General features: G+C 39.3%; 1 protein-coding gene across 8 annotated transcripts; it reads right to left on the minus strand.

The window, feature by feature from the left end:
• Positions 1–143,226: 143,226 nt before the first annotated feature.
• FGF13 (fibroblast growth factor 13) lies at positions 143,227–424,332 on the minus strand. Of its 8 annotated transcripts, none has more exons than XM_075187305.1 (7): positions 424,149–424,332; positions 399,725–399,909; positions 261,988–262,155; positions 194,830–194,940; positions 192,008–192,111; positions 150,425–150,623; positions 143,227–144,846 (listed from the first exon to the last, which is right to left on the minus strand). In XM_075187305.1, exons 2-7 carry the CDS (start codon positions 399,771–399,773, stop codon positions 144,710–144,712), a joined length of 768 nt encoding a protein of 255 aa, XP_075043406.1. In that variant the 5' UTR covers positions 399,774–399,909; positions 424,149–424,332; the 3' UTR covers positions 143,227–144,709. The 8 variants fall into 8 exon arrangements, with proteins under 8 accessions (XP_075043406.1, XP_075043405.1, XP_075043410.1 ...); XM_075187304.1 differs by lacking the exon at positions 424,149–424,332 and adding an exon at positions 400,325–400,470; XM_075187309.1 differs by lacking the exons at positions 261,988–262,155; positions 424,149–424,332 and adding an exon at positions 400,325–400,469.
• Positions 424,333–564,656: the final 140,324 nt, after the last annotated feature.

Here is a 564,656-nt window from a genome sequence, read left to right on the forward strand (position 1 = left end):
CCTTGGCGTGCTTTGTGTGGCCACCAATGTCGAGTCCAGAAGGGCGTAGTCACGCTGACGCCTGATTTAGCATCGCCCAATGTTTAGGTATTATTCCTTGGTCAAGTTTTATTGCCATCTTGGCATTGCACGATTTGGTTTAATGATTGGTTGTTAGCTGACTGTGTTTGCTCTCCCCGTCACCATTCATAATCTTGCAATTAGTAATTTGTTATTAATAAAACTGCGACCTTTTTGCCAAAAGTTAATACATGTCCTTGTGGTTATTTGGTTTTACATAAGGTTACACTTATAACATACACAGGTTAATTAAGGTGCGTGAAAGGAAAGACATTAACCAGATGCATTTTAATGGTCTCAGGTAAATTTTATTTACATTTTTGCTCTTAATATGTTTTTTACTTGGCCTTTACCAATCACCAATGTTCCAAATATAATAGAGGAGAGGATTGGATAGAGGAGCATGAGTGTGAGATACACAAACACTAATTTAGGGTTTGTTACCTCACAATGTGTATGAAAGTATCTACTCAAGCATATTTGCCTGGTACCCACTTCATTATAAATTATATATATATATATATATATATATATATATATATATATATATATATATATATATATATATATATATATATATATATATATATATATATATATATATATATATATATATACATACACACACACATCATCTTTTTTAGAACACCTGTCACATGGGAAGAGTTCCACTGATTGTCCTTGTCCTTGTCACCAGAGAGTTAAATTTATCTTAGAAGAGAATGGAATCCGTTCTTCTGTGGAGCATACGAGACTGGAGTGGCTCTACATGGTAGAAGTGAAGTAACCCAGGCTTATTGATTTCATGAGCACGCTTTGAAATATATATTTGGTACGCATATATACACACCTTGGTTTCTGGGACTACACTCCCTTAAAATACTACACAATAGGCGCCATTCCCCTCTGTTTTGTTTTGTAGATTTTAAGGGTGGTAAAAGCAATATGGCACAGTGTGAAGGGGGATTAAAGCAGCATGGCACAGTGTGAAGGGGGATAAAATTAGCATGGCACAGTGAAGGGGGCAAAAGCAGGATGGCACAGTGTGAAGGGTGATAAAAGCAACATGGCACAGTGTAATGAAGAGGGGCATTACTGTGGCATAATATGAACTGGGGGCATTACTGTGGCATAATTTGAATTGGGGGCACTACTGTGTTGCATAACATGACTCATTACTATTATTATCTTGATGTTAGCAGCATAAAATAAGAAATATTTTAATATTTTTTTCATTAATATTTTAAAACTATTTCTTATAACATAATCTAGTTTTCTGTACCTCTTTTATTGTTATTAATTGAGTATTAAATGCATGAAATATTACTCTAACTTTAAGTATATCTTTTTGTATATTTAAAACTGTCATTAGGGCAGAGACCCGGTTGTTAATTTATTAGAATCCCACCACTGGCTATAGGTAATCGTTAATACCAGAGGCAGGTATATATAACCTGCATGCGATTATCAAGTTACTGATGATTGGTTAATACAAGTTTAGCTCTACTCTTGCAACACTGGGGGATCCCGTTTCATCCCCGTGTCAGACACACAGCTGGGAGGGATAGCTGGTTTCCCATGGCTACCCACCACTATGTGACTTGCTAATTATGGAAGCCCGATAGCTACTTGTAGTGCAATCTAAAAATGCTGCACACTACAGGTAGCTCGTACATGTTAATCGGTGGTGCACAGATTATTACACATTCATAGGTTCATGAATGACCATTCTAGTATCCATTGTTGGGTTACTGACTCTCCACTGGCTGATCTGACCACAAGTACGGCAAGTAGTTGGCAGACCACATGGATGCTTCACAACTAGCGAATAGCCAATGGAGGCAATTTTAGGAGATCCAAGGACTTTATCTGCCGGACATGAAACACAATGACACCCGCTCATTTAGGATTGGGGCAGTACTGCTGCAGCTTTAGATGGGTCTTCCATCGCAATGTTACAGCACTTACGGTGAAGGAAATCCATTGCCTCCTGAACATATATCAGGACTACTGGATTTTTATAGCCAATTTGCTTGGTTTTTGGCCCTATGGGGGTGAACTTTGGTTCATGCCAACGGGTCTACTCTCACTTTATTCTAGTTTAATGTGCTTCTCAAGCAGTCCTTTCAGTTTGTGGGTATAGACCCTCTATGCACCAATTCCTTTCGGATTGGGGCAGCTACTGCTTCCGCAGAAGATGGCTCTTCCATCGCAGCAATTAATTCGCTAGGGCGATGGAAGTCAGAGGTCTATAAATCTTACATTAGGCTTAGGAGCTAGGGATGACATCCAGTTTCCCCTTCACCTAACACTGCATCCTTCGGTAACCTAGGGCTTTGCTGCTCATTGCTTTTAGTGGGAGCATAAAGGGATTTTCTCCCATTTTTTCCCTGGACAAAGGCCTGAATAGCTGCGTACCTCTGGGATTTTATGGTTTTTTTTTTTACCTTTTTTTTTACCTTCATATTCCTTACTCCCACTGGGCGGTGCCAATTAGGGCCTGTACGGCTATGGCCGAGCCTTGCTCTGTTCTTGATATGCACTGCCAGAAGAGCTGGATTTGAGTAATAGGCCATGCCTCTGTGTACTGGGCATCCAGACACCATTTTGCTCATGACTGGCCTCCTTTTCCCCACCCTCTGCAAATGAAAAGGTTGGGGAAAGGGGGTTGGACTGGGAGTCCCTTACCTCCCTTTTAGTGGCCAAGATGCCAGAGATGGTCCCCCAGACATACAAATATTTACCTGGGAAAAACAACTTGGATAAAGGGAAGTTGTTTGATTTGTTAATCTCCATTAGGGAGGATCTACGTGTGATTCGAGCATGATGGCTGGCTGTACAGTTGTGCTGGTTGAATTTAATCCCCCAGCTTTCCTGGGGGGCCAGCTTTCCTGCCCCTATTATGAGGACTCTCTTTAAGGAATCGGTCTGCTCGGAATATCTTCAGGTCTTTCAGGGGAATAGTCATCGCCCACCCTTTAATTACGGTGGATCACATACAGTTATATAGGAATGATGGGGTTTATCTTACGGAAGAATGTATTTGTTTCTCTTTGGTGCAGCTTTCCTGGTGCCTGGGATGGGTAGTTAGGTAACTTGGCGGTGGGCTGTTCATCCGTTAAAGGACTTCAGCTTTGGCAGGAAAGTTTTTGCAGTCAGCAACTAATTCATACCGTGCTAGTGCTGATTGGCTGCAAGTCACTGCCCACTTCAAAGCAACCTGGCACTTGGTCCTCTAGTGTGGGGGACCCCTTGACCTGCTTTATGTGGACATGTCCTTGTGAGCCCAGAAGGGGTGTAGTCACTATGATTTGAGATTTAGCAGCGGCCAGTTGTAAAGGACTATGTCCTGGGACCAATGGGTAGTGCCTGTTGGCCAAACACTGTTTGTTTTTGCTATTCGTTGTTAGCTGACTCACAATTTGCTTTCACTGCCACCATTTCTTCTTTAAACCAATAGACTGTGAACGGTCGCCAATATTTAAAATGTTGTCTGTATCTTTATTTACTTATGGATTAGAGTGTTAAGTCTTAAACGGTAAGAGAGATTTTGTACAATGAAGAAGAGGCATCAACAGTTTATGGATTGTACTGTAGTGAAAGTAAAAATAGATAAACAATTTTACCTAAATAGGGGAGAAAAAGGTTTACAAAAAATCTAACAGTAAATATACATACAAAATATATTATGAGCCATGCACAGATCAATCTGTATAAAAGAAAACATATTTGGTATAAGCGGAAGAAGAAAGTCAGGGTATATTTCAAATGTTAAATTAAATGTGGGAAACTAGATAAGGGAAGAATCAGAGAATTGTTTGGGATATTTTGTTTAATTCTTTCCTGTCGCTACCAATATAATGACCAGTAGTGGAAAAAAATGCTTAATAAATCACGTTACCAAAAGAATTCCCTGTTATGCATAAACTAACAATATAGAATATGCTTGAGTGGAGTAAAAATATTATTTTCAATTAAACTGATGCAATGCAAAAATGTGATAAATGGTTTGGCCAGCTGAGATTCCTATTCGGTACAAACCACAGGGGTTGAAATGGTTAAACTCAATAAAAAACACTTATTGTATTTGTATGAAAAATGCCAAGTATTTTGCCTATTTGTATTTGTTTTTCACACCTAACAGCTACTTTGGCACACAAATGGAAAAGCAGGAAAATTAATTATTTATAGAGGAAGCTATGCTGCTTAGACCCTTTATGCCATATTACAAGTTTGCACATGATTCCTTTCGAAGGATGCTGTTCAGGTACCAGTTATATAGTGTTCAGCTGTTTAATAAAACATATCTGTTTTTGTAGATCCTGCTTTTAATATAGCGATTTAGTTGTACCTTGTGTATACTGTCAAACTGCTTAACTTGAGAACATTTTATTCATACTGAACTTGACATTACAGTTGTTTGTTATATTTTGTTCTTTATTTCTTCTGAATATTTCCAGAAAGCAGACAAAGTTATAAGAAAAAAATCAGCCTCTTATCGTTACCTGCCAGCAATTTAACACTAAGTGCATTTACTAAAACTAATATCATATTCATACATATCATATTCATACATATCATATTCATACATATCATATTCATACATATCATATTCATACATATCATATTCATACATATCATATTCATACATATCATATTCATACATATCATATTCATACATATCATATTCATACATGTCAATGAATACACCATAATAAAAAATACTTTTTATATGATCCTTTCCATGGTAAATAAGAGGCACCACATTAATGATTGGCAGTCTATGTTCAGATGTAATAATAGTAGTTTATTTTCTCTCATTTTTCTCAATATATTATTATAATATTCAAATGTAGAGCCAAAATATTGTACAGTAATGTATTATCAGATGTTTATTCACATCAGTTACTTACAATTCAATTTCCCTACCACAAGCACTAAGATGTCCACACAATGGGCCTGATTCATCAAGGAATGCAATGTGAACGCACATTGCGTTCTTTTAAATTGGATGGAAACTGCACCCAGCTAGACCCATATTCAAGTGGATCAGGAAGCATTTCTAGTTGAATATGGGACTAAGTATGCTCTGCCTATATTGACGTATACAGACAGACACAACACAATGCAGGACACACATATTGCAGAGGTATATATAAAGTCCCATCAGAACACACAGATAAATAAAATCATTAAAGACACCTGTGTGAAGATACCGGATTTTCTGTCCCAATTCTACCCACTTCACGCTAGATGGCCACTCACGGGTGCATTCCCAAGCCAGGTAAGCCTACCCAGTACCTTCTAAGGTTCTTATTCACTCAGGCAAATGCAGTTAGAGAGTAAAACAATACATTTATTGTAACAAAAACAATTGATAGATTATTATATACACACAGTAAATAAATTAATTAGGAGTGCAAAATACAGTCAAATATGGCTAATATGTAGGGTTATCAACAGATATATACCATGGTTATAGATTTGGATAATGTTTTGCTGAGTGTGTGCAGCGGAGCAGACACATTCCAAATTCAGGTAGTAAACTCACCCTCACACACTAACTGGCTACTCTTACTCTGTGAAGAGAGTAAAGGCCAAATATGTAGGTGAGGTCCGCCTGTGAATGAATCAACCAAGAACCGCTGTTGAACGCTGGAGGTATGTGCACTTCGCGGCTTCAGAAGCTTGCTGCGAGGTCGCACTGGGTAAAAAACTGTGTCCTTCCTGGACCAAAAATGATAAGTCATTACCAACGCGTTTTATCCGCTACAGGACTTCATCCTTAATAAAGGTTAAGGGCAAGAATAGCCAGTTAGTGTGCGAGGGTGAGTTTACTACCTGAATTTGGAACCTGTCTGCTCCGCTGCACACACTCTGCAAAAGATATAAACATTATCCAAATCTTTAACCATGGTATATATCTGTTAATAACCCTACATATTAGCCACATTTGACTGTATTTTGCGCTCACAAGTATATCTAGACTATCACTAAAATAAGAGCAGCAAATACAGGTTTTCTGATTGGAGAGCACTCCCCTTGATATCTGTTTACACAGTAAATAAATGCCAGGCAAGTTTACCACATTATCTGTCCCTTACCCCACTAGCTTAAGGAGTTAGTCACCTGGCTGTCCGGACTTAACGACCTGTGAATCTGCCAATGTATTTCACTGGTAGAGGACGGCAACTCTGAAAACCAGCCACGCTGCAGCTTCCAGTTCCAGAATGAATATCCTCCCTCCTTGGAGTGGCTCCTTATATCTAGGGTCTAATTTCCACAGTGTTTAACCCTGGGAAACCCCTAGGTCTTTCCTCCTCAACCATTGCTGGGTGCTGTAGAGGATTAGAGGGGGCGTGGAGATTGCTGTACTTCCACAGAAGGTCCCCTGCTGGGCTTTAGACAAAATGTCTGAACTAGTAATGTTGAGACCAATGGATACTATTTGGACTTCCCCCTCACCTGTATCCTGCAACCCGATCCCTAACCATAACCCCCCCCCTGGCTTCACTTTAAGGACAATGAATAAAAACCTCACTGCCACATCATCAATATACAATACACAATATACATATTTAAAATGAGCTACAATGTCCCCTTATCCACATGTAATTAGACACTGCAGTTGTAGTCTGTTGAGTTGGGGAACAATAGCAAGGGCTATAGAAAGTACTTGCTATCATCCATGTTATGTGAGAAACGAGGAACAGGATAGCTACAGTATTAACAAACCCATTTCGTCACAACCTGTTAATAAGATAGTAATTGATAAAAAAAATACTTTAAAAAAAAGGTCTTTACTTTTTTTGTCAATAACTACATATATCAAGAAATTATTAATGCATATTTACAGCTGCTCTTCATTGCAAACACATTTCCTGAAATGCATATGCGACACTATCACTCGGCACTTACACCTACCCTGTAGCTGGTGCAAGTGATACAACTGAAAATCACATACCTGAGAGATGCTCTGACCTTGAATGGGACAAATGTGAGTAAGCTCCACCCTGGCACGCCATTACTGTACGTTGCCTATGTACATATGCCCCTTACCTTCCACATTCCACCCTTGAAATTGTAGGTTGTCAGAAGTGTCCTTTGCACTCAAAGATGAATTGGATGCACTTGCACTCATATGTGAATAGTCCATTTCTGAGTATGCGCAGAGCAATTTTATGCAAAATACAGCACATGTTGGCATTTACGTTCCTTAATGAATCAGGCCCTATAGGTAAACTATAGCCTAATACACAAACTACTGATCCACTAAATCTTCAGTAGTGAGATTTAATCACTAACATAACTGTTCCCACTACCTGTCACAAGCCGTGGTCGGAAGCCCTGCACTGTAGCGCCGCGTCCCGGCAACAGGGGACAGCCGGGCGCGTGCGCTAAGTCTGTTAATAGCCTGGAGGCTATTAAGCTTTAATTGGGTTTCAGCTGGGACCTGTAAGTAATATCAGAGCTAGGCTCTGATTGGCTGGCTGAAGTATTTAGGGCAGTGAGGTCTGCAGCCTCAGTGCCGGTTATAGCTTCTGTTGCCATCATCATCATCATCATCATCATCATCATCATCATTTATTTATATAGCGCCACTAATTCCGCAGCGCTGTACAGAGAACTCATTCACATCAGTCCCTGCCCCATTGGAGCTCACAGTCTAAATTCCCTACTATAGACACACACTCACACACACAGACAGAGAGGGAGAAACTAGGGTCAATTTTTTTTATTTATTTATTTTATTTTTATTTTTTTATTGCAGCCAATTAACCTACCAGTATGTTTTTGGAGTGTGGGAGGAAACCGGAGCACCCGGAGGAAACCCACGCAAACACAGGGAGAACATACAAACTCCACACAGATAAGGCCATGGTCGGGAATTGAACTCATGACCCCAATGCTGTGAGGCAGACGTGCTAACCACTACGCCAGTGTGCTGACCTGCTCCCTGCCTTGTTCTGTCCTTTGGATATCGTGTTGGATTGCTCGTGTATGACCCCTTGCCTGGATTTGGACCTTGCTCGTGTTTCTCGTGACCCTGACCTTCTTGCCTGTATCTGGACCTAGCTACCGTGCCTGTGACCCTTGACCCCGACTTGTGTATTGGATTCCCTGTCTGCTGCCGGCCCTCGACCCTTGCCTGGACTTTACTCCGCTTTCCTGGGTTCTCCCTAGTCGGTACGCACTTCACGACCCTCTGCTAGTCTGCGGCCAAGTCTGTCCCCACCACTAGGGGCTCCAGTGAACACCTGACTGGCAAAGCAGACTCCGGGTTGTGCTGTACCGGCTAGAGGGGTTCCTAACACTACCACTGGAAACATCTGTAATGCATGATGGCAGGCAAGGGCACAAGGGGGAAAGTCTGGGATCAGGAGGCTAGTGCCTCTTCCAAGATGGCGCCAGACGGCCACAACAGTGGTGGCAAAGTCAACAAGGTGGCGCATATGTGCCCACACCGGGAGACGTCAGGATCAGGTAGGAGCCAGAGTCTATGAAGACCTAAGCAAGGAACAGGGAGGGAAGAGGTGGTCCCGGGTCCCCGGTAAGTGATGGGGCAGGGAGCGCAACAAGTGCCACGAACCGGCATTGAAGCAGCCCAGTACTGGGAATAGAAGACTGCCCTCCAGAAAGACAGAGTTAGAGAAGAGGGGGGTGTACGGCAAGTGTCGAGTCCTGACCCAAGTAAGGGGAATAAAAGTCCTAATTTACTAAGGGCAGCAAGGAGCACCCCACTTGATTGAATTGACAGAACCGAGAAAAGGAAACCGCCCCAAACTGATGAAAACCTTTGAGAGGGGTAGTTACAGAGGGCTAGTGACAATGGGAAATCAAAGGCCCACATTATGCAAGAGAGCCCCATAGAGAGGAATATTGGGCTGCTGAGGGGGATCCCCCTCAGCAGCCCCCTCTTGACATTGGACAAGAGGGGTAGAGTCCCCAGCTACAAAGGCAGTAAGGATGGCAAAGCCTTTGGATGTGCTGCCTGGAGGAGTGTGCCTGTAAGAGTAAGGTGTGAAGTTACATACTGTGACCCTGGATAGGCGTGAATGGCGTCTGCTACAACGGAACATTTGTATGGCAACAGGCAGGGAAAAAGCCTCTTATATAGTCCCGAGAGTGTCAGCACCCGGGGAGAGAGTCAGGGCCATCTTTTCCAATAGGCACAATGGGCAGGTGCCTATGGGGCCCTACGGGCAAGGGGGCCCCATAGGCAAGACCCTTAATAAGAATTAATAATCTTGCAAAAAAAAAATCCTGCAAAAGAAAAACTTCAACGGTCACTGAGCGAGTACATTTAAAAAATGCAGTGCACCGGGGCCCCTAGATAGATAGATAGATAGATATGAATATTCATGCCAAGCATTATTTTCCATTGTCAGAAGAATTACACTGGCTCATCACTTGCATTTTCATGTTTTGGAACTCAAAGCACCTCCGGTTGTCACTCAGTTTGTTCTTGAACCTGGAGAAACTCTCTGTTTGACAGCACACAAAGTTACTGGTGCATATTTGAAGAAAGTCAACTCAATGGGAGAAAATTCTGGCTTGAAATCTTCAAAGATTGCTACCAGCCCAGAAACAAATGTCAGTTTTCTTGCAGAGTGCTGTCAGTGGCATGAACCACATTGTGGATGTAGCAAGAATTCCTGTCTCTATGGTAAATGTATTTTACTGCATGCTTACTACTTCCTGAACCTACCTGAAACACACACTGTGTGATGAATGCAGCTAACTTCACCACAGGTAAAATGCCTTTTACCCTTTTAAGTATGGTATTAGTCTCAATCTTGTTATTAGATAACACTTTGGGAATTAACAACACTTTGGGGTCAAAGCTAGTCTAAGAGGCCAGATAATGCACAGTTGCAAGCCTGGAACCTGCTTTTTTGTCTAGCCAGGTCTCCGTGATACATGTTAGATCTAATTATACAATAAGGTCCACAACTGTAGCAGTCTTGTTTTTTATAGATCTGGTATTAAAGAGGACAGTTCTGACGGGCCTGAGAAAGTATACTATATGTCTAGTGAGGAGGTCATGCAGGGAGAACTCAAAGTTCTCTTCCTATGAACTCTAGACCATCTGTTAGACACTGTGAAGATACTGGGTTTATCTAGCCCAATTATACCTACTTCACACTGGCTGGCCACCCAGAGTTGTCTTACTATGCCAGGAAAGCCTACCCAGTACCATCTAGGGTTCTTATAGTCACTTAGGCAAAGCAGTTAGAAAAGTACAACAGTACATTTATAGTAATAGCAACAATCACTAGAATACTTTATACAAACAGTAAATAAATGCCAAGCAGGTTAACCAGATTATCTGACCCTTAAATTACAGTCACCCGGATGTCCTGATTTGCTGTCCTGTCCGCTTGACCTAACAATCTCTCCTCTACCAGCATGGTAGAAGTCAAGCCCTTGTTCTCCCTGTCCGATCAGGTCCACCAACATGACCCACAGAGTTCTTCTGAGCTGCAGATGTACCAGCAGGATGCTCAGTCCAACAGAAGCCTAGAAATCAACGCTGGAGTTCCTCCCAGGATCAAAAGCAAAAACAGAAAACAAACATCCTTGGCTTCCATTCTTTCCTCTATACCCTGAAGATTTCCCATGCTCCAGGGGCTGGGTAAGGGGTGTTTTAGATAGAAGGATCCTCGTAGAGTGGCTTTCTGTAAAAAGGGCTGTCCCTTCTAAACCTAATACATCCCATAGTCCCCTGCCAGGCTAACACCAAAAAGTCTGTCTGAATACAGCCTGAGACAATGGGGACGTACTCAGGTTAATTAAGGGACAAGGCCAAGAATGATTAAATGACACTCACAGTATTAACCCCTTACAAGCTTTTTCAGCCATTACTAGCTTCCAGCTGATCAATACTTCCTGTAGAGAAAGGGGGGGGGAGAATGAATGCAGCTACAGCCCACTTGCCTATATCCTGTAATTGAACTCCACTCGATCCTTACCCATAACCCACCTGGCTTCAATTTAGGAACAAAGCATAACAGCAACACTGCAATAAAAACCAACACATTTGTACAATGGGCAAGATAGAATGAAAAAGTCTTCTATATAGTCATGGCTACAATATTCCCTTTTCTCTATGTAATGAGACACTGCACTTGCACTCTAGCAACAGGGCTATAAAATGTACATGTTGCTATACTCCACATTTTGTGAGAAACAAGGGACAGGCTGGTTAAGGTGATATCAAGCTTGTTTCATCACACACACCACTTTCTCCTCTTTAGAAAGATTCTGATTTATGTACACTGTTTCTATGTCCAGTTTATTTTATTCTTTCCCTAGGCATATATTTTGATCCTGAGATGTTTGAGCAAACCAGAGTGAATGGTCTATGCTGTTACTATCTAAAAGTCATATAAATGAATCCGCAACAAAGCATGCTTAGGGAGAGGTATAAGAATCCATTCCAACAGACATTCCTCAAGAGCCAAACTGTAAGGTTAGTATGTCTAGTGGGAATCTGCTGGACTCCTCTGGGTTTAAATGTACAATATCCTTCTGCCAGGAATGCATAAAGTGGGAATATTGTGTAACACCCCCTCACTCCACAGATATGCTCTGCTCACGTTACCCACTTCTGCTCTAGATGGCGCAGTGACTCCACCCAAGTCTTCTGTACATCACACTGTGGGAACATAGAATAAAGATAGTTTGTCTTAAAAGGAAACAACTTGGGAGACCCCCTTGAAACCACATAGACCCCTCAGGAATAACAACATGTTAAGTATGATTAGAAAATAGATTCCAATCTAGCAAGTTTTTAACAGATGTAAAGTACAAAATGTAATATACAGCTTAATCTCCAATACAACTCTCAATCATGGTTATAATGAAACCTGTCACTCACCTGACTACTGTGAGACACATCTCACTAAGCAGAATATATATTCCTACTGTCCTATTACTCACCATGCACTAGTCAACACACCACACCCAACTTTAGTAGAACAAGACCAGAGACTAAAGAAAAGAGCAATGGATAAATAATATAGCAATTATCCATGATCTAGGTAGACTAGAGGAATGGTCAAGAGAGTGGCAACTACAGTTTAATGCCAAAAAATGCAAAATCATGCACTTGGCTTTCAAAAACCCAAAGACTAGATATAGTATTAATGGCACTATAATGGAGACTAATGAGGAGGAAGGGGATCTAGGAATAACTATTTCCGGTGACTTAAAGGCAGTTAAGCAATATATCAAAGCAATGAGAAAGGCAAGCCAGATGATTGGTTGCATAGGGAGAGGAATCAGTAGCAAAAATAAATAAATAATTATGTCACTGTATAGGTCATTGGTACGGCCTCAGAAAAGGGAATGGGGGGACAAGATAAAAACTTTCAAATATATCAAAGATTTTAATAAGGTACAGGAGGGAAACATTCTTCAAAGGAAGCAAAATATTAGAACACGAGGACATGCACTGACACTGGAGGGAAAGTAGGTTCAGAGGACAATTGAGGGAAAACTACTTCCCAGAAAGGGTAGTGGATAAGTGGAATAGCCTACCATCAGAAGTGGTTGAGGCTAATACAGTAGAGCAATTAAAACATACTTGGGATAGTCATAAGGATATCTTTACAAAGATTAAAGAATTAAATAGGGTTTGATGCTACCATAAGTTCTTATCTGCCATCAAATTCTATGTTTCTATGGTTATATGTTTTTATGACAATATTAGAATAGACTTGAATTAAATTTATTGATTTAGCACAATCCTAAAGGGAAAATATAATTACTCACTGGAACAACATAAGGGGCTGAGTGACCATCACAGCTCTGTCACTGATCTCAACAACACCCCACTTACATTTGCACCAATCCTCTCACTCTGTCTATCTAATGCAAATAATACATTCACAATTATAAATGTTGGGTACAGTTGGTCGACTTGTTGAATAACCTGGGTTATTTGAATGTCTATAATGTATATCTATGCAATGGATAAACTTCAACAATCGTCCATAAAAGGAATAACAGCTGGATAGCATGTTGGAGAATGAAGGTTGTATTTCACTAAAAACTACTGTCAGGGGCAATTCAATTATTATTTAATATAAAATGTAACATGGGGCATTTCTTTTCCTGAGCACACAACACTTTTGTTAAATAAATGTTTTATGGCAATTTATGGAATTTTTTTTTGTAGTACAAAAATAATGATATCCTCCCAAACTATCTCTTACACTAAAGCAATTAAGGAATGGTATTTAAACATGTTATTTCTCCTCATGCACAAACTTAGTTGCCAATAAATTAAATTACTTCTACTTCCCTTCCTACACAAGCACTTAGTTGCAATTAACTAAATTGTAAAGTCCATCTTCTTTCCTCCGGCACAGCTCTTTGCAGTAAGCAAATACAACATTTCACACACATTTATTTGCTGGCCTCAAAGGCTATCTTATATTGCAGTCCTCCTGGGCTCTGTAGCTCTTCCAATTTCCCTGGACTCTCTCTCTCATGGCCTGGTGCTTTCTTTTAGTTGATTTCCATGTAATTCAGATCTCTCCATTCCCTCCAAGGTGGTCTCTTCTCTCACCAACAACCTGGTCAACCCTAAGATGCACCTCTCGGGTCATCTCAGAGGGAATCCTCAGTGTCACATAACAGCCAAATGACTACGCTCCCAAGTCTTTAAAACCATGACACCCAGCCACACCCAAAGAGGTTACACTCGCTGGTAGTGTCAACACACCCTTAGAGGCACTGCGCTTCTATCTACTTCCCTTCCGGTGACACCAGAGGACATGACCACATGTTGCAACAACAGGGGGTAAATGTATCAAGCTGAAAAACCAATCAGATTCTAGCTATCATTTATTTAGTACATTCTACAAAATGATATCTAGAATCTGATTGGTTGCTATAGGCAACATCTCCACTATTCAAACCCGCCGGAAAACTCTCAGCTTGATACATTTACACCCAGATGTTGAAAATTTGGTGTGCTGAAATGTGTATTTGCACAATAAAATAAAAGTGGGTTGCACTTATGCCTGGAGATTTTTAAGTTCAACAAACCACAGCTCAAGAATAGGAGATGAGATGTTCAGGAGGTGAGACCACCATTCAACTCTGTGAATGAGATAAAACACTGACACACCGTCTAGTAATGTATGTGAGACAACAGAAAAAAATACAATAAACAGGTAATGCAAACATTGGAAGAATGATTTCAAAATATATTGGACTTTGAAAGAAATAACTGAAGACACTTATATAATAGTTCTATAAAAGTACTATCTTAGCCTAAGGGTGATGTCACATTGACATTTGGAACACGAGCACTTTTCCAGCTAGAACAGCTCCAGCATTAAAGCGATCAATTGCTCATGTGGAGACAGGTTGAAGTGAAGGGGGATCGCTCATCTCCAGTCACACAGGAGCCATTAAGGTAAGAATATGTGGTACACAACGTTTCCAGAGCTTAATTGCTGCAGTGTGATAGAGGAGAAATGTTCCCCCTTCCACCTGTCAGTTAACATGTTCTTCTCTTACGTTGATTTCATGAAACACCCATGTCATTTATTGTTCAAAATGAATAAGCTCTTCAGATGCAGATAATACAAAGAAAATATTGGTTAACGCCTAACAAGCCATCTCTGAAAATGTGGGATAATTAAACAAGTAGATTGTGAATAAGCTTCCATAACTATGTGCCATCCGCTAATCATGCTGCTTATTCCACATCCTTTTGTATTTTGAGATATATGTGACCACAATTGTATGCATGACAGCATACAGTAACTAATTTTCAGGCTGCCATGCATTTTTGTTATGAGTAATTCATGCTGTTGCCATGGTAAATCTATTGTGCACAAGAGCAAAGCTTTTTCCTCCCATAACATCTAGCACATTGAACTGTTAATTACTACCGGTCACGATTCACATGCTCCATATCAAAGGCACATAGATGACCAGAATACAAATAGAAAAATGGTTCCTTTGCAGAGAAAACCAACACAAAACAACAATACTCTATACAATCCTATTTTTAGCCAAAGAATCCTTTTTGTCTTGGATAACTGATAATGAAAGGTAGTGACATGTAGCTCAGTCTTACATGAAATTGCTAGGTAAAATTGGTATTGAATGAATAATATGCTTGGGATATTACTTATGTTATAAATATATACAAAGTATATTATTTATTCAGTAATAATTGTCTCAGAATTAGTTTTTGGGTCTTTTGATTATTAGATAGGAAATAAATTCTATAGTGAACCTGCTCTTTTGGGAACGCCATCGTAACTACAGTTGGGGTCAGAGCTAGACAAAAAAGTTGAGCACAAGTTCAATCTTTTGGGAAATAGAGTATGTGAATAACTGTGTGATACATAGAAATGAATAGACTAAGAGAGACTAACCTCTTTTCAAATCCATTGACGTTGGCAAGCTTGTGGGGGACTCACTACCGCCATCGCACTGAAGATGAAAGGAGCCGATGCAGGGCCATCTTAACAACATAATGGGCCCCCGGGCAAAGCAGTGCACCGGGGCCCATATATATATATATATATATATATATATATATATATATGTATAGAGATACAGATATAGATATATAGAGATAGATATAGATAGATGTACTTGCTCAGTGACCCTTGAAGGTTTTTTTTGCAGGTTTTTTCTTTTGCAGGATTATTTATTCTAATTAAAAGCCATGCCTATGGGGCCCCCTTGCCCGTGGGGCCCCCGGGCACCTGCCCATCGTGCCCAATGGAAAAGATGGCCCTGAGCCGATGGGAAGGTAAGCACCATAGACCATCTCAAGAAAGTATAAGTAGCAAACCTTTAGACATAGCTACACTTGCAAATAGACCCCCATGAAAGTGGAGATTTCTGCTAACACTTAAAACTCTCCATAAATATACTACAAACATAAATACTAAAAAAAGGAACAAATACGTTTTGCAAATTAAATTAATTTAAAAAGAATCAGGATATTGTTCTTTTTACTTGTACCTAACATAAGTCTGTAAAAAATGATTTGTCAAAAAAAACTGATAACATTGCCAATATTGAAAATATTTTAACATTTTAGCAACTCTGCTAGTGAGTAGACTGGGGGAGAAAATGTATATAAATTGGATACTGTTGCAGTCAAGCTATAGCAAATTACAGATACATACAAGTGACAGTCATTTCTACCTTTATTTAAAAGATATAGGGGTCTATTTATGAACCTTCTTATTTTCTAATCATCAATTATCACATTGATAAGAAATTAATCAGTAATTTAACAAAATTGTTCATCTCCGATAGGAGCCTGTTCTGGTGAAGAGTTTATAGTAAAGTGGTCGCAATCACGATGTGTACTGTATTGCTATTAATAATCCCATATAAGTATGTTGTTTTTTATTCTATCTGAGGATTCCCTCTCATACTGATGTCATTGCCTCTCCAGGGCTAGTGACACAGTATGGTGGTTTCTTCTCCCTCTGTATGGTGAGGACGGAGATAAGCCCCTGCCACTGTAGATGGGTGCAGAAATAAAAATGTAATTACAAAAGTTACACTTGATCAGGCCTAGCCAACCTGCGGCCCTCCAGGTGTTGTGAAGTACTAGCCCCAGTATGCTTTGCCAGTAGATAACCAGCTGAGAGCTAGCAAAGCATTCTGGGACTTGGAGTTTCACAACACTTGGATAGCCACAGGTTGGCCAGGCTGGAGCTAGAAAAACACCCTATGATATAATACTTAAACAATCTCTACCAGTTAGCAGTGAGGCCGACATTGCAAATGAGGTGGGAAAGGTTAATATGTTAATAACCTATTTAATCCATGTGTACCCACACTTTGAAGACTACACTGATTAGTTAATTTAAATAACAGTCTTCCAGGAAATGATGCTACAAGAATACAATTAGTGATGTAATGTAATTCTACAGGTGGTTTTACGCGTGATGTAAAAATAAATGTTACTGGTTTCTTCTGAATTATGTATATGGGTGAAACAATTGTTGACAGCAGTGGCGCAACCAGGGCCTGATTAAGGGTTCCAGCCGCCCCAGGCTAACACACCGGTTGCCACACACCACAAACCCCCCCCCCCTCGTTATTAGCACTCCCTGGGCAGCCGTTCACTCTAACTTTTACTTACCTGCCCGTGATCTCCTTTTCTGTTCCTCTTCGGTGTCCGACGGTGACTGTTTCAGTGCGGGCGCGGTCTGTCTGATTAGTGTGGTCACGTGAGATGTTAACATCTCACGTGACCACACTGAACAGAGCACTGCGCCCGCACTGACGGCAGCTGACAGCTTCTGATTAGCTGCCGTCTGCCGTCTTCTGCCTACTGTAGCTGAGCCTGTCACTGACTGTGTATGGAGTCATAGGTGGACTCCATACACATGGGCGGACCCTATAAGGTAGGACGCTGGGGCGCTGGGCCGGGGGGGGGTGTTTGGCTTGAATCGGGAAAAGAAAAAAGGATTTTTTTCATGTACCCAGCGCTGCTGCGTAACCCCAACCCCCCACCCCCCGGCCCAGCGCCCCAGGCTGCAGCCTGGACAGCCTGTTGGCTGATCAGACCCTGGGCGCAACTACCACTGGTGCGGAAGGTGCCTTGCACTGGGGCCCATGGAAATAATGGAGCCTGCTGCATGGCAGATGCAGAGGGTTGGGGGCCCCGGTTCCCTTCTCCCCGCCTACCTGCACCGGAGTCCACAGTGCGCTAGATCTGCCTCTGGTTGACAGGTTAGAATATATTTCTTTTTTCTATATCAAACCTTCTGTATTTTATGTTATTCTCATCCCATCTGGGCAAAATTGCATCTATTTTAGGAAACTACTTTCTATGAAACCCATTACAAGTTTTCTCTGGATCTGTCACAGATCTTTTTATATCAGGCTTTTCAAAGTATAGTAATCCATGACAGGGAATTTATACATTCTTGGCAGGAAAGTAACTTAGGCTGTTTATCAAAGCCTATGTACTTTGTAGGAAAGAACAAAGTGCAGTGTTAAATCTACTGGGAAAACATAATTGCTGGAATCTCTATTTTGTTCAAAACCTTAACTGCTTTAATGCATTTTTTTTTTTTTCGTGGTGCAATCTTGTGACCCAAGCACCTATATTTTGTACTAGAACATTGCGATATGTACTCTTCAAAAAAACAAGATCCTCTATATATTTTTCTATTACATCGTTCTTTATACCTAATCTTCTTAATTAATGCTGTGCATTGTCAGTGCATTAATTCCAATATATAGTCTTCCTTATAATTTTAGTTTAGTTTCTGGCCTGTGTTCTAAGATAGTGGTAATAAAGACTTTGGGTACTACATTGAAATAATTGATTAGTTTACAGTTATAGGGCCTGAGTGATTAAGGAGAGTAAGGCAAAGGAGTACATTTTCTCTTGGATAAACCATGTTATAATGAAAGGGGTGTAAATTAGTTCATTACTTTGTATGTAAGGAAAATACTGGCTGCTTTTTCATGTAGCACACAAACAATTGATAGCTTTATTTTTACACTGAAATTTAAAGTTAATCTAGGACATACCCTACCCCATATATAAATCTGTCCCCACATTTTAAATTTACCTCCCCCTCCAATGCTACATGATTTTTCCAAGGTGCAAAGTTACACCTTTTTTTTTTTTGCTTTGCTCTCCTTAATGGCCCATAGTGTTTCTGCTTCTGCACATGTTGTTGTAATTTACAAACATCAACCAGTTTTGCAGCTGTTTTTCACCTGAAAACTGCATCTTAGTAAATTTTTCATCTATGCTTCACTCACTTTCAACCTATTTAGAAGCATCAATGTTTTGCTATCATACATTCCAACTGTCCCTATTTAGGCGGGTCATCTCGATCCATAGGCCACAAAAGGGGCTGGACTTAACTAAAAGATGGATGGCGTTTTATCCACATTTGCATATTAGTGAGTGGAGTTTGTCCAGAAAAGGACAGGGTTATTTTTAGAGATGCTCAGGTTTGGGTTCCTGAGAACCGAACATACCCGAACTTAGCATATCCGAGTTACTTTCGCGCTTTTTCAGAATCGAAAACGAGGCAAAACGTCATCGGATCTTTAATCTCTAGAGTTTTGGATTCTATATGTACCGCCCTCCACTGCGATCCAGCGCCATTTCACAGAGGGACACAGAAGGAGTAGCACAGTCTGTAGAGCAGTTGGGCAGCAACATAGGTAGAATAGAAAGAGGAGGGGTAGCAGTGATTTTCAAAGGCTACAGCGACATTCAGAAGAGCTCCATTGCTCCATTGCTAATTGTCATTGCTAAAATACAAATACTAGGGCTGGCAGGCTTTTCTTCTGACTTTGCAGTCAAATTGTACGGTGTTATGTAGGTTAAACACAAAGAGAAGAGCTTCATTGCTAATTGCCATTGCTGAAATACAAATACTAGGCCTTGCAGGCTTTTCTTCTGAATTTGCAGTCAAAGTATACAATGTTATCAAAATGGATTCACAGCAGTACACAGAGCAGGAGCACCAAGCAGCTGCTGCCACCAGTCATGATGATAGTAATACCTCTACGTCATCTGGTAAAGCCTATGTAAAAGTGCATAGTGCAAGTCAGGGAAACAAGAATGTAAAAAACACCTTTTACCTTGGTCAAGAAAAAGGCCTGTAATCCAGGCAAGGTTATCTGCAGAAAATAATAAAATTGCCAACATGCCATTGTACACACGCAGTGGCAAAGAAAGAATGAGGCATTCGCCTTTCTCTATGAGTGCGAGTTCTGCAACTGTCACTGAGGCATCTTCTTGTAAGGTCAGTCATGACCAAGCAAGACCTTGCCATTCGGACTCCATAGGGGGTGTCCAAATACTTTTACGTGTAAAAGCCGAGCTGGAAGAAAACAGTAAGGCATTAGAGGAAAATGTATGTTCAAATTCAGAAATGACACAAATCCCTGAGGAGAGTCTATCCACAAGTGCTATGTGTAATCGTGACCATTCTGATACCCATAAAGAAGGCCCCTTTCAGCATTTCTGCAGATGTGTGCCTGAACAGCCCAAGTGTAGCCGCTGATACACCAATTGAGGATGCCACTTTGGAATTGGACTTCTATAATGGTGGATTCCAGCGATGATGAATTAATAATGTGTGAAGATGATGTACACACTGATGAGGGTGTGGATGAGCCTGAAGATGATGACAACAACATCTTGCCACAGTAGAGTTCATTAACAGCACTTTTACCGTAGGTGCCTTAAGCCCATTGTTTGCTTGTTTTGTGGGGGCTCAAACAAACCAAGCACTTCAGCCACAAGGAGTGGCACTTTTGTGGCTGAAGTGCTTGGTTTGTTAAAGTGTGCATGTCCTTTTTAAGATCCAACATGAGAGTGGGTGGGACGGCCCAAGGACAATTCCATCTTGCACCACTTTTCTTTTCTGCCACTGCTGTGTGCCAATGTGTCCTAGATGTGCTAGGAACTGCCCTGTGTTTGTGTCATTGCTCTGTCGCTTAGCATCCAGCCAGGACGCTGCAGTATTTGTCCGAAAGTGTGTGAAAATAATATTGTGTCCTGTGAGGTGGTCAAAATTGACTGCAAATGACTTGAAATTAGTATTATTGAGGTTAATAATAATGTAGGAACAAAAAAAAGAGCAAAATGATGTGATTTTAGCATATTTTAGGAATTTTTCGAAAAAATACAGATCCATAACCAAAGTCAAAACCAAAACACACAAGGGCGGTTTTGCCATAACCAAAACCAAGACACGAAGCTAATCCAGATCCAAAACCAAAACCAAAACCAGTTCATGGGCGTCAGTGAGCATCTCTAGTTATTTTGTCCCATTTTGTGATTCTAAATGTTGGGAGGTATGTAACACTGACTTCAATAAATTTTTCATGCAAAAATCTTGCCTGCTAAGATCAGGTGCAACCCAATACTTTCCAATGAGCAAAGGACTATAACTTAAATTAGGGCTTAATGCCAATGGAAATTGACACTGGAAACAACTGGCACCATTGTCAGACCCGTTTACATGCGTTGAGTTAAAAATATCAGTAAATGTACCCATACTAACGCCAGTGGCTATGAGGCTTAAATCAGGAAAGAACTGTCACTGAAGTCAATCAATCTATTGGTAATGCAACAAGGAAATCTGTTTATATTCTCATGGTTGTTTATTCTTTACTTTTTTAATTATTAATTTAACTAAAAAAATTGACAGCTTTTTGTTTGGTAATATAATTTATAGTGTCTTGTAAAATCTAATTCTCTCATTTAACTAAATAACAAATTATGCACTGACATTTTGTTTGTGATATTACAATTTCAAAGCGCTGGAACTCAGTATTTTGTTTTTTAGCTTAAGAAAAAAAATTAGCATTTTGCATTTATATTGCATTCCCACGATAGAATATTTTGTAGAACCACTTTTTCAGCAATAAATGCTTTAAATCTTTGCGGGTAAATATGTACCAGCTTTGCACACTTTTCTGGAATGATTTGATCCCAATCTTCCAGGTAGTCTTGCTCCAGTGTTTAATTTGGCCTTCTGTTTGTGTTTATTGTCCTGCTAGAAGATGAACTGTCACCCCAGCAGCAGCCCACCTTTTTTTTTTTTTTAAGCAAACTCGAATAGTTTCCCTTGCAGTATTTTCTTGTAGTTTGTGCCATCCATACTTCATTATATTTTAAAAAGATGCCCAATCCCTGCTGATGAAAAGACAGTGTTGACAGTGTTGTGTTTGCAATGCCAGGACCTAATTATCCAATAAGCTGACTAAGCTGCAGTCATAAACTGAAATTAATTTTAAAATATCAGAGAACAACTTTTCTCCCCAAAAAAACATACAAGAAAAATATAGTAAAATATTAATATTGACATATTTCCATGTGAAAGACAGAAGACAATGGGCCTGATTCATTAAGGAAAGTAAACACAAGAATGAGTAAATGAGTAAACTTTGCACCTTGGCAAAACCATGTTGCATTGGAGGTGGTGGCAAATTTAAAATGTGAGGACAGATTCATAGTTGGGGAAGGACATATCCTCGATCATTTTAAATTTCAGTGTAAAAATAAAGCTATCAAGTTTTTGTATGAAAAAACAGTCAGTATTTAACTTATGTGCAAAATAATAAATCAATTTGCACCCCTTGCATTGTAACATGGTTTTGTCCAGGAGAAAACGTACTAATTTTTTTTGCCTTACTTTCCTTAATGAATCAGGCCCAATGAGTCATCCCAAATGTAAAGCTCTATAGAATTTGCTGCTGCTGCTGATCCTCAGTTAGGAGCTTGAGGATAAGCAAGTAGGAGAGACAAGAATGGAGACAGGCGCAGATTCAATAGCCCCTCCTTCCATCCTCCCGCCTTCAGCCTCAGTAGCACTCTTTATCGCCTCCGTTCGAAGGCACGGTTAGTAGGGCGCTATGAGCACATTAGGCTAGGGCGGCCTGAAGCCCTAGTCAGGCCCTGTGCACTACACATGGTGCATTGAACTTTGGCCAAATAAGCTCTAATTTAGACAACAAAGCCAGGTGAATTGTAAAAGTCTATTTATGCAGAGCTTTGCTAAGGATCTAATACCCCATTCATACTGCACCAAAATCCCGGGTTTTTGCTGGGGCGAGCTCAAACGACCCGGGTCTTGGTGCAGTATGAATGGTACAAGTCAAAAATCCCGGGTCTAAAAACCCGGGTCTTCAACCCGGGATTTATCGAGGGGTAATTCCCGGGTCGGACCTGGGTTGTCTGCACTATGAATGGTGCAACCCGGGTTTTTTTGAACCCGGGTTGCACAGAAAACAAGCTGATTGGCTGTCTGCCTGTCTCTGGAGGATGATGTCATCGGTGGGAGCCCGTGGAAGATTCGAGAAGGAGTTTAGGAGAAATGGTGGATGGTGGAGTGCAGATCAAGCTGAAGCAGAATCGGAGTTTGTTGGAGAAAATTGCTTTTACAATCACCACCCACTTTTGCATCATCTTTATGCGTCAAAAAACCAGTCACCTTTCAATGACATCACCATTTTTCAGCCAATGAAAACTGCTCTGGTGATGACTCCCTCAAATTGCCAGGGCACAGACTTGTGCAGTATGAATGGGGTCAACCCGGGAAATTCCCGGGTCCGAGGTGAAGTATGAATGGTGTTTCTGAGCTGGGACGCTCCGAGCCCCGGCAAAAACCCGGCTTGAAAAACCCGGGATATTGCCGGGGCGGCAGTATGAAAGCGGTATTAATGTATTTTATTGGTTATGCAGAAATGACTCCCCATGAATTTTAAATATTCAAAAAAAGTTGGACAGTGAATAAGAATTGATAACAGGAAATACACAAGTTTTCTCCAATTTCAAATAGACCCCTATGTCTACTTTTCTAAATAGTATTTTTTTTTTTAAAGAATTGACCCTGCTGGTCATCATTTCTATAAAACAAAAACTAATAGAGTATGCAATGGTTACTCCTCCCTCACTATTTGCAACAGGTTTCCACAGAACCTACCTCCAACTGCACTGTCTAGAAAATGATGTGGTGAGTCATTTATACCTACTACTACTATATTAAGTGGTTTATTTGATCTCTGTGCAGATTATGGTCCCTTTTTTGTTCAATCTTAATACATAAACCCATAAGATCATAATGTTTTTCCTGAATGCTGAGCGCAACTGTTTTGTCAGGATTTCCTCTCAATGCATTGCCCTTAATAAATGATCCGGTATGACTTCTCTTGTCATTGCCTCAGTAAATATATTATGGCAGATGTTTGCAGGTCATTTTTACCAGTAAAGAACATTATTTGAAAGTCAGAGATTATTGAAAGTCTGTCACACAGAGTTCAAGACACAAAACCCCACAAGGGTTGTTGACTGCATGATTTCTACAGGGTCACCAGGTGTAATTGGGTTATTCATCTCATATGTAACATAATAATCATATTGGCTACAGACAAAGATTCAAGTAATATGACTGTGCAGGCCATTTATCTTATGTAAAGTCAACAGATATACAATAGATATCTAAACATATATATATATATATATATATATAGATATATATAGATATATATATATATATATATATATATATATATATATATATAGATATATATAGATATATATATATATATAGATATATATAGATATATATATATAGATATATATATATAGATATATATATAGATATATATAGATAGATAGATATACACATATATATATATATATATATATATATATATATATATGGCATAATTATATTATACATGTATATATGTTTATAAGAGGTTATATAGCAGGATATATATATATATATATTAGAGATGAGCGCACTCGGTTTTCTGAAATCCGAGCCCACCCGAACGTTGCCGATCCGAGTCGGATCCGAGACAGATCCGGGTATTGGCGCCAAATTCAAATCTGAAACTGAGGCTCTGACTCATAATCCCGTTGTCGGATCTCGCGATACTCGGATCCTATAAATTCCCCGCTAGTCGCCGCCATCTTCACTCGGGCATTGATCAGGGTAGAGGGAGGATGTGTTAGGTGGTCCTCTGTCCTGGTAGATCTCGTGCTGTGCTGTTTAGTTCTGTGCTGTGCTGTGCTGTGCTGTGCTGTGCTGTGCTGTGCTGTGCTGTGTTCTGCAGTATCAGTCCAGTGGTGCTGTGTGCTGTGCTCTGTCCTTCTGAGGTCAGTGGTGCTGCTGGGTCCTGTGCTGTGTCCTGTTCAGTCCAGTGGTGCTGTGTCCTGTGCTCTGTGCTTCTAAGGGCATAGTTATTTCCCCAATATTCCCCTGTGTTTAAAAAAATAAAAAAAAGTTATTTAAAAAAATACCAAAAACTAATTTTTTTTTTTTTAATTACCACAAAATTTGCACAACCAATCCTGCAGTATAAGCCCATTGGTACTGCAATATTACCAAGTTCACACATTCAGCAGTAAAAGTCCAGTGGTACTGCAATATTACAAAGTTCACACATTCTGCAGTATCAGTCCAGTGGTGCTGTGTCCTGTGCTCTGTCCTGCTGAGTTCCGTAGTGCTGCTGGGTCCTGTGCCGTGTCCTGTTCAGTCCAGTGGTGCTGTGTCCTGTGCTCTGTGCTTCTAAGGGCATAGTTATTTCCCCATTATTCCCAAGTTTTTAAAAAATAAAAAAAAAGTAAAAAAAAATAAAAAATAAAAAATTAAAAAAAAAATATATAATTATAACCAAATTTGCAAAACCAATCCAGCAGTATAAGTCCATTGGTACTGCAATATTACCAAGTTCACACATTCTGCAGTATCTTGTGCTACATATAATGGAGACCAAAAATTTGGAGGATAAAGTAGGGAAAGATCAAGACCCACTTCCTCCTAATGCTGAAGCTGCTGCCACTAGTCATGACATAGACGATTAAATGCCATCAACGTCGTCTTCCAAGCCCGATGCCCAATCTCGTAGTACCGGGCATGTAAAATCCAAAAAGCCCAAGTTAAGAAAAAGTAGCAAAAAGAGAAACTTAAAATCATCTGAGGAGAAACGTAAAGTTGCCAATATGCCATTTACGACACGGAGTGGCAAGGAACGGCTTAGGCCCTGGCCCGTGTTCATGACTAGTGGTTCAGCTTCACCCACGGATCTTAGCCCTCCTCCTCCTCCCCCCCCTACAAAAAATTGAAGAGAGTTATGCTGTCAGCAACAAAACAGCAAACAACTCTGCCTTCTAAAGAGAATTTATCACAAATCCACAAGGCGAGTCCAAGGATGTTGGTGGTTGTCAAGCCTGACCTTCCCATCACTGTACGGGAAGAGGTGGCTCGGGAGGAGGCTATTGATGATGTAGCTGGCGCTGTGGAGGAACTTGATGATGAGGATGGTGATGTGGTTATTGTAAATGAGGCACCAGGGGGGGAAACAGCTGATGTCCATGGGATGAAAAAGCCCATCGTCATGCCTGGTCAGAAGACCAAAAAATGCACCTCTTCGGTCTGGAGTTATTTTTATCCAAATCCAGACAACCAATGTATGGCCATATGTAGCTTATGTAAAGCTCAAATAAGCAGGGGTAAGGATCTTGCCCACCTAGGAACATCCTCCCTTATACGTCACCTGAATAACCTTCATAGTTCAGTGGTTAGTTCAGGAACTGGGGCTAGGACCCTCATCGGTACAGGGACACCTAAATCCCGTGGTCCAGTTGGATACACACCAGCAACACCCTCCTCGTCAACTTCCTCCACAATCTCCATCAGATTCAGTCCTGCAGCCCAAGTCAGCAGCCAGACTGAGTCCTCCTCAATACGGGATTCATCCGAGGAATCCTGCAGCGGTACGCCTACTACTGCCACTGCTGCTGTTGCTGCTGTTAGTCGGTCATCTTCCCAGAGGGGAAGTCGTAAGACCGCTAAGTCTTTCACAAAACAATTGACCGTCCAACAGTCGTTTGCCATGACCACAAAATACGATAGTAGTCACCCTATTGCAAAGCGTATAACTGCGGCTGTAACTGCAATGTTGGTGTTAGACGTGCGCCCGGTGTCCGCCATCAGTGGAGTGGGATTTAGAGGGTTGATGGAGGTATTGTGTCCCCGGTACCAAATCCCGTCGAGATTCCACTTCACTAGGCAGGCGATACCAAAAATGTACAGAGAAGTACGATCAAGTGTCCTCAGTGCTCTTAAAAATGCGGTTGTACCCACTGTCCACTTAACCACGGACATGTGGACAAGTGGTTCTGGGCAAACGAAGGACTATATGACTGTGACAGCCCACTGGGTAGATGCATCCCCTTCCGCAGCAACAGCAACAGCTGCATCAGTAGCAGCAACTACAAAATGGCTGCTCGTGCAAAGGCAGGCAACATTGTGTATTACAGGCTTTAATAAGAGGCACAACGCTGACAACATATTAGAGAAAATGAGGGAAATTATCTCCCAGTGGCTTACCCCACTTAGACTCTCATGGGGATTTGTGGTGTCAGACAATGCCAGTAACATTGTGCGGGCATTAAATATGGGCAATTTCCAGCACGTCCCATGTTTTGCCCACACCATTAATTTGGTGGTGCAGCATTACCTCAAGAGTGACAGGGGTGTGCAGGAGATGCTTGCGGTGGCCCGCAAAATTGCTGGACACTTTCGGCATTCAGCCAGTGCCTACCGCAGACTAGAGGCACATCAAAAAAGCTTGAACCTGCCCTGCCATCACCTCAAACAAGAGGTTGTGACGCGCTGGAACTCCACCCTCTATATGCTGCAGAGGATGGAGGAGCAGCAAAAGGCCATTCAGGCCTACACAGCCACCTACGACATAGGCAAAGGAGTGGGGATGCGCCTCAGTCAAGCACAGTGGAGACTGATTTCCGTGTTGTGCAAGGTTCTGCAGCCATTTGAACTTGCCACACGAGAAGTAAGTTCCGACACTGCCAGCTTGAGTCAGGTCATTCCCCTGATCAGGCTGTTGCAGAAGCAGCTGGAGAAAGTGAGGGAGGAGCTGGTAAGCCATTGCGATTACACCAAGCATGTAGCTCTTGTGGATGTAGCCCTTCGTACGCTTTGCCAGGATCCGAGGGTGGTCACTCTTTTAAAGTCAGAGGAATACATTCTGGCCACCGTGCTCGATCCTCGGTTTAAAGCGTATCTTGTGTCTCTGTTTCCGGCGGACACAAGTCTACAGCGGTGCAAAGACCTGCTGGTCAGGAGATTGTCCTCTGAAGAGGACCGTGACATGCCAACAGCTCCACCCTCATTTTCTTCCACATCTATGGCTGCGAGGAAAAAGCTCAGTTTTCCCAAAAAAGACACTGGCGGGGATGCTGATAACATCTGGTCCGGACTGAAGGACCTGCCAACCATTGCAGACATGTCTACTCTCGCTGCATTGGATGCTGTCACAATAGAAAAAATTGTGGATGATTACTTTGCTGACACCATCCAAGTAGACATGTCAGACAGTCCATATTGTTACTGGCAGGAAAAAAAAGCAGTTTGGAAGCCCCTGTACAAACTGGCTCTATTTTACCTGAGTTGTCCCCCCTCCAGTGTGTACTCGGAAAGAGTTTTTAGTGCAGCGGGGAACCTGGTTAGTGAGCGGCGAAGGAGGTTGCTTCCTCACAACGTTGAAAAAATGATGTTTATAAAAATGAATAATCAATTCCTCAATGAAGTACAGCACTGCCCTCCAGATACTACAGAGGGACCTGTGGTTGTGGAGTCCAGCGGGGACGAATTGATAATGTGTGATGAGGAGGAAGTACACACTGTAGGGGGAGAGGAATCAGAGGTTGAGGATGAGGATGACATCTTGCCTCAGTAGAGCCCGTTTAGTCTGTACAGGGAGAGATGAATAGCTTTTTTGGTGTGGGGGCCCAAACAAACCAATCATTTCAGCCAAAGTTGCTTGGTAGGCCCTGTCGCTGAAATGATTGGTTTGTTAAAGTGTGCATGTCCTATTTCAACAACATAACGGTGGGTGTGAGGGCCCAAGGACAATTCCATCTTGGAACTTTTTTTTTTGCATTATATGACCAATCAACAGTCGTTTGCCATGTTCAAAAAGTAAAACCAAATTTAAACAAATTCAAGAAATTAAACCAAAAGTAAAATGCCCTGTCATAATTTAAAACAAGAGGTATTGACGTGCTCTAAAACTACTGTATTGTTGTTTATATTTTATAAACACTACACTTGAAAGCTTGAGTCTTTCAATAAAAAAGTAACTGTCCATTGCACGAATATTTGCAACAGGGACAATTTTAGGGTTAAGAAAGTCAACTAATAACACTTCGACGCTGTCTGTCTTTATAAACACTACACTTGGAAGTTGGAGGAGGTATTGTGGCCCCGGCACCAAATTTACTACCGGGGCCACTCCACTGTGCAGTCCATATTTAGGTGTATCAGATATTAAACAACGGTGACAGTTGATGCCCAATTTTTTAATTATATTGTGGCCTCGGTACCAAATTGTGTACCGGGGCCACCACACTACGCAGTCAAGATAGATAGATGCGTATCATAGATAAAGTACATTCAGTGGTGTGGGGCAAATTGAAAAATATTCAAAATGCACTGACATTATCAAAAACAAGAGGTTGTCACACGCTAAAACTCCAACATGTATATGATGGAGAGGATGGAGGAGCAGCCGTATGTGTAGTGTAATGCAGATCTGTTGAAGGTTTTTTATATATTTTATTGTGGTGCCCAGTGCCCACTCCTCTACGCAGTCCAGGTACATTTATTGGTGCGAATCATAAAAGTTCAGGGTTTTTAATATATATTGTGGTGACCCACTCCTCTACACAGTCCAGGTACATTTATTGGTGCGAATCATAAAAGTTCAGGGATTTTAATATATATTGTGGTGACCCACTCCTCTACGCAGTCCAGGTACATTTATTGGTGCGAATCATACAAGTTGATGGTTTTCTTATTATATATATTGTGGTGACCCACTCCTCTACGCAGTCCAGAAAGATACCTCGTTGCAACGTTTTGGACTTATAACTATATTGTGAGGTGTTCAGAATACACTGTAAATTAGTGGAAATGCTTGGTATTGAATGTTATTGAGGTTACTAATAGCATAGGAGTGAAAATAAGCCCAAAAACTTGATTTTTAAACTTTTTATGTTTTTTCCAAAAAAAATCCGAATCCAAAACCTTAAATCCGAACCGAGACCTTTCGTCAAGTGTTTTGCGAGACAAATCCGAACCCCAAAAATAATGAAAATCCGGATCCAAAACACAAAACACGAGACCTCAAAAGTCGCCGGTGCACATCCCTAATATATATATATATATATATATATATATATATATATATATATATATATATATATATATATATATATATATATATATATATATATATACACATATATATGTACACATATATATATATAGTTTTTCTGCTATATAACCTTCTCACACCTTTAATAAAATGCTTTTCTTGTGTAGGCCTTGGGTGTCCCTAAGGGGCATTTACTACTTGACATTTTGTTTGAAGATAATGACATCCATAAAGTGATTTTTTTTTTTTATCTGAAACATTGTTATGTTCAATCTTTCCTGCCCTTCCTTGCTCTACAGTTCTTATAAATAAATTGTGATTCAAATTTTTTTCCCCTCAACAAATACAGAAAAAACAACATTTAATAGCATACAGTGACTTGACACAGTTTACATTACTTAAACAATGCAATGACAGCTGCATCTAATCTACTGAACAATGCATAAGGTACATGTACCCAATCTGCATTTTCATGATCCATCTGAGCAGCCACTTATATTTAGCACTGTTTGTATTATAACATGAAATCTATACTCTCATAAAAATGTCAACTCAATCTCAACTAAAAATCCCGACTACTATCATATATGGACCACCACTGAATTTAAACATATTATTTTATTATCCGTGTTCTTTTGTTGTGCAAAAGTGTATAAGATTTTTTTTTCAATATCTCCCCACCCCTGTTAGTACGCCAATAGTTTTTGGCAACTGTCTCCTACCCTTCCCTACCTACAGTTACCTATCATCAATGACCATTTCCATGAGGAGAAGCTAAAAAGAAGAAAAAAACCATGAACATCACATATGGCATTCAGATATAAATTTTATATTATCAGTCCTCTTAGGCTAGGCAGTGTATTCATTTGATTATTGGGTTAATCGGACGATAAACGACTGACCCGATATTACAGTAGTGTGTACCCTGGAGCGATAAGCGATTATTGTTCCAAAGCACGTGAAATCGTTGATCGAGATTTTCAAACTGTTTTGGAAATCTAGTTCTATGATGGAATAATGTCGTTCAGATTCTGCAGTGTGTATGCACTCTGCAGATTTGGTATGACAATTTAGCTTTTAACCTCACATTTGATAGCTGATGTACGGGAGTCTGGAGGTGCTGCGAGGGTTCCTGAGTTTCTGAATGATGGAGGAGGATGAAGTTGCATCACTGACACACTGCACTTTACCATAACAGCACGTAACATTAAAAACGAAAAAAAAATCTTTATTTTGGCAGATTGCTATTGCACATGCGCACATTTTGGTTGCCTAGGAAACGAGGACACGCGGCCATGTGATGATGGAAGAATGGAACAGGGAATGTTGTACAGGTCCTGGGATCCCATCAATAACCTGAAGATCCAGTGAGGCAGATGTCTGGTGCTGGTCAATAGCGCTCTTTATGGAGCTCGCTGGGTTACATTTATATGTTTCTGCAGGGTACTGCTGCAAATGGTGATGCGATATCATATTGTTTGAAATTTTCTGCAGGGTGTACCTAGCCTTACCAATAGGAGCCTGATTAAGTCCCCATAGGACCTATTAAGTCCCCCCCCCCCCTTCTCCCCTCCGGTTCTGAAAAAAACCAAAAGCACACTCAGAGTAATCTGGGCCCCTCAATACCCACATGGCCCTAGGCTGGAGCTTTGGTTATCTAAGGAATGACCCGGCTATGGGTGTACTGACAATATTGGACATCCCACCATTGTAATATAACAGGACCCAACAATATGCCTTCTTATCAGTTACATTACCAGATAAAGATCAGGACTGCGGGCCTGATTCATTTAGGATCTTAACTTGAGAAACTTCTTATTTCAGTCTCCTGGACAAAACCATGTTACAATGCAAGGGGTGCAAATTAGTATTCTGTTTTGCACATAAGTTAAATACTGCCTGTTATTTCATGTAGCACACAAATATCAACTTTAAATTTCATTGTACAAATAAGCTATCAAGTATTTGTGTGCTACATAAAAAAACAGGCAGTATTTAACTTATGTGCAAAACAGAATACTAATTTGCATCCCTTGCATTGTAACATGCTTTTGTCCAGGATACTGAAATAAGAAGTTTCTTAAGTTAAGATCCTTAATGAATCAGGCCCTGCATTCTTAAAGCACATTGGAAACTCCAGGCACTCCTTTCTATTTATTGCCTATGTGCATGTGAGCAGCAGGGGATATATACTTGGTTTTTTTTCCACCTTCTTTAAGATACTGTTCATAGTGTGGAGGTTCATGCCACAAAAGAATCAGAGAACAAGCATCTGACCCTAAGAACTCTTATCTACAGTGATTTATTTTCTATTTATTTATATGGGTTAAAGAAGTTTATAAAGTAGAGGGACATTATTCATCTTTTATTAACTATGACATCCAAAAAAATAATTAAACACAAAGGAGTGAAAACAGAAGAGGATGATTTATATATAATACAAGTTTACTACTGTATATTTCATTCCCCTGATGGATTAAGATACATGAGATATACAGTATACTCCTTCTGGTACAAATGGAACTCTCCAATTAATAAGCCCAGGTGCACGAGAATAGGCTGGCTGTAGTTTTACATATAACTATATCAATACAGTAGTTATCAATATATCAATCAATATGTGAGATCTTCATGATAGTCTAAGAGAAAACATGTCCAAAGTAATTTAGAAAGTGAGGCTAACACTAAGAGGACGATATTCTTCTATGATGGGGTGAACGTACAATAAGGTTGGGCACCTCACCAGCAACTTGACCAAAATTAGAAGTTAACCAGCTACCTGTGTTTATGATGTTACTGCTGAGGTTTACTGTGTTAACCAATGGTATGCATGCTAGATTTGGGCAGCAAGAAAATCTAAACAGATGTTAGAAAGCGCTAGACCAGTGATGGCTAACCGGTGACACTCCAGGTGTTGTGAAACTACAAGCCCCAGCATGCTTTGCCAGTAGATAACTAGCTGATAGCTGGCAGAGCATGCTGGGACTTGTAGTTTCGCAAAACATCTGGAGTGTCACAGGTTAGCCATCACTGCGCTAGACCTATCACGGAGGTTAGTTTTTGCAAAGAACCAAAGCTGAACCATGATTGAGCTCATTGTGCATATCCGAGGAAAATTGGGGAGAGCAAACAAATATAATTTAAATTTAGCAATGAGATAATCAATGATCTTTGCTAGGTTTATCTGGCAAAGGATGTAAACTTTACATATCTACCATGCAATTATTTTATTTATTTAAATTTTTTTATGACAGGGCTACGATTCAGTTTTATATAATAAAGTAGATGAGAAGGAAAATTATACCTGCTGTTCTTTAGAAGATTTTTAATTGAAATAAAAGATGCGTTTTTCGCTCTCAGAGGCAACAATGCTCTCCACTGAGTCCCTTGAGTAAAGATATGTGCTGATGAATTGCTGAGACTTGTAGTCCCACATGCTGTGATCTTTCCTGCATGAATTATTTGTATTATAACTGATTACTTTATTTAAATATCAGGCCTGAACCTTTGCTAGTATCTTAAATATTAATTAGAGACGTGAGACATTAAGATCCCCATTTCCCCCCAAAAAACTCTCCCAAATGCATACATATTTAATAGTTGGGATAACAATTCAGGATTTATACTACTTTTTTCAGAATTTATACTACTCTATTCAGGATTCATACTCCTCTGCTGTTAACCCATCAGTGGTCAGTGATTTAGTAGTGGGAAATTGCAATATAGCTTGTTCTATTTCTTCTACTGCAATATCTGATTCTAATAGATCAGTGTGTTCCAAGCACAGAGAGTATTTAAATTGGAAGACTGAGACTAATTTAGTTTAGAGATCTGCGTAAAATTCAGCAAAACATTCATTAACATATCTGGGATTTGTTAATAACTCACCTACATAACTATGAACTGCAGGGATAATATCGGAGGGGCTCTGGTTCTATAATCATGTTGAAACACATTTTGGGAATTTTAAAATAGCGTTTTGGGGACAATTCCAGGGAAAAATGTTTTGCCTCCAGTGACCTCATATGTGTTGCATTAGATAAGGATATTATCTATAGCTTCTCCATTGCCTTGACCTGCTTGTGTAGCTCCCTTTCCTCTGCATTAGCAGCATTACAATGCACAGACTTGCTAGTTATCATGTTACCCCAGGAGCAGGCTTTAAGGACATCCCAGACCACAAGCTGATTAGATGTCCCACTATTTAATTCAACACAGTTAAGAGTATCATCCATATGATTTTCAGAGGTTTGTGGATTTCTAAGCCAATTTGGATTCAGTTTACATATTCTCTCAGTGATATCGCTTCACAAGAACATTTTAAGAATTAAAAGTGAATGGTCTGAGACACCTCCATATACATATTCCACCGAGTGAAATAAGTATAGAAAACATATAGGGGGGAATTCAATTAGCCATGAAGTGTCTCCAGAAAGTCCGTGAGACACTTTGCAGCGGAGATTTGACAGAAATATTCACAAATTTTTCCTTGCTCCTCGTACCCTCCCCATTGCGGTCTGAGGGAAAGTGAGCGAAGATTTCTAACGTAATTGGCGGCAATCTGTGTAACGCGATGTCCATGTGCCACATCGCCGGCAATTGAATTGCCTACACCCAGCCCCCCCGTCCCCGTAGAGGTACAAGCCATATCTAATCATGATAGGTATCCAAAGGGGGCGGAGTGACATGAATACGTTTTTTGAAGAAGCTGTAAATCTCCATCATGTCTACTTTTGCCAGTGTGGACCTAATAAACATATATATATATATTCATTAAAATTTCCTTCACCTGTATTGTACATTCCATAATAACATATGTTCCCCAGGGTTGAGAGAAATGTGTTCGACCAATAAAGAGAGACTCCCCTAGCATATACAATCCAGGGTTTTTTTCAGTGCCACCAATTTTTTTTAATATGTTTCCTCTATTAAATTGATTTCAGAGCATGGAATTGTATTCTGAACACTTAGGGGTATATTTACTAAACTGCGGGTTTGAATAAGTGGAGATGTTGACTATAGCAACCAATCAGATTCTAGCTTTCATTTTGTAGAATGTACTAAATAAATAAAACCTAGAATCTGATTGGTTGTTATAGGCAACATCTCCACTTTTTCAAACTTGCAGTTTAGTAACTATACCCCTTTAGCCCTGTTTGATCTTTTTGTTTGAGCAAGGGTCTTCAGACCCCCTTTGCCATAATGCTAGGGAGATATCTTTTGCCAAGGGTTTTCCGGAGCTTCCCACATGGCACCAAATCGTCTGCCTCCCCACAAAAGGGGACACCTCAGAGGGTTCAGGGAAGTGGGAGCTACTAGGGCCACACCACCTCCCCATGATCTTTGGGGGTCGGACCCATAAGGGCTGCCGTACCTGCTCCAATCCATGAAAAAAAAACATAAAAATAAGTACAGTGACAAACGGTGAGAAATATAAATAGTGCCGTGCACTATTGTTTATTGCCGTTAATACAGCTTAGAGCAGAAAAGGAGCTTACCTGAGCACTGATATGTTTAAAAATATGCATCATCTGAAGAGGGCTTCTAGCTTTTTGGTCCACTCACAATCTTCACTAAGCGAGGCTTCCCTCCCATTATTAGCTGTCATTAAAACATGTATTCTTTAATCCCATATTATCTATGGGGGATTTGTTAATGACCATTCTGGAAAGTTTATTCATAAATAGCCATTAAAGATGGCAGAGCCTGACACTTCTCTATTAAAATGGGAATCCTGGGACATCAAATCACACCGTGCATTATACAGTTTATGGAAAATTGGTGGAAGCCTGAATTAAATAGCAACCTGTACTAATAGGTCCAGGCAAACAGGATGTAATTAGTAGCTGACTTGACAGATACTATTAGATCTCCTTATAAATAAATGCTTTCAATAGGAGATATCCAATGGGGTTTCTTGTGACTCCTGAAGGTCCATCCAGTGTTACAAAAAATTCTAACACATTTTATTAAATTCTGTTTCTTTCTGTTATAAATATAAAAAATATTTAAGAAAATTATACATATTTGGCATTCCTCTACTTGTGAAACTGTTTAACTAAAGTTTATGGTAGATGTTTGAAAACATTTTCTGTAGGCAATGCTTGTCCAGCTAGATGCCTCCACCCCAGAACCATGCTTGTCCCTCCCTGGTGGGATTGAGGTGAATGGGAAGTAGGTTTTTGTTAGCATTAATTTTCAGCTTTTGCGCTATATTACAATGATCTAATAATCTGTACATAAACACACATAGTGCAGTATTTTGGTGAGTCAAAAACAGGCCTTTATTAGACAGGCAACTTTGTGGTGTTATAAGAATAAACTATATTCCAATAATCTGCAACCACATCTACTGCAGTAATTCTTTCAGTGAATCAATATTTATGAATACTCATTAGAAATTAGTGACATCAGTGTGAGGTGTGAGGCACTTTGTGGCTCATGTCTCCTTGATGTGAATAGTCTCCTGTGAATTGATGGTTCTATTTTCCATTCAGCCCACACAATATATGCTTTTACTTTGTCTAACCAATAGGGACACTATAATTAAAGCTTGAGCTCTGCAGTTTGGACCATGTCTGAAAAAGTGTTACTCCATGTGAAACCATGTCCTTTTTGACCATTGAAATTTGTTACAGTTCCACCAAAATCTGAAGCATTGGGGGGAACAAAAATAAGGGGCCGCACGGTGGCTTATTGGTTAGCACTTCTACCTCACAGTATTGTGGTCATGAGTTAGATTCCCAACCTGGGCTTTATCTGTGTGGAGTTTATATGTTCTCCTCGTGTTTGTCTGGGTTTCCTCCTGGTGCTCCAGTTTCCTCCCACACTCCGAAAAAATCTAGTAGGTTAATTGGCTGCTATCAAATTAACCCTAATCTCTGTCTGTGTGTGTATGTTAAGGAATTTAGACTGGAAGCTCCAATGGGGCAGGGACTGATGTGAATGAGTTCTCTGTATAGTGCTGCGGAATTAGTAGCGCTATATAAATAGATTTTGATGATAATGATGAATTATGCTCTATGAATATCATAACGGTGGTCTTGAAACTATGCATAGGCATGTACACAGTTAATTCAAGTACTTTATATCTGTATCACAATTATAGTTCAATGCAACCAGTACATATACTAAATTGTGAAATTAAACACACATTACCAGGGTAGAAAAGCTGCATTGACCTGTGTGTCAAGATGCTTTTTCTATCATCGCAAACAAGCATTTCATACTTTATCTCAAAGAAGTCAGTGAGGCTTGTCAGACACAGCCTGATTCTGCATCAGAATACACAATGGTAAGAATCAAGACAATTGTTCATATCAGAATGTGGGGACCTCCATTCAATTGAAAATGCAATCCATATGGATTTCTCCAGGGTAATATCTAACTCTCTCACATTGTGCAAGCAGCAGACTGTAAAATTGCTAAATTCTGTTTCTAATTTAGATGAAGTTTGATTAAAATACAGCCTTTTAAATAAAATTGCCTCCAAAAGTATATAATAGCCCATTTCTTTTCTACTTTCTATCCATTTATAGGTTAAAAGCTGTGAACGTATTAAAAATATTGTATATTGGGAGAATATGATAAATACAGCTTACAGCAGCTTCATCAGAACTAATTCTGATAAGCCTGGACATGGGAGAATATAAAGCTGAAGGTTTTTATGTAAACATATACCTCCTATACCTTAGGTAAAATATTAAGGAGTAGATTTACTAAACTGCGGGTTTGAAAAAGTGGAGATGTTGCCTATAGCAACCAATCAGATTCTAGCTGTGATTTTGTAGAATGTACTAAATAAATGATAAATAGAATCTGATTAGTTGCTATAGGCAACATCTCCACTTTTTAAACTCTTTCTGTGAAACCCTCATTGGTCATTCCCTCCAACAATAGTCCACACAAAACATTGTTTTTTGTTTGTGAATTTTGACATCTAACAGTATATTATACCCGTCTAATTTTGTAAGCTGCAGTAACGTTCTCCCTTGTATGGAAATGTGTACATAGTAAATGTAGCTCAATCAAAGGGATTAAAGAGCAGTTTGCTAAAGGGAGCTGCTTGATTTTGTTTATGCTACCAAGCAAAACAGCCAAAATAAATATAATCTAATTAGCATTACTGTAAATATTGTCAGACTAGTAGGAATTACAAAAAAAAGTTATCTGGTTGGAAAAGTTCCTTTAATAATGCACAGTCATGCAAAAAGTTTTAATAAGCTGGATGACATTTCTGTACACAATGATTTCATAATCTGCAGTGAAGTGAAAGTTCTGTGAAATAGAAAAAAAACCATGATGACCATGGGATTTCCCTGGATGGTTATTGATTCAATGTAAAATAAACTAGTGCCAAACTGTGGATACAGCTGTAGTAGCCATAGCATAGACACAATAGTGTAAATACCCTAACTCTCACTGTCATCTCCAAGCTTCAGCTGAAGCTTTTCATTTACATCATGGCTAATCACTTTGGGGCTAACAACGTACATGTGAGTTACCATATTTCTCCATGTATAAGACGCACCTTTTTTCAAAAAATTTATGGTCTAAAAACGGGGTGCGTCTTATACAGGGGCAGCTGGGGATCCAGAGGGCTGGGGTGCGATTGGCAGGTCCTTTCCGCTAAAGTGTGCTGAGTGGCTTGCTGCCGGCGGCTGCACACTATGTGCCGGTCCGTTTGGCAGATACAGACAGGGAGAGTGTACTGGCCGGCTGCTCTGATCACAATCAGAGCAGCCGGCCAGCACACTCTCCCTGCCAGTATCTGCGGAACGGACCTGCAGGGAAAGTGTGCTGGCTGGCTGCTCACTCGGAATCATCAATCAATACACCAGGGGAGGGAGAGATGGTTCCAGTGGTGCAGAGGGTTGGCTGTCTTACCGGACTATAAAGGTACCGATTTTCCATACCTTCTCTGTCTCTTCCCTCCGGCAACCTGCGCCAACTGATTGCAATCAGAGCAGCCGGTCAGCATACTCTCCCTGCCTGTCTCTGCTAAACGGAGCTGCAGGGAGAGTGTGCTGGCCGGCTGCTGCACTATCTCAGCGCACTTCAGTTGAACAGAACAAAACTTTTTAATAGCAAATATATATTTTTTTTAAAATTTCGGAGAAAAAATGAAGGTGCGTCTTATACAATGGAGCGTCCTATACTTGGGGAAATACGGTATTTCAGATTCTTGTAAGAACCGTTCTATCTTACTTAAGATTTATAAATAGAGAATAAAAGTGAGTTGATCATTTATATCTATATGTTAAAAAGCCTCTAGCATTTTACCCTTGCATAAACCTATATTCAAACAGGGATTGTTAGTCTTACAGAACAGGGTAACTGGCCAGACCATAAACAACTTTGAAACTAAAAAAAAAAATAATTTAAATCAATTACCTAAACAATAGCCAAATAGACAATTAATCAAGCTCTGAGTTCTGGTTATGCCATTAATATCTTATTCTTTTTAGCTTATACATTGCCCAATTAGCATTCAGAGCATGACACAAGACAGTACTAGGCAAGAGACCACCTATGGAATGTTTCATTCTGGTTGGAGCTCATCAATGTAGGATGGCATAACTAAAAGTCAACAGCCCAGAAATAGAGAGGCTTACCTATAGATCTTTTTAGCAAGTTCTATGAAGCCGCTTTACTCTTTAAAATGCATTTCACATATACAAAGGGACAGAAGAGCTGAGTGAGTTGACCTTCTCCCTTACAGCCGTCTCAAAAGTAGTATTTTGTATTTTGTTTCTTGAAAATAATTTAAAATGACATATAATTGGGCTGCTTGGATTCATGAAGTGTAAAAGTTGAAGATGAACTATTAGTCATGACTACACTAGTGGAATGTCTACCATTAACCTGTCACTTTATGTAGCGAATACCAGAACTACTAACACTACACGTTCCAATCAAGTGTCATATGAGATTAGTTTCATTCCTCCAAAGATCTGACTTTTAAAAATAAAAACTGGAATAGAAAATCTTTGTTGGAAATGAAGATTAAATCCTTCGAAGGTAATTCCATTGTTCTACCAGCCAGCAAAGAATCTTTGACACATGGTTAAAAATGACATTTGTTAAGGTCTGTGTATCTTACCATTCCAGTGCATTGCTCTGCTCTTCCAGCTGCAAATATTTTGACAATTTAAAAACAGATTATGAGTAGCAAAATAGTAGGCAGCCACCTAAGTAATTGATTAAAACGTCCATGCACTTCATGTCTGAATAGGTTAAGTAGATGTTGCGCTAAAAGGAAATGCAACAGTCTGCTTGGATTATATCTGAAATCTAGAGAGGTCTTAGTTTTCAGACACATAAATATTATATTTACATGGGCAGAGACTTTTTCACACTGTCAAAACTCTTTTGTTTCCAAAACAGTTGTTGAGTCTTTGAATAATCTTAACATTTGCAAGGAATACGAATGATACTGAACACAGCTCAGCAATTTTTTTTAAAGTTTACAATCAACTGAGGACATTTGAAGCAATTGAGCATTTGTAATTCTATGTAGTGGGCAAAGTTAGTGTGGCACAATCTGGAACATGCACCTAATCTTGGTTGGCACAGCATTTCTCCGTTAGTCTCGGTAAGTCTTGCTGAATCGGAATTTGCATTACCTAAATCATTCCAAACATATATTACTCTATGAGATCAACAATGAGTCCCATAATTGTTCTTAGATGTTGGGCTACCCGACACAGTTCCCTGAATTATTTATATTTCAAATGACAAATATGCAGCATATGTAAAAGTTTCAGAAGCTTACAAGAGCTGGAGATAATTAACATGAGACAGTTCTTTGAGGGAGAGAAAACATTAGCTTGAGTTCAACTGCACAACAAATGTAACTCGAATGTCAATCAACTCCAATTCTGTCAATTGTGAATGTATCATTGCTATAAAACTTGTTGGTTAAGCAACATATTAGTAAATACATGAATTAAATAAACAGGTTTAGCAGAACCAGGAGAAGGAGAGTTCTATTTACATTGCGTAGAAATGTCATTATTCCAAATATTACGTCTGACTAATCAAAACGAGACATAGAGAACTATGTAACCTGTCCTGCTGGCGGAGGTTGGCAAACTTGGCACTGAAGACACAATTCTCATGTTGTTCCTCTGAAGCAGAACAAGTTTTCTTGGATAACCTGCCACGGCAATTAACTATTCAGCATATCCCTTGTCCTGACTCAGGACTTTTATTTCTCATGTATACCACTTTCCCAAACTGTAGTTACATAATTATCTGGTTAAGAGTCAGATGTTCCCATTTTTTTAAGTTTATCAGGATATATTCTCTAAAGCAAGTAATTCAATCAGGAAGACGTTTGAAGAACATCGGCATAGTGCTATGATCAATTGAAGAGCTTTTGATTTTATTTTCAATAGAAATAATTTGTCAAGATAGAATGTATGTCAAAGCATAAAATGTTAAGCCACTGTTTATCAGGAAATATCAACCTTACTTTCATCTTTGAAGCCATTGAGGCAAAGAGCTAAATCATGTGTGCTTTACAGAGTCATGTCACGTACGTTGAGATTCACCAGTTGTGAAGCATTTTGTTGCGTCCCAAAGGCTTTCATGAGTCGTATGGGAAGGAACAGCTGAGTCACCAACCTCTCATTTTAGCTGAGCAAAGATATTGATTAGACAAGGTGCCCTTCTACGTGGTTTCTTAGTGATTTGCTTAAATCCAAGTGTTTGATCTGGTTCACTTTTTTCTTATGCATCAAAGGAATGTCATTAAACTTGAAAACATTTATGATTTTCAACCCTAAGTAAATGGGCCAGAGAAAATTAATGTATATACAAAGGGAGCCACTTTCTTTAAGGGGTTCAGACCAATAAAGTGCCTGATGCGGAGCAGTAGTAGGCAGCAGATATATTGCAATGTAAGCACCCATCTTTTTATGTGTAGGCAGGTGTAGCCAGTGTGTGTGTGTGTATATATGTATATATTGCCATTTTCACCTGTCCATCTGTCCTATCCAGACATGCTGCTGTGACCATTGTCCTGTCATGGAGAGATCTTTTATACCTAGCTAGATTGCATGAATCCTCTACCAGCCTGTAAGACTACTCTTTTATGGAATGACAGATGTCATAGTGTAGTCCCTTTTATTCCTTATGTTTCCTAAATTCAATGTATACATCAAAAAAGTGTTGTGCATAATTCATACTAATCTAGACATCTGTATTTATTTATAATGAGTGAACATTGGCCCCTTACATACATCAAACTTAAATAATTATCTTATAGAGAATATCTAGTAGATAATCACTACCCTTAATATATATAATACTGTAATATTGTATATGTAACTGTGTGTAAATTTGTGTTCTGTTTATTGAATATACAATATTGAAACTAGTACATTCCCAAGGAAAGATATCTTACTTTACAGATTTCATCACTATAAATTATCTTGGGAACAAAAGAAACAACCCAGGTCGTAAAACCATTTAGCCACTCACCGAAATTCCTTGGGTGAACTTATTTGAAGGGTGGCTATCGACAGAAAGAAATGTATTTAAAAAACGTGAAAATCTATTATCCATTGTCAATTCTTTGGGAGTCAATTTTATTTTGAAGATATGTTTAATTTTCCAAACTCTCCTATGTGCAGCTACTTTTCAATATGTTTATTTCCTGTTTCTGTTGTTAAAAATTTTCATTTTAAAGAAACTTGTTTGCATTTTAATACTGTATCTCATATTATTAATATTATTTTTCTTGTATCACTTAAACATTTTTTTTGTCAGATTAAATTTTATGTAATACCGTTATGTCTTTATGGTCTTAGCATTTTCATGCCCTAGTTAATTTTGATTATTTATAACCAACACATAACTTAAACATCTGTATTGTTTAGTTAAAGAATTCTCAAATTAAGTTGTAATGGTATTTCAAGTTAAAGGGGAACTGAAATCTTCCTATAAGAGTATCATCTCTTGGTGCTGGCAGTTTTTGAACAAAGATAGTGAGTGTGAGCATTTTGGGGATGTTAATAATTTTTAGACGAGCCAGGTGGTTTTGTTTTGACTAACCCTTTGCAGTACACATATCATTGCGACACTTGTGAACAGAAGGAAAGGTGCATGTTATAGTAAAAAACACATATATGATGAGAGTTTGCAAACTATTTAGTAAACTATATTTAGTACATCGACACAGCACAAGAAAGGCACTCATGTTTGTAAATTTTTCTCAAGCCTTGGTGCAGGAACTCCAAAAATATGGATGTATGAAATAATATAATTAGGAGGCACTCACAGGACTTTCCCAAATGGTAAGTTCCTTATTCCATAAAAAGAGAAGTCAATGTTTTGGCTTCGCACAGCCCTTTTTCACGATGCATGTGGCAACAGTTTGGGGAAGGCCCTTTTCTATTCCAACATGACAGTGCACAAAGCAAGGACTACAATGGCATGGTTTGATGAGTTTGGTCTTGACTGGCTTGCAAAGAGCCCTGACCTCAACCCCATCGAACACCTTTGGGACGAACTGGAACGGAGATTGCGAGCCAGGCCTTCTTGTCCAACATCAGTGCCTGACCTCATAATGCTCTACAGAATGAATGGGCACAAATTCCCACAGAAACCCTCCAACAACTTGTGGAAAGTCTTCCATGAAGAGTAGAAGCTGTTATCACTGCAAAAGGGGGATCAACTCCATAGTTAAGTATATGTATTTGAATACAATGTAGTTACAGTCCCTGTTGGTGTAATGGTCAAGCATCCGAATACTTTTCCTCCCGGTACAGCTGAGGAATTGCGGATTCGAGATGGAATTTGGTAGCTTGGGCACACAATCTTATGTAATCTGCTAAAACCTGATGCATTGATTAATATTGGATGCACATACAATGCTAACATACCTGTCAGGGCCGGACTGGGACTAAAAATCAGTTCTGGCATTTAAAGCACACAGGCCCACGTGTTGTGGGCTCCATGACCTATATTGTTGCACACTGATGCTAGCGCAGTGCGCGTTGCTGGTGCAGTACAACATGATGTAGTATGAGTGTGTGTGTGGGGGGGGGGGGTATTTATTTCTCCTAATGATCCTGAACATTACATTGTTAGCACCCCAATTACATCAATAAATACTATGACAATACATTATTAGTACCCAAATTACAGCAATAACTAACCCCCCACACACACTCATACTACATCGATATCTACCCACATTACAGCAACCAGCATTACCCCCCCACATTACAGCAACCAGCATCACCCCCACATTACAGCAACCGGCATCACCCCCACATTACAGCAACCAGCATCACCCCCCACATTACAGCATCCAGCATAACCCCCCACATTACAGCGTCCAGCATGACCCCCCACATTACAGCATCCAGCATGACCCCCCACATTACAGCAACCGGCATCACCCCCACATTACAGCATCCGGCATCACCTCCCACATTATAGCAATACCCTCTCCTACTTATTAGCAATACTAAGCCCCAAACACACTACACCATTGCCACCCCATACTACAGCAATACCACCAATTATACAGGCGCCACTGTAGGAAACCAATGTTTTGCTTATTTCAAATCTCCCACAAAATAGCAACAATGAACAGAATACCTACACACATATAGGTAACAGGTACCCTTTTCCCTCAATTAAATAGTAATGGCAGAATAAAACTCTAACATATATCTAAAAAAAAACATAACTATTGAATGATCATTTGAACCCACACGGCCGCATTAAAAGTATTTCCATCTACAGCAAAATGTCAGAGAAAAATTTTTTTTTTACTACAGTACCTGGATATGCATCTTTTCTATTCATTTTAAATAACACAGTATATAAATTAAGGGGGGTAGAGGAGGTGGGTGAGAGATAATTGGATGTGATCCATCAGTTTGATTAGATAGGAAACATCTAGATTATTTACCTGGGGACGTCTAACCCCTTGACTCACAGGCAGGGCTGACAAGAGGAATTTTGGGCCCTGATACAGCAACTTCTTTGGGCTCCCATCATATTCAACAATGAAAGACTTGCCTTTGGCAGAAGTTCATATGATGCCACACCGTAGTGTGCCCAGTTCATATTATGCCACATCGTAGTGCCCCATGGACATATTATGCCCTATAGTATTACCCTCAATTCATATTTGGTCATGTAGAAGCGCCCAAAAATCATATTATGGTATAGTAGTGCCCCCAAAACATATACCATACAGTAGTGCCCCCAAATCATATTATGTGACAACAGTGCCTCCAAATCATATTATACCACAATAGTGCCCCCAAATAACATTATGCCATAGTAGTGCCCCCAAATCATTAGTAGTGCCCAGACAAAAACTCATTCACAAATAAAAATTGGTACAGCATATCAGATACTGAGTGTGAGTCCCAAGACCAGCTTAATACATAATTTACAATGCAAACAAAAATAGATATATTGACACAATCACAGATAAAATTTATGACAAGCAATGTTTTTTTCTCTTAATTAAAAATCTCTGTACAGATAAATATGCAATAAACATTTAAGCGCAATAATGAGCAATACATAGTGTTAAACATTATTGGATACATTGTAGTGTCCCCAGTTCAAGAAAGGATGGTTAAAAACACATTGCACACGAGAAAATATATGAACTTACCTGATTATGGCATCCTGTTTTCAGTACTCCTACTGGGCGCTGGGCAAGGAGGGATCAGCAGCTGTCAGCTCACACAGGAAGTTAGGAGCAGGAACAGAGGGCAGTGGTCGAAGCAGAAATTTAGAAGTGGGGGTATGTAAAATATAAGTGAATGGAGTATGAAGGCTTGATTTTTATTTTTTTTTAACACTTGTCCACTCTGTGCATTCCCATTCTTCATTATTACTTGTGTTTTATGATGGCTGCATCCCTGACATTCCCAATCTTAAGATGTCTCTCCCTTTACACTTTCTTTTACCTATGTCCCTGCACCATCTTCTCCTTTGATCCTCTCACTTAACCCCCTGCACCACCTACTCCCCTGGCTCTCTCACAAGTCTTCCATCTCCACCTTCTCCCCTGGCGCTCTCACACATCTTCCTGCGCCGTCTACCCCCCTGGCACTCACACGTCTTCCTGCACCCTCTACCCCCTGGCTCTCTCACCCCTCTTCCTGCACCCTCTACCCCCCTAGCTCTCTCACCCCTCTTCCTGCACCCTCTATCTCCCTGGCTCTCTCACCCCTCTTCCTGCACCCCCTACGTCCCTGGCTCTCTCACACATCTTCCTGCACCGTCTACCCCCCTGGCACTCACACGTCTTCCTGCACCCTCTACCCCCCCCCGGCTATCTCACCCTCTTCCTACACCTCCTACCACCCTGGTTCTGTCATCCACTCTCCCAGCACCCCCTTCCCCTTTGGCTCTCTTACCCCCTCTCCCAGCACCCCCTTCCCCTTTGGCTCTCTTACCCTCTCTCCCAGCACCCCCTTCTCCTTTGGCTCTCTCACCCCCTCTGCCAGCACCCCCTTCCCTTATGGCTCTCTCACCCCTTCTCCCAGCACCCCTTCCCCTTTGGCTCTCTCACCCCCTCTCCTAGCACCCCCTTCCCCTTTGGCTCTCTCACCCCCTCTCCCAGCACCTCCTGGCTCTCTCACCCCCTCTCCCAGCACCCCGTGGCTCTCTCACCCCCTCTCCCAGCACCCCCTGGCTCTCTCACCCCCTCTCCCAGCACCCCCTGGCTCTCTCACCCCCTCTCACAGCACCCCTTCCCCTTTGGCTCTCTCGCCCTTCTAACAGCACCCCTTCCCCTTTGGCTCTCTCACCCCTCTCACAGCACCCCTTCCCCTTTGGCTATCTCACCCCCTCTCACTTCCCCTTTGGCTCTCTGACCCCCTCTCACTTCTCCTTTGGCTCTCTCACCCCCTTTCCCAGCACTCCCTACCCCTTGGCCCTCTCACACTCTTGACCCCCCCCCGCAAAAATTGCGGCACCCCTGCGACCCCCCCACAAAATCGTGGCACCCCCACGACCTTCCCCTGAAAATCGCGGCACCCCCGCAACCCCCCACGCAAAAATCACTGCACCCTTGCGACCCCCCCTTCAGTAAAAAAGAAAACAGGAAACTCACAGCATACAGCATAACGGTGGAGGGAGCTGAGGAGCGCGCAACAGTGGTGGCTGGTTCCCGGGGAGGAACCAGCCACCACAAAGACAGGAGGAGTCGGGCCGGCCCATCCAGCCATCGGTCCTTCTGGCATTTGACAGAAGGGCCAGATGGCCAGTCCGGCCCTGATCCCTGTCATGGCTTTAGTGAACTACTGTGCAACATGATGCTGGCTGTCATATGTGGTTCCTCTTGCAAACACTTGCTTCACAGACAAATGTTGTTTAAAACTATGATCACTCTTCCTGGTTCCCTTCTGTATAGAAGTTTCACACTCAGCAGCAGTAGCAGCCCTGGTGCTCAAGGATGCCTCTTGGGAATCATGAATTGCATTCTGGGAGTAAGTTTGCATTTGAAAATTGGATGCTGGACTATGCACTAATAATGAGGAGGATGACGAAGACGGTGTCGACGGTGAAGATTACATGAAGTGTCTATCCATTCTGCTGCTAGCTGATGCTGGACTGCTTGTTACTAAACATGATTTTCCACCTTTTATAAACTACTTGAATGAACTCGCTGAAAATGTAGCAACAGGGAGGAGGTCCCTAGATGAGCAACATCCCTATCTCTACTTATTGTGGCATCACAAAGGCTACAGATGCCTTGACAAATGCTGTCAAACTTGGGATAAAAATATTACCACGTGAAAAAGGTGGATTTTTGGTCTTTTGCCCAGGCATGATAATCATTATACCCCTCATTTTCTTGTTCAAGTACAACACATTGGAATATTTTTAGATCCCCAATAATCCCCTTTATCCTGTTGCACATTAGCAAGTTCCAAAGTAGCATCCTCAATTTCTATGTCTGAATCATCATCATCATTACTACTCATCCTCACATTTCCACATGGTTGTGAATTTTTGGAAGGGAGCTGCGCTATAATTACAGTGTCAGAATCTTAAATGTAGCACTCATGGACACCCTTAAACTCGGCTCAGGATTCTGTGAATGCCCAATTTGTTCTTCAGCCTCATTGTTCTTTTCAGACACTGATGTGGCTGTTTTAGTGGTGACAGACCTACACTCAGAGTGAGAAGGTGGTGTATGGGAAGGTAAGGAAGATGCAGGACTATGTTGGCCAATCTGTTTTGCTATGGGCACTCTACTACGTGTGCCAGCAGTAGCAGGACCCCGACTAGCAAAATGTGGTCATGGTCTGAGACTCTTCTTGCCACTGCGGAAAATGTATGAAATGTTAGCAATTTTTATATTTTTAGACAAATCCCCACATTCATCAGCAACTTGTCACTTAATACCTCAAGAGCTGATGTTTTCTTTGAGACTGACAAACTTATGGATTTGAAGCACCCTTTCTTACACTTTCTTCCCACCTTTTTTTATATTAAAGATTGAAAAGATATCACTACTGACAGTACTAGTACTGGGATGCTCCTGACCTACTGTAGGTAGGTCAGGAGCATCCCAGTACTAGTACCTTCTGTAGTTTGGCATTCAGCTGACTGTCTGCAGACACGGTTACACATTTCTACAGCAGTTCACCTTGTTTAAAGATATACAGGTGGAGGACATCTTTGTGACAAAGTAAAGTATATATTTAAAAGTAAAAAGTATATATATACTTACATATTTTTAGGTGGTTTATATAGTTTTTTCCACAGCTAACAGCAGCTGACAGGGTGTGTAAAGATCAGGTGGGAGCAAAAAATAAACGTAATGTGCGTTTTTGTAAAAAAAAAATTCTCATACACCAGGGATACACACATCGTATTCAACAAAGGATCGGATGTAATAATACATCTTTTGATGAATACGAGTCTAGGTGTGCCGTGGATCATTGGTGATGTGTACAATAAAACCACCTTTATTCAAGAAAGAAGGCGATGTGTCTGTCATCTGCTGGGTGTCAGTGTCACAGCATTTTAACAAATAGAAGAAAAAATGTTTTATTCAAAGAATAAAGCATGTTTTTATGATTTTATTTTATTCATACTGAGATGGTGATAACAGGACAAGGATTGGTTCTGTACTCGGTGTACTCGTACCACCGCAGTCCTTGATAATAGTAGGGAAAAGCTTCATAGCCATCGAAAAAAATCCTGTGCAAGTTACAGCAGATTATTTCACATACTTACACTGTTCCGTGACACACAGCTATAAGCGATTGCTCTTGTAACTGTATAAAACTGTATAAGCATGGCGACAGGAGAGGAAACTTCCAAGCTCTGTGTATCACTGCTGTGTGTATCACTGCTGTGTGTATCACTGCTATCTGTAGATCACTGCTGTGTGTATCACTGCTATCTGTGGATCACTGCTGTGTGTATCACTGCTATCTGTGGATCACTGCTGTGTGTATCACTGCTATCTGTGGATCACTGCTGTGTGGATCACTGCTGTCTGTGGATCAGGAGATTTAGAGGCTGTGCTTTTCTCTGGCAGTGCTCTTGAGTTGCACTCCATGTGGAACGCAAATGAGAAATCACTCCTATGGACTCGTAATATATGTGTGCATTTGTTGGGGTGCTATGGGCCTGGCACCCAAATCATTTGAGAAACTAGCAAGGCCCTTGTATTCATTTTACTCTCTTATCCAGTCACCTTTCCTCTCCAAGCAATGTTGTATGTATGTTTTTTATATGTATGTCTTTTGTGTGTATGGTTTTGGGCCGTGGGATTTCTCCCATTATCCATACATATTGGTAAGCTAATTGGCATCTGCCTAAACTGATCCTGGTATATGTATATTTGTGTGGTTATGTCAAGTTAACTACAAACAAAAGTTTCTGTTATAGGTTTATTGCGGCAGGTTTTTCTTTGTTCTGAAAGCATTTGGAATTGTCCCTCTAAAAACTCTGCCCCTGACAGGCATACCTACGTTGTAGTGTAATTTTGCACCCAAACCTTTACTTTTACATTCAGGTCACATAGTTGCGGTCTACTTTGAATGAGCCATAAGCAGTGCTTTTTTTCCCATTGAACGCTGGGAACGGCGTTCCGGCACCTTTTTTTTAACTTTTTTTTTTTCTCTGCGGTGCTGCTACAGTGCAGCACCGCATCTGTGTGTGTGTGTGTGTCCTGCTTCCGTCGGCCGGAAGCAGGGCAGCGGGAGGAGCAGCGATCGAACTAAGAAGAGTGAAAAGAAGTATGCAAAGAAGGTAAGTAATACTGACTACAGAAAGCGGGAAGGGGCTAAAGTAGAAGAGGACTACAGAAAAACAAAGGGCGAGCAGAAAGAAGGCTACAGAATAGAGGGGGAGCAGAAAGAAGGCTACAGAATAGAGGGGGAGCAGAAAGAGGGCTACAGAATAGAGGGGGAGCAGAAAGAAGGCTACAGAATAGAGGGGGAGCAGAAAGAAGGCTACAGAATAAAGAGGGAGCAGAAAGAAGGCTACAGAATAGAGGGGGAGCAGAAAGAAGGCTACAGAATAAAGGGGGAGCAGAAAGAGGGCTACAGAATAAAGGGGGAGCAGAAAGAGGGCTACAGAATTAAAGGGGGAGCAGAAAGAGGGCTACAGAATAAAGAAGGGGAGCAGAAAGAGGGCTACAGAAAAAAGAGGGAGGTGGAAAGAGAGGGCCACAAAAAAACCAGGGTGCAGAATAGGGGTGAGAATAGCTAGCGGCCATATGTGAGAAAAGTTGGTAGGCAGCCGCAGCAGGGGACATGTCAGTGTGTAACAGGTGAGTGATGTCCAGTTGTTATGTTTGTTTTATTAAATTAACATTTGGGGCCTCCCCTCTAGATATCCTGCGTTTACTCCATCAGTCATCTGGACTGCAGCCTTGCCAGCCAACCAGGAGGAGGTAGGAGTTGTTATTTTTATTTTACAATTGTCAAGTGTGTGAGGGGCAAGGAAGGGAGTAAATTTATGTATATATATATATATATATATATATATATATATATATATATATATATATATATATATATAATTTTTTATTTTTTTTCATAAAAGATTAATAAGACGTGAGTTCCGGCACCTTTTTTTTTTTACAAAAAAATCACTGGTCATAAGTATTTATGTTGGCCCGGGCATCTCCTTTAATCTTTCATGCACCATGACTTTATGAAAACCTGTAAGTGCCAATGTTTTAATGCCATAAAATTACGCTTTCTAATTCTGTAGAGAGGGATCAAACCACCTTCAACAGTATCCTGGTAGTTTAACCATAAAGATGGCAGAGTGCAAAGCATATCCCGTCAGTTTGCTGGGGATCCCCCAGCAGTGTGCTCGGGGATCTCTCTGTGTGTTTGTTTCTTTCAGGATAACCCCACCCTTTCAAGCACCTGCTATAGCCTATAGATTGATTGAGCAACTTCCACTTCTTTATAATATCAAAGAAGAAAAATATTTTTTCCTTATTTGATATTTTAAAAACAGCAATGTAGTTTATGTAGAGATAACAAATACACTTTAGACTATCAGTTTTGAGTGTGTTCATTTGTGAATCAAAGGCAATAAACTAAGAAAAAGCGTTCTTTATATTATTATTGTTCTTATTTTGAACATTTATGCCTTTTGCTGGTGATAACTTCAGCTGTGTATTTCATTACCATTCTCAAACGATGATCATCACTTCCTGAATCACTTCACCACTTTTCAGTAACATATTAGTAAAATGCAGGAATGCATAATTGATGAGTGCATTTCTCAACTCCAAATTTGTTCCTGTACACCATCCCATTAGATGCGTACTGTAAGTCCTATTAGCTCATGTTAATAATTAACTAGTACACATCTCATGCCTCTTGCTCTACTCTGCATCAATAATTGCATCCACAAAATAAAGACGTGACAGTGATAATAGATTCATTACAATAAAAATTAAACCAGATGGAACACAGTTCATTAATAGGATAGTTGCAATTCAGCCTACCAAAGCACTGACAATATTCACCAGACCATGTCTAACCGTCCTTGCCAGCTTGAGCCTTTCTTACTAACAAAACTTTACTGTATAAGAGGGTAATATCCACTTTATTCTGCAAATATTCCCAAAATATTTAGCTCACATGTATCATTTCAGTTTTATTTTGATCTGACAAAAGTTTTTCAAATGTTCTCCATAATATTGGATGGTACATTGTAAATAAATCTTCCGCTAATACAGATCATGCAGTCATTTGTATCCTTCATATGGGGCTAATAACACAGAAAACAGAGCATTATCATCATCATCATCATCACCATTTATTTATATAGCGCCACTAATTCCGCAGCACTGTACAGAGAACTCATTCACATCAGTCCCTGCCCCATTGGAGCTTACAGTCTAAATTCCCTAACATACAGAGAGAGAGAGAGATAGACTAGGGTCAATTTTTGTGTTAGCAGCCAATTGACCTACCAGTATATTTTTGAAGTGTGGGAGGGAACCGGAGCACCCGGAGGAAATCCACGCAAATACAGGGAGAACATACAAACTCCTCACAGATAAGGCCATGGTTGGGAAATGAACTCATAACCACAGTGCTGTAAGGCAAAAGTGCTAACCACTAAGCCACCGTGCTGCCCCACGGTGTCTTAGTGGCCTACACATGGCCTGTACATGTAGGAAGTAGTGGTAGAGGATACATGAGTATTAAGGGAGAAAAATGTGTTCTGCATTAGCTGATCTCTACCTACTGTCTATGAGGATTAGGGAGATTTGGTATTCCCAGACCGCTCGACATTGATGAATGGAACACACTAGATGCTGTCCTTCAAAAATCAGATAGAGCAGAGAGGGGACTTTAGAAAGAATTGCACCCTGTACACAATAATGAAACTACTGTGGGTGCAGGGAGTATGACTCCTGCGGGGGGCTCAGGGGGGCGGAAACTGGCATTGCATTACCTGACTTAAAAAAACACATTGATAAAATGGTAACATTAAGTAAAATAATAAAATGTACACTGCAATGTAATGATGTTACAGCATCAGTAAAATGCTTGTAGTAACCTGACTAGGGCTGATGTAACTGGCATTTTCCATGTTAAAGAGCTGTGTAGGTGCATAGGGTAGAATGAATTGATATAGTTAAGCAGTTCACAATCCCATTGATGAGAGTGATAAAGGTCGCCCTGGGGTCTAATTGTCAGTGGGGGTAACTGAGATAAGTGCCACAATGACATTTCAGTTAAATCAAGAAAGGGCAGTTAAAGAAATCAGTAAAGGGCAGATACATGCAATTCACTGACAAATATATACAGTTGCTAAAATACTTGCTTTACAATAAAAAACTTAGAAAGAGTATTTTGTGTGTATATGTAGAGATAAATATATAGAAGAAAGGATTTGGTGCATGACATAAGTTTAGACAGAAGCAGTTCTTGTACTAATACAGGAAGTCAGAACTTATCCTAAGATGTAAAGAAATATTTAGGTTTCTTTCAGCTCATCAGGATAGGCAGTGCTATACATGCCAACATTTGCTGTTCCAAACTGTCATAGATCTTTCTTAAGACATACGCACCAGGGGCCTGATTCATTAAGGATCTTAACTTGAGAAACTTCTTATTTCAGTCTCCTGGACAAAACCATGTTACAATGCAAGGGGTGCAAATTAGTATTCTGTTTTGCACATAAGTTAAATACCGACTGTTTTTTTCATGTAGCACACAAATACTTGATAGCTTATTTGTACACTGAAATTTAAAGTTGATGTTCGTGTGCTACATGAAAAAGTAGCCAGTATTTAACTTATGTGCAAAACAGAATTCTAATTTGCACCCCTTGCATTGTAACATGGTTTTGTCCAGGAGACTTAAATAAGAAGTTTCTTAAGTTAAGATCCTTAATGAATCAGGCCCCACATTTCCATAAGCTGGCTTTTAAAGCTATGAGCACCAAGCACCATTATTTAATTGTCATAACAACAGGGGAATACCAGTAACAAAGCTGTGATCAGTGAATCCGAGTAGAGAACCTGCAATAAAAGTTAATAGCTAAAAAATATTAAGCATCAAACTAATAAATATTCCTAATGTATAGTCAGAATCTAAATAAAAAAAACAAAGGTAATTATAGATGAACGCACAGATTTGTCTTCAGATACTGTAAACCAATGTATCTGCAGCAAAGAGAGGGATGTTAAAATGTATCATTCAGATACTTTATGTTCTATTCGTATGATACCGCTAGATGAGTGGACTAGAATTTGGACACAATAACATTCTATGTGACCAGTTAATGTGCTCTGAGACAATGGAGCATATTAAGATCCAGTAGTGCCAGACCCAGGGGCCTTCTTTATAGAGGATCAATGTATTATCATCATAATCAGCATTGTTTAATTATGGATATTGTTTGGACATATTTTCTTCCAATATCCTCACCAATATTTCAACATTTATTTTATTACAGGGACACTCTATAACATAAATAATGTTTCTGCTCTCACATATGAGTCGGAAATTAATCTTGTATTGTTGTCCAGTATGTGGAGTAAGAAACAGTGGACTAGTAAGGAAAAACTGTTGACACAATAAGAACATAAGAACTATTTTGGTCCAAGACAGCCATTCATACACACTGGTGGTTTAAGTATCATATCTGGATGCATAAAAAGGACACTATTTCTATAACTATGGTTTTCTGAACTAACTACTATTATCCTGCTGAGGATCATCTTTTAAGTATCATATCTGGATGCATAAAAAGGACACTATTTCTATAACTATGGTTTTCTGAACTAACTACTATTATCCTGCTGAGGATCATCTTTTCAGGCTGCTTGCTTCATATAAACACTGACAAAGAATTAAGCTAGCACATACACCGATCAGACACAACATTAAAACCACTGACAAGTGAAGTGAATAACATTGAATGTCTCATTACAATGGCATCTGTCTTGTACTGGGATATATTAGGCAGCGAGTAAACCGTCAGTTCTTGAAGTTGATGTGTTAGAAGCAGGACAAGTGAGCAATAGCAAGGATCTGAGAGACTTTGACAAGGGATAGAAAACTGGGTCAGAGCATCTCCAAAAATGTCAGGTCTTGGAGTGTTTCTGTACTTCTTTGCTAAGTTCCACATCTCTCTCAGGCTTCTGTCTAAGGTTCGGTGTTGAGCCATGAGAAGAATTTTTGTGCAGACGCACTGGGATGCAGGTTCATCCTCTCTATCCATAATGTGACATTCACTACTTAAGACTTTCTTTGCTTTAAATCTCTGAGATTTCTCAAAGTATGCTGTGGTTAGTAAATACAAAAAGCAACCAGAGGAAGGACAACCGGTGAACCGGCAACAGGGTCATGGGCACCCAAGGATCATTGATGCACGTGGGGAGCAAAGGCTAGCCTGTCTGATCCAATCACACAGAGGAGCTACATCTAGCACAAATTGCTGAAAAAGTTAATGAAAAGTGAATAAATATAATATAAAAACCAGCAAATTATAAAAAAAGAAAAATATGTACAAGTAAATGAACAAAAATGTGTGTTTAAAAATGCTGGATGCACTTCAATCGTCTCCTGTATTTATAGAGGATAGTATTTCGACTTTATGTTCAAAATAGTAAAGTTAAGCTCTATCTTTAGGGAGAAAACTTTCCTTATATACAATTGTCACCTTTCCTTCAAGATTTTCAATTAGATTCTGTGGTTAGAATACCTCAGCAGTCATTTCTAGTATGATACAAGCATGCCTAAATAGTTACTATGTTGCCATAGTGTGCTAGTTTCATTAAATGTGTGTAATAGTATTCCTATTAGATCACTACCCAGGAATTGATATGATCTGTTCTGTTGTATTATCATCATCATCAACATTTATTTATATAGCGCCAGCAAATTCCGTAGCACTTTAAAATTGGGAACAAACATTTATAATACATACAGACAGAGAGGCAAGAGGGCCCTGCTCACAAGCTTACAATCTATGAGACAATAGGAGTTTGATACACAGGGGCATGTGCTACATCACATCATATTGCACAGGGATGCAAAGTTAAAAAGTATTCAGTGGGTTGTATGATCAGTCACACAGCAATGTTGGTCAGAGGGTTGTTGTCTTGTGTTAGCTGTGTAGAGGGTGGTAATAGGGTAACCTACGGAGATTAAGTTGCTGATTAAGGAATATTATAAGCTTGTCTGAAGAGATGAGTTTTCAAAGAACGCTTGAAGGTTTGAAGACTAGAGGAAAGGCTTACTGTGCGAGGGAGGGAATTCCACAAAGTGGGTGCAGCCCGTAAAAAGTCCTGTAACCGGGAATGGGAGGATGTGATGAGAGTGGAAGAGAGACGCAGATCTAGTGCAGAACGGAGGTGTCGGGTTGGGAGATATTTTGAGACAAGTGAGGAGATGTATGTCGGTGCAATTTTGTTGACAGCCTTGTATGTTAGTAGAAGAGTTTTAAATGGGATTTATTGAAATACAGACAGCCAATGTAGAGACTGACAGAGTGGCTCAGCAGAGGAAGAATGGTTTGCAAGGAAAATCAATCTAGCAGCTGCGTGCAAAATAGATTGTAGGGGTTCAAGTCTGATTTTGGGAAGACCAGTAAGGAGGGAATTGCAATAGTCGATGAGGGAGATGAAGAGTGCATGGATTAAGGTTTTTGCACTGTGTTGTGTGAGATATGTGCGTATTCTGGAAATGTTCTTTAGATGTATGTAACATGATTTAGATATAGAGTTGATGTGAGGAATAAATGATAGTTGTGAGTCAAGGCTTACCCTGAGGCAACAAGCTTGCGGGGTGGGATTTATGGTCATGTTATCAACAGAAAAAGAAATGTCAGGCAGGAAGCTTCTGTTTTAAGCTTCTGTTTTTCGGTGGGAATAGTATTAATTCAGTTTTAGAAAGATTGAGTTTGAGTTGGCGAGAAGACATCAAGATGAAATCGCAGAAAGACAGTCAGTAACGCGAGACAACACAGATGGTGAGAGATCAGGAGAGGATAGAAAAATGTATGTATCATCCTCATAGAGAGGAAATCCAAAGGAGCTTATTAGTTTTCCAAGAGAAGTGTGTAGATAGAAAATAGCAGAGGACCTAGGACTGAGCCTTGTGGTACTCCAACTGATAAATGAAGCGGAGCAGAGGTGGATCCAGAGATATTAACACTGAAAGAGCGATTAGATAGGTAGGATGAGAACCAGGATAGGATAGTGCCCTCAAGACCTAGGGATTGTAGCGTTTGTATGAGGAGAAAGTGGTCAACAGTGTCAAATGCAGCAGAGAGATCCAGGAGAATTAGAAGAGAGTATTGGCCTTCAGTTTTTGCTGTGATTAAATCATTGACAACCTTGGTCAGTGCAGTCTCTTTGGAATGTTGAAAGCGAAAGCCTGACTGAAGAGGATGCAGTAGGTTGTTTGCTGTTAGAAAGTATGTCAGGCAAGTTTAGGCTATTCTATCGAGAAGCTTGGAGGGGCAGGGGATGAGGCAGTATTTGAGATAGGGTTTGGGTCAGAATTTTGTTTTTTTAAAATAGGAGTAATCACTGCATGCTTGAATAGTGATGGAAAAATACCAGCAGAGAGAGATAGATTAAAGATTTTAGTTAGAGGTGGAATAAGCACAGGAGACAGGGATCTACCAATTTGTGAGGGAATGGGATCAAGAGGACAGGAGGTAGAGTAGGAAGATGAGAAGAGAGCAGAAACTTCCTCTTCATTTGTGGGATCAAATGTAGAGAGAGTGTCAGAGGGTGCTACAAAGGAATTGAGCTGATTGCTTGTCAAGGGAGATGATACCATTATAAGTCTGATCTTATCAATTTTTTCCTTGAAATAGGAAGCAAGATCCTGGGCACTGATGGTAGTCGTAGGGTTTGGGGTGGGATGATTGAGAAGCGGTTTAAATGTGTTAAAAATGTGTTTGGGGTCAGAAGCCTGGGCATAGATGAGAGAATGGAAGTATGTTTGATTTGCAGTATCCAGAGAATTTCTATAGGAGTGGTAGATACCAGTATATGTGTTGAAATCATTAGAGGTGCAAGAATTACGCCAGTGACATTCTGCTTTACGAGAGAGTTTTTGTAGAGTTCGTGTTACTTTAGTGTGCCACGGTTGGCAACGAAGTCTACTCGGAGTTTGTAGTGTCGCTGGAGCCACTTGATCAATGGCAGTTGCTAGTGTTTGGTGAAAATGGGGTACTGCCCGATCAGGGGAGGAGAATGTAGAAATTGGGGAGAGATCTCCTCAGTAAGGAGCTTACTGCACGCCGTAGAAACAGTACACGGAGTGATCGAAGAATGCCTGCTGCAGCCTGCAATAAAGAAAGAACAGATCTGGACCACAAGGAATAGGAGCTAAGCACTCAGGGTCGGTTGGGGGGTACAGGAGGAACGGAGCAGAGCTATTATATTATGCTGTATTATATATATATGGGGGGGTTCACATTAGCCTTAGCGGGGTGGTTCTCACAGTACCCTTAGTCCGGGTGCCTCCATTCCCTTAATCCGGCCCTGGGTGCTGCACACATTAACTGTTGCGAGCCTGTTATGGTAAGTTGCAATAATACTGACTCGTTGCACTATAAACTAGAGATGGGCGGGCTCGGTTCCCCGAGATCCGAATCCTACCGAATTTAGCCTATCCGAGTACCGAGCCGAGCACGCTCGGTACTCTCCCGCCCGTTCGGATTCGAAATTGAGGCAAAACATCAATGTGACGTATTCATTTTTCTGAGCACGGTTCTCGCGAGATTTGAAAAGCAAAAATACTAGCCTCCACAGCAATCCATCGCCATTTGACAGAGGGAGAAAGCAGGGTTAGGTCACAGGCTATATCAGCGCAGGGACAGAGCAGTAATTGGACACATTATTGTTTCTATTCAATACCATTCTAATCTTAATACCAGTTGTTACAGCAGTAAGAGGAGAAGAGAGGAGGGTTTTTGTTCAGTTTCTGGCACTCCAAGTGCTTTTGGGGTGTCCCCCATTCTTTTGCATAAATTTTTCTGGCTGTCAAAAGACCTATTTGGCAGCAGTGTCAAAAAAATATATTTAGCACTCCCAAGTGCTTTTGGGGTGTCCCCCATTCTTTTGCATACATTTTTCTGGCTGTCAAAAGTCCTATTTGGCAGCAGTGTCAAAAAAATATATTTAGCACTCCCAAGTGCTTTTGGGGTGTCCCCCATTCTTTTGCATACATTTTTCTGGCTGTCAAAAGTCCTATTTGGCAGCAGTGTCAAAAAAATATATTTAGCACTCCCAAGTGCTTTTGGGGTGTCCCCCATTCTCTTGCATTAATTTTTCTGGCTGTCAAAAGTCCTGTTTGTAGCACTGCAAGTGCTTTGGGCTCAGAATGGATTCTAAGCAGTCCACATATGAGCAGAATGAGCAACCAGGTTCTGTCACCAGTCCTGATGGTAGTGTTCCCAGTACGTCATCTGGGAAAGGCGATGTCAAACTACAGTCTTGTGAAATCAGTCAAAAAAACACACATCAAAAATTTTTTTTACCGTGTTGAAGCGAAAAAGAAGTGTAACTGAGGAAAAGTTAAGTGCCGATAAAAAAAAAATTGACAACATGCCATTCTACACACGCAGTGGCAAAGAGAGAATGAGGCCTTCACCTTTCTCTATTAGTGGCAGATCAAAAAATGCTACCGAGCCTACAAGTGGTGCACAACTACTGTTATGCGTCAAAGCCGAGCTGCAAGATAACAGTAAGGCATTAGAGGATAATGTTTGCTCTGAATCACAAATGACACCAATCCCTGTGGAGAGTCCATCCAACAGTGGTATGTCTAATCGTGAGCATTCTGTTAGTGTACCCATAAAAAGGGACCCTTTCAGCAATTCTGCTGATGTGTGCCTTAACAGCCCGAGTGTAGCCGGTGATACACCAATTGAGGATGAGGGGGAGATTTGTGTAGGCGACGAGGGCACTAATGATGATGTTGATGATTATGATGCAGACAGATACCAAATTGCCTTTCTCAATTTCTATTTATATTCTAGACTCTATAACGGCTGAATAGTTTTCTATTTTACTCCTAGTGGATAATGGGTCTGATGCAGACAGATACCAAATTACCTTGGTCCATTTCTTTTTATATACTAATTATACAGTCTATGCAGGCTGCTTTTTTTCTATTTAACTACAAGTGGAGGGGGTGGGGGGGGGGGCTATAGAGACTGAAACCAAACTGCCTTTGTCCATTTCTTTATATATTTAACTATAAGTGTAGGGTGTTATATACACCAAAAGACGATGGCTGCATTGCCACTAGGCTAAGATGAAGAGGAAGACAACCAGGTTTGTGTGCAGAATTAAGGACGGTCTACCAGGGATTAAACTGTTTTCTTCCTAATTTATTCGTTTTAGAATTACCTTACTTATCCAAGAAACAGGTGGAGCACTAAATTAGGTTATTTTATGCCCAAAAACATTGATTTTTAAACAAAATTGCCAAACAAAACCAAACAAAACCAAAAACAAAACAGGCAAGGGTGGTTTGGCAAAACCAAAACCAAAACCAAAACACAACGTTAATCCAGATCCAAAACCAAAACACGGGGGTCAGTGAGCATCTCTACTATAAACACATCTCTTGGTGTGTTACTATGTGGATAATATTATATGAGTTTAACATCTTCATTATACTTGCTGGAATCCAATCCCAGCGGACTGCTGTAATTACTGAGGTGTCGATAAATGACAGTTTCCTTTTCAAAGAAATGTCTGCAGCTATCATGAACTATGTTCAATTCCGTACCTACGTTCCAACTAAGTCTATAATATCTGACTTCTTTCCAATTTACTGTAATTTTTCAGTTAGATTAATATGTTCAAGTACATTGTCTGAAACCAATGAACAAAATATATGGTGATATTCCAAAGTTCCTCTATTTGGTTTATTGAATAATGTTGATATTTCAGCTTAGTTATTATCTTAGTGAGAGGGGAACTGATACAAAAGTCTGTGTATATAAATGTTTCAACAAATATTTTATCTCAGGAAATAGTTGTAGAGATACTGAGCCTGAATTATTAAGGCATGCAAAGCAACAAAGAGGAGTAAATATGCACCTTGACAAAACCATGTTGCATTGAAGAAAGAGGCAAATTTAAAATGTGGTGTCAGATTTATACTTGGGGTAGGGTCTTAGATCAATGTAAGAATAAAACTATCAATTATTTTTGTCCTACATGAAAAAGGAGACAGTATTCTACTTACGTTCAAAATAATAAACTAATTTGCATCCATTGCATTGTAACAGGGTTTGTCCTGGAGCAGATTTACTCCTTGTTTTTGCTTTGCTTGCCTTAGTGAATCAGACCCACTGACTGATTTTGTAACCAATATGCTTTTTGTGAGCTAATGGATTTAGCCATTCCAAAATCTACAGGAAGTTTATCTCCTCAAATGTGCATGTAAGGGGTGGGGTAGGAGTTTGCAAACACGATTATACCGACATTACTTACAGTGGCAGTAAAATTACAAATGCTGTAATTCTGAGCTTGAGTCGATTCCAACTTGATGTAAAACTGACTGAGAAGAATTCTGGCATTAGAACATAGCGTCAGTGAGATTCACGTCACTTTGAATCACGATTGTTACACTTATGCTATGAAGGGGCAATGTGAGGACCCGGCAGGTGTGTAATGTGTTTTAGGAAGTGCTGGACAGTAGTCACCTGCTGGGTCTTCACATTGACTCCAGCTCGGAATTACAGCATTTGGAATTTTACTGTCGCTGTAAGAAGTGTCAGTATAAACGTGTTAGCAGTAATGACCACCACTGCATGTAAGTATGTCACTCATTCCAATATAGACAACCTGACTTTGCCACTGGACTTACTTATATATCACCAATGTGCTGTCAGCGAGCGATTATTCCCCTCAGCAATTATTCATCAGTTATTCTCTCCTAAGCTGCTATTTTCTTCATAAGACCCTGGTCACCAGTTACATGTCTCTCCTGAACCATTTACTTCACACTTACTTCCCCACATCCAATCAGCAGGGCTGCCATCAGAAACTGTGGGGCCCAGTACTAATTAATATGGTGGGGCTCCCCCTCCCCGGGTTCAGTACTAATAATCTGGCAGGGCCCCCATTCCCCACACATGTGCCCCCCTCCCCATACATGTGCACCCCTCCATTTTCACCATACATGCTCCCCCTATCCCTCATCACAGTACATTCCCCCCCACTCCCTCATCACAGTAAATGTCCCCCTCTCCCCTCCCCGCAATCACAGTAAATGTCCCTCTCCCCTCCCCGCAAGCACAGTTAAGGTCCCCTTCTCCCTCTCGCCCCCCATCCACAATTAAGGTCCCCCTCCCTCCCCCACAGTTAATTTTTCCCTCTTCTTCCCATTCACAGTTAAGGTTCCCTTCTCCCTCTCGCCCTCCCTCCACAATTAAGGTCCCCCTCTCCCTCCCCCCTCCACAGTTAAGGACCCCTCTTCCTCCCCCCTCCACAGTTAAGGTTCCCCTCTTCCCCCTCCCTCCCTCCACAGATCAGGTTCCTCGGGCTCTCCCACTTCCCCCCTCCACAGTTATGGCCCCCCAGGCTCTCCCTCTCCCCCCTCCCTCCACTGTTAATGTCCCCTAGGCTCTCCTTCCCCTCCCTTCACAGTTATGGCCCCCTAGGCTCTCCCCTCCCCCTTCCCTCTATAGTTAAGGTCCCCCAGGCTCTCCTCCCCCTCCACAATAAAGGTCCCCCAGGCTCTCCCTCCCTAAAAAAAAAAGAGAATAGCTAATTAACTTACCTTCTCCTTCTATCAGAGTCTGGGAGGCAGAGCTGCAGCATCGCAAAGAAGAAGGAAAGAAAAAAAAAAGACAGCACGGTCGGTGACTGCGGGGCCTGGACAGTCCAGGGAGTCTGGACAGACGGAGAGGTCTGTCCGGGCCCCCTTGTCTGTCCGGGCCCCTCGCAGCAGTACGGCCCTACCCCCCTGATAGAAGCCCTGCCAATCAGCACTTCACTCATCTCTTGCCCCCTCAACTCTTCTGACCACCATAATTTCCCTCACTGACCAACTATCACACCCACTCACTAGAACCTTCCCCAGACTGACTAACACAACATTCTAAAATAGCTCATGAGTTGTCAATCATTGCAGCCCAGATTGTTTTGTGCCATTGCCATTATTGGCGATGTATTACGATACTCCAAAGTGTACCCAGCATAGCAGGGTGTCACACATATGTAGTACATTTGTGGGTGTGTAGTTAAGGGTCCATACAATTTTTTAAACATTTTATTAAGTTGAATCATTAAGGGCTTTCTATAGTTGGAGCCTAAGGTAATTGCCTCACTTGTTTTATCCTTTAGTCGGCCATGTAAACAAGGGACAAACTCACACCTCAGGTTGTTGTTTAAATTACACTTAAATAAACTATACAATTTCATAATAGTAAATATAAAAGCAAATACTCTGATGTTGTCCTATTTTATATAGGTATTGTTTGTTAGGGCTAGTTCAACTTTTAACCGCCCTGATAGCAACTTGCCAGACATTTTTCAGACTAATTAAAGTTGAAGGACAGTAGTGTTTTTTTTACCAAAATTAAGACACCTTTAACAGATATTAAATAGATAAGTTATGTATGGGAAACTATTTGTAAGTTAATGAAACCTTTGTGTGAAACTGAGACATTTTTTCTGTTACCATGAGGATCATTATCAGACATTGTCTAAATGAGATTATTTGCAAGCTATTATATTTTGTCTAAACTAATTTTTTCACATACAATTCCAGCAATGAATAGATTGCTTTCCAGATCAGCAAGGAGATCCATGAAATAAAGAAATGTGCCACAGATAATCAGCAGCAAATATCAGCACGGCGGCTGAAGTCACTAAATTGGATGAGTCAGAGCGAAGCCCGGGGATGTACTGATTAACAGACCGCTGCATAAAGTGCCTGCCATTTTCACACAGCAGCTAGACAGAGGTAATCAATGATCACATGTTTTGAACAGAGCAGAACATTCTAACAATGGAATAATCTCCCTCCTCTTTTTATTCTGTTAATAGGCTTGACTTACAATAAAATGTTCAATTTAATTTCAATGACTTATTCAAGTAAAATATATTAAAGGACGAGCTGAAATGTAACGTGCTTTAAGAAGAAAAAGACAATCTTCAGTTATAACAGAGGTGCCATTAAATTATTTTTGCCTTTGTGAAGCTGATTTTATCTAATAAAAATGCTGCGTTATTAAAGATAAATTGGAATATGAAATGACCATGCTTTTTAACTCATATATGACACCAGCATTATCTCTAAAAAAACATAGTAGTCAACATTCTGGAAATATAAATGTTCCTGTTGCAGACCCTTCTTTTTCTTGGGCTCTCTGGCTCTGTCCCAGCATGGTTTTCCCCCTCTTCCGCCCTCCCTGTAGGAGTTCCTCAGGGCTCTGTTCTTGGTGCTCTACTTTTATCGCTGTACACTACCTCCCTGGGTGATCTCATCACTTCCTTCAGTCTCCAGTATCACCTTTACGCCAATAACACTTAACTCAACCTCTCTTCTCCTGATCCCCTCCCCCCCTCCTCTATCATGTATCCGACTGCCTTTCTGCCATGGATGTCCTCACATTTTCTCAAAATTAACATTGCTAAAACCAAACTAATTGTCTTTAATCCTTCTAGATCTTCATCCCACCTTGATCTCTCTATCACTGTTAACAACACCATCATCTCATCTGTTCCCCAACTCCACTGCCTGAGCATCACCCTCCGCTTCTCCTCCTCTCTTGTTCTCCACATCCAATCTTTTGCCCAATTCTGTCGCTTTCAATTACGCAACATCACCTGCATTGGCCTCAGGATACCATCAAAACCATTATCCATGCCCTCATCATTTCCCGTTTTGACTACTGTAACCATCACCACACTGTCCTCCCCCTCTCCCACCTCACTCCTCCCCTTCATTCTATAAGTGGCTGCAAAACTATTTTCCTTTCACGCTGCTTTTCTTCTGCCTCCCCTCTCTATCTTGCCTTATACTGGCTCCCCTTCCCCTACAGCATTCTTTATAAACTCCTCACACTCACCTGCAAGTTTTCTCACACTCCACTGCCCCGTACATCTCCAACCTCCTCTGATTCACACTCCCTCCTGGTCCCTGCAATTGGCCAATGACTGTAGCCTTTCTTCCACTCTGATCACCTCATCCCACTCCAGAATCCAAGATTTCTCCCGGGCTGCCCCCTCCAGTGGAACGACCTCCTATGCTCTATCCGACTGTCCCCCTAGTCTGTGCACCTTCAAACAGGCTTTTAAAATTAATCTCTTCCTCACAGACTACCAGCCATCCACCTAACCATCTCCCCATGCTTGATCTCCTCACCTCTCTCTTCCCCTATCCCTTTACTCGCTCCTCTTATGCTCGATCCACTGACTTCCCATTGTGTCTGTTCTCTGTTTGCCCTCCCTTTAGGATACAAGCTCTTATGAGCAGGGCCCTTTTCCCTCCTTTCTCTATTCCTATTCTTCTGCTCTGACGTCACTGTACTGGCTATGCTTGCAGCATTTGGAGTCTTGGTATTACTCATTTTGTGTTCTGTACTGTTTTACCCTGCAAGGTCTACTGTTTGTACTTTGTACAGCGCTGTGGAAGTCTGGTGGAGCCTTATAAATAAAGGATAGTAGTAATAATAATAATAATAATAATAATAATAATAATAATAAAATGTACTGGAATTAGATAAACATAAAGTAAATCTGTCAGTAAGACAAAAAAGACAAATCTGTAAAATTCTGACATTCTATAGACCAATAATATATAGATGTAGCAAACGAATGTTGACTGGAGGGATTTCACCCCTTTGTGTCTAGTCCATATTTAACTTTTTGAGATATATCAATTTTAATGGTGATCATTCAATTCCTTAGTCTATCCACATGAGTTTTAAATAGTTTTACTATTCAAGGACAGATGGGGCTTTTATTTTGTAGAATATCTTATATTATGAACATTAACTAATGGAAGTAGGCAAAAATAGTAAAAAATACAGTTTTCCATGTTTGCTCCCCTAGTGTCAGGTGTGGTGGCTCAGGCTTCAGGTACTGTTCCAGTCACTCCATTACTAGAGATGCATTTCAGGGGCTTGGCGGCTAGTTTTGAAGTGCAATCACATGCCCAGTCTGACTGTGGGTGCTCACCTCCTATGTTACATTGTTGTTGGCTGCCTGTACCTACATTACTGCAGGAAGCTGTGATTCACTGCCTGTCATAGGTATGATGTATCTGGTTTGCTTGTACTCCTGTTCATTTTTATTAGTATTGCTGGTTTGTTTAGGATCTGCTCTCTGACTGCCCAGATGTCTGCTTGAATAATAGACACTTATTATTCTGTTATTTGCCAACTGTCCTGTCCTCTGCCTGGACTCTATTATATTATTTGCCACCTGTCACAGCTTCTGATTGGATACTGGACCTGGTTCTGTTTGTCGTCTGCCCTGACCTCTTCCTGTACCTTATTTTGCTATTTCTTTTGGCCATTGTTTTACTTGCAAAATTGCTCAGTCTGCACAGTGCTCAGTGCATGTTTTACTCCCTACAATATTGTATCAGTTATTGCCATAGTGTTTCCAAACATTTCTGTGCCAGCACCATCAAAAGTATACCTTTCTACTAGTGGGTGCACAAGAACTATGGGCAACTGAGTATCCATCAGCATATTCAGCTGTATTGGGAATGGGGCTCCTAAAGGTGAAGGCATGCTTACCCTATTTATAAAAGTTAATTCTAGGAGTCAAGGGCTTGGCATCACACCATTTGTGTGCAATAAATTCTCAAAAATGTTGAGGGTGGGTGTAATGTTTTTACACTTTATATATATTTTTTTGCACTGTATTATTTTATATTTTAACTTTTTTGCACATTTTACTTCATTTTTTTTTTTTTTACCTTTGTTTTGTACTGTCAGCCCTCAGAGGTTATCATGACTCACTGGACCTCTGATATATTGCTATTTAGAGGCTAAGGATACATAGATCATATCTTTCCTGTCCTGTTGTGGCCAGCTCCTCTTGGAGAGAGTCCAAGTGACATAATTGAAATTCCATTAAACTCCAAAGCAGAAGTAGTGTCTCTGCATTAGGAATCTCAGTGTGGGACTGAGCACTGGGTTTTACATAAATTGTGACCGGGAATCGTATCCAACTGTATTCTGTCACAACGCTGGAACTAGAGGCTATCATTGTTTTAAATGCACCTATGCATATTGTTAATCATCATAAATATTAAGGACTCATGTGGCACTTTAAATTCAATAAGGTAGTTTGTTTAAACATTTAAAGTGGACCTGTCACCGTGAATTATCTTAATGAAAATTAGTGAAACAACTTAATCATGCTAAAGGTCTACTAGAGACTTAGGTTTCCGTTTCTTATCTACCTTTATTCATACTTGTCTACTTTTGAAGGCAGCTGTCCGGGAGGGGGTCCGTCGAGGGCGGCGTGGCCACGCGTGGTGCGCCATTAGGCTCCACCCCTTGTCAATTTTAGGCAATTTTAGCCAATCGCAGCAGGGGGCGGGGCCCCAATGGCACATTTAGCCCTGCACCCACCATCTTCAACAACGGCGACAGCTGGATCCTGGATTTTTGCCTGCTCTCTCGGGAGGTGGGAGAACTCCCAAAAATTCCGGAGTCTCCCGGACATTCCGGGAGAGTAAGCAACTATGCCTTTTTTTATTCTACACTGCTCCCACTGCAGTATTTTGGGACACTTATTACCAACACACAATGGAGGCAGCGATTTTGTGCACTGACTCAGCATTTATGATGTTGCAGACATAGGGACAATAGGGACAAGTGCCTCATGAATATTCATCATGGGTTGCCCCAATGATGTCATTGTTTTCTAATGAGATGCATGACTGCATTTATTAGTTCAGTACACAAAGTAGCAATGTAAGCTTATCTTCATATATAGGTATAATTTCTTTTAAATAACTGTTTTACATTCAACTGTACAATCCTTTCAACCAGTGATACAGGTAGGGTGAGTTATGTATTGGTAGTGCAGGCAGTATGGTTAGACAGTTTACTAGGACTAGCACATTAGTTTTCTTTACTCATTTTTCTGAAATGCTCCTAACATAGATTGCCCTAAACACTGACGTTTTGAGGACATGGCTAAAATTGTAATTGCAATAGGTAGTGAAATAACTAATCACAAGTCATGTGCAAAATATTTATGTCACATATAGAAACAAAACTTGATACGTCGGACTGAGTTGCATAATGTCTTTAGTATATGATTAAATTAAATAATTACCGGTAAGAGCAAATGATTTAAATCTAACTAAGCATAATTTTGCTTTAAACATGGATAATACAGGACAAATGTACTTTACATTTTCATGACAAATTGTCAGTCCTGTTAGAGCTGCTTGTTATCTTTGTAATAATGATTAGAAACTGATCTAATCTACCAGATTGTTTGTTTTCAATGTGTTTTCCACGATTACAGTCCTTTTCCAATGAATGTCTCATAAGTGTGATTTCATAGATATGTCTCATCCATAATAAAAATAACTTTGTTAAAAGTCAATGACAAATGTCTAATATTTCTCTGGTTTATTTTCTTTGTGTGTATAATTAAAATATGAAATAAACAATAGACTTGTGACATTTTGAGATGATCGGCTGAGCGCAGATTTGGCCTATATTACAGTGCAGAGATCATATAATTTCCGGGGATTTCTGATAGTAGTGACACAGAAATGATTTGTCTGAACACATAGTTATAACGGGCAATAATATATTTCTCCAATACATGTTTCCATGTGATGTTTTGTGAAGATAGGGCCACACAACTTTTGGTGACACAGTCATTGAGTTCCTCAGCTATTTAAATATATACAGAGATGACTGGTCAAGTGCAACTTTATACTAGATTGCAATTCAGAAACCACTGCCCTTGTGAATGAGGGAAATTGCTTGTCTTTATAGGTGATAGCTGACAGAGAGATTGATTGGCTTTGTTTAATGCTACACCTTCATTTAGCAGTGCATGGTCACTCTGTATAGCACCTATGGAAGTAACAAGACCATGAGAACTGTGAAATAGTAGATTCCACTACAAAGTTTCTGGAAAAGCCATGAATATCCTTCACAGGCTTGGACTGGCCCACTGGCAGTGTTGACCAGCCCACCGGGATACCCAGGAAATCCTTGGTGTTCCCACTGCCTGAAGCTCTGCACCAGGGATGTCAGGTCAGGTTGTATGCCTTACCAGGTTGGTCCTATAATGGACTACCAGGGCAAGTCTGAAAAAAGGAGAAATTTTCTTCCTCTTCCATCTTTCTGCAGGAGGGGACGGTGCCACACAACCCATGCCCAGAAGCTGCTTCATAATGTGGGTGGTCAGTGCATAGTGCCATCATTAGGAGGAGTCTCTAGTGCTCTGCTTCTATGCACAGATCAGAGCCATTTTCCACCAGACATTACAGCAGGTAGGAACTATTTAGTATCTAGTAATTCTCAAAAAAGATAGCTATAATCTGATTAGTTGCTATGGGCAACTCCTCCACGTATCATTTTTAGAAGGCTTTACAAATCCCTTTACATATCCCTTTACATATTACATATGTAAGTATTACATGTCCCTTTGTGTTATAGGACAAGACAATTAAATGAGCTTCAAAGTGTGGAGATTGACAAATAGGCCAACTGCTAAAATGCACAAACAAGCTAGAATGTAGAGAAGATCAGTTATTAGTCTATGCTTTCAATGAGACCCCTTTTTCCATTCTGCTGCACGTTTTCCACCTTTTTTTTTGTCATACAACTACCAGTGTAATGTAATTATTGAACAGTACAAATATGACATGAATAATACGCCCTTTATTTGATGAGGCTCCAACTAGGAGATTTTACAAGACAAATGGGAACATTGTAATTAATGAAGGAGATGGTCCGAAAGTGATAGAAGGCAAGACTTTGAAGTTACTTTTTTGTTTTGTTTTTTACTTTTTCTTCTGCACATTTCCATCGCGACCAGCAATCCCACAATCAGTTTCTAAACACAAAAGGTGTTTCAGGCGCTGCAGTGAAGATAAAAGTATTTCATTTGAATCCTGTTAGATTGTTCCAACTATTGTTGAAAACTATTTTATTCTGTTGTGCTTAATTATAAAAACAGCAAACTTATAAATTATACATGAGAAAGAGTTTGCACTACATTGATGCGACCCAGCTTATTTTATTCTGTTTTATCGAAACATAAAGTCAATATGCTTTTGACTTTTTTTTATATCCTGTAGTTAATTAGAGATTACAATTCACATGGAAGTGACTGCCAACACAAATATTACATAATACATAATAAATATCACTTGGTACTTAAAGGGTAAGGAGCTTCTCCTCTTTAGTTTGAACTTAGAAAAAAAATGTTTTCTTTCCAATTTACATTTATGGTATGTAGATAAATAATAGATAATCTGCATAATAATTAAAAATAAACATGTTTCTAAATTATAAATGCATTTCTTTTAAGCGACGTTGGACCATAACTAAATATCTAGAGCTAGTTAATGTTTCTTTGGGTTTGTGCAAATACAAGTTTTATGTTTGTGTACTCTGTATTGTTGCCATTATATGATGTCATATACTGCTCATGCAGAACGACCATGGATCCATATACTGTATGATATGCACATAGTTGTTCAAATGAGCATTATTTACAATAGCAACAATAGGCCATAATGCTGCAATGTTTTAAACCTTAGAATAAACCTATAAAACTTGCAAATTGGTTCTATGATGTCCTGTGGCTCTAATGGGAAACATTGTTTTATTCCATACTTGTCAACTCTCCCGGAATGTCCAGGAGACGCCCAAAATCCAGGTAGGTCTCCCAGACTCCCGGGACAGCAGGCAATTCTCTCACATCCTGCCCACTTCCAAGTGAAATGGGCACGGTAGGAGCCTTAATAACACAATTTGTGGCGAATCGAGTCATTTTGGCCCCGCCCTCCATGACAAAATGGCATTTTTATATATAAATTTTATATATGAAAACAGTAATAAATTCTGTTCACAAATACACATACATATGCAAATGCTACGTAATGCAACTACATTCTAAAACTATTCATTGAGTTTATATATAATTTGAAATGTATCCATAGGAGCAGTTAGCATAATTTACACATGTAACAATAATCGGAAAGTCTGCAGTCCAATAGCATATAGGGAGAAAATGTAATATCTGTACAAGGATATTAATGACATCGCAATCTAGCAGAACCACAGGTTCGCACATGGGATAGTGTAACAAAGAAGAAAATCGTCTTACTATCAGATAGCAACAAATCTTTAATGGCTGAAACCTCTGCGTGTCGGAAATGTCTCTCCCCACTAACCACTGCTTGCATCCAAGCAGTCCTTGATGAAAGGTTCCAATGGAATGGACAAGGTTCTCTTTGTATTGGTATCAGAGATATTGTGCTGTCAGGGCTTGGTTTTAAAATGTTTATGCAAACTCCCAAGATAGTAGTGCAGACAACCATATATCGGCATCATTCAGTAGTAATTGAAACTTGCTCCTTATGTGTTTGAAGAATGGATAACTCGGTGTAGATAGTATCGGTAGTAAATGTGACACCACATGTAATAATATTCCCCTTACGCGTTTCCCCATGTAAAATGACTGCATCAGAGATGTGTGTAGGTGGAAAAAGAAGGGGCACATTTAAACTAACTCCATCCAATCAAAGAACAGAAATAGATTAACCCTCTTTAAATAACATGATAATTAAACACAGTTGCAATTTTTTTTAAACCGTATTCTCTTATAATTTAAAACAGTACATAAAAGAAGAAAAACAAATATACTTTTTGATGCAAAATTAGATAATCTGTACAAATGTAATCCATAAAATTATATCATAAAGATATAAATATAATCCAAGCAAATACATAAAAGATTTAAATGCTTATCCTTGCTCACAGTAAGTCAGTAAAAAACATATACTAACATACAAGTAAAGCCAATAGACCTGCGGCATGTTATTGACAAAGCAATGGAGGACCTATTTTTTTAAATTAATTAATTAAAATCCAATGTTTCATTAAGTCCATCAGGATACATTGTACCAATATTTTAAATCCAACACGTTTCTCTCATACAGAGTTTTTTCAAACAGTCTGCCCCCCTGAGACAAGTTACTCTGTTCAATTCCCATGACTAATAATTCTGCAGGATTAAATAGATGGTAAAATAGTAAATAGAGAAATGCTTGGCGATGAAGTGCATTTGAGATTTTTTTTATTATGTTACGACAATGCTATAAAAATTAAGTGGACAAATGGTTTGTCCAGCATATTGTAAAGAGCAAGGACATTGCAGAACATACGCAATGTAATTTGTATTGCAGTTTATAATTTCTTCTTTTGTATGTCTCTTTGTTCTTGTATGATTTGAATTCAGTATGCCTCTGTGTCCTATGTGGACATGTCATACAGGAAATTCTGCCACAGCGAAAAACAACCAGGTGATTGTCATTGTGACTACTTATTCCCTTACTTTAGGGGGGATATTTGAATTTTTTTCTGGATTTTCTATCAAACTTCAGACTAGATGGTCCTAAACGTTTTTAGATTTTTAAAAAAACCAACACTGTCTTCTTCAGGTAATATATGTTTGGTAATGGGATCTAATTTTAACACAGATTGATATTTATTGTCAATTGTCTTAATATTATATGATTTATTCTTATATTTGGAAATAAATGGTGTTATGTTGCCTGTTTCTTTACTGTCTTTTCTAGTTTATTCTTTTTCTCTTAAAAGAGAATCTCTAATGAGTTTACAGTCTTGTTTAAAAGAGGATTCCAATAAGTGATCGGATTATACATATTCCCTAAAATGTTGCATCAAATGTCTAGCTTGAAGTTCAAGCATTTGTTGATCAAAACAATTATGTCTCAATATTTGTAGTTGTCCCTTAGAGATATTTTTAAGCCAAGAACAATAATGATTACTCTTGAAGTTTAAAGAATTTTTACAATCCATTGTTTTTTGTAAAGTACAAGTATGAATTTTGTTATCTCTAACTGTGAGGGTGATATCAAGATAATTTAAAGAACACATGCTATAAGTGTGAGTGAAAGTAAAATTAAAAGTGTTTTTATTTAAGTGGCAAATAAACTTATTAATAAAATCAGTATTTCTATCCCACATATAAAGAATTTATAATCAACATAGCTCCTAGAGAGCACCAGGTTCGCCCCAAAGTTGCCACACCAAATGTAGCGATCCTCAAAATAGAGATTTGCATAAATAAGAGCGAAGCAGGTGCCCATCGCTGTGCTGAAAATCTGTAAATAATATGTGCCATCAAAAATAAAATAATTGAGAATAAAAGAAATAGAATTAAAGATAAGGGGCCTGATTCATTAAGGTACTTAAATTAAGAAGTTTCTTATTTAAGTCTCCTGGACAAAACCATGTTATAATGCAAGGGGTAAAAATTAGTTTTCTGCTTTGCACATAAGTTAAATACTGACTGTTTTTTCATGTAGCACACAAATACTTGATAGCTTATTTGAAAACTGAAATTTAAAGTTGATATTTGTCAGAGGAGTCAGAGGAAAGAGGAGTGAGTAGCGGGACAGGGGATGAGAGGAGAGGAGATGAGGAGTAAGGGTGGTATGCGTTGAGGAACAGATGAGTTTTAAGTGCTCGTTTGAAGGTGCACAAATTAGGGGACAGTCGGATGAACTGTCAGTCGGATGAACTGTTAAACTAATATACAAATACAAATTTAATCATGATTTTCTTTCTCATCATATATATGAAACTATTCAGCAAGACGGAATAGAGAAGCATTTTCAGACAAAAGCATACATAGATTTGTAGCCTTGCAGCTTTTCTTTTCAGACCTTTAATGAAAGCACACCTCACTTAGCTTTGTTTCTATTGAAATCCCTCAGTCTTGATTGGATACATTTTGTATCAATAGTGTGGCTACATTTTATACTTTTTATTGTCTTATATTTAAGACAATATTTAAGCTCTAATGAGTTAATGTTTATTTTTAGGACTTTTTTGTTTGTTTTAGACAACGCTTTTTCATGAAACATCTTTCTGATTAAATGATTATCCAAGGGTCACATTAAAACTAGTGTATTTGTGTTTGAGGTTTAATACACTTGTTTCATAGTCAGTAAAAAGTAAAAGAAATTTGTGTTAGCGTTTATGTTGACATGAATCTTGCCCTGATGACGTTCCATCTTGGCATCTCGTTTCAACCAATAAAAGAAAAATTATTTATTTGTTCACCAAGGCATTTGTCTGAGCTTAGTGTCCATTTTGTAAAAGTGACTTTTGTTACATTGTGCTTTGAATTTAGTACACTATCTCTGGTGCACTTGTTTCTTTGCTTCCTTTCTTTATATGTTCATTGGACTCAAAGATCTTCTGTCAATGTCCTTGTGTCCATTGGTACCAGAAACAGTGTGTCCAAACTGCCTTCCCTACTATTATTGCTATATCCTACTAGAAATGCATAGTATAGTATAGTATTTTATTTCATTATTTAATTTAAACAGTATCACCCTATGTTGCTTTGTTTTATTTTTAAGCCTTCATATTATGCGGCTTTAATGTACTAAACCAGTGGTGAGCAACAGCAATCTGTTTCCGATCTTCTTCATTCTAAGTCTGAATGGGATCAGCTGGATTCTGTATCAAGTGACCTCCTCTGTACACTGTAGGAAGATCACACAACACAAACAATCAGAGGAAGACTTAGTGCCGAATGCACTGCACTATCTGCTCTCTGTCCATCCTCTGTAGGCACCAGATGTACAAGTCAGTGTGGCGGAGGTGTGAATGGCTTGTAAAGGAGATGTGAGGGGCATGTGGGGAGGTCTAAATAGTATGTGAAGGGCAGGTGGGGAATTATGGGTGGCATGTGAGGGACATGAAGTGAGGTCACAATGGCACGTGTGAGTTCTGAATGGCCTAAGTGGCTTGTGAGGGGAATCTGGAGAGGGCTAAGTGCCGTGTGGGTTGGCCTGAGTGGCATGTGGGGGAATTTTGGAGCAGGTTGGCATGTGGGTGCATTTTGGGATGAGTGATGTGGGGGTGCAGAAGTTGCTGGGCTGTTTTTTCTTATTCTCGATGTTGGAGGAACACACGTCTCCTTTGAAGTATATTGAATTGCCCATCACTGTACTAAATAAATTAAGAGCTTTGCAGTGGAATGTCAGGGGAACTCTGTATACTATATTATTAATGCATTCATCACAAAACAAAATATCTACAGTGAAGATTAACTATCCAGCTATGGGTTATCCTGCTTACGGACATGGTAAATGCAAAAAGAGGGACATTTATGAAAATCAGTGAAAGCACTGGTGACTATAGGGCCCAGAGGTGAAGGGGTCTTTCAATGCAAGAGCAGAGCAGAGGCCTCTTCTGAGAAGAAATGGTGGTGTTGCCCACAACAACCAATCAGTTTATATTTTCCTAGAGCATTGTAAAGAATGCGAACATCTGATTTGCTGCTTTTTTTCAAGTGCACCTGTTTCCATAAATACATTTGCAATATTTCTTTTTAGAATATCTCGGACAGAGACCCTATGGAAGCCACTTAAAACTATCATTTAGAAAAAACAACTTAAGCCATCTAATTTTCCCTCCACTAATTAAAATCCAGTATATCATGGATTTGGATTGGTGGAGGGAAAAAGTAGATGATTCATGTATATTAAAAAAATATATGATTCATGTACAGTAACAAACTCATTTTTCTATTTAATTTTTTACTTTTGTTAAAAATAAAGTTTACTCTTAAGGCACTAACTAGCAGCACATTTTAAAAAAAAAATCCTTTTTTTTTGTTCCAATACAATTAGAATTAGAAGTATAAATATTTCACACATATGGTTTTGTTTTATTAAACGTTTTCCAACCTTAATATTTTTGCTGGGAACTGAATACTCAGAAATGGCTGTTTATAACTAAATACACATTTAATTTCCTGTTTAATATTATATATTTATTATCTATGCCTATAAGGTCAATATATCATGCAGTCCTGCAGACAGAAAACTTTAATTCAGGCACATTGAACATAGACACCCACACCTACCGGTATGTCATGGAGCAGCGGGAGGAAGCAAAAGTGAATTGGTAGAACATACAAATGCCATGCAGATAATGCCCTGCTCGGATACAAACCCACGGTGCTGTCAGAAACCACTGTAATTGTACCACCCACACTAAACACATATTAGTAGTGTTAATGTTTTACCTACACATCAGGCTATGACTTCAATTATTTTGTTTAGCAATATCCTCATTAACTTGGCTTCGCTGCTTTACAGATGTGTTCATCATACCCAATAAACACGTTAAACTTTCAAAACGTCAAAGTCTTTTGCAAATGCATGTTAAAAGATAGTACATTATTGTCTTCAGATCAGTATAGTTCCTGCTCCCAATATGTGCTGTAGTCTGTTTTGGAGACACTTTTAAAATCTCGGCCTTATTATTTCTAAACACAATATTGTATATGTTTCCAGTAGGATCTGTTTCTTACATCATGCTTTACCATGTACAACTCTTGTTTTATCCAAGTCTTACATAACATGGTCTCTGAAGTCCTTGTGACGTGGTTACAACAAGCTTAGCCCTTCATTTATGCCAAAAATGTTGCTCTGCAAACCCAGAGTGTATATGCTTCTGATAATACTAGGCTAAATCCTTGTAGCCAGTTAAACCCATTGCTTTGCGTCCTGAGACTCATTAAAAACACATAACACTAGAGCATTCTGAAACTGTGTCCATCTGAATTGCTTTTATCATTTAATGTTTTATCTACTCAAAAGTGATTTAGTAGATTATTAATATTTTTTTAAAAAAAAAAAAAGATAATTTAACTGTACTCATTTCTAATGTGTGTATTTTTTTAGGTCAGAACATAGATATTCTCTCTCTTCCCATATGGTCATTACCCAAGAGGGAAGCTGTTCACGGTTTCATGGTTACCTCCAGTTCTTTAAACATTTATATTTTGTTGAAGCATAGCTAACCATATGCTGCTTCATATGTTGTTAGATTTTTAGTTCATTATTGATATCAAATTTGCTGAGTGCTTAATATCTAAATATCATACAGTAATTTGGAAACTGTGTTTGTATATCTTTGTTGCATTCACTGTGACAACAGTACAATTCCATGGCGCAAGTTTTCCCATATAACCTGAGCAATGTATAAAAATTCTCATTGCATTAAAAGGTTTCTGACCTTAATTGTGACTAGCACAAGGAACTGTATATACCAGTGGTTTCCAAACTTTCTCAGTTCGAGGCACCCTTAGGGTCACCAAAATTTTTCCAAGGCACCCCTAAGCCAACATAATTACCGGGCATCCGTTTTTGGGACAAGTAGTTGGGTCAAAATGATGTAAGATGTATTTAGACCCCTCACACCATCACATTGTGCCTCTTCATCATATCACTGCACCCCTTCGCCATCTCACACTGTGTCCCCCTTTTTGCCAGCTCACACTGTGTCCCCCTCCCCTCCTTCAGCGTCTCTCTCTCTCTGTCCCTCTCCCCTCCTTCAGCGTCTCTCTCTCTCTGTGTCCCCCTCCCCTCCTTCAGCATCTCTCTGTGTGTCCCCCTTCCCTCCTTCAGCGTCTCTCACTCTGTGCCCCCCTCCCCTCCTTCAGCATCTCTCTCTCTGTGTCCCCCTCCCCTCCTTCAGCATCTCTCCCTCTGTGCTCCCCCTCCACTCCTTCAGCGTCTCTCTCTCTCTGTGCCCCTCTCCCCTCCTTCAGCGTCTCTCTCTCTCTCTGCGCCCCCTTCACTCTCTGTTCCTTTACTTACCTTCTTTCCTCATTTTCTGCTATCTTCTGTGCTGATGTCCTCTCTGCTACTGCTCCTCACTGACACTGTCGGACATGATGATGTCCCACCCGGCAGTCAGTGAGAACAGTGAGGAGGAGGATCCAGCACAGGATAGGTAAGTTCATTTTTTATTTAATTTTTTTCGAGGGCAATCGCGGCACAAGTTTATGGTCACACAGCAGCACTCAGGTACGGGAGGTAGTACATGGAGTAGGGATAGGCCAGAGGTCTGTGGACTGGACAGAGATGGTAATGTCCGACTGGCCTGACAGAGCACAGGTGGAGACGTCTGGTAAAAGCTGGGTCAGGGCCACAGGCAAAGGTTCAGAGTCCAGGTACAGGCAGAAGGTAAGGGTCACAGGCAAAGGTTCAGAGTCCGGGTACAAGCAGAATAGGCAATGGCCATACACGAGAAAGCAATCCAAGATTTGAAACACCAACACAGCACAGAAGCAGGTAGCAGAATGGAACAGAACGCTATAACCGGCAGTGAGGCTCAGGCCTCACTGCCTTAAATAGTACTAAGAGCCAATCAGAGCAAAGCCCTGAAAGTATCCCCCAGGAATTGCCTAAGTAATTAGAAGCATGGCCAATGGAGATGCAGTGCCTAGCTGCATAATTAGACATAGCTTCAAGGAAACCTAATCAGCAATAGATGGCTGAGTTTAAACAGCCATGCGCGCACATGCGCCCGACTGTTTGACAGCTGGCCGGGCGCAGCGGCAGGGAGCAGCGAGGCAGCCGGAAGTGACGATCTGGTCATCATGGAGACTGCCGGGATGCCGGAGACCAGGGACAGTGAGTCGTTGTGGTGCCCGCGGCCGCCGCGGATCCTGACAATTACTCATCTGTTCTTTTCCCCAACCAGGCCCTTTCAGTGGTTTATAGAGGCCTGGGGAAACCCACATTAAAAAGCCATCCCCACCCACTTTTCTTAAAAATCAAACAAAAAAATCCACTATATATGGGTTTTAATGTTTCACTTTATTAAAATGTACAAATACTGTAAACATATTCTGAAGTACTGGAATATTGGCGATATCAAATTAGAAGTGGTTTTCTAGCTTTTTAGTTTTCTGCAGATCCAGCAATCAATTTTGAAAAATGCAACTTTCGTGTCACATCACAGTTGATATTGAGCATGGCCAGCCCATTCAATCGCTCTTGCCCCATAGTTGAGCGATGATAGTGTTTTACGTTCTTCAGCACACTGAACGTTCATTCACCAGAAGCAATAGATGCTGGCAAACCGAGGAAAACATGCAAAGAAACACCACAGAAAGTCCTAGTTCTAGGATTTCCGTAAGAAGTTCCTTTGGCTTGCTTTCCAAGTAAAAGGTTGTACTATAAATTTGCTTCAAGAAAATTAGTTTGTCACTGAAATTTTGGGCAATATCTTTCTTGTATTGTAGCTGAAAGTTTTCAGCTGTGGAACAAAGGTCTTCATTACTCATTTTGTTGAAATCCCCTAAAAACTTAAACAAGTTATAAATGACTTCCCATGAAGTAAATCGACGATGAAGACCAGAGAGGATAGAGTCTACAACTACATACAAAACATAGACCCTACATTGCTTTTCAGCATTGGATTGAGTAGGTAAGTGGCGACTGTTGGAGAACTTGGTTGGAATTTCGAAAAAAAAAATTTGCTACAATTTTGCACTTTATGATGATCTCATCCCCTTTATTGCGCATCCAATATACAGGCCCGGGTTAGGCACTTGCCTAGGGCGCCGGGCTCTGGAGGGCGCCTGGAGGGCTCCACAGAATTCTAAAATACTTTAAAACTGTGCGGCGACCGCTGACCATACCTGTCACGGCCGCCGCACAGCATTCAGATGGACGGGGAGGGGGGGGGGAAGAGGCTATTTTGTCACTGCCGCCGCCTCTCTGCTCCGTCTCCTCCCCTCCACTTACTAGTGTCATCGAGTGGAGGGGAGGAGACGGAGCAGAGAGGCGGCGGTGGTGAGACAAGGTAAGGAGAGGAGGGAGGAGGGAGGCGATTTTTGCGGGGGGGGGGGCAGCGATTTTTGCGGGGGGGGGGGGGGGGGGCGCCACTTTTTTAAAAATGCCTAGGGCGCCGTGGACCCTAGCACCGGCCCTGCCAATGTAGCATTGTGTGCTTCAATAAGGAGGGTAGTTTGGTCAATCATTGTAAGTAGTATCCACAAAAATGGCATTAAAACAAATTAGAATTTCGACAAGTACAACTTAATGGACTGAATTTCTGATCAAGTTTGTGCAGTGAGATTGAGAATTTCAATCTCTGATAAAGCCGTTTCCATAGAATGCAAATGATGGGCAACTGGTTTAACAGAATCAATGCACGCAGACCATCTAGTTGTGGTTATATTATGAAGTGAAGCAGGGACATGCTCTTTCAGAATTTTCCCACCTATGTGGAGAATAACTGCAGATATTGTACATTTGCTGCAAAGTTCCAAAGTAAGTAATTGTCTCCTTACAGGATTCAGCGCAGTCAACACCCACAAGGTTTAGTGTGTGGTTTCCACAGCTGGAGAAAATACAGTATGAGTCCAGTCTCCTAATTATTAACAACCTATTTCCTTGCAAAGTTGTGAGTCATTTACCCTGACAAATCTCAAGGACAAATGTCGTTCTCATGTGTCTGTGTAGATAGATGCATCACCCACAGAGTTGGCAATAAGTGTATACGCCGCTACACGTTGTGCCAATTTACATAACATGTTTAGGCGCTAGGTTTGAACTTTCATTACCTTATTATTTATTATTTTATTTATTGGAATTTGCAAAATTAGCATATGGATAAATAATAAAACAAAAACAATAAGTCATAAAATCTTAAGGCCAATCAGGGAAATTTCTCCCCTAGCCCCTCCCCCCCTTTGGTAGGGCTTGCCCCCAACTATTAAGGAATTATTTACAGTTATTATGGTTTTATATGTCCCAGTATGCACTAGCAGCCATAGAACAACAAACAACAGCATGCCCATCCAGTGAATGGTAGCCAGTGTATGCTGGGACATATAGTTCCACAACAGCAAAAAAATAGTAATATAAAGATTAATTGAATAACACCCCCCCAAACCCTTGTTCACCACGATATTGTAAGATAAAAATTATCTTTTATTATCTTGTAACTATATTTTATTGGATGTTTTGCAAAATATGGCAAAGGGGTGGAAACAGAATAAAGATGGAAGGGGTATAGAGGATAAAGGGTGAAGGACCCAGAACATGATCAAAGAGATTCCATAACCAGTCAAGAAGTGCCAAATAAATGCACTCACATGTATAATATGAACATAGCGCGATTATAATAGAATGGTAAATTATTCTGTCTTTGTAATCAAATTGAAAATTCTTATGTTTTTAACCTAGTATGGTAAAAAAAAAAACTATAAAAGTCAACACTATTGCTTGCTACACACCCGGCCACTGAATGACCGTGTGTAAGATTTTTCTATTCTTTTCTTTAAATAATAAATGAGATGAGCAGGTTTCCAAAATATAATATTTCTATTTTTTTTTAAACAAATATTATGCATAGATACAGCTATACTGGTCGAAGCAGACATACGCCAGGGTCTCAAATGCCAATTGACATCTATACTTGATTAAGTCATTCTGTTATAGAAAATGTTTCTCATCATTACTTTAAAACACACCTTCCCAGCTTACATCACTGCTGGCACTCTAAGGGCTAGATTTACTAAACGGCGGGTTTGAAAAAGTGGAGATGTTGCCTATAGCAACCAATCAGATTCTAGGTTTCATTTTGTAGAATGCACTAAATAAATGACATCTAGAATCTGATTGGTTGCTATAGGCAACATCTCTACTTTTTCAAACCCGCAGTTTAGTAAATATACCCCTAAGTCTCTATCATTGCCTTAAATATTACTTGTACTTGCCAAACCAAACCTTTTGACACAGGTCATAGCTGTCATTTCATCATTAAAGTGACATGTTTTTGGAGGGGTCTTTTGGAAGGGTCTTCTTGACCTTATTTGGAGCAAATATGTCTTTTGTCCTTATATTGTGAAATGAAGATCATGTGACCATTATATAACTTGTTGTTCTGTATTGTGCAATATGTAAGAGAAAAGCCAGTACTTTTCCTCTTAAAAGCACAAGCACGTAAACTTAGATTAGTTCTGTATTAGTAATATAGTAACACCTAAAGTGTGGCGATCAGATTCAGGCAAAAATAATTCATTTCATGCATGCAAAAATAGGAATTGTTACACTCGTCCTAGAAAAAAAAAGTCCTTTTTTGGGGCCACTATAGTGTGAAAAGGCGAAAAATACAATAGTGTGAAGCTAAACGGTATTACATTTTCACGTGTGAAACATCAACATGCGTGCGAACGGAGAATTGAATTGACCCCAATAGGTGCAAGCTCACTACCCACAGGCTGAAAGATGATCCGGTAAATGCGTGCGGTGGAAATATTAAAATATGTATTTAAAAAGTTGCACGAAAGGTCCATTCCACTACCAACCCACTTTATTCCTTTAATCATTTTTGTTTTGTCCTAATATACTTCTCACTTTAGCTTCCTTTATGGCATAAATGAATAAATAAATTAATAATGAGAGTCAAAGGACTATTACCTGTCATTTTTACTACTGTGGTCAAACTGCACCTTCAAATGCACTAAACAGAAATACAAATGTAGGCACATGAAATCACAAAACCGTTCAGTTTTACACTTTTGTTTATCATTGTCCCTCTTAGTGCAGGCTATGAGCCGGTTATGTCATATTTTGGTCCTTTCTGGACTTTGCAGGGTCACAATGGCAGCTTACAATGTCCCCAATTATATCACACATATCCCTTGCCACTAGGCAATGCCCCAAGCTACTGTACTGTGTAAAGATTAACCCACTCAATAAGACAGAGTTCTATAAGACGATAAAGGGATTACAGTGGAGAGAAGTACCTCTGGTTCCTAGAAAATTACATAACACATTTTGTATTCATCCCAAAATGTTTACATTACACTAATATGAAGGAAAAAAAAAACCAGAGGATTAAAGTTACTTTAAGATACTTAATAATATCCTCATCACCATCCAACAACCTAAAACCTCACCCTTACATATACAGATTTGTATAGTTCAGAATTAGCTTTATGATTCTAGTGCTATTTGCTAATTTATTGTTGACATTCTATAGAATATTTTCCAATGCACAGGGTCTCTGTACTGTGAACGATACAGCACATAAAAATTTTGCTTCATGGTAATGATATCCAGTGCAAAAATCATGTTGGTTTCTTGTAATGAAATGCAGCTGCAGGCAGCTTTCTGTCCTCTTTTTCAATAGCTAAGAATTGCATAATTTCCACCTCACAGACAGTGAGGATAAATTAAACAGAAATGTCAGGCACTTATAATGTCTGAAGGTTTAAAGCTGATGGGAAAATCTAATTCTAGATGTGCCATTTAGATCGTTTATACCAGTTTTGTCCAGCTTCTCTAATATGGATCTTATTTTCTAACCTTGGGCCTGATTCATTAAGGATCTTAACTCGAGAAACTTCTTATTTCAGTCTCCTGGACAAAACCATGTTACAATGCAAGGGGTGCAAATTAGTATTCTGTTTTGCACATAAGTTAAATACTGACTGTTTTTTCATGTAGCACACAAATACTTGATAGCTTATTTGTACACTGAAATTTAAAGTTGATATTTGTGTGCTACATGAAAAAACAGTCAGTATTTAACTTATGTGCAAAACAAAATACTAATTTGCACCCCTTGCATTGTAACATGGTTTTGTCCAGGAGACTGAAATAAGAAGTTTCTTAAGTTAAGATCCTTAATGAATCAGGCCCCTTATCCCTAAAACTTGATTAGCCATGATGTTTTCAACAACCATCCAGAGGAAAGATGGCCTCTCTGTTACCAATCAGATAGCCATGTTATATTTAATTGTTTATTAGAATCCATGTTTATCCTATTTCTAATCCCAGGGCCATACTTTTTTAGGAATCGGTGTCTCCTTTATTTACCTCTTTTTCTTTCCCCTCTGAATCTATAGAATAGCAGAAGACAGCTGGGTTTCAATTACTAAACTGAGGTGTCCTATGACATTCTATTACTTTAAATCCCCAATTTTCCAGCAATTGCATTGATACAGAATCTACAAGTTCAGTTGTTCTTGGCTCCAACAATGAAATAATCAGCTGTCAAGGCATCAAGTGGAAGTCCAATGACGGCAATGCACACTGTAGCATGGGCTTGTGTGGTCATGAAGTTTGATCCACATTACCTAATACAATGCTTATTCTTATCCTAATAAAAGCAGAGTGGGGTTCTCCTCTGAACATGCACAGCTAGCAGTAGCCTTGGGAGATGATGACGGGGCAACCCAGGGTTGCAGGGAAGAAGGACTAGCACTGCAGTGCCCCCCCTCACCAGGGCTGCCTTAATGCATGAGCACACTGGGCAGTTGCCTGGGGACTCAACGAGCATAGGGGCTCCATAGGCTTGCTAACCTTTTAGTATATTATTGCCGAAATTGCACTCAGTGTTCATGCGCATAACGGTAACCATCTGTGAAGGAGAACATTCATTTTCAAGACTGAAACTGATACAAAATCAGCTTCTCTGCACAATGGGGAATGGAAAATGACATCCTGACGACCATTGACTGCAAGTCAATTATCAAGCAATTCTCTGCAAAGAAATTTTGAAAATGTTTGTGTTCATAGTAATCTCGTACTGTGCCATCTCCGTCAAACGTTTGTGTGGATTAATCTCTGCTATACAGCATGTTTTTCAATGTTTAAACACCGATTTTGTTGGCGGTATCAATAAATATAAGCTTAATTATATCGATAATTTACATTTTTATTCCTGTGAGTGGTTGTGTAGGTAGGGCCCCAGTGTACTGCTTTGCCTGGGGGCCTATAATGCTGTTAAGACCGCCCTGCCCCTTACCTCCATGCAACTTGGTGGCACCATACTTTGGTAGGTACTAACCACTGCGTACCGGGAACACACCACAAGACCTGCAATTTTGGAGATGCTCTGAGCCAGTCATCTAACAATTTGGCCCTTGTCAAATTTGTCAGATCCATTTGCTTGCCCATTTTTCCTGCTTCCAACACATCAACTTCAAGAACTGACTGTTCACTTGCTGCTTAATATATCCCACCCTTTTACATTGTAACAAGCTAATCAATGCTATTCTGGTCAGTTGTTTTAATGTTGTGTTTGATTGTGTATATGTGATAATGTAACCTTACTGTAAATTCTAATATTACAAGCTACCAAAAAGTTCTGTGAACATAGGAAAACATGAGGCACAGTGGGCTTTTATTAAGGTCACAGAACTCAGCTGTGACTTGTAATATCCATAATAATTTATAGTAGTCGGTGTATTATTCCTTATAATAAATACATTTTCCTAATTAACACTGAAGTGATGGCATCAAAGCTGACTAATTATGATCATATCACTATTGTTGTTTATTGTGGCATCATAAAAAGCAGCAGTATATTCAAGGACAAGGGAATAGCATTCACGGTCAGTCCAGATGCACAAAGCAGGTAGTCAGGTGAAACCCAAGTCATACACAGCATTAGCAGGAACAAAAGCACTCTTGACAGTGGTGCTCCAATGCCATTAACAAGTTCAGGTTTTGGGTCCTAAGGAGTCATGCTTGATTTGCGTCTGCGCTTATTTCTGCGTATTGTGATATCTAAAACATTTGGGGTGCTAACAAAACTCAGCAGTGTTTTAGGTACTGAACATCCCTTTTTAGAAACAGACTGACATAAACATCTGATGGCACAGTCAACTCAGGACCCTCTGCAAGCTTAGATATCTCAGGAACCTATTCAAGCACAGTTATTATGGGAACCTCTTGAGACACAAATGATTTGGATCTTCTAGAGGCACAATCATCTCAGGGCACTGTGGAGGCACGACCGTCTTGGGACCCTCTGGCATTGCTGGATCAGGTTCATAGACTCTAAACAAGAAATTATAGGAATTGGTAGCTGTCCCAGCATGAGCTCTACTGGGACAGTGTCCTCCGTCCCAGAGACAAGAGTGAGAGATATCTGACCCTTAGTCCCTTACAAATAAATTACATATTAAATATAATAGTCCAGCAGGAAGTGGCAGCCAGACTATATAGAGTCCTTAATTGTTGTACCAGCTACTGAGGTGTTGAAAGAAATTTAACTCATGACCTGCTGGAATGCACATCATTGTAACTGCTACAGGAAGGATCACAGCATCCTGACACATGCCTAGTTTACACGTTCTAACTACTATTCTATATAATCTTTTAATTTTTATTACATTAAAAATTACAGAGCATAATGTGTAAGCAGATAATACTGTGAAATTGGTCATTAAGTTAACAAATTACATTATTAGAAATATATTCCAAGGCGAATTTGTATAACTAGGTTATATCCTTGGAATCAGGGACATCTGACAAATATGCACAAAAAATCAGTAATTAATTAATTGACCTGGTGTAGGAGAGATATTCAAAGCAAAAACAGTTGGGCTATGTTACACAACCCAGTAATAACACCCATTCAGATATGTTCAATAGTAATGGCATTTGCTTTAGACTGTCATTGATTTCCTCTGAGCCTTCTCAAGGAATAGCAAAATTAAAATAAATATATACTATTTGTAATGACAAGTGAGGCTATAAGCCGAACGCACTTAAACGCATATGTTTGTGCATGAATCATTCACTTACCTGTTAGGGGTTAAGTCTCCTGACATCTTCTGGCCAATAGTATTCACAGGGGAGGGGCCCTGACTGGCCCATATATTCTTCCCCCAGTGGTTGCTGGGCCTCTTTTTGCTGCACAATTCCTGTGGAGCAGAGATATCTGCATCAGGCTCAGCGTTATTGATTGGTTTATTTATCCGTATTTGTCTTTGCTTTTCCCTTTCTTGTACTTCCTCTGATTTATTCTTTGCTTCAGTTTTCCTCTGTTATCTTTATCTCTCTTTTCTTTCTATTTTCCCCTGTTCTTTACCGTTCCTTGCCTTTTCTTTCCCCCTTCTCCCCTCTTTCATTTACACTTGTTCATTTCCAGTCCCCCCCACCCCCGATATCCTCCCCCTGGCCCCAAAGCCTCGCCCCAAACATAATACTGCCCCCCCATCCAGGTTACAGGATGACCAAAGTCCCTCATCCAGGAGCCAAATTCCCGCCATGCCCCCCCTCCCCCACAGAACTGTCGGTTGCTGGAGCAAGTCTGCGGCTATCTTCACTCCTGCCAGCTCCAGGCTACAACGGCCACGCTCTGGTCTTGGCGTCTACTGCATACCCACCGGCCATTGTGCACCGCATGCGTGCTCCGGAGCAAATCCAGCAGAAAAGGTGCAAATTTGCACCTGGACAAACCATGTTGCGATGCAAGATATAAAATACAATTTTTCTTTTTATTTTTATGTAGGGAAAATACCTGTGGCACACAAATACTAGCCAGCTTTAATTTAACAATGCACTTTAGAGCTCAGCTGTGAGACTCTTCCTCCCAAAAGTAAATCTATGCGCGTATTTAAATTGTGCAGTTCAACATGGTTTTGCCGAAGTGTAAAATTACACCTTCTTGCTGAATCGACTTTTAACTATAAATCAGGCCCAAAGGGTATGGCACATCACTAGTTCACTGATGTGCACTATACACACATGATACTCTCGGTTTAGAAGCATAGCCACTAATGTACAACCCAACATACTTCCACCAGTGCACCATGCAGAGCTATTTGACTCTTGTCTCAAATAAAAGTGATATATATCTTTAGTGTTGATTGTAATTGTCTTAGAGGTTCTCATACGCTATTAAAGGGCACAGATTTTCTCTTGCTTCGAAAACTGTTATTGATCCCCAACTACATGGACTCCCATAGCTATTGCCACTCTTGACTTAGGGCTTTTATAATTCATTAAATCAAAGCAATGTCCCCTTAGCGCACAGTGTATACACTTATTACTAAATAAATGTCTTTTATTGCTCAAAATTCAAACGTTTGATATGACAATAAGAACAAATTGCAGTATAGGTTGCAACCTTGCAAACACAAAGTATCACTGATTACATAAATACATTTGCAATAAGGTGTACATGGATAAATAAAATGTAAAACAAGTTACAGTGGGCTAGGCTTGTAGCCTTCACACACCCATATGTAACTGCATAATAAGAGTTCAGTATAAGTCCCAATGGTGAACCCTCTTAGGCACCAGGGATCAATGTCCCAATGGTAAAAATGATAAGATGTAGCTCCCAACGGAGTCCAGGGTTACACGGGTGCTAGAGGGTATAAGGCAATTCCAGCGGGTCTCAATGGTATGTTTAGTCCAAAACCGTAGGCCCAAATATCGGTATTGATAGTCCAAAGACTATTAACTCATATGAGCAGTCTAGCTACTATCTCGATAAATGCTGCGGGCTTCCGATAACATCCACTAAAATCATAGCCGGGAGATAAGTCCAAAGGTCCAGCCAGTGGGTCAGGATGCTATGGACACTCACTTACCCTATCCAGGGCTGATGTGCTCTTCCCGGAGGCTGCCTTGTTGAGTGTAGCTGCAGCTGGGATCCTCTATGTGTGCCACAGTCGCGGCCGCGGCTGGGTCAGTTCTGCGCATGCGGCGGTGTGTAAGGAAACGGTCCTCAGTAAGTTCTTATGTAAAGAACAAGTGGTGGTCTGAGGTCCAGTGTCCATCCAACGCGTTTCGCTTCAATGCTTCATCAGGGAAAATGGATGGATCCTTAGGGAAAGAGTTCTTTCTTAAATACGCCCAGGATGGGATTGAGTGGCGTGATTGGTTGTTAGAGGGCCTATCTCCAATTGGCTCAGGGCTATGATGGATTGATAGACAGGCCTATAGGCTTCATAGGCAGGGTTTCTGTGCTTTTTGTATTGACGATAATGTTACTAAAAATACAAGCAGGTGATACAGATATGTTACATTGAAGTATAGTACAATAAGGGTTCAATATAGGTAACAATATAGGTTAACTCTGAGAACAAGGTATCAGAATTCATAAAAACTGGTTAAGCTCAAAGTCTATGTTGAGACCTTTGGGTGCTAGTGTTTGCAGACTGTAGATAAACTTGGACTCCTCTTGTGATATGAGTCTGATGTAATCCCCACCCCTCCATGGTTTGTCTACTTTTTTGATGCCCATAAATTTTAGCAGAGAGGGGTCTTGGGAGTGCTGTTTGCGGAAGTGTTCAGATACGCTATGTTGTTCTATACCATTTCTGATGTTCCTTTGGTGTTCACTTATGCGTATATGCAATTTTCTGATTGTCCTTCCAACATACTGGAGGCCACAGGGGCACTGTAATAAGTAAATCACCCCTGTGGTATCACAGGTGATTTTGCTACACACATTGTGTTGGTCACCAGTACTGTGGGATATAAAAGTGACAGTTGGTTTAGTGTTATGCATATGGATTGTTTTACATGCTTTGCATCTATTGCAATGATAAAATCCTCTACCCCTTTCTCCTAGCCAGGTTTCTGGTGTGGGGTGATTGTTGGGGGGGATAGTACTACTCACTAATTGCTGTTTAAGGTTTTTGGCCTTAGTATAGATGAATTTGGGTCTTTCAGGAAGTATATTTTTCAGTTTTTCATCCCCTAGCAGTATGTTCCAATGTTTAATGATAATTCGTTCTACTTGTTTAGAATTTTGATTGAATTGGGAGATGAATGGGACTAGATCAGAGGTAGTGTTGTTGTTGTTGTTTGTCTTCTCCTTTCGTGTTTCTAGGAGTATGTCTCTGTTGGTGTTCCTGATTGTGTGTTCGGCCTCTTCTATAATCCTCGGGTTGTAATCTCTTTCTAGGAAGCGGTCTCTTAAGATAGTGGCTTGTTTGTCGAATTGATCTACCTTCGAGCAGTTCCGTCTAAGCCTTGTGAATTGGCCCTTAGGTATATTTTGTATCCAGTTCTTGTGATGGCTGCTGCTGGACGGAATGTAAGAGTTAGAGTCTACTGTTTTGAAGAAGGTTCTGGTTTCAATGTTTTCCTCATCTATGTAGATTTCTAAATCTAAAAATGGAACCATACGGTCACTGATATTGGCCGTGAATATGAGGTTTAGGCTATTATGGTTGATGTAATTCAAAAACAGGTCTAAATCGCTTCTATTGCCTGTCCAAATGAAAAAGACGTCATCAATAAATCTTAGCCAGGTCAGGATGTGGTGGGAGAAAGGGTTGTTGTTCCAGATATTGAGGTTTTCCCATTCTGCTACGAACAGGTTCGCGTAGCTGGGCGCGAACTTAGCGCCCATTGCTGTCCCGCGAACCTGTCTGTAGTGCTTTCCCTCCGACCAAAAATAGTTATGGTTGAGTATGAAAATAATCCCTTCCAGGATAAAGTTAATTTGCTCAATGGGAATTTGGCTCTCTCTAGTGAGTATGTTCCTCACATGTGTACATCCTGTATTGTGTTCGATTATAGTATATAGAGAGGTGACGTCGCAAGTAACTAGAAAGTACCCAGTCTTCCAGTTGATGTTCTTTAGTACCTCAAGTATGTGGCCCGTGTCTCTTAGGTAACTCTTTTGTCTGGTGACTACTGGCTGAAGGAAGATGTCTATATACTGGGATAGGTTGGTGGTGAGAGATTGTATTCCTGAGACAATGGGTCTCCCTGGTGGGTGGTCTAAGGTTTTATGGATTTTTGGTACTTGGTATATTACTGGTAACCTCGGGAATTTGATGTATAGATAGTCTAGTTCAGATTTACTTAGTATGCCTTTCTCAAAGGCTGGCTTGAGGAGGCTCATCAGTTCCTTTTGGTACAGTGTGGTGGGGTCACTCGTAAGTAATTCATATGTATTTCTATCATTGAGTTGTCTGTTAAGTTCTTCTAAGTAATCTTTTTTATTTAGAACTGTGATGCCACCGCCTTTGTCAGCTGGTTTGATGATTATTTCCGGGTTGTCTCTTAGTTCTTTCAGAGCTCTTTTCTCCTTACTGTTCATATTAGATTTGTGTTTAGGTCGACTGGATGTAGAGATAAGGTCAAGGTCCTTTTCTACCATTTTTTGGAAGGTGTTTATAAAAGATCCTTTAAGGTAGCTAGGATAGAATTTGGATTTTTCCTTTAGATTAGTTCTTATATAGACAGAATCGTTTTCTTGTGTCTTCTCTACAGGCAGGTGGCTTGTTTCTGAATTTGATGAAATAAAGTATTTCTTTAAGGTTAATTTGCGTACAAATTGATGTAAATTGATGTAGGTATCAAATTTATTGAGGGTTTTATTTGGTGCAAATTTCAGGCCTTTCTTTAATACATCCATCTGTGGTTTAGTTAGCTCGACGTCACTAAGGTTAAAAATGCCTGTATGAGTGTTGTCTATTTTCTTATCTTGGGTCTGGCCCCGCCTAGATCTTCCTCCTCTCCTTCCTCTAGGGGTTTTGGTCTTTTCCGTGTGTTTGTAAGAGGGGAATTTCTGCCTCCATTTAGTTGGTGTGAGTTTGGTGGAGAGAGTCTCGGTGGTAGGGGGTATGGTTGAGAGGAAGCTCTCTGTGCTAACTCTAAAAAAAGATTAATATTCTCTTCAGTGTCAAATTCTACATTGGGCAGTGAGCCAGTATTTGGTTCAAGTTGTCCCAATTTTTCCAAAAGGCCGGACTGTTGGTCCCTGACCTCTTTTTGGTAGGTTGTTTTACCTTTATTGAAGACTTCCTGGGCTATGTCAGAAGATTCTTTTTTCTTTTTTAATGGTGTCCTGACTTGCCACCCTATATTTCTGGGGTTCAAGGGTTTGTATATTCTTTTGAAAGGTTCCTTTGTTGGAATGTTCTTGATGAGGGGGCGTTTCTGAAGGTCTTTTTTAGAAGGAGTGTACTTGGAGTTGTTAGGTTTGTGGGGATAATTCCTAGTGGGTGTTGAATATCTATTATTGCTGTGTGTATTTCGCCTACTGGGTCTTAAATTTTGGCCAGGTGGTTTAGACTCCACGGAGTCATAGTCTCTAATGTCCCTGAGGAATTTCTTTTCTTTATTCCTGATAATGTCCTCTTCAATACCCTTGATCTTGTTAATGGTAAGGTTCTCTAGTTTGTGGTAATCTTCCAGGTGTTTGATAGGTTCAAACTTCACCTGGATAAGATTAATTTCTTCCTCAATTTTTTGCAATGAGTTCTCCCTATCTGCTATGATCAACTTCATTAATGTGACAGAGCAGAGATCTAGAGTGTCGTTCCATAATGTCATAAATTAATTGTTGTCTTGATTAAATGTAGGGGGTTTTTTGATTCGTAGTCCCCTAGGGATAATTTTCCTTTCTATATACTTCGAGAGGGTGGTGGCCTCCCACCATTGTTTTTGTTCCTGTATGAGGAGGTGTTCGAGTCTTAGAAAATTTTCACAGAAAGTGTTTTCAATTGTCTGTGGTTCAAGAATCTTATCTTTTTCACTAGAGAAAATGCCCTCTAGACGTGGTAATCTTCCTTCTCTCAGAAGGGAGATCATGCTGTATTGTGTAGTAAAATGTGGTAGGGTGCAGCTCAAACCGTGGAACTTAATGAGCTATTGAGGAAGAGGGGTTGTGGTGAGCGCTCCCTACTGAGGCGTAGTGTAGGCAGCCTGGGGGATAAGATAAGGGAAGTTCCAACCCTTAAGGTATAGACAGTAAATCAAAGCAATGTCCCCTTAGCGCACAGTGTATACACTTATTACTAAATAAATGTCTTTTATTGCTCAAAATTACAACGTTTGATATGACAATAAGAACAAATTGCAGTATAGGTTGCAACCTTGCAAACACAAAGTATCACTGATTACATAAATACATTTGCAATAAGGTGTACATGGATAAATAAAATGTAAAACAAGTTACAGTGGGCTAGGCTAGTAGCCTTCACACACCCATATGTAACTGCATAATAAGAGTTCAGTATAAGTCCCAATGGTGAACCCTCTTAGGCACCAGGGATCAATGTCCCAATGGTAAAAACGATAAGATGTAGCTCCCAACGGAGTCCAGGGTTACACGGGTGCTAGAGGGTATAAGGCAATTCCAGCGGGTCTCAATGGTATGTTTAGTCCAAAACCGTAGGCCCAAATATCGGTATTGATAGTCCAAAGACTATTAACTCATATGAGCAGTCTAGTTACTATCTCGATAAATGCTGCGGGCTTCCGACAACATCCACTAAAATCATAGCGGGGAGATAAGTCCAAAGGTCCAGCCAGTGGGTCAGGATGCTATGGACACTCACTTACCCTATCCAGGGCTGATGTGCTCTTCCCGGAGGCTGCCTTGTTGAGTGTAGCTGCAGCTGGGATCCTCTATGTGTGCCACAGTCGCGGCCGCGGCTGGGTCAGTTCTTTTATAATTCATACAGTTTGCAAAATATTAGTGGCCAAAAGCCTGGTAAATTCCTACCATTAAAGTCATTGCTGTAAATGAATCAAATCAATTGCATCAGGAAAAATCTGGCACTTTCCTCTATATGCCCGTTGTTACCAAACAACATGAAATGAAGTCAATGTTAAATATACTGTATTTAAGTTAGAAAAAAAATGTTATACAAGTCTAACTTTTCACACTTCCAAATGAGATACAAAATATGACAAAAACATAACCAGAAGTACATGCTATGTCTATAAGTTAATAGAGTCCCTGCAGAGCTTATTAATAAACTGCTGGCACAATATTTGCCTATGGCTGAACTCCTTAGAGAGCAACACCTAGAGGGAGCTGGAAGGACCTTGTTTCCAGAATTTGTGACTCATGATAAAGACACATGTGTTACAACTCCAAGGAGTCTCCTGTTGTTTGTGGTACAAGTGTTATATAACTTTATTGGAGATACATTATATTTTTGCATCAATATTGTATAAATAGCAAGCGTGGTTGTTATTCTAGCCAGGGAACAAGGAAACTGTTAAAGCGTTTAATCAGTGTTGCTCTCTACTGGATATTTATTTTTACTATTATTTATAATTATTATATTATTAATTATTATTATTATTATTATTATTATTATTATTATTATTATTATTATAATGACTAATAAAATGTGTGGTCGGTTTGGTTACATGGTCTAAGTAAAATGTTCTCTTTAAGGCAATTTCTGCCCAAGGCATTGCGTGTAAATAATTGTTAACGATTTTAAGGAAGAGATTTAAATTTCACAGTTTAGCTGAGCCAGCGTGCAGTGGCCTATCGACTGCCTTAGACTGATACATTACAAATGTTACAATTCCCAAATGGTCCCAGTCTTTGTGACTAAAGATCATTAAAAGGTCTACTCTATAAATAAGTGGAACACTTTTTACTCTTGAAAAGCCCTCTCACCTCTTATTCATCAACAAACCCATACAAAAAGTTCCCACCCAACATTAGCCGCAGTTCCCTTCCTTCCTCATCAGAACTGGACATCTGGTCATATACATTTTTCTACGGATGTAAAAGGTAAAATATCTGGCTCCAAGTAAGCTTGGTAAGGAGGGAGACTTGCATGGGACACTTGAGAGCAGTAATAATTAGGATTGTAGAGGAAAAAGATTTATATAGCTCTTTTATTGCATGTCGTTTTAAAATATTTATTCTTGGGGCATATTGTGGGACCGAAGGTCCAACAAGGTCAGAAATGAACGCTGGATTTAAGAGCAAATACAACTTTACAGCTGTTACATAGCGGCTGGTTACAAGGTGAATATGTTTAGGAAACATATATACAGGGGAGGGCTGTCAAATTTGAGCCCGGGGGGAAAGACCCAACTTAGCAGCCTATTAGGAACATTTTAAAGGAAAAAAATGCAGGTGGCCCAGTGACCCAGCCCAAGGTAGCCCACTATGGGACCGGACCGGGGGGTAGATACACCCCCTGGCCCACAGGCCAGCCTGTCCCTGCATATACATTAGTAATGAATGCAGGGGCGGGCTGGCAAATTTCAGCCCGGGTGGCGCACAGGTGGCCGCATCCCATGACACGCGATGCGGCCGCCTGTGCGCCGCTGGTAATATGCACCGCTTGCATCCATGGGGGGGGGCGGCCAGCCCAAGCAGCGGTTAGACTGAGATGCCCCCCGGCCCAGCCCACCCCTGAATGAATGCCAATTTTTATGGTTAGAAACTGAGCCATTTACTGAATAGCAGCAGAGTGCCCATCCCAAACAATCATTATTTATCCCTTTATGTACAAATGAGAAACCCTTTAAGCTATCTCTCTGCCCTTATAGGTACTACATCATTAACTAAAACTAGCTTAACAACCACGGGGACGAGTTGAAATAGTTGAATCTGACAGTCCAGAGACAAGTAAGCATCGGACATTTTATGTTGTTAAACTAGGTGTTGGAGTTATAAGTACGGGGTAAACATACCCAAACCAACTAGAGCTTACCTTTTCCCCAATAACTCTATTCACACTAATGCACCCTCATAACTGTCCCAATCTCCACTCTGATCCACATCTGCTCCTATTGTTTCAGCTGTGACCTCTTCCACTTAGAATGTAAGCTCTCTAATGAGCAGGGTCCTCCACACCCTTTGTTTTCATGTCTGCATTTATTTTGTCTACCTTGAATGTCCCTGTTTTATGTATGTATTGTTTACCCCACTGTACAGCGCTGCGGAGCCTTACAAATCTACAGTAATAATATTATTAGCCAGCTTTGGTCTTAAAGATGAAATTCCCTCCCCCATATATAAATAGTGGGGATTTCTCACCTGGCACCTCCTTTCTAATGTGAAGCCCACTCCCTGCTGTGTCATATTCTAATGTATACTAATAACATTATAAAATCCCACAATTACTGCAATGAGGCCTTCAAGTTTTGTGTCAGATGGGGGAAGTCCACTAATTAGGAAATGTCCTTTAAGATGAGTATGTGGTTCAGAAATCTGACTCCAAGACCTAATTTGTAGCTGAAAAATATAAAAAAAATAAGAAACATTTAAATGCTGCTTTTAACATTATTTTTCTTACAACCACAGAAAGCCAACCAATATATGTGCATTTATTTGCTATTATTTTACACTTACAATATTTCAAGGCACAAATGATTAAATGATCTTGTGTTAGATTCTGAAAACTGCACATCATTTGTCTTTTGAAAACAATGCGATGCAGCTACCCAGTGATGCGGAATAAGATGGACATCAGGTGTTCATTTTCTAAGATGTCATTTGAAGGTTGCAGGTACTTCATCATACTCATAGCCTAATATCTGATATGGTTCAGTGAATTCTTTCACAGTTGGTACTGTATGCCCCCCCACCCCCAACATAATTGCATGAGGAATCAACGCTGCAGATTCCTAAAGCTTGTATATAGCGAAATCTAGAGCTCTATTTTTTTTATCTTCTACATTATGGAGGTTATTAACCGTCAAAAAGTAAATGTACATTAACACATAGCAACTAGTCAGCAAATAGCTGTCATTAATCTACTGCAAAATGGACAAAACAAAGCAAATGTCTGACCGGTTACCATGGGTATGCTCTGGTATGCACTAGTTAATAAATAAACCTTCTTGGGCCAGTACTATTATTAAGCAAACCAAGGTGGTTGCCTAGGGTGCCATCGTTTAGGGAAGGACAAAAAAACATAATGAGTGACATAATGTCACCTATTCAGTGTTTCTAATGTCCCCACAGTGCCCCCACACTGGAAGCGGGATGTTGACATGTAGGGACAGCAGCCAGCAGCTGTATACCTGTGAAGCTGGAGGATGCCACTTCTCAATGTCAGTGATTGGCTGGGAGTGTGGCGCTGGGCGATGATGTCACAGGTCAGCACCACACTCCCATTTTGTCTAGAGCATTGGATGCCATCCACCGTTCTTCCCTCCCGCCTCCCCCACTGAATGAGTATAACAATGTCATACATACCAATTCAGTTAGTAGGGGGGGGGGGGGGGGGTCCAACGGTGGGGTATATAGTTTAAAGAACATTTCTGGTGGTTTTTATGCATTATTTTTTTATGCAGCAGCAGCAGCTTACTTTGCAGCACATTACAATTGGCAACAAACAGCAATAAAACAAGACTGCATTATTAAACAGATAGAGAGGTAAGAGGTAATAGGATACTGCAAATGAATGCACTTTGGTTACCTAGTGTCACAGTTCCACACGAGGTATCAAGCTAATGAAGCGAATCCTAGGGATCGTACAGTTTAGCACTACTTTAGCAGGGCGCAGAGTCTAACGAGGAGACGGTGTTCACCAGGAACCGCCACAAAGCAGTATGGTCTTAGCTGCGTCTGCCTCGCAGGTCGCGGCCCCCACTAAGAGTACTGAACGGAAGCCCTTGGAAGGCTAGAGGAGAAGGAACTATAGGAGGAGTAGTCAGCGGTGCTGATAGCTAGATAGGCACATAGGAACAGTAGATGGAGCGTGAGCTCTGCAGTCAACAGAATACAGGTACAGCGGATGGAGCATCAGCTCTGCAGTCTAGCCGGTTACCACACAGAAATGGAGTGGAGAGAATCAGCCAAGAGCAACGATAGATGGTAAGCTCTGCGGACAATAGTATATGAATAAATTACAGCAGGTGGAGCGTCAGCTCTGCAGATAATGGTATAGGAATACAGCAGGTGGAGCATCAGCTCTGCAGGCAGTGGTATGGGAATACAGCAGGTGGAGCGTCAGCTCTGCAGATAATGGTATAGGAATACAGCAGGTGGAGCGTCAGCTCTTCAGACAGTGGTATGAAAATACAGCAGGTGAAGCGTCAGCTCTGCAGATAATGGTATAGGAATACAGCAGGTGGAGCGTCAGCTCTGCAGACAATGGTATAGGAATACAGCAGGTGGAGCGTCAGCTCTGCAGACAATGGTATAGGAATACAGCAGGTGGAGCGTCAGCTCTGCAGACAATGGTATAGGAATACAGCAGGTGGAGCGTCAGCTCTGCAGGCAGTGGTATGGGAATACAGCAGGTGAAGCGTCAGCTCTGCAGATAATGGTATAGGAATACAGCAGGTGGAGCGTCAGCTCTGCAGACAATGGTATAGGAATACAGCAGGTGGAGCGTCAGCTCTGCAGATAATAGTAACAAACAGGACACACAGGGAAGCCACGTCTATCACCAGAGGTTGACTCAAAGAGCAGACACCGGAGGTAATGAGGAGGTGCCCTTTAAAAATGAGCACCACAACAGTCCACCAAGGGGAGAGAAGGAGAGGTTTTATTATAGCCGGCGGGTCTGCGCATGCGTGATGGGATCCAAGATTGCGGCGCCCAGGACGGAGAGGACCACCGGAGGCAGTTAAGTCTGCCGGGTATCGGGTGCGCTGCCCAATCACTCAGCGTGTGACACCTAGTTAGGCAGACTCAGGTCCATCAAGTTTAACCTTTTATAAATTTCCACTGTGTTGATCCAGAGAACAGCAATGCAAAACAAAACTCCCAGAGTGGCAAATGCCAATTTAGCCTAACAGGGGGAAAAGCATCCTGTTTGCACCAAGAATGAGATTGGTAAAGGACAGGCTCTTGTGACGTCAATCATCTTTACCAGATATTAATAAAATAATGTGAACAAGGTGTTTGTTAGGTTTTGCATACTGCTATTTCAAAATATTACACGTACGGCCATTTTGATTATAGATGAGAGAATCAATTAGTCAGCAGTTGATATTCCTTAGAATTTCTTAAATTCAGATAGAATGGATGAATTCATAAATTTAGATGAGATCCAGTGAATAGACACCAGTAGAATCTGACCAATTTCAATAAAGTTTATGAAAATGAGCCAATAACAACATACAGCCAATCCGACCCTCATTGTTCCATCTTCTTTAACAGAAAATAAAATTACTTTTAGTTCCTATAAAGTGAACCTTGATGGCCCCACACAGCTCTACCATTTGATTAATTTCACAGCCACAAAGTACTGTTTCCACTGCTCTGTCTTTTCAGTGTAAACATTTCTCAGAGTTGTCTCCTGAAGGGCTACAGCAGTGATGTGTAACCTGATATACGTCAAGGGTCGCATGTGCAGCCCTCTAACCTTCAAAAGGGCCTCACATTACCCGTGATTTGAAGAATGAAAAAAGGCCAGAAACAATCTTGGCACATCCACATGGCTCATTCCAAAATGCCCCGCATGCCATTCTCTGTCTCCAAATTGCCCCCACATGCCCTCAGACCCCCACTTGTTATAAAATGCCCTCACATGCCCACAGAACCCCACTTGCCACACAATGCCCCCATATGTACTCAGAACCCCACAAACCCTCAGCTCACACATGTACATCAAACGTCCCTCATATGCCCCTCAGCCTTCCCCACATGCCCCCAACATGTCACTTAGTCCTTCCCATATGCTCCTCAAACCTCCACATGTGCCCCACAGACCACCACATATGCCCCTCAGACATCCTCACTTGCCCATCAGACCTAATCTCATATGCCCCTCAAACATCATCACTCGCCTATCAAACCTAATCTCATATGCCCCTCAGACGTCCTCATTTGCCCATCAGACCTTATCTCGAATGCCCCTCAGACTTACACCTCCCTCACTTATATTTTTTTAACTGTTACAGCTGGAGGCTGCAGAAGAGGGCTGGAGAGCACACTGCACTCCCTCCTCAGTCTCCGGTATGCTGTGTGACCTCCCTGTGTTGTGCAGAGTGCGCCCCTGGTATAGAACACTATATTATGCTTGCAACAGAAAATTATGTACTCCTCTTTTTTGGCGCAATAATGCGGTAAACCTTTTTAGGTAGATTTTAGCGAAAATTAACATTTTGGAAATTTCCTTGTTAAACAAATGCCAGAATAACGAGGGAAAGGTTCAATATAGTGTATTATACTGTTCTTCAAACAGCACATTTTTGTTCATTTAATATGGCAACAAGGCTGGTTGAAGGAAATGTAAAATACTGTATAGAAAATCTGATTTGAAGTTGCCAGTGCTCTTAACTCTATTCTGTCACACATTACCAGGGCCCTCTTAAGAACATCTTGGGCCCCCCGGGCACAGCAGTGCACCGGGGCCCCTATATATACCAAAAAAATTGATTATATATATATATATGGGCCCTGCAGTCCAGGGGGGCCCGTCGGAGGCAGCAAAAAAAAAAAAAAACCTGAAGAAAAAGAAGACAATACTTACCTTGCGGACAGCTGGCGATCCGGCTCCCTCCATGGTCTCCTCCTCCGTCGCGCTCCGCAATGGATGTCGGGCGGGCGTGATGACATCACGCCCGACATGCACCCCGGGCACCTGCCCATTGTGCCCAATGGGAAAGACGGCCCTGCACATTACATGTATGTTGTGCTTTTCAAAATATAGCAATATAACGTATTACAATGGGATATGAACACTGTTAGAAACATATCATTTTGCATGTAAAAGAATATCCAAAATAGGCCTGCTGCCAAATATTAAATTATATTTTTTAATTGTTACTGTCTTTTCTCCAAGTTCACAAAACCCCTTTATCACTGTGAAGACATACTGTACGTGTTTGTGCTTTGTATGCATGACAGAGGAAAAAAAAAAAAAAAAACACCTATAAACAATGTGACAGTTAGTCAGGGTGGAGATTTATTGGATATGACTCAAACACATAAATTCATGAGCTGGATAGCCAGTGACAGCAGTGGAAACATTGATTTCCTATCACCATTATCAAATATTGATATAGAAGCTTCTTGATAATGTGATGACAATGTGGCAGGTGACAGCAGCAGAGGACAAGATGGTAGTTTCAAATTCTATTTAAGTAGAAGAGACAAGAAGGGACTCATGAAGTATTAGAGGGCAGTGATAATGATTGGCCACTTCAAGGAAAAGGATGAAGCTTTACTGTCGTCCCATACTCAATGGCAGCCATTATAGCCCTGTGATAAGCAAGATCATTGTACCACAAAAAGCAGGATAATGCACTTAGTCAACCCAATCTCATACTTGCCAACTCTCACGGAATGTCCGGGAGACTCCCAAATTCCGGGTAGTTCTCCTGGACTTCCGGTAGAGCTGGAAATTCTCCTGCATCCTGCACATAGTGAGTGGTCAATCACCTTATTTTGGCCCCATCACCGCAATGATGAAATCATCATTTTGTTGTGGGGGGCAGGGGCAAAATGACAGGATTTGCCACGCCCGCAAAACTTCCACCCTCCCACCACGTCCCCATCTAGGATCTCCCAGAGTCCACCAACAGAAAGTTGGCAAGTATGCATAATCATTGCATCACTGGTAATGAAGAAATAACATATACCAGCGAGTTATCGGCATCAAGTTCAAAAACACATACAGAGTGATACCTTAAGAAAAATAAAGTACATTTAAATAACCCTTAACTTAGTAGGGATCTGAGATCTATCTAATAAAGCTTGGTTTGTAAATCATAAAACTCACTACAGACATATAATATATTTGCAATTTTAAAAAAAGTGACATTAGAGCAACAGAAGCTCCCAAACTCCCTAGCACCCATTCGGCACACCAGATAGGATGAAAGCTGTCTCAGAGGGTGAGTAAAAGGTGACTATCAGTCAGGAAATCCTGTTAGACCTGTTCAATCATTGAGTCAATTTCCAAATGACTTGATAGTGAAGCCACGTGTGCTTCCTTTTGGGACCCAAATATAGCAAAAAAATAATAATTAGGAATCCATCCTTACTTTATCCAAGTGATCAGAAATCTTCATTCAAGTGATAAAACCAGTTCCAAATGGCATCTTTTTAGGTGATTATCATCGACCTAGGCCGATTTCTCTGTCACTTGGTTTTATTTGGTTGGCATTTAACACTCCATGATTAAAACTGGTTCATTTAAGTAACCAGGGGCAGTAGAACCTTGAATATAGAGTTGTATTTGAACTATATACAAATACATTTGCAAGGATGGATTATAATATCTAATTATATAAGAAAAAGTTGGCACAATTTTCCAGGAATGTTTTACATGTATACTGCATGCATTTTCTTTGCAAACAGCAGCAAAGTTTTTTTTATTTTTTTTACAAAAAAATGACAGTGTTGGAGCAAGCCCCTCTTTCACACAGCTCTTGTTGCCAGGGCAACCACTTCCCTTGTCTAAATGTGTTAAGAAGATCTAACTCATTTGAATTCTGACTTTCTATCGTCAGAATAGTCCCATCTTAACTGACATTGCATTGTGGCAAATAAAATAAGAAAAAACATCATCTGTATAATATAAGCTAACAATAATACATTGTTAATCAAAGGAAATACAGATTTTATTCATGTTTATTTATTATATTGCCAAAGGCTAACTTAAAAACACAACTTACATTTTCAGTTTGTCCTTGGATTTAAGCAACGCAATGATAAGAAGAATGCAGCCTACAGAGATAATTACTTACAGGACCCTAAGGTATATTTTCGACTGTACTTAAGCAGGAGCTGAGGTAGGAGACAGAAAAAAGAACCAAAAGATTTCCCGAAAGACCATTCAAAAACAGGTTTTATATGTAATTATTAACGTGAAATAGATCACAAACTCCTTGGACGGCAGTGAGATCAGAAATGGATTACAAATTATTAGCTATCAATACAGGTATGCCTCTAGTTTGGGTCAATGTTGTAAGGAGCAATATGGGCATTTGCACTGAACCTACAATTAATAGGGTTCCCATAATTTTAGATTAAAAATTGAGATACCTTTGTTTGCTGATGATTACTCGGGCAGTAAATTCCAACCCAACATTTTGTTTTGGGTCACAAATAAGGTTAAACAGAATAACATATTTTACTGATCCTGTTAAATGTATTCATTGAAAGTTATTGAGAATCATTGAATTATGGGAAATTAATCATTTTGAGTTAATGAACAGAGAAGGAAATCTGTCCTATTAGTACTGTGCCTTGTGTGATACCCAACCATGATTATTTCCTATGGAGCAATGAAGTCTAAATATCAGTGGCCCTAAAGGATCTTATATGACTGTCTCAACTTGTCCTAGAAAATCAAAAAGCAGAATCCTTGTTTTAAAAAGTGAATATGATCCCTCAATCAATAGTTAAGAATACTAACCTCATCCTTAAACTAGAGATGTTCAATGACCCCATATTTTGGTTTTGGATTTGGTTTTGGATCTGGATTAAGTTCGTGTTTTGGTCTTGGTTTTGGCAAAACCACCCTTACGTGTTTGTGTTTTGGTTTTGGATCTGTATTTTTTAGATAAATAGCTAAAATATGCTAAAATCACATAATTTTTGCTTTTGTTTACACCTTACACAACACGGAAAGTACTCTACACTGCGCTTGAGTAAAATACATCTCCCTCCTTTCCCAATGTCATGGCTTGTGGAGTAAGCGTGGATGGCTTTTCGCTGTTCCTTCACCCTCAGAAACATATACAGGGTGGAATTCCACCTTGTTACCACCTCTTGCTTCAGTTGGTGGTAGGGCAAATTAAATTGCTCTTGTAGCTGCTGGAATCTCCTACATGCTGTTGCCGAATGCCGGAAATATCCAAATATTTTATGGGCCACAGACAGCATCTCCTGCCCGTCCCTGTCATTTTTTAAAAAGCTCTGCACCACCAAGTTTATTGTGTGAGCAAAACAGGGAATGTCATGGAATTCACCCAGCTGTAATGCTCTCACAATATTGGTGTCATTATCAAAAATGACATTTCCTGAGGAGAGTCCAAGTGGGATAAGCCATGTTGCAATGACATCCCTTAGTTTTTTAAATAGATTGTCAGCTGTATGCCTCTTGGTGAAGCCGGTGACACACAGAGAAGCCTGCCCCCGAAAAATGTGACATACTTGTGTACATACTGCTGCTGTTCCTGCTGGTGAAGGTGAATCACCAATCCAGTGGGCTGTCATAGTCATATAATCTTTAGTTTGCCTAGTTCTGCTCTCCACATATCTGTGGTTAAGTGTACAGTGGGTAGAATGGCATTTTGTAGCCCAATAATTACATTTTTACGATCCTTCTTGTAGAGGTGAGGAATAACTTTTCTAGTAGAATGGTATAGTGATGGAATTTGGTAACAGGGACAGAAGACCTCAAGTAACTGTCTAAAACCAGCTGCATTAGTAGTAGATATTGGATGCAGATCTAATACTAGCATAGTCGCCATAGCGTCTGTGATCTGCTTTGCGAATGGGTGACAGCTTTCATACTTGCTACCTCCTGCAAAGGATTCTTTAACAGTCAATTGTTGTAAACTACTAGTAGTCTTCTTCTTGGACTGCTTCTGGGATGAAGATCCACCCTCAGCAGCAGCAGCAGTGGGACTAATGCTCAAGAATTCTTCAGAGGAATCCTGGATAGTGGAGTCATCTCGCCTTAGCAACTTGGATGCAGGACTAACGGACTAACTCTGACCGCAGCTGAGGATATTGATGAGGAAGGTGTAGATTGCAGGTGTTGGGATCTAGCTGAGAGAAGAGACCTAGCTGATGTTGGACTGCTTGTTGCTATTTTTTTAGCATGTTTCAGATTTTCCCAACAGCTTGCCATGAACTCGCTTTAAATGGCGTAACATGGATGAGGTTCCTAGATGGTTAAGGTCCCTACCTCTACTGACTGTGGCTTTACAAATGCTAAAAATGGCTAGACAACTATTAGCAGGACTTGGGTAAAAATAATTCCACACATAAGAGGTAGATTTTGTGGTCTTATGCCCAGGCAAGACAATGGCCTTCTTCTTGTCATGTGCAAGAACTGCTTCCACTAGTGCAGGACTTACACAAACAACATCATCCTCATCAATATCCTCATTAGCGCCGTCGTCAGCTACACAAATATCCCCCTCATCCTGTTGCAATTCCAAAGTGGCATCCTAAATTTGTGTATCACCGGCTACTCTTGGGCTGCTCATCCACTGCAGAAAAGCTGAAAGGAGGCTTCTTTATGGGTACAGTATCAGAAAGGTCAGTCTTACTCATAGCACTCTCCTTAGGGATTTGTGTGATTTCTGAATCTGAACATAAATTTTCTTCTAATGCAGTACTGTATTCTTCCAGCTCGGCTTTTACATGTAAAAGTATTTGGGCACCACTTTTTTAGTCAGAATGACAATACAATACAAGAAGATGCCTCAGTGACAGTTGCAGAACTAGCACTCATAGAGAAAGGTGAAGGCCTGATTCTTTCCTTGCCACTGCGTGTGTATAATGGCATGTTGGCAATTTTATTTTTTTCTGCAGTTCACTTTGCCTGGATTACAGGTCTTTTTTTCTTTCCCTAGGTAAAAGGTATTTTTTTTACATTTTTGTTTCCCTAACTTAAAAACACTATGCACTTTAAAATAGGCTTTAGCAGATGTTGTAGAGGGATTACTATCATCATGACTGGTGCCAGCACCTGTTTGGTGGTCCTGCTCTTCTGTGTACTGCTGTGAATCCATTTTGACAACACAGTACAATGTGACTGCAGATTTTGAAGAACACTGACAGCCCTATAATTTCTATTTCAGCAATGACAATTAGCAATGGACCTCTTCTGTTGCTGTGTGAGCTATAATTCAGGTCACTGGAGACTTTTAAGAAAACAACTACAAAATATGACATCATGGCACCAATTGAAGCAAGAAGGTATAAAACCATTTACTGTTGGTTATACCTTATGATGTTACTAAAGGTTTTCAGTGGTGTTAATGTGGATGTTAAACCACAACACTTTTGTAACTTAAACAGGTTACTGTTTATTTAAAGATGATAACAGATGAATGCAGTTACTCACAGTTGCTTGTAGTACAGCAGTATTCAGCAGTAACAACAGTTGCAGCAATCAGGTAATACAGATATATACAGTGCACACTTGTATTGTAGATATACAGTTGGTGATGCAGGCAGGTTTGCTATACTGCACAGCCGTGCAGTTTATTGTGGTGGCACATACTCTCCTAATATAGTCAGAGTAGCCTCCGGTCACTGTTATAAGGGTTGTTTGGGTTTTATATAACTGGTGGAACTCAGCTACTAATGCTGCAACTGTCCCCTTCACTGTCTCAATGGAAGTAAAGGCGCAATGCTGAACTTCCAGTTATCGGAACCCACGCATGCGCAGTAGCGCATCGCGGACATTCTCAGGCAGCCCCACTTCCTCCTAGACCACCGGGGAACTACAGCGGTTGCCATAGTACCCCAAAATTGGAGAAGGAACGAAAGTGCTGCTATTACCAACATTTGCATCATTACAAAAATCTCCACCCACAAAAGGAAATCTTTCTGCACTTCCCAGTAAAATAAGACACATAAGTGTCCCTACTCTGTACTTTACTACGAATTCCTTTTTTCCATCTAACACCTACCCTCTGTCTTTTCAAATTTCTGCTCCGCCATAAACATTGCCGTCTTGCTTCCAAAAATCTATTCACCTCAGCATAATCTAGACAGTTGGGACCTAATTCCCTAAGGCACGTAAAATGAACGCATTGTACGTTTTAAAAAAATGCACATAAATTGGGCATACGCACGTCCGTATTCAGCAAGGAGCGGATGTGAAGATATTTCTGGTGATGAATACGGGTCTAGGTGCGCTCTGCTCTAATAGATAAGAAACTGCAGGATACGCCCAATACATATGTGGAATATAAAGTCACAAAAGAACGCATTAAAAAAAACAAAAAACATTCAATTAATATCACCTGCTTATAATGTAGTCAATAATGACAAAACATTAAAAATGAGGTTTTTTTTTATTTTTTCCCCATATAATACCTATATTAGCATATTATCAAGATTTACTGTACATAAAATGCATTTTTACAGTTGCACATGATTGCAAGCACATGTTCCAGCTTGCATACGCAACCGTCATTGCAAGTAATCGGCACGTACACCAGACCTGTAGCTGGTGCAAGTCATATGAATAAGACATAACTTTGACATGCCCAAAGCTTGAATTGAGCGCTGCTGCGTGCGCTCAAAATTGGCGCGCAGTTACTGTACATTGACTACGTGCATACGCCCCTTCCCCTGCCCGCTCTGCCGCTGTCATCGTTTGCTGTAGTAAGGGTCAATTACACTCAAAGTTTAATTGGACATTGCTGCGTTCTCTGGTGTATGGTTTGTTTCTGGGCATGCACACAGCGCTTTTATGTGGCAGGTATCGGCATTTACATTCAGGCCCTTGAGACCCACAGAGTCCAAAGCTGATTTTATGCTTTGTAAATTACTTCTAGTGGATTTAGCCATTTTGTGGTCTATAAATTCTCTAGGATACAGTACCTCAAGAATGTCTGGCATACTCCCAGTGATGTCACCAATTCCTAGAAAATTACTAGGCTCCCTCGCACAATAAGACTCTTCTCTGGTCTACAAACTTTCAAGCGTTCTCTGAAAACCTACCTATTCAGACAAGATTATAATATTCCTCAACCACCCTCTTAACCTCACTACCTTTAGCCTGTTACTGCCTGTTACACAATTTCACACAAGACAACTACCCCCTGACCAACATTGTTGTGTGACAGGATCATTTAGCTTATGAGTCACTTTTACCTTTGCAGCCTGGCTGGGCCAAGATGCAAAATGTAGACTTAACCTCATGTGTCAAACTCCCATTGTCCCATAGATTGTAAGCTTGCGAGCAGGGCCTTCTCACCTCTTTGTCTGTTTTACCCAGTTTGTTTATTAGTTTATTATGTTTGTCTGCAATTGTAAAGCGCTACGGAATATGTTGGCGCTATATAAATAAATGATGATGATGATGATGATGATAGGCTGTTTATTGGTTCAGCCAACAGAATAAATGCCTCCACTATGGCTAGGTGACCGGTCCAATATAATTGTTTTCAATATTTATTTCTTCTCCAAATATTAACGTAGTTTGTAATTTACATTTCATTATGTCTTTTAATATACTGCTTGCTTCACCCTTAATTATATTTCATATAACTCTTGTCAGTAACGGAACAATCAGACTGCCTTTGTTTCACGTGCCAAATTTTATAATTACTTCTTCTTAAATTTATTGGTTTACATCAACAGAGTTATGCACCTTGTACTGTACCTTACTTGTGGTGCACTTGCAGTTCCATGGGACAAAGGATTTTTATTAAAATGACATAAATAATAGAGTTATTGAGTTATTTAAATTTGTGGTTGTTTTATGTGGCTTACAAACCTGCATCATGCCATAAAATCGGGAATGCCTTCATACATGGACAATCTACCCCTGACAGCTCAATAAAATATATTTTTCTGTAAACCAAATCCACATTTTGGCTGATTCTGTGCATTTGGATTAGTGCACCTAATGAACAATGTTCACCTTTTCACAAATATCAACTTTAAATTTCAGTGTACATATAAGCTATCAAGTATTGTGTGCTACATGAAAAAAACAGTCAGTATTTAACTTATGTGCAAAACAGAATAGTAATTTGCACCCCTTGCATTGTAACATGGTTTTGTCCAGGAGACTGAAATAAGAAGTTTCTCAAGTTAAGATCCTTAATGAATCAGGCCCTCTATTTTTATGAGAGAGAGGAGAGGATGGAAGAGAGGATGAGAAAGAGGAGTGTTGAGGAGAGAATTGGAGAAAGATAGTGTGGAGAGAAGAACTAGGAGAGTGGAGAAACACAGAGATACTGTGCTGTAATATAGAGGAACACAGTACCAACACTTCTTTCTTTTATTCTCCCAGTTATACATGTTTGTGTTACACTTTTTTATAGGAGTTCCACTTCTTAAATGAAACCATTGTAGGTATTAGCCTGGAGGGCATGGCAAGCCATTACTCATCCCATGCAATGGAACCCTCAGTTTACACCTATGCCCAGGAAGCTAGGTATGACTGAATTCTTACATACTGTCATCTCTGTCAGAAATATTTCTATCAAAGAGTCTGAATTTTCTGAGTATTTCCGACTGACAATCTCATAAAACTGCGATGTAAATAATGAGCCTCAGTAGCATTGTAAGGAATGAAATGCAATACAGTAACTGCTGGCTTTTCTTGCAGCACATGTAAACCTAAGAGCCTTGCAGACAGCAAGTCATTTTACTGCTTCACAATGATCTGCATCTCCTGCTCCAACATTCTCATCAAGACAGATTTACAATGCATTAATCTCCTTTGCAGGCTGTGTGTAATTACAGGCATTAGGAAGCAGAGGAGCAGCAGACAGAAAGTGCGATATTAGAGGAGCCCCATCTATGGTTTAACCTTTTCGGCTGTGACACTGTGGAGCCAGCTTTTCAAAATGAATGGATGTGCTAACACAACTACCACCTCACAATAAATGAATATGAGGGGCACGCAGGAACATTTCTGGTAACAGATAAAAAACACTGATTAGTCTTATTAAAAGACATTTTTTCAGTGTATAAATATTTATTTATTTTTTTAGAGGTTTTGCAATTTTTTGGTAGAAATTTTTTAATTAGTGGAAACAAAATGGCACATCTGGATAGCCAGACACATATGCGTATATCAGCAGGGACAAAGTGGTAGGTCATCCCTTACCACTTCAGGACAGTATTACTGGGGAATCTGCGCATAATCAGCTGCCTCTGCCAAGATTTTTTGGATAAATTGTGCTGATCAGAGATTCCTATTGCAGAGTTAAAAAATCATCCTACTCAACGCATTTTGATAAACAGGCCGAGAAGATGACATAGCATTAGCCCATTAGGATCCTGGCAAATACCATTATCGGTTTTAAAAATGTGGAACAGGAAAGATAAGTTACAGTCAAGTATTCTACACAAATGTCACATTTTACTAAGGTTAGTGTTTTACTTTATGGATGATCTGGAATACAAAATATTGCAGGATTTCTGAAAACTGTGATGCATTGATTAAAAGGGGGTAGGATTGGATCCACACTTTTACAACTAAGGTGAATTTCATGCAAAACTATTTGCCCAACATACTGTATAGCCAAAGTCGCATACACATGAACCCCTGTGGCGGTGGCAGTGTACCTGTCAGTGAGAGAACCCATAATGATCATTGTTGAACTGTCTTAAACTAGGCTCACTCTGCCTCTCCAATGCCAACTCTCCTTGATGTCCCTTTAGACCAATCAGTAAGTGGCATGCATGGGGTAACGCTTGAGAGTCAAAGCTCTTTTCAGGCTGACTAGGAAAGGATTAGCATGTGAAAGTCAGGCCAGAAAGCCTATATCTCTGACTCATCACAGCTCTCAGAGTTACTTATGGTCTAGAGAAATGAAGCTCCATCTTTCTATATGGCATCCCAAGTGTCAGTGTGCCATTGTTAAGGAGTGGTCCAAACCGCAGCATTTACTATAGGGCGGTTTGAGGCTGCGATTTAAAATGGCTGGCGATGTGTGGCGGATTTAAAACAGCTAAACCTCTGGTGGTTTGGTTAAAACGCTATCTAAGCCGCCATGCAAAAGACAGGACAGATTTAATACCTGCTTCTAAATGGGTTGATAACTCACACGTGCTATTTGAGCTATTTTGCCATTCATAACATAAGAGGAAGCACTACTGACATTTAAATTATTTGTCAAATCAATATTTATTGATTAAGAGGCAAAATTATTTGAAAATTAACTTATGAGGCAAATTTTAATTTTTATTATATTAAGAGGACAATATTATTGAAATATGGTATTATTCGGGCACTATGTAATGCCAAATTGTGCAACATAAATAATTATATCCACCATTAACAATCAGTTAATATTATTATATATTCACATTTCCCCATAATATAATGCTATAATAGTGTCCTCTTAAAAAAATATTGCCCAATAAATTATAAATTTATTTTGTACATAAATGAATAAGTAATGATTTCCCCTAATATTTAAATGTTAATGGTGCTTCCTCTTATGTTCTGAATGGCAAAATAGCTCAAACAGCAGCAGTTTGAGCAATCTCGCCAATCATAACCACCTCTTTAATTTTGGCCGTTTGGATGGTGGTTTTGCAAACCCCAGCTTAGTAAATCTAGTGGTTTGTATGTTCATCATTGTTAAAATCGGGATTACGATTTGTAAAGTGGTGGTATTGAAAAATGTAAAATGGGGCCATTTTAATGGCGGTTTGGGCTTTAGTAAAACTAGCCCCAAGTGTCTGTGTATTGTTGTTTCGGGTGCATAAAAAGAGGTAGCTTCCAATATAATGTATTACATATCTGAAAAGCAGGGGATGTTGTGCATTTCTAGGCTAGAGAACTGGGAGCAGGGTTGCACAAGAGGCAAGTGTGGCTCTGAAGAGACAGCTCACCGGCCATTTAAGCAATTAGTACACTGGACATTATAAATCCCTCTCCTCTGTCAACAACAGTCCATTCTGTCAATCAAATATTTTTGATGAAATAGCCAATTCAGAAAATTGCTTGGATTTCATAGCATACATGTTGTATTCTCTTGAGAAATTTATGACCATCTTTAGCTGACATACTCTGCCACTTTGTCAGAAAAACACTTCCCCTTTTACTAAATTATAAACATATAATTATTAACAAATTAACCATCTGTAACATGGAATGTTGCTTTATTTTATCTAAAGAGAATGATATAACATGAATCCACTGCAGAACAGGCTGCACTTGTCAAAACGACTCTCCCTAGAAATTGATGTTCACAAGAAATAGCAAGCGCTTTATCATGGCATCAACAATCTGACATTTTCAACTATCAGGCCAAATTATGTGCACAGCTGCAATGGTAGGCTTATATCTGAAGATTTCAGAATGTTATTCCTTTAAAACACCCTATAAGACTTAATTAAAAATAGATTGGCTCCAGCAGAGCCTCAAATGATGCAGGTTTGGAAAGCTAGGTGGATGCCTGCTGTTACAGGAAATAGTGGTTTTACAAAACTGGTTCTGTCCTGCTGTCTGTAATCAACAACACTCAAATGGCAGATGAAAGTTAGTTGCTTCTAGCTTTTCATGATGTGGTATCTCTCAGCGGTGCAAGACTAGTTATAGGGCAACGCAGACAGAGCACATGTGCTGAACCAGCAGCTTCAGAGCAGATCCAGAAGACGATGCACATGTAATCCAAGTTAGGATTACCAAATCAGCAGCTTTTACTAGGGCAGCATATGCATACATGTGAACAGAGATTAATGACGAATACAGTCTTCAAGTTCAGCTTTTCCATAGAATTCCATTCTATAATGTATTTGTAAATTAGCATTTTCCAGATTTTATAGACCTGGGAGGGAGTCAATACTTTCGGCTGTGCAGTTGGATTTGGACTAGGAACACTTAAGGCCAGTTTCTGATGGTGCAACGTGCAAAATTTCACACCCAAATACAGAGCAGTGTTGAACGTTTTGCATATCTATATATATATATATATATATATATATATATATATTTATATATATATATATATATATATATATATATATACACATATATTATTTACAAGGAAGCCATGCCGCATGAATATTTTACATATGTCTTGATTTACATGGTTGAAGTGTAAGTATATCTAGTAAAAGCTGTGAGCTTATTTTTCTTTACCTGGTACGGTGATACATTTATTTTATATTTTAAGGTGGATGTTGCTGTCCCCGGCTTGGACAGGTAGATAGATACGGGTCTCTGAACACCAATATACTGGGAGCAATGTAAGAAGTACAATAAAAGGTGCTAACCAAGTGTCCATCTTTGGGCCCCAAGTTCCCTGTCTTTCTCTTTTCAAAATGTCATTGTTTTTACCTAATGTATAGATCTGTATGAATAAACTTCTCCATCAGCTGCCAAATGTGCCTGTCTGCTTCCTGTATTTATGATTGCATACTCTATAATAGAAGAGTGTCCCAAAATAACAGTTAATAAACAAGTGTTTTTCACTACATCAATCTTACCCATCACCTGCAAACCTTGCAGCATATACCTACATCTGAAGGTTAATGATTTATTAGGTGTAGCACTAAACGTTTTTTTCAACATGTTTAATGGTGTTGTCCAAGGGTGCTAAGAAACAGGAAATAGTGAAGGTCATGTACAAACCACAAGCGATGCACACAGCAAAACCTCTTAGTATTGCACTCATGCATGTGGGTGGTCTGCGAAGCACATTCCTTACAGTATAAACTTTACATCAAAGCCCAACCTCCTATCGCTTTAGTACCACCCATTTCATTATACTATTCTATACAATTCTATAAGATTCAAAAAGATTTATTTATGGCTTTGCCAGGGTAGTCTCTATCATTGGTTTGCCAGCCCGTGGATACAGTCATGTCCAAAAGTTTTGAGAATGACACAAGTATTGGTTTTCACAAAACTTGCTGCTTCAGTGTTTTTAGACCTTTTTGTTTGATGTTGCTATGGTATACTGAAGTAAAATTACAAGCATTTCATGAGTGTCAAAGGCTTTTTTTGACCATTATATTAAGTTTATGCAAAGATTCAATATTTGCAGTGTTGACCCTTCTTTTTGAAGGCCTCTGCAATTCTCCCTGGCATGCTGTCAATCAACTTCTGGGCCACATGCTGACTGATGGCCGCCCATTCTTGTCTAATCAATGCTTGGAGTTTGTCAGAATTTGTGGGTTTTTGTTTGTCCAACTGCCTCTTGAGGATTGACCACAAATTCTCAATGGGATTAAGGTCTGGGGAGCTTCATGGCCATGGACCCAAAATGTCAATGTTTTCATCCCTGAGCCACTTAATTATCAATTTTGACTTGTGGCAAGGTGCTCCATCATACTGGAAAAGGCATTGTTTGTCACCAAACTGTTCTTGGATGGTTGAGACAAGTTGCTCTTGATACCATTCGTTATTCATGGTTGTGTTCTTAGGCAAAATTGTGAATGAGCCCACTCCCTTGGATGAGAAGCAACCCCATACCTGAATGGTCTCAGGATGCTTTACTGTTGGCATGACAGAGGACTGATGGTAGCGCTCACCTTTCCTTCTCCGGACAAGCGTTTTTCCAGAGACCCCAAACAATCTGAAAGGGGATTCATCAGAGAAAATTACTTTACCTCAGTCCTCAACAGTCCAATCCCTGTATATTTTGCAGAATATCAGTCTGTCCCTGATGTTTTTCCTGAACAGAAGTGGCTTCTTTGCTTGACACCAGGCCATCCTTACTAGCCACGATATCCTTGTCTGTGAAGTTCCTTTTGTGCAAAGCAATGATGACTGCAAGCGTTTCCTTGCAGATAACCATGATTAACAGAGGAAGAACAATGATTTCAAGCACCACCCTCCTTTTAAAGCTTCCAGTCTGTTATTCTAACTCAATTAGCATGACAGAGTGATCTCCAGCCTTATCCTCACCTACACTCACCAGTGTTAATGAAAAAATCACTGACTTCACGTCAGCTGGTCCTTTTTGTAGCAGGGCTGAAATGCAGTGGAAATGTTGTTTTTGGGATAAAGTTCATTGTCATGGCAAAGAGGGACTTTGAAATTAATTGCAATTCATCTGATCACTCTTCATGACATTCTGGAGTATATGCAAATTGCTATCATATACACTGAGGCAGCAGACTTTGTGAAAAATAATATTTGTGTCATTCTCAAAACCTTTGGTCATGACTGTACACAAGGGAAGGTAAAGACCAGATTTGAACCCTCATGAGTACATTTTTTTAAATTGAAGTAAAAAGATGCAGAATAATATAAAGCATTTGTACCACGTGCTTTGGAGCATTTTTTTCTCAGGTGCAAACTTTAGCTCCAGTTGCTCCTAACGCAAAGCGGTCCATAAACAATACTTAACTTTATAGATTAGAAAAATATAACTCAGATTAAAAAAAGAAGTGAAATTAAAAAACCTATGACATATTAATGACATATACTGGGAGGACATTAAACATGATTTTGTTCTGTATGTTTTATTCATACAGATATTTAAACAGAAGTACATTAAATATGCAATTTTCCGCGAATAAATATACATGTTAATGCTTCTATTCTGGTACTGTCACTCTCAGCCAGAGCTAGGTTCCCCTAAGCATGGGAGAGACTATCACCAGCGAGAACCATTGACACTGGTGTGGTTATAAAAGTCAAAAGGGCGTTTAAGTAGGCCCTTAATTTTTTCAACAAATTGAAATCATGTTACATTGATACACATTCTGTTAGGCAACACAATATTTCCCCCTTTTAAACTTCTTAGGAAATATTTGCAATTGGCACAATAGTAGACATTAAAACATGCAAAAATGTGTGGTAAATAAGAAAGGATGATTTTGCTGCTTTCATGTAATTTGAACTATTTTTGCACTTGTTTATGTTTGTAAAGATGGTGGTTTTATTATCAAAGATGGAGAGATTCCAGGTATAGTTGACAGTGGACAGACCCAGGTGGGCTGTAGGCATTGCACCTATTTTGCACCTGGCAAAGTAGTGGCTCTGAAAGCCTCATATTTAGGGGATGCACAGTTGTAACCAGACCAGACCAGACCAGTGACAGAACTATGAAAAGGGGGACTAAGTGAAAAAATCTATTTTGTTCCCCACTGTCCCCTTATCCCAATTCTAAAATTACACAAACAAGCAGAACGCTAATAGTACCTAATTTCCCTGTTATTGTGCTCTCTGTGTCTCTCTCTGTCCCAGGGTGAGCACTGGGAATACTCTCTGAAGCAACAGTGGGTGCTACGCGAACGGCCTTGTAGATCAATGGCAGCCCTAGGGCCCATGCAGACTTCTGAGCATTCACCTGCTGCTTCCTGCTCTATTGTCAGATTTGTTTGTTATAGTTTGTAACATTTGTCTCTTTCTTTGATTAAATGTATTTTTTAACTTGTTACCGAGATTAAGGGCAATGTGAGGCCCTTTTGAAGGTCAGAGGGCTGCACCATGTGTTTCAGGTTGTCCACGATAGATCAATAGGATGCCACAAGCTCTCTATTCTTATTGGTTCATGCAGTCATCTCCATTCCCTGACTTTTGGCCAACCTATGTTGCCATTTTGTGTTAGGGAAGTCAACTAGTTTGTGGGGACACCATTGCTAGTACCTTTAATCCCGTGAAAAAAAGCAATATATACATGGGGCTTTAGTAGGTCCCCTCCAGCTTCATCCCCTGCTAGTATGGTAGTTATGCCTTTTATTTTGGCGCCCTTGGGGTGTAGTTTGGGCATAGCATAGATCCATAGCAGCTAAAGGATAATGAAATTGGACACCAAGGTAACAGACAAATAATAACTAACAATGTAACTTAAGAAAAGAGAGTCATTAAAAGATACTGACGAAAAACACAATAATAAACTAAAATGTGTTTTGTTTGACATATGCAAATTCCTGTAAATGCAATATGTGCCCTTACGGTTTTATCTCGCTGCTTGATTAGCGATGTTACCATATAAGGATATTTACATTTGAAATCTGTTTAAATTATTTTTTTATGTATTTGTTTAAATATTTATTCTATCCCCTAGTCAGTCCCCTAAAATGTGTATGTAAATATACATACATAAGTACATATATACTTGTAATGACATGTATGGGTCTATATTCTACAGTATAAGTCTTTTCGATGTATGTGGATATTTAATTTAATTTTGGTAGGTTTCTTTAATAAAATGTGTGTTTGTATGAAAACTATGTTATATATGATATGTACTTCTAGCCCAGTGCTCCAGTTCTTTGATGTACATTTTCCTGTGGTCATCTCTGCTGATGCTTCCCAGCATGGTCTTGGGGTCTTGGTGCTGTCTGTTTGCAGACCCTTCAGTTTTACGTCCAGAGCCCTTACAGACACGATAGGCTCAGATTGAAAAGGAACTGAATGCCCTTGTCTTTGCCTGTCAAAAGTTCCATGAGTTCATCTATGGACGTCCAGTGGTGGTTGAAACAGATCACCAACCACTGATCACTATCCTCCGCAGACCTATGCACACTGCTTCGGCACATATCCAATGGTTCATGCTCAAGCTCCAAAAGGTACCATCTTGATGTGGTGTACAAGCGTGGAAAGGACCTCCATGTAGCTGATGCTTTATCACGTGCTCACCTTCCAGACTCAGGTGTCCCTGATGCTGACAATAACGTGGATGTTATGGAGTTTGATGTCCTCTTCTCCTGACACATGGAAGAACTGTATGATGTTACACTCAGGGATGCCCTTTGCCAATGGTTGTTGCATGTCATCCTGCATGGTTGGCTGTTTTCCTCCAGGGAATTGCCTCGTGACCTTAAGTCATACTTTGCTTTCCGGGATGAGTTAACTATCTCAGAGGGCATCCTCTTGCGTGGTCAGCGGTTTGTAATCCCATATGCTCTACAAGGAATTTATGCACAGCAGGCCCATCAGAGTCACCCCAGACGGGAGGTCACTTTGCAACGGGCTAAGGTTGTATCATATTGGCCCCATCATGCCAAAGAACTGCTCACTCTCCATGAGGTTCCTGACCTCCCTTGGTCCATCGTTGCTGCAGTTCTTTTTTGTGTGGAGGAGAAAAAGAGTACCTTGTGTTAGTTGACTCATATTCCGGTTGGTTCGAGATAGACTATCTTCGTAAACTGACGAGTGCCACAGTCATTAAGTCATTAACAAAATGAAAAGACAATTCTCTACCCATGGCATAACACACAAGCTGCTCACTGACAACACCATGTAATTAATGAGTGATGAGTTCCAGTCCTTCACCAATGTATAGGACATCTCACATGTCACTGGCAGTCCACGCTCTCCACATCTAATGGACTAGCAGAAAGGGCAGTACGTTCTGCAAAGCACCTGTTAGACAAATGCTACTGAGTTGTTTCAGTTGTATTTATGGCGCTCCTTAATTTGAGAAATACTCCAAGGGATGAGCTCACTTCTCCTTCTCATCGCCTTCTGTCCAGACGCACTCGCACTATCATTCCTACCACCAAAGCCAAGCTTATACCAACCATTGAGTCCAATGTGCAAAGTGCTCTGGAGAAGTCCAGGTAACGACTCAAAGCCAATCACAACAAAATCTCTCATCAGCTGAGACCGTTGTCCCTGGGGCAGACCGTCCGCATTCAGACCCCAGTCTGGTTTGACAGAGTCGGGACTATGCAAGGATCCTCCAACAGGCCAAAGAGTTACATGGTGCAATCTAATGGTGCATTATGAGTGCAACAGGCATCAAGTCTTAGGGGTGTGTGAGCCAGCACCCCCACTCCACGGAATATCGCCTGAGGGTGTCAAATCACCTATCAATGTGGACAATGGGTCCTCTGGAGAAGCATCTATTGCAGTGCAGGATGGTCCAATACCCTTGAGCAATAGTAACCCCTGTTCAACACAGGACACATCACTAACTCCTTTCTTCAGCACGAGGTCTCATAGAATCTCCAGGCCGAATACTAAATTCCAGGACTTTGTTATGTAACTTTCGGTATTACTAACCAAAACTAACTATCCCTTGCAGCTGTGCCACATAACAATACCATATAAAAGCTGATGCATTCTGTGAAGGTATCCACATTCCATGATAGATAAACCAAAAGGTACAATGAATGAGCTGTCTGACACAGAGATTGGATTCTCAAGTGATGCAAGAGCAGATACTCACTATCCCTCGCGGACCAAAGTCGTATTGTAAACCTACACTGGTAATATATCATTTTAGTCATTTGTGACACATAAATCGGTGTTCTATTCCTATAGATATAAATTGAGGGCATGAGATGCCTAGTGTACACCCTGACTCATGCGTCATTACTATATGCTTTGTCAAGGAAAAACCAATGTCGACATTGCTGGACATATAAACTTGTCTCAGCCAATCATCATATAACTTGATAATCACACGTAGGTTATAGGTGCACCTGCCTCTTGTATTAACTATGTCCTACAGCTTCCATTCTGTTAATAAAATGATGTTTAAATGTACGTACAACCTTATTTGGATGTAGCCATATAAGGTAGGTGTTGGCAATGAAATCGGCAAGAGATTAAATAATGAAATCGTAAATGTCCGCACATATTTTAGTGTTGATTGTATGAATATATTTTTATATTTTGTTTTAGTTATATGTATTAAAAGGTGAAATACTCATTTTGACTGGAGAGGCCAGCCAAGCCTCCCCTGTGTAGGAAACATTGTTCCAATGGTAGAATTCACTGTGACTCTACTTGTTCTCATCAAGGCCAACAAGATTTCCACCTCCGTAAACCCAAGAGGTAAGCTGGGATGGCCACTGAGCTTAACTTGAAAGCGTCCATCATAGGGGCACCATGCTAATTCCTCCTCATAGATAAACATGTCACTTCTCATATGGAGATAACGAAACATGCCCTAGCCTGCCGTGGGTCTATATGTAGGCCACTGCGAAAACATAAAAATTTGCCACCCTTCATTAGTGATGCAATGGCCTACTTAACCATGTCACTATCCTGTTCCTCAAGCTGTGCAGCTGCTCTCTAAGTTTGGTTTTGCCGTTCGCTAGCCAGCTAGGTTAGTGTGTAACAGCCTCATCAGTTTCTGAGGACCCCGACAGAATCTGAAGTGAAGTCACTGGCATTAACTATGATAGGTGATGTGTTGTGTATAGAAAATGCATTGTCATATTCACTGGAGACACACTGTCTGTGCTGCTTCCAGAGAGTCTTCCTACTCCTGTACTTTGTGTTGCAAGGCGTCATTTCTCAGCTACTGTGACACCCGATCAGCAGTGAAGCTCTCTTACGTTGCAGCGGAATACACTGTACTAAAGTTGAAATCTAGTTAGTACTTGACAATGCAGTCTCCCAGAAGCTGGGAGGGCCTCATAGTAGAGACCGGGAGAACTGGTGACACATGGGGGCAGGTCATCATTTGGAAAAAAAAAGGGATGGAGGCCACAATGTCCCAGGGCCTCAGTTTGCTAATGGTACCTAACTGCCTTAACCCCAGAACAGAGGGGTGGAAGGGGAAACCCTGGCTCTGTGGGAGAGTGCGGCTCTCTTAATGGCCCCTGTGTAGATTCTACAGTACTGTTCTAAGATAGAAAGTCTTCTTGCTTTTCAAGAAGTGGCTACTCATGGCTCCTCTTCTCTGGAAGGTAGTGTTGCAGCATCATTTCCCCATGTCCGTCTGTGACACTTCTATGAGAAGGATGGAAATAAAAACACTGAGCGCTTGAGCCATTAAGAAGAGCAAGGCAAAAAAAAAAGGAGTACATTTGATCCTGGACTAACCATGTTGCAATGCAAAGGGTGCAAATTACTTTATTGTTTTGCACGTAAGTGAAATACTGGCTGCTTTTTCATGTAGCACACACGTACTTGACAGCTTTATTTTTACACTGAAATTTAAAGTTGATGTAGGACATGCCCTATCCCAACTATAAATCCGTCCCCACATTTTAAATTTACATCTCCCTCCAATGCAACATGGTTTTGCTAAGGTGCAAAGTTACTCCTTATTTTTGCTTTGCCCTCCTTAATGACTCAGGCCCTGAGGTTTTTTTGCGCACTATAAATCCTATTTCTATAACACCAGCGGAACTGTAGGTAGATGGTGCTGACAGAATCATTAAGCCTGGGGCCCTGTCTGGTGGTCAAGATATATAAAGAAAATACAAATTTATGTTGTTTAGGGGGGTGAAGTCAAACGTTAGAGAAGCTTTCCTGGTCCCCTGTTCTTCAATGGAGTTCCTGTCAACCTCTGTATATAGCAAGGTTCAGCTACTGATATACAGCCAAGACTACTGATCATGTCCAGCGCTACTCGGGTTCTTACCTTAGCAGGTGAGATCCATCACAGCAGATCCTTGAAGCTAGTGTGTTGAATCTCTGTTTTTATGGAAAGACCCAAACAATGTCAAAGCTAGTCAGCAGAGAGCCCCGATATATATTTGTATCCTGCCTGAGCCAATGGTGAAGATCCCCCACCAAAGTACTACTAATGGGAAGAAAAGGAATATAGTGCAAGAGTTAAAGTGGAAAACTCTGTTAAGCTTTTTCTACAGTTCTAAGTGAAAATAGTATTGACATCAGTAATCATGAACGTCAAAGTAATTTATTTATTAGAAGGCAAATCTTATTAGGAGCCATTCTTGCATTGAAAAATAAAATAGGACAAGCTTATATTAAATTATGTGATTGAATCATATTGCATTTCTTTGAATAAAAACAAATGTATTCATTTAAAATAATTATAAAAAGAATTCCATCTGCAACAAACAAGGTGAACATAAAAAAAATATATATTTTATACAAGGCGACAGCCAAAACCAATTAGAAGGGGCAGTTATAGCATCCTAATGACCTATAATCACAGCTGCACTACTGCACTCAGCAAGCAAATTACCCATCAGGTAAAATTACACACATTGCACAACATAACACTTTACTCCTCACTACAAGAGCACTAGTCTGAAGGCTAATTATATTCATTTTTATGTAATAACTTCAGCTATTGGAAAGCATATTGTCATATATTACTTGATATAATAGTACTGATCCAGTGGGCAGCTTTCATAAGTCAATTAGAGCCAATTTAAGTAGGGGTAATTTCAGGCAGCATGTCCTGCTGGGGGAAGGGACTAACGGCTAGATTTACTAAGCTGCGGGTTTGAAAAAGTGGGGATGTTGCCTATAGCAACCAATCAGATTCTAGCTGTCATTTTGTAGAAGGTACTAAATAAATGAAAGTGGGAATCTGATTGGTTGCTATAGGCAACATCCCCACTTTTTCAAACCCGCAGCTTAGTAAATCTAGCCCTAAGACTTTTCTAACCACTACTCCCACTGCATAAATCAAGAAGGAGGGGATAAAGAGGAATAGGGATGGATGGGAGAATAACAGAGGTTATGAAATGAGTTGGAGAGGGAAATAGAAGGGTAATGAATGTGATGGATAATGATTGAGGAATGACTAAGGGACCTATTTACAAATGCAAGCACTCCCTGTTAAGTGATCCAGAGAACCTTTTCCTGCTATGTTCTCCCAATAGGGTAGAACGGCCAATGCCTTCTTCAAGAGCTCTACTCTTGCACACAAGCCCACTATATTCATAAAATATTTCTAGATTATGCATTTATGCTGCTCCTGTAGAAAATATGGACAAACGTAGTAATGACCATGGCTAGCCACTGTTAAAGCATTAATTGAATGTCCTCAGCTAAAGAAACTCTTAGGGAAAAAAAGTTTGAAAGGTTCATTAATAAAAAAAAAATGAAAAGCTTGCGCTGTGATAATATTATCAGATTAATTTCAGTCCTGAAATCTCTGGTCGTCCAAAAGACCAGACAATTACTTTTAGTACCAACCAAAGTAGGTTGTACTACAATTTACAAATGTCATATTACAATTGGCTGAGAAAGTACATAGGCGTATCTTGATCCTTTTGGCTCCCCTGTATGCAACAGAGACTCTGGAGAAGTTTGTGCAAGTCTTTGTTCATCATCTCTGATTAGAAACATCTGTTCTTTGAATTAACTCCTTTATTCCTGTTCATATCCCTCTCATCAGCTCACACGCAAGGATCCAATAATATAACATATGACATAATAAACCACATCAAATATAAATGATATACTAAAATAAGATGTAAATGTTTTCATGCTAAAATAGATTGACTTTATCCAAATAAAATATCTTTGACACCACCCATTGTGCTGTGTCCATTCACAAGAGCTATCGTTGACTGGTTACAATAATATACTTTTCAAAGCTGTTAAATGATAATTCTCACATATTGCTTTTTGGTTATCTTTCATGTGCTTAACTAACTGGCTCAAAGTAACTACCGGAAGAACCATGGATAGCGTTGGTTTTGCTAATTTTACTTGTTTTAAACTGTATGATTCACTTAAATAAAACAATATTTACTTTTACTTTCACTGGGCTACCAAAAGAAAACCCTAACAGTCCCAGTTTAAAAATTAGAAACTTAGTATACAGCTAACAATTGCTTCTCGGTTGAACAAATTCAATGGAAAAACTGTGAAATATAGTCTGATAATGAACATATAAATTACTCCCGGTAGTGAATGGGTTAAATGCTTTGATCTTTTCTCCATAACCTGTACTACTTTTTTTTTTTTTAATTTTAGCTATATTGGTCTCTTGTTATTTCCAGAACTGTTAGTATAAAATTCAAAATTGCAACAATTCAAGCTTTATACATATGCATAAAGTCCAGGTTACTCATCACCTGACTTGTGAATATACAGGTGAACAGCTTCCATTAACCACACTTAAAGTGGTAGGAAACTACCAGTGGTATCGCAATAATTTTTGCATTGTGGCCGGTGATCTCAGATACTGCAGGGCAAACCTGGCTGCAGAGGTCATCCCAGACTAGGTTTTCCATGTCATGTGATCAGATTCTAGCCTCATGAATGGGCTGTATCATGAGGATTGTTGCAATATCTTACAAACAGTATAGCAGCATGAATCTCATTTGCATATGTAACAAATATAAAGCATACAATCCTTAAATATTTTAGGGTATCTTCACCTAATTAAAAAGATCTTGTCCTTACGTGTGTTTTGAAAATTACATGACAACTACAGTAACAAAACAGAAAACCACTCAACCATGTAGATCAATGCAGCTAACTGTGAACATAAGGGATTTAGGCAATCAAGTGATTCAGCTGTTGCAACATCTGTAGAATGGAGAGGTTTGACATTGAAAGGTAATGTAGTGTATAAGCTACATTTATGAAGAGCTTGTATAGCTTGTCAGGTCTTTATAAGGATTATCAAGAATGTCACTGGTACTAGTTCTAAAGAGCCATATGCATTGCATATAGACCATAATGTCATTATGGTTTGGACCAGAAAAATAATTATTTTAATCTAGCAACCGCTGGAGTGAAACTTTAAGTTTATAGTTCATTCATTTTGACAGTAATTTTTCATTTCTTAATGTATGTGACACTAAGTGGCAATATTTCATTTTAGGAAAACAACGGCATCACATAATGTTCTGGCTGCATCTCCCACTGTCTTAGGTCCTTCATAAAAGGGAGGATTTCTAGAAATAAGCAAAATGTGTGCTACAATGTTATCAGTAAAATCTTTTCTGTCTCCAGCTGGAGAAAATAAATTATATAAATTTATATAAATAAAAATATATTGCAAATATACTTTTTAGTGTAAAGGTAGGTTGGAGATTGGGCTGAGATCTTCTAGACATTAACACGTATCTTCACGATGATCCTTTAGAATTCTTGAAATTCCTGGGGAACTCTTGCGCATTAAGATAATTCTTATAGGTTTTTTGACAAGTTTTTGTCTCCTGAAACTGATCATAAGACGGGGTCAGCAAATTTGAGAATCCTAAAATCTTCTGAAGACATTCAGAGTCCTGAAACGCTGTGAACCCCCCCTCCAGCCCAAAAAGCAAACAAACAAACAAACAAACACTTACCTGCTCCACATGTTCCGGCTCCCGATCACTGCTGCCTGGATGTTGACAGTGTCAGTCAACATCCAGGCAGGCGGCTCTGCTCACTGCGGTCATGTGACAATAGTTGGGGAATTCCAATTCCTCTCTCCTATATAAGAATGGCTCTGACATTTAGCCGGGGTCAGAGCAATAGATTTTCTGCCTGTGTCTGACTCATGTTAGTGTTGCCTCAGTGCATTTACTTGTCTCCCTGTGAATGACTTCTGGCTTGCCTGACTCTGTCCCTGGACTCTCCATTGTACCACGCTGCTCCTGTGTACCAGACCTCTGCTAACCTATTCAGACCATGGCTCTGGATTCTCCAATGTACCACGTTGTTACTGTGTACCAGACCTCTGCTAATCCATTCCGACTACAGCTCAGAATTCTCCCTTTTCACACTCCCTTTTCTCCACCACACTGTTACTTACCTTTAGTGTGTATTTATTCTGCTCCGCAACTCAGGGGTAAATGTATCATACTCTGGTTTCTTCAACTCGCGGGAGTTCGGCGAGATGACAGCTAAAATTTAAAGCGGCGCTGCCTTGTAAAGGGAAACTTGCCTTTACAAGGCAGCGCCCCTTTAAATTTTAGCTGTCATCTCGCCGAACTCCCGCGAGTTGAAGAAACCGGAGTTTGATACATTTACCCCCCAGTGTCCTGCCGCGGCTTTCCATCGTTCATCTATAACGTCAGTGGGCTAATCTTAGGCCCGTGACCTGCAAACCCCGGGCATCAAAATCCATTCCACCTTGCTTGGTTCTTGGTGATGACTGTGGGTGTTAGTATGATATGTGATATGACTGATTGTTGGCACATATTGTGTATATTAGAGATGGGCAAAACTAGTCAGTCAGTTATACAAATTCAGCAAGTCGGGAAATTGGTTAATATTCATCTAAAATTTGTAGAATAATTTAACACCCGCTAGAAAATCTGGCCAATCACAGTGCATGAAACCTAAATAAGCCATCAACAGCCTGGTTATTAAACAGAGTGGACGTGTGTGAAGAAGTTCACCTCCACAATTTATGTATAATCTCCCCCCAAAAATGGAAATTTATGTCCTAATTTCTCCAGTAATCTGTAAAAAATATTATACACATACCCCTGGTGGACTCAAGAACTCCTTGTTTTTGATGTGTAGTCAGATTGCTGATTCGGGTACTCAACATACTGCTCTGTGGCACAGGTTTTATTGCAGTATATTAATCTACTCAGCCACAGAGGAAAAACTTAAAGCTTTACCTTAAATTTACCTTGGCAAACTGTACTTCCTGTAAAGGACCCAGTGCATAAACATCTGGTAAGTACATAGCAGGCTACTGATCTGCCCATTAGAGGGCAGCACAAATGTACTCCTTGGTACTAGGCCTACTCTTCTACTTCCATTCCTAAGGGAGCCTAAAGCCATCTAACCTTACATCTCCAAGCAGCATAAGAACATTCTTGAGATTAGCAGGTTATATACCTCCTCCTGTTTGGCATAGTTCAGGTTCTCTTGTAACTGTACCAGTGCACCAGAGGGGCAGCTGCGCCACATGGGGCCAGACCCATCGCTGACTCCTATTGGATTGGGCAGCTTCCACTATATATTTATTGTTACTATTCCAGTAGCTTTATAACCTCTGCTGCAAATGTTATTGTTTTTGTCTTTCACATAAAAAGATTTTAGATAAGTAAGCGACAAGAGGAACAATAGAACCAGTAAAAGTCAACACAAGAAACTAGAGAAAGCAACAACATATGAAGACAAACTAGAACAAAGTAAACATTACAAAGAAGATGAGGAGATAGGAAGTAGAGAGGGCCAAACTTATGAGAATTAAAATTAATCATCATCACCATTTATTTATATGCAGCACTAATTCCGCAGCGCTGTACAGAGGGAGAGAGGAAGAGACAGACTAAGGTCCATTTGATAGCAGCCAATTAACCTACTAGCATGTTATTGAAGTGTGGGAGGAAACCCACGCAAACACAGGGAGAACATACAAACTCCTCACAAAGAAGGCCATGGTCAGGAATTGTCCTCATGACCCCAGTGCTGTAAGGAAGAAGTGCTAACCACTTAGCCACCATGCTGCACACGGTGGCTAAGTGGTTAGAGTAGAAAATCAAGACGATAGAGGTAGAGTGAAAGGGGCAGGTTGAGGGAATTGTTTTAGTATGGGGTCAGGTGGGCAAGTGTGAAAAGGTGAGGTTAGAGGGAGTGTTTGAGATCCTTATAAGGACTTATGATCCTGTCTATAATAACAGTGGTGCTTAACTGCTTTCTACCTCTATAACACACAGTGGCAGTGACAAGTTGCAATATCTCAATACTACACTTACATTTTGTGAATTTTTTAGCCTAATCTACTATTTCAACAGTCTAAACAGGCCCTTTGCATCGTGAAAATGCATCTGCTATTACTGGTATTTATACAAAATAACCATGTGAGAGTTTCTTAATGATCTCAATGTCATAATTACCAAGCATATTTGGAGACTCCAGCTATCATTTAAAGGAGACACTTCTCTTTTTTTTTTCCATATATTGATGCATCCCGGTTCATTGCAATTTTCAAGATGTGTAAGAGGAAGAAATCAGAAGCCTTCCAAGTACATTCTCAGGTGAAATCACTGAATAGTCTGAAATATAGATGGCTTCTGGCTTAAGATCCAAGGTGGCAAAATATTGAGGCTAGGATGAATTTTGTGGAGACCGAGGTCATTCAGTTTCAACAAGCATTTGAGAAGACTATGGGGTTCTTTTAGCAACTTAAATATAAACAGGAGGACAGAGAAAACAGATAGATGGAATAATATCTGCACCAAACATATTTCTGAATCCACTGACTCTTCCCAACTTGAACTTTTCTTAAAGCAATTATTTGCACACTTTGTCCCTGGTCTCTTCCTGACCAGTTTGTCATGGACAGGGCACACAAAGCCTTAAATACAAGAACCTCATCTTTCAACTCCAATTTGGGATTTGGTTTTCACACTATTATTTTACAGTTAAAGAGAGACTTCTTATGGAGTTGAGGAACATGGAAAAAGGCTCCTTCAAAGAGTTTCAGCTTTCAGTCTTTTAAGACTTGGCACCAAGAACTTTAAAAAAGATATATGATTTGGGAAACATTACTAGGAATTTGAGACAGCATGAGATAAGATACATATTGGACTCTCATCTTAGCAGGATAAGTTCCCACAAGGGCATACAACTTACAGCAATCAGCCCAGGTAAAGCTCTTAATCTTTTATCCAAGTTGAATCTCTTCTTGCCAATGTCACCATCTTCTTCACAGATGCCTTTAGACCCTGATTTTCGTGTCATTTTCTGTGCATAAGCTTTAATGTATTTCAAATGAAAGGAACACAAAAGTAGGAAATAGATTTAAAAGTCCAACAATAATTTAGAGAGGAGCTTCTGTATGCTGAAACTGTAGATATACACTTTTCCCTTTAAATGCAAACGTTAATGGCAGAGTAAGTGGATCCCCTAGAACAGGGACAGGCGCCACTATTAGGTGAACCCAGATTGTTGCCTAGGGCACCAATGGTTAGGAGGTACCTAAAACACTGAATGAGTCACTTAATATCACTCATCCAATGATTTTAATGCCTCCAAAATGCCTCCCATGCAGCACCAGCCACAGACATGAATAAGCAGCTGCAGCTTCTTATCTGTGAAGTTTACATCTAATTGTAGTGAGATAAATAACACAATCCTTCATAAACAGTACAGTAATCTTTTGGACAAAAACACTGCCCAAAAGCGAGACACAAAAATTAGAAAAATCCTCTTACTCACCATCCAGTTTACATTGAGCTGTAGTGGAAATGACACAACTTTCCATTCAGTAACGTATCAGACAGAATCACTGCCAGATAGAGCTATGCTGTATACATTTTATAAACATCTCCCAGCACATTGTAAAATGTACTGAAGTTGGGGAATAAGTTAGCAGATCAAATCCTTTCATTTACAGTACAAAAACAAATAAAATAAAAAAGTATAAATAAAAGTATGACAAGGCTATAGGCAGGGGCGGGCTGGCCCGGGGGGCAGCGCTGAGTCAGACCACTATTAGGGCCGGGGGGTAGGCCGGCCGGCCACCCCCCGGATGCAATATACACCATGTTCAGGGGCGCACAGAGGATTGCCGGGGGGGGGGTGTTCTCCCCGCCGACCCACAAAAAAAAAAATTCGAGAGAGAGCTGCTGCGTTTCGCCAGTGCTGTCCTATACAGCAGCCGCGGAGCTGTCTAAGAAGCGTCTGCAGCGGTGACAGCGCCGCGGCTGCTGTATAGGACAGTGGCCACTTAGTTAGCGCAGGGGGGGTTTCTAGAGACTCAGAAACCCCCCCTGCGTGCGCCACTGATGTTCCCCGGATCTGATGACATGAGATGCGGCCGCGTCAGCGCACTGGCGGCCGCATCACATGACAGGCGATGCGGCCGCATCATTGATGACGCGGCCTCATCCCCTATCATGTGATGCGGCTGCCTGTGTGCCCCCCGGGCTTCCCTCTCCCAACCAACACCTGGCAATAGGAGAATGAGAAACATCACCCCTCTTGCTATGCAGTTTGTGCTATAGAAAGAACAACAAATTATTAAACAGGAGAGTGCTGGTTATAGTGAATTTTACATTTGATATTTATTATAAACCTTGAAAAAAAAAAAATCACACATATAACATATATATAGTAAGCCCACTAATTGTGGTAAGCAGATAAATGAAAATCACATTCCAAAAATGTACTTTCCAGTTTCATCAAGCTCAATAGTGCTCATAAGTTACTCATATTTAAATTGGCCAATCCTTTGGATACATCAGTCCTTGTAATGAGATTTATTTACTCCAAGGTTTCAAACTTAGCTTTTTAGAGATCCAAATATATACAATCTTAGTGAAACCAAGAAGTGTTGGATCTGATGGTTTTCTGAGAACATTTCTATATGTACAGTCAATAATCGGTGTTGGTATATTCACAATCCCACAAATATTCAGATAGTAACCAATTCAATTCATGTTAAGCAACAAGCAAAAGCCATATGGAAAGTTCTAATTACTGTCAAAAGATGAATGGATTGCTGTACCTTACATCCAAAAAGAAGTTTCACTTTGTATATATAAGGCTGGAACTCTTGCAAACATGTTATTCCCACAAGATCAGATATAAATAATATTCTGCATTGAGCTGAGGATGTTTAGCCAAACTTGTATACATTAATGCCACTGACGCATTTCTCCACCTTAGGGGCGGTTTCATCAGAGGTTTTTCTGTAAGGTTTATAATAAATATCAAATGTAAAATTCACTGTAACCAGTGCTCTCCTGTTTAATCATTTGCTGTTCTTGATCAAATAACAGGTACAGTACCTGGTAGTGTTTAAGCAGTGGTTAAGTGAAGCATCCTATTTTACTCATTAGCGCCTATTCAAAAGCTCATCTCCCGTGCAGTAAGGTGGAGCGCATACTATGTATTGCTACGGAGATGCATAAACACATTACAGTGACAGTTGCAGAATATGTCAATAAAAGCATGCATTAACATAAATATAATAATCATAAGAGACAGACATCTCTTATTTGTCTGTACTTCTATCACAGACTCCTACACACCATTCAAATTAGTGTCAGTGGCATTTTTTTTTCCATTCCTATTAGCAAAGGCTGCTGGATTTGTCTTGCAGAGATCTTACCATTTTGTGTTAGTACTTCAGCTATTTCCATCGGTTCAATGGGGCATAAAAGACAGTGCAAAGACATAATTTAACAAGGCGTACTCGAGTAATAGAATATACACTTCCAGTACAATTTAATACAGTACAGCCATACCACTTCAATGTTAAAAAGTATACCATTGTACATTAATTACTGTAGGAAAATGTACTGCTCCATATACCATTTGTAAGTGTTTGTTACTCTTCCTTGCCATTCCATTAACATGATAATACAATCCCTTTCTCAAGAGAGAGATCCTTATATTCAGTCATTTGTATAGCATGGCTGGAACAGTCATTTCATTATCAGACATTTTCAGATTCATAGCACCAGCTTCTTTTCTGTTTTCTTGGCCACGGACAACGACATTGTTATTTACAATACTATGGTGTCCACCTATTCAGCTTCGTCCTTTAAATTTTCCCAATACAGGAGCTACAAATCAGCAACAAATAAGGTGCCTAACATCATCACTGTTATCCAACAGCATAAGGGGATAAAACAATGCAACCAAATCAGGCTCAGAAACTGCAACAATGAACAGAGGCATAATTGACAGACTGACCCATCACAGTGAAGCACTTATTGACCTACTGAATATCTCTATTTCTACAACGTGAAGTTCTATGGAGCAAGAAAGCAAGGTGCATAAAGGACAAATCATTAACACTTAATGGTACAGGCACTGATATGTCTTCTAGTTAAGGAAAAAACACTGGGTCATTTTATTAACTGATTACCCTTTTCCTATTCTCTTGAATATTTGGATAAATATTATTTTAAAATATTTTTATAGGGAGACGCCAACATCAAAACCATGGAAGGGCAGTATCAGCACAAACAGAAAGAAGGTTTTAGCCATGTTGCATTCTATGGGCAAATAGGTTATATGTATAATCTTCATTAATATTTGCTTATAATTAATGAATCCATACTGCAAATTATTAATAGCAAAAATCTATATAATTGGGATAAAGAGAAATAAGTTTGTAAGATAAAATAAATGTGTTATGATGTGATGGCGTCTTCATAATATATGACTTTTTCTTAATATTGTTATTTTAAATATCAGGCTCTGTCTGTATTCATTAATCACTTTATAATGCCCTATATAAAATAATATATGGATATAAATAGCCATTTATTCATTAGTTATGTAATTTCACTTTCCCATATAGAGGTTACATTTATTCTCACTTCAAATTAATGTGTCTCTGCTTCCTATCATTATGACGTTAGGTGCATTTTCATAATATACAATTAATTCCCCATATAATATAGTATGTTATGAGAAGATTACTACATTTCAATTCCTTTTCATAATGTACAACAGTGTTTCTGACCAATTCAAGCATCAAGTAATCATCTCGTAATAGGTTTAAAATCCCTTTTTGATGTATCTTCCTTATAACATTAAATTATACATATTCTCGTGGCCTCCTCAGTTAGCGATATTAATATAATCTCTATGGTGTTCTTCTAGGGTTGGTAATATATTATCTGGATATTCTGCCCCTTGATGGCCCCACCTAATAATATCTGGTACCTAGAGATCAAATTCCATTTACCTGAGGACCATGGAACAGCAAAACTGTCTGTAACAAGCTTGCTCCTATACATGACTGTCACAAACACGCTCCCAGCTGCCGTGACTTTGGGGTGTTCGCTGTATGAGGTCACACACGATTTAAGCCCGCAGTCTCTCTCACCTATCACACAGGTTCTAGACCTACGGAATCGCTCTCACACCCCCAGACACTTCAAGGTACAGCCACCACCTATTGGATACGGGCAATAGGACCCCAATATACTGTCCCACACTGGCACACAGGCTTCTAGTTATCCACAAACTAGCAAGACTCACACCAGCACACACAGGGTTAACTCTTCACACCTCCAGACTGTTACACAAATGTACATATAAGCACACACAGCTTGTTAATCAAATGTATCAATAAATCACACACTGGCATTCCAATGGTTAACCTGGTCGAGCGATCTCTTCTAAAAAGGCTAATGGATTCTTTAGAGTATCAAGGACGCAACTTATTAAATTTTATATACAAAAGTTACAGGGCATACAGATAACAAAAATAATGAATAAAGATTTGACATACAAATAAAAAATTGCAAACAGTTATAAAACAAATGGGATGAAAGTACAGAGCATTACTTACAAATAGAAATCTGTATGCCTGGGGCAGGCAGGAAAGATGGACAGTCCTTCAATTAGATTGATTCCCCAAGAAGCTGACACTTTGTCCCTCCAGACACAGGTTTTTAAGCCAACTCAAATGGGACGGCATTTACAGGGGCAGCGTGAATGCTAATGCGGGGGCGGAAATGTCCCCTGGGTGTTACCTCAGGTTTGGTCAAACTATTCCTAAGTTTTGACCTGTTGGTAATTCTTCACAGATATATCTCAGAGAAATAACACCCCCCTCAATAAACCGGTCATAATCTCCCGCACGTTTAAATACCAAACATAATGGAATTACAACAATATCCAATCTCATCCTGAAATACATGTGCCTATGGCTGTTCCCTGTGTAGTTGGTATCTATCTTTCAAGACACTTGTGTGGTTTTTGCCCCTCAGTACAGAGTGGCATCCAGATTTCCCAAAATATGAAAAATGAATTAATTTCCTTTCAAGTTCACATTTCTATATACCTATTGAAAGGAAGTCCATTAGCGAGGGAAATACATGATGTCTGTGATCTGCATATCTAAAGCTGGTCTCTTCACACAGGGTTTACCTAACTCAATTATCTCCTTTCCACACACAAATAGTCTAGATCTCACCCCGGGAGTCCTTTGAACTGCCCCCAGGTGACACTTCTATCTGTTCACACTGGGGTGTGCAAAGCCATCCAATAAATTTACAACAGACTCTCTGACTACAAACCTTACACGTTAACTTATCAATGGATTCATTTGATATCACCTATTTACACTGCAGTTATGAATTATCCCTTTTAAAGAACTGCAAGCTCTCTACGTTCACGACAATGACCTTTTCATTTCTCATTTCTACAACCTCCTTGCTCTCACTGAAACCTGGACGTCATCTTCTGACACTGTCTCTCCTGCTGCTTTTTCCTTTGGGGGTCTGTACTTTACACACTCCCCACTGATGGCCACCATATTAATGGCATTGAAAAACTATTATCTCCTAACTGTACATTCAGCATTGTTCCCCTGTGCCCACCCTCTCCTTATCTTCCCTCAAGGCTCACACCATATATCCCTTCTCCCCATTCTACCTCCATGTTGCAGTAATTTCCACCTCTCAGGCCCCACCTTCCACTTTCTCAACAATTTTGATGCCTGGCTCTCCCACTTACTTTCCTCCAATATACCCACCCTCATCTTTGGGGACTTCAACATCCCCTTTAATAACCCCAATGGAACTTCTGCCTCCAAACTTCTTTCCATCAACACAGCTCATGGCCTCACCCAGTGGACATCTTCTCCCTCACACAGTGATGGACTCTCCCTTGACTTTTGTTCTCTCCCTCTTTCTGACTGCAGCCTGTCCCTAACTCCCTTTCCCAAAACCCTGTGGACACTGTGCGGTCTAGACCCCTCCTGCATTTTTGTCACTCTTGAACCACTCACCCCTCGCTTCCATGCCTTGGCCTGCCCTGACATAGGCGTCTCCTTTTAGAACTCCATTATCTCTGCAGCCCTGAATGAAATCGCCTCTGCCACCAGTTTTTGCCACCAGTTCCAAACTTGGCACTCCAGGCTCACTTGCCACTTTCAAAAGTGCTGATCGCCTCTGGAGAAAGTCTGACTTTAAAGCTGCCTTTATTCGATTCAAATTAATCCTGTCTTCCTATTAGGCTGCCCTCTCTCTTGCTAAAAAGTCCTACTTCAAAACCTTTCTCTCCTCCCAGTTAAACAACTCTCATCACCTTTTTTCCAACATTAACTCACTTCTCTGTCCCAACCATCTCCCTTCCACCCTCCGTCACCACCCACAACTTTGCTTCCTATCCCATGGAGAAAATCAACCCCTTCTGTCACAACATCTCCTCCTTATGGCTCTCCCTTCCCCACCCTCCCGTGGGACACTGTCCAACTTCCCTCCTGTCATGGACTCATATGTTCTTTCTTTCCTCTCCTCCTCAATCAGTTCCCTCGACTCAGCTCCCTCCCAACTCGTCCACTCTCTATTTTCTGACAATTGCAGTCACTTAGTCCATGTTTTAAACCTTTCCCTCTACTTCATCTTGTCTTCAAACATGTGCTCATCATTCCCATTAGCAAGAAACTCCCAACCCTGCCTCTCTTTCCAGCTACAGCACCATATTCTTACTCCCATTTCTTTCCAAACATCTCAAACCACTAGTTTACAACTATTTAACACACTTTGCCACTGTTCGCTCTCTCCTTGACCCACTACAATCAGGCTTCCATACTCTCAACTCGACCAAGGTGACTAATAATCTACTGTTGGCTCAGTCGAAGGGCCACTTCTCCCTGCTCTTGTTTCTTGACCTCTCTGTCGCTTTTGACACAGCTGACCATCCTCTTCTCCTTGGCCATTATGGCACCATCCTTTCCTCGTTTAGCTATACCTTTCTGATCATTCCTTCAATATCACTTCACAAGAATCCATGTGTGTTATTAGGACCATAATCAAAGATTATTTTTTTTAATTTTTCTATAGTACCATTAATACTATAGTGGGTAACAACTCTAATGGACAGGTAAAAGAACATACAGAAGATACAGTTTTATAGTCTATGGGGAATACCCATGACAGTGTGGGAAATACCCATAGACTATAAATAGACCTCGCAGCTGTATTCATTAGCATCGGTCTGTTTGTTCACTGTACAAGCAGAAGTTGCGTCGTTTGTAAATTGGGTTTCTTATTTTATTCACGCATGTTCCGGATTTGGATTTACAAATATGGGGGCCCTTATTGCCTGAAGATAGGAAGATTGCAATCAACTAGGGGGTCTTGATGACTAGAAGAAGAGAAGATATTTACAAACATGAACATTTTGGATCTATAATTATTTGGGACATTTTCAAACATGGACATTTGGAATTGCAAATTATTTGGGACATGGTTTTTAAGCACATTTGGATTAAAATCTGCTGACAAAAGAGGAAGAATTCAGATCGGTAAGTATAGGGCTGCAATATTTACTTAAGCAGGCTGTCCATTCCAATGCTGGAGCCATCTCCACACTGCCTGCACAGGGTTTCTAAAATGTCCAGGTTGTAAGATGGAAAAAGGCTGGAGAATGTGGCTTTGTTTCCTTTCCAGGCTCTCTTCATTCCCATACCCTACTAGTAGCAGTCAGGACAGGATCCGCCCCAGGACAATCTGCACACTCCAGGTATTCTTCAAACACCTATTTTTTCCAATGATTTAATTGGCTTCAGTCAGAGATACTTTCTGGGGAGAAGAAGTACAAGGCTGTATTTTATTGGAGGCAGAGGAAACTTTTAAAAGAAAAACTTTCCACTAGGACATTTTTTGGCCATTACTATGAACATTTCTTGTTTGGATATTTTTATATGCTAGTATAGGAACTGTACTGAATCCTGTACTTACATGGAGGTGCATTGGGATTGTGGTGCATTTATTAGACTCTGGACATAATCGTGGCTCATGTACAGTTAGACAAATTTGCACCCTAAACCTATGCAGGAAATGATGCACACATGAAATAGCACATTCACGGTGCGTCTAGTCTTATATCACTATTTTCTTCAGGTGTATAGCTGGAGGAACAAGGGTGTATAGTTACTCTCTACAATAGAGTAGAGAAAGCTGAGAGTTGCGTCTTGACAATTTTAGTACTAAATGTTACTTTCACCTAATCTATTTGTACATAACATGATTTCTCAAGAGAATAGTGTCAATCATTATTAATGAATGCAGAAGTCAAATTCCCCATATATTTTGAATTCAATTACAAAAACAAATGCAAAACACAAGTAAAATGAAATTAAAATATCTGTTTGCACCTTTAAAAATTAAATGGGAATCTTCTTTCCTGACACTCTCCAAATGGAAATATCAATTAAATAATGCAAAACAGCTGCCACACTTATGAGTGAAGAATCAGTGGGAGGGGACACAATTCAATCAACCAATCAGAAACAGCTAGCGCTGTTTATTGCCATCAACAGCGTCGCATCTTGCAGCAGCAACCTGTTATAAATCACAGTCTGTTTTTTTCTGTAGTAGTTGAAGCAGGAAACAAAATTAGGTGAAATAATAATAAAGTTTCTTATGATTAACTCACATGATGGTAGTATTGCAGAACCGTTAGGCTGTAGCAAAACATAGTTCACATTAAACAGTGCCGTTTATAGAATAAAAGCAATAATAGCCACAATAACCTAGAAACCAAAATCTCTGAGGTGCAGGTAAACTCAACTTGAACTCATAAAATGGAGTAGGAGGCTTACATGATAAAAAGCTGGAAGGTCCAATGATGAAATAGTCCAGTCAAATATAAAGCAGCCAGAATCAGGAATCTGATGAGATGCAGGAAAACAAAATAGCTGGTGGGACACAGGAATAAAGGCTGGTTCAGAACACTCTGTACATAGGCGCAGACAAGTAATGAACATAGCCAGGGGCAGGAATATAAAGCAGGGCGTCAGGTGCACGTGATCAGGTGTGGGAGGAGATGAACCACTAACAGGTCAAAATTCCACAGGTGAGGTACATAAAGTCCAGAACAGCAGCCCCTCTGGTGACACAGAGGAACCGCATGTCACACATGTTCAGGACACAGCCCGCCTGCACCTGAAAGAGATACGCCTCCTGACAGATGTATTAGTGTCTGCGTCCAGGTCTACTTGAGTTGAAATTACATGAAAACACCTTTACTGTACTTGGCTTTGGCTTGCTGCCCCTTTCCCCAATTTGAATCTCCAAGCGCAAAGAGACATAAGTGTATGATGTGCCAAAATCTGCACATGGTGCAGTAAGAAGATGCATGTTTTACATTAACCTCTTCATGATTGTGACTTCACCCTTGGATTTTTCTGCGACATTTCTTGTTTAATAAATTTGCACTAGGAGTTTGCTATTTTTACTGCACAGTACAGTTGCACATCTGTGGATGGACTTTTTATTTGGGGTATATTTACTAAACTGCGAGTTTAAAAAAGTGGAGATGTTGCCTATAACAACTAATCAGATTCTAACTGTCATTTTGTAGAATGTACTAAATAAATGATAACTAGAGGACCTGATTGGTTGCTATAGGCAACATCTCCACTTTTTCAAACCCGCAGTTTAGTAAATATACCCCTTAGTCTTTACCCATAACCTCCTCCCAACACACCTGTTCATTAGTATGTGTGTCACAAACAGCACTCACCTGAGTCTGCGTGATGCATATGTGACACAGGGTTAACCAAACAACAACCACCTGGTCTGTCTAAAATGATTAAATCCTTCCCTATCTATGCCACACACTAGCTTTGCGATACTAATTACCACCACCAAGGTTTTTTCGGACAAGAGCTGACACTATTATTTAGGAAGCCTTTGGTTCTCCCTAGCATTAATCTAACACAATTTACTTTAATCAGAGCTCACATAAACCACAAGGTTTGCACAGTTTCAATTAGGTAGCGTCTGGACCAAACTGTCGCGTGAATTCGTAAGAACACAGAGACTAGAACTTATTAAGTGTAATTTAATATGGAAAATACATCCACAATGCTTAAGATAAAAAGTTAATAAAAGACATACAAATATAGTGCAATTGTTTCTTATAAAATAAAAAGGATAAAACACAGAATTGATACCTCACTTAGAATCAAGTTTCTGGTGCTGGGAGAAGCAGAAAAAATGGAACCTCTTCAATCAAATGACTCCCTCAGAGTGAACCACGAGTTACATTTTCAATACAGTTTTAAAACCAAGCTACAGGGCCCACAGCCCCCCTTCCTGTGACCTTATTCAGCTTGAATCTGTCATTACCATACAACCCTGTCTCTGCAGTCGGCATGTCTGGGGCCTCCCAAACAGGTGTTAGATTTCATTGTCTTGCAAGAGATATCCTCAAAGGCTTTCACATTTGCGTCCTGCCATAAATGGTATAAGGTGCTACCCTTATCTACCAGCCCCCTCTGGGTAGTTTACCATACACAAAACCCATTGATCTAACAGCTTCTAAGAGAACCATGTCACACTATTTCTAGGAAGTAATTCACAAACATATATTTGCAGATTTATGCCTAAATATTAGCTTGCACATGACACCTCCCCGTTCTAGAGGGTGGCATATTTTAAAACTGAATTCCTTTTGTCTATACAGTATTACATATAGGCTATATTAGCCCATGGCCTCATTGAGCCAGACCACATGCTGAACGGTACCTAAAAGTCTATTCACGTGTCACAAATAGCCTAGATCTCACCCCGAGAGTCCTTTCAACTGCCCCCAGGTGACACTTATATCTGTTCACACTGGGGTGTGCAAAGCCATCAAACGCATTTACATCCGACTCTGCGTCTTTAACTGTTACACTAACTTATCAATGGATTCATTTGATACAACCTATTTACACTGCAGTTATGAATTATCCCTTATAAATAACTGCAAGCTCTCTATGTTCACGACAATGTGTATTAAAACATTCAATTATAATAGCAGTGGCAGGGTGTCTGGGTTACAGCTATCCTCACCATAGATGAGAATGTGTGACCAAAACACCTCCATATTCATGAATATGTGAATTTCATTAATGGTAACTTATTGCCTGAGTAGAACTATTCTTATACGGATGATGGTGGCATTTTAGTATTTTGCATGGTCTTACTGATCTTCAGCACTGACTCCAACAGACTCTCCCCGTCTCTGGATCTCAATTCACATTGTGTAGGAATTAATTAAAAGGAAAGGAAGATATGCTTTAGCTTTTAGAACTTCCAGTGACAAATGCATACTAATATTTTGGTAAGTATATATGTATTTAAAATTATACTAAATTTAATGTTCGCATATTTTTGTCACTAGCAGTTATAAAAGTAGATAAATGTATTTTATTCCTCAGCCCAAGCTGAAGTGGCATCAATGTTTCTGCCTTTCCAGCCCTGGGGACTATATGACATAGATAGCCTTATTAGGATGGTCTGCTGAGCTGGACACACTGTCAGATGGGCACAATTGTACATACACAATGCATTCTGAATCATATTAGAAGAATTATGCAACCTGCATTAGAAGAGGATTTGAGACTCATTGGTTTTGCACTGTGCTGCAGACAAAATTTAAAAAAACATCCGAAAACCATAAACAATAAATAAGATTATCCGGAAGATCCATTAAAATGGTCATTTGCTGAGAGCCAACTCTCAGGTATAAAAATCTGCTCTGTTTTGCTGCACATGCTCAGTAAAACAACTTGGAATTTTGAGTGTAGCATAAGTTATTTACAGTAAAGGTGTGCACACAAAAGTGTGGCATGCCCCCTCAGGATGTGCCCTATTCTGAGTAGGCTGTACCTCCAGACACGCTTGTCAGGAGGCATATATATGACATTGATCATTAGCACAAAAAGGTTTAAATAAATAAATAAAACCCAGTACCCACTTCCCACACTTTTAAATAGAAAAATAGAAACCAGCACCATGACTCATAGCCTAGGCTGGTTACCGCTGATATGGCGACAAACCAGCACCGGGCTATACCATGCTGGGCTGGTCAAACTATAACAGAGAGACTTGTAGCATGGGGTCCCCCTGTGACAGTGGGAACGAGCTCCAGCCTGGTCAGTATGGGGCTGAAATCCCTGGGGGCTTTAGGCCTGCAAAAATATGTGAGCACTCCCCACTGAAATCCAGCCCTGAACAGCAAAGGGGCTCAACCCAACATACTCATTGGCCATTGGAGGCTATGGTCATGTGTTAAAGGTAAAATAACATTAGTTTACTATGTTGATCTACAAACTACAAGTCCCAGGGAGCTCTGACAGCATTTAACTGCTTGGGTAGCTAGCGAATGTACAACTACAAGTGCCAGCATGCCCGTGGCAGACAGTGACTTCTGGTGCTTGGAGAACTACAAATGTCATCAAGTCCTGGCAGCCAGGTACCTGTAATTCCACAGAGAAAGCTAATAGTAAAGAAACTGACACTTTTTGAAAGAAAATACTTTATTAGATATAAACACTCACAAAATCCTTCATTTCCATTTTGGCTTCTTCTTGTCTTTTGTCCTGAAGTCATTTAAGAGAAATCCAATGAGGGAGAATCCTTGTGAAACAATGAAGGAATTTCCCCTGGCATAGCCACAACACAAATGAATGAATGTCCACAGGTAGCCGAAAACTGCTCTGAATGGCTACTCGTGTGTAGACACCAAGTGAATTATGAACAAACTGCACTGTATCACTGAATTTCACTGATATATTACTACAACCAGTTCATTCATAGCCCTCCTAAAGGAGCCAATCAGAGCAATTCTCTCACTCTCATTCCAATCAGAGGAAAGTTTTTCTAATTGGATACGCTCAGACAGGCCCTTTCTCATTCCTTCACATCACGGCTCCCAGCCTGTAGGTCTGTCTCCCTGTTATAGTGTGGCCAGCGCAAGGAGTCCCATCACATTACTGGCTGGTACTGGTTTCAGTTTTGAGGGGGAAGGGGAGTCCTGTCGGACTTTTCTAAATTATAACTTATTTATTCTTCAATTTCTATTCTATAATAATTTATTTCTTTTTTTAATACACCTTAGCACTAGTTATGGGGAGAATCTGCTAAAGGTCAATTTTCCTACATTTTTTAAAATGATCAAAACTACCTTAACTCTCTATTCTATTTAACTATCTTACAAATTGATGCAAAGTTTTAGCAATTTCCATCTATTTAGAAGATTCCACTAGCAATGTTTTCACAGTCTCAGAGATTTCTCATTTATTTCAAATGCCCATTTATTTCAATGGCTTTGCCCTCACGTAGACACCCAAACATGGGAACAGCTTTAGTATATAAAAAAATCTGGGCGGGTAGCCCCTCAATCCTCAAACAGCCATGGTGGCAGACAGCTGGTTTGATTTCCACTAACACGGGGAGACCATAAGTTTGGGGTCCCTCTGCTCATGGTCTTCCTTCCCAGGCTGCCTGCTGCTGGGCCTGGTTAATGATTTTGGGGGTACACTGACTAATTATTTATTTCAACATTTCTGAACCTTACAGGGTCAATCCAGAAACAAACAAATTGTGGACGTCCTCCTTGTTGTCCACAGAAATGGACAATTATTCATTTTCAGTATGTTATCTATCCTATTACTGTCCACAGCTGTCATCTTTAGAACACGGTCTAGGCTGGAGCTTTATTGTAACACTGTTTCAGCACATAAGCTCTAAGTAACAGGTTCAAAATCATTAAAATACCAGTAGTACAATGCAGCTTAAGGATGGATTAAGAGAGAAGATTAGTTGGATACAGTTTAGTTCCCAACACATTTCAGTCCTTTGTTGATGTTGTTTGTTTTTGTCTTTCAATGCAAAACAAATGTTGACAATTGAATAAAACCCAATTGTATAAATAAATGAATGAATGCAATTTACACTAGTATGAATGGATGATGTACTTTCTGGGCTCTCTATGATGTAGTCGGATAATATCTTCAGATGCTCAGGAAGCCATAGTAGGTTCAGTTGCAAGGAGCATACATTATATATGCCATTAATAAAACACTTGCAAGATTTTGACATTTGCCTCAAATATTTTTGACAAACAGGTTATAAATATGGGATATGTGATGTCATCTTGCTGCAGTGCTGTTTCTATGTTGTCTGGAGGCATGGTTATCCTATATTCAAATTGGTGACGACAAGACAAGAGGATATTTATATCCCAGGGGTTATCTTATCAGTGAAACTCTACAATCACACTATTTTCAATGAGGAATTCAATGGAGTAGTTAGTTTAATATAATCTGAACTTCAGGATATCTGAATGAGAGATATCACTTTAGAATATGCAATAGCAATAGCTTCATCTGTATTTGTTTTTGGAATATAAAAATATTGGTAGAGATCTAGCACTCTATAGTAGAACTGTTAGTCCAGATTATGTCTTCCTTCAGTAGGGTTGAAACTGGAAACAGAAAATGGTCTAACATAGACTGAAATGTTGTTCTCCATTGGTGGAGTATACTTTTGCAACTATCATGACTTGCAGAGCGCTCAACAAAATATAAAAAAATTAGTCTTCAATGGAAACAGAATTTTATTAATATTATTAGTGAACAAAGATGATGTGGACCAAACAGGGCCAGTGGAAATGCTCCCATCCCTTGTGCACTGTGTCTTACAGTTTCTTGAGAGGGGGCGGGTGTCACTGCTGCAGTTGTCTGTTGTTCTTTGGTGTCAGTGATAGGCTATGACATTAAATTGTGCACCAAATAGTTGGTGCTTTAAATATACATGCAATATATATATATATATATATATATATATATATATATATATATTGCTCATATTGTCATAAAAGAAGATGGCACCACTTGTGGAGGAGCAGACGTTTTCACCAACCACTGGGAGTGAGGACATTCCTTGCATAGTATGGAGTGGATTCACTGTGTCTAGTTTTGCTGGCTGTGAAAGAACATTTAATTTATGGAGGTAGATTATTCAAACAAGATATTTGGAGGCAGGTACATTTTTAGGGTTGTTCCCTGTGGCGTAAAGGAGTGCAGAGCTATTTCCACTCTACAGAAGCACTATTTTTGTACCAGCTCTGAGCTGCCAGAGATTGGGTCTCTCTTGATACTTCAAATAATCCGGGACAGATGGACACAAAAAAAAACCATGTAGTGTGTAACACTCAAACAAAGGGATTGGTTGATACAATCCACTCACCAATATTAGGTGTTTAGGAGCAATAAAATTATGATTCAGTGTTCATCTCAACAATAAATATTTAGAGAAAAATGCACTTATATCTGATTAAATGTCAATCCCCATTATAACATATTTCCTGATGGTGGAATCATTTACTAAATGCAGAAATCCTAATTTAGATGAACAGGTGCAAACTCAAAAGTATTCTGTGCTGATCACTGAGGGCCTAATGCTGAGTTAGGAGCCAAGCAAAGAAAAGGAATAACTTTGCACCTGGGCAAAACAATGTTACTTTGGAGGAGGAGTTAAATTTAAAATATGGGGACAGATTTATAATGGGATAAGGCATGACCTAGATCAACTTTAAATTTCAGTGTCATAAAAAAGTTATCAAGTATTTGTGCTTAACATGAAAAAGCAGGCAGTATTTTCCTTGTCTGCAAAAAAAAAAATTAATTTGCACCTCTTACATTGTAACATGGGTTGTCCAGGAGCAAAATTACTCTTTTTTTTTTGCATTGCTCCTAACTCAGCATCAGGCCCTGAGTGTGGATGTCTAGGTACCCAGCAACTCCAAATAGGATTTTAATTTGAATTTTTCCCCCCTTCGTAAATGAGACCCAAAGTAACTAATGGTTTTGGTGACTGACTATATAGGCGGGGCCACATGTACAAATAGTAAGATCGCTGATTTTGAAATCTAGACTCTCTTGGGCAAATTGAGGTAAACAGCACCACGAAAAGGGATATCAAGATGTACCATTCCCAAATATCAATATTTGGGTTTATTTAGCCTTTAGATGCTTGATTTTAATTATAAATAACAAAGAAAAGACCAACATATTTAGCTGAAGGAAACATATTTATTTTACAAGTGCACAATCTGCTTCAACGTAAACAGGGTCCTATTAAAAATAAAATATATGATAGTCAAATTTAACAGAAAATATTATGACTGAACATGTAAACAGTAATAATGCATAGCCTGCTTTAAAATCAGAATACTGTATTAACAATGGGTATTTGGGAAAAAAAACTATCAAATTAATATATGGTATTGTTAAAATGATAACCATTTAATAAAATGGATGTAGTCAGTGCATTTTGTGTATACAACAAATCAACAACGTGTACAAGATTGAAAACCTCCTGTCCTTAGTATAATATTACTGGAGAGAAAAAGAAAAATCAACATTATCTAATGCACGAAACTAAACATATCATGCACCTTGATTGCAATCCTCTCTCTGACCATGCAACGGATATGATTACCTACTTGGAAAACGTGATATATCTTAACCATTTTGATTAAATAGCAGGGCCAGGTACCTGTTGTGCAGACACAGCCTGTCCAAAATGTCTCCTTGTCTACGATACTTAGATACATTGAAAAAAGGACGTTTACAAATAAGACATTTGCTATAAAAATTGTCTCCTTAATTCCACCGTTTATTTTTTTTGTTAGAAAAAAAGCCACAACATTGAAATAACATCGTACACAAAAATGGAATTAAGAGAAAATGACGTAGGTGGATGATAAAATCCATAATGGTATATATTACTGCCTCTGGTTGACAATACATTTCTGTGTCTACATTAATGGGTTAACACTACAACCAGGATACTACAAAGATACTGTTGATAAAAAATAAAATAAAATATTTTAACATGTTATAAGTTACAGGAACACTGTTTACATGAGTCTGAGGTACCACCTCAGATCTGACCTGATTTTGGCAAGGAGACCCAGCTTTGAGGAAACGGATGACCTCACAAAGCTGTATCTGTTGAAAATCAAAGTGTTGCACTTCTCCAAATGAATAATACATGTAATCAAGCTTATATATAAAACTGTAAGCCAATAAACAACAGATTTTACATTTTGTATGCTTGCCCCCTATAAAACATATAAGCAGTAAAATTTTCTTTAAAGAGCAAAAGTGGTCTTTTTATTTTTTTTCTTGGTTGGAAGCAAAATTCTTATCAGCATTAAGTTCTGTGAAATGTTCTCGTTTCATTCCTTTTCCCACAAAGCATAGGTGAGATAAACAGAGAGCAGGGTTATGTCCTCTCCTTGGTTTATTCCACAGTATGTTTTGCTGACTATCCCCGTGCCTTCTGAGACGCAAAAAGCACATTCTAAAATGATGGAATCCATTGAAAACCCAGAGATCTAATGGCTGACGTGAGTGACCGATGCAAGTTCAGTGCTTGTCCTGAAAAAAATCGAATATTTGGATGAAAGACTGCTAGTAAGAATTCAACAGCATCCAGAGGTAAGGTTCCATTACTGTGTGTACCGTAGCCTTGTCTTGCCTGCAGCTGGCTACGTTGACTCATGTTGACTCATAGATTTACCACCATTTAATACCCCTGAAACACTTCTACTTTTGGTTGGTGTGCCACTTCCAGATCTGGAAAATTCTGTGAGATCATGAAGAGAAGGTTCTTTGTACATGGCCACTGAGAAGAAAAGAAAAACAACATTGATATTTTGTTTTCTCTTGTAAAACAACTAACATCATTTGAAGGATTATGTGTCATGAAGGTATTATGGAGTGCTGTGTATAAACTGCTTCATATGTAGGATTATGTATCAAAGGAGTGTTATTTCAGTTTTTTGGCTGAGCTGTTGGACATTGGAACTTTTTTGGACAGAAAATAAAAAACAACATATATGCAAATAATGGCTTGTATGGACTGTCCGGAAAGGGGTAGTTGACTGCTGATTTGCCTTAATATATAATGCATGCGTGTGGCCAAAAATTTCTATCACCTGGATTAGTCCTAAACAATAGCCTTCGACTGAAGATATAACTTAGTGATTATAATTTCAAAACACTATCATGGTGCGTTTACACATCCAAAGTGATATCTTCTTAATAAATAGCAAATTTGAGCTGAATTGAAGTTCTGCAAAGAAGAATGTGCCTTTACCACCACGTTACCACCTGTCAGAATCCTGTGTTCCTCTCTGCAGCATTCACCTTGGTATGCATTCCAGCATGTCTGGGGTTAATGGTCCTTCATCACACTTAAACCTGGTTTTGTAATAAAGGATTATATATGATCTGGCTAAGATGTACTCTCATGGGCAGATCATTCTGCTCAGCCTTCCTAGAGAGAGGTTCCTCCATCGTCTACCATGATTCCGATGGATTCTCTGGTCTTGTCCCTGACTTCTCTGACTTCTACCAGGCTCTGCTGCCTACCCTGGATATTGCATCATTGGACTTTATTTTGAATTTCTCATTATATTTTCAGCAATTAGCTGTTATAGTCCTTTTTGCTTGTTTTGCACATCTTTTTGACACGCTTAATAAATATGTTTTTTATTACATTTTTTTGACCTCACATAATGATCTGGACCTAGAAAGAGTCAGCAAGGAGATGCTAATCTAACAGGCACAGAACACCTATCACAGCTGATCTGTCTGATTATAGCAAGCAACTCTTGCAGCAATGCAATAATCTTTTTGCTGCATATCCTTAAAACTTCAATTCTGGTGAAATCTTAATTTATCATATAATTATGTGGTGTTCTTGTGATGATTTATTGTGGTCTAGTCCTATTATGGTTCTCACTTACAAGATTTGATTGTCTTTACACAGGCTCAATGTGATAAATTTAACCCCGGAGATGCTATTTTTCTTTTCAGGCAACTATCCTTGCAGAATCCAAACAGCAGAATAATTTTTATTCTGAATGTGACCTTGCACAACTTGTGCATTTCCTGCAGCGGTGTACTCAGATTTTTTTCAGCTATCCCCCATGACTTTACATCTGTGGATTACTATGTGTCTCATATAATTATACATCTTAGAGGCCACGCCCAGCACAGGGTAACCCTTATTGTGGAACTGGAAAGCCCATTGCTTAAGGATTTGGTAGCATTTACTCAAGTTTTGATTCAAAGATTTTAACCCAATACCTCTGACCTTGTGCCACATGCAGCAACAGTTTCAGACCCAGGTTATAATCAGACTGCCTTCCCATCTAAGGGAAAGAAACATAAGAGACTTTCCAATTCCTGCTCACAAAAATCAGTGACTAAATCACATCAGTCTATTTCCATCTGCTGTCTGTGTTTCCACTCCTACAATGCTGATTGCCTCCCTGCTTTTGACTTCACATTTACCAGCAGCTACAGTCCCTGACCCAAATCGTAATCAGCCAGTCTACCCATCATAGAGAAAGAGAAATAACAACCTTTCTAGTCCCTACTCGCAAGCATCAGTGTCTTATTCACTACAAACTATTTCCATGCCACAGACGGCTGTCTCTGTTTCTGTTCTTGCAGTGCTGATTACTTTACCACTATTGGCTTCACATTCAGAATGTATTGTCTACTGTTCACACAATGTAGTGGCTGCCTCCTGCTCTGAGCGTCCAGTGGCTGCCTCCTGTTCTGAGGGTCCAGTGGCTGCCTCCTGTTCTGAGGGTCCAGTGGCTGCCTCCTGTTCTGAGGGTCCAGTGGCTGCCTCCTGTTCTGAGGGTCCAGTGGCTGCCTCCTGTTCTGAGGGTCCAGTGGCTGCCTCCTGTTCTGAGGGTCCAGTGGCTGCCTCCTGTTCTGAGGGTCCAGTGGCTGCCTCCAATACTGAGGGTCCAGTGGCTGCCTCCAATACTGAGGGTCCAGTGGCTGCCTCCAATACTGAGGGTCCAGTGGCTGCCTCCTGTTCTGAGGGTCCAGTGGCTGCCTCCTGTTCTGAGGGTCCAGTGGCTGCCTTCTATACTGAGGGTCCAATGGCTGCCTTCTATACTGAGAGTCCAGTGGCTGCCTCCTATACTGAGGGTCCAGTGGCTGCCTCCTGTTCTGAGGGTCCAGTCGCTGCCTCCTGTTCTGAAGGTCGTCGCTGCCTCCGGCAGGGGTCTCTGAGTTGACTGACCAGTCAGAGTTGTCTGAGAAGGCTTCCCAGCCAAGAGATATGCGCCTTGGCCTCCAGGCCTAATGTCAAACCTTAAAGTCTGAGGAGAACCCTGCTGCCCTGGCCTACAGGACTGAGGATTCAAGGACGTTTTACTATCTGCAAGGTCCAAAGTCTCAAACATGACTGCCTTATCTGCAGTTACAGTCGCTGCCTTGCCTGAGGTTCCATTTGCTTGCCAAGGTCTAAGAGATGACTGACTGTTCTAGGTTCCTGTCACTGCCTTGCCCGAGGTTTCAGAGATGAATGTACTGCCACAGGTTCTAGTCACTGTCTTGTCTGAGATCTCAGAAATGGCTGCCTTGCCTGAAGTACCAGTTCCTACCTTGCCCAAGGTTAAAGTCACTGCCTTGCCTGACGTCCCAGAGATGATAGCCTGTTCTGGGGTCCCAGAGGTGACAGCCTGGTTCGAGGTTTGAGAGATATCAGCTATATGTTCTGATGTCTCAGAGATTAACGCGGTTTCGAGGTCCCAGCTATAACCATCTATTCCAAGGTTCAGCCTGTTCCGAGGTCAGCCCGTTCGGAGGTCCCAGAAATATCAGCTTGTTCCAATGTCCCAGAAATGTCAGTCTGTTCCAAAGTCCAATAAATGTCAGTCTATTCCAATGTCTACGAAATGTCAGTCTGTTCTAAGGTCTTAGGGCTAGATTTAGTAAGCTGCGGGTTTGAAAAAGTGGGGATGTTGCCTATGGCAACCAATCAGATTCTAGCGGTCATTTTGTAGAAGGTACTAAATAAATGAAAGCTAGAATCTGATTGGTTGCTATACGCAACATCTTCACTTTTTCAAACCCGCAGCTTAGTAAATCTAGCCCTTAGAGTTGTCAGCCTTGTGTTCTGAGGTCCCAGAGATGACAAACTAATTTTCTGAAGTTCCAGAGATGATAACTTTGTGTCCTGATGTCTCCAAGACAACTGCTTTGCTGAAATCTCTGTGGTGACTAATTTGTCCAAGATTTCTGTGACTATTGCTTTGTTTAAGGTCTCTGTAACTACTACTTTGCTCGAGGTCTTTGTGACTATGTCTTTGCTCGAGATGCTTGTGTGGCCCAGGGTTTTGGTTATTGTCCTGCCTGGGGTCTCCAAACGAGGCTGCCTCACACACAATTGGTTTGCCTTAGGTCTCCAAAATTATTCTTTTTCCCAAGACGTTATGCCCATGTCCCTGAGGTGACTGCCTGGGATCATGAGCATCCAGTTCTGCAATTTCTAGTCTAGCGGTATCCACAATTTTGCCACTGATATCTGCTACCCAGCTACCTGTTTTTGACTCAAGTCTTCATGTATGTTGTCTTTTTTTTGGGATGGATCTATGAGGAGTCTGAAATTTGAGGTGCAAAAAGTGCCTTTGTATGTTAGCATATTGGATAAATATAATTTTATTTAGGGAAACAATTTAAAAAAAATGCACTTCTCCATGATTCTTCCCAAAGCTAGTTCTACATCATTAATCCAACTCCAAGATATACCCCAAACCTTAAGTTGCTTGTTCTCTTTAGTATAAAGATACCAAATACTGCCAGTGTACAAGGTCTGATACAGATATATGGCCCAGAGGTAAAAGTATATAGTTTAGTTCTTTAAAGGTATATTATACCTGCACACAAATACAAGGCAAGATGACACCAGGGGGTAAATGTATTATAGTCAATTGGACTATAATATATTTACCCCCAGGATTCTGTAGCAATCCGAATGTGGAAATCTGCAAACCCTGGCTTATTCCAACTACACTCCCGACAGAAATATATCATTTACTGGCAAAAATATGACTTTCAGGGCTCCATAAATGTAGCACTGGCTCAATGTATAATAATGGTGTCCAAGAGCAATTAAAATAGGAAAGTGAACTCCCAAAATTTTGATAGTGTGTGCCAATGTGGTAAAACAGTTATATAAAGGGGAAAGACATCATCTGACAGCCTACGGTATCAAAAAACTATGCTCGGTACTGTATAAGATGTGAGAGAGCTCACAGAGCAGTGTACCTACAATGAGACAACTGTATGAAGCAACAAATTTGTAGGAACATGTCTGTAGCTAAACTTCCCAACACTTAACCTTGGCAGCTTTAATTGTCAGATTGTTTATTCCACCCTATGATGGTGATCTTATTGCCTCATTCTCAATTCCTTACTTAGCTAAATAATTCATCACAGCCCAAAAATTGGCAGTTTTTTCATCTTGGCTGACCTAAATAGATCTCTATTTGACTAGGTTTCCACATGAAGGAGTAAATTTACTAAACTGCAGGTTTGAAAAGTGGAGATGTTGCCTAAAGCCACCAATCAGATTCTAGCTGTTATGTTGTAGAATGTACTAAATAAATGATAACTAGAATCTGATTGGTTGCTATAGGCAATATTTCCACTTTTTCAAACCTGCAGTTTAATAAATATACTCCTAAGACTTCAATCTATGTTACAAATGTTCAATCCTCTACTAGCATACTAGCTTTTCACTGCTTTCCAACATTAGAATTAATGATAAAATGCTAAGAACACAAATGTGAGTTTTTTGAAACCATGACTATATCTACCTTCAGTATTATAACATACTCTACTAGTTAATGTTACAGTAGTTGTTGATTACAACACATGTCATTTGCACAGTGTTCAGCTTTCCAGTTTCTATGTGTTTGGTGAAAACTCTTCAGGTGTGTTGTAGTTAGGCTATCACTTGGCAGACTTGTAAAATAACCCTGTTCATGAATGTTGAAAATTTCAGGAACAATCATCATCCTCTCAGAATCTTTTTGGTACTGACAGTGTGCTGCATTAGTGTGATGACTTTCCAATGCTTTTAATTTGATTTTTCTCTATTAGTCTCTCACCTACTTATTGGAGCTACCTAGGCATATTATGCAAGTTGCCTGGAATATCTAGTTCAGACCTGCCCAACCTGCGGCCCTCCAGGTGTTGTGAAACTACAAGCCCCAGCATGCTTTGCCAGTAGACAACCAGTTGATAGCTGGAAGGGCATGCTGGCACTTGTAGTTTCACAACACCTGGAGGGCCGCAGGTTGGACAGGCCTGATCTAGTTTGTCATATTTAACCATTTACCATTTAAATGTAATATGATAAAATAAAACAGGTCATGTAAGTACTCTACCTTTTAGAGGTTTTGGCAGGAAGTGAGCTGCAGGTTTGTTTTTCTTTACATGATTTCCTTTCATAATTTCACCCTCTTTGTTGAGACCCAAAAACCAACTCCTTCCCGATTGCTGCTGTCTGTAGATCATTGAAGAATATGTCACATAATAATTTTCAAACACTGACTCTTTGAATTTGCATTCAGGTGTAAAATGTTCCTGAAAAGAAAGGATAAGTCTTGAATAATTCATTTATTTAAGAATAATGCACATAGCTTTAATAATGAACAGCAGGAAGACAATGAAGATTATCACTCTATTTTTAAAAGAAGAATAATCATTAAGGAAGATTAAATCGGAGGCATTATACATTATTCATCTGTAACAGTTAATTTAAAGCAGTGTTGGAGCTCTTGTCCTGCTTTCATGGAACTGTTAATGCTCAAGGAACAGCAGCACCCAATTACACATTTATAGGGGATGAAGAGATAGCAACTTGGGATGAGTTTGTGGTTATGCTGCACTGCACGATAATCACAGCTGTACTTATCTCCTCTCCTAAAGCCCCATACACAATATCTACAGTCACTGTAGAGTAATTGTAGCACCAAATTAAACTCTGAACTGTGAAAACAAGTGCAGGCTGATGGCAATTTCCCACTTGTCCCCTTTACCAACTTGCCCCTGGCTCTCATGATATGGACCCATTTGAATTACATAACATATGATGAATGAAAATAATAGTAGCTATTAAAAAAAGCAACAGAGCAGCTTGACTTTAAGCAGGGATGGGAATCCCACAGTACGTTAGCCTATATTTTTCTTGGGAAGCATGTTCAAAATGAAGTCACATCTCAGACATGACAAGAGCTGATGGTCAGCAGACTAGTCCAATTTCCTAGCACTATAGTAACACTTCCACAGACTATGCCAAAGTCATCAGTATTTAAGAATTAGGGGTGCCGAATGGTGACGTAGCTAAATACACCTAAAATGGTGAATTGGCAAAAACCGTGGCCTTGTACCAAACAGAGATAAAATGGGAGTTTATCTGAATTGTAGAGATTCTCCAACACCAAGTACACACTCATAGTTACCTCAAAAAAACAGTATATCAGATATTGTGTAGTATGTAGATATTAATCGGTGGTAATCGTTTTAAAGATGCTGAGAATTCCGACAGCCTTCAGTCCTACAGAAAAAAAACGATTTCTGAAAAAACCTAAACAACTGCTAATACTGTATCCAACACCTAACCTGCGGGGTCCAGACATCGCCGCTTTAAATTAACTTTGATCTAAGTCGCACTGACGTCAAGTTGAACTGCTGGAGAGCTGTGTCTTTGGAATGAGTTCCTGTCAACATGCCGGTGCCATCGGGAATCTGGAGCTTCGGTTTTCAGGTAAGTCTGCTAATATTGTATTCGTTTTTTCCAGAAATCTGATTTTTGTTGTAGGAGTGAAGGCTGTCGGAATTCTCAGCATCGATAAAACGTACCCAAGACATTTTTATAGGGGACATTATTGTATAACAGATAATAGCCTTGTGCCCTATATAAAAAGTCAAGCCGGCTTTTCTGGAAGTCTTCCCAGCTTAATTTAGGATACAGTAAAAGGCAACAGATCCCATAAAACCTCCAAAGAAGATATATAAATAGGGTAGTACTGTGAAAAAATGATTTAAGAATTATTTATACTGCACATACATTCTAAAAAAAGGAAACAGAGCTTAGCTGGCTCCATAAATGAATCCTCAATAGATGTAGATGAAGTTCAAGTGTTCCTCCTGCCAGACAGGAACACCAGGGAGGGTAGATAACACTCTAAAGAATAAGTCCAGAATCAGCTCCAAAAAAGATGGGAACAGCTAGTTACGATGGAAAACTTAACATTGGAGGATCAAATTCAGATAAGCTCGCATTTTATTACCATTTGGCATGAGGTCGCTCAGAGTTATTGTTGATACCTGTGATAAGATGTACTTATATCATTGATGGCCCCTTATTCTTTATTCACAGCTTCACCTCAACAGGAAAGCAAAAGGTTTATTTAAGGATGGCTGCCAGCAGTGGAGGGCTGGCAAATTTTAGCACGGAGCAAGGCACGACTCAACAGCCCATTTTAAAGAAAATAAAATGCAAGTGGCCCAGTGACCCAGACCAAGGTAGCCAATATGGGACCGTCCCGGTGGGGGGGGGGGGGGGGTAGGGTTGCGGCAGATGCCCCCCTGACCCCCAGCCCAGCCTGCCCCTGGCCGCCAGCCTTCCATGTTATTAAGGGAGTGACTTTGTTAGTAAACAAATTATTGCAATTGTATTCACTGTTAGTATTTTTGTTTGTTATAATTTATGTCTGATATATGGTATATTAAGCTATTTATTTTATACTTATTACCACCTACTTCTCTTTTGTACTTATGTTCCAAGATCATTTCTATTTTATAATGAGTTTAGTTGATATTCTTGTGCGTACCTGCATATAACCTTTAGTAATGACTTCACTCTTTCTATCTTCCCTGTGTGGTGTTCCAGCCATACCTTTCTACCATAACACAGACTTCTCGATGCTTGTCGCCCGGGATAAAACACAAAGCTGCTCACTATTTATAAGTATTCAATACAGAGAGCAGAACAGTGTTATATCCCAGGGCAATGAAAATACTCTGCCTGATTATATAAATAAGCCAAAAGTATAAAGCCATGTATTTAATAAAAGCTGCAGGCAGACATGTACAAGTCAATGAACTAAAGGAAGCGTTATTCAATAAACACCTCTCTAAACAAAATAAAATCGCAATTCTCAACTACAATATTGGAAGCAAAATGAAACAAATGTTGGCATGGCTACATTGTAATCAGACTTCCAGAATTCTTTTTTGTTTACAAAAAAGACACTCTATCTATTTAATACAAAACAGACACTCTCTATCTCTTTCTTTCTTTTAGATATTAAGGGGCATATTTAATTGTTGAATATGCCAACGGCGTTAAAACTATTACCGGTATTACGTTAATAGGAAGCTGGATTTCAGCTCGCAGCTCCCTGAGCCGCGAGCTAAATTCCAGTGAGAAATGTACTGTAATACCGGTATTTATGCACACTATTACCGTAATGATGGTAATAGTGCACGCACCACGAGATTTTTGCTTATAACGCCAACAATTGAATATGCCCCTAAGTATTGGAGATTTTAGTTTAGACTTACAGTGATTTTCAACATGCTCAAGCAAACGAGTTGCATTATGTGGACAGAGGGAAATGCAAACATTGAAATTACAGTTTATTAACACCTCTCACTCAACAAATTAGTCCATTTTTACTTCATGCTTATCTAGTTAATTCCCCTTTTTGGCTCATTTAAATAAACTAGAATGTGCAAAGCTAGTGTCACCCACCACTCACCATAAATCTATTATAGTTTACAAACTTCATAGACACTAAGGGGGGTATTCAATTGTTGCTCCGGGCGCCGCCGGAACGAGCGCGTTAAAACTATTACCGTTTATACGGTAATATTGCGCGTAATTACCGTTCATACGGTAATTTACTCGCTCAATTTCAGCTCGCTGCTCAGGGAGCTGCGAGCTGAAATTGAGCGAGTAATTACTGTATAAACGGTAATAGTTTTAATGTACTCGTTCCGGCGGCGCCCGGAGCAACAATTGAATTCCCCCCTTATTCAATTGTCAGTGAGTTGGGTTTTTTTTGACCGCGTTAAGTAATTTTAATGCTGTTTTTTTTATCATTTTCGAGCGGGTTAACTTTACCCACGATTCAGTTTTTTTTTCATGAAACGGTCCTCTCGCGCTCCAGTAGAAGGTCTTTTGAAAGTATAGGGTGTGCGAGAGGCAGCCGCGTTAAAAGCTATTCAATTGTTTTTAACGCGGCGCGTTAAACAGGCAAATATGCTGTTTTATCTCGCACCTCTTTGGGGTGTGTTGAAAATAATAAACCTCTGCAAAGTATTTGAAATCATGTAATAATGTGAAAAAAAAGTTAAACTTATGTTTATCACTGATGCCTAACATGTAAAAGTTGATTTTCTTGTAAAAAAATAATGAAATAAAATAAACATAAAAAAAAAAATAATAAAATCACAAATTAAATATACTTGTACATGTTTTTGGTACAAATCTGAATGTAGTAATTGGTTTTGACATGGTATAGATAATTTTATGGTAAAAAAATAGTTAAATTAAAAAAAATGCTAAAGAAAGTACTGTAATGTAGATATTATCAATGTGTAATGCAATCTAATGTATGCAAAACCTTTTCTTGTGTTATACATGACCGCGTTAAAACTCCCCTTCACTCCCCTAAAAACTCGCAAACACAATGTTTTACCGCGCGGGGGCAGCGTTCCCTCTTTTTCAATTGATTTGCATGAGTTTTCGCTCTGCGCTAACTAAAAACAGTCAGTATTGCAGTTAGAAACCCGCAGGATTTTTTTTTTTTTTTTAACGCTGCGGGGAAAAAAACCAACAACTTTCGGACAATTGAATAACCTCCTAAGTGGTCACAAATACCCAGATTATTAAACTCACTCTGTGTTGCTTTGCTATATTTTAGTATAGAACTAGTAAAAAAAAAATGTGGGGTTAATTCATAAACAGACAGCCCAAAGCCAAAATCAAACATTTGTAGTGGTGTCCCTTACAATAACAAATAATATTCTCGATGTAGTCCTGAATCAATTTAGGTTAGTAATATGAAGGGGAACTTATTGTCAATTTTCTTTAATGGCATGAACTAGTTAAAATTAATAGAAAATAAAGGTACTGAAATTCAGTCAATAATAATGACAGTACTGTATACGCAGGCTCAGAGATGCTTACATCACAAAGGGTTATCTGAGAGAAAACCCTGTCTGCTGATCTACCACAACTAACATTGTATGAGGGAAGCTTATTTTATTTTTATTTTTATAGTAGGTTACTGGGAAGAATAAAGTAAATCCATCATTTTTTTACAGTAATATTCAGCTAAATATGCTTCTGGGCAAAATTAAGATATCTCACGAGAAACCAGCAGCCAAAACTGCGTGGGATGAAACAGAAAACACACGAAGACACTTTTGAATATTTATTTTGACGCTGTGGTTCATGACAGGAAACATGTTTGAGGCTGAAGCTTTTGAAAGCTCTGCTATAGTATTGCGCTAATGACTCCAAGTGAACATTTAATCAGACATTGCACAAATCTCCTCCGTGTGGTTTACATTAACGCTAGCAGGAAACTCTTTTTCTGTAAGAAATCTACCAGCGGCTATTGTAAATGTTTTCATGCTAAGCACAACATGAAGGGAGTACTTATTGTAAGACAATTAGTCATTTAAAAATCTGCTATAGACATAAATAAACTGACTGAGCACATTTTAAAAACTGATTTGTTTCAATTCAGTTTTCTTCAGCGAGTCCCGCTTTTTTCTTCAGATTTTGCATACGGTATTGGTACAGAAAAAGGTTTTGTAAACATTTTAAACTGGTTTGAAATTTAATCCAATTTCATGGATTCTATGGACAAGAAAACATCTATATAATCATCAATAGACTCTGATTTGAATTTCCACTTCAAGGTTCGACTCTCCAAGGGTTAAAATTATAACCATTTCATAAAAATGTATTTTACAAATTTTTCAATTGACCTGCAAACACTACTGGGTCTGATTCAGTAAGGAACGAAAAGCAAAACAAAATGAGTAACTTTGCACCTTGGCAAAACCATGTTGCATTGGAGGGGGAAGTAAATTTAAAATGTGGGGACAGATTTATAGTTGGGGTTGGGCATGTCCTAGATCAGCTTTAAATTTCAGTGTACAAATAAAGCTATCAAGTATTTGTGTGCTGCATAAAAAAACAGCCAGTATTTAACTTATGTGCAAAATAATAAACTAATATGCACCCCTTGCATTGTAACACGGTTTTGTCCAGGAGAAAACTTAGTACTTTTTTTTGCCTTACTTTCCTTAAAGAATTAGACCCTAAGGGCTAGATTTACTAAGCTGCGGGTTTGAAAAAAATGGGGATGTTGCCTATAGCAACCAATCAGATTCTAGCTGTCATTTTGTAGAAAGCACTAAATAAATAAAATCTAGAATCTGATTGGTTGCTATGGGCAACATCCCCACTTTTTCAAACCCGCAGCTTAGTAAATCTAGTCCCTGGTGTTCAAAGTTCTCCGTTTGAGGTTTGCAATTAAATATCGTTAAAATGTCTCGATTTCAACTAAAACATTTTCGAGTTGGTTAGTACATGTGGTCAGACCGGCTTAAATATGGTCAAATCTATTTGACATTCCTGAATTTATCTAAATTGACAATAAAAAATGGGGAGGGAGTGTTTAATTAGGTATAAATATATTATTATTATTATTATTATTAATTATTATTATTATTTTATTATACAGCATTTACTAAGCAATGCCAATCATGTAGCACTATATAATTTTTAAGAAGTGCAGAGACGTTACGAATGATAAACAAACTGGTACAACAGGATGAAGAGGACCCTGCACATGAGAGCTTAAAATCTATAAGGAAAAAGGGAGAATACATAAGAAATAAAGTAGGTGAGTAGAACTGTGTAAGGAGAATGGAGAATCAGGTTATGCTTTTCTGAAACGATTTGTTTGTATTAGCCATGTATTAGAAGCTGGGGGATAGTCGAATGGACGTTGGAGAAGAAAAGTCCCACTAGAAAATTTTTGTTAGTGTGTGTGTGTGTGTCTGCGTGTGTTTGTGTCTGTGTGTGTGTGTGTGTGTGTGTGTGTTTGTGTCTGTGTGTGTACATGCAAAGTTATCAAAATATAAGTGGTGCAACAAGTATTGGGGTGAGCACAGTGTATTTTATTTAACTTCTTTCATTTTAATTGTGAGGTTAAAACCGTGAGAGTGTAGGTCAGTGAATCATTCTCAGTTACCAACTGCCATGCAAAATAATTACCAAGAGAATGACTAGCAGATGGCACGGTAAGCCCAGTGATCTAGAAAAAAAACACTTTATCTTGCTAAAAAATGCCCCATTTCAATCAGTACGCATCCCACTCATGAATTTCATGCTTTCCTGATTTTCTATTCTTCAATTTCATTCTATATGTCCTTAAACCCTCTAGTCGATTACTTCCTGCCATACCACTGAATGACTTATTAATATATAAAAACGGAAAAACAAATGCACTACTTCCCACATAGAAATCCTAAATATAGCTCTCAGTATACTGCAAGATCTATCAGAATGCAGAATGCTCTGGCTTCACGGTTCAGCCATGCTCAAGCAAGCAAGAGGACAGACTGTCAAGTGTGGATCCACTTAGATGAACATTTGAAATCTTTGAAAGGAAAGGTATTTGACATTTCTCTCATCGAAATAGCCACTCTCTCCGTGGACAGCTAAGGTCAGCTGGTCTGATAACACATATAATTAAAATATGATGGTCAATTTGTAATCGGCACGATAGAACTGTATTTTTTTAGCAGGAATATTAAGCTCTTTAAAGTTGTACAATTTTACTGTCATTATAAGGGTATGTTTTCTCAGGAGCTCAACATCTCACTGCCTGTGGTGTATTGGTGGACAAGCTGTGTTTACCAGGACAGTGAATTCATCTTCAACGCTTCTTCAAATAGTGATCAATAAAAGTGCTGCAACTACTCTCTTGCCAGTTTTAACAAATGGTGGACAAACCATAGATATTGTTTATTTTATTATTGAATTAGTTTGAGTACAGTTACACTTCTTGCAACAGTAATTTATTGATCACTATTTGTCCAAGGGTTAATACTGCTATTATCCATAAAACAAAAAAGGTTTGGCTATGCAATCACCCATTAGTATATACCCAAGAAGTGTCATGTCAAGTCAAGTGATAATGAGTATAGCTATTGCTATATACTGGGCTTCTCCATAAACTCAATAAACTTAAGTGGTAACTTCAATTTTCACTATCATGTGGCAACAGTTTCCTGAAACCCTCCACATTTTAGATACCACATATATGGATGGTGTTGTAGATATTTATTTATTTTAATGAAAAATATTTTTTTGAAAGAGACTTATACCCCTTTCACACCAAGGCATGGACCCAGCTAGTATGTTGGTGTGAATAGGTCAACCCGGGTTCTTCCCGTGTTGGAGCCGGATATGCTGCAGTATGAAAGGTGTTCCCGGAGTATTCTGCCCGGTTTCTGGTAAAAGCAGCTCATTGGTGGATCGGAGTCGCTCTCTGATGGCGCTATCTACATCCTGTAGAATGGCTGGATGGTTTATTGGCAGGACGCCGAAGGGAGAGAGCTACTGGCTGTCTGAGGGTAGAGGAGATCAAAAAGCAAATTACTGCTACAGTGAAAGATGCAACTATTCATTTGAACATTGCAAAGATACTGACCGACCAGGGGATCAAGAGCTCACAGCAGCAAGTTGTCAACAAACCCGTCGCCTCTCCTCCACTCTGATCACCTCTTCCTACTCCAGAATCCAAGACTTCTCCCGAGCTGCTCCCCTCCACTGTAACGACCTCCCTCGCTCCATTCATCTCTCACCCAGTCTGTGCTCCTTCAAACGGGCACTCAAAACTCACCTGTTCCTCAAAGCCTACCAACAATCCACTTAACCCTTACCTTGTTGCACCTTCGCAAACCTCCTTCTCTCGTTCTCCCCTCTCTCCACCAGCCCCGCCTTTCTCTCCCTTACTTTAATGGCTCCCTCCTGTGCCTGTTTGTCCACCCTCCCTTAGGATGTGAGCTAGTACGAGCAGGGCCCCTCTCCCCTCCTGTCTCCATACCTGTTCTTCTGCTCCATCTTCACTCATATGTCTGCCCGGAGTTCTGAAGTCTTGGTACTTTGTGTTTTTTGCTCTGTACTATGTCACCCTGTATGGTCTCCTGTTTGTATTATGTACGGCGCTGCGGAAACCTTGTGGCGCCTAACAAATAAATGATACTAATAATAATAATAATAATAATAATAATAAATAATATAATAATAATAATAAAAAATATATTATAATATATTATATAAATATAATAATAATAAATAATAATAATAAATAAATGATAATGATAATAATAATAATAACAGACTCAAGTTCCCCAGGAAGCAATACAGCAAAGTGCATGACCACAACAAAAAGAAAAGTGCCAATGGTCGTATGGAGTGGCCATATTATGATTTGTGCAACGTTGTATTTGGCAACTCAGCCCTATCCAACCCCATTCACCTTTCTTCTTAAAGCTGTGCTAACAGTAATGCAACCCCTGAAAGCAGCCGCGCTGGCTCGCCCTCGTCACAGATTGTTGCTGCAAAGATGGCAGACAATAGTGAATATGATTCATCTATCATTGATAACCTACGGAGTAGTATAGGAGAAGCAGCAGACCAGACTGATTCACAGCCTTTGAGTTCAAACAGTAAGTTAACTCCCTTTGGGTCCTATCTATTAACAATTGCTTCACTGCTGCACTTATTTGAGATACGTTTTCCACTGGATATTTTAAATCATAATGAAAATATCCACATTATATAGTAGGTGTTCCTTATCAGCATTAGCAGCTGTCCCTGCAAGTTACATCCCCCGCATTCTGAAGGGCTGGAATTTTCAGTTTTTATAGTCTACTCTATACTGTTCCACCAAGGAAAAAAAAAGAACACAAAGATGGAAAAAGCCCCTAAAGCAATGTCTACTATATTGGTGGAGCAGCTGAGAGAGATGGATTTGGTTATGCAGGCACAAGAAGATGCCCATCTGACGAGGTTCTTGGAGCATGTCATTTGCATCCAGAAACATCAGGAATCCACAATATTACAGGTCCATACTGCACAGTAGTTGCTGATATCTCTCGTTGGCCATGATTACAGCAATGCAGTCACTGCCACTGATTTATCTATAAGAGCCTCTGCTTTGTCATCGATAATAGATTGTTGTCCCCTTTTAATGACTCGACTTGATCATACAGGGCAGACACTGGCACAGTGTGAAAGGCGGCTACCCGGGCAGCACGGTGGCTTAGTGGTTAGCACTTCTGTCTCACAGCACTGGGGTCATGAGTTCAATTCCCGACCATGGCCTTATCTGTGTGGAGTTTGTATGTTCTCCCCGTGTTTGCGTGGGTTTCCTCCGGGTGCTCCGGTTTCCTCCCACACTCCAAAAACATACTAGTAGGTTAATTGTCCGTTATCAAAATTGACCCTAGTCTCTCTCTCTCTGTCTGTGTGTGTGTCTGTGTGTCTGTTTGTGTGTGTGTTAGGGAATTTAGACTGTAAGCTCCAATGGGGTAGGGACTGATGTGAATGAGTTCTCTGTACAGCGCTGCGGAATCAGTGGCGCTATATAAATAAATGGTGATGATGATGATGATATACCTGGGACAAAAGTGCGGTGTGAAGAGATGCAACATACTTTGAAACTGTGTTCATTATCCTGTGTGTGACCCAGGATTTTCGTGAGAAAGGGGTATTACCACAAGATGCTTATTGTACAAGCTTATACAGATTGTGGCGAGTGACTCTCGGATTGGTTGTGCTTGTGTCATGGCAGTTTTAATGGAGGCCTATGTCTTATTTTGGGATTCAGCTAAATGACTGAAATTAGCTAAATGCCAAATTCAAAATGGATTATGCAGTATTATAGGGTCAGTCATCTAGAATTGTGAGTTATATTAATACTAACTAATATTGTTTTTCACCAATCTTTGTCACATGAATACACATTTACTGCAGATCTATTTTGTATTTAGTATTCCACCCAGAATTCAACCAGCAAATACCACAATTACACTGCAGAGAAGAATGCATTGGCACCATTGTCCTCCCAGCTATATATAATAAATTCAGCAATATCTGGAATTCAGAATTTACAAATACCTTGCAGAATGGTCACATTTTGACAGACAAAACAATGAAGACATTGAAGACTGTGGAATGTGCTATTGCGCTGCGATTTCCAATTCGTGGGAGATTTTGCTGCAAATTCACTCATCTCTATTTGAGATCAAATAAAATGCAGCTTTAACCAGATGTTTTGCAGATGAATATGATCCTCTAGCAGCCATGGAGAGACAAACATGACGTGTTAACTGCAACTAAATACAAATGTCACAAGAAGAACACAGCCGCAGAGATTAAGCATTTGATTTTCACCTAGCGCTTCTCAGCTATAGATTACCCATTTGTGTTCTCATCCCCTGATAAATGAAATGTGCTTTACTTGGAATATCCTGAATCACAACGGCAAAGACTGCAAAGACAGCAGAATTCTACAACCAATTTATTATCTAAGACTTTAGTCCCCAACACTCCACATAGAACTATTTTTAATTTTCCGTAGCGACATACAAATTTGCTTAAGAAATATGTGTTCACGGTCTATGGTTTAAAAAATGGTTCCATACAGAAAAAAAAAAAATGAATAGCAAAGTTTTAACAAATGATCCAATATAACATACCTTTACTGCTAAGCTGCAGGGGCAAACACAGGATTTCTAGAGGGGGTTTCCATGCAGAGCTGCCAGAGTTTATGTAAGGGGCATGGCTATCATTTGACAGGCTGCTCTTCAACTCTTCCCATCCCCTTCAAGTACATGGGCAATGATAGCCAACTGTCTTCATTCTGGTGGGGCAATCCCAATGTTTGTGTGACTGTCCTGCTGAATCAGGATTTTTTCCAACAGCAAGGATAGTTGGTATGCATGTCCTGCTTCACACTGTATTGCTAGATAAGAGCAAGCTACAGCACTACAGATAGATGCAAGCAGCTCACTCTTAATAAACAGTACAGTGTGAAGCAGGAGCATACGTCCCCCCAATTAACCCCAACATGCCCTGACATTAAACAAATGGTACTCACATTTAATACATATACCTGTTTCCCCCCAAACAGCCCCAATATTATATAAATATAATCCCCATTTAATAATTAAACCTATTTTCCTAAAAATTGCCTTAATATTAAATAATTGGTACTCACAATTAATAAATAACCAACCTTCTCCCTAAACTCATCAGAACGGATCTGTAGATCCGCAACAGTAAAGAGGCTGATCCCCAGGGAGACTCCAGCCTCTCAATGAGCCCTGGATAAAGGAGCGGGTTTTCCAGGCAACAGGAAACCTCCATTAAATGAGCGGCTGATCTACACAATTTATTTATTTTGATGTATTCTCTTAAATGGATATTACAAACAATATTGATTATTTTAAGAAAAGGGAAATCAGTTTCATGGCAAAAAATAAAATGCACCATTAAGCCCAAAAAGCAGTATTTCCCTCCTGTACAGTCTTTTACACAGTTGCACCTGTATTTGTGCAGCAAGATACAATCTTTTGCAAAGGAGCTGATTTGTGTTTTGGTTGATAGGTGGATTCATACATTCATTATCCAAAGTTAAAATGTAAATGAGATTATGTATGTGACATATAGGATAGAACAAAAAGGTGTTCTCAGCTTTGTTTTAAAAATATATTAATATTTTTAAATACAAGAACACGACACAATGTTTTTTTCAGTAAAAAATAAAAAATTGGGATATATTAGGACAAGTTTATGAACAACCAACACAATACCTATTTTGGCCAGGACTACGGTCCTTGTACGGTAAGCCACACACCTTTTTGGTGCTAACAAATGGACATGTTGGCAAGTATACATATAGAATGCTCAACTGTACAGCTGCTGCAAATAGTACTTAGGTGGTTGTGTACTGTAACAGCTTATTGAACCTCTCTAGCCAATGCAAGCAATCACATAGAACTTACCTCCCAACTGTCCCAATTTAGGCGGGATAATGTCTCGACCGAGACAGCTTTGTCCCACTTGGGCCAAAATCTTGGGAGGTAAATGCATTCACTGATACTCTGCATAGTACAGCAGCGGAGAACGTGTACTGCTACACCTACTGCGCACAGCGATTAATATTATTAGCCTTTATTTGTTAGGCGCCACAAGAGTTCCACAGCACAAACAGTAGACAATACAGGGTAAAACATTACTGAACAGTAAACAAAAAATACTAACACTTCAGAAGCTCCAAGCAGGCTAATGCAATAAAGACGGAGCAGAAGAGCAGTTAAGGACACAGGAGGGAAGAGGGCCCTGCTCATATGAGCTTACATCCTAAGGGAGACGTATAAGGGAGAGAAGAGGGGGTTAAGGGGCAGCTCAGAACTGCCCCGCGGGTGTGGCCACAAACCTGTTAGGATGTGAATTATAGAATTATTTGTAATGAATTGCAGTAGGGAATGAACTTTTCCTAATGAACACAGAGCAGACATTAGAACTTACCCATTATAAGTGATGACATCGGAAGTCACTGTTTATACAATTGTAATTTACAGGAGTGCCTTATAAATATACCATCATAGGTCAATAATGTATTTCACCATGTTTTGCGGTTTTCATTAACAATATTCTATATAATGTCAGCAATAAAAAGTTTGTACATTTTTTGTGTTCTTTAGTAATATTTTCCAAATTGAATTTAATTGGAAAAATGTACTCCTACTGTAACATATAACAATAAGTTATTGAGGAGTTCTGCGTTCACAAATAGAGGTTTTACAAAGGTCAGGGAACACAAAGATAATTTCTGATTTCTTGTATATTTTACAGTAAAGGGTTAATTATTCCAAATATTACATATAAATTCACAGTTTAAATAAAAGTTCTTATTCCACAAAGAACTTCCCAGTGTGTGCCTATGGGCAGTGTATGAAAGAAGCGTAATTTTTGCAACATATATATATATATATTTATATACACATATACATACAGTCGATGAAGTGGAGGTGCATAAGGTGGTACCGCCACTTCTCCTACTACATTGCTTGTTTTTATTGTAAAACTATCAAATTCCATCAACTTACATTTCCATTACATTTTTCATTCATATATATATATATATATATATATATATACACACACAAGTTAACCGGTGCATGATACTCATGCATTCTAGTCAAATCAAGCTACTTAAGGTGTTAAAAAGGTTCTTGTCATGCATTTGGGCCATAGCCCAGGCCTCCTCAGGGGGAGAGCGTTACTTCCCGACGTAAGCGCCCTTTTTTAACGTAGTTTTGTCCACATGTCACCACCTCATCATACTTCTCCATCACCTCATCCTTCATTTTCATCGCCACATCTATCCAGATGTCTATCCAGACACAGGGATCTCTCTCAGCGGTCCTGAGTATCACACTCCTCTCACTCTGTCACCCCCGGCAACCACCAACCACTCCCCACTGTCACCCCCGGCAACCACCAACCACTCCCAACTGTCACTTCTCCTTCAAGAAATATATATATATTTTTTTTGAATCTTTATAAACACTTTTAACAATTAACAAATTAAATTAACAAATTAAAAACATCTTAGTATACCAAATTTCAGCCCTTTCTGATTTTTTTTTTTCCACACACACTAAGAATTTAGTAGGTCAGTGTATAACTCCGTCCAGCAGGTGGCGCTGCAGCTTGGTTTTATTTTTTCCACACACACACACACACACACACACACACAGACAGACTAACACACGAGCACACGCCACTAAGCATTTATATTATATATATATATATATATATATATATATACACACACACATATACATACATACATATGTACATAGATACATATTTATATATATATATATATATATATATATATATATATATATATATATATAGTCTGTTCAGAGGTCTAGGCATCAGCTAATATTTTCTATAGGCAGCAATACTAATATTTTCTGTAGGCCGCAATACTAAGCTGAAAACTATATTAATTTTTTCATAGTCTTAAAATATCACAGCTGGACCATACATCTCATTTAACCTTCTGGAGAGAGACAGTGCAGAGAAGAGAAGGGTTGGGAGAGTGGGGAGTTGTGAGGGGGCCGGTGTCATATATACGCCCATGGGTGAAGCTAGACATGCACTAGGGTGGAGCGGGACACATTTATTTTTAAAAAGTATGCAAGTATGGGCGCAGATCTTTATCCCTAATGTGCACTAATCACCTAGTGCAGGCAGCCAATTTGTAGACTGAACCAAATCCCTGACGCAGCCTATCAATTCACTAGAAACTAGTGATATAATTGAGGTGTATGCTTGATCATGACATCAAGACAGAACATTCCTTTAAGTTGTTGATTTTCATTTGATGAAAGGGCTCATTTATACCATCCTATTAGTTTTTCCTGGATGAGATTCAACATTTGGCAGGACATATTATTTTTACTTTAAAAATAGCACCATAGGAAGTGATTCATTAAGTTGTATGTACTATAGTAGGTAGGGATCACTTGGTGATCAGTTGTAGCGATGTCTCACTTTCCCATGTTGCTGTGTGGATGGTACTGTTGTGCACGTTTCAGTAACCTCAATGATGCTTTAGAGAATAAAGTAGAATGTGCAAAGGAAAAAACATAATTTGGCAGATCAAATATGTTGTCTATCTAATTCAGTGGTCAGGGAACAGGGGTAAATTACCCCAAATGGGGTAAAAATGAAATTCCTGGGGGTAATGCTGCCGATTCTCATGCTGCCAGTTGTATTGTAGACCCCTTTAAATGTGAAATTGCTGTTGTACCAGAAGAGCCTCAAGGGTTGGCAGAATCACTTCTTGAGCTTCGATGGAATAATGAAGAACATATTGCATTTGAAAACAAAGCAGATGTGTCATATATAAATAAATGGTGATGATGATGATGTCAACAGCTGCAAAGGCATTCAAAATTGCACATGAGGAGGCAGTCAAAAAGTTGCTGCATTTTGCAACAATCTACCTTTGCGAACAAGGATTTTCTACTCTAACGAACATAAAAATAAAGCAGAGAAATCGATTGGACGCTGAAGACTGTATCCAAATTGCTCTGACATCAAAATGCCACGATATTGATACTCTCGTATCAAAAATGAAGCAACATAATTTCTCCAAAACCTGAAGTTTTGAAGTTGAAGCTTTCAAAGAAATTTTGAATAGATTCAATAAAATTTTGAATTCCAATAATTAATAATATATGACATCCTTCCTTTCAAATCAAGTGGGTAACGTTGGCGTATCTAAATATATTTGGGGGTAAAAGGTAAAAAAGTTCCCTGACCCCTGATCTAATTGGATACATTAGTTTCCTTGGTCCTGAAAATAGGTAGAGTTGACCGAGCATTGGCAAGTGGGGACATTCCAAGCAAAATGCAAAGTATTCACAATAATATGCCTCATTCTGAACATGAATGGAAAAACGAGACTTCATTGTATGGGAAAAGATATTCTAATGAACTTCAAGTCAACTGTGCATTTACAGAGTAATTCCCAATTTAATAGATCAGACAGTGCCTTTTTGTTTGTACAAAACCTGCATTTTTACACTACCTAGGAGTTAGTTGTAATTAAGCCTTGGCCACTACTTTCAATTGGATGGCTTTTGTACCTTCTATTTAAATTTTATAGAAGACATGCATTAATATATGCAGCAAAACCATGTAGAGTTGTTGAGATAGATGCAACCCAAGAGTTTATTGTTTCTGGTGATTTACATAGATGCAGTATTTAAGGAGAAAAATTGAAACTTTTTTCTTATTTAGGTCTCAGGTAAAACAAAAATGTTGTGCAAAACGTCTAAATAGAAGGATAGTGCAAATGTGGAATAAGGCATGGCCTCATGTATTTGCATATTAGGAAAAAAAATGCATAAAATAAAATTGCACATCTGCATTTTCAGCCTAGTAGATGACTCACAGTGAACCAGTTTTAAAAGAACAAACTCAGGAATGTCTTATGGACCCCATTTAATGTAAACCTGGTGCAAAACTATTTGTACCTTATTCAGGGCCAGCACTACCAACGAAAACACTTAACAAATGTGGCTCCACAAAAAGTAAGAAGTCGGGAAAAATGGGGGTGCTTCCACCTAGGGCCGCTGCTGGGATCTGCAGTGCCCTGAGCTGGTACATCTGCTGTGTAGTGGTTCCACCGATCCACTTGACGCCTGCGCTTGGTCTGATACATGCGGGTAAATTTTTCAAGCTGCGGGTTTGAAAAAGTGGAGATCAGGGCTGGATCAGGTGGACTGGCCATCGGGCACTTCTGGCACATGCCAGAAGGGCCGATGACTGAGGGGGCTGTGGCTGTGTTTTACTGACTGTGGGGGGCTGTGGCTGTGTTTTACTGACTGGGGGGGGGCTGTGGCTGTGTTTTACTGACTGGGGGGGCTGTGGCTGTATTTTACTGACTGGGGGCAGTGGCTGTATTTTACTGACTGGGGGGGCTGTGGCTGTGTTTTACTGACTGGGGGGGGCTGTGGCTGTGTTTTACTGACTGAGGGGGGCTGTGGCTGTGTTTTACTGACTGGGGGGGCTGTGGCTGTATTTTACTGACTGGGGGGCAGTGGCTGTATTTTACTGACTGGGGGGGCTGTGGCTGTGTTTTACTGACTGGGGGGGCTGTGGCTGTGTTTTACTGACTGGGGGGGCTGTGGCTGTGTTTTACTGACTGGGGGGGCTGTGAATCTGATGATAGTTGTAAAAAACGGCTGTGTGTTTACACTGCCTAGAAGTTAGTGTTTTCTAAAGAAAAATACACATAGGGGTTTATGAGCATTGTTTGTAGATTCCCATTCAGGTGAATGGAGTGGCAGTTCAGGAGCATTTGAGAAGCAGATATGCTCAAAATGAGTCTGGAGGTAGCTTTATGTGCAAGATTTGCAATAAAATAAGCCATAAACTGGCTGTATACTATCTAGATCAATACCTGTCATACATGTATAAAGAACCTCCCAACTAATGTAATTTGTTGCAGAGATTCATGTTATGTGTCCCCCTAGGCCAACTTCTCCTGCACCAGCAGATAAACCCCACATGGCTGTACCGCTAAGTAATTTCAATCCCCACTGCATCCATAATTGAATCCATGGTTAAATGTTTAAAAAATGTTAATATACAAAATTGATATTAAAATAAAAATAATATCATTTGTAAATTAGGATAGTGCCATTTGTGAGCCCTAGGTCTGGGCCAATGTGGCCTTCCCAAAAATTCAGCCCTGGCGGTACAAATGTATTACAAAATGTTATGAGATAAATGTGCTGGGCAGTGTAATAGAGTGTTATGTAAGTATAAATACTTATAACTTTTCCCTTGCAGGTCCCAGACTGTGTGGTTTCAGTAGCACATTGGGTGACCAGTGGTCAATAGCTGGATATCAGGGGTGATGTGGCAGAAAGAGACAGGGGGGGGGGGGGGGGGGGGGAGTAGATTAGTTGAAGAATGTTGGCTGAGAAGTAAACATGAGAAGCAGCGAGGGCATACTGGGCGACTCACAAAACATTAGGGCTCCCAAGAGGGTCTGACAAATTCCTGATGCCCAATCAGACATAAAAGGGATAATTGGCACCCAGCGTGATGGCACGATCTGTGTCTTCACGCTTTGCTCACCGCGCGGTGCTGTGCTGGGTAAGGCATTATGCTGCAAGTTGAGTCTTTAAGTCCCACCTGTCACCAAATTCACAGATGTCTCCTCTGCATCATCTGGATGGGAGCTCTGAAGTCATAAACTATGAGGTACAGATCAAGAGGCCGAAGGGGATTAGAAGGCAAAGCACAGTGGATGAAAATAACAGCAGCACAGAGCGACACAGAAACCCGTCAGATATAGTGAGGGGAGTACACAAGCAGTAGAGAAACAGTATTAATAGAGAAAGAAAAGTGAGAGCAGCTAATGATGGGCAGGAACAGAAAAGAAGTCATTGGCCAGGAGCAGGACCATCTGGTTACAGAGAAACCCAAAAACTTCAGCAAGCAAAAGAAAGGAAAAGAACAGTAGGACAAAAAATACAACAAAGAAAAGTACAAAGTGGAAGAATTGAGACAATGCATTGGTTCTGCCTGACCGTCAAATGTGGTATGAAGTTAAAGCATTCATAACTTACTTTCCAGAATTGTTTATTAATTATATCTATTCTATTCTGTTCATAAAAGATGACCCTCTTTGTAATCTTTGTGTGTGGTATTCTTCTCCCGAGTGAAGGTTTTGAGCTCCTTGCATACAAGATGCCCACAAGGGATGTGATGAGAGTGTCTACTTGTGCTATACTGTTTGCACTATTGCTGCTCTCACTAAAGAACAAGAAATCAGTGCAATCCTCTAAAAAACATAACAGCCTACTGTAATGATCGTCAGGGAATTACTGATTAGTAACCGAGGGTGAAAGGAATACCAGGATGAATAGGTTGGGGATACCACAGAGAGGTGTTAGCACTTATGGGCATAGTAACCAGTGAGGTACAGCAACAAAATAGTCAAACAGTCATGGGTCAGAGACACAGACACAACACACAATATCAGACAAGACAGAGGCAGGAATACATGGATGTGGAAGGGCCGGTCACCAAACCCACTCCTGGAGAACTGAGTTCCCACTTTCAAATTCTCTCTTGGGCCTATAGAAGTCACCTTTCCCCTCAGGATTGTCCCCAGGTACCAGGATGGCCCTAGGACATGGAAAAGCATGAGGGACAACAGAATTATAGCAAAGCAAACTAGGGTGCGTATTCAATTGTTAGCGGTAACGCTGATAAACGAGCGCTCAAAAAATCTTAGCGTTAATACGGTAATTACTCGCGGAATTTCAGCTCACAGCCCCCTGAGCGGCGAACTGAAATTCCGCGAGTAAACTACGGTATTAACGCTTTTCGCGCGCAATATTACCGTATAAATGGTAATATTTTTTGAGCACTCGTTTTTCAGCGTTAGCGCTGACAATTGAATACCCCCCTAAGGATGCCACAACCAGGGCCAGAGAAACAACAGATGGATAATACAATAACACAACTAGGCAGATACTAGGGATGTGCACCGGCCACTTTTGGTGTCTCGTGTTTTGGATTCGGATTTGCTTGAGGTTTTGGGTTTGGATTTGTTTCGCAAAACACCTGACGAAAGGTTTTGGTTCGGATTTAAGGTTTTGGATTCGGATTTATTTTGAAAAAAACATAAAAAGTGTTAGAATCAAGTTTTTTGGTTTATTTTCACTCCTACGCTATTATTAACCTCAATAACAATCATTTCCACTAATTCCCAGTCTATTCTGCAGAATCAGTGAACTTTGTAATATTGCAGTACCAATGGACTTATACTGCAGGATTGTTTTTGGATATTTTTTTTTCATTTCTTTTTTTTATAATTATTTTTTTTTTCATTTTTCGTGCTGTGCTGTGCTGTACTGTGTCCTTCTAAGGGCATTGTTATTTCCCCAGCACAGCACAGCACGAGATATAGCAGGACAGAGGACCACCTAACACAACCTCCCTCTACCCTGATCAATGCCCGAGTGAAGATGGCGGCGGCTAGCGGGGAATTTATAGGATCCGATTATCGCGAGATCCGACAGCGGGATTATGACTCAGAGCCTCGGTTTCAGTTTTGCAACTGGCGGGAATACCCGGATCTGTTTCGGATCGGCAACGTTCAGGTGGGCTCGGATTTCAGATATCCGAGCCCGCTCATCTCTAGCAGATACAGGTAAAAAAGAGAAAGAGGAAACATAAAACACAGACTAATACAGAGACCGAAAGTGTGGGACACAAAGTAAGCGTGGACACAAAGAACAACCATAAAATAGTCCAGGAAACCACCAGTGTATTAACATGACTTCTATACTCTGGGCTTGTTAAGGCAGACACAGAATTGTGAGACAATACACAAACAAGAGTCCATGAAGAGTGATATAGCTCAGCATTTACTCCAAGAGCTTTAAATGCCTGGATCCTTGGCTCAAGACCAAACAGAACCATATACCTACTGTACAGTTAACTGTACTGTGGATTTCCCCGTACATATTATGTCATCCCCCATGGTGCAGTAAATACATTAATGATGAGGCTTGACTCTGCCTCCTGCCACTTCAAAGGCTTCCTTTGAAAATACTTAATATGAAAAAAATGCAACTGGATTTCCCTCCTATTATCGAACTGAAAGCAGTGAGTGAAGAAACAGCGCCATGAAACATGACATGCATTTAAATGAGGAACAGGCACAAACTATGATACATGAGGCTATTTAAAAAAAACACTGATATGATTCTAGGAAAGAGGATGAACATAACTTTGGCACTGTCTATGCAAGGAATACATTACTAAGCAGTCAAATAGCAGGAAGAAATGGAATATATACTAGCACCAAAAAAAATCCATGAAAATGAAAACAAACGGTTGAGAGGTGCAAATGACACATTAGTCCGAATGAATGTAAATCTATCGCACAAACTCGCTGTGCTGAGCCTTTACAGTCTTGGCGACACTTGGATTAAACAACTCAAAGTAATGTGATAAATTAGACTGGGATTCTATGGCTTCCTTTAGAATGAACATGGAGAATTTATCTCTACAAGCCAACCCTTAACTTGTAGTGTATTACATTCTGGGGACAATCCTATTTGTAATCCACATCACAACACTAAGGCATCAATGAGGCAAAAATGAATCTGTGAGCAGATGGCAGTAATCCATATAAATCATAAAAGGGACTGTCCTCTTTTAGACAACACACTTCCAATACATAGTGCTCCCTATTATTTGACTCATCCCTCCGATGCCCCCAATGCTATCTGATTGCCCTCCCTGATACCCGGAAATGGAACAGAGTGCTTGGATCATGATGTACTCTTCCCTCTCCTAATGGTTCTAGGGCAGCATATATGCAGTGAAGTGGTTGAACAACTGCACCAACTGTTCAATTAGCTGATGTTTTCACTATACGCTTCATCATCAACAAAGCATTGGTAAGAAAAACATATGTATGTGCATGCAATGTTGAAATTATGAACCAGGCAGACATACCCACCAGTACTTATAGTAACAGACAAGTATGGATGGGCAGAAGACGCTGTGATAACAGTGTTTTCTATGTAATATAACCAAACACATATACCGTATTTCCCCATGTATAAGACGCACCTTTTTCCCAAAAATTTTGGGTCTAAAACCTGGGTGCGTCTTATACAGGGGTAGCGGGGATGCAGGGGGGTGGGGGGGACAGCATTACAGTGGCAGCTGGGGGGAGCGAGGGGGAGATGGGGCAATGTTACAGTGGCAGCCGGGATCCAGGAGGAGGGCGAAAGCGGTATGCACGCATCCAGGAGGAGGGGGACAGAGGTACAGTGGCAGCCAGGATCCAGGAGGAGGGCGAAAGCGGTATGCACGCATCCAGGAGGAGGGGGACAGAGGCACAGTGGCAGCGGGGATCCAGAAGGAGGGGGACAGCGGTATGCACGCATCCAGGAGGTGGGGGACAGAGGTACAGTGGCAGCCAGGATCCAGAAGGAGGGGGACAGCGGTATGCACGCATCCAGGAGGAGGGGGACAGAGGCACAGTGGCAGCCAGGATCCAGAAGGAGGGGGACAGCGGTATGCACGCATCCAGGAGGAGGGGGACAGAGGCACAGTGGCAGCGGGGATCCAGAAGGAGGGGGACAGCGGTATGCACGCATCCAGGAGGTGGGGGACAGAGGTACAGTGGCAGCGGGGATCCAGAAGGAGGGGGACAGCGGTATGCACGCATCCAGGAGGTGGGGGACAGAGGCACAGTGGCAGCGGGGATCCAGAAGGAGGGGGACAGCGGTATGCACGCATCCAGGAGGAGGGGGACAGAGGCACAGTGGCAGCGGGGATCCAGAAGGAGGGGGACAGCGGTATGCACGCATCCAGGAGGAGGGGGACAGAGGCACAGTGGCAGCGGGGATCCAGAAGGAGGGGGACAGCGGTATGCACGCATCCAGGAGGTGGGGGACAGAGGTACAGTGGCAGCGGGGGGGGGGGGGGGCATTTGCAGGGAGAGTGTGCTTCCCGGCTGTTCTGATTGTGATCAGAGCAGCCGGCCATTACACTCTCCCTGCCTTTTTTGACAGCTACCATAATATTTTTTTTTTACATTTCGGGACCAAAATTAAGGTGCGTCTTATACATGGGGAAATACGGTATATTAGAATTATTTTTCATTCATTTTTGTAACGAGAGAGTAGAATTGCCATTTTTAATGAACATTGGGTTGTCTATTTAACGTCTAAATAAATTTATTCTAAAATACATTGTCTCACGGTGCTGAAATTTTGTACTCATTAGATAAATGGATTTCATAAACTGTATTTGCCAAATGCAACATCTTGTCCAATTATGCTATTAAATCCACATACTAAGGTACTCAATAATTTTTGGAGTTTTGTCATATTGTTGAACCAGCTGCGGCAGGCACCAGTTCAGCTTTCAGCAAAAATAATTGTTGGTTATTCTTTTTTGATGCAACACAATTAGTATTTGGCAGAGGATGTAGATTGTATTAATTTACTGGTGACATTCGATTTGCACTTGCATTGTCTGAATTACAAAATAAATCAGAATACCATAATCTTTGAACATAGACTAAATAAATCTGTCCATTGGGATTTTATTAGTCTTGGTATATCTCCAGTTCTGCGATATGTTCTGGGATCTAATAGGGGAGCCGAGCAGGGCATAGAAACATGGACAGCCATCGTTCTGTAATGCAAAGCTGAGCACTGCTACAGTGTCCAGATGGAGAGATGGGATAAGAGAGAGTCTGAGCAGGATCTATGAATGACAAGGAGATTGGAGCAGAAAGCAGGTAGCTTTTCTAAGAGGGAGGATAGAGAAAGACTGATGAAGAACTGAGACATGCAGTAAATATCTCCGAAAATCTCTGTTTCCCCATTGCAAACAGACACGCTAATATGAACAGATACAGCTTATGTGTCATTTCTAACAGTAAAAAAGAGCAACAATTATGTACATTTTAACATATTTATTAAATGTTCTTTACTAGCGGCAAGTAAATTGTGAATGTTGCATTTTTTTTATAACATCCTACTTTAGACATAACTTTGGGTCTTGTTAAAATATTTGGAGTTTGTTAAAGGAGTTATGAGTATTTCTGAAGATAGACATTCATATCCATCTTCTACCATAACAACTGCTGCCTGTTTCTTGCCACTGTCAAATTCTTTAGAATATACTCTTACATAACACTGAATTATTTATCTCAGTGTTACACTGGTTATGGAGAGCAACGGGATAAATAACTGACAGTCTGACAGTTCCATCACTGGCGATATGTCATTACTGCCACCTAACAAACACCAGCATACTCGGACAATGGTTACTTTAAGTCTATAGTGGAAAAATATCATGAGAATAGTTACTAAAGTCCAACTGATCACCAAATTGTATTTCACACTTGTTCCCATATCTTACGAAAATCTGTCATTTGTGTTTCCTGTTTAAATGCATAATGTAATTTTCCATCACTTGAAATCTGTTGTCTCTGATTATATAGTGTTCAGGTATCTTGTTCTGTTTAAATCCCTATGTTGGCCATCCAACCCCTGTTTGTATTTTCAACTGCTAAATGAAGTTTAACCCCCTGATCTGTCAGCATTGTCAGATTAAGCATGGGGCCCTAGGCAACATACTGGTTTGGCCCCCTTGTCTCCTCCAGGGCCGGATTAAGGGAATGGAGGCCCCTGGGCTAAGGGGGCCTCCATTCCCCCATGAGGTCCCCCCCCCCCCACTGATCCGAGCTGCCCGCGCACCCCCCCGGCACTTACCTCCTTGCCCAGCGCGCTGTATGCTCTTTACTGAGGAGATCTCGTGAGAGTGAGACTCACGGGATCTCCTCAGTAAGGAGACTACAGCTTGCCGGGGAAGGACCGCAGTGAAAGTCCTCACTGTAAGTCCGCACTGATCGCGCCGGGGGCGCCCCCGCCCCTGACCGATCAATACTGCTGCTGAGCACTTTCAAGGGCCCCCTGGATGCCATAGGCCCCTGGGCTGTAGCCCAATTAGCCCTATGGTTAATCCGGCCCTGGTCTCCTCCAGTTGTAAACAAAAACCCCAATAAAAATGGATTAGGTTAATCAGGGTCCATGGGTACCCACTGGGCTCTAGGCGGGAGCCTAGGTTGCCTATTGGCTGATCTGTCTATGGCTGTCAGAAGTATATTTATAGATATTAAGGTGGCCAAATAGCAGATGTCCACACTGCTGACCATCAATATTTGCTGAACTTTGATACACTTTATTCTACTGACTTCTACCTGTCTTCCTAAACTGTACATAATAAATACAGAATTCATACATTTTTATACCTTCAGTCTGTGCTTTTTAGCCATGTTATGATCAGAGCTGTTTATGAAATACAACGCAGAGTTGCTCTCTGGATACAATGGTGTCCAATGTAAAGAGCACAGCAGAGCTACTTTGTTTCCAGAGCAACAAAAACAAACAAATCCGCCGAATAACATAAAAACGTGAGAAAAAAAGCACAGATGGCTGCCAAGATGATAAACCAATGTATTAAGTCAAAGTTGCAAGAGGGACTGTACAAGTCAATAAATTATAATTATATGATGATATCTGTTGCAAATTAGTCTAAAGCTGAAAAAGTTGAATTTATTTTCCAAAAGGAATTAACGGAAAGTTTGAATTTTTGTTCTGTAAATATAGATACTTTGTTACCGTCACTAAATATGTCTACTACACACAATGCTCTATTTTATTTAGGGCTTTTATAACACACTTGCTGTAAATGAATTCTATTAAATGAGATTGCAGGAATGATGCATATAGTGCGAGTGTTGTAACCTCCAGTAAACAATAAGACATTTACTTAATTTAGTTTAAACCTCCCTAACCTGGCAAAAATGAATTGGTTGCTATAGTCAAACGCTCATTAGCTTAGCAGTATTAATTAATAAACCTCTGCATATATGTTGTGCAGACAGGCAGTGTCTCATAGTTAGGGAAAATTAGGATTTTCTGCTTTCATGAGGAGAAATATGTTCCACTAATTCTGTCTTAGATCATGTGCACACTGACCTTCTCTGTAATTGAAAACTGTGATGGATGACAATTACAGGTTTACATTAGAAGCAGTAAATCTAATCATTAGATTTTGTGTGTCATATATTAAAGGTATATTAAAGGTGAAGTTAACTGAGTATTTATTTCACGGATTTCTGGCTAGCAAAGAATATAAAAAGAAAAGACAGCTGGGAAAAGGAATTTAAATCAGTTGTTTAATTAATGTGAGTTAAATATTAAAGTTTCAAGTTTCATCCAAGCAATCCTGTACTACGGATTAAGGATGTATACATACACAATATATATATATATACTTATATACACACACACACAATGAGAGTTAGCAAGTCTCAAGCTTAACAATGGAATTGGCCACCTCTTTTAGATAATTCCCCTAAATATAACCTATAAATCCCCTCTATAGTAGAGCTTGGACAGAGGATTGTGCAGCACGTCACACTGCTGTAAGACTCAGTCTTTCCATTCCTCTTAAACAGATCCCCAGTGAGTCCTGTTGTGGGTGTTTGGACTGATTTGCAATAGCTGGGAGTTGCAGCAGGGAAATTAGCTGATCTGTGATGTGATTTGGCACCCTGCTTAATAGAACTGATTTAACACTGTTCCCTTTAATCAGAAAAATGTGAAAATTATATTGTTAATAACAAACCTGATGGGGAAAAACATATTGCAATGGGTTGCACTAAACAGCATAGTCACATGATCGTGCTAATAAAAACTGGGATGCATCGGATGCATAGGATGAATGTATTACGATGTCCAGGGATCCAAACATGTTATGATATATATATATATATATATATATATATATATATATATATATATATATATATATACACAGCACTCCTTACCAGCAGTGTCCCTGAATGTTTTATTTACATGGTATTAACTGTTTGTGGTGGCATTTGGCGGTGAAATGATATGAAGCACATAAAAAAAGAAATATTGCATGATTAAAAATATAAATGAATGTGGATTTATTATCTAGCACCACAGAGTCTGATCCAAATGAGAATGAGCAGCAGAACTCTGCAGGGTACATATCTGAATTTTCAGGCTTGGGTAGGCGGAGGACACAAAGGCAAATGATGCAATTACACAAATTGTATGCAGTTCTCAGTCCTTAGCAATCGCATATTGTGCTTCATGGAACAAAGGCTAGATAATCTCTTCTCCTGCAAACATCTTACCTCATTATCTTTATTTTATAAATTTTTTCTGAGCTTTAAGATATTTATAACTAGCATTTAACGTTAAGGTCTACATTTGGAGGACATATTTTAGTCTTAAGTATAGATGAGGCTAGGATAAGATGGTTCCCCCTAGAGGTCACGGTCTTCCTCTACGCCCCGCTGTCACCATCGTATCTTTTATACCCTGAGAAGTAATAACAATAAATAAAAAGCCAGATGTACTATTTAGAGGTTTTGTTAATCGTGAATAGCTAACCATATGGAGCTATTTAATTGATCATTTAGAGTTGGATGCAATTTACACTTACAACGCAAGTCTCATACTAAGATACGCGTGACTTGGAATAGTACACAAAATGCATACAATAGGCACCAGTGGGGATATTACATTGGGGGGAATGCAGCTGTCACAGATATAGGCTTCACGCAAAATGTTGTAGGGCTCACCTCTCCCCCGACTATCCAAGATTAACAAGAGAACTCATACTCAGCAAATAAGAGCTACGGAACCCAAAACAGTACCTTTCACTGCAATCTAGAAGAAGTTCAAAAACTATATAAACTGTCGCCCAGTTCGCTGCTGAATAGATTATTATGCAGCTAGTGGTTCTCCCACTATACTGCGCAATACATCTCCAACCTCCTCTCCATTCACACTCACTCCCATTCCCTGCGATCGGCCAATGACCATCGCCTCTCCTCCACTCTAATCACCTCATCCCACTCAAGAATCCAAGACTACTCCCATGCAGCCCCCCTCCACTGGAAATATTATTTTAATTAAATCTTACAACCTTATATAAACTTTCTTTATATAAACTTTTTTTATGCACTCAAAGCATAAAACATAAATATATATTAGGGAAAAATGCCCCTTAAAAGTCCAGCTTAAGTCCATAATAAATAATCAATAAAACATAACATAAAACAGAAAGGGTGCCTATACCAAATAAACAACAGAAATCAAATCATAACAACATATCAAATCTATACAATCCCTTATACCAAACATGTTCAGGTCAAGCAAAGAAGAAGTAACCAAGACATATGCAAAGCCATATTTGAAAAATTACATTTGACTCAGAAAATCTAGGGGGGGGGTAAAAAGATAGAAATCCTTAGACAGAGAAAGCCACCGGACTGTGACCCCATTACAGAGGCCTCAGACCCTACCAGAGTCTGACCCAGTTTGCATTGTTCATCCAGCGCTCCTCCATATCCCTTAACTTCCACACCTCATGGAGAATGTCACCCACCACCACTTCACAGGGATGGACCTTTTGTCTGATGGAAACACCTATCCTTGAAAGCACCATAGACTTTTTCAGGGTAAATGAGCCCCGAAAGGCAAGGGGTGCCCAAAGTCCTGGAAACTCTCCTGTAAATTTCTATGTTAAAGGGGCACTCAAGCAAGAAGTGGTCCATGGTCTCCTCCTTTTTGACACTCCTCCCGTGGACAACCACGATCATCAGCACTTCTATACCTAAGGTTCCCCCTCATAGAGTCCCCCATATAAGGAGGGCCAGACAATGTCCAAAAACTTAAGAGGAACTGTCCCAGAATAAACCAAGGAAAGACCCTCCGAACACACATCACATGGGCAGTCCCTCAGTGACAGCTGAACCTAGAAGAGAGAATGCAGGATTCTCCTATCCAAATCCCTTCTAGAGAAGTTCCTAACTTCCCACTTCCAGGCCCCAATGCCTTGTCACTTTTAATCCCAGAGACACATAGGTCGGAAGATACCCATGACGGACCCGGAAGGTCCTCACCCTGCCACCTTCCATCCAAACATTAACAAAGGGATGCATCCAGACCCTAAAGTCACCTACCCATTGAGGAGGAGTCTCAAGAAAGAGACTACTGAGGTGCAACTTTAAAAAAGTTGTTAGAAAGAACAGCACTGGGTTAACCATACCCAGGCCACCATCCCTCCTCGATCTGTAGGTCAATGTTCGCTTGATCAGGTTCAGCCTATTGCCCCAAAGTAAAAGGAAGAAAACTGCATAAACCCTAGACCATAAAGACTGTGGCAAAAGGCATACATAGCTAATGTACAGAAACTCCGGGATCAGGTAGGTCTTCACAAGGTCTACTCTTTCCCTAAGATAAAGCTTCCTCCAGTTTTATCTCCCAGTTTTTCTTGACATAATCACCAGGTCCGAATTGAATTCCTAAAATTTTGATCTTGCTTCTGGCCAGGGGAAGGCTGTCCGGAAGATCGAACTGACAACCTTCATCTCCCATCCAGAAAACTTCACTCTTTTCCTGGTTTACTTTCGAGCCATTTGCCTCTGCAGGGGTTGGATGCAGACAGTTGCTACCTCTATTGCTTCCACAGGACTCGACAAGACGACAGTGACATCATCCACGTAGGCCACCACCTTCAAAGGACACTTCGGACCCAACAGCACCCCTCCTATGGAGCCGCCTTCAATCCTTCGAATGAAAGGATCTTTTGTAAACACGTACAAGAGGTTTGTTTTTTTTGCCCCCCTCCACTGGAACGACCTCCCTTGCTTTATCCGACTGTCCCCTAATTTGTACACCTTCAAACGGGCACTTAAAACTCATCCGTTCCGCAAAGCCTAGAAGTCATCCACCTAACCTTCTCTTCATGCTTGACCTCCTCACCTCTCCTTCCCTGACACGCTTCTTGCTCCTCTTGCGATTGATCCCCTTGTGCCTCCTGTCTGCTTACCCTCCCTATAGGATGTAAGCTCTTACGAGCAGGGCCCTCTTCCCTCCTGTCTCTCTACCTATTCTTCTCCTCCAACTCCACTGTGCAAGCCAAGTTTCAAGCTATTGAAGTACTGGTATTCTTTGTTTACTGTTCTGTACTGTTTTACCCTGTTTGGTTCACTGTCTGTTTTCTGTACGGCGCTGAGGAAATCTTGTAGTGCCTTATAAATAAAGATTATTATTAATAATAATAATAATAATAATAATAATAATAATAATAATAATAATAATAGTAATCTTAGAGCCTCACCAGACCACAGCAAAACTAAATTAACTGACATAGCTATAGTTCATAACTGCCTATATTTTGGATCTCCCCCTCCTGCAGATGTCGCAGGAGAGGACCAAAGGACAAGTGTGGTGGGCATGGTTATGAGATTTGTTTAATTGCACAGCGGGGGTGGGCCTTGATTACATGATTCACCCTACACACTTCCTAAGTAATTTGTGAGTGATCTGGGAGAATGTTCTACTTTCCAGGGAGTCCACAAGAACTCCACGACATTCAGGAGTCCCACAGACATTCTGGGAGACTAGGCAAGTACGCTATAGTTACAGACTAGGGATAAGTGAACCCACAGCAATTATATGTATAAATGGGTTGGTTACTTCTCTAGGTTTTTTTGTGACTTGAGGGTATGAACTAGTACCGTAACCAAAATATGCTATTTCACGTACAATATTTTGTTTTGATAAAAATTATGTCTCATAATTTTACGATGCAGGATATATAAATTGATTGTTAATTTGCGGCTTACTACTGGGTAACTACATGAGAAACTTTCTTTCATGCCTTCAAATTGTTTGGGTTTGCAATTCAGACAATTTCATACAAGATCTGAAACTGCAAGGAATGTTTAATCCTTCTCTACTTTGAAGCAAGAACCAGTATAAATAACACGTTCTTGCTTTGTTGTATCTTTGGCAGTAGTGTATTTTGTCTGAGTTTTGAAGTATAATCAAATATACATATCAAGCAGTTTACAAGGACAAAGGTGTAAAGTCCTTTATACATTAATGAAAACTTTCTTTCATATTAACGAATTGGCACATTAATGTATCTTCAGGCTCAAAAAAATGAGAGGGTTTGTTTCCACACTTGGGGCTGAAGTTAATCTCCAAGTGTCTGCAATAGTAAACATTTTCTAGAATAATTAATGTTTAATGAGCCACACTTATAGTTTAAATAAACCTGATTAAGAACTTAAAGGGCCTTAAGCAAGATACTGGTTTGAGATGACTGACCCCTCTGTTAGTCAAAAAACACATAAAAACAGGTTAGAGTAATCTTGGCCCATCCATTCCCACTGGGCTCTAGAAGCCCAGTGGTTTGTTTGCTCAGGTTACCAAATTGGCCTAGAATACAGTACAGATTGCGTAACAACAATCGGTTGCTCTTCCTATAATAATATCAGACGATAAACATTCACTTTATAGGAAACTTACCTAACATAACAAGTGCCATTGCAGTTTGCACCCTATAAGTATTGCTGGGCTTGGCGTTGAAACAACATTTTAGCACCACTGGGGGTAAATGTATTACACTTGCCCTGTAAAGACATTGCCATTTTAAATTTGCCCTGCAAAGTCACTGAATATGCAAAAACCACAGTTTAATACATTTACCACCTGGAGTCAAGGACGAGTATAGAACTGTTATTATTATTATCATTTATTATTATTATTATTATTATTATTAATTTTTATTTATAGGGCGCCACAAGGTATCCGTAGCACCGTACAAGGACAAACAGTATCACAGTACAGGGTGAGACAGCACTGTACAGTTAACAAGAAGCACAGTAGCTCAAAATACAGCTAGAGAGGGTGGGGGAAACGTATAGGCTGCATACACTGGAAAACTGAGCCCAACAGGGAGAGCGCAGATGACAGGTGAGAGCCACAGAGGGGTAAAGAGAGTAGCGAGAGGGGTCGAAGGTCAGAAGGTCCTCAAGGAGGAGGCTGAGTAGCTGGAGAGCAGAGTGGTGGAGATCAGGAGGAGAGGTGGCCCTGCTCAAAGGAGCGTATAATCTAAGGGGAGGGGTGGACAGACAGAGAGACACAAGGGTGAGAGGAAGAAAGGGGGAGAACGGAGGCTGAGTCAGGGAAGGGGGAAGGGGGAGGAGAATGGCAATGTGTGTAGTTATGTGGAAGATGTTTATTTATATAGTGCTAATCATATTATGCAGTGCTGTACAGAAAATATATTAGTTTACAGTATAAATTCCCTGTTATGGTGGCGTGGGAGTGGCATAGTTGTCTGTAGCAAGGTTATAGTGGGACCTAGGCTGCATATAGTGGGCATGGTGCTGATATACATTAGTTCTGTGATGCTAGCCACTGTACTGTATATGGAGGTTTATTTTGCAAATGTGGATGGCATGAGATTGTTATACAGAACATTGCCTGCGATGTGCCGATGAACTTCATTGCGATATTCGCCTGTACACATTTCTAGGCACTGGTACCCCAACATTGCAAATTTTCCTGCGCATCCGCATGAGGTTGCATTGACCGTGCTGGAGGCACTCCATGGCACATTGCGCAAAACTGAATTCCCCTAAGACTAAATGAGGTGGATATTAGACTTTATATAATATACATGGGTGTATATAATATGCTAGACAGGTGGGTCTACCCTGCGTAGTATATCACTTGCCATATCGCGCATGCTACTTATGACATATGACATACTGTACCATGGCCATAGGAACATACAGTGAATAACAAAACTAACACTTCAAATAATAAACCATAGTCTTATATAAAATATATAAAATTGGATTTCTCGAATACATTTAAGCTAGCAACAGATACTGACATTTTTTAAAACTACAATTATTTTAAAGCTTTTGGAAATATGTAAAAGTGGATGCCCTAGGTAATGAGGGAAGACCGAGTGGGTGTAAATTGGAACATTGATATATCTGTCATTCTGGCTCCTGATGTACCTAAAAGCTGTTCTGCTCCTGGCATCCTGTTATCATCTGGGGATATAAAAATAAGTATATAGCCTATTTCTAAATTAGAAGCCTGAGCTTCTGGCAGCCCTATTTCATTAAATAAAGGGTTGTGTAAAGGGGTTTCATTGTCTGCTTAATATATGTATGTATGTATGTATGTATGTATGTATGTATGTATGTATGTATGTATGTATATATATATATATATATATATATATATATACGAATGGGTTACTCTATTCTGGGGTGTTTTCTTTTATTCAAATGCTTTTTATTAAGATTCTTCTCCCTATAAACATGTTTATATGTTACAAGATTTTCCGTGCTAAGTAAAATATAGGTACACTTATTTCTGGCAGATGGTTATTCAATAACAGGTGCTTATAGGAAGCATGTATGCTCTCTTTTCACAATCATTGTGTCATTAGGTGGCAGTAGTTTTGCAATAAACCTCATCCAATCAATGTGGCATATACTATTTTCTCTACTACTGTAAAATGCCTGTACACATAGTAATAATGTTCTCAGTTTAAAAATAACTTCTATTCAGATATAGCCATGTACAGGATAGGGTATACATTTTTTTTTTCAGTGCATAAAATAGGAATTATGTAGATATATTCAGTGGCTGAACTACAGAGGGTGCAGCCGTTACGGAATCATTAGGTGATGGGGGCCCTGCATTGCCTGGTGATCCCCAATCTAAGGTGCCCGCACCTCCAGAAAGAGGAAGCCTCTCCTGAGCATGTGCTATATATATATATATATATATATATATATATATATATATATATATATATTTATTTATTTATTTAGATAGATAGGTATAGAGAGATAAATTCGAGCAAATCAGGTTGCACTCTACAATTCTATTATTATTATAAATCCGACTATATATATATATATATATATATATATATATATATATATATGTGGGTGTTTCCAACTGAAGTATATCTTAGTGGCTAAAGAAACGAGCTGTCAATGAGAAGTGATCTGAATTTCTGGAGCCATAAGGACTGGACATCAAGGATTCTATATAGGATGTCGGGAATCTAATTACAGATAAGCTGTTTATTATTCGTTTTTTGGTACGAGGCCAATTCACTTGTTTGTCACACTGAGAAGACTAATTGTTGGTCATTTAATACACTATGCGTGGCGCTTCTCTTCTTTTGTCTTTTAGATATATATATATATATATATATATATATATATATATATATATATATATATATATATATATAAATTGTCAATTTACATATTGTTTATCTATTTTAATGATATGGACTATTTATCCTTTAATAGCTAACGGATATTTACTAGAATGCAGATCCATGTTGGTGATTCATCGAATGCTTTGTAACTGCTCATGTGACCTCTGTGGTGACATCATCTTGTAAACACACTCACTATTGTTAAAAGTTTATAAACCAGCTTGCATCCTTTCAACACACTCTCTCTTAGAAATCATGAAAGACCAGGTTGTAACCATTCTGTATGCTGTGAACTTTACAACTGCTGTAACTTAATATTTAACAAGTAAACAGTTTTCTGCTACAACGTCTACCAGTTAGAATGGACAATAGTAATTTATTTTGAATATGAATTTATCAGTTGTGCGGCCTAGAAATGCACTTTACTGCCCCTGGATATATTTGTCTGGAATTTATCTGTAAGGCTAGTGTGACTTTGGGGGCATCTACTCATTTGTAAGATACATGCTGTATCAGAGTGTATCTAACACCAGACACATGTCATCTGCAGACAACCGGTCCCCATTGGTGAGTCATATATTTAACATCATCAGGTTTGCACAAGTCAGTTCAAACCCGATGCTGATAAGTGTGTGACAAGACAGTGAGAGCCGGGAACATGCAGAGTGTATATAATCAATGATTAGACATAGGATGGATGTTATATTTTCCAGCTGATTTGGAAATGTAGTTGTCACCACGATGCTCTACCAGTCAAGCCTACGCAAAAAGATTGGTGTGAGACAAACATACATCATACATCCCAGGCGCAATCTCAAATACAAAGAGATAAACATTCCTTTTCTTGGATTTCGGGAACCAGAGATGGCATAATGTAGTAATCAGAGAGAAGTGTTATTAAAATGGAGAAAAAGTGATATTTCTCCTTTTACAAAATGATTGACGGATGTCAATCAATTTTAATAACAGTGAAAATGATGTATTCCCTTATTACATGTAGAAAAGCACAAGATAAACTATTCACCTTAATAAAATTATAACATCTTCAACACATCCATGAATAAACTATTTCAATATCATGTGTTAATCTTAATGGACATAATTCAACAAGTTCAAATCTAATGCTTCACCAACAATACATGTTAATCATCGAATAATGGATGGAACGTTAAGGCAGATCCGTATGTATAAAATGTGTTAGAGGACAATGCTTGATTTCAGTTCCATTGTATAAAACAAAGCATACAAATTGAAATGGAATACATTATGTGAGTCCAAAAAAGCGTGTAAATCCTCAAAAAGCCTCACTATACACACGCTAAGTAATCTTTCGTAAGAATTTGCACTGTGTAAAATAGCAATAAAATATGAACATTACCAAAGAGTGCACACTTTAAATGCTGTTTGAAATAAACCTGTCTCCCCATTTTGATTAGTTTCATGCATTTTATAAGGATACTGGAAAGAGATGAAAACTTGGTATAGTATGTGACTATGCCAGAACAGGGACACCAATTATCAAAACCCGTTAGAGCATTCTGTGTGTCTGGGAAGTGGATAAATATAGTGCAGAAATTATCTTAATACTAAAGTATATATATATATATAGACATTATAGACATATAGTGGTCGAAGTGAAAATTTAGAAGTGGAGGTATGAAAAATGTGACGGCACTGTAGGTGAATGAATGGAATTTGGGAGTGTAACAATGAAGGCAGCAGGAGCGGCAGTATGGCATACCACCGTATACACTAAATAGACAGCTTTCAAAAATGCTTATAATATACACAGCATTCATATTTACAGATCTGTCAAGCCTACCGAAGGCTCAGGAGTCTCCTGTCATTCAACCCTGTCTTAGAGTCTCAAGATATTTACCCCCAATCTCACTGATTTCATGAGATCCATAGACAGGAGGTTAAAATTATCCCACCATCACTTCGATAGTTGGTAGAGAGGAAACACAAGGTGGCAAATCCCTCTATTTACTCTACTAAAGAGGTAGCTGTATTGGAAAGCTGCCAAAACAACTAGACAGGTACGTGCACTTTTAATGGTGCATGATTTGCGTGGGAGAGAGAGAGAGAGAGAGAGAAGGGGAGAGAGAGAGAGGGAGATGGAGAGAGTGGGAGATGGAGAAAGAAGGAGAGGAGGTGAGAGAGAGAAAGATTTAGGGAGAGCGAGGGAGAGGAAGAGGGGGAGCGAGGGAGAGGAAGAGGGGGAGAGAGGGAGAGAGAGGGAGGGGAGAGGGGGAGAGGGGGAGAGGGGGAGTGAGAAGGGAGAGAGAGGGAGAGGCAGAGGGAGAGGGAGAGAGAGAGATGGAGAGGGAGACTGAGGGAGAGAGCGAGAGGGGGGAGAGGGAGAAAGAGGGAGAGAGCGAGAGGGGGGAGAGGAAGAGAGAGAGAGACAGAGAGACAGAGGGAGAGGGGGAGAGGGGGAGAGAGGGAGAGACAAAGGGACAGGGGGAGAGAGTGAGAGGGAGAGAGGGGAGATGGGAGAGGGAGATCGGGAGAAAGAGAGAGAGGGAGAGATACTCAAGTGCTGAAGAACACACATCCATTTGCCAAATATTATTGTATAAATAATATTAAAAACAGAATAATTCAAAGCTAAATTTACAGGACACCTCTTTTTTCACTGTGTTTTCCCTTTTTAACAACTTTGTTACTGAGTGGCTGCTAAAGTGTTTTTCCTCTACATTGCTTTATAGATCTATAATATACATTAATCTTTCAATGTCACATCAGCACAGTATTGAGGCTCAGCAACCCATAGCAAATGTACATCACATTCTCCATGCATGTCTGTGCTATAATTGGGTTATGCTGAGAGACAGAGAGAGGTCACCATCCGTATTAAATGTGAGAGCTTTTTGGAAGATGGACGTCTTCATAAATGAACCATGAACACACAAAGTATACAGGTAAGGGGAGAGTCCCTGGCTGAAAGGGTCTTTTTTCAAGCACAAAGTGCGCTAGAATACATAATAAGTATTTCATTACATAAATTATAAAAATTAAAAAAAGTACTAAAATAGCCAAATAAGAAAAAAAATGATAATAATAAAAGTTACAAAACACATTCTGAAATGTCATTTTCACAGAAAATCCTGTTCACTGTGCCTGTCTCATGGGGGAATGAAGAACTGTGAATTCTTTTCTGTCACCGAACTGCAGATGGGGAATTCTGTTTCTTACAAGTAATTACCTTTCTATGCAGGCGAATGTGAATTGAGAAATTCATTCAATGGGTACACAAGATGAAATAGCTTTGTTGCAGAGCTGCAGCTTGTCGGCTCATCTCTGTAAAGTCTTTATACCCCACAAAATCCAATAATTGGGGTGTATATTAAATTAAGGGACTTGGTACAGCAGCATTATAATTCAGTCTTGTTTTAAAAATACAGCAGCTAACTTATAATGATAGAAATATGGACATAAATTAACTAGCTCCTTACTTTACAACATTTAATTTTTTTTATTTACACAACAATTACCCAGCAAAGTCATGTGACGTCTGCACTTGTGCAGAAATACAGATACTTTATAAATAATAATAATAAATAAGAAACTACACATTTCTTAGCAATAAACAGACATATTTTCAAACATCATGTTCCACAGAAATTCTAAACCATACCTGCCAACTCTCCTGGAATGTCCGGGAGACTCACAAAATCCGAGTAGGACTCCCGGGAGAGCAGGCAAGTATCCCGTCATTTTGTGCCCCCGCAATAAAAATGGTGGGTTTTTTTGTCGTGGGGGGCGGAGTCAAAATGACACAATTTACCGCACCCCGCCCCGGAACTCCCGGAATTAACTATGCAAAAGTAGGCAAGTATGACTAAAACTCATTTACCAAACAGACAGACATGAAAATCTTTGTTGCTTTTGCAAATGCGCTTATTTGGCCACTAAGTTCAGGACTTGATAACCTGTGGCTCTCCAGGTGTTGTGAAACTACAAGTCCCAGCATGCTTTGCCAGCCGAAAACTGGAGGGGTATTGTGGGACCATATTTATATACATACATGCCTACTTTTAGGCACTGAAGTCCGGGAGATCCCAGACAGGAGGCGTGACTAGAGGGTGGCAGGGGGCGGGGCGCGGTGAATTGCGTAATTTTTGCCCCGAACCCTCGTTGAAAAATTATGTTTTTCGCCACGAATCGCATTATTTTGGCCAGGTATTTGCTGGATGCAGGAGAATTGCCTGCTCTCCCGGGAGTCCGGGAGACCGACCCGAGTTTCGGGAGTCTCCCGGACGTTCCGGGAGAGTTGGCGAGTATGTTTATATATATATATAGGCACCATCAGAGGCATTACTAACTAGCTGTGGGTCCTGATGCTGGGAAGCATGAAGAAGGGATCCGGGGCCCACAGCTCGCTAGTTCCAAGTGTAGCGGGCCCCATAATCTCCATGTGTGCCTGTGCACGTAACCTGCTGCACCAATGGTAGCTCCGCCACAGGGCACCATAAATATAGGCACAAATGGATGTAAATGTAATATTCTAAAATACTGATAACATAGCAGCTAAGGATGGTGTTTTGTGTGCAATAAAATTAGAGTGTATAAATTCTATAGTTTTTAAAAAATAAAATAAAAATATATAATGGCTCAAGCAAAAATAGAAACAAAAAAAAATCAACATTTGAAAACAGTATGTATGAGTCATCGGTTACAAGAGTGAAATGGGAGCCGAGAAGCTTGTAATAAGCTGTCACAGTTTGTGGGAAAGTCATAGCACAAGTATTGATTGAGCTAGCTTACTCTTAAATGTCGGCCAGGTTGCAGGACAGAGATTACTGTCAAATGCTACATCTAATGAGTGACATATAAAGATACATTTTGCAAGAGGATGTTTGTGCATTTTAAGAAATCATCCAATGGTACAATAACTGCATAAATGGACTAACTTAATGGGATATCCACCTACTATAATATTCTGGATACATTTGTGCATCTACATATAGGCATGTCCATGCTGACCAACAATGTTTATTTAATACATTTTGTTTCTGTATTTTTATTTTCAGGACAGATATGAGTTTCTTTTGGTACCATCGTCTAGTAAATACATTATTAAAAAGTTTTTTTAATAAAAAAATACTTTTTCCTGTTTCTCCAATAGTTACTTACACAAATTTATCTCATCCCACAACACATTCTTTATATGAATTCTACTATTTACAGATATATTATTATTGGGGGATCTGTCTCTGTTTTGAGCCATAATAAAGTGTATGTGTTAAGTGCATGTGTGTCTTTTTACCTTTTTATTCTTGAATTTATTCTGTGTGTATCTCTTTATTTATTTTTAAAACTTTTGATAGGAAAATTGTGTGTTAACAAGCAACGCCATAAGCTTGAATGTTACCAACATCCAAGCTTATGTTAGAGCCTATAAATATATGGTCTAACTGTAGGTGTGCTGTGAGAGAGATTATGTGGATCCTACTAGACCTACAGCCTATCTGTAGTGGTGACCACTTCAACATGGTCTCTTACAGTCAACAGAGTCCCGCCTTTGATGTCTTGTGCACAGCTATCCCAGAGAGAGTGCTGTATTCATGTGTGCAGGAATTGGTCAGGTGTACTGAAGGTCATATGGTTGTGACCTAAATATAAGTCAGGTATCTCTTTGTTCATTTAAGTTCCAAAACAACCTGGGGGCCGTTCTAAGTATTGGACAGCCATTGCTGTAAAGCAGTAGCCGCGCCACACCTAGTTAACTCTCAAGCAGTGAAAGCAGAGGAGTCATTTTTGTTCATCTACTGAGAGTGAAATCTACAAAATGTCCAAACTATGGTAAAAAAAAGTCACCCTACTGCATAATTATGGATTATTACATCATCTAGAAAGTGACATTTGCTATTTAAGACATTAACTTGGAGTGCAGTATAATTTTTTTTATAATATCTACAAAAAATATTGCAGACAGAACTCAATCATTAAAAATGTGGAATGGAGTGCTGAAAACGTATGCCATGCTCATCTGTTGTGGTGACCGATATTTTCAATCTTGGCACATAAAGTCAATAGAGTTTATTGCAGGATACTGTATTACATTGGGCAACCCCCCACATACAATCGTGCTTGTTGTGGAACAATAACACTAGCTTTGTTTGAGAAATTGTGAAAGTGGTCCCCCCCCATGAACAATCCAAGTCAAATGACAAATGAAAGCTTCAAACAATTTAAATACCCATTCTGTTTTTAACAAGAAGATATTTACGGAGCACATTATAGAGTATACACTCTATGCATATATATAGTAAGACACATCATTTTACACATTCTTATGGCTCTGCTTTGTGCCATTTTGTTCTTCTCCTGTTGGGAATTCTCATTGCCAAACTTTATGAAACTGTGATTCCTCAACCCTTCCATTGCAGACGTTCCTTAACCATTTTTTTTTTTACTTTTTATTTTTTAACAGCAGAGAAACAATATAGGTCACAAAATCCATTAGACATAGACATGGCAAGTTATACAGAACATTGAATATTAGAACTCAAACAAAAACATAAAGATTTTGGGATCCTATGGACAGCCTTTGGACAAGTGAAAACACAAAACGGTAACATGGGATGACGTGAGATGATGAGACCAGGTAATATTGGGAACAAGTGATAAAAAATAGCTGCTGGGTTTTTGTAATTTTTTAAAGGGTTGTTAGGCATGGGGAGGGAATTAAGGAGGGGGGGTGATCCATAGTTAGGAAGAGGTGAAGAGAACACACAGGTGGGTGGTAAATAATGGAGAGAGGGGAGGCAAAGGGGGGAGGAGAGGGGTAGTAATCATAGCAACTCTGTGAACCCATTAGGGTGGACCACACACAAACAGCAGATGAGCCATAAGAGCCAAGTAACAAGATAACTGACAGGGGAAATTAAGGAGTTATGATGTGCCTGGGGTGCTGCCATCGTTATTTAAATACTAGGGATCCCACACTTTAGTAACTGTATCATGGAGAAGGCTTGTGGTAGATTCCATAGAGGCTGTGTGCCAAATTCTGCTAATAACTACATTTCTGGAAGGTTGTAAAGCCAGTCTCTGGCCATTTGTCCTTAACGTTTTATTTCAGCGTTCTATTATAAAATCTCAGATGTCCAAGTAATAAGCTATAGAACCTATACTACATTACTTTCCTCTTTGTTTTCATAAGCAGGGACATTTATTTGTCACAGAAAGGCGATATATATATATAAAACAGTGGTTGATGTGGACTTGGTACTAGAAAGAGCAGGGGTAGTCCACTTCCAATTTAACTGCAAGAGAAGCTGATCCATCTATATTCCCTCCTACACACTTGTTACATTCTTACTGCAATGGAACAATCAATGCCTCACTTAATACCCTACCCCTCTACACATTAGAACTAATATACAACAGGTACAAGCATTTCTACAGAGGTATCATTGTTAGTAAATCAGGTGACAATGACCTGGGTCGCTTTGATCCTTTTACTAGTAGCAATCTTTTGCACAGATCTGTACTGCAAGCACAAACACATCCTTACAAGTCCCAATAACAAGATATATTCAACAGTATGAATGTATTTTAATTCATGCATGCACCATTTATAATATATGCATTTCACCAATACATGAGTACTTACTGATGTGTACAAGTAACCTTCACTGTTCATTGCCAGGTATAATTTAGTTTGAACACCTTGAATTGCCACCACTCGTAGGCCAACTGGTATGAGGTTAAACAAAGCTGAAACAAATACAAATGAAAACAAACTGAGTATAGTTATATCAGCATACTACAAGTGCTTAAGTATTTTTCAAGCATTGCAGCCAGCTTCCTAATGCAGCCTCTTAAAAACATCAAGTAGCAGTAAGTGGCTCACTATTTCATAGGGACTGTAATTTATCACCGCACGTGTGATGCACGTCTTCTGTTAATGTAAAGAACTACTGTACTACTGCCACATGAAATAAGCAGTTATAATCTAGAAGAGACTAATGCTACATTAATATAATGATAACAATAATAACAACTAATACGAAAAACAAGATTTGTGTAATTATTTCACTGCTCTGTGATTAATTCATAGCCACTTCTTACTATCAGGCATTCATTTGTATTCATTCAAATTGCAACTTGTGTTAGTAAAACTGAATGACTAATCATTTCGATGTTGCATTTAAAAAAAAACAAAAAACATTACACGCTTCTTGTTTCTAATGTCAAGATCTGTTTTTGCCAACAATAGTCTTATTGCATTAAAGTCTCCATTTTTTAATTGCAGTTTACAGTTATTTAATAAAATATAAGTTATACAAATGTTATTTTTTATTATGCTTTATAAGAAAAAATATTAAGGTGCATTTTTGGGATCTCACAGGAATATTGTACAGGTTGTTTATACATCTACTTTCTGTTTCTTGTAAACAAAGTAAAAAAGACAAATACAATCATACAAGACAAATGTATTGGAACGAGCAAGGAAAACATTATATATAAATATATACACATAATAAAGTTGGATTTTCAATTTGTAGTTGCAGATACGTAATAGAATTAATATGTTTTTGAATTGCAGATGCTGTCTTTTTTACCAAGTATATTGCAGTTCTTAACAATACAAAAGCTCACACAGGTATACAATAAAGATAACACATAAAAGTACTATTTGCTTGATATATTAAAAAACAAACAAACATAAAAAATCCCCTAGCTTATATTTTATCTATGAGCAAGCGGCTCTAAGTGTTTATTTTTGTATATTTCAGTTTAAATTGCATTTTGGAAGTTAATCAAAGCAAGCTCAGAGTGCAGGCTGCTAAAATGAATTAAAGGTTTGCAGAATAATGTGAAGGCGTACTGGAAAGTTATCTGCTAATGTCTTCTACACAGTGCAATTACTTGGGTTAAACCAATTTAAGAGAGGTTAACGGTGATGCAAAAGTAATTTCTAAGAATTAACAAAGCTGGAGCACAGCAGGACCTATGCAATATCCTAACAAAGGACTGGTGGCAACTTAATAGTGTCAACATTTCTTTTTAGGGTATATGACACACAAAAGGATAGATTTAGAATTGCCTGCAAATACATTTGCACTGTGTTGTGCTTTGTGTAAAATGTGCTACACTGCTTATGGGTACAACTTGCATCAGTCTTTTGAGCTTTTACGTATCTAACACTTGCGATCCTATGCGATTCAAGAGGCGGACCAGAGTCGTGCAGTACAGTAAAGGCACGAAGATGCAAGTTAAGATAAATCTCAAAGAGGTGTGTTTATTTTAGGTTACACAAATTCTTGAAATATATTAGTTGCCAAATGTAAATTCTGCTCCTAAACAAAACAGGTGCAATATTTGAGCTATATGATTGCTGCATATTTGCTTCAGACACACCTATATACTTGACTTACGTTTGCATGTATCTTAAGGTGCTTGTAACGCAAAATAGAGATGTACACATATTTGCGCATATAAGCAACACTTTCCAAATCATCTGCTAGATCTTGGGTCAGCACGGTGGCTCAGTGGTTACCACATCTGCCTCATAGGGCTGGGGTCATGAGTTTGATTCCCGAACAGTGTGTCTGTGTGTGTTAGGATATATATATATATATATATATGTATATACACATACACAAAGTATATAGAACATATGAAGAAAAAAATACCCCTGCGTAAAAAGCCCTAAGACAGAATTTTGACTCCTGGGATACTAGTAAAGCAGAAATGATGTCAGCCTCTGTGCACAATATCACATTAATAAGTCAAGAGTTATATTAAAAAAAAAAGTTTCAGGAAAAAGTAATGGCTGCTTTTGCACCGATCCTAAATTCTTTCACATGACAGCAATTTGGTGGCATCTGCCTTTCATATCTGCTTTTATGTGTCTAAAAATAACAGCTTTCATACGGTCTCTGAGAATGGAACTTTCCAGAAGAAGTGATAACACTGTTACGTGTGAGTGTGTATTGCTTTTCTCCAACACACTCTTTCCTGATAGGGAGGCGTTGGAGACGATTAGTTTGAAATTAACCAGCTTCCTGCTATCAGAGAAGGCTCATTGGTATACAATGGCTCATCTGGGAAGGATAAGGGTTAAATTAGTAACGGGGTACAACTGAAGTAGGGACTGGTCTATTATTGGTAGGGTGTGTGGGTGAATATATGTTCTTTGATGAAATGTAATGCAATCTAGAGAACATCTCTAGATCTCCATGGAAATAACATTTCATTCTCCTAGTTGTCAACAACCTCGTCCCCCTCCTCAGCTTGTTTTTGTACTATTAGCATCTAAAGTATAACACACTTTATTGACTGTATAATTGCAGTCTAGACGTCATCTGCTCTAGATAACCATGCCCTGCATTTCAGAGAGCTGTGCGCCTGCCCACTATCAAGCACAGGGGTAAAAGAGCAAAAGGAACATAGAAAATATGTTCAGTTAAAAACAGGTCAAGAACTTACTGTAACTGCTTTCCTCTTCCTTTGTTCCATCAATTGTGCCATCGGCTTGGAGCTGCAAGTGGTAGCCTTGCCTGCTATACAGTTTAGTGATTATACCTTTGAGTTGAGGTTCTGTAAGAAGGCAGAAAGCACAAAGTAGATTAGAACCATCTCTTAAACATGATAGAATTCAATAACCTTCTGAATCAGTCCTGGACAATTGCATCAATCACTCATCACCTCCATTCATTTTCAGAGACTGAAGCATACCGTATTACAAGTATTTATTTATTTTTAAATTGTTTTCTTCCAAGACGGTTGCATTGGTAGCCGTCTTCATATTGCAATTTTGCTAAATTATTATCTGTGCTCGATGTTGTCAATTCATTCACTCAGGCAAAAGGAAAAATAAACATGAACAATAGCAGGAGGGAAATCCCATATCTGCGTAAGAAACCGCTGCTCAGAGGAAAACTGTGAATGTGAAATAATATGTTTACAGCCAGGGGGAATGCCTGGTGATTATTTTCAAAGAAATTGCAACGGATACCAATTTGTGCAGTCTCAGCTATTCATGCTATACAAAGAAGGACCTGCTGAATGACACAATTATATGGCAATATTCAGATCACCTCCAATGACACTTGGACTATAATTTGTCGGCATTGCAACAATATTTGAGTACATAATGCTAAGTGAAAGTCATGACTGCACATTTTATACATGGAATACATGTATATGTGTTTTGGATTGATATGATCATAGCAAGCTATATATATATATATATATATATATATATATATATATATATATATATATATATATATATATATATATATATATATATATATATATATATATACACACACACAGACATATATATATATATATATATATATATATATATATATATGCAACACTAAGATTTTACCTATGGCATCACCAAACCACTTCAGCTATAAATTCAGGATACTTTGCATAGCAAATGTGAGTAGTAAATACGGCATAAAGATAACTTCTGCAATCTTTCATTCAATAGGGAACGTCATGGTAAGGTTGTCTGTAGAACACGCATGACATAGGTTCCAATCTCTATCTCACGATCAAGATTATTATTAAAAGACAAATAAAATGTCCAATGGAATAGAATGTTCCCTTCCAGAATGTCCCAGCAAACCTCCAATCAGATACAAGATACTATGCCCTGTACATTAACTTATTACAATGTTGTTTTGCCTTTAGGTTCTTGTATACAATTTAGCGGTACACTTTAGTGAAATCAAACAGGTAATTTACTGAAGCCCATTCTAATAATCTGGTAATCACTGAAACATATAACTTATGCACTATTTGATGAGGCATGACTGATACATGACGAAGGTTGATGTTAGACCATAAGAAGCTATCAAACCTGGTCGTCGTCTTCTCCTCTTTTTAGAGCTGAACAGTTTGACCCGAGAGAAGACATTGAGTTTATTTTTCTCGCAGGTCCCTTTGCCTTTGCTGGGGCTGCTAACACATTTACATGCGTTGGACTTCTCCCTCTCCCGAGCTTGTCTCTTCTGCCTAATAAGCGAGCTGGCAATAGCGGCAGCCATAGCTAATGTTTAACAACAACAACAAAAAAATCTGGTCTGTCTATTCAGGCAAAAAAATAGGGATCAGACACGGTGACAATTTTTTTCCGGAGACTGAAAAAGTTCACATTGGTAACAATGATCCTTCTGTGATAAGTTCCTTTTGAAGAATGAATATTGTCACATAATTCAGATCCATTGGTAAAAATATACCCTAACTCACTTCTTCCCTTTTATAATTATTGCCAACTTTTTCAATCCCTGAGACTTCTTTGAACCATCAGCCTCAGCTTCAGAGGGTGTAGTTAGTCTCCCTTCTTTATCCGGTGGATTATTTTGTCCAGAGTTTTAAAACCTAAATATTGACCAATATTGCAGTATGGGCTTGACCTCGATGAGACAATGGTCTGTTCTTTCCACTTCCATTCTGGCATCATTGATACAGCTCACGTCTGTTTTCTCCAGCTCATGCATCCTTCTTCCCTTAGACACACTAGTTACATTCCAGATAAAAATGAGCCTTTTCTCTATTCCAAGAAATCTGTGTACAATGCAGCAGCAGCAGCTGCCTCAGTCTACAGGCACTGAAGCCACTTGTAACTGTGTGTGTGTGAGAGAGAGAGAGAGAGCGAGAGAGAGAGAGGGAGAGATGCAGATGGTCTGATCCCCTCCTTTTTTCAATGAAATACAGAATAGCTCTGACCAATCTCCTATTCTATGTCATCTGCAAACATCTGGTTACTTTTACTCAGCGCAACAAAAGCATTCACAGCTCAGTTGTTCCATTTGTTGATTAAAGTCATGTATGAATTGTACACTGCCAGCTTCCCCATCTATGCAGAGCTTTGACATGTCAGGTCAGGATGAGCTGTGTCATGATGAAGGTAACCTGCTCTCAAGAGACACCTCCCGGAGAGAGAAAGGTAATTTGAATTAATTGGCAAATGACTCTTTCATTGCCAGGGCATGTTAAAGATGCAAAATGAATAACTGGATTTGGGAAAGAAGACAATGCATTATTGGTCTTTGCTGAGGGCACTGGATTGGCTGTTATTGGATGTATCCTGATTGGTCTGTGTAATTTTCCTGCCTAGTTCTTCCTCAAAAGAGAATATTAACTATGCTTGCAAATACCATTTTCCAGTTGAAATCTGTCCGTCAGAGTGAATCTCTAGATATCTGTTTGGTATACAAGGTACCTTGTTCATGATATTGAAATAAATGGATATACACTTTACAAACAATTTTAGATGATTTATGAGTTGTAACCAAATAATATTCTTTAAATATTACTTCAATCCCACTGTTTTCATTATTGTGATTGTCCTGTTCTGTACTTGATAATTATTTTGTAAGAAGTACTGGACCTGCCATCTTATATCAGTTATGTATAAACAGGCAGGAACAACACAAACTACTAGTTGTGCCAAGACTACAGTAATAAAAATATATATATATATAAAAAAAAACAAATGATTGGTCTAAGCACAGTAACATAGTAACATAGTAACATAGTTGATGAGGTTGAAAAAAGACACCAGTCCATCAAGTTCAACCTATTTTGGATCTCCTGCGATCCTGCACTTATATTTGAAATTAATCCAGAGTAGGCAACCGCCCATCTGTTTCAATTTTGAAAATCCCCCCAGACTCAATATTGCAATCCAATTTTACCCTATATCCACTACTATCCTTTATTTTAAATTAACGGTCGTATCCCTGGATACACCTGTCCGCTAAAAATTTCTCTAACCCTTTCTTAAACATATCTATTGAATCTGCCAGCACAACCTTCCCTGGCAATGAATTCCATATCTTGACTGCCCTTACTGTAAAGAACCCCTTCCTTTGCTGGTTGTGAAATTTCCTCTCCTCTAACCTTAGGGGATGACCACGTGTCCTGTGTATGGTCCTTGGGGTAAAAAGTTCCCATGAAAGCTCTCTGTATTGACCCCTAATGTATTTGTACATAGTAATCATATCTCCCCTTAGACGCCTCTTTTCTAAAGTAAACAAGCAATTGATAACAAAATTAATAGCTGTATAAACACCCAAGTGTGCACAAGACAACTTGACTTTCAGAAATGTATTGTGTGGTACAATTTTACGTTTTGTAGTACAACTCCAATTTTCCATTTTGTCAGTGCAGCCTGTATAATCTGTATTATTTGTTATTCATTTTTTGAAATAAAATGGTCAACTAAAAATGCCTCCAAATGTTCCTCCTTTAAAAGCATTACAAGCAATGGTATTATATTGTACCAATATATTTTTACATGTTATATACTTGTAAATATTGTATTACTCAAAGATCTAATTTGTGTTTTATTTTTTTCAAAGAAAGAACCAAAGGACTAAGTGTCTATATTATACCCAGAAATGGGCCTTTAATTTGGTCTATCCACCCAGATCTCTTATTTTCTTGTGAATACTGGGGGTGCACTCTTCATACCAACCAATCACAAAGAAAAATAAGTATGTTATCCAGGGGTACACTAGGATGTATACATCCTGGTGTGCCATTGTTCTTGGTTGTGTTTTATTGTTGTCAGAGTGAAACATAAAACAAATATGTGTGCAAATATGACACACCTGTCCACATATGGCGCAAATAACACCATTCTACTAAATTGCCACTAATGGACTGTAGAGCCAACCAATATAGATCTTCTTGTGTTCCTTAGTGGAATTTAGTGGAACTCTTCCTTCTCAATATGCTCAGGTTTGATGAGTGTTCCACTTGACATCATTGTCAGGTACATAGGTAACTCATACAGTGATAAATGTTTTATGTTGGTATCCAGAGCTTATTCACCAAACTAATACTCTGATACTCTACTACTCATTGGGACGGCTCCTTTGTGTGGCCATCTACAGGGGGGGAATTCGGAGAGCATGGTCAGAGGTGGAGCTCGGGGGAGTGAGGGCGTGCAGGCATGATTATAATATAATCACCATACAGCCTGTTGAGCCACTTCCTCCCTTCCTTTCCTGTCACCTTGGCTCCATTTAGTTATATTTACTTGTTGAAGTTGGCAGTATATGGTGGTATGCCATACCGCCACTTCTCCTTCTGCATTGATTGTAAAACTATCAAATTCCCTTCACTTACATTTCCATACTGCCACTTCAAAATTTCTACCTTGACCACTGGTTATATGTAATACATAAATATTCTATATGGTAGAGCAGATTGAAACTCTATATGGTTAGCATGCAAACGGCAGATGGAGATAGCTGCACTTTAGATTAGCACTGTGCTTAACCTCCCTTATAATTATCCTCCCACAAATATAAAACATTTTAAAATTTGTGAAGGCTGCGGGTAACTATATGGTTGTGCCAAGGAGAGACATCACACCAAGGACAAGGTTGTTTAGCGGATCTGCTAAATACCTTCTCAGTTCAGCTGCTGGCCCAGCGACTATAACTGTCTTTGCTGCTGCCATCTCTGTTGTTCCTTGGTGATCTCTGCTGCCACCAATCATGGGGAACAACTGTCCTGGCTCTTTATCTAGCAGTGAACATGACAATAAAGAAAAACGCCAGAATACAGTTACTCCAGACAGATAACCACAAGAGAGCACATGCTGCATGAAAGCATAAGTCTTCACTAGAACCAGCAGAAGGCGGCCACTCAGTTATGATAAATGGGAAAGGACAGTTATTGTTACTGTTTTAAGCTTTCTACAGTGACTGGTTATGTTTTGTGTCTCCACCTTCCACTGTGTCTCCTCGTTCCCACCATGCTACACCACAGGTAGCTGCACAGAAATGCCAGTTGCCAATGCTTGCCTTATATTTGGAGCCACATGCAACTTTACCAACCAACAACTACAGTTGTTATTCAGCTACCTTATGTATCCCACATTGCCCACACCTCTTAGATTGTAAGCTCATTTAGGCACAACACCTTCAGCTTCTAGTTCATGTCATTGTATGTAATTTGCGTGCCGTGATCTCACCAATGTACAGCACTGCACAATATGTTAGTGCTTTACAAATCAGATAATTATAATGTATGTGCTGAACTATTAAGCTATATATGATGGCCACAGGAAAGGTGGATCTGATGACTGACGCCTTCACTTCTTTGATATATCACAAATTATAAGTATTCTCTTTTTTCTTTACACTGCATATATTCTTGTCTACATTACCATGCATGGATTAAATTGTGATATAATGTTCATGTTGGCAGGTCTTTTCCTATATCACCGTTATCTTTCCAAATTGCACTCATTATCAATTTAGCCTTTAAAAGCAATATCATTTAGTGTCTAAGGCAACAGAGGGTGATCTAATGATTTAGTGTTTACAGTTTCAAAAAACGAATGATAATTGGTGTAATAATGTGAAAATAGCACTTACAATAGATTCAATTATCAAAATGTTGTAGTCGCTACAACATTGAATACAGTAAAATTGACATGCCTCTAAAAAAATATTACATTTCTGTTTATTATAGCTACACTATTATTGAAGTCATACAACTGTATAAAATAAAATTGACAAGGAGCAAATGCTCAGTGCTGTAGAGAATTATATTTGATTGGTTGTGAGCAATTGCTATTAAAAATTGCTATTAACTTCAGTTAAACTGAAGCCTAGTAGGTAGTTAGTTATCAGTTTCATATACCATATTCCACGTTGTCTCAAAATTTTTTACATAATCTCCCAAATTTTGTCTTTCATTATTCTTGTAAGCAATCTTCAGAAAACCATGGGGCAGCACGGTGGCTCAGTGGTTAGCATTTCTGCCTCACAGCACTCTGGGCATGAGTTCAATTCCCGACCATGGCCTTATCTGTGAGGAGTTTGTATATTCTCCCCATGTTTGCGTGGGTTTCCTCCGGGGGCTCCGGTTTCCTCCCACATTTCAAAAACATACTGGTAGGTTGATTGGCTGCTATTAAATTGCCCTTAGTCTCTCTTGGTCTGTGTGGGTATGTTCGGGTATTTAGATTGTAAGCTCCAACGAGGCAGGGACTGATGTGAATAAGTTCTCTGTGCAGCGCTGCAGAATTAGTGGTGCTATATAAGTAAATAGATGATGATGATGATCTGATCATTTTCAAGCATTCTGTAATTCTGGTTGACCACTCTCTGGATGTTAGTGAAGTCACTGCCAAGCATTCTAACAGGTCTGTGTGTGATCCAGTTGATCTGCCTGGGAGCCCAATGAAAGTGGCTATATTGGAAATGGATTCTAATATTTGATACTTGAGCCAAGCAAGATGATGACCTGTGTAGCCAGATTCAGACATTCCCCCAACGGTGGGTCATTAACAATGTTATGTGGTATTTCAGGAGTCACATGTGGCCCTTCTACTGTGCTCAACTTCCAAAATGATGCATCTAAAAGGTAATATGAGACCCAATTGAGAGAACAGTGTTCACCTGAAAAAAATATAATGTAGCCTACCAGTAATGTACTCAACTGAAGGATTATTTAACAATCTGCTAAAATGCACCCAAGGCTAGTTAATTGGCCTTTAATATTTTCTAAATCATGCTTACAATTATTAATTAACAAGCCATGGAAATATTCCAAATGTGCTCAATGCATGACAAGTTAGAAGTGCTCCATTAAAGGCATGTAAACTGTGATCTACCAAGAACGATGGTGGTAGCAGCAGTGGTGGGGTAGTACAGTAGAGCGAGCTATATTAAAGATTTAATATGGGTTCCATAACATCTTTTTATTGTTGCAATATTTCTTCATTATAATTTACCTTTGCTGGGTATACCTGGATACCTCGCCCTACAAGCTTTATGCAATTGTCCGAACCTGAGCAGTTACCTCTTATTTGCTGGCTTATAGGTTATAAGTTACTATTAGGCTTTCACACTTTCTATACGCAACTTATGTGCCAGCTACTGTACAATTGTCAGTTGATTTTTTTTCTTTAGAATTCAATTGATACTTTCTTGGAAATGTAGGTCATTTTATTTGGTAAATGATACATCTAATATATTGATTCTCCACTTAGAGTTATTGGTTTTCATACCTTGGCTCAAACAGTTGACTTGGATTTTAGAAATGACTCTGGATTCTCATGACGCGGCAATAGGCAAATTGTAGCAATTACTTAACCGGTTAATATCATAATGGCACTGTGTTATTTACTCATAAAGAGGCCATTTTCATTTCCTGTCATGGCAGCATTACCACATTCTACTGTATTGATCAGATATGTTTGAGTACTTTCTTGAAGTGCAGAATACTTTTTATAATGCAAATAAACCACATTTCAAATGACAAAGATAATGGTTTGGCTTAGCAGGCTCGATAATGTTTAAGAGACAGTAGTGTAAAAATATATATAGTGACCTAATACAGATATGCATTCATAAATATAGAGCTATGTAGTATGACGTTCTTACATGCTCACATACTATGTAATGCTTTGTAGTTTGAAGTAATCACATGTTCACATACTATGTAGAGATATGTAGTATGGAATATTCACATACTATGTAGAGTTATGTAGTATGGAGTACTTACATGCTCACATACTATGTAGTGCTATGTAGTATGGAGTACTTACATGCTCACATACTATGTAGAGTTATGTAGTATGGAGTACTCATTCACTTACATACTATGTAGTGCTATGTAGTATGGAGTGCTCACACACATATACTATGGAGTTGGTGGGGTTAATGTGTTGCAATCCAATGCATCGTCCTAACTATGGGAGCTGCTGGTCCACTGCTCTAGTCTCATTGAGTATGGCTCTACTATTAGTATATATATATATATATATATATATATATATATATATATATATATGTAACAAACCATAAATGATTTAATTATAATATATATATATATATATATATATACACACATACACAGTACTCACAGCGCTGGGGTCCTGAGTTCAACTCCTGACCATGGCCTTATCTGTGTGGAGTTTGTATGTTCTCCCCGTGTTTGCGTGGGTTTCCTCCGGGTGCTCCGGTTTCCTCCCACACTCCAAAAACATACTAGTAGGTTAATTGGCTGCTAACAAAACTGACCCTAGTTTCTCTCTCTGTCTCTGTGTGTGTTAGGGAATTTAGACTGTAAGCTCCAATGGGGCAGGGACTGATGTGAATGAGTTCTCTGTACAGCGCTGCGGAATCGGTGGCGCTATATAAATAAATGATGATGATATACAAACATGATCTGTTGTACCTTTACTATTTACTAATTATAATTAAATTATTTATAGTTTGCTACACTTAATTAGATTTAAGCTTTCTAATTCTTCTTAATTTCTCATTACTTTTTAAATTCTTTCAGGTTTTCCAAACAAATAGTCGCCGTAAACAATATAGACAACTCAATAAAATAATGATCTTAAAAAAAAGATCACAGAGATCTGATATGTTTGAAAATACAGTAAACAGGAAAAGACTAGCAGCAAAACGTATGTATTCTTCACTAGTCCGTTTACTAGAAACTGGGACTATACACGGATAGAATATATACCAAATGCGATCACTTGCCTTTGCATTGAACCCCCCCCAGTTCCATTAGAATTACACCAGTACCACTGCCAACCCACCAACCACTCTAAAGTTAATGCTGACAATGGACTGGCGAGATTAGTATGGCATGATCTTGAGCATCTCCCACAGTTCATAGGATGCCAGGTAGTGCCATTTGACCAGTTAAATTGTGTCTCTACTTTAGCAGCAAATATGGTAGAAGCATTTTGTATACTGCTGCTACTAGAGCCAGCCTATCTGTATACTGGCATTTAGCTTCCTGTGCTGATCTTTTGCAGCCCAGGTAAAGTGCATGTTATATTCTCATGTTTTTCCCAATCTATCTATGCTCTGATTGAAATGCCAGAAGCAAAACGCGATTTAAAAGTGTGTGCGTGCTAGTGCTGAAAGTCAAGGAACTAAGTGAAAAAATAAATCATGTGTACAATAATGGTTCCTGCTTCTGGCTTGATCTTATCACTTTTGTATAGCTCTTTTATAGTCAATGGATGAACACAAGTCAGAACCTTGCTAGAAGGCTATATATATATATATATATATATATATATATATATATACATACATATATATATATATATATATATATATATACACATACATACATATATATATATATATATATATATATATATATATATATATATATATACATACATATATATATACATATATATGCACATAAACACACATATATATATATATATATATATATATATATATATATATATATATATATATATATACATATACATATACATATACACACACACTACTGGCACACCTGAGCTTGAAGACATTTTTTCCGGCGCACCGATAGAAAAAGGTTGCCAACCCCGGACCTAATGGGATTAAGTCAGGCTTTGGTAAATTGGGGGCATGGTTGGGTGGATGTTGGTAGGTATGCAGATGAAGCTTGTGACAGTAAACCCCACCCTTTCAGCAATAGATGCTACTAATTACCAGTGAATTCTGCAGGTCAGTAGATTTCTATAAGTTCAGAAGTAAGGTTACAGGTTAATGACTTCCAAAATCAAAAGAAGCATTGTGGTTTACTGCAGATAAAGGAACAGCTGATTACGTGACACTAAGACAAATGACACAATTGCTACTGAGTAAGTAATAGATGCTTTGACCATAACGTTGATCTCCAGAGCCCAGCCAGTCGATGTCTACTGAGAAAAGTCTTAAACAGATGCACATTGCTAGAGATGGCATCTGGAATCCCTAGTGTGATTTCACCAGGATTTAATCAGCATTGTTGCGTGAGAGTTTATAGTGGACTGAACGCAGGAGTCAGGCTGTTGATAATGCAATTAATTATCTGTTTGAGGATAGAAGCAAGGCAATAAGAACTCTTCCCTTCACTGCAGACTTGTGCAATCTTTCACTTTACACTCTAAATGAGAACTGCCATGCTTGCACTTGACGAGCAGATACATAACACACTGAACATATTCTGCACATATACAGTATCGGAAGAAACAAAATAAATAGACTTCTTTCCAGAACTGGATTCCCAACGATCTTATTTCATGTCATTAGTGTGCCTTGAGGTGTACAATAAGTATGTTATTATATGCAGAAATCACAACAGATACTTGCAGTGGAGATACTGTATTTTATCCTAGGAAATTACACTCCTGCTGACACATGACAATGAGAATTTTCAATGCCAGTAGAGCAAAGTGACTCTTACTTGGCTTTTCTTCACATCATCAAAACAGTAACAGGATGAAAACAAAGCTCAGAGAGTGTAAGTAGGTCACTGAGGATAAGTGGTAGTAGCACAATTTGTGTTGGATGTTAATGTAATGTAATGACAGATTACAATAGATTACAACAGAACACATCTGCAAAACCACAACAAACTTATTTACAATTGCAAAATACAACAAATGTAACCAGACCCATGTAATATATAAACAGATCTAAAATCCATGGTAAATTTCTTTTCCAGTGTCAATACATCACGTACCATTCACACTGCGTAGCTTCTGTTTCTATTAAAGAAATTTTGCAAACGTTTGTTTTATGGAGTATTTGTGTGAAATTGTCCTATGGGTCTATTTTGTACATGTGACCCATCTCCTAACAGTAACTGCTTTCTACATACACTGCCAAGTAGAGTGTTTGTAACACCTGTCTTGAAACTCCTGATATCCTCCAGGGATAAGCCTTGGTGAGTCCCTATGGCCAGCTACCTAGTATAATGAGATTTGACCAGGCTAGTATGAAAATATATTTGCCTTATTCAGCTCAATCCCAATGATGTTGGGTAGGTGACGTGGGGAATGGTGGTAGTGGTGGTAGTGGGGGGGGGGTCTGTGTGGCTGCATTCAGAAGGCTCACTATGGAAAGCCCCCTAAACATGGCAGATAAATACACTCTACTAGCAAATGGTTAAAGAGAGGATCATGGATGTAACTCTGCCGGTCCTAAAGTTTGTGTAGAGTCCTGGAGCTGCAGCTGCAACTGTTGGGGCATCCATCTATGAAAGGACATATGAGATGCTCAGAAGAGGACTCTGCTCTTTTTTATAGCAAAGTGGTAGATTTGGAGGTCATGTGGGGTCTCAGGGGTGTCTCTTATGTGTCCCCACCTTCAGGTCATGTAGCAGTCACACCCCCTACAGCCACGGTAGTTCCGCCACTGCATAGGATTGGGGTTATATGTGCAAATTAGCCCTCCCAGTCGATCAAAGGCTACCAGATTGCTATCGCCAGCGGTGGCATTAGCTGGCGAAGCGATTCACCGTATTTCTCCAGTGCAAGCTTCCCCATGCAAAGCAATGCATGTACTGGTTCCACTGGGCATGTGGAACTGGCATGCCAGGTCATGCATTGCGCAGATCCACCAAGACTGGCCTGGTAACGTGGTAAGACCACTCTTACCACTGCCAACCAGTATCGCCAGGCAGTTTACTATCACTTAGATCCCACTGTGCAATTTTTTCTTAGTAAATCAAAGAGACAGCCGCTTTTTAATAAATAGACCACCTGGTATCTTCTCTGGCATATCCAGCCTACAGGCAAAGTGGTTAGTTATTGTAAGGATGAAACGTAACACAGCAAAAACCTAGCCTGACTGGGCAATAAGTAATACAGTTCCGGTAAACTCAAGTTAGCAAATGGAACTCCATTGAAAGGTAAAAAATTAAACTTTGAATTAAGGATTTTTCCAAGGAGAAAAATAGGTAATGTGTTTAAGTTTGTGTTATTTCCTCCTCTTACAATTCATTATGGATGTTGTGCACAAAACAGAATCTCACTTTAGTATTGTAGGTGAATAATCAGGATTAAACAATTGTGCATAAGAAACAACCCTAAGCACTCAGATACCCTGACCTGCCTATCATTCAGAGCAAAAGTTGCTCTTTCACAAGACTCCATTTTGCCAAGCAAATGTAACAAGGTAAAATAGGTACAAACACAGTCATGTGACTTCAGTGCAGGATAAATAAACACTGCTTAGGCTTAGTCCCTCTTTACAGTAATGACTGACCATTTATTCATCCCCAAACTGATGCTCTTACAGCAATAAATGTTTTCAGGGCCTCCTCGTAACAATGGTATCCATTACTCACTTGTTGAAGAGATCCTGTCACCATTCTATTCTCAGAAATGCATTGAGTTGATTTGACGATTCATACGCAGGGGCAGGGCCTGTGAATTGTATCAGATCCCTACAGAACACTGTCTTATAGATGTGGGAGGAGCTGCAGCTTTCTGTCATCAGGATCCGTGCAATCCCAGGGAGCACCACAGGTGGCGCCCCGCAAACTACTCTCACGTAGCAGGAGGGAGGTGGGGATGACACCCTCTCCTCCAGGGACTGGGAGCGTGACGCTTGGCTGTGACACCATAGCTAAGCACCACACTCCGTTCTCGTGATGGCTGCTTCTCATTCATGTCAGCAGCCAGTGCTCTGTATGGTGGCATCATGAGGACATTTAAAGCCCTGGATAAGTGAGATGTCAATCATTAAGTGTTTTAGGTGACCACTACACATTGGCGCCCAGGAACACTTTATTAGTACAGTAACCAGACCAAAGCATCAGATCACAGCCATATTTTGAACTACCAGTGTTCAACATTGCTTTCAGCATGCACAAAAAGCAGCTATATTAATTATTTTCTCTGACACCTTAGAAGAGATTGTCTCAACAGGTCTGCAATCCAGCAAAGAGAAAATGTGCTGCATTATGAAAGTGACACTCTGGAGACAGTAGCAAAATAGCTAGGAAATAATACTATGTGCTACATCATACAGTCCTATGCACAGATTAATAGACTGGCAGAAAGACACAAAATAGACAATAAGGACAGACTAACATCATGATTGTATGGACATCTAGGGGTCTATTTAACAAGACCTCTCTGTTATGAAGATTTTCTATGGCTGCTTATCGCAACCATAGAAAATCTATGGTGCAATTTAACAAAAAAAAGATCACTGGTGCAGCTGACGTGTGCTCAGCTCTCAGGCGACACTGAATGGCAGCCGTAAGAGGAGTCTTACCACTCGCCAGGCCAGTGCTGGGCCCTTCTGTGCATACAAATACTCGCTAAAGAGGATGACTTCTTATCCAGGTGCATATGCTGCGGATGTAGAGGCGGAGGCAACACGGTGGAGTTGTGGGTGGGGAACGGGTTGGCGATGACGATAACACAGACACACGGCACACATACAATAAAAAAGCGATGGAATGAAAAAACGACAGATATATTAACATACTTAACTTAAAAACGACTGTGCACATCTCCTTTAAATTTAAAGCGGCAATGTCAGGACCCTGCAGGGACACTGTTTAAACAGGGTCCCGACATTGCCGCTTTAAATTTAAAGGCATGAAGGGCGCACTGACGTCACACAGAACTGCCGGAGAGCTGGGCAGTCGGAAGGAGGTCCTGTCAGTCTTCTGCTGACATTGGAGATGTGCACAGTCGTTTTAAGGTAGGTATGTTAATATAACTGTCGTTTTTTCACTCCATCGTTATTTGATTGTAGGTGTGCCGTGTGTCGGTGTTATCGTAATTGGGTAAGCGATTACCACTGGGCTTAGTGGCATTCTCTCACTATGTATCTGAATGTGGCAGCTCGGTGGCTAAGTGGTTAGCACTTCTGCCTCATAGCACTGGGGTCATGAGTTCAATTCCCGACCATGGTTGTGTGGAGTTTGTATGTTCTCCCCGTGTTTGCATGGGTTTCCTACAGGTGCTCCGGTTTCCTCCCACATTCCAAAAACATACTAGTAGGCTAATTGGCTGCTATCAAATTGACCCTAGTCTCTCTCTGTCTGTGTGTGTTAGGGAATTTAGACTGTAAGTTCCAATGGGGCAGGGACTGATGTGAGTGAGTTCTCTGTACAGCGCTGCGGAATTAGTAGCGCTATATAAATAGCTGCTGATGATGATGATGAAGATGAAAAATAAAGGGGGAAAAAAAATTATTTAAAAAAAAAAAAAATGTGTCAATTTTATAAATAGTTCACTGTGTATGCCCTTCATCACCTTCACCATACCTTGAATAAGATAACCAACTTATATAAAATAAAGACACGGAGACCTGAGTAAAGTGGCACTAACGTATTTTATTATAACCTAATTAAACTTGGTGGCGGAGAAAGAGCACTGCGGATCAGCTCCAGCGATACCCAACCAAGCGTGGACATGGCAATATAGCCTTAAGTCCACCCACTTCTCTCATAACCCCAACTGCTTGGCCGGCCCTAACCTGGCATCAGAGTAAACTGCACTCACCTCACTACTCACTCCCCCTCCCTCACTGAGTTGGGCGAGGCCCCCCCCACGGGAGGGACAAGAGTTACCGTTGCCTTGTAAGGGGACAAATACCTGCGAACAATCACGATAGAGCCGTCTATATCAGCCGCTGATCGCAGTGCCTTCCTCCCCCACTAACTACCTATAAACCCTAATAACAGGATGTAACAAACAACCATTAACCTTTAAAAACTTTACTTAAAAAATGGCGTGGGTGGGCGGGATTTTGCCAGCCGAGTGACTCAGACCAGGAAATGCAACAACTATACAAAGCCACAAGACCCCCCCCCCCCTCAACATTATTGGTCGGGTCTAAATCCCATGTTAACCCCTTCAGGTCAGTGCAAGCTCGAATGCAACACTGTCACTATTTAATTGCGTTCGTCTATAGGGGACTCTCTTGTAATTAATAGAGAATTTTTTATTGCAGTGACCCCGGCTAATGCCATCCTAAGGCGTACTTGTAACCCTACTGACCATGATAAATAGGCTTCCCCATGCAAAGCCCCCGGTGAAGAATACTGCCATTAATAGTCTTTACCAGTCAGGGAGCTTTGATAAATAGGAAAAAATCCTAAATATGGCAAAAATTGCAGTTTTCAAAAGGACCTAGGGCTTTTCTCATATTAAAAAATAGACCACCTAGAGTACCTCGGATAGATTATATGGATAATTCAGTCTATTACAAGAAGTGGGGTCATCACATGCTGCATGATTGGGGGCTCTGTAATACTGTATTCTGGATGCTGGTTGTGGTATATACTGGTCAGTGGGGGTATGTTATATTACATGATTAAGGAGATACATGCTCAATGTCTTATTAGAGCATGTTGGTCATCATTTTGGCGATGTTTGTGTGATGAGCTCTTTGCAAAACAAAGCTTTAAACTTTCTAATTTAAACTAACGATGGGCAACCTTATAACACTCCAGGGTATGGAGCCTTCTACCCTTCAAAGTGGCCGCACATCACTTGTAATCTCAGTAATTACTTAAAACAACACCTATAATCAAAGAAAGATACATCAATCTGTAATACATACCATCAGGCATTTTAATATATATATATATATATATATATATATATATATATATATATATATATATATATATATATATATATAAAAGAAGAAGTTTGTTTGTTGACAAATATCTTCCACAGCTCTGAAGGCAAAACTACCAAATCTAACCTATTAGACCACATAGTGACAGAGTGACAGAGCGACAGATATTGAAAATATCATTTTTGGGTTGTAAACAATTGTTTGACCGCAGGAAGGAAACCACAACACGAAATAATGTCAACGCGAGAAAGCAACAAATCTTATTTTCTAAATAGCATTTTTGGTCTATTTACCAAATAAATGGCTAATATATAAAAACGGCTACATATTACAAATCTGACCCCTGCAGCGCCGGGTGACCCTGCTTATATCAAATAAATGTTACAAGCTGTAACAAATAACTATAACAACTCAATATGACTTCTGGGTGACCAGATTTTCCACTACTTTCTCAAAGTAAAGTGTAATGCGGTCCTGAAAAGAGATTTCCATACATCAAGTTGTTATTAATGTGCCCCATAATAGAGAATCTCAGATGTGTAAATGGAACCAAAGATAAGCATGAACTTAGACCTACCTAAAATTATTTACCTTCCTTTAATAAGGTAAGAAGAAATCATATAGCTCTTTCCTGTGGAGGAGCTATAGAGACCATGGGGCTATAGCACAGTGGGACGTACACAAGTTTGCATAGCGCCTCTTGCGTGAATTCGCCCTGTGCATGCCCAGAATGTGTGCGCATGCATATGTGCCTATGCAGAATTGTACGATTCTAGCACTTACACTTGTCTGTGCCAGGAGACACGAGGCGGGGCAAGGTAAGGGGTCATCTAACATTCGCTGAGTACAGTAAAGGCGTGTTTAAGCAAATGCAACTCATGTAAGCATGTACAAACACACATACACCTGCTGTGAGTTGTATCTTTTGCACCCCAGAGGTGAGTTCCAAGAGTACGAGGGACATGAACCAGACTCCCCGGATGTTCTGGGAGAAGTAGACAAGTATGATTTACATATTGCACAGTGCGCCTTCAGATTTGTCCCCCTCTTCACACACCTGGGCACTCCTTTAGTTTGTGGGGCATCTTTAGAGAATAGAGAGTAGGGGCCTGATTTTGAGTTAGGAGCAAAGCAAAGAAAAGGAGTAACTTTGCACCTTGGCAAAACCATGTTGCATTGGAGGGGAAAGTGAATTTAAAATGTGGGGACAGATTTATAGTTGGGGTAGGGCATGTCCTAGATCAACTTTAAATTTCAGTGGAAACATAAAACTATCAAGTATTTGTGTGCTACATGAAACAACAGCCAGTATTTAACTTATGTGCAAAGTAATAAACTAATTTGCAGCCCTTGCATTGTAACATGGTTTGTCTAGGTACAAAGTTGCTCCGTTTCTTTGCTTTGCTCCTAACATAAAATCAGGCCCTAGGTGTGCATTTTGATGTGCACAGAGCAGAATATCTAGTTGCACTGATGCAAAACCAAGTCGCAAATGAGTTCTTATGTGTTTATGCATTGCAATTATTTAAATACAGAAACAGATGCTCTCAGTTTTAATAATAAATATATAACTCCTTGCTATTATTTACGTGACATTATTATTTTTAAAGGGGGCACTTGTGGATCCTGCGACCAGTAACCCCTCTATTACCACTTACTAATCAGATTCTAGTTATCATTTTCTAGAATGTACTTGATAAATGATAGCTAGAATCTGATTTGTTGCTATGGGCAACACCGCCACTTTTCCTTTTTAGAAAGTATAGAAAATCTACCCCTAAGTCTCCTGTCTCATTACTAGGCTGTACTCTCACAATACCGACAGCCCAGGAAAGGGTGTAAGGAGATAAGAAGTGCTCTGCACAAAAGAAGCCATTACTCAATTCCAACCATGTAAATCCATGCCAGGAGTTTGCACGAGTGTGACCCAGGTGGGAGGTGGGAAAATAATTTTGGGCAAATGACAACAAAATAAAGATTCTTGGCCAAAGTCAAGGCAAAACATTGTGGCCCAAATCTGACACTACCAACACCTTAAAAACACCATACCCACAAGTATGGTGGCGATCGCATCATGGTGTGGGACTGGGCACTTGGTAAAATAGAAGAATGGATGCTGCAAACTGCAGGGAATAACACAAAACAACCAGTTAAATCACACTTAACAATTTAGCAGATCTCGCCTCCGGGAGGGGAAATCTCCATGCTGCATCTTGGGGGTGTGGCCACATGAATCGCATCATTAGGCCCTGCCCCTCTGCTAAACTGAACAAAATTTGGCCTATTACAACAGCGGGGCCAATATGCCATGATTAAACCCATCCCCACACACTTCACCAACGATGTGGGCAGTATGCGGGAGGTTGCCCTGCTCTCCTGGGAGTCCAGGAGAACTCCCAAAAATTCGGGAGACTCCCGGACATTCTGGGAGAGAAGGCAACTGTGCTGTTAATTCTGCTAAAAGTTAAAGCTTGGGTAAAAGTCATCTTTCAGCAGGAGATCTCAAGCACAGGAGTAGCTCAAGAACAAAAACGTGAATGTCCTGTGATAGTCCAGTTAAAGCTCTGATCTCAATCCAATTGGGAAATTGTTGCTGTAGTTGAAAATGTGGGTTACACATCTGACTAACCTGAGCAACCTGGAGCAGGACTGCCTTAGGAATAAGACAACATCACTCCCAAACAGTGTTCAAAGATGGTACATATTTATCCCAAAATACTTAAAGCTGTTATTGTTGCAAAAGTTACCTCTACAAAATATGAAAGTGTGGGGATTCAATAATTATGCAAACAGCATACTTGGTTAAAGATCTGAATTGCAATGCACTGTATGCATGTGTCTACAATGCACTTCATTACAAACTAGGAGGCCTATTTAACAATCTTCAGATGTAGCCCAGGTAAGTATCATCTGTCATCGTTGACTAAACGGGGCACTTTACTATTAAAGTTCCGACGATGACTCGTTCCTACTGACAACTCTGGGTACTGCCTGGAATCTTTACTGGGTCGCGAATGGCAATTGCTAGTTTTGTTAAAGAGCACAGAGGACAGCAGGAAGGGTGATGGAGATGGATCCGAAGATCCCTCTCCTGTAATGCTCTCCCCATAAGATTGTATGGCTAACACCTGAAGATGCAATCGAGGCCAAGCTCCAAAAAGATAAACTTTTCAGAGCTTGACAAATTTAATCATACCACGGTCCCCACTGAAAAGTATGGGGACTGCAGTATTATACTATACCTTGCCTAATGCAGGAGATAGCTCAGATACATAGGATTGATAAATAGGCTTATATATGTTTTTATTGCAGCTCAATTGAATAACTGACTTTTGATACCCAATCTCCCTCTCATAATCACACCACAGTACTATAAACCTATATATGCTTTTGAATAGTTTGGTCACTGTTTACGTTTGTTTAAATAAACAGCTGTTTCTGAACTGTTCCGGACACCTACACCTATTAAATTTTTTGCTCTGAATCTTGCATTTGGTATGGTGACACAGTGGTTAACATTGCTGCACCACAGCGCTGGGGCCATGGGTTTGATCTTGAGCGCCATCTGTGTGGAGTTTCAATGTTCTTCCTCTGTTTCTGCACTGGTTTCCCCCCACAGTCCAAAAACATTGGTTTACTGGCTGCTGACCTAAATCGACCTTAGTGTGTGTGTGGCATAGAATACAGGGGTAAATTTGGTCCAGCAATATGGAATATTTCCTATGACTGATTAGCGCAGCAATAGAAAAACTTCTTTTGCCCAATTTAAAAAGAAAGTTTCGCCAGGGTATCCGAGTAATGCAATACTGGCGGGCAGCAATAAGGGTACACTTACTGCTTCACCAGCCAGTGCAGGGTCCTTCAGCCCATGTATGACCCAGCAAGCTTTGCATGGGGAAGCTTCGTCAGAGACCCCCAGTGAAGCCTATTGCCAGCGATACCCAGCGATAGCACACACCGGCCCGGTAAAAAATTCCATTTTTGACGACTCTAGGCCTTTTCTCCTTCTTTAAAATATGCCCCTTAGACTGTAATCTCCACTGGGTCAGGGACTGAGAAATATGCTTTATTAATCTTAATAAGGTGGAGCTATATAAATAAATGGTAATAAATAATAATACATGATAACAATAATACTGTTCTATATGCTTCAAAACAGCACTCAAGGGTTACGGTCATTCCTATCATAAACAACTAATCTACCTCTGTCCACCAGAGGGTGATAGCGAGTACTTTGCTGTGTTGTAGCTATAATAGCCAATAAATAGACATGCACAAAGACATATAGATAACTAGATGGAAACATAAAGACACAGAAGATCTCATGCTGAGTTGAGCAAATGCCCGTCTGTAAGCATATTTGGTACTTCCTTACACTTGAGAGAGGTGGAACGGGGAGGGAAAGGATGTGCAAATGCAGAGTACAAAAAGGGTGTGTTCACTAATTGTCAACTGTGGCAGGCCCACCCAGAGATGCATATCACCTTTCAGTATCCATATCAATTGTAAGTACCCGAGGGCTGGTGGAAATACAACTTGACTATGATGACGGTCGCCAACAATAGCAGCTTCTGATTGGCTGATTAATCTCTGAAGCTTTCTTGATTGCTGGTGCCTATATTATATGTGGACGTTCTTTAACATAAATGTCTTACTACTTTTATTCATACAAGAAAAGGAAGATTATACTTGGTGTATTATAGAGTGATTTAAATCAAACTTAATAGTGATTTCATTTGTCACTATCAAAACAAATGTTAAAAAAAACTTTCCTTGTGCTTATGGAAGTCAGTGTATCTGGGTGCAAGTAGGTCTGACCGTGGCATGTGGGCTTAGTACGTGGCTTTTTAAAGCATATGCTTCCACCTTAGCATAAGCCACAGAGAGAGGCAGAGGACAGAAGGAGAGCATTCTCAAACAGGCAGCTGGCTGCATATACAAGTGACGTTTTTAAGTATAAAAGGAAAATTTGAAGCTAGAGGGACATCTAGAGGATGTTATATTGATAAGTATTTTATTTCCTTGCAAAATATAAATGCAGAATATATTCTATTGTGAATACTTTCTGGGTCTTGGCTCCAAAGAGCGCTATAAAATAAAGTAGTTTGTATATTATGGAATTATTTCAAGAGCTTCCATTTAACACAATTACATCATCATCACTTATACCTTAAATGTGGGCTGCTTTTGAATATACCTAATGCGTTTAATCCGAAGGATTTCACACTGCATTCTGTACCAAATGTATTTACTATTAACCTTTCCAACTTACCAAATGCACTTAACCTGATATTGTAAATGCACTCACATGTAATCCAATTGTCTCACTTCATGTGATACTGTACTATGTACATTTAACAATCCCCTGGGTAATTCATTTTCTACTCAGCTATTTTCCTTCTCTCTGTGTAAAGCAAAACTATGTAAAGGATATATAAACGCTGTATTTACCATCAGACAGCAAACCTTTGCCTTTTTTATACACACTGTCAACATCAGCCAAGACAATATTTGTTGTTTATTTTTCACTATGAATATAGCCATATCTTTCCCAGGAAAAGACTATAACATGAGGGAAGAACAGAGAGAAGCTGCCAGGGTGTCATAAAGGCTTTATCATAACACTGACTTCTAGAGGTAGATTTACTAACGCTTCTAAAAAGAAAAAGTGGAGGTGTTGCCCATAGCAACCAATCAGATTGTAGCTATCATTTCATACAATGCATTTGAGGAATGATAGCTCAAATCTGATTGGTTGCTATGGGCAACACCTCCACTTTTCCTTTATAGAAACTTTAGTAAATCTACTCCCTAAACACCAGACTAGGGCACAGATACCATGGGTGGGCATGATACCAGGCCAATCTGGCAATATGTTGTACTGTGTTACTCTGATATAGAGTACATTGTCTTATTATGATAGATTGTAATATAATACATTTTACTTCCATGTAATATGATTCAGCACAGTGACCCCAGGGATGTTTTTACAATGAGACAAAGTAAAAATGTAATTCACTTCCCTGCTACCACCCTAATTTCCTCCCTCCCTTGCCTGCACTGCTTACAACATCCCTACAGAAAGTACTCACAGACCTCTCCTGCACTAACTGTATGACAGGCATGCTGCTGCCTGACAGAGGATAGATAGAGGAGAGGAGGGAGGGGAAGTTTCCACCCTATACTACTGTATGAAGGGCACAGAAGTACAGATATTGGGGGTGAGGCCAGGGGAGGGCTGCAAATTTTAACCTGGGGGGCAAGACCACACCTGCCTACTCTCCCGGAATTCCCTCCATTCAATGCCGTGAATTTCTAATTTTTAGAGTCGGGCTATGGTGACGTGAAATGTCACCACGCCCTCCTCCTGCCCCATGTCTCATGACTTCTCCCCCGGATCTCTTAAAAGTGGGCATGTATGGGCAAGACTCGACTCAGCAGCCTATTAGGGGAACATTTTAATGGAAAAAAAATGCCCCCTAGCCGAGCTTGCCCCTGAGTGGGGCATATTTTAGGTGAGGGAAGCAGGGCACAGTTTGGCTCAAGTAGCAAAAGAGCAAGAAATGCATGTCACTGACTTTAGATATGGAAAAATGAACAAAACTTTGTACATATCTGATATAGATCATAAGAAAACATCTCCCTGTATAAGTTACAAATATGAAAAATGCAAAGACTAGAACTAATAGGTACTATTAGGATACAATTTATGAGTCCGGTAATCATTGTTACAGCCAATGAGGATATGTATACATAAATATTTTAGTCCATTATTAGCTATGACTGGGAAGAAAAGAAAGATGGAGGAACTATGGGATGAACAGAGACACGTTTGGGAGGTTTAGAATACAACAGTATTACCTGCCAACCTATTAGACTCTACCACTCCTGTTGACAGGGTAGTTATGCATCCTATAACACATCTCTTATGCAGCGCCTTGCTGTGACCACAACCTTTATCTGAGATTACGCAATACTAAACTTTAATCTAACCCCTGGCCTAGATTTCAGGTAGGTCACACTGGGTCACAGTGCTGCCAAACAGGTACGTTGTACAGGATAGCTGTCTCCATGCCAAGATATTCTGCTACGGTTCTCAATTCAAAAGCCTCTAAGATGTGCATTGGAGACAGGAGGCAAATATAATACAAGGTATACATACCATGGGGAAACGCATCCATGAAATAGACACAAGATGAGGGACACACACAGGAAGGGATAAAAAAGAGGCAGATAAAAAGAAAAGTCTAGGGGGGAGACAGGAGACTAAATGGAAGATACACGTGTGGCAATAAGGGGGTAGACAAGACACTGGGGAAATATCAATGGTGGCAAACAACGGAGGCATGGGACAACAACAGAGAGAGGGAAGGACATAGACAGCACACATTTGAATCGGGGCAGTCAATAAAGAAACAGACTACACTAGAGATGTTCACTGACCCCCGTGTTTTGGATTTGGATCTGCATTAACTTTGTGTTTTGGCAAAACAGCCCTCACGTGTTTTGGTTTTGGATTTTTTTTTATTATTATTAAATGCTAAAAAATGCTATAATGTATCTCTTTTCCTACATTATTATTAACCTCAATAACATTAATTTTCAGTCATTTCCACCCATTTTTTGTTAAGTGACAAGAACACTGCTACCCCTCCTGTTTCTGTGTGAGCAATGGCAGTGGCCAATGTCACTGGAGACTGGGGAGTGACAAGAACACTGCTACCCCTGTTTCTGTGTGAGCAATGGCAGTGGCCAATGTCACTGGAGACTGGGGAGTGACAAGAACACTGCTACCCCTGTTTTTGTGTGAGCAATGGCAGTGGCCAATGTCACTGGAGACTGGGGAGTGACAAGAACACTGCTACCCCTCCTGTTTCTGTGTGAGCAATAGCACTGAGCAATGTCACTGGAGACTGGGGAGTGACAAGAACACTGCTACCCCTGTTTTTGTGTGAGCAATGGGAGTGGCCAATGTCACTGGAGACTGGGGAGTGACAAGAACACTGCTACTCCTGTTTCTGTGTGAGCAATGTCACTGGAGACTGGGGAGTGACAAGAACACTGCTACCCCTCCTGTTTCTGTGTGAGCAATAGCACTGAGCAATGTCACTGGAGACTGGGGAGTGACAAGAACACTGCTACCCCTGTTTCTGTGTGAGCAATGTATCTGGAGACTGGGGAGTGACAAGAACACCCCTGACTCTATGTGACAAATGGGGCAGGATCCCCTGGGGAGGGAGGTAATTATTGAATCCAAAACCCGCAAGATCCAATAACGCAACAACGATGTTTTGCCTCAATTCAGATCCGAGGAAGCGGAAAAGTACCAAGGTAAACCAAGCCTGAGCATCTCTAGAGTACACACACAGAAAAGGACAGTGGAAATGCTGGGCGAAGACAAAATGAAAATGTGGACATGCACAGAGCCACTCTGTGTCGTGAAATAAAAAAAAAATATACCCTTCTTTTGATGATACTTTAATTGTTTAATACTTCTGTCATGGTAACATAGTGGCTGCTAAAATAGGCCCAAGTAAAAGAATTACAATTTCTAACTTTTTTTGCAAAACTTTTATGGCTATTATCACATTTGAGAGCTGCTTATCTTCAATCACTTCCTCACCTTCCTAATTTAAGTCTGAGGTATTTGGTGGTAGAGAGTAATATATAATAAACAACAGTTTGGTGCCATTCAGACCAGACCACTGACAAGTAATAACTTGGGTAATAACATTTTCTTGCAGTTAATACTCAGAGCTGGATAATGCTTTATCAGGCTATGATGACAGGCATCAGTCACTGTATACTGGGTACATGACAAATGTACAGTCTTCTAAGTCTCCACTTATTTCTCATTTGCTCACCTATTATCATTGTAGCCTATCACAGCCTGGGTAGAGCTTTTGCACCCAGTTTGTAAGTGGACAATGACAATGGCACTTGCTATAGATTTAATATAATGCTTTCCTTTCAGCAGTGTACATTGAATGGCACATGGAGTCTTGGTAAGGAGGAGCTACTGAAATCTGAGAGCTTGTAATAACTAAGAGCGTGTGATAACTGGATTCCTGCTTTCTGGTTGGTTCATTTTTTTTTAATAAAATTTTTACAAATGTGTTATTTGGAGCCTGGAAATTACACATTCCGAAGCATATGTAATATATATAATATACAAATATATATATATATATGGTTTGCTTATACAGTTTCGAGGGGTGGGGTACGGAATAACGGTGCCAACAAGACTTACCACGACATCTTGAGTGTGGACAGCTGCTTCCTGAAGAGGATCCATCATAACTCTTCTGTGAAGCAACTTGACGCAAGATCGAAGAAAGAAGACACCAGCGGGACTTGATGACATCATTGACATAGTCGACGCTGCTCTTAGGGGGATAATGTAACTATGCGGCCATGTACAATGTGCAACCCTTTGTAAAGTACACTGTACATGGCCGCAAAGTTATATTACCCCCTTAAGAGCAGCGTTAACAGTGTCGCCTATGTCGGTGATGTCATCAAGTCCCGCCGGCGTCTTCTTTCTTCGGGTTTGTGTCAAGTCGTTTCACATGGATGGATCCTTCGTCGGTAAGCAGCCATCCGTACTCAGGACGTCCTGGTAAGTCTTGTCGGTGTAGTCAGCACCGATATGCTGACTACCACCGGTTTCAAGGACTATTTTAAGTCTAGTCAAAGCCAAATTTTATTGAACAGTGAGTAAAGAAACAAAAAGGACAGGTGCCCTTTCAGTTCAAGAGACGCATATTTTAAGACCAAATGATAGAAGCTGTCTCTGCTTAAAAATGGTCCAATCAATAATTAAGATCTCTCACGGTGTCTGTGAAAATGACAATAAGCCAGAAAGGGCACCAGTTGGCAAACAGCGAATTTACAATTTCTCTCTCAGTGTTGGGATACTGAACAGAGAGTCTATGCTTTATCAATATAGTATACTAAACAAGTCATACTGCATAGGGCACCTAGATCATTACAATCTTCAAATCAGCAAAACCTAACTTATATCACCACCCAGAAATATTAGCCATTTAGAGAATAATATTTTCCATCTCGATCAGCCAGTAATGTATGGGTTAACTTGGACAACAACAATATTGTGATTTTTTAAAAAAAAAAAAAAAAAAAAAAAAAAAATAGTATAAAAGGTATTTCAATAAATGTAAAATTTGAAGATATAGTATTAAAAAATAATAATAAAAATATTTTCTTGATATTTTTTAACTGCATATCCAATGATTCTCTGTCAGTCTGTCCTAACACTACCTGAGGCTAGCTGTAGGACTGATGGGCCTATGCCACATTTTTAGAGACAGGACACCATTGCATTCATGCATTAAGTAGCTATCCATGGTGCTGATCTATCTTTCAGGTTTCAAGCATTCCAAATCTGTAGTGGAATTTTTATCATTGTTTTAACAACATGGAATGTAACAGAGACAATGGTTTCTGCTATAGTGCAAAACTGAGAATAATTTATGCTCTTAGGGGCATATTTACTAAACTGCAGGTTTGAAAAAGTGGAGATGTTGCCTATAGCAACCAATCACATTAAAGTTATCATTTATTTAGTACATTCTACAAATGTACTAAATGCACATTCTACAAAAGTGACAGCTAGAATCTGATTGTTTGCTATAGGCACCATCTCCACTTTTTCAAACCCACAGTTTAGCAAACATACCCCTTAATGTTTTACAACACCTACTGACCGAAGGAAAAGGGCGTGTAATGAATTAATGAATTATCAGACCCAGATTATCTCAATATACAATCGATTTCAAAGATATTTTGAAGTGTCTGACCCGCTTTGTAGGTCAGCTCATTATTCAAGATACTAACATGATACCTCTCTTATAGTGACATCTATTCTAAAAATACATTATCATCCAGTTTCATGATAAGCAAAATAAACTGCAGGAAGCTATTAGTAAATGCTTATGTGAATCTAGTGCTGCTGTTTACACCAGAAAGAGAAACAGGATGTCTTGGCTTAAATTCAGATTTGTGGGCGTTGGTTCATACTGTAAGCCTATCTAACTAATTTTATGTTATATGAACAAAGGTCCCATTATATTAATGACCAGTACAACAAACACACTTTACAAACTGCAGTTTAACATAGCCCCATCCCATCTGAACACTTAAATACAAGGTTGTGTGTGTCCATAAGCAGTGATGTCATCCTACATTATAAAAACATACTTAAACTGCATGGCACTAATTATTATAAATCCAAATCCCAGACTGATCTAGATGAAATAAAACTACAAGTCTACTCTCTTTGGACTAGTTCTGCTATGGCCAGCAAAACTGTCCTAACAAGATATAAACCCTTTCTACATTAAGTATGTATTTTTGTACTTAGAACGAAAATGAAGTTTACCATTACAACTGAATGATACTGAGTATATTTTAAAATATGATGATATAACTATTATACAATCTAATAATAATCCATTGTACATTATAATTCAGCATTTATATTCACAAAGATAGCATTTTGAACGTACATCAACCAGAGACTTCAATATGTTTTACAATGATAATTGTAAAAGAATTCACTTATTTAAAGAGAGAAGATATTTCTTTCCCATATAGTTTACAGATAATTTTTTTTGTAAATAAAAATGACTTACCTGAATTGGACTTCCTTAACCCCAAAGACATCTTTGCTTGGAGTCGAAGTGAACAAGCAGAGCTGCAGACTACATTTGCAGCAGACAAATAGACAGGGAAAGTTTAAGGCATATTTAAAGTATTCTCTAAGGTATTGGCCAGAAGCATCAAGCCCCTACTAGTGGTAAACAGAGATCATTAATGGGCATTAATGACAGACCATTATGACTTTCAGAGATCATTAATGATTCATCACATAGCAGAATTGTTCTGGCAATATCTGACAATGTCTTGGATCTGAATGTCGTCTTGTCCTTTTATCCAGAGCTAAAACGTGTTTTAGGACAAATTTTTTATCCCGGCTTCTAGGATTATGGAGAAAAAAAATAAATAAATGAAAAAGGTTTGTAACTGGACACCAGATCACATTGAATTAGCTTTTGTAGTACCCGGGCCCTGGTTGGAGGATTCAGCTCGATTTTCAGCAATTCGATCAGAGAGAAAACAAACTCCACCTAGTGCAACATGGAAAGGGAGTTGTTTACTTTCGCAAGGTTAAATGATTTATGGCCATTAAAAGCCATAGCTAAAGGAGGCATTTAAAATAACACTTTTTCCCCCCTCAAAATGCTGTAATATTTATACGGTGTACAAGGATGTGATTTACAGAGAAGTTTGTGATTAATTTAAGTGTTATGCTATGTATCAGCATATACACTGCACAAGGGAGCAATGGATACCGTTTGTTACATTGAACTATACATGTTTAGCATGTTGCTTTCTTTTATACTGTATGATTATACAGATATATTTGTTCAGGTACAATACAGTTCTCACAGAAATCCCATGTTTTTGAACATGCCTCCATTTTGATATTGTTTTTGCCAATTTCTGAAAATCAAAATGGCTGCCAGCTAGAAACAAAAGGGTTTGTTCTCTCATCCCATTAGGAGTTCCTTCCTAAAGCCTATACTATAAAGAAGCATGTTCATGACAAGTCCGTTCATGTAATGCTTATAATACAGTACGTAAAATGAAGAGAATCATTAAGGAATCTGCTGACATGAAATATTATGATGATCTCAATGTGTCGACCCTTGCAGTAAACATTCACAATTCATTAAGTGCACAGAAGGAAGGAGGTTTGAAGCACTATTTCCGGCATTAGAGCATGAAAGCAGTGTTATAATGGTGTTTAAATGAAACACAGATGGGATATGGGAAAATCACCTATTGAGTCATGAACAGGCTTTCTTATGTATTAATGTTGCAGATTCTTAAATGGCAAATGAAGAGCTACCATATAACATCATCGATTAATATGAGCATGATGGGATTTATATTACAATAACAAGTTCATAGAAAGTTGTCTGTATAATAGCATCAGTTATCAATCAAGGCCTAGGGCCCATGACAACCAACATGACCAAGTGCCAACATGGCATTTACCAGGGAACTCCACATAAAGATTTGGTACTCCAGAATGTCCAGCCGCACGCACGACATTCTCAAGCACCAATTACATGACAGCGTCAGCAGTTAGAACAGAGAGCTTATTACAGAGCTCTCTACTACACCGCTCGGTTTAATTTAAGTACAAAAATGTTTATAAGGACTTTGGGCATGAAATAAGGGTACCCTGTGTACACATTCATATCAGATTATTTAGAGTATGCATATGCTCTGACAGGAGTAGTGTAAGGAGTATTAATCTAAGCATTTGCATACCTCCCAACATTTGGGTAGGTGGTATCAATACAGGGAGGTGTGGCTGCATCACAATGTGGGCGTGGTCATAATCGGGGGGGGGAGGGGGGCGTTCTTAGCGCTTATGAAGCTGTCCCAATCGGGATAACGGGACAGAGTCCTCAAATCAGGACTATCCCACCAAATTCGGGATGGCTGGGAGGTAAGTTGATGAGTGGCTCTGTCTCCTACAAAGAAACCTCAGTGACAATTCTTTGTGATTTGAAATTCCTCAGTTGAACATGCATAGCGTTCAAATTTGTCTGATTGTGTAGTATGCTACATCTATCGAGTTTGTAATGGTCCCTGGCTGGCCTGTCAATAATAATTCCACAGCAGGCAGTACTGTCCTGAAATCTATCAGAAAAAAAGTCTGTGTGTTTTACTGGCAAAGTATCAAATTCTGGTATTCTATAGAATACAACAATTATAATTACAATATACCCCTTGCACCCCAGTAGCTGTGAGGAGAGTTGTAGTGTTATTTGTTTACTATTATACCATGTACTGTCTTGTTGTTTGCCCTCTGTACGGCTCTGCGGACCTCATGTGGCGTTATAGAAAAAAAGTTTATTATTATTAATAATAAATAATAATAATATTTTTATGTTATTCATTTATGGGCATCCTAAGGAAAAAAAACCTTTCCATGATTCTCCTTTTAGCTTCTTAGATTAATTAATCCAATCAATGAAATAAACTTTTAACTTTATTCTGCAAAGTCTATAGCATTTAGGGCGTGCTCACACCTGTCTACAGGTGTGCTCTTTTTAGTCGCTAACGAACATCTTTAAACCGCATTAAATATAGGATGAATGGTTTATTTTGGGTTTGTTCCCATCATTGTGTTATAAAGTTTAAACGCTACATTACAAAGTTTAGAACGCAGCACAACCTATTTTTCATGTGTTAACAAGCTACCAGTGCAATAAATTGTATTGTCAAAAGCACAACACATTAAGAGCAGAAGGAAGATGCATTAAAAACACTTAACCAAGTGTCTAACGTGTACATAAATTTCAATGTGTACCCTTTGCGTTTGTGTGAATGAGCCCTCACAGGAATGCCATAGCATATCTTTATTATTATATTAGAGCATGAGTTAGCATACACATCTAAGCTTATGTTAGAGCATGTAAACAGTACACATTCTGCAACACAAGGGGGAGCTGTGGCTAAGCTGCCTGTCGCTACTCTTCTCCCTTCTTCATGGTTACAATGGTCCCCATTTACTTATGCAATTTCATAAACCTTTTTGTGCCTCTGTGAGTCAGAGGAGGGGGGGGGGGGGTGAATGTTCAGAAGGATGCCCGGCCCCTTCTTGTATGAGAGTCGGGTTTCCCCTGGCCTTTTGAAATTCTTAGATGTAGCCAATGTAGAAAGATTAAAGTACTTTAACAAAAGCAAACATATGCATTCACAAAATAAGGAGGACATTGATCATGTCTGTTCCCCTAATCATGCACCTCCCAATATTTGAAAATTTTAAAGTGGGGCACAACCACACCTCCACCAGAAGATGACCGTGGACATACCTCCCAGCTTCCTGTAAGTCGGCAGGACAGTGCCCTGTCCTGCCAGTTGGGTATGCAGTACCTGAGACCACAAACTCAGCTTCTAGCTACAGAATTCTCTATCTGGCTTTACTTCTCGCAACTCTGCAGTATAGAGACTAATGTGCGACATGTTTCTCTCTTTACAAGCTGTAATTATCAGAGGTAGTCTACAACTTTTATTATTGAGTTTGCTTTTAACATAAAAGACATTGAACCTTTTTACTGCCATGGACTAACTGTCTTACACTTAGAATACTATTGTCGTAAATTCTAAGTTGATAGGCATTTGCTCCATTAAAATTTTAAGATGACGTCCCAGCCAATGACACTACATGTTAACACATGCTATACCACTAAATAAAATGAAAAAGGTCAAATAAAAATTAAAGGAAAAATAATTAAATAAATGAAAGTGAAAAAAAAAACACAAATACAAAAACATATTTTACATATATGTTTTATTGTGTCCCAAGATAGACACTATGGGCCTGATGCAGAGTTAGTACTATGTCGGTTTGCGTAGTATAAATTGTGTAAACTCACTCTGGTCATGCTCACAAGAGGCCACACACAGATGCGGGAATGCAGAGCGGCTCACATCTGACCCCTATGACTCCTTATGCCTGGGAAGGAAGAATGGGGAGGGAAGGGGCATTCTCACCCAGGAAGGGCGTGTTCACGCAATTGCGGCTCATGCAGACAAGCAGATACGCCTGTCAGCAGGTGCCTGAGGGCTGGTGCAAATATCCGCGCTGATGATGATCAGAATTGCCACAGACCTTCTAAGAATTTTTTACAAAAAGAATAAATCTGAATAAAAATAATAATAAACTAGATGCGTGTGGCTCAGCATTAAAGAGTTAATGAGCCTGAGTCATTAAGGAAAGTAAGGCAAAAAAAATTAGTAAATGTTCTCCGGGACAAACCATGTTACAGTGCAAGGGGTGCTAATTAGTTTATTATTTTGCACATAAGTTAAATACTGACTGTTTTTTTATGTAGCACAAAAATACTCGATAGCTTATTTGTACACTGAAATTTAAAGTTGGTCTAGGTCTCTAGGACATTCCCTACCCCAACTATAAATCTGCCATCACATTTTAACTTTACCTCCCCCTCCAATGCAACATGGTTTTGCCCAGATGGAAAGTTACTCCTTTTTTATGCTTTGCTCTCCTTAATGACTCAGGCCCAATGTGTGCGTATGATCTTGATGATGACTGATGTTTTAAAGGCGTTTTTACATATATATGTTTTTTTTCACAGCTGATACGGGTAGCAGCAAAATTGGGGGGATATACAGCGTGGGGTAACCCGGTCACACAGCCCTAGCATGTAAAGCATGAGGGTTTAAAAAAGAATAACTAATAAAAACTGTCCCTCCCCACACACAGAAGTATTTCCAATACCAACACTCACAGCCTGAGCTTGTAGCTGCAAAATCAAGAAAACATTGTGGGGTCCCCCACCCTTCCCCTGAAGAAGCGGCTCCAACACCAAACTGTGACAGGCAGGGCTGGTGATACTGTATAGTGTAATGTAACAGAATGATTGTGTACTTTATTATACGTGACTCCTATATGCAGAGTCGCACAGATCTCAAGGATCCACGTGGCTCAGTATATAGGAGCAGAGAAACCTTTTTCGCATATGCATTTTTGCACTACATGACTCTATTGTTGTATACCAAAGAAACTCCTATCTGCCTCCATCATCAGCCACCCTCCCCTCCATAAAATTATATATATATATATATATATATATATATATATATATATATATATATATATATATAATATAAATGTCTAGTGGCGTGTGTTAGTCTGTCTGTGTGTGTGTGGAAAAAAATAAAGCTGCAGCGCCACCTGCTGGGCGGAGTTATACACTGACCTACTAAATTCTTAGTGTGTGTGGAAAAAAAATTCAGAAAGGGCTGAAATTTGGTATACTAAGATGTTTTTAATTTGTTAATTTAATTTGTTAATTGTTATAAGTGTTTATAAAGATTTAAAAAATATATATATATATTTCTTGAAGGAGAAGTGACAGTTGGGAGTGGTTGGTGGTTGCTGGGGGTGACAGTGGGGAGTGGTTGGTGGTTGAGGCCTGGGCTATGGCCCAAATGCATGACAAGAACTTTTTTAACACCTTAAGTAGCTTGATTTGACTAGAATGCATGAGTAGACATACATGCAGTGCACAACATAGTAACATAGCATAATACACGAAGCACCAGCACATTATCATACCTCCCAACATTTCAGTGCCCGGGACGAGGGCTTGGCTACGTCACAGTGGGGTGTGATCACGACTTGGGTATTGTCACATCACAATGGGGATGTGGACATGCTCCCAGAGAGCTGCCTAGCGCTGTAAGTCTCCATACCTACCTACCAACGTTCTCACCTGTGGGGGCAAACATGTCCCTGGGCTGGACAGTGGGACAGAGCCATAAAATTGGGACTGTCCTGTTGAAATTGGGACAGTTGTAAGATATGCATTATACTTAGCAGTGTCAGTATATAATACTGATCAGTGTTCAGCATAATGTAATACATTCCTAGTAAGTTACACATCTGATAACCATTATACAGCGCACAACCAAATCAGATCACCAATGCATAGCACCTGTTTCTGCCAACATGAATCAAAGCAGTGGTCATTATGGTCATCAGTATACAGGTTGGACCCATTCTGACGTCTAGTATTCAAAACACAGTCTATTCAATTAGAGTCTAGTCAATCGTTCCCTTTATACAAACTATTGTGAACAAATGAATTAACAGAAAGGTTCTGTAGCAACACGTTACCACGCAATGTCTAGGTAATCTTCACTTATTTTTGCTTGCACCTCATTACCGTAATTGCAGTATCTGCGCACAGAATCATAGTATCGAGGTTACTACGGAATGTCACAGCTAATAGAATCTGCCTCAAAGGGGGAATTCAATTAGCAGCGCACATTTTCCGGTGCTACGGTGCCAAATCGTTGCGAGTTTCTCTATGGAGTGCAAGGAGAATTTTACATCGCCACAGAGTGCCTTAAAAAAACGGGAGTACCCAGCAGCTATATGAATTCCCCCCAAAGAATCCATTTTGATGACCAAAATACACAGCAGACACCAGCAGGGGGCAGTATCACTTTCCAGCTTGGCCACACATGGGCGTGGCCAAATTGGCCAGATCCTGTAATTCAGTGCTTTGGGACTGTGGGCCGCACTGAGAGGTTGTTAATGTGGTCACACGCAGGCCGACCATATAAATATATACACATTATAGTGTACAGTATAATATTATAGTCTTCCGTCTCCTGCATACTCATCTCCTACTCTGTCAATCCCTACACCAGGGTTTCCCAATACCAGTCCTCAGGGCTCCCTAACATTGCAGGTTTTCTGGATCATGTGACATAATTAGGACCACCTGTGGATCTGTTACAATGTGTCAGTCAGTAATGAATACACCTGTGCTCCAGCAAGGAGATATGGAAAACCTGCACTGTTGGGGAGCCCGGAGGACTGGGTTTGGGAAACCCTGCCCTACACTATAAATATATATTGTACAATCTCTAATGTGCTTGAATTCTTTGTTAAATACAATACTGAATACATTTTTGGCATTGTACATTTATGAAGCATTTGTGCATTCAGTACACCATATGAATTTGCTTTGTGCTCAGGCATCATTTCCTATGAAGGTACAAAAAGAAGGCGGGGGGAGCGATGGGCAAAATTAAGTTGGCTGTGTATTAGTTGGGGCAAATGGTTTCACACTTTATGCGAATTGTAATGTAGTGAAATGTACGTACAGGGATAAATTTATAATGGCAATACTAGCCCTATTAGTGAAATGTAGAGGTCATTGGAAATATAATGAAATGTAGTAAACAAATTAAAATGGAACTATGTTAACTATTAAATGAGAATAAAATAAAGATGAGAATAAAAGAAAACGCATCAATAAATTATTTAATAAATAACTGGGGAACTGTGACTGGCCTTGCTGTATTTAAGTCTCTTTGTAATAAATGAAAATGTTTTTTGCTCATTTTCTGTCATCCTGGGCAATGTATTAGATATGTCCTAAAAAAAAAACATCTTATAGACAACCCTTTATGTTTTGTAAGTTATACATGCTTGTATTTTTGATATGCTAATATATTTATTCCAGCAGATTTACACCCTGCAGCTTGTCGTATATTTTGTAGTTATAACAGAAACATCAAGAAAATAACGAATAAGGGTCAAGAAATGTACCAAGATTGATTGTGCTCCAGCCCTCGCCTTGCATCATCTTCTACAACCAATACGTTTCTGTACGTTACCAAAGCAGCTCTATTGCCATCTAGTGGTCACAGTGAGCATCTGCAGTTTAGATTATCATCTATGCGGTCACTTACCAAGCTCTGCATAAACGATTTGTTCACCCTGCAATGCTTTCTGAGTCCTTTGCCACTCATGGCATACATAGCTGCGCCAGCAAAAGATGGCGGCTTATTATTTTACTCATTAGCATGATGCAGTTACCTGCAGCTTGCAGTAAAGGATACCACGTTTAGTATTCCTACAACCGCTGTCAGTCTTTATAATGCAATAATGGCTACAATTATTTCCTCCTATTGTACAGGCTCAAGTCAGATGTAGGCATTAAATGGTAAACCAATAAATATTGTGTTCAAACAAAATCCCAGGACCACGGTGTTGATATTTGTTTTCTATGCACTCAGTGGACCATGAAGCTGCAGTGTCATGAAACTGGAAAACAACAAACATTTCGGAACCTGCGCTATGATAACAAGTGCCTGTCCATGGTTTCTAATCTAGTCCTTTTGCACCCTCTAGTGGAATTTTGTTGAATTTCAAGTGCTAAATAGAAAATCTTTTTAATAACATCATATACAGTAACACTAAAATACACATTTATTATCACTGCTCTCAGTTGTACTAGCAATGTAAAATCAACAGACATTTTAAATTATATTATGAAACATTACATCATTATATGTTAGAGATATGGGTAATCTATACTGAAGATTGGCTACACTAGGCCCCGGTAATAAAGAAGCTCTGGCATACAAATGACTATTACTATTACTCACAGAAGATATTATTTAGAGCTCATGTATAATATTACACTACTACTCTAGTAGCATTCACATAGGGACAGCTTACGACAGCCAAATTAATGAATGATTTTCCTGTATTCAAGAACTGTTTTGTCAGTTTGGAGACTTTCTGCTCTCATTGTTGTTTTCTTAATAAATAATATTTAATCAGCAACTAAGTGAATGGGACACCTGGTATCAGGGGCATGTTTGATATGGTGTAACCTTAATTCCCAGCTGCTGTTCACCACTAAATGACTACATTGACAGCTTTCAGCCGTTGTGCTTTACCTCCAGGTATTTGCACATACATTAAATAGTTCATACAACATATAATAAGAAAAGATTCTAGGGCCTGATTCATTAAGGATCTTAAATGAAGAGGATTCTTATCTCAGTCTCCTGGACAAAACCATGTTACATTGCAAGGGGTGCAAATGAGTGTACTGTTTTGCACATAAGTTAAATACTGACTGTTTTTTCATGTAGCACACAAATACTTGATAGCTTATTTGTACACTGAAATTTAAAGTTGATATGTGTGTGCTACATGAAAAAACAGTCAGTATTTAACTTATGTGCAAAACAGAATGCTAATTTGCACCCCTTGCATTATAACATGGTTTTGTCCAGGAGACTGAAATAAGAATCCTCTTCATTTAAGATCCTTAATGAATCAGGCCCCTATATATCAAGTCTAACAAAAAGTGAAGTGTTTTGTACAGGTGATATATAGTGTAAATATGGGCAGGACAGTTGCACAATGGTTAGCATAGATAGTGAAACGAGCAGTGTCCCCCAACAGCACAAATTATTGATATGAGACTCATATCAATCTAATGCTGGAAACTTGTGGTGTCAAATGCATCTGTATATGAGACAAAGGTAATAAATGCAACTTATAATATACATAATATGCAGAAGTTCTGAGTATTAAATTGAACAAATAAGACAGGAGAAGTGCTACTGTGTAGGTACAATATGTAAAAATAAAACGTCTATACAGATTACAGATGCAAAATACAGAAAACTGCATAATCTTCCTTTGTTTTCTTCCATGTCCCTTCAATTCACTTGCTTCATCCCTACCCTAACTTTTCTTTTCAGCCACACACATTCCTCTGTCAACCTAGTTCTAATATTGCAATCTTTATCCTTTATTTATTCTCCATTCAGTTATTTCTTACTTTGTCACTTACTCTGTAAAATACTAAAACATTTACAATGTTCAAGCGCATACAGTACAGGGTAATCTTGTTCACATATCATGTTCCCCCCACAATGCAATTACCACCACAAGGAATGTGCTCACCAGAAAATCATTGTTCAGCATTTTGGACATAAAACATAAGTATTTCATGTCATTATGTGAAAAATAAACACTCACAACAATCAAGGTAACACAGTTGTATTGATCATCTGAAATAAGAGAAGGCTACACCTTACCTTGTTCTGGACACAGACCTGACACTCTTCATAGCAGCAAATTGTACATACTTGGTAGCACTAGATGCATGGGGCAGAGCAGAGGTCAAGGGTAGTGGAAGCAGGACATCCAAGGAACAGAGCAGAGGTCAGGAATGCAAAAAGCAGTATTTCCAGGGCTCAGAGTAGAGGTCAAGGGATGCAGGAAGCAGTACTTCTAGGAGTCAGGGTAGAGGTCAAGGGATGCAGGAAGCAGTACTTCCAGCGGTCAGAGTAGAGGTCAAGAGATGCAGGAAGCAGTACTTCCAGCGGTCAGAGTAGAGGTCAAGGGATGCAGGAAGCAGTACTTCCAGGGGTCAGAGTAGAGGTCAAGGGATTCAGGAAGCAGTACTTCCATGGGTCAGAGTAGAGGTCAAGGGATGCTGGAAGCAGTACTTCCAGGGGTCAGGGTAGAGGTCAAGGGAAGCAGGAAGCAGTACTTCAGGGGTCAGAGTAGAGGACAAGGGATGAAGGAATCAGGGAGCACATAAGAGGTCAATGATGCAATGAGCTGAACTTCCAGAGCAGAGCATCAGTCAGGACATCTAGGGAGCAGAACAGATGTCAGGTATGCAGGACTTCCTGGGTGCAAGCGTCAGTCAGGACATCCAGGGAGCAGAGGACAGAGATACAAGAAGTAGCACTTCCAGGTTGTAGAGTATCAGTCCAGGGAGCAGGGCACAGGTATGGGAAGCAGGAAGCAGGACTTCCATGCACAGGACAGGGATGGAGGAAGTAGAACTTCCAGGTTGCAGAGCATCAGGAGTTGCAGGGGAAAGGACATCCCAGCAGCAAATCAGGTAAAAATGATGCAGGAAGCAGCACTGCCAGGGAGCAAAGCAGCAGTCTTGGGATACAGGAATAAGGGCCTCTGCATGGCAGATACTAGGGATGTAATAAGCGGGACTTCTAGGGTGCGTGGTAGATACTAGGGAAGTAGGAAGCAGGACTTCTAGGGTGCGTAGCAGATACTAGGGATGTAGGAAGCAGGACTTCTAGGCTGCATGGCAGATACTAGGGAGGTAGGAGGCAGGACATCTAGGGTGCATGACAGATACTAGGGAGGTAGGAAGCAGGACTTCTAGGGTGCATGGCAGATATAAGGAATGTAAGAAGCAGGACTTCTAGGGTGCATGGCAGATACTAGGGAGGTAGGAAGCAGGACTTCTAGGGTGCATGGCAGATATAAGGAATGTAGGAAACAGGACTTCTAGGGTGCGTAGCAGATACTAGGGATGTAGGAAGCAGGACTTCTAGGGTACGTAGCAGATACTAGAGATGTAAAAAGCAGGACATCTAGGCTGCATGGCAGATATTAGGGAGGTAGGAGGCAGGACATCTAGGGAGCGTGGCAGATACTAGGGAGGTAGGAAACAGGATTTCTAGGGTGCGTGGCAGATACTAGGGAGGTAGGAAACAGGATTTCTAGGGTGCGTGGCAGATACTAGGGAGGTAGGAAGCAGGACTTCTAGGCTGCATGGCAGATACTAGGGAGGTAGGAAGCAGGACTTCTAGTGTGCGTAGCAGATACTAGGGATGTAGGAAGCAGGACTTCTAGGCTGCATGGCAGATACTAGGGGGGTAGGAGGCAGGACATCTAGGGTGCGTGGCAGATACTAGGGAGGTAGGAAACAGGATTTCTAGGGTGCGTGGCAGATACTAGGGAGGTAGGAAACAGGATTTCTAGGGTGCGTGGCAGATACTAGGGAGGTAGGAAGCAGGACTTCTAGGCTGCATGGCAGATACTAGGGAGGTAGGAAGCAGGACTTCTAGTGTGCGTAGCAGATACTAGGGATGTAGGAAGCAGGACTTCTAGGCTGCATGGCAGATACTAGGGGGGTAGGAGGCAGGACATCTAGGGTGCATGACAGATACTAGGGAGGTAGGAAGCAGGACTTCTAGGGTGCATGGCAGATACTAGGGAGGTAGGAAGCAGGACTTCTAGGCTGCATGGCAGATATTAGGGAGATAGGAGGCAGGACATCTAGGGTGCATGGCAGATATTAGGGAGGTAGGAGGCAGGACATCTAGGGTGCATGGCAGATACTATGGATGTAAGAAGCAGGACTTCTAGGGTGCGTGGCAGATACTAGGGAGGTAGGAAGCAGGACTTCTAGGCTGCATGGCAGATACTAGGGAGATAGGGGGCAGGACATCTAGGCTGCATGGCAGATATTAGGGAGGTAGGAGGCAGGACATCTAGGGTGCATGGCAGATACTATGGATGTAAGAAGCAGGACTTCTAGGGTGCGTGGCAGATACTAGGGAGGTAGGAAGCAGGACTTCTAGGCTGCATGGCAGATATTAGGGAGATAGGAGGCAGGACATCTAGGGTGCATGACAGATACTAGGGAGGTAGGAAGCAGGACTTCTAAGGTGTGTGGCAGAAACTAGGGAGGTAGGAAACAGGATTTCTAGGGTGCGTGGCAGATACTAGGGAGGTAGGAAGCAGGACTTCTAGGCTGCATGGCAGATACTAGGGAGGTAGGAAGCAGGACTTCTAGGGTGCGTAGAAGATACTAGGGATGTAGGAAGCAGGACTTCTAGGCTGCATGGCAGATACTAGGGAGGTAGGAGGCAGGACTTCTAGGGTGCATGGCAGATACTAGGGATGTAAGAAGCAGGACTTCTAGGGTGCGTGGCAGATACTAGGGAGGTAGGAAGCAGGACTTCTAGGGTGCACGGCAGATACTAGGGATGTAAGAAGCAGGACTTCTAGGGTGCATGGCAGATACTAGGGAGGTAGGAAGCAGGACTTCCAGGGAGTAGTGCAGAGGTTATGGGATGCAAGAAGCAGGACATCCAGGGAACATAGCAGAGATCAGGGATGTATAAAACAGGATTTCCAGGGAGCAGAACAGAGGTCAAGGAGGAGAAAGCAGAACATCCAGGCTGCATGGCAGAGATAAGGGGATACAGAGATTCACAGATCAAGAGAAACGAAAATACAAGAGCAGAGTAGAGGTCAGGTCCTACAGAGCAAAAACAAGATATCCAGGGACCAGAGAAAGGAAAACAAGTATTAAGCACCCAGGTAGCACAAGACTGGATACATTTAGGCTTAAAAATCAGAATATAGATGCATACAAGTTATTTTTGATAGGCTCCTTTCCCTCGACATGTGATCCTTCCAAAAGAAGGAATAACTTTTAAGCATTTTTTCATAAACCCATAGTTATATGCAGGACCATCTTAACAACATTATGGGCCCCCCGGGCAAAGCAGTGCACCGGGGCCCCTAGATATAGATATATAGATGTATACAGATACAGATATAGATAGATAGAGATAGATAGATGTACTTGCTCAGTGACCCTTGTAGTTTTTTTTTGCAGGTTTTTTTCTTTTGCAGGATTATTTATTCTCATTAAGAACCGTGCCTATGGGGCCCCTTTGCCCGTGGGGCCCCGGGCAGCTGGCCATCGTGTCCAATGGAAAAGATGGCCCTGGTTATATAATATATATACATATATACTTATATCTATTTTTTCATATACCAAATATTGTTAGCATTTATATAGACATATATATGTAAATGAATGTATGTTTGCAGATATGTGTATATATGTTGTTTTATTGTAATATGTTTCAGATTATTCCTATGCTATTGTATTATTTAAATAATGACACTGGATCAGTCTCATTATGCACCTGTCAACATCTTCATCACCCCCTTTTTTTCCTCATATTTATCCTTTCCCCATATCATCATTATCTCCCCTCCTATCTCATCCTTACTTCTCTCATCACTCCTCTTCAGAGCTCTGTTAACGAACTGTAGTGACTTACACTCCAGGGTTACTTAAAGGGTTACTTGCACAGAGCATAGCTACTTAGCAAAGTTTTTTAATGTCTCTTAGTTAAGTAAGGTGGCCTTAAAGGCCAATGTTCTTCGGAATAATGTGCCGTTTTTGATGTTTATGGGCAGGAAGCAGATATAGACCTAGAGCACACCTCTTTGTCACCTAATCTCAGACCTTTCAGCGACATCATATTCAGTGACTGGGCTATGGTGCCTCTCTATCAGCTATTTATACACAGCAACCACAAGACATCTCAATGTTTCTCATTTGGTGGCCTCTAAACACACTCCCAGAGGAATGATTGGTAGACCAAGCCCAAAAACTACTATGTACCTGCAGGCACTTTTAGTACTAAATCCAGTGAGAAACCTACAGAATAAATTTAAAAAAAATGGCTTCCATTATGTAGTTTATATAATTAAGTGGGTATAATACTTTTGTATTGTGTTTAAAGTATCTTCTGGCCTACTCTGGCCAGTTAATTTCACTTTAGGCATTCTCCATTGAACAATACTCCTGTGCGTTTACTCTCCACCTCTGTCCACTATCTGGAATTCCAAGAAACTGCTTGTCCACTACGAATTGGAATAACTCCTACAAGAGCCCTTGCATCAATAAACTAGTGCAATAACAACCCATTTTTATGGGTTACTAATATAAGTGTCCTGGATATTCTTATTTATTGGTGGTCATATGTATTATGTCATTCATCTTCTGCTGAAGGAGACCAACTTTCCTAAATATTTACAAAACAAATAGTAAAGGAGGAAACCTAGTATGAAATTACCCAAATAAAAATTAGCTTGCCTGCAATTCAAGACAGTTGTTAAGCCGCAAATAAGATCTGTGTTCAGCAACGCAAAATCCTTCTTTTGAAAATACCAAGAATACCGCATTAGCTGCATTATTAATGTGAAAGTAGGGAATCTGATCTGAACAGGAAATATCATGTGCCGTCAATAATAATGGCATAAATGAGTTTCCCATATGACTGTCACATTTATAAGAGATGTGAAAAGATTTCAGCCAAGTATATTTGTAGTAACAGATGAAGTTACATCAGCTGCCTTCCTTCACTATTGAGCTGATTGCTGACTTAGGTTTAACACACCAAGGGGTATGTTTACTAAACTGTAGTTTTGAAAGTGTGGATGTTGCCTATAGCAACCAATCAGATTCTAGCTGTCAGTTTGTAGAATATTAAGTACATGATAACTATGGGCCTGATTCATTAAGGATCTTAACTTAAGAAACTTCTAGAGAATTCTGTTGTGCACATAAGTTAAATACTGACTGTTTTTTCATGTAGCACACAAATATCAACTTTAAATTTTAGTGTACAAATAAGCTATCAAGTATTTGTGTGCTACATGAAAAAACAGTCAATATTTAACTTATGTGCAAAACAGAAAACTAGTTTTCTCCCCTTGCATTGTAACATGGTTTTGTCCAGGAGACTGAAATAAGAAGTTTCTTAAGTTAAGATCCTTAATGAATCAGGCCCTAGAATCTGATTGGTTGCTGTAGACAACATCTCCACTTTTTCAAACCCACAGTTTAGTAAATATACCCCTAAGCCTTCACCAGACTACTGACATCTTACTATTATTTATATTGAAATGGTTTGGTCTTTATTTCCTTCCCCACCTAAAATTATTACCCCCCCCCCCCAGCCCATCCTACACACCTTTCTATAACCTTATTTCATAGAGGATTGATTCTTGTAATCACCTTCCCCTATGAGGCGACTTCAGCAAATGAAGAACCTATGTTCAGAATCTGCACCTTGTTCAGCTACTGGCTTCACATAGATGATTTAATGGGTTTACAGACCAAATTATCCATAAACCTATTGTGGCATTTCAGTCATAACGGAGTTAAATAGGTGCAGATTTTTTTTTCGTTTCTTTTTTGACCAATCCAGTGTCTAAACTTCTTGGTGTATACAACTAAATAAGGAATAATGTGTTCTACTTTTAAAGTAGTTTTAAAGCATTAATTAGAGCAACTCAATAGCCCAGAAAATGACCTCAGGGTGAATGAGCTCTAAATAAAGTTTCCAGGATATTGCAATGTAGTTAACACAGCTTACATTTTTTCCGCGTTTTAATTCAACAAATAATATCGGTTTCATGTGTGTCAACTGCCAAAATAAACAGCTGTACAGGAAGGATTTGTTAGATGCCACTTGTAAGCTTTCCTTCCAGAGATTAACAAGTTGCTCTCTGTGTTGCATTAGGATAGTTTCATGTTCCTTCATTTAATATAGCTTGTATTTTCTTAGTACAACCAATACTGATGGAAATCTATCTATCTATCTATCTATCAAGGAGGATTAGGAATTCTAATCCATTATTATTGGTCAGCTCAGTTATAAATAAATACAAGAATTCTACAGCGTAAGAAATAATCAGCAAATTTGTTGTAACTTAGAATCATCTTTTTAAAATTGCAGTTTCAGATCAGGGGGTAAATGTATCAAAGTCCGTTTTTTTCATCTCGCGGGAGATCCGCGTCTTTGCAGCTAAAATTTAAAGGGTGGATGGCTTGTAAAGGCAAATTTGCCTTTACAAGCCATCGCCACTTTAAATTTTAGCTGCAAAGACGTCGATCTCCATCGAGATGAAAACAAACGGACTTTGATACATTTACCCCCAGATCTCTTTTGGGTGAATAGTAAACATTGCGCCAGAAAAAATGTCTCACTTTGTGGCATTACAAAAGATTAATTAAAACTATGGGACTAACTAAAAGGTCATTGTTCTAAAAAAAATAAAATAAAAAAAAAATTGCAGCCTTCTACCACCAATTTAGTTCAACTCACTATTCGCTTACGACTTAATAGATCCTATTTTGGAAAAACCATGGTATACATATAGTTGGAGACTTGGTTTAAATCAACAGATGGATAAACTGGACTTAAATACCTGAAATAAAAAGATACCATTAGACAACAATGCGCTCAAAAATGATTTCAATCACCTCATTTTATGCTTATCAGTTTATTATGGTAAAACATGGTCATACGCCTTTACTGCATTTGAAAGTTAAGGTTAAACAATAAATTCCAAACAGTAACAATATCATCAATCTAAAATTTTTCAATAATTATGACTTTGAAACTCCTGCTATAAGCTGTAAAATGCTGTAACCTTGGAACAAAATATTTCAAACCATTACATTTCTATAAACGTCAGCCTCGATGAACAGACGATCAAAGTGATACATTTTTGGTATTTAACACCAGAAAAATTAAAGCATACAATCATATTCCAAATACTTAATATTGTTCCAAAAGTCAAACAATTTGAAAAAAAGGTTTCAACCTTGATTTACATAATTTTGGAGGAATTTGAACCAATTAAATTATCAAAGAGAATGTGTTTACTTGGGGGCGCTATCCAGGAATAAAATAAATTGTTATGAAAACATATTAACCTAATTTGCATGACCAATAGAATCACAAGGTCCTTAACCTGGCACACAGTATCGCTCTCATGGGAAGATATTATATCTAAAGCAGAAAGTATTTATTCAATGGAAAGAAAGATAGCAATTGACCGAGATCTCTATAAAAGAATACTCAGAAATTTGACTCCCGTGGGGACACAAAAATGTCACACAACAAATAAAAATAATCTCTGACTTGCTTTAGTGTATGTCTATTTATGTTTATTTTTTAGTTTTCTCTCATTTTATAGTTTGAATTCAAGTTTATATTAGCTAAATTAATATATATGCTCATCTACAAAATAATTGAAAATTAACAATTTATTTAGAACATTTTTGTTAGATTTAACTCAAAACTTTTTTATTATACTATTTTTGTTTATTATTATTCACTTGATGATTCAAATACAAATAATTTTTAAAAGTTAAACTAACTATCTCCATGCCTCACATTTAGACATTAGTTACACCCACATTACATAAAAGCCAATAGAAGTCACTCACAATAATTAACTGAATGATGTGTCCTGACTGTCCCACATCTCAAAAGGGGTTTATTAAATGTTACAAGGGGGCAAGCCAATAAATTATAGTCCATAGAATGTAGAACTAAATAAATGCTTTTTGTGGTTAGCAATGAACATTTGTACCAATATTTGTCAATTTGTTGATGTCAATAGATTTCTCTTGCGAATACAATGTAATGCATGTTGAATAATAAATGTCTAAACTGTTCCATAGATTGATCTATGATTCATTATGGATCAGATGTTGGGCGATGCTATTACATAGAAAGCCATATATCATACATTAAAAAATGGAGCATATTAAAAGCAAGTGAAGCCACTATTTGATAATACTATCTGTCAAAAGCTGTACATTACTGAACTGAGTAATATATATGAAAGAACCAAAGTGATTATATTTAAATATGTCCATCATATTTTCTTTCAGCTCTATACAACAGGTTGATATGTTAGAATGGAAGTGTTTATCTTACATCATTTTCAGAAAGCAGTGGATTCATACACAAGAAAGGGGCCAGTGATGTCACATTGACTTAACTGACATTCTTTGCTTTGACATTTTAGTTTTTTGCCCTGGGTCAATAATGTTCTAAATATATGGGACCTGCCCCCTCCCTTTGTTTGTAAAAGAGTGGGGTGGTAATATTATATTAAACATTACTTTTTAACAGATTCTCTATGTGCACCCGAGGTACACTGAAATTGATCTTCAATCTTGGATCATCCCAAATTGGAGATTGATGAATATTCCTGAGGATAGCATCCCTCTAACTGGATGACCTCTGACATCTTGTGTTTTGATAAGCCATTACCAAGTGTAAATTCTGAGATGATTTATATATATTGTAACAAAGGCGTGTACTTAGCTGATAGTCTGCAGAGAAAGGATGCAAACAGAGTTACACATTTGTACAGCAGTGCACCTAGTTGAAAGATAAACAGGCGGAGGACATATGTGTGACAAAATAATAGTATAGACTCTGATTTAACTTACATGGTTTGAAAGTGTCTTTTACCCACAGAGGCAGCAGGCTGACATGGTGTGTCTGCAGTAAGAGCAATCACCAGAGCAGGTGATGATAACTCCTTCTTAAAGGGAAGGTGGGAATGTCACCTGCCCATCAAGCTAGGGCTGTGGGAGGAGTATCAAGTATAAAAACCTGCCTGTTTCATTGTTCAGGGTGACCGATGCTGAATAAGTCTGCCGGTGTCTAGAGAGCTTCTCTCTGTTAATTTAGTGTTAGGGTCACAAGAAAGTGTGTGGAATATGTTGTATATTACTATGCTATTATGACAATAAAGCAGTGTATATAAACAAGAAGTTAAGAGAATTTTGCTTGTGTGAAGTGTGCTCGTGTCAATATATATAATGTACTGTATTTACCATCTCAGATTGGTTGCATAATAATAGTTTTCAAAACAACGTTCAATCGAAAGCAAGATATTAAGGAAGTCAAAATCAATATATTTTCAGGCATTGTATTCACTATCTCCGTTTGTGATTGTTGACAAATAAGGCTATATATATGGTGCTGTCTTAACAGAAGAGCACACATTCTTTCTCATTTACAAATAAAGAGACGATAAGGCTGAAGGTGTTGTAAAGCAATAATGACATCAGAATCAAATAACAAGATAAAATATAGTGAATCAGCACTTCAAACAAAAAAAGTCAGATGCAAGCTGCTTATACCAGAAAACAGCATGTTTCAGTATTACATGCATAATCCTACACTGCATATATACAGAACACCACAGTGTAAATGTAATCCCATAATTAACATATAGGTAACAGCATAAAGACCATATTACTATTCTTGGACAAATAGAGACAAATTGTGTCAATAGCAAAATCACACAAATGATGAGAGGAGTAACCCTTTATATTGCAGTGTGGACAAAGTCTTCTTTCTATGACAAACCCGGCAGCCAGGGGCGGGCTGGGCCAGGGGGCAAGGGGGCACCGATCCCCCGGGCCGCTCAAAGTGACCGCTGTTCGTGTCAGCTCACAGGCGGGCGCATCACATGACACACGATGCGGCCGCGTCATTAATGACGCGACTGCATCGCGTGTCATGTGATGCGGCCGCCTGTGCGCCCCCTGGGCTGCATGTTGCCAGCACGCGCGTGCCGGCAGCGCTTCATAATATGATGCGCTATATAAACAAATAATATAATACTGTGAGACAGGTGCCAGTAGCTTTGAACATGCAGTAACTTTTTCACCAGGGTGCAGTGGGATGACTAATACTACTTTACTATTATTGTTATTATTAATTTATATAGCGCCAGCATATCTCATGGTGCTTTACAATTTACTGCACATGTGCAGTACATAGTTACTTTTAGGTGGATAAACTCTTTAATGACAAATTAATTAAAAATAGTTTGACGGGTCCATGATCATTGTAAGTCACTTGTTTGAATTGCCTACTGTGTATTTAAATATACTTTGTAAACTGAGTATTCATTTTATAAGTTATGTATCTGCTTAAAATACTTTTACAAGTTACAAACGTTCTTGAGATCTGCAGAAAACCGAAATAGCTGCTTGGTTGCAAATGTATTGGACAAACACTGTTATAAATCACATAATAGTGCAAGAGTGAAAATAAATTTAACTTTATGACAGGGAGTGTATTATTCAAGGGTGTTAAATTAAATTCATAATCGATCTTTAAAACAATAGGCCTGTTGTTCTTCATATTCCTATGCAGGGAAAGCTGTTCTTACATTTATCTACACATACTTGACGGCTTTCGGAAAACATTTTGACCTTCATTTATTTCTGAATGTTAGATAACCTTGATTTATAACATGACAGTCCTTGTATCTGTCATGGAGAGTAATGAGTATTGTGTTGACAGTGAGACACATTGGACATTACACTAACACCATGACAGTGAAGATAAAACTGTTTGCGCTCCATCGCTCTCCTTCAAGCTAATAGGGTGTTTAAATATATGCGTATTATCAGTACCTTTAATGTCATTCTGACAGTCAGGCCTGACTGATGATAAAACAAATACATGATGTGTAAATAACAAAGCTGCTTAAAGCATCCAAATATCATTATAACATCTGGGCTATGTCCGAGCACTTTGAGGTTACAGCTGCACTATACACCAGTGGTAGTTGGATAACCTGTCTTTGTCTTGGACTTCCAACACACCATACTCTAAGGACTCATTCCCACTTTCACTTATATATTTATTTTATTATAGTTTGATGAAACCGGGATAGTAAATAATCCCTTTATTTCTGGATTAAATGTATCATCTTGCAATAAATGATTGCATTTGCAATGCATGATAAACACATTTAAAATAACAAGTTAAAACAAACCTCTTATTGGAACTGCATTATTGAACATGGTGTTTTTTATAGTGTTAATAGGTGATACATTGAAAAGCATTCTCGCGTTCTGCTTAGACCTTAAAACTCATAAATTTAATTGATTTATTGCTCTTAAACACAAAATAAATCTAAAGGGGCTTTCACTGCAACTTTGTCTATACATCTTCTTTAATTGCCAAACTGAAAATTGGTGGTTTGCAACCAAATTGCCTAAATGCCGGGTCACGCATGTGCAGATAGAACTAGACTGGCTGTGATAGGCAGTAATAGAAAACTAATCCTATCGCTGCCTGATGATAAATAGACCCCAAAGTTCTATGATGAGAGTACAATGCATAGGAACTTGTCACTAGTATGCAAATGGATCTCAAGTCACTAAATTTAGGCACTTGTGTAGAGTGCACTTCCACTTACCAAGCACTATGATATTCCTGAAAATGGTATCTATAGATTAATAGCATAAGTACTACTTTTATGAGTGCCTTATTTCTATGATGGCGTTGTCTGAGCAGGGCATCATATACCAAAATAAAGGTCTTGGGCCTGATTCATTAAGGATCTTAAATGAAGAGGTATCTTATTTCAGTCTCCTGGACAAAACCATGTTACATTGCAAGGGGTGAAAACTAGTTTTCTGTTTTGCACATAAGTTAAATACTGACTGTTTTTTCATGTAACACACAAATACTTGATAGCTTATTTGTACACTAAAATTTAAAGTTGATATTTGAGTGCTGCATGAAAAAACAGTCAGTATTTAACTTATGTGCAAAACAGAAAACTAGTTTGCACCCCTTGCATTGTAACATGGTTTTGTCCAGGAGACTGAAATAAGATACCTTTAAATTTAAGATCCTTAATGAATCAGGCCCTTGGTCTGTAGATTTGCTGAAAAATATTGGCATTGTAATCGGTTGCATTATATCGGAGATATTTCGCAAAACCTCTGCCTGCAATTTACAACAATGCATTACCATTGTCCTATGGAAAATGTGACAGTTGACAATACACCTGTGCACCTGCTGGTTGCTCTGGAAACTGATTGTTAGTGAACTGTCCCTGTGCACTTGCTGGGTGACCAGCTGGATGGTCTGGAAACTGTGACAGTTATTTGCAGTCCTGCTGGGTGACCTGGAACGTGTGACCTGCTGGGTGGTTTGGAAACTGTGACAGTTATTTGCAGCCACATATATCAGTGCGTCTTGCGGGGACCATGACCAACAATGTAACTTTGATGAAAGAAGTAATACATATATTGTAGCGCATAAAAAAATTCTTCAATTCCTTTAATATAGTGATTGATAACATAGTTATTTATTCATTATACTCTATTGTTAACATTTCTACATATAATGTAGTGTATAAAAAAGTTATTGAATTATTTTAATAAAGTAATTTGGTCATAACATTTCAGTTTAATTTAAGTCAGTGACCGCCAGGTTTCTTTAGTTCAGTGTAAATGTTGTCAACTATGAATGGGATTATTAGACAATTATACTACACTAGTTAGTTCTTTTTACCTCTGACTTTTGTACTTTATTGAAAGAAATATATAACTTTGACAACTGCAAACTCTCTGGGAATATTCTCTGGTTTATTCTGCTACTGGGAAGTAATATTCTACCTAATGCTGACCTGGTCTAGAGCCTGTCAGGGGCGCACGGAGCATTCTTAAGGGGGGGTTTCCTCTCCACCGGGAAAAAAAACAAACCAAAAAACCCAAAAAAACGCGAGATAGCTGCCGCGCATGCGCAGCAGCTCAGTTTAGGCAGCACTGTACTATACAGCAGCCGTGGCGCTGTCAAAGAAGCGTCCACAGTGGTGCTGCATTGTATACAGCACCGCCGCGGACGCTTCTTTGACATCGCTGTTACATAGGGATCTTTTTTAGCGGAGGGGAGGGGTTTCTGGAGACCCAGAAACCCCCCCTGCATGCTCCACTGCCTATGATGTGTTTATCAGAGCTATTCCAGGTTTTGCGTATAATATCTTCATATTAATGAAATGATGAGAGACCACACCACTCTCCAGCTCAAAGTGCAAAACAGATTAAGCCATGGTAGAGACTAGAGGACACAGAGAGAAGCAAAGTGTCAAACAGTCTTTCCCAAGGCACTAGTACAGGGATTCTCTACTCTGGTCCTTAGGGGCCACCCATGTTTTCCCTTGTGTTCAAAAAGTATAAGGTGGAAGCATGTCTGTTCACTCATCTTATAAAGTTATAGAGAAGACCTGAATCCATTAAATACCTCCCTACATGTGCCGAATTGTTACCGACCAGTTTACTTTATTCTTGTTGGCTTTTGCTGCAAGCTGTTTATTTGCCTGCACCCAACATCTTTTATAAATATGTAAAAAAGGAGTTGTTATCGCACAAGGAGTAGGACTAACCTCATTCGAATGTAAGTTGAGATATTGTACTGACTGTATCCTTGAGGGGGTGCTCTTTCAATATAGATTTAACCATATAGTGGCCTAGTGGTTAGCACTTCTGCCTCACAGCGCTGGGGTCATGAGTTTTATTCCTGACCATGGCCTTATCTGTGTGGAGTTTATATGTTCTCCCCGTGTTTGCGTGGGTTACCTCCGGGTGCTCCCGTTTCCTCCCACACTCCAAAAACATACTGGTAGGTTAATTGGCTGCTACCAAAATTGATCCTAGTCTCTCTCTGTGTGTGTGTGTGTGTGTATATTAGGGACTTTAGACTGTAAGCTCCAATGTGGCAGGGACTGATGTGAGTGAGTTCTCTGTACAGCGCTGCAGAATTAGTAGTGCTATAAAAATAACTGATGATGATATGAACAAAAACACCGAAGTGAAGACTAAGTATATGAAGAAAAGGCCTCCAGTTCACTAATTAGTCATTTACAAATAAAATCTCTTATGATATGAGGTCAATGTGCATTAAACAATATTTATTTAGTGGGATAACACAACCCGAACCCACTGCTATTGTATACTATGTAGCAGCTGAGTTTGTTCACAAATACAAGAAACTATGTTGCATATATGAGCCTATTACTATCTCTGGGAAAATATAATGTAGCTGTTAAGTTTGGTTACAAATACGTAAGATCATGTTGCATATATGATACTATTATGATCTTTGGGAGAAATCTAACTTCATCAGTACAAAAAGTATTGCTTTACCACATATCAATGCAACAATGATATCTTTCATGAGGGATAGATAGGAGGGAGCCAAATTATATTGTCTTACATTTATCCTATAGGCAATTTTCCACTGATACTATCAGCCAATTTTATTTCCAATTCAGGAATAACAAAATAATTTCCAATTCAGGAATAACAAAATAGGCTTTACATGTAAGGTTAGGATTATTTTTTTGTATTAGTTTTCTACGAATATATAGGGACTGTGAGAAAACGCTGAGATGTCTACAATTGGATTCGTAATAACGATTATAATATATATAACATTGGTATTTCACATTCCCATAGAATTTTTTTTGGTGTATACTGAAGGGTCTGTTCTGTTTTTAAATTCAACATTCTTTTTTCTGTACACGTTTTCTATTGTTTTAAATAGTTTGCCAACATTGATCTCTGGAATAAAGTCGTAATGTAAATATTGATCATCCATAAGAGATTGTATTTGTAAATGACAAATTAGTGGACTGGAGTGCCTTTTCTTCATATACTTAGACATCATTTCAGTCTTTTTGTTCATATCCTTTATACATATTAAGTCCTAACCTACAAACAAAATCTTTCTAAAGACAAAATCCCCACATTTATCTTGCTGCAAACTGGGTATCGAGCATTAAATTCTGCCAATTCTAACGAAATTATGTTAACAACAATGCATGTATTATATAGCTTACCGTAAAGTGTCATGACATAAACTTAACAATTTCCTTATAACATATTAATTATATTTCTTGGCCTGATGCACAAAACCATTAACTAGCTAACTACAAAACATCTCTCCTCTAAAAACAATAATTTCATTCCTTATGTAGAATTCAAAATCAATATTGTAATCAATGAACATCTGATTTATGATTGCTTACCAGTGTTAAATAAAAGCTGTGCAAGCTTCTGTAATGAGTTAGAATGATTAAAAAGGCATCAGAGTATGAGGAGGAAACTTGGTGTAAATAGTGTTAAATATTCATGTTTGACCAAATCAAATGGCCTTTCTTCCACTAAATGCATGGGCTTAGTTGCTTTTTTTGGTTTTAGAATTTCACTATTATACCTTGGTATGACTTAGTTCAACAAATTGTTAAACTGAATTATAATAGGTAGTTATCAGTTTCATATTCCATATTCCACTTTGCCTCAAAACTGTTTCCATAATTGTTTCCATAATCTCCCAAATTTTGTCTTTCATTATTTTTTTAAGCAATCTTCAGAAAACCATGGGGCAGCATGGTGGCTAAGTGGTTAGCATGATGGCTTAGTGGTTAGCACTTCTGCCTCGCAGCACTGGGGTCATGAATTCAATTACCGACCATGGCCTTATCTGTGTGGAGTTTGTATGTTCTCCCCGTGATTGCGTGGGTTTCCTCCTGGTGCTCTGGTTTCCTCCCACACTCCAAAAACATACTGATAGGTTAATTGGCTGCTATCATATTGACCCTAGTCTCTGTCTCTATGTGTGTGTGTATGTTAGAGAATTTAGACTGTAAGCTCCAATGTACTAATGTGAGTGAGTTCTCTGTATAGCGCTGCGGAATTAGTGATGCTATATAAATAGCTGATTATGATGATGATATATCTACTAACAACACTGTCAAACCATATCTCTAGGCTTACTCTACGCTATCATGGGGCAAAGTATACACACTTGTTACTCCTGAACTACACCTGGCCCTATAAATGTAAAACACCTCCTCTTTATATGCTGTCATCCACAATAGATTAAAGCGTTTACAATGAAATGTGAGCCACATACGTTTTTATGGGGCACTGACAGTGCTGGCTGGATTTCATGTAAGAAATCATTTATTTTATGCAGATTGTTTCTGTAATTACCTTACCTAAAATCAACATTACTAACTTCAGGTACATACAGCAATTAGAAATACTTGCAAAAATTTTCAAATATCTATTTAGTTGATTGTGAAATTAATCTCATCATGAATAAATATCATAGTCCATCTATTGGACACTGTTATAGGGTAAACATAAGGTCCTTTGCCTATGCCCAATTTCCTCCTTAAATCCCAAAATGTTTAACTGTCTTTCCTACTATCACTCTATGGCATTATCCTTAAAGTAACAACTTCCTTTATCCCTCTGCACACACCTTTATCCATATTGCCTCCTTATCACTCCACTACCCTCAAATTAACATTTATGAACTTTTGTTTCCTGTCTTTGTTCCTTCCCTACTATATTCTCAACACAAAATAAGATACTTTAAATCTTAAAATCATCTTCTCTACCACTCAATTCTTCTAGTAACCGGAGATATATCACCAAATCCACTTCCTCCCACATATCTCATACACTTTATTCTGATTTAGCACACTATAGAATTCCAGCAAATCTCAAATATCTCACATTTCTTCTGACACTTTCAAAACGTGCCCTATGGCATGCATGTTCTGTCTGTAACAATCTAACCTTTATCCTTGAACTCTTCCCAAAAACCTCAACCTTCTGGCAATAACAGAAACAGATCAAACAATTAGACATTTCGTTGCCTACAGCCTTTCACACAGTTGTCTCCCTTTCAACCACACCTTCAGGGCTGGAAGCGGTGGCAGGGGGTACGGTGGTGGTCTTGGACTCCTCCTTTCCCTTTTCTGGACAGTGGTAACATTTTAAAACACTTCTCTCTGCATGTTGCTATAATCTATCATTCCCTTGATTGATCCAACTAATCCCTTGAACATTTCTCAGCCTGACTCCCACATTTCTTATCCTCTGACATCCCCACCATCATCTTGGGTGATTTCATCATCATAAATTATTGACTTTCTCCTTCTGCTTCCAAACTTCTCTCTCAAACCACCTCTCACAAACTTTGCCATTGGGTCAACTATTTTACACATTGTGATAGCTACTGCCTTGATCTTGCTTTTGCTTCACTTTTTCCAGTTTCTTTAACACTCCCTTCCCTCTCTCAGACCATCACTTGGTCACCTGCAATCGGTCCTCCACAGCTTTAACCTCTTTGTGCTGTAACTCAATAAAGCTTCTTTATGCCTGCAGAAATCTCAGTTGTTAACTTTCCATTACTCTGCAAAAACAATTCTCTCCTCTTTCTACATTATTCTGCGCTGATCTGGCAGTCCCTCGTTTTAATCATACTTTAGCAAACAGTCCTTCATCCAGTTTTTCTTCTCAGTATCAACCATGACTCCAGCCATGGCCCTGTCTTAAAAATTGCTCAGTTCCATTCCTATACCCTCTGGCACCTTCATTTAATTTGATCCCAAGAATCTCCACTGATATCTTTCCATCAATATTTAAGTAGGTGCTTTTTACTCCTATTAAAAAAAAGCTATGTTACAATTCCCATGCCCCACCAAGCATCTTTCCTATTGGACCCACTTTAGCCTGGCTTTCCAACACTCCAGAGAAACTGTGCTGACTAAGGTGGTCAACCATTGAGCACTGTTAATTCTAAATAAAAATTTCATTGATCTCGCTGTTGTATTTGACACTGTTGACCACTCGTTTTTCATACAAATGCTGCATTCCCTCCTAGGTCTACTGGACACTGTCCTATCCTGGTTCTCATCATTCACTTCAAATCAATCCAAGTTTGATCCTATCTCATTCCTCTGGATCAAGCTCCTTTCTGCTTCAGTTCCTCTGCACTTGTCTATCTATACCACTTTATTTTGGAAAACTGATAAGTTTATTTTAGGTTTCAGAATCACCTTTCTGTAGATGACACCCAAATGTATCTGTCCTCTTGCACCATCTGTATTACTGGATGTCTATGTGCCATTTTATCTTGGATTTTCATTCATCAAAAGCAAATTTTAAAATCAATCTTTATAAAAATGTAGCTATTAATCTCTTTACCTGCCAACAGACGCTATGGACCTTCTATCTTTATTTCTGTTGACAACACTAAATAATAATTCTCCTCAAGATCACTGCATTTGTGTCATTCTTGACTCAGAACTGTCACTGCAGGGGACCCTGTTTCTTTTCTCCAGCCCCCACACATCAAAGAGAGTTTGGGAACAACCTTAGTGCTTTTCAACCTGTGTTTGTTGGGGAGGGGGGGGTCATGCTCTTTTTTACAGTTCTCTTCTTATAGAATTGTGCATTGACCAGTCTGGGTTGGTTTTCACTATGGCAGGGGAGCCCCACAGCTTCCCTGCTATATTGGAATTTATTTATTAATCTGACCCTTTAAAATAAATGGAGGTTTTCCCATTTATTTCATTGAATTTAGAGGGAAATTGCGGTTTAAAAAATTAGAGGTGGGACAGTGAATTCCCTTTTTAGGGGGGTTGAGAAAATCCCCATAATTTCCATTCATATACTTGTTTAATATATGTCTGGTTGATCTGCTGTAAGTGTCACTCTCCTTTATTCTAATCATAGAGGGTGATAAGACTAAAAATATACAATAGAAACACAATTATGGCCATTTATGAAAAACGTTTTAAAAGAAAAAGGTCATGTCTGATTGGTTGGCATGGATATAGCACTTTTCCAATGTACCAGTTTTCATAATTGACTTTGATTGGGTTTTACTTTTATAAATAAAATTAAGTTTGGGGCTCCCAAGTTTTTTGTGAAGATACAAGCAATAAGTTGGACCTGAGTGGGATATGATAATCATACTATAATGATTGTGTAACTGTATCAACACAAGAGCTGTCCATGAATTCTGCATAAAATGGTACATTAGAACTCTCTGCTTACTCTCCAGAACTCTCTTACTGGTTATCATTGGAGCAAGAAAGCAAAGACCAGATGGTTATTTTGGCAGACACTATATTTTTTAACATCTTTCAGGTCCTAATTGTAACAATGCAATGTTTGACCTCATGGTCACAAACAAGAAGTAATTTGCTCTAATGTCGTAATATCCTCGTGAGATTACAAGGCAGTGATTATTAAGAGTTTAAATTAGCAGTAAAACCTGCAACAAAATACTGCACCTTAATTAGGAAAACTTTCTAGTCCAACAAGATTTTATTATGATTTTATAAGGCTAGTTACTTTGACCATGGCTGCAAATCTGGCAAAAACTGTGATCTAGTATTAATATCCAGAAAAAAATATAATTCTGTAATGTAACACGAAAACCCAGATAATCAGAGAACAATATAACCAACAACATGTTCTAATCCAGCATTGGCCTTTGTTATTGATCTGTGAGGTCCGACATATAACACCTTTTTTTTAAATAAACTCTATGAAAAAAGAACTATTCGCCACTTAAACAAATTCTTAAACAATATAAATCTTTTTAGGTTCAAAGAGAAGCACACTCTTTCATTGGATCACTCAACCAATTTAGAGCTGAACAATAGAGCACATGTACAGGGCCCAGGAGATTCGGCCTATTTTTGCCGCTATTCGAGCTGTGATGATTATAATCATCAACAAGGATCTTTACAAGTGTAAAAAAATAATAATAATAATTAAATAACATAGCCCATAACTCTCGAAAAACAGTTTGGCGCCAGCGTTCACATCCTGGTCTGGTTACAATTAATTAAGAGGGATTGAATAGCATGGGATCCCCTGCAAAAGTTGTAACCTGCACCAAGATATATTAGGAAAACTGCGGTGATGGACACCCTATCATCGTTAGACTAACCCCAGCTTGGTTACCATAATTTCTGAATTTCCTAAGGGGATCAAGCCCGCAAAGAAATTGCCGTCCCTCCCAGGGAAAACCAGCCTGGTGCTGATTGCACTGGGGCTCTTCCCAAATGCCCAAACTTTTTTTTAACTCATGGATTACTAGAAGACATAAAAAGAAGATCACTAAGGATTTCAGTGTAGAATATAAATGGCAAAGTATTTATAACAAATTGCTTTTGTGACAGTGTGTATGTCTTTAAATTCTACTTACAATGTGTCACTCCAGGATTCAGTGAGCCTTGGCTGCCAGGTCATTCTGACACCTGTAGTTATAGAAGCATCAGCACCACAGAGAGAATGACGGCAAACAGCTCTATACCAAAATCTTAGACTTAATTACACATATAGCAGCCTTAGAAACCCAGCAGAAAAGATTCCAACAGGTTACCTTACTTTCAGATATTTTTGTTTTGGGACATGATTTAAATTATATTTGTAGTGATCAACTTTAATACATACTTTGCAGATTTAGACAGAGATATAATGAGCACAGAAGCAAATCTGGTCAATATTTGGCATAACTCATAGAGCACCTTTTAAAACCCATTAAGGACAAAATGTATGGAATAAGGCATTCCTCAGAATATATAACCAATTATGACTAATAAGGCACCTATAAATCATATGAGGAATTAAAACCATACAAGAATTATGCAAGAAAGAATACCTTTATAACAAGAGATCCCCCACTGTAAATAAGCAATTGTGTGAGTAATTTAATTCACCCATTACCCTACAGTAGACTATTATGCAATCTCATTCTGGGAATACCTTGGGCCTGGACAGACTAAAAATGCTATATAATACGACCTTCCAGGATTCCCTATCACCATTACTGTTACGAGTATCCAATGTCATATCACAAATTAACTACTTGCAATTATCCACCTACCTTTCTCCTTTGTCCCTTGTCTCTCATATTCTCATTTTCCCACCTGCTCTCACATCTATATACACTTCAACTTACATATGTTATTACACACAAATGCCTGAAGATAATCTGGAAAGAATTACAGATAATGCACTTCTTCAGCAACCTAGACAAGGAGAGTTTGATGTGGGACATGTCGCCTTAGAGGACTTTTGTATTGGCATTTATCAACTGTAAAAAAAAACTACTTTCTTATGCATAGTAGGGTGTAGCCCCAGCGCAAATAGGTATTGTTAAACAAAGCACGATTTAATATGCAACAATTAAACAGCAAGAAATGAGTGATCACTCCAAAACAACCAATAAATTAACTAATTCAAATGGATATAAAGATATTGGTTGTCGATAATGAATAAAGTTGAAAAAGCAGTGCTGCTAATATGCAGCTAAAAGTGCATACCATAATTCAAATGTCTAAACCCATGCGCTAATCCTGATTGACAAAATCCCAATCCGATAGTAGAAATCAGGACTGACATGCAGCAGTAGGACGTGGAGAGAAAGCAAACCCGAAACGAGGAGCATAAGTGGATGAGACAGTCATAGAGAATATCGGCAGCTGGTGACAGTCTGGGAAGTAAACTTACCCCCCTTGCCGAATGACTTGCCCGGTTCCAAACCTCAATCCTTCCCTGTTATGTAAGCTCCACGTGAGTCTTCTCCTAGTGTCTGAACGATGCCTCTATCCTGACATCAGGCGTCTGGAGTTCCCAACTGAATGGAATAACTGATGTCGAGATTGTGATAGTCGAGATTACTATTGTCAACAGTCACAGTGTCACCGGTTTAAACATGTCAACAGAATGAATCTATCAATATTTACACAGTGTCAACAGTATAAGTGTCGAAATAGTCATCGTTGCCAGAATGACAACATCCTATCTGGAGGTGGGCTACATTAAACCAGATTAGGAACATGGAAAGCATCAGACTATCTAACAGAAGCCAACACACTCTGTTCCAGCAGACACGGAAGGCATGGTAGACTTTTAGGCTTTCAGAAGACATAGGAGCCAGATGGCAAATGAGAAAAAGTAGCAAATAGGTGATGCAACCCAAAAACATTGCAAAATGTCCAATACCTAAAGATTGTTGGTTGCACACTTGCTGGCCTCACCAAATGTGAATATGTCTATATGCCTATATAAATGTTTTCATCTTCCTCATCCCTTCCCTCATACCTCTTCCTACTATATCTTACCACCACCCCCTCCTTACTCCATTAGATCCCTCTCCTTTCTCTCTTCCTTCAGTCCCAACATTAGCCTTTTTCCTGCTTTTTTTAATTATTTGTTACATGTTATGGTTAAGAAATATACACACAATTAATTGCATAAATAGCTATATATTTTCCTTGTCAAATCTTTTTCTAGAATATGTACTGAAGTCTGGAAAGGAGTTGTTTTAAAAAAATACTGTAGAGTGTGGCAAATAAATTGTCAGTTCAAGGCAATGCAAAGTTATATGTGTTTTTAGATTCTTGTAACAGGCTCATTAAATGAAATTACATTAGACAACCTGCTTGTGAAGTTTCATCATCATCAGTCGATGATGATGAAGATGAAACACTCTTGCAACTAGGTCCAGCCGCCATTCAGCGGGTACATGATAAGCGTAAAAAAATAATTGCTTGCCCCAGCAATTGAACCTGAGAACTTCAACTTATCCTAATCTCCCACCGCCTAAAAAAATAATACTATTAAGAAAATTACTGCTACTCCAGACAGTGCCACGACTGCTAGTTATTTGTTCCCCTAAAACATTGCTACCTATTTCCAAGAAAGATTCCAATTCAAAAAATGAAAGCCATATGATAATTGTTCCTTTGGAAATCTGTTCAAAGTGACATCGATAGCATGGTGACGGTCAATTGCATAGTATGTGAACTAAAAACCAGTTGAAATTGCCATGAAACAAAGTTCAGAATGTTGATTTTGATCCAACATAATGAAAACATTATATTATTGTGGGAGAAACACGCAAAACCTTACAATTTATCCGTTCCAAAATAAAAATAACCATGTTCACTGTTAATCTGGCATTGTTGTCCTTACTGATGGGCGCGAGGCTGACAATGATATATATTAATCATTCTGGGATTAAAGTTGCAATAATGCCAATTGTGAAATGCAAATTGTAAATTCTCAGTTATCGGCAATTGATGTTTGTAATAATTACAAGAGGAAGATTACATTTTTTATTTGCGCAGTCTCACTATCTAATCTTTTTATGTCTGGAGGTCTATTCTGAGTTTTATATTAATCTGTGGTCACATGAGACAGACCTATCTATTTGCATATACATTAAAATAATATTTATAAATATGATATCATTTTATTTTAATCATAGGATCTCTCATTAATATCTGCAGATTAGAGGCACAGCTAAATGCCGCTGGGCATCAGGTCAAAGTCCGAGTCTGGGCCTCCTGGCCATGCAGAAGCACCGGCATGACCTTTGTAGTAGGTATTGTAGAATGGATAGGCCTGATAAACTTGTGGTGAGTCAAATTGCACACATCCAGTTAAACAACAGTAAAGCAAAATGATTGGCTCACAAGGACATTGGAAATATTAGCATATTGGTAGACAAAATATACATGTGTGTTGTCAGCATAGGGCCAGCTAGAGGGCCACATAGGGCAATTGCACACATAATATCTTATTTGATCACAGTGTTATTTAAAGTTGGACATCAAAGTCTTTAATTTTTATATACATATGATGATAGTGATATATGAACAGCTTTGGCTACACCCAAACACTAAACATAAATTGTGTAAAAGGGAATTTCACACCTACTTTTCTATTGTCTAGAAAATTATTTTTTAAGAACTTAATCACACAATATATTAGTTGATTCTAAAGTCTACATATGAGTTGAAAACAACAGCTGATATTTATCAATTCACTTGGAAGCTTTTCCATCCACCCTCCCATTGCTATTCACTGCAGCATCTCTTGGCAATCAGCCAGGTCACTGATAGATTATTGCACTTTGTTGCAACACTATTGCAGAGGACTGCAAAACAATTGACTGTTAGTGCTACAAAGAAGCTGATAATATTAAATCTTATTTTTCACCATAAGGGAGGAAAACAGTGAAAAACAATACTAATGAACTCTCTTAATATCCTATTTTATATATATATACTAACTGAAGCCGAAGTCTCTGCACTCATCTTATCATCTCACACTACAACCTGTCTACTCAACCCTATTCCCTCCCAAATACTCCGCTCCCTCTCCTCCACTGCTTGCCGTCCTTTAACTCACCTCTTCAACCCGTCTCTCTCCACTGGCACATTTCCATCCTCCTTTAAACATGCGCTCATCTCACCTATTCTAAAGAAACTATCTCTCAATCCAGCCTCTCTCTCCAACTACCGCCCTGTTTCTCTCCTCCACTTTGCCTCCAAACTACTTAAGCAATAACTGTACAAATGCCTGTTTCACTTTCTCCTCTCTCATTCCATTCTCCACTCTCTGCAATCAGACTTCCGTCCCCAACATTCTACTGAAACTGCTCTCACAAAAGTGACCATTGATCTACTTACTGCAAAATCTAATGGTAATTTCTCCATACTCATTCTCCTAGACCACTCTGCTGCTTTTGATACTGTTGATCACCCTCTTCTCCTACACACCCTTCACTCCATTGGCCTTTGTAACACAGTCCTTTCCTGGTTCACTTCCTACCAATTGAACCGCTCCTTTAGTGTTTCTACCTCTGGCACATTCTCCCCTCCACTCCCACTATCTGTTGGTAATGTTGCTAATTCGGCAACCAATACAACCTCTAAGCTGATGACACCCAAATCTATATTGCTTTCCCTGACCTCTCTCTTTAGATACTATCTCGTATAACCATCTTTTTGCTATCTCCACATGGATGTCCCAACACTACCTAAAGCTCAGTAGGAGGAGGGGCCCTTTTGTCTTAAAATATTTGCCTAGCTGGTAGTGCCGCATTACACAATGTTAAAATAATCATTATTGAATTACTGGACTCACGTTTTTGTCATTTACAAATGAGTGGTAGAATTAGCTCATCATGGGTTCAACTCTAGGCAGAAAGGGATATTAACTCTAGGGGGTAAATGTATTAAGCTCCGGGTTCTTCAACACCAGCGAGTTCGGCGTCTTCAGCGCTTAAATTTAAAGCGGCCCTGCCTTGTAAAGGGAAACTTCCCTTTACAAGGCAGCGCCACTTTAAATTTAAGCGCTGAAGACGCCGAACTTGCGGGTGTTGAAGAACCCGGAGCTTAATACATTTACCTCTAGGTCTCTCTGAAAGTGTTCACAGTCATGCTATAACCTGATTATTATTATTACTGTGTCATCAAAAAAATAATCCTTGTATTACATAGACATAGAATTTGATGCAGATACGAATAACTTGGCCCATCTAATCTGCCCATTGTATTAATAACCTATGGTAACCTCAAACCCTATTTGACCCTTTATTCTTTACAAGGATATTCTTATGTCTGTCCCAAGATTGTTTAAATTGCTCTACTGTATTAGCCTCTACCGCCTCTGATGGGAGGCTATTCCACGTATCCACTACCAGGCGCGGGCTGGCAGTTTTCAGCATCGCGTGACAAGTGATGTGGCCGACAGTAGTATTCGGCCAATATAATGCATCCACGGAAAGGGAGAGGGAGGGGGGGGGGGGGCGGCCGGCCCGAACAGCCGCTGCCCCCCTGTCCGGTCCACCCCTGTCCACTACCCTTTCTGTGAAGTACTCTTTCCTCAAATTTCCTCTGAACCTACTTCCCTCCAGTGTCAGTGCATGTCCTCGTGTTCTAATACTTCTCTTCCTCTGAAGAATGTTTCCCTCCTGCACCTTGTTAAAACCCTTGATATATTTGAAAGTTTATTTCCCTCCTCTGCTCCAAGCTATACATATCAAGATCTTTTCATCTTTCTGGGTAAGTTTTGTGCTGTAGGCCATGCAATGGTTTTGTCCATCTCCTGCTGCGCCTTCTCCATTGATTAATGCCCAGGAGCGCACGCAGGGGAGGTTTCTGGGTCTCCAGAAACCCCTCCCCTCCACTAACGAAGTGCCCCACACAGCGGCACTGTACTATATAGCAGCCGCGGCGCTGTCAAAGAAGCATCCGCGGCGGTACTGTACACCGCCGTGGATGCTTCTTTGACAGCGCCGCGGCTGCTGTATAGTACAGTGCTACCAAAACGATTATGATTTTTGATCATAGATCAAAAGAATTTGTCAATGATTGCCATTAACTTTTTTATTTTAACGTATTTTTGTGCTGGATATTTCAGCCAACATGTTTCAAATCAGATGAAAAAATGAATAACAAAGATTGCAAATTATCTTGCCATCAATTTGGGAATATGATTTTTATTTTTATTTTTTTAAATAAAATGATGATGGAAATGACAGGTTCCAGGCTCAAATTCAGCTGGCTCCAGACTCCCATCCCTATTTATATGTAACCAAATTTAGTGGACAGTGATGATGGATTCATAGCCAGCTGTACTAGAGAGACCCACTAGCAGGTGTCCAAATTTATCCAAAAATAATTTGTGGTGATATTAACTTATTGTAATAGTTTAATTATATTTATTTCTTAGTGAAATCCTCATTTCTCAAAATGATTCCTCCCCCTGCTTGTCAGTAAATCACCGACATACCTATAAAATGATCGCTAGGTTGGAGAGACCTGTCATATCACTCATAAGCAGCTATTCAGTAGGTCTATGTCACCTAAACCAGGATATTAGGTGTGAAGGACTGTGAGAGAATCACTGTTTTTTTGGTTTATTATGTTTATTAAAAAAATAACCCTCTTCCTTGCTGACTTGATGGCTAACAAGATTTAGTTAACCATAGACTCAACTAGCCATCGATCATTTATACTACAAGCCAAGCCAATGGTAACATGAGGTGTCCAGTTCATAGATTTTTGAGCTTAAATTCATATAATCCAATTGAAAATCAGATTTGCAAATATTTGTATTAGTTTGTTTTATAAATTAGGGGTTATCTTTCTGCTAGGAAATTAAGGAAAGGAATAGAAATAACGGAGTATATCACTTAGCTGAAATACTATCTTCAAATTCAAGTCACAATTCAGATACAGGGGTGCTCAATAATGCAGCATTTACTTATACAAGTGTACCTATAATATTGTAAAATTTGATCCATCACTATTTGTCAACTTTTTTCTTACATTACCTTAGCCTATAAACTCTTAGAATGTTTACCATGTAACCCATATTCTGTAAGTGTGAAATAAATACCAAATGTGATGTCATTTATATTTTTACTAATTTTTCTAAATGTTATTTTGAGATTAATTTAATAGAATTAGTAACTCTTGACTTTGTCTAAAGTGCTTCTCTGGTGTATGCAGGGATGTTTGTCCTCCCTTTGTCTCCCCCAAAATAACTTCTCCTCTCTCTCCAATACCTGCATTGCTGCTAGTCATTGCAGGAGGAAGTGCTCAGTGCCTCCCAGACTAATCACTTAGTGCTTCTTCCTGCTGCTGCTAGAGCCTCACAAGTATACTGATGACTGACAGTAACAACATGGACTTTACACAGACAGGCAAAATGATGTGGGTGTCACCAGTTACTTCCTCATGTACTGACAGGGGAAACAGAGGTGTGAATGTGTTCTGTAGGCAGGGGCGGACCCAGACATTTGTCCTACCCGGGCGATTTTAGGGGGGGGGCGATTTAGGCCACGCCCCCTTTCTAATTTCTAAGGCTGCCGGCGGCTGCACAGTATGTGCAGGTCCGCTCGGCAGTGACAGTGTGCTGCCCCGCTGCTCTGATTGTGTTTAAAACACAATCAGAGCAGCTGGGCAGCACACTGTCACTGCTGAACGGACCTGCACAGTGTTCAGCCGTCAGCAGCAAGCCCCTGCTAGGGGGCCCCGATCGCCCTCCCCCCTGGATCCGCCACTGTCTGTAGATAGGGGAGTAATGCATGCTGTTGAGAAGAAAGATCCTCTTCTTTGTCTCCCCTAATATTCTGCCACCAGGGATGAGATTCTTACCTCGCCCCATGGTAGATATGGCATAGTGTAATTGTACCACAGTTTGATCAACCATATTCATATTCTCTATTCACAAGATATTATCATGTACCAAGTACCTTTCCAGATGCCAATAGTTGGTAACAGAATTATTGTGGTCTTCTCAGGCCTAAAGTCTGCAAGCTGATTGTCACTAGTGATGACTTTTTCACATTAATAATTGTCCATTAATACTGGACTCCAAGGGGTAAATGTATCAAGTTGAGAGTTTTCCTGCAGGTTTGAAAAGTGGAGATGTTGCCTATAGCAACCAATCAAATTCTAGCTATCATTTTGTAGAATGTACTAAATAAATGATAGCTAGAATCTGATTGGTTTTTCAAACCCGCGGGAAAACTCTCAGCTTGATACATTTACCCCCAAAGCTTTTGAATCTCAATGTGTTTCAAGATTGACATTTTTGTGTCTTTAGTTCATCATTTGTAATTTGTTAATAGCGCTATAAAAATGATAATTGGGACTACAAGCTTCCTGAATGACTATTAAACGTCTTCACAGTTTTTACCTTATACAGCAAAATGTCACCCTGCTGTCCATCATCAGCAGAATAAGGTTATACATTCACTTAACCTCAAGTCATGTATTGATTTTCTCTCTGATAATTATTGTCTGTTAATTTTGCATGGCATTTAATAACTCTGACACAGAAGCTCATAACTGCAGATGGTAATGTACTCTTTTATGATCATGTATAAATCAATGTGATGAAAAATATTAAACCGAATCAAAAACTGCAGGCGATTGAAGCACACAGCTGTCACTAAATTATATTTAAGACTTTATAATAGGCAATATTTTCATTAAAAAAATGATAGAAGCACTCCACATATATAGAAATAAAACCTAGCTATATAAATATATATATTATTTTCAGCTAACTGTATTACAGATTGCAACATCAATCGCTCTGTGCATCTAATACAAGTCCCGTGAAGAATTTAGCCAACACTGTTCACCTTATTAACTGTATTCCTGTAATAGCCAACTGAAGGGGGCTATATATATATATATATATATATATATATATATATATATATATATATGGGCACTGGGAAATCTCATGGATTTAACTGACCTCTAACGTAATATTTAAGCATAGATAGGTATCCTATCAACTATGCACAGTTGTAACCCATTAACATTTTACTTGGTATTACAATAAATTAATCCAAACCTTTATTGTTCCTGAAAAGAAACACAAACAGAAACAGGTCTCCTTTAAGATGCACAGTTCTTTTGCATGCAATTTATTCATGTCCAGCGTGCATTACAAACACATTCTTCTCTTGCTTTTTTTTTTTTTCGGAGCGGACGCTAAACTTTAAATTATTACAGCAAGTGCAGAAGCCTTATGGGGAAGGGAGGGTCATTTGTTTACAAGTGCCATACTTCAAAAAGAGGTGCATTACTTCAAATATCAGAAGAAAACATGAGGGTAAATGCTGTTTAAAAGAGCAAGCAAATTTAGCAGCCAAAAAGGGGCAGTGGTGATGATGCAGACTGCATGGATAAGAAAACAGTTACATCTGGGAAAAGCCAAGTCATTTTTCTTTCGTTATTTATTTCATTTTTTTGTATAATGCGTATACATGCTTAATATCATACAGTGTCCCTTGATAGACTGTATAAGACACTAACAGGCAAGCAGGGGGATATGATATGAAGCGCATTATGTTCCCTGTGTCATTCCTGACACAGGCCGGGTGGGGGGGGATGTACAGCACGGGATAGGGACACGAACAGTAGAAAGTAAAAAAAAAGGAGGGAAACGAACATAACATGGATCCATGGTGCACAAACCTTCCGGCTCTGTGTTTTCTTTGAGGTGCACTTGCTTCAGAGGGCAGCAGAAGATTTCGTGACATTTAGCACGAAATGGGGACTCTTTTTTCTTTAAATCCGCTGACTGGATGGAATCTTGCCGTAACATAATGTACTCTTGTGTGCCAGGGGGAGCGTCATCCAGAACTGTGGTTACCACATAACAAAATGAAGTTAGAGCTGAATATGAGAATCTAATAATTTCTTAGAAAATACGTTCTATGTTATTGCCAGTGAAAACATAAAACTTTAGAAGTAAACAATATAAGCAGAATGGAAAAAAATAGCCCTGGGAAAATATCACCCAATGTGATCGATAGATCACTACATCACTCAGACACGGAACTATATGAACACCAGTAATTATGACTAGGACTGTATGCAGCTCGTTTTCCCCTAGGGAATGTTATCCAAAAAATAGTTCCGCCCCGGAGTTTATCCTGTGTTGTATATTTACATGGAGTGGAGGCAGACATTAGTGGGCTAAACTACTATTCATGAGAACACAGTTTCTCAAATTAATAAAGACCAGTGACATGTATGAGGTATATAGTGGAGGCAGCCATTTTGTGCGTTAAACGTATATTCATGAGAATGCATCCTATTAATACACTAGGAACAAGCCAACCAATTTTCCTTTGAATTGATGGGTGGCATTCCTATGAATAATGATTCAGCATAGAAAATGGCAACCTTCACTGTGTGTAGGCAATTGATGCCCTGTACACCAAAATAAATATTTAGGGAAAACAAATAATTGTATGGTGTCATATTTAAAATACCTAACAATATTTTATCCAAGTGGATACTATCCAGCCCAGTGAGAGAATTGTGATTCGTTATATTGTACGGTTATAGTATTGTTAATTAACAGTGGTGTAACATAAAGGTCAAATGTATGACACAAATTATTACGAGAGACATGACTAAAATTATTTGTTTAGAACCATTATAAAATGCATCAGGAGAAACGACATAAATCATTTTAGGAAAAACAGAAACAGTGAAACTAAATAAACAGTAACACAATATAATTGGCCTGCACAGCATTAACAAAAAAAATGTAGTCAACTTTAATATGAACATGCAAAATGGCAACAGTGCTCAAATAAATATAACTGTGAGTCGTTATTAATTGTAAAAGTAATTAAATGCAGCCGACAATTGTTTTCTGTAAAGGAGGAACAAGTAGCATGTGCATTGTGCTCCAAAATGAAAAACCAAACAACAACTATTTTTCCTAGTTGACAAGCAGCGTTCGTTTCAATGAACCTTTATTTCACTTTTTAACTTTTACAAGTAGATACTGAAAACAGAATTGGAATTTGACTATCTTATTTTAGAACCCAGTCACCTAATCCGCAACACAATTTATAAACACTTGGTTGACGTCATGCAGCAAATGAAATAATTTGATTATTATGGCTGAGAAACAAAATGTGATATTTAAATTCATAACTTGATCATGTATCTGTTTTGTAATGATAGAAAAAAAAAATCTACCTTCACAGTAAAACTTGAAAACTTTATTCATTTCTAGACTTAAGTCCTCTTGTACCCTACGTGAGGTGTATCACCACATCTCAAAATGTGTTACATGAACACATTGGTATCCCAGTAATCCACACTTTCTGGTTATGCATTGCCAAAAGTGTATATAAAAATAGTGAAATATGTAAATTATTGCGAAGCATTGCAGTTTATTTAAATATTTAAGGCAGAAAAACATATTGCGCTGTAATTTGTTTTGTTTTTTTCAGTTAGACTTTGACAGAATGGGATTTTGCTGCAGTAGAGAGCTGGCAGAATGTTAGTTTGCTGGAAAGTGTGTAGGTGCTATTATGTATACCAGAGAGAGTAAATTATGGAAACAGCCATGTAGCAGACGGCTAAACTAGCACACCAGACTGTTTTGTCTGCAGTCTAATGGTAAATAACATATCACTTTATTTCAGCCACAAATCAACACATTTAAAGTTGTCAAAAGTCTTTTGAAACGTATCATTCCAGCGAGGGAGTTCCTGTATAACTGTCTCTGACAGTGTCTTTCAAATCATGTCTTTTTCCCTAAAACCAGTTGAATCTAAAAAACACATATCTTGTAGGACACAAATGTTTCACACAGTGCTTAACAAAAAACCCTTAGAAGGTTTATGTGAGCCCCACATGATATGATCCTGCATCTTGGCCCCAATGTCCAGGGGGCGCATTAGAGCACAATTTGGTCACACACAGAAGTGGACAAATTGAATGAGATCTAGGGCTAGATTTAATAAACGGCGGGTTTGAAAAAGTGGAGATGTTGCCTATAGCAACCAATCAGATTCTAGGTTTCATTTTGTAGAATGCACTAAATGAAAGCTAGAATCTGGTTGGTTGGTTGCTATAGGCAACATCTCCACTTTTTCAAACCCGCAGTTTAGTAAATATACCCCCTAACCTTTCTACCCTTGTAAGATGGGAGTTGGCCAATCTCTTTAGGAGTGACAGAGCTAGATCCCGCAGATAGGCCAATAGAGGTCGTCTGCAGTCATCTACTCAATGTATTTACCAGTATCTTAATCCAATCAATTCCCATAAGATTATTATCAGGCATTAGGGTTTTTTGGGGCGCACACATGCTGTAATATTGGATGTTATTCCTATTTCTGTTTCAAAAAAAAAACCTGATTAAAGTGGTTTTTTTCCAGCCTACCTATCATGTGCGCACGTTGCTGCTAATGTATTTTACACAAAGTGAAAACGGTAATTTTTCCTATAATAAATGTAGATGTCTGTTATGTTGGAAGCCACAATCATGCACTCTAGCAAGCTTCATTATCAGAGTATAGTTTAACATTTTCTCTGCTTCCTTTCAGTTTCTCCGTTTTAGAGGCTTGTTTTTATTCTTATCATTCTAATAGAATCTTTTCTCTCTTGTGTCTATTTTGTTAGTTCCTTCTTCCGCCTGCTAATTCACTTTCATCACAAATGTTTTGTTTCTCCATCTACACCATCCCGTTCTTTGAGATAAACCAGGCTCACACAACATCCCAGTTGTAAGGTCACTTATTGCATAGGAATTAAAGTAATCAGAAGTGGAAAGCTGGGAGCCTTTGTCCCACTGCAGAAATAATATGGGGTTTGGGAGCATCGTTTGAGTTTCTATAAATATTGGTGTTTCCTGGTCAGCAGATGAATTTGCAAATATAGAGCTAAAAAAAGTTTAGAGACCTAGTTAAAAAAGAGAAAGAGCCAACAAGATTTCATCACATGGCCTCTGTCTGACATCAATAAGCACTCCTTCGCCAAAATGTCATTGCTATTTTAGTGTACTGTAGTGGCAGGGAAGAACTGTTCAGCTTCTGCTAGAAAAACATATTACTATAGGCATTTGAACACATTCTAATTCCAGTGTTAGTAGTCAAACCAGGGAATACTTGCCAACTCTCCCGGAATGTCCTGGAGCCTCCCGTGTTTTGTGAGACTCTCCCGGACTCCCGGGCGAGTGTGGCAATTTCCCGGATCTGCCCACTTCACTAGGAAGTGCCCACTTCCTAGTGAAGTGGGCAGAATTAGCTCCCAAATGCAGCGATTCCCGGTGAATTGCGGCGGGTGCAAAATGACGCGCATTTTGGGGGCCCGCCCCCATCATGCCCACCTCTCCCGGAAACCAACTTTGTCAAGTTGGTAAGTATGAACCAGGGTGCAGGGATATACTGACTGTTTACAGCCCTACTCCTCACCACCCAACTATGGAGTGCCTGGAATCGAGACAGTGGCTACAGTATGATAGGGAGGTGTTGTGTCACAATGGGGCTGTAGTTTTTATATATATATATATATATATATATATATATTATATAATAAAATATAATCAGATTATATCATGTTTTCTTTTACATCATTTGGACGGCCAGGTGCACGTGCATTGTTTACCTGGGGAGGAGATGGCACCAGGATGCACTATGGGAAAAAGGCAACTCGACAGAGGTAGTATGGAGCTCTGGGCAATGTTCTGTTGGGAAACCTTGGGTCCTGGCATTCATGTGTTACTTTGACATGTACCACCTAATCAATCATTGCTGCAGACCGAGTACACCTCTTCATGGCAACGGTGTTCACTGAAGGCAGTGGCCTCTTTCAGCAGGATAATGCACCCTGCCACACTGCAAAAATTATTCAGGAATGGTTTGATGAACATGACAAAGAGTTCAAAGTGTTGACTTGGCCTCCAAATTCCCCAGATCTCAGTCCGATCGAGCACCTGTGGGATGTACAGGAAAAACAATTCTGGAGCCATGGAGGCCCCACCTCACAATTTACAGGACTTAAAGGATCTGCTGCTAACATCTTGGCACCAGATACCACAGGACACCTTCAGAAGTCTTGTGTAGTCCAAGCCTCGATGGGTCAGAGCTGTTTTGGTGGCACGAGGAGGACCTACACAATATTAGGCAGGTAGTCTTAATGTTGTGGCTGATCGGTGTATATACAGCTCATTCATACTCTGCAAAACTTTTTTTTGTTGCAGTCTAACAATTAGATAGATTTGAATTCATTAAATGTTCCATTCTTTCAGGGTCAGAAAATTTCCATAACTAATGATAGCTTAAATTGTTTCATAGAATATACAATTATTGCCTTCATAAATTTTGCAGTTGGTGTGCTTTTTCATTTCAAGTATAGAGGGCGCCATCACTTCATTTTTGACTTAAAAGTCATTTAATGAAAAATACTTCAGCCTGAGCCGGCAGTAAATAAAGATATATATTGTGCATTCCTTTGTGCCCCTGTTTTGCGAGGACAGTTCCATTATTTGCCAATGAAAATGTACTCAACATTCAGATACTAGATAAACGAAGATATCATAATTAATAGACATAGGATACTATTGTCGGCGTGAAGCCTAAAAATACATGGGGTGGCTTTTATTTACTGAAAATATTGCTTATCACACATGTATACCATTTTCTGGTTAACAATTAAGGGAGAGCATGTGATATGTGGTGTATGATATTCAGTAGTTATAAACGATTCCTAATTTACAGGGCAGGGACACAGACAGATTTATACCTGGAAGTATTCCTATTTTTCCATAAAGACCAACTGTACAGTATATTTTTTCTTATTGTGTCTATAACATACATTACTATTATTATTATTAATTTTTATTTATAGGGCGCCACAAGGTGTCCGTGGCGCCGTACAGGGACAAAACGAATTACAATACAAGGTGAGACAGCACAGTACAGTAAACAGTAAGCACAGTAACTCAGTATTTCATATTTCATTATCTATTTTTATCTGTCTAGGTTAATATAAAAATACAAACTCAAAAAATGACATAACAACTAAGGGGTGGCTGGCAAATTTTAGCCCTGAGGGGCGAGACTCGGCTCAGCAGCCTATTGGGAACATTTTAAATAAAAAAAAATATAAAAAAAGCAGGTAGCCTACTGAACCAGCCCAAAGTAGCCCAATATGGCTTGCCCTGGGGGCAGATTCCCCCTTTGGTCCTCAGCCCCCCAGCCCAATAACAACTGTGTTCAGTGAATATTGTACCAAGATCAGCCTCGACCCTTACATCAGGATGTTATTCATACATGCCAACTGTTAAGATTTCAGCCCCGGTAGATCCGGTGGAGAAGTCATGTGACAAGAGGTAGGAGAGGGCGTGGTGACATTGTCACTATAAACTGGCATGGAATAGCAGGGTCTGTTATTTGGAAACCTATTCAGAAAGTTCAGAACACCAGGAAGTAAAAAATTAAATCTGCTTTCCTGTAATAATGCTAAATACACAGACATGGTGGCTGAGGATGCTTTCCATGGTCACTGCCCTAAACGTTTTAATGAAAAAGGAAATGCCAGGTAGTGTGTGGAAAGACATGATATAGATATATATATATATATATATATATATATATATATATATATATATATATGTATGGTACTCCACGTTACAGAGACCCCACCCTATCTGGAAATGTAATCAGCAGATTTAACAGCTGTACATATACCACATGTTGAAAATCCCTGAAGTGACTGGCTAAATAGATTTACTTAAATTGGATCAATTTGTTTAAGCAGAAGCACCAATTTCAATATTTAAATAAGAAGCACCAATAAAAATCAATTTTAAAAAAACTATGCAAGGAAAGTTTTAAACAAGCCATCGCTCGATAAAAAAAATGCAAACTTCCCAGCACTAATTTATGGGTAGGAGCTGTGTACCAATTAGCAGCAGGATTTTGCATTTTAGATGATTTTATTAGGTGTACTGTTTATATTACTATTTATGAGAGGTTACCAGTAAAACTTGCAAATATCTTGCTTGATGCAGGAGACGGGTAGCCAATCAGACAAGGATAACTAACTGCACTAGCACATCCTTGGTACAGAGCGTATTATTCATCAAAGTGGGTGAGCTGACATATTACACAACACACCGACAGCTCTCCAAACAAACAAAGACAAAATGTTCTACCACAACCTGTAACACAATTACTGCATGCTACACTGAACCCTTACACATACACAGATGTACGTCATTGTTCTATCACTCTCCTCAAATCATATTCAACAGTTTGGAAGTTCATTTTGACACTCTTCTAATTGACAAAGGAAAAATTTGTAACCTAGAGATACTGCCCTCTTACTGTGTCCGTTCATTCCCCCCTATTCCCTCGCTTTACCCCCTACACCCTCATTTCTGGTCGTTCTGTTCCCCATAATCCTTTGTAACCTTTTAGTACTGCAGATAACAAGATTTTAACCACTTAGCGACCACAGAGTATTTGTTCATTCATGACCAAAGCAGGTTACATGTTTGGAGATATGTTGGTTTCACCAAGTAATATACCTTTTCTCTTTCTAGGTCTATCCAAAAAATTCTATATTCCAAAAATATATATATATATATATATATATATATTTTAATAAATATATTTTTTATTTCATGGGTTTTATATCGGGATACATTGGGTAAAAATAGGGGAAACATTTTTTTCCAGGGAATTCAAATTTAATTGGCTAATTCTGCCAACTACAGAAGTATTACAAAGCCGGACAGAGTAAAAGGCCCTAAACATTCTTAGTGAATGGGGCCTGTTATGTGCATACAAACATTGGAGTGACAATGCCTCTTTTGTGGCGTTAAGCTCATGTGCATTCTGCATGACATTTTTGCATGAGTACCTAACACCTAGGTAAAATGTGTCAGTTCATGTACAATTGTCATGTACCATTGTTAACACACTTTTGCAGGAATGAAGAAGAATTAAGTACATTTTTATTAAATTATTACTATTACATAACATCAATACATTCTTCCTACCTCAACCAATAGACAAGAAGTTATTAATAATAACCTTGAGGGTGGCAATGGATTGAAACCATAATGCACCAATGAGTGATAGCTTCACTAAATGGGGAACAGAGTCTGAAGTCTGAAATTCCAACTCTGATGCAGTTTCTCTTTATACAGTCAGCTGCTTAGCTCCAATTAAGGATTGTGTGATGGGTGGATAACGAGATTCTGCAGAGTTTATCTGCTACTTTTTAGAGGGTTCAAGACCAAGCAGTATATCTGGCACTGAGAATGGTGCTGTCTGGTGATAGTGGGAATCAGTGTGCATCAGTGTGCTGCACTATGGCTTCTTAGTACAGAAGGGGTCTACTAACAATAATACTTTAATGCCATCCCTGGTACCTTTCTGCATTTCTGTATGTCCTATCTGTGTACCTTCAAGGTACAGTGCTAGCAGCTTTCTGTATTGGAAAGACTAAAGAATACTGCAATGCAGCACTCAAAAGCATGTTTTATAATATTTACGTCTGTTGAAAAAAGAAAAACAAGTTTATAAATGATACACTGATGTTTTATATAGGAATGTAAATTAATATTAGTATATTTAATATATGTCACAACAATGTTTATTGTTTTCAAATACACACCATTTAGTAAAGAAAAGAATAGAAAAAATATATTATTTTCATTGTTCTGTCATCTAAATTTGTTACAATTGTTATCTAAATTTGAAGTTCCTTTTGTGACATCTAGCTTTCCATGGAAAATCATTTACGGTCACAGGAGAAGCATCCTGATTTTTGATAGGTGACCGATATGTATGCAACAGGTGTATGCAGCAATTTAACAGTGCACTGCTGGGCCCCATAGTAAAATTTGCGCAAGGGCCCCGCAATGCCGTTCTCGCCTCCCAAGCCCCCCATTCTGCTCTCAAAAGAGGTCCGGTGGTGGGGCAATTTTCTATTGAAAACTTTGTTTATTCAGACAATTCATTCAAGCTTTCCAAACTCATTAGCCAACCTTTAAGTGGCCATGTTTTTTGCGTACAAAACATTTACGTGCTTAATGTTGCTGATCATTGTTCTTACCCTAATTTGGTGTCTTTAATGCTTAATTTGTTCAAGGTGAGATTATATGGGTTTTTTTTATAAATAAAAGTCGACACTAATAATAATATTAATAATGACTACATAAACATATTTGCAAGAATATAGTAAGTTTATAATGACACATTTGCCCCCAGCTGCTAAACAAAGGCCATTCAGGTCCCTGATGGCCATGGCAGCTGAGCACAAGATGAAAGTGAGACATATGACATCAAAACAGTCATTGGGACACTGAAAAAGAGTTTTATAATCTGAAGGATATGAAAGAAAAGATGTAGAGCACTTTATTACACATGTCATGGACTAATGCAATCAGCCAGAGCTGGAACTCTAAGATGAGCAAAATGTTTTTAGAGGAACGGTTCATAAAGTCAAGCTGACCCACCCTTGTACTCCAAGTGTAAAGATGAAAAATGGATGTACCTGCTTTACTATGTAGACAATTGAATCATTGACCGCTAGGAAGACAAATAAATCACAAAGTATAGTTCTCAACAAACTCTTTGAAACTAAGGTCTGGGGAGGTTTGACATCCTGTCTCAGTACTGGTTTGAATTGATAGTGCCTCCAATATCAGAACTTTCTTTCTTCTTCTTTTGCACAATATTTCCAATATTCAGATTCATATAAAGAAATATGGGAGCTTTCAACTCAACCAGAATGCTTAAATCGACTCAATGGTCTACTAGTTTTGGATGACAGAAATCAAAGGTGCATCAACCCCAATGGGCACAGCCTCCCTGACGTTGGAAGGAAAAGTTGGGAGCATTGCTCTATGTGGGAACGACTACACGTCCAGATATTGCAGCAACAATGGGATTTCTTTGTAGACATGTGAGTAATCCTTGTCAAATGGATTTAAATGCAGTCAAGAAAGTCATGCACTATATAAGTATACTCAATACATCTGAAGTTGTCAGCAAAATGTACCTAAAACTCTATGTGCTATGTTTATGTGAATTGAGCTGGTGTCTCCTGTGAAGTCAAGAAGTGCTTACTTGTTCAAGTGAAGGGATAGTCAAATCCAGCAATAAAACAAGTGTCAAAGACATTATCCAGAGGCAGAATAAGTTTCAGCAGCTTATGTTAGCCCAGATGTGAATTGGTTTTGTGAGCTGTTAACAGATCTTGGAGTCAACAACTCAACCAACAGTAATATATGAAGACAAGCAAGGGTATATCAAGCATGCAAAGAGTGAAAAGATCAATGCTAGAACCAAGGATATTGATGTAAGACACCACCCCCTGGTGGAACATCATGTGATTTTGTTTGTTTAGTGTGAGACTGACAAGATGATAACTGATGCTTTGACATAACCCCTACCAAGACCCACACTTGAAAAACTCATAACAAAGATGGGACTATCATAATAAGTAGTTGTTGACTTAGTGGTCCTAGAATAATGATTATTGTATCATTATGCATTTTTGTTAAGTTGTTCATAAAGTTAAAAAAAAAAAGAAATCGTAGCCAGTAAACTAGAAACTAGATGTGTGCTACAGCACCATAAGAATCAGTTTGTAAGGTTTGTTCTAGAACTATAACCTGTTCTTAAACTTCAAAACGCCTGGACAATGTCCAAAATTATCTGCTCTAAACACAGTTGCTTTTCACAAGTTCCAGTTCTAGAGCATAGTTCTTGGAACTGGGTCCTAGCTCCGGAGCTGGTGCACTGGCCACCTCCGCTCTGTAACACAAGCAAGTCATATCAGTATTAATATAATTCACATCAACTGGACAAACCATGTCACAATGCAAGAGGTAAAAATTGACTTATTTTTTTTGCACGCAAGGGAAAAAATGTTTTAACGGTAGCCCAAGGGGTCTATTTATCATTGGTGTTGGTGGGCAGTGTACAGCGATACTTGAGAATTTAAATCGCTGCCGATCTAAGCAATGCAAACAGTTTTCCTGTCGGTATTTAACAACACTTCTCACCATCTGATGAATAGCCTCAGGTCGGCCTCCACATAGAGGTCCATGGGGACTGTGACAACAACTGAAGGCAGTTTAAGTACAGAGAAATCTCTGATTTTCTGGTGTTAAGTCTTTGCTAAATAGGACAAAGCAGTGAAAAAACTTTTCCAGCACTTTGTCGGATGTTATGCTCTTCATAGCTTCATAAATAGACCCCCCAAGTCTTTCACAATTATTTTATTCCCCTAAGTATCACTCTCAAAATATTATATTATTTTGCCTCTCCATATTGTAATTGTTCCTGCATTAAGGTATGACATTTTGGCAACATTTTATATTTTCTTGATAAAGATTCATTGAGCAGGGCACCACATTAATACACAGTTTGTTATCACCGTATTTATATCTGTCTTCAGTAATGCCCTTCTAGTGGGCTGGAGCTTTATAGTAGTTATTTATATTAGAAATTCTAGAGGCAAGACCTCTTCCTGCATGAGGAACACACATCTTTGAAACAGACAAGGGTAGGTGGACCAGTTCACCTCCTAAAGATTGCACATGAACCCTGATATCTACATCAATATTAGTTTATCTATTGGTGCAAAGCACGTGGTCCCAAAATAACAGCCCGGCCCAATTCTAATGCAAACAAATTTGATTGGTTCATTATTGGACAAGTTGGTGAATGTGGTCAGAAGATGGCTGTAGATGACCTCTATTGGCTTCCTTTGCAGTCGTCTTCTCACCACACTACAGCTTCCTATTATAGCTGAATAGATCCATCTGCTCAGTCTGAGTGTCACATGGCCATATATTGTCCAATTTGACCATTTTTGTGTATGAATCAATTGGATCCTGATCCTGTCACTGGACACTTAGGCTGAAAGGCAGCATCGTACAGTCAATATAACCAAAACACATAGGAACATATGTCTAGAGAGCTTCACAACATTTATTGACCAACTTTTTTGGCTCCATTGACTGGTAAGTCATTTCATATTTTACAGACAGTACACATTGATTGATCAATACCCTTCATGTATGTCTGCAACTATGATATAGATGGTTTTGTAAGGGTAAAATTGTATGACTTAATATCTATCATATATTAAGATTTAGAAATTAATATGTTATGCTATAACCTTAAGAGAAATTAGCAGATATTGGGCCTGAGTCATTAAGGAAAGTAAGGCAACAAAAGGAGTAAATATTCTCTGGGACAAACCATGTTACAAAACAAGGGGTGCAAATTAGTTTATTATTTTGCACATAAGTTAAATACTGACTGTTTTTCATCTAGCACACAAATACTTAATAGCTTTATTTGTACACTGAAATTTAAAGTTGATCTATGACATGCCCTAATCCAACTATAAATCTGTCCCCACATTTTATATTTATCTCCCCCTCCAATGCAACATGGTTTTGCCCAGATACAAACTTACTCCTTTTTTATGCTTTACTCTCCTTAATGACTCAGGCCCATTATGTTCAGTTTTAAAGACGAATTATTCAAGGTTGTGAAACTACATAGCAGGATGTTCCCATGAACAGATACAGACCAAGGACACGCAGCAAAGCGAGACGTTCTTTATAGATACAACCCAAGGTCTCAAAGCTGGGGGCAGCACAAGTATATTAGCAGAACACCTGGAAAGAGATAACACAGAAAGAAGAAAGAATTGTTTGAACTTTGTTGGAAAACTGCAATATGTATAATTGTTGATTGACTTACTTTCATAATCTACTGTCTTATAATTGGTTGTTCAGCATCTATACCCCTAGACTTATATGTATAAATATAGACGCTGAAGCGGTCTCAAATTGGAACAGAATAAAAGCTGCTCAGCATTATATCATATAGGTGTTGAGTATTTTTCTGTTCACCAGTTGACTGATAAATCAAGGAAGATCTGACATTGAAGGTGATTGATAGAAGTATCGGTGAACCCCGATACCGCAAAAGTTTTATAGGGACTTTCACTTTCTTATATTTACAGATATGATTTGGATGGATTTATAGAAATCATGCACCTCCAATACATCTGCAGATATAAAGTAGATCGTAAGAGTCACTTGTCTTTTATACGGATATAAAATGATTCCGGCAAAACATTTGTTACGGGAGCAGAGTTCCAGCACATTCTATACCACAGACATAGTTTTAAATATCTGCAGATTTAACTATAGGAAAATTCCAATTCCTTTTCACCTTCACAATGTCCTCAATAAGATATACGATTAGCTTTAATAGGGAATGATCACAATGAAAAAATGTACATTATAGGTAAAGTGGGAACTGCCCAAACCTGTTATCAACATTTATCAAGATGTATTTTAAGTATGTTTTGTATGATTCTTAGCATGAACAAGAGAAGGTGTTGGGCAAGTTGTTAATAAATAAGGAGGAGGTCTGGACAAATATCACAAGATATACTAGAGATCATTAATTTTTCCTTCTTTACACCATGTACTCTTCACCCTGTGTAATTTAATTGACTCTATTTAATTTTCTTTGGAAGTGAGAAGTAGATCACATGAATTATATTTGCACTGAACAAGGACAATAGGGCCTACTGATTACTTGTAAGCATGAAAGACTGTATCTACAGGGGAAGGAATTAGTGTGTGATATCACATACACAGTGGTATTACTCAGAATTCCCTTGTTGTGAAATAAGTATTATTATTAATACCTATTATTATCATTAATAATAAGTATTAATACGTATTATTGTGCAAACTGTACATTTGAACATTGTTTTTTTTACCTTTTATGTGCCATAGAGTTATTCTACAAAAAGTGCACATTGGGCCTGATTCATTAAGGAAAGTGAGGCAAAAAAATGAGTAAGTTTTCTCCTGGACAAACCATGTTACAATGCAAGGGGTGCAAATTAGTTTATTATTTTGCACAAAAGTTAAATACTGGCTGTTTTTTCATATAGCATACAAATACTTGATAACTTTTTTTTTTTATTGGAGATTATTTTATACACTGCACTCAACCAGACCAGACCACACAAGCTAAAAAACAGCAGCAATCAGACCAAGGATTCCCTTGGTCAATGTGTGAGTGTGACACTTACACATTGTGTACAAGACTGACGACTTGCTGCTAAGGTATTGTACAGAAAGACACTGTACTTGGGCCCCCTTTTTTATGGTGTTTTTGAGGTCCACAAACACTTGTTGCGGATATATGGACACAATTGAACATCCTTCCAAGTCCACACAGACCCTTTGAGACTGTACGATAACAGTAATTACAGTTGGGACATTGCAATACTAACTCACCGCAATAGGACCATTCTTCATCACGACTCTACGGATCCAATTGAACATTATAACATTATCACTATAACGATTAATATCGTTCCATTAGTGCCGTTTGCTTGGGCATGAACATTACAGTCTTTATAATCATATAAACACTGGTATTTATTGTGGTTTTCCATTATTGTAACAATACCAATATATTTGTACATATACCCCATTATTAATCTAAGGCCAATACAAGCGCAAGTAAGACAATTTTGTTTGTAGCTTTAATTTTATATTGAAATTTAAAGTTGATCTAGGACATGTCCTATCCCAACTATAAATCAGTACCCACATTTTAAATTCACCTCCCCTCCAATGCAACATGGTTTTGCCAAGGTACAAATTACTTCTTTTTGTTTGCTTTACTTTCCTTAATGAATCAGGCCTGTTATGCTTTATTATACAAAAATACACTAAAATGCAAATATTCTTTTGCAAAAAGTTGTTCTGGAATTAATTTTTAGGGACTAAGCAAAGTTCAGGTCTAAAAATGATCAAATTGGATATAAAGTTTAAAAATTTGATGGAAATTCATTAAAATCTAATTTTAGATTGGTAAAATTTGAGCATTGCAAACAGGTTCAATCATGCTTGAGCCTGTTCGACCATGGGCGATCCAGTTCACCCATGATTGAGATTGAGACAACTTGCACATCGTTGAACTGGCTCAAACATGTTCAAGCTTAAATAGACATATTTTAACATGTTTCTAATGTGAAAGCGAACGTCGAATGTGAACGATGAATGTCAACTTCGTAGACAGTATTGTTCTCAGTTCAAATAGCTTTAAAATAGCTTTAAAAAATATGCTATAAAATGTAGGCATTTAAGGTCTAATTTTATACTTATTTTAACATTTTTAACATTTGAAACTCTAATGTGAGCCACTATTTTCAAACCGCAAAATATAATTGTCATCAATTCTTCAGGTGCAAGCAGGCACGAGTGTGGATGCCTGCAGTTCTGCATAGGTGTAGGGGGTTTTTTGTGGGCATGCGAATTGCGTTCGTTGAACTCTGCATTCGGCCCAGTGATTAGCAATTTTGCTAAATAGTCAAACAAATATCAGAAAAAGGAATGTGATTAACCTTCATCATCAACATTTTTTTATATAGCACCAGCAAATTTCGTAGCGCTTTACAATTGGGAATAGACAATATTAAGACCATACTGGTCAATACATACAGACAGAGAGGTAAGAGAACCCTGCTCGCAAGCTTACAATCTATGGGACAATGGGAGTTTGAAACACAAGGGCATGTGCTACATCTTTTTGCACAATGGACCAGCTAGAATGCAGAGGTAGAAGTATTGAGTGGGCTGTGTGTGTGGCAATGTTGGTCAGAGGGTTGTTGTCTTGAGTTAACTGTGTAGAGGATGGTAATAGGGTAATCTAGGGAAATTAAGATGGTGGTTGAGGAATATCATAACCTTGTCTGAAGAGGTGGGTTTTCAGTGAACGCTTGAAGGTTTGAAGACTAGAGGAAAGTCTTACTGTGTGAGGGAGGAAATTCCACAAAGTGGGTGCAGCCCGGAAAAAATCCTGTAACCGAGAATAGGAGGATGTGATGAGAGTGGAAGAGAGACGCAGATCTTCTGCAGAACGGAGGTGTCGAGTTGGGAGATATTTTGAGACAAGAGAGGAAATGTATGTTGGTGCAATTTTGTTGACGGCCTTATATGTTATTAGAAGAATTTTATATTGGATTTGTTGAAATACAGGCAGCCAATGTATTGTCAATTTAAGCATGAGCACAGAAAATGTCATAGTGGATACACAATGTTAAAATAGACATATTTCTCAAACATAATATAAGAGCTGAGGATATATAGCAAACTTATTTAAGTATATAAATATAATGACCCCATGTAAAAACCAAAACAGTGTAATAGACCAGAAAGCGGTATTAAAGCAGTAATCCCATGAAAAAAATCAGGTGTTTTTTCTTAACATAAATCACTGTGGCAGGCTATAAGGAGAATGGAAGAATAGTCTCCTGACTTTTCCTTCAGGCCTTTACCTTGTTTTTTGTTTCCTTCAGGCTGCTATTAAGGATTTATGATTCTGAACTACCATGACAACCACAGTCACATGACACATGATATATTGAGCAGAGAGACTTTGGAACACCTCTCTGAGCTCCATCTGCACTGTGACATCCTCCTTCTTACCCTTCTTCCATCACATGATATGTTGAGTCTGTGTCTGTGGAGAAGACTGGCCGTGTTTGTGTCTTACAGGCATTTTTGTTTGCCAACCAGAGAGGTTTTAAAAAGGAGATATGATTTTTAAGACAATAGCCAAAAACAATAACTTACAGATGCATGTCTAAAATTTACATAACTTTTTTAAAGAAAAATAAATAAATCTTCTATGTGGGATTGCTGCTTAAATATGTGTAGCTACATGAATATATAACTGTAACTGAGTAAATCCTGCCTCGTGACCCTCATAGAGGTATAAGTCCTCTGTAAAATTCCCCCTCTACCCAGCCATAAAACTGACTCTAGGGGGTATATTTACTAAACTGCGGGTTTGGCGATGTTGCCTAAAGCAACCAATCAGATTTTTGCTGTAATTTTGTAGAATGTACTAAATAAATGAAAGCTAGAATTTGATTGGTTGCTATAGGCAACATCTCCCCTTTTTCAAACCCACAGTTTAGTAAATATACCCATAAGCCTTCACCATACTACTGACATCTTACTATTATTTATATAGAAATGGTTTAGTCTTTATTTCCTTCTCCACCTGAAATTATTACCCCCCCCTCCCTGGCCCCTCCCACACACCTGTCTATGACCTTATTTCATAGAGGATTGATTCTTGTAATCACCTTCGCCTATGAGGTGACTCCAGCAAATGAACAACCCATGTGCAGAGTCTGCACCTTGTTCAGCTACTGGCTCCACATAGATGATATGTAGACCCACTTATCCATAAACCTATTGTGGCATTTCAGTCATAAAGGGGTTAAACACGTGCAGAGTTTTTTAGTTTACCCCTAGATGTGGGAAAACTAATTGGATTGAACCATATCCTTTTCTGAGCATCACATGTCAGTCTGATAGAGTTTAAGCAAAGTTATGAGCAAATAATTCTATAGTTGCTGTAAAATCTGCTGGTGCTTTATAAACAAATGATAATAATTCCGCTCAGCGGAGGCTGAGACTTGGCCATGTTCTTGTGTTTTGTTAACAACCAAATCAGATGACTTTTCCACAGGCTGGCAAGCATATAAAAAAGTAAAACGGCACCATCTGGTTCGCTTTTAAGAAACTGTTTCTTTGCAGACTTCGATGTAAACAGTGGAATCGGTACTGCGTTCTTCAGTCCAACAACAGATTGTTTTCATGCTATGCACTAATACCCGTGCCTGTCCTCTTCATATATCTCAAAGCTAGAGTGCTCCATGCATTGGGAAAATAATTATTCCTGAAATAATGGGTTATGCATTTTTACCGGAAAAGCTCTTAAAAATATATGATTTGGTAACGTAATAAAAATATCCCTAAGCAAAATCCAGCTAGAGCGTATTTTTCCCACCAGTCTAAAAACTAGCAAATCTATTCATTCATCTATCCAATGTGACATTCATTTGGTGTGTCACATTGGTGAAATAGCGCAATTTCTTGAATAAACTGCCTATCAAGGTCTGGGTAAAAGCTATACTAGCTAGCATAGCATAATGGTATAATACAATTAAAGTGTACTTGTCAGCTACAGAAGGTGGAGGCAGCCATTTTGTTGGGTGAACCATATTCATGAGAATGTAGCATGGAGCCATGATGTGTAACGCATTATTAATCCTCGCCAATGGCATGGGCATGATGGCGCATTAATTCAGGGTGTGCTGACATGGGCGGGGTTTGATAACAGAAGTGCTCCACCCTCTGTGTCATCAATCCGGATCTAGCGGAATCAAGTTAGGAAAATTAGTGAAGTATGATTTTAGTGTCCATTTGAAACAAAAATGTTGATAGACTGTTCATATACTAATCTTGCACTGCCCTTGCCACAATACATATACTCAATCTAGTTACAGACATCCTGGGATGACTGAAACATTGATATTACACTCTATATGACCCATGGGTGCTACTGACAACTCTAACACATACTGTAATAAGCTCTATTTAGAATGCATAGTTGTCAACAGTTAGATATAATTTCCACTTGCTGCATGGCAGGTGCAGACTTAAACACAAACACATTGCAATTAAAAATGATTATAATCTACTTTTATTCCTTCATAAATACTCTATTTTAATGAACATTACATTGTAAAGCCTAGAGCACAAGTGAGGGGTTAATCCAATATACAGTACAAGAGAAACTCATCTCTGGTTTTTGTTCTTAAAAATGAAAAACAGGATTAGGACAAAAAGTTCAGGGACAAATCTGCAGAAACCATAATAATTAGTGAACGAAATTGTGGTGAAATTTTGCGAAAAAACGAGTTTCATGGTGGAACAGGCCAATCACTAAAGTTCCGGCCATACAACCTTCAAGTTCCACTTTTGCTTCAGCATTCTGTCAAGTACCATTCCACACCGTATTTGTATATATGACTTTTGTAGAATTTACGTCCGTTGTGTGGTAGGGTTGAGAAGTAGTGGGAACAGCTCAAGCCAAATTTCACAGGTTTTTAAAACTTTGCTTAACGAGACAAATATTTTGAGGAACGGTTTTGAAAATTACACCTATCTCTGTTTCTGATGAAACAATTGATCATCTCCCAAGCATTAAAATGTACCTGTTGCTCAGTCTGGTTCCAGCTGAAGTGATAAGCGGCATTTCCATGAATATTGGTTCAGCTCACAAAATGGCTGCTTCTACTATATGCCTCAATGAAGTCATTAGTGCCTAGTAAAATTGAGAGGCTGAATTCTTTGAAATGTTTCAGTCCACAAATTAGTCGTCTTCAATATCTGTAGGCAACAGGAGCACCCATGCATACCAGCACAGTCTGTGTCACTGTGAGTCCCAGCCGTTGCCATATTACTCATATAGCCGAATCCACAGTGAGGCTGTTGGTTGTCTTGTGGCCTTTTCCTCATTGGATCACTGAGCACTGTAGGAATTCGGGTCCAGTCACAGCTACTAGAAAGTTTCTTAAGCTCTAGTGCCACACAATATATTATTACTTCTAATACATTATAACACCATTGTATATTGTAGGCAATGTTTTTTGTGTTTTTAAATCAGCAGCAACCAGTTCACTGGCACTTTAAATCCTACAGCAGCTAATATGTAAGTCATTTAGTAATATTGTCATGGCCTCGCAGCTCACATGACCCTCCCTACATGTCATACATCACTTTTTATTTCTGGACCTCTGTCAACTACGTAACAGCTGAAATCGCCTCACATGGACCTTCTGCTTCCCTCAGTAAAATATAATGAAAAATACCTCACTATGTACCCAAATAGGATGACAGCCCTAATAAAAAAGGCATAACCCCCTCCCCCGGTTTAAAATAAAACCTTTCATGATATAATTCTTCAGTGAAAGACATAATATTCTACTTTATTTATTTTGTAAACCCCCCTCTAGCAGGTTTTACACTGATTCTTAGGCAAACAAGTTGATGGAAGAAAAAGATTGATCAAATAACACTATAACACTTTATAGGTGATATAAGTAAGTATTCCCTTTCCCTTAACAAGCAGCTATAGTTAAATGCTTGTTTATATAATATATATATATATATATATATAAATATATATATATACACAAGTTAAACCGTGCATGATACTCATGCATTCTAGTCAAATCAAGCTACTTAAGGTGTTAAAAAGGTTCTTGTCATGCATTTGGGCCATAGCCCAGGCTTCCTCAGGGGAAGAGCGTTACTTCCCGACGCAAGCGCCCTTTTTTAACGTGGTTTTGTCCACATGTCACCACCTCATCATTTTTCTCCATCACCTCATCCTTCATCTTCATCGCCACATCTATCCAGATGTCTATCCAGACACAGGGATCTCTCTCAGCGGTCCTGAGTATCACACTCCTCTCGCTCTGTCACCCCCGGCAACCACCAACCACTCCCCACTGTCACCCCCGGCAACCACCAACCACTCCCCACTGTCACCCCCGGCAACCACCAACCACTCCCAACTGTCACTTCTCCTTCAAGAAATATATATATATTTTTTTAAAATCTTTATAAACACTTTTAACAATTAACAAATTAAATTAACAAATTAAAAACATCTTAGTATACCAAATTTCAGCCCTTTCTGAGTTTTTTCCCACACACACTAAGAATTTAGTAGGTCAGTGTATAACTCCGCCCAGCAAGTGGCGCTGCAGCTTGGTTTTTTTCCACACACACACAGACTAACACACGCCACTAGGCTTTTATATTATAGATATATATATATATATATATATATAATAATCATATATATAAATTTCTAGAAGTGTAAAGTTTAAGAGATAATGTCTTATTTATTATATTATACATTGCAATCAGTTAGGTATTTAGCATACAGAATAACTAGGCGAATGGTTTTAGTTTAGCTTAAGTTGTAGTTTGACATTTATTATTGTTGGCACTTGGTCTTAATAACCACCTATTACCTACAGTAAAAATAATGGATACTTAATAGCTTATTTGTACACTGAAATTTAAAGTTGATATTTGTGTGCTACATGAAAAAACAGTATTTAACTTATGTGCAAAACAGAAACTAATTTGCACCCCTTGCATTGTAACATGGTTTTGTCCAGGAGACTGAAATAAGATACCTCTTCATTTAAGATCCTTAATGAATCAAGCCCATTGTTTGTATTTTATATCTCATAGGCAAACCGAGGGGGTGTTTTCTAGTGCTTGGAAACCCCCCTCCAAGCCTGGGACACTGTATAATTGAAGTGGCTGGATCCTGCTCCCGCTTCCCACAGCTCTGCCTGAAAAGAGAGAGCTGTGTGCACCTAACAGTAGTAGCAATGCTGCCCATACATGGGGATAGGAAGAGTTGGAGAGCAGCCAAGCACTGTCTAAAATTATAGCCACGTCCCTATGCATGCTGGTGACGCCCACTGGCGGCGTGGTGTGGAAACCCCCCTCTACAAATACTGTGTTTGCCCCTGTATCTCTGTGGATGACATCATCCTTTCAGCATCTGACAGAACCCCAGAATTCAGAGCTACTTGGTTGAGAAAAATAGAATTTAATGAATCTGAGGCCTACTATTCCCTCCTCCACCTCCCTCCTCCTTAGTTGATCTGCCTCGCCCACTATATTTCCTTAATAATTTTGAAATGCCTCCTGCACTTAATTTACTCTACCCTCATGTGGTCTGGATCACTTTTCGCTGTTTGTCACTTCACGGTTCTTTGTTTTGTTCTTTATAAAACAAAAAAATTCTTTACTCTGGAATCAATATGTTTGACTCTGTGATTTGCAGATGTGCATTGTTATTGGATGTATTAAATAAAGAATATACATAAAAATAATAATTATAGGTTCCAGTATCATTACAGAACTGCTATTTAGTTCACTGTAAGCAGCTGTCCACTGTAATCTCTATGTGACTTTCTCCTATGTGACAAATTTATCTCATATGTCTTCGTTATGAGATCCTGAAACATTGGCCGTACATTTTTTTGAATGTTGTTTGAAGCTATATCTGTAAACCAACTTACAGGTTAGTGGCTTTTTAAACAAGTGATGCTCAGATCTTTCTTATCAAGGTGTAATAAAACAGAAAACATATTTCATATATGAGAGATATATCAAGTTCAGAATTTTCTTCACATAAAGCTAGCATTGATTTCTCTTTACAATGAGTGACGGAGGCACCATGTACCAATCATACAGTACGTATGTCAATAGCATGGACAGAGCCAATGCTTGGTCTGCCCTGTGCTGAGAGCAAAACAATGAACATCACAAACATGTTGAGAGTCTGACAACATGGATTCCCTTCAGAAACGGGGCGTCAACAATACACCGACAAGTCAGCATAGACAATGATGTCAGTCAAGCCTCAGGGTACCATGTCTATTTTGCACTTATGAAGTCCCTATTATGTATTCTTAAACTTACATATAAAGCATCAATCCCAGCTACAACAAACAGGTCAATGCTGTGTCTGGAACCATGTGCGTAGCTGTAGCTGTTCATTAGTTTAAGATGGTTCAAAGGCTGAACGTTTTGGGATAACCAGTCACCCATTAGTATAAAGAGGACATGTCTAATAAAAATAAATCATCAAACAAATCTTAAGACATTTTAACTTAAATTTGTCCTAAAATGTAAATGTTCATATATGAAATGTAAAAGTATAATTCACTGCTCTCTCCTACTTAGACTTTCCACTGCAGCATTGTTAAAAAAATAAAATAAAGAAGTCCCAATGCATTACAAACTGCAAGGGAGAATTCAATTTTCCCTGAATTAGCGCAGCGTTAAACCTATTACTGTTATTCCGATAAATTTAAGCCAGCGTTGAATCTACTGTAATAATGGTATTTAAGCGCACTATTACCGTAATGACCGCGTTACTTTTTACAGTAACGCGGCCAATTGAATTCCTCTCTAAGAGGAACAACCCATGATCTTTACACAAAAGGTCGCTATTACAGAACAAAAAAATACTTCGCAAAAACAAAACATAACATGTTATATATGATTGGTGTGTCTACCCAAATATGTGAATCCCAAACAGGGACTGATTATCCAATAGGCTGAATAGGCTGCCACCTAGGGCGCAAGAGTTTTGGGGGTGCAAAATTGTGACAGTGAGAGATATGAACAGAAATTAATTTTAGTATACAAGAGAATAGCTTTTCTCCAAAGCAAAAATAAAAAATGAAAGAAAAATGTAGTAAGTTTTTAATCTTGACGTATGGTAAAGGCTGAAGACAATGAGTCATTCTCGGGTGGGCATTTGAGGATAGACGAGTAAGAGAGGGATGGATGTTGACATACGAAGGTGTGATATTGCCTCCCTCCACCCTCATCCTCTAGCCCTCAATGGGGCTTGTTCATTGTTCCGTTCTGCCATACAGTTATGATCTTAATGAAAATGAAATGAGTGACAGAGAGTTTTGGAAACACACAAACTTAAACATTGGTGGGGGGGCAGGTGAAGGAAGCCAGAATTTAAATTAAGGGTGATTTTTTTTTTTTACTTTTAGTTGTCATGGAAGACAAGGTCTCACTATGACCGTATTAGTTTAGAGTGCCCTGAACCCTTAATCAGGCTCTGATCCCAAATTCTGCATGGATATTTTTATATCTAGGAGACTGAAAGTCTGTTAGGCAGACTCGGGCTGCTGAACTGCCACATACTGATTAAAGGCATGGAAACTCTGCCACTATTATAATTATTAAAATAGTAACTGTCAAGAAAGGATGGCACTGATAACATACTCTTCAGATTTAATAAAGTAGAAAAGATTTCAGTGATTCCAAGTATATACTGGTTTTGAAGTATAATACTGACTACCTGGATGCTCTTTACTTAGCACGGTGGCTAAGTGGTTAGCACTTCTGCCTTACAGCACTGGGGTCATAAGTTCAATTCCCGACCATGGCCTTATCTGTGAGGAGTTTGTATGTTCTCCCCGTGTTTGTGTGGGTTTCCTCCCACACTCCAAAAAACATACTGGTAGTTTAATTGGCTGCTAACAAAGTGACCCTAGTCTGTGTATATTAGGAAATTTAGACTGTAAGCCCCAATGGTGCAGGGACTGATATGAGTGAGTTCTCTGTACAGCGCTGCGGAATTAGTGGCGCTATATAAATAAATGGTAATAATAATAATATAACTATTTTAATCTTAGTATATGGTCCCTTTAACAGCAGGATTGAGAACAACACACTTAACCTTTAGGTTGCCAGACAAATCCCAATGCAAGTCAACATATTCAAAGAAAAGGTAATTACTATAGGTAGATATAAGCAAACTACCAGTATATTCCCCAGCCTATAATTGCATCGGAGGCTTTTGTGCCATATTTTATGAAACTTTGCTTAGCATCAGCACAGTATACTGTAAATAAACTCATTATTTTTTATCTTCATGTTGACACATTGAATATATTAGTGTCTTTATCTACTGTTGGGTAAAAGGATGAAAGGATGAGAGCTATGATCTATCAGGTGGTATAATTTGTAATAAGGTCTGATGACATTTAATAAAACAAGACTGAAAAATAAATCAATTTACGTGACATTTTGAATGCCTTGCTGTTTTTCCTTTTCTTACACATTTCAGTTTCCAGGCCAATTTTATCATATGAAAGCTGACAAAAAAAGACTTGCAGGAAAAGCACAGTGATGAATTTGAGATAAGTACATTTAATGTTATAATACATACAAATGATTGCTAAAGCATTGCTACCTGCATGTACAGATGTTCAAAAGGATCAGCCAATTATTTCTTTAAATGCAGGAGTCAGGCTCTGAAATCATATTAAAATAAACTAAATGGATTATTTGTGATATTTTTCTTTTCCAACCACATAGAGAACAGTGGGGTCATTTACAACTGGATAGCGCAATGCCAATCTGTGCTTAGTGTACCTGCACCCAGGATAGCTCATTTGCACTTCCTTGTTTATCCCCAGCAAGCAATGGATTCTCTTTAGTGTGGGAGTTTCCAAGCTAAAAGCTTACTTGCACATTTGGAAGAACCCCTTCATTAAATTAATCATTTTTCTATTCATCCATATAGGGTTTATGGGGTAAATGTATCAAGCTGAGAGCTTTCCAGCGGGTTTTAAAAACCAGTCAGATTCTAGCTATCATTTATTTAGCACATTCTACAAAATGATAGCTAGAATCTGATTGGTTGCTATAGGCAACATCTCCACTTTTCAAAACCACCGGAAAACTCTCAGCTTTATACATTTACCCCTATGTATCAATTTGATGCGGTACAACTAAATATAAATCACTGCACAACGCAGTGATGCATATTTATGTACCGCTAAGAAGCACCATGCCGGTAGCCCCGGCATGATGCCGGTAAGCAGGAAAAAAACTTTGCTCCAGAGGTGTCACTTACCTGCAAACTAGCGCTGCCGGTGACAGGAGGAAGTGCTATGCGCAAGCCAGAGAGGCTTCAGCAGAATCCCACAGGTAACGCCATGCAATCCGTGCAATGCGAAGCTTAGCAAAGCTTGATGCATTGCAGAACATCGCAGTCCCCATATAAATCTATGGGGACTGCAATGCTGCACGGTATTAGCCGAAATGGAGGAGATTTCTGTGAAATATACATAAAAGATGCGGAAACAGATGTTTCCACATCTTTTAAGTAGAAACTAGCTTGATGCATAGACCCCAATGCACGGCATAGTCAACCATCACTACAGCTGCACTATCACCAAGGACATATTTCCCCTATCTAGAGCCCCGGGGGATGCTGCATGTAGTCGTTTTTTTGTGGCTCTGCTAGTTCTGTAATAAAAATTAAATTTTGTTGTAATGGTGGTGGAGAGGGTGTGAGCCGGAGGACCAATTACAAACCGCAATCTCTTGGTTTTGACTTGTGATTGGTCCAAGTTTCTAAGAGAAACGGAAGAGCTGCAATAAAAGTTGCTTTGTGTCGCAGCACCTGAGCTCTGACTAGAGGGAGGCATTGCAGCTTTAATGTATTAAATAACTCATAATAGTAAGACTCTATATCAAATGGTACATTTGCACCATTTGAATTCACAAGGTCTTTCCTAATAGATATTAGAAAACCAGGAGGACATTTTAGACCACATCCCAGAACAATCATGCCATTAAAGTCTGAGGCTCCAGCTCTAAATCCCTAATCCTGCTCTATTTCAGCAGCAGAAATCAGGCCTGTCGTGCCTAAATCCACGACTGTTGACGGGCATACTTTTGTATGTAGCTGGAGCAAGCAGCACCCTATTGTAAATGCCTTTAAAGACATTGTTAAGATTTGGTCCTTTAGTGAAGCCTCATAAATAAAGAACATCTTCAGTATAGTCCTCTCCTTATACAACTTTAACATTTCATGAATTATATTTTCATTTTAGTTACTTGGATGTACAGACAAACTCCTCATTTTAATAGCATAGGTATCTAAATGTCCCTATCTGCCTCTACCCACCAATCGCTCAGGGCAAGAAATTGCTCCATGATGTAATAGATATAATTTTTATATGTAAATCCATATGAGAAAGCAGTCGTGTGACCCCACAGAAGGGGTCATGTATTTTTTCACTGTGCTGCACTATGGCCATTGAGGTACCATGAAGTGGCAAAGTAGATCTGGATGACTCTCCTTCCTTCTATGTCAAATACCAACAAGGAAAAAACTACTTTTTAATGTCTTAACACTGCACTGCCTGATTGTTAACAACATAGAATACACCTGCTCCCAACATAATGGGCCTGATTCATTAAGGATCTTAAATTAAGAAGTTTCTTATTTAAGTCTCCTGGACGAAACCATGTTACAATGCAAGGGGTGCAAATTAGTTTTCTGTTTTGCACATAAGTTAAATACTGACTGTTTTATCATGTAGCACACAAATATCAACTTTAAATTTCAGTGTACAAATAAGCTATCAATTATTTTTGTGCTACATGAAAAAACAGTCAGTATTCAAACTTATGTGCAAAACAGAAAACTAATTTTCACCCCTTGCATTGTAACATGGTTTTGTCCAGGAGACTTAAATAAGAAACTTCTTAATTTCAGATCCTTAATGAATCAGGCCCAATATGATCACTGAATGTGAATGTGAGCTATTACAGAATTATATTGTATGTTAAATATACACCTTCAGTGAATCGTTATATATAAATCATGTCCAATAAAACAGGTAGTGAGTAGAGATGAGCAAAGTCTTAAAATTTCCACAGGATATTTGGGTGCAGAATTTCACTCATTTCTTTGGTGGATTCTACCCTTAAATGTTCCTCCCACACTTCTTCTTTGTTATACTGCAATCACACCATAGAGCAGAATAATCTGATACCCTTGTCATCTTAGCTCTATATATAGACTATAAATTCTTCAAAATTCAGAATTTATAACTACAAACGGCTGTATGAGAGAGATGGTGAGGAAAATTACAATGTGAAGTCTATGGTGCCGGAATTCACAGCTATGCAAAACGGCCAGTTCCACCTCAAAATTAGATGAGTGTGAAATTTCCTAATCTCTAGTACTGCAGCATAAGTCACACAACTCGTGCAACTGATCAGTATTTAAAAAGCACAAAAATAATTCTTCATAAAGTCATGGAAAAAAGAACATTGCAACACCAGTACAGTACAATTATAAATAGCAATGGCCCTAGATGATTGGCAATTAAATTAATGGGATAAGGCTGTTTTAGAACAAAGACTTTTGATAGAAAGTAACAACAAAACCACATAATATAAAATCGGTTCTTACCAGTTAATGTCACATTCTGTCTCCTAAAACTTTACCATTTTTGCAATACTTGTTCTTTCTTAATTGGATCTATTTCTGCCACAGCTATAGACAGCTTTTGCTGAGCTATCCGTCCCTTCTCAAGTTGTGTACTACAGAGCCATCACCACTGACCTTTCAGCATCGTGCGACCCACAGTTCTCTCCTTCTAACATCCTCTGCATACCCATCTTTAAGGCCATGCTGCCTCTACACTAATTAATAACTATTCACTGCAATCACCCTCCCCTCAGCAGCACAAGCATACCTTTAAATTGTGCCCAAGATGCCAAACAAAATGGAGGAGTTGGTGGGGCCAACTGGAGGCGGGGCAGAGCCAACAGGGCCAGCCAATAAGAATGAAAGAGGGGCTCGACCAAGCTAAATCGCACCCCCACTAAAATTAAAGTCTAGGTCCGCCCCTGACAGATCATTCGCTGCCCCAGTGAACCCTACCAGTCTATGCAGCCTATTTTCAATGCCAGGCTTAGTTCATATAAAAAAAATCACATAACACCACAATCAATCATTTAAATATTGCTTGGGCAGCTAAGTAGTACTACCTGGTTGGAAAAGGACCAATGTATGTTTTACTGTGACCCAAGTGTCACAATAAAACATACAATACCTACCCCCAGATTGTGCAGCAACAGATAACAGTGATTAGGTATATTTGCTTTTCCTTCAGCATCTTAATGTATCAATGTATGCCAATTAGGTTACTGTAAACCCAATAACTGAACAAATTATCATTTTGACAAAAGCAATACAAAATAAGATTAAGATATGCTTCTCAGAAAGGCATCTCCCATTGAAAAGCAATTTCTCCCTTCCCCATAGCCTTACAGTTCATCATTATTATTAAATTACCTATGTCCTTACCTATCTATTCTGTTCAGCTCTGGCTGTAGTTTGAAATAGCAGAAGAGAGTGCAGAACTGGCTCGTTGCATAACAATGACATGACGGCCTGGACACTCTAACCTGCAAGAACTGTCAACATTCTCAACTATCTTTTAGTGAAGGACTATAAAGTTCTAGGCTTCTAGCACATAATATTAAGGCTGGAATTTTTATGGGGCTGTAACGCATGAAGCGTTACCGTAGTGTGGCCCTGTCCCCCAGTGAAGGCATTCAAGGTCTCCGGGAGGGGAGTATAGTAAGAAACGAGGCATGGAGCTCACAAGTTGAGCGTGTGTTTGAGGACATATTCTGATAGACACCAGAGCGGCAATAACACAACTATGGAAATGCCCCTACCCCCCACTATCCATAAAATCGTCTCTAAAGTACACTTCAGTAATAACATGGAGATCTTCAGTGTCCCATACTCTATGGCACCATCCTCTCCCATTGTTACATGGATGTTCTGGCACGAATTCACCACTGATGGAGAAGGTTCTAGGCTCTTACGCCCCTCAGCGGCTGCAGATTCATCCTTTCCCGTTCCAGTAGCCTCCTCTTTGCTACCTCACTGAAACGCTTGCAGTACGTTTTACCTCTGATTCATCCAGATGACTAAGTGGTTTAAATCTTATGATGTTTTATGTACATTGTATTGTCTGCTCCCCACTATATACCCCCTCCTTCTTCTCCCTTTTCTTAATTCTCTATCATTTTCCCTACTTTAACACTTTTAATAAAAGTAATGATGTTAAATAAAAAAAGAGTTGAGCGCGATGACATGGGTGTCCATGTCATCATGGCTGTAACAAGAGCCACACTTAAAAGAGACACAGCAAGGTACCTTCACGGGTACCCCAGAAATAACACCATCACTACCACAGCAGACACAGGTTGGCACTACATGAAAAAGAGGCAGTGAAAGTCTGGAGAGCCCCTTTCCACAGGTACCCATGGAGAAGCCCCCTTCAAAAGAACCCCATACTGTGAAGTGGGGGTCTCTGCACAGTGCAGCGCGTCTAATTGGGAGACCGGCTTCAAGGGAAGAGGGGACTGCATGGCAGAGGAGTCCCTGTACAACGGGATGGTAGAAAGGAGAGAGTCCCTGGATTTTGGAATGGAAGTCCTGGAGGATCTGAGAGGTGGTCATCTGCATGCCTACAAATTGGTGAGATGAATTAATTGGAAGAGCCTATGTGATGTAATCTGTGGTATGTGCCTGTGGAACCAATGCTCCCAACACCAGTAGTCGATGTGTGACTGGTTGGTGTGTAACTTGCTGTTCGTTTCTAAGTACTGTGCAGGAGTGAGGTGAGATTAGGAGAATGCATTACCACCTGCTTAAGAATGTGCAGGAGGAGCAGGCATTTTGAATGTGTTCAATTCTTTACAATCATTATTCCATTTGTGCTGGAGGAAGAAGAGTAAAATAAAGTTTGTCTCATGTTTGAACTGAGATGGCCTGGTGCCAGTTTTTGTCTGTACTGCAACACGAACACACTAGTGTCCACGCCACATCATGACTGTGTTCTACACCTGCGTATACTGTGGAGCTCTCTGATATTGGCTGCCTGTACCCATCAAATATATCAAGGGTTTGAACAAGGTGCATGAGGGAAACATTCTTCAAAGAAAGAGAAGTACTAGAACACAAGGACATGCACTGAAACTGGAGGGAAGTAGGTTCAGAGGAAATTTGAAAGACTACTTCACAGAAAGGGTAGTGGATAAGTGGAATAGCTTCCCATCAGAGGTGGTAGCGGCTTATACAGTAGAGCAGTTTAAACATGTCTGGGATAGACATAAGGATATTCTTATAAAGAATAATGGATCAAATAAGGTTTAAGGTCACCATAGGTTAATAAAACAATGGGAAGACTAAATGGGCCAAGCGATTCTTATCTGCCGTCAAATTCTATGTTTCTATGTTTTACCAGCTAACTGGAGCAACCGGGGCCGCATGTGTTAGATCAGGTCACCAGGGACACCCATCACTGAATGTTTGAGAAATATATCTTAAAGCAGCGGTGGACAACAGGTGGACTGCGGGTTACTTGTGTCCCACCAAGCCTTCCCTTGCCCCCCAGCCGGCTGCTGCCAATCTTATTGGAACAGGGGCAGCTGATTTCTATGTCATGTGACCTACTCTGCATAGTGCAGGGAGATCACGTGACATTCCTAGAGAAGGACCCAGTGCACTGTGCATTCCTCCTACCTCTGTGCGGCTGCTTTAAAGGCTGGAGGGACGCTTCTGTGACCCTTCAGCTACTTCATGTTGCTCCTCTGTTTATTAAAATGTATCTTCCCCATGATTTATTTAATTATTTTATTTTTATAGAAATTATTATTTCATTATTAGGTTTGAAACTACCTGATTGGCATACATGAGCACCTTAAGTTGTAAAAGGAACAAAAACAAATACCTAATCACTGTTTTTAAATTACATGTTGCTGCAGACTCTGAGACAGGCATGTTTAATTGTGACGATTTGTGCGAGCTATATGTTCATTCACCATTAATAAGTGACAAAACTTGCTGCTGAAGCTGCATCGTCTTAGAGATGGGTGTACAAGGGATGTGGGAAGGAGGGAGATGACTGGGGGGTTGCAGGATGCTGAAAGGTCAGTAGTGATGACTCTGTAGAACAAAACCTCTAAAGCTCAGTGCTAAACTGTTGTCACAGGGATGACAGATAACTCAGCTAAGCGGAGAAAGACTGAACAAACCTCTTTCTATCACTGTGTCTGAATCAGACCTTTACAAAGAAACTCATCCTGAATTTGCTGTCTACCACTGACCTATAATATTCATAATCATTTTTATCCTCTGAGCAGGACCAGTTGAATGGAAGGGCATATTCCCTGTGCATCAAGATTTATAGTGTTTTCCATATACTAGGCCTGAGTCAGTAGGAGAACAAAGCAAAAAAAGAAGTAAGTTTGCATCTGGACAAACCATGTTACAATGCAAGGGGTGAAAATTAGTTGATTATTTTGGACATAAGTTAAATAATGGCTGGTTTTTTTTCATGCAGCACACAAATACTTAATAGATTTATATTTACACTGACATTTAAAGTTGATCTAGGACATGCCCTACCCCAACTAAAAATCTGTCTCAACATTTTAAATTTACCTTCCCCTCCAATGCAACATGGTTTTACCCAGGTGCAATGTTACTCCTTTTTTTATGCTTTGCTGTCCTTAATGACTCAGGCCCACTGTGTTTAAGTACTATAGTAAGATGAAAGCAGATGTAGACTCTGCTTATTTTATTCATTAATGGCTTTTTCTTAGGTCAGACCTGTGTTTATCCCAAATAGGTTTATCACGGTAAATATTACATATTCTCTATGCATTGCTGTATAATATGGTGGATCTATATAAATATTAACATTGGATACAACGTTATCCATGTGAATGCACTATATTTTATCCTTATTATTTTCTGTCATTTATGATTAAGTTTTATTGTCGTTGTGCTCCTTATACTTTCAGCTTTATCTGTATAACCACAAGCGTGCGTCAGCAGCACAAAAGCAATAGCAGAAAGAGATTTGATTAATATAAATGAATGGCAGACATGGCTATCAGCAGCTGTTCTATAAGGAATAGTTCTTTCATGTCTCCACCATCTACTGTCTCTCTTCCTTTCAAATGTACCATATCATCGGTAGTTGCATGGAAGTGCCAGTGGTGGCTTTAATATTGGGGGCTGATAATGCTTCTGCTATACATACATGTATTGCAAGATGTGGACTAACATTCCCTTATTTAATGCAGAGTATAGCTTGATGTAGCCATAACTACAATAATGTATTTGGAGAGTGCAGACAATCAATGTCTTTTTGTTTGCATATTGTGGTTATATCCTTCTTGCAAGACAGTTTTTATTTAAGTTCTTTTAATTTATTAAACACTGAGTAGAGCATAATATTATCTTGTCCTATATATACTGGGCAGCTGCAGGTATGTCCTTTACTTATAAATACTTCAGGAAGGACACCCGGCAGCCCAAACCCCAACATGGACAGGTTTATAATACATTTCAGTACACTTCAATAACATACAGCAAAAGGATATATATTATGAACAGCATACAGTGGTTAAGTAAGAAGTGGTATTATACAGCCTGTCACTTACTGTAGTGGTCACAGAAACAATATCAAGGACAAATAGTTCCAGGGATAAATAATAAATCTTAACACAGAAATAAAGTAGGAAGTAAGAATTATATTTTCCAGGCAGATGTATTTTAATTGCCCTTAGATACTACATATTTGCAGTTTATGGCTGCTTTATTATTATTGGTGGCCGATAATGTTGCTGTTTTACAGTGGCCACAAGCACTTTCCCCACCAGATTGTTACCCCACTTATCAAGAGTTCCCTGCACCTCTTAGGGGCTGTCTGAGCAGGGGGACATCTGCCCCCCAGGCCGGTCCCATAGTGGGCTGCCTTCGACTCGGCCAATGGGCCACCTGTTTTGGGTTTTTTTTCGTTTAAAACGTTCCTAATAGGCTGCTGAGCCAAGTCGTACCCCCAGGTTAAATTTTGCCTGCCAGCTCCTGCTGAGGCTACAAGCTCATTTGGGCCGGGCCATCTTTACCTTCAGTTTCATGCCATTGGAAGTCATTTGTGCAATTTTGACTTGATCCTCTCCATGTATAGTGATCATCATCATCAACATTGATTTATATAGCACCAGCATATTCCCGAGCACTTTACAAATGGGATCACAGTAAAAACAATACTGGGTAATACAGATATACAGAGAGGTAAGAGGGCCCTGCTCACAAGCTTACAATCTATAGGAATGTGTAATATGTCTGTAGTTTAAAAATAGTGTAATTATAATAATAATCATAATATGCAAAAACAATTGTATCCTTCCTATGTACAAATCTGTTGTAATATCAGAGGGAAATCGCAGATGACTGACAGAAATACCTTAAAGGATATCTACACCAAAAATGCATATTTTACCATTAAGCAGGTTGGGTACAGTTATGTAAAACAAATCTACCTGTCTCCCATGCGCCTGCCGCCCACGATTCTGATGAGCCTGTCATGGCTGACAGATGCCATGATTACTATGTAAGCGCAGAGCCATAAACTGTGCCCCCATCCAGCGTTGCACCCTGAGCAGTCGCCCCATCTCACAGCCCTAGTTATGGCACCTACATAGTAACATGTAAAAAATAAAACTCACCTGTGTCATGTTCCGACATTCTATTGGTGGTGTTTATATCACTGAACCTTCCCGGGAAACCACCAGGTCCTCCTGTAGGACAACACAGCACTGCTCTGGTCTGTAATACTGCTGCTTACAGTACCTGCTTCAAGCAGACAGCAGCATTCTTGATATCTTTTCCACAGAAACTTGCCATTTATGTGACGTTCCCATGAGAAGGACATTGACAACATCACTGTAAGTGTCATTACAAAAGAAAGAAAATCATGGGAAAGTGGAGATCGATGCGATAGACAGGTGCAGTCTCCTGGGGGGGTTGATACACAAGATTGGTGGATCATCTCATTAAAGGTAGGAAGAGATGTACTTTTTATCTAGTGTAAGTTTTAAGGTAGAGGAGGCGTTATACTTTAACATACAGAAAGTTTGTTTATTAATAGAAAATAATATAAATTTATAGTCAATATAAATTTTGCTAGAACCTCTCTCTCTCTCATATATATATATATATATATATATATATATATATATATATATACATATATCTCATCATCATCATTTATTTATATGGCGCCAACAGATTCCGTAGCGCTTTACAATTGGGGACAAACATAATAAACTAATAAACAAACTGGGTATATATATATATATATATATATATATATATATATATATATATATGCTGTCATTTATAATGCATAGGCATTTAAGTTTCCTTTTCATACTCCTCATGTATTCTAACATGGACTTGGAAAATTATAAATGCATTTATAGTTATGCACAGTACAAACTTTTTTTATTCTGTTTTTTTTTTGTATGTTTAAAAAGGCATCAATATTTTGTGTTACAAATACAGCTTAAAACACCAGCAGTTGATCTTTTATATTTAAGTCTGTTATATAATATAAGTGTTAAACAACAACAACAAAAAATCCAGGAAATAAACACATTTCCTACACACCTCAGTTGCATTGTAATGAGTGGGATTAACTTTAGACACTTTTAGAGAGGGGGTGTAGACAGTGAGGATTAAAGACAATCAATCTATTAAACAATGGCATTGTGCTCATTACTGCCCAAACCTAATAAACTTGTTTTCAGCTTTGCAACAATTCCTTCTTGTCCAAATTAGACCAATTTAATGCGAAAACAAACAATTTAATAATATTGACCTTTTAACATATGTTTGTTCTGTAATAACTTGTCCTTCTTAACATCTCCTTTCCTCTATAAAAAGATTGCTGCCTATGGTACACAGCAGAATAAGCATGCAGATACAATGATTTATGATGTCACGGCACACATGCTTGATAAAGTGCTTAAAACGTGGTGATAGATAGTCCACAGCAAATCAATCAATATCTCTCTCAAGTCAGAATACTAATGAAAAATGTTTACATTGAACATTCTTGTCAGATGTATTGAAGGAGGCACAACGTCTGCATTGCTTCTAAGTCCATGTATAAAGTCTGTTACCTGTATACCTCATTTTGACATGTATTGTTTTAAATTAAGGATGACTAAACCAATTTCATAAAATAACAGAGAACCAAGTCATATTTATGAAGATCATTAAATACATTTTTATTATGAATTAATTCATGTATACCATCATCAGAACCATAGGCCCTGACAAGGGAGCCATTGGGACTGGAATTTCAATTAATTTATTAAAAAAAAAAAAGTTTCTAAAATTATTTAAAAGCTTAAAATATTATCAGAACTGTGATCATGCTCCTAACAAGGTACCCCAAGACCAAGGAATATACTTCTGCTCTCTTCTATATATATTAAAATATAGTATTTTTATTGTTGTCTTGTTCAAAAAACATTTACTCTATATTATTTTCATGAAGGGCCACTTAGCATATGGTTTTTCAAAATGTATTTACATACAAGATCAATGCTTCTCAATGATTGGTCTATAGACCTACGGGCCTGATTCATTAAGGATCTTAACTGAAGAAACTTCTTATTTCAGTCTCCTGGGCAAAACCATGTTACAATGCAAGGGGTGCAAATGAGTATTCTGTTTTGCACATAAGTTAAATACGGACTGTTTTTTCATCTAACACAAAAATACTTGATAGCTTTATTTTTACACTGAAATTTAGGACAATTTACCTACCCCTCCAATGCAACATGGTTTTTCCCAGGTGCAAAGTTACTTATTTTTTATGGTTTACTTTACTTAATGACTCAGGCCCATTAACTTAAATTCAGTGCATCACACTAATTTACCACTTTTCAGTTTTTCACAGTAGATGCACCTTAAAGTGTAATTTGGTTAAAGTAAAAATGTTTGTGCCTTCAGATTTATCTTTCAGAATCTGGTGACCTAGTTTTCCCTCTATTCCCTGTACTATCCTAACTAAACCACTTATACTTCCCTGCTAACCTCTTATTTTATCTCTTCCATGTACTCCACATATCACCTCCTCCTTCACCTCTTACACATCTAATATTTTTATCCCTGTTCTCTCGACTTTATCTCCAATGACTTTTCTCTTTGCTCTCTTCTGCCTCTTCTAGTTTGTCTCTTCTGTTTGTCCCCTGTTCTTTCTCTATCCACATTTTGCCTTCTGTGTCTTTCTGCACCTCTGTACTCTGTTTCTTCTCCGGACCACAGCTCTTTGTCAGCTGAATGACTGCGCCAATCTGAGTGGAATCCCTGTGCTCAAGCAGTAAAAGCCTTTAGCTAAGTTCTCACTGGGGCATTATGGAGAAGTGTCAGGAGGCTTGCCCCCACCATGGTACAAGGCTTGACTCACTGCAGGCACAAGCAACCAGTCTGTACTTGTAGCTGCCATCAATACTGTTATCACATTCAACAATTATTTACAAATATATGTGTGTTTTGCAGATACTCATTATTTATAACATTTGATCAATTGACACACCTTTTTATGCACAAGACTGTTACTAGTATTATAGATATATAAAAGCACATGCCTGGTAGGGTACTACAAAAGCTACTTTTTCTGAATTGGTGCCATCCTGCAAAATAAGCAAGGATAACCTGAAAGTCACTACTGAAAATGAAGTCGGGATAATACTGAATGTCGGAACCAGACAGACATATTTGAAATAACAAAAATATTGATGTGTCCACAAAGATCTATATAGCATGTCTGGAAGAGTGAGATGAACGAAACAGAGAAAAGATATTTGGGGAGCACAGTCCTTGCTAAAGATGATCATGTTGTTAAATGGATGATAAATAATTAAAACAGCTAGGTGCCCATATGCAAACCGAGAGGGGGGGGGGGTTCCTAGTGCCTGGAAACCCCCTCTCCAAGCCTGGGGCACTGTATAATTGAGGTGGCTGGATCCTGCCCCTGCTTCATATGGCTCTGCTTGAAACATGGATAGCTACGTTCACCTAACAGTAGGGCATGCAGGATTGCCCATGTATATTATGGGGATGAGAAGAGTTGGAGAGCAGCCAAGCACTGTCTAAAATTATAGCCACACCCCCATGCATGCTTGTCACGCCCGCTGGCAGCGTTGTGTGGAAACCCCCCTCTACAAATCCTGTGTTTGCCACTGGTGCCCTATATTATGTGGAAATGTAGTGTACTATTTAGGTGACATTATCATTTCTTTCTACATTAATAATCAAACAAACTAATTAAAACATCAGGGCACACTTGTCCATAGCCCAGATCTTCCAAAACTCCCCCAAACACTTGGCCTATCTTTAGGCTACACCTTTCAGCCAGCTGTTAAAGTAGGACTGTCCCATATGTGCCAAGACAAATGAGAGAAGATTATGTTGAAGACTTAAGGCATAGATAAAATGACTTGTAAGCCTTTCCAGTTGCTGCTAAATTCTGGCTTCTTTGTCTATCTTGACGATGGTCATAGAAGTTTACAAAGCTTTAAACAGTTCTTTCAAAGTCGGTCAATTAAAAGTGTATATTTTCTTTTTAACAAAAGTACAAACAAATGAATCATAAATTCTGTCAAAAGAAGGCACGGTTTATTGAATATATTAAAAGACTAATCCTATGCTTGGAAATACTTCTGTAGTGGCTTGAAATACATTTGGTTTCCTGTCAGAAATGATAGTGAGCAATGCCTACAATAGAGAGATACGCTTTGCCTTAACTTAAGCTTTCCCAAAGACTCGAACCATTCAAGCATTTGGCAGACTCCCACTTAGTTTAATCCCCCCAGGCACCATATGCTCAGTCAGATATCTAGGCTGAACTCCTAAAAATGTTTATCGAAAGCAAACCGTTTTCTAAAATGGAATTTTGATTACACACACTCAACCAAAAAAGCATAGCAATAGAAAAAAAGCTTGTGAGCCAGCTTTCTGTAAACCTAGAGAGGACATCACAATAAATTGCTTGCCCTTCTGCAACAAATACATAATTATTAGTTCACAAAATAATGAACACATACACACATATGTACTAGTGTTTGGAGCAAAAAAATCTTCCCTAAGACCAATACTTAACCTCATATAGCTTCTCTTATTAGCCTTTTTTAATGCTTGACTTTTAGGTTTTTCTGTCCTTTGATGCAATGGTAGCACCTTAAGTGGTTAGCACTTCTGCCTTACAGCACTGGGGTCATGAGTTCAATTCCTGACCATGGCCTTATCTGTGTGGAGTTTGTATGTTCTCCCCGTGTTTGCGTGGGTTTCCTCCCACACTTCAAAAACATACTGGTAGGTTAATTGTCTGCTAACAAATTGACCCTAGTCTGTGTCTGTGTGTCTGTGTCTGTCTGTCTGTATGTGTTAGGGAATTTAAACTGTAAGCCCCAATGGGGCAGGGACTGATGTGAGTTCTCTGTACAGCGCTGCAGAATTAGTGGCTCTATATAAATAAATGGTAATAATAATAATAATATTAATAATAATAATAATATAGCACCTTAGAAGGCAATGTGACTGAACTATATATCTTCCTATAGATTGTAAGCTTGTGAGCAGGGCCTTCTTGCTTCTCTATCTGTATTACCCAATATTGTTTTATTACTGTGTTTGGGCCCAATTATAAAGCGTTACAGAATATATTGGCGCTATATAAATTAAATTTTGATGATGTTTATGAATGCTGATGAGCTGCTCTAAATTGTATAAGACCTATAGGCTCTGTGCTTTGCAGGAAGGCCTTGTTGAAGATGTCATCATGGTTTCTTCGGAACTTGGAAGCAACTCCAGTAATGTACCACTCAGGTATGTAATAGAAATCACTGTGCCTATGTTATTAGGAAAGTGTCAGGGATCTAGAATTACACCTGAGGGTATATTTACTAAACTGCAGGTTTGAGAAAGTGGAGATGTTGCCTATTGCAACCAATCAGATTCTAGTTATCATTTATTTAGTATATTCTACAAAATGACAGCTAGAATCTGATTGGTTGCTATAGGCAACATCTCCACTTTTGCAGACCTGCAGTTTAGTAAATATACCCCCTGATGTATTTGAATAAGTGAATCAGGTTTTCTCCTTAACTCAATTTAGTTCGTAAACACGGCCCTTGATCAAATTTCTGTCATAGTCTCTCTCATATATATATATATATATATATATATATATATATATATATATATATATATATAAAAATGAGCTATAGAGTTACAATAATTGTGCCTCAAGTTTCCTATCATGTTAGAGCATGACATTTTATTTAGCCTAATCATTTGTCCTTCCAAGCTCTCCTAAAGACGAGGAGTGACTCAGTTGGTTATCGTGCACATTTTCATATTTAGTGTTATGACTGATAAAATTGTCTACAGTACTTTTGCACTGCTGAAAACAAGATTGAGTATGCTTAATATGTACAATAATTGTGCTAAACACAATTTATTTCTAATTCTATGTCTTAAATACTATTCAATTACAGATGATGAAACACTGATCCCAAATGTACTTATTTAAGATATCCAAATATCCAAGATGGTTGAAGCCTTTTGCAAGACATTGCTCTCATTCGGACAGGGCCCCCACACAACCTTACTGTCTAGGAAAACAAACAGAGATTCAGTAACCATATATTGAGGTACTTGGATATACTGGTTTGCCTCAATAAACACCTTAAAATGGCAACACACAGGAGTCTGCCAGGAATGAACGGCCCTGCAGCTGAAATGTGCAACAGCATCCGCACACAAAAGTGAAACCAAGCACCACACATGCACAAATAGCAACACTGTGAAGCATTTTAGACCTAGGATACAAATTGTCTTATATAAAGGTGCTATTACCAGCATGTAAGAGGTTGCAGGTCATTTAAGTGCAAAGCTCGTTAATACACCCAATTTCCCAGTGCATGACATTGCATTGTGGGCCAGGATGGTGGGGTCTGCTCTAAAATGTTACATCTTCTGAGGGAAAGAGCTGGGGAAATTAGGTGTTCCTAGGTGAGCACATTAAAGTGCCTCTTTAGATCCCAAAACTCAAAAAAATAAATAAAATGATACTTTCCAGGATGTGCTTATTTAAATGAGACTGAAGGGGATAGAAGGTGCATATAGGAGCATAATCCCTGTTAATGAACATTTCTCTTCTAGTAAACTGGCTTGATTCTTCATGTGCTTGGAGGTAGCAGGAACAAATCCTCAGTCTACACATTAAAAAGGAGTTTTCTCCAGACATACTGTTTATGGGAAAGCCCATTTCTAGGTGTATCGATTTAATAAAAACATTCAAAACACACACAAAAATGATACATGGAATAAGGATAGTACTGAGGTTCCCTCATTCTCATGATTCATTTAAGACACAAATGAGGTTAATCCGAGCAATAATAAAAGTAGCTGAAAGCTTGAAATGGGTGACTTTGGTCCACCAGGCATATTCCTGCTGGACCCAGAAACCTGCAAAGGGTATTACAGAACGCTATATGGACGCAGCTCCAAAATAAAAGTCTTTGTATGAGCATGGTCCTGTAGTGCATGAGACCGACACCATAAATAGAAATATATTACATGCTGGTTAGTAAATGTCCCTTGAACTGACGTTTATATTGTTTACATTTGCTGAGTATACACTTTTGTGCTCCGTTTTAAGTCACTTCAACCTCAGAAATGCCAACAACGTACGTCCTTCCCATAAGCTTAAAGGTAGATCGTCTGCTGAGCATAGGAAAAAATCCTCCTGTCATAACGACCACTTAGATTCAGATATCTTTTGATTGGATTAGTATCCGTTGTTGTTACGTATTGTTACAAATATACCCCCCATTCCATAAAATCAAACAATTCTGTAGATTAGAAAGAGAAAAGAGCTTCTAGGAATATCCCAGTTCAGGGGCAAATGCAGGATTTGTAGAGGGGAGTTTCCAAACTACGCCTTCAATGGGTGTGACCAGCATGCATGGGAATGTGGCTATAATTTTAGACAGTGCTTGGCTGCTCTCCAACTCTTCCTATCCCCATAATAAACATGGGCAATGCTGCATGCACTATTGTTAGGTGCACGCAGCTCTCCCCTTTCAAGCAGAGCTGTGTGAAGCGGGAGCAGGGCCCAGCCACCTCAATTATACAGTGCCCCAGGCATGGAGGGGGGTTTCCAGGCACTAGGAACCCCCCCCCCCCCTCGGTTTGCCTATGCAGTTAGCGTTTGCATTAAAAAAACACTATAATACTTTGTCTGCAGTATAAGACTCATATTTGTAGAGATCTGCCTATGTTTTAATAAACTTTGTCTTTAACAAAATGGCCACTGTAACTGTGCTTACTTATTTTTTGCCTCTTGTGCATTGTCTTATGTCTAGTGTTTTCCTGTGATAATGCAGTAACGGTAAGTTTCCTGTGCTCCTTTGCAGTTTCTTGGCTGCTGAGAGTGATGTTAAGCACTGGATAACTAACTGTAACACTAATTGTATTTTATTTTATTTTTATTGGAGGTTCCTTTTGTAGAGATATATTAATTTACAAGGTATTATATTGATATGGTCAAGAAGGAGAAACATTAATGTACAGCTTACTGTATGCTTCTCTTATTTTTTTAGCATGCATTATTAAATTTATATACATTGTAGGCTTCTAATGATATTATTATTGCAACAAATGGTTTTCTTTTGCTTTGTTCTGAAATCAATCATTTGGAACCCCCCCCCTTTGGAAATTCTGTTTTGCCCCAGCTATTTTAAACATCCGTGTTTACAATGCATGTGAATAGCATAATGGAAGAATGGTCTAGCAAAGGATTTAACAGATCAGCATAGTACCCTGTAGAGATTTGGTCAATCTTTCCTCAATGTGCCAATGTTTCCTCCTCTGAGCCTAATAAGGAATGTTCAAGCATTCCCAACTGACTTATTTTCAAAGTAATTTATCATGTCTAGACTGTATGAATACATAAAAAATATTTATACACTACACATTCAGGTCATAAATTTTATCGAGGACTGTGCTGTCTATGTATTATATGCTCCAGCTGGTAACTTGTATGAATATAAAATGCATAGTTGAAGAGAGCAAAAGACACCTAGATATACCTACACATATAAACACACACACACATTTGTATTGTGTGTTGGTGTTTTTACATATGATTATATATATATATATATATATATATAAATACACACATATATATACACACATATATACACACACACACAGTATATGTATATGTATGCACTTACAGTATACATTTACAGGTTTGCATTATACCACCTCTGACTGTATTGAAGACAGAATGCGAAACAACAGAGACCCATTAAAATGTGAGCAACGGAAAGATTAAATACTGACAGTGCATATTTTTCAAAGATAATTATGGGTTACATTTTAATAATTTTCCATATTCCATTATTTTTCAAATGGTGATACAAATATCTACAAGCATTATAATTGTTGCTGTATTTAAGCAATATTTTAGATTAGTCACTTCAATCAAATATGCATTTGCAAATAGCTGAAATGCATAGTTCAAAGTTACTATTTTTTATTATTATTAAGAAAACAAAATGCTATCTGCCATCTACAAAATAGCTCCAGCTGTGAAATAAAATATTTGTAGGTTGAGCCGACTGTCGGCAATGCTATGTAAGCTCGCAACACAGTTCCTAAAGAAAAAAAATCTAAAATATTCATAACCAGTGTCTGGGGTGAATTCTGCATTTGCAAATGCTACAATAAATAGCAACTTGCTCTTTTACGCGATCAAATCTACAGTATTGCTTTTTCGTGCTGGTATAAAAATAAGATCAATATATTTATTGATTGTATCACTGAAAAAGGTCACGAGAAACAGTTTCCTTGGAATATCACAGAACAGAAACAATTTGCGCAGATGTTTCAGATAAGGAATAACTTACCTACAGCATGTTTTTTTTTCCAGGTCCATAACAAGGTACGGGAACAGGAACAGCAGAATAGAGAGCAACAGCTCAGCATATGTTAAACAGCATAATACTTGGACGCCAAGGAAACAACAAGGATAGTACTCAAAGGTTTCTGAACTATCGGAGTTGCTTGGCACAGCTGTTCAAAGGCTTCAACACATGTTTTTTTTCTGGTTGGCAACATTGCAAAAATTTCCTTTTCTCCTTATTGTGCCTGAATGCTTCTGTGTTTTCTGATTTAGGGCCCCTACACAGAGGCATTGAAAGACAACGCCTTTTAAAGCACAGAAAAAAAAAGTACTTTCGCCTCGCTTTTAACACGGCATTCAAAACTTGTTCACAAATCCTCTCTGCAGCATAGTGCACTATGCACTTAACGGGCCCCTCCATAGAGCTCCATCATTATTATTATTACTGTTGTTTATTTGTAAGAGGTCACAGTTCTCTGCAGCTCAGGAAAGTGGGGAACAGAGAGCAGATATAAAACAGGGACATATTAAGTAGACAAAAATGCAGATATGGAAACAAAGTACAGGAAGTGACCTGCTTGGAAGATTGCAGTCTAGTGGATTGTATAGTCCATTATAGTGCACCGAGCATTGACACTTGTCAACGCTGCATGAAAATGACGTAAAGCAAGCCACAGCAAAGCAAACGACTTTCAGAGAGTGCCTGCGCATATTACATTTACACAATTGCGTAATTTTTTGGGACTATCAGAATTTACCAGGCTTTAAAAACAAGAGTTAAATGAATAATATTAATTCTCATATATGTGAGCCCTAAAAGAAACACATTTAATACAATATGGCTTTTTTTTTACATATTTTATATTATTTGTAAGACTACAAATACAAATATGCTATAATAAATAAATTGTGTCAATTTTTGGAATGCTTTGGAGCACAGATAGCGCAATCTGGTACCGCGCAAAGTAACGGTGGAGGTGCCAAATCTCCCTGCACTAACCCTACATATGCTGTTGTGTTACAATGGTGGTGTTCAGCACAATTAGTGCGCCTGTTATCGGTCTACGTTAGAAGTGCAGTGCACCATCTATAATGAATATATCAAAAATAGCTTCAAAACAGGCATGACCTTTTTGAAACATAAAGAGTTTCATATGTTCATAAAATTAATGAAATTGCATGCGGACCATGGTGAAAAGATCTCCTCTGCCTGCCTCTATTTTCTCACATTTTAATTTTCAGTCTGTGGTCACGGACGGCAGCAGAACTCTCCCGTTTGTCCCTCATCCTTCCTCTTCCTTGTGCGTCTTTTTTTCTACCTTTTAAATTTTAGTCATGTCCTTAACTTATGTTTTCCATGATGATTTTACTTTGTAGTAAGGATGAGCAAACTATAAGTCCATTATCACTTCCTTTGTTGTTGACATTATATTATCATTCATTCTATACTTTGCTTTCAGTTTTTTGTTTCCCACATGCATTATTTTGATGTTTTCTTACTCTAGTCCTTTCCTCTCTTTTATCTAAATCACTATGCATTTGTTTGACTGCTTCAGGGATATCAAATGTTATAAATCATTGAATCATCTGAAAAAAGACAGATCTTTCTTTGTAGATCACAAATCCTATCATTCATGAATACCCAGAACTGATCCCTGAGATACTGAACTGGTTACCAGCCCTGTCTCTGGATTTACACCATTGACCACTGACATTTTGGGGTAAATTTACTAAGAATCGTGTTTGGTGGCAGTTTTAAACCACCACACATCAGAGGCGGTATAGTGCTCCAAATTGCCTCATTTACTAGGCTGCTATGTATAATGCCTGGCGTTGGATGGCGGATTGAAAACATCTAAACCGCCATCAAAACCACCATTAAAAAGACAGATTTTTTTTGAATACCTTCTTCAGATTGGCTTGATAGCTCAAACACTATCTGGCCATTCAGAACATAAGAGGAGGCACTATTCACATATAAATTATATGGGCAATCATTATTTATTTACTAAGGGGCAAAATTAATTTATAATTAACTTATGGGGCACATTTTATTTTTCATTATATTAAGGGGACACAATTACTGTATTATTATATTATGGAGGCACTATGTAATACCACATTGTATATAATAAATATTTATATCCACTATTAACAATCAAATAGTATTGCCCAATTAATATAATTATATATTCACATTTCCCCATAATGTAATACAATAATAGTGTCCCTTTAATATAATGAAAAATAAAATTTGCCCCCATACGTTAATTAGAAATTCATTTTGTCCGTTAATCAAGAAATAATGATTGCCCCCATAATTTATATGTGAATAGTGGCTCCTCTTATGTTCTGAATGGCCAGAGAGCTCGAACAGCAGGCAGTTTAAGCAATCTCGCCTCTCTGCTATTTCTATTTCTCCTAAAATAATTCATTCCTCCCTTTGTTCTTTTTCTTTCACCTAAATAACATTTATTAATATGTTTTATTTATAAGGCACTACAAAGAGTCCGCAGAACTGTACAGAGAGCATACAGTGAAACAGTACAAAGCAGAACAAGACAATATAATATAGGCAAAACATTGCAATACAAGAACATCATGAGAGCCTACAATCTAGAGGGGAGAGGCAGGCATTAGGAGGAGAGCTTGCAGGCTTTGATAAGGAAATATGTTTTGAGAGCCCATTTGAAACCTAGGAGAGAGGTGGATAGTCTAATAGGGTGAGGAAGTTCCATAAGTTGGAAGCTGAACAGGAGGAGACTTATAGGCAAGCGTAAGAGGAGGCAATGAGTTAGGAGGAGGCGGTCATTAACGGAATAGAGAGAGTAGGAGAGAGTGTGAAGGGAGATGAGGTTGGCGATGTAAGGGAGAGAGGATTGGGTAAGGCCTTTATAGATGAGGGTAAGGAGTTTAAATTGGAATTTGTATGGTAAGGGGAGACAGTGTAGCGACTGTGGGGGGGGGGAGTAGAGTGACAGGAAAGAAAGAAAAATTAAATGAACAATGACGCTGAGAATGTGTTGGAGTGGGGAGAGGAGGGAGGAAGGTATGCCAAAGAGAAGGAGGCTGCTGTAGTCCAGGCGAGAGATGGAGTACATGGGTCCATGGCCTTATCTGTGTGGAGTTTGTATGTTCTCCCTGTGTTTGCGTGGGTTTCCTCTGGGTGCTCCGGTTTCCTCCCACTCTCCAAAAACATACTAGTAGGTTAATTGGCTGCTATTAAATTGACCTTAGTCTCTCTCATTGTGTGTGTAAGGGAATTTAGACTGTAAGCTTGAATGGGACAGGGACTGATATGAGTGCGTTCCCTGTACAGTGCTGAGAATTAGTGGTGCAATGTAAATAGCTGCTGATGATGATGATGAGAGATGAAAGCAAATGGATGAGGTTCTAAGTTGCATCCAGGATGAGAAAGGGTCTGATCCTGAAGATATTTCAAAGGTAGAAGTGGAATGATAGAGAGAGTGATTGAATGTGGTGTTGAAAGAGAGGAATAAGTCAAGGATAACTTCTAGGCAGAGGACATGTGGGGCAGAAGAAAGGGTAATATTGTCAATGGATAGAGACATGAGGGGAGATGAGAGGATCATGGGAGGATGAGAACATGATAAGTTCTGTTTTAGGCATATTGAGGAAAAGCTGGGACATCCAAGATGAAATAGCAAAAAGACAGCTGGAAACTCGAGAGAGGAGAGAGGTCAGGGTAGGAGAGGTAGATCAGATGTCATCAGCAAAAGAGCTGATAATAGAACCAAGGGGTGAAATGTACAGGGAGAAGAATGAAGCATTGGGGGGACAGACAGGAGGGAACAAGAGGGTTTGGGGAGAGGCGTATTTCTACTATGCAGGATTTGTTAGCACTTTTGTTAACATATCTGGTATAAAGCTCTGTTGCATTTAATAATAAATATTTTAGTTTATTACATTTGTTCTTCCTATCTGCTGCTTCCTATCACATCCCACCCCATCACAAATTCACAATATTTTTAATTTGACTAAAGTCGACCTATCTAATTCTTTTTTCTGGTATTGTGCTACTCTACTGCTGCCTGCTTATTCAACCACAGTAACTGATCTCTCCTCCAGACACATTTAATACTACAATTACATTTGTGAGAACTAAATTCCATATTGCTTCCTTGCACGTTGGTCCCCTAACTAATTGCTTGAGAAATTGCCCATGCAAGCAGTCCAGAATGTCACTATTCCTGGCTGACTTTGGCATTTGGCAGATTATATCAACTATCATTATACATATCATAATCAGATCATCATATCCTGGTGTTCTATAAATTGTTCATCTTTGAAAAAAACTATCTCACCATTTTCTATACTAATCTGATTTTCTAAACAGGGTTTAACGGGAAATCACTATGCCTCAGTCAGGGTTATTGTATTGTATCAGCGCAATCTATATATATCTATCCCTTGGCATGATAGAAATCAGTTCAGGGAGCTTATTTCCCAAACTGCCAGCATTTGTACAGACAGGGCCTGATTCATTAAGGAAAGAAAGCAAAAAAATGAGTAACTTTGCACCCGTGCAAAACCATGTTGTATTGGAAGGGAGATAAATTTAAAATGTGGGGACAGATTTAAAGTTGGGGTAGGACATGTCCTAGATCAACTTTAAATTTCAGTGTAAAAATAAAGCTATCAAGTATTATTTGTGTGCTACATGAAAAAAAAGACAGTATTTAACCTATGTGCAAAATAATAAACTAATATGCACCCCTTGCATTGTAACATGGTTTTGTCCACGAGAAAGAGAATCAGACCCACAATGTTTGAAACCATACAGCCTTTGTACAATTACCAATATATCTTTAGGGGACAGAGAAATCTACCATACTTTTAGCGGCCCCTATTTAGCTGGTTTAAATAAACACTAATGAGACATCTGAAGTCCACACTAAGAACGTTTGTTCCCATAGCACCACAATGCAAGAAGTCTCTTTTAAACAATGTTTTATCATTCCAAACTCCGCTGTCATGAATGACAAATCCAAACTTCTCTTCCTTGCAGTTTTACTTTTTTTGCTTACAGCTTGTAATTGTGACAGTTATTGGCCCACTTCACTGATAAATGACCTAAAATTAGTTTACAAAGCTACTTTTTAACAGACTGCCTAAGAAAATGTCCCAAATGACCCATACCGACCAGGTTCGCTTTGTTTTAGGTAGACAAACATCACAAAACATCCACAAAATTATCAATTTGATTCCTTTAAAATCAAAAATCAACTAAAAGGTCAGGCCTCCTAGCATGTCTCTAGCACTGTATGATTTTTAACCTACACCTTTTGTCTTGGGAACATTGGAGCTGTGATTCAGAGGGCTACATTTCTGTCATGAGCGTGCAGTGCGATGTTTTCCAAATTTAGGGGGGAACTCATCAGAGGTGGCTCCTGCCATGATTGTGTTTTGCACTTCATAATGAACGACTGTCTGACCTTGTCAAACTCAGGCACACTAAGTACTGAGATGGGTTTTATCTGCCATTAGATGTGTCTGTTTGCAGACGATATCACCCTGGGGGAGAGTTCACTCCTGAAACTATTCCATGTCTTTGGCAATTTTCAGGATGAGATTGTGGGTTATAAGCAGGGCCATCTTAACAACATTATGGGCCCCTGGGCAAAGCAGTGCATCGGGGCCCCTAGATATATATATATATAGATATATAGATGTATACAGATACAGATATAGATATATAGAGATAGAGATAGATAGATGTACTTGCTCAGTGACCCTTGTAGGTTTTTTTGCAGTTTTTTTTTCTTTTGCAGGATTATTTATTCTCATTAAGAGCCGTGCCTATGGGGCCCCCTTGCCTGTGGGGCCCCCGGGCAGCTGCCCATCGTGCCCAATGGAAAAGATGGCCCTGGTTATAAGGCTGTGGTTCTTCTCAGATAACAAAGGATAACTGCTCCCTCTTCATCAGGATTATGTCACTTTGCTATATAACTCAGGACCGATATGAATACCTGGCAGGACTTCAACATCTACTGGTTTGGCAGAATAGCAACGGTCACGATAACCCTCTTCTTCAGAGTTCTTGCTCCCTTCCGCTAACTCCCTGTTTTTATGCCAGTCCAAGCAGCTAAAAATTTTCAAAGAGATGTAAAAGGATTCATCAGGTAAGTAATATTGCATCAAATAGGAGACACTAACCAGATCAAGAATACTTACAAGCTTTAGAGTCCACAACATATACAACTATTATAAAACATGTTAATTCTCATCAATTATAGCCATTCCTTATTCCTGTCTAATGCCCTGGGTAATAAATGAGAGCAAATGCCTTAAACCATTGTACTTCATCATCCTCTTCATCATCATCTATTTATATAGTGCTACTAAGTCCGCAGCCCTGTACAGAGAACTCACTCACATCAGTCCTTGCCCTAATATTGCACTGCCTCTGGTCCCCTTTACACATAGATGATGAGACATATTTCAAAGTTCTCTATTTCTATTTCTCTTCATCTAGATCTTCCAGGGATCTTTACATGTATAAATGGGGCATGTAGCGTATATATGGGATCATCTAGGGCAGATACTCCTTTCATACTAATAAATTGCTTTTCTCAAACCTATCCCGCTTTTGGGGCTTTGTGGAGCTTCTCTCTCATCAGCTGGTCCTGCCCTGTGGTAAGCATATTCAGGAATTTAGTGGCAGAGCTGATCTCAGCCATGTTTTCTTCCTATGTCTGCCAAAATCCAACTACTTTTCTATTAGGTATGCAAATCCAGTCCTTGGCTTTCCTTTCCACCATAAACAAGTAGCTCAAGACCTTACATAAGCAAGATTTTAGTTGATGACTTACTGGAGATAGCCTAGTCTGCTTGGCCAGGAGTACTTAGTCCGCAGGGTAAATCGGAGCAAGAACATGGAACAGACTAGGTTCCATTTTTTAAGCAGATAGCACCAAGTTGAATTAGAGAGGCTTCCCTGGATGCAGTTTCAATCTGCAGCTACCCACAAACCTGGGTCTGGCTGACACTACTCAACATTTCTCAAAGCAAACCTTACTCTTTCTGAGGCTTCGGGCCTCAACCTATAATTTTTTTTTCACTTTTACCATATCCGATCACCCTTGTCACCCAAACATGCTTTTCTGTTAATTTCAGTATACTTTATTAAAGTCCATCACAAGCCATACTATATAACAAAGAGATGGCATTCTCCAAAGAGGCAGAATGAAAAAAATAAAGTGAAAACTTCAGTAAAAAGTATCTGAGCAAATTGGGAGTATATATGTACAATTTGCATTGATTGCATTAAATGAACTATAAGTAGAATTGCAACAACATGTCTAGATTTTTGAGGGATTTTCCTTTATACTATCCATCTAAAATAAATTTCTATTTATTCCAATATGATACTAAAACAGAGTCCTATTGCCCTATGCCAAATTTACTTAGGTTTTAAAAAATGACCACAACATCATGTGGTTGGCCTTGAATGGAAAACACTACTAAATGCCTGCTGAATGGGTCTCCTTTTAATTTGCATACAACGCCACTTTAGGTAGAACACACAAATAAAAATTAAAATAACTAAAATGATATATTGATAATATGTGATAGTACCATTTAATTTACCATAATATAAAATTGTGTCTCCGAGGGGTAAATGTATCAAGCAGAGAGTTTTCCGGCGGGTTTGAAAAGTGGAGATGTTGCCTATAGCAACCAATCAGATTCTGGCTGTCATTTTGTAGAATGTACTAAATAAATGATTGGTAGAATCTGTTTGGTTTTTCAAACCCGCCAGAAAACTCTCACTTGATACATTTACACCCTAGACTCCTACATTCAGAGGAGGCAGTCACTTTGTGGGCTGAACCATATTTTTGAGAATGCATTCTATTGATTCACTAGGAGCCATTGTGTGCCTCATGCCGCAAGGAGGTCACTGGATCCCATTGAATTGATGGCCTGCACTTTTATAAATTTTGGTTAAGATAACATAATGGCAGCATCCAAACTTGACGGGTGCACAAAATCAAGTAGCAACAGGCCTATTTAAGGTCACATTCAACCTATTATGCTGTATCAGTATGTATATTTCCATAAAACCTAACACATAACAAAATCTAATCCAAAAGTAATGTATGAGAACCAGTAGTAATCTGCATCTACAACTTTATAACGCAATTTATAATTTGAATATGGAAATGATTAGTTAATACACGTGCAATACTATGCTGTATGGATTGTCAAGTTACACTTAATAAAATGTATCTCCCACTGAATGCCATTTCAACAGATTTTAACATTAACTGCAAGTTCAAAGACTTTATAATACACTGAAGATTGATATTAAAGACATTAATTATTTGAGCATATTCTACAATAAAATGCTTTCCATGTACAAGATGATTGAACTGTAATTAGGGGTGCATGTGGTTTAATTGCTCTTTAGTGTCACATTCATTAGTTTAGAGAAAGCTTAGAAATATGCCAGCTTTCTTTTGATACATGATTCAATTAAAGCAGCCAATGTAATTACAGAAGAGGAACCTGTGTACATTTTAAGGCTTGGGGCTCATGGGTCTTTCATTTTTTGACGGGTCAAAAAATGCTAAAACATAAGCTATATGTATATGGTACATGGAAGAATCAGCTACCAATTTTCCACTTTAAAGGGCCATTATATTGAAATATTACTAAACTCTTTAGTGTGAGCAATGATTTATGTACTAAAACAATGTTTAATAAGACTACAGTCAAGAGTACACACTGGGCCTGATCCATCAGAGTACGCATTTAAAACTCACGTAAATCGGCTCTGCGTACGTCCAAATTCAACAAGGAGCGGATCTGAAGATACGGGCGCTGATGAGTTCGGGGTAGGTCTACTCTACTACACAAGACACTGCAGGATACATCTAGTACCTATGTGGAATATAAACTCGCAAAAGAACGGACCAAATTAAAACAAAAAACCTATTCAATTAATGTCACCTTTTAATAAAATAAGCATTAATGGCAAAACGGTTAAAAAAAAATAATATTTTTTTCCCTCATGAAATACATTTATTGGAATGAATTTAAAATAAATTTTTACAGTTGCTTCTAATTGCAGACACATATACGCTACAGCATGTATACAAGACTGTCATCACTAGTTATCAGGGCTTAGACTAGCCCTGTAGCTGGAGCAAGAGATACGGCAGCAAAACAAGTAACTTTGAGATGTCCAAAACTTGAATCCAACTCGGCTGCATGCGCTTGATTTTGGCACACACTTACTGTACATTGACTACGGACGAATACACTTTCCCTGCCCCGTTCCCTCCCAGAAACCATAGGCTCAGTAAGGTGAAGATGAATTGAACTTTTCTGTGTTCAGTTACGTATGGTCTGGTTCTGGGTAATATGGATCATCAATTCACACAAATGGAAGTTGAATTAAAGCTGGTTTATAAAATAGTAGTAGGGAGCATAAGAGTTAACAAGCTACAGCGCATATATTGACAAATTAAGTTGTGTTTCTGCTTCTTGGACAGTGTTGCTCAAGGTATATCAGGAAACATAAAATATGTTATATAGCGTAACTTGTCTAAAATTAAATGTGCCCTCCATTGTCCATGATGGGAAACGGGGAAGTTGTCGTACAGTAAGTCTACACCAGATAAGATGTGGCAAGGTCTACTTGGATTTATGCCTGTATCTGGGGGGATGTTGGGTGATGTTGAGTGGTCCTGTCATGTGTAGTAACATTATTGGTTAAAGTCTAATATGATGTTTTATCTACGTATTAGTTTCTGGTTTTAGGGCATAAAATGCTTGCAAAGTTAATATGTAATCACCATTGATCTGATTGATTTGAATGGTCTGTATTGCTCATACAAGAATAAAACTGAGCATATTCTGAAGAGACTTCGGGGTATATTTACTAAACTGCAGGTTTGAAAAAGTGGAGATGTTGCCTATGGCTGACATTTTGTAGAATGCACTAAATAAATGACAGCTAGAATCTGATTGATTGCTATAGGCAACATCTCCACTTTTTCAAACCCACAGTTTACTAAATCTAGCCCTTCGTCTTTGAATTATTTCTAAAAACTTCCATAACACTGGGCATGCGCAGATGAAATTTGAGGATAATACGCACAAAATCAGCATTTACGTTCTTTCGTGAATCTGGCCCACTGTGTTTTGCTCAACTAACATCGAAGCATTCACTCAAACCTTGTGTTTTGTCTTAAATTGTCACTCTCCATAAATTGCTAGCAGGTCATTTGAAAATGTGCAATTGTTGGGTGAACTATTTTTCTACATTTGAAGAAGCACATAGCTGGATTGTACGTAAAATCCCTTATTCTCCTCAGAAGCTGCTGAGAAGACCAATGGGGATCAGTGATCTTCAGCAAGACAGAGAGCAAGGTAAGTGCATATGAGCAATAACTCTTTCAAGCAATTGATTCACTTTTGTGACCACAAGAAATCGCACATTGGCAATTAACTGCATCACTTCCTTTTTCAGATGATGTACATGTGATCCAGGAAGTAGTTCATTCATTTTGCACAAACTTCTCCAGTGTTTATCCAAAGAGCAGCTGCAAGAATAGTAATAACCAGTGTTGTGTTTTGTTTTGTAAATTTCCACCCAAATAAAGACAAACATGTTCTACTGTTTCCATAGGATTAGCCACTAGGGGCACTGTTCAACTGGAGTCTATATACGTCAAGTCAGGTAATAGCATAATAGTTCATCCATAGGGGTCTATTTATCATTGGGTTACCCATCTCTGGTGAAAATCATTATATCTATTTTATTGCTGCTCATTGCAGCGATGAAAAATAAGTTTTCTTCAGAATTTAACAACATTAAACATTAAAGGACCATGGCAGTGAAAACTGCTCTCCCGGTGAAGTATTTATTCTCATAGCTGCATATGGCTGCACTGTAGCGATCAAGCAGACAGGGGAGGCAGAGGATGTGCATTCAGTGATCAGCACAAGCAGAGAGAAGAGGGTCGGGATAATCTGAGAACTGAGAAGCTTTTCTCTGCTTGATAAATTGAGTTAGATCGCAGTCCCCTTAGAGGTATAGAGGGACTGCGTTAACCTGCTGTAAATTGTTTAAGTCAAGAGAATTCTCAGATTCCTACTAAGGTAACCCCTTGATAAATTGAGAGAAAAAATGTGATAGTCATTCTTTTTGGGTTATTGCAGTTTCATAAATAGATCTCTTAGTTTTATACTTAACTAGAAAGACAAGTAAGAAATGTATTATATACAGAACAGCAAGTAAAAATAAACCACACTTGCCATACATTGAATCCTGGAGAAGTGGAGGTGAGATTGTAAAAATTGAGGTGGGCCGGACTTGATTACGTGATTTGGTTAATCAAGTGGGTGGGGCAATTGCAACAGCAAGCCCCATCCACCTCAGTAAACATGGAGTGACATAGAGGTGCACTCTCGGAACCTGTGCAGATATGTCAACTGCCCCTTTTGTATCACCAGAAGGGAGACTGATCAGCATATCTTTTGGGACTGCCCCACTGCACAGGCAATGTTAGATGCCCTGGAACATGAACTTAAGGACAGTGTGCTCAGGACTTGCCTTTCATACCATTCGGTATTTTATAGATTATTTCCTGGTCCCCACACCATGGGGCAATCCAGGAGGCCTGGCGCCTTATGAACTGTTTTAAGGACGCTATGTGGCTAGCCAGGAATCGCCTCATCTTGAAGCAGGAGAAGATGACCATCCAAGACTGTCGCAGGCTGATCCACAGCCTGCTAAGAGACTATAACACCCTTGACAGTCCTGAGGAAGAGGACGACAACTGATTGTTATTGATTATTGTCCCCCTCTTCCCCTTCTCCCCATTGTGTGTTTTTATCATTAAATTCTTTAGTTTGTGCCTCCCCTCCCTCAAACCCACTTCCCGATCACAGTTTTGAAGTGTTATTGTATGTCATGCCTATTTATACACCCTTCCCTCTGTGTCTGTCCTCAATAAAACTTTGAGCATGTGTCTCCCCCACCCTACCCCTCCAACCTACCTCCCCCTCACATCCACTGTTTTTTCTTGAAATGTTACACTGTTTAAGTTTGAATGGTTAGTGCAGTACTTGATGTATAGGGTAGGATGTTATATCTTGTACTTTATGCCTTGAATTGTACTAAAATGTATGCATGATTATGTTTTATGGTGTACTGTGTACAGGTGAATGTAAGTATCGTGTGTTTTTTGTGCCTTTATGCAAATGAAGTTACTTTTAACAATCAAAAAATCAGGTACTAGTTTGGCTATTTATTGCATTCTAAATAAAAAAAAATATTACAACTAAAATAATCAACATTTATACAGTAAGGAAAATAAACTACAGCAATTATGGGACAGTATAGTAATTGCCACATTTCATTTGTCAGATTTACATTATTGCCAATAAAAGCCAATTGGACATAAGTCTAAATAGTTTTAAAAATGTGCTATAATTGAAAGCTCAGTAAGTGGCTGGAGATTGTGGGCAATTAATCTGGCTAGTGGAAAAGTTGACAGACTCATAAACACTTTATTTTTATTCATCATTAAATATGGCATCATGTACCTATTTCTACCCAGGAAAATGCAGGGCTTAGTGCCTGAACATTGTGGAGATTGCAGATAATATAGGTGGCAAAATTACAATTTGTACTTAATAAATTGAGTCTTCAATAAGTGATAGAAGGCAGGTATTTAAAGTGACGTCATACTATTGGGGATATGAACCCCAATCCCAAAAGTAAATAAACAAAGTATTTACACATGCGCATTTCTAAAAACATAGAATGAGGGTGTGCTTCTGTATATTCTCACTGTGAACAAATAAATACAAAAATCATATATAAAATGTTCATGTTATGGTCTTCTTGCCTATACCTTTAAACACAAAAGCATGGTTTCTTGGAATATACAAGGCACATAGAATAGATACAGAGAAATGTTCAATTCCTCTACACTAGCTGCAGTCTAATACCTGGTCTAAAGAATATACCATATGTGCACAGCAGTATGTGTCCAAGCTTAATTCCTTTGATGGCAAAACCTACGGTGCCAGAGCTTTAGTTAATAACACATTCCTAAAATGATCAGTTCTTTTATAGTTGTCATACAGGGTATATGCCATTTACACACTTTCTTTCATGAATCAAGACATTCCCAGAACACTGCACACACTCTAGGGAGTATAGAGGCCCAGATTTAGTGAGAGATTACAAAGTTATAAATCTTTCTGTGTTCATTAAATCTGTGTATTATGTATAACTACCATCTCTGTGATTTCATGTCACTAATGCAGCATTTGTGCACAGTAGCTAAGGCACTGAAGAGAGCTAAAGTGACAGGCTCTCGGGACTGCTGTGTGTGACCTTAAGCTCTTGCTAAACAACAACTCCCAGGCAGAGCTGTATTTAAAGTTTGTGAAGCTGTAGGTCTGTGGGAAAAAAACACTTCTTAATTAAACATAAATAACAACATCTGTAAAGAAAGTCACTTCAACTCAATCTGCCCCATCATACCTCTATTGTGTTAAATCTATGCTGCTGTACCCATTGGTCAGAACCCATGATCCAAAATTGGGACCATCTTGCCAAAAGCTTAACTATTGAGAGGTAAGAATTAAGTAATTACCCACAATACATGGATATTTTGCTTGGTTAACACTGTTTGATTTATATTTTATTTTTACTAGAGATGGGCGGGCTCGGTTCCCCGAGATCCGAACCCACCCGAACTTCGCCTATCCGAGTGTACTCTCCCACCTATTCGGAATCGAAATCGAGGCAAAACGTCATTGTGACGTAGTCGGATCTCGGGGCTCGCTTCTCGCGATATTTGAAATGCATAAATACCCGCCTACACAGCAATCCATCGCCATTTTACAGAGGGAGAGAGCAGGGTTAGGTCACAGGCTGTATTAGAGCAGGGACAGAGCAATAATTGTATACTTTATTCTTTCAATTTTTATTTCAATTCTATTCTATTCTTGTTAGAGCAGGAAAAGAGGAGGATAGAGGAGGCATTTTTTCAATATTTTGCACTACAAGTGCTTTGGGGTGTCCCATATTCCCCAGTGTTAAACATTAATTTTTCTGGCAGCCAAAAGTCATATTTAGCAGCATAATCTACACAATATTTTGCACTACAAGTACTTAGGGGTGTCCCATATTCCCCAGTGTTAAACATTAATTTTTCTGGCAGCCAAAAGTCATATTTAGCATTATCTATACAATATTTTGCACTACAAGTGCTTTGGGCTCATTGAAATGGATTCAAAGCAGTCCACATATGAGCAGAATCAGCAAGCAGGTGCTGGCACCAGTCCCGATGGTAGTCTTCCCTGTACGTCATCTGGTAAAGCCTATGTAAAAGTACACAGCCAAAAAAAAACAAGTATACTTAAGTATAAGTATAAGTGTAGGGTGCAATCTACCCCCAAATAGGAAAGGGACTTGGGGCATTTCTATATCACGTACAGTCTTGAAAGGCTGCTGTTTTGGCAATTTCTCAATAAGGGTAGGGTGTCATACACAGACTGATCCCAAACTGGCTTTGTCCTTTTCTATTTATATTGTACAGTCTATAACGGCTGAATTTTTTTTACTATTTTCTACAAGTGGAGGGGGGCCTAGAGAGACAGAAACCAAACTGCCTTTGTCCATTTCAATTTATATTGTACAGTCTATAAAGGCTGGATTTTTTACTATTTTCTACAAGTGGAGGGGGGCCTATAGAGACAGAAACCAAACTGCCTAAAGCATTAGAAGTTGGAAAGCAGGGAAGCATAGGGGGCAGATTAGGGGATACGTGGGTTGGGAAAATTAAGGTAGCTTCGTTAATGCTCCTACCTCCCTTTCGTGGCAATATGAACTTCTTTGGCAGCTGGTAACCATGAAAAGACTTGGAGAGCAACGCCACTTCTGGGGCCACCATTTACATGTAATTATTAATTAAAAGCACAACAGTATATAAATGATGTCTAGGATGCCCTTGGTAAATTAGGCAACAACTGTATAGATATCATTTATAGCATTAGTTATTCTACATAGACAAACTCATTCCTCTGCACTCTTAGAGTGACTGATATGTATGAAAGCTGTCAAATTACTTGCTCATATAAGGTAGATATCTTTAATATAAAATATATTTTAAGAGGACTTGTCACCTACACACATTAGAGGCAGCTATCTTGGCAAATGAACCAGAATGGAGTCTGTTAATCCAATAGAAAACAGGGACAGCACTGATTCCACAGCTAGCCAACCATTTGCTACCTTCTCATCAAGATGTCAAATCCTTTCACATCTCTCACGAGCTCGATCACCGTCAAACGTAGCAATCAAGGTTTACGCTGCAAGGTTTTACTCTGCCATTTCTGAGGTGGAATAGTAGTAGGCCATTTCAAATTAATGCTAAAGTGTGACCTGATTTGTTACATTCATAGTCTACTTTAGACATTTCAGCAGCAATAAAGATCATTAAACACAGGCTTAAAACGAACATTAGCTTATATTTCTTCTACAGTGTATAAAAGGACACAATTAATGACAGAATTTCTATAGGCCGAGTGCAAAGAAATAAGTATAAACAACTTGATAAAAATAAAAATTTGGTGAGTTAGAGCAAAACAATGCAACTATATTACATACATGAGAAAATACATCATAATCTACAATTACACTATGTAAAAAAACGTGTGTAATGTCATCCAAAGTATAATTATATCTACCTATAAACACAAATTAACTAGACAGACAGACAGACACATGGCCGTAACTAGGGCTGTGCGATAGGGGCGACTGCCCAGGGCGCAACGCTGAAGGGGGGCGCAGTTTAGGAATGTTTTAGGTTCATTTGGTTAAAATTGAGGGCTAAGGGGGCGGCATTTGTCTTTCTCGGCTCAGGCGCTAGAATTCTAAGTTACGGCTCTGGACAGACAGACAATCTATCTATCTTCTATCTCTCTGTGGCGTATCAGTGGCATGCTTCTATAGCCATAAGACGCCCCCAGCAAACCCCCTTTCCTTTAGATAGAGCTCTCCATTGCTGCCGGCACCAATTCACCACTGTTCTGAGGCGCAAGTCCCCAACATTCTCAGCAAGTCTGAACAAACGTCCTGCCTGCCATGACAGCAAGGGCAGTCCCCCTAAATCGGGACTGTCCTACCTAAATTGGGATAGTTGAAAAGTAGGGTTAAACTCACTATACAAGGAGCATGTCATGTTTTTTGGACAAGAAAGCTTTGCTTTGCTGCAATAGGGGAAGGTGGATGGGTGAACACGCACATGTGCATTTGCACACAGACAGCCACGCATACACACCATTACGATAACTGGCCACACACGGCCAGGGTTTCTGTAACGTATTTGGAGGGACAGCACATCTTTTGTTTTTATAAAATAACTTATGTAAATGTTATAAACATTTAGGGCCTCACATGGAGTTGGAAGCAATTTCTATCTAAAATGCAGATGGAAATTGCATCCAAAAAAAGACACATCTTACACAGGTATGTTGAGCTGGACACATCGAAGCTGATCGTCGCCACCATCGGTTCATAGCTTCCACTAGTGATCGAGCACCCGCAAGTTTCCCATCTCCTTGCAGGCGTGCATGTGCATGAGTCTCAGTCTACATAATTTGCATTTGCTCCAACACACCCTTATAGACCTCCTCCTTCCCCCGTTCCACTGCTTCATTCGCAAGGGGACGTGAGCAGCCATAATCACAAGATACAAACATAACTAGCACCTGGTGGGCATAAACAGAAGTAATAAAGTATGTTATGCCCAGAAAACTCTATTTGTGTCCAATTCTATATGAGCCCCTTAACGTTTAAATCATTTGTGCTTTTTCTACAGATAGGATGTGTTGGAGCTGTGATAATGGGGAGTTACAGTGATGTGGGTAGTGTGGTTATCATGAAAAGGACTTGAGTGTTGATTAAATGTGAGAATGGTATGGCTCATTGGGGCTTGGCTGGATGGATTGTAGGTGCGATCTAGTGAATCACCAGGATTGCTATGTTTTGGCTGTACTTTCCACCGGCAATGGTGGAAGATATATACCATTGGTCTGCAATCAGTTAGTTTAATATATATGCCAAACAATACGTGTAACTTGACTAACGTGAGCACATGACACATGGCATTGTTCAACCTTGTTTAAATCAATCAAAACTGTTTCAAAGTGCCAAAAAAGAGATTTATTGTCCCAACTGTCTAACCTGTAAACAGCAATTTTCTTCCAAATTCATGTGACATGTAACATTTTCCATTAATGTTGTTTCCAGCATGTTAATCCACATTTAGAATACCCATTAAAATGAATGGGCCCATTGAAATAAATTGAAAAAACTTTCAGTAATAAATAAATATATATAAATAAATAAAAACTTGGGCTGCCTTCCTCTCACACATCCTCAACCAGCACCAGCAGCAGATAGCCTGGGTTTTACCTCTAAATGATTTATATTTGTGTATTTTCTACAGATAGCTTGTGTTGGAGCTGCAACAATGGTGTCCCACTGCCATAGCAAAAACCAGACTTAGGTCGGAGAATGCAGTGCCTCTATGGGGTGGAGAAGGGAGCTGCAAAAAGTAGTTTGACTGACCAAAATGTACCCATTGTACCCTATGTGAAAATCTATTTTCTGAAATGTACTAGAAAACCAACGGATTCTGATTGGTTGTTATGACCTGAAGCACATTTTGTTTGCAGAGTTCCATTTTTATAAATGATTTCCACAGTATTTACTAAGTCAGGTCTTAAGGTTTGTTGACCTATTTATTATAGTGACAGTATAATAACATTCATTATGCACTAAACACACACAATACACAGGTAGTGCAGGTTAGATCGGCATATTCGTGATAAAAGATATATACAGTAGACATGTGACTAGCACTGCAATGCATCAGTTGAAACACAATGGAATGCTGAACTGAAAAGTGTTCTTTCATTCTTAACACTTCATTTCTAAGCATAAAAATCATTATCCAAGATTCAGCATTTCTTATCCAAGCACAGAACTTTCTAAAAAACAGGACCATTGTAAAAAGCATAAAACTGAACCACATTCCTTATAAAAGCGTGAATCGTCTCTCTTGATTTTATAGTACATCTACATTAGATATTATTCCCTGAGTTGTGAGTTCTGTCTTAGCACTATAGCATCATAGTGTATAAACTTGTACAATTCAAAAACGTTGTTTTTTTTTTTTTTCTTACAGAGTATGTTTTACATATTTACAGACAATTATTTGAACTCAGTAGTGTAGTTAATGTCAGTGCAATCCTCAAAAAGATATTTTGGTCATTATTCTCAAGACACTCTGGCCACCCCATAAATGCAGTAGAAGGTATTGCAACACCGACAGATATGAAATTACTTTGTGCACCCACATAGGGAATAAAAGTAGTTTGGATGACTTAAACGGCAACTACCTCTCAAAATCTATTAAAATAAACATATCTGCAAAAAAATGAATAAAAATATGTTAGGTGTATGAAATTAATTTCATGTAACATTTTAGACCACAATCTTCCCACATTAATTTAACAGGAACCTCACAACTCTGTGCAGTTAACATTTTGATGATCAGCTTGGCTAATTGTTGGGCTAGCCCCATTCCACTTCAAACTTGCCTATGCATATGCACACAGTAGGTGACTGAGTTCAGGGCCGGCAGGAATTGGTAAGGCGATGATGCACTCCGCCAGGCTACCCGGGTCAATTTATTTATTTTTTTCGGCATGGACGTTTCCACCTTTAACTTCTGAGTCCCCGATCCCCCAAAGGGCTTCACTGCACATGCGCAAATTGTCAGCAATGGGTCTGCTGGAAATGACAGAGCTGGCCGTAACGGAGTTGAAATAATCTGTGCTGCTGTTAACATTCTAATGACCTGATTGGCTGCAGGTTGTTCTAGCCTTACCTGCTGCATATACTTCTCGCCCATGTGTCTCTAATTTTAACAAATGAATATGATAGGGGCTTTGACCCTAATAAATGAAAAAATATATATAAAAAAAAAAATCAAACATTTTATATTCTATCAACTTTACTCAGCAAATTTATAAATAATTATCTTTTTGGATATATCCTGATAAATATATTAGATTTTTGTCTTGTTACTGCTCAGTAGGACATGCAGATGAACACAGCCTAAATCTCTAATGTCCCCTTTGTAATTTTATATCTGATCTTACTAGCTTTGTTTTGCTGGCTCAGTTTCTGAAATAATTCTCGTTTTACTTATGTTCTAAGCCTTCCGGGATAGGGAACTACTCCATCACATAGTCGGTTACTAGCACAAAGCTTAGCATTAACGCTGAGCACAGCATCAAAGAATGGCTTCGAGCGGCACCACCACTATTACAGGTACTAATAAGCCGATCATTGATCAGTCCATTTTCAGTGAGCTAAGCAAAGTGGAAAATAAACAGCTTCATGAATCCAGCAAAAGACAATGCAAAGCTCGACATCTAAACTGTAGGAATAAATTACAATCTACTTGGGTTAATAAGGGTCATGTTGCTCTCTTGTTTGTTAAAGATCTTTATTTAAAGAGACACTACTACTAGACAACGTCTTCATGTACATTTGTCAGATGGTGTTAGATATCTAAGTGCATAAAATTGCAGTACAGGTTTGACAAATAATTTAAGACATGAAAATAATTTCTGTGTGATTGTAATTGTTATTTTCTATGCGGATATAATCAGGCCCGGCGCTCCCATTAGGCAAGGATAGGCACTTGCCTAGGGAGCCGGGCTCTGGAGGGCGCCTGGAGGGCGCTACAGTATTCTAAAATACTTTAAAACTGTGCGGCGACCGCTGACCATACCTGTCACGGCCGCCGCACAGCATCAGATGGACGGGGAGGGGGAAAAAAGGCTATTTTGTCACCACCGCCGCCTCTCTGCTCCGTCTCCTCCCCTCCACTTACTAGTGTCAGTGAGTGGAGGGGAGGAGATGGAGCAGAGAGGCGGCGGTGGTGAGACAAGGTAAGGAGAGGAGGGAGGAGGGTGGCGATTTTTGCGGGGGGGGCGCCGCTTTTTTAAAAATGCCTAGGGCGCCGTGGACCCTAGCACCGGCCCTGGATATAATGTTACATATAGAGGCCGTAGTCCTCGTACCCACTGGTATTAAATGTCTGTGTTGTATCATTTTTACAATAGCAGAACACAAAAAATTGGTATGAAAATGGAATCCATTATTTCCAATGACCTCATACCCACTCATGCGTTAAAGGCTGCCTGCTCCATTCAATGCATTTAACGTTTGACATTAAATGACTTCCCAAAGCAAGTAGCACAATCACATGGCAGATGTGTTCACAGATGACATGCAGATGTATTGGCATTTGAACTTGCAAATCAAATAACAGTGAGTACCTGGCTTAAAAAAGCAGCCAAACTGTATTGAAAGACAAGAAACAATATATTTACACAATTTAAAACAGACAGGAAAAACAAATCATCAATGTACTCAATTATTCCAGTTGAGCCTCATAGTACTAATTAAAGATGGTTTTGGACAACAGATTTGTAATCAATCCTGCCCTACTGATATCACAAGTGGGATGAGGCTCCCTATTGCCTATACCAGAGAGGCATCTTGCTACTTTTGTGCATGTTTTTTCCCTCTATGGTTCGCAGCAACAGCTCTATGGGAGGAGGATAGGATGAAGAAGACCTTCAAGACCACCTGGAGCCCTGGGTGGTAATCTAGCAAACGGTCAGTCTATCTCTGTATGTCAGTAGAATTTTTTTTACAGGTACTTATTATTTTCACCTTCATTTGCAAGAAGTCTGATAAAAGTGACCATAGAGTCCTGAAAGCTTGAAATGTATTTTATTTCATTGCTTTTAAGGCGCATGTTTAACATCGGGCAGAAAGCGGGTGTTTCCGTCAGGAATAGGGCTTTGACCTAGACATCAAGTGGTCACTGCCGGAAATAGGATTTGAGGGGAAGCCTAATTTATTATCATTTATTTGTTATTATTTCAATACTATTTTTTTAGTGGAACGGAAAGTCTGGGGATTGTGGCAATAACAGATTTTTATGATTACCGCAATAAGCAGTGTTACTGAAGCCAGCGGGGGATTGGTCAGTTTGGACAAATCACACATGGAATCAGAGTTTTTACACTTGTCACATAATGGAAGTAATTTCTCATACTTCAGATCATGTAAATAAAGTCGTACTTACTACAATTAAAAGAAAAATCAATTTTAAGTGTTAAAACGACAAAGGATTTACTGTACAATTAACACGCCACAATCTTTTCTGCGTGTCTAATTTCCATCTACATGCATATACTGCCTAGTAAGCAAATGAATACATTTGAATTAGGACTTTTTGAGATAAGAAACTGACAGAAGATTTCATTTCTCCAGGGCTCGTTTTAAAGATGATCATTAATGAATGTTACATTAAAGGACTTAAAAAGAATGGATGCATTACATTATATTCAGAAAGAAAGCTTCCATGCACACTGGAGACATGGATGACATGGAACTAAAATGATTAAATACAGTATATTTTCTAGTGTTTCTGTAGAAGGTGACGTAAGCCTATACTTGGTTGTCAGTACAGCTCAATTTCACAACTTACTCTTTTATTTGCTTTTTTTTTTAGATGTGCCAGGGTCTGAATACTTTTTTGTTAATAATCTTTATCTTTTGATTGTTCATGAGCCCCAGTTTTGAGTGGCTAGAAAAAAATACGCTTTAGCCAATCAAATCTTTGGAATGCTCAAGGCAGCAGGAGATAAGTTTATTGGAAGGCAGTGGTATGCCCACTTGTGTCATTACGTTAATTAGGACAGGGCTGCATGTGACAGGGGCAGTACCATGGTGTCAGCAGGGAAATGATGGCAAGCGAAAAAGCCACAGACAGTGGACAATTTGCAAGGTGTGAATACAGTGAGGGAATATGAGGCAGAGCTTATACATTTTTTAAATAGAGCCACAGATATAAACAGCTCAAGATTAACTATATCATCGATGTTTTCATGAGTTAATCAGAATCTACGAGAGCACAGTAACTCAGTAAAGTGCATATAGTTTACCCTCAGACAGGGTATTGGTTTTAATGACCTCTAATTAATAACTGAACCCAAAACAAAATCCACATTTACGTTATAATGTTTAACAATGCACAGCTAACGGAATAGGGAATTAAAGGGCAACTATTTATAGCAAAGTTGCATTCTCTTCCTGTCTAGGTTACCCATATACGTGGTGAATTTCTAACTAATGAACAGAGATTCTGACAGCTTCTATTTTTAATTGGAATAGCAGTATTTTTATAATATTATGCCCCAGCAGTTTGATTCTGGAATTAATAAAAATGAAATACAAAGCAGTAATAAAACTCATATGAATGTAAAGCTAGGCATTAGCCTTAGCTATAAAATCATTTTGTGACACACACAAAGATAATCTTTTTCTATATCTAACTTACAACAAGAGTTAACCTCCTGAATCTCATAAATCTGATTACCATAAGCTATATAATGAAAATACTAGTATTTCAATACCTTGTATTCCAAATATTCCATAACCACAGACGCACATTTAAATATGGAGATTTTATATATATATATATATATATATATATATATATATATATATATATATATATATATATATACTACCATAGGTGCAGGGGGTGCACAGCTGTTTGACGACTGGGTGGTACATGGGGGCCCTTAGCAAATTTTTGCTACGAGGCCCACACCACAAATGTCTAGTTACTCCCCTGCCCAATACTATATCAAAAACTATTGTTATTATTATTATTAATTTTTATTTATAGGGCACCACTAGGTGTCTGTAGCGCCGTACAGAGACAAACAAAATTACAATACGAGGTGAGACAGCACGGTACAGAAAACAATAAGCACAGTAACTCAAATCACTTTTAATTTTAATTAACTAATGAAGATACAATTCGAAATAATCAGTATACCATCTGAAGATGGCATTGGCCTTTCTACCCTATGGGGGAGAGCATTGCAGGAAAGGAATCAGGCTATGGTCAGGAATCAAACTCATGACCACAGTGCTGTGAGGCAGAAGTGCTAACCACTGAGCCACAGCACTGCGCAGTAAAGATTCTGGATCAGAACCCGAAGTTGTTGAGATTCATCGCCGGGACAGCCTCTTATCAGGATGATTTTTTAATAAATGGGCGTGAAATACCATCTCTTATCATTGCAATAGGGGATGATACTTAATGGGGGGGCATATGCAGCCATTCATAAATAGGCCCCTAAATATTATGCAGAAGAAGGAGCCAATGCCGGCTATTTTGTTAAAGGGACATGACCCACTGGTAAAGTCTAAACACTGATTCTAAAAAGTCTATGAATGAGCCCTTAGTTATAATCATTTTATATACTAGCATAAGCATATTACAGCAATGGAAGTCATACCGCAACCAGAGAAACTCAAAGCAAAAAGCAAAGTGACTAATAATTCATGCTCACACTATGACAATCGCACACTGCAGAATTGCAGTTCAGTAATTTCTACTACATTTCATAGATTTTATGCAAATTAGTGAAAGATATATCATCTTCTCTCAGCCACAAGAAAAGTCAATAATAGATAGTTAACTTTCTGCTCAGAAAAATATTTCTGAAAAACTACGTTGAGGCGAAAGAACAGGAAAAAAAGATTTAAGCACTGCAAGGAAACATGCTCTGGCACAGCGGAGGGCCTGAGATTAGAACATTTATTTTAAAATAACCTTCTGGTCTGTCTGCAATATATTCTGATGTAGTCTCAGGTGATATCTCTATTAACATCCATCTACCAATTTTTTTTTAAAGTTTTTACCGAACAGATCGACCACAACCCCACATTCTCTTCATGCATATCAAGAATTAGTCGATGAAGCAAAAGAAGGAGCTGTATTTTCTTTAAATAAAGGAACAAAGAGAAGCTTGTCAGAATAATAAACAGCATTTTCTATTTCCAGTTCAGTGGGTATAAGAAAAGAAATTAGAAGCAATGTATAGCCATTTCATATGGATCAATGAAAGTCTACAGAACTGTAAAATAAAAGAAAAGAAAAAACCATGGTGCAGAATTGTTAACTTTCATTGTATGATTAAAGCTATCAGAGATTGAAATATATTGTTTCTGTGGAAACAGAAAGACTAACAACTGACCCCAAACTAATGCCCATGTGTTGAGGATATTCACATCTGAATAGAGTTAAGCAGAACGTTCTAACAAATTTAGAGTATCGAGTTTCTATGAATAACAAGATAGACTTTGAAAACCAACATTAACAAATTGACAAGTGATTTTAATCTGCCATTTTAGTACACTGCAACTGGCGTCTGAATGGCATTTTAATGTATTTTAAATATTTGTAAAATATTAGTAATAATATTTAAGACATTCACAAAACCTTTTTTGCTTTTGTAAATTGGTCTCTTGGTTAAAATTCTATTTCCTTATTATTATTTCTAGCAGCAACTTGCATTAAGGAAATTGAAGAAGAAAACGTAATTTCCTTCATTTTTGCTACCCTCAAAATGTGCTGCCCTAGCCAGCTGTCTCTGGCTGCACCATAAAAGGCACCACCCCTACAATGAAAGACAGACCCTCACTCTGTAGTTGGGTTATCAATACAGCACATTTTTCTGGCAGTTTTTAGCTATAGCATTTACACAGGACAAAATGTCTTTTCTCCCAATGCACCTTCTTCTCTAAAATGTATGTAATGGTTAATTTGAGCTTTAAAATACATATTATTTTTTATTTTTATTATGATATGGTGTTTTTACCAACATCAGTGATTTTTAAGTTGAGTTCTTCAAGGAGGAACTCCAGTCAAAATGGAGTTTATTCAGAGCTTCCCTCTGAATAAACTCCATTTTGACTGGAGTTCCTCCTGACCCCAACCCTGTAGTAATTTGGTGAGGGCCCCTCCCCTAGTGCTTTACCTCACAATATCCACTGGACCATTTTCTGAACAACTCATGGAGGTATATTTACTAAACTGTGGGTTTGAAAAAGTGGATATGTTGCCTACAGTAACCAATCAGATTCTAGCTGTCATTTTGCGGAATGCACTAAATAAATGAAAGCTAGACTCTGATTGGTTGCTATAGGCAACATCTCCACTTTTTCAAGTAAAGGTAATGTGACAGGATGGACCACCTGTGCCACCCTTTCTGTTGTTTCTGGGAACCGGCTGGGCTTACTTTGTCACCATTCCCTTTTGTTATCCCAAATGCGCCCTCTAACCGCAGTAGGGGGGGGCTTACAAATGCTGCCACTTCTGGACTCCTTACCGGCATCCAGTACCGGGTTTCTTCTGGGTAACTGACTCTGCGAGTGTACTCTGTTACTGTTGTACCTGGGCTGGTACTCTTGACCTCTTCCTATGGATCAGGGTTGCTGTGGATGGATCCCCCCTGGTCTATCACATTGACCATAGCTGCTGGATAGCGGGCAGAGCGGTGGTACTGGAGAGCTGGGTCCAAATCTCAGAAACAGCCGAGAAAGAATTAGATTTTGGGTCTAATCTGTAGGTCACAGGGATAGAGAAATTTTCAAGCAGGACTTTGAAGCAAGTGATGTTTATTTGCTCACACTGGTTGAAGGTACCAGGGAGCAGGTCAGATGAGACAAGAAGAACAATTTTCAATACAAGACAGTGCTTTTTATACAAATTTGGACAGAGCCTCACAGGGTAAGCGAGGTCTGCTAAGGTCTGAGCTATTTTTAGAATCAGCATGCAATTTGTTTACCCAAACATTGATTTACATGCAATGCAAAGTTAACAATATTTACACTTATCTGTGATATCCTAAAACTTGCTTTGATTTTCTGCATCTTGTTTTAGACGCAGGAAATCTAGTAGCAAGTCTAATTAAACCTTCCTGTATCTTTAGGTGCTGGACTCTCACACTTCACAAGGTCTAATTTACATGAGATTAATATGGGTCCTTTCTTAAGACAGGTGCAGAATACACATTCCCAAGAAAGTTACAAAACCCCAAACAAGTAATTTCCCTACTCCAAGATACACAAAAGACCTCCTTAACAAAGGCTTTTTGTATCAGATACATACCTCAGAAATCATGCATGTCCTCTAGCAAAGTTAAAACAAACAAATTTCTTCCCCTGGTCTCAGAAATAAACATACACACAATATCAAAAACAAGTACATCTGCAATTATATAAATAAGCGTCCTGCGCTATTTCCTTTAAATAAATTTATACCATAAGTTATTTATAAGTGATTCAGTCACAGGTACAGAAAGTGTACAACCATCTATAAAATACAAACAGTTTTCAACAGGTGTTGTGCAGGAAAAGTAACACTTATTTGGACTTGTGTCTTGGAGATCCATTCAGATGCCAGTTTCAGTACACACATACATTGACAACCCTATCAATCTTACCAATTAAAAGGGTGTTGTCTACGTAAGATATATGATGGCTGTGAGGCATATCACATGGTTCTAGTCAGGGACATTTTTGACTGGAGTTCTCTATTAAGCATGTTAGAAAATAACTAACTTATATATTTATATGCTTGTATATCACTAATAAAAATATATTAGAGATAAAGTTTCGGAACTGTTCGAAAGTAATATTTTTATAATGTTGAAAGATATTTGACCTTCTCCAAATTAAATGTGGATTTTAATTTATTTCTGGACAATTTCTGTTTTATCTAAGATATGCGAGAAATGAATCAAATAGCACCATTAATTGTACAAAGCCTTTGAAACAATTACCCTGAATATCCCTTTGGCCTTGACTCATTCTCCACTCATTGGTTCCCAGCCTTAAATTTGGGCATATTACTCCCATTTTTAACATTATATATATATATATATATATATATATATATATATATATATATATATATATATATATATATATATATATATATTTACACACACAAGTTAACCCGTGCATGATACTCATGCATTCTAGTCAAATCAAGCTACTTAAGGTGTTAAAAAGGTTCTTGTCATGCATTTGGGCCTAGCCCAGGCCTCCTCAGGGGAAGAGCGTTACTTCCCGACGCAAGCGCCCTTTTTTAACGTGGTTTTGTCCACATGTCACCACCTCATCATTTTTCTCCATCACCTCACCCTTCATCTTCATCGCCACATCCTTCATCTCCATCGTCTTACTGTTCTAAAACCTCTCGATACACAACGTTTCTGCTAAACACCTTATTGCTGTGCTCAATCAGTCTTCCATAACCTGCACCTTCTCATCACTGCTTCTCCGTACTCGTGAAAATGCGACATACAATTGTCCATGACCAAAAACAGGCTGCGGTAAATAAATACCCACACGGTCAAGTGTTTGACTCTGTGACTTGTTAATGGTCATAACAAATGCCGCCTTCAAAGGGAACTGCCGCCGTCTTAGCTTAAACGGCAGTCCTGTTTCGGATGGACATAAGTCAATCCAAGGTATCATCACCTTTTCTCCTTTAGCAGAGCCAGTCAAAACTTCTGCTTGTATGACATTCGTTTTCAGTGCTGTCACTACTAATCGAGTGCCATTGCACAGTCCTCTCTTAACATGTGTGTTCATGAGGTAAAATTACCTCACGAAAATGAGTTTGACCCCTCAACTTTTTTCACACACGCCACTAGGCATTTATATAGTAGATTATAGAAAATTATATTTACAAAATACCATACATTAAAGTCAGCATCTATGCATCAGACGTGCCACTTTCATAAATGACACACGTGATGAACATGCCTGAGCCCAGAATAGCTAGCACAGCTCATTCCACGTTTCTCTGAGTTTACCGGGACAGTCCTGCTGTTTGTTAATAGAAATTTTTGAACCCTTATTTTGATACTTCCCGACTTTGAAGGCAGCACAATCGGGACATGGTTTGGACTCCCCCCAATCCACCCTTCCATATAACTGATCAGACCAACCAATGGGTGCTGTAAACCAGAACTGTCCAACCCCAAATCAGGGATAATGGTGGTATGTTACTAGATGAAATATCCAAGTGAAGGTAATATTAGATAGCTATTTTATTGCACATGGCATATGAAAGTCATGTCGTAATCCGTAAGGAAATGACAATCAAGTGATGCAAATAGACGTTTGCTAAATAATTGAATTAATTGATCTAATGTAGCTGCAATGCTAATGTTTTCACTGGTATCGGCTGAAGAGGTCAATATACAATCAGCCAATCAGAAGAGTCTATATGGTACTGCTGAGAGTCATTATTTTATTGGATATATTTGCACCAGCTCTCCAGTACCCGGCTTAGTATTACCATAATAACGATAATACTTTTAATGTTGCGGGAAATTAAAACAATTGAATATGCCCCTAAATGAGACTCATAATAAATAATTTTCCTAGATACTCGTATAAGATGGTAACACATTATGGTAAAATAGGAATAGATGTTTTACATGATAAGCTCCGCAACAAAAATCCAAATTGTGGATCAGTACTATAAATCCACATAAAGGAGCTGTTATCACTGGGAACCGGTTCTGTTGGTTTCTGGCAGAGGAATTTCAGAGCGGTCGGTCCTTCCTGCATTGTGAAATGCGTCGAGATCTGAAAAGGGATATACTCTAGTCATTAGGTCATGTTTTATATCTGGTGGCCAGGATTTGTTCTCTGACTATCCACAAATCCCCCAAATAGTGTTTTAGTCCTAAGCATCTGCTTTGGTTGCCTTGTGGCCCTGAAGCCACACACAGCTATCATTGTACTGTGCAGTAATATGTTCTATTGTACCTTGTAGACTATAAGTAAAAACCTTCTGCTTGTAAATCAGAATAGACAAATTGGTGGTTGGATATGGAATAAAGTAAATAGGATTAGTGAAGTCAAGAAGGAAAATCCAGCTGTTCGGTGAGAGGTCCAGCTGTGTGTATTTTCGAGATGTTAAAATATGGCTTCTGATGTCATTTGAAACGCATAATGTGCACAGTTTGGTACTAAGCGCGTTTTCTGCAGGGATGAATCCTGTTAATCACACATTTTACTTGTTTTAGATATCTTTTTTCTCCACCGTTGTACAAAGTAGTTTTAATTAGTAGCCTTTCAAAAAGACTCTTTATTGTAGATTTTATTTTCCTTCTCTGAGTATTATTAGCTGCTAATAAATTTCTCTAGGGGATTAACTCAATGCTAACTGGCCAAACGACCTTTGAAATGATTGTATCAATCATCTCATGTCCATCCAAAATGAAAAGAAATTGTGGAGCACTTAAAGGGTTTGTGTCTGTAAAGGTACACAATGCTCATGTGTAGCTGGTTCCTGCTTGTCACCATCTGCTTTATTTGTATGAAAATAGATTAGTAATTGTTTTTGAATCAAATTAGTTTTTCCGTAATTGAAATTATTTATAGTAGTAGGACGATTTGCATAATCAGGCCATTATTATTATAAAAAGGAAAGGTTCCTAATTTTAAAATCAAAGGCTATTCTCCAGTCTGGAAAATAATAAGCTGATGCAATGTATTTGTATGGTATTGTTCATTTAGTAATCTTTCATGTTTGGGTTCTATATGCTATAACATTTTTAGTATGGATTTTTTTGCACAGAGGTTTACTTATTCATATCATTTAGGTGTACAAATTACTGGGTACGATAGGTTTGTTGCCAAATTGGAACCGAAACTATGTTTACGAGTTGTGTGCTAGACAAGCATTGCAGTAGGTCCAACATGTATGTGTTCTACCTTGTAAATGCACAAAAGAATGTTTATGTAGCGTATTATTGTGTTAATTGTTAATGGCCAATTCATGCAGACATTTCTCCAAACCCTCAAACTTATTTAGGTCCTTCTAAGTAATCAAATTAGTCTGATTTGACTGCGCCAAAAGAGCATTGTGGGAACATTCTGAAACTAGAAACTGGCCATGTTCTTCAAATTAATATGCGTCATGCAGTTTTATACATCAAGACTGTAAATCAATTGCTTTAATCTGTTGGGGGGGGGGCACTTCTGTTCTTGTCTTTTTCTTTGCTTATTGTTCCTCCTTTGGTCTAATGTATAGAGCTGCATGAAATTAACTTTTTATTGCCATCCAGTAGTGCCTACCTGTCTTTTCAATTCAATATATTAGTATCTACTGTATCTACTCATCTTTTATATAGTGATTGTGTTTTATGATTTGTATGGTTGTTGTGTGCCTAATTAATGGTAAGCATAATTCTTTATCCATTGAAATATTGGGAAGGATAGAGGTTGTCGAAGTCAGCAAATTGGATAAAGTCATTTCAATTAAAGTCAAGCAAACTTGGTTGTCTTTGTCTGAAAAGATGCGTACGGTACGCTACGACGTATAAGGGCACGCTACGGCGTGGAAGGGCGTACGCACCTGCAACACGTGGCAGCTACAGTATTTGGTCTTTTACCATACATTCGCACAAACACGCATACTTGTAAAATAGTACACATTAATGGTAGTTGCAACACATAGTCATTTATGTCAAAATATAGTAGTATTTATGTTCTATATTATAAGTTATATGCACATTAGTGAAATATATGGAACAGGTTGAAGGAATCATATCATGTGTGGTATCATAATAAACCTCTTAACATTTTCTACTGTTTGGTTCACTCTGCAAAGGAATCGCAGAGTGCATACACAAGTTATGAATGATAGGGAATTATGAACTACTTAAGACTAAGGAATCTTGGCGGGAAGAGCAGAGCATACCCCCTGGAGAGATGACCCCCTCCTTTGGATTCTTTAGTATGAACTAGCCAATGATGACAACTCCTTGGACCTTCCTGAAACCTGGACCAATAGAAGCAAGCTATACCATCTCCATTGTATTACTGTATTTCTGTGTGCATATAAGCAGCAGCTTCTCATCTAGAGTTCAGACATCTTGTCCCCAGACTTCAGGATTGAATGACTGCACACTGGATCCAGAGCGCCTGCGATAAGTAATGGCTGTATTTATTATCACTTCGCTTGAACATATTATACTACTTTTTGTGAATAAATCTTTGTGCGTTGGAAACACAAATCGAGGTTCGACAATCGTTATTGGTCAGCGACAATACGCACTTAACAAGGTATATAAATGGATATATACCTTAAATATGTGTGCATTCATTCTGTATACAGCTACTATGTTTACACTGTCAGTCTATACACAAAGACGATGAACAAACAGTATCTGCTTAATCAGATTAATCAGTCTTTTATCCCACATAGCAGTATTTTTAAAGTCTGATGGAAAGCTCCATTGGGAACCAATATGCTGATTAAATTGCTCACAATGAGCAGATGTGTGTTCCATCTCTTTAGATTAGAACCTTTAAATTCATCCCACTGGCAATGCAATGTCTACATGATCATCATACAGTAGTTCTATCTCAAGAAGGAAATATCAGTTTCCAATATCCGTATTTTCAGATAACTGCTCTGCACCATCACTTAGACGAGGTACCAGAATAATCTTGGTTTTGAGAAAGAATATAAAAGTGTTGGTTAGGTCTTTGAAGGCATACATAACCCGGGCAATTCAGGTTCCCATAGCTATTATAAAGGACAATAGAAGGAGTCACAAGGAAATATTTGAACCATTAGATATTTTCCTCCTTTGACTATTTTACTAGTTTTGATTGAACAGTTTATTCCTATGTATTCTGCTAACCCAAACTAATCTTGGAGAACAATTTTGGATCTCTCTCTCTCTCTCTCTCTCACTACTATAAAACACAATATAGATTTACTATAAATGACTAAGTGGAGTCTAGAGCACAATGCTGCACTTCTTGAAATAAGAAAACATTTTACAGCCACAGCCAATATTCAAGTATCTAAAAAGTTCCACTGAACCAAAAACACAAGATCCTTGATACCAACTTGTATTATCTAACGTGCATTGCTCAATAGAATATATATATATATATATATATATATATATATATATATATATATATATATAATGTGATTAGCAGAGGACATCACATTCCATAAACATTGCTCCCCAAGACATAAATGGGCAGCTTCTTTGTGTTGCATTACCTCAAATGCGCAGCATGGTGACTTAGTGGTTAGCACTTCTGCCTCACAGCACTGGGGTTATAATTTAGATTCCCGACCATGGCCTTAGCTGTGTGGAGTTTGTATGTTCTCCCCGTGTTTGCATGGGTTTGCTCCCACACTCCAAAAACAAACTAGTAGGTTAATTGGCTGCTATTAAATTGCACTTAGTCTTTCACGGCCTGTGTGTGTGTGTGTGTTAGGGAACTTAGACTGTAAGCTCCAATGGGGCATGGACCGATGTGAGTGAGTTCTCTGTTGTCACGAAAGCCAGATAGTTGGGATGGTCTTGATCTCTGCTTGAGTGACAGCTACCCCCAGAGAGGTGTGGAGTCTAACGGAGGAGGGGTATTCACTGCCTTTCAACCGCAGGTCGCGGTCCTCTAGGGGGCGCAGAGCAGATAATACAGAGATCCACAAAGTAGCTGTAAGGCAGAATGGAATGTAGCCTCAGGTGTATGAAATTCCGGAACAGGACGGGTGCTGTGTGATGATCAGCAGTATAGCCACGAATCTCGATAATAGGCTGAGCAGGAAGTACAGTCACAGGTCTAAACAGCAAAATAAGCTGAACAGATATAGCTGTGAAGCGATGCACTGCAGTGAGCAGAAGCACTGAGATCCACACAGGTGATATAACTCTGGAACAGGACAGATGATGAGCAATGCTGCAGCCAATGAACGAATGGCCTAACTCGCGAAGACAGGAACAAAGGTAAGTATGAGCACGGACGGGAGTCAGAGGAGATGCTTCTTATCAGGTAGGAGACCTGGGGGTAAATGTATCATACTCCGCTTTGTACAAGTCGCCGGAAATCGGCGAGTTGACAGCTAAAATTTAAAGCGGCGCTGCCTTGTAAAGTGAAATTTCTCTTTACAAGGCAGTTGTAAATTTAACTGTCAAATCGCCGATTTCCGGCGACTTGTACAAAGCGGAGTATAATACATTTACCCCTTTACAAGGCAGCGCCGCTTTAAATTTCAGCTGTCAACTCGCCGATTTCCGGCGACTTGTACAAAGCGGAGTATGATACATTTACCCCCTGATGAACTGACACCCATAGAAAGGAGGAGGACCCTTATAAAGGGAACAGGCTGGTGATCCTCCTATCACCATGGAGCAGAGGTTTTAAAAGGTTCCCAGGGTCGCACATGTGCAGAATGCTTGGCAAGATGGCGTTCGAGGATAGAGGAAGGTCAGGCTGTACAACAGATAGGAGAAACCACGGGAAACCCATGTATACAAGGCTCAGATTGGAACTAAACTGGTGAGATGCGTGATATCTGTACAGCGCTGTGGAATTAGTGGCGCTATATAAATAGCTGATGATGATCCAAACACAAAGTGATTTTACAGGATGACAACTGGAGCATAGTTATTTATAGCCTAAGATTTTATTTTCTGTCACAGAGTTTACTATTCAGAACCTTAAGTTTATGTGTAAAGGTCATTTCATGATACTATACGGATTGCTTGTTGTTTTCTATTGTTGCGTTAACACATCTAGGGATAAAGCTACACTCACAATAATTAGGAAATGTTATTGTCAAAAATAGTCCAATAAAAGGTTCTCCTTAATCAGTGTTCCCTTAGATCCCGCTGCCCCGTCTCAAACAGAATCAAACAGTCTTAGGGCACTTTGTCAATGCCCTCGTCTCCTTGGGTAACTTGTCCCCTTGTTCAGGATGCAGAATAGCCAGGACCAGCAATAGAGCAAGTGGGGAAAAACTTATGTATAGTATAAAAATACATATATACTCATTTACAGGTATTGGGAATATAGAGCACTTTACAGCAGCAACAATCCAAAGCTGTAGGACTGCAAACGTTGTAACACCCTTCTTGGCTGCAGGTGGGCCTAACGGAAGCATAAAAATGTGTTTTTTGTGTTAAAGTAATTTGGCTGCATCATATTTTGCAATATGGTAGAAAAACATTAATAAGTACATTGCCCCACCAATATCTTAAAGCTGCCCTGCCGGTTAAACTGGGCTTGTGATTAACATATCACTATCCCCTCTTGAATATCCCCTCTAATTTAAATATTCTGCCATTGCTAATAATCAGAACTCATTTCTGTTAGCAGTCTGTTGCACTTGGTTTATCCTATTCCTGGAACTAATAAGGCAGCCAGAGACGTCAGTTTGTTGATAAATCTAGGATGCAAACCTGCCACAAATCTTCTTCTCCTCTTTACTGGTCATCAAGTCGAATCATGAAATATGCCTTTTCACCGTGCTGAAGGCTTTTAAGGGTTTAACACAAATTAGAAGTAACCATGGTTACACAAATCTTGTATTTGAAACTTCTTGTTCATGTACACTCGGCTGCTAATTTATAGCTGCAAAAATTACTTTCCTAGCAATCCAGTCATCAAGTTTAAACTCTGATGAACTTTACAGCAATATTATACTAGTGATGTTATACTGACCATGTTATTCAACATCACATTGTCATGCTGTGGAGCAAACAGTCTTGTAATCTTTCGCATAACCTCACCGTAAAGGAGATATGTTATCAAAAGAAGACACAATAATTCTATTAAATATTCCATATTTGCCAACTCTTTAAACCTCTGCTCTGGGAGATCCTGGAGCAGAGATCATGTGATTGGGGGTAGGAGGAGGTGTGGTGACGCTATTGCGTTACTGTAGCCCAGCCCCCTACTTAGAAATGCTAGAATTCACAGCATTTCAAAGCAGGGGGCGGGGGCTTAATGCAAAATCGCGTAATTCAGCCTTGCCTCCATCACGCCCAGGAGAATTCCTGCTCTCCCCGAAGTCCGAGAGGATTCCCAGAATTTTCGGGAGAGTAGGCAAGTATGAAATATTCCCAAGTAGAAAGCCTAAGCAATCTGCAAGCGTGGTTGAAAACATGTAGGATTCCCTTCATTTTCTCAGGCCAAGAATCCACACAATGCATCCTTTTGGGAGTCAAAACAAAGTGTGACAGTTATAGGAATCTATACCCAACAATCCAATTAATTTAGGTGTATCAGTCTTCACTTAAAGCGTTTAAAAAGTAAGGCTGTGCTGGTAATACCTAATGTGACGGAAACTGCCTGGTACCCTTGGGCTTGTAACTTGGACAAAAGAGATATTTGAAGAGTGACACAATAGACTGCCAGATCCACTCCTCACAGGAATGGTAGGAGGATCTGCTATGAGGACATGTACAAAACAATAGCAGCGGTGTCACTATGATGTGTGTAAGTGAAGTCTGCAAAGGAACAATTATTTCATCCAGTAGCCGATGGGATTTAAAATATATTAAGCAGCAATGCAACATACTTGAATAGATATTTGATAGAATTTAATGTACATTCCTAATTGATTATGCATTTTTGTGGTGAAATAGATTTCATAAGAGAGACACCTGTATTTTAACTATAATTTTAAACTTATAGGAGTACTGGATAGTAATGTACCTTTAAAAATTTAATGCACAAATCTACGTTATGCATGGAAACCACTATTAGCTGATGCATATTGGAGCTCAACTATATTATTTATAGGACTGGCCATTTAAATGAAAAGTTACTTATAAAAGTATTTTAACAAAAATAATGTTGTTGTGACTAATTGTAGGTGTCCATGAACTACATAATTTACTTTCTTACTTAATTTCTGTACCCTAATTATAACACACAGGTTTCCCTAATGAACACTCATGTGAGCTCACCACATGACACCAGAACTCATTATTTTTACTGATGTTTTTTTAATGAGTTTCTACATCTATTAACATCATTGTCTATTATACAAATATAATTTACATAAGCATATACATTAGTGTCAATAATATATAGGCTGTATAATACAATGCAATAATCACCTTATAGCAAAAACAAATTGCAAGATATAATAACTGCTCTTGCATATTTTAAGGCTAATAACATTTCATATATTGAACTTGACTTAATAATTCAAGTGGAATCACCTTAATTTGGAATATGCCAATGGGTATAACAGTAATATTTTCTGACTGGACAGGGGTTTCAGACAGCTTATAAGAATAGCTGGGAAATGTGTACACAAGACCCCGAGATTATTTACAATATATGTAATATATGTTCTCCCCGTGTTTGCGTGGGTTTCCTCTGGGTGCTCCGGTTTCCTCCCACACTCCAAAAACATACTGGTAGGTTAATTGGCTGCTATCAAAATTGACCCTTGTCTCACTCTCTCTCTGCCTGTGTGTATATTAGGGAATTTAGACTGTAAGCTCCAATGGGGCGGGGACTGATGTGAATGAGTTCTCTGTACAGCGCTGCGGAATCAGTGGCGCTATATAAATAAATGATGATGGTGATGATGATGATGAATATGACTTTCTTCAGTAGCAAATTTTATTTAGATCTTAAGAGAATCGATCAGTGTTTTTTGGATTGCTGCTCCTAAAATCATAATTTTTAGTACTCCTCAAATATATATAAAATGAAAGGTGATTTATAATTATGCAGATCATATTTATGGAGCTTCTAATAGTTGCCAGTAATTAAAAAAAAATAGAGTAAGTGATAACAAAAGAAGAAAGTTAGTCTAAATATGGACCAAGGGGGTCTGAGTCATAGTGGGATGTTAGCTTTAAACCCTGAGATCTACCCCAAAAAATTTAATTTCAGGACTGAACCCAAGTTGGCGCCAGTTCAAATGACCTCTGCATTAGAAGAAAATAATAGTTTTGCTTTAACTCAACAATGGTAAATGTTAGTGTAGCAATAGCAGCCCCTTTATTGTCATGAAACTTAGTTTTTAATATATAAGAGTTACTGGCACCTAATGTTTGCAACACTGGAACTACAACAGTGAGCAGAATATGTACAATATTTACCGTACCAGTAACTAACGCAACAACAGGGCCTCCAGAGACAGTCAGCATAGCTGACATTTTCGGCAGAAATAAAAATTTACAGCCCACTTATGTGAAACCAGCTGAGCCTGGTCTGAATGCATGTGGCATGCCCCGCAGCATTCCCACTACATATTATGTTAGCATTATTTTGTGACCTTTCCTTGAAGGTCAACAAGGAACATTGTGAACAAAGTCATTATGAGGCACAGACATTGCCGTCACTAACTGGGTGTTTAAAATACAACGCCTGTGGTGCAGAAATGTGAGGCATGTGACCATTAGCAGGCTAAGCACGTGTCAATCAGACAAAGACAGATTTAAATGAGACATAAGCAAGGGTGAAGACATTCAATAAGTAATATATCCCAGGACAGTTACGCTACTTTTTGTGCACATATTGTATTAGTTTGCAATAAAGTACACATACATACGCACACATACACACACACACATGATCATTTGTAACAACACATGGTTGTGAGTTTTTCACGGAGTTGTAATCAATCTATTGTTTGTATGTTTTTTGTTTTGTGCCAAATTTGTCTATCTTTGGGCTTCTTTATAAGGTGAAGTTGGTGTACACACCTAAGCAATCTTACGTCAGATGCAATTTCTACAATGATTTTACTAACAATTTAAAGTCCCAATGATGATGCCGATTCATGAGTACACAATTACACAATTTACCTTCAGATCCGTGATCTTCATCTCTCAAAACCAGCTGCTGAAAAGATTGTGACTCTGTACGCACTCTGCAGATATCTGCCTACACTGCTGGACGTGATTGCGTACACACTTCCACATTTGCCCGTCATCGTTCCATCGTTGATTGTGATTTTTAGGCAGTTTCGAAAACCAATTCAACAGAAAAAATGGCCTGATTCATTAAGGAAAGTAAGGTAAAATAAATGAGTAACTTTGCTCCTGGACAAAACAATGTTGCATTGGAGTGGGAGGTAAATTTAAAATGTGGAAACAGATTTATAGTTGGGATAGGGCATGTCCTAGATCAACTCTAAATGTCAGTGTAAAAATAAAGCTATTAAGTGTGCTAGAAGAAAAAACAGCCAGTATTTTCCTTAATGTGCAAAATAATAAACTAATTTGCACCCTTGCATTGTAACATGGTTTTGCCAAGGTTCAAAGTTACTGATTTTTTTTGCTTTACTTTCCTTAATGAATCAGGCCCAATGTGTTTCGGTACGATAAAACATGATCATGGAAGCATACACACTCTGCAATATATGACCAAACAGTCGTGAATCGTGTGATCTGTGCGATAATTATTTATTGTCCGTGTTTAAAGTAGACTACAAATAGGAGTGTTTAGATAGATTTCCAATAAACATGAGGTTGTAGTAGTCCAAGTGGGAAATTGTATGGACAAACAAAGGTTTTCTATTTATATGTGAGAGATTACACCTTGCATTTGGCGCATTAGCAAATGGAAACTTCTAAGTAGGTGGAGACTTTGTGCATTGGAAATCTAAAAGGTAAAAATTGCAATTACTACCTACATTTTTCGCTCATCCATTCATAAAATGAACAATAGTATACACGTTAGAGAACTTGCTAGAGCATTGAAGTGGTTTAAGGTTCCATATGTCTTGTAAACCAAGTGTGACACGTGCTGTCATGTTTCTTTAGGTTGACAAATGTCTTGAGATTCCAACACTCAACTCAAATACTTTGTGTCAACGAAACATGCAGCTAAATACCAGAACACGACCATAACAATTGTTTGTACAACCTCCTGTTTTGATCTGTACCATTAACACTAAGTGCCATTTACCCGATACATGAATAATATGTTCTATATCAGAACCAATTCACAACATTTTATGTTTAAAATGAATTCATTAAAAATATTTATTCATTCAATTTCCTTTTTTTTTTGTGCAAAAATATAATTATATTTTCTAGATGTTTTGTATCCTACACTGATATTATTATATTTATATGCCAAATTTAATACAATGTGGTACTTGTAATTTTAGCTTGTAAAATAATAAAACCGCTGGTCTGGGAAAATGAAAAATTAGATTTTTTTTTCATGAATTTCAGATGGCGAGTTAGCCTGTCATGGACGACTGCTTTAGATATAAAGTGCTCTAACAGAGAGGTTGAAAAGGATCTATAATTAGACATGAGTTCTCAGGATGGAACTACATTGCTTGTATTGATAAATGCTACTATATTCTCCACTCTTTAATTAAGTTGATATTTGCAGAATGGCACTATGGTGTTCAAGTGGTGGATTCAATTATTATAAGGTAACTTGGAAAACCTGAATAAGAAGCTGTAACATGTAAAATGATTTTGCTTGGACCAGCTTGTATAGAAATGTTTAAAATGAATAATGTAATTTTTTAACTCAATAAAATAAGAAATAATTAAACAAGAAGTGTGAATAAATAACTAACTGCATTAACCACTCCATGACTGGATACTCATTTCCCCCTCTCCATCCCCCCATCCCTTCATGACCAATTTTAACAGTTTGGCATTTTAAATTGTTCTTTGGTAGCTAATAGGACCAAATATATGTACTTTATACACAATCTGCACCAGAGGCGGAACTAGCGGACTATGTGCCATATTATCTCAATTGGCCCCGGTGCAGGGAGGCGGGGAGACAGGAACTGGGGCCCACAACCCTCTGCATCTGTCATGCAACAGGCCCCATTATCTCAATGGGCCCTGTGCAGGGCAGCGGGAGGCAGGAACTGGGGCCCCCAACCCTCTGCATCTGTTATGCAGCAGGCCCCATTATCTCAATGGGCCCTGATGCAGGGCAGCGGGGAGGCAGGAACTGTGGCCCCCAACCTTCTGCATCTGTCATGCAGCAGGCCCCATTATCTCAATGGGCCCCAGTGCAGGGAGTCGGGAAGGCAGGCACCAATGGTAATTCCGCCACTTCTTTGGACTGTGCCAAGGCCCGTGGCACAGTCCATGGGCCTTGGCACAGTCCAAATGCAAGATCTGCATTTTAGATTTTATGTTTTACCTTAACTCTGCGCTAACACCGCAAATAGGTACAATACACCCATGTACACAAGTCCTTAAGATGAGATAGGGCTGGGGTTGAGAGAACAAATGTAGGGGTGCTGGAACCATTTGGGAAATTTTAGGTTGATCTTCATTTAGTGTGCCATTCATGCATTTTTATGTGAGCGTTACACACAATGACTAGAGGCGAGTGGTGATCTGGCCCTTCACCGACTTGTCAATGTGCTCCTCATGTACCTTAGGGAGCTAGCTGGCTGTGATATAAAGGACATAGTTGCCTACTCTCCTGGAATGTCTGGGAGACTCCCAAAGTCCTGAGATTCCTCCTGGACTCCTGGGAGTGCAGGCAAACCTCCTGGTTACTGGCAATTTCTTTAGTTGAGTGGCGTGGGGGGGGGGGGGGCTTATGACGCAATTTCTGCATCATCTTGGCCACAATAATGCGATACAGTGAGCCCCACCCCCACATGCCCACCTCTCCCCGATCTTCCGCATCACAACTTGCCAAAGTTAGCAAGTATGATAACGGGTAGTGTTAGAGATAAAGGGTAGTGTTACAGATAAAGGGTAGGGTTAGAGATAAAGGGTAGGGTTAGAGATAAAGGGTAGGGTTAGAGATAAAGGGTAGGGTTAGAGATAAAGGTTAGGGTTAGAGATAAAGGGTAGGGTTAGAGATAAAGGGTAGGGTTAGAGATAAAGGGTAGTGTTAGAGATAAAGGGTAGTGTTAGAGATAAAGGGTAGGGTTAGAGATAAAGGGTAGTGTTAGAGATAAAGGGTAGGGTGAAAAAGAAGCAGCCTATTACAGGTTGGGACATATGGACGCATCCCCACCAGTATAAATTATTCCTAGTCATCAAATCAATATAGATTGTGCCATCTCCTATAGGCAGCACCAAGGCCTTGAACAGCCTAACAGGTTAAAATACAAATCGCAAGCTCATCTCTCTAAAAATGCGCAGTATGGTAATTATGTGTGGTATAATTTCCAAGATTCATTCAGTAATTTACTTTATTGAGTAAATGTAATAACATAATCACATATTACTTCCAACAAATAAAATTAAATTAAAAAAAAATATGGAAAGCTCCATAAATAAGAGAGAAGAAAAAGTAAATAAAAAAGTAAATATATACATTTATTAGCTGAATGCAGCTTTTCTCCCTGTACATACTCTGAAAGCACAGAAATAAATGAATCGGACAATAATATTTCCAACTATTTGCAGTATTTCCTCCTTTTCAAGTACTTTTAGTCCATAAAATGCACGGTATCTCACGCAAAATGTCAATAGTGAATGAAGAAATAAAAAGTCAACAATTAGATGTAACAAGTGTTAATAATTAATAAACTTTTAGCGAACTGACTCTTTAATGTAATAAGAACTATGCATGATTTTCTGATGAAAAAACTGTAGTGCTCAAATTCTGTATATATCGTGCATTTAGATGGCAGTATAAAAAAGAAGCATTATTTTAATTTAATAAAAAAGAAAGACCCTACAGAAATTTAACAGACCTGATATGACAAAGAAACAGTAGGACATGAATTGCTGCCTAAAATTCTTCTCCTATGTTGTCCTTCATTGCTCCGGAAAGGGGATTGTGCAAGTTAAGAAATGTTCAGTTTACGTTGCCCACGAAAATATGTTGTGCAAGCTCTGATGACCTTGTAGGACGTAGAAATCTGTTCTCTGCTTCTGCAGCTGCTCCCAGGGCAAGGAAACAAGAAGGAGATCTCTGCTTGGACATAGCGGTGGCTGGAAGGGTGGAAACTAGATTCAGCTACAGAGGCCATCTGTCCTGCTTACCTATTATATGCACACAGTTACATACACATAAGGCAGAGTTGGGCGTATATCCGTTTACTTAGAATAAAATATGCAAATTTGTACAGTGTGTGCTTAGGACGATGCATCTGACATCTGTGACTCCTACTGCTCAGATGTTTATGCAAAGTCAGACCTGGACACAGCCATATATACACCTATCAGGAGCCACATCTATTGTGGCTGCTGAAGGGCTGGTGCAAAATCTGTGCTGCTCATATTAGCACAACCTTGCTCGATTTCAAAAAAGCTTTATGATAAATATTTTTTAACATGGCATGCTTTCAACTTTACAAACTGTACTAGTATCTGATTTATTGGTATAGAATACCAAAAATGCTTCAGTGCACCAATTTTCATAAATGTTCTATTTAAATGTATCACTGTCATTGAAGGCAAATACATAAATGGCACATCAATAATATATAAATAAAATTGCAAATGAAAAGTCTAACTGCCATTCTTCAGTATTGTATAAAAGAAAAAAGGTTCAAAGCCTGCATTTGAAAAGCTTTAGTAACGTACCCTCTTAGGGGTCTGCTTATTAGGATAGCAAAAAAGGAACACAATATTTTGGGGGTATATTCCTAACTCTGAGGTCCTTATTTCCCCCTCCCCTATCCCCTATCCCCTATTCCTCCCTTCTAACCCCCCTATCCCCCACTTCTAACCCCCATCCCCCACTCATAACTCCAGTCTCCCACTCCTAACACCCTATCCTTCACTCCTAACCTCCCTCTCCCACTCCTAGCCCCCATGGCCCACTTTTAACCCCTATCTCCCACTTCTAACTCCCCTCCCCTACTCCTAACCCCTTATGCCCTACTTCTAACCCCTTATCTACCACTCCTAGACCCCTATCCCGCACTCCTAACTCCCTATGCCCCCATTCCTAACCCCCATCAGTCCTAAATCCCCCTCCCCCAACCCCACCCACTTATTGGGTTTGTTCTTTACTATCCTAATAAACATACTGCAAACACCATTTTCTTGTGTGCATACATTTGAAGTCATTGGAGAAGTGCCTGGATCACATCTAGTACTGGTTCTAGAATTTTTTATGTTTTTCATGTTTCACAAATGTATATTCACCATTATTATCGCACTAGGGGACAGTGATGCTGCTGCTTCCTAGTGGATTTATAGGCTACATTTCCATTTGTATTGGTTCATCCCCCAATATGTCTCCATTGTGCGCAGAAAAAAATAGGTACTTTTTGCAGAGATTGCGTATAAATGTAAATATAAAGATTTGTCAATAAACTATCTAATGAAAGACTAGAAGACAATTATGCTTTTTCTTTGGGTTGGTTTGCTATGTGCCATGAGATAACTGTGCCAGATGCTCTCAGGCGAGGTTCAAGCAAAAGACTATTACATATTTTATATTAAGAAGTTCAAAAACCCTTTGATTCTTTCATGATAAGATGCAGAAATAATCATCCTTTTTGCAGTATCTTGTAAAAACATCTACGTTTATAGGCACCAGATTTTCTTTAACATCTCCCAGTGAGAATTTTCTTTTTTAAAAAAAGATTTTACCCTGTAGTCTGCAATTCATTCAAGTCAAACTTGTCAGCTATGTGCAGTGACTTTATCAGTTCAGCATAATTATCTGTAGAATATGTGTCCTACATTTTCATTAATAAGAGGCTAAAGAGATAGAGGAAAAAAAACTACAGCCCTTAACTTACAGCATACCCCTCACCTGCTCACAGTGGAGGCAGCCATTTTGGGGTAGCCTGTTAATTCCCTAGTGACCTTATTCCTCAGTGATACTGCCTTACTTTTACAGATTTTTTATTTGTGTCATTTATTTTAATACTTAATAGAGTTGGTTTAGTGTATTTTAAAACTGACTGTAAATCATTGTTATATATTTTTGCTGCTACCTTATGATGGTTGAAGGCTACCACCAGTATGCTATATAAACAGGTGCAGAATGAAAGAAACACATTTGCTTCTGCACACGTAGCTGCTAACAGCTTATTTATTGGAAATTGATGGGGGGTAGATTTTCACACAAATATTGTGTGTACCTTGTGAATAATTTGCAGATTAAACATAGATGATTTCACCTTCATCATCATCATCACTATTTATTTATATAGCACCACTGATTCCGCTGCACTGTACAGAGAACTCACTCACATCAGTCCCTGCCTCATTGGAGCTTATAATCTAAATTCCCTAACACAGACACACAGACAGACAGAGAGAGAGAGACTAGGGTCAATTTATTTTTTAATAGCAGCTAATTAACCTACGAGTATGTTTTTGGAGTGTGAGAGGAAACCAGAGCACCCGGAGGAAACCCACGCAAACACAGGGAGAACATACAAACTCCACACAGATAAGGCCATAGTCGGGAATTGAACTCATGACCCCAGCGCTGTGAGGCAGAAGCCTGATGAATTAAGGTAAGTAAGGCAAAAAAAAAAATAAGTTTTTTCCTGACAAACCATGTTACAATGCAAGGGGTGTAAATTAGGTTTTTATTTTCCAAATTAGTTGAATACTGTCTGTTTTTTCATGTAGTGCAGTTTCATAGCTTATTTGTACACTTAAATTTAAAGTTGAACTAGGAATTCCCTACCCCAACTATAAATCTGCCATCACATTTTAAATTTACCCCCCCAAAATGGTTTTGCCAAGGTGTAAAGTTACTATTTTTTTTTGCTTTCCTTTCCTTAATGAATCAGGCCCAATGTGTTTTCTTAATTATAGCAGTGTTGTGACTTATATTCACCATTCTTAATAAGGAATTCTATTTGCACTGCACATGAATGTAAACAGATCTCCCCACTGCATGTCTACTTTGACATTATTATTATTAGAATGTTCTCACTATTTGACAATAATGTCATCCTCTTAGAGTCTGTTTATATCATGTTATAATCTGTTGTTCATGAAATAGAAAGACATTCAGGCACAGTCCGCAGGTATGTTATTGCCAAACATATGTGAAGACTTTTAATATACTTTGGATCCCCCCGTTACCAAAGGCTTTCCATTTTATTTATAGAAACATATGTATCAAACAGTTGTCTGAGCAGGAATGCAATAAAAATATTGCCAGTATTTTGTGAAACATTCATTAAAATATTTTCAAAAACATGTCAACAAAGAAACAGCATGTAAATAGGATATATGATAGACTTTCTTTTCCATCCTTCCAACTGTATTGACTTCAAAAAAGGAACTAAATTAAAAATTTACTCCTCAGAAACTAAGTCTCCGAATTTCCCTAACTTCCAAAGAGAAGAAGATCTACCGTCACATAAATAATTAAGAAGGTGCTCAAAGAGTGAAATTCGGTAAAATTGCTTTGATGTGCTTCACTCAAACCATGTAACTATACTGCAGAACTTCCTTCTCATTACTTTTCGAACAACAAACCTTACATTTCTTAACTCCTTCATGGGTGGATTGTCATACCTTAATGACTAAACATGTGCTAGTTTCATGGGATATATATTTTTCTATTATGTAGTCATACCTAGTGGATTTTATTTTATTTTTCTTGGGACAGATAAAGCTTACATAAAGTATATTTTGTAAACTTATTTTTTATGGTTTTTATGTTATGACTATTGCATAATATACCAGACAGTCTGTTTCCTACAGTTAATTCCATGTATTTAGTGCAACCTCAGAAATTTACGCTAAAGTGCAATTGTGTAATTGGCCTACGACCCTGATTATAATGGTCCTAAATATGAGTACTTTACACAAATTCTGATGAAGGAAGCTATATGGCCGCAAGCAAAGTTACGCACCTTTTTTTTGGGAAGGGGGATCAAAATATGCTGTAAAATATGGGTGCAAAGCACTTGTATGCAAAAGCCTTTATGGTGGGATTAATAGAAAGAGCCAGTGTTAGGCGAAAAAAATTTGGGGGGGTTTGCTGCACATTATTGGTAACATTAAGATCACTTGAAATACTGCACAGTGGCTTAGTGGTTATCACTTCTGCCTCACAGTACTGGGATGAGTTTGATTATCGTCAAGGGACTTATCTATGTGGAGGTTGTATGTTCCCCTCGTGTTTGCATCAGTTTCATCCGGCTGCTTCAGTTTCCTCCCATACTTCAAAAACACACTAGTTAAAAAACCAAATTAACCTTAGTCTGTGTGTGTTAGGGGATTTAGATTCAAATGGGTCGAGAACTGAAGTGAATGACAAAAATATTCTCTGTACAATGCTGCGGAATTGGTGGCGCCGTATAAAAAATTGTTGATAATGATATCTAGAATGCCCGCCACTACTAGATCACTATTACAAGTGATCTCTTCTGGCAGAGGTGACCTAGATTGGGACACCCCATTATGTTCAAAAGCTTACAATCTATAGGATATGAGACATGATGATACATGCAACAAATTGATGCAACCAAATTACATAGGGAAAAAGCGCATATGATCCCAGAAATGTTGTCATATGGTCACTAGGATGTTTGATTATATATTAATATATATATACAGAAATGTAAGCTAGATCATATATATATATATATATATATATATATATATATATATATATATATATATATATATAAATATATATATACAGAAATGTTAGCTAGATCATATAATATATATATATATATATATATACAGGAATGTTAGCTAGATCATATAATATATATATATATATATATATATATATATATATATATATATATATCTAGATATATCTAGATGTATGTATATATATATATATATATATATATATATATATATATATGTATGTAAGTTTTGTGTGTGCTGTGCAGGCACAGGTTATTGTGTAGAATATTTTAAGGAGGTTAATAATAAGGTGGTGCGGACTGACTATTGAGGATCAAGTAAAGTTATTTTTGCACGTTATTATATATCAATGCCTAGTATTACGGAGATTGAAGCTTAACCACGTATTTTACCTTCAGGTTTCATGCATTTTAAGATTAAAATTCTGGGATTTAGTTGTACGCTCTTTACAATCTTCTTTCAAACTCAAGTCCGGATAAATAAGGAAACCTTATCTGACCAGGGAATAATAATGTGGCTGTACTATGCATCAGTGAGCATGTTCTGAACCTGTAAATAACTCTTTTGCATCACTATGTCTCAGTCATTGGGATTTTATTTTGGACAGCACAGAGTTTCCACATAGTTGTCCCCTGGCGCTTCGTCTTAGGCTTTTGGTTTCTGCATAATAGAGTGATACAAGCCAGCATAGTTCCGCCAACATGCCTCCTAATACCTTTTATTGGCTCATTAGTGATGAATTCTTTAGAACACTTTGCCCTCGATCTCAATTCACAGTTACCTAACATGTGCATAATGTAGTCCACAGATTTTCTCTTTCTCGTGGCGCCCGAACATCCATAAATCTCGACTGAAAGCAAGCAAGATTTCCACTTGGTGATTACTTTATATGGAAACACAGCCAAAGTGGGGGAGATTATTTATAGCTTCTGAACACTGTATAATAGGAAAAGATGAAATGATTGAGTAGTGCAGGGCACAAAGGTAGGGAATGGGCCATTATAGTCATAAACATTAATGTTTTGTGAAAGAAGTAATGAACTAAAGGCAAGATGAAAAGAAGAGAACTCGTAGCTAAAACTTCACACAGTGCTTGCTTTAAAAGTTCAAAGCTAAATGCTTTTTTTTTTTAATTCAATTTGAAGCACAATCTTTGTAGGATTATTTTAAAGAGCGGCTATTTTACCTCAGTTGCGGTAAATGCTGCCACCAACACTGTGTTTGCTGCATGCTAAGAATCATTGGAGGTCTGGGCTTGCACAAGGGAGTGCAAATCAAAAAGTGTTGCTTTACAACGCAAGGGGCTAGAATATACTAAACTGCGGGTTTGAAAAAGTGGAGATGTTGCCTATAGCAACCAATCAGATTCTAGGGTTCATTTATTTAGTACATTCTACAAAATGACAGCTAGAATCTGATTGGTTGCTATAGGCAACATCTCCACTTTTTCAAACCCGCAGTTTAGTAAATATACCCCAAGGTCTTGTAGAATTGCTCAGTATTTACTATGATGATGAGTGGATGTAGTATTATGACCAGAACAACTGATGCAGCACAAAAAAGCTAAACTGAGAAACAGTCTGTGTACATTTCATACTCTAATGCAATACCAGGCATTGAGATGGGGAACGTCATTAAGCCTGCCCTATTTCCTCCTCATCATAGGTATTTTGTGAAAAGCAAAATGGTCAGACATTAACACCAACTTGGTATTACTAGCTACCTTAAGAAAGTGCTATTTGCTCACAACATACACACAAGTCACCTTATGTAGAGCTGGATGCAATGTGCTCTTAAAACATAAGCGAAAAATTGCATCTCTGTGTTCAGAAAGGACGTGTCTTAAGAGACGTGTGACTCTGAATAGTACATAAAATGCATGTCTTTTAGTAAGATATGCTTAACACGTTAAAGGTGTAGGATACACTGTAACAGTATCATACACTACGGGCCGTAAACGTGATGAATAAATAAAAGAGCATAATATCCCCCAAAATAGTCAAATTAGGTGTAGTGCTGCCAGTCTAGGCTGGTACTGGCAAAATTAGGGGAATGAAAAGCGTGAGATCCACCCCGAAATTTCCAAAACAAGCTCCAGGCCATGCCAGGGCTTGTTCCCCCTGCCATAGTGACAACCAGCTCTAGGCTGGTCAGTACGGGGCTGAATTCCTGAGGCTGGATAGGGTTCTCAAACCCCCTCCTACAGATGGATTTTTTTTTTCTGCGGTGCACTACAGGTTCCAGCATGCACAAGCTGCCATTAAATGGATGGTATGCTGGCGCTTGTAGTACCTTATAAATAAATAAAGGATGACGATGATACACTAGCTTTGGTAAGGGCTCCTTTGAATGAGCTCTTAGCGTTTGTGCCGTGATATTTATTACTGGGGATTTCCCATGCTCCGTTTCCTCCATTTTTTAGGATTACAATCTCAGTTCATCTCTATCCTGTCCAATTATGCAGAGAAAAATGAAGATGTTGGGCCTGATTCATCAAGGAAAGTAAATAAGAAAAAAAAGGAACTTTGCACCTTGGCAAAATCATGAAAAATGTGATGGCAGATTTATATTTGGAGTAGGGCATGTCCTAGATCCATTTTACATGAAAAAAAAACAGCCAGTAATTAACTTATGTGCAAAATAATAAACTAATGTACACCCCTTGCATTGTAACATGGTTTTGTCCAGGAGAAAACATACAATTTTTTTTAGCCTTATTTACCTTAATGAATCAGGTCCATTGTTTTTTTGTCAAACTGCATTGTATGGGAAGGAAGCAACAGTGGTTCTTGGATCTGAAAGGCTGTACTGCCTTCAGTAAATCCACCACTTACGTTTCGTAGCATAAACATATAAACACTTTAAATAAACTGTGATTTCAACAAGTTCCATAAAGCTAGTGCCTGATGGGAATATTTGGCTGTCACCTTTCACCATCTAGAAAAACTTGGCATTCTGATGCTGTAATTAGTGTCCAATATGACACATAACTTTCAGCGTGATGCACTGTTTCCCTGTCATGCCGTGTTTTGACAGTTGAATTGCTCTCCTATTACTGGGAAACAGCATTTGTCAATGTATCACATTACGTCACATTATTACGGCTTCAAAATATTGCATTTTTGTAGCCGTGTAAAAAAAGCTTCTTTTAGCTACAGCGTCGTGACACTTGTCTAAAGGTCTCAATGAATCAAAGCTGTCAATTGTAAAAATAATCTCCACAACCCCCACCCTAGCATCAGCTCTGTACACACCACATACCGTATAACCAGTAATTTCACCCAGGGCGCCAGCTTTTTCCTGCATTGAAAGGGCTCCGCTCCCTCTTCCATTGTGATGGCCTTAATCGTATGCCCTTTATACACTTGTAATTATGAAATTCAGATTTCAGAATTATTCTGAAACCATAGACAGGATGATTTTTGTTATTCTAATTAGCTTTAAGTGTACATGAAGTTGGAATAACCTAACTGAAAAATTATTATGTTCACTATTCTCTTTTATCTAAAGTGTTTCCTCCCTTATCGTTAGAGATGTTCACTGACCCCCGTGTTCTGGTTTTGGTTTTGGATCTGGATTAAATTCGTGTTTTGGTTTTGGCAAAACCGCCTTTGCGTGTTTTGGTTTTGGATCACAATTTTTTTGTAAAATTCCTATTTTTGTTTTTTGCTAAAATCACATATTTTTGCTGTTTTTTCCCACCCTACTTTATTATTAACCTCAATAACACTAATTTAAGTCATTTGCAGACAATTTTGACCACCTCACAGATCACAATATTATTTCCATACACTTTCAAACACAGACTGCAGATTTAGAAGACCAAGCCTGCCAGACCTATCATTTCTATTTCAGCTATGACAATTAGCAATGGAGCAATGGAACTCTCCTGAATGTCACTGGAGACTTTGAGTAACACTGCTACCCCTCCTCTTTCTTTTCTACTTATGACACTGCCCATCTGCCCTAGAGACTGCCAAGAACTGTGCTACCCCTACTGTGTCCCTCTGGGAAATGGCGCTGGATCGCTGTGGAGGGCGGTACTTATAGAATCCAAAGCTTGCGAGATCCGAGACAATGACGTTTTGCCTTTTTTTCAATTCCGAGAGAGCACGAAAGTACCAAGCCAGCTCGGCTCGGTACTCGGATCTGCTAAGTTCGGGTGTGTTCGGTTCTCGGGGAACCGAGCCTGAGCATCTATACTTATCTTACATTTGTCATTCTTCTTACCTTCCCATTACACTTGATTCTCAACCCTCTCACGATAACTTTCTTGATATCTGCCCTCTTGTATGCCCATGTTTTGCCTGCCCATTACTGCTTTACATCATGTTGCTTAGTGGTTAGCATTTCTGCCTCACAGCACTGGGGTCATGAGTTCAATTCCAGACCATGGCCTTAGCAGTGTGGAGTTTGTATGTTCTCCCCATGTTTACGTGGGTTTCCTCCAGGTGCTCCGGTTTCCTCCCACACTCCAAAAACATACTGGTAGGTTAATTGGCAGCTATGAAATTGCCCTTAGTCTCCCTCGGTCTGTATGTGTGTATGTTAGGGATTTAGATTGTAAGCTCCAATGGGACAGGTACTGATAGGAGTGAGGTCTCTGTACAGCGCTGCGGAATTAGTGGCGCTATATAAATAAATAGATGATGATGATGATCTCTGCTTCTCATTACTGTCCCTGCCTCATATTTGCCATTTTGTCTCTGTAATGCATCCACTCTCCATTACCCTATTGCCTCATCTCTGCCATCCACTGCCCTCCCATCTCTTACCTCATGCCATGTCTCTTCTGCTTGCTACGGCCTGTCCTTATGTCTGCCATGCTCTTTTCTCATCATCTTTCTTGCCTTATGTTTAGTCAGTACTTAAATTGTTTCATGCAGTATTTTCTGCCGAATGCCTCACATGGGCAGCAGGAATGACTGCCGTGTCAGAAACAGGGAATTTTAATATTGTCTATTCCCATAGGGCACTGTGCAATGACAGCAGCGCTACGAAGAGATAAAAGAAGAGGTCTCCTATCTCTGCCACAGGCTCTGCCTCTGCAGTCCTGGCAACGGGGCAGGCTCCACTGTGATATGAAGGGTGGGGCAAAAGAAAGTTTTCAAGATAAATAATAAAATAAATCAACATAACAACAGCACCCTCCATGCCCAGCCCATGTTGCCCACCACAATAAATAGCTGTGACTACAAATGAATGCTACTTGTGGCATGTTGACTGTGACACAGACATAGACCTTGTTATTAAGTTCCTGATCTAACTCTTACATATGGCTCTGGGAATATGTGCTCTTGTTATACAATGTCTACCTGCCACATTTTTTATGTATTGTGTTTGTAAAGAGCAACACAAACACAGTACATGTATAGTTTGGGAAAGTAATTAATAGGACTGTATAACAGTTCACCTCCCTAAAGAAGCTAGACCACAGCCCCTAGCAACAGGCATTAAATAGTAGGCTACTGATTAAATGCATGCTATGTTATTGAGACGACATTTCCAATAAGCTTAAAATGCTCATTTATTTAAATAAAACAGAAACCTCTGTGGTATGGATATTGACGCTAACAGTTGTTAGAGGATTAACTTGCCATCAATTTCACTACACAATAAGGGAGGAATTCTGGGACGTGATGCGGAGTGCCCCTGGAGCGGTCAATAAGGCACTCCAGGGCGATGCATCTTCACAAGCTTGTCATTGCAACCCATAGAAATGTGAAGGAAAATTAGCAATGTTCGGGTATCATAGTAGCCGTATATGAGTGCAGCCTGATATCGGAGTCTAATTTTGGGAATGTAATTATGATAAGTTAACCATTTAAAGTGGAAATCCTGACCAGGGGTGTATCTAAGCATTTGTATCTAGACCAGGGGTGTATCAGCTTTGGGCCCCACATCAGCTGTACCGCATGCCCCCATGGTAGTTATGCCCTTGTTCCTGGCTGTACTGGAAATGAGGCATAGATTCCCAGCATTGAACTATAATGTTAAACAGGTTATTTACGTTCCTTAATGTTAATAATAGGTGATATTTGTTTTTGACAACGATTGGCCCGAGAATCAAACCAGGGAGAAGGGAGAACTTCCAGGCCAGAAAATGTGACATTTGATTGGTTGTTAGCCAAGTATACGACATATGATTTGTGGCTGCGGCTCTCAGATATTCACATTTATCCCTCTCTTTGCAGTATTATTATTATGGTTATGTTTTGAAGACTGATCAAGTGCAGAAGGGAATTTTCCATAGGCGGCATGAGAGAGATCTTATAGGCAGGATTGAGAAGTGATTATCAGAGAGGAGGAGATCTAAAATGGTGTGAGAGAAAGTATGTTAAGATGAGACAGGGCTTGATGAAGACCTCATGGGGCCCTAGACAAGATCCTGGCTTGCAAACACACATTAAAACGTTTTAGCGTAATACAGCTCTGTAATGAGGTTGCGATGTATGAACGAGTGATGTTGTTGAGGGTTTTGTAGGTGAAGGTGAGGGTGAGTAATTTAAATTGAATTGGGGAGGCAGGTTAAGGATTGGCAGAGTGGTGCAGTAAATATGATTTGTCAATAAAAGAACATCCGTCTTGCTAGAGCATTTAGGATGGATTGAATTTGGGATAGATGTAGAAAAAAAAGATAATAATAGTTAACGTGCACTAAAGTGTTGGCATGTAAGATGATGAAAATGTATGGTTTGTGGTGAAAGAAGCCAGATAACAGGAGGTATAAAAATCAAAATTGTATATGCAAAAGAAGCAGAACACAGGTCTAACAAGATATATTTAGAGAATAATTAAAAAAAAAGGGTGTTTTCGATTTTCAAGCAATATTTTGAAGGTGACAATAAAAGGACTGAAGGTGATGAGTAAAGCAAAGAGTGGAGTCAAATGAGATACCAAGGCAATCGATTAAGGACACTGAGGAAATAGTGAACTTGTGGGGTTGTTGACAGTAAGAGAGATTTATGGGGAGATTGGGACATGGAATGAGGTAAGATGAAAGCTCTCGTTTGGACATGTTCAGCTTTAGGTAGAGCGAGGACATCCATGTGAAGGAGAGAGAGAAAGCTGGTTTATGACAAAGTAGGGAAGGAGAGGAGAGGTAAATTTGGGTGTCATCATCGTAGAGGTGGTACTGGAGGACTAATGGGAGAATTAGTCCACCAAGAGAAAAAAGGTTTACAGTGAGAAAAGCAGAGAGGGCTGAGACCAGGAGAAACTGAAGGAACGGTTGGATAGCAACCAGAAAATAACTGTGTAACAAAGGCCAATGGAATGAAGTGTGTGTAGGAGCAGAGGGAGCAGAAAGACATAAGGCAGTGTTTGAAGAGAGAGAGGTTGGGTCAAGATGGTTTCTTTAGGATTGGTGAGATGAGTGTGTGTTTAAAGGAGCATGTAAATGTGCCAATAAAGAGAGAGTGGTTGAAGTGGTGAGGTAAAGAGGAGCATGCAGCGGGAGAGAGGAAGTGGAGAAGTTGAGGGGAGTAGGGTTGAGGGGGAAGGTTGTTGGTTGAGATGATGAGAAGAGTGCAGAGTCCTCACCATTGGTTATGGGACAGAATGAACTGGAGGTGGATAACGGAATGCAGGATAATCTAGTTTCTAGTTAAAAAGTAATGTTCATTTATGTCCCTGCACCACAAACAGCAGAAAGTCATGTCCACATTCTAAGACTATCTAAAGTGGTGCTCACATAAGACAAAATGCTCACATGATATTAGAGAGTATAGTCTGTTACGTTTCTTGCGATATCACCGGCCCTGTCCCATGTAAGAATCCCCCAATCGGCAGTCTGCTCACAGCATTTGTCTGAGGAGACTAGCTGGCCAATCAAATTGGCTTTAGCTTCAATCAGAGCTATACAAGACAGAGGATTGAGGGACACTTAAGCAACTTTTTACATATCTGTTAAAGCATAGAAAAGACAATACGCTAGACAGATTTGTTAAGTATTTACACAATAATTATCCCAATTAACAAATATTATTTAGCTGGGTGGTACAGTTTATATAGAAAAGTGGCAATGAGTGCACAAACATTTAAGCTTTTATGGGCATGTCAAACACCCGTGAACCTCAATTTTTTTCTCACCTGGGCAGTAACGACACAAAAGCCCAGAATTTTAATAGAAGTAAAATGAATAATACAGCCCTGCAGTCTGTAGTATCCATGTATCAAAACTGTCCATGTTTACATAAATTGAATTTATTTAAAAAAAATATATACATGTTACTTTAAGAGCTGTGATCGCGCGGTTGATCCATGTTTGATTTCTCCGAAAGGTAATGGAACAGAATAGCTTGTTTACTGAAAATAATATCTTGCTGTGCTTTGAACCACATTACTGACAATGGTTGGTGAGTCAGTGACAATTCAGTGGGTGGCGAGCCATGTCCCGTGATTAATAGTTTGCCGAGAGGCACTGCTCTGCTGCTGAATGGGCAAACTCAAACATGTCATATACAATCCACTCTGATCAGTTGTAATTTACCGAGGACATCAGTCGTCCTGGAGATTTCAAATATCTTTTGCTCTTATATGTTTCTATTAATATGTAGTTTCGTGCTAAATAAAACACTGTAGGGCAGTAAGGAATGTGTAGCAGATTTCTCTGAATTGTTTATTTTCACTTAAATTGTCATTATAATATACTGGAGCACAATTGTTGCAAGATAAGGTAAAATTAGTATAAAGGGTACTAAAATCCAAAGCAACCGAATATATTCTAACTAGGAAAATGTTAGTTTCAGAAAATGAAAGCAAATATCTGATTGGTTATTATGGTTTACAGCACCTTTTTTATATGGTAGACTCTGTACCAATTTTCATATGTTATCTGGAAGCTACCCATTCATGAAGCAACTCCTAGGCACATTTATTTGAGGAAAGCAGCAAGCACCAGTCTTGCAGCAAGTCAATTGCCCTGACTGGCCATAGGAGGCAGTGTTGCAAAGATTAAGACATACTTGCCCACTCTCTCGGATAATCCAGGAGACTCTTGGGTTCCGTGTAGGTCTCCCGATCTGCCGGGAGAACAGGCAGTATCCTGCCCATCAGGAGCCTTAATGACGCAATTTGATTCACTGCAGAGCAGGTGGCGGGGCCATGGTGACATGATCGCACTTACCACCTGACCTCCCATCCAGGACCTTCTGATGGGAAGATACTAAAAGCTGGCAAGTATGCACAGGTCCCACAGCTGGGATAGAAAAGCAATTTTATCTTTTGCAAAAGAATATTACAGGAGGCTCAAAATGAGTTTCTGAGTGTGTAGAAGCACATACAATAATACGCATACAGTAATACACAGATCTGCCTTTCAGGAAGAGCAACACTGAACATTCTATTTACTCAGGCTATGAAATTGGACACTGACACCTGGACCTTTAAATATTTCTCTACCAGCTGCTCTATTGGAAAATAACTCATCACAGAACATTGACATTAACAGTGAATATATAGTATTCTATAAAAATGCCCACCCAGTAAAACATATGTAAGAAATATTTGTAAATAAAATATGTAAAAATATATATACAAAATAAAGGCCACCATCCTTAGGTTTTTAAATATATGTTTAAAACACTTAGGGCTAGTTTTACTAAGCTGCGGGTTTGAAAAAGTGGGGAAGTTGCCTATAGCAACCAATCAGATTCTAGCTGTCATTTTGTAGAAAGCACTAAATAAATGATAGCTAGAATCTGATTGGTTGCTATAGGCAACATCCCCACTTTGTCAAACCCGCAGCTTAGTAAATCTAGCCCTTAATCTCAAGATATTTAAACAAATGACATTGAGTTTTAAACATTCATATTCCAGGAACCTCAAATTGTCTTGCAGTTATACACCAAACTGCTTCATAAATATCATATTAAATGAAACATGGGCACGTTGTCTATAAAGATGCATCCATCCCAGGAAGACTCACAGACTGCTTATTAATGAAACATGTTTAGCAAAAAATTAAACGTCATGAATCATCCTGGATACTGATGGGCAGGTATGTAAGCAGGAATGATTATGTAGAATGCTGAATCACCCCCCTCCAACCCCCCAATCTTCCAAGTCTTAAACACAACCCCATTCTCAAAGATGTGTCCAACCTCAAAGCAATACCTAACACTGCAAGGAAGTGCTGAAATTGTATAGTTTGATATAGATTCCGTTCACTGTCACTGAGGCATATACAGTAATATGTATGTATATATTTATATATTCCTTTAATGTTCAGTGACTGCTCACACAAGCCAATATCTAGCCAGACTGAGAGGACCGTTACAGACACACGACCTTCTGTTTTGCAGGGTCAGCTATATTACTGGGCTCTATAGCAGTCACATGCTCTGCTATGGCTAAAGATAATACTTTACTTATGAATACCTGGATGGGGTCACTGTGGTACCAGGCATGTGTACATGGCTACGAGAGCTGTGCTGATTTCCCTGCACATTTCCTGGCTTTTTTAGATTTGTACAAGTAATTTTGCATCCTGAAAATATTTTCTAATATTTATCAAATGTACATTACTGCATTTCTACTACTGTGTAGCTCTCAATGCATGTCCTTTCTATATGTTGTATTAAAGTAGTTAAAAGAAATCTTGTTTTCTGTTTTTATTTTAATAAAGTTTTTTTTTAAAAAAAAATATTTGTTTTTAAAAAAAAAAAAAGAACTTCCAGTTCCAGTGCGCATGTGCGAGCAGTCATGGTGGCTCGCTCAGGCATGCGCAGAGCGTTCCTGCACTGGTCTGGTGACCGGTAAGACTACTCTTATCGCTGGCAGTCAGTGTCACTGGGAAGCTAAGCATCGGTCAACTGCCCAGGTGACAATTTCATGAAATATTCTGCGGTTAAAGATTTTCGGCAGCGACAGAAAGCCTTAAATTTAAAAGAGTCTTGATACATAAGCTTGAAGTTCTCTTTGCTTTTTGCACTTTCATTGAATACTAATGGGGCGAGGGGGGTCATTCTAGATCAGTGTTGGCTAACCCGTGACACTCCAGGTGTTGTGAAACTACAAGTCCCAGCATGCTTTGTCAATATATAGCAGCTTATTGCTGAAAGGGTATGCTGGGACTTGTAGTTTCACAACACCTGGAGTGTCACATGTTAGCCAACACTGTTCTAGATGCTAAATCTATAGTAAGACATTCCTGTGACAGTCTGTACTAAATCAAACACTGAAGTATAGCAGATACATTAATACCACACATATGCCAAGCTCATCATTAAAATAAAATTCCTAGTGGTGTCATCACTGAAAACTGAGACAATTCACATCTATATAAGGCTGTGGTTCTAGAAGGCATCTGACAGCTGTGGAAGAATAAGATAGCAATCACAGAGTATAGAAAGAAGAATTAGGATGGAACATAATCTTAAATTTGAACTTTGATTCATTCTTTTGATAGATGGGACTTGATAGCGTGTCACGTGATGGAGGGTGGTTATCTGGAAAAGCCAAAAATAGAATGTGCATTTTGAATGGGAATAGATGTTTATCATGAAGACTATTGTAATACAGCAACAGAGTATATTTAACACATTGAGGGGCCTATTTGTGAGAGTGAGAATACCCATTTCTCCAGTGAAAAGGATACACACTGGTCTGGCGAGGAGGTAAGTGTAGTCTTACTGTTTCCAGCCAGTATTACCGGGCAGCTGAGTATCACTCAGCTGCTCAAGTTATATTTTAATAGAAAATCGGGGCGATAGTAGATCTTCTATCACTGCGATAAGCGGCAATAGCAAATGTATCATATCATCATCACCATTTATTTATATAGCGGCACTAATTCCGCAGCGCTGTACAGAGAACTCATTCACATCAGTCCCTGCCCCATTGGAGCTTACAGTCTAAATTCCATGACACACACAGACACACACACACACACACACACACACACACACACACAGAATAGGGTCAATTTTGTTAGCAACAAGGGCAGAACACTACATCGTTGGGTCCCATAGCAAAACTTGGGAGAGGGTCTGATGGTACAGATCCAGCTCCTGGTGCCCCACTCAGCTCGCTGCCCCAACTGGATTTAAATAAAGTCACTTTGGGGTAGATTTGTCGAACCTTCTAAAAATTAAATGTGGAGGTGTTGCCCATAGCATCCAATCAGATTCTTGCTGTAATTTTATAGAATGTGATAGATAAATCATAGTTAGAATCCGATTGGTTGCTATGGGCAACGTCTCCACTTTTCTTTTTTGGAATGTTTGATAAATCTACCCTTTAATTCTTATACCTCAAAATAAATGGAGTACAAAGGAGATGCAAACAATCTATACGTATGCTTTCAGCAAAATGTAACACAAGCATTGAACTGCTTATAACTGTTTAACATATGTAAACATGACAAGCCACACAAATCTTGATTTCCAATTGACTTAGTCATTTACAGCAATTATTTCTGTTGAATCGTTTCATGCAGACTGAACTTTATACAGCAATAAAGAAATGATGCTAACGAAATGTGGCAACCTAGAAAATTGCCCTAACTTGTTGTACATGCATCACAATCAGAACCTACTATACAACTATATAATTTATGAACAATTTGCTACCATTGAGTTCAGCTACCTTAAAGAGTGGAAGTCTTGCAGGTAGCTTGCACTGAAGTGAAAATAAAGCAGACAAGGAAATAGTATGTTACCTGCAGTCATTTTCATTGAGAAAAAACATTAATTATGGGGCAGCACGGGGCTAAGTGGTTAGCACTTCTGCCTCACAGCGCTGGGGTCATGAGTTTCATTCCCAACCATGGCCTTATCTGTGTGGAGTTTGTATGTTCTCCCTGTGTTTGCGTGGGTTTCCTCCGGGTGCTCCGGTTTCCTCCCACACTCCTAAAACATACTAATAGGTTAATTGGCTGCTATCAAAATTGACCCTAGTCTCTCTCACTGTCTGTGTGTGTGTGTGTTAGGGAATTTAGACTGTAAGCTCCAATGGGGCAGGGACTAATGTGAAGGAGTTCTCTGTACAGCGCTGCGGAATCTGTTGCGCTATATAAATAAATGGTGATGATGATGATTAAAAGATGAAGTAATCAAGCTAACACAATAGTATCCATCTTCACATCAGTGGTTGATTTTGCTTGATATAAAGTTTTGAAATTTGCCCTATGGATTAAATATATTTTGTATTGATGCTCTGTTCAGGGGCACTCCAGCTTCCACTTGCAGTCACTGGTAGACATTAATATGAAAATTGGTGCATAGGCAAAGAGATATTGTAGCCAAAACAACTAGTCAACTCTTGTCTGTCTTTTAAATACAATTTGGGAAACAAAAACAAGTATCTAATTGGTTGTTAGGGTTGTCCCAAGTCACCAAAAATGGTTTCATTTGTCTAGTAGTCATCAGTGCATGTAGCCTTAATTGCATTGGGTCAAAAGAGTATGTTGTGCATTTACAGAATAGGCTGTACATAGTACTGGGGTCACAATAATGAGCTCTGCTTTTACTGATCTCTCCAGAATAGGTTGGATAATCTCCTGGGGTCACCAAAATGGGGTCAGCATATACTGTGGCCACCAGAATAGGCTGTGTACCTGGGTCACACAAATGGGTCATGCATTTACAAGGGGTCACCCGAATAGGGTGTATATTGTACTGGGGACACCAGAATGGGCTCTGCATTTACTTTGGTCACCAGAACAGGTTTTGCATCTACTGGAATAACATAGAATGGGCTCGACATTGCAAAAGTGCATTTACTTGTATTTTATAAGAATGGGCTCTGCATTGTTAATGGGTTGTACTGTGGTTATTACAATAGGTTCTGCATTGGACTTTGGTGACTAGAATGGTCTCCTTTTAAGACGATTTCTGTGTGCATAAGTTTTTGGAATATCTCTACAATTATGAGGAACACCCAGGTGGCAGACAGCAGGAATAAAAGAGACTATTCCCCTAATACCTCTATTCCAAAGGGGTTGTTACCTGTAAAGATTTGGGAGGTCTTGGTTGGTTCCCTATTCACAGTCAAACTAGACAGCACCATGCAGGTAAATGAATGGGGCAGCAGAGGTAGAGATTTTCAGGCATTTAGGTTCTCAAAGTTAGCAATAAAGCTCGACAATGTCTGAGAGTTTCTGCATCTTCCGCACTCATTGCCTAAAATAACCACAGCCGCCGAGTGCCGATGTTATATGATACACTGTCCTCCCCATATGCAAAGTGAACAGGGTATCACGTATCACCAAAGCGTTGTAATAGACTGATACAGTTCTGATCCTTCTCCTACAGTGAACTATGGAAGCTAATCAGCGTTCACAGCAAGAGAAGAGAATGATCTGCATCACTCTATAAATTCAGGCTGACAAGCACTCCAAGACCAGAAGATATACATACCAGATGTAGTGATAGGTAAGTATTAGGGTCCAGTGAATAGAGTCTGCAGTGTCACTAGCCACCAGAGAAAAGGGTTTACATTGTCCACTAGTCACCAGTGCATGCAGCCCGAATTGCACTAGGGTCACTAGAGTGGGCTCTGCATTTACTGGGCCTCCAGAATAGGCTGTACATTGCTCTGGTACCACAAAGTTAGGGCGCTGCTTTTGTTGGTGTCACCAGAATAAGCTAGATAAACTACTGGGGTCACCAAAATAGAATCAGCACTTGCTAGGACCACCAAAATAGGGTGTACATTGTACTCCATAATGGGCTCTGAATTTACTTTGGTCATCTGAACGGGTTTTGCATCCAATGGAGTCTATTGCAATTCCCTCCTTACTGGTCTTCCCAAAGTCAGACTTGAACCCCTACAATCTATTTTGCATGCAGCGGCTAGACTGATTTTCCTTACAAACCGTTATTCCTCTGCTGAGCCACTCTGTCAGTCTCTACATTGGCTGCCTGTATTTCAACGAATCCAATATAAAATTCTTCTACTAACATACAAGGCCATCAACAAAATTGCACCGACATACATTTCCTCACTTGTCTCGAAATATATCCCTACTTGACACCTCCGTTCTGCACAAGATCTACGTCTCTCCTCCACTCTCATCACATCCTCCCATTCTCGGTTACAGGATTTTTTCCGGGCTGCACCCACGTTGTGGAATTCCCTCCCACGCACAGTAAGACTTTCCTCTAGTCTTCAAACCTTCAAGCGTTCACTGAAAACCCACCTCTTCAGGCAAGGTTATGATATTCCTCAACCATCACCTTAATTTCCCTAGATTACCCTATTGCCACCCTCTACACTGCTAACGCAAGACAACAACCTTCTGACCAACATTGCAACACACACAGCCAACTCAGTACTTTTACCTTTGCAGTCTGGCTGGTCCATTGTGCAATATGATGTAGCACATGCCCTTGTGTTTCTAACTCCCATTGTCCTATAGATTGTAAGCTTGTGATCAGGGGCCTCTTACCTCTCTGTCTGTATGTATTACCCAGTATTGTCTTATCAATGTTTGTTCCCAATTGTAAAGCGCTACGGAATTTGCTGGCGCTATATAAATAAATGTTGATGATGATGATGATGATGATGATGATGAATGGAGTCACCAGAATGGGCTCTACATTATAAAAGGGTTACTAGAATAGGCTATGCATTAACTTGGGTCATAAAATTTGGCTCTGCAAATAGATTCTGCATTGTACTTTCAGTAACGTCTACGTTGCACTGTGTCATTAGAAGGAGATCTGCATTTATCGTGGTCATCAGAATGAGATCTGCTTTGTAAATAGTCATTATACTGTACTGTTACTATTGGTGCCCTAGGTACATATTTTTGCCACTTCAGGGTGTGCTAATTTAAGTCTAATATTCCGGCTACCAGTCACCAGCTGACTTCTCATACAGTAACTGTACATCACCATGCATTGTCCAATGTAGTGTCTGTATTAGAGGCAAGTGGATAGTGTGGAGGGAAGAGAGAAAGACTAATGGAGATGCCCATATTGTACTGCTACCTGCCACAAGTATCGTACCTCGCTCGCCTTGGTGTTTTCAAGAGAGACATGACCAACGCATATGCAATATAATGCAACATCATACTTGCCAACTCTCCCGAAATGTCCGGAAGACTCCGGAAATCAGGGTCGGTCTCCCGGACTCCCGGGAGAGCAGGCAAGTCTCCCGCATCCCGCAATTCCCTGGCCAAAATGACGCGATTCGCAGTGAATTGCACAATTTAGGCCCTGCCCCCCACTACAAAACGTCATTTTCATCGTGGGGGGAGGGGCCAGAATGATGCTATTGACCATGCCCCGCCCCCTCCCGCCCTCTAGTCACACCCCTCTCCCAGACTGCACTGCCTGAAAGTAGGTGAGTTAGTGAAAAATATACTACAATTTTTATCAGGCACGTTCCTTGAGTTATGTGCACAGTGGTACAATGACATATTGATATACCTTGTAACTCACTTAGGAAGTTTTATCTCCAAACACATTTTCTGAAGATGAATGTGAGTTATGTTGTCTAGTCCATTATTTTGCATCAAGCATAATAAGGCATGACATCACTTTCTGAATAGTTAGTTTAGTATTCTATGGAAGCAAAATTGTGCTCACAGCATGCCCTCACCAATACTGAGGGCATGGAAGCATTATTACTGAAGACATTAAAATCTTACACTTGGTTTAACCTGCCAAATCCAGGCAAAACCTCAGGCATCTCACAAATGTACAAGCCTTTAAAAACAATTTATAAATATTTTAATAATAAAATAAAAAGGGTGCACATACAGAGCAGTATATATGTGGTGCAGTCAAATATTATGTTTGAAAAAGGACATACAATAGCTCATTATAATAAGAGCATTTAGGGCAGGAGTCTGTAGACCAGGCCTGAACGGAAGCCCAAACGTTTCCTATTTAACACTGGTCATGCAAGTGTGACCTCGACAAGAATTAAAGTAAGCTTGGGGTGAGAGGCTTCTTGTGTATCCAGTGAATCTAGGGAAATGTCCTCAATATTTGTTGCATAATACATATAGCCGCCTTCCAGTAAGTATGGTGTGATCATGCATAGTAATACACTGGAGGCGAGGGGCTTGCAATGTTTATTAAAAATACAAGACTCACGAGTGGTCCCAACTGGATAATATGAAAATTTTGAATACAAATAAAACACATGATTTGGGGTTAACTCTGGGTCAATGGTAGAGTCGTTAGCTATTGAATGATTAATTAGCAAATGCATTTTATATATATATATATATATATATATATATATATATATATACACACATACACACACACACACACACTGAGGTAGTGGCTTCTAATGGAAACGCTGCTTGCTCATAATCAATATAGCATACACCTGATTGGCTCCACACACCGTCAACCTATGAGGGGATCAGGGGCTCTGCACTGGATACTGCAGAGGGCTCTCCTTTGTATACTGTCAAATTGGGATCTACACTGTAAAATATAATGGTGTATTGTGGCTTTATATTGTATACTGGCTATGAAATGCAGCTGTAATAAAAAAAAAAAAATTGCTATATGATGGGTATTTGGGACTGCATTATATTTTGGCCTTTGGGGCTACATAACACCGTTATATCAAAAATCTACCTAACAAGATGATCAAGTATGTATGTTAGTATAATGGATGTGGTAAAAGGAGGTAGGGTGTCATTCTGGAACATGGTGGCATAATAAAAGTCTTAATTTACATCTTCATGTTGTCATAAGGAAAAACCGTATTCAAGCAATATTATACTGTAACTGAATGGAGCATGTTTAATGAGTAAATATGGAATGATCAGGTAAGAGGAATGAAATGATCAGGTTAGTGTAACACATACTTGCCTACTTCCAGTAGTCGACGTCCGGGAGAGGGGCTTGACTAATGGGCGGGGCGCCTCAGTGTGCATCATTTTGGCCCCGCACCATGAGAAAAATGATGTTTGGTCGCGGGGGCGCGGCCAAAATGACGCGATTCTCTGTGAATCGCGTCATTTTGACACGGGAGTTCTGGGATGCGGGAGAAATGCCAGCTCTCGCGGGAGCCCGGGAGACTGACCTGAATTTCGGGAGTCTCCCACACTTTCCGGGAGAGTTGGCAAGTATGGTGTAACAGCTATTTCTTGCTGTCAGCCACAGAAATATAACAATAATATGAGTTCTTGCTATTTTAGTACATCTCAGTCTTAACAAAGTATTTCAACTTCTGAGAGACTCAACTCTGCAGCCTAGTATCTAAAAACATAAAAAAAACTCTACTTTTCCTAATGTTTCTCTTTAGCCGCAAAGATTTCACAGAGTTTCCTGGTTTTATTCTCGTGAACTATTTTGTTCTACAGTAAGAACAAGCTTACATTTGCAACTGAAAGATAATTCTGAAGTCTAAATATGCACAACCATATACTTTGAAGTATTGACATAAAATTTGGCATTAGTAATAAACCGCTTTCTCTGGCTTTGGAACTGAGTATATTTATATTTAATCAGCTTGGCCTGAATAGGACATTTGTCTCATCTTGTCTTAGTTTTGGGACATGTTCATAGTTATCCAATTTGCTTTTGAGAATGTCCCCATTTGTCAAATCATGTAATGTCGCTAACAATTAAGGAGCTTAAAAATATATAATCAAGGAACCTGGAGAGAGCCAAATTTTGATCATACCACAGTGCCAATATTAAAGTACCTTTATATGGTTTGCACAAGTAATAAGACAGTACATTGTGAATCCAAATGCAAAGATTAGTTTATAAAACAGTACATACACACCAGGGCTTTTCATTTGGTGGCACAACACAGCAATATAAAAAATATGGCTTAGAGGGAAGTGCTGCAATTAGTATATGTTTGCACACCATAGATATAGTAACATATGCTTCTAAAAAAATTAACTATATTTAAAAGTGCTATTTAATCTTTCTAATATTGACACTACAGCATATTGGAATAGATGTGCAGGACACTCATGTTAATTACAACTTATTTCTACATTATGGTACTAATTGATAATTCCGCAGCAGCTGTCACATTGTGCTAGTCAGAGTCATCTATGGCAGTACTATATAGAAGCACATGCCAAATCGAGAGTTATAGAACTATTCCTATAGAAGCTTCATATTAATTGATTCCAGTAGCAAATGCATGGTTCAGAATGCCATGTCAGACTGCTGAAGGTGCAAATAATGCTTTTACAATGTAGCAATGCAGTAGATCACTGTGGGTGGGGGGCAGCACGGTGGCTTAGTGGTTAGCACCTCTGCCTCACAGCACTGGGTTCATGAGTTTTATTCCCAACCATGGCCTTATCTGTGTGGAGCTTGTATGTTCTCCCCGTGTTTGCGTGGGTTTTCTCCAGGTGCTCCGGTTTCCTCCTACACTCCACAAACATACAACAGTCATGACCAAAAGTTTTGAAAATGACATAAATATTGGTTTTTACAAAGTTTGCTGCTTCAGTGTTTATAGATCTTTTTTGTCAGATGTTGCTATGGTATACTGAAGTAAAATTACAAGCATTTCATAAGTGTCAAAAGCTTTTACTGACAATTACATTACGTTTATGTAAAGGGTCAATATTTGCAGTGCTGACCTTTCGTTTTGAAGACCTCTACAATTCGCCCCCTGGCATGCTGTCAATCAACTTCTGGGCCACATACTGACTGATGGCCGCCCATTCTTGCCTATTCCATGCTTGGAGTTTGTCAGAATTTGTGGGCTTTGGTTTGTCCATCCAACTCTTAAGGATTGACCACAAGTTCTTAATGGGATTAAGGTCTGGGGAGTTTCCTGACCATGAGCCCAAAATGTTGATGTTTTGATCTCCAAGCCACTTGGCGCACCTTGCCATAAGGCTAAAGTGATAACTATCATGCTGAAAAAGGCATTGTTTGTCACCAACATGTTCTTGAATTGTTGGGAGATGTTGCTCTTGGAGGATGTTTTGATACCATTCTTTATTCATACTCACAATTTTGCCTAAGAACACAGCCATGAATAAATAATGGTACCAAAACATCATCCAAGCATTATATATCCAAGCACAACTTCTCCCAACAATCCAAGAACAGTTTGGTGACTAACAATCTTTTCCAGCATGGAGCACCTTAACATAAGGCAAAAGTGGTAACTAAGTGGCTCAGGGATCAACACATTGAAATTTTAGGTCAATGGCCAGGAAACTCCCCAGACCTTAATCCCATTGAGAACTTGTGGTCAATCCTCAAGAGGCGGGTGGACAAATAAAAACTCTGACAAACTCCAAGCATTGAATAGGCAAGAATGGGCGGCCATCAGTCAGTATGTGGCCCAGAAGTTGATTGACAGCATGCCAGGGCGAATTGCAGAGGTCTTCAAAAAGAAGGGTCAACACTGCAAATATTGACTCTTTGCATAAACTTAATGTAATTGTCAATAAAAGCCTTTGACACTTATGAAATCATTGGAATTTTACTTCACTATACCATAGCAACATCTGAAGCATCAAACTTTGTGAAAACCAATATTTGCGTCATTCTCAAATCTTTTGGCCATGACTGTAGTAGGTTTTTTGGCTGCTATCAAGTTGACCATAGACTCTCTCTCTTTGACTGTGTATGTTAGGGAATTTAGACTGTAAGATCCAATGGGGCAGGAACTGATGTGAGTGAGTTCTCTGTACAGCGCTGCAGATTTAGTGGTGCTATATAAATAGTTGCTACTGCTGACGATGGATGTACCCAAAGCAATGGACCAGTTGGGTTATTGGAATATTTTGCTCTTTATAGCTGTAGAAAATGTTCAAACTGAGTAATACCACACAACAAAGAAGTGTACGTGTGGAAGGGTGTTTTATGTGTATTAAAAGATCAGAGTCTGTTACCTTTATGAAATATTTCCATTTTCCCTGAATCGCCTTAATTATTACATTTGCTCACTTATATTCTATGAACAATCAATGTAATTGGCTCTAGCCGCCGTCAAGGTCAGTAAATGCTGTCTTACTTTACTCTCTGCTGAAGGAAAATTCCAAGTTAGTTTTTTTATAAGAAATCAGTGCATTTCATTTCTCTAAAAGAATACATTTTTTTGATATTATATTACCCGGTCCAAATTGTAGGAGGTAAGTTTATCAGGCCTCGGGTTTAAAAAAGTGGAGATGTTGCCTATAGCAACCAGTCAGATTCTAGCTGTCATTTGGTATAATGTTCTAAAAAAAATTATAACTATAATCTAATTGGTTGCTAAAGGCAACAACTCCACTTTTTCAAACCCGCAGCTTGATAAATTTACCCCTAGGAGTGGACTGGCTCTCTGCTTACCTAAAACTCAGAACCATACAATATCCATGATATCTAATATTTGTAGGATTGTGCTGGCTGTGATTTCATTAACTGAAAATAAATTTTAAAATATGTTGAGTAAAGGGGAAAAGTATATGCGTGTGTTGTATACAGTCTGTTTGCAATTCCTTCCCACCTTCCCACATATGGAATGTTGGCATTGTTAGCTATTTAAAGCAATACATAATAATAATAATAATAATAATAATAATAATAATATTTTTATAATTAAAACAATAGTGTATTTAATCCTCTGCATGGAAAATTTTGGCATTGTTAAATTATTACTTGACACTGCAAACTATTCTAAAAGATTCAATACAGTACAGTATATATATGCAATATTTGAATAAGCATTACATATGCAAATGTATGAATGTTTAGACCTATATAATTAGTAATAATTCACTATTACATGATGCTTTTTGTAACAATGACTATTTATTATGATGCTGCTAGTTGGGAGAGGGAGATTCCAGCAATAAACTACTCATGTCTAGACCTCTCCTTTTATTTCCAATACTTGGTTGTCATGTTGAACAATGTATCTTTTGTAATTGGACATCTGAAATCTTTTTCATGCTTCAATCATATTTAATTGTTTATACAACATGGAAACATCTTGCAATTGAGTGTGTCAGAACAGTTGACAGACTGTCCTGCTCTCTCCTACCTGATCTTATTGCTTTCAATACTGGTTGGGAAGAGATGGCTGTGAACAGTGCAGACAGAAACGATCTGCACACAAGCTGCAAAGTGGCTGCTCCTGGGGCAGGGTCCAGCCACCTCAAGCATACAGTACCCCAGGCTGGGAGGGGGTTTCCAGGCACTAGGAACCCCCCCCCCCCCATGGTTTGCCTATGCATACTGCTAAGATGCAGGACAAAGCCGATGTTATAATGAGAGCGGCGTCATAAGGAGTACTGCATATAGTGGAATTTATACTTTCAAATAAACTATTGCTAAGAAAATACATTTGGAGGTAAATTAAGTATAATACAAACAACAAACAGCACATAACATATAACCTTATCCAATATATGCTAACTTATACCTTTAATAAAAGAAGACATAAAAGAGTAAAAGTTTATTATAATGCCAAGTTCAATAAAATACTGAACTGTCACGAAGTGGATTTCTTGTATACAGCAAAGTACTGTGTATGTCCTAATGGTGATCATATTATAGATATGAATACAATCCAAGTCTAAAATCATAGGAACTATGACACAGTAATGAATTAACAAATTAATTAATAAATAAATAAATATATAAGCCAGCCGATTGTGTACCATTCACTATAAACACACTGATTCTGGAAAACTAAAAACAGTGCCAGATTTTAGTTCAAAGTTACAAACATCATAGGTAATATTAACCTGCACATTGTACTTATCCATAAAAGATGTTAAGTAGATAAAATAATGTTAAATAATTGTGATCGCATCATCAGGATCCGCCCGGCGAGACGTGATCATACGAAATGCGTCAAGTCTCCGTCCTCTTTACAAGAAGGAGAGGCTGGATCCGGGAGGGTGGCCTGAAATTTAATTCTCTCCGACGTCCTGGGAGAGTAGGCAAGTATGATTTATATATGCATTTAATGTGTTAAGATGCATTTAGAAGTCAGGTAAAGCAGCATTTTTAAACATGCAGCTTTGACAACAAAAGAAACTGATATCTCATCCAAGCCAAATGCATGTGTTTAAAATGCGATCCCCCCCGAGATCAATATAGGTTTTCAAATGCGTTTATGTGCATCAGATGCAGTGAAATAGAACAAGAGAAAAACATGCACTGCAGTGCAATGAGAGTTATAGTAAATATATATATATTTGGTACAATGATTTTTTTTTATTTTCGCAGCAGAGAAGCGCATCTTAAATGTTGAATCAGTGTGTATGTAGCCTTATGCATTTGTTATGTTATTGTGACACTTCAGCTTTGAAGGATTACATTAAATATACAGTTCCGCTACACTCGCCACTTTGTTGTATCTTACTGGGTAAAAGAATGTGTACAGTTGACAGGTCCTAATAGAATTATTATTTCTAAATAAGTTACTTTTTTCATCATGCACCATAAAATCCATCTTTTTGTTTTTCTACAGCTGAAGAGATATGTCAGTGTTTGCCAGAGAACATTGTGTACCTCACACAGGCAGGGAAAGTCTTGTAAAAAGAACAAAGTACATGAAAGTTTTCACAAACACAACACAGCAGCTGAATGTAGTGAAGCTTTGAGGTCAGGGGTTCAGTTAGTTGTCTTTTCTTCCAGCTTTCAAAATGAGTAACGCTACACAGCTAGCAAAATATAATGGATTTCTCTCTCTCTTTTTTTTTTTTCAAATTGAGTTTGGGAAGAGCTATTTGTCCTTGAAGATCCAACTGTAGGAATGGTTGGAGAAAATGACATATAAAGAGTAAACGTGTTCATTAACACCATACTTGCCAACATTAAATTATTTTCTTCCGGGAGCTGCAAGGGAGAGGTGGGTGTGTAGGGGGCGGGGCTTCGGGAATCACGTCATTTTAGCCCCGCCCCCGTGACGGAATGACGCAACTCACGTCATTTTACAGCGGGTGTATCGCAGCGTTTGAAACTAATTCTGCCCACTTGGAAGTGGGCAGATCAGGGAGATTGCCATACTCTCCCAGGAGTCCGGGAGACTCTCGCGGACATTCCGGGAGAGTTGGCAAGTATGATTAACACTGCACTCGTTTTATATTCATTAGAACAAACATGTATAAATTTGTAATTTTTCTTCCTCTCTGTGATCTATGCCCATTCTCTCATTAAACGATAGCTAAAGTTCCATCATTCCAAACTGGTTTAATTGTCCTGCACAACTGTGTGACCAGTATTTAGCAATTGGAGTGTACACTGGTTAGGAGTGCCGATACAATCATGATCTTATCCCCCGATCATGACATTTGAGTGTGCAGATTGCAAACACCTAGTACACGTAGTATAAACAATGACAATTGAGTATAACTGAACAAATACCTATGTACAATACAATAAAGCTGGTTTTAACTACCCATAGAATATAAATGCTGTATGTATACATATATAATATATATATATACCTATATATGTAGATATATTAGATGAGCAAAATTGCTGTATAATTTTCAATGAAACAAGTTTCACAGCGGCACAGGCCGTTTTGCAGCAGTGTGAAGTTCCAATGATACAATCTTCGCGTTCCACTTTTGCTTTGCCATTTCACACTGCACTGTTATTGTAAATTGCCATTTCACAGAATGAATAGAACTGGGATGATCACAGACAATTCATTTTGTTGTGTAGAGTGTTTGGGAAAGCACTGACAACACTTAATGCTAAATCCCGCCACTGAACGTGTATAGATTTGTGGTTTATTGATTTGTGCCTAAATGCAGAACAAGGCAAATATTTTGCTGAGCGGTTTTGAAAATTTAGCTCATCGTCAGTATACTATATTATATTGACTGATTGTCAATGATAAACGCTCTCTGGAAAGTACTGTGTACCATGTTGGTGCTATATAAAAGTTAAGGCATACTTGCTTACTCTTCCAGAACGATGGAGAGAGTAAGGAAATCTCCAGGTCCAGCCCTATCTTATTCCAAAGATGGTAATACCTTAAAGACGCAATTTGCATAATGAGGCCTCATTTGGTGGCATGATTCACGCCATTATGACCCCAATGCATTATTCTGCAGCAGGGGGAAGGGCAAGGGTGACGTTAAAAACGTGTCACCTCATCCCTGCACTTGTCCTTTGGATCTCCTGGTGGAGGTAACCCAAAATTAGGCAAGTATGAGTTAAGGATAAAATTGCTAATATTATACATGTAATGGGACTTTGGATTTATCTGGTGTATAGGGAGGTGATCCTATAGATGTCACTGGTTACCGGTGAATTAATAGGCTGCATTCTGTTGAATATTGGTATTAACCAACAAAAATGGCTGCTTCCAGTCTGTGCAGGTGAAGGGTACAATTTAAAGGCTCTCTGGCCTCAAAAATGAATTTCTTTTATTATACTTTGTACAGTGCATGTAGTTACAGATTAAAGTAATCACAATTTAGGCTACGAGCATAGGAAGTTGTATATCTCTTCCTAGAAGACAAGCTGACGTGTTTTAACATTCCAACTTTAACATTAACATTGTGTGGGCAGCACGGTGGCTCAGTGGTTAGCACTTCTGCCTCACAGCACTGGGGTCATGTGTTTGATTCCCGACCATGGCCTTATCTGTGAGGAGTTTGTATGTTCTCCCCGTGTTTGCGTGGGTTTACTCCGGGTGCTCCGGTTTCCTCCCACACTCCAAAAACATACTAGTAGGTCAATTGGCTGCTATCAAAAATTGACCCTAGTCTTTCTCTCTGTCTGTCTGTCTGTGAGTGAGTGTGTGTCTATATTAGGGAATGTAGACTGTAAGCTCCAATGGGACAGGGACTGATTTGAATGAGTTCTCTGTACAGCGCTACGGAACTAGTGGCGCTATATAAATAAATGATGATGATGATGATGATGCCAGGTAAAAGAAAAGATACAATGGCAGACAAAGAATCTTAAAAATATGTTGATTTTGGAGAATATGGGATCCTTGTTTTCTAAGTCTTTGCTGTTTTCATTGAAGCTCCCATCCCTTAAGTACATATATATGAATATCTATGCATTCATCCAGTTTACCGTTGAATAACACATACATAAATAATGCTACCATTCATTTGCAGTAACTGAATTTTCATTGGTGTTTGCTGAAATCATCTGGGTATTTTGCTGTATATTGAAATGTTATGCCATATAATCGCAATACTGTAAACTAGGCAAGGTGCCAAATAAGTGTACACAATTTAGATAAATATGGTTAGCAGAAAGTGGCCTTTGTGTCTCCATTCTACAGTGACCTCACAGTACAATAATATTATTATATTATTTAGCCAGGTTCATAGCATTAGTTTTTGCTTTCAATCACTGCAGTATTTAATTTGTGGCTTATTTGTTAACAACAGCAGGTGAAAGAGACACACTAACAGAAAGCCTTGTTTTGTAACACCACAGCAGCCAACATGACTCATTCCGTGAATACAAAGTCTCTTATTCTGCAAAGACAACATCTAAAATTACATTCCTGGTTAGCCGAAAAACGAAACACTGCTGTTATTATATACAAAGCAGAAATCTTAAATTGAAGCCATGCAGGTTTTTTCAGTGAGGATTAATATGAAGAGAAACATAGAGGTAGATGGACATTTTTAACCACAAAGAGGTAAAAAAAAAAACAACTCTCCGCCGCTTATGACCTTTTGCTGAAGCAATATAATAGAATATACAGTCTATTCTAAAAGTAGTATTTTCCCAGTATTCCCCCACTACGGGAGTGCAAGGTTACCATGCTTGTGACCAGCACAGTACAGTAGATTCTTATTCTAGCTGGCATATGTCAAGGTCACTTCTCCAAGACTGAGAGGTGGGAACAGTGTGAAAGTGGGCAGCATGGTGGCTTAGTGATTAGCACTTCTGCCTCACAGCGCTGGGCAGGGCCATCTTAACAACATTATGGGCCCCGGGGCAAAGCAGTGCACCGGGGCCCCTAAATATAGATATAGATATATAGATGTATACAGATATAGATATATAGAGATAGAGATAGATAGATGTACTTGCTCAGTGACCCTTGTAGGTTTTTTTGCAGGTTTTTTTTTTTTTGCAGGATTATTTATTCTCATTAAGAGCTGTGCCTATGGGGCCCCCTTGCCCGTGGGGCCCCCGGGCAGCTGCCCATCGTGCCCAATGAAAAAGATGGCCCTGGCGCTGGGGTCATGAGTTTTATTCCCAACCATGGCCTTATCTGTGTGGAGTTTGTATGTTCTCCTCATGTTTGTGTGGGTTTCCTACTGGTGCTCCAGTTTCCTCCCACACTCCAAAAACGTACTGGTAGGTTAATTGGCTGCTATCAAATTGACCCTAGTCTGTGTGTCTGTCTGTCTGTGTGTGTGTGATAGGGAATTGAGACTGTAACCCCCAATGGGGCAGGGACTGATGTGAGTTATCTGTACAACGCAGTGGAAATAGTGGTGCTATATAAATAGCTTATGATTAAAAATAAACTGTAGGTATTTAATATTTATTAATAGAGATGGCTGTTGCAGCTGGTCCACTTTAGGACCTATAAAAAAAAAAAAAAAACAACTGACCCAGACTGCACGTTTTGGAGGGCAGCATTATAAAATGAATTAATTTAATAATGCAAATTCTGCTTTTGCAAATGCATTAATTAGGGGTATTTGCATTGTTGTTAAATCTAATAAGTCTTAAAAAGTACAATATTTGTCTGTTAAACTCATATACAAATGTTTATGATACTTTAGCTATGAGCGATATATCAATTAATTGTAGTAAAAATCATGAACACTAACCTCAGATCTTTATATTCTTTAGCCCTGCTGACTGCCTGCAAGCTGAGTCAGAAAATTGAATGTGACTATTTACTGAGATGAGCTGCAGCTGCTGTAATGACCTCTCTGCATTGTTATCTCTATGTCAATCAACTCCATAGCTTCCCTGTTGCAAGGAAGGCCAGTCAGAGTCCCATTGAAACTGAAACTCTCAATATAATGTAATGAGGTCAGTAAATGCACGGGATGTTGGGAGAGAATAAAAGTTCACAATTTCTACCCCTTTCAGAGCTGTGACAAGCAAATATGCTACAAACGAAGGAATATAGTTCACACACCTTCTAAAAAGGAAAAGTGGAGGTGTTGCCCATAGCAACCAATCAGATTCTAGCTAACATTTTCTAGCATGCACTGGATATATGATAGCTAGAATCTGATTGGTTGCTATGGGCAACACCTTCACGTTTCCTTGTTAGAAGGTTTGAGAACTCTACCCCATATTAAGGACCATTTATGAAAACTGTCCTACATGTAGCAGGGAAGAAAATGAGGCGATGACTATAGCAATCAATCATATTCTAACTAATTTTACTATTACAGATTAGTCTGGTTGCTATTGGCAACTCCACCTCTTTTCCACAGTTGCCTGTAGAATAATTTTTATAAATCATAAAGCACAATAATTAAACTTAGAACACTCTTTGGTGGACAATATTAGCACAATGTCAGGATTACAGTAGGAAGTAACTATTTATATCTTGTAAAATTGCACAATAGGCCCACGGCCAATGTAAACAAGTACTGTTTAAGAGATAGCTCTGGTATAATTATGGTATAGCATGGCATAACATCCAATAGAAATGGCTGAGGCTGAAACAGTAAGACACGTACCAATATCGTGTTTGGGAGAGAAATTAAATAATACCAATCTCTATTACTTATTCTCAGTGTTATTTTGTTTTTAACATTCCCTTTGTTTTTTAATACATTGCTGCTTTACAACAGAGGGGATGCAAAATGTTTATTAATTATATGACAGTGGAGGGACAAAAAAACAAATTGACAGTAAGATTGATGTCATTGGCACCATTTGTAGATCCCACGAAATTTTTTTCCCTCAGTTCTCTCTAGTGGACCCCACTTGACTCTTTCATTCTGCCGATGCAATCATTTTAGGGTTCACCTCACCACTATCCTCTTGATTGAATGTTGTTGTCCTGATCTTGACAAATGCCAGTGATATAAATTACATATGCAGCTTCACAGTTAGGGCTAGATTTACTAAGCTGCAGATTTGAAAAAGTGGGATGTTGCCTATAGCAACCAATCAGATTCTAGCTTTCATTTATTTAGTACCTTCTACAAAATGACAGCTAGAATCTGATTGGTTGCTATAGGCAACAACCCCACTTTTTCAAACCCACAGCTTAGTAAATCTAGCCCTTGGTCTTTATTACGAAAATGGCAAATGGAGCTCATTGAGGGGAGGATTTTCTGCTGCCATTTGCCGTTTTCAATGCACCCTAAATTATTTTTATTTTTTTTAAATCTTTAAACTTTATTCATTATGTTGGGTTTCTGAAACAACTCCTGAACCATGATGAATCAAATTTTTACAAATTATCCTGTCACACATTATTATTATTCGGTATTGCACATATTATTACGCAACAAGTGGTATGTTTAGCCCTGCATTCCCTGTGCCAGTTGTATCTATTCTCTATCCCTACTTCTTAACCAGAGTTTCATTGAAGCTGATTGAATGGATGCAGAGCATTGACCAATCAGCCGAGTCAATGACTTCTCAATGGATGCAGTTTACTTTCAAATTTTCCCCAACTATTAGCCTATGAGAATTGTCCAATGCAGCTCCAGTAAAAATGTAAATGTATACACCATTCTACTCTTTCATGAATTACTTAATATGGAGATGTCTAAGAAATTATATTATTCCAAACTGAAAATCCTTAATTGTTCTCACTGTACTGAATTCACCATTACAGTGAATGTTCATGCTTTGAACAAAAATACATAATTGAATGCATGATAAATAATGTATGGGATATGTATCACTTGGTTATCAACACGAGAAGTGACAAGATGATTTAGCCGCTTTTTCTGACATTTTTAATCAGAAGAGCTTCATTGATCTTAATGTGATCAGAACACTCAATGGCTCATACATAAAACAGAATTACATTCTGACTAGTTTAAAGGGACAATACAATAAAACTTTATTCACAATGAAAATCGATCAACAAACTTACAGATATTTATATGAATGGTTTGCCAGAATCTTATCTAACAGTAATGCATTGTACAGACTGCACATTGATAGAGTCATACTTCAGCTGCAATAGTGATGTCACAAAATCAAAACTGGCATGTTATGCTTTATCATTTCAGCATTTTGTCCTATACTAGATAATCTTTGTATGTTATCTGATGCCAGTTATAGGCTTTCTTTATTTTTCAAACTATTAACATTATGGGCCTCATTTAGACCTCAGAGTAAACCCAATTAGGAAGTGCAGTTTTTTTACCTCTGCAAAACTATGTTGAACTGTAGATGGGTTATATTTAAATTGTATGGACAGATAAAATTGAACATGTCCTAGTTTAAAACGCAATGTTAAAGTAAAGCTGCCCAGTATTTGTGTACAAAACAATGGCAGTATATTCCAGTTATGCAAATAAATGATTGCACCCATTGCAATTCCACCTTTAGATGGAGTTGCTTATAACTCTAAATCAGGGGTGTCCAACCTTTTAGCTTCCCTGGGCCACATTGGAAGACGACGAGTTGGTTTGGGCCGCGCATAAGATACACTAACAATAACGATAGCTGATCATCCAAAAAACCATAGAAAACATAGTTAACATATATATATGAGAAAAAAAAGTGATATATATATATATATATATATATATATATATATATATATATATCACTTTTTTTTCAAATACCCCTATACTTACCTTTCAATCGCCCTGTTCAAAAAATCCTCTCTAGTTATTATACTATAATCACTTTTTGTATTGTTTCGATGCAATATCAATAAAGTGCATTTAAGCCAGGCATTGTATATCAGGGTGCCCTGACCAGGCCTGCAGTGGCATAAACATCACTGTGACCCCAAGTTGTGACCTGTTTTGCTAATTACACCACTATGTTAGTTAAGGGATAACAACTTATAATGGGCCAAAGAGAATAATATATAATGCCCCATTAGTATTACAAGTAGAAGTATGTAGCAGGGAGATAAGGTCCATGATGCTCCAGGACCAGGTGACTTTTATTCACTGGTCAGCGTCCCTTGAAATAATAATAAAAAATTCCCCTTAACTTACCTTTTAATCGGCTTGTTCTCCTGTCCTCTTCTCTTCTTTTCTCCAATTCTGTGCTGCTGATTGTTCTTCTCGCGTGGGTGACTCCTCTGTGCTGCGCTCCGCAATGGATGTTGGGCGTGATGACATCACGCCCGACATTCACTGCGAGCACCTCACGGAGGAGGAGACAAGGGAGGGAGCCGGAGTACCAGCTGACGTGACCACAAGGTAAGTATTTTCTTTTCTTTTTTTTGCAGGATTTTTTCATTAACAGTGCTGCCCCCTTGCCACAACCAAAACTCCTTCTGGGGCACATTTACAGGCATGCTGGGCCGCATGTGGCCCGCGGGCCGCATGTTGGACAACCCTGCTCTAAATGATGAATGTCACTGATCCAGTATTTTTAATTTCACCACGGCGCCCCCACGAGGAGCACCGGCAGCTTTTTACCTGTAAAGCCATGCTTTTCTGCTCATCAATATTAGTGTTATACTGGGCGTGTGGCACTTTACTATGATGTCACAGCCCAGCGCCACACTCCGCGCTCAGCAGTGGACTCTGCCCCCACCTCCTGTCCATTAATGTAAATAGAGGAGGGGATGGAGATGCAACACCACCTTGCGCTGGTGCTGTACTTAGCACATCCAATCAGACTTTCACTTGGGCAGTAACTCATAGGTACCAATGTGCAGTAACTCAGCATCAAATTAACTTGCACTAGAATCTGCTTTTAAGCTTGCATCATGTACTGCTAATGTATGCCAGATGACAATATGGAGTTCAGCTGTTCTTTGTACCATTTTCTAATCCTAATGACACTTATGAGCTTTTCTCAGATTTATAGTTTCAGGTTTAACATGCCCAGAACCAGTGTTTCAGCCTGTCCTATATGATGAGCTCCGCTGAGTTTCCATCTAACTGTATTTAAACCTGCTGCCTTTATCTGGTCTCAGCTCTGCGTCATTAATAGCCTAGTCCTCTGCTATGGACTTTTGACCAGTGCTAGTGACGTTATTCTTTACCTCTGTTACTGTGTGACATCCAGACATTCAGGACCACTTTGAATTTGAAGACACTCAGTAGTAAAAACTTTATGTATTGCATAACTGGTTCAGCCCTATGTTTCTGTCTAAGACCCTGACAGATAGGGGAAATTCAAATCAGTGCACGGTCCAGTAGGACAGCAGTGAAGTTTTATGGACCAATCATCCTGTGGGGCTAAGATGGGACTTCATCTGGAAATCGCCCCCCCCCCTCTCCCCCTCATAGTTTAAGGTTAAAACAGTTATTTGGTAAATTCATAGTTGTACTGTGGTTTGTAAGAAGGTTTAAGGATGTATCGGTCATCATCATGATTTATTTATATAGGGCCACTGATTACGTAGCGCTGTACAGAGAACTCATTCACATCAGTCCCTGCCCCATTGGAGCTTACAGTCTTATTTCCCTAACATACACACACAGACAGACTAGGGTCAATTTTTTATAGCAGCAAATTGACCTACTGGTATGTTTTTGAAGTGTGGGAGGAAACCGGAGCACCCGGAGGAAACCCATGCAAACACGGGAAGAACATACAAACTCTTTACAGATTAGGCCATTGTTGGGAATTGAACTCATGACCCCAGCGCTGTGAGGCCAAAGTGCTAAACACTTCGCCACTGTGCTTTCACATAAATTGAAAGTAGAGAAATTGGAGAGTGTATTTTCCAGACAGCCAGGCCAAGCAAATGTAACCAGGTGCATTGGTATCTCTTGCACCAGGAAATATTTGCACATAGTAATTGACCTTCCAAAGTAGCAAATATTAAAGTAGCCTAGTGGTGACAGCACTAGTCCTAGCATCAATTGGAAAAACAGCAGGCAAGATGAGGGCCTCTATCCCTAGAGTCCACAGTGTTAACAAACTGTAGGACACACTATACACAGAGCAGGGCAGGAAAAGTTGCAGATACCGTAGAAATATTAGCTGGGAGGATCCCTATGTGTAAGCATTGAGTTTTACGGATAGATGTTCAAGATGTGTAGCATCACATGATATTCATAGATACATTGTGAGGTCTAAAAAAAGCACCTTGGCTGAAAGGAAGATACATCCGTCTAGATTCTATTGCACAAGAAAATCTCAGCACACGCCGTTTTTTCCCCTGCAGGTTTACCCATAGACTACATCAGCAGTTGCTCTCTGACCTTAGTCAAACAACAACTCACAGGGAACCCAAATGGACAGCCTCCAGTTAAATAGCCGACCTCTCTCAGAGAAACATGGATATTCATAGGTGAGCTTTGGCAATACAGAGTATCTCCCAATAAGGCTAAGCACCAAAAGCTGAAACAAGATTCTCATATATTTATAAGAGCTATTTTGTTGTAGAGCGACAAAGGAAATAACATGTATGATGTTTCAGGGGTCCCACCCAATTCCAGGTGCAAAATAAACTTCCTAGTGCAGGCCTGGCCATACTGTGGCTCTCCAGGTGTTGTGAAACTACAAGCCCCAGCATGCTTTGCCAGTAGATAGTTAGAGGACAGGGCATGCTGGGACTTGTAGTTGCACAACACCTGGAGAGCCACATTTAGCATGATTTCGCTAAGATCAAAAACATTGCATAATAGAATTAATTCCAAAATCAATGGTATCACAGTGTGCAAACAAACTTTCATGTGTGAAATGCTTGAGATCAACAACATTGCAGCAGTTTGTACTGGGTTTACAAACCGTGACAGTAGAAATTGTTACACGTAGAGCGTACAAAGATAACTTACTAGCAAAGTATAGCACTGGCTCTCTTTTCTCTACTCATGTATTCAAAAAATGTACCTCTTAATTTAAATGACTTCAGAACTTATAATTTCTCCAAAATCCTCTTAAAAATTAAAGTATATATATATATATATATATATATATATATATATATATAATTATTTTTTTTCTTAAATATTTTTTATAAAGATTTATTGAAATCAAATTACATCACTGGTACATCTTGAAAATTACACAACCAAAATGTTCCAGAAACGGTCATTGTTTTTAAATATTCCCTACTGAACAATTTTGGGTGTTTTATTACATTCAACATAACTTATATTTCACGCATTTTGCAATATAATCTCCCCAAGTTGAATCCTATATACAGAAGGACCCTCGCACCAAACTTATTCTGGGGCTCATGTAAAGTTGGGCATACATCTTTTTTTGTGTGTAAGGCACGCATTTCACAAATGTATAGCTCGCCAGGAGGGGCTTGGCGTGCGTAGGCCAAGGCTAGGGCGTGTTTGCATAACTGCTACTCAACCAGACCTAGACGCAGATGCAGATACACCAGTCGGATGCTGGACTGCTGCAACATTGATGATGATGACTATCATCCCCACTATGTACCCGCTTCTGATTGGCTGATTGACCTTTCCAGCTAATAGTACTTAAGTCATTCGAGTTGCGGCTTCATGTGAAGTCACGTCCGTCTAGTCTAATCACTTTGGATTGACACATCCGTTTGGAATGCTGCAGGAAAGAAGATTCCCATTGGCTTTTTAAAGGGGAAAATAACAGGAGTATTTAATTTCATTTGTACTTGTGTTCGCATGTAAAAATTAAATTTTATGTGGAGCATGCAACTTTCACATTTATTAACAACACTGTAAAGACACTATTTTATATATACTTCATTACATTATTATATTGTGTATGTATAAATAGGGGAGTATGGCTTTCAAATGTACTACTAACACCCTCAAGTTTGAGTAAGAAAAGGATGTCCCGAATGCCTTATTATAATTTACCACTGCATGTGTATTTATTATTTTAGCCTTCTGTTACCTTTGGTGATTTGTGCTCCCCTACCCTGACCTAGTCATCCTCTATATAGACACTTGTTGACATGCCTTAGACTCACGCCCACATATTTGTTCATGCAATCTTTAGGCAATGGGCTTTCAATAAGAAATGAAGGTTTTCATTTGCTTTGTGTGTAACAATGATGTTTGATATATATAGCAAACACCTAATTGTCTGCATTTAAAGAATAATAATAATTTGAATTTTATTTAGATAACAATTTAAGTACAGAGGGAATAACACTATCCAGACACTAGCTGCACCACATTCAACAAGAGAAAAAAAAAACCATAATAATTAAATGTTCCCTCAGCATAGACCTTCGTCAACACTCTATTTATAACTTCCTGGAGGAGAGACAAGCCTTGACAAGAAAGTGTAATGCCTATTTCTGAATTTTGAAGAAACTGAAGCCCCAGTGAATGTCTGATTTATTTAGCCAGCAATCTTCAAACACAAATTCAGAATCAAACAGGAACACTGAGACCTGGAAGCTTCAGCTATGTCACTTAATGATTTCTAAATATCTAAAGAATTACACAAATTCAACAATTAAAAATTAGTATGAAAGAAATGTTAGTATGAAAAAGCTACTGGTTCTCATTAGATGCACTTACATTTAAGAACATGGTCATACTCCTGCCTTGATTCTACTGTTATTTTGATGCAGAGAAAACACTTTAATGAATGACAAAAAGTTCCATTTTATTAAGAATTTTATTTAGTACAGTGGCTTGTCAAAACAAGTGTTAAAGTAGCTAATTATGTTGTACAAAAGTAATGATGACCTTGTAAAGCAATCTAATAAATGTGAATTAGAAAATCCTGGGGTGTATTACATTCTACTTTTTTAAACAAGCCACATAAGTTGCACCAAATCTGGGCCCTTATGGCCATATACACCCAAATTGAATACATCTAGTTGTTTGGTAGATGGGCTACTTGGCCAAGTGAACAGATCTCAGCCGGGCACCTTGTTAGAATGAAACATTCTTCATTGCAGTATTGCTCTTAGCTCACAGTTTAGCTAGACCAGGCCTGGCCAACCTGTGGCTCTCCAGGTGTTATAAAACCACAAGCCCCAGCATTCTTTGTCAGTAGATAGTCAGCCGATAGCTGGCAGGGCATGCTGGGACTTGTAGTTTCACCACATCCGGAGAGATCCATAGATTGGCCAGGTCTGAGCTAGGGCGTTATCACACACTTATTTAAAGGGATTAACTGTGACATTTTGTGATATGTGCTCGTAGGTGCACCACATATAAAATAGTGAAGTTTACTCCCATATGTATCTGTCTAAAGACAACACACATTTATTTATGTGGCCATCCACAGACAAGTTTATCCTCCCTGATAACTCAACTCCATTTGTTGAGCTTGTGAAATCCAAAAAGGGAGTAGGGTTTCTTTTTGGTGCATGGTCCATGTTCCCAAAGACAAATGAGAAAGGAATTGACATTTTTCATAAGAAATCTATAAGGTTAGATGAACACCAAGGCCATGTCTGTTTCAGGTGTATCTTACATACATTCACTAAACAATGAATGCAACAAAGTAGATCAATAATGTATGTACCATGCTTGATAAATGTAGGTGTGAATGAACCCAAAACATAAGTTATAGAATCTTTAGTTAGGAAGATCACCTGAAATTACTGTTTGTCATTGCAAATTTTGGATTCTTTCCTCTAAAAGTGATAGTCACCCTAGCCACTAATACATTAATAATAAGTCACCCTTATCTACAAAGCCCTCAACAACACTACCCCTGGATATATCTCAAATCTCATATCAAAATACTCTCCCTCCTGCCCTCTTAGATCTACGTCTGACCTGTAACTTGTCTTGTCTCTGATAACCACCTCTCACTCCCGACTACAAGACTTCTCTCGCGCTGCTCCCCACTTATGGAATTAACTACCACGCGCAATCAGACTTTCCCCCAGCCTTCAAATCTTTAGACGCTCTTTGAAAACCTATCTCTATTTTAGAGGTGAACTTATTCCCGATAACACTCTTCACACTAATGCACCCTCACAACTGTCCCAATATCCACTCTGGCCACATTCGCTCCTCTTGTTTTATCTGTGCCCTCTTCCACTTAGAATGTAAGCTCTCTAATGAGCAGGGTCCTTCATACACTTTGTTTTCATGTCTGCGTTTATTTTGTCTACCTTGTATGTCCCTGTTTTATGTATGTACTGTTTTCCTTATTGTACGGCGCTGCAGAGCACTGTGGCACCTTACAAATCTACAATTATAATAATAATAAATACATGCCCAACACTGCATGGTTACTCTAAGACAGGTGATCTAAATACATTTCACAATAGAAATTACCTGAAAATTATTGATTTTATGCAGACTCAAGTGGATAAATACAAATATTTAGTGATGATCTTATACATGATTTTCTGATATATGTATCTGCAGATTGTATCTTGAGTCATTTTAATATGCATCCCATATCAAACCATTTTCAAATCAGTTTATGTCCATTTCTATATTATATACTGGAGGACAGACAGACATAACAGATGAGCACAATAATGCCTTTAGTAGTTATTTAGCATGAAAAAGTATTCTGGAACTTTGCTTTTTGTTTTGCTCTTACCATACACAACTATAAACCGGTACTCATTAGCTCATGGTAAAATAAATCCTTAGTGAGCGATACTGCTTTGTTTTCATAAACGTTATTACAGAAAATGTAATCAAGCCGGTGACATGGTTAGAGACTTGTGTTGTTCATCAGCAATGTTCTAGGTCAGAATTAATCTGGCTACTCTCCAAGTGTTGTATGAAGAACAGTAGACTAAAGATGAAATACAGCAGATAAATAATATCTCAGCTTTCATGCTGAATGGGTTGAGGTGTCGAGTGAAATAGGGCATACTGATACATGAAATTACATATTAAAGAACAACACCACCCATTCATTATCACGGCTATTAAAATAGAATTAGCTCCTGATGAATTTGAGGCTGAGGGAGAGTTGGTCGCAAAGTGGGTGTAAATTATTCTTTAAAAAAGTGCATGCAAAAATATAGCATTTCCACCCATATGCAGAGGAGTACACATTGCGATGTGCGTTCGGCTCCACATTGGCAGTATGTGCACCTGGTTTGCGCCAAGTTATCATCATCAACTATTTTTGACCTGCTCTCTAGCAGGTGCAAAATATATGCCTCCTAACAGGCGTATATGTGTGTTTGTGCAGATCTGCATAAGAAACATTTGTGTGAACACACCCTTATTGTACTGTAATTTGCATGTCAGTTCCCTAACCAGACCTGCCTCTCCACTCATAAGGAGGTGTAAGTGGCAGGTACATGCAAATCTGCATTCGTCAGGAGAGGATTGGCAATAGAGCTTACCAGGACTTTTGGCCATTTATTTTTTCTTACGCCCGGCTGAGATAGGGGAAGGCAGACAGCCCACACACATTGGGGCTGGTCACAGGCACACTTAGACATTTATTAGAGACGGGCATTTGTGTAAGCCCCCTATGCGGCCTCTTTAGTCAGCAGCTAGGTAGTTCAGGATGACTTGTGTCGTGAACCGGCTCCCATAGGCAGGGATTCGGGTGAGGAAGAGCTCAGCCTGAGACTGCGACTATAAGGACCTATAGAAACACTAATGGAGAAAAACTTTAGTATCTTATGGTAAGAATAATTATTTCACTTTAACATGGCCACTTAAAAATTGTTTGTTTCTATCGGAGCTAAGTCGTTTATGAGAAAGGCAGCAAGGATTATGCAAATACAAGTTCATGGGTCAGAAGTCAGAACCCATAAAACAAATTATGTAATTATAATAGTGAGGCTGATCACAACAATATAGGACCCCTAGCGGCTTTTCTTTAATAAGTACTGTAAAGAATGGGGTTTGTATGTCATTTTTTCAAAGGTTTTATTGCACCAGCAGGTAAAGTTGTGTATGGTACAGTAAAATCGTTTCTGGAGTTATGAAGTCCCACGGATCAACATCCAATGTTCCGCAGGAACGTGTATAGAGAGATTTATACTTATTTTCTATAGTGCCTAGGGACGCAGACTGAGAGCTGGGGAAATTGATTCTAGGCAAAATAGGAATATGAATGAGTTATAAAGAATTAAAACGTCATTAGTCAAATGCTTGGCTGTTACAGAATTTACCAGTTATGAGTAGTACTGTACTTGTCACAATGCGTGGATAGAATGGCAATGGTGTCACAATTCCAAACATTAATACGGCCGGAAAGGGGACTTATACCCTGTTGTGGTACTTTTTACATCTAGGTCAAGAAATATGGGCATTCTGCTCATATATTTGTATGAGTGGAATTCAATAAATTAAACAATGATTGCCACTCTACTAACAGTCAAAATGTAAATGTCAGTCCTAAATCTTTAATTTTCTCTTATCTCCTGTGCATAGTAAATGTTTTTACTTCCCTTTGAGAAGTTTACTACATCAGGGGTGAACAAAATGTTGTGAAGTTGGGGACTAATTAGATGAATGATGAGCCAACTAGTTACTTTTAAGAAGGGTTAACAATTTGCAAACCCCACCTACTTTTGTATTGATTTGGTCCCGCCCACGTGAGGCTACTTTCAGATTTTTTCCAGGTTCACTTTAAATTGCCAATCCGCCCCTGACATTGGTATATATATATATATGTCAGTTGTCTTGTGTGTACGCTTAGTGCGAATTTGTACAAATTACACTATGCAAACTGGGATACATTCAACTCGGCATCAAGCCTTAAGTGGTGGAATTAATTTTAGGTGTGGCAACATTAAATAAGAAAATGCATTTCATTTGTAAATTCATTTTAAAATACATTTAAAATAGATGGCAACTACAAGAATAAACTTAAGTATTTACAGAGACTGTTCCTGAGCTGCAATTTCTTGCAGTGTTTGACCCAATTTACCGATATAGAGAATGTTATTTCATTCCATTTTTGAGAAAACATTTTATTCCCCGTGAGGTTAAACTGACAACTGTCACACTAGGAGTTTTGCATTGCCTTCCTCTAGATCAACACAATTAAAATTTATGAATGATTGAACTTAATGGAACTGTGTCATTTTTTCAACTTTACTATGTTGTAAAGAGTATTTTTTATTTTTTCATACATCAGCATTTTCCATCATTTTCAGGAATAATGAAATGAATTTCATTGAAAGCTCCCCCTTATTCCACATGTTGCAAGCACCCACTACAGCAAGATGCCGATGGCTGAATGACTTTTGAAGCTATAGGGGCTGATGGTACCAGCCAGAGGCAATGTTAGACAAAGTGAGTATTAAAATAGAAAATGAAAAGTAAGGCATTTCTGTTCACTGAGAAATTCAGTATGGACCACTGAGCAGATATGGTGGCATTTCAGATGGGAGAGATTAGATTCCCACAGTTGCACTCAAGCTAAGATTTATACTCATAGTCCTGGTCTAGAGGTGGTATTATTTAGGTTAGTTTTATCATTGGGAAAGCTTTTTGTACACTCAGCAGCAGCTATTTATATAGCGCCGCAAATTCCGCAGTGCTGTACAAAGAACTCGTTTACATCAGTCCCTGTCCCATTGGAGCTTACAGTCTAAATTCCCTAACACACACACAGGTCAATTTGATAGCAGCCAATTAACCTACTAGTATGTTTTTGGAGTGTGGGAGGAACCCCACGCAAACACGGGGAGAACATACAAACTCCACACAGATAAGGCTATGGTTGGGAATTGAACTCATGACCCCAGTGCTGTGAGGCAGAAGTACTAACCACTGAGCCACCATGCTGCCCACTCATGCAGAAGTGTTCTTGAGCAGCATATAAGTAAATGTGTAAATGCCTTAAGTGCATGAATGAAATGCATGACATTCTTCCCTATTTATCAAAGCTATTTAATTTGAAAGGTTGGTCAATTGAGCAGCAAAACTTGTGTATTATGTAAATAGCTGTCAAAGGTTTCCATGTATCTAGTGTAAATGTGAGTGTACATGACACACATGAATAAGACACACAGCGACATCTCAGACCATCTGCAAGCATCAGGCACAAGTGTCCATACGAGACAAAGTGGTGACACTGGGCCCCAGAAATAGAAGTGTATTTTTGCATTACTCTTAGCCCAGTTCTCTCTGCTCAAGCTGGGCAATCTGGAAATCATAGTGCTGAAAGCTGAATTAAAAGTCCAGGGTTATAACGAGCAGCACAATCTCTCTGTAGCCCATCAGGGTGGTGCTCTTAATAGCCAAATTAAGCATTTAGCTCTTTTATTTCTAGATGGCTCATCTTGGAAGGATCATTGGCTCTCAGAATAATGTTTTCAATGTGATATAAGAAATGGAAAGCGTCTGTTAATTTGCAAATCCCATACTTCGATGCTGCAAAATGCTGTATAATGTGCACTGTAACCAGTTGATACATAATTACTGTTTATTTTTACCATATGATAAAAAAAAAAAGTGAACCTGCAAGACAAATATAGGTGCACCTTTGTCCTATATAGGTGCACCCCCCCATCAAAGGGCTGGGGGGGTGCACCTATATAGGACAAAAGAGGTAACTGTTTCAGGTGGAGGTTTGGTTAAGCAGCAAAAAGTACAGGGTTAAATTTATTGCTGTAGAATTCTAAATTTGTTTTATTTTGTTATTAAATATAAGTATAATAGTAAGCTAAGGTAGCAATACTTGACTTTTATGGTGTAAACAAACAAAAAAAACCACATTAGATCTCATTTAGAGTTAGGCGCAAAGTCCGTTTTAGGCGCATCCAAAAAAAAAACACTATCAAGCATGTGCAGCAAGCACCATATCCGCCTGCATCTTGGACGCAATTAACACTTGTGACAGCTTTCGACTCCCTACAAGAGAATGGGAGGAACGCGGAATTGTGAAGGTGTGACCATGTAAATACATCCTAGTCGCAGTGAGGCGCAGACGGAACACACGTCAAAACAGGGCTAAAGCTGTGCGGCAGGAATTAGGTGGTGCAAGCGGTTAGCTAGCTGCAGGAACTGCTCGCAGCTCGATAGGGTATTAAGAGTGGGACGCAACTGGGTTTGCATGCCACTCGTAATACCCTACCAAGCTGTGGCACACTCCCACTCCTACACTTCTTACACAGACTTTGCGTCCGACTCTAAATGAGGTCCATTGTGTTTTGTAGAATTTTGCTGTGTTGAGCATGCCCACTCCTGATACTTCTCACCATCATCACAGGGTAGTTAAAAGTGGCACATTATAGCCATGCCGTCATTTGGAGGCGTCTGGCTTATTGGCGTGATATGGATGTGATATAACTACAACTGGATGTTGCTGGAATTTAGAAACATGTTTGATTTTATAGGTGGAGTTTGATTATTATCTATTGATTTTTTGATTTTTTTTGACAAAGTGTGTAGGTCACCTACACACAGTGTAGAACGGACTGCTAGAGCATGCTGGGACTTGTAGTTCCACAACAAGTAAAAAGTCATAGATCTCCCAAGCTTGATCTAGTCAACTAGACAAATCCTGATTTATACTATACTGAAAATACATTATTCTGTATCGTTATTCAAGCATTTTTCATATTAATATTACCGTTGCGTGTTGCTATCCTATTGATTACTACACATGCTACAATACAATAATTGCACTTCAGGAAAACACTCGTCATTATATAAATAATGTTCATTTTAAGGACTTGTGGCAGAAGATCAGGAGACACATTGTTTTAAGTACCATAAAGCAGGATATAGAATTCTGACTTTCTGCAAGGTAACCTGTACTTATCCCATGTTGCTCAATAGCATTCCGGTATATATTATCCAATATTATATCAAATAATTTACTTTTACATCAAACATTTACAAGAGGTTCATGATATGAGGTCTGATTAATATTAAAAACACTACTAATATTACTTTAGATCTGTTTCTGCTGAATTATTAACTTCTAATATAACTGCTAAAATTGATGTACAGCGAACGATGCATGAAATAGCTGAAATCAAACGCTCAATAAGGGTTATAAAAATAATAAAGTAATAATGTGATCTTTTTGACATTAGCGACTGTACTCTTTGAGATGCCGATAATGTTGAAAAAGTATTTTTTGCCATCTGAACTCTGTAATTCAGATAAAGCCACAACAATAATTTCATGTACGTATGAAAGTTTTCCAATGACATTTCAAATTGGCATCACCTATACTCCAAGGACCCATTAAAGTTTTTGTAAATTGTATTAAGTTCTTATCATCAAAGGCATTTGAAATGTAAGAACACAGTGAAACTGCTGTATCACTTTCTCTTAATTGTAATTCAATGAAACTAATTACCATCATACTAGCATAAGCTATTGCAGCAGAAGCCAAGATAAAAATTATTAACTAATAACAATTTTTACATAACTTACTGTCATTATATGCCCATTCAAGTGCCATAACCACACATGTACCTGGGCTGAAGGACAGCTTGGTACTGTGTACAGCAGTAAAAAGTCCATCTTTTTAATGTGGACTGACATTATTTAGTAGTCCCCTAGCCATTACATATAGCTGGAAACCTCTGCAGAAAAAACTTGACACTGCTCAACTCCATACTCGCCAGCTTTTGCAGCAAGCTGTCCAGGAGAGGGCTCCATCATGGGGCGTGGCCACTGGAATCACGTTGTTAGGTCAGCCTATCACAGCAGGGGACGGGATCAGAATAATGCTTTTAGCCCCACCCTCACCCACTTCACCAATAAGGAGAGTTTGCCCTGCTCTCCCGGAGAGTCTGGGAGATCTCCCAAAAATGTGTGAGTCTCCCGGACATTCCTGGAGAGTAGTAGGCAACTAGGAACTCTCTCCATAGCAGGGTAAAGGTAGACAGCTATGTTATGGTACTATCATTGCTATGGGAAGTTATTTAATAAGCCTTAATTTTAAAGTGGAAAAACCCATTTAAGTTGGGAAAAGCCAGTTCGACATGACCCACCCTGAGTACACCTCCTGCCATCCTAGGATATAAAGCTCAGCCACAGTGATCCTGTTCTTAAAACTCTCTGCTCTACCTGCTCTCGAATAGTGCACTTTATTATTCTTCTCAGGATACTATGACAATGACATGGGAAAGACCACCGCCAAGTGCTACCTGGGAAGAGGAGGAGGATTGTCTCAAAGTGGGACCATGCCTGTGAAATACAGTATTTCTATCAATACCACAATCATTAAAACATATTCAAAATAAAACAAATGTAGGAACGTTTAATGCATTTTCATTTTCCCATAATAAACAATTGTTATGTTACTCTTCTTGAAACATTTACCAACCTGGCCCACATTGGTACAGTGAAACACAACTGTGTCCAGTCAATCTGCTTGGGAATTACAGTGTTAACTATTCAAATAAAAGATGGCACACAAGATTTGTCCTTATGGTAGAACTTCTTATGATAAATAATTTCACAACGGGATTTTCCATCTCCTGCCGATCTTGACAACCATAGGTATATGTATCTCATGTTATGTTATGAGCGATACATTTTAGATAATGTTTTATAGATATTGTAAGTTATATTAGATATAAATATCAGATCAGGAAATCTCATTGCTTCTGTTGAGGATGTACAGAAAAAAACTAAACTGAGATTTGTAATAACACTTTGTTTAGCTGCTTTTATCCCAAAAGAAATTAGTACATAAAAAAATTAAAACACAGCTTATGTGATGTCATACAGTTGGTACATAGGGCATAGTGGCCCATTAAAAACTCAGGTAAGTGAATTTTTAATATGCAGTGCAGCAAAATCTACTGTAAACATTTTTCGTTTTTCTCTTGTCCAGTCCTAAAAAAAGGGGAATTTGATTTTAGAAACCAAAAACTTTTTTAAAAAAAAAAAAAACGTTTAAAAATAGTATTTATAATTTCTTTCTTTACCTACTTTAAAAATCTTTTTCTTTTATATTATCAGTGTAATAATCCATCAACAATAAAGATAATCATTTCAATCCACTGGCATCACTAGAATGACTTAAGCACACATTGCAAAATTCATGTGCCCACGTGTGTGTGTTTTTAAGACATAACAATTGTCTGCTCTTCCGACGGTCTTGTTTTAGATCAAGCTCCAATTTCCAAGATTCTGAAGTACCCTTTTACCATAAAATACGTCCTGGTTGAAATGCAAGTTGCTTATTGTTATAACTATTGCATTACAAATATTTTATTGTAACAGTGTTATTTTTTTATAACTGTTATGCTATTAATATGCTAATGCACTCCCTATTGTAAATGATTTGACTACTATAAATTATTTGGCTATGTGACCATATAAAAGTCCAAGGTTGCAGGACCTCATATATATAATGATTTACAGTGAAGGGTGCATTATTCCTTATAATACACAAGTTTTCCTGAACTGATGACACTAGAACTCACTGTTCATATATATATTATTTAGGGGAGTTTATACATATATCAACCACATTTGTGTTTTATAAAGTGCATAAAGCTACATTGTGTGGACCCAAGTTTATTTCTTGGCCCTTTCTATCAGTGGTCCGAACTCCAGGGAATATGTTCAGAGAGATAGATAGACAGAAAGATTAGATAGATGATAGCTAGATATGGGAGAGATAAATAGATTATGAGATAGATATGTAGAGATAGATAGATAGATAGATAGATAGATAGATAGATAGATAGATAGATAGATAGATAGATAGATAGATAATAGATAGATAGATAGACAGACATATAGATTAGAAAGATCATAGCTAGATGTGAGATAGATAGATAGATAGATAGATAGATAGACAGACAGACATATAGATTAGAAAGATCATAGCTAGATGTGAGATAGATATGATAGAGATAAATCAATATATAAATAGATACATTGATAGATAGGTATGAGATACATAGATCAATAGATATATAGATACATATATTAGATAGATGATAGATAGATTAGTAATATAGATAAGATAGATCATAGATATGAGATAGATATGATATAAACAGATACAATAGATAGATAGATAGATAGATAGATAGATAGATAGATAGATGGGTATGAAATAGATTATGAGATACATAGATCAATAGATATATAGATACATATGCGATAGAAACATGAGATAGATGATAGATGTTAGAGAGATAAACAGATAGATGATGAGATAGATATGTATATATATATATATATATATATATATATATATATATATATATATGAGACATATTTATAGAAAGACATATAGATTAGGTAGATCATAGATAGATATGAGATAGACAGATAGATATGAAAGAGAGAGAGAGAGAGACAGACAGATTGATGTATAAATAGATACATTAAATAGATAGACAGATCATCTTGACTCATTCCCTATAAAGCACTACTGTTTAAATAAGCACAAACACTCATATGGATATTAGATAGATATAAGATAGATATTAGCTAGATAGATAGCTCTGTTTCATTTCCTATACAGTGCTCTGTTTACATGAGTACATACAGACATGTATACATAAAAGACAGTCAAATGAAAAAGGTGAAATAAACGGGAAGTCTTGGATAGCAGCAAATTACAAACATATTTCTTTACAGACCCTCCACTTGCCAGCAGTACGACACACCGGGAAAATGTGACTTAAAATAAGAAGCCCATTGCGTAACCTATATGAGACTGCAGAATGGAATTTATTAACATTTTGGAGATTCAGTTTCAGGAACTTACCCAATGGATACTTAAATTAGCTGCTGTATACAAAAAAATGGTTTTGCTCCTAACTCAATTTAACATAAATGATTCATACCTTCTGGTGTCATCTCTATTAATAATTACTCAAATTCATTTAGTTGATACATTTCTGTCTTGCAGGCATGGATACAACATATTTGCTTAAAGTGAAAACCCAACAGGAATCCTAAAGCTAGTGGTTTGAAACATTAGAAGGCAGTTGCCAAATTTCTGTTGTTTGTATCTATGAATACACCTACATTTCCTAGAATCGCTTGATGTAATAGTTTCCCAAGATACTTTATTGGGTTGAAATGACATATAAAAAGTCATCAGTAGAGGATTTATCCAAAATACTGTGTATTGTAGGATCACTGCATCAAAAAAATGTAGGAAAAAGAAGATATTATATGCAGACTGCAGGCTGTCCATAAGATCCTATTGTACTGCAACATAATATCAAACACAATCAATGCTACAAATACTTGCACTATACCTGAAGCTTTATTAATTCCTTATTTGGTGTATAGCATTCTATATTGTTCGAAACATTCTATATTTAAATTTGCTGACTCAGTTAACAATTGTATGGCTGTTTCCTAGATTATCATAGACAACAAAGCATTTTACATACTGAATAGCTCCATTCTTGCATGCAAACACTTTCAGGGAAAAATGCAATATACTCAATATAACTATGCTTTGAAAAAGTAATTTATATAAGCAATTTAGGCAGTACAACTGAATTAGATATAATATTTAGACACTAATGTGTATGTGTGTAAATATATATATATATATATATATACATATATATATATATATATATATATATATATATATATATATAGACACACACTTCTGATGTCGTAGACCCTACAAAATGTATGTATATATATATATATATATATATATATATATACATATATATTTATATATATATATATATATATGTATGCATATATATATATATATATATATATATATATGTATAATTACACACACGTATAAGTATATATATAAAATATGTCGAGGCATATATAATATATACTTTTATGTTCTATATTTTTAGGGAGATAAATAGACTAACCAGGTTAATAACATTTACTATCCTTGAGGAAAACTTTGTAAAGTGATAAATATGAATCCAACCAATAAGTGCACCACTGAGTTTCCCATTGCTATATATTTATTTTGTCTTACACTTCAATCATAGACTTGAATGGACTGACTGTCAGACAGTTGTATACCTTGGATCTGCATCATAGCTGCTGGTGTTCGGGATGCAAATGAAACTAATGCAGTTGCAGTGTAATCTACCTCCTCCCCCCACCCCTCCTGCCCTTCTTGTCTCCATGGCAATTGTCACCCAGTTTACATCCAGCAGCACAACCAGTCGATTGCATGGTAATATGGGGAAACACATCACAGCAAACGTCCAATGCTTGCAGAAGACATGGTCCCTTCTCTGTTGTTAATGTGACAGTGGAAGATTAGCATTAATAATCCCATATAAGAGCAGCTGATTGCTGTATGTCACCGTGCCACGGCGTCCACACAGTGTGCTCCTTTGAAGCATTAACATTGTGAGGACTGGAGAACGGCAACATGCTATAAAGTAGCACGCTGACTGTGAAAGGGTTAACTGAGAGGCTGTCATAAATCATCCCTCTTTTTGGAGGTGCAGGGTGTATACAACTTCTGAGCACAGGTGGCACAAGCAGCGCAGGAATTTTTTACGGGAAGGATTACAACATTGCTTTTAACCAAAATATTCATTCTATCGACATACACTACTTACAGTACATGTAGCAATCATTATGTTTACATCTTATTGTGGAGAAGCCTAAAAAAACAACACCGCTGTTGTTAGTGAAATACTTGTACAGTGCTATATGAGATTGTTCATATATAATGCAGTGTCAAAATGGGTAAGAACGCAGGAAAACTAACATATGCTTTTGTGATGCAATTTGTAATACACTTTCCATGTCCATTTTCCATGTGCTTTTACCAAAACAATACATTGTACTGGTAGTGCACATTGACACAAGACATAGGTCATGCTGCATTCTAAAAGCTGAAATACAGCGAAAAGCACCATTGCCTCTTATTTGTCCTATTGTAATGAGTTTTTCAAGGATTTATTAACGTGTGAAAAGCACAAACAAGGTAGATAGGTGTGAATGGTCCTCAAGGACAGTACAAATATCTCTCTTCATATTGGAATTGGTAAGTTTTTATTTCCAGCACCTGTAATAACCCCCATGGCTAGCCTATGGGGGACATGGTAAAATTAGCATCTGACACCTTCCACTGCAAGGTGCTGACACTGTTGATCCTGTAGGCACCTGGCATATATCATACATTACAGTGTGTGTTTGATTTGCGTCTCTCAGTCACTTCAGTGTCATACAGGCATCACAAAGGTTTAAAGGTAGAAGGTCACCACCTGCTAAAATCAGGCTCCCCTCTTAGGTTCATGATGAGCTGCTTACCCTTAGAAGCATCTTTTTCCTCCTTCGGTTTGATCACCTTTCCACTCATAGATCCCAGTTTGCTTGTAAAAATTCCCAAATGTGATTGAATTTGTTCTTGGATAGGATTCAGATGAATATATCAGACAATCCTCCTCGATCCCCCCAAAATGTCTGTATGCAGGCGTCTTTTTATCCCCCGATGACTAAAGGAAACAAAGAAAAACAATAGGCGATGAATGATATCCAGTTGAGGGTCTTACTTCATTACTACTGTCCCCAGGATGCGAAAACACAGACAAAGAGACGTGTTCTACCTTTCATATGCCAACAACCCCCACCCCCTATTGCATGCCATCACCACTTAAAGACATACCAGGAATAGACACAAATGCGAAACAAAAAAAAAGGCACATTGCTAAATATGGATGGAACATGTAGGTGTCTATGATGCTGTGTAACTGATTTGCAGAAAAATAAATAAATAAAAATGATTTGGTTTGACTGCTCTGTCCCTGGCAAGTGATGGGTTAATATGATGTGCATGCTAGCCCCGCATTGAAAAGGTCTAGTTAGGTTTCTGTCAGTTTGGTGTCTGATGTGAAGGATGCAGTGTCTTACCTTGTCCCCTTCTCTTTCTTTCTCTCTCAACTGAAGTAGCAGAGATGCTCTGGCTTAGACATTGAAACACAAAAGCTGCCTGTTATAGTAAGAGCTGCTCTAATGGGAGCTTGCCGTTGTCAGATCAGACAGTCAGGGCTGGAAATGAGCTGGAAATAACCTCCTTAGATACGCCTCCTCCTTCTAGAAATAGAGGTAAACTGGAGGTCCGCCTACTGCCACTCGGATGGACCACACCAGAACAGCCTTAGCAAGACCAGTGTCAGAAGAGGATGAAGCCCCTATAGAAAACTCCACCCCTGGTCAATCAGTTTCTTTAAGAAGAGTCACATCACTATAAACAAGAACTGTCTGCTTCCTCAACAGCACATACGACAGTCTTACCCCTAGCACTTTTATAGCGGGCGCAACATACCATAGCTCCTAACAGTGACTGTTTTCCAGGGTTAATTCCCATGTTTAACGAGTAGTCTCTGGATGTTTTCATCTATGACAATGTCCTGTTTATTTCCTGTCTTTCAACTTAAATGACCTACCTTTGTATTTTAAGTCACTTCTCAGATTCTGCCTATCTGGAGCATGCACTTTACTGTAAAAGTAGAGTAGTATTTATTGCAGTGTTTAAATATAATTTATATAATATAAAATAATTATAATTTATGTAATATATAATTTTTAAGTATACAAGAAAAATAGGATTTCATGGGGTTTCCCCATATACACATAGAATGCAGTCATGTGTTGCGTATAGAGGCACCTGTCCTGTAGGAAATAAGTATAAGGCAGACATAGATAACCTTAGTCTTACCAGCTGCTGTAGAACTACAAGTCCTTCTGTCTGGCAGGGTATGCTGGGACTTATGGTTCCACTAGAGTCTGTTATAAGACATATTATTGAAATGTCTGTAACTGGAAACACAATATATAACAGATAAAATAACATTCAGCTGCATAAATAGCACAGGTTTTGGTCTCCTGTATAACACCCATCTCAGGTGGTTAGTAAAAGTGAGTGCTAATATGCCATTCAATTCTGCCCCATGCGTTTTGGCAGGGGTAAGTAAGGGCCTGATTCAGAGTTAGACGCTAGTTTGTTTAGTATATCTTACATGAAATCACACTGTGCATGTTAATAGTGAATGTACACAATTGCATGGAATTCATACCAGAATCCATCTGACACTTCTGACCCCAATGACTTGAGAGTTGGAACGGGGGAGGGAATGGACGGACTAACGTATACCATGTATAGTATGTGGCTCATTCAGACCCAGACGCTTGCATAAGAATGCATCTTTTCAGTTGTATCTTTATCACCTGTAACAAGGCAGGTGTAAATCACTGATAATAATGATGATCCAGACACCATTAGTTCAGCAAGGTCTTTGTTTTGAGCGCAGAATAAGTTACTTGTTTAAAAAGAGCACGGAACTTGTGAATACTTCCATCCGTGTTCCAAACCAGGTGTATCTCAAGATGCGTTTTGATTTTAATCACGGTGAAAGTACGCTTTGTCTACACAGTACTTGCAGTTCAAAAACTCACATAACAGACTGCATCGCGTACTAAAAAAGTTCACATCAGTATGCATAAAACTTTGATCATAAAATAAAACAACAGCTCTTAACAATATAATAATTTATATAAATATTGTTTTTTACATTAATTACATAAATAAAGCTGATTTCAATGTGTGCTGTACATACAATGCATTTTAATAGTGTATCTAAGGTGCATACAGTTGTTTCTGTTCCATGTAGTGGCGCACATACGTGTAATTTTTACATCAAAGATGTAGTTATCACTATCAGTCGGCACTTACGCTAGCCCTGCAGTGGGTACAAAAGAAAACACGCGTACTTAGGACAAACACGGGACTTGAATTGGTCGCATGTGCGTCAGAAAGCCCTTACTTTACATGGCCTAAGTCCGTCTGCCCCTTCCTTTCCCTCTTCCATCTCTCAAGTCCTAGGGAGCCGTGTCATTTGCGTTTGGATATGGATTGCATGCAGTTTTGTTTATGGGCATGCGCAGAGCTTTTTCACGCTATTTAAACGGATGTACATCTCACATGAATCAATTCCGAAGCGTGTAAGAGTTCAAGATGAAATGGCAACTTGAAACATTCAGAAATGTGCAATGTATGTAAAAATTGTTATACGATAGCAGCAACTAAAATGTTGTAGGCATCCTGACAACAACCTGCTGTCTATAGAAAATACTTCCACCATATCAAATTGTTTGTCAAAATAAATAAATTCTCTTTTAAACAAAGGGACTCTATATAGTGTGTGAACCATTATTGTCTCAGTGTACACTATAGGCCTGATCTTGACGTAGGAGCAAAGCAAAGAAAAGGAGCAAGTTTGCACCTGGACAAACCATGTTACAATGCAAGTGCTACAAATTGACTTATTTTTTTGCACGCAAGGAAAGTACTGGCTGTGTTTTCATGCAGCACACAAATACTTGATAGCTTTATTTTTACACTGAAATTAAAGTTGATGTATGATATGTCGTATCGCAACTATAAATCTGTCCCTACAATTTAAATTTACCTCCCCCTGTAATGTAACATGGTTTAGCCCGGTTGCAAATTTGCTCCTTTTCTTTGCTTTGCTGCTATCTCAAAATCAGGCCCTATATGTATTTCTCTTTCATTTACTTATGCCTGCCATGCTATACAAAGGAAGAGTTTGTACCTTGGTTCATATTCAAACCTCAATTTCACAATAAAGTTAGTTTTAATTTATAATATTCTTATAATACTGACCATGATGACTAACACTATATTTGTTCTATTTGCAGTTTACAGCTTTCAGAAACTTAATTTGGGAGAATTGGGATCTCCAACAACTCCAGAATATAATTAATGAATTTAAACTTTTTTATACATGATCTGGGTACTCTTGTTCATTGGCGCATGTCTCAATTTCCATATTAATGCTCTACAGATGTCTAGGGCAGTGTGTATGTGTTATAATGATGGAAATGCTATTAGCACATAAAGAAAAAACAAACAATCTGAAAAAAATAAGTTGTGAGGTCCTGACTGAAAGAATCATATGGTTCAATTGTGTCATTTCTAAAAGAAAAACATGAATTTGAACCTCTGAACATATCTGGAGTGCATTCCAGCCCTATCCTCAAACAATGACCAGCTTTGGGGTCCATTCACTCATTACTTCTGAGCATTGTACAAGTCTAAATAACTTTAGGTTCATATTTAGCTAGCACATGTATCTATTTTATAACTATCCTTGTCTCCTATTAGATTGCAAGCTCTTGTGAGCTAGTTCCATAATCCATTTGTCTCAATGTTTTGTAATGTAACCTATATTGTAATCAATATTGTATCTGCCCACTGTACATTATTGCAGAAGATGTTGGTGCTTAATAGATATCTAGGCAGAATAGCATATTGTACCTCGTGTTTTAACACAATGCAAATTCCTGACGGTAAGGTATACCACATTTCTGCAGCTCAGGGACTTTTCCAGCTGTCTGTAGCTAACCAAAAGCATCAGAATAATAGTCTCAGATCCATAGATGTAAATGCAAAACACCAAAACTGTGACGGTAAAGTGCACCATATTGTACCATTGTCAGTCCATCCCCATCACTGATAATGTGTAGTCTTGTTTATCCAGTGCAGTGTTATTTTGTTTTTTTGAAAGTAAAACAGTGTGAATATCCCTGCAATAGACGCAGCTTGACTCCTCTGCTTCGTCCTAGCCAGATGCTCTGCTACATATAGAGCAATATTCAGCTGCTGACACTGAATCTATAGGACATCAGACTGCACTGTTAAAACATTCATGACCAGTGAGAAAGATTTGGTGTGATTTTATATAAACACTTCCACTGCTGCTATGGCTGAATCTACCAGCAATGCTGCAGATAAGACATGGGAACAACATATAGAAGCAGATGGGTAATTCTGCCTTATACAAATAAGCTCTTCATTTCCTTGCTTATTCAGTATCTGGGGATTGCAGCAAGGTTTAATATTTTAACTTCAAACAGCTCCCTACAGGTTAATATTATCACATCATGTGTCTGACTACAATCATTCATCTTGCCAATGAGAGGCAACACTTCACTCTGCTGAAGCAGGGGGTATGCATATGCTTAAACACCCATTCATAATACCGGGAGACAGAGTATAAATTATGGGAGATGTTGCAAAGGCAGCATCATCATATGGTTAACACCTTCCTCAATCCAGAATTAGCTCATTTTGCAAACCATGTAAGCTGATTTGTTTCATATGCATGGAAATCTATACCTATTACATAACTAACATTTATAGTATGTTTATCTACAGGTACAGATACTGTCAAAATAAAGAAGACACATAAATGAAGGATACAAAGTATATTGTAAGTAGGTATCTTACTACAATTGTGTTTTTTTGAATGAAGGACCAACAAAATAAAATTATCACATATAAAGCGTAATTGTAAAATACATTATTTAATGTTTTAAATGACCTGTCACATCAGCTTTGTTGTCCACTTTTTACCTTATGGGCTTTTTAAAAAACGACCTTCTTGTTATCCCATATTGCAAGCAGCTGTCAGGTATAGCAGCCTCCCTCTGCAGAGCGTAACTCCATCAATATACCATTGACTGTCTATGACTAACTAGTGGTCCAGTCTTGGGACAGAAAATCATATTGTTCAACTTCTGGCCCCACACTAGCGACATATAGCATTTAAAACCTAATGCTTTATGTTTCCAATGAGGAGTGCACGGCACTTCAGCATGCCCATAATGACAGGCACGCCAGATGAGGGCAAAGAGGGCCTAAATTCCTGGCACCATGCAACCAGCATGCAACCTTGAGTTCCTGACTCTCTGCTACCAGCATGTTATCCTGAGTTCCTGGCACTCTCCAATCAGTGTGCAATCCTAATATATCTCTCCAGCCACAGGACTCCCAACCATTGTCAATGTTTGCCCATTTTCAAGCATAATAAAGAATTTAACACTTTCATGTGTGCAATACCACTTGCGATTCCATTCCTTACATCCTTCACAGGTTGCTTTTAACATATATTACATTGTTTACTAGTATCTAACTAGTGAGTGTAGGGGAGACAGAGCAGTGAAGATAACCTTTATTATTCCTTCTGACATCATCTACCGTAACACTTTCCATCTTATTTTGGTCAAGGTCATTAATCATATGACTCATGGCTCCAAGTCAAGACACTATGCATGCTTTGATGACACAATCACAAAGGTGTTAAAAGCAGTGTAAGTGTTGTCATCCTTGTTTATAGCACGTGCCCTTCTGTTGATTATTTTGTTTCTTTGGCTGATTCATTCTAACTTTCCAAATCCAGCAGACAATCTTTAGATGACCAAGGGATATTGTATACAAAACATTCCCTAGTTTCACATGGCTAACTATAGTTCATACCCCGATCATAGGTTTTAATGCTTACTCTGCGCTGGGCACATTGTCAATCTTGCCCTCTCTGTATTCATCCACAAGTTTGCATTTAACATATTATATAGAGAGCTCTTCTTCTTGTCAAATATTAAGTGCAGTCATAAGCGTTTCATAGCTGTCTGTCAGATCACTGAGTAACAATGCCGCCCAGGGCCGGATTAAGGGAATGGAGGCCCCTGGGCTAAGGGGGCCTCCATTCCCCCGTGAGGGCCCCCCCCCCGTGATCCAAGCTCCCCCCCCCGGCACTTATCTCCTTGTCCAGTGCGCTGTACGCTCTTTACTGAAGAGATCTCGTGAGAGTGAGACTCACGAGATCTCCTCAGTAAGGAGACTACAGCGTGCCGGGGAAGAACCGCAGTGAAATTGCTCAGCAGCACTGATCGCGCCCCCGCCCCCGACCGATCAATACTGCTGCTGAGCACTTTCAAGGGCCCCCTGGATGACATAGGCCCCTGGGCTGTAGCCCAGTTAGCCCTATGGTTAATCCGGCCCTGATGCCGCCACATGGAAGTATCTGTTTCATTGCTTCTCTAATATCACATAGGTGCTCTACCATTTCTGAGCAGTCCTGCATATAATGGCCCTTAATCAGCTTAGTTTGATATTGTTTTCTGATTAAATACAATTTATTACTGACATCACTTTCGCAGCTTCTCCCACATTTGTTCGCAGTTTCAGAATTGCACGTGTGCATAATCTGAACATCATCTATGAAAGGGGAAATGGTCATTTGGGCTATTTTTGTAATTTCTCAAGCCAATCATCTGGGAGTGGAATAGAGGTGACCGCTTGTGTTTATTTCCATATACCTTCACTTATTAGCAGCATCTTCACTTTAAACGTTCTTGTTTGTCAGATTGGACACTGAACTTCATTGAATTGCTATATAAACATTGATTTTCCTTACGCTTCTGACTTTCATTATTGTCCTAGGTCCATAACCTGTTAGCAGCAAGTAGTTCAAGACATAGTCCAGTGGAGTATATTTACTAAACTGCGGGTTTGAAAAAGTGGAGATGTTGCCTAGAGCAACCAATCAGATTCTAGATGTAATTTTGTAGAATGTACTAAATAAATGATAACTAGAATCTGATTGGTTGCTATAGGCAACATCTCCACCTTTTCAAATTTGCAGTTTAGTAAATATACCCCCAGGTGTGTTAAAGTTTAAAAAAGATGTTTTTATTAACGAGCAAAGCCTCTAAGCAGCTTCTTATACTGCAGCAACAAACATCTCAGCCAGCTGTCAGTTTCTTTTTCTGTCTTTTATATTTCTATACTTACAACTTTATTAGCAACTTAACAAAACACATACTCTACAATGATTGTCGCAATATATAAATAAACATTGGTGATGTCGCTATATGTATATATACCTTGACTGGGATGTCCGTGTATTGGTCTAACATGCATGAAAATACAGACAAGTAACTGTGAATCAATTCTCTGCAATGATCAATATAGAGCAGGCCGTGTCATCAAGAGCAGTATGTCAAGAACTTCATAAAGACGTATATTGTCATAAGGTTGCAGTGCATAAAACTCTTATGACATGGAGTCTGTCAGTAAGTAATGCCCTCTCTTCAAATGTGTAACGGCAGATTAAAGAAACAGTATTATATTTAAGACACCCGGTTCATTGCTCTCATATAAAGATTTATAACAATCAACAAGCTCATCAGTAGGAATCTAACAGAATTATCTGGTGCTGGCATGGTAAATGATTAAACATAATCAGCCTTACATAGTAATAAGTAAACATGATAAAACAAATAATCCTGCTTTGCAATACGTGATATAATTAGACTAGCACAGTTTAGGGTGATCTGTGCATTCATTTGTAACATGGAACATGGCTATGAAAAATTATGAGGCGCTATAAACTATAAATATATGAAGCCAGGGAAACTATGGAAACTTGTAGAGTACCTTGCAGCAGGCCACCGCCACCTGCTATCCACAGGATAGGGTTCAAAGCATAGCATGACACGGTATAAAGAAAATATTCACACTAAGGGCTAGATTTACTAAACTGCGGGTTGGAAAAAGTGGAGATGTTGCCTATAGCAACCAATCAGATTTTAGTTCTCATTTATTTAGTACATTCTACAAAATGACAGCTGGACTCTGCTTGGTTGCTATAGGCAACATCTCCAATTTTTCAAACCTGTAATTTAGTAAATATGCCATTAAAGCTCTGTTACTAAACTGGTATATTAATTCAGTAGGATGGCAATGAGTTCTAAATAGAACATCCTTTACAGTGCTCAGCAGCAGTACTGATCGGTCGGGGCGCCTCCAGCCCGATCAGTGCTGCTGAGCACTTTCAGTGCAGTACTTCCCCGGCGCACTGTATTCTCCTTACTGAGGAGATCTCGTGAGTCTCACTCTCACGAGATCTCCTCAGTAAAGAGTGTACAGCGTGCTGGGGAAGGAGGAGAAGGAGGTAAGTGCCGGGGAAGGGGGGGGGTCGGCTCGGATCACCGGGGGGGGGGGGAGGGGGCCCTCATGGGGGAATGGAGGCCCCCTTAGCCCAGGGGCCTCCATTCCCTTAATCCAGCCCTGTGTGCTAATCATGGGCTCTAATTATTTAAAAAGGGAACATCCAAATTTAAAACACCCCAATAATCCAGCCTCCCCCAAAAGAGTCCCATGTTCAGGATCCACAACTCACAAGTTACCCCCACCACCACCTGTGTTAGTAAGTTCTCTCTGGCAGATACTGCATTCATAAACTGCATCAATTGGAGAGTTGTGGATGGAGCCTGATGGACAGCCCCTGCTAATTGAAAGAAACATTTACATATTAACATTTTATTTCTTTTTTGAGGGAGTCAGACTCCTGCAACAAGTAAATTAATTAAGAAAAGCAAAAACAATTTAATGGTTACCGTACCCAGTGTTTCCAATCTGGTTTCCATTAAATTTGGTGCGATTTAGACCCTTCCTGGAAATCTGGAAAACATTTTTCCTACTTCTTTATTTAAATTCCACTTAAAAAAAAAAAAAAAGAAATACTATGGCTATTGCCACCTAATGGGTTTTCCTTGCACATGTGCGGGAGGCAGAGGGTGAGTTGACCAACCATCCCAAGTCCTCTACATGCTCCCCCATCTCTTTCCCACCCCTCTGAAGCCCGCACTCCCTTACACTCGGTGTAAGTGGCCCAGGCAGTGGTGGGTGGTAATGGATGGGTGAAGTGGCAGCAGTGGTTGAAGTGGAAACAGTGGCAGAGACACCAATTCTAAGACCCCCAAGAAAGTGTGACACAATTTGGAACATGTCTCTTTATGTCCACCCAAGGGAGCTAGGAGTTGTGGAATAGCTGAACATTCCAGGGAGAGAGGACATGGGGACAACAAAAAACACAGTCAGCTATCTTTACTAGGTCTATGTACCCCTCAATCAACAGTGCACAGTGTATAAACTGTATACTGAACTACATAAAAGCACATGAGGTATGTCTATCTTGCTATTGCACTAGGCAACTGTGTATATATTACTGACAATCAATATATGTATTACTGGCAGAGACTGACTGGCAGAAGCACAGTGGCAGAAGCCGCAGTACCCAATTATGGGCAGCACGGTGGCTTAGTGGTTAGCACTTCTGCCTCACAGTACTGTTGTTATGAGTTCGATTTCCAACCATGGCCTTAGCTGTGTGGAGTTTGTATGTTCTCCACGTGTTTTCGTGGGTTTCCTCCAGGTGCTCCGGTTTCCTCCCACACTCCAAAAACATTCTAGTAGGTTAACTGGCTGCAATTAAAAATTGACCTTAGTCTCTCTCTGTCTGTATGTATATGTTAGGGAATTTAGACTGTAAGCTCCTACGGGCAGGGACTGATATGAGTGAATTCTCTGTACAGCGCTGCGGAATTAGTGGCGCTAAACAAATAAATAAATAAATGATGATGATGATGATTCCATAACCCATAGGTGAATGATTACCAACCAGGAATGTGTCTGTTCACCCAAGAAGACTGGGGAATAGTATCCAGATACATCAGGAAGAGAGGTCTGAGGTGAGGTCCTCATTACTCTGACAATATTATATTTATGTACCCCTCAATCAACTTGACACAGTGTAAAGAATAGGATGTATAATCTCTATACTGTGCTCCTCAATACATAATATAGATAGGGTACCTCTATCTTGCACTGGTCAACAGTGTATATGTTATTGCCAATCAATATATTTATTACTGCCTGAGACTAACTGGCAGAAACACGGAGACATAGACAGACTGGGTGACTTCAAGGGGCAGCAATTTTCACAGACTACACCATCACCAAGCAAACATCATTCCTTATTTTGTACATTTTACAAGAACCATACATGTATTTATTTGGGATTAGAATGTATATGCATATTCAATAATTTTTTTAATAGCATTTGAAGCCCACTGTAGGCTTCTCCAATGCATTGGTAAAATGCAATACAAACGCAAATTTAGCAGAATGCTAGTAAAAACTTTAGCAGTATGGTGACAATAAAAACAAGTGGTTTTTTTCTCGTCTTCCATTTGCATGCTTTGTTCTAGGGATATAAACGCTAGTAAAATGTATGAAATTAACACCAGTGGGATATGAGGCCTAAGTTTGAATGAACAAATCTATTGAATTAGATGATTGGACACCATGGGGTAAATGTATCAAGTTGAGAGTTTTCCGGCGGGTTTGAAGAGTGGAGATGTTGCCTATAGCAACCAATCAGATTTTAGTTCTCATTTATTTAGTACATTCTACAAAATGACAGCTGGACTCTGCTTGGTTGCTATAGGCAACATCTCCAATTTTTCAAACCTGTAATTTAGTAAATATGCCATTAAAGCTCTGTTACTAAACTGGTATATTAATTCAGTAGGATGGCAATGAGTTCTAAATAGAACATCCTTTACAGTGCTCAGCAGCAGTACTGATCGGTCGGGGCGCCTCCAGCCCGATCAGTGCTGCTGAGCACTTTCAGTGCAGTACTTCCCCGGCGCACTGTATTCTCCTTACTGAGGAGATCTCGTGAGTCTCACTCTCACGAGATCTCCTCAGTAAAGAGTGTACAGCGTGCTGGGGAAGGAGGAGAAGGAGGTAAGTGCCGGGGAAGGGGGGGGGGGTCGGCTCGGATCACCGGGGGGGGGGGGGGGGAGGGGGCCCTCATGGGGGAATGGAGGCCCCCTTAGCCCAGGGGCCTCCATTCCCTTAATCCAGCCCTGTGTGCTAATCATGGGCTCTAATTATTTAAAAAGGGAACATCCAAATTTAAAACACCCCAATAATCCAGCCTCCCCCAAAAGAGTCCCATGTTCAGGATCCACAACTCACAAGTTACCCCCACCACCACCTGTGTTAGTAAGTTCTCTCTGGCAGATACTGCATTCATAAACTGCATCAATTGGAGAGTTGTGGATGGAGCCTGATGGACAGCCCCTGCTAATTGAAAGAAACATTTACATATTAACATTTTATTTCTTTTTTGAGGGAGTCAGACTCCTGCAACAAGTAAATTAATTAAGAAAAGCAAAAACAATTTAATGGTTACCGTACCCAGTGTTTCCAATCTGGTTTCCATTAAATTTGGTGCGATTTAGACCCTTCCTGGAAATCTGGAAAACATATTTCCTACTTCTTTATTTAAATTCCACTTAAAAAAAAAAAAAAAGAAATACTATGGCTATTGCCACCTAATGGGTTTTCCTTGCACATGTGCGGGAGGCAGAGGGTGAGTTGACCAACCATCCCAAGTCCTCTACATGCTCCCCCATCTCTTTCCCACCCCTCTGAAGCCCGCACTCCCTTACACTCGGTGTAAGTGGCCCAGGCAGTGGTGGGTGGTAATGGATGGGTGAAGTGGCAGCAGTGGTTGAAGTGGAAACAGTGGCAGAGACACCAATTCTAAGACCCCCAAGAAAGTGTGACACAATTTGGAACATGTCTCTTTATGTCCACCCAAGGGAGCTAGGAGTTGTGGAATAGCTGAACATTCCAGGGAGAGAGGACATGGGGACAACAAAAAACACAGTCAGCTATCTTTACTAGGTCTATGTACCCCTCAATCAACAGTGCACAGTGTATAAACTGTATACTGAACTACATAAAAGCACATGAGGTATGTCTATCTTGCTATTGCACTAGGCAACTGTGTATATATTACTGACAATCAATATATGTATTACTGGCAGAGACTGACTGGCAGAAGCACAGTGGCAGAAGCCGCAGTACCCAATTATGGGCAGCACGGTGGCTTAGTGGTTAGCACTTCTGCCTCACAGTACTGTTGTTATGAGTTCGATTTCCAACCATGGCCTTAGCTGTGTGGAGTTTGTATGTTCTCCACGTGTTTTCGTGGGTTTCCTCCAGGTGCTCCGGTTTCCTCCCACACTCCAAAAACATTCTAGTAGGTTAACTGGCTGCAATTAAAAATTGACCTTAGTCTCTCTCTGTCTGTATGTATATGTTAGGGAATTTAGACTGTAAGCTCCTACGGGCAGGGACTGATATGAGTGAATTCTCTGTACAGCGCTGCGGAATTAGTGGCGCTAAACAAATAAATAAATAAATGATGATGATGATGATTCCATAACCCATAGGTGAATGATTACCAACCAGGAATGTGTCTGTTCACCCAAGAAGACTGGGGAATAGTATCCAGATACATCAGGAAGAGAGGTCTGAGGTGAGGTCCTCATTACTCTGACAATATTATATTTATGTACCCCTCAATCAACTTGACACAGTGTAAAGAATAGGATGTATAATCTCTATACTGTGCTCCTCAATACATAATATAGATAGGGTACCTCTATCTTGCACTGGTCAACAGTGTATATGTTATTGCCAATCAATATATTTATTACTGCCTGAGACTAACTGGCAGAAACACGGGGACATAGACAGACTGGGTGACTTCAAGGGGCAGCAATTTTCACAGACTACACCATCACCAAGCAAACATCATTCCTTATTTTGTACATTTTACAAGAACCATACATGTATTTATTTGGGATTAGAATGTATATGCATATTCAATCATTTTTTTAATAGCATTTGAAGCCCACTGTAGGCTTCTCCAATGCATTGGTAAAATGCAATACAAACGCAAATTTAGCAGAATGCTAGTAAAAACTTTAGCAGTATGGTGACAATAAAAACAAGTGGTTTTTTTCTCGTCTTCCATTTGCATGCTTTGTTCTAGGGATATAAACGCTAGTAAAATGTATGAAATTAACACCAGTGGGATATGAGGCCTAAGTTTGAATGAACAAATCTATTGAATTAGATGATTGGACACCATGGGGTAAATGTATCAAGTTGAGAGTTTTCCGGCGGGTTTGAAGAGTGGAGATGTTGCCTATAGCAACCAATCAGATTCTAGCTATCATTTTGTAGAAAATACTAAATAAATGATAGCTAGAATCTCATTGGGTTTTCAAACCCGCCGGAAAACTCTCAGCTTGATACATTTACCCCCATTCCTGCTGCTGTTTAGAAACTTGAAGGGCGGGGGAAGGAGTCAGCTATAAAAAAAAAAGTATAGCTTACAGCGTGGTCTTAAAAACTGCAGTAATAATATACTGTACCAGGATTAGGTTTAAACATTTGTGATTATTTTTATCAATATGAGAAAAGCCCTAGATACGCAAAAACAGGAGCAGTCTGGAAGTCTATTTACGTACTCCTATCACTCCCCAAATAAATAAATGCTCTAGTGTTTAAGTAAAGTATTTTTTCCTTTTTCAAAGTTGTGGTCTATTGCTACGAAAATCACACAGTAATAATAAACAAACCATTTGGTAACCTACCCTTAGAAATAGAGAAAAAAATAGCCTAGCAAATAAAAAATAAAAGTCAATACTAGTTTTTATTTCTGCTATTTTAATTTACTACATGTAAACTTGTGTGGATTGTAATTGTATTCTTAATTATTGTAATGTGTCCTCTAGGAGTAACAGTGTAACTAAAATATAAGTGCAAACCAGATAAATCACAACTTATTCCCTACTGGTACTAACATTCTGTGAACACATAATATAATAAAAAGAAAAACGGAGATGTATTCAATAACAAAGTATATTTAACATGGATGAGGAAGGATTTCTTTTTATAAGTACAGTACATACATACACGTCTGGAATGAGATGAATGAGACCGAAAATATTTCTCACTTTAGCTTGATGAGAGCTTTGAATACCAAACATAAACAAAGGCAATGTATTTAATGGCTCTGTTGAAGTATCAGGAGGAGTAATTGAAGCCGCAGAAAGCAGTCACATTGACATATACAATTGTTAATTATTGAAATGATTTATATCTTTCCGAAACAGATAATAAAACATTGAAAGAAGATGTCTACTGAAGTCTTTTTTTAATGCTGGTTTGCTTGTCTGTATAGATCACTGTTGTTTTAGTGTCCATAGCTTTTGCGAGCTAATATAAATAATACTATAACTTGCAACCCCAACTGTGCAAAAGTGTGCATTTAGTTTATTTACTTTAAAGGAGAACTCCACCTTAATCTTAGCATTTACGGTTATATTTACTAAACTGTGGATTTGAAAAAAATGGAGATGCTGTCTATAGCAACCAATCAGATTCTAGTTATCATTTATTTAGTACATTCTACAAAATGACAGCTAGAATCTGATTGGTTGTTATAGGCAACATCTCCACTTTTTCAGAATCGCAGTTTAGTGAATATACCCCTTAGTTTTTGAAGTCCTCACAGAGATCGGTCAAATCAGAGGAACACTGCACCAGAGGCAAATAGAACACTCTACTCAGCTGACGTTAAAGAGCCCCTCAACTTCCCTGTCACGCCTCTTCAGGCACAAGAAGGTGCAAGTGGAGTGGGGCTATATAAATTAATGATGATGATGATCATCATGATGAAGTGTAAATGCATGTACTTCTGCATAATCATAGATACTTGTTTAATTCTTGTTGGTATGCGCAGAGCAAAATTCTGCCATTTTACGTAAAGGCAAATGGGCATATATTCAACTCTGCCCCAAAATTGTCATGTTTCTTTATTGAACTGACTACTTGAATTTCATATTTTTTGCATAATTTTGTTTTAAAGCCATTTATTTTTTCTTTAATAAAACAATGTTGTTATGTATCATTGCACATGATCACTGTAACATACAGAATTACTTAATGTCATTTTGCCACTGTGATCACTATAATTGGGGACAAAGCTGACAAAGTTCGATTTAAATGTCAAGTATAAATCAGCTGCAATTTCATAGAGGTTCTCTGTATAGCACAAATTATATTTGCTTGTGAGGACCCCTGTGTAGAGTTCTCTTGCACATCCCTTTGAACTCCTTTATTTCATGCTTATTTTTTTATTTCTATTTTATAATACTTTGTCCATAAATATTCTTTTACAACTGCATCACAGATGGATACTGTGGAAGAAGCCTACATATGTGCCCAGTAAGTATGCAATATGAAATTGCTTAAACACATTAAGAAACAGCAAAGATCAGAAGCGGAGTGTATTTCAGAGGACTAGAAAACCGCAAAATAGATGATCATAGAATTCTATCCATTTTTGTAATACGACAGATTTTAGCTGATTCAAGATATCAAATTAATGCAAGAAATGGAACTCAGGATGTTTGTTTAACTTTATACCAGATATCAATAAAAATTAGTGTTTATATTTCAAAGGCATACAACATTCTTACCAGTGGCATAACTAGACATTTGTGGGCCAAAGGTATGTAATGGCCCCCCAATGTACATGAAGCCGACAATGACCCAACTCCCCCAGCATGCTTAAGCTCCCATTACTAATCAGTCCATGGCTGCTGTGATAATAAGGCAATAGGAAGCAACCTACACTGTTATCCAATCAAAGGCTTTGTTTTGGCTACTACAACATCAGCCACAGCCTATCACTAGAGGAAGCTCATTAAGTCAGAGGAGGTGAGAAACTGCAAAGGAGGTGGCCCCCAACACTGCAGGCTGCATTATATCTGCACCCCCTGCTACCATGGTAGTTCTGCACCTGATTATTACTGCCCTCCCAGCTCCTCTTTGTTTCCAAACATGGGAAATTCTAAGCGATGTGTACTGAGCACTTTGCGAGACAATTTAATGTAGCATGAAAGAATTCTAAGTCCCTGGCTGGCTCAAACAAGAGATGAACAAAATTTAAAGGACTGCTCTGTTAAAAATTTGCCTCATTATGTATTTTGCCACGTAATTTTGCATGTTTCACAAGTGAGATATAACCTTAAATGTTCCTGGATCTACCCCAACCCTACCATGTAGCAGAGTGAATTGACCGTCAGTTGAACGGCATTCAGCAGAACTGTGAAGCAAAAGTTAGCCTGCAGGACTTGTTTTATGCTAAATGCAGCTGAGATTCAGCCTATCTCAGGGTCGAACAAAAATAAACTATGTGTAAATCAATTGAAGAAACCAGAACTCTTAGGCCAAGGGCTCACGATGAGTCATGGAAAGTGTGAAGTTCATTCACCTCTGGTCTGGAATTAAAGATAGGAAAGTCCAAAATTGTTTATCTACACTTAACAGTAATGGATTCCCGGAATACATCTACAGCAGATGACAGGAAGGTTGACATGAATGTTATTAGAGTAGAAAATAATTCCTCACTGGTAAACACAGCCCAACAAGAGTTATAAACCAGTCACAAGCATGCATGTAACTTTTTGCCACCAACAGGCTACGTTGCTGCAGACAACCAGAACCATGAAGGCTGCTGGCCAACTGCTGCTCCATAAACCTCTTGTCCGTTCAGACCCTGTACACTCACTACTGTACCCTCCAGTCACTACACACTCCATTGCCACTGCTAGGCACAGTACAACCTTGAAGTGGTCCTGGAAAAAAGTTAATGTGTCCCCGGCTAGGTGGGACCAAATCAACTGTAGGCGGGGCTAACACAAAAGTAGATGGGGTTAGCTCATCGTTAGCCTTAGTCACAACAATGGTAGGCAAGGCCAATGCAACATGCAATAATAGGCTGAGTCACAGCAATGGCACGTAGAGCCTGTTACAGTTCTGATTTCCTGTCTGTCTGGCTGTCATTTATTTTATTTTTATTTGTTTTTTGTTTTGTTTTTAAGATATGACAATAGTTTAAGCAATTGTAAAATGTATATACCCAATTGATGGGATTAGCAAGCAGAGGGAAATACATCTGAGGGATCTAAAAGGAGGGCTGAGGAAGGAGTAGGAGTCATCCACAGAAAATGCTTAATTTGGAGCAATGAATAAAATTATGGTTGCAAAAAGTGGCCAAAGTGGAAATTTAGAAGTGGCGGTATGGAAAGTGTAATGGGAAAGTGAGTGAATGGAATGTGAGAGTGTTACAATGATGGCAGTAGGAGAAGTTGCCGTATGGCATACCACTGTATACACCCCCACGTCCACCACTGCTTGTAACTAATAACACAGAAAGAACAAGAAAAATATAGTATTACACTGGCATTTAACAGTTTCAGATACACAATCATTTTTCAAAGTTGCAGATACAAAGATAAATCAAACAAAGGAAATGAATAATGGGGAGGTCCATGAGGCCATCGGCCTATCAGGATAAGTCCCAATAAGGTATGTGGTCATTCTGCCCATGTGCACACACCCTCATGCTCTCTAACAACTGCACACAACCCATTACCTGATCCCCTGCACTTTTAATGCAGATCCTCTACTATTATTACCAACATTATCACAGTCATTTATATAGAAAGAGCTGTACAGGGGATATTTATCACTCATATCAGTCCCTGCCCCATTGGAGCTTACAGTCTAAATTCCCTAGCACACACACACACATGGTATATTTTTTGGAGTGTGGGAGGAAACCAGAGGACCCAAAGGACACGCAAAAAAACAGGGTGAACATACAAACTGGTCGGGAATTGAACTCATGACCCCAGCGATGTGGGGTCAATGCTATTCACATAACTTGAAATCACTCTTAAAGAAAAATCTGCCATAAGAGCACGAAACAACAAGAACAGAAGAAAAAGGAGTCATATCATCATCAACATCATCATCATTTATTTATATAGCACCACTAATTCCGCAGCACTGTACAGAGAACTCATTCACATCAGTCCCTGCCCCATTGGGGCTTACAGTCTAAATTCCCTAATATAGACACACACTCACATCATTGTAAATCCGAATCAGAGCCACCTTGCTGACCACCTGTTTCTATATCTGACTCAGATATACTCACTTTTAAACCACACTCTTAATGAATTACAGTCTTTTCCATCTTTCTCCTTAAACACTGCTTGATCAAGAATCATTCATTTCTTAAATAGATCTGGGGAGTAAAGTGGCATTGGAACAGATTTTATTTCACGTGTCACATTTGCAGTTTTAGTTGATTTTTCTATATTGATAACATTGCTCCTATAAATGTACTTTCTAGTATACCGGCCTCCTCTTTGGTGCAAAAGGTATCTCACTGAAACTACAGGCTAATTCCTACTGAGCAACACCTACAATATAAATGAACAAACAAACAACAAGTCGGGCGCTAAAATGACCTATAGAATAAAAAATATTGATAACAGCTGCAGCTCATCTGTTCTGCTCATTATAACCGTCATGATTACTGAGCAGCGACCAGACCCTTCGATAGTCAAACTAAGAATAATAAGTCAAAAAAGACAAAAAAAGAAGAAGTAAATAATGAAAACATACCTGAATACCATCCACTTCAGATTAACGCAGTGGACCAAAATGACAATAAGCATACATAACAAACAATTTATAAAAGCAATCTAGAATTGTATATTCCATCAAATTAATTAATACAGATTCCAAATATTATAATGGCCCATATATTAAAACTACCCATTAACTCAAATAAAGAAAATCAATAACTAATAAATATTAAATACCATATAGAAAGGCTCACAATACCCAGTAATAAAAATATTAAAAGAAAATAATATTATTTTTTTTTAATAATAATATACCTTAAAAAATATAAAAAAATATAAAAATAATCACAATGAAAAATATTCTAAATGTTACAGAACCCATCCGGGAAAAATAGCATAACTCTGAGATGTATGACATAGCAGGTGAACAACTAAAAAACAAATATGGCAATAAATACAAATAAAAATATAAACAAACCAAGATGCTTAAATATTGTTAAGTTCTATAGAGTTATTCAGACCATAAGGTGCCAGTGTTTTGAGCCTAAAGATCCAGTAGGCTTCCCTTTTGCTTAACTGGTTTAATGTTGATTTTTATGTCATTTAAATTTCTATTAAATGGTTATATCTGAGTCTTAAGCTTAGCGCTCTCTTTTGTTGTACCTACAGTATAAGAATTTGCAAGACGCTGGCTGTTTTACGAGGGGGAAAAGCTCTTTGGGCACCTCAAAATCCAAACTGCACGATCTCCACCCTTTAACCTCAGTTAAATATGTCATCCTGCAATACGAAACCTTGTGTTTGCTCATGGGCACAGCACGAGGTGCATTCTTCTGTTCAGTCCACATTCAGCGAGGGATGCCTAGATATGTCCAGCTTCACCCATCAGAAGAAGCAAAGTTTAGTAGGCTCAGGAATATGGCAATTTTTTACTGACTTCTATTTTCTTCTTAGTGATGAATAAAATTGTCACAATATTTTTGCTCACTTTCAATAGATTGCCTGGCAACCGTGGACCTCTCTGTTACTAAATATAAAAGAAATAGAGTAAAGACGGAAAATAAACTTTCAAAGATCACTATAGAAATGCTCTATATTTATGCTTGTCACTGGCCACAAAGTTTCGACAAACAGAATCAGTCTCTTTAATTTTGGCGCTGGGCACTGGTAGATAAGGTGACTAGCATAAGGTGACAAGGAGCCAGACTCGGTGCCTCTCAGTTTGCCTGTGTACTGTCTGGAGTATTTATATTACTAATAATAATATTAATAATAATTTAAATATAAACACAAGTATTTTATATGCTTTTAGGATGTGGCATATATAAAGGGCATCTGCACCTTCAGGTGACTTGAATGTATTATCCTGTATAGGCTCTACTACAACTTTTACTTAGTACATTGTTTTTTATTTGTGCCCTTTAGAGTCCTCTCTTTACATGATGAGTTGCTATAAATATGTCACTACTAAACTCTCTGCATACAATATTATTCAATGCATAGAGCACAGCAAAGCTACACAGCAACAAAAGTAAACTGTGTTAAGTGATATAAAACATTGCTATATAGCACAGAGCAAGGAAGGAAGATACCGCTTAGAACCTAGCAAAAGGGCATTTATAAGCCAATAAATTATGTCACCTGAAGGTACAAAACCAAACATAAAACTGAAAGCTGGGGCATCATATGACATAGGCAAACCGAGGGGAGTTTCCTAGTGCCTGGAGACGCCCTCCAAGCTTGGGGCACTGTATAATTGAGGTGGTTGGACCCTGCCCCCGCTTCACACGGCTCTGCTTGAAAAGAGAGAGCTACGGGCACCTAACAGTAGTGCACGCAGCATTACCCATGTATATTATCGGGATAGGAAGAGTTGGAGAGCAGCCAAGCCCTGTCTAAGATTATAGCTACGCCACCATGCATGCTGGTCACGCCCACTGGCAGCATGGTGTGGAAAACCCCTCTACAAATCCTGCGTTGCCCCTGTATGATATGATAATTGCCCCTCCTTAGTCGCTTTGAGATGCAAGATAAAGTAAAACAGAGACTTGAAACTATTCATAGAAATTCAGATTATCTGGAGTCAGTTGGGACTTGAATTTTAGGAAAAAAATATAAATACAAATCAAATATTTCCAGTAGTAAAAAAGGACTGACTTGGATAAACCAAGACACACACAAGTACTTTGTATAGCCATTATAAAGAGAGATAATCTCAGAAGGATTGCAATGTCTCTTGCGGACTAGTTGTATCAATAAAAGTATGGCATAAAAGTAAGCAATACACAATGTACCATATGCTTAATCTATCTTTGTATTTATAAACTATTAAAATGTTTTATACTTCACAGTATACACCTGAAGCATCAAAACAAGAACACACAGTTCCATTTCTCTAACGTACTTTTAACCAGACAGATATTTTGCTTTGAACTGTCTGGCACAAGTGGAGGCAGAAATCTGATTGGCTGAAGTACGTTAGAACAAAGTGCAACTTGGGACTGTCTGGTTGACGTGAAATTACAATTCCCAGGATCCCTTGTCTGCCGTTATGGCAACAATATAGTCTACTAATTGTTAGAGCAAAAATAACCTATGATGTTACAAAAGGACTCTTTGCCTGATATTATCCGTGGCCAATTTGGCAAATGTTTCTAACTTTTTTTAGGAGGAGAATACATGAGGTGGAGATAGTAGATAGAACCAGAGGTGACAGCAGCCATTTCATATGGAAAACATGTGACAACAGCTAGCTTATTTTACTGTAATTACCCTTTAAAATTAAATGGTTCAATTGGAGGTCCCCACAGAGGACATAAGGCCACCCCTGTGGATGGAAAAAATTAGATTTGGAGGCTCATTTATCAAAAGGTCCTAAATCGCAAAAGTTTCACCAATGCAGCCAGAGCGATACTCAGAAGTAGTAAGAGTTAAGTTACTGCTATGCCGGGCCAGTCTCTCTAATTCTGCACATGTATGAGCGAGATTTGGCATTTCAGTTCCACTAATATGGAAAAAAAATGAAATAAAATTTAAAAAGGTGAAATTTACTTATTAAAAATAATTTATACATTAAAACATGAGATGGTGATAACAGAACAAGTATCATGGTGGAACAAATATCACTGCAATACATGTTAAATAGGCTTCCTCATGATAAGGCGAAATTTACCACTGGCAGAGTTATTGCCAGAGACGATAATGGTACAACAGGTTTATATCCCACTGCATATAATGGGAGAAGTGAAAATAGTCCCTATCACAAAAGGGTTTTTCCCCCTTTCATAAATAGGCCTCTGCTTCTCGAGCTATGAAAAGGGTTCAGTTGATAATGGGGGGAATTCAATTGCCCGCTTTACTGTAAAAAGTAAAGCGGCCTGCGCACTATTACCGTTATTATGGTAATAGCGTGGTTAAATACAATTATTACAGTAATTTCATCGCCGGCTTTTTGCTTGCACCTCCCAGAGCTGTAAGCAGAAAGCTGGGTTAAATAATTTACCATCATGACGGTAATAGGTTTAACGCTGTGCTACTTCGCTACTAATTGAATTCCCCATATATATATATATATATATATATACATAGACGCACATACATATATAAATATATCAATATACATGTATACACATACGTATATACATATATGTGAATGTATATATATATATATATATATATATATATCAGTAACTCTTTATTCAGCAAATTGTTCCTGGTGATTAAGATCAAGGAGATCAAGTACCTTGCATTTAAATTTAGCAGTGAAGACATTATACATCATTGCAGTACAATTTTGACAATACCGAAGCACTAACCTTAATACACATACATTTTAGGGCCCACTTGATAATATAATATATTTTTTACATACTATAAAGAAAATAACATAGAGATATTCAAGCAGAATGATGCTCAGATAAAAGCAGAGAGGCTGCCACAGAGTGATATAAGTACAGTGAGAGATATATCATTGAAATCCACACAATACAGAGACATGCAACAATAATGAATCTCAGTCACTTAATTTTATATACACAGTAAAGATACATTGCAGGAAGCAGATGTTTCCAGAACATAAAATATGACAGGTAAAGTTGTGGTTGGGAAGAAGGTTTTTTCTCCTATGCACACCACACTTCCACACTTTAAACCAAGAGAAGGAAATCCCAAATATCTAATCACAGCACAAAATTGCGAACTCACAACATAGATCCAAATGCAATGGGAAATATGTCCATTTCTGCTATTATATGGAATGTTTTACGTATATTTGTGTTACATCATGTTCTTACATATTGGATCAACTTCACTGAAGATGTCTAAAAGATACTCTAACTATAGATCGATGGGCAGGCCCTGCATTACAACTATGCAAACCTAGGTAGTTGTCTAGGTCGTCATGTAGGGGTGCCTATAAACATTTAATGAATGACATAATATCACTCATTCAGTGTTGTGACTGCCACCACGGCGCCCTCACACTGAGCGCCGGCCGAGGAGTAGCCACTGGCTGCCATCTACTGCTCCTCCATGTTTGTAATAGGTTGGAAGTGTGGTGCTGGGCTATGATGTCACAGCACAGTGCCACACTCTCAGGAATAGAAGATGTCTCCACATTAGGTAAGCAACGTTGTGTCTCTTGCCCATAGGCATGGGCAGGTTGGGCTGGTTGGCAGGGGGGCATCTGCCCCCTGGGCCGGTCCCATAATGGGGTACCTTGAGCTGGGTCAATGGGCCACTTGCATCTTTTTCCTTTAACATAGGCTGCTGAGTCGAGTCTTGCCCCCCGGGCTGAAGTTTGCCAGCCCTCCCCTGGGACGCCCAGAACTCATGCACCGGCCCTGTCTATTTGCAGTTTGGTTTCTAGATCCTTTCATTTCTGCTTGTGAATTTTTGGGTAAGGAAGCTTATCTGCCACAGGCGAAAGGTGTTGTCAGATTCAAACTAGTAGACGTGTTTTTAGTCTAGTGACACATAAAACTAGCACATGATCTGCTAAAAGTACCTGCAACTCATGCAGTTCTATTTACAGTAATCATTTTGTGATGGTGATGTTCAAGAACTATAATGTTACCTTAGAGAAATGCAGAAAACTTGCTATAAAGTAGGTCTGCGCTGTAGCACCACTAAACTGCAGGGGTTTCTTTCATGCCCTCAATGTGCTAGTAATAAAACAGTGAAGGAACTGTAAAGTATGGGCATAAAGTGTGTGTGGGTGGATGTACCAGAATATCAATATACAGAGTTTTATGAACAAAGTAGGACTATTATTGTATGAAAACAAACTGTTGACACATCACTACAAATATGATACAAGTAAATTAGCTTTTTTTTCCTGATATAAACGCTAACACATTTAAAAACAAACTTCGTCTCCTCATTGAAATGTTTCTCCAAAAGGAAACCCAGCAGCATGCAGAAGAGATTAACAGAGACCAAAACAACACAACGGTTCTATTCCATAAATCTCTTGCAGAAGAACGCAGCAGATAATGTCTACTCGTCAGCAGAACTGTAACACAGCGTAAAACAAATCACTTTGTGTCTTTTTTAAAAAAAATTGTTTTTATCTGAAAACATATTATCAAAATCTTGGATAAATATGTGTGCCTGTGTTGAACTTCTGTGTCCTTCTTTTATTAAACAAGAAACTATAGTCTTGGGTGATGACAAGATAAAGAAGGGTCAGACACAGCTGTGTATTTGTACCTACCTTCGCCTGGTGATGATCAGTCAGTATTTCCAATACGAATACACTGTGCCTGCGTCAGTGTCTGTTAACTGCATCACTTTAAAATTGTTAAGAACCGTAGGTTCCTGTTCGCCCTTTTGTAAGATCACTTGTTGTTAATATTGTCCACAAAAGTAAATTAATCAAATATGTGATAGATGTCAAGAGCAATTACAGGGGTCATCAGCTCAATGCAGTTCACACCAGAGTAATCTGAAAAGTGGCATGTCACAGGCTGTATATCGATTCTATTTTTAGGGAAACTGAATTCCTCTGACTGGTCTTTTTCTTTCCAAGTTGCTCTAACTAAGTGCAGGAGACAGCTGTGCGGAGATCACCTTACAAGACTACGTCTTTATTAGGTTAAAGAAGCACAGAAAAAATATGCAAATTCTTTTTATACATAAAAATGTATTGTTTTATCATTTATACTTAAGTAGTATGACTTAACGTATAAAAAACTCACATTTACTGTTGTAATTGTCTTTACTGTATTGGTGGTTTTGGCATCCTAGACGTGTGTACTGATAGACAAGATTGAGCGTCGCTCATGAAGGTGGATGATGGAACTATGATACTTTGGCTTGGGTTCCGCATACAGTTAAAAGTCATGGAGATCAGCCATTGGGTTTGGAATGAGTGAAGGAAGGTTGGGTCTCTATTGCTGCACAGTAACCCTATACTTACAGTGAGGTAAGATTAAAGGCATCAACATGTGCTGGATGTGGTTGTTTACTTGTGTCTGACACGTGGCACCTGCAATATAAATAAATACATGATACTGGACTGCACAATTAAGGGCTTTCATTATTAACAGAGGTGGTCCTGTGGGAACTGCCACCTCAATATCCCGGATTTGGTGTCAATGAGGCTGTGATAGACAGGCTGTCACTGCTGGGTGTAGAGCTGGACTTGTTTTGCTGGTAGTATTTTGCACTGATTAACCTATTGTCGAAGTCGTATAATTGGATGAAAAAAAAGTATATTGATTAATATTGTTTTACCGTGCGATTGCGATCAGTACACCACATGTTACGTGTCATGGCGCGATCGCACGATAAAACACGCACGCATACACTCGCACTTTCACATTCATTTATTTATATATTTCACATTTATAATGGTTCCATTCCACAGTCGTTTATGAGCAGATGTTATTTGGTTTATAGTTATATATTATACGGTTATATGTACACTTTAGTGATATTTTAAGTTCAGGTCACGGAACGTATGTCATGTTTGGTATCATTCTAATCCCCTATTTATCTGCAGTTGTTCGGTTTATTCGCCGAAAGGATCGCACATTGCATGCGCTAGTAATCGATGATAGGGAATAAATGATTAGAATGATATTGTCTATGTAGTGCAAATAGACTAGTTTAAACTGGATTCTGGGCGGGAAAAGCGGAGTGCATCCCCTAGAGAGCTGACCCCCACCTTTGGATAGTTTCATTTGAACTGGCCTATGACCTGCATTACACTGGACCCTCCTGAAGCATGGACCTATAGAAGCAAGCGGCATCATCTGTATTGTTTGCTCTGTATCACTGAGTGTATATATACAGCTCCCTGGGACCAGCTAAAACAGTCATCACTGACCACAGTCTTCTGGACTGAAGGACTGTCTAGCTGAATCCAGCAGAGAGCGCAGCGTATGTATGTATGTATGTATGTATGTATGTATGTATTTATTTTGTATCGAATGTATTGTACTTGTTTATTGAACTGCTAAACTCTTGCCTTTGCTAAATAAATTGCTTGTGCTTTGGAACCACATAAATCGCTTAGACAATGCTTATTGAAAAACGATGACATTAGTTTAATACTAGGGTGTACAATCTAATAGGAACTCCAGTATTCACCAGGGTCCACCGCAAGGGAGTAAAGGAAGTCACAGCTGGAAACCCAGAGGTCATGGTTCCCAGGCTAGACAGAAGATGATAGTACAGAAGGCAGAAGATAGAGGATGACGTTGGTGCTGGCAATTATAACAGGGTCAATTAAAAAGGTTGTGGCAAGTAGCACAGATTTGAGGACAATAAATAGAACTGAGGTCATAAGCAAATGAGCAACTAAATAGCATGATGGGTCAGTACATAGGAGTCCAACAGCAATAGGGAGATGTACAAGCACAGTAACAACCTTTTAATCAGGCACAGGAGCACAGGTAAGCTACAAGCAGAGGTGCTTGACAGCTGAAAGTTCATGATCATGTCTTGATCAAAGAGAGATATTAGCTATATTTGAGCTGTCTGTGCTCAGATAACTGAGCGCTGAATGCTCAAGCACTCTCAGTCCATCTCCCAAATCTACACTTAACTAAGTGCTTTGATTTCACCTACCAAAGCCTCACTAACAGTTTACCCCAAACATTGGACCAAATGCCAGATGTAGGCTGTCAATGATCCTCTGCTGGGAGATGAGCTGTCTGTGCATACTGCCCATTGACAGACTGCTTTACTGCACTAGGGGCCATTTACAGCAATGGCAGAAGCAACACACTTTTATAAGAGTACTTATTGCTGAGGACTCATAGTAGTCACAGCCCTGATTATTATGCACGTGAGTATGTTAGAGGTTGTGGGAAAAACAAAGATGTTGACACTGCAGACATCACGCTCCAGTCTCTCACATTTCATATCTCCAAATGTGACCACTCTCCCTCCCTGAATATACATGTGTCCAACTTCATACTCAGCCACACCAAGACACATGTGCCCAATCTCTTGTCACATCTATATATGTAACAAATCTCCTTGACAGGAACATACACTTGCTGCACCCAAAATACATATGTGCTTAACCACACAGCCACACCAGTGTACATGTGCCTAACCTCTGGCTCAGCCACTTAGTTGTATATGTGCCCTATATCCCTCTTCAAATGCACACCTGCCCACCATTCCATTTTGCCGACACAAATGTCAAAAATACCACCATGATGCCCCTACTGGACATTCTCCCACCCATCTGTACACACTTTCATCCAGGAATCTTAAAAGCTCATGTGGTAAACCATCAATCCCATATACTGTACACTTAAGCTCACCCAGTTACCCCAAAAGAGCACATGCCAAGACTTCCTCCCATCCACATCAAATGCAAAGTATGTTCACCGTAAATCCCAGCCACCCGAAATACACAAAGTCACTCCAAATGCAAATGCATTGCTCACTTTAGTATAAGAGGAGGAGGAGTTCAGAGATCAGATTTCAAAGTTCAGAGTTCCAAATGAGTCAAGTTCAGTCTTAAGCAGAGTGGAGCACAGTATGCCACGTGAGCAGGAGCAGAACGAAACATAAATGTTTGTGAGAGCCGAGAGTATGCAGTGAAGTGCTGAGTTAGTGTGATTGGAACATGAGAGATAACAATGCAGAGAGAGGTGGTGAGAGCAGGTGTCAACCATGACAAGAGAGCTAAGTGTATAGCTGATCCTGACAAATGTGAGAGTAGGAATGCGATCACATGGGTACACGATAATATGGAGTCTGTTGTCTCTCCCTATTGTGTCTTTACTCCACAGTGATTCTGTCAGAAATTTGCCTTTGATACTGTCAATAGCCTTTGGAAGTAAACAGATAATGTTGTGCAACTTATGTTTCTTATACTCTTCCTACCATCTCTTTGCTCTATTTTCTGTATTTTATACCCATTCCCGATTCCCCCAAACAAAAGGGAAAATGTTATGGTCACCAGTGCAGCATAAACTTGTAGAACAAGAGGTAGAGGTCTTCACTTTTAGCAGCCCCCTTTCCCGTAGAGACTGGTTATGCTCACAGGTACTCGGATGCCCCCAGGACTTATGCTCAGAGTAGTACAAGTTTATGCCTGCACGGCGGTGCACAGATACAGGAGGTAATGCACAGACTAGGACAGGCCAGGGGGTCTGCGATTTGGACAGAGCACCGGTGGAGAAGTCAGATACCAGCAGGGTCAGGGTCACAAGCACAGGTTCAGCATCCGGGTACAGGCAGGCAGGAGGTCAGGGTCACAGGCAATGGTTCAGAGTCCAGGTACAGTCAGATGATCAGGGCAACAAGCAAGTATCAAAATCCAGGAAACAGGCAGAGGTCATACACAGAAATCAATCCAAAAGGCTTTCACCAAACACAACACAGGAGCAGGTGAGCTAACAGGAAACTGGACACTATAACCAGCAGTGAGGCTAAGCCCTCCCTGCCTTAAATACTTTGATGGGCCAATCAGAAAAGAGGAGGACAGGGCTGACAATCAGCCCCAGGAGGCTGCTAATTATTTTACTAGCTAAGAACTGGCATAGATAATAGCAAAAACCAGGAACATGTATAAATATATAATGAACCAATTTAAATAATAGGAGAGCTCTCCCTGGTGTTGGAGGATGTCCCTACACCCTCCTACTCTATGCCACAAAGATAAGCCCAAGGAAAAATAACAGTGCATTGTAACCAATGCACACGCCCAGCTCCTAGATCACGCCATGATGTGGCGTACCGCTGCAGCTCGTGACACAGAAGCAGGTGTATGATAATTGCACATTATATATAAATGTTCATGATCTCATGAAAGAATAAAAACATGAATCAATTAGTTTATAACATAAAAATAATTCTAAAAGTAAGATATATTTAATACAAGAGAGTCCCCTTTTAGACGAACAAAATTAAATAGTGACAGTGTTGCATTCGTGTTTGCACTTACCTGAAAGAGTTAACGTGGGGTGTGGGTCTGGCCAGTGATGCTGAGGGGAGGTCCTTGTGACTTTGTAGGCGATGCATTTCCTGTGTGCGTCACTCGGCTGGCAAAATCCCGCCCACCCACGCCATTTTTAAGGAAGTGTTAGTGTATAATGGTGGTTTAGCATAGGCCGGTTGGTAGGTTACAGTTTTGGTGGGAAGGAAGGCACTGCGATCAGCGGCTGATATAGACGGCTCTATCGTGATTGGTCGCAGGTATCTGTCCCCTTACAAGGCAATCGGTTACTCTTGTCCCTTCCGTGGGGAGGGGCCTCGCCCGGCTCAGTGAGGGAGGGGGAGTGAGTAGTGAGGTGAGTGCAGTTTACTCTGACGCCAGGTTAGGGCCGGCCAAGCAGTGGGGTTATGAGAGAAGTGGGTGGACTTAAGGCTATATTGCCATGTCCACGCTTGGTTGGGTATCGCTGGAGCTGATCTTCAGTGCCCTTTCTCCGCCACCAGGTTTTAATAGGTTATAATAAAATAGTTTTTAGTGCCACTTTACTCAAGTCTCCGTGTCTTTATTTATATAAGTTGTGTATATTATTTAAGGTATTGTGTAGAAGAGCATACACAGTGAACTATTTATTTTGTTACATAGATCAAAATCACCCAATCTCTGCAAAACCTATTATGGATGACAATCATTATCTGGTAGGTCTGTTGCATTGTTCTCACAATAAGGAATATAATGGTGCTGTCCTCTGCACACAGCATGAAACAGTACCAATAAACAAAACTAATAAGTTAAAACCTTATGAGACTTCTTATTATAATTATGTCCTCCCCGTTTTTAAATAAGCACAAACTTGCTAAATTATTAAACACATACAACATCAATTTGTTTATTTGTGTCTTAAATGTAGAGCTATTGCAAATAATTAAGACCATCACTAAGCTACTGTAAAAAAAATCAGCTTTAAAATCATTAGGCAATTGGAGTTAAGATCATGTGCAATAAACGCCTGTGTTTCTTTCAGAGAATTGCTAGCAGTGAAAAATCCTGTTGAGCTGGTTCACTGGTAGATTATAATGCACTGGTAGAGATCAGAAGTACATCTGCATCTGCCTGCGCATCATTTCAGGTTCAGTAGAGAGAGAGCAAGTACGTCATTCCTATTATCCAGTTGAATGCTATCGTACAGCATCTCTGAGGCCTTCATCACACACAGCGTTCAGCAGCAGCCTGTATACAAATCAAACAGAATGAGAATCAGACTTTACATGATAAGGGTAGTGCTTACAGGAGGCCTAACCTCCTAATATCCAAAGTGTGTGGCCTGAGAAAGAAAAAAAAAAAGGAAAGAAAAAAAGAAAGAACAAAGCAAGACCCTAAATGAACCCTCATAAATCTGTCAAGCTAGCAAGCTGCAGTGTACTGGAGGGAAATTTATGACATTGAACATAACAGTTGTCATTGCAACCTTCTAAATTCTATTGTAAGGCACAGAAATTGGTGTCCACTAGGGACACAAGTATTTTTTAAATCCAGGGACAGTGCAAGGTTTCTCTGTGCTCTAGGCAAAGCTTCAGCCTACTGCCTCTCCTCCCCCAATACCCACTTCCAAGCCATTCACACACTTGACTTTTGTCAAATAAAAATAATAACTCTTACATCCTTCTAGCAGGCAAGGTGGCAGTCCAGATGCACTGAACTCCAGATGCACTGACGTCAGATACAGACTGCTCTATTGATAAGGAGCAAGCACAGGTTAGAGGGGGCTTTCCAAATTATAGATTTCAGAACAAAGCAAAACAAATTGATAATTTTTACATTGATTTGCCTGAGTCCTTGTCTATGTATTAGGCATTTGTTTAAAAGCACTGTGAACAGCCTATATACCTGCACAATACATAAAGTGTGTCTATTTTTAAGTAGAGATGCTCACTGACCCCCGTGTTTTGGTTTTGGTTTTGGATCTGGATTAGCTTCAGGTTTTGGTTTTGGTTTTGCCAAAACCGCCCTTGCGTGTTTTGGTTTGGTTTAGCTATTTTTTACTAAATGTCATTTTTTGGGGTAAAATCACATAATTTTGTTATTTTTTTTGTACCTACATTATTATTAACCTCACTAACACTAATTTCCAGTGATTTTCATTCAATTTTAGGCGAGGTAGCATGTACAATTGATCAAGCCAAGCAGTTCATCCACAAGGGGTGCCACTTTTGTGGCTGAAGTGCTTATTTTTTTTCGGCCCTCAATAAACAAGATAACAATGTAACCCACAATTAGGAGAGGTAGCATGTACAATTGATCAAGCAAAGCAGTTCATCCATAAGGAGTGCCACTTTTGTGGCTGAAGTGCAAGTCCAACATGGCCCTCCTTAAACAAGCTACCAATGGGCCTTTTAGAGTAATGGCAGAAACAAACATCAGTGCCAGGAAAGATTAATGGTGCAAGATGTAATTGTCATGGTCCCCCCCACCCACCCATATGTTGGATTTTATAAAGGACATGCACACTTTAACAAACCAAGCACTTCAGCGACAAGGGCTGCCACTTTTGTAGCTGAAGTGCTTGGTTTCTTTAGGCCCCCACTAAACCAGCTATCAATGCCCTAAAGGCATGTTAGCAAAGAATCGATGTAGGTCTTTAACCTAGGATCAAGCACAGTCGCCAAAATATAGTGATTCGACTTCAAGATTTTAATAACTCTTGGATCATTGCAAAGCAAATTAAGTACTTGATCTACAAGGACAACATACTTTGCGGAATTGCTCTCTTTCATCTCCTCCTTCAGTTTCTCAAGCTGCTTTTCCAAAAGTCGAAATAAGGGAATGACTTGGCTCAAGCTAGCAGAGTCTGAACTCACTTCACATGTCACAACTTCAAATGGTTTCAGCACCTTGCACAGCACAGAAAGGATTCCCCACTGTGCAAGAGTGAAATGCATTCCCCCTCCTTTCCCAACATCATGGCTTGTGCAATACGCTTGGATGGCTTTGCGCTGTTCCTCCATCCTCTGAAGCATGTGCAGGGTGGAATTCTACCTTGTTAACACCTCTTGCTTAAGTTGGTGGCAGGGCAAGTTAAACTGTTCTTGGAGCTGCTGCAATCTCCTACATGCTGTGGCAGAATGCCAGAAATGTCCCGAAATTTTACGGGCCACCGAAAGCATCTCCTGCAACTCACGGTTATTTTTTAGGAAGCTCTGCACCACCAAGTTTATTGTGTGAGCAAAACAGGGAATGTGATGGAATTCACCCAGCTGTAATGCTCGCACAATATTGTTTGTGTTATCAGAAATTACATTTCCTGGGGAGAGTCCAAGTGGTATAAGCCATGTATCAATCACATCTCTTAGTTTGCGTAACAAATTGTCAGCTGTATGCCTGATAGTGAAGCTGGTGATACAAAGAGTAGCCTGCCTGTGACAAATGTTACATAGTGGTGTACATGCTGCTGCTGTTCCTGCTGGTGAAGGTGAATGACCAACCCAGTGAGCTGTCACAGTCCTATAGTCTTTGGTTTGCCTACTTCCAAATGGTGTTGCGATAGAATTTTGTAACGCGGACACAAAACATCAATTAACTGTGAAAAACCAGCTGCGTTTATTGTGGATATTGGACGCAGATCTAACACTAACATAGTAGACATGGCGTCTGAGATTCGCTTGGCGACTGGGTGACTGCTGTCATATTTGCTTCCTCTAGCAAATGATTGTTTCACAGTTAATTGTTGTAATGTAGGACTGCTCTTTTTCTTGGCCTTCTTATGGGAGGAAGATTCACCCCCAGCAGCAGCAACAGCAGCAGCAGTGGGACTAACGCTTAAACATTCTTCAGAGGAATCAATTATAGTGCAGGAGTCATCCAGCCTTACTAAGTGGGATGTAGGGCTAACTCCGATCGCTACTGAGGATATTGATGAGGATGATGTTGTGGGTGTATTTTGTAGCCGTCGGGATGTAGGTGACAGGAGGGTCCTAGCTGATGATGGAGTGCTTCTACTTTTATTGCCAGAACTTTCAGCTTTTCCCAAAACCTTGCCATGAACTCTGGTCAAATGGCGTAACATGGATGAGGTTCCAAGATTGTTAAGGTCCCTCCCTCAACTGACTGTGGCTTGACATACACTACAAATGGCTATACAACTGTTGTCAGGATTTGGGTAGAAATAATTTCACACATAAGAAGTAGATTTTTTTGTTTCATGCCCAGGCATGACAATGGCCTTTTTCTTGTCACGTGCCAGAACTGCTGCCACTGGTGCAGGACTTACACAAACAACCTCATCCTCATCAACATCCTCATTAGCGCCCTCGTCGCCTACACAAATTTCCCCCTCATCCTCTTCTAATTCTAGTGGCATCCTCAATTTGTGTATCACCGGCTACACTTGGGCTGCTCAGGCACACATCAGCAGAAATGTTGAAAGGGCCCTTCTTTATGGGTACACTATCAGAATGGTCACGATTACACATACCACTGGTGGATGGACTCTCCACAGGGATTGGTGTCATTTCTGATTCTGAGCATACATTTTCCTCTAATACCTTACTGTTTTCTTGCAGCTCAGCTTTCACACGTAACAGTAGTTGTGCACCACTTTTGGAATTCAAATTACTTGGTCTTGCTTGGTCACGAGTGACCGTACAAGAAGAAGGCTCAGTAACATTTTTCGATCTGGCACTAATAGAGAAAGGCGAAGGCCTCATTCTTTCTTTGCCACTGTGTGTGTAGAATGGCATGCTAGCAAATTTTTTTCTCTGCAGTTAACTTTTCATCAGTTACAACTGTGTGTTTTTTTCCCTGACTTAAAAAGACTATGTACTTTTACATAGGCTTTACCAGATGACGTACAGGGAAGACTAACATCAGGACTGCTGCAAGCAGCTGCTTGCTGATCATGGTCATATGTGGACTGCTGTGAATCCATTTTAATGAGACCTCAAACACTTGTAGTGCAAAATATGAAATATATAGTGCTGCTAGATAATATTTTAAGAACCAGAAAAATTGTTTGTTCACACTGGGGAATATGGGACACACCAAAGCACTTGTAGTGCAAAATCCAAACTTTATACTGCTGGTATATTTCTATTTCTGCGGGCAGAAAATAGTTTCTGGAGGAGGGAATATGACACCCCAAACAGTTGGTCATGTTTGCAAAAATGCCTCCTCTATCCTCCTCTCTTCCTGCTATAACAATTGCTAGAAGAATTGCTAGAAGAATTGCTAGAAGAATTGCAAGAATAATTGCTAGAATAATTGCTCTCTCCCTGCTCTAATGCTGTCTGCAACCTAACCCTTCTCTCTCCCTCTGTCAATTGGCGATGGATTGCTGTGGAGGCGGGTATTTATGGATTTCAAATATCGTGAGAACCGAGCTCCGAGATCCGACAACATCACGATGACGTTTTGCCTCGATTTCGATTCCGAATTGGCGCCAGAGTACCGAGCCTGCTCGGCTCGGTACTCGGATAGGTGAAGTTCAGGCGGGTTCAGTTCTCGGGGGAACCGAGCCCGCCCATCTCTAGTTATTACCCACAGACGTACCAATCGTATCATTAGGCTACATGCAAATGATATACTATGCTATATGCATCATCAAAAACACGATATATCCACATATTTCTGTCATGCTTCAATGCTGGAAGCTGTTAATAACAGCTATGTAGCCTGGGATATGATGAAAACATATAATATTTATTAGAGCAGGTATGAACCAGAGAATGCAGGAATTGATATGAACCGAGTATTGCAGACAATAAACACGGATTTCTGGGTGATGCTGGGAACTGGTAACAAGAAATACAACTGATTCAGCTGAGGTGGCTGAATGGAGAGAAATCAGGTTTAGAGATGATGTAGGATTCCCAGAGAACAGGAGAAACAAGTGAGCATAACAATGAGGTAAAGCAACATAACAACAATGACCAACACAGGTAACCTGGAGAGGCAGGTATAAATAAGAGACAATCAGGTGGGGATGAGTCTGTTAATGGAAGATTAACAAGTGAGAAGCAACACAGAGTTGGCTTAGTTACAAGATCTTTACATTTTATTATGACATACACAATAACCTACAATAAAAGGTTTAAAAGTATAAACTAGCAATAAACAATTAATAGCAGTAGACCGGGTCCCCCCCCTATGTTTTCAAGTTTCTCCACTTTCATGTATCTAAATTTATCTGGCCTGGTGAGCGCCCCCGAGTCTGTTTTAAGCTTTTACAGAGAGCCCCGCGGGGAGGGGGACTGGGAATCCCTGATTTCCGACGCTATTATCTCTCCACTCAGCTCACTCAATGCGTTCTGTGGTGTAGTTCAACACCCTCCAGTGTTTGGGTCGAGATTGAATCTGAAAGTCTGGGTATGCTATCTCTATCCACTCTCCTATGGCTCCCACGGGTTCGTTGTCCAAAATGCATCTCACTTTATCCGGTCATTACACATTCCCTGGCGGTCTGGGACTCATCCTCTCAGAAATTTGGCCTTTCCCCCATCCCTCTCCCGTAATACCTCTATTTAACTTCTCTGACTTCGCACCAGGCCTAACTCCTAAAGTATTCTCCTTGTGGACCTCACAAGGGGTCCGTTTCTTAAATGGTCTCACCTCCACGGTAGTGTTCACCTCGTTTACTGACATCCAATCTCGAATGGATATTCCCTCTAAAGTTTTTTACCAATATCTCCAGCTTTGTCATTTTCACCATACAGCTAAAACTCGCCTCTCTTCCCGTCCCCTTACCACGTTCGAAAATCTCTGTCTCAGTCCTTTATGGAAGGCCTTATTTCAACATTATACTATGAACTCGTCCCACCTTCTTCAGACCTTAGAGATTCGCATGAACTGGCCTGGGAACGTGACTTTGGTGAAGTCCTCTTGAGCGAAGAATGGTCGGAGATATATGAGAATGCTGCCCCCAGTTCAATCTGTAAAAGAGAATGTCTATGAGGTATTGTACCGATTGTACTACGTTCCCTCCCGGATTCATAAAATTCTCCCAGACTCTTCTGATCGCTGATGGCGGGGGTGCTTCCATGAGGGTAACTTTATCCACATATGGTGGACTTGTTTTAAATTAACAAACTTATGAGCCGAGATTAAACAACTGATCCAATCGGTACTCCATGTAACGATACCGTTAGAACCTAAATTTGTCCTCTTGCCCTTGGGGGTGCCCACGGTGACTCGACACCAGAATAAGTTGGCTAGACATATCTTGTCAGCAGCTACCTGTCAAATTGCAGCAAACTGGAGGCAGCAGTCTCCACCATCAGTCCAGGCCATTATTAACAGAGTTTGGCAGGTCCAGCGCCTGGATTACATGACCAGCATCATCAATAGGACGTCAAGATCGTTCACTAAGGTATGGAGTCCATGGCTCTCGTTTTTTCAGGCTTATTCCCCTTTCAAAGAAGAGGGGTGGAGGATGCACTGGACAGTAATGTGATTGTACGGGCTGCACCGTGGACAGGGGTAACCAATCCCCTAAATTAATTGTAGAAGGAATAGTCCATAGGGCGCTCAAGTACAACGATAAACAGTGGAGAATGTGATAGCTGATGCAGTGGGTGTTGGGTAATAGCCGGGAATTGTGTAGTAGAAAGAAATACAACAATACTGAAAACAATGACAATGCGGCAATAGTGAAGCACAAAATGGTAACAAATAGTGCCAAGTGTCCTTAATGACTGTAACAGAATTTCGCTGGCAGCTGTGGCAGTAGATACATACACTCCAACCAACCGGTACATCTATTTGTTACATGCTTATTACCAAGTTATTTCATGTAAGTGCATCCTTTATCATCGTATTAAATTGTAAAGCAATACTTTGAATGTAGCCTCGTTTTCCTTATCCCGAGTTCCACGCGCCGCGCATGCGCGGTTCCCAGCTGCACGCAGACACCCGGCATCAGAGGAGATTGCTAAATACACAGCGACCGTTCACTACGGATTCGAGCGAACACTGCCGACCACACACAGCGGGATCTAAAACCAAAACACGCGTGGGCGGTTTTGCTAAAACCAAAACACGCAGATCCAAAACCAAAACAAGGGGGTCAGTGAACATCTCTAGTTTCTCACCTGTCCAGACGAGTTTCCATGATCTCATTCACATCAGACCCTTCAATGATATTTCTCTGCAGGGATGAAAATTTGTTAGTAACAGTTGAAAATTATTTTTTTTTGTTTGTTATTAGTAGGTTCATAGACACTACAGATATATAATGTATTAGTACCAGATTCATGTGAAAAAATTGTCTTGGATTAAGATAGCCGTCTCCTTTTTTTGGGTATTGCTGGAGAGTAACAAACCCAGGATCACACCAATATTACACTTTTGTTTGGCTGGTGTTGAACGAGTGTTCTTTTATGGGGACATTTTGTATAATTAACATTACAAGACAAATTAGACACCATGGGCCTGATTCATGTCCATACGCAACTTGCATGTAAGTTCCATTTTTAAGAAGTGCGCAGTTCCGGCCCTATTGAAATCCAAGCCAGTGGCGCACGCAGGGGGGGTTTCTGAGTCTCCAGAAACACTCCCCTACGCTAACTTAGTGCCCACCATAGCGGCACTGTCCTATACAGCAGCCGCAGCGCTGTCAAAGAAGCATCCGCGGCGGTGCTGTATTGTATACAGCACCGCCGCGGATGCTTCTTTGACAGAGCCGCGGCTGCTGTATAGGACAGCGCTGCCGAAACCCCCCCTGACAATCCTGCGTGCGCCCCTGCAAGCGTATCTCAAGATACTTTTCAATTTGAATCTGGGTGGAGGTGCACTCTGCCTAAACAGTACTTGCCGCATGTAGACACCTAGAACAGACTGGAGTATATAAACATGCAATGGTGCTCACTGGCATTTTTGAGCACCAATGGAACTGTGAATATTTGATATTAGTCACCATAATTCTTTAATCTAAAGCTGCATGTGGCTCCTAGAGTCATAGTGCCTGATTAATCAAAGAACTTATCTGCCATTTTTTTGTGTGTCGTACGCAAAATTAATCTGCACAGGCCAGAACCGAAACGTACGCAACTAAATGTAGCAACATTCAATTCATCTTCGTACGCAAAGAACACTTATTGTAGCCTACGATTTCTGGGAGGGAACGGGGCATTCGTCTGTAGTCAATGTACAGTAAGGACGTGCCAAACACAAGCGCACACAACCACGTCTGAATCAAGCTCTGCGCATCTCAAAGGTATTTGATTTTCTGCCCTATCTCTTGCTCCAGCTACAGGGCTAGTCTAAGTCCTGATCAGTAGTGATGACAGTCTTGCATGCATGCTAGAACATTTGTTTGCAATCAGGAGCAACTGTAAAAATGTATTTTATGTTCAGTAGACATTTAGAACAGTGGTTGATGAAATGGATGTTATGGGTCATAAACCTTCTGGTGGGGATTGATAAAAATGCCTGGGGGATGTAGGGGCTGGCGGGGGAGCTGATGAAATATCTTGTGGGGGACATGATCTCTGTATTGTGTGGCGGTGACTAGAATGCTACATACTAGACAGTCAGGGCTGGTAGATGTTAGTATATGATTGTAAATAATTTCCATATATTTTATTGTCTATATCTGTTCCAGGGGGTTGTTTTATATGGTCATAATGGAATGATGTGTTTGAATCATTTAGTGTTTGTTAAAATTTTGCACTATAATACAATTTTTATACATTTTAAATACAGTACTCCAAGTTTCCAGAAGCCAGCCAATGGACAACGCTCTAAGAACAGGCAAAAGAGAACATCAGGTAGTCTATGCTGCAAGATCAGGCAGGAGATGAAGTGCAGAATGAAGTGTGTTTTATGTATCAATTAATATATTACAATTTTGTGTATATATATATATATAATTACACACACTGTGGTTGGGGGGGCGGCAACTGGTGTAGTAGCCTAGGGCGGCTGTGGCCCTGTGTGAGGCCAAAGCTGGTAGGCAGGGTGGCATCTGTTAAAAAGCTGGGAGGCACAATGACATGTGAGAAAAGACCCGGTGAGCTGAGGGTGGCATGGGAGCGAAATTCTGTTCGCATTGTTTGTTGGATTTTCATATCAAATACAGTTCCTTAGAATGTTCAATTGTAATTCAATAGAGACCTATTAATTATTTTATTAATTATATTGTTCCTATATTGAGACCTGGGAATATATTTTCTTGTTAGTCTCTTAGAATCGTCCCCACCATATATTCTTACCATTATTCTTAATTTTGTGTTTGCTTATCCACCAAATATTCTTACCTCATATGTGTTTATTAGTATATACCAGTTGATCCCAAATTTTCTCAGTTCAAGGCACTTTTAGGGTCTCCATAATTTTTTCAAGCCAAAATTATTACCAAGACGAGCCCTTTACTTGTTTACCACCAGCCCTGTCCACGGCACCCCTGTGAGATTGTCGTGTCACCCCAGTTTGCGAACCACTGATATATACTGTATAATTTGTATTAAAAAAAATGGAGGAGTGGGGAGGCTGCCCTCTTAAACGGAACTTAATTGCAGATCTATAAAACTAAAGTCCCTTATTTCTCAGGGAAGGGGGGCATGTCCGTGTGTCTCAGGTGTGTGATATTGATGTGTGATCTGTGTGTATCAGGTATGTGATGTAAGAGTAACCTGTGTATAGTGATTAGTATGGAGAGGGTAAGTAAAGAGTGTGTCTACTGTCGATTTATTACTACATGTTTTTTTTGGTTTGCTCTGAAATCTAACATTTGCAACCCCTTCAAAAACCCTGCATTTGCCCCTGTACAGCAGCGGGAGGGCCTGAGCAACATTGTGCACCAGACATCAGTACATCGGGACATCAGTGCATCTGGACATCAGTGCAACTGGACTGCAGTCTTGCCATGTCTGCCAAGAGGAGGTAAGAGTTATTATTTTAATTTTACAAAAAGTCAAGCGTGTAGTTGACTGGGAAGTTGGCATTGGGAGAGGAGGAGTGGAAGGCTGCAGCTTTGCCTAGAGCGCCAAGTAGCCTTGCATCGGATAGACGTCATTGGTGCAAAGCCAGATTGGAAAAATGGGACAGAGGAGTGCGATACACACCCGTTAATTTTTCCCATAGCTTGTCCAAATGAGATAATGGGTCTCATTCATTTAGGAGTGTAAATGGTGATGCATTGCGTGTAATATGCACAATTACTCATTACTTAGCGCATGCCCAGAACTGGACCATGCGCTACAGAACACAGCAGCTTCCAACTCATCTTCCAGCACAGCGCACACTTACGACAGCTTATGATTTCAGGAACGAAACAGGGATTGAAATGCATGTATTGAATGTACAGTAAGGATGTGCCGAGCATGAGCGCACGCAGAATCCATTTCAAGCTCTGGGCATCTCAAAGATATGTGTTTTTCAGTCGGCTCACTTGCACCAGCTACAGGTCTGGTATAAGTGCTGATTACTAGGGATGTCGGCTGTGTACTCATGTTAGAACATGTGTTTGCAATCAGTAGCAACTGTAAAAATGTTTTTTTATGTACAGTAGACATTAAGAACTTCCTTATAAAAAAATAAAACTTTTTTATTTTTTAATGTTTTGTTAAATATTTTTTGTGTGTGTGCGTTCTTTTGTGACTTCATATTCCACATATGTATTGGACATACCCTGCATGGTCTGTCTGTAAGAGCAGAGCCATATTCATCAACAGACGTATCCTCATATCTGATCCTTGTTGATTTTGGACGTGCGTTTATCCGATGTAAGTGCATTTTTTTAAAACTGCACATTACATTCATTTTGTATTTGCTAATGAATCAGACCCAATGTGTTCCATATTCATTCCTCTATAGTTAAAAAATGTTTTTTTAGGTTATAGTATCTTGAATACTAACCAAGGTAAATATATTTTTTTCCTGCAGAAAAGTCAGAGCATAAACTGAATCCTACATTGGCGCTTCCTAATACTAATCACTAATATCTGTTAAAATTCTGATTCTAACATTATTCCAGAAGTAAGATTTATTAACCAGTACTTATTCCAGACACTTCAAATGTTATTATATTAACATATTATGGCATGTTATCTTACCCTTTACAATCAAAGTTATGTATCTTATCTTATGTAATTAATAAGCCTCTCTGCTGGATTAAATGCAGTTGAACTCTTTTAACAGCATGCAAAATTTACATCCCTTTAATCACAGCTTCTGAAAATGGCACAAGTGCAAAATATCTTCTAGAAGGAAAAGCTGCATGTTTTTCTCTAATGGACATATCTATAGGTTGTAGAAAAGTATAAATAACAATCTGTTGGAAAAGGTAGTAAGCGACTATGGCTGGTTTATGAAATTATAGGCTCCAAGGCCCAAGACCGCATCTATCTCAATGCCCAAGTACAACAACCGCAATGTCGGACCTTCCATTTTCTCCCTTGCGACTGGGATGCCCAATGAATGGAAAAGAGCCAATACGGAGAACAACATCTCCTGACAGGTACAGGCACCGCCGGGCCCGAACACCAGGAAATCATCCAAGTATTGGGCGACGCCCTAATGGCCAGTGCCAGCGCAGACACACCAGTGTAGGAAAGAACTAAAGCACTCGAAGAATCCACAGCAAAACCGCGCATCCTATGGGGAGACATCTATCTACATAATAGCCATCATCCAGCCTGAAACCCATGAAGGGAAACGAGTCAGTGTGAAGCGGCAGCAAACGAAAAGCCGACTCAACGTCGTCCTTCGCTAGCAATGCACCTTTACCAAAACCAAGCACCATGTCAAGGGCGGCTTCGAAGCACTGGTAAGTGACCATACAAAACTTCTCCGGAATCGCATCGTTCACTGAAGAACCGTGGGGAAATGAGAGGTGCTGAATCAATCTAAACTTCCCGGCGGCCTTCTTGGGAACCACCCCTGCCGGGGAGACCACGAAGTCCCGGTAAGGTGGGTTTGCGGAAAGGTCTGCTCATGCGCCTGAGCACAACTTCCTTGATAACTTTAGCTGCCAACACCCCAGGGAACAAACTGGCATATTTAAAATTCCCTACCCTGCCTGAATGAACTGATCATTCGACAGGTACCTGAAACCCATGAAGAAAACCCTCCCTCAAAAATTTTGCTTTATACTTGCGTGGGTAGCGACTAAGCCATTGGCTCAGGCTAGCCACATTAATCGGCGATCCTGCCTTTCGCAGCGCCGGTGAGGGACTGGCTACCTGCTCCTCCCCTTCTGTCCTGCTTGTCACATGCCTTAGCTAGGTGACCTCCTCCGCATCTCAGGCAAGTGTGGGAGAACTTAGACCCTGGTCCGTGTGGGAATTTAACCCTGCCATGCCCCGGGTGCCGCCACCTTGGCCGAGGCACCGATCCCCCAACCATCCTGGAACACCTTTAACCAAGTTTCCACATCTCGATAAACAAGCATCAGGCTGGCGTGACCATCGTATTTTTCCCAAAATGCCTCGTCATAGGCCAGCCAAACCCCGGAGCGGGATGACGTGTACATCTCATGCACCATGTGCAAGTACTTCAACATGTTCATCCACTCCTGCGGGGGAAACTCTAAGTAACAGGTGGCAAAGATATAAGTGCCTGTAAGCAAGTTCCTATAAGACTTATAGACTACATTACAGTACTTTCTTTAGCATATTTTTTTATTGAATTATTTTTTTTACCATAGAATCACCTACACATGTCAAAACACATTAGTATATTCATATTTGTACCAAAAACATACATAAATATAATTAGTGATTTAAATTGTTTATTTTTTTTATGTTTTTTTTCCATTATTTTTTCATAAGAAAATCTACTTTAACATGTTAGACATTACTGATAAACATGTTTTATCTTTTTATTTTTCACTATTACATGACTTCAAATACTTTTCTTAGGTTTTTTATTTTTATCATACCCCAAAGAGATGCGAGATAAATCAGCATATTGACCTGTTTAATGTGCCGCGTTAAAAAACAATTGAATAGCTTTTAACGAGGCTGCCTCTTGCACAGACTATACTTTCAATAGACCTTCTACTGGAGCGCAAGGACCATTTCATTTCAAGTAGCGTTAAAAATGGAATTGAATCGCGAGTAAAGATAACCCACTCGAAAATTATAAAAAACAGAGTTAAAATGACTTAACGCGGTCTAAGAATAAAAACTTGCGAATAATTGAATACCCCCAGTCTGACAACAAAGGTTGAACATCTGACAAATCATACATATTCATCTCACCTTGGAAAACGGAACCATCCTCGGAGAATTCAGACTGATGTTCCAAATCTGATGCATGCCACTCGCGACTCCCCGACCTGGAGATTCGTCCGGTACCGAAAGTCCCATCATCTGCTGGAAGAGATGCGTTACTTTGATAAGCCTGAGACCTACGCCCCGTGACCAGCCGTGACTGGCGACACCTGCATTGCCCTGCCAACTCTCTTACCTTGGCGCCTGGACCCTCCAACACTAGCATGGGCCGACCTGCTCCTGGACCGGGACCTATGAAAAGTGGAAGTTCCATGCCCACTGACTACCGAGCCACGGGAAGAGTGCTGGCTAAACTTGGGGGTAGGAACCCATCCCCCAGCACAAATCTGAGACTGCATGCTGTCCTCTGAACTAGGCAGAGCACGGGCCTTCACCCCCATGAGGCCTGAAAGAAACCATTTTTTCTTAAGGGGTTGGGATTGCTTGCTAGGGTTTCGCCCTTGTATGGGGGCCTGCATGTTATGAACCATATGGCTGCATTCCCCGCGCCTGGAGGACCTGCTGACAGCTTATGAAGCACCCTTAAATGACTCATGGGTCCTAAGGGGTGCTTCATTACTTCCTACTTCATGCCCATCCCCCCGGGTCCCAACCAAAATCTCAGCAGGGGTAGCAACCCTGCCGACTGTTGCCTATGCTGGGGAGCCCGGCTACTAACCCTATCAGATTGATCACAGGACCTGCTGTCCCAATTTGTAGCGGGGGGAGCCAGCCCCCCTACTGCCCTATAGCCCCCGGCATGAAAGCAGCCTTGCCGCGACACCCCCACCACACCCCGAGCTTGCTCGGTGATGCGCCGGAGTAAGGCCGTGGGACTGTAAGTGACGTCCGTCACTTCCGGCTGTACGGAGAGAGGCCCGGAGAGTGACATAACCCTTCGACCACAGGCCACGATAGAGGGTAAAATGTGCGCCTTCTCACCCTCCTGGAGGGAGAGTGGGGCACTCTAGAGTAGACTAGGCAGGAGCCAGGATCAGAAGGGTGGAGAGAGGGAGGGCTGGACGGAAGATCCATCATGAAGGAATGAAACTCAAGAAGGAGAGGAAAGGAAGGTAAAGAACTAGCAGAAGAAAGATGGGAACAAGATGATTTGAGGGGTACAAAGGAAGCAAGAAAAGACAAAAATGGGGACACAAATAAGACGGGAGGAGGGAGGGGGATGCTTACAGCACTGGTTAAATACAAGAAAGGGGGGACAAAAAACTGAACAAAAATACCACTGAGTAGAAAACTAAACAGAGGAGAATAGGAAGAGAGAAAACAGGCAAAGAAGAAAGTGAGAGAATGAAAAGAAAACCAATGAAAAATGCACTAGGAAACAGGCAGAGAGAGCAAACTAATACTTTTCCACCAACGTCCAGAAGCACAAGAGGCTGCTTAATCTCCACCCATCCAATATATCACTTCTGACAATCCCTCCTCATGACATCAGATGGGCGTACTCCCTTAGTCAAATTATTAACCCCAGAGTACCACTACAGTTCACAGATCCAGTCTCAGATTTTAATATCCCTCGAGCTTAGATTCAGCCCTCAATTCCTAATCCAACACAGTGTTCCAGGCTGGAAGTAGACCTTTGTCATGTGTATTATTATAGAGGGCCTGAATGCAAATTGTCCGTAATTTACTTGTTTAAGAAGAGCATCTATTCTTTGCATAGTTCTGCACATATTCAAATGAAAGTGGCTCTGCCGAGAATCTAAGACTCTGATAGTAAAGCCTTCCTTAATAGAATAATGACATTATCAACAAAAACCTACTATATACTGTGATAGCATTAGTTCGGTCTGGTATTGTTTACTGTACTGAGACCTAATTCAACTTCCCTTATACAAACTAGTTAGAAGCTGGTCCTTGTTACTATTATCACATAAGCTGTTCCCAGCAATGGATACATACCTGATAATAATTCAGGACAGTAGACAAAATGTACATGATCTGTCCAAACCACACCATTTCTAATTAGGCCACATCCATTGTCTGGAAGGCCTCACCTGTTTTGGTTATTTTCCCTACTAGGACTGTCCTTTGGAAATCTAGCTATACTGTAGGCAGGTATGTGGATATAGTGCACAATATGAATATAGCAGACCATATAATTGATTCATTAAATGTAATTACTAACTGGTGGATACAGAGGCAGAGATACAATAGTAGCAAGGGGTGCAGCTGGTACAGGGCCCATAGCGTGAGGGGGCCGCCTCCCTTGTCAAAGTCCCATGACAAGATCAAAGGAGCCAGAGCCTGGACAAGTGCAATAGAATTCACATGCAGCAGAGATTATTATAACAGCTCAGTACTTTGCTTACAGTTCCACTCATCTAACAGCAGCATGTCACAGGGCAAAACAGCAAACCTCTTAATGTACAGGTGTGCCCTGTTATTTGTCTCATGTGACAAACAGCTCTAATCTCCTCTCTCATTTAAAGCAACGCCAATGGGATTAACTGCTTCCGATGCTAGAGAAGTAGTGATAAATCAATATGCAGGAGAGCAAAATATTAGATTTATTATCTTCAAAATCACCTATTCCTGCTTCTAAATCATTATTTCTCTAACCTTTCTCCTCTCTGATAGCGGATCCCTGGCACACTCCAAGTGTACTTATAGTGTATGTGTTTTTTTATCATATGACTGCAGGCTATGGCTAGCTATCATCATCATCAGATATTTATATAACGCCACTAATTCCGCAGAACTGTACAGAGAACTCACTTACATCAGTCACTGCCCCATTGGAGCGTACAGTCTAAATTCTGTAACATACATACACACACACATACAGAGACTAGGGTCAATTTGATATCAGTTAAATTAACCTACTAGCATGTTTTTGGTGCGTAGGAGGAAGTCCATGCAAACATGGGGAGAACATACAAACTCCAGAGAGATCAGGAATTGAACTCATGACCCCAGTCCTGTGAGACAGAAGTGCTAACCACTAATTCACTGTGCTGCCCACATGAAACCTGATGGGTGGTAGGGGGCCTTTTTGCTATAGGCCCTGGAATTTCTAAATCTCTAGTTATGCCCCTGGTGAAGGCTTAGCTAATATTAAGCAATCCCAATAACTTTGATGGTATGCCAGAGGTGATACCTCATCACACTGCTGGACTGCTCCAAAACAAGAAACAGCCTTGTGGGAACAGCTTATGGCTCTTATTTATCAGTATGCAGCGATAACAGTTATTGTTACCACTTCACCAGCCAGCCTACGGTGTCTCTGTGCATGTGTAACCTGGCATTACCAGTTCACACATGCAAAAAGAAAGAGATGAAGAAGCAACAATATGTTGCTTAGCAACTGATGCAGTTTTGTAATACTGCTTTCTAGTATTGGGAGAGCAGTGTTCTTAGCTAGTATTTTTCTCAAGACCCACAATGGCAGGCCAACAGTTATAAAGCTATATCAGGTAAAATATATTGATATTATTTATACACCAATGGGTTGCTGCCAGGCTATTCATACACTGTATATATAAAAGGGACCATGACAGTGTTGCTGCCCTGGGGTCAACTCACCACAACATCATTAGCACATATCCACATCTGGATTACTGGTACCTCTGGGTAGATCCTCTATTATCACCTGAGATGTAGATAGCAAAAGCGGCAATAGTTTTCTTTACCGCTGGGACTACAGCCATCGCTAAACCATTGATAGATATGGAGAAGCTCTATTAGGTGTTTTCAACGTGAAAATGGCTTTTCTCCCTTTCTTAAATAGACTCCTATATATCAGGTTTATTTTCAAGCTTTATGTAAGAATCAAAATATGCATGTTGTTTAGGTTGAATTACTATCACTGTTTCTTTAACTTAAGCTATATGAAAGAAATAGTTATACTCATTTTTAGAAATCCATTGCGCTGGGGTTGCAATATTTTTTAACAATGAATTATTTAATTTGTAGATAACAGAAAAGTAATTAAAGTGAAATATTATATTAATTAAAAAAAAGGTTATAACGCTGATAAATAGAATATGGATCTATATGAAAAAGGCTAAGAATCCCTGCTACTTACATGCAGGATCGACTGGAGATACCCTTCAGCTATTTCATTGTCAGTTCTCGTTGATCTGGTTGATTTTGCTATATGCCACCTTGGGAAGTAGAAGGTAAGTACTTCCACACTAATATTTACCAAAATTCAATTGAACACTTGATACATGTCTGCAAGACTTAGGAAGAATTAACTGTATGTTAAATTGGAGAAATGCAAATTTCAGCAGGTTCAAATCTTAGAGTATATTATTGTAACACCCTCTCTCTCTAGATCTCTGAGTAGACCTTCACCTCCTTCGTGCACTCTGCTTCCACCTAAATCTTCTCCAAGTTTGTGGGGGTGTAGATTCTTCCACCAGGGACTGACTTGGGAGACCCTTGGTTCCTGACACAAGCAACATTATTGGCACACACACATGTGTAAAAAACATCTTAGTATGTTTATTGTGGAGTTGAGGGGTAGGCAGGGAATAATAAGAGGTGTGTTACAGCATTATGACATAACCGTTGCTGCACATTTGTTGGTAACCCAGGTTCCATGGACTTGTCAGCTGTAATAATAACTCAGTAATGTCTCAGGTAATCGACCTGGCAGTACCCTGGCTGAGTGTGAACAAATGTGGCTTTGTTTAAAAATATAGTATGTACAGACTATGTAACTCCTGAGCAATGTGTAGCTATACATATAGCTCAGTCTCTGGCGTATGCAGCTGTTTGTCAATAGTACACTAATCTGCTACCACTGTAGGAAAAATGGATGGGATCATCAGCAATATGTGCAGACCAGGGCTCTTCTTGCTTGTAGTTATCTCTGCTCACCTGCAATTTACCAATACTTGGAGTCTTCCTCTCTGACCAGGGACTCTCTCTATCACTCTCTGACCAGGACTGCCTTGTATGTGCACTGCAGCAAGTAATCACAGGGCTCCCCTGTAGGCTCTGTATGACTGTCTGGAGCTAAAGCACTCCTGACATAGTGTGGAGCAAAACATGCTCCCCCATTGATCTGTTTACTGCCACTGATGCCACTATGGTCTCTCTTTGTACGCCCTGATCCTGAAGAGCAGGGCCGTAACTAGGGTTGACATTTTTGTTTCTCGCCCCAGGCACTAATATTTTAAGCTACTGCTCTGGAGAGTCAACTCTGCTGTGCTCAAATTTCCTTCTTCCACATGGGACCCTGCACAATTGCCACCTGGCTCATTCTCCTGTACAGACTGGGTGATCTTTCCCACGGTACGTTACATTCCTATGATGTTCCAGCCACATTTGTCTCTCCTGCCCAAACATGCCCCCATGCTCCTTTCGCACTCATTATCCTTCACCCACATCCTCCCGTCGGCAGGCTTTCTGTCTTTTCTCCACCCCCCAGTGTGTCTCTCACCAACATTCAGAGCTCCAACAGCAGTGGAGGTTACATTATTTCCCCAGATGGCTAGAAGCAGCCAGGTTTGCATAACATGCTGGTAATGGTACATATATAGATAATGACTGAAGACAGAATGCAGTAGGAAAATGCAGCAACTAGCTTACTGGACAAGAGGAAAGTAATCTGTCAAGGAGAAAGTGACTGGACCTGACATATATAGGAAGACAGGGGGTGGAGCTAGAACATGCCAGAACAGTTAGACTGGAATCCAAGTTGGACAAAAGGCAAAAGCAAAGAGCCGCCCAACAGCTAGAATAGCTCAGTCAGCAGACAGCAGCCTCCTGGAGCTCTGAATTTTATTCCTGACACAAGTGAAGCGATATAAAGCTGGGTACACGCTACAGAAATTTCGACGAACTTTTTATGCCGAGCGATTTTACATGCGATCGATGGTCCGATCGCTCGGTCCATGGACTGCATACACACTAGCCTTGTTTAGGATGATAAAGGGAAGAGCGGACTTCCCTTTAGCAACTTTTTACAGCCATGTTGTCGTGAGCAATGACTGTAATTTCATACTCACTGTTGTGGATCGGTCGGAAGTTTATACACACTACACAGCGGAAACGGGATTGGAACGAAAATATTAAACGGTATGACCAACCAAATGAGGCGATAATCATCCATTTGGGCAGACTTTCGACCATCGTGTCACTGCACACACTGACCCTACTTTTGAACGAGCGGTCTTTTGTCGGCTGTTTGAGCCGATTATTGGACGAAAACAGTGTAGTGTGTGCCCAGTTTAAGTTGGTACAGTTTTGTCAATGTCCTTATATGTTTGTAGAAGCTGGTTATGCTGGATTTGGTAAAGTACAGGCAATCAATGTAAAGACTGAGTGGAGCTTCAGTAAAGAATGTTTTGCAACAAAAATTAATTTAGCCTCTGCATTCAAAATAGATTGTAAGGATCAAAGTCTGTTATGGAGAAGGCCAGAAAGAAGAGAATTACAATAATCCAGGGTTTCCCAAACCCAGTCCTCAGGGCTTCCTAACAGTGCATGTTTTCCATATCTCCTTGCTAGAGCACAGGTGTATTTTTTCCTTACTGGCTGACACATTGTAACAGATCCACAGGTGGTCCTAATTATGTCACATGTGATCCGGAAAACCTGCACTGTTAGGGAGCCCTGAGGACTGGGTTTGGGAAGCCCTGCAATAATCTATGTTGGAGATCATGAGTGTATAAATGACAGGATTTAGCAACAGATTGGATGTGGGGAGCATAGGACAGTTCTGAGTCAAGGGTGACGCCTAGATTGCAACCTTGTGGTGTAGGGTTTACTGTTGCAATACAAATAGAGGAGTCGGGTGTGTAGCTTCTGTTGTCTGGTGGAAATATTATTAGCTCAGTTTTTGAAAGATTGAGTTAGAAGTGGTGAGAGGACATGCAAGATGAAATGACAGAAAGACCATCCATTAAAGTGGCCAACACAGATGGCAAGAGATTCAGAGAGGACATATACATTTGGGTATTAGCCACATACAGGTGATACTGAAATCCAAAGGAGCTTATTAGTTATCCAAGAGAAGGGATAGAGAGAGACAAGACCCAATATTCTTGGTATTTCAACAGACAGAGGAAATGAAGAACAGGTGATTCACAGAAACAAACATGGAAGGAGTGGTGTTATAATTAGGATGTTCCAGTGTCCTGAAGACCTAGGGAGACCTAAGGAATGCAGCATTTGTATAAGAAGTGAGTTGCCAAAAGTCTCAAATGCAGTTGAAAGGTCCAGGAAAGATAAAAGCGAGTAGTGTCCTTCAGATTTAGCACTGGTTAAATAATTGATCACCTTATTCAGGTCAATCTTTGCAGAGTGTTGGGAAAGGAAGCCCGGCTGAAGAGGGTACAGTAGGTTGTGTGCAGAAATAAAGAATGTGAGGTAAGTATAGGCAAGCCTCTCAAAAAGCTTCAAGGGGCATGGAGATGGCACCTTGATCTGAGAGAGAGTTTTTATTAGACTAGGCATGACAAATGCTGGAATATTTATGAAAAATACCTGTGGAGAGTGAGAGAAAGATTACAGATGTTAGGGCTGAGCACAGGAGACAACAATCAACTGGAGGAAAATAATTGAATAGGTTTTGCTCAGGAAAAGGGATACCACTTAATGTCAGATCTTGTCAATATTGTCCTTGAAGTATGAAGTAAGATCTTCTACATGGGACTGATGGCCTTCAATGAAATGGGTCAATCAGTCCAATCTGAATTTTTTTTGACAATGTTGACTTACCTTAATTGTCAGGAGCTACAAGGCCTACTCTGATGATGTTAGATGCAGAAAAGATTCTGTCATGAACAGATTCAAATTTAATACAGTTGACAGCACTACACAGCAGGGGGGAAGACAGGTGGTTTGCTGACAGATCAAACACATTCATCATCACCATTTCATCATCATCACCATTTATTTATATAGCGCCACTGATTCCGCAGCGCTGTACAGAGAACTCATTCACATCAGTCCCTGCCCCATTGGAGCTTACAGTCTAAATGCCCTAACATACACACAGAGACAGAGAGAGAGAGAGAGAGAGAATAGGGTCAATTTTGATGGCTGCCAATAAACCTACCAGTATGTTTTTGGAGTGTGGGAGGAAACCGGAGCACCCGGAGGAAACCCATGCAAACACAGGGAGAACATACAAACTCCACACAGATAAGGCCATGGTCAGGAAGTGAACTCATGACCCCAGCGCTGTGAGGCAGAAGTGCTAACCACTTAGCCACCGTGCTGCCACATTCAGACACATAGTGAGAGAATGGTCAACAAGTCCAATAATTTTCCGGTAGATAACAAACGTGGGGCTCTCCACACGTCGCACCACATATATTACCTTCTTTCTGGAGAAAGTACTAAGGATTCTTCCTTCAGTTCAGGCAAAAATGTTCAGTTTCCAAGTAATATTAATCAGTAAATCCTTCTGCCTACATTTTATTTAACATGTTACAGATATACCTCTAGAGGACATATATTCCATAGTTGCCAAATTTCTATGGTTGCCCTCCGGCTGGCAGAGCACGGCTAATCGCGTCAACAATCATCATGATGTGAGGGCGGGGCCAAAATGGTAAGAAATTTACATCCTTGCACAATTGCAAAACCATTATTAAAACACTTTAGTGTATATCGCTGTGTTGTTAGTAGGGGGTTTGATTTTTACTGACCTCTACTTTTTTCTTACTGAAAGGCTAAACTTTGACTACTTTTTCATTAGCAACCCAACATGAAAGAACTTATATGAAGTTGTATTCACTGATAACTGAGTGCCGCCTTTTGTAATTTGTGAGACATTTTAAGCTTGAAGCCTGCAGTGTCCTCCAAAAGATAGTGTGAGGTACATAAGAAGTTTCTCACCACCATTACATATCACTTATCTCAGATATATTTAGATAAAGTTCCTTTACCAGTTAATGATCGAAAGTTGTTTCCCATTTAGTTAGACATAGTCTGTCATGAGGCGTAACCTTTTTTTCTTAGTCTATCCAAGCAAATTTTATATTGTTCTTTTTTCAGGACATATAGAGCTTGCTTATTTTTTTTAAAAAAATGGGCTTTATATTGGAATCTTTATTTTGTTTTTAAATATATTTTTTCATTATCATTTTATTTTTTTAAAAATGGTTTTCATCCAGTGGGTCCAGCTCAGTACTAGGGAAATTTATCTATATCTCGCCTGCTCCTAAGCACTGGTAGAAATGATATAATGCTACTAGAGTTACTGGAGTTGCTGGAAGACATAGGGACTGATTCATTAAGGATCTTAAATGAAGAAGTTTCTTATTTAAGTCTCCTGGACAAAACCATGTTACAATGCAAGGGGTGCAAATTAGTTTTCTGTTTTGCACATAAGTTAAATACTGACTGTTTTTTTCATGTAGCACACAAATATCAACTTTAAATTTCAGTGTACAAATAAGCTATCAAGTATTTGTCTGCTACATGAAAAAACAGTCAGTATTTAACTTATGTGCAAAACAGAAAACGAATTTGCACCCCTTGCATTGTAACATGGTTTTGTCCAGGAGACTTAAATAAGAAACTTCTTAATTTAAGATCCTTAATGAATCAGGACGATAGATTGTATCTTCCCTGTACCCACCGTACCATAGTTGTCATCTATGTCTGTGGAAATGATTTAAAAATTGTTGGCAACGCGCCCTGCAATATCACATTGAAGACAATGGTAACTATAACTCGCCAAACGCGGAAGTGAAATTTCTACAATCAAGAACACAGCGATCATATAGACAGCCTGGTTCCAGAGATTGAAACGATTATAAAATGTACTGTCAGGCATCATTAAAGTCCAATAAGTGATTTAATATACAGCCAGCAAGTAGTTAAATATATATTTCTGAATGTTGCTAGGAGGCTTTTGTGAAAGTCAACTTGCATTTTAGGTTAAGTGGTTCTTCATTAGAGCCTCAAAAAGGCCAGAGATTTACAACAGCTCAGTTTCTTGCGGTCGGAGTACTAAATTTAATATTTAAGTAATTCAATGAGTATGTGGAGACGAAGCTGAAGAAACATAATCCAGAAACAATCTGCCCTTCTCTGCATTCTCTAAACATTTTCCTCTGACTGCAGGAAGTGCAAATTGTACACGGAATATAGTTTTGTAAGCATATTAATGATGTAATTTGTTTTTCCACTCAATTATACAGGTATTGTAAATACTTTATGATGCAGACAGACACTGCACTGGCTTTTATCATTTCATTGTTATATAGAATATTATGTAAGATTTTGATTCATTCTTGTTTTGAAAGATTTAAAGCCTTCCTTACAAAACAGGGTCATCTAGTTGTTCTAACCGACTCAATTATGCTGTTTGATTGGATAATACCAGCAAATTTGCTCTGTCAGAATGACCTCTCTGACTGTTTTTTTCCTGCAGCACTGACATAATTGTAATAATGATTTTAATTGGTCTACTAGTCTGTGATCTAGAGACGAACGTTTTTTGAACATTATGATCACCATTCTAGCTCTGGCAGTTGGATTGAGTAATGGGGTTAATACATTGAATGTTACTACAAATACATTCACGATGACATCACCAATTAGACGTCCTGTGTAATAAATGATAATTTTATTGTTCAGTGTTCCATAGCAAGAAGGAGGCAGGATATTAGGGAGAGGTGAGAGAGAGGGATCAATTAAAAAACAATGGATTTGGGAGAACGAGGAAGGGGTACATGCAGGAGGGTTAATGTGAAGATAATGGAAAAGTACAGTATCTAGCAACTGCGCCATTATTGTTGTTATTATTATTGTTTATTTACAAGGCTCTACAAAGGGTCTGCAACAATGTACAGAGAGGTTACAGTAAAACAGTACATCTGAAAACAAGACATTACAATAAAGGCAAGAGCAATACTCTACAATTTTGGCAAAACAGTAAAATAAAAAGCAAATGAATAGCTGAATCAACAGGTATGTGCTACGTGGAGAATATGACTGGAGGAAAAAGGCATGAGAGGTAGGGGAGCAAATCAGCACAATCTGAGCCTGTACCCAGGAGGGTGGATGCAGAAAACAGGATTAGAGCCACTGATTGAGTATAGAAGGGAAGATACAGGTCTGCTGGTGACATAGGAAATGAAAGGAGGAGGACACAATGGAAGAGGGTCCTGCTCATGAGAGATTACAATCTAGAGGGGAGGTGTAGACAAACAAGGTGACACAGAAGGAAAAGGACAGATCGAAGGTGGGAGTAGGGTTGGTTTCGTAGGAGAGCTGACAGGCTTTGATTAAGAAATTGGTTATGTGAGCCCATTTGAAGACTTGGAGAGAGAGTGGCCTGATTGGGAGAGAAAGTGAGTTCAAGCTGAGAGGAGCAGCTTTACAGGTGAGGGTAAGGAATTTGAATTTAACTGTGTAGCAGAAAAGAGGCCAATATCGCGCCTGGCAGAGAGGACAGGTAGATGCTGAGTGACAGGAAAAGAAAAATAAAACAGCAGCAGTGTTAAAAATGAATTGGATTTGGGAGAGGTTGGAGGAAGGAAGGAAAGAAGGCCAGAGAGAATCAGGTTACAGTAGCCCAGAAGAATGATGACAAGGGCGTAGATGAGGATAGTAGTTTCCTCCAAGGTACAAAAAGGATTTGATCTTGGAGATGTTGCAATGGTGAAAGTGAAAAGCTTGGAAGAGAGATTAAATGTGGGAAGTGAAAGAGAAGGAGGATTTCAGCGAACTTGCGGAACCAAGGACAGTTTAAATGTTGTCAATGGATAGATGAGGAGAGGGGACTCAGAAGGGTGGGAAGACGATGAGTTTAGTTTTAGACAAAAGAAGGTTTAAGGTTGCGTTGTAACATCCAAGAGGGAATAGCTGAAAGACAGTTGGAAACACAAGAGAGAAGAGATTGGGAGAGGTCAGAGGAGGAGATGTACATCTGGATGTCAGCACCATGTAGATGGTATTGGAGGCTGACTGAGCTGATGAGATCACCAAGGGAAGACGTGTACAGGGAGAAGAGGAGCGGCCAAGAACAGAACTTTGAGGCACCACCAAGTAGCTAAAAGAAGTGCAATATAATTCTATGTAACACCCTTTTGTAGTGCTAGGGTGTGTATTTAGGCGTATCAGTGCGTGTGCTGTGTCTATGGGTGATCTGAACATTATCTCTTCAATTTCGCGCAGTACCTCCACATTAGTCAAATTACACCCCCCTTTTCCGGACCACAGGCACACACATCATATCACACTGAATTGAATTTAGAACTTTATATAAAATAGAATGCGATAATGTGAACAATACAAACATATAAACTTAACAAAAAGCACACTAAAACACATCTCTCTGATATATTATAAACTAGAGTTACCTCTATTAGCACTTATATAAAACTTGCTATACTAAAATATTGATATAAATCTATATACAGATATCTGTCCGAATCACTTTAAACATCTGTGAACACATAAAATAGCAATACAGTCCTGAAGAAGCGAATACATATATATCTAGATGGATATACAGCTTTATCTTAAGGTATTTGGAATATATGCCCCTTCTTATTTCAGCTTCAATATAAAGCAGTTTGCAGCCTGAAGTGCAAGACAATGTCCCAATTCATATAATATGCTCCTTGCCAAATAAATTACCTTCTCTTTGTAAATATTTCATGAATAACAGAACAGTCTGCTGCTTTCTCTTGATTTGATTCAGTCCAATCACCCTAGCTAACTATCCCTATCCTCATCTATGTAATAACATCAATCCTGCAAAAGGGTGTAAGTCAACTTTCTTCAGTGCTCCCCATCACACCCCTGTCTTACTAAGAAATATGGCTCAGTCCAATCACATGAACAAGATAAGAAACATTGGTGCTTATCAGAAGTTCACACTCTCTTTGCTCCTCTGGTCAGACCTCTCACAGTAACCCAACGTATAATGTCTCCTGTTACAGCATTCTTCTCTGTCTATACAGCGCTGGTCTCTCTCATCACTGCAGTAGCCTTTGGTAAATACTGTTTTCTTTCCTCTCCTCCATGCTCCTTCTCCTCTTCCACCTGCTGCCTCTCCCAGGGCCCTCTTAAGAACATATATATATAAATGGGCCGTGCAGCCCAGGGGGGCCCGTCGGAGGCAGCAAAAAAGAAAAAAAACCTGAAAAAAAAAGAAGAAAATACTTACCTTGTGGTCAGCTGGCGATCCAGCTCCCTCCCTGGTCTCCTCCTCTGTCACGCTCCGCAATGGATGTCGGGAGGGCGTGATAACGCCACGCCCGACATGCACTGCGAGCCCAATGGGAAAGACGGCCCTGGCCTCCTTCTCTCAGTCCCACTCAGAATCCCAATTGCTGCTTTCAACTACTTCTTCACCAGATCCTCTTCCCCACTGCAACGCTGGGAGATGCTGTTCTTTGTCTGCAGGGAAGGTATCTAAAGTGGATGTGTGACCCACTCGGGACGCCAGTGCCACACCTAAAATCAGGAATAGACAAAAAATGTTGCAACTATCTCACATTACTTGAGAAATCAATATATCTATGAAATCAGGCAGCCGCAGATTACCAATAAAGAGATGGAGCTCTCCAAAAGTGTCAAGTGTTACACTGATGTGATGTTAGTTGGATCACAAATAAACAAACTAAGCTCCATGTGATACAATACATTACATTTCTTAACAGACATTTGGAAAAGATGGTGGAACGCCTGAAAAGTGTCGTTCTTAATACTGCTATTATAACAGGCCCTGCCACACCTGATCCCAGCTTAACAAACTGATAGAAGACATTACGGGCCTGATTCATTAAGGAAAGTAAGGCAAAAAAATTAGTAAATTTTCTCCTAGACAAAACCATGTTACAATGCAAGGGGTGCATATTAGCTTATTATTTTACACAGAAGTATCAAATACTTGATAACATTATTTTACGCTGATAGTTAAAGTTGATCTAGGACATGCCCTACCCCAACTATAAATCTGTCCCCACATTTTAAATTTACCTCCCCCTCCAATGCAACATGGTTTTGCCATGGTACAAAGTTACTCATTTTTTTGGCTTTATTTTCCTTAATGAATCAGGCCCTATATGTTTGAATTGTCATTCAGAACAATGGAAGAGACCTCAGAAATAGATCATGCATGACACTTGTGGAATGTCAGCATGTCAAATGCAATCTGCTTACAAGTCATATAAAATAGCAAAGAGGTGTTTGTTGATTTAATTCACAGTGTTAGCTTGGTGAGGTTTATAGGAACTCTGTTTCCAACAGTGGATTAAAACCTGAGAGGTGGAGACTATATTATGTTATATCTCAATGGTCTGTACATTCTTTTACTTTACTCATGGTGTATTTATGTATAAAGAGATTCAACTTTGTGTTCTCAGCTTTAGATGCTTCCCCAATTCTAATGTGTTGCACAATAGCACGAGGATAGAAACAAGCAGACTTCTCCTCTGTATCAAGAACCATCAGTCTTGTACATTGGACGTTGGTAACTACCATAACAACTAAGCAGCACTAAAATATACAAGGATGTTGCTACAACATTAGTTGTAGAACCTACCATTGTGGGTTCTAATTTATGGATTTTGTATCTCAGTGGGAGAGCCCACTGGGACGTACACATGTTAAGAATTGGAATTGTGAGGTGAAAACCTGTGTAATTCCTGTGGGTTGGTATGTTCTTATTCTATAACTTTTAATGAACACTTGGTAAAGATGTAATAAAGATTCTTACCTGTTGCCAAGTATATCTGTACTGTTGATTATTGTGCTTGTATTTGTAGACTGATTTTGAAGTTTATTTTTCTGAATTCACAGGTTGCGTTAGAAGCTCACATTTATAGAATGTTAACTTTATATTTTATTATTACATTAAGGAAACTGACATGTATTAGAAATCGGAACTATTTATTTAATATACTTTTTAGTGTGTGAATGTTTGTCTTTATTGTGCATTTTTTCCCTTTTTTATTTCCCTTTTTGGCATCAAGTCATATGTATTATTTTGTTATTTTGAGTTCTACATATCTGAGAATCTATATTTCCTTCAAAATGGTACGCAAATATCTATCTGTATATCTACTTTCTATGGTTTTCACAATTTTGATTCTTATTTATCTTGCATTTTTGGTACATTACTTAATTTGTCCAATGTACAAAAAAAAACTAAAATAAAAAACGACAGGGCATAAAAGCATTCCAGGGAGTATTTTTTTACTAAACTGCGAGTTTGAAAAAGTGGAGATGTTGCCTATAGCAACCAATCAGATTTTAGTTATCATTTATTAGTACATTCTACAAAATGACAGCTAGAATCTGATTGGTTGCTATAGGCAACATCTCCACTTTTTCAAACCCGCAGCTTGAAAACTTTACCCCCAAGATAGGGATAGTTTCAAAACCTAGAACGAAGTCATGCAGTGGACATGTTGTTTGCTATGTGGGGGAGGATAACTAGCTCAAATTTATTGCTACCCACATATTACCTTTACGCTCTTCTTCACTCCCCAGAACTGGTTCAATCTGCAAACTTGTCATGATTGTACAGCTGAACACTTTTGATTCCTACAGAAAGTACACTTCACTTCACCCTCACCATCCATGGTGAGGCATCTTAATATGCATAGTAAGTATGCCACAAAAAAGAAAACACAATCTTCAGTAAGCTAAAATGTGTAAAACCTGTAATATCAGGTATGTAAATTAGATTTTCCAAAGGTGCTTGGTCGAATTCTGGTCTGTGGCTCACTCTGGCTTTATCTCAGAGAGTACATGCCACTCACCCCGGCCCCAGCTAACAGGAGAACTCAAATAAACTGGACTTTTTAAAAGGGATGATTTTTATTTTGGAGATAGAAACAATGATGGGATTGGTTTGGTGGGGAAGGGAATAAAGAATTGTTATGTAACAGGAGGGAAAATACATAGAGCTCACTTAATAAAAAATAAATACTTAGCATTTACAGTTATATAATAAGCTAAGGTTAAGATTACAATTTATTATTAGCTAATTCATCCAATACTAAAACTTACTTATCTTAAAACACAGTTGTTCTATCATTGTCTACTACATATTTAGCATAAGATACTTATTTTTCATCACTTTAATATACATTTCTCCGATAGTCCTTTTAAAAAGTTGACTTTTCCATTGCAGTCCTTATCCTGCACAATATTAGCAGATAGATGTTCTCTCTAATTTGTTTCACTTTTTGCTACTTCTATGATCTTTATGTTTCTCAATCAATCAATCAACTTGGAAGAATCTACTTGTTGTTGACTGATTAGTTGTTATTAAAGCTCAGTACATTCCTATGCTTCATCTGGTAAGGATTCCAATTCCATTGTCTGCAATAAAATTTTGTTTAAGTGTCAGTTTGTTGATGTAGACAAGTGCTCACCTCACTTCCTGGCCTCTAGCCTACTTCCCTTATTTTCCCAGTGCCATTACTCATGGTCACCATGTTTTTCATTCATTGACAGCATCAGAAAATGCACGGTGACACACAGACAACTTACTGTGCGCTTCCTCCTGTATGTCACTGTATAAGAAGTAGAGATGGTCACTGACCCCCGTGTTTTGGTTTTGGATTCGTTTTCTTTTATCTGGATTACCTTTGTGTTTTGGTTTTGGTTTTGGTTTTGCAAAACCGCCCTTGCGTGTTTTGGTTTTGGTTTTGTTTGGTTTTGTTTTGCTATTTTTGAAAAAAATACAATTTTTTTGGTCTAAAATAGCCTAATTTAGTGCTCCACCTTTCTTAGATAAGTGAGGTAATTTTAAAGCTAATAAATTATGAAAAAAACAGTTTAATCCCTGGTAGGCCATCCTTAATTCGAACACTTGTCTGCAAATTATACAGACAAACATGGTTGTCTACCTCCTCCATCTTTGATTATTGGCAATGTAGCCATCGTCTTTGGGTGTATATTACAACCTCCACTTGTAGTTGAATATTAAAAAAAGCAGCCTGCACAGACTGTGGAACTAGAAAGTAAAATTAAATGGACCACGGTAGTTTGGTGCCTATCTATGCCCCCCCCCCCCCGCCCTCCACTTGTAGTTGAATATAAAAAAAGCAGCCTGCACAGACTGTGGTACTAGAAAGTAAAGTTAAATGGACCACAGTAGTTTGGTGGCTATCTATGCCCTCGGGGAAGCGGACCCGCCCATCTCTAATAAGAAGTAGTCCAGGATTCTGAGACTGGCCACAGGAGTACAGGCATTGGTGAAGGAGAAGAGTAAGCTTCCACCTCATTTTACCTCCACCAGTAAGGATCACTGTGCCTCTGTTAATTGGCATCACCTCCTTTGGGTATGGGAGTCTAATGATCCTTCTGGTTCTTACCAGCAGACCCGGTAAAAGGACTTGGAGAGCAGTTCTGAAGAATGAACTACCAGAGCCCACAAAGGAGTCTTACCAGGAGTTCACTAACAAATACAAAAGGTAGCCAAGTGGTCAGAAGCAGACAGCAGTAATGCAGAGCGGAGGTACAGGTCAAGGTCAGGGCAAGCCAAGGTTAAAATCCAAGAAGCATACAGGGCAATCTTTATCTTCTTTTGCTGAGGAGGAAAACCTGTTACACAGACAAGATCTTTGTGAGACACAGGCGGTGGTAAACACAGTATTTTTAAGATGGGTTTTCCACACCACGCCACCAGTGGGCGTGACCAGCATGCATGGCGTTGTGGCTATAATATTAGACAGTGCTTGGCTGCCCTCCAACTCTTCCTATCCCTATAATATACATACATGGGCAATGCTGCGTGCACTACTGTTAGGTGCACACAGCTCTCCCTTTTCAAGCAGAGCCATATGAAGTGGGGGCAGGGTCCAGCCAATTATACAGTGCCTCAGGCTTGGAGGGGGTTTGCCTATGAGAGGATTGTAAAAAGTCAGGCAATTCCCTTGATTTGCTAAAGGGGAAACACAGGTGCAATGAAAAGTTCCACAAAGGACTCAGATTTATAATTTCTGAGTCCCTCGTCGTATTGTCTTTGTGAAGATGCCATTAAACAAATAATGTAAATAAACAATATTAAATATAAGTGAGTTTCTGTTGATATTCCCTCTGCATGGATCTACCTTTACCCACTCGTTAAACATTGCCTTAAACCATATATACATATATTACATTGTTAACAGTATCTGGAACATGGGACTAGGAGAGACTGAGCAGCTCACTAGAGGCCCATACTAACAGGGCTACGTGTAAAACATTCTAGCACTTCTAATCCATGAAGACAAACGTAACTAAACAGAAATACCAGTGATCTGCCATGAGAGAAAAAACAACATAAGTACTGAATATAAAGCAGAAGAATATTATTTAAATCCATTGGGTAAGTGTGCAATTTTTTAAAACTGTACATTCAAGCCTGATCCATTTTGTAAATTCCATTTTCTTTATTTGTAGACTAATTATAAATATTCTAACAGTACATTGCCAACAGAAGACATATTGCAAAGCACACACATTTCATGAAATCAATGTATTTCGGGACAACACAACTAATATTATTGTTTATGGATAAGTCATGACATGTGTAAACGGCAGAAGCTTAGCTCCATTCAATAAACCCAGCTCCTCCAGAAACCGTGGAAAATCTGCTGACACTTTTGTAATGTGAGCTGAACAGTTCCACCAAAATTAGTTTTTCAAAATGAGAACTCAGGGTTTTTCAATAAACTGGTTACAGCTATTAAAGCTGAGATCTTGAGGCAGGGCTTGAGGCAACACACTTTCTTAGAAGGGTCAGAGAAATTAAAATCAAAATGAAAAAGTCTCTTTTCTCCTCACAATACTTATTATCTATGTGTCAAGAGCAATAGTACTTGGCAAGGGAGGGGTAGGCTATTTTTAAGACTCTGTATAACTTCTAAAGCCCTCGTGGGCATAAATAATATTACAATTGCGCATACTTGGGCTAATCTTTCAAAGAAGCCATATTCAAATATAGTATTTGACAGGATAGAAAAGCTGAGTGTATCTAAGGCTGGGTACACACTACAGAAAATTTCTCCGGATGTGACATCTTTAACGATTTTACCGACAGTAAAAAAAAAGGTCCTGATCAGCATGCCGATTCATGTCTATATACTGTACACGTTTTACACAATTTACCTTCAGATCTGTGTTCTTCATCTGTCATAACCATCAGCTGAAAATATTGTGACTCTGCACACTCGTTAGAGATCTATAGACACTTCTGGTCACTGTGGGCAGCACGGTGGCTAAGTGGTTAGCACTTCTGCCTCACAGCACTGGGGTCATGAGTTCAATTCCTGACCACGTCCTTATCTGTGTGGAGTTTGTTTGTTCTCCCCGTGTTTGCGTGGGTTTCCTCCGGGTGCTCCGGTTTCCTCCCACACTCCAAAAACATACTGGTAGGTTAATTGGCTGCTACCAGAATTGACCCTAGTCTCTCTCTCTCTGTTTGTGTCTGTGTGTGTTAGGGAATTTAGACTGTAAGCTCCAATGGGGCAGGGACTGATGTAAATGCGTTCTCTGTACAGCGCTGCGGAATCAGTAGAGCTATAGAAATAAATGATGATGATGATGATGATGGTCATGAGTGCATACACACTGCAGAATTGGAACGACATTGTTCTATCATAGAATAACATTTTTAGTCCGGTTTAAAAATCAAATGAAACTATACGATTTGCTTTGGAACGATAATCGTTCATTGTTGCAGCATACACACTAATGCGTTATCGGGCCAAGCGTTCCTTTATTGTTTGATTGGCCGATTATTGGCTGAAAACACTGTAGTGTGTACCCAGCCTTAGAAAGCTACAATAGATCAAGTGACGATTTTATCTTCTATATTTTTCATTAGCATACCTTCGGATTCGTAAAAATACATAAACAAAAATAATATATAAAAGTATTATGCTTTGCAGCACAGATCATTTACTCTGGCCCTATAGCAAGGTGCAATAAATATGATATATACATATATTTAGCCTTAAGACTGTAACCATTGTCAGCTCTATTTTTGTAGATTGTGTTAATTATTAGAATTAAATTTTATTCGTAATCACAACAAAATTACATATTTTCTTATTTCAATTTAAAACCTAGATTTGCTAATACAAAGCATCATCAAAAAAAGTCACTGCGAATCCAAGGGCCTGGTTGCCGAGGATATAAATATTTTGGCTTAGAGCTTGACCTGCACTGACTTGTTTTCAATATGTAGACGACATGTAGTACCATACAGTTTGCAAGAAAGCTTTATGGAAGTTGTCATACCGAGATTGTATAACTCAATTGAGGGCAGCAAGATATGTTTCAGGGAACTGGTTCTTACTAACTAACCCCTCAAGGAGACTTGGAGAATGCTTCTGATGGATCAGTGTTCACGGTCCCCAAAGGAATCTTACCAAAGACAACACACTAACAAGGTAGCCAAATAGTCAGGAGCAGGCAGCAGTAATGCAGAGTGGAGAAAAAGCCAAGGTCAGGGCAGGCAGTAAATCATCATCATCATCATCATTACCATTTATTTATATATCACCACTAATTCTGCAACGCTGTACAGAAAACTCACTCACATCAGTCCCTGCCCATTGAAGCTTACAGTGTAAATTCCCTAACATACACACACACAACACAGAGAGAGAGAGAGAGAGAGAGAGAGAGAGAGAGAGAGATACTAGGGTCAATTTTTGATAGCAGCCAATTAACCTACTAGTATGTTTTTGGAGTGTGGGAGGAAACCGGAGCACCCGGAGGAAACCCATGCAAACACAGGGAGAACATACAAACTCCACACAGATAAGGCCATGGTCGGGAATCAAACTCATGACCCCAGTGCTGTGAGGCAGAAGTGCTAACCACTTAGCCACCGTGCTGCCCATAAACATTGACATTAATAACATTATCACAAAGGGGACTTAAAGTGAAGCCTTCAAGCAGATAATGCCTTGTGCATACAGGTCTTTACTGCAACAAAGCACAAAACACAGTTCAAAATCTCAGACATAATTTATAGAGCACCTGTCACACAATGGAGGCTTGAACTAATATTCATGTAATTGCAGCTTGTACGTTAGTGGAAATTCCTCAAATTTTATTGATAGTGTATAGGGTTCTGACATAGATTCTCCCCACTGCCACCAGCAATAAACAGTCAATAAACACTTTAAAAAAAAAAAAATGACCAAAATGCCTAGCTACAACCTTGCCTTTAGTAATCATATCCCTTTGGCGATCTTTTGCGTTTTCACAATCATCTGTTTTCACTTAGATTGATGAACCATGTACAATGGAACAAATTCTAATTGCAGACATGAAAACATATGAAACATTTTAATGGGTCTGGGGAGCCCCACCACAAGACATGACGTCCTCTCATTGTATATGAAATCATACACAAAGAACTTGATTATTACATATAACAACCACTGATGGATTATCCATTTTTTATAGCTGACTTAACAACTACTGATGCATTATCCATTTGTTATCGCTGACTGTTGCTGTATTATGTTTTATACTTTGTTTTTTTGCTCTTGTACTACATTCCATATTTATTCTCATTAGTATTATTAACGTTTCTCTGTAAAGTGCCTTGGTGATGCATAGCGCTGGACCGTGGGAGCACATATGTGAGACAGTGGGAGATCAGTTTGTTTCTCATATGCTTCTGTATCACAATTTCAATAAAATCATAATATGAAAAAGTATATTATATTGCTAATGACTGACTCAAAACATTGAATTACACCTTGTTATTCTCATTATCCTGCAGTAGACAGCATGAGTCATGTCAGCATTTTTATATATCCATATAACCTGTGTTGTGCTATATATATGCAGAAAGGTTTTATTTGCATTACATTATACTAAAGAATGAAGGATAGGATATTTTAACGGTACCTTGCAAGCATAAATAGTAGTCTCCAAGTGCCTTAAAAAGTGGCAGAGAGACATCTAGTCTGTGATGATAGAAACCTCTCAATTAGAAAAAGAACATACTAGGTGTGCTGGCTTGTTCCTCAATAAATCCATTTTTATCTGTCAGACCATGCTGTGAAACGTTATGAGTTACACTGTTGTCTTACTCCAAACTAGAATTGAAACTGTAGACTTTATTCTATAATGCATAGCTTCCTTTCATCAGAAAACTGAGATAGGTCCAATGCAAATTTACAGGGAAGAAACATTGACTATTAAGCCACCGTGAAGCGTGAATGTTAAAGAAGAAATATACTTTTCATGAAAATGCACCTTTCCAAACTCATTTTCAAAATAGAAATTCAGCAAAATAAAATTCGAAAGGGACATGGTACACACACTACTTTTTTGGAGCACATGAAGGCCTATTGGCATGGCTGAAATATCATTCCACTTAATCATAAGTACAATTTCAGCTATTGCTCAGGTTTGTGAAAATTAGCCAATTTCCCAATATTGCTGCCAATATTGATATGTGTGTGGTCAGCATAAGACATCCATTTGTTTACTAAATAAAAACTTTGAGGTTCCTTTAGAGATGAAGACAGAATTAAGTGATGAATCCTTCAGACAATCAAGCCTCCAAATCTAGAGAAATGTGTCTGGGCAGCCTCAATTTATATACAGTATGTAAGTGGCATTCTCTAATGGTTGGGGTAATGGATTCTTTAATTTAATAGGAATAAGCTACTGGTCTAAAATAACATGGCTCCATGGTGTATTGCTTCTCTCAACAAGTTAACCTATCACTTTAGGGATTCACGCCCACAACACAAGGGAAAGCAAGTTTTGATGGCATAAACTCTGAATCAAACATCAGAACAAGATTTCAAGCAGAACCTACAACATAGATCTGAGGATAAATGTCCTATTAAATAAAGTCTACAGACGTAGACAAATTTGTTGGTACCCTTACAGCTCATTGAAACAATACTTCTTTCCTCCTGAATAGTGATGGCATTAAAAGGTATTGTCTTATGTATGCATGCATGCCTTTGGTATGTCATAGAATAAAGCAAAGAAAAAAGTGAAAGAGACAAATTATTGCTTATTCTCCAAAGATATTCTAAAATGGTGTGGACAGATTCATTTGCAGCCCTTAGAAAAGATTATAAAAATGTTTCAAACTAACTTTCTTGAATTAGCATCACACATGTCTTCAATCTTCTAATCAGTCATTCAGCCTATTAAAATGGATAAAAGTAGTCACTCTGCTGTTTTGTGTCATCGTGTGCACCACACTAAACATGGACCAGAAAAAGCAAAGGAAAGAGTTGTCTGTAAAGATCAGAAGCAAAAGTATTGACAAGTGTGTTAAAGGTAATGACTCTAAGGGCTAGATTTACTAAGCTGCGGGTTTGAAAAAGTGGGGATGTTGCCTATAGCAACCAATCAGATTCTAGCTTTCATTTATTTAGTACCTTCTACAAAATGACAGCTAGAATCTTATTGGTTGCTATAGGCAACATCCCCACTTTTTCAAACCCGCAGCTTAGTAAATCTAGCCCTAAGACCTTTGCCAAACAGCTTGATGTTCCTGTGACTACAGTTGTAAATATTATTAAGAAGTTTAAATCCATGGGGCTGTAGCCAACCTCCCTCAGCATGACCGTAAGAGGAAAATAGACCCTAGATTAAATAGAAGGATAGTGAGAATGGTAGAAAAAGAGCCAAGAATAGCTTCCAAAGAGATATAAGCTGATCTCCAAGGTTAGGGTACGTCAGTGTCTGATCGCTCCGTCTGATGCTTTTTGATCAACAGTGGGCTCCATGGAAGAAGACCAAGGAGGACTACACTTTTGAAAGAACACCATAAAAAAAGCCAGATTGGAATTTCATAAAATGCATATTGACGAGCCACAATGCTTCAGGGAGAATGTCCTTTCAAAACTTGAGCTTTTTGGCAAGTCACATCAGCTCTATGTCCACGGATGAAAAAATTAAGCTTTCAAAGAAAAGAACACCATACCTACTGTGAAACATGGAGGAGGCTCAGTTATGTTTTGGAGCTGCTTTGCTGCATCTGGCATGGGATGCCTTGAATCTGTGCAGAGCACAATGAAATCTCAAGACTATCAAAGCATTCTGGAACAAAACATACTGCCCAGTGTCGGAGAGCTCTGTCTCAGTCACAGGTCATGGGTCCTGCAATAGGACAATGACCCAAAACACACAGATAAAAGCAAACATTTATAAGAACAAAACAGGCTATTCTGAATTCGCCTTCTCTTAGCCCTGATCTGAATCCTATCGAACAGCTGAAACATGCAGTCTGGAGAAGCCACTCATGAAACCTAAGACAGCTGGAGTATGTCGAAGTAATAATTAACAAAAACCCTATATTACCAATTAGTTCAATAGAATGAACAAATGAACTTGAATTTTGTTTCTGTGCTTTAAGAGAACGTGTTGCACAATACACATATTGCATAACAAGAGACACGTTTTTAGTAAATTTCCATTATTGCACAATTCATGAACACAACAGATTAGATAATTGTCATGTGATTGTATTTCACAATATCGCCGGATATGGCCAAAGAAATGACAGTCCAATAGAACATGTTACTTTAATGATAGAGTGCCAGCAGTGATGTAAGCTGGGAAGGTGTGTTTTAAAACATATTCTATAAAAAAATAAGTTAATCAAATATAGGGGATCAATTGGCATTTGAGACCCTGGGCATATGTCTGCTTCGTCCAGTATGGCTGTATCTATGTATAATACCTTTTTAATAAATTATAGAAATATTATATTTTGGAAACCTGCTCATCTCATTTATTATTTACAGAGACGGAAAGAGAAAATCTTATACAAGTAGTTCTTGGAAGAATGGACCAAACTACTTGTTGACAGGTGCAGAAGTCTCATTGAGAGACGCAGAAATCATTTGATTGCAGTGATTGCCGCTAAAGGTTGTGCAAGAAAATAAAAAGTTATGGGACCCATCATTTTTGTCCATGCCATTTCCATTTATTTTTATTGTTTAAATATTCTGTTGAATCTAAATTCAAACACAAAATCTGATTTCTTTTAAATATGGAATAAACAATGATGTATGACAATTTTGTCAATTTTAATTTATTTCAGAGAAAAATATGAGCTATTTTTTCATGCAAGAGTACCAACAAATTTGTGCCCATCTGCATGTGTGGATTACTACACTGTATAAGTTTATAATTTCAATTTGTTTCTCGCTATTGAGTTGATTGCAAATTCAATAAAAGTGCATGTCCGTTACGATCCTGCACTCGTAAAAAGAAGATATAAGCCTTCAGTTTTCTGTTCCCTGCTTCATGTGCAAATGTAACATGAACCGTGGCGATGCAACATAGCTATACTTTGGTGTGTTTCTAGTTATGCCTCTTACAAAGTATTTTACGTGAGGGTTCACGAGAACTGGTTTAAAGATACAGCACAATCTGGCAGCATCTGTTTGGCTGCTTGCATAAGGGACCTCCAGCTGATAATACTTAATTTATTAGCGTTGCAGCTATAATATATCCAGGAGCAAAAGTTTGCACCCCTGCAGTAGTTGTCATATTGATGCACTAATCCACACACACATTTATACAAATAGGAACCATACCACAACAAGAGACGCATGTTGTCACAAAAAGTCATATTTTTGCAGCTTAATAACTGACTCTTAAAAGCTAATTTAATAAATCAAAGGAAAAGCTCAGTGCAAGCATGTTTCTGTTTGCTCTTAGCACATTTAAGCAACAACAGATTTAGGAGCTGCATGCAATACACCTTCAGGGGAAATCACAGAATTTCTAGAGGGAGGTTTCCATGCCATACGGCCTAAGTGCATTTAAGGGGCATGTCTATCATTTGAGACAGTGCCAGACTGCTCTCCAACTCTTCCCATCTCTTTCATATAAACAGGCATTGGTAGCCAACTGTCCTGGTTCTGGTGAGGCAGTCCCAATTTTGTGTGACTGATCCCGCTGAGACAGGACTTTGTCCATACTGCAAGAATAGTCTGGACATATAACCTGATTCACATTGAACTGCTTATTAAGGACGAGCTGCATGCATCTAAAATTAGTGCTTGCAGCTCGATCTCAACAAACAGTACAGTGTGAAGTGGGACATAGTGGCTGAAGGTACCAATCAGAACGGGCTATCGGAGGTGGGGTTTCCAGACAACTGGAAACATCCACCTAAGTCTGTGCCTGACCTTGGTCATGGATTGCTCTTTACACAGTCTTATTAAATTCCCATATCAGTATATAAGACTGCAGATTGTTCACAGTTTCTTTGGGAACCCAGACAATAGTGACTTCTGCTTCAACAATGGAAAAGGGAATTCATCATCTTAAGTAGTCATGGTTCGTATCTATTTGTAATATTGCAGTTTGGTGGGGGGTACCTCTGCTGCTTCATAGTTGGACAAAATGCCTGTTACTTGCTAAATGTGCTTTAGCACTTATAGTCTGTTGGCCAATAACACCTACATGAGTTTTCACTATGACTTTTGCAATGATTCTTTCTTTAATTACTCATTATGATAATCACATTTCTACTTGCATTTTATTTGACGATGTTGCAATCATTTTTGCAACATTTTGCAAAAGTGTTAATCACAATATTCCCAAATTATATTGTTAGCACAGTAAACATTAAGACATTTTAGCACCGTATGAAATTCACCACTACAGAAAAATAAAACACCTACGGAAGACTTGCTCTTCACACAGTCTTATTAAATGTCTCTATTAGTATATCAGAGTGCAGATTGTTAACATAGTTTGTTCAAGAACCCACACTATAGTGACATCAGATTAAACAATAACCCCCCCCCCCACCCCCACCCACACATAATCTGCATGATTGTCAAACAACCATATGATTGAAAAATTAGCCATACATCTTTATGTTCAAATTACACTAAATCATTTGTTCGGGAGGCACCAAGCTGATTAATCAAAATTGCACACATGTGGCCACTATAATCTGATCTCCACCTATTTTTAACCACATTTTATGCAATTCGGAGCACTTATACATTTACTAGTTAAGCGAGCTATAAAGTAATTTAATTTTTCAATAATAAATCATTATGATGTCACCATAGAGCTAGAAAATAAAATAGTTTCAAAGCTGGGGAATTTAATTAGTCTTATATTTCATTGATGAAGTAAATGTCCTTTTTTAGGGCAGATACAATTGTTATCTCTCTGACCTTTCTCTTTATGGCTCGTCAGGTTTTCCTATGCTGAAAAAACAAGCATCTTGTTATATTGCTAATTAGCTGACAGTATTAAAGGCATTTGGCCACCTTCAGCAGACCTGGATTTTTGGATGGCCCAAAGGGCATCAGGAAAGCAGGGGCGGCATCCTACTTACTTTGCACATGCTTCTTAATGTTTTGTATTTTGAATATTAACAATGTATTGTAGTATTATAGAACAATTAGACCAACAGTGAAGTGCTCTGATCAATATATGTGTACCAAATAGATAAATCATAGAGCTTATCAGAAGTGGTATGTTTAGAATGATAAAACATATTCAGATGCTACTGCTAATAAGTGTAGCAGAGAGAGAAATATATTAAAGCCTTAAATATCATTCAATAGCCCATATTCCAGAAAGTTTTTTTGCATAATAAAATGTATTTAATAAATATAAAACATAAAATGATAGCACATTAAAGGGAAATTCAATTCCCCGCGTTGTTCTTTAGAACAACGCAGGGTGCTCATTATTAACGTTACTACGGTAGTAGATGTGCATTATTACCATTAGTACGGCAATTTCAACACTGATTTTTGCTCACAGCTCCGCAAGCAAAAAACGGCGTTAAAATGACCATACTATTGGTAATAATGCGCGCTCCGCATAGTTCTAAATTGAATATGCCCCTAAAGGTACATTCAGAGTAGCCATCAAGCTTATCTCGATAGGTGCCATTAATTACATGTTTGGGTCATCTACATGTCATATAGTGCATTGCCTTCTATTATACTGTATGTATAAATAATTACATTTGATCATATGGTAGAAGCGTCTCTGTGGCTAATAATGTTTTTCTTTGTGAATCATATTGTTGTATTTCCACATCTGTTCTGGGGGGGAAATGATGGCGTGAAAAGTGGAAGTGACGCATGGTGCACGTGCACTACATCGAATAGCGCTTCTTGGTGTAACAAGCGGATCGGACTTATTTGAAGAGACTCTATATACTTACAATATCCATACATTTGGAATGTTCCCCCTTGAGGAAGTCACTCGATGAAACACATTGGGCAACATTTAAAACACTGCTGCCTGTCTAGAGGTCTCCACACTGCTTTTGGACTGTCTCTTTCCTGTCCAAGGATGTCTCACTGCTTATGAGATCTTGCTTTGACTCTGAAGATAAGCTTGATGTTTTACTAGAGATGTTCACTGACCCCCGTGTTCTGGATTTGGTTTTGGTTTTGGATCTGGATTAAGTTCGTGTTTTGGTTTTTGGTCTTAGTTTGGATTTTTTTTCTAAAATCCCCTTTTTGTTTTTTTTGTTTTTTAATAAAATCAAATATTTTTTTTCCCCCTTACATTATTATTAATCTCAATAACAGTAATTGCAAGTCATTTGCAGTCAATTTTGACCACGTCACAGGTCACAATATTATTTTCATACACTTTAAAACAAAGACTGCAGCGACCTGGCTGGATGCTAAGCGACAGAGCAATGACTCAAACACACGGCAGTTCCTAGCACATCTAGGAAACATTGCCACACAACAGTGTCGGTAAAGAAAAGTGGTGCAAGATGGAATTGTCCTTGAATCATGAAATCAGTTATGGTTCATTTCATCGCTCCACCCGATCCTTGGATAACTGTGGTAATTCTACAGCTAATACATGGCGATGAGCATTGACTCCTTCTTCACCCCCCCCCCCCCCCCCCCCCCACCTGGGATGCCTGCTTTTATCAGACCCAGGCCAATCCAGGGTGCCAGACAATGTAATAAAAACAGCCATTGTAATTCCCAGCAAAATGCAAGTTCATCACTGAGCATCGAATCAGCCCCAATTCACAAAAAAGTATAATATAGTTAGGTACCTTTGACGTAAAGTGCAGATTGCAAACACTTTGTGCAAAACTGATGAAACAGCAGCAAAGTGGAAGGTAATACATATACACGTCTATTTAGACATCCATGCTTACATTACTTCTGCAAGCAACGTTGTTCTTTGTTAAATAAAACTGTTGTCTGTATACCGTTTCAAAAAACTAAAAATAATCCTAAACCATTTTTTGGATGTTGATATTTGATAGTAGGATCAGGTGGCGTTACAGCAGAGGTGTCACTAATTCTGGTCAATTATTTTGCATTAGACAACCAGATGTCAAAATGTTGTGCTGAGTCATCTGCATCATCAATGGGTGTCTAAGATTTTCGCAAAGCCCACAACAGTATATAGCACATGTAGGTAACATTGGCACACAGCGGTAGCTGAAAGGAAAAGTGCTGCAAGATGGAATTGTCCTTGGGCCCTCCCACCCACCCTTATGTTGGATCTTAAAAAGGACATGCACACTTTAACAAACCAAGCACTTCAGAGACAAGGAGTGCCACTTTTGCGGCTGATGTGATTGGTTTGTTTGGGCCCCCACAAAACAAGCTAACAATGGACTTAAGGCACCTAAGTTAACAGTGCTGTTAATGAACTCTGCTGTGGCAAGATGTTGTTGTCATTATCCTCAGCCTCATCCATACCCTCATCAGTTTGTAAATCATCCTTGTTAGGTACAGCAGAGGACTGCTGTTTTCTTTTTGGCTGCTGCAGTGTTGTTTTCAGCCTGAGTGTGATCACCTAAACTCCTCTCACCTGCAGCTCTATCTGACACCTGCTCTGATTGGCTACTATTGGTTTAAATATCTGTCAGCTTCACTCTGCGTTTGCCGGTTATAGCATTCACACGCTTGCTTCTCCGTGCTCCTGGTTCTGTGATTAGTCTGCCAGTTTCCTGATTTATACCCATTCTGACCTCTGCCTGGACACAGACCTTGGTTGTTTGCTTGTGACCCTGACCTCTGACTGAATACTGATCTTGCTTGTTTGCTCGTGGCCCTAACTTCTACTTTTATTCGGACTCTGCCTTTTCATCTGAGAGATCTCCTCCCATCCGCAGGATCGTGGTGCCAGCTATTCACTCTATCAGACTCACCTGTGCCTGCAGTGTTTCACAGTACAGATTTACTGCTCTATCTTGCTCCAGCATTTCCCCTATCACTGTGCTGGTCTCTAGCTTCATCTCACTCAGGCCACAGCTGATACTACACCTCTACTCCACACTGCCAATCTGTTATACTGGTGGAGGTTGGTACTGCATCCTGTTGCTAACTCAAAGTTCCTGCTTTTATCTGGTCGAAGATTATCCCTGCTCAGCATACCACTGTCAAGTCCTCTGTGGTGTCTACCTACCAGAGATGAGTTATCACTACTCGAGAATAAGTCCTGGAGAAAACCGAGTACCGGCGAATATATCTGGTTCTATGGGAAAGGGGGTTGCTATAGGTGAAGCTCTTGTCAAGAGCAGGTTCTGATAACTCAACTCGTAGGGCGATTCGAGACAATCCTCACACATTATTAGTTCATCACTGCCGGAATCCACCATTACAGAAGTCTCAGTATTTTGATGTAATTGGCAGGAAAAGCCTTCCTCATGGAAATTGAAGTTCATTTTTATGAACATCATCTTTTCCACATTTTGAGGAAGTAGCCTCCTAGGCCGATCACTGCAAAGGTTCCCAACTGTGCTGAAAACTCTTTCCGAGTACACACTGGAGGGTGGGCAGCTTAGGCAATGCAAAGCGAGTTTTTACATGGGTCTCCAAATTCCCTTTTGTTCCTCCCAGCAGAGCTGGATTAAGGCTTCGGGGGGCCCGGGGCACTTAAGACAGGGGGGCCCCTAAGATCTAAAATTAAGGGCATAGTGACACATCCTGCATTACATCACCTACAGCCCACAGTATGACACTTACAGCTCTCCCAGAGGGCTTGCTTAGGTTGTCTACATAAGAAAAATCATTGCTTCCACAAACTAAAATACTGTACATTAAAAAATCATCAAAACACCACATTAAAATGGGTATTGACACCACAAATTTAAAACTAGCAATGATATCACACATTAAAAATACCATTGATAACGTACACTAAAACTAGCAATGATACCACACGCTAAAACTAGCAATGATACCGCAAATTAAAATACCATTGATAATGCATCATTGGGCATGGCCAGGCCACCCTCCTACAGACAAAAAACCTGCATTGTTGTATACACCATTGAACGGTCACCAAAAATTGGGATTGTCCCACTAGAATAACAATATTTCACAGACTTTGCTGCTCTCTCCTACCTGTTCTTCTCACTTTCACCACCTGTGCTGCAGGTTTCTTTAGTTGCTGCTTGTCTGAATCCTGGAATGTTAGGGGCCCTATTTGGAAAAAAAATGGGTACATTTAGAAAATTACAGCCACCCCCAGCGTTAAATCAGTACCACCCATGATTAATAATTAGGCCTTCCTCCAACATTAAAATAATAGTATTCACATTTAATAAATAAGCCTATTTCCCTCCCTACAAACTGCCGCAGCAATAAATTAATAGTATTTACATTTCAGAAATATACCTATTTCCCGCAACCGTCACTACCATTAAATAATTCATAGGCACATTTACTAAAGGGACCTCATTATTCCCAAACTCACCCCCACATTCAGTAGCGCCCAAACCACCCCATCTTAAATTAATTAATTGTCCCCACTATTGTGCCTCTCCCCCCCCTTTTTCCTCATGCTGTGTTTATCCCCCTTTTTCCTTACTGTGCCTCTCTTCTCCCCCTTTTTCCTTACTGTGCCTCTCTTCTCCCCCTTTTTTCCTTACTGTGCCTCTCTTCTCCCCCTTTTTTCCTTACTGTGCCTCTCTTCTCCCCCTTTTTTTCTTACTGTGCCTCTCTTCTCCCCCTTTTTCCTCCATACTGTGCCTCTCTTCTCCCCATTTTTTTTCCTTACTGTGCCTCTCTTCTCCCTTTTTTTCCTTACTGTGCCTCTCTTCTCCCCCTTTTTCCTTACTGTGCCTCTCTTCTCCCCCTTTTTCCTCCATACTGTGCCTCTCTTCTCCCCCTTTTTCCTCCATACTGTGCCTCTCTTCTCCCCCTTTTTTCCTTACTGTGCCTCTCTTCTCCCCCTTTTTTCCTTACTGTGCCTCTCTTCTTCCCCCTTTTTTCCTTACTGTACCTCTCTTCTCCCCCCTTTTTTCCTCCATACTGTGCCTTTCTTCTCCCCCTTTTTTTTTTTTTACTTACCTTTCTTTTAGCTTCTTTCTTCTCTTCTGTCTTCTTGTTTTTTTCCTGGTCCTCTGCGCGCTGCTCCTCACTGAATGACAGGCGTGCCTTGATGACGTCACGCCTGTCATTCAGTGTTACAAGTGCAGAGAGGGAGGAGGAGGGATCAGCGCCGCGGTGAGGTGAGTATCTTTTTTTTTTTTTTTCTTTATTTCACTACCCTGCTCCCCCCACCAATGAAGGGAGCCCCGTACACACCAGCCCGCAAGCCCCCCCCTCCACCCAGGCGCCGCCAGCGGGGGGGGGGGCGCCATTGAAAAAAAAAAGAAAACACAGGAGAATAAAAAAAAAAATCATAGGTTAGGAGCGCGGCGGGGGGCCCTCGGAGAGAGGGGGGCCCGGGGCACGTGCCCCCTGTGCCCCCCCTTAATCCGGCTATGCCTCCCAGTATGTAAAGGGACTGTCTGATGTGTCTATTTCTATGCTGGCGTGAAAATAATCCTCCAACATCCTTTGAATCAGGTGGATTTACGGCAGAGGTGTCACATTTTTTGGTCAATTCTCTTAGACCAGACCAGATGTCAAAATGTTGTGCTGAGTCATTTGCATCAACCCTGGGTCTCTTGGGAAAGCTAAGCTATTTCCTAGCAGCAGTTGAGTGAGAAACTGAAGGAGGAGACGCCGTCCTGTCACGTAACACTTGAGCTATCATTTTGCTCACCAGGGGTTCCTTGCATCTCTTCAGATCTGGGTCAGTTGGTAACAAAGAGAAGACATAGCTCTTAAACCGAGGATCAAGCACAGTCGCCAAAATGTAGTGATCCGATTTCAAGATTTTGATTACTCTTGGATCCTGGCGAAGCGAATAGAGTACTTGATCTACAAGTCAGACATACTTAGTGTAATTGCTTTGTTTAATCTCCTCCTTCAGTTTCTCAAGCTGCTTTTCCAAAAGTCTATTTAAGGGAATCACTTGACTCAAGCTAGCAGTGTCTGAACTCACTTCACAGGTGACTACTTCGAATGGTTTCAGCACCTTGCACAACATGGAAAGTATTCTCCACTGCGCTTGTCTAAAATACATCTCCCCTCCTTTCCCAATGTCATGGTTTGTGGAGTAAGCGTGGATGGCTTTTCGCTGTTCCTCCATAAGCAGAAACATATACAGGGTGGAATTCCACCTTGTAACCACCTCTTGCTTCAGTTGGTGGCACGGCAAATTAAATTGCTGTTGCAATCTCCTACATGCTGTTGCCGAATGCCAGAAATGTCCAGATATTTTACAGGAAACAGACAGTATCTCTTGCACATCCCTTTCATTTTTTAAAAAGCTCTGCACCACCAAGTTTATTGTGTGAGTAAAACAGGGAATGTGATGGAATTCACCCAGCTGTAATGCTCTCACAATATTGGTGGCGTTATCAGAAATGACGTATCCTGAGGAGAGTCCAAATGGGATAAGCCATATTGCAATGACATCCCTTAGTTTTTATAACATATTGTCAGCTGTATGCCTCTTAGTGAAGCCAGTGATACACAGAGTAGCCTGCCTCTGAAAAATGTGATGTACTTGGGTACATGCTGCTGCTGTTCCTTCTGGTGAAGGCAAGTCACCAATCCAGTGAGCTGTCACAGTCATGTAATCTTAAGTTTACATAGTTCTGCTTTTCCACATATATGTTGTTAAGTGTACAGTGGGTAGAATGGCATTTTGTAGCTCAATAATTACATGGTTACGAACCTTCTGGTAGAGGTGAGGAATAGCTTTTCTAGTAAAATGGTGTTGTGATGGAATTTGGTAACGGGGACACAGACCTCATGTAATTGTCTAAAACTAGCTGCATTAATAGTGGATATTGGACGCAGATCTAATAATAGCATAGTAGCCATGGCGTCTGGGATCCACTTTGCGACTGGGTGGCAGCTTTCATACTTGCTTCCTCTTGCAAAGGATTCTTTAACAGTCAATTGTTGTAAACTACTAGTAGTCTTCTTCTTGGTCTGCTTCTGGGATGAAGATTCACCCCCAGCAGCAGCAACAACAGCAGTGGAACTAACGCTCAAGAATTCTTCTGAGGAATCCAGGAAAGTGGAGGAGTCATCTAGCCTTAGCAACTTGGATGCAGGACTAACTCCCATCGCTACTGAGGATATTGATGAGGATGGTGTTGTGGGTGTAGATTGCAGGCGTCAGGATGTAAGTGAGAGAAGGGTCCTAGCTGATGATGAACTGCTTGCTGTTATTTTTTTAACATAAGTTTCCGATTTTCCCAACAGCTTGTCATGAACTCGCTTTAAATGGTGTAACATGGATGAGGTTCCTAGATGGTCAAGGTCCCTACCTCCACTGACAGTGGCTTTACAAATGTTACAAGTGGCTAGACAACTGTTGTCAGGATTTAGGCAAAAATAATTCCACACATAAGAGGTGGATTTTTTGGTCTTACGCCCAGGCATGACAATGACCTTCTTCTTATCACGTGCAAGAACTGCTTCCACTGGTGCAGGACTTACACAAACAACATCATCCTCGTCAACATCCTCATTAGCGCCCTCATCAGCTACACAAATATCCCCCTCATCCTGTTGCAATTTGTGTATCACTGGCTACACTTGGGTTGTTCATGCACACATCTACAAAAATGCTGAAAGGGGCCTTCTTTATGGTTACACTATCAGACAGGTCAGAATTACATATATCACTCGTGGATAGACTCTCCTCAGGGATTTGTGTCATTTCTGAATCAGAACACACATTTTCCTCTAATGCCTTACTGTTTTCTTCCAGCTCGGCTTATACAAATAAAAGTATTTGGACACCACCTTTGGAGTCCGAATGACAAGGTCCTGCTTGGTCATGACTGACCTTACAGGTGATAGTTGCAGAACTAGCACTCACAGAGAAAAGCGAAGGCCACATTCTTTCCTCGCCACTGTGTATGTAGAATGGCATTTTGGCAATTTTATTTTTTTCTGCAGATAACTTTGCCTGGATTACAGGTCTTTTTTCGTGACCAAGGTAAAAGGTGTTTTTTTACATTTTTGTTTCCCTGACTTAAAAACACTATACATTTTAACATAGGCTTTAGCAGATGACGTAGAGGGATTACTGTAATCATGACTGGTGCCAGCAGCTGCTTGGTGCTCCTGGTCTTCTGTGTACTGCTTTGAATCCATTTTGATAACACAGTACAATGTGACTGCAGATTTAGACGATCAAGTCTGCCAGACCTATTATTTATATTTCAGCTATGACAATTGGCAATGGAGCAATGGAGCGCTCCTGAATGTCACTGGAGACTTTGAAGAACACTGCTACCCCTCCTCTTTCTTTTCTACCTATGATGCTTCCCAACTGCACTAGAGACTGCCAAGAACTGTGCTACCCCTTCTGTGTCCCTCTGTAAAATGGCGCTGGATCACCGTGGAGGGCAGTACTTATAGAAACCAAAGCTCGTGAGATCCGAGATCCGACAACATAATGATGATGTTTTGCCTCGTTTTCAATTCTGAGGGCGCGCGAAAGTACCGAGCTGGCTCGGCTTGGTACTTGGATCTGCTAAGTTCGGGTGCATTCGGTTATCAGAGAACCGAGCCTGAGCATCTCTAGCGTTAATCTGAATGTACGCTTAATTTGCTAGCGTTTTATGTTTATTAAATACTTTTTGTTATATAAAAAACCCTTCTGGAATCTGGGCTATTGAATGATATTTAAGGCTTTAATATATAATTCTCTCTGGTACGCATATTAGCTTCTGAATATCTTTTATAATTCTAAACATACTACACTATAATATTCATATTTGTTTTATGAGTAAAACAGTATCTTTATGATGAAAAATTTGATTTGAACATATGAAGAAGACAACAAGCACTTCAGAAAAACTTTATGATTTATGTATTTGGTACGCGGATATTGATCAGAGCACTTCACATTTGATTTACAATTGTTCTATACTACTACACTATTTTTGGAGCTCGTTTTCTTTCTTGTTTACTGTAGATGTACACCTGGAACAGGTATCTAAGATAGGAGCAGCCCACTGTATGGTGTTTATTTTATTTGCCCACTTTATTACTTATCATTTAAATATTGGGTAATCACCCAGTACCGCAAATTTTATTTTGTGAAGATTAATAATTTATTATTTGCGCATCACAAACTTTCAAGCTTTGGTTGTATTAGGACTGAATTAATTTGAAAGTCACCATCTGAAGTAGTTATACCCCTTATTTATTTGAGATATTGCAGTCCTGAGGAGTTGGGGGTCCATCTGCTGCCTGCTCCCTGTAAATGGTCAAAAGCCTGCTACTGGCAAGTAAAATAACTCTTGTCATTGGACAGTTACGATTCCATATGCAAATCATTAGAATAGAGCCATGACTGTCCAATGACATGTGGTAGATTATTTATTCACTCATCAATACGGAACAAAACCAATGTAACTAAGTTTGAAAATGTTCATGTACCCTTTTTTCATACACCACCTCTGCAAGGTGATGTGTACAGTGCATCCCGTGGATCTAAATTAATAACATACATAAATAACAGACATATAACAGAACTGGATTTTTCTTCAACTTTTTAAAAAACCTGCAATATTATGAAACCTGAGGATGCAGTTACCCCTTCCCCCTTTTAGAGAGATGATGAATGATACCATCTGCTAGTAACAACTATAAAGCCTAAATCCACAGTATAAGCGTAACAAATCTTATTATAGAAACGCATTAATGAAAGAACACTTTGAAATCTCATTCTGAACACACCAGCTTGAAAAAATATTTCCGTTTCTTTAGCTACAATGCTGATTAGTGCTCATTTTGTAGTATTTCGTTTGCTAATCACAAAAGCGTTCATTATGTGGAGACAAGTGATTTCAACTATTCAATACTAAAATTGTTGCCATGTGAGAAATGATTTATGTTAATATGACTGCTGTGTTAAATAAGCAATTACAAAACTTAATTCCCGAGGGATGTGATAAAGTGTTAACGACAGGATTACAGGAGATTTAATAATATCTTTGTTTCTGTATAACTTTACTGCATGTTTTTTTATGCTGTTGTGAGCATGGACTTTGCTGTACCCTGAGGGAGTTCTAGCTGCCGAATATTTGAACTTGTGTCTTTCGTATCATTCTGGAGATCAGTGATCTGTGTTGTGCTGCAACTGCAGTGCAGCTGTTCAACAGAGAGATAGGCAGCCCAAGTACAGTACTGTACATTAAGTAATGTGACAGGGTGATGGAGCAATCTTATATGGTAGACTATGGCACACCGTAGGAAACAGCCACAAACTCAAATTCTAAGTCAAGTAAAATGGTTCAACTGATTTTTTTCAGGTTGTACTTCACAAATTTACAAAATAAAAATAAGATGAAAATGGAATCCAATCATCATCATCATCATCAACATTTATTTATATAGTGCCAGCAAATTCCGTAGCACTTTACAATTGGAAACAAACATTAATAAAACGATACTGTGTAATACATACAGACAGAGAGGTAGAAGCTTACAATCTATATGACAATGGGATTTTGAAACACAAGGGCATGTGCTACATCATATTGCACATTGGACCAGCTAGAATGCAAAGGTAAAAGTACTGAGTGGGCTGTGTGTGTACCAATGTTGGTCAGAGGGTTGTTTTCTTGTGTTAGCTGTGTAGAGGGTGGTAATAGGGGAGATTAAGTTGGTGGTTGAGGAATATCATAAGCTTGTCTGAAGAGGTGGGTTTTCAGACAACCTATGTTTGTTGAACACTTATTTGACATATAATTGAATAAAGTTGGGGAGGCCTTATGACTCGAACTAAACACACAAATGAGCTTTACACATAGCTAAAACTCATAGCTGTTTTCGGGTTTCTCCACCAGGATGGCAATCTCTATGCATAGAAAGAGAAACTACTTGTATGCAACCTATTTTAGAAGGATCTCATAGCTGCTGCCAGATGTCATCCAAATCCATCCAGTGGATAACTTAAATAATTTTTAATTCGTTATTAAATGCTTATTTGTTTAGCATAGTATGTGATGATCTGGGACGTACCAAACCCATATCCACATCTATATCCCAGATCTTCTCTTTCATGCAAGAAACATCCATGATTTTGCCACCAGTTCTTCCTGCCTGTCACCTGGGCACATGGGAATAAGATTTAAGAAAGAGGACATCCAATTGCTATTTCTATGTAAGGTGGCTGCAACAGTCACACCTTAAAACACAGGACTTTTGACAATGGTCTCCTAAACATGGGAAGAATTGCTGCAAATCTTATAGGGATAGCACTGGAAGGGGTCATTGGGGGTATTAATGGGCAAACGGACATACAGTTTATTGCTTACATGTGACATGGCACATTTGCATTTGGTATGTTTGGAATGTTTGCCCGTTAGGTGTTGCAATACAAAGCATTGTGCAGATTTATGCATGCTTATGGTATCTCCATGAGTGTGCATGCCACAGGCAGGGCCGCCTTCAGAAATAATCATGCCCAGTACGGGCCCCCCGTGTCACCCGGGCCCCCCCCCGAAGAGCGCCCCCCCCATGAGCAACAGCAACATATACTTACCTGCGGCCCCGCTGGTCTACGCTACTCTGTCTTCAGCCTGGCTGTCACCGTGACAGCCAGGCACCAGGATGCGATCGCAGGGGTGGAGGAATCATTCCCCCTACGATCATGTGCTCTGCCTGTGACAGATCACATGATCGCAGGGGGAATGATTCCTCCACCCCTGCGATCGCATCCTGGTGCCTGGCTGTCATGGTGACAGCCAGGCTGAGGACAGAGTAGCGGAGACCAGAGGGCCCCCAGGTAAGTATATGTTGTGCTGTTGTACCGGGCCCCCTGGTGAGCCCGGGCCCGGTACAACAGTACCCCCCGTACCCCCCTGATGGCGGCCCTGGCCACAGGCACACCAGGCACAAAAGTACACACTCATATACTCAGTGCATCTGTCTGCCATAAATTACCCCAACTGTGTTCATGCAGGGTCTGAACTATAGCTGTCGCAGGGGATGCAACAGATACGGGGCCTTGTGGTGACGGGAGGCCCGGTGATGCTTCTCCATTCTCTACACTGGCCCCACTCTGCACTCCTGAGCATTCTCAGGGGGTGGCAAATGCACAGTGGTGCCTAGTTCTTTTAGGAAAGTGCTTAAAAGAGCAGAGCGGGGGGCCTACAGAGGATATTTAGAAGCATCCCCGGGATCTCTTCCCAAAGTTTGTTGTGGAGTCTGACAAGGGTCGGTTACACACCTGTGTTCTCCATCATCATCAACATTTATTTATATAGTGCCAGCAAATTCCGTAGCGCTTTACAATTGGGAACAAACATTAATAAAACAATACTGGGTAAAACAGACAGACAGAGAGTTAAGAGGGCACTGCTCACAAGCTTACAATCTATGGGACACTGGGAGTTTGAAACACAAGGGCACGTGCTACATCATGTTGCCCATTGGTCCAGCTAGAATGCAAATGTAAAAAGTATTGAATGGAGTGTGTGATCAGTCACGCAGCAATGTTGTTCAGAGAATTGTTGTCTTGTGTTAGCTGTGTAGAGGGTGGTAATAGGGTAACCTAGGGAGATTAAGATGCGGGTTGAAGAATATCATAAACTTGTCTGAAGAGGTGTGTTTTCAGAGAACGCTTGAAGATTTGAAGACCAAAGGAAAATCTTATTGTGCGAGGGAGGGAATTCCACAAAGTGGGTGCAGCCCAAAAAAGTCCTATAACCCGGAATGGGTGGATGTGATGAGAGTGGAAGAGAGCCGCAGATCTTGTGCAGAACGGAGGTGTCGAGTTGGGAAATATTTTGAGACAAGTGAGGAGATGCATATCTGTGCAATTTTGTTGATGGCCTTGTGTGTTAGTAGAAGCATTTTACTGGATCCGTTGAAGAATAGGCAGCCAATGTAGTGACTCACAGAGTGGCTCAGCAGAGGAAGAACATTTTGCAAGGAAAATCAATCTAGCTACTGCATGCAAAATAGATTGCAGGGGTTCAAGTCTGACTTTGGGAAGACCAGTAAGGATGGTAGTGCAATAGTCAATGCGGGAGATGATGAGTGCATGAATTAAGGATTTTGCAGTGTCTTGTGCGAGATATGTGCGTATTCTGAAAATGTTCTGTAGACGTATGTAACATGATTTAGATATAGAGTCCATGTGGGGAACAAAGGATAGTTGTGAGTCAAAGATTACACCTAGGCAGCGAGCTTGCGGGGTGGGATTTATGGTCATGTTATCAACAGAAATAGAAATGTTAGGCAGGAAGCTTCTGTTTTTGGGTGAGAATATTATTAATTCAGGTTTTGAAAGATTCAATTTGAGTTGGTGAGAAGACATCCAAGATGAAAGGCAGAAAGACAGTCAGTAACACGAGACAACACAGATGGTGAGAGATCAGAAGAGGATAGATAGATCTGTGTATCATTCGCAAAGAGATGATACTGAAATCCAAAGGAGCTGATAGCTTTCCAAGAGAAGTGGTGTAGATAGAGAATAGCAGAGGACCTAGGACTGAGCCTTATGGTACTCCAACTGATAAAGGAAGCGGACCAGATGTGGATATTAAGACTGAAATAGCGATTAGATAGGTAGGATGAAAACCAGGATAGGAGAGGACAGAAAATAATTTGGCAAACATTGAGATTTATGAGTAAAATAGCAAAAAATTTGCAAAATAAAAGAATTACCTAGTTGCAATGTCCTGTGCAATCAGAGAAGTAGTGCAGAGTGAGGCTGCAGTAGATGTAGTTTATTCCTGGATGTCTGTATAGCATGGAGTAATGATGTGGGGAGCCATGTGGGGGAGTGTGTGTGGAAGTGTTGAATGGAGAGTAATAAAGCACAGGTGATGGAGTAGCTGAGTTATTGCATAGTCATGACCGAGGAGAGTGGTTCAAACTCAGTTTCATTTCTTCAGTTCTTGTGATGGCAGACAAAGCCTTGAGTAGAATTGAAAGTACAATGATGAGATAGAGGAAATAGCTGTAGCATGGGTAGTGAGTGAATGAGCATGTAGTACAGCAGGCTGAATAAACAGAAGGGATGTTGCAGGGAAAATAAACTATTTAAATTTTTTACACTTGTAACTATACACTTAGAGCTATATACACTAGCTATGCAGCTATCACTGGCTTTGCAGCCATTCTACATAACTACATCATTGGAAACCTGGTTAGTTGTCGAAGTAAAAATCTATAAGTGGTGGTATGGGAATATATAAGTTGCGGTATGGAAAATGTAAGTGGATGGAATCTGACAGTTGTACAACCAAAACAGTAGGAGAAGTGACAGTATGGCATACCACCCACTTCGACCACTGCATTTAATACAAAACCTTTGATCTTACACATAGTTAAACAATGGGATAACCTTTGTTAGCTCTATATACCCATCAGCAATTCTCATCTAAATGCTCCCCTGGAGGCTGCTATTTAATGGATAAGGCTAAGTCAGAGAAACATGGAACATTCCATTTAATGCATTACTAGAATTATCCCCTAGAGGGATAATAAAAATCACTATTCTACTCTAATGTTCTTCTATGGAAAATATTATTTTGTGATGCAACAAAGCATCAGAAAATGTTAATAATATATATTGAATTCAATATTCTCCAGTCTTTTTTTCTGCAAACAAAAAAATAAAACTTAACTGGATCTCACAATACACTACAAAGCACTTATCACTGGCACCTACCAGCCACTCCTTCCTCATATCACATAGTCCCTGACGCCACCTGGACGATAGGGGAATTGCTGCAGTTAGAGGGTCAGATATATAATTGGAGTAAATGGTTGATGAATACATCTCAAAGTTCTACGCTTTTATATGTATACACAAAAGTATATATCAAAAGTATATATATATATCACATTAATTTTTTTTTACTTACATGGATAATCATTAAATTTGTATGTAAAATAAAGCTATTATGCTTAATTTGCCTACAAACAAGATGTTTTAGAAATTAGTTTGAAATACTGATCCTTGTAATTCATATAATTATTCTTTACAGATTTGCTGTAATCACTACAGTAAAATTAATAGAGATCATTCCGTTGGGACATATTCTAATGATGAAATGTAAGTGTTAGAGAAAAAAAAATCAATATTGTGAGTAAGATCGGAGACTTCCTAAGATTTAATTCACAGAAGATAAAAAAGGAAATCAATATTTGAGGAGCAATGTGTAGATACAAACATTCATTTTATGAAAAATTACTCATCTGAAAGGGGTAATGGCAAAAAGTGCTGTAACTGCCTGGGAGGGGTTTTAGTTAAAAACAGATATTGTTACCACAAAGCAGGAGGGTATTCCACCATTCCAGCTCCAAGCACCTTCCTGAGTTTCTGTAAAAAAAAATTTTTTCCATCACACTCTTTAGGACTGGATCCACGGCTAAAAATTATAGAGTAGATGTGTAGTGAAGCTGCCAACTGGCTGCACAATTCAACTTTTATATATCTGGTCCAGGTGCCAACTGTACTACTTTGCCAGCATCTTCTATGTCTCTCATAATTATACCCATAATAATTGATGTATACATTTCAAGTTGTATTAGTATAATATATTATTATATTGCATATCTACAAACCACATTACAGATCATTGCGTAGAATCTATTGTTCTTTAGCTTGCACTGATGAGATGTAAAAAGATTTAAACAGCTGTCTGTACATTGGCTATGGGACAGGCTGGGCTGGGAGGCAGGGGGCATCTGCCCCCCGGGGCGGTCCCATAGTGGGCTACCTTGGGCTGGGTCACTGGGCCACCTGCATTTGTTTTCCATTAAAATAGGCTGCTGAGTCAGGTCATGCCCCCCCGGGCTAAAATTTGCCAGCCCTCCCTTGATATATTAATGTACGAATTTGGCAATATCTATGCCAGATTTGGCATTAACAAGCAATTCTGCATGCATAGGTAAATAGGACATATAAAGAGAGATTAGTATATCATGCACAATTTACAGGACCAATAAACCCCAAAACTTCCCCTTTACAGAGTAAGACCCTCCCCATTTTCTCCACAGTTAAGACAATTTGTGGCTGCTCTAATATTACTGAACAACTCTTGCTGATTTGTGGGGTTATAGGGGAAGATTAATTGCTTATTTAATCACTTATTTGGGGGGGGGGGGATTTAATTGTTGGATTTACTGGATCTTTAAATCCTCTACATTTTTCTTTCTCTTCCATGTAAATAGTATGACACATTCCATTCATATTAAAAGTAAAAACATACCAGAACATTAGGTTTTCTCTACCAGTTAACATAGCCCTATGTTTTGATGAAAATGTGCATCTTTATTCTTTTCTATAGTTCTTTCCCACTTAATCAATATCAGCACAGGTTATTGCAGTTGTGACCAGGTAAATGGTGGAACACATCTTAGGAAAGATGACTGTCTGACAAATGACTCCTCTCTGACTAACAGCAAGATCAGATTTCCTGCTCACTTTGTTGAAAACTTCAAACCTTGCGGATATACTCCTGCTGTCAGCAGCACAGGTACCTTACGGGTACCTGTGCTGCAGGTACCTGTCGGCTTAAGTGTTCAAACACTTAACCTGCAGGGTCCCAACATTGCTGCTTTAAATTAACATTAATAGAAGTCCCGATCACACTAAACTGTAGTGCCGGACAGCTCTTCATTTGAAATCACTTGCGGTCACCATGCTGCTCCATCGGTGAACTGCACAGTCGGTTGTCAGGTAAGTCTATTAATATTTACATTGGTTTTTAATACATTCATTTTTTATTTGAAGGTCTCGTGAGTGTCGTAATTGTGGTAATCGTGTTATCGATCACCACCGTATTATCTTTACTCCAATCAAATCCTCTGTATCTTCTTCACCGTGTGGAATTGTGAGAAAACCGTGAGAAAAATGTGAGACACATGTTTTGGAATTGACTTGAATTCTTAATAAAGATATTTTTAAATGTGATATATTTTTGGACTTTTGTGGACTTCACTTTTCACAACTTAAAAACCCAAAACAAACAAAAACACCTCCATTTCTTCTATTAAGTAATTTTTTTTACATATTAGTGCCATTTGTCACTTCATTTATTGTTTAATTTTGTATCTTTTTGGATGCTTTTAGTGTCTCTCTCAGCACGTCCTCTGTGAGGTGGGTCGTGACGTGAGGTCTGCATTTTATTCATGATATAATGCAATGTACTGAAAAAAGAATGTGAGAGGATAAAGTCACTTGCAATTAACAGAATCTTTTTATGTTATCAGTGTTCATTAAAAGCCAGGATCTACTAGTAATACAGGGGCGAACGGAGGATTGTCGGCGGGGGGGTTTCCCTCCCGACCCCCAAAAAAAACCACCCCCCGCGAGAGCAGCAGCTCCGTTTCTTCAGCGCTGTCCTATACAGCAGCCACGGCGCTGTCTAAGAAGCGTCCGCGGCGGTGCTGTATACACTACAGCACCGCCGCGGACGCTTCTTTGACAGCGCCGCGGCTGCTGTATAGGACAGTGCAGCTATAGCGGCCACTTAGTTAGCGCAGGGGGGGGGGTTTCTGGAGACTCAGAAACCCCCCCTGCGTGCGCCACTGTAATACATGCCTATATTCCTGTTATGCAAACGTCTAATTCACGGTTTGCTAAGGTTGCTCTGTTATTAGAAGTAGAACCGTAAGTGGCATACACCCTGATTGCCACCATAATTATAGTTCCATACATTCATACAATATGTTCTTTTTTGCATTCAGCATAATATAACCTCTATAAAAAATAACTGTTCATTCACAGGTTAACAGTCCTGCCATTGTTCATTTCCCTACCATGTGGAGTGGCACTTTTAAAGTCTCAGGACGTTCATTAATTTTTCCTGCATGACATGTATTATTAAAATGGTAGCCCAATATGGTGCCAGAAAAACCTTCCTATCCTGATGCGGGTGAACGGTGTCAGCTAACAACACAACCGACAGACAGATGGAGCTTCATGAGGTTTGCTAATTAATCCCTTGCAAATTCTTTTTAAGCATTACTGTTTAATTATAAGATTTACATGTCCGGTACTAGGATTTTTCAGCTTTATGATAAATGATGAGATAATGTAAGTAAACTCTGTGAAAAAGTTTGCCTTATTTAACATACAGACATGATCCTCATTCTTGTGTTTAATAAGGAGATTGTTTCTAACAACTAAAATGTAACAGAAGACAAAAGAAATACAATTACCTGAGGGGGGAAAAAAATGTACATCTGTAGATTTATTGTAGGTTATAATAGTTTGCACCAAAAGAGATGCAAATGATCAGAAAATCATCTGAGAGTAGATTCAATGGTTCAGGTTTATAGAAAGTGTCTAGTTTGGTCTAAATCGCACAGGTGAGTGTTAATACATGTCAATAGCAAGTCGGCCTTCAGAGAACGGTTTGTTGATGCCTTTCTGTCTAAGAGAAATTACAAAATAATTTCAAGTAATTTTCAAATCAATCATTCCATGAATGTCTGTATTATATACAAAGAGAGTAAATCACTGGCAATCTACCAAGAGATAATTGTTAAACCAAATTCTATAGGCTGGTTAAAATATGTTCAAAGATATCAGATCCCCAGATAGCATCAAAAGATTAAATATCAACATACACAAGCCAATAAAATCAATTTGGTTTACATATGTGGGCAAGAAGGAAGAAGCTTCAAATCTCATAAAAATCATATAAATACACAACTGAAGTTAGATAGAATTCATCTAGATTTAGATAGAGGCTACTAGAATCATGTGCTCTTTGCACACATATCAAATGGGGAGTTATTTGTTAAACACTGTACAACATCATAATGTCTACTCTAGCAGGAAAATCTGGGAGGCTCCCAATTTTGGGAAGTCCTCTCAGACTCCCAGAGGAGTAGGCACTCTTGCAGACCTAAACAAAGGGAGGACTTAACAACCAATTGTGTCATAAGGTCCCACCCCCTGCTGTGCAGTTCTGTGATTCATGGCATTACACAGCAGGGGGTGGGGCCACCGTGGTGCCATCATGTCACCGCGCCCCTTCCGCAACCTCAAAAAGTTGGCAACTATGGGTAGAAATGATAAATGTATAAATATTCTCTGTACAGCACTGCTGCTCACTGACCCCCGTGAACTGGTTTTGGATCTGGATTAGCTTCGTGTTTTGTTTTTGGCAAAACCAACAACGTGTGTTTTGGTTTTGTATTTTTTTGAAAAAATCCTAAAATATGCTAAAATCACATATTTTTGCTCTTTTTTTGTTCCTACTTTCAAACAAAGACTGCAGCGACATGGCTGGATGGTAAGTGACAGAGCAATGACTCTAACACATGGCAGTTCCTAGCACATCTAGGACACATTGGCACACAACAGTGGCAGAAAAGAAAAATGGTGCAAGATGGAATTGTCCTTGGGACCGCCCGACCTCCCACCCATCGTTATGTTGGATCTTAAAAAGGATTCCAAAACTCGAGAGATCCGAGATCCGACGACGTAACAATGGCGTTTTGCCTCATTTTCAAATCCGAGGGTGGCCTGAAAGTACAGAGCCACACGAATCTACTAAGTTCGGGTATGTTCGGTTCTCGGGGAACCGAGCCTGAGCATATCTAATAATAACATGATTAATAATAATAGTACAGGAAAATGCATATATTATGGAAAACAATATCTATGATTTATGGTCCTTTTGAACCTTGCCACAGACTTTTTGACAAGATGTTTCACCCAAATGACATAAGAAAAGATAATTACACAGGAATAAGATTCATCTGAGGGATAAGCTCATTTGTGACGGTAGCTCTTAGTGAAGCTAGTGCAGTCAATTATGTTTTTAATTTTTGTTGAAGACCTGGATTGCTACTTCAAGATACCAGCAGTGCCAGCCCAGAGCTAGGTGAGACATTATAGAGGGAGTCTTTATTCCAATTAAAGTATTTTTAAAACGTGTGTTTTATTTACATTTTTAACTGATGTACTACAGGTACCAGTGGGCCCTGGGTGCAAAGGCATGCTGGCACCTATGATTTACCAAGTGTTAGCATGGCCATGGGTATGTTGGCACCTGTAATAATGCAAGCACCAGCATGCCCAAACACTTAAAGGTCGCCAGGCATTCTGGAACCTGTAGTACACCACAGACAAAATTATTATTTTTATTTATATTTCACATATTTTCTCAAACACACCACAGGAAGAACCTTGGTGCTATTCAGCATAGGGCTGATTAGTCCTAGGGGGCCTGCCCACATTTTTTTCACGGGCACAGAACCCCTCTGGAATTCAGCCCCATATAGACTGGTCTAGGGCTGGTTGTTACTATGACATTCACACCCCACACTGCGAGATTCCCTGCTAGAGTGCCACCAGTATTGGCAATTTTTGGGGACCCCACACTATTTCTCCCCCTGATTTTGCCAGCACCTACCAAGGCTGGCACCACTATGACTAGTTTTTTGTTTTTTTTGGGTGACACACTTTTAAGAACAAAACAAATCAAAACTGTATTTAAAGTGTATCCTACACTTTTAATATAGGATACAATTTACACATAACTTATTAAAATGTAGACCTTTTGCATACTATTCAGAGCCTTAAAATACTAAATAAAGAGTAAACTACTGGACACAATTTGCAAGTCTAAAATGCGTCCAACTCTACATAAAGCTCCTAGGGGTATTTTTACTAAACTGCGGGTTCGTAAAATTGGAGATGATGCCTATAGCAACCAATGAGATTCTAGTTATCATTTATTTAGTACATGCTACAAAATGACAGCTAGAATCTGATTGGTTGCTATAGGCAACACCTCCCCTTTTTCAAACCCACAGTTTAGTAAATATACCCCTTAGTGTTAAAAAGTAAAATAGTAGATAATCACCCATGTAAGTACCCCCATACAATTCTTTGCATTCCGTGGAACTTGTTAATTATTTGTAGTAGCCAACAGATTACCAGTGAGGCTTAGTATCACACAAAAAGAGCAGCTAATTGTGCTATGATGCTTTCAGGTGTGTTCACCACTTGCTGATTGGCTGCTATCACAGAGATTGTTGGTGTCTGGGGTAAAGGTGTCATATTTATACACATTATGATAATGTAATTAATTGTCATATATACAAGAGAGAACAGTGTTTTGACACTGGTATTAGTAAAAGTGAAATTCACATTCCCTATATAAAATACAATTAAAAACAAACACATCAACATCTGTTGTGTTCTCTATTAAATGGAGATCTTCTCTCCTGCAGGAGTTCATTGAAGTAATGTACATAAAGAACCACAACATATAATATAGCAGCCACACTAATGAATTAAGTACTAAGATCCTCAAGTTGCACCAACCCTCTAGTACCCGCAAGAGATACTCTTGCTACAAGGAGTATCTGGGGATACATCCATGTCTAATTGTGTTGCAATTTTGTAAACACGTCCTTACTCTACTCAGCCTCTGCTTGCCAGCCCTGGCCCACTCCCATCCTGCGTAAGGGGGATCTATATACGGACGAATAAGTTTACATTTTTGATGTTCATGCACAGTATGGGACTGCATGTCTTACACCAATAAATGACATACGTCCTACTATAAATGAGCCCCATTATCTCTTGCATTGACTATTGCTATTACCTTTTTACTTTTCTTTCCTTCTTATTTTATTGCTGCTGGACTAGGTCAGTCCCAACACTAGTTACCTGTATTTTACTGAACCCAAAATAAAATACGTCTACTAACATCATCCTCATCATCATCATCATCATCATCATTTATTTATTTATATAGCACCACTAATTCCGCAGCACTGTACAGAGAACTCACTCACATCAGTGCCTGCCCCCATTGGAGCTCACAGTCTAAATTCCCTAACACACACACACACACACACACACACACTAGGGTCCATTTGATATCAGCCAATTAACCTACCAGTATGTTTTTGGATTGAGGGAGGAAACCAGAGCACCCGGAGGAAACCCACGCAAACACAAGCAGAACATACAAACTCCACACAGAAAAGTGCTGACAAAATGTTGGCGCTATATACATAGATGTAAATAAATAGTCTTGACTAAACACCAAGCTCTATTGTTGTGAATGGAGGTGTTGGTGTGACAGCTCTGACTACTATCTTATCAAACTAAATTAAACGCAGGCCACCAGCAGGAATTTTGGAAAACTTAAATATATGCTTACTTTTCTACCAGCCGACAGCAAATCATTTTATTATGAATTGGGAGGTATGAGCGTCCATTTAAATAATCTATGAATTATTTAGTTTGTTTTCCAAAAGTTTGTAACTATTGTATATACTTTATAAGTATTAGTTATAAATGACTAGAATTATGTTAAAACTGTATATGATGGGAAATCAGAATAGATTGCTCACAAGTAACAGCAGCCAGGCTGGTTTATATCTTGGTAATCTGTTCTATACTAGGAATTGGGGTAACATATTACTCACATTGCAATTTCTAGTTCCATAACCTTATCACACTCAGGGGCATATTCAATTCTCCGATCCCGATTCGCGGGATCGCGCCGGAACGGCCGCGAACGTAATCCGCGGTACCGCAATAACGTGGGTTTTCTATGGGCTGCGTACGAAAACCCGCGTTATTGCGATACCGTATTACCGGCAGTAGTACGCATTTTCCGCGGTAACGCGCGTTACCGCGGATCGGATCGGAATTGAATATGCCCCTCATTGTCTAAAGCGGACCTACATTTTTTATTTAGAAAAAAAAATATCTGTATTTTAGTCTTTTATACAAGAGAGTGAGCTACTATTGCATTACTTTTAGATTGTAGAATAATTGCTAAATTGCAAATCATTTTATAATTAAGAAGCTACTCATCTCTTCCATCGATCTTTGGCTTTGGCTCCTGCCTACATAAAGAATAATAATATATAACACATAAACAGAACAGAGTGAAACACTGTGAACAGTAATAGTTACCTGAAAACAATTTTTTTATTTTATTGGAAAAAACATTTTATTAGTTTTTAAAGAACAGACTTATAAAACAAGAGATATAGTAATGGAAACAGGAGAGTGTTTTGGTTGGGTAAAAGAAATACACAGAGGATGTTGGGAAGAGAGAAGAAAATAGGTAGAAGGGCCTGTAGTAGGAGGAGGGGCAGTTAAATAATGTGGCAAAAACAAAAACAATAGAACTCTGAACGTAAACATACTTGAATCCATAGCATATTAAGGGGTAAAAACCTGAGAACATTTTTATGTATGTTATAGGTGTATGTTATAAAGGACAAATTGCTGTGTCACACTTCTTAGGATGTAGCCACATTTTCACATTTTTCTTAAAAGTCTGTACAATCCCTTATCCCCTCCTGAAGTACTGGTACCATGTGTGCAGATATTTGTGCAAGTGTCCCGTTTTCTATGGGGGAATACATGGATTTGTAGGCCAAGATGGCTTTTTCTGTTGGCGTGCAAATTTTTGAAAAGCTGAGTGGGTAGAAGGTGATCTCACAATCCAAAGAATGTAGAAGCCGCGTTCGGTGGATGCAGAGCAGAAGTCATGTTTGTCTATTTGCACCTTCCAGAGGCACTTCATACCAATAATGTAAAAACAAAAAAACACAAAAAAAGCACACACAAAAGTGACCACATAATAAAGATAGTCACGAGGACCACTCGTCCTCAGTCTTCTTTAATTAGGCTAAAGAGAGAACAGTACTTTAGAGAAAAACAAAAGCATTTACATAAAAGAAGCTTGCACACTGGCCACAACCCCATTAGCATTGTGCCAACACTCCTCAGCAGCACATGTACTTACCAACAGAGGGGGAGTTGCGTGAGCTGTCACCAAGCACCATGGCTCCTTGCTACACCAGTTCTGCTTCATTCCGGAATCTAGTAGTTGGTATTGGCTACATGTTATGTTTATTTGGAGTCTCTCTATCCCATAGATTGCAAGCTTGCAAGCAGGGCCCTCGTACCTCTCTGTCTGTATGTATTACCCAGTATTGTTTTATTACTGTGTTGGTTCCAAATTGTAAAGCGCTATGGAATTTGCTAGCGCTATATAAATAAATGTTGATGATGATGATTGCTGGTGGCTTCATCAGATATTGTGTTATGAGAATAGGTTTTATTGGATACATTTCGCAATAAAGATAAAAATAACACACTTACCGGATATGAAACATGGAAAACCAATTACAGATTACCCATTAAGTTAGTCATCCTCCTCTGCTATTCATTAACAGTCAAGTTATATTAAAACATGACTTTAAAAAAGCACCTTTATGTTTCACCATCTCACAGGAATGGTATTTTTCCAGGGATATATTTATGTGCTGTATAAAGCAATACAGAGGCTTAATAACATACTAGAAAAATAGTTAGTGATGCGTGTAAATTGGCGACTCTCAACTAACCAAGGTGGAAAGAGACAGATTGCAAGCACAGATGATCTGTAACATAATAACGGGTAACATATTGTATTCCAGTCTATACAAATCCTAGAAATATTGCTAAATGGTGAGGAAAATACATCAAGGAACAATAAGGAGTCTCACATCATTTGTTGAAGCAGAAAACTAATTTTACTGAAAGAAAACAAAACAAGAAAACAATACATCTGCCTTATGTGAGCTAATTACAAAGTTTGTGCATGTAGTTTTATCCAAAAGAGCTGCATTTTGCAATAAGATACATTATCAATCGCCATTAACTCAGTCTGGCAGTAAAGTAGGATCACCGTAGGGTCCAGGGCTCTTATACAGTGTCTGAATCCTCCTTCAATCCCCATTATCTGCCTTCCTCCACTGCTCCCCCATTCCCTTCTTGATATTTATATTCCCATTCCACAATATTTTACCTGAAACCCCTCCGTCTTTCTAACTTGGCACCGACTTGTACAGTTATAGACTATAGCATTCAGTGTGAACTTTGTGTGCACAGACCACAAAGCCCCGAGCTGGCTCATACAATGGAGTGATGGACAGACCATCAGTTGGGGGAGGGGTTGGGTTCCCTGTAATGGATGCATATGTTAAACTGTGAAGCTACCCTTTGTAGTGTAAAAGGTCCCCTGGAAAATTAATCCAACACAATGGACTTACCGATTGTAACCTTGGAGGTGCTCTGTAATGGAAGCACTGCTACACTGTATAGCAACCAAATATGACCTCCAGACCACAATAATTGTATGAATGACACACTGACAAGGGGCTATTCAGATACCAAAATCAAGGTGAGATTCGCCTATGAAGTGAAGAAATACGTGTAGAACACAGTATAACAAGAAAACTTAGAGACAGAGGATCCTACCACAATTATTTTTTTTAAATACATTTTATTAATAGCATCTTATCTTGAACAATGTTACAAAATTCTTAAAAGGTACATTAGCGAGATAGTATACAGGGATGTACAACACATTCTTTCAGTGCTTTTACAATATAAATATAACTGTACGTTAAACTAGTACCATAAGGATGTTATTATTTTTTTTGAACAGTATAAACAAGGGAGAAGGGGGGTGATATAAGGTATGATAAAGGGTTAAAGGGGGGAGGAAATAGAGAATTGGCTGGGACTGAGGGAAGGGGGAGGGAGTTCACACATTAAATAAGAGGGAGTAGTCTAATCTGATAGTTCCAATGAAGGTCCAGTCTCTGCTAAAATTGGAGCAGAGGTTGGTTGTAGTATAAAGCCCACGGAGACCAAACTTTATAGAAAGACACGGAGGAGCCCCTCAGCACAATGGTGATGTGTTTCATCTGGTAAGTATGTCAAACCCGACCACAGACCATTTGAAGTGTTAGGGGTGTAGGATTTTTCCACGAGGCAGCTATTTATGGGTATGTGTGGGGAGGTCTGGTAGAGGTAACGGCAGTAGAACATGCTTTGGGTCAAAGGGTATAGGGGTATCAAGGACCGCTGAGGCTAGCAAAAGGACCGCTGTCCAATATATGCATAAAGGTTCCTGTACGGCCACAATTTCTCCAACATGTGGCGCTTGTTTGTGGGTATATAACGTGTGGCCTAGAGGGGATGTAGTACCATCTATGGAGCAATTTATAGGCATTTTCCTTAATTGGGACATTTATGGAACAACGCGCTGTCCACTTGTAAATGTACGACCACTCTTCAGGATCTAGAGATGTTTCCAAATCCGTCTCCCACTGTGTTTGGAATTGGTCCTTCACCTCCGTGGAGATGGGGAGTAAAGTATTGTATAGTGTGGAGATGAGTCCTGTTGAAGATGGCCCCGAGAGGCATAAATTCTTAAACACAGTGGGTGACCTAGATGATAGCTGGGCTTTCACCTTTTGATGATAATGTCTAATCTGTAAGTACTGGTGGAACTGTCCCATCACAAGCCTACTACATTTTTAAAGTGAAAAGATGAAAAGGATAGGAAGCTTAAAAGTAGGGATCATCTCTTATAATATATAACCTCATATAACATGTATTTCCTGCAATAGATGCTGAAGCTTATTGGTAATCTCCATGCAATTTGTGAGGGATTATTTTTTAATCACTGATAAATGGCTAAGATTGCCTTAGTTTTCTGTACTGATAGGGTAAATGCCTTGTGTGGTTAGCAGAGGTTAATTTAACTGTGCAAATCTTTTCTCTACAGCTGGCATTTGTTCTTAGCTTATAAAGCTCAGCGAGAACATATCGATTTGTTGTACTTGAGTGGGATTCCCTAGGTATTTCCGTGGAATGAATATAAGACGCTTGTAAATTAATTTGAAAAGGTTGTGAAATTAAATATCATTTGATTTACTGCATCACCACAAAATATCACATTTCCACATGCAATCAAACATTAAAAAAATAAAAACAATAGTAGTGTCTAAAGCTGGTTTAGGAAAAAACAATATCATCTGTCACTCATTCACTATTTATTGGTCCCTTTTATAGTTGTTATTTATTCATGCCTTTAAATTCTGTTGTTTTACTCAGATACACACGGGCTTGGTTTAGAGGCTGTATTGGAAAAATCATTTAAAATGACCGACTTGTTGGCAATGCTACTTGTTACACTTAATAAGCCTCCTTGTTGTAGCAAAAAGATAGTGAGTTATATGAGGCTCATTTGTTAACGTTGCATTTCAGAGCAAAATAGTGATCAATTAGCTTTGTCTTGTGTCAGTTACATAAAGAAAGCAAGTGTCTGCTTGCTGTGGTTTAGTACGTTTTACACCTATATGCAATGTTAGTAAATGTGACCAACTGCCTAAATAACTCTATGCACTGCACTGTATAAACCTTTCAGCGAGTTGTGTAATAAGGAAGTCACTGTTATATTTACTAGATAAAAATCACTTTTTTTTTGAGGACTCCAACTTCCTAGGGAATCCAGCCCCATGCTGACCAGTCTGGGTCTGGTTTCTCATTATGGCAGAGGGATCCCCTGCTATAGTGCCAACAGCCCCAAGCTGGCTTGCCTAGTGCTGGACTGGTAAGAGGTAAGTGTTGCAGTCGGGGGTGGGGGTGCTTGGTGGTGACATTGCATATCCCCGATTTGTATAGTGGTCACCAGAGCATTGTATACTGGTCACCAATGGGTTCTGCAATCTCTAGTAGTCCATCATATATAACTGTATCAGATTAAACGGTCACGAGTTGGCTCTGCATTGTATTTTGGTCATTAGAATGCATTCTCTAGAGTGGGTTCTGCATTATACAATGATCCTAAGGGCTTGTACTGTATTTCATTATAGCACTTTAGAATGCAATTGCAATGATTAAATATTTAACTTACTGTGTACAATTACATATCCACCATTGAACAACAATGTTGACAGTTATTTAGAATGTGCTGCTTTTAATAATTCCTGTATTGTATCCATTTCATTCCTTTTAATAATACTGTGGTGGAGATCCCTCTAGCTCTTGGGGGTGCTCACAGATGAAGTCAGAAAACCTGATTCATTAAAGAACGTAAATGCTGATATGTGCCGTATTCAGCATTAAATTGCACTGTGCATACCCAGAAATGGACTATACACCTGTGAACACAAGTACATCCAATTCATCTATGAACACAAATGACACTTCAGACAGCCTACGAACTCATGGACGGAACAGGCGAAGGGAATAGGTGTATGCACATAGTCAATGTACATTAAGGTTGTGCCAAGCTCAAGCACATGTAGCAGTGTCCGATTCAAGTCTTTGAAATCTCTAAGGTATGGGTTATTTCAGTCGTATCACTTGCACCGGCTACAGGGCAGGTCTAAGTGCTGATTATTAGTTATGATGGTCGCGTTTGCATCCTAGAATATATATTTGCAATCATGAACAACTATAAAAAAGCATTTTATGTACAGTAGACATTAATAACATCCTGATAACATGCCTCCCAACATTTGCATCTCCGACAGCTGGGTGGGGGCATGGTTACTGCACAATGGGGGTATGGCTACACATGGCATGGGCATGGCCACAGGGGGCATGCCTAGCAGTTTTGAAGCCCTGTTCTCTCCTCCCCACCCCTCAAAACCCCTTCATTGCCGGGCGCAGCTCCCGTTCTCCGCTGCTCTGCCATGCAGAACAGCTGTAGCGTACAGCTGGGATATATTCCACACATGTATTGTACGTATCCTGTAGTGTGTTGTATCTGTCTCAATGTGGCAAGTGATGTATGTGCAGAGCGTACCTACATCCATATTCAACAAGAGATGCTTCTTCACATGTTAGGGGGTCTGTATAAATCAATATACATGCTAGGGTCCCTCTATAACAGTGTTGGCTAACCTGTGACACTCCAGGTGTTGTAAAACTACAAGACCCAGCATGCTTTGCCAATATATAGCAGCTTATTGCTGGAAGGGTATGCTGGGACTTGTAGTTTCACAACACCTGGAGTGTTACAGGTTAGCCAACACTGCTCTATAATTTTATAATAGACATACTAGATTGTCTCCATAACAGACATGCTAGGACACCTCTATAACAGACATGCTAGGGTGCCTCTATAACCCTACAACAAACATGCTGTCAAATGACCAATATACATTGTCTTTTTTCATAAACTGTTAGGTAGATCTGCACAAAATAAGAATATAAATAAGTAATGACAGATATGAGCAACAAAAACAAGTGTGGCACAATTATTCTGCCTGTCCATTACTGAAAGTGATTGTATCTGCCTGAGTGCCCTTTTGGAAACCAGTCTGTAAAGCCATCTTGGATGTGGAAAAGCAGCAGTAACATGAACTGAAAGAGACATGGGCACTGGTCCAGAAAAATAGGGAACAAATGATAAATGGTAAAGCATTAAACAAACACACAGATATGTAGTGTGACTGAAGATATATTATACCAAATGTTATATTTTGTCTTTTGCAATGTCAAAATACTGGACAAAGAAAAAAAGGACATAAACCATAGTAAACCCCATCCCATTGCTTAGCCACAACTAACAATTTATAAATACAGCATAAATAACAACAGCAATTACACTGACATGGTACAACACAGACTGGTTTGAGAGTCCCTGGACACTCTGGCACGGCAACAGTCTCTGAGCAGTCTCCCACTGGGACGGAATGAGAGGAAAGATTAAGTTTGAATGGAGCAGATAGCTCAGATTCAAACTTGTCAATTTTCTCTGGGGGCTCGGGCTGAGTGCCCGGTCTGAGCACGCTTGGCAGAAGGCTCAGGTTAAGCACACTTGGCAAAAGGCTCCGGTTGAGCACACAATTCAACAGGAGGTCCTGATTGGGCACACGGCTCAGTAGGAGGCCCAGATTAGGCACATGACTCGGCAGGAGGCCCAGATTGGGTAAACAAATCGACAGGAGGCCCAGATTATGCACACAACTCGGCAGGAGGCCCGGACCTGGCACACGACTTGGCAGGAGGCCTGGACCAGGCACACGACTTGGCAGGAGGCCCGGACTGGGCACACGACTCGGAAGAAGGCCCGGACTGGGCACATGACTTGGAATGGACAGCACTATTAAGCACCTCTGACTGAACAGCACTTTGATGCACCTCTGACCAGATAAAGCAATGAAGCATCTCTGACTGAACAGTTCTATGAGGCATCTCTGACTGAACAGCACTTTGAGCCATCTCTGGCTGAACAGCACTTTGAGCAGTCTCTGGCTAAATAGTCCGGAGGGACAGGACCCTCTCTGGAACAGACTGGAGGGACAGGACCATCTCTGAAGCAGGCTGGAGGGATGTTTTGGAAGCAGTTTTAGAAGCAATCCCAACTTGAATTTGTTTTCAGAATCCAGAGGACCCTTGGGGTAACCTGGAGGAGATTTAAGTCTACACAGCATGCACTGCTCCAGGAAATACTCTGAACTGGCCCAGTAAAGTCATAGATAGTTTACCCTTCTGTGCGTGCGTTCCTCCTCAGACAAGGAAGTAGATGGATGGCCTGCCGGTTTGGAATCCTCAGTGGCAGGGGTAACAGGTATTTAAATAGCAGCACAATTATTATCTTTATAACAAAGTAAAGACTGGAGGATGTACTGCAGTCTGCATTTTCTCTGTGAAAAAAAAAATTAATTGCTCCAGAACTGTTATTTATGAAGGAACCACTCGAAAATGAAACAGAAATCTGTTTAAGCACCTCTAGTAACAATGTAGACACCTGTGTTATCTGAGAGTGGATTTGCAAAATGTCCACCTGGAGGATCTTGAAGAGAGGAATCTCAGAAGAAATGGTCTCAGGGATACCAAATATTGAGTTCATAATCCAACACACTAGGGCAGCACAGTAGCCTAGTGGTTAGCACTTCTGCCTCACAGCACTGGGGTCATGAGTTTGATTCCCGACCATGGCCTTATCTGTGTGGAGTTTGTATGTTCTCCCTGTGTTTGCATGGGTTTCCTCTGGGTGCTCCGGTTTCCTCCCACACTCCAAAAACATACTAGTAGGTTAATTGGCTGCTATCAAAAATTGACCCTAGTCTCTGTCTGTCTGTCAATCTCCCTCTTTGTCTGTCTGTGTGAGTGTGTGTCTGTATTAGGGAATTTAGACTGTAAGCTCCAATGGGGCAGGGACTGATGTGAATGAGTTCTCTGTACAGCGCTGCGGAATTAGTGGCACTATATAAATAGATGATGATGATGATGAGGAATCTAAATTCAAGATCAGGGAGTGTATCGACTTGCAGGCTGAAATAGTTTGGCCCAATTCATATGTTAGTATTCCCAGTATGAATACCATGGAGAGTAGTAGTACTTGAAAACAGAGTGTCTTTATTATATACAAGAATCACCCAGGAAATAAATAGGTGAAATGGTGAAAATACAGATACAGGTGTCAGGGTAACCAGGTTAGCTGGGAAGCAGAAGCAGGAAAGACTAAAGTTCAGGTATAACAGATCAAGCAGCAGATACTGAATTACCAGGTACAAATGGTGAAGTTCAGATTCAGGTTACCAGGTTTAGTCAGGAGGCACTAGGCACTGGATGATCATCATCATTAATTTATTTATACAGAGCCACTAATTCCACAATGCTGTACAAAGAACTCATTCACATCAATCCCTGCCCCATTATAGCTTACAATCTAAATCCCCTAACATACACACACACAGACCAAGACATACTAAGGGCAATTTGATAGAAGCCAATTAATCTACCAGTATGTTTTTGGAGTGTATGAGGAAACCGGAGCACCTGGAGGAAACCCACACAAACACGGGGAGAACATACAAACTCCACACAGATAAGGCAATGGTCGGGAATCGAACTCATGACCCCAGTGCTGTGAGGCAAAGGTGCTAACTACTAAGCCACCATGCTCCATGGGAGAATAAGGCACACCAGAGGTCAGATGCTGGAGGATTCACAACAAAGCCAGGGAATAGACAGGAACAAGGTCAGTCATAGTTGGGATCTGCTTCAAAAGAAATGGTGCAGGACAATTAAACAAAGCAGGAGTCTAAAGCCAGGAAGAAGTCAGGATCCAAACAGGAGTTTCACAGAGATACCAGCAGCAGCAAAGACAAACAAACTGGCACCAGTCCGTAGGAAAAGGCAATCTAATTATGGCCAGACACAGGTGAACACATTCCAGCTCAGATGACAAGGGCTTAACCCCTTGAAGGCAAGGAGAAACTGTCCAGGTACAGCAGCACTTCTGGTAGAACTGAGGTACTGTAGGCCTAATTCAGAATGAAGACAGATTCCAAACACATTGTAACATTAATAATTTTGACATTATGTAGAGTTGTGCAACCTGTAGTTACAATACCACTTTTGTTGTAGTTGTTGCTTATACTTTCACTTCAAATTACACAATGATAATGTGCCAGTACACATTACTGACTACAGAGGTATTACAAGGGTCCTTAAAGTTGACAATAACTAATGGCAGTAGCACAATAATCATAACACCAAAAACTCCCTCCAGTCCAGTGGTGTAGCATTAATGATCACAGCATATAAATGATATGGCATTAGGACATATAAGGGAGATGTAATTTCATTACACAGTACAGATTATGTGCATCCTTATATACTGAGAATGTGTCATTATACAATTGGCTATAAATTTACACTATCTTTCACAATAAGGTCCTACATTTATCTAGGGATCACTGTAATGTCTACCCATCTGCAACAAGCAGTGAAATCTATATGTATAATGATATAGTTTTTTCCGTTAAGTAGATCTTTACTGTACCCAGTGATTATATAATACTATATTATACTATCCGCTATACATTGTAATATAATATAGCATAACAGAAGGTGCAGAGTTGTTCGCTGCGTCACTGCTTGTGTAACAACTAACACTACCCCAGACCAGCTTACATTTGTTCCTTTCTTCATGAGGACATCATTGGCCACCTGTGCCCCATACCTTATTTGAGAACACCATAATACTTTGATGATCACGCCATAAACATTATCTTGACAAAAGACATCTCCAACAAGAACCTCCTACACCAAATAACGAAAGAGACATTACATTTTAAACATAATTTATGATTCATTTTGCCAATATGCCACTGACTATTCTCACCACTGTCTAAGGAATGAGTAAAGTAAGGAAGGAAAGAAGGTATTATTTCCATCACAGAATACTTCCTATCAGTACTGAATAATTTAATTTCCCATTACCCCATTCTTCTCTTTTCTACATTGGCAATAATTGCTCCATTGACTTCAATGACAGTACTTTCCCCATAGAAAATAATGAATAACGCTCGGTCTCAGCAGGCAAAGTCTTTCAGCATTACATTTTACATTAATGCAACATTAGACATTTCATACTTTTCTAAATAGTCAAAATGTATCCATTATTTTTTTTCAGCATCCTTATGAGATGAAAATGAAGGGTAGCGTACAGGAGTTTTATGAAGGTGTGTTAACATTATTTTTACTATTAAAATAGCAGAACTAACTTGCCTGTCCAAGCCCTCATCACTACAGTCTTCCTCCATCATCAACAGTCTGTCCCAAACAATCCCTGTAAACTGTATTAAAGTAATTTCATCGTTTTCCAATATGCATTGTCTATGCGATTTGTGTGGTTCCAAAGCACAAGCAATTTATTTAGTAAAAGCAAAAGTATTACAGTTCAATAAATACAGTACAGCCGATACATACGCTGCGCAATGCTGGATCCAGCATACAGTCATTCAGTCCTGAAGTCTGTGGTTAATGTGACTGCCTGCTTATACCCCTGTTATATACACTCAGTGATACAGTGAAAACAATACAGATGATTTTGCATGTTTCCATAGGTTCAGACTTCAGGAGGGTCCAATGTAATGCAGTCCATAGGTCAGTTCAAACGACACCCTCCAAGGGTGGGGGTCAAATTTCCATTGGTGGGAGTCAGCTCTCCAGAGGATGAATACTAATTTTCCCGCCAAGGACTATTTTAAACTGGTCTATTAGCATTACAAAAACAATATCATTCTAACCATTTATTTCCTATCATCCACAACTAGTATACGGAATGTGCGTTCCTTTCGGCGAATGAACTGGACGTCTGCGGATAAATATGGTATTAGAATGATACCAAACATGACATGCTTCCTGTGACCTGAACTTTAAATATCACTAATGTGCATATAACATTACAATATTTAACTATAGACTAAATAACATTTGTTCATAAATGACTGTGGATTGGAACTATTATAAATATGAACTATATACAAGTGAATGTGTAAGTGCGAGTGTATGCTTGCGTTATTTATCGTGCGATTGCGCCATGACACATGGCATACTGATCGCAATGGCACGGTAAAACAATATTAACCAATATGCTTTCTTTCATCCAATTATTCGACTTTGACAACTGCTATTATTGAAAATTCATTGTTCTCTTTCATAACCATGTTGTGCCAGCTTTGCTTAGCTTACAGTCCTGTAATGCACAGGATTCCCTGAAATTGAACTAAGATACATCAAGATACAATAAGATACAACACGTTATAACAGAATTATGGCCTTCACTCTTACACTATGTTACAAAACAGAAATGGAAGTTGCTCAATCAATTTATAGTTCCACAGCAGGGGCTTGAAGTGAGAAAGGAAAAATACAGAGAAAATTCCCCTGAAAACACTGATGTGAGCCAGTAAAAGAGATGCCTTTCTACTTGTACATAAAAATGCAGAATTCTAAATTACACACATTTGCAAATGCAGGATAAGCCACCCGCCACATCACGGCGCTTCTGCTAATAGGGTGGTCTTAACTCTAAACGATGAGAGTCTTTATACACTGAGTCATACATTCATGTGTTTTTAAATTCATAGCTAACTTACCAAGAGGTACCCCAATAGTCTCCAAATGGCAATAGAGGACCAACACCCCCCATCAGCTACTGATACCAGACATGCCTCTCAAACAACAAAACATAAATGGAAGTTGCTCAAGCAATTTATAGGTTCACAACAGTTGCTGGGGGAATTTTTTCTGTTATACGTTATATGTGTCATGCCTGGACCAAATAACTTAACTTCTTACCTCTGTTGTAGCTAATAGAACTACAAAACTATTATAGTAACTTTATACTGCTTTCTCCCCAGAGTGTACCTGTAATAGTACAATGATCTTACTGTAGCAGTTTTGAGCATTTAAGTGTAATTATGTGCCTGCTGGTTTTCTACCACTACGTGCTTTTATTGAGGATAATAAAGAGTTCCCTGCAGTGAATCCAGGTCTCGGTACAGAATATCAGCTATCACTCCTAAATGCAATAATTAGAAGAGGAACTATTAAATCACAAGGCTTTAAATGGCTGGCTAGGATGTTCTGAGACAAGCATTTTCACAACACATCAGAAATAGGAAACCAAAGTAATGTAATATTGTTTTGTGAGGGATTTAGATAAACCCACATCAATCTCATACACCTTCAAAATATTTCATAATCTTCCACTCATTTGCTCTAAAAGCAATACATTGTGATCTAAATACATTATTTTCCTTTCCATATAAAAACATGGTTAGTATACAAGTTTGACATGAAACAACATAGACAAAGGGGACACAATTTAAAATGTTTATCTTTATATGAGGCTTGGGGTTCGAACCCTAAAATGATAATTTCGGCATAGAGCTGGTATGTTTTTTCCTTGTTCATACAGGTTTCCTTTGATTGTCCAATTACATACTGTGGTGGTAAGTCCCTTACTCACTGGCATCAAAATACATGCTTGACTAGTCTTTTTTTTATTCTAGAAAAGTCATTTCAATGGGTCTGGGAATGGAAACTGTTGCCTCCAATTACACCATAACCAATAAAATTTGCAGTTGTGATCTAGACCATGTGCGTTGGGTTGTCCTTTTTCCAATGTCGTTTGCCTTAGTTGAGTTCACCACAAGTGAATGCATTGGGTTTAATAGAGTGCCCTCCATTGACCACAATTGCAAATGCTTGTTAAACACAATAGCGTTTAGCATGTGATATCACTGACATTTAATGCACCGCTGTCTAACTTTTTGGTGTGTGAGGGACAGTTTTAGAGAAATTACATTGTGGCAGGGACTGATGTGCATGTTTAATATATATTGCGACATGAGTTAGCACAAAGGTAGCAGCTGTTTGGTTAGTGCTTAGTGTTTTCGTGCAAAATAAGATTCTCCATCCAGCACACTGGGGTTAAACATAAAAGTGCATTAATTGTTAACAATAAAGAACCTGAAAATAACAAACACCTAACCACCGTTCAGGGCACTACCTCGTTTTTTGGCCCCTCTCTAATCAGTGCCAGCTAGGTCGCTTTTTTATTATTATTATCTTTTATGTATTAAGCACCACAAGGTTTCTGCAACACCATACACAAGGGGTTACAACATATAATAAAATTACAAAATAACATAAGTACAAAAGTGACAAAATTAAATAAATACAGACAATAAACTTATATAATGACATAATTAAAGCCCGCAAAAATACATACAGAAGGAAAACACTAGGAGAGAGGGCCCTGCTCATAAGAACTTACATTGTAGAGAGGACTGGTGAACATAGAGAGGGTAAAACTGAGAGGAGGAGGAGTGGTGGTGGATGCAGAGGTGGGCGAGTTAGGAGGAGGGCTGGTAGGCTTGAATGAAAATATTACCACATTCTATAGTGGCTGCACGCAGAAATCCAAAGTCCTTGATTAGCTGCTGTTCTCTCGTCAATCATTGTGGACTCTCTCTGTGTAGGACAAGGCTCCACTTTTCTCCTGTATTGAGCAAATCACTCTCAGTAAACAGATCACCTGTCTGTCTCCAACCATCAGGGCTTCCAGTTTCTCCTGGTTGCCTCCCGTAGGTAACACCACAACCCCAACTTTGCTTTCTTATGAGCTTCCCACCAAGCTATCTCCTACGACCCTCTCTGAGCCATCTTCTCAGATCCCCTGCCTATTACAGGACATACAACGACTTCACACTGGGCCCTCTACTCAGCTCCTTGCTGAGCCTCAGTCTGGTAGACCCCAGTCTCTTGGAACAGATATCTTGTCCATCCCCAACTGGTCCTAGCTTCCCTGCCTCTTGCAGGACACATACCTCCTCTCTGAGCCCTGTACAGATTTGCAGGTAGATGTTGTTACACACCTTTTTAACCTGGAAGGTGAGGATTCCAAACTACAGGGCCTGAACAGATGGCAAACTAGCACCAAATGGCCTGTAACCATCCATATATATATATATATATATATATATATATATATATATACCGACCAGTCCCCATTAAAAGCTGTCCTCCTGATGTGATTATTAATCATAATACAATGAGGAAACCTGGTGTGCCACCAATTGCACAATGAAGACGTCTAGGTAGAAGATTAGAAGATTGAGAAATCATTGGTGGAAAGAAATACCAAGCAAAGATAAACAGATCTCCAGTCAAATTGGGGTCCTCAAATGATCATTTCCAAAAGTGAGAAAATGCAGATACATACTCCATTTTTCTTTACAAATGCACCAATTACTCCACTAGGTATGATCTTTGCAGGATTGGTCAAAGAAAATAAAATGATTACAACTTTTGCATTTTTCTATTGGAGTATTGTTTGTTTGAGCCTCATTTTTTTTTGCAACAGCAAGTGGACTCTGAGTCTTTATTTCATGTGTCCCATTTATACATTTAAATATTTTTTGTTAGATTGGTAGCTGTCTGTGGAAGCCTATCCAAGTTTTGGGCACTGTCCACATAGAAAAACTTTGGATGACAAGTCCAGAAGAATGTGAGCGGAAACAGTATAAGGCACATTAAAGTTTTGCCTAATATCACTTTAGGACCTGCCCTTAATTTAAACTTTTACTCTTTGCTCCTAAAATACTGTTTGTTCGAACCTTATTTATTATTCATCAGAGTGAGAGGACACTTTATTGCAAGTGTCAGATTAGTGCATTAAATTGCTCCTGTTTGCTACAAAAAGCATCCCATTAAAAGTTTAGGCTAATGTCCGATCTCCAGCAGCACTATGCAGGGAGAAAGATGCTCTGATAGTCCCACTCATTTAAAAATCTCATCTCACAGCATGAATTTTCATTTTTGCTTGTGAGTAGATTATGAGACACATGGGTACACCGAGTCATACACGTAGCTGCAAGGAAATACCCATTCTTCCCAGTTTCAGACAACTCCCGTTATCAGATGCAAGCTTTTAGACCCTCTGCCATCTTGACTTGGTAATCCATGCCTTACCTGTGTAGAAATCAGTTCATGACATCACAAAACATATTCTGCCTTGTAGACCCACATTTTTCAGCTTTATAAATTACCCATTACATGTTATATGTTATTTTTGAAATCTTTATGATAAGTGCTATGGGTCAGTGAAACACCCCGAAAAATAGCTATATAACCATATACAGTAAGTGCTATATACCGTGACTGCTAAGCGCACTAAGTGAAATAAAGCCATTATCTGTAAAAGACAAGAGCGTCTGTGGGACAAACTGTTTCTACCACCTTGCCAAGTCCCTTGGTGCTCATTAGATACAGGTATAGGGAATACTTCTACACACTTGGGGATCATGTTTATACATATGATATTCACCACAAACAGTAACAATTATTTATTTCCTTCTGCTTTTTGGACCATTATATAGGACTATGCCTGTACTGTATTAAAACGAATATTTCACTGTGTTCTGACACTGGTGTTTGGTGATTTCAATCCCAATCTCCAATATAAAGCCATTTCACCTTTAATTGTTTGGCTAGAGCAATATGAGCCTTTGACACCCCTATAATTAAATGCTTGAATTCCTTAAATTAGCATATTTGACTTTTCAAATATTCAGACAATTCTAAGTTAAAAAAAATCATTACATTCCAAATGAAATAAGTGATTAAGTAACACCATTACTTTGGTGGCATACAGTATCTGGTTGTGTGAGCCTATTAGTATATTGTGTGAGCCTACCAGGTATGACAGATTTGGACTAACCATTCAAAAAGGAAAAGAAAAGATACATTAAAGACATCACCTTTCTGCTTTATATCTTAGATGAAAATACAAGGATTCAGAAAATGAAAAAACTCTCTTTAGAGCCACAATATTATCTACAAAAATAATATTCAGCTCAGAGTAGGTTTGCAGTTCACTATCACACAAAAGGCTCAAATTGATTACAGGATAAGCACGGTTTTGTGATAGCTACAATGTTATGCAGGAAGGAGTCATTATTGAAATATGAACTGAGGGTGACGAGAAGAACATTTTTTTCTAAACCATGAATGATAATTAATGCACTAGGATATAGCAATGCTCTTTTGGAACATGGCTCATAAACTAATCACAAAGAGAAATGTTTTTTTCCATCAGTTATATGGAGCAGAATCAGATCTCCGTAATCTGTTTCATCAATCATGCAACACTCAAAATAAATTGTTTAGAATTTGGAGGACTGAATAGAATGTCTAAATATGCTATGTGACATTGCAAGGTCCCCTTTCTGTCCTTAATGGAATACTTGCTAAACACTGGTGGTACATGTTCCCATAGGGGTACATCAGTTAGGCTCAAGGGGTGCTTCCACCAGTTAAATTTAACTTAAAATAACAGTTTAATATCTAATTAATGAATAAAACACATTCAAAACAAAATAGAATGGGCATTATTTCAAATTGTTAAAGTCAGAAATGGTTACTTGGCAAACAGTTGCACATTAGAAGGTACTTGGAATACAACTTTATAGCATACTTGGGATAAATTGCTAAACAATAGGGGGTACTTGATAAACATTTACTGCCTTAAGGGGGTACATGTTATAAAGAGGCTGAGACATATTCCCATTTCTATGATTTTTTTTAAATCTCTTTTAGGGGGAACCATATAAGTATTTAACAATCTTTAATGTCCCTTAACCCTAATTAAAATGATAGAGTCTTTCAACATTGAGATTGAATTATAATGCAGTTAATTCCAGATCTTTAAATTGTATGCATAATTTTAATTTTCAGAGTGTTTCAGGATTTCCTAGTACAAGAAGGAACACAAGAAGCTTCTATATTCTAAATATGTCCATACTATGGGTTGTATGTCCTGCTCACTACTGACCTTTTCTGACCTTCTTTTTTGGGAAGAGGATTTGAGGGCGGGTTAGTACTTCTAACATGCTAGGCATGTCATAGGGCAATGTAATATGTCCTTAAAGCAGAATGGCCACTTGGTGGTGGCGCACAAAATTTGTTCTGATTGGACAAAGCCAGAAGATGGTTAGTATGGCAAATTTAGAATTCAATTTAGAATTTGAACAATTACTTAGCTTAGAATATAGTTTATTAAGAAGATAAAAAATTGCAACACTTGAACTAATCTACATTATAAGTGGATTTTTTTTTTACACGGCTTATTAAATTACTTCTTTATATGTACTATTAATGAAAGATTTGAGAATCAATTCTCCATAAAGCTAACTATTAACCCTTATAACATAAATCATCTCACAGAATCTTTCGTCATCTCTTGTAGCTACATTAATCAAATACACGGTTCATTCTGAATACAAATGGTTTATTTCTTTTGGCTGTTGTAGTGCAGAGCATTGATGCGAAAGCAAATCTGCTGCCGACATGATGAAATCTGTAAGGGCTTCAAAGTAGTAAAATCTGTGTATCCAGGCCTGGGGCTATCATAGAACTGACTGGGATGATCAGTTTGACTGGGTCATTCTGTCACAGCATGGCAGTATATGCATACATTAACAGGTTAGATAAATGACAGAGAAAACAGATGAATGTCCTAATAAATTATATTATATTATGTTCTATAACATGTTTTGGATTTGTGGTCCATTATTGTGTAGATATGTAGAGTAGAGAGTTTCCATTTAAATATCCCATTACCAGAAAGTAAAACATTTTTAACAGTCAAATCAAGTATGAGTCACTCAAATCCCATAGTAAAGTGGAGAGGTTTAAACTTTCCCGATGTGGCATTAAAACTGGAAGTTCCCCAAAGAGTATATCCAGGCAACATACAAGCAACAAACAAGCAAAACAAAACATTTGAAACAAACTGTATATCTCAAAAAGCATTCAGTAACAGTAGTCATTCAAGAGTAATAAGTGTTACAAACAAGTATGTATGCAGCATACATAAGGAATAGTGACAATACTTAAATAAAAGCAGAGATATCAAAAAAATAGTTTAAATAAATACTGTTGCAAGAAAACATTGTATGGCAAAAAAAGTTTTTAGGAATAAAGTGGTTAAATAGAAAAGTATTGGAAGGGATATGTAAAAAAAAGAGAGCATTTAAATTCTATATGTTGCTCGAAGGGACTGATAATGCATTATGGAAACAAAATGAATGTAAGAAGATATGTAGAAAGGAAATTAGGTTAGCAAATACTGAAGCTGAAAAATGGATAGCGAACGATAGCAAGTCTAATCTCAAAACAGTTTTTAACTGGCAAAAAAATAAAAGTTTTCAGTTAGGGGCCACAATATGTTTACTAGTCTAACACAGAAGGAGGTGCAGTTATGTATGAACAAGATAATGTGTAAACAAGATGAAAACGGATATAGCTCCTTGCCCAGATTGTACCCACCAGCATGTGCCAAAGGAACTAAGTTTAGTAATTGATAATTATTTTGTCTATGAATGGACTCACTCATAAACGGGTCAGTGCCACAAGATTTGCGGAAAGGAGATGTGACAATCTTTAATAAACGAACAACATTGGGACAAGAAATTTACAGACCCATGAGACTGACTTGGTAGGTAAATTAGTTGAAGGGATTCTGAGGTATATTATTCTAAAATATTGTATAAAATAATTAAGTAACACGTGGTTGCAAGCAGTACCAGTCATGCCTAATTAATATGATTAGTTTTTATGAGTAGGTAAATTCTAAAAATGATATTTGTAGTGCAATTAATGTAATATATTTGGATTTTGCAAAAGCTTCTATACTGTTCCACATAACAGTCAGGAAATGTTATTAGTAGTGTATCACAGAGATCATTATTAGGCCATGTCTTTTTCAATCATCTAATTAATAACCTTACAGATGGCCTAGAAAGTGAAGTATCGATATTTGCTGATGGCATATGGTTATTAATACAGAGCACGATAGTTATTTGCTACAGAAAGATTTGGATAAACTTGCAATCTGGGCTATCAAAAAGCAGATAACATTTAATGTAGGGTATATGTAGGGTTAAAAACCTAGGCCATGATGATAATTATGCTACTTAAACATTACATGTAATACAATTGAGGGAAACTGAGATATGATAGCAATTGGGAATCCTATTTGACAAAAAACTTAGCTAAGGCTAATAACGTACATGGGAAGCATAAAAAGGAGAATAAATATACATGATGCAAACATAGTATTTACCACTGTATAAGTCACTAGTAAGACCACATTTTGCATATGGGGTACAATTTCGTGAATTTGACTGTAACAAGGACATAGAATAATTTGAGAAGGTTCAGAGCCAGGCAACCTCATGGAAATGCAAGGGTTAAATTGCAAAGAGAGGTTAGGATACTAGGTTTGTTTACTTTGGACGAAAGGTGACCTAATTAACACAAAGATCAACATAGAGATTTTTCTTACAAGAATTGCATACCAAGAGGACAATTCATCAATTGTAACTAGAACAAACATGGTTTCTCCAACAGCATAGAAAGGGTTCTTTACTGTAAGAGTGGTTAAGTTACAGATTTCTCTACCTCCTGACGTGGTTATGGCAAATTATTTTGCAGATTTTTTTAATCACTGTATTTTAAAAGGTCAGAAAGGATAACAATCACCAAAGGACAAGCATAACAAATGTAACAAATACATGATCATGTTTTCTGGTAGCGTAGCTGACATTTATTTATATAGAATTTCTAACTGATCTCTAGAATGTAATAATGCAATTGGATATGTTCTGTACATGGTGGGAAAGGGGGGGAGTAGGAGGATAATAGATAGGGATGCTCCGGGGTGTTCCGGTTTCCTCCCACACTCCAAAAACATACTGGTAGGTTACTTGGCTGCTAACAAATTGACCCTAGTCTGTGTCTGTCTGTGTGTGTGTCTGTGTGTGTGTGTGTGTGTGTGTGTTAGAATTTAGACTGTAAGCCCCAATGGGGCAGGGACTGATGTGAGTGAGTTATCTGTACAGCGCTGCGGAATTAGTGGCGCTATATAAATAAATGGTAATAATAAAATAAATAAAAGAATACTACAGGGATTTTTGATATAGCAGACAATGGCTCATAAGTGAACCCATGCCTTAAATTTTGCAGGAAATGTAGAGTCTTATTATTATATAAATCAAAATGCCTTTTGGGTTTAAGTCCTGAAAATATTAACTTAGGGAGAATGTGATTGATTACAATTCCAGATCTGTCCAAAGACATGTTCCCTGTCATAATATGTGATCCCCCCTCATATATGCTATGTTACACACAAAGTTAATAAGGGATTATAAGGTGGGAGCTTTCTGTAGATTTTTGGAGACATTTGACAGCTGCTAGTATATGGGACATCAATTCTTGGAGTGTTTAGAAAGATTTTGTAGGGGGAGAACAAAAAAAATAGTCTATTTGTCTTTATGGATGGAAAACTAGAACAAGAAGCCAAGGAAGGATTGACTCTTATGCCAAAAGGGAGTGATCAGTGGACAAGTTCGCCATATATGGAGAAGAGTACCCCTGTGGCTACAGTTACTCACACAGTTCGGGTTGAACATTTTGCTCAGCCCTTCCAGAGTATAATAACATCTGTAGTATAATTTATAGACTGTTTCCTTAATTAGGCAGAGATAAAGCTTTTATCTATGCCTTCTCTCATTTCTTCCTAATAGTTCTCATCTGCTGGGGACGCCTATATCTTTTCCCCATTGCTTCTCATGTCAGTTCTGGGAGGTTGAAGAGGTGTTGGGTAATATATTGTATATTATGGAGATCATGCTTTTGCCCATGGTGGGTCTTACAGCACTGGGGTCATGAGTTTGATTCCCGACCATGGCCTTTTCAGGGTGGAGTTTATATGTTCTCCTCGTGTTTGCGTGGGTTTCCTCTGGGTGCTCAGGTTTCTTCCCACATTCCAAAAACATGCTAGTAGGTTAATTGGCTGCTATCAAATTGACCTTGGTGTCTCACGGTCTGTGTGTGTATGTTAACAAGTGTGGTACACTGTTGAATAATGGTTAGCTGTTTCCTAACCCTCCATAAATCATATTGGAGATGGGTTTTGAGGAAATTTGAGAGGGCCTTATAGCCACAGGGGTAAGTCTGTCCAAGGTGCTGCCTGTCGTCTTGAAGTCTCCAGCGACAATGAGTTTTCTTCTTCTAATTTAGGAAATGTGTTTCCTAGTTTGGCATAAAATTTGTTTCTCTAGAGGCATACATGTTAATTAATATGCAAAGCAGGTTTAGTTTACCAATTATCTTCGTTTTTATGTATTTGATTCCAGTAGATCAAAAGTTATGTGTTGTGGGGCGAAAAGGACCTTTATTTGTATTTCAGAAAGTAATAATAATTGTTAATTTATAGCACCTTTCTGCCAGCAGGGCTGACAGCACATTGCATTGCTGCAGAGAGTGAGGCAGCCATCTTCAGTTTCTATTGTATGGAACCACTCACATGAGTCCCTGCACATTAGAGCTTACAATCTATATTCCCAGCCACAAACACACTAGGGTCTGTTTTTGTCGTAAGCCAATTAACTTACCAATATGTTTTGGACTCAGTCTGAAAGGGTTTCAATCACTAAACATACGGTAAAGGAAGCGGCTGACTGATATATTATCATTCTCACTCCAGGGTTATAGTATCGTCAAAAGTACAAGCAGCAGTTTCTGCAATAATCACTCTAGTGCAAAGGCATAAGTTTTGTCAGCTAACTACTAACAGATATATATACCCAAAATATGTAACAGTCACCACATAGTTCAGGTAGTATTATCTGCGACAACAGGCACTTTCTTTAACAAACCGATTTTACCTGTGAGACAGCACTTTCCCGTTTGTATGCGGCTTCCGCTTGTGGAATGGCACTTAGAAAGATTTCCTCCTATAAACATATCTGGTTTCTCTGCTGCAAACAACTGACAGATATAGATCTATTTGACAGATGTTGGATGCTTGTCGTCATAACAACTACTGCACCCACACAAAATAACATAAAATAACCTGACACGTTTCTTCACCTAGTTGGTGATTTCATCAGAGGCACAAACTGCTGAGATATTCCAAGATATATATAGAAACCATCTCTAACCAATCAGAATGCAAAGACACTTAATTATTATAATCTGCATTTCTTTTATGTCAGGATTCCTAGTATAATTCACCATGGAGAGTAAGGTGAAATGGAACAAAGCGGTTTATTGTCTACACAGGTCATTCAGGTAAAACTGAGATAGAGTAAATGATAAGTCAAATAACTCAAGTCCATAGAAAAAGTGAAAACAGGATCCCACGATGAGAGATGTCTGGTTAAGCTGTGAGGTTTTTGAGCAGATACCAAGCAGATGAGATGAGCTGCAGGGCAAAGAGACTGGCTTACCAGGTTAAGCGAGATGATCTGCAGGCACAGAGAGCCCAGATGCCCAGATTAAGTTGAGCTGGATTTCAGACAGTAGCAATAGTCTGCGGGCACTGGTAGCACGGGTGTCTAGGTAAACTGGAAAGCTTGGAACTGCATACCAGGTGGTAGCGATAGTCTGCAGACACAGGTAGACTCATTGGAGAAGGTCAGACAATCCAGGAATCAGAAGCCAGAAGGTCTACCGCGATTCTAAGGGGAAAGCAGGAGCGAAGTCACAACAAAGCCGTGTCTGGGTTATAAGATGAGGTGCAAAACAGAGGAACAAGCAGGGGTCAATACCAAAAAGTCAGTCAGGATCAGAACACAGGAATTACACTGAGAAACCAGCAGCAGCAAAGACAATTTATGAACTGGCCCAGACTGCTGGGAGAGGCAGTCATTTATAGGCCAGAGACAGGTGAGCATGATACGAATCCAACGAGGAGAGCTTAACCGTTTGTAGGCAGGATCAGGGCAAAGCACAGCAGTAGCCACAGGGTAGATGTTGCTGCAAACTGGCAGATTGTTACATTTTATTTACCTTTTATATCCTTGTTGTATGTATGTCCTATTTTCCATACTGTACGGAGCTGTGTATAACCTTGGCACCTTTCAAATATACTAGTAATAATAATCAAAACAGATGATTGATAGTTTTTTTTTGTGACATTGTGGTATAAACACATATTATAATTTATTTTTAGAATCAATCCAAACATTCATCATCATCAACATTTATTTATATAGCGCCAGCAAATTCAGTAGCGCTTTACAATTGGAAACAAACATTAATAAGACAATACTGGGTAATACATACAGACAGAGACTTAAGAGAACCCTGCTCGCAAGCTTACAATCTATAGGACAAAACATTACAAAAATTCCAACAAGGACCAAAGATCGAATTATCAATCACTGAATAGTTAACAGATATCTTTCAGATACTCACCTATGTCTCCCTGTAGGATGTTCAATAATACCATGAATCTAAACAAGTGATAATTTATTGCCAAAAAAGAACAAAACCAACCTTTCTTTGGAATTCTTCCTATCCCTGTTGTCTAGGTCTTCCAGACTTCTTGTAGTTGGTCAATGTCTTGGTGGATTTGGAGAAGGTCTGATTTCACCTTTTGTTGGAATGACATTACTTCTCCAACCCCCCACTCTATGTGGTCTGTTCTATCAACTATTGAAGTTATGAAATTTTAACTTTTGGGGGAAAAATTATCAAAATGCAGGTTTGAAAAGTGGAGATGTTGCCTATAGCAACCAATCAGATTCATCATTTTGCAGAATGTGCTAAATGATGACTAGAATATGTTTGTTTGATACAGCCAACATCTTCACTTTTTAAACCTGCTAGAACCTCGCAATTTGATAAATTTACCCCTTGGACTTCAGTTTAGACCATTAACCACATTTTTCTCATCTCATTTGCCAGGGAAATAAATTTCTTTGCTTGTTACATGGAAGATTTATTCTATTTCTGAGTCAGATTCTATATGAGCACATGGGGATTCATACAAAAGTGGAAGCTGCTTAAATCAATTTATAGGCCATAACAGGTGCTTGAAAGGGTGGGGTTATCCTGCAAGGAACATACACACAACATTTTTTCCCCCAGCACACTGCTATAGCCAGCAACAGATCTGCCATTTCTACTGTAGATAAAAATGCAAAAGTCTTTGTTGCACACATTTGCAAATGTATGTTTAAGCCATCCACCACGCCAAGGCGCTTTTGCTAATAGGATGGTCCTACTCTAAACAATGAGAGTCCCATATATTTGGGCCATACATATGTGTTTTTAAATTGAGAGCCAACTTACCAAAGAGGTACCCCAGAAGCCTCCAAACAGCAATTCAGTGCCAGTACCCCCTCTCAGCTACTGACACCAACATGCCTCTCAGACAAATACAAAAGTGGAAGCTGCTCAAATCAATTTATAGGCCATAACAGGTGCTTGAAAGGGTGGGGTTATCCTGCAAGGAACATACACACAACATTTTTTCCCCCAGCACACTGCTATAGCCAGCAACAGATCTGCCATTGGGGATTCAGGTCTATTCCATTTTTAGTCAGCGAGTTTTTTACATTTTTGAAGTGCTGGGCCAATTAGCCACTCGTAGCTTTCTTCTGGTGTCTTGTTAAATCTATTATGATTAATAGATTTAACAAGATACCAAAATAGCAAGTCTCAAGTCTGATGATGGATCCATTTCAATCTCTACATCAATGTTTTCATTTCACCAAGAGTATGGCAGTTGTTTTAGTAAAGTACTTCTTTGCTGTTTGATAAGACAGAAGCTTAAGATAGTTATAGAAGTGGAATATAAAATATTGGGGGGGTAATCTTTGATAATCAAAAGAAGGGTCTTTTGTGCAAGCAGCAAACAGTCTGGTCAGATCTACAATTTGGCCGTTCATGTGTAGTTTAAGTGCTTTTTCCATCATTTGTAAGCTAGTCCTATAATTAATGGAGGAAACTCTAGTGATAAGCGATTTAAGATCAGATTGTCAGTTTTTTGGGTCAAGATGGAACTGTTGCATAAAGTAGTAATAGTAAATTGGTTTAGTAATTGTCGCTTTCTCCCACACGTAGTATTTAATCCCTTATATTATTGTTACAATATTTATTTACAAATAGAGAGGTGAATAGCTTTCAAATAATATAATTATTGCAAATCTTAATTTTTTTGGTGGGTATTATAGATGAAGAACTGAAATGTGCTGATATGTATAATTGAAGATGAATTCTTTTTCAATTCTAGTATTTATTCCAAATTCTGATTCCCTGAGTCACCGTTATTTTCTGTGTATTGTTTGCGAGGTCTTTGCCTCTCTGCTGGGAAGGGGGTTGTGTCATTACAGTATCGACGGGTCAAGCTAATAAGCTAGGTCAAGAGAAACGACGAGTCAAGGGAGGTCAATTCATCCGAATCTGTAGGTCCAAACCCTTAAGGTAACAACTATTTATTTAAATACATAAATACTCATGCGTTACAGTGTTACTGTTAGGAATCCAGTTGCCACACATGATTCCAACTTCTACCATTATGGTAACATATATGACACTTTGTTAGCATTTGCCACAATGTGAGCTACACCTTTAATACCATATATTAGTATGTGTAAATGTAATTAAAACTATATTTTTAATACTTCCAGGCAAGACAGATGTAAAGAGCAGTATTTTTTATAAATATAAGCTAATTTCATCCACACTGAAATTTTATTGCAGAAGTGAAAGGTAAATTTAGATATTTTACTATGCAGGGAAAATTAAATTGCTATTTTATCAGCTGATCTCTTATTACACTGTACATTTTAAACAAAGTTATTTTTAATGTGTGTTTGAAACGAGCTTCACAATTACATATCTAGATAGGAAATAAAAATACATGAATGTCATCACTTGTTTTCGAACAAAAATTGTGTTTTCAAAGTATAATGTACAAGGCTTCAACATTTCGAATCTTTAGGCATTAGTGAAATGATGTCTGACGGTGCATGTTGTGTAAATTTAGCTTTCTCCGGTTTATGCCAAATGTAAGCCTCAGCAGTCATAAATTACGGAATCCCTGAGCAGTTCCTATTTGCTGTGGCAATTTGATATATGATGATTTTTACAGCACGCATCAAAGAAAAGTCACTCACACTAATTCTATTCTCTTGCTATCATAAACCTTTTTTAAAGGTCAAGCAATACGCAATTTATTTTAAAAGCGAAAAAATAACCCATTTGGGTTTCTACAAATGGTTATCATTCAACCTTATTTCTTTTATAAAATAAATAAATCTGCACGTAGGCAGTGAATGAGACAGCTCTGATATATAAGATAATGCAGGTCATCTGAGGTGAGAGAATACTCCTGATGTCCATAGCACCGCGGACACAATAAGTTATTTTACAACATTTAATTTATTTTCATTTTATTTTTAGTCACAAAATGTTGCTAGACCCTGAACTCTTTTCGTTCCAAAGATGGAAATGTTTTTGGTTTGTATTTGCCTCTCTCTATTTGTTTGCAGGTCTTTGAAACTTCGCAGAGTTCAACCTTCCCACACTACAGATGGCATCTGTAAAGAACTTCTATCCAGGATCTGGATTTCCCGCTACCCGCTTCCATCCCCACCCATTCCCTTCCATTCCTATTCTTACCCTAAGGGCCACTCCCCTGGGCTCCTGGCGGCTGGACCGCCCTGTTTTTCTTCTGCTTTTTCATAGTAGTCTTACCGGACTCCCATGGATATTAAAATCTTAGCATCTAATGTGAAGAGTCTGAATTGTCCTTGGAAGAGAATCACTGTTTCACACTCTTTGGCAACTGAGAGGGGACATATTGTTTTTACAGGTGACTCACTTTTCTGGTCCCCGCCACCCTGAACTCAAATCCAAATTCTATCATGCTTGCGACCCCATACATAAGAAGAAAGGTGTTGCAATCCTTTTTGCAAAGCATCTCACATCCACACCCTCCGAGGTAGTTGGGGACCCAAAGGGGCGTTATATAATTTTGACAGGTAATCTTAATAATATTCCCTACAGTTTCCTTAATGTTTACGCACCCAATTTGAATCAAGCTCAATTGTTCCAAGCTCTAAATGACCTTTTAGCATCACAGCTTAGCGGTAGAGTGGTCCTGACAAAAGACCTCAATACCACAGATAGCAATCTGGACAGATCCAAGCCTCCCATCCTCCCCCCTTCGATAATACTAGACAAGTCGTAACCCTCATCCATTATATTAATCCTGCTAAGACCCTAGTGCTTTCGCTGGATGCAGTGAAAGCCTTTGATGCCATTACATAGATGTGTCCTACAATCAAGCGATACACATGTGAACAGAGAAAATGACCAATCTTATCTTCTTAACAACATATATACATAAATAAGGTAATCCAAAATACTTATATTTTAGGAGTAGATCCGTGGGTCACCTTGTTCAGATCTTTACTCCGTTATATAGTGATATACCATAAAAAATACAAAAACACAACATAGTATAATATTGTAACAACAAATGACATTGTGTGGTAAATATGAGATTAATCAACTTCAATCCAAGGATGTCTTCTTATGTGAATCCACTCACCAGATACAAAATATATAAGTGCCTTGTATATATTAAACGTGTTCCATATAATGTGATTTGTATGATATCTTCACCCAACTCCTTAAGTGATAACACTTACAAGATGTCTCGGTAAATGGAGTACTTCATCCTCAATCTCGATCTCTAACAGCACTGGTCAGGGGTGCCCCCTCTCTCCCCTGATTTTCGCTCTTGTGATCGAGCCCCTGGTGGAAAGAAATCGCCAATCGCCTATATTAAGTGTTTCATGGTTGGGTCTGGAGAATATAAACTTAGTTTATTTGTGGATGATATTATTCTTATGTTGACTTTTCCTCACACTTCTCTCCCAAATCTGTTTAATACCCTTGCTACCTATGGATCCATAAATGGATATAAAATTACTTTTAACAAAACTGAATCTCTCACACTACATTTGTCACCCCCCACCCTGGAACTCCTTAAAAGTCACTTTAACTTTTCCTGGTGGCAGTCTAAAATAAAGTATTTAGGGGTCTAAATTATGGCTCTCTGTATGAGGAAAATTTTCCTCAAATCTGTCACATGCCGGTCCCATAGTTAGATGCCGGCGTTGTGACTTTCCCTTTAAGAACCATGATTCTGCTTGATTCGGCCTCAGAGACATTACTTTCACAGGTGTTCCTGGCTACTGTGATCTGGACCTCCTCCTGAACCTCATTGGTCCTGGAGCACTATATTAACTTCCCAAGGTTATGGGCTCATTGCCTGTTCTTCGTGTTACTCTGATAGCATTTGGATCTGGCTGTATACCTCTCCTTCTGTGTGTCCGCTACCTGCTCGCTGGACTAAACTCCTTACCGCTGTTCACCTGCAAGCTGCAAACTCCTCACTGCTGTTCACCTGCAAGCTGCAAACTCCTCACTGCTGTTCATCTGCAAGTTGTAACTCCTTACCGCTGTTCATCTACAAGCTGCAAACTCCTCACTGCTGTTCACCTGCAAGCTGGAACTCGTCTCCGTTATTTATCTGCACGCTGAACGAGTATCGTGAGTTGTTGCTAAACCTGTGCCTTATCTATTGGTTCAACTTTACTGCTGGCTGGCTAAGATCGCTGCATCTCGCAGTTAGAGCTACTATCAAGTTACCTGTCACCTGTAGTTCCACGTCTGATACGGGTTATCCTTACTTTGCTGTTACCTGGTTACTGGACTGTTATTGAGAACTACTTGTTGTGCCGGTGGCTAGTACTTGGGCTCAAGTTGCGTGTCTCTGTTCAGTTGCTCCATACTACAGTGAACGTACCATTGCAGTTACAACGAATCCTGCTACCTGTAGTTCCATGCATGATTCAGATACTACTCACGTCTCTGCTACTTCTAGGCAACATTCTACTGCATGTGTCAGTGTTCATCTAAGTCCTTGGGTGATGTTTAACTGTGAATATCATTGTATTCTGCCTTCACCATCCTCGATAGTAGAGGCAGGGGATCTGCAAAAAACCTCAGAGCCGTGACAAAATCATTAAATTAATTAAGCTGGATCTGTTCAGATGGCAAAAATTAATTATCTCCTGGTTGGGCAGAATAGACACTCTGCAAGATGAATATTTTGCCTCACCTGCTCTACTATGTCTTTCAGGCTCTCACAGTGAATTTACCCAGGTCTACTCTAATTCAGTTGCACCGCCGGCTTTCTCAATTTACATGACAACACCAGCCCCCGAGCCCCAGTTTCACCAATCTGCATAGAGCCACATTTAATGGAGGTCAGGGTTTTCCAGATGTTCGCCTTTATTATATTGCTACTTATTTGAGTCAGGCTGTGGCCTGGTTTACAAGAGGACATGGTCTGAGATGGATAGATCTGGAATCCTCCTAGTGCAAGATGTTGTTCTTGAGCTCAGCATTGGGCATCCCGATTGGTGGTAGACCTCCTTTGATAAGATTACATTCAGTCACATATTTTACCTGTCAGATCTGGGACCACTGTAAATTTTATTTTGAAACTACTTCTGTCCCCTCCACCATAACGCCTCTCTGGGACAATCTGGACTTCCCTTCTGGGGAATGTCTTCCTCGCTTTTTGCCATTGCGGGATAGAGGAGTCATGATAGTTGGAGATGTTCTTGCTTCCGACCAATGCATCTCCCTGATGGCTCTACGGGAGAAATTTGATTTCCCATCTGTCAGCCCATTTGCAAATCTGAAGGTGAGATATTATGTAGATTCTCATTCTAAGCCTTATAACAAGGCCTCTAACTTCCCTAGAGTCTCTATGTGTTCACAGTCCACTTCAGAGGGGTGTTATTTCCATCTTATATAATCTCCTCATCACCTCTAAACAGACCACTGCGCATGAACTTAAATGGGAGGCTGATTTAGTCAAACCACCAGAGGAGGATACTTGGTCGACAATTAGCGAAAGGGTCTCCAAGACCTCTATTTTATTGTTGGTAAAAGAAAATGTCTATAAAATATACTTTAGGTGGTATCTTAACTCTACAAGACTGAAAAGGATATATGGTACCACCTCGGATCTGTGTTGGAGAGTATATGAGGAGCATGGGTCCTTCTTCCATATTTGGTGGTCCAGCCCAAAAATTGCTATGATTTGGGATGATGTGGCTTCCTTTATAAGTGATGTTACCACAGTTCTGATTACTAAGTACCCCTGGTCTTTCCTCCTTGGATCACCATTACATGTCCTTGACAAGCATTGTGAAAAACTATCCGGACAGATCCTCAACGTGGCCAGGTGTTTGGTTGCAATGCACTGGAAAAATCCAGATCCCCCTTCTACACAGCAACTTCTGAATAACATCTGGTATCTGGTGTCCATGGAAAAAATATCTGCTTATTTAAATATTAAGTCCCATAAATTCTCCCAAATTTGGTGTGATTGGTTTATTTACAATAGCTCCTTAGTTTCTCATTCTTCCAATACTGATACTCAGGATGGCTCGGCCCTCTTCCTATAAATATTGGCAGTTAATTGGTTCTACTGTTGGATAATTTCACATTCTGTTCCCTTTTATATGCCCCCATGTCAGCTTTCAGGTATCTCTTCCACCCATCCCCCACCCTCTCCCCTTCTCCCCTTCCCTCCCCACCAATAAAAATTAAACAAAACATCACACTACTATGTTTTTCATCCAGAGATAGATCTATCTAAACTTTGGCTTGTACAACAGCCTTAGTGTAAGACCAGTCCACCCCATATTTGTTTTATACATGGTTACTACATGCTTTCTGTCTGACTTGTTAATTGCCAGCTCTTTTGGCCACAAATGTTTTTCTATCTACTTTGTACATTGTGTGATGGAATTTACAAATAAAGTTCTTAATAAAAAAAATTGCTGGCAAAAGTTATTCTGCATAGTAAGCATCATGAGCCTGATTGATTAGGACATGTATCTGGCGATTTTGAGTGTATCAAACGCAAAAACACTCAGCGCATGCCTATGTTATGTGGGAGTGATCGAAGCAGGGATAGTTAACAACCATAAGCAACTAGTATCTGCTAACAGAAGGTTTACTTTTTGATCACATTATTTTTATGCAGATAAAACATATATCTTGACTTTCACCAGTTTTCTCAAATTGTTACATTTTAAGCAACTGATACACTTCTGTTCGATCCAAAGTCACATTACTAAGGTTCACTATGACACCCGTAGGTCCTAAAATATTTATACTGAGGATTATCATGTCCAAATCAGGATTTATCCAAAAAATACAGGAAAAATATACAGTGAAGACCTTTTAATCTCAAATTAATAAGACCAAAGTGAACTCAACAAATCCTGCCAAAGTGGTGGTTTACATGTCACCTTCAGATGAGTGAAACGTCAACGTCACTTGTATCTATTAACATATTTTCCCTATAAGCAGGGGCGGGCTGGTCCGGGGGGCAGGGGGGCATCGGCCCCCAGGGCCGCTCAGTCTAACCACTTTTTGGGCCGGTCACCCCCCCCTCTGGTAGCAATATTTACATGATAATTACATGATGCGGCCGCATCGCGTGTCATGTGATACAGCCGCCTGTGCGCCGCCCGGGCTGAAACTTGCCAGCCCGCGCCTGCCTGTAAGTACCCTCCATCCTCCCTGTAACAATGGTCTGCGATCTTTACCTAGGTAAATGAAAGAAATCAGGGCTAAGGAGGAAAGGGTTTACACCTTCAGTCACCAAACTCTGTTAATTATAGGAGTTTTATTTAACCTTTTTATACATTATCTTGCATTGCCCCAAGTAAATTTTGCTACACTATTAAATATCTATGACTTCTTCATATACTGTTTTATCCTGAATATAGGGGTTAAGATGGAATTATGGTATGATAGCTCAAGATAAAATATATCCAGTTTGACATAACGTTAGCTGCATTCATATGAGCAGTACTTCTCTAATAAAGGTTGAGTCATCAGTCTCTTTATTTTAGGGTTTACCATGCATGAAAGTAGTGCTTGAGTGCTTGAGTCTGTCATTGATTTATATTATTTAGACTTTCAACCATACTGTGGGCCTGATTCAAATAGGAATGCATCTTACAGGCAAGTTGCGTTTTAAAAAAGGAGCACAGAACCTGAGCGTAGTTCCGACCATATTTAAATCCAAATGAATCACAAGATGTGTTTTGATTTGAATATGTGTGGAAGTACACTCTGCCTAAACATTACTTGTCGTATGCTATACAGAATACACTACAGTATACACACAAGCATATGTGCAATATAATGTCACATCAGGAAGCATACAAAAATGTATCTTACAAAATAAACAACTCTAAACAGTATAATCATTTGTAATATTATGGTTTGTAATATATATATATAAATATATATATATATATATATATATATATATACATACAATTTAACCCGTGCATGATACTCATGCATTCTAGTCAAATCAAGCTACTTAAGGTGTTAAAAAGGTTCTTGTCATGCATTTGGGCCTAGCCCAGGCCTCCTCAGGGGAAGAGCGTTACTTCCCGACGCAAGCGCCCTTTTTTAACGTGGTTTTGTCTACATGTCACCACCTCATCATTTTTCTCCATCACCTCATCCTTCATCTTCATCGCCACATCCTTCATCAAGCTACTTAAGGTGTTAAAAACTCCCCACTGTCACCCCCGGCAACCACCAACCACTCCCAACTGTCACTTCTCCTTCAAGAAATATATAGGTCAGTGTATAACTCTGCCCAGCAGGTGGCGCTGCAGCTTGTTTTTTTTTTCCACACCCGCCACTAGGCATTTATATAGTAGATATATATTAAATACAAAAATCAAGATGTTATTACTACATACTGTACATATAGGTACATGTGGGAGAGCCATCTTTAAATTAACTCTGGCATCAGGAGGGTTACTACCCGGCACCAAAGGAGTTAATCACCGGCGCTAGGCACCGCGTGCAAAAAGTGTAAAGTAAATTTTATAAATTTACAATGTATTTTAAAATGTGCACTGCGGCACTGGGAGAGTAGTACCCGGCGCCACAGCAATGGAGGACACTGGAGAGTGTTTACATGTATACTTTAAATGTATTCTATAAATTAATGAAAATGTATTGTGTGTGTGTGCTGATAGATAACGGCGCACGGCGCCGAAGGGTTTAACTCCCGGCGCTAGGAACCAAGAGTGTAGAAGTGTGTATAAAGTAAAAGTGTATGTTTAATTATAATAAACATGTACTTACCTTCTATGGTGGTTCAGAGGGGGCTGCAGGAGCAGCCCTGGAGTCTTCACTACCCGGCAGCCAGCATCAGTGGTTTACACAGCAGCCTCTCGGATTCATGGGGGACCCAGCAGACTAAGCCGCATACTGGAGCTCAGAGAGCTCCAGGTAGCGATAGCGGATTGATGCTACCTGACTGTGTTTCCCCGCGTATTATTTCCGGCCAGGGGAGAGAGCCAGACCCCGGTGCACAGACCCTGGAAGTATTTTGGGCTGGAGATTTAAAAGATAACTCACTCGCCATAGACTTTCTGACACCAGGGAAGAGAGGAGGCTGAGACCACCATTCCCTGGCAGCTCATGGACATGGTGGAAGTACACTCCCCCTGCCACTAGCAACAGGGTAAAGAGGTGTTAACCCCTCCTGGCTGATTCACATGCTGTCTGCATGAATCAGCCTGGATTGGTTAAAGGGGCAGGAGGCTGGATTACCTCCTGCCAGATTATGTGTCCAAAACTTTATAAAAAGAGACCTGTTTGACCATGTTATGTATTATTCCATCTGTAACTTCTGGAGATCACTATTACCTCAAACTAGCATGTAACTATCCTTGTAAGGACTGCTTGAGGTAATAACACATCACAGATTCAAGATCCTGCTTTGATGCCTACTTACCTACTGTACTGCCTGTAACCTACAAATTAGAACAACCTAATCCATTATACGGCTGTTCTGAGGTTGGGACCCAGCATTCCAGTACCAACGCTCTGCTGACTACCTTGCAGCCCTGGCCAGTGTGATAGGCCAGGGGGAACCATCCACAGCAACCTTGATCTGAAAGCAAGATGTCTGTCACACTCATGTTCTGTGCTAGCTCGTGCAAGCATACATATACTTTTCCAACCAAAGACTATGTTGTGCGAGTCACCACTATCAGTCAGCATTTACACCTCTCCTGTACTTGGTGTAACTGATATGCCTGAAACCAAGTGTACTTAAGAGAAACCCAGGACTTGAGTTTGCCGCATCCACATTGGTACGCTCATCCTATGGCCGCCGGGACCTTCCAACCCCCATTCCTCCCTTCAAGTCATAGGCAGTCTTAAGAGTCATTTGTTTTGAGACATGAATTGTATGCAACTGCATTCGCTGGCATAAGGTTAGTTTCTGAGCATGCACAGAGTTATTTCAGGCAATGAATAACACGCAGACTCCATATATTTCTATTTCTCCATATATCTATTATCCTATTGTTTTCTATATTTCTCCAGTGCGCCAAATCTGTACCTGTGTTTTTGCGTACTGAATTAACTTCATAAACCTCTTGTAATTTGTATTAACCCAGAAGAATGCACAATTGATAAATATACAATTCCTTGGGCAAAATTTACAGTTTCACTATTTTCCCTAATTTGATTTTAAAACTGTGTGTATAAAAATGGATGGGAGACTTTTGCAAATGACTCAAGTGACTAAATTACCATATGTGCTACAGTAAATCATTGAGGTCTAATGTCATTTGGTGGCAGGAATATTAAGACAATAGTACTCCATAGTGCTTCATTTTATTTTTTTTACACATTTTTCCTGTGTATCACTTGGTTGCTTGAATGTCCTTATTAAGATGTTCTAACTGGCCCATTTATCATTTCAGCCTCGTTCTTTATCATCTTTCTTGTTTGACTGCCTAACGTGGCATCTGTGTACCAATGGAAATTAAATCCCTTTGAAAGTATTGGCAGGTAAAGTGTTTTGTTGAACATAATGCTCTGTTGATGGCACAATCATTATACAAGCAAAACACAGGTTAGATCCAAAGATGTCATTTATTAGTCCGTGTGGATGGTAACATTAATCTATGTAGTCTAAAGTTTCTACTAAATTGACAGATATATATTTTAGATTGTCCTATAGCCAGTGCCATAACTTTTTGTACTTTGCTAGTGCATGGCTTTTGCTTCTATTCACTGTCCCATGAAGTTTAATTTGGTAAAAAGCTTCTATAATTATCTAGTCTGCACTATTTGTACTTTTATTCAATAAACAGCTTTTTTTTAATCTTTATTTTATAGGGTAATGCTTTGCTTAAAGCTTACATGTTTTTTAACTAGCAAATGAGTAATTAACATGATTGTAGTCTCTTAGGGACGGGGGACTTTGTAATGTTCAGTACTGGCATCTGCATCTGGCACAGGATTTTAATAATCAGATATATTGGCAAAACAGTTTCTGTAGTTGCCAAACTCATAAATCCCTATAGGCTATAAAGCGGATTACATTGTCAGTTATTTGCAAAACTTCCCTCCAAGTAATCGGAGTGTGTCATTAAATATTCATTACTGAAGGAAGTATAGAATTATAGCATATAACCAGGTGGAGCACAATTTATTTGGACAAAGAGTGTCTCCAAGGAGCTCCAGTCCCATTGGCGCATTTCGTGTTTAACCCAACCCACTCCAATGATGAAGAATGAAGGAGTTGGGGGTGGGGTTACTGAGGTAGGATCTAGCAAGCCTACCAGCGCTTTCGTGGGTCTCCTCCTACATAAACTTTGAGGAGCTCTGATAAACAGGTTATTCTAGTTTAGTATATTTTCATCAAGCTGCTCCAAATTATGGAAAAAAGTTCTTATCCACAAAACCCAAATTCCAGACAATGAAACCCATGGGGCAAATGTATCAAGCTGCAAGTTTCCGGCGGGTTTGAAAAATTGAAGATGTTGCCTATAGCAATCATTCAGATTCTAGCTATTATTTATTTAGTACATTCTACAAAGGGAAAGCTAGAATTTGCTTGGTTGCTATAGGCAACATCTCCACTTTTCAAACCCGCCGGACACTTGCAGCTTGATACATTTATACCAATGAGTGTATATATTATATACCGTTTACATTTTTCTAAGCTACAGTACATAAAATTGTAGGGTAGTGTGACTGGATCACTTATAAATAACTTATGGTATAAATTTATTTACAGGAAATAGCACAGGGTGCTTATTTATATAATTGCAAATGTACTTATTTTTGATATTGTGTATATTATGGTAAAGGAAATATCTTTATATTTGAGACCAAGGGAAGAAATTTGTTTTTTGTTTTAACTTTGCTAGAGGAAATGCATTATTTCTGAGGTATATACCTGATGCACTAAACCTTTATTTAAGTCTTTTGTGTATTTTGGTAGGGAAATGACTTGTTTGGGGTTTTGTAACTTACCTTTGGGAATGTGTATTCTGCAACTGTTTGAAGAAAGGACCCATGTTAATGTCATGTTAATTAGATCTTTTGATGTGTGAGGGTCCAGCACCTGAAGGCACAGGAAGGTTTAATTAGACTTACCGTTAGATTCCCTGTGTCTAAAACAAGATGCTGGAAATCACAGCAAGTTTTAGGATATCACAGATAAGAGTAAATATTGTTAGCTTTGCATTGCATGTAAATCCATGTTTGGGTAAACACATTGAATCCTGATTCTAAAAAATAGCTCAGACCTCAGAGGGCTGGCTTACCCTGTGAGGCTGTGTCCAAGAACTGTATAAAAAGCAATTTTGTATTGAAAATTGTTCTTCTTGCTTCATCTGACCTGCTCACTGGTTCCTTCAACCAGTGTGAGCAAATAAACATCACTTGCTTCAAAGACCTGCTTGGAAACTTCTCTATCCCTGTACCTACAGCTTAGACCCACTCTAATCCTTTTCCAGCTGTTCTAAGGTTTGGACCCAGCTTTCCGGTACCCCCGCTCTGCTCGCTACCCAGCAGCTCTGGCCAGTGTGATAGGCCAGGGGGGATCCATCCAGGTGCACCAGTAATGGGGTACACTAGCAGCATTAGTTACCCAAAAGAAACCCGGTACTGGATGCCAGTAAGGAGTTCAGAGGTGGCAGTATTTGTAACCCCTCCTGCTGCGGTTAGAGGGCGCATTTGGTTCCCAGCAACAACAGACAGGGTGGCATAGTTGGTTCATCCTGTCACAGGTAGGCTGCTTCATACTGGAAAGGGTGAAAGCAGTGGCAGAACTACAATTGGTGCGGCAGGTGTCATGCACCAGGGCCCTGTCACACTTCGATGTAAATCACAGCTATGGAGTCCGTGATGTGGTGAAGCATAAGGTGTTTTTTGCTAGAAAATACAAGTAAATAGTACAAACCAAATATAGTTGAAACTGCACAGGGATCTCTGATAAGGCTGAATACTGTTTGCAAGGAATACTGCAGACATGAGTAACAATGTAAATGAAGAGATATCCAGAGAAGTGGAGTTAGCTGCAAAATATGACAGTCCGAGGGCACAGGAGCAGCAGGAGAACAAAACCATAGGAAGGGAAACTAAACAACAATGACCAGCACAGGAGAGGGAGAGAGGCAGGTATAAGTAGGGAACACCCAGGTGCAGGCGATAATTAGTGAGACAGGTTAACCCATAGTAATAACAAGAAAAAGCACAATAGCAGCACCTCTGTTGAAGAGAGGTACTTCCACATAAACATAGTAAAACATGTCCAAGCTCCTGAGGCAGGAGCTGCCAATAAGCAGTATGCGACACAGAGGGCTGCAAGCAGATCCTGACAGTACTTCCCCAGATTCCAGACGCCCATATTTCCAAAAGAGGTTAAATTCATCAGAATAATAGTCCACAATGGGGGTCCAGAAAAAAAGTCCTCGTCTACGGATGGAAAGGCGAAGGAAATCATACCAGAGTGAAGTTGAGGCACCGCGGACCCTCCTTACTTCTTACATCATCTAATTTTATGGGATTTCCTCAGAATAGGAGCATGAACCAACTGGGTGGAGCACAAAGGTAGTTATTGGACTGATGTGCTGGACTGGCAGCCGCAACTGGCACCTCGAGACAAGCAGTTGGAACTGGACCTCTGGACTGGTGGCTGGAACTGGCACCTCTGGACTGGTGGCAGAGACTGGCATCTCGAGACAAGCAGCATGAGAACTGGGATAGACAAAACCTGACAGTCTCTGGAGTGGGTCCATATGTAAGACAGAAAATTGAGCCAACTGAGAGCGTAGTAAAATTATGTCTGCTTGTAGAGTCTGTAGCATAGGTAGTTCAGTAATTTGTGAGGCAGACATGTTGCAAGAGGAGACAAATGAAAAATAATTGCAGAAAGTGTCCCAGGGAAAAACCTGAAGCAAGATCTTTCACACGGCTCCAAAAGCTGTCTTTTTGGCTGATCATACTCTCACGCTTCAAAGTAAATCCCAGCTATGGAGTCCCGGATGTGGTGTAGCATAAGGTGTTTAATGCTAGAAAATACAAATAAATAGTACGACCAAATATAGTTGAAACCGCACAGGAATTTCTGATCAGGCTGAATTCTGGTTGCAAAGAATACTGCGGACACGGGTAACAAGGTAAGAGGAGATCCTGACCATCCTGCCCATGGAGATAATGCAGAGGGTCAGGGGCCCCGGCTCTCTCCTCCCCACCTCCCTGCACCAGGGCTCAAAGCTCTCTAATTCCGACTCTGGGTGAAAGGATGGGGCAAGGAAGGATTCCTTGCTGTAAGAGTTCAGTAATGATTTCTAAGATAATTGGGTATATTGCAGATCGATCAAATCCTTGTATTTTTGGGATCCTCGTGAATTTGATTCATTGTGTCCAGTCTAAGATCTATTTATTAATATATGACGATAGGGCTGGCATTGCCGGAAAATAACCAATCACCATAATTTATTATTAAAATTTTGCAGAGGCTTCGCCAGGCCAGTCTCAACAGATATACTCATGCAATAAAAAATGTAAAAAATATTAACCAATGAAAAAAAAGTTTTACTCTTAGACTAAATCTTTTTTCATTTGTTATTGTCTTCACCATCTTCAGATGGCATTAGCAGAAGGATTGCAGGGGTACATGTAAATAAGCTCTCACCAGTGAGATTTGGTGAATCCACAACTGGTTAGGACTTTCACCGGCGTTGACCCCTTGATGTATAATGCGAATAACTGTATCCGGCATTTCGCATTTCAGACTATAGACATATTGAGCCTGTGTTAGAGTTGAACATAAAGATGTCCCATTTGTTTTCAAGCAAAAATGAGTCTGCACTTGTATTTTTCTTAAGATAAATGCAAACTTAAAGCAAAGTTGCCAACTTTCTATTGTTGCCTTCCGGGGCAGGGTGTGGCAAATTGCGTAAATGTGGTCCCACCCCCACTGCAAATATTGTAGAGACGGGGCCAAAATGATTGACTGCATATCGCGTCATTTAGACTCCCTATGGGTAGGTTGCGGGAGAACTACCTCCTCTCCCAGAATTGCAGGAGATCTACCCAGATTTCGGGAGTATTTCGGGAGAGTGGGCAAGTATGACTTAAATCTAGAATATAATGTATCTATAGCAACAGTGTGACAATCATCATCATAAACTCCAAAACTTACACCTGGTATATATAGGTGCAAAACTTACATCTCATATTTAACCTAGTTCAAGATCTGCGTAACTCAAAATCTATCCAGGGCTGTCCCAAAGTAAAACCATGTAAGTGTTAAATAAAGTGCATATATTATGCAACAGTGCCCGCAGTAATAAGAAAACATAATTAAAATAGTTTTTCTCCTATCTCATTTTTGGAATATTTATAAATATTTTTTTTAATGAATATTGCAATCACCATAAACAACTGATATTTTATCTGTCTTGATGATGGTAGCTGTGGATAGTTGTTGAGGTTGCTGTTGATGGTACTTTTGTCGGAGGCCATCATCAAAGGATGATATAGAAAAATGAGAAGCAAAAAATATTCAAAACCATACAAATAAATAATACTGACATTATTAAAAAATTTGCGTAACATTAGCTAAAAACTTTAGAACAATAATAAAAAAACAAGTTCATATGTCATAACAAAAATACAAATGATAAATTTGCAAACTAAATATGAAGGTTTGCATGGCTATTATAATCAGAGGGAAAAAAAGTTATAAAATATTACTGGTTGAAATCCTGACAGGTTAAATAAATACATTTCAAGACAGAGTAGTGTGTTTACATTAGTCATTTTTAAATGATCAGTCGCAGAACACTAATCACAGACAATCGCATAGGCCTAGACAAACATAATTGTAATGTAAAGTCCTAAGAAGAAATGTTTGCTGACATTCGCTTTGCTTGCAAGACATGTATTCCCCATTAGGTGTAAGAAAAAAAAAAAAAATGGCATACCTCCAGTCTGACCACAAAAAAGCAACAAAGTCAAACAAACTAGTGGCTGCCAAATCATGTAATATAGCCACAAGAAGACATGGTAGCTGTAGAGGTGAATTCATAAATCAGAATGGACTAGTTAATAGTGCCGGTTGTTGTCATTGATAAACTTGTAATTGCACTGCCCTCTAGCGCCCATAAGAGATACAGCGATCCACAGGCATATATGCGTATCCATGTTAATCTGTGTCAAGCGCATTTGCTTGAACCAGCTCTTACTATACTCAACCCATGTTAGACCGTCCCTTCCCTTCCCCGCTCTGCCTCTCCAAGTGTAAGGAGGTGCAAATGTCAGATGCACGCAAATCTGCGCATGTGCACGCAAATCTGCATAAGTGCATTTGCGTGCACTCCCATTGTAGACCTGCGCAGTACAAATTTGCATATTTTATTTTATGCAAACAGGCATAGGTCCCACTCTGTTCCTGTATTTCATGCATTCTCTTATACCTGACAAGTGCTACTTACATAACTGCTGCTTTTTAAATAATGTGTCTGCCTTACAGTAGCCATACACACTGTCCCCACCATAAGTTACATTTGCTAATCTTCTACCTCATGTATAAATTGTTCCCCAACTTTTAGGTTATAAGCTCATTTGGGCAGCATCATCTTTACTTTCTGCTTCATGTCTTGTGCGTTATTCATACTTGCCAACTTTTTAAACTTTTGCTCCTGGAGATCCTGGAGCAAAGGTCATGTGACAGGGGGTAGGCGAGGGCGTGGCGATGCTATTGCATCACTGCAGCCCTGTCCCCTGCTTTGAAATGCTAAAATTCACGGCATTTCAATGCAAGGTTCAGGGTTTGATGATGCAAAATCGTGTATTTAAGCCCTGCCCCCATGTCATCCGGGTGGACTCTCCGAAATACGGAAATTCCGGGAGAGTAGGCAAGTATAGTGTTAATTAATGGGTATTATGATCCCCTCAATGTACAGAGCTACCTAATTTGTTGGCACTTTAAAAATTAAAAAAATAATACTGTGAAATCTAATAAAGAATGGGATATATACAAATTCACAAGAGTGCCATATTATATCCACATGAATGAGCTTACCATAAATGAAGAACTTGTGATGCAGTAAGCTAACCTTACATTTTTATTATACCTAAGAAACTCCAATTAAAAATCTTCACTATGGGTATGTTTTCCAGGCATTGATCAGCATATTGAATCAGCTCAAAGACCATGGGGTAAATGTATTAATCTCCGGATTCTTGAACTCCCGCGAGTTCGGCGTCTTCAGCGCTTAAATTTAAAGCGGCGCTGCCTTGTAAAGGGAAGTTTCCCTTTACAAGGCAGCTTTAAATTTAAGCGCTGAAGACGCCGAACTCGCAGGAGTTCAAGAATCCGGAGATTAATACATTTACCCCCATGAGTTATTGCCTCCTTCTCCTTTCCTTTCACTTATCTTTACTTCTTCATTTTGTAGAGTCTGTGTATATTCTGTTGTTGGTGTTTTGGCTAAAGTCTGATATCTATACATAGCGAGTTCTCTCTTTTATGATTTTGCAAGCTTTTCAGCATAGACATGGTCATTGTCATCTTCCACTTCCGCTATGAAGCAAAAGGTCTAAGGGAGTAATAGGTAGAAGTTCACCACTTCGGGGTCGAATAGTCATTAATAAGCCAAAGACAGTAGTCCCAAGCAAAACAGCAAAATAAGGAATAAGGCCATTATCTGGGAAATCTAAAACAGGAGCAGGATAAGAGTACCAGTACACATTGATGGACTGAATGGTAAAATACACATATGCCTAAACAGTAACAGGTGTTGAAGAAAACTGGGATCTGCAGCAAAGTGTGTACTTAGGTCCAGAATGACTAGGAAGCATAGGAACTGGATCAGGAGGAATACAGCAGTATGCAGCAGAGGATCAGGTAGTTTTCGGTACACTGTTTAGGTGCTGGAGAGAAAAAGGGTCGGTGGCCAAGTGTATACTTAGGTCTAGATATGCAAGAAAGCACAGGAACTGCAGAGCATGGTACCCATGAGCCAGGAACAACATCCACCCACAAGGAGAGACTCAAAGAACTGGCATTGAGTGACTGAAAGAGGTGTCTTAAATAATGCAACCAATAGAGAGGGTTAGCCAATAGAAGTGAATGGGAGCTGTCAAAAGAACGGGCTGTGCATGCGCAGACCGAAATCAAAGATGGTGCCGGACAGAGGGAGCAGCGGCATCTCCCCAACATACACCAGCAATGGAGGACCCCTTAGGTGAGCATACCAGAACTTGACCGAGTGAACGACGGGCCCAGGGTGTAATACCGGCATTAAGGGGGCAATACGAGGACCCGCCAGCTGTCTAATGTACAAGGCTTACTAAAAAAAAAAATTAAATAACATGGGGGTGCATGCTATAAACACTGTTTACCTTGCGCTTGGGTTAATAATGTTTATAAGAGGGACCACCACGATTTTTTTTACAAAAAGTTTTAAGTAAGCCTTGTACATTAGACAGCCAGCGAGTCCTCGCATTGCCCCCTTAATGCCGGCAATGTGACTATAGCCATTTTAAGCATCGGCGGTCACACTACCTACATTTTCTCCTGTCGGTATTCTCCCAGGGCTGTTGCAAATGTTAGCTGTCACTTTTTAGGTAAGTCTGTATTTTCTACATGCCGCTATTCTAGCAATCAGTAATTTTGTGTCGATTGAACTCTTACCGCAATTTTCACCATCGTAATTTCGTACCCCACCCATAAAAAGATTTGCTAAGGTTTTAGCTATAATGAAAACATAATCTTTAACTTCCACATGCCCAGGCACAGTATTGAATTGTCTGCTTTCAAGCAGGGATAAATGTGAAGCAAAAGTCAACGACCTATTGGGGTGAAGTATTCATGATGACAGTCTGTTATCTCTACAATAATCTACAACAGAAAAAACTGCATATGGTCAGTGATACAGATAAAAGAATGAATTGCAGCATTTTAGAATATTTGGAAGCAAGGCCTATGTACATATTCCCAAAGAAAAGTCTACCATGTGGGAAGCTGATGCATTGGAAGGAACTCTGGTAGGCTACAGTAAGAGAATAAAGGATACAATTTGGCACAAAGATGCCAACAAGGTAACAATTAGCAGAAACTTGTTAATTGACAAAGAATCTGTGGGCTACATTTATTAAACCTTCCAAAAAGGAAAAGTAGAGGCATTGCCCATAGCAACCAATCAGATTCTAGCTATAATTTTCTAGAATGTACTAGATAAATTATAGCTAGAATCTGATCAGTGTCTATGGGCAACACCTCCACTTTTTAGAAGGTTTAATAAATCTACCCCGTGAGCATTCCAGCCAAATGTCTATATTATATGGTTCAAACGGCACTACAACCTGAGCCTGAAGTAGGAGTGGATTAAAATTGCTGATGAAGAGATGGAGTCTATCTACCATTTAGAAACCTGGTGGGAGATTCTCTAAACTGTGCTTTTATTGTCAGTTTTAAAACCGCCATTCATTGACCTCCAAGACGCAGGTCTACTATACAGTAGTTTGAAGGGTAAAAAAACAGACCTCTGTTGAGGTGTAGCAGTTTTATAACCCTAAATCACATGCAGCTTAAGGCAAACAGCCAGGCAAAACCGGATGGCTTCCTTAGGAGACAATAAATATAAATATTTATGCCCCCTTGGTGTATTTGTAATAAAACTTTGCTTCCTTAGTATAATAAATATAGAAATGTGCCCCCTTATGTCTAAAAAATGGCAATATGTACATCCTTACTATTGTAACAAACCAAACTTATTAATATGTTCTCTTTAATATTTTTGATATTATAATATCCATCATTTTTCATATAGTGCATTGGAAATGGCAGGGAAACAGGAGGGGACGGAGCGGATCAGCCCCCTGCCCTGACTACAGCCTAAGCATCCCGCTTTAGGCTGACAGACTTTGAGCTGAGCCAATCAAGACAGAGGGTTTTTCCTCAATGTCAGCCATTGGACATTTAATATGGTAGCTAGTCCTTGGGGAGGGCCTAGCCACCAGGAAGCACACGAATGCAATAAGCCCAGAAAACACAGACCAGGTCCCCCTTTCTACCCCTCTCCTCCATTCTCCCCCTCTCTCCATCAACCCCCATTCCAGTATAACTGGAAGGTCAACTTGCACATATGTATATATGCCATTGCACATCAACAATTTTTACAGTTTTGTAGATGATCTTTACTGGCCCTAGTTATCACATTAAATCAGTGTCTTAGTCTACACTAGCAGCTCATTTAAATAATGCCTAATTCATAGCTGCAGGAATTAAAACACAGAGAGGGAGGGCGCGGTTTTATGCTAATGACATTTAAATACGCAACAGTAAACATTTTAGTTTTCAAAAAATCAGGATTAAGTATTATGATAAGTAATATATAAATAAAATATAACAAAATATAACAAATATGTGGAAAGTGTTTTTATTTCTTAAAAAATAAAATGTACATATTCCTCTATTTACTTATATTTAGGACGATAGTTTATCTTTAAAATTTGTGTTTGTTTCTCCAACATTTCAAATCAGTCCAAAAATATATAAATAAATACCCCCTGTGAAATATCACAAAGCAGTGTGCTTGCATACTGCAAAAGTATTTATCGTTAAATTGCTGTGCTGCATAAAATAAAATATGAAACAATCACAGTCTTATAAACAGTCACATTTAAGTTATCACATAAATGACCGTAATTGTTTTTATTCAGCGGTGTATTTCTCTCTCTCTGCACAATGAATATGAAGGGCACACATGCTTTTTGCTGTGGCTTGTGAGCTCTGGTGACGCATTCTGTGACATGCAGTGTTTGGTAGAAGCATTTCCATGCCTCAAGCAGCCCATATGATGATTTTCTAGATGTCCACAGTTCAAAATAAAAGTCATGAGATGCACAAACAGCCCAGATTGTAATCATGGAAATAATAAACAAAAAGCTGTTGTGAGAAAGATATGATGCAGGCTTAGCTGCAATTACTGCCTCATTTTATGGTTACTGCTGCCTACAGGCCTCAATTCCAGATTGAGCTCTTTGAGGCGGCAGTTTACAAAGCATTAACATATTGGTACCCAACAGACTTTTAAAGTTAATCTTTCTGATTGCTTCTTTTGCCTAAAACCATTGCCGGAAAATGTTAGGTTTGTGGGATGTTTATTTTTATATAAATGTTAAAATACAACATTCTTAGATTATGCAAAGGCTGCCAAGGGTAAATTACAATCTCTGACTCCAGATGTTTCAATTCATAGTCACAAAGACTGAGGAGAGAAAGGTAACACATAACATGTATGTAACAACATACTACCTAGCTAACATTTATACCTCCATTCCTAGACAAAGACCCAGTCAATGGCGTATTATGTGAGTGGACAATTAGGTAATGCAAATATGTATATACTAATAACCTTAAGATCATTCTTTCCTACTGTTCAGAAATAGGAGCTCTCCTGTTTGATCTATCACCTGTGCTAGTTCAGCTGGTTGCTAAGCAAATAGTTCTAAGCTTCATTCCGCTCTCAGTCTGGCAGCCTCAGGTGTGCAATCACCTACCACACTCATGCAGTTCTGATTGGTGCAGCTACCTTTATAAACCTCTTCCTGGCAGCATACCAGTGCTGGTGATAGTTCCTGCTTGGCCTAGTGTGCCTTGTATCCTGACCTGTTCTGCTATCAGTGTTTGACCTGGATTGTTTATAGGAATTGCTGTCTTCTCTACTCCTGACTCTTGACTTTGTTCACTGGATTTGCTCACATATCTCTATCTGCCCTGATCCCCGGTTTGTTTAAAGGATTACACTGTCTTCTCTTCTCCTGATCGCTGCCAGTCTGACTTAAAGTTTGGCCAAATACGTTCAGGTTGCTCACTACCTATTACCATGAGCTGTCCACTTCATCAGACAAGTTCCAGACCACTTCACATTAACCTTGCTTGTCTGACTCAGAGTTCTGCTATTTACAGTCTGGTTGCTCACTACCTGCTGCCGTGTATTGTCCACTTCATCAGACAAGTGCCAGACTACTCCTGATTAACCCTTGCCTGACTGGCTTCGAGTTTTGCTAATATATCCTGTTTGCTCATTATCTCCTACTGTGTTCTGTCCTCTCCACTGGGCAGGTGCTAGATTAACAAATACTACCCAATCCTAAGTCCTGGGGGCAACCGAGTATTGTGGAACATAACAAGTTCCTCGGAAAGGGGGCTGCTAAAGGTAAACATCTTGCGAAGCACTTCTAGCAGTTGAGGATCTCGTGCTACTCTCCCCTTAACACCTACTAAGTGTTCGAGTACTTTCCGCAGAGCTTAAACATCCAATAGAGCTCTACTTAAGACACACGATTGGTCTCTGGGAGATCAATCACAGCTTGATGACCCAATCGGTGACTGCAACATACAAACATAGGTGTAATGAAAAAGGAGGAATTGTAGTTATAAGGCTTAACCCATAACATAACTGTGATGAATAAAGCATGATCACCCGGAACTGTATTGTAAATACTGTATTTAAAATGAATCCATGTATAATTTGGGTTTCTCTGTAAGCTAGGGTGTAAAGCAAATGACTTCAAAGCAAAGATGCTCTCACAGGGCTAATGACCTAACTGTAGCCCTGCAGACCTAGAACTACAAGATAACATTGTCACCTTTAGGAGGAACTGAACAACCAAGAATGTAACAGCCAAGAGAAATCCCTTATAAACAACTGTGAGGATTCCACATCCATTTTTTGATTCTAGAACTGTCCAAATAAATTGTGGTTGTATAAGCTAGATTAGGGGGTAAATGTATCAATATGCGGGTTCTTCAACACCCGCGTGTTCAGCCTCTTCCGCGATTAAATTTCAAGCGGCGCTGCATTGTAAAGGGAAGTTAACCCTTTACAATGCAGCGCCGCTTGAAATTTAATCGCGGAAGAGGCTGAACACGCGGGTGTTGAAGAACCCGCATATTGATACATTTATCCCCTGGTCTGGCCAACCCGTGGCTGTACAGGTGTTGTGAAACTACAGATCCCAGCAAACTGTGACAGCTATTGGATGGCTATCTACTGGCAAAGCATGCTGGGCTTGTAGTTCCATATTACCTGGAAAGCCACAAGTTGGACAGGCCTGAGCTAGAGAATCAACTAATCCTTTAAAAACATAGTTTAAGACCGAATACTGAAGATGAATTTAATTCAATCCTAGAACTAAGAGGTGTAGAAGATTTCTTTTCAATTCTAGTACCATTGACTCAAACAATAATAGCACCAGGATACTGTTAGGAGGAAGATTGTGTTTGTTTACATCTCAAAGAGAAAAGAATCCACCCAAGAAGGATACAGACTGGAATTACACACAAACTAATAACGCATTGCAGAGTACTGCTCCAGAATCTCCAAGGAAGCAGACAACTTTGGAACATGCATATTACAGATTTGGTGCAGAAACTGTAGAAAGGAAGTATTAGATATGCCCAAGTCCTTTTTTATTTTATAAAATGATCCATCAGGAGTTTCAGGGCTATTGTTAGACAAATGAATCTATGGTAAAGTTAAATATCGAGGTTGCTTAATCCAAAGTAGATCTGTTAGTCAGCGTGGGGTGCAAAAATACGATGATGATAATTGCAACAAGAGTAAAATTGACATAAAAATGCCAATTGCTAAAATAGTGACATGTAGGAAATACAGACTTACCTAAAAAGTGACAGCCAACATTTGTGACAGCCCTGGGAGGAACGCCGACAGGAGAAAATGCCGACAGTGTGACTGCCAACAGTTAAAGTGGCGACAGTCCCAATGCCGTCATTTAGGGGGCAATGTGAGGACCTGCTGGCTGTTCGATGTACAAGGCTTACTAGAAAAAAGATTTTAAAAAAAACGTGGTGGTCCAGCGCTAGAAAGCACCCCCACAGTTTTTAAAATCTTTTTTACTATCAAGGTAATTTAGAAAGCAAACAAATGTCGTTTTGTGACCTAATGCAATTATTAGGAGAAGAATGCAAGAAAGAGTGAATGTAAGGGGCCATCCTGGGGTAGCTGGGGTAGCTGGGTTAGCGGCCTTACTCGAACTTCACATATATTACATTTTGTTCCTTCCAGGGCCATATATATCCAAATCTCATTTTTAAAAAATAAAATATATGATATTGACACATGTAGTTAAAACAGTTCCAATGTAGTTACAGTGATAGAAGACCTGATTTAGAAGTATTGTCTTTACCATGTCCATCATGCGCATCTCCATATCGCCAGAAAAACAGAAAAAGGATTGCAGCAGTACTTGTACCACCCCGATCAGCGGTTCAGAGAGAGGAGGAGCCTGGCCTGCCTATGTAGTGGGAGGAGTGGCCCCATCCTCTTTGGAGTCTATGGAAGGTGCCAAAAGAAGTTGCTGCACCTGGGCTTGAAATTTCTGTTTGCTACCCTGATCCTGATCATGATCCTTGATAAATAGGATTCTCCATGCTTTCCATTAGGAATCTTTTTCCGTTGAGTCCCGGGGAATCTTTTCGCTGATTCGTGCTACCCCTGACAATAGCAGTGTTTTCAATGGCAGTAACCGCGACAGGGGCATAGGATCAAAAATTTTCATGGGGGGGGCAAAAGACCAAGGACTACTATAGGGCTTGGAGCCCCTTTGTCTTGTATTTGGTATCTCGTTTTACGACAGTTGTAACAGTGAATGTAGATATACAAAGACTCCCTATCCTATGTTAATTTTTGTCAGTGTTTCAGGGGTTGGCCAAAAATGTATTTATATTTATACATTATTAAATAAATATTATTATTAATATGAATTACCAGTTAGTATAATAGCTGTTAGAAAGATAGATAAATTCAATTGTTTCTCTTAAAAATTTACATTTTTCATAGTCAAGATTGGTTATGGTATACTGGGTATGATATATATCCGTGGTTCCCATACTGTGCACTGCGAGTCCCTGGGGTGCTGCAGTTATCTCACAGGGGTGCCGTGGCCAGGACCAGTGGTAAGCAAGGCGGGGGGCTACTTGGTAATTATTTCGGCTTAGGGGTGCCTTAAAAAATATGGAGAGCCTAAGGGGGCCTCGAACTGAGAAAGGTTGGGATTCACTGATATATGCTATAAATTTAAATTGCTATATCTTATGTTTGTTACTGGATGCACGAAATTCAGGGTAAAAGTAAAATGAATAGTTGTTCATCATCAATACAGGTTATTTATTAAATATTTATGAATGCAACACTTAGGGCTAGATTTACCAAGCTGCGGGTTTGAAAAAGTGGGGATGTTGCCTATAGCAACCAATCAGATTCTAGCTTTCATTTATTTAGTGCTTTCTACAAAATGACAGCTAGAATCTGATTGGTTGCTATAGGCAACATCCCCACTTTTTCAAACCCGCAGCTTAGTAAATCTAGCCCTTAGAGTTTGTTAAATAAACAACTCAATCAGGCAATCTATATTAAAGGACATTTGGTATTTATACTAAGACAATCTATCATTTAAAGAAGTTTCACAAGTTTAGAAAAGATACCATGACTGCATGAAAGCTTTTGTTTAGAAGTTCATTGGGGTCAAAACACAGTCTTTGCCCACCAACTGCCCCTTCTGCCCTTTTGGTTCCTACACCCCTGCCCCTTGATAGATAGGGCTAAGCCCTATCTCCAACCAAAATACTTTTTCAGGGGAGACAGGGCTTTTCACCCTTTAATAAATATAGCCCAAGGTACCACCCAAAGTTACAGGTTATATGAACTATAACAGACAACAGCTATATGCCAAGACTAGAGTTTACTTAGATTTTATTACTGAAATGAGAGTGCTACATCATCCATACGTAGATGTATTTAAATTCACACACGTATGTCCACACACATAGAGTTTTGGCATAGACGCTATAGATTGCATATTATGTTTTTATATGGATGCAGAAAAATCCTGAAGCCTCGGCAATCTGCGCCTGGCCTGTTGCACATCCATTTCCAAGCCAATTACTTTGATTATGCAAATTAGATTATGCGGGTGAGTCGCACAAGCTTGCATTAAAACAGGTAAATCATTTTCCAGACTGTCTCTATTGGTTTCTGCAATTTCCCCAGAACCATCTCGCACACTTGTATTCATCTCACTGCTGCCACAGCCACTGTTAATAATATTAGAAAACCGAGGAAGAAGTTGATGGATTTTCTCTTTTAATCATATGAAAGACAATCACTGGTCATAAACATGTTTTACAAATAGACCAACATAAAGACATTACACTTATATTCATGCTGATTGATGCACAAAAGGAGGGCATGCAAAGAAACTGAGGGCAAAGAAAGAAATATTGTTTACATTTTTTGACAGTTAAAATAAGCCATCATATGCAGATTTTATAGCTAATACATCTTAGATGCCAGCCTTTCAATAAGCAATTTATTTTAATTTATACCGAGATAATGCAGAAATGTTAAAACATGAATTCTTTTTTAAAAAAATTCTTAATAATATAAAAGTATTAATAAATATCTATTTATTGCTCACACATATCCCATTTTAATGTGGTTGTCACACATGCCAGTGTCAATGGTGCCATTTCCACCAATGTATTTAAAATCTTAGCATGCAGCGCACCCCATTGTCATACATTATTGCATGGTAGATTGCATTGGTAAAGGCACAAGTACATGCAGGGCAGATGGTGGCATTTCCAGCGCTCCCTTGCTGGACAGTTTACGCATGTGCAGTGAAATCCCTTCACTGTGCATGCGTTGCTCCCCCGAGTGCCTATTCCGATCCCTGTGCCCTTCTGCCACGCTTACCAGGTTTAGTGTCTTCTGCCAGCCCTGAACGCATAGGAAAACAAGTTAAAAGCGCATCATTAAATTCTATATAAAGTGTGCATTTGTTTTCACGCATTTTTATCCATTTTCCTAGTACATATTTGTGGACAAGCCCTAAAGGTTTTTTCTTGCCATTTTCCTGCAATAGTCCTGATATAGGAGATAGGTATAAAAGTGGAAAATGCAATTCAATAAAAAATTCACAGAAATATGATTGAAGATTATGTTGCATATAATTGCAATGTTTCATATTGATAATATTTAACTTTGTATTGGCAGAAGTGATTTACTAAATAAAATATGAACTATTATCTTATGGAGCAAAGCTACTGTACAGCTTGCTTCCTCAGATTTTATAGAATTCCAGTGCCTAAAGTGAAACATAAAGTTCTACTACACAAAGGAGAACAAAGGAATTTATCACCCATGTCTCATTTCTTTGTTGTAGGCATCATTCTCCTATTGACTTAGGAAGACAATTGCAGAGTGACATTGCAATGTGCTTCCTTTTCCATGGACCTTCTTAAATAATAATAATAAATATTTTTTTTAGCAAGGGTGTGTCTTTTGATAAAACATATTATTTTTTAATAAATGTCCTATTTTATTTCACTCTGCCTAATAAAGTATAGTGGATTGACCTCTTGTACGTTATAAGGACCCGATGCATTATTTATCACCATTATTTGCCACCATTGGGGTGTGTCTTACAAGGGCATTACAATCCTGGGGTCTTTGAAACATGGAATTTTCAACATCTGTTTTTTTGCTTACTGGTGTAGATGTTAGGCCTCTTTTGGCACCCTCTACTAAAAACAGCTAACTTAATTATGACCAATATAATGTAAAACTTAACATTATTAAGTAATCAACCCACACTGCTGTTTCCACTGCATAATGCAGTGGAAAAAGCATTTATACGCCAACTCACTCCCTCTGTACTTGTGTTTTGTTCACCCTCCCTTAGGATGTAAGCTCATTGAGCAGGGCCCTCCTCCCTCTTGTGTCCTTACCAGCTCTTCTGCTCCATCTCTACCGCATTAGCCTGCTTAGAGCTCCTGAAGTGTCAGTATTTTTTGTTTACTGTTCAGTAATGTAATACCCTGTACTGTCTACTGTTTGTGCATTGTGCGGCGCTGCGGAACTCTTGTGGCGCCTAACAAATAAAGGATAATAATAATAATAATGCTAATCAGCCCATTTCATATAGAAAATGCATGGAGGGAAATCCAAAATAATTTTAATTTTAACAAAAACATAATAGCCCACTGTTAAAACTGTTTTCCAGAAAACCAGGGCCTGATTGAGCTACCTCTTTCTGCAGTGAAATGAAAGAAATATTCCACAAATATTCATAATCTGTTTGCCACCTTAGTATGGACTATTGAGCACACCTGGCTAATGATAACTCATTATTGTACATTAGATGAAGTGGCGAGCCTGGTTGTTTGGTCTAATGACAACATGGTGATGAAGTTCTGGGAGTCTATACCCCAGGGTGTTGATCCGTTGTATTCTAAACTGCTATGGTATTATTATTATCAATTATATATAAAGTGCTATAAACTACTATAGAGCAGGTGCAAATATTCGCAGATGAGGATGACTTGTGGTAAACAGGCGCATATGCATATTGAGTAAATTATTCCTAACACTGCATTAGTCTAACAGTACTATTACGGGGACAGGTCTAAAAACTGCAATGTGTGCATGCACCTGGCTATTTGTGAGGTCAATAAATCGGTACAATTACACAAAGTGAAATGTATTACAGGGACACATTTTGTGTGGTTTGTAATGACCCTCTGTTTAGTTTTTTCAGTGTACTGACAATATCCCTCATCACGATGGTGACTTACGCAGCTACGCAGATAGTACACCCACAAAGGTCAGCCATACGCTGTAATCTGACACATGGCAAGTAGGTGAGAAAACGTCTGACAAATGGGCCCACAATCCATCACAGTGATGGCACTTTATGAATTAGGGTCCTCTCAAATCTTTGAACGAAGAACATTAGAAAAGCACATGAAGATAAATCATACTGAAAGACGTTTAGAGAAATCGGTCAAAGCAATATGTACCAATAAATAGTGGACAACCTATTAGCCTCTAGCTAAAGATATACAGTCCTTGTTCACCCTTCACAACACATTTCAAATTCTGGTAGAAAGAGGGGGCGAGAATTGATTTCAGCCATTCTTAAATGTAGTTGAGTGATTTTGACTTGTCTATAGCAACCACTCAGATTCTAGCTGTCAGTTATTTAGTGCATTCTCTAAAATGTCAGCTAGAATCTGATTGGTTGCTATAGGCAACATCTCCACTTTTTCAAACCCGTAGTTTAGTAAATATACCCCTTATAGTACAAAATAAGCACAACAACAACAGTAAGGATCAGGCATTACACAGGCACAGAAGGATATTTCTTTCAATGTATGCTTGAGAAATTTTTAGAAGCAGTGTGACGTTTTATGGCATAGAGAACATGGGGAGATTTTCCAGCATAATTCTGTTGGAGAGCTTTGAGCCTGGAGGACCATAGGGGTTGAAACGAGTTCCTTGCAACCCAGTGGTGGAATAGAATACCACATGTACTCAGATTAAGGAACACCAAGTATTTGTCAAGGATCTCGGGACCTTATCTTGAGAACTACACCTCTCTATATGCTGCATTAACCGTAAATATCTGGTAGGATTAATTGCCTAGCCCTGGGAGGGGACTGTAACATTTTTCCATATATGTTTGTTGTTTATGTTTTTCTGTGAGTACATTTTATATTAAGTATAGGATGCTACAAAGGATAATGCACCACAAGCTGTCTTCTCTCTCCAATTTCCATATGCTTAAGGTATTTGGTGTTACATTGCATGATATCATTCAACCATTGGAATTGGAGTATGTGTGATATTCATTTATTCATATCTCATTGATAAGCAGTGTGATCGATGAAACTCTAGTAAGTGTAACTACAAGAGGTTTTAGGTCCTTGGTTGTTTCTTATTGGTGGTGTACCCTATTCTGGAATTTTGGGTTTTCCCTTTTCTTTTTTGGGTTTTCGTATTTATTTAAATTATACTACACTAGTATTTAAAATATTTATACTTTCTATTTTCTTTTTGTTCTTGGTACAAACGGATTGAGAGGATTCTTTGCGATAAAAATTAAAACTAAGAATTAAAAGCTTCACATCAAGGAAAATTGGACCTAAGAGGATTCACATTTGGAACTGATTTTTTGATAAGTAAATAACTCTAAATTTGTTAATTTATTTATATATTTACATATTGTGTTTGCTCCATCACATATACATTTTTTTATTTGTTTCACTGTTAGGTGAGGTGAAACTGTTTATTCAAGTGAGTGAGCACACATGACAGTGCGCTTGGAATTGTTAATTTTGTTATTTGTCAAGTTTTGGTAGTTGCTGTTGTTTTAAATATATATACATATCCCTTGCTACTTCTATTATGATTCTCTGATTCTTATTGTATTGCGAGAGCATTGTTTTCTGTTATTTGGAATGCAGCACGTTTTATTTTTCATCCCCCCACACTCTTTTTTCGGTACTTTGTAGGCTAATGGGAAGAAGCAGGAAACACACTTGTCAAGAATTAGTTGAAACAGCAAACATGATCATTAATTAAATTTAACAGTTCAGACACAAATTAGAAATCAGCTTTTTGTTTGTCTATGATTGCACTAGACTGTTAAACGCTGGTATCTGATTGGTTGTTTTGGGTTATAGTACACCATTGTTCTTTGCCCCATTTTATTAAATGAGTCAGAATATCTTAAGCATATGTTCCAGACATTGTTCAATTATGGATTTTTTTTTTACTCTATGAGATCACTTTGAAGAAGAGAATAGAATATATGCATGTACTTTAAATAAATGTCTTTGGGAAAGTGAGCAATTACATATCAATAAGAACGTCTCAAACCTCCAAGTACAACTGTGCTGTCAATCTTACTATTTCTATGTGCATGACTCATATGTGCCCTACCAAAATATTTTACATAAAATTATGCATATGATTAAATGTATTCAAGCCAAGCTAAATAAGTGTTACACCATGTGCTGTGAGGTTGGATTGCTCAGCAGTAGAAAATTTCTTTCATTATTGAGACTTTTTCTTACGTCAGTGTTTTTTTTATTCTGTGATTAGCCATGATTGCACTAATTAGCTTTTATACTTTCATGACTCATAATATGGTACTGTCAACAAACATGCCTTGAAATTCACAATTAGTTAATATCATATTTGCCAACTCCCCCAGAATGTCTGGGAGACTCTTGAAATCTGGGTAGGTCTTCAAGGACTCCCGGGGAGAGCAGGCAAATCTCCCGCATCCCGCAATTTGCTAGCCAAAATAATGCGATTTGCGGTGAATCGTGTAATTTTGGCCACGCCCCCCGCAACAAACAGTTGTTTAAGTTGCGAGGGCGGGGCCAAAATTACACAATTGACCGCACCCGCCCCCTCCCACCCTCTAGTCACGCCCCCTGTCTGGGATCTCCCGGACTTCACTATTTAAAAATAGGCGAGTATGGTTAATATTTATTGTGTTTTCACTGCTGATTCCTTATTCACACTTCTAAGATGTTCCCTGACTTTCATTGCAAACTTATGTCCTTCTATAGATGCTGTTTCCTGCTTGTACTGTGGTGACTGCACTGTTCCTGAGTCACATAGGCTGATATCCTGGCTACATAGGATCTGGTAACTGTACCCCAGCCCCATGCCTGGACTGAATTTAAATTAGTTTAGGTTACTCCCATATACTGTACATGATAATGGTAAGTGTGTCTGTGACAGAGCTCTCATGCCTGCACTATTGTGAGCTTTTTTTAACAGAATGAGTGGACAAGTACAATAATTTTTGGGCTTGGACATTGAAAGAAGAAGCTGAAACAGAACACAGGGGCATTGATATAGCAACTCCAGTAATAATGTAACAGCTCATTGTACTGATGCTGCAAATTTATCTGCACAAGTTTAACATAGTTGCCTATTCTCCCGGAATGTCTGGGAGACTCACTAATTTCTGGGAGCCCTCCCAGACTCCCGAGAGAGCAGGGCAACCTCCTGGATCCTGCCAACTTCCTTGGTGAAGTGGGTGGGGGCGGGAGTTAGTGATGAGACTCACGCGTCATAGTGGCCCCAGGCCCCTATGGTAATAGGCTACCGTGGAGATGTACGTATAGGGGGTGGGGACAAAATGACTCAGTTCATCGGCCCCGTCCCCACACACCCACCTCCCCATGGATCTCACGGAGGCCAATAGAAAAAGTTGCCAAGTATGATGTTTAATCATTGTATGGGTAAGAATGACTGCCTATTATCCATTCAAGGAGGTCCAAACTCATAGTGTAAAAAAATTGCACCAAAAGGAGCTATAAAGACAGTTTTATCCATGTAGAACCTGTAGAAAATGACAACAGGCACAGAGATCTTACCTGGTCATAATGCAACCACTGGGACATCCACAAAAGAGCTCTGGGGTACAAGTGTATTGATTGTCCTTGAAGTCTTGCACCAATTGTCCTAGCAGGGATTCCACAACATCTCACCGAATACGGATTTTCTTTCCTTAACTGCGATCTGCAACGCCTTGCTGGGATCAGAACACAAGAAACACAAGGACAAACAAACACTGAGACAGGGACCACTCACCAATGAGACAGGGACCACTCACCATCGCATCTGTTTTCTTGATCACCTTATACCCTCTCTCTCTCAGCGGCAAATAGAACAATAACCTCCCCACACAGCGCCCTACTCACAGAAAAACACAATACAGTGGATAGAGGAGAACAGCAGTACACAACAAGCCAATGTAAGACAATGCAAACACTTAAACGACCTACCTTTAATGGGGGCCGGACCACAGGGTGCAAAAACGCAGGACACTGGGCTATTTACTGGTATCTAAGTGACCATTACATGTCAATGTCCGCCAGCAATTTTGCAGGCAAATGAGGACCAGAATGGCGGTACCAGACCAGGCACAGTCTCTCTGACTCCTAATGCTTTGCCCGCCTAGTTGTGCCACATGGCCCTAGTGCCAACAATATGCCCATGGGTCTTATGCCTGAATATATTGTAAAGAGTAATAAAAATGACGCCCCAAGGCCTTACCTTCTTCTGGCAGGAGGGGGGAATGCTGAAAGCTCAGTGCCTTTCCCCCATTGCTTCTCTGGTGGATGGCCTCCAGCTGTCTTCTATCCTGATCCTGGCATTCGTTGGCTCTCCACTGCCGGATATACATCAGGAGCAACAAGTCTGTATATTTACGCTCCGCGATGGCCTAGAGATAATGTGATCCAGACCATTGAGAAGTCCCAGAGTGGAATGGATACTTAAAGGGGCAGGACAGAGCTCAACTCAGCATGAAATTAAGATTATGAGTATATTTTCTAGCAGGGTATTCATTTTCTCTTTAGGCACTGAATAGTCTGTGGCTTTAGGCATTGAATAGTCTGTGGTTAACAAAAGAAGTGTCAAGACCTCTTTAAATGGTGATAGAAGTGAAATAAGTGCCTACTTTCAATGTACTTTATAACAGATCTACATTAGGTTAAAAGGTTTCACTGCTAACGTCACAGCTCCGGCAGGAACCTTTATCCAGAAGGATTACAAAATTGGGACATATAGTCCATTCCTACTTACAAAATATGTTTCACTTATGTTTACTATAATACATCTCTGTTAAAAATTAACTAGACTCTCTCTGGGAAACAACATATTACCCATTAACAGAACATCAAACAATCCCAGAAGATAAAGAAAATATATTCTGCTATGCAGACATGTTAATAAAATGTATTTAAAAAATATACATTTATAGTAAATGATCTTGTTTTAATTAGTATTTTCATTTAAACTTCATGTACATCATATCATTATAATATTAACAATGATATTTTACAGATGAATAGATATATATTTCATTATCTTTACTTAATTGTGCCCCGAAGAGTGTATGCATGTACTAGACATAGGGATGGATTTATTAAAGAGCGGTTTGATGAATCAGATGTTTTTGGCGGTTTTCAGGCAGTTTCAAAGCTTAATACATACAAATTCAAACCGTCAAATTTACTAAGCTGCAGTTTGCCAAACAGCTGGGAAAACCCCAAGAAAAACAGCCAGGAAAAAGAGGTGTTTGTGAGAGGCGAGATTGCTCAGACAGAATGCTCTTTGAGTTATCTTGTCATTCCAAATATTATGGGGCAATCATTTATTGATTATCTTATAATTAACTCGTGGGGGCAAATTGTATTTTTCATTATATTACAATATTATTGTATTATATCATGGGAGCAGTATACATTTCTAATTATATTAAAGGGACAATAATATTTGCTTGCTAATGAGAGCGGTAATTACTTATGATGAGGGCAATTATTATTTTATGATGGGGCACCATTTTTATTGCACACATGCAGCACTACAAGTGTCATGGGGCGAAAATGAAAAAATTTGCACACATAGGTTAGTTATAAATTAATTTTGTTCCCATAATCAATAAATAATGATTGCCTCCATAATTCATAATTCAAGGGTGCTTCTTTTTATGTTCTCCATGGCATGATAGCTCAAACAGCATGCTTGAGCCATCTAGCCTATCAGAACCTGCCTTTTTAGTTTTGTAATTGCCACACATCACTGGTGGTTTAACATTCCAGCCTCAAGCAGCCCTATAGTGAATGCCGCAGTTTGGTGCATTAAATTGGCTAAAATTTGTGGCAATGTGTGGCTGTTAAAAAGCGATTTGTAATATATCTACCCCATATTGTTGTTAACATTCTGTACAGGCTATGAGCAAATATTCATTGGCTGCCCTCTTGCCTTTTTCTATCCTTTGCAAACTTGGCCATGCCCCCCAATTATGTCATACACTGCCCCAAGGGCGTAACTAACGAAGATGTTGGTTGAGCAGCTGCTATGAGGCCCACAACGGAAAGGGGGAACACTGCCTTCCATGTCAAATTCCCATGTGTAAATGTTACTTTCTCACCATTGGAAGATACATGGGTTCCTTACTAAACTTTTCTATGGGACCCACAAATGTTTAGTTATGCCCCAGCCAGTGGCGAATCTACAGTGGGTGCAGCTGCTACAATGTCTGGATTTGAGGGGGTCTGTCTATGCTGCCCCCTGAAGAGGCCCCTGCACCTTCCTCCAAGGCCCTTACAGCACTCCCCAAAGCCCCCTCTTTGTTTTGAAATGAGCAGTGCCCTCTTCAGAGCAGCGCATGCGCCAGAGAGTGCTTGTCCAGAAGAGGTCCACTTTCTGCTCTATGCAGAGCAAAGCAGGTGAGTCATGAGGCTACAGCAGCATCGCCGGGCCCCTACCCATGGTTAGCCTGGTGATGCACTGTTCCCAACCTCTCAGTGCTGCCAGAGAGTACACCAGACAGTGTCAGCTGCCAGCACCCTGCTGTGTAATCGCCAACATCACAGGGATTCTGCTCACAGGGTAAGAGAACTCTGAGCAAGACATGCAGACCACATGCCACAGAGCAGCACACAGAACAGGCCCAATGATAATGTAAGGGGAGTATTGATGTAATGTTGAAACTACTAATATAATGGGGGTTGTTGGTGGGGGCCATTAATATATTGTAGAGGCGATTGCAATACAATGTTTTAGTCTGTGTATTGAATGCATTAAATGTGGGTCTAATAATGTTATGTCATAGGAAAAATAGACCTAGTAGGCCTTAAATGTGAATGTTATTAAGTTATTGTTGTAACTGCTTGGGGTGAAATAGTCCTAATTATTAAGTGTAAATCCTTTTACATTAATGCCAGCGCCAGTTGGGGTGAAGTAGGCCTATATACTTAATAAGAATTCAGTCCTTCCAGGAGGTGATCAGTAACTATCCCTTTTCCAAAGAAGGCCTCAACATTCCAGGATCCAGGCAAGACACCAGCAGAAGCGGTAGAGAACTGTCTTCTAACTGTCCTGATTCTGATGGGATAATCCTGTTTTGGGGGGACTGTCTAGATTACAGGGACAGTTGGGAGCATGGCTCTTTTCATGCTGCGTTGTTCATGAAGGTGGACCCACATGCACCTAACAGTGGTGCGCACAGCATTGCCAGTGCCAAGGGGAAGGAGTTGGAGGAATGCAGTAGTCACACCCACTCCTGTAGCATGGCAGCACCCACACCAATGTTTCCACAGTAACAGGAAGGATTCCCCAGCTTCCTGTCACGTTGGACCCATCTACAACAGGAGGCCAATTTCACAATATTTTCCAAAGCCACTTTTCCATTATCAGTTGTAAAATCTCAGACTGCTGACTGGGAGCTTTCATCATGAACTTCCCCAAAGTTGGTTGAAATGTTTCAAAATGGAAGCATCAATTAAATTAAAATAATTATATTATGTACCATTCAATTTAATGCTGCAATTTTATATGCCATTTTAAATCAAACTAGTCTGTGGGGATCTAAAAACGCCACCCATCCTGACCTAATGGAAAGACACTGGCTGGTAAAAGAGTCCATTAAGTTCCGTTTATATGTGCTTATAATTGCCCATTTATTTGCTTCTTTTCTAGTTATATATTGATTAAACAACTTGCCCTTTTATTTTTTTTCCGTATAATTTGTGCACCCATGGGAGGTCTGTAGATGCCCAATGGTCCATCTGGGCCTTCCATGAAATGTTTTATCTGTCTGGATGGCTGTTGTACTCCTGGTAGAATTTGCTATATATTTTGCATATTGTTTATATGTGACCCAATGCTGATTATAGTTAGAACCATCATATTAATAGTTCCTTGTGAGAGATAAGTAGATGACTCTAGATGTATATTTGCAAATGTGTGCAAGAAAGAGTTCTGCTTCTGTTACTGTTTGAGAGGCAGGTTTTAAATTAGGACTACCAATAAAATAAACATTCATTAAGAGGAAGCTACAAGGTAGATTGATTGATATATTTTAATTGAAAAGAAAAGAACATTATGGACTTCTTTGGCGTATGAATCACCTAAAAAGGGCATAAATCTATATTTATGTATCCTTTATGGGGCTATGTTCTACTGTTTGTTCTGTCTGATAAAACAGTACAAACTAGAATTGAAGATTTAACTCATCACACAAAGAATAGTACTGTCGTCTTGCTTGAATATTAGAAATATTAGACCTATTGAGCCTGGTTCATCAAGGCACGTATCTGCCAATCTGGTGCATATCGGATGCAAAATCACCCTGCGAATGGCCAGAACCGGGTCATACACCAGTGAATGCAGCAATGTTCACTGCATCTACGTACGCAAAGGATGCTTACTGCAGCCTACAAATTCAGGTAGTGAACAGGAGGAGCATTCGCCAGTAGTCAATGTACAGTAAGAGCGTACACAGCCACGCCCGAAGCAAGCTTTGGGCATCTCAAATTTAATTGCTTTCAGCCGTATCTCTTGCTCCAGTTACAGGACTAGTCTTAAGTACTAGTGATGACAGTCCTGTAGGTATACTCTAACATGCATTTATAACTGTAAAAATGTATTTTATGTTCAATAGACCTTAAGATCATCCTAATAATATTTTTAACTATTTTGTCATTAACGCTTAGATTATTATCAGGTGGCAATAATTGAACATGGTTTTTTTTTCTGTCCATTCTTTTGTGAATGTATATTTCACACTGGACATATCCTGCAGTGTATAGAGCAGAGCAGGCTTGATACCACCAACAAAATCAGTGTTTAAACATTAAAAAAACATGCTGTGCAGCAGAGATTAATCCACACAAATGTTTGGAGAATATAACATGAGCCTTGAAGTTGAAAAACAACAACAAATCATACAGACAGAGATGGCACAGTGCAAAATTACTATGAATTATTAATTACTAATAAAGTGTTCAACACAAACATTTAACATTTGCAAAATTTCTTTGCAGAGAATTGCTTCAATAATTGTTTCAAAAAATGATGTGTGTTGATTGTATCTTGCTTATGAACAATTAGTACATGTATGTTGCTTTCGTCAAGGTCAAGATATGTATGTGCAACAGCAAGATGGCATGTACAGATAACAGATGACACTGAGATGATTAGTCCACCTAAACGTTTTAATAAAGAGGGTTTGAAAATTCTGAATAAATCTCCTGGAATAATATACAGAAAAGTTGGCAAGCCTATGGGGCCCCCAGGCTCGTGGTGCCCCTGGGCAACTGCCCAGCGTGCCCATGCATTAAGACAGCTCTGCCTATGGGAGATCTAGTGCTAGAGCTTTACTGAACCTTGTTTGTCTGTTTTACATTAGTAGGCATCACAAAAGTATATTTTTCTCACCAAGCGGTCTATGCTTTAAGCTGATCAAGTACTTAAATCATGCCGGAAACAACATACGCACAGCACTTCCTCCTTTCACCGGCAGCGCTAGGCTGTCGGTGAATAGGAAAATTACATCGTAGCTGAGGGGTCACATCGCCAGGACTCCCAGAGTAGCCGCAGCATGATGCATTTGAGCGGTGCTTAAATATGCTTCATCGCTGTGATTTGCAGAGATGCATATTTAGTGGCACCGCATAACATTGATGCATGGACGCCCCAAGCCTCTGGTGCTGGCACTTCCTAGCGGCTCCAGTATCTGTAATCATTGGCTGATAGCACTCAGTTTCCTGTTCTGCAATAAGTTCAGATTACCTCTCAGAGTTTACTGCAGGACAGGAAACTGAGTGCACTTATCCACTAATAGTACAGACTGATGGCAGGTCCTGGACCAGCAGGAAAGATTGCTGCATCTCTGGGAAAATGAGTATATTACTAGCTACCAGAGAATGAGGCCTGTTTTATATGTTAGCTATCAGGAAGTGAGTCTGCGTTGTATACCAACCACCAGTGAATGTGTCTTGTCCACAGAATTAGGGCTGTGGAAAGCCACAAAAATTCTGAACGCTGCAAGTTGTCTAAATTTTGGATGAAAATTTGTGAATCGCATAAAAATTATTTATCTAATTATTCTAGCATGTCATAATTTGCTTTACAAACAAACTCCCCTTTAGCATGCTTGGTTCAAATGAATTTAGGATGGGACATTTCACTCAGTAATAGATCGCTATCCTTCCTAAACCTCTCATTAATGCTGTTCAAAACTTCACTAAAAACTCTGGTTCAACAGATTGTTCAGGGAGAGTTGTTTGATGAGTAAGTGAAGTTGGTTCAGTGTCAGAATTGTTAATATTGACATCTCTCTATCAAACTGCTGACTCAACATAAGATATTTCTGTAACGTGGCTGTGTAGCGCATAAATAGAGACTGACGCATGTAAACTGTCTATTTGTTGTTCATGTAAAACGCACATTTTCTCCGCATGATAAACCATCGATTAATGACAATTAATGGGATAGCAAAACCTAGCAGTGAACCAATAAACCACTTGATTGTTTAACCAATCAGTTCTATTTGCCAATGGATTTCTTATTGAGAAGTGTCTTTCAATGTCATGCAATAGTTCAGTGGTAATTGGTATTCCGGCGCTTGGAATACCGACACCCACTATGGCGACAAATAAACCACGACTGTAATAACACAATCAATTAAATGTAGATTTTTCTTAAGCAGACAGCGCAGATTTCCGAAAACACTGCTATGCGACTGGTGCTAATTCCAAAGATACTGGATGCCGGTACTTGAATGTGACGTCACGCAAGTGAGCGACATCAACATTTAAAGTGGCATTTTAATGTAAGGGTTAGGGGCTAGGCTGCGCTTGGTAACATTGGTGCTTTAAATTTACACATTTCAACGTCACTCACTTGCGGGATGTCAAATTCAAGCGCCGGCATCCAGTATCTTCGGAATTAGCACCACTCGCATAGCTGTGATTTCGGAAATGTCTGCTGCCTGTGTTAAGGTAAGTCTACATTTAAATGATGTCGTTATTAGAGTCATAGGGCTATATTTACTAAACTGCAGGTTTGAAAAAGTGGAGATGTTGCCTATAGCAACCAATCAGATTCTAGCTGTCATTTTATAGAATGTACTAAACAAATAACAGCTAGAATCTGATTGGTTGCTATAGGCAACATCTCCACTTTTTCAAACCTGCTGTTTAGTAAATCTAGCCCATTGTGTTTTTTTTGTCGCTACAGTGGGTGTCGGAATTTCAAGCTCCGGAATACCGTACTCAACCCTAATATTTTACCTTCAAGCTCATCAAGGGCTTTATCATAAATGGCTATAACCAGACTTTTCAAGGCCGTAGGAAAGAAAGAAAAAAATTTTTAAGTCTGTGGTGCTTTTATTAGGACCTTTAAAAAAATGCTGAGTTATACCGTAGACTAAAAGACTGTTGATTGTGCCATATCACATGACTAACAGTCATAGAATTAGTGCTTTTTAGAGTGTGTCTTTTGAAAGACAGAAGTGGATGGTAAATCGGGGGGGAAATAGGCCTGCATATAAGCAATTCTCATTAAATGTATTGGATCTTAAGTCCACCAGGAAATAACCATGAATTAAGCAGGTCACAAAACAGTAGAAAGTATTAGGAATTTTCAGGAGTAAATCGCCTTCCCAGGGTCATTGTTTCAAGCACCATGTATCATATATTTTACATTTTGTTCAAGATACATAATGCTGAGGTTTCTGTGATGTATGTACTTTGTGAAAGCCTTCTCGATTTTACATCGATTTCACAATTATTGCTGGCTGATTCCATTGAATCGTCATGAATAGATAAATTAACCTTATCTGGGAAAACAAACGGTTATAGTTGAAAGCTTCAGGGAACCCATCTATAAAACGATTGAATAAGAGATTAACAAATTATCCAACATAACTTTGCCAATAAGCATAAAACTAAACATCATTGTCAGGGCTGTGCATTGGATGGATAGTGCCTCTTTGTAGAAGAGTTTTCACAAAATAACTTTTATGCAAATTGGAAGAACCGCAAAATACATGAGAAAGGTTGTTGCAGACTGGTGTACATGATGCTAATAGCCAAAATGAAGGGGGATGAAATTGTTTGTTGGTCGTACATTTTCTACAGCATCCAGGCTTCTGCCAATACTTTTTTTTAAACCCATCTAACCGTTTTTACAAGTCAATATTTTTTATGTTCATCATATTTGGAGTATAGAGTAGAGTACAAGTCTATGGGGCCTATTTACTAAGAAGCCATGATTTTATTTATTGCCCACTTATTGCAGCGATGAAAAATCTGTTACCGCTGCAATTTATAAATAATCTCTCACTAAGGCAGATGAGCACTTGTAACCTATCCAAATGATTGTACAGTTTAATCCATGCGTAAGCAGTTGTAAAGTAGGCTATGAAGAGATTAGTGCTGGTTTGTTTGATGCAGGGTTTTTTGTTGTATTTCCAATTCACCATAATGGTTTGATCATCTATGAAACATAAACCCTTTCATTCTTCTTCAGACATTAGGAGTGGTAAGTGCCAAATAGTTATAGGTCTTAATAGCCACAGTTGCATGTATTCACTTTCTGAGCATGCACAGTACAAAAACAATGCAAAGCTAAACAAATGGGAGTATGTCTTACAATGAATCAGGCCCCAAGTGGGCACGGCCCAGAAATGTAGGTGGAGATTGGAATTGTCAGAGGACATGCCACTGACAAGTCACTGTTCATGTCACAATCATATACAGTAACATTCATAGTCATAGAAGAATCCAGGAGAAATGAGTGCCAGGGGAGTTGTAACCTACTTTTATAAGACTATAGACATGTGACATTTCTTGACCCTTGTTGATTGGCTTCTTCGTGTTCCATGTACTGTGATTGGCTTAATTCTCCAAGCAGTGTAAATTATTTGACAAATTGTTGACGAATCTGGATTGATCTGCAAATCGGTTTGTGAAACACTGAAATTTGACTGAATTTCACAATCAGCCAAATGGATTTGCCCATCTCTAATCAGAACGTGATATAGTCTGGGTACTATAACCTAAATTAAAACTTTCAATGTTTTTACCATCTATAACACCCACAAAAGAATGACTCATGAAAGAATAGATAGAGGGGACATGGCCTAACTGAGCCTGGAGAAAGACAGGACAAAAGTGAGCTCCTCAATCACATAAATCAAAATATAAATTTTTGAAGGTAAAGTAGTTCTCAATTCATCCATCTATTCAGCTATCAATAGCTGTGAACAAAATGTATCACTATTCAGGGTTTCTGTTAAAAAAAATACCTCAGCCATAGTGCTATGAGGTGCAATGTGATCAGCTCTGTCAGAGAAAACGTTCATCACAGCTGCCTGCTGCCGCTATTAATTGGATTAGTCTTATACTTAACCTAATGAGCTATTAATTGACTCATACTATATTCTTACATAATTCCCTATCTATTTTATTTCACCAAATCTCTCAAGCAGCTACAAAGAGCCAATAAAATATTAAATCACTCACTCTCACCTCCATAACCTGTGCATCGCTGCTAGGGAAGATAAAATCGCTCTGTACGGAAACAAATCTAAAGTTCATCATTTCATGCATAAACCTAACTTTACTTTGGGAAACTAAGCTCTCTCTATACAATTTGCAAGTTGTGATCTCATCTTTACACATCCTAAAAGATAAATGTAAATCTCACTAAGGCGTGAGCAGGGACAGGTTCAGGGCCTATTGTGAGCAGTGCCATCCTGCTGGAGGGGGCGTGGCCAGTGTGTGTGGGCAGGATGAAGTGGAAAAGAAAGATAATTGTTCTGTGACAAACATCAGTTCAAACAAAGTAAAGTTTTCACGTACGTGAAGATTAATGACTGGGCTCTTCTGATGGGCCTCCAGCTAATTCTCAATCTCCTGAAAGTCTGTGGAGACAGGATAAGAATGGAGAGGATGAAGAGGAATGAAGGTGGCAGGATGGAGGTGAGTAACATGGAAGATAGAAACACAGAAGGTCAGGACATTGAGGAAGGTGAGAGATAGAGGACAGCAAAAGAGAGAGGGAGGAAAAGAGAGAGAGAAAAAGGTCGAGAAGGAAACAAAATTAGGATACTAAAGTATGAGGCTGTTGGTGGACTGTGTTGTTCTCTCTCATACCTAATATTGCAGCTTTCATAACCTGCTGCTGATTTCTTGTCTTCATCCTGGAATGTTGTGGCCTGTTTTGTACAGGGTACTTGAAATATGGAAAACTGAGCAATTATTGAACACAGTACATAACACAGACCCTCTGTATATAATGCAGACATAAAGCTTTCAAAAGAGCTACATATTATCCTTAAATTTGAGAACAAAAGAAAACAACCTGAAAACTGCCTCAGCACACCCATATCACTCCTGTCAAAATATTCCCACATGCCCCTCACTTGCTCCAAAATTCCACCATATACCACTTAGACCCCTCATATGCTCCATAACAGCCCCACATGCTCTCCACATGCCTGATCCATTAGGGCGCTCATTCTGAACGCAACCCGCACTCAGAGTTTTAGGCCTGCATTTAGTCTTGGTTGCGCCTGAATTCATGCGCAGGGCTGCTGCTCTACTACACAGGCGCTACAGGAATGTATATACCTGTCAGCAACTGTAGTAGTAGGCGGGTCTGGCTGCATTACAGCTGCCCCATCCGCCAGCTAAAGTTAGACTAGCCCCCAAGCAAGAGATACGACTGAAAAAGGAGTTTACTCCCACGGCCGTAGAACTTGCAGTACATTGACTAGGGCCACATGTCCCTTCCTCGCCCAGGACAAACACCCTAAAACGTAACCTGTAGTAACAGTGCTTTCTGTGAGTTATCGCAAAGAAAAAGGCAGATTTAGTGGCCATATCTGCCGGTTCTAAGCATACGCAGTATTATTTTGCGCACCATATGCTCAAAATCAGCAGATACGTGCCTTAATGAATCAGGCCCCACAGGTTTATCAGCAGCAGCAGCCACATGCTGCATATTGAATGACTATTATTGAAGGCCTCCTATATTCTTAAATCTCAAAGTTTCAAAAATTGCCCTAGGATACTGCCCATTGTTTCAAATCTGTGGAATTTGTGGTGATGAATATTCTACATACTGCTAAGTGGAAGTACTAACTTTTATTTCAACTTTCTAAAAATAGTATTATCATTGTTTCCAAAATTATTAATAAAGGAATATTTCAGCAAAATATAAAATCCATCTAGATAGAAATAGAGAAACCAAATAATAAGTGATAGGAAAAATGTAATTTAGTGTTCTAAAATATACTGTGGTTAGTGTGATGTGTGGAGTTCACTTTGTCTGGTGTATATCAGCAATGAAGGTCTTAGTATAATCCCTTACTTTCAGAGACAGAGAGACTGAAGGGGGACAGAGAGAGGCTGAAGGGGGACACAGAGAGGCTGAAGGTGGACACAGAGAGGCTGAAGGGGGACACAGAGAGGCTGAAGGGGACAGAGAGACACTGAAGGGGGACACAGAGAGGCTGAAGGGGGGCACTGAGAGACGCTGAAGGGGGGCACTGAGAGACGCTGAAGGGGGGCACTGAGAGACGCTGAAGGGGGGCACTGAGAGACACTGAAGGGGGACACAGAGGGGCTGAAGGGGGACTCGGAGAGGCTGAAGGGGGACTCGGAGAGGCTGAAGGGGGACAGAGAGAGACACTGAAGGGGGGGACAGAGAGAGACGCTGAAGGAGGGGGACAGAGAGAGACGCTGAAGGGGGGTCAGAGTGTGAGCTGATGAAGAGGGACACAGAGTGTGAGATGGCAAAGAGGGGGACACAGGGTGTGAGATGGTGAAGGGGATACAGAGTGATATGACAAAGGGGCACAATGTGATGGTGAAGGGGTCTAAATACATTTACGTCATTTTGACCCAACTACTTAAAAAAGGGACCAACCGGTAATTATTTTTGCTTAGGGGTGTCTTGGAAAAATTATGGTGACCCTAAGGGTGCCTCGACCTGAGAAAGTTTGGGAACCACTGGGTTAGATGATTGTTAAAGTAGTTATATTCAGTCTCTTCTCAGTTACACAATCCTGTGATGTCAATATCTGCTCTATTGTTGTAATAAATGTGCTTCTATATGTTAAATGAGGATTAGTAAGTGCCCATGTTAGTTTAAGGTATCCAATAATCAGAGCCATAATCAACCTCTGTAATTTTTTTCTCACTCTGATTCTGCACAATGAAATATATAAGCTATTTACTAAGAATGTGATGTCTTAGATTGTCATCTCCGCACCTTTCAGAGTTTAACATTGGACTGTGGAGATAGATTCTCCTATCAGACCATTCATTCAGACCACACCTGTTATATCAAGCAGGGTAATTTAGCTCAGGCAGAAGGAATTATGGGCCTGAATCATTAAGGAAAGTAAAGCAAAAATATTAGTAACTTTGAACCTTGGCAGAACCATGTTACAATGCAAGGGGTGCAAATGAGTTTATGATTTTGCCCATAAATTAAATACTGGCTTTTTTTTATGTAGCACTCCTTGATAGATTTATTTTTATACTGAAATTTAAAGTTGATCTAGGACATGCTCAATCCCAACTATAAACCTGCCATCACATTTTAAATTTACCTCCCCCTCCAATGCAACATGGTTTTGCCAAGGTTCAAAGTTACTCATTTTTTTGGTTTCCTTTCCTTAATGAATTAGGGCTTCTGTCACTAAGTATTTAGTTTCCTTACAATGCAGCGTATTTGCTAATCTGTCCCTTATAAGAATGTCTAATAACTAAAGTGCATTGCTTGCTAGCCTGATCTATTTATAACCACCTCGGACATTCACACAAAAACGGTGGTCCCGACGCTCGTTTCGCTGTTTTTTTAAGACAAAAGTAAAAAATTATCGAAAATCCTATTCCTTACATCCAATCCAAATGTTCAGCGTTATTACTCCATTTGGATGAAATCTAAAACACTTGAGTGTTAACCCTTGACTTTCTATATGCTTCATTGTTACTTTCTTTTGGCATATCCTTTCCCCAAAAAAATGTATTAATGAATTTGTAAATGTAACGAGCCGAACATCTTGTTCAATCATACATTGTTGTTGTTATATTTTCTTAGTTTCAGGGGTCTATTTAACAAACTGTGATAAAAATTGAAGATTTCTCCTGCATTAACTCTTTGGGGACTTCGATGTTAGAGATTTGACAAGCATCAAAAAGGGTTGTTTTTCACTGCAAAATAATGCCATCTCAGGATGGTGTCAGCCTACCTTTTGCTATGGGGTCCAGTGAAGCCGAAAAGGCTTCACTCGATCCCTTGCCAGGTCAGATCACTATGCACATGCATGGAATTTACCGTACATGGGCATTGCACCTTCTACATTTGTCGTCAGCGTTAGGTATCCGGTGACCAGTAAAAACTGTTCACATAGGAGGGGGTCTTCACCTTGAGTAGCCCCCGCATAATAAATAAATAAATAGACCCCTGAGTGAGCTATGTCCAAATTAGCCTGGCCCTGCTAAGACAGTGTTCAACTCAGTGGCACTTAAAGAGCTGAATCAGCAAGGTGCTTCTCTATGTATAGATAAAGACCTTGCATGAGGTGGCCTGTGAAATGGTCGAAAGGAGTTTAAGGATCTTGAATAGATGAGTCTTGCCATCCTTAATCAAGACACAAAGGGAATTGATAAAGCATTACTGCATAGGAAGACTTTTTTCCAGATGGTGCACTGATATTGAATTTACATGTGGTTTGGTTTGCTGTAGACTTCACAACGAAAAAAAGTAAATCACCTTTTGCTGATGTTTGATCACCCAGTCTAGTGGTGTCCTGAGTTTTATACTCTCTTAATAATTGTACCTTTAAATTGGGACACTTTCTAAAGAAGAAAAAGTGCTTTATATTCAGGCACTAACGAGCAGGGGTTTCTGTTACAGAATAACCCAATTATTTATAATGGCTGTAACCGTCTATCGGAAATGATCAAAAGAAAAAAGATAAAACATATATACTATCTATTAAATGTTAATGTTGGTCAATTTCCTTTTAGCCAATTCATGTTTCTTTAACACAGTGACACATTTGTGTGAATCCGTTTCATATGTACTCCTGTTATAACTTCATAATATATATACCTTACTTTTGCTACATTATATGTGTTGCTGTGGTCTGATTTTTGTTGTGTCAGATGAACCTTGGTATATTTTTTATTTGTAAGAATATTTACATGCCCTCCTTTTCTATTGTTAAATAATTTTATGTTTTGCTTATAGTTGAGCCCAATGAGCAGGAAAGAAACAGGTGTAGCCTGTTATTATAGCTTTGGGGCAAATGCCTAAATGTATTGGAACAACAGGTTTAC

This window comes from Mixophyes fleayi, chromosome 9 (genome assembly GCF_038048845.1).
Source record: "Mixophyes fleayi isolate aMixFle1 chromosome 9, aMixFle1.hap1, whole genome shotgun sequence".
In the NCBI taxonomy this organism is placed as follows: domain Eukaryota; kingdom Metazoa; phylum Chordata; class Amphibia; order Anura; family Limnodynastidae; genus Mixophyes; species Mixophyes fleayi.

Coding starts and splice junctions, on each gene's coding strand:
- FGF13 (XM_075187302.1), bottom strand. CDS start 304,505: ATGCTGAGCTGTTGCTCTCTATTCTGCTGTTCCTGTTCCCGTACCTTG. Junction 192,112..194,829: donor GGAAGAGGAAAGCAGTTACA/GTAAGTTCTTGA, acceptor TATTTGTTTCAG/CTTTGTTTAACCTCATACCA. Junction 144,847..150,424: donor CCTGCCAAAACCTCTAAAAG/GTAGAGTACTTA, acceptor TTTTCTTCTCAG/TGGCCATGTACAAAGAACCT.